The sequence below is a fragment of the Mesoplodon densirostris genome, chromosome 3 (assembly GCF_025265405.1).
Source record: "Mesoplodon densirostris isolate mMesDen1 chromosome 3, mMesDen1 primary haplotype, whole genome shotgun sequence".
In the NCBI taxonomy this organism is placed as follows: domain Eukaryota; kingdom Metazoa; phylum Chordata; class Mammalia; order Artiodactyla; family Ziphiidae; genus Mesoplodon; species Mesoplodon densirostris.
In genome coordinates, this window is record NC_082663.1 from 162299646 (window position 1) to 162876361 (window position 576716).

Genomic DNA, 576716 nt, shown 5'->3' on the forward strand with positions numbered 1-576716 from the left:
TGTTAAGGCAGTGTCCAGCCATTCCTATTTCAAGAGGGTTTTTTGTTTGTTTCATTAGTTTTTGTTTGTTTTTTTGGAATGGGTGTTGAATTTTGTTAAAGTTTTTAAAACACATATGGTGATAATCACATAATTTTTCTTCTTAGTTCTTAGGGAATAACAACATGATTTTTCTTCTTAGATATAAATATGTCAAATTATATTAATAGATTTCTTAATGTTGAACCATCTTTGTATTACTTTAAACCCCTCTTGGTCATGGTTTATAATTTTCTTAATTTTCTGTTTGCTAAATTTTGGATTCTTAAATCAATATTTGTAAATAACATTAGTCTATAATTTTATCTTGTGGTGTGTGGCACTTAACTCGCACTATCAATGTTAACCTACATCATAGAAAAAATTTAGAAGCTTATCTTCATTTTTCTCTACTCTGAAGCAATTTATGTAGCAATAGGGCTGTTTTTTAAATATTTGGTAGAATTCTCTTGTGAAGACATCTGAGCTTGGTATTTTGATGTGGGATAGTTTTTGATATCATTCTATATTTCTTCCTTGAAGTTGATTTGTTTAAAATTTTATCTTTGGTGGGGGGGGGTCAGTGTTGGTCAACTATATTTTCCTAAGACGTTATTCATTTTATTAGGTTCACAGTTTTTGCATGGCACTATGTATGTAAATTAAGGACTGTTTTATGACCTTCTGGCTTCCTCTGTGTTAATAGCTACTTTTCTCTTGTCATTTCTTTCTCTACAGATTTCTGCTTTCTCCTCCATACACACTTTAAAAATTAAATTGCCTAGCTGTTTGTCTATTTTCTGACTTTGTTCAAAGAAACTGAATTTTTATTTTGATCTACTGTTTTCTAGTTCTCTACTTCATTACTTCTTGCTTTTATCTTTATTATTTTTTTCCCTGTGGTTTCCCTTGTTCTTTTTCTAACTTAAATTGGGAATCTAAATAATTTTAATTTAATTCTGTTTAATTTTATTGATGTAGGTTTTAGGGCTATGAATTTTCCTTGGACATATCTACGAAGTTTCCTTGGGATATATGCCTTACATATAAACCATAGATTCTAACATGTAGCAATTCTGTAATTTATGTGATTCTCTTATATCCAAGCATTGTTAAATACAAGGTTTAAAAGTTTCCAGGTAGCAAATTATGCCAGTTATTAAATTATTGCAACCCAGATCCAAAATCACTCTTCATTGCCTGCTTTGCAAAAATGGATATGAGCCCTTTAAATATTGTGCCTTTGTCAGTAGGCACAGTGTTTAGCTTTGACAATAGAGGGCACTGGAGAGACACTACAGGAGGAATTCCCATTGGCTGCTGCAGCATGGGTAACTTCTCCAGGGCCAGGTTCCTCTGATGTGTGCACCCTGCCTGTGGCCTAGCTCCTGTAGCACAAACCGCTTCTCTCATGAAGCTCCTTCAGGATACACAACGGTTTCAACAGCAGGCTCCTGCAATGGCAGCAGCTTCTCCAAGATCCAACTCCTGCAATGCACAGGAACCAACACCTAGCAAACAACAGCTTCCCCAGACACTTCCCCTCAGGTAGATTCATAGCAGAATGGCTCCAGTGAGACAATTTCTAGCACCCTACTGGACAGATTTCTAGCTAGTCCTGGAGTGTGGAGCTCCAGCAATTTCACTGATGTAGCACAACAATAACCACTCTAGTACTCACCAAACCAGGGCCGTGTCGTCTCTGAGAAGGTCTGGCTCTCAACCTTAGAGGGATGCCTTCCTTAATTAAGAGCACTATCTCAGCCCCAAGAGCTGTGGCTACTTCTTAGTCAGCCTTTCCTCTGTCTTTAGAGTTACTTTTCCCCTTCCAAAACATTGAAATGATATTGATACCAAAACTAAAGAAAAAACTTTAAAGGAAACTAACTATAGACAAATATCCCTCATAAACATAGGTGGAAAAATTTTGAACAAAATTTTAGCAAAGTGAATCCAACGGTATATAAAAAGGACAAATATCATGATCAAGTCAGATTTTTCCAAGGAATTCAAGCTTGGTTTAACATTTGAAAATCAATCAGTGTAATTCATCATAATAACAAACTAAAATGGAAAAATCATATGACCATCTCAGTAGATGCCCCCCAAAAGCATTTGGCAAACCATTTGTTTTGTTTTGTTTTGTTTTTAAAGATATTTTTGATGCGGACCATATTTAAAGTCTTTATTGAATTTGTTACAATATTGCTTCTGTTTTACAACGTTTTGGTTTTTTGGCATGTGGGGCCTTAGCTCCCTGACCAGGGATCAAACCTGCACCCCCTGCATTGGAAGTGCAGAGTCTTAACCACTGGACCGCCAGGGAAGTCCCAAACCATTTTTGATTTAAAAAGAAAAAAGAAAAACTCTCAGTAAACTATGAATGGAAAGGAACTTCCTCAGTCTAATAAAGGGCATCTATTTAAAACCTATAGCTAACTCTTACAACTAAACAATGAAAAGAAAAGCCAAATTAAAAAACGGGCAAAAGGTCTTGAACAGACATTTCTCCAAAGATACACAAAGGGCCAAAAAGCACATGTAAAGATATTCAGTATCATTAGTCATTAGAGAAATGCAAACCAACACCACAATGAGATACCACTGCACACCCAATGATGAAGAAGAAGAGGAGGAAGAAGAAGAAGAAGGAGGAGGAGGGGGAGGGGGAGGGGGAGGAGAATGACAACAACTCAAGTTGCAACAATAGCAAGTGTTAAGGATGTGAAGAAAATGGAACCCTCATACATTACTGATGGGAAGGTAAAATGATGTAGCCACTGTGGAAAACAGTTTGGTGACTTCTCAATAAATTAAGCATAGAATTATCATATGTCCCATCAGTTCTAGCCATCAATTGAAAACAGGTGTTCAAACAAAAATTTGTATGTGAATGTTCATAACAGCACTATTCACAATAGTCAAAAGGTAGAAACAACACAGATGTCCACCAGTTGATGAATGAATATGGTATATCCATAATAAAATCCACAATAAAATATTATTATTATATTATTATATTATTATATTATTCTTCCATAAAAAGGAATGAAGTATTGATACCTGCTAAGTGAAAGAAGCCAGACACAAAAGGCCACTGTACTATGATTCAATTTATATGAAATATCCAGGATAGGCAGATCCATAGAGATAGAAGGCATTTTAGAGGTTGCCAGGGGCTTGGAGGAAGAGGAATGGGGCGTGACTACTTAATGGGCACCAGGTTTCCTTTCGCAGTGAGTAAAAAGTTCTGGAACTAAACTGTAGTAATGGTTGCAAACATAAATGCTCTTAATGCCACTGAATTGTACACTTTCAAATGATAAACACCATGGTATGTATATTTTGCAGACTATTTAAAAACAAGCCTATAGCTGGCATCATACTTCATGGTGAAGATGAATGCTTTTCCCCTAAGATAAGGAACAAGTAAGGATGTCTGAACTTACCACTTCCATTCAACATTGTAATGCCTACTAACCAGTGAAATTAGGCAAGGAACAAAAACACATACCAATTGGAAAAGAAGAAGTAAAATTCTCTTCATTCACAGACAACCTGATCATCTATTTAGTAAATCCAATGGAATCTCTAAAAGAGCTACTAGAACTGACAAATGATTTAGCAAGATTGAACAAGATCAACACCCAAAAATCAACTGTATTTCTATATACTAGCAACAAACAGGCAGTAATTGGAATTATAAAAACAATATTGTTATTGATAACATCAGAAAATGAAGTCCTTAGGGATACATCTGACAAAAGATATACAAGACTTGTGCATTTAGGGAGTTCCCTGGTGATCCAGTGGTTAGGACTTGGTGCTTTCACTGCCATGGGCCTGGGTTCAATCCCTGGTTGGGGAACTAAGATTCTACAAGCCACACAGCACAGTCAAAAGACAAACAAACAAACAAACAAAAACTTTCACAGTTAAAATTACAGAGCATTGTTGAGAGAAATTAAAGAAGATGTAAACAGAAATATACTGCGATATATACTGTGTTCATGCTTCAAAAGATTCAATATTGTTAATATGTCAGTTGTCCCAAAGTCTATTTATAGAGTCAATGTTAATTCAATCAAAATCACTACAGAGTCTTTTTGGTTAAAAAAAACATTGAAAAGATGATTCTAAAATTCACATGGGGGTACTTCCCTGGTGGCACAGTGGGTAAGACTCTACGCTCCCAATGCAGGGGGCCTGGGTTTGATCCCCGGTCAGGGAACTAGATCTCACATGCATGCTGAAACTAAGAGTTCGCATGCCACAACTAAGGAGCCACGTACTATAACTAAGGAGCTGGCAAGCCATAACTAAGGAGCCCACCTGCCACAACTAAGACCCGGTGCAACCAAATAAATAAATAAATAAATATTAAAAATAAATAAATATGTAAAAAAATAAAATTCACATGAAAATGTAAAGAACCTAGGATAGTCAAAACTACTTTGAAAAGAAAGAGCAAAGTTGAAGGATTAATACACCTGATTTCAAGACTTACTATAAGGCTACAGTAATCAAGACAATGTGATCTTGGCATCAAGAGAGACAAATAAATCAAGAAACAGGGTAGAGAGTTCAGAAATAGTCTTACACATATATGGACAACTCTTTTTGTAAAAATCAAAGTATAGCTGATTTACAGTGTTGTGTTAGTTTCTGGTGTACAGCAAAGTGATTCAGTTACTTATATATATATATGCATATACATATATATGTGTATATTCTTTTTCATATTCTTTTCCATTATGTTTTATTATAGGATATTGAATATAGTTCCCTGTGCTATACAGTAGGACCTTGTTGTTTATCTGTTTTATGTATAGTAGTTTGTATCTGATAATCCCAAACTCCTAATTTATCCCTCTCCCCCTTTCCCTTTTGGTAACCATGAGTTTGTTTTCTATGTCTGTGAGTCTGTTTCTGTTTTGTAAATAAGTTCACTTGTATCATATTTTAGATTCCACATATAAATGATATCATATGATATTTGATTTTCTCTTTCAGACTTGCTTCACTTAGCGTGATAATCTCTAGGTCCATCCATGTTGCTGCAAATGGCATTACTTCACTCATTTTTTATGGCTAAGTAGTATTCCATTGTATATATATTGTATATATATCTTCTTTATCCATTCATCTGTTGATGGACATTTAGGTTGCTTCCATGTCTTGGCTATTGGAAACTGGACAACCCTTTATTTTTACAAAAGTGCAAAGACAGTTGAGAGGAGAAAAGACAGTCTTTCCACAAATGTTCCTAAATGATGTATATTTATATTCAAAACCAAAATTACAAAAACCAAACTTTGATTCATACCTTACACCATATGCAAAAATTAACCCCAAATGGATAATAAACCTAAATGTAAAGCCCCAAACTATAAAGAGCCAAGAAGAAAAAAAGGGAGAAAGTTTTTCTGACTTGGAGTTAGGCAAAGATTTTTCTATATGACACCAAAAGCATGATCTACAAAAGAACACATTGATTAACTGAACTTCATCAACATTTTTAAGTTTTGTTTTTTCAAAAGACACTTTTAAGAGAATAAAGGGAATTCCCTGGTGGTCCAGTGGTTAGGACTCCATGCTTTCACTGCTGAGTTCCTGGTTGGGGAACTAAGATCCACAAGCCGTGCAGTGCGGCCAATTAAAAAAAAAAGAGAGAGAGGGCTTCCCTGGTGGCGCAGTGGTTGAGAGTCCGCCTGCCGATGCAGGGGACGCAGGTTCGTGCCCCGGTCCGGGAAGATCCCACATGCCGCGGAGCAGCTGGGCCCGTGAGCCATGGCTGCTGAGCCTGCGCGCCCGGAGCCTGTGCTCCACGGCGGGAGAGGCCACAACAGTGAGAGGCCCGCGTACCGAAAAAAAAAAAAAAAAAAAGAGAGAGAGAGAATAAAAAGATAAGGCAAAGAAGAGGAGTCAATATTTGCAAATTAAATATCAGATAAAAGAGTGTATCCAGAAAATATAAAGAACTCTCAAAGCTCAGTAATAAGAAAACAACCCAATTTACAAATGGGCAAAAGATTTGAACATATACTTCACAAAAGAAGATATACAAATGGTAGATAATAACAGGAGAAGATATTCAACATCATTAGTCATTAGGGAAATGAAAACTAAAACTACAGTGAGATACTCACTACACACTTATTAGAATGGCTAATATTAAAAACTGACCCAAACCAAGTGTTGGTGATGATGTGGAGGAATGGAGTTTTCATACAATACTGATGGGAGTCTAAACAGTAAGGCCACTTTGGAATATAGTTTGGTAGTTTCTTTAAAAACAAACAAACCCCCCCCCCAAAAAAAAAACTGACCATATGATTGATCCATTCTACTGCTAGATATTTACCCAGGAGAAAGAAAAGGATGTGCCTATACATAGACTTGTACACAAATGTTCATAGCAACTTTCCTTGTAATCACGAAAAGCTGGAAACAACCCAAAAGTTCACCAAGTGATTGGACAAACTGGCATAAACATACAGTGGAAAACTACTCAGTATTTAAAAGGAATAAACCCTAAAATATGGATGAATCTTAAAATAATTATGCTGAGTGAAAGAAGCCATACCAAACAGAGTACATACGGTATGGTTTCATTTACAGAAATTTTTAGAAAATGCAAAGTAATCTATAGTGACATAAAGCAGATCAGTGGTTACCTGGGGACAGGTGACTTGGGAGTTGCAGTAGACAGGGATTACAAAGGGGCATGAGGAAACCTTTTGGGGTGATGGATATATTCATTATGTTGATTGTGGTGATGGATTCATAGGTGTATATATTTGTTAAACTTATAAAAGTATACACTTTAAGTATGTGCAGTGTACTATGTTAAAAAATTTTTTAAATCATGATGGCTGCTGACTGGAGAATGAATTATAGGAGGAGGTGGGAAAGGGTACAGGAAGGCCAGTTAGGAGGGTATTGCAGTAGCCAAAGTGAGAGATGCTGGTGGCAACACAGACAGGGAAAAAGAGGAGAGACTCAGAATATATTTAATGGATAGCATATAAAGGACTTGATAATGGACTGGGTGCAGGAGGTAAGGAAGATGGAGGAATCACCAATAGCTCTTAAGTTTGAGGCTTGAGCAATTGGATGGACTATAGTGCCATTTGTAGAGGATGAGAAAGACTAAAGTAAAAACAGGTTGGCAGGGAATGTGGAGAATCAAGTTTTGTCAAGAACATGTGTTCTTTGAAATTCCATCTGTGGACCAAACTGCATCAGGAAACGCCTGATGCATGCATTAAAAATGCTGGTTCCAAGACTCCACCATCAGAATCTCTGGGAAATTGTGATTTTTAACAAGCTCCCCAAGTGACTGAAATCCACACTAGAGTTTGACAGCTACTGGACTTCATTCTCCCTTCCCTTTTCCCCTCCTACCCATTTCTTCTCCTTCCTCCTTTCCCTTTGCCAGTTCTCCTTGGAGAATTAGCTGAATAAAGAAGGCACTGGAGGTATAACAATTGTAAGCATATAACACCTAACAACAAAGCCCCAAAATACATGAAACAAAAACTACTGGAGCTAATAAACAAGTTCAGCAAGGTTGTAGGATACTTGATCAATATACAAAGCTCAATTGTATTTCCATATGCTCGTAACAAACCATCTGAAAAGGAAATAAAGACAATAAATCTATTTGTAAATAGAAAATCATGCTATTTACAATAGCATGAAAAAGAATAAAATACTTAGGAGTAAATTTAACAAAAGAAGTGCAAATCTTGTACACTGAAAACAATAAAATGTCATTGAGAGGAATTTAAGACATAAATAAGTGGAAAGACATCCATGTTCCTGAATTGGAAGGTTAACATTGTTAAGACGGCAATACTCACTAAACTGATCTACAGTTTCAATACATTTCCCATCAAAATTCCAGCTGTCTTTTTTTTTTGCAGAAATGGAAAAGCTGATAAAATATATATGGAAATGTAAGAAATCTAGAAAGCCAAAATAATCCTGAAAAGGAGAATAAAGTTGGAGGTTCATACTTCCCAACTTCAAAACTTACTATAAAACTACAGTAATCAAGATAGTGTGGTACTGACATAAAAACAGTCATAAAGACTAATGTAGACATAAAGAAGAAATAGAATTGAGTCCAGAAATAAACTCAAACATTTATGGTCAACTGATTTTCAAAAAGGATGCCAAGACAATTCAATGGGGAAAAGAACAGTCTTTCCACCAAATGCTGGGACACTGGAAATCCACATGCAAGAGAATGAAGTTGGACCCCTACTTCATACCATATACAAAAATTAGCACAAAGTGTATTAGAGACCTAAAAGTCAGAGCTGAAACTGTAAAACTCTTAGAGGAAAACAAGTATAAATCTTCATGACTTTGGATTAGACAATGGTTTCTTAGGTATGAGGTCCAAAGCACAAGAAACCAAAGAAAAAATAGGTAAAATAGACTTTTTATCAAAATTAAAAACTTTCATGCTTCAAAGGTGCACTATCAACAAAATTAGAAGACAATCCACAATGGGAGACAATATTTGCAAATCATATATCTGCTAAGGGCTATTCATCAGAATATATGATGAACCCTTACTACTCAATATAAAAAGACAAATAATCCTATTTTGAAATGGGCCAAGGATCTGAGTAGACATTTTTCCAAAAAACAGATATACAAATGGTCAATAAGCACATGAAAATACACTCAACATTATTAGTCATTGGGGAAATGCAAGTCAAAATCCCAATGAGATACCCTACATACCCAAAATGGCTGCATCATTTTATATCCCTTTATAAACTGCTAGTGGGAACATAAAATGGTACAGCTGTTTCAGAAAATTCAGTTTGACAATTCCTCAGAAACTTAAACATAGAGTTACCATATGACCAAGCAATTTCACCGCTAAGTATCTACCCAGAACAATTGAAAACCTACATTCACACAAAAACTTGTACATGAATGTTCACAACAGCTTTATTCATAATAGCCAAAAAGTGGAAACAACCTAAATGCTCACCAACTGATGTACAGACAAACAAAATGTAGTATGTCCACACAATGGAATATTATTCAGTCATAAAAAGGAGTGAAGTACTGATACATGCTACAACATGGATGAACTTTGAAAACATTATGCTACATGAGAGAAACCAGTCACAAAAGACCTCATATGATCCCCATTTGTATGAAAGGTCCATTAGCAACTTTCAAATATGCAATACAGTGTTATTAACTATAGCCACCATGCTGTACCTTACATCACTGTGACTTATTTCTTTTATAACTGGAAGTTTGTACCTTTTGATTCCTTCACCCATTTTGCTAACACACCACCTGCTGCCTCTGGCAACAACCTGTTTTCTGTATCTATGAGTTACATTGTTTTTTTTTAGATTCCACATGTAAGTAAGATCATATAGTATTTATCTTTCTCTGTCTGACTTATTTCACATAGCATAATGCCCTCGAGGTCCATCCATGTTGTCACAGATGACAAGGTCTCCTTTTTATGGCTCAGTGATATTCCATTGTATATATACACCACATTTTCTCTATCTGTTCATCCACTGATCACACTTAGGTTGTTTCCATATCTTGGCTATTGTAAATAGTGCCACAATGAACATGGGGGTACACACATCTCTTCAAGTTAGTGTTTTTTTTTTTAATAAATTTATTTATTTTTGGCTGCTTTGGGTCTTCGTTGCTGCGTGGCCTTTTCTAGCTGTGGTGAGCAGGGGCTACTCTTTGTTGAGGTGCATGGGCTTCTCATTGCAGTGGCTTCTCTTGTTGTGGAGCACAGGCTCTAGGTGCGTGGGCTTCAGTAGTTGTGGCACGCGGGTTCAGTAGTTGTGGCATGCGGGCTCAGTTGCTCCACAGCATGTGGGATCTTCCTGGACCAGGGCTCAAACCCGTGTTCTCTGCGTTGGCAGGCAGATTCTTAACCATTGCACCACCAGGGAAGTCCCAAGTCAGTGTTTTTAATTTTCTTTGGATAAATACCCAGAAGTGGAATTGCTGGATCACATGGTAGTTTTATTCTTAATTTTTTGAGGAATCTCCATGCTGTTTTCCATGGTGGCTGCACCAATTTATTTGAATCCTATCCTTGAAACTGGTGAAATATATAATATATGAATTATACCTCAATAAAGATGTTATAAAAAAGTAGAAAAGCACACACACAAAGGCATGTTTATATAAAACATCTTAAGTAGATTGGGTCATGCAGTATGGTTAGACAGGTGATGCTAGACTAGAGGTGAAGTAAGGAGGAGAGTTAATAAGGAGTTCCCACAGGGTTTGCAGAATTATTATTGGCCCAATTTTACAGGTGAGGAAACTGAGCTGTACAGAAATTTAAGGTCATACAGCTAGTACAGGATAGAAGCCAGATTCTGTGGGGCCCTTAACTACCACATTACTCTGTCCTGGGAATTTCTGTCTCTGGTCTAAGATAAAGGCAAGGTGGAGAACATCCATGGCTAAGAATTTCTCAATGACATTGCTCTCTCTTCCTAGTGCCAGCTCCTCAATGCTCCTCAGAAAGCACTCATCGCTTGGGTGCCTACCATCTGTTTAATAGACATTGTGGAAGTCTTGGTTTCTACAGTTTCTAGAGCAAAATTTAGAACAAAGCAATCACTTTGAAGATATCAGTATGCAGCTTCTCTCCCTTGGGGAAGTGACGAAGTGATGTGTCCGTCTGCCAATGTGAATACTTAGCAGAGAGTGATCGGATAGAAGCCTTTATAACACAGTAACTGAATATCAGAGAACCCTCTGAAAACTCTTAAAGATGTCACTTGTATATAAGCTCTTTGAATGTTCATGAGTACCCAGGACAACGCTAATTTGTCAGTATAAATTTAATATAGCAGATTTCTATTTCTCACAAGGCGTTTCTGTGTTTTCATATAAGTATAGGGTTTTGTTTGTTCGTTGGACATTCATTTTAATCTGATTATCAAATGAAGCTTTGTCTCTCTTTTGGACTATTTCTGTGAGCTAGATTCCCACATGTGGGATAATCCTGAGTCAAAGGGTATGAACATTTCTAAGGCTCTTGATCTGTGTTTCCAAATTGCTTTGCAAAAAGATTGAACCAATGTACACGTCCACCAGCAGTGTATGAAAATATATTTAAACGCAAATTCCAAGCTGCATAGTGTCTCTTTCCTAGGTATTTTACTTAAAACTGTTTCTTTAATGCTAAGCAAAAGCTGACCCAGGATGTTAAAAAAAGAAATCTGATTATAAAAATGGAGCAGATAGTTAAAACAGCTCTTAGGCAGAAATAAGCTTTAGAAAGACCCAAGCGAGGTGATAAAAATTTTAAGGCATCATGGCAAGAAGCACGATTCTGAAGGGACCATTAACAATTTGGCTTAGACTGGGATAGCAACCGCCAAGAACGTCGGGCGTGGTCAGTGTACCAAATTCTAGTTTAGAAAAAGCAGGGTATTTTATTTATTTATATTTCACTTTGTTCTAAAGACGATTTAGGATACTTAAAGGGAGGGTCTTGAGAAGTAGCACTGTGTCTGAATAATCAGTCCTGTGAGAATGAAACTAGCCCACGTCCCCTGAACTAAGGTCCACGCTTATCTCTCCCTGCACCGGATGGCTTACCTCTGTAATCTGAGTTGTTTGCAACCACAATGACCGCCTCTACGTCTAATAATGGGGCACAGAGATTTTTAGGGGGCAAGGGGGTGGGGCAGGCAAGGGTAAGCCTAGACTCGGGATACCAACCCAATGAACTCTACACAAATCCAAAAGGTGCTGGGACTTCATCCTTCGGCCAGCCTAATGCATTCCCTCCGCCAGTTATTTGGGACCCCGCCTGCGAGTCTCCCATCACTACTGCTCTGTGCACCACCACCTTCCGCTCCCGACCCGCTTCTACAAGAAAGAGCTGACGCCGCCCGAGGAGTCAGAAACTCGATTTCGCCCCTTTCCACTTCTCCTTTCTCACTTTTGCTCCTCCTTTCCTGCTCTCTCTCCCTTCATCGACTTCCTTTCTTCTTCCCGTCTTCGCCTTTCCCTCCTCCACGCCTGCCTTCCACGCCTAGTCCCCGGGAGCAATCCCCGAATCACCTCCTCCAGCTCGGAGGCGCCCTCCTCTTGCCTCGTCGCCTCCCGGCTACCCCTCCGCCCGCGGCCCCGCCCGCAGCCAATCAGTGCGCGGCCTCCCGCGGCCCCGCCCTCCCTGGCTGTTCCGGGGTGGCCCGGCGGAGCCCAGGCCTCGGGAGCGGAGGGCGGCGCCGCGGCGTGGGGGCCGATGGGGCCTGGCGGTCGGGCGGCGCCGGCGCTGGGCTCGCCTGGACACGGGTGTGCGGGGCTGTGAAGGGGTGAGGCGGGCGCTGCGGCTCGCCCGGGATGGGCCAGCCCCGGCCTGCCGGGGCCGAGCCGGAGGCGAGGGCGGCGCGCGGGACAGGCCTGCCGGGCGGGCGGCCCGGGGACTGAGGTAGAAGTGGGCGCGGAGGAAGGGGCCGAGCCAAGGCGGTGGGTGGAGCGGCGAGGGGGGCGGAGGCTGGGCCGCGGCGGGCGAGAGGAGCGGCGCGCCTGTCCGGAGCTCGGTGGCGGCGGCGGCGGCGCCGGAGGCGGCAGAGGCGGCGGCGGGCCCGGACGAGCGCCCGGCGGTGGCGGACGAGGCGCCGGGGGCCCCCATGGGCGGGTGTGTGGGCGCCCAGCACGACTCCTCGGGCAGCCTCAACGAGAACTCGGAGGGCACCGGAGGTAGGTGAGCGCCAGGGGGCAGCCTCGGCCCCCCATTGTTCCCTTCCAGGCCCGGCCACCTGTCCCGGCCCCTGCGGGCCCGCGGGCCGCGCGGCCGGGGTCCCCGTGCCCCTTTGTCATCCCCGCCTCCACGTCACTCCCCGCGCTCCGCTTCCGGCCGCCCCGCCGGCCGCGAGGTCGCCCCCTTTTCTCCCTGGCCCCCGATAAAGCCCTCAGCGCTCCGGGGCTGTAGCCCTCGGTCTCTCGACCCCACCGCCTCGGCTCGGGAAACTCGGACCAGAAACTGCCTCTGGCCACCTCACTCCCTCTCCAGTTGGTTTAATTATTCAGGAACAGGATGGCGGCGCTGGGGTTGCAGAAAAGCCAATTGATGGGGGGTGGGGGGGAGCCTGATGCCTTCCCTCCGACGCGCCCCATCACATCTCTCCGCACCCGTCCTTGTTCAGCAGAGTTGGCTGGTCTCAGCTTTCCTGAGTTTCAGATGACAGCTGCCCTGGTTGGTTCCAGTTTGGCCATTTAAACCTGCAAGTTTCTGGAGCTCGGCTGGGGAAGTCTCAAGCGGCCACAGGCATTACTTTAACGAGGGGTGGGGAACGGTCTTCCCGAGTAAAACGTGGCTTCTTGTTGCAGCCCGGGGGTGTTGGACCAGTGTCGGGGTGGGCTAGTCAAATTCCTGTCCGTCTTACGTAAAGGAAAATATGTAGGATAAAAGTACAAATGCCTGAGAGTCCGTTTGCCCTAGCAGGATCGGCACTGTAAAAGTTTTTGTAACACGAAACGCACTTCTTATTTATTGTAAAAAGCAGTTTGCTGAGGAGAGTATTTTAATGCAATCGGTGTTGTAGTATAGCAGAAGAATAATACAGTTAATTCTACTTTTAGTTAAATGATCTCTTGCTGAGTCCATTCTGTAGCTTGTGTAGAGGACAGAATGTTTTAAATAAGAAATCGCTTTTAGGAACAGCAAAGATGACAGTGTTGGTTTTGTTCCAGCCTTGTGTTAGACGTCTCAAAATGTGGGGCATAAGTTCCTAGACTAAGTCGTTTGGGGATGGGTGGGTTTACAACTTTTTCTTAACATGCTAGCTAGCATTTAGACCAGCTGCTTGCCTGTCACTAAGCTCCATCTATAAACCATGTACATGAATGGTTTGGCTGATGAATGTCCTGAATTGCCTGATGTTTAGCCATGCCACTTCATTTAAAATGTATGGGCATCCTGTATGTCTGAGTCCTGAGTAAATAGTTTGAGAGCTCAGCGAAGCGTGCCTTGAAAAAATCGTCCATGAAAACGGTACTTTATAGTGCATTTCAAGTCAGAGCATAATTACTCAATGGCACATTAACAGTGAGATTTGCCCTGAAAACAGGGCAGGAAGATAAAAAGGGCATGATTGAAAACACCCTTAGGTTAAGATCAACTTGGGGGTCAGATGATTCTTCCTGCGGGTGAGGTGATAATGGTACTGAACTATAGGTGGTGTTACTTTTTAGTAAGTATAGGTAGTGTGCTTGTTATAGGTAGTGTTTAGTTTTAATTAAAATTTTTCACACTTATTTTAATATTCTAATTCAACGTTTTTCTGTTGTTGGTAATGCACTTGAACCAATTTATGGTTTTATGGCCTTTTGGTAGTGTGACTTATGACCAGCCAGGCATTATTAGCATGGGCCTTTTAAAGCAAGAAGTATTCGCTTTTGGTAATTTATTACCAATGGTATCTAGTTAGATAACTATAGTATCAGTTTCTTTGAGAACTGAGTTCTCTGGATCTTAAGCTGTGCTTTACCTTTTTGAAATAAAGTTTAGAAAAAAGGAACCTCAATCACCAAACCTCTTTATTTTTTTTCTGGAGAGAAGGCATGGCCCTGATGTAACTGGGGTGAAGGAATGAGCTGTGTGGCATAAAAGGATTACTTCTGGAATTTAATTAGGGAGGCCTTTATTCTTCATTATTGTCATGATAGTTAAAGAGTTAATTGTGGTTTAAAGGAATTAGCTCAGGTGAGTGTTTCAGGTTAACATGTTAAATAGTTTCTTGCTTATTATGATAGATTTTTGTTGGGAAGGGAAAAACTTTTTCCTAAGGGTGTTGGCCCAGATCCTTCACTTTTCAGACGTACAACAGTCGTTAGTAGTTTTAATCCGGACATATTGGCCTATGAAATTTTTTTTATCAGCATGGAGTTAAGTACAGTTTCCGATGCTTTTCATGACAGATTTAATTACATCCATGGTGTGGTGCAAACATCACCGTTTTAGAATGGCTTCACTTTCTGAATATCAGCAGACTTAGTAAGATGACTTTAAAAAAAAAAAACAACTTTTTTGGCTATTTGAGATACTGTACTTTCCCTTTCCCTCTGAATCTAAGTCTCTTAAGTATGCAAATAATTGTGTGTATATTGAGAAAAACGTCCTTTCTAGGTGCATTAGTTCTTTGAAGAAATTTGAGAAATTTTTGTAAGAGGTTATAGAATATGGAAATGGCTTAATTCATGTTACAGGATTTGTGTTGTCTATTGTTTTGGAATCAATTGCTGTATCTTCTGGCATACCTTGCCTAGAATTCAGTTTTTGAGTTTCAGCTACTTTGACCATTTTTTAAATGCCTAATTTTAATCAAGAAAGGTATATTACAGGAGTTATGCAAGATTATTTAACAGGTCTCTCCAAGCTTCCACACTCCTAGAATTCCCAATTGTTTTGACGTTTGTAGACAACATATTTTATATGGTTCTCTACCTTATTATGACACTGTGATGCTGAGGTTGGCATTTAGGTCCTCTAGACAAGGCTCTAGCCCAAGGCATTTGCCAAGTAATTAAATCTCTGAGGATTTTTTAAAATAAGAAATATGTGAAGAAAAAACAATAAAATGAAATTCATTGAAGATAGCCAGTTACCTTCTTTTCATATTTTGATCATTTCTTTAATGAAAATAGTGATGTACAAAGTAGGTTCTCACTTTCTGGGTATGTCATTTATTCTGTACATTCAGTGGTATCCCAAGATTACTGACCCAGGCGGTCACCAGTTTCCAGGTTTACAGGAGGATAACTCTGAATGCTGAACATTGACTGCTTTATTTCAGAGTGTCTTGAGAATATCATGGAATTCTTTCAGATATCCATTTATAGCAGCCTTAACACCTACTTGATGGGAACAATGGTTTTTGAGTAACAACAGCTACCATTTATCCAGTATTTATTATGTAACAGGTACTGTGATTATGTTCTCATTTAGTCTTCAGCAACTCTGGGAGGTGGATAGTATCTCTTTTATAGATGGATTGAAGCTGGGAGAAATTAAATAACTTGCTTAATATGGCATAGCTTACAAATGGCAGAGTCAGAGCTTAAACTCAGGGCTATAATAAAGAATGCTAGTTTTTTTCTTTTTTTCTAGTTTTATGTTTTAAAAATTTTAGTAAAATACATATAAAACTCTCCACCTTAACCACTTTTTTTTTCCTTTGCGGTACGCGGGCCTCTCACTGTTGTGGCCTCTCCCGTTGCGGAGCACAGGCTCCAGACGGGCAGGCTCAGTGGCCATGGCTCACGGGCCCAGCCACTTCGCGGCATGTGGGATCTTCCCGGACCCGGGCACGAACCCATGTCCCCTGCATTGGCAGGCGGACTCTCAACCACTGCGCCACCAGGAAAGCCCCTACCACTTTTAAGTGTACAGTCAGTGGCATTAATTATATTCACAACGTGCAACCATCATCACTGTGAATTTCCAGAGTTTTTTATCACTACAAACAGACTCTGGATCCATTAAGCAGTATCTTTGCTCCCCTCTCCTCCCAACCTATGGTAACCGCTGATGTATGTTTTGTCTCTGAATTTGCCTATTGTAGATATTTCATATAAATAGAATCATACAATGTTTATTGTTTTGTTGGTGGTATATTTCACTTACATGTCTTCCAGGTTTATCCTGTTGTAGCAAGTATCAATACTAAATCCTTTTTATAGCTGAATAATATTTCATTGTATATATATACACCACATTTTGATTATCTCTTCATCCATTGATGACATTTGTATTGTCTCCACTTTTTGGCTGTTGTGAATAATGCAGCTATGAACTTTGGTGTACACATAGCTGAGTCCCTGTTTTCAGTGCTTTTGGGTATATACCTAGGAGAACCTAGGAATTGATAGGTCATGTGGTAATTCTGTGTTTACCTTTTTGAGGAACTGCCAAACTTCCCTACAGTGGCTGTACCATTTTATATTCCTACTAGCAGCATACGAGGGTTCCAGTTTCTCCACATTTTCACCAACACTTGTTATTTCCCGTTTTAAAAATTATGGCCTCTCTAGTGGGTGTGAAGTGAGTGGTATGTCATTGTAGTCTTGGCTTGCACTTTGTAATGGCTAGTGATGTTAATGTGCTCATTTGGCATTTGAATATCTTCTTTTAATAGATAGAAATGTCTACTTAAGTCCTTTGCCTATTTTTTAATTGGGTTGTTTGGGGTTTTGTCGTTGTTGAGTTGTAAGAGTTCTTTATTTATTCTGTATATTAAACCCTTATCAAGATACATGATTTGCAGATATTTTCTCCCATTCTGTAGGTTGTCTTTTCACTCTCTTGATGGTGTCTTTTGATGCACAAAAGTTTAATGAAGTCCAGTATATCTGTTTTTCCCTTTGTTGCCTGTGCTTATAGTTTCAGTTTTAAATGTGTATTTAATCCTTCACTGATGGAGAAAGAATAAATCTATAACCAGTAATTCACAAATTAACATTTGCTTTCTTAACTATGAATAGAAAGCTGTTTTAAGCTTATTTCCTCTGTCAGATCTGGTGAAAAGGTTGATTTGCAGTGAAATGGTTTTTATTTTATTTTATTTTTTATAACTATTTATTTATTTTTATTTTTGGCTGCGTTGGGTCTTTGTTGCTGTGCGCGGGCTTCTCCTTGCAGTGGCTTCTCTTGTTGTGGAGCAAGGCCTCTAGGTGCGTGGGCTTCAGTAGTTGCGGCACGTGGGCTCTAGAGCGCAGGCTCAGTAGTTGTGGCTCACGGGCTTAGTTGCTCCGTGGCATGTGGGATCTTCCCGGACCAGGGGTCGAACCCTGTCCCCTGCATTAGCAGGCGGATTCTTAATCACTGCACCACCAGGGAAGCACCTGCAGTTAAATGGCTTTTAAAAAGTTGACAAAGGTAATCCATAAGTTGCTTCAACTTCGTAATCAAGAGGTGATTGTTGTATTTTCTGGGGAAGCATTTTAAAATCAACAAGCACTGAGTACCCATAATATGCGTAACTTTGTATTGGTTGCTGTTGTTCCAAAAAAAGGAATCATTATCCTATTTCTTGAGTATGTCAGAATCCTTTTTTAGGAAAACGTAATAAAATATGCACACATGAAGCAACTATAAAACACTATTTAAACAGATAAAAATACCATTGAATAAATTGTGCACATGCTGAGGGAATAAAGGGAAACAAAGTGGCCTCAGCTGCTCAAAGGTGTGGTCCCTCAACCAGCAGCATTGCCATCACATGGGAGCATGTTAGAAACGCAGAATCTCAGGCCCTAGCCCTGAACTATTGAATCAGAATCTGCATTTTAACAAGATTCTCAAATGATTCCCATGCACGTTAAAGTTCGAGAAACATTGATAGAGTATTGCTTACAATGGGAAGAGACTGGAGTGAGGAACCCATGAGGGTAAAAAAAAAAAAACGGCAGGACTTGGTGATTTATTGGATGTAGGGGTGGATACAGAAAAGAAAATACCATGTTTGTGAACCTGGGTAACCAAGAATATTGAGGTGGCTTAAGGTTTAGATGACAGAAGAATTTTTAAGTTGAGATATCATTTAGGATGGTGCAGAAGTTTAGATATGGAACTCCTAAATGTTCAGGATTATGAATGTGGATTTTGGAATCACCTGGGGGTTGACTGAAGGTGTAAAAGTGAATGATTGCTATAAGTAAGTAAAAAGAGGAGGAAAGTACTAAGAATTGAGTCATGAAAATTTCACAAAAGGTAGAGAAATGAGAATCACCTCTCAGGACCTGACCATAGTAAGTACTTAGTATACTGAATTTTGTTGAATTATTGGGAAATGGGAAAACAGTTCTGCCTGTGAAACTGATAGATCTGATTGTATTTGAACTTTTCATTCTAGTACGGTGGTTGCAGAAATTCTAGTTGTAGTTTGACTCATATCCTAATACAAGATAGACTTTTTAGGCATCCAGCCCCAGAATATACCAACAGCCCTTTTGAGGTTGGTGTACTTCAGAACAAAAACATCCTCTACAAGACATCAGTTACTCTTTTTTTTTTAAATTAATTTATTTATTTGTTTTTATTTTTTTGGCTGTGTTGGGTTTTTGTTGCTGTGCACGGGGTTTCTCAAGTTGCGGCGAGCAGGGGCTACCCTTTGTTATGGTGCACAGACTTCTCATTGCGGTGGCTTCTCTTGTTGCGGAGCATGGGCTCTAGGCGCGTGGGCTTCAGTAGTTGTGACATGCGGGCTCTGTAGTTGTGGCTCGTGAGCTCTAGAATGCAGGCTCAATATTTGTAGCATAGGGGCTTAGTTGTTCCGCTGCATGTGGGATCTTCCTGGGCCAGGGATCGAACCTGTGTCCCTCGCATTGGCAGGCGGATTCTTAACCACTGTGCCACCAGGGAAGCCTATCAGTTACTTTCTTCACCAGAATATGCAAATCTATTCCTTATATATTTTCAGTGTCCCATATATTATTTATACACATCATCTAACTAGGTTGCTTATTGAATTTTCTTTTGCTTCTACTCTTAGGACTGTGCCTATAGTAAAAAATGAAGCACACTGAACATGACTAGGACTAAAGATTGTCTCCTCCTTTTTTATCCCTAGTGGGACAGTAGAAGTAAAAATCTTTCATTTTTTTTTTGGGTTGGTGAGCTCTGGGGCTTTATCAGAGGGATGCATAAAATTTCATACCATTTGGAGAGAGACATACTGTGAAATAGGAGGCATTTACTTGATAAAGCAGAGGGTGGCTGATTTGACTAGGAGTGGAGTTGTGTGGAAAGAACCAAAAGGGACATATACAGCAAGAAAATGCAGGTTGGAAATACAGTGAGTGGTACTGTGGGTGGGTAGGTAGGTCCAGTAGGTATGAGAACTGAAATTAGGCCAGGGAAGCTACAGTTGGAAAATACTGCCATATGGGGCAAGCTGAATCCTCTTTGAGAAAAGATTTTAAAACTCCGGTTTACATAAAAAACTGACATGGTATGTTGTAGCCCCCGCCTCATCAGCTACCTTCCACTGGGCTAGTCCCACTCGTTTTCAATTTTCTACTAAGTAGAGGGTTGAAATTTTTTCTGAGTCAAGATTATTTTGGAATTTATGTTGGAAAGACATTTTGAAAGAACAGTCTCATTATGGATATTAAATGGGCTGTCTTTTTCATCTCTGATTTTATATTTAGGAATAAGTTGCTAGTGATACACAGTATGGACAGAAGATTTAAGCCACTAGAAATGATAGGAATTGTCATTCCTTTGATTGTTGATGGCCCTAGTCTATAATACCTGTCTTTCTTATGGAGAAATTGTAATCAGTGGATTTTATTTTTAAATCTGATTTTCTTACTGTAAATGCAAAGCTTTGGCAGCACCTTGCTAGTAGTACTTTACCCAGGTGAGTCTTCTAACGTGAATGATTATTGAGTGTTAATAACAGTAATAAGGAACTTTTGCCTTTATGTTAATGAATTATCTCTCTAGTGGTTTTTGACCGAAACACATTCTTCTCTTGTTGCAAGGGAGCATTAGGTTGATTTTGGTAAGCAACATGATCATATTAATTGGGAGATCAATTTGCTGATTTAGTGATTCTCTCCTTTTTCCTTACTGCAGACCACCTGAATGGTTTATCTTCATTTGGTGGACCACTGCACCTGATTCTCCCCGCCACCCCTCACCATCCCTACCCAGCTTTCTGCTTCTGCTTGTCGGGCAGTACTAGGCTACCAGCAGTCTCCTCATGATTCACTGGTAGTTCAAGGACCATAGGTTGAGACTTTACTAATGCGTATGTACTTAAAGATGCATGTGTGTTGGCCAAGAACAATCAAGCATGTATTCATCTTGCATCAGCTACTTTGACTTGCAGGCAGCAAGAATCAAGCTTGCTTTTGAATATACTCCATATATTGAGCTGAGTGGTTAAATATTGCTGAGTATACATTGGGTAGTGTAATGCCATATTTTTTCATGTTTGCAGTAAAACTTTTAGAAGTTTCCATTATAGCTCTGTTATTAGAAATGAAATTTCTGTTGAAGGTAGCTGTCTAAGAAAAAGAGATATTTACATGTGGGGGTAATTTTATATGAATTTTACTTGAGTGTGAAGTCTTAATGATATACATTTGCTCAAGACTTCAATAGGTAATGAATTAGTGACTTTGGGACTTTTCTGTTTAAGTTCTTACCCTCACAAGAAACCCTTCAGATAATTTTATGCATTTATTATAATTGGCTTGTAGGTATCAGCAAGGTCAGATTGCTTCTTTGCATTTGTTCAGATAGTTTCCATGCTTGTGGGCTGTGTGACAAGAGTGTCAAAGGGGCAGAGTAACAAATAGTCCAAGTCATTCAAGGTATGAATCTGCTTCATAATAAACTATCACTTTCAACTCAGGGCAAACACTTTATTTTTTTAGGTTCTTCCTGAAAGGAAAAAGCTGTCTTTTAAAAAGAGACAGCTTCTGTTATTTCTAATTGCCAGCACTTGAAGCTAACTATAAGTAGAGATATAAGTAAGACTTGCGGAGACTTCCGGGTAAGATGGCGGAAGAGTAAGACGCGGAGATCACCTTCCTCCCCACGGATACACCAGAAATACAGCTACACGTGGAACAACTCCTACAGAACACCTACTGAACGCTGGCAGAAGACCCCAGACCTCCCAAAAGGCAAGAAACCCCCCACATACCTGGGTAGGGCAAAGCGGAGAGATCCCCACACAGAGGATCAGTGCCGAGCGGCACTCACCAGCCCGAGAGGCTTGTCTGCTCGCCCGCCGGGGCGCGCAGCGCTGGAAGCTGAGGCTCGGGCTTCGGTCAGAGCGCAGGGAGAGGACTGGGGCTGGCGGCGAGAACTCAGCCTGAAGGGGGCTAATGTGCCACAGCTAGCCGGGAGGGAGTCCGGGAAAACTCTGGAGCTGCCGAAGAGGCAAGAGACTTTTTCTTCCCTCTTGGTTTCCTGGTGCGCGAGGAGAGGGGATTAAGAGCGCTGCTTAAAGGGGCTCCACAGACGGGCGTGAGTCGCGACTGAAAGCGCGGAGCCCAGTGACGGGCGTGGGACGCTGGGGCTGCTGCTGCCGCCGCCAAGAAGCCTGTGTGCGAGCGCAGGTCACTGCCCACACCGCCCTTCCGGGAGCCTGTGCAGCCCGCCACTGCCGGGGTCCCGGGATCCAGGGGCGGCTTCCCTGGGAGAACGCACGGCGCACCTCGGGCTGGTGCAACGCCACGCCGACCTTTGCCGCTGCAGGCTCGCCCCGCACTCCGTGTCCCTCCCTCCCGCCCGGCCTGAGTGAGCCAGAGTCCCCGAAGAGGCTGCTCCTTTAACCCTGTCCTGTCTGAGCGAAGAACAGACGCCCTCCGGCAACCTACACGCAGAGGCGGGGCCAAATCCAAAGCTGAGACCCAGGAGCTGTGAGAATAAAGAAGAGAAAGGGAAACCTCTCCCAGCAGCCTCAGAAGCAGCGGATTAAAGCTCCACAATCAACTTGATGTACCCTGCATCTGTGGAATATATGAATAGACAACACATCATCCCAAATTTGAGGAGCCCGGAGTCAGTGCTGTGCCTCTGAGGTGGGAGAGCCAACTTCAGGACACTGGTCCACAAGAGACCTCCCAGCTCCACATATCAAACGGCAAAAATCTTCCAGAGATCTCCATCTCAACACCAGCACCCAGCTTCACTCAACGACCAGCAAGCTACAGTGCTGGACACCCTAAGCCAAACAACTAGCAAGACAGGAACACAATGCCACCCATTAGCAGAGAGGTGGCCTAAACTCATAAAAAGTCCGCAGACACCCCAAAACACACCACCAGACGTGGACCTGCCCACCAGAAAGACAAGATCCAGCCTTATGCACCAGAACACAGGCACTAGTTCCCTCCACCAGGAAGCCTACACAACCCACTAAACCAACCTTAGCCACTGGGGACAGACACCTAAAACAATGGGAACTACGAACCTGCAGCCTGCAAAAAGGAGACCCCAAACACAGTAACATAAGCAAAATGAGAAGACAGAAAAACACACAGCAGGAGAAGGAGCAAGATAAAAACCCACCAGACCTAACAAATGAAGAGGTAATAGGCAGTCTACCTGAAAAAGAATTCAGAATAATGATGGTAAAGATGATCCAAGATTCTATTTCCCAGATCCAAAATCTTGGAAATAGAATAGACAAAATGCAAGAAACAGTTAACAAGGACCTAGAAGAACTAAAGATGAATCAAGCATCAATTAAAAACACAATACATGAAATAAAAAATACTCTAGATGGGATCAATAGCAGAATAACTGAGGCAGAAGAACGGATAAGTGAGGTGGAAGATAAAATAGTGGAAATAACTGCTGCAGAGCAAAATAAAGAAAAAAGAATGAAAAGAACAGAGGACAGTCTCAGAGACCTCTGGGACAACATTAAACGCACCAACATTCGAATTATAGGGGTTCCAGAAGAAGAAGAGAAAAAGAAAGGGACTGAGAAAATATTTGAAGAGATTATAGTTGAAAACTTCCCTAATATGGGAAAGGAAATAGTTAATCAAGTCCAGGAGGCACAGAGAGTCCCATACAGAATAAATCCAAGGAGAAATACGCCAAGACACATATTAATCAAACTGTCAAAAATTAAACACAAAGAAATCATATTAAAAGCAGCAAGGCAAAAACAACAAATAACACACAAGGGAATCCCCATCAGGATAACAGCTGATGTCTCAGCAGAAACTCTACAAGCCAGAAGGGAGTGGCAGGACATAATTAAAGTGATGAAGGAGAAAAACCTGCAACCAAGATTACTCTACCCAGCAAGGATCTCATTAAGATTTGATGGAGAAATTAAAACGTTTACAGACAAGCAAAAGCTGAGAGAGTTCAGCACCACCAAACCAGCTTTACAACAAATGCTAAAGGAACTTCTCTAGGCAGGAAACACAACAGAAGGAAAAGAACTACAATAACGAACCCAAAACAATTAAGAAAATGGGAATAGGAACATACATATCGATAATTACCTTAAATGTAAATGGACTAAATGCTCCCACCAAAAGACACAGATTGGCTGAATGGATACAAAAACAAGACCCATATATATGCTGTCTACAAGAGACCCACTTCAGACCTAGAGACACATACAGACTGAAAGTAAGGGGATGGAAAAAGATATTCCATGCAAATGGAAACCAAAAGAAAGCTGGAGTAGCAATTCTCATATCAGACAAAATAGACTTTAAAATAAAGACTACTAGAAGAGACAAAGAAGGACACTACATAATGATCAAGGGATCGATCCAAGAAGAAGATATAACAATTGTAAATATTTATGCACCCAACATAGGAGCACCTCAATACATAAGGCAAATACTAACAGCCATAAAAGGAGAAATCGACAGTAACACACTCATAGTAGGGGACTTTAACACCCCACTTTCACCAATGGACAGATCATCCAAAATGAAAATAAATAAGGAAACACAAGCTTTAAATGATACATTAAACAAGATGGATTTAATTGATATTTATAGGACATTCCATCCAAAAACAACAGAATACACATTTTTCTCAAGTGCTCATGGAACATTCTCCAGGATAGATCATATCTTGGGTCACAAATCAAGCCTTGGTAAATTTAAGAAAATTGAAATTGTATCAAGTATCTTTTCTGACCAGAATGCTATGAGACTAGATATCAATTACAGGAAAAGATCTGTAAAAAATACAAACACGGGCCTCCCTGGTGGCGCAGTGGTTGAGAGTCCGCCTGCCGATGCAGGGGATACGGGTTCGTGCCCCGGTCTGGGAGGATCCCATATGCCGCGGAGCGGCTGGGCCCGTGAGCCATGGCCGCTGGGCCTGCGCGTCCGGAGCCTGTGCTCCGCAACGGGGGAGGCCACAACAGTGAGAGGCCCGCGTACCGAAAAAAAAAAAAAAAAAAATACAAACACATGGAGGCTAAACAATACACTACTTAATAACGAAGTGATCACTGAAGAAATCAAAGAGGAAATTAAAAAATACCTAGAAACTAATGACAATGGAGACACGATGACCCAAAACCTATGGGATGCAGCAAAAGCAGTTCTAAGAGGGAAGTTTATAGCAATACAATCCCACCTTAAGAAACAGGAAACATCTCGAATAAACAACCTAACCTTGCACCTAAAGCAATTAGAGAAAGAAGAACAAAAATATCCCAAAGTTAGCAGAAGGAAAGAAATCATAAAAATCAGATCAGAAATAAATGAAAAAGAAATGAAGGAAACGATAGCAAAGATCAATAAAACTAAAAGCTGGTTCTTTTGAGAAGATGAACAAAATTGATAAACCATTAGCCAGACTCATCAAGAAAAAAAGGGAGAAGACTCAAATCAATAGAATTAGAAATGAAAAAGGAGAAGTAACAACTGACACTGCAGAAATACAAAAGATCATGAGAGATTACTATAAGCAACTCTATGCCAATAAAATGGACAACCTGGAAGAAATGGACAAATTCTTAGAAATGCACAACCTGCCAAGACTGAATCAGGAAGAAATAGAAAATATGAACAGACCAATCACAAGCACTGAAATTGAAACTGTGATAAAAAATCTTCCAACAAACAAAAGCCCAGGACCAGATGGCTTCACAGGCGAATTCTATCAAGCATTTAGAGAAGAGCTAACACCTATCCTTCTGAAACTCTTCCAAAATATAGCAGAGGGAGGAACACTCCCAAACTCTACGAGGCCACCATCACCTTGATACCAAAACCAGACAAGGATGTCACAAAGAAAGAAAACTACAGGCCAATATCACTGATGAACATAGATGCAAAAATCCTCAACAAAATACTAGCAAACAGAATCCAACAGCACATTAAAAGGATCATACACCATGATCAAGTGGGGTTTATTCCAGGAATGCAAGGATTCTTCAATATACGCAAATCAATCAACGTGATACACCATAGTAACAAGTTGAAGGAGAAAAACCATATGATCATCTCAATAGATGCAGAGAAAGCTTTTGACAAAATTCAACACCCATTTATGATAAAAACCCTGCAGAAAGTAGGCATAGAGGGAACTTTCCTCAACATAATAAAGGCCATATATGACAAACCCACAGCCAGCATCGTCCTCAATGGTGAAAAACTGAAACCATTTCCACTAAGATCAGGAACAAGACAAGGTAGCCCACTCTCACCACTCTTATTCAACATAGTTTTGGAAGTTTTAGCCACAGCAATCAGAGAAGAAAAGGAAATCAAAGGAATCCAAATCAGAAAAGAAGAAGTAAAGCTGTCACTGTTTGCAGATGACATGATACTATACATAGAGAATCCTAAAGATGCTACCAGAAAACTACTAGAGTTAAATGAATGAATTTGGTAAAGTAGCAGGATACAAAATTAATGCACAGAAATCTCTGGCATTCCTATATACTAATGATGAAAAATCTGAAAGTGAAATCAAGGAAACACTCCCATTTACCTTTGCAACAAAAAGAATAAAATATCTAGGAATAAACCTACCTAAGGAGACAAAAGACCTGTATGTAGAAAATTATAAGACACTGATGAAAGAAATTAAAGATGATACAAATAGATGGAGAGATGTACCATGTTCTTGGATTGGAAGAATCAACATTGTGAAAATGACTCTACTACCCAAAGCAATCTACAGATTCAATGCAATCCCTATCAAACTACCACTGGCATTTTTCACAGAACTAGAACAAAAAATTTCAAAATTTGTACGGAAACACAAAAGACCCCGAATAGCCAAAGCAATCTTGAGAACGAAAAATGGAGCTGGAGGAATCAGGCTCCCTGACTTCAGACTATACTACAAAGCTACAGTAATCAAGACAGTATGGTACTGGCACAAAAACAGAAAGATAGATCAATGGAACAGGATAGAAAGCCCAGAGTTAAACCCACGGACATATGGTCACCTTATCTTTGATAAAGGAGGCAGGAATGTACAGTGGAGAAAGGACAGTCTCTTCAATAAGTGGTGCTGGGAAAACTGGACAGGGACATGTAAAAGTATGAGATTAGATCACTCCCTAACACCATACACAAAAATAAGCTCAAAATGGATTAAAGACCTAAATGTAAGGCCAGACACTATCAAACTCTTAGAGGAAAACATAGGCAGAACACTCTATGACATAAATCACAGCAAGATCCTTTTGGACCCACCTCCTAGAGAAATGGAAATAAAGACAAAAATAAACACATGGGACCTAATGAAACTTCAAAGCTTTTGCACAGCAAAGGAAACCATAAACAAGACCAAAAGACAACCCTCAGAATGGGAGAAAATATTTGCAAATGAAGCAACTGACAAAGGATTAATCTCCAAAATTTATAAGCAGCTCATGCAGCTCAATAACAAAAAAACAAACAACCCAATCCAAAAATGGGCAGAAGACCTAAATAGACATTTCTCCACAGAAGATATACAGACTGCCAACAAACACATGAAAGGATGCTCAACATCTTTACTCATTAGAGAAATGCAAATCAAAACTACAATGAGATATCATCTCACACCAGTCAGAATGGCCATCATCAAAAAATCTAGAAACAATAAATGCTGGAGAGGGTGTGGAAAAAAGGGAACACTCTTGCACTGTTGGTGGGAATGTGAATTGGTACAGCCGCTATGGAGAACGGTATGGAGGTTCCTTAAAAAACTACAAATAGAACTACCATATGACCCAGCAATCCCATTACTGGGCATATACCCTGAGAAAACCATAATTCAAAAAGAGACATGTACCAAAATGTTCATAGCAGCCCTATTTACAATAGCCCGGAGATGGAAACAACCTAAGTGTCCATCATCGGATGAATGGATAAAGAAGATGTGGCACATATATACAATGGAATATTACTCAGCCATAAAAAGAAATGAAATTGAGCTATTTGTAATGAGGTGGATAGACCTAGAGTCTGTCATACAGAGTGAAGTAAGTCAGAAAGAGAAAGACAAATACTGTATGCTAACACATATATATGGAATTTAAGAAAAAAAAATGTCATGAAGAACATAGGGGTAAGACAGGAATAAAGACACAGACCTACTAGAGAATGGACTTGAGGATATGGGGAGGGGGAAGGGTAAGCTGTGACAAAGTGAAAGAGCGTCATGGACATATATACACTACCAAACGTAAGGTAGATAGCTAGTGGGAAGCAGCCGCATAGCACAGGGAAATCAGCTCGGTGCTTTGTGACCGCCTGGAGGGGTGGGATAGGGAGGGTGGGAGGGAGAGGCAAAAGGGAGGGGGTATGGAAACATATGTATATGTATAACTGATTAAATTTGAAAAAAAAATAAAAATAAATAAAAAAGAAAAAAAAAGAAGTAAGACTTGCTCTGTGAAATCAGGTTAGCTTATGGTCTAATGAAGGAATCATACATTTAAATAATTAGGAAAAGTTTAAAAAGTCTCTATAGCAATGAAAAAAGTATTATGGAAGTTCAAGGAGCAGTGTGGAGCGCTGTCAGAAAACTTCATTGGAGAGGTGATACAAGAAGTTGGTCTTGAAAGAGGAGTAGATGAAGAGGCAAAAGGGCATTCTGTGTGCAGAGGAAATTACTTGTATAGAAATAGGAAAAAACATGGCATTTGGGGGACTGGCAAGAAGCCTGTGGAAGGAATGGTGAAACATGAAGTTATTAGGGTATGTTGTCAGATTTTGGAATGCATAATTGGCATAGTCAATAGACAAAGTTGCGAGACAATATTATAGGTGGTACTAGTTCAGTGGTTTAAAATTTTACTTTTTGTTTTTTTGTGCATCCATTTAATGCTGCATTCTGAAGTTATTTTGTACAAATTTCTGATGTACTAGGTTGTTATAGTCTTTAACAGATTTTTTATTCTTTTGTAGTTGTAATGGGATTATTACATATTAAACATAAAGACAAAACTGATATCGTATATTAACGCATATATGTGGGATCTGAAAAAACTGGTATAAACGATCTTATTTACAAAGCAGAAATAGAGCCACAGACGTAGAGAACAAACGTATGGAAGGGGAAGGAGGATGTGGGATGAATTAGGAGATTGGGATTGACATATATACACTATTGATACTATGTATGAAATAGACAACTAATGAGAACCTACTGTAGAGCACAGGGAACTCTACTCAGTGCTCTGTGGTGACCTAAATGGGAAGGAAATCCAAAAAAGAGGGGATATATGTATACGTATACCGATTCACTTTGCTGTACAGTAGAAACTAACACAACATTGTAAAGCAACTATACTCCAATAAAAATTTTAAAAATAAAAAAAATAAAATAGAAAAAAAACCATAAAATTTTAAAATTTTTTTTCGGTACACGGGCCTCTCACTGTTGTGGCCTTTCACATTGCGGAGCACAGGCTCCGGACGCGCAGGCTCAGCAGCCATGGCTCACGGGCCTAGCCGCTCCGCGGCATGTGGGATCTTCCCGGACCAAGGCACGAACCCGTGTCCCCTGCATCGGCAGGCGGACTCTCAACCACTGCGCCATCAGGAAAGCCCCTATATGTTTGTTTTTTTTACATACACTTGTAGGTGTTTGTCCCAGATCAGTTGTTTTCTCTTGGGTTCCAGTTTTCTGGCATATGTGAAGAATTTGGACTAAGATTCTGCAGATCTGCCTGAGTTTTAATGTCTGTTGAGAAAAGGCCTGCATTGGCTGTGGTACTTTGGGCTCAGTTTCTTCTGAAGAAAAAAAAAATTGTTGAAAACAGAGAGGATTAATGGATTAGATCTTCTCTATCAAGATATCTAATTTTTTTAAAAACATTTTTAATGATAATTTTCAAACGTTGAAAAGTTGAAAGACTCTAGTACAAACAATTGAATACCCATCAGTTAGATTGAACAAATGTGTGTGTATGTATATATACACTTGCTTAACTGTTTGAAAGTGAGTACAGACATCATGACACTTCAACATGCGTCTTTAAAAAATAAAGCTCTTCTCCTACATAACAATACTATTATCACTCCTAAGAAGATTAACTGTTATTCCCTAAGATCTAGTCCATAATCAGAATCTCCCAGTTGTCCCTCAAGTGTCTTTTATGTTTTTTTCAAAATAGGATCTAATCTGCATTTAGACGTTGCATTTGTTTGTCTCTTTAATCTTTTTTCTTTAGAAATTTATTCTTTTTTTAAAGGTTCATTTATTATTTATTTATTTATTTTAGGCTGCATCGATCTTAGTTGTGGCACGCAGGGTCAATGATGGTATCTTTCGTTGCGGCCCATGGGCTTCTCTAGTAGTGGGTTTCTCTCTAGTTGGGGCAGCGGGTTTTCTCTTCTCTGGTTGTGGCGTGCAGGCTCCAGGGAGCGTGGGCTCCAGAGCACATGGGCTCTGCAGTTTGCTGCATGCACGGTCTCTAGTTGAGGTGTGCTAGCTCCGTAGTTGTGGCACATGGGCTTATTTGCCCCGCGGAATGTGGGATCTTAGTTCCCTGACCAGGGATCAAACCTGCATCCCCTGCATTTTAAGGCGGATTCTTTACCACTGGACCACCAGGAAAGTCCCTCTTTAATCTTTTTAAATCTAGAAAACCTCCCTCCCTTTTCTCCCCTATGACATTGACTTTTTGAAGAGTCTTATATTATGTACCACCATCTGGATTTGTCTGATTGTTTCCCTGTGGTGTATTTAGTGAATTCTTACAGCCTCTGTATTTTCTTTAGACTGGAAATTAGGTAGATCTAATTCTTTTTTTTTTAAGATTTAATTTTTACTTATTTTTGGCTGCGTTGGGTTTTCGTTGCTGCGCACAGGTTTTCTCTGGTTGTGGTGAGCGGGGGCTACTCTTCGTTGCGGTGCATGGGCTTCTTGCGGTGGCTTCTCTTGTCACAGAGCACAGGCTCTAGGCGTGCGGGCTTCAGTAATGTGGCACGCGGGCTCTAGAGCGCAGGCTCAGTAGTTGTGGCGCATGGGCTTAGTTACTCTGCGGAATGTGTGGGATCCTCCCGGACCAGGGATCGAACCCGTGTCCCATGCATTGGCAGGCGGATTCTTATCCACTGCGCCACAGAGGAAGTCCCAGGTAGATCTAATTCTAACAAAATATGTATGATTCTTTATTTCCTAGACTATAGTAGATCCAAAATCCAAACTTTTCCTAGTTCTTTTCTGCTATCTAACTTCCAACACTAGGATAATCTTTCATTATGGAACAAGTATGAGCCTTTTTTTGTTTTTCATTTTTCCACGCAGAAATAATCCTGCCGTCCTGCATATCATAGTACTATTATTCTTTAGTGCCTAGTCTCCTTCTCTTGTTCTTTCCCCCAACTTTATTGAGGAATAATTGACAAATATTATTGTATATATTTAAAGTATACAATATCATGATTTCATATACATATACATTGTGAAACTATTACCCAAATCAAGATAATTAACACATTCTTGGTAATGAGAATCCTTAAGGTCTACTCTCAGCGACTTTCAAGTATAAAGTACTGTGTTATTAACAGTCAACCATACTGAACATTAGATCTTCATAGCTCTTGCTTCTTAAAACTGAAAGTTTGTACCCTTTGACCCACATCCCGTTCTCCCATTTTTACAAAAATCTTCTATCATCGTTATTTTTGTACATTACTTATATTCTCAGAATATAAGCTGCATTGGACCTGGGACAGAGACTTCAGTTTCCTCATAGTACTTTAGGCTTAGTTAACAATTGTGTGAAACACATCTTTGACTTTACAATGGCGTTAGGGAGAAAGTGATATTTTCTTGATAGAACATTATTTAATTCTAGAACAAAAACCTTGTTAAATAAGACCATACAGTGTAATGAAAAGATCTGGGAGTCAGAATTCTTCAGTTCTGGTTCCACCTCTGTTCCCTGTATCAGTTACCTTAAATAAGTCGCTTGACTTCCTGGTTTCTTAGTTTTTTTCTCATCTGTAAAATGAGCATGTTGGCTGAGATCAGTAGACTCCAACTTTTTAAACAGTTGAATCTTCTTTTTTAGGTATATGTTACATTGAACACTAATATATCAGTCTCAGCATTTGATTTATTTTTATTTTGATTGTATATAGTCACTAAAAAATAAAAATAAATGATTTAGAGTCTCATAAAGTTCTGTAGATTTTTTAAAAGTTTGAATCACTAACACTATCAGCTATACTCAGAACTTAAACGCTAACATGTCATACAGTATTATGGTTTATGTTTTACTTTCACTGAGCATTCTTCAGTTAATTTTTAAGATGAGGGCATATACTGAGCAGATGCATATGAGATTGCTCTGACATTTAATGAAGCCCAGACATCCATGTGCTGTATTAGTGTGTTCCCTGGTGCTGTGTTACATGTATGTGCTTGTATTAATAAAAGGCATATGCAGAGCTGTGGTTTTCCCAATCAGTGACACAGTTACAAGACGTTCCTTAAGTTTCATATATGCATAGAGAAGGCAAGAGAAGCTTCATTTCAATGACTCTGTGATCATTTTGATGAAGCAGCATAAGCTAACATGTTTCATGATGGTCTTTATGTTTGAAATTTAACATTTGATGTGTGGTACTTTTTATTAGGGTTCTTAAAAAATAGCAAAAATATATTTTACAAAATAGTTTGTTTATGGAATGCTGAAACAGGTGTTTGGTCTCTTGAATTCTTTAGAACCAGTTTAAAAAGTTGTGTGACTAGATCCTAGGAAAAGTCTTAACCTAACACACATAATTTCAATCAGGTTTTCTCGACTCTCAGGATTGGTGTACTGTGTTGGGCATTGTATTACATATTTGGAGTTTCATAGAATTAATGAAAGAATAGTACTATATTAATTAAGAAGTTTACACAATTTAGAGAAATAATATGTTATCCAAATTAATTTTGATGCTGACTTTGAGAGGAAACAAAGGAAAGATAAAACATTAAAAATAGTGAAGGGATCAAGGTGATGGTGACTGTTGTAGCTATACCAGTAATTGCTATCTGGTTACAGATCTGGAAGTTGGTTCACTTACTCCATCTAATTGATTTGCTTTCACCAGGAATTAAAAGGATGGGGAACAAGCCCTCAGGGTGGTCTTTCTCTTCCAGAGCAACTTTTGGCTTAGAATGCACTCTGAAAGTGAAGGTATTTCATTATTTAAGATGTGAACTTCACCTCTCAGTTCATTTTAAGCTGGAAGTGCACCTTGGCACGGTTAGGCCTTTGCTTTTCCCTACCTCTGACGCCATGTCACTTTTCACTTTTCTCTTTTCTCTCTTGAGCATAAAATATTCCAACTCTTTGCCTACAATTGGGCAAACTTGTATCATGTTTAACCTTCGGAAGTTCAGACAGTGAGTACTTCATGGAAAAGGGATTGTTGGATGAGATCTGTGTTTGTGATTTATGAAGGAGGAACTAGAATCAGAAGAGGTGCTGAGAAGGACCTGGAGGTGAGATCTGGTGTCTGCCATGTTTGTGAGAGTCTGACTCTTGCTTATGAAGAATGGACTAGATTGAGATGAATCATAGAAGGGATGTCAGTGGAAGATCTTTGCATCTAGTGAATAAAGCTTAACTTCTTTCCATTTCAGGGCCTTTGCCTTAATGTAAATAAATATTTGCTGTGTAGTGCTTTTTATTACAGTTCTTAAAAATAGCATGATCTTTCCCCATGTTTTATTTTTTTATATCGCTTTTGGAAATTACTTGTTTACTTGTTTGTTTCCTGTCTTCTCCCACAATATTATAAGGTCTGTGAGGTCAGGGGCCTTTTCTGATTTCTTCTTTACTGTATGCCTAGTATCTAGTATAGTTACTGGTACATGTGCATTCAGTAGTTGCTGATTGAATAAATAAGTGAAATAATGAATGAATAGTTGTGACTGTTTTATCATTTGGAGAATGAAAAGTTTACTACTTGGCTTTAGTTATTTCATTTGTTTTTTGGGTGAAATGTATAGTAATAAAAACTATTGTAATGTTGTAATGTACAACTATGTCCTTGGTTGTACAGGGGCCTATTATCTTTAGTGATTTTCCTCATCATAATTAACTCTGGGATAGATTCTTATTTGCCTGTTTGATGAAAGGAGGGAGTGATCTGATTTGCTTGTTAAAGTCTCCCCACTTATTTTGTGTTTATTTGTGTATTATTCTGTCATCCTTAGCAAACTTAGTGGTGATTTGAATTGCTTTGCATATGAAAAGAGGGTTAATTATATTTAAAGCCCACCCAGCCCAGTGGCATTTATGTCAGGCTGTTTTTGAGCTGATTCTGTGCTTATGTTGAATGCAGCAGAAATCTAGGTCTCACATGCAGCCTGTAAAGTATTATATTGACAAGGAATAATGAAGACACCCTTTAAGAATTCTCTGAATTCAGGTGTTTGGGGTTTTTCTGAGGAGACATCTTAGGGGATGTTGGAGAAGGGCAGAGCCTGGGGACAACTTGTAGGGTGGAACTGCTCTCTGAAGTACTTTACTAAACATTGATTTCACTCTGGGGCTCAGAACTGTTCGTCCTTTATTTATTTTCTAAACCACATTCCTCCATATAAAAACTATTGAGTTGGCCAAAAAGTGCCTTCGGTTTTTAAGTAAAAATAAAAGACACATTTTTCATTTTCACCAAGAACTTTATTGAACAGCATATTCACCCTTTTGTTTCACTACCTTCTGCCATTTTTCAGGCAACTTAATAGTTCCATCTTCCAACTTTTTATCTTTTTGAGCAACGAATTGTTCCAGGTGCCTTTTACAGTCTTTCAGGGAATTGAAATCTTTTCCGTTAAGAGAATTTTGTAAAGACCGAAATCAATCGAAATCCGAAGGTGCAATGTCTGGCGAATATGGCAGAAGAATCAGAAATTCCCAGCCAAACTGTAACAATTTTTGTCTGGTCATCAAAGAAACATGTGGTCTTGCATTATCCTGATGGAAGATTATGTGTTTCCTTTTGACTAATTCTGGACACTTTTCGTCAAGTGCTGCTTTCATGTGGTCTAATTGGGAGCAGTACTTGTTGGAATTAATCATTTGGTTTTCCGGATACAGGAGTCCCTTCCAATCCCACCATATACACAACATCACCTTCTTTGGTTGAAGACCGGCCTTTGGTGTGGTTGGTGGTGGTTCATTTCGCTTGCCCCACGATCTCTTCAGTTCCACATTACTGTACAATATCCACTTTTCATCGCCTGTCACAATTTGTTTTAAAAATGGAACGTTTTTTTTCATTATGTTTAACTAGAGAATCACATGTGGAAATATGGTCAAGAAGGTTTTTTTCACCTGACTTATGTGGAACCCAAACATCAGAGCGATTCACATAACCAAACTGGTGCAAATGATTTTCAGTGCTTGATTTGGATATTTTGAGTATGTCGGCTATCTCCCGCGTGGTATGACGTTGATTGTTCTCACTTAATGTCTCGATTTGATCGCTGTCAACTTCAGCTGGTCTGCCTGACTGTGGAGCATCATCCAACGAGAAATCTCCAGCACGAAACTTTGCAAACCACTTTTGACACGTTCGATCAGTCATAGCACCTTCCCCGTACACTGTACAAATCTTTTTTTGTGTGTTTCAGTTGCATTTTTACCTTTCTTGAAATAATAAAGCATGATATACTGAAAATGTTTTTTTTTTCTTCCACCTTCAATATTAAAATGGCTACACAAAAATTCACCAACTTGGATAAGTCTTTTTTAAAATAAATTTATTTATTTTTGGCTGTGTTGGGTCTTCGTTGCTGCGTGCAGGCTTTCTCTAGTTGCGGCGAGCGGGGGCTACTCTTTGTTGCGGTGTGCAGGCTTCTCATTGCAGTGGCTTCTCTTGTTGTGGAGCACGGGCTCTAGGCACCCGGGCTTCAATAGTTGTGGCACGCAGGCTTCAGTAGTTGTGGCTCACGGGCTCTAGAGCGCAGGCTCAGTAGTTGTGGCGCACGGGCTTAGTTGCTCCGCGGCATGTGCGACCTTCCCAGCCCAGGTGTCGAACCCGTGTCCCCTGCGTTGGCAGGCGGATTCTTAACCACTGTGCCATGAGGGAAGTCCCACATACATTTTCTTGATTCTTACAAGAAACCTTTGACTTTAAGGAAGGCTGATACTAATATCGCCATTTTAGAAGGGAGGAAACTGAGGCACAGAGATGGTTTTGATCTGATTAAGGAATAAAAACAGTAGCCCAAACTGTAAGCTCTGTCTTCTGTTTTCTAATTCAGTATTCTCTCCACAGATGGTAAGGCGGGGTTTGGGTTGACTTTTCTTTCCTTGGAGCAGAAGTGTGTGGTGTGTGTGTGTTTTCGTTCATGGCAGTAAACACAGTTGAGTTGAAGTTAATGAAATGTGGTTCTTCAGGACTCTTGTGTTCATACTCCAGAATGGAGATGGCAGCAGTAAGAAATGAGGTGAGTAATTGTCTTTGATCTTAGTCAACAAATTATATTGCATCTCACAAGACAGAAAGTTTGAACTAAGATCTTAATTATCTAACTGGCTCAAATGGAAAAAAGTGACAATCTTGCTCATCTTCTTTTGTGCCCCTTTACTCAGTTATCTTCTTTTTCATCGTTACCTCTGCCTCCTATCCCAGACTGAATGTTTTCAGCTTAAAATTCAGTTTTATTCAAGCTTGACTTGAATTTAGCAGTTGAACTTTGTGGGGAAACAAGTTTCCTTCAGGTCCTTAAAGTACAAGAAAAGAAGGCTTTGTCTAATTTGGAGAAAGCTTATAAAGTCTTTTTAATGAAGGGTGCTCTTAAATCACCCTTAGTGGAGTATTAGAATATCTGTCTGCTTCAAATCATAGAGTGGTGATTGTCCTGAAGGGTGAGTTGAAGGAGGTTACATGAAAGTTCACTCTGATTAGTATATACAGAAATTTAAGGATGGGGATTGGAACCCAGAAGCGAATGAGTGTCTGTACTTATAATATCAGCATATGGACATTTGAAACCATCTCCTGGTTTTATACCTGATAAAAGGAACTGAAACCATCCGTCACCTGGAGTGTCTCATTCGGAAGTGGGGAGGGGGGAACCTATGGTGGTCCCATAATATAGTTTCATTATCAGAGCTTGTACTTTTTCTGGCAGTCACCAATAAATTTCTTCCTTGACTTGGAAATAATAATTTTAACTTGATGGTGATTAAACAGCTTTTGGGCCTTTGATCATTGCTGTGTTGCACAAATTAACACACAGGGCCTGTTGAACAAACCTTCTGTGAATTTGGCTTTTGTGGCTCTTGGTTTGTGATGATTGCATCTTGTCATGGATACTTCTCTCTTCCTAAGTGACTCAGAGTAGTTTATATACCCTTTAAATTCTCATAACTATGAAGTGAAAAATTGAGATGTGTCACTACATATAACAAGTAGGAAATAATGAAAAGGAATTTGAGGAAACAATAAAATGATACCCAATATTTCTAGACCGAACATTGAAAAAGACACTTAAGCTGTAACAAGAGCTTTGAGAATGGGGAAAATTGCTTATCTGTAATAAAATGTAATAAATACTACTGGAGGCAAGAAGGAGACTGTCTTTTTGCATTGGATCTATCATGGGGTAGAAAACGGGTTCTTGTGTGTGTTTGTATTTTTGTTTTCTATATACCAGCACTAAGTGTACTGACTAGAAATTACAGTGTAACTGCATAGGGCAAGCAAACGACTGGAAAAATAACCTGTTTCTTTTTCTGTCACAGATGATCTTTAACCATTTTAAGAAGGGAATAATAAATAGGGACAGAACTTACTTTTCAGTGGTAGAGGTAGGTTTTTCAGTTGGGGACAAGGATGTATACTAAAAGTCTTACGTGTATGAAAGTTTCACCATTTATCAGAGGAGGGAAAAGACGCTTTCAGGCGAAACATTGAGGGAGATTAAAGAAAGTTAAGATGTAGAATAAAATTCAGTTTCCGTTGAGAAATAATTCTGATAGTTCTGATTTAATAATAAATAGGAAGTATAAACAACATTGGTGAGTTATTTTTGTAGTAAAATCTTGGGGGGGAGAATGCTATACAATTTAAAAATAGTTAAAGTATTGATTAACAATATCGTTGCATTTATTCCTAGATATAAGCTACAAGCTACTTATAACATTGCTAAACTAAATCAATACCTGTCCAGAAGTTCTGACTGGAGCACTTGTAAGATCACTTTTGCCTTCTAAGTAAGAAAAGAGAATAATTAAACCTTTTGATTCCTATACATAACATGCACACTCTTACACATATATGTTCAGTATATATACAATATATATACAACTTAAACACTATACACATATACAACGTATACATAGATATATAGACATATACTATGCATATTATATACGTTATTATATATAATCTCTGTTTTATATGAGAATTTGTGTAGGATGAATCTCTTTTTTACTAATGGTCATTTTTAAATCTTTTTAAAAACTGAAAAATTTTTTAAATGTAAAAAGCATATTTAAGAAAAAATTTATCCTATGACCTAATGTAAACATTTTCGTGTACATCCTTTCAGACTCAGAGTATATGGCTGTGTGTATAAAAGAGAGACTGAAGCAAAAATGTGTTCGCATGTTTAGAGAAATTGTGATGTGCTTCCTGAGGTCACAGCTACAGCTTCTAGAGTTTGACTTTACTGATGTTTTAGCTTTGGGATATAATGAGTATGTCATTGTTAGCTTTTCATTTTGGGAGTGTTGTCAGTATTTTTTCTAAAATTGAGCTGGCTGTTTTAAAAGTTAAGAATTAGTAGAGTCATCATAATGATGTGAGAGATGCACATTCCAGGACTTAATGTGAGGAGATGCAGTGTAAATTGGAGAAAGGAATACCACACTATAATTGGCAAGTTGCTTGATTCTTTTTTGTGGGCAGTTTGCAAGAATTTAGTATTTCTTTTTTTTGTGTGTGTGGTACGCGGGCCTCTCACTGTTGTGGCCTCTCCCATTGCGGAGCACAGGCTCCGGACGCGCAGGCTCAGCAGCCATGGCTCACGGGCCCAGCCGCTCTGCGGCATGTGGGATCTTCCCGGACCGGGGCATGAACCCGTATCCCCTGCATCGGCAGGCGGACTCTCAACCACTGCGCCACCAGGGAAGCCCAAGAATTTAGTATTTCTTTACTTCCTTCTGAACAGTTAAATACGCTGAAAGTAAAGCTTGGGATTTTGTAATAGTGATAGCCATAGATGCAATTTAAAAGGATTAAATGACATCCAAGATATGTTTCTTTTCCTATGAATCTAACCCAAAGGCAATACACTTTCTAGTATTTTTTCTGTCACTTTGATTGTTTGCATCAGATATCACTTTCTTTTTAACTTGATAGAGAATTTGATGTTTGAGCCCCAGATCTGCTTTATGGGTTTTGTGGCAAAATCTTAGACAAGCCAAAATATCATTATTTTCTATGGTTCTGCTGTACCCTCTCTTGGATTCTTATCTCTTAAAAGTAAGAGTTCTTTGCACTTAGAATCCCGTTCAAGGAGAAGGACTTGGCAGAGGAACACAATTTCAAGTAAAGTATGTTTACCCACATCTTTGGCAGGCTCTTAAAAACATTAGAATTTCTCAAGCAAAGGAAACTTTTCAGATTGAAAAGGGAAACCATCTTGAATAAAGAATTGTATGGACTGCTAGTATCTTTCTCAGGAAACACTTAGTACTAATTTTGGCACTGGGCTTGGGACAGGCACCAACATGCTTTTGGTAATTAGTGTCTGGGAAATAACGTGTTGTTTGGGCACTTCAGATCAATGCCAACTTGCTATGCCATCTTAAGTACTGGTTCACAGCTTTGAAACCTCATGAAACCCCAAGACCTTAGAGATGGATTGATCATGTAGTTTCACTTTGTAGGTGAAAGTCTGGGACCATGTTGAACACTTATTCTAGTAATTCTTAAAGCCATGAGACACCATAGTCCTAGTAGCTAAGAATATGAACCTTGGAGTTAGTCTAGGTTTAAATCCCAGCTATACCATTTAGCTGTATGATCTTTGGGATATTTTTTATATTTATTCATTTAACAGACATTTAGATATTGTTCTTTATGTTCCAGACACTGTTCTAATTGTGTGAGAAATATTACCTCATTAAATCTTTGTAACAATCCTATGAAACAGATATTATTATTGTCATCTCCTCCTCCCCACCTAGATACTTTACCTTCTTAAGTTTGAGATTTAAGGTAGAGATTACACTAGAGTTATTGAGAGGATTGAGTGGGATGGTATGTAGAGTGCACTCTGCACAGTGGCTGGACCACAGTATGCATTCTCGGTTGACTATTGTTATTTTTTCTGAGAAAAGCAACATTTTTGGCAAACTGCTGCCTTTACCTGTGATGTAACAGAGTAGTAGGGGTCATTCCCTGCAGGGTTTTTGAAATGCTTACAGGAACTTTTCTTCCTTTTCCTGAAGAATTTTGAGTTGGTCAAGGAAAGCCTCAAAGTGTCTAATTCTGTCTAGACACAGTCAGCACCCTTAGGGTGTCGTGGGTTTTGGGGGCCAAGTGAGATCTAAGTTAATATCATGGTGGTTGTACCAAATCCAAATCTGTATCCAAGGGATTATCAAAGGGTCACAGGTCTTTTTTTTTTCTTTTTTACTTTATTTAAAGATAACATTGGACTTCAGAAAAGTTGCAAAAACAGTACAAAGAAGTTCTGGTACCCTTCATCCGAATTTCCTCAAATGTTAACATTTTATCACAGCTGCTTTATCATACTCTTTATATATACATACATGTGTGTAAATACTTAAATTTTCTTGAGCTGTTTGATTAAGTTGCACACAATAAACCCTTTTACCCCTAAATACTTTAGTGTGTATTTCCTAAGACAAAGGACATTCATATAACCACAATATAATAATCAAAATCAAGAAATGAATATTGAAATAATATTTACTCTAGACTTTATTCAGAGTTCCCCATTATCTTCATTAATATTCAGAGAAAATCACCTAGGATCATTCATTGTGTTTAACTGTCATAACTCTTTAGTCTTCTCTAATCTGGAACGGTTCTGGAGGCTTTGTCTTTTCACGACGTTGGCATTTTGAAAAGCAAGTGCCAGTTATTTTTCAGAGTGCTCATCAATTGGAATTTGTCTGACGTTTCCCCATGCTTAGGTTCCTCCGTTATTATGCAGTCTGGGTAGGAATGCCACAGAAGGGACATTGTGTCCTTAGTGCACCATGTCAGGGGTCATGTAACGTCTGCTCTTCCCATTATTGGTGATGTTAACTTTAATCACTTATGGTGCCAGCCAAGATTCTTCCCTGCGAAGTTATTGGTTTTCCCTCTGCAAATAATAAATATCTAGTAGGAAGACTGAGTCTATGTAAATATTTTGTTTCTTCTCAAACAGACACTAGTTTTAGCATCCATTGGTAGTTCTTGCCTTAAATAATTATGGTGGGGCTTCCCTGGTGGCGGAGTGGTTGAGAGTCTGCCTGCCGTTGCAGCAGACACCGGTTCGTGCCCTGGTCTGGGAAGATCCCATATGCCGCGGAGCGGCTGGGCCCGTGAGCCATGGCCGCTGAGCCTGTGCGTCCGGAGCCTGTGCTCCGCAATGGGAGAGGCCACAACAGTAAGAAGCCCGCGTACCACAAAAAAAAAAAAAAAAAAATTATGGTGGTTGTCAAATTGTGATTTTTCTAATTTCACTGTTTGTTTTAAATTTATTAATCATCATTTTAATGTAAGAAAGAGCTCTCATCTTCCCTATTTGCTTACTTATTTACATTGGTGTGGACTCATGGTTTTCTGTTTTATTCCATGGGGTATAATCTGTTACTATTGTTATTTATTTTGATGCTCAAATTGTACCAGATTGGCCAGTGGGAGCTCTGCCAAGCTGGCCTCTACATTCTTTTGACATGACTTCATTATTCTTGATCACTTCTTTGTTTTCTGACATAACAAGATGTTCCAGTTTCATTTTGTATTTTACCTGTCAGCCCTGGAATCAGCCAGAGACCCCTGGTTCCTTTTAGTGGAGAATGATATTTAGAAGCCAAAATCTAGAATCCAGGTGTGTTTGGTGCTATTGGAGTGTCTTTGCCTCTAGATCCTCACAGTGGAAAGAGCTAGGATACATATTTATATATAGCCTATATATCCCTAAGCTATATAGGAGATACAGATATATATGATATATACATGTGTATAACACATCTGTACCTTTTTATATATTAAAAACAATGAGTTCATACAGATCTCTCTCATTTAGTCTAATGGTACAGGGTTCATTCTAGCCTTTCCCTGTCCATATTTATAATTCTCTTTCTAAGAACAAAGAAACCTGGCTCCCAATTTCCGCAGTGTATTTACTTGTTTACTCAGTCTGAGAATACACATAGAATAGTTTGGAATTGCTAATACATTTCATTGTGAAAAACAAAACTACTAACTACAGTTCAGTATTTGTTTACAGTTCTTTATGTCTGTAGCCTAAGGGTAAAATTACTAACAAAATTACTGTGTTCAAATGTTGGCTTAGGTATACACCCTTTTAATGTAGTTTTTTAATCCTTTGAAATACAGTTAAATTCATTGATTTCTAGTTGTGTTCCACTTTTAGTTTTCCCCCTCTTGTTGATTTTATTTGTTTGCTTATTTGAGTATGTGTAATGTTAACATAGTTCTAAAAGTTAGAACTAGGCAAAAAGGTATACTCAGAAGTGTAACCCTTATTCATTTCTGCCTCTTACCCATCTTTCCATTATTTCCATTGCATTTCCACTCACCCTCTGTAAGTAACCAGTACCACTGGTTTCTGATTTATCCTTCTGTTTCCTTTTGTGCAAATGAGCTGATACATGTCTGTCTGCTTTCCTTCCTTCCTTTTTTTTTTTTGTTGTAGGACTTCTTTTGAATAGTGAAAATTTGGTTCTCCAAATTATATTATACCTTTCAGTGTATTTTTTGGCCTTACAGTGCCTCATCAACAGTACCTACTCAATACATTTGTGTAAATACATAGTGATTATACATAACTTGTTTTAGGTGTGGCATTTGATAGACAGTCTCATTACTTTATAGTTATACCATCGTGCACAGTGATAACTATACTCTTAAGTTTTTGAATGTCTCATAGAACTCCTTGTTTGAAATGGGCTAGTTTCTTTCCATTGTATGTAGTGCAGATATTTAATGATCATCATCATTGCAGATATTTAAATGATGTTTTTGTATATCCTCTTATGTAATTCAAACATGTCTGAATTAAAAAGCTTTGAATTTCCAAAGAATAGTAACTTTTTTTTGCTTGATTGTACAGTGAAGCACACCAGTACTTAGAGAGTCTCCCTCTCTCTCCCTCCTTCCCTCCCTCCCCCACCCCCAACAACAGCAATAAGAGTTTCTTAGCTTCTTGATCTTGGGGAGCAACTTTCAGTGTGTTTCTTCATTGAGTATGGTGTTAGCTGTGAGTTTTCATAAAGACCTTTTATCATGTCACAGAAGTTCCTGTCTATTCCTAGCTTTATGAGTGTTTTATCATGAAAGAGTGTTGGGTTTTGTCAGGTGCTTTGTCTGCAGTCATGGAGATGATCACGTGGGTTTTTTCCTTTGTTTTTTTTTTTTTTTCCTTTTCTTTTTATAAATGGCTTTATTGAGATATAATTCACATACCATATAATTCACTCATTTAACATGTACTCTTTAGTGTTTTTAGTGTATTTATAAGGTGGTGCAGCCATCACTGTAAACTAACTTTAAAACATTTTCACCCCCTCAAAATCCTTTGTTTTTTAATTTTTAATTTTATTTATTTTTTGGCCGTGCCATGCAGCTTGCAGGATCTTAGTTCCCCTACCAGGGATTGAACCTGGGCTCACGGCAGTGAAAGTGCTGAGTACTAACCACTGGACCACCAGGGAGTTCCCTCCTTTGTTTTATTAATATGGCATATTACAGTGATTTTCTATGCTGAATCAGTCTTGCATTCATGGGATAAATCCCACTTGGTCATGGTGCATAATCTTTTTAATATGCTGTTGGATTCAGTTTGCAAGTATTATGTTGAGGATTTTGCATCTGTCTTCTTAAGGATATTGGTCTGTAGGTTTTTTGTATTGTATTTGTCTGGCTTTGGTTAGGGAATGCTGGCTTCATAGAATGAGTCAGAAAGTGTTCCCTCCTCTTCTGTATTTTTGGAAGCATTTGAGAAGAATTGGTGTTAATTCTTCTTTAAATGTTTGGTAAAATGCACCAGTGAAGCCATCTGGTCCTGGGCTTTTCTTTGTTGGGAGGATTTTGGTTATTGATTCAGTCTCTTTACTTGTTATATGTCTGTTGAGGTTTTCTATTTCTTCTTAAGTCAGTTTTTTTTTTTTTTTTTTTTTTTTGCGGTATGCGGGCCTCTCACTGTTGTGGCCTCCCCCGTCGCGGAGCACAGGCTCCGGACGCGCAGGCTCCGGACGCGCAGGCTCAGCGGCCATGGCTCACGGGCCCAGCCGCTCCGCGGCATATGGGATCCTCCCAGACCGGGGCACGAACCCGTATCCCCTGCATCGGCAGGCGGACTCTCAACCACTTGCGCCACCAGGGAGGCCCTTAAGTCAGTTTTGATAATTTTGTGTTTCTAGGAACTTGTCCATTTCAACTAGGTTATTTAATTTGTTGGTGTACAACAATTCATAGTATTCTCTTATATTTTTTTATTTCTGTAAGGTCAGTAGTAATATTTGCACTTTCATTTCTGATTTTAGTTATTTGTGCCTTCTCTCTTTTATTCTTAGTCAGTCTAGCTAAAGGTTTGTCAATTTTGTTCATTTTTTAGAAGGACTAGCATTTGGTTTTGTTGAATCTCTGTTGTTTTTCTGTCCTTTATTTTGTTTATCTCCACTCTAATGTTTAATTATACCTTCTTTCTGCTAGCTTTGGGTATACTTTGCTCTTCCTTAAGGTGTAAAGTTGAATTATTAAGATCTGTCTTCTTTTTTATTTTTTTATTTTTTTATTTTTTTATTTTTTTTTGCGGTATGCGGGCCTCTCACTGTTGTGGCCTCCCCCGTTGCGGAGCACAGGCTCCGGACGCGCAGGCTCCGGACGCGCAGGCTCAGCGGCCAGGGCTCACGGGCCCAGCCGCTCCGCGGCATATGGGATCCTCCCAGACCGGGCCACGAACCTGTATCCCCTGCATCGGCAGGCGGACTCTCAACCACTTGCGCCACCAGGGAGGCCCTGTCTTCTTTTTTAATGTAGATGTTAATAATTGCAGATTTCCCTCTGAGCACTGTTTTTGCTGCATCCCATGAGGTGTTTTTTTTTTTTTTTTTAATATTTATTTATTTATTTAGGCTGTGCTGGTTCTTAGTTGCAGCATGCAGGATCTTCATTGCAGCATGTTTAGTTGTGGCATGCAGGACCTTTAGTTGAGGCATGCGGGCCTAGTTGCTGCATGTGGACTCTTAGTTGCAGCATGCATGTGAGATCTAGTTCCCCAACCAGGGATCGAACCCGGGCCCCTTGCATTGGGAGCATGGATTCTTACCCACTGGACCACCAGGGAAGTCCCTGCATCCCATGAGTTTTTGTATTTGCGTTTTTGTTTTCATTTGTCTTAATGTATTTTCTCATTTTCTTTTTGATATCTTATTTGGTCCATTGGTTGTATAAGAGTGTGTTGCTTAGTTTCCATATATTTGTGAATTTTCCAGTTTTCTTTCTGTTATTAATTCCTAGCTTTATTCCATTATGGTCAGAGAGGATATGTCGTATGATTTTATCTAAAGTTTATTGAGACTTGTTCTGTGACCTAACTTATTAGTCTGGGCAGAGTGTTCTATATATGTAGACCCTGAACAAGTGGGGGTTGATCTGTATACAGTTTATAGTTGGTCCTCTGCATCTGTGGCTCCTTCACATCTGTGGATGCAACCAGTCATAGACCATGTAGTACAGAGGTATTTTCTATTGAAAAATATCTGCATAAAAGTAGACCCGAGCATTGAAACCTGTGTTTGAATGCTCGGGTCTACTGTGTATGTGTATATTAGGTTTAACTGGTTTATAGTATTAAATCCTCTGTTTCTGTATTGATATTCTGTCTAGATGTTCTGTCCATTATTGAAAATTAGAGTATTGAAGTTTCTAACTATTATTGTAGAACTATTTCTCCCTTTAGTTCTGTCAGTATTTCCTTCATATATTCTGGAGCTCTGTTGTTATGTGCATATATGTGTGTAATTGTTACGTCTTCCTGATGAATTGACGCATTTATTATAAATGTCCTTCTTTGTCTTTGTTAGTAAAAATTTTTGTCTTAAAGTCTATTTTGTCTGATATAAATACAGCCACTCCACTTTTGATAACTGCTTGCATGATGTATCTTTTTCCATCCTTTTGCTTTTGACTTAAATGTGTTTTTTAATCTAAAATGTCTCTTTGTAGACAGCATGTAGTTAGATTGTGTTTTTTGGTCCATTCTGCAAATTTCAACATTTTGATTGGAATGCTTAATATTTATATTTCATGTAATTACTACTAAGATAGGATTTATACCTGCCATTTTGCTGTTTTTTTGCTGTATGTCTTATTCCTTTTTACTTCCATCCCTGCATTAGTGCCTTCTTTTGTGTTAAATAGATATTTTCTAGTGTATCATTTTAATTCCCTTTAAATTTTTTTTTACTATATATTTTGAGTCATTTTCCTGTTTCTTGCTCTGGGGATTATAATTAATATCTTAATTTATAACAATTCAGTTCTGATTGAAACCAGCCTGATTTCAGTAGCATATAAAAACTTATACAGCTCCATTCCCTCCCACCTTCTTTGGCCTGCTATTGATATACATATTACATCTTTAAACGTTGTATGCTCATCAACACAAATTTTAAATTATTTTTTATGCAATTGTCTTTAAAATCAATAGGAGGAAACAAAAAGTTACAAAGAAAAAAATACACATATTGTGTCTTTTATATTGACCTGTGTAATGTTACTGATTTTCTTTTCCTTCCTTCCTCCCTTCCTTCTTTCCTTCTGTCCTCCCTCCATCCCTCCCTCCCTCTTTCCCTCCCTCTGTGTGGCATGTGGAATTTTAGTTCCTCGACCAGAGATCAAACCTGTGCCCCCTGCAGTGGAAGCGCGAAGCCCTAACCACTGGACTGCCAGGGGATTCCTGGTCTTTATTTCTTAATGTGTATTCAAGTTACTGTCTAGTATCCTTTATTTCAGCCTGAAGACTCCCTGTTGTATTTTTTGCAGAGCTGGTCTGCTGCCAGCAAATCCTTTCAGTTTTTGTTTATCTGGGAATGTTTTATTTTCTCTTTAATTTTCAAAGGATACTTTTTTCTGGATGTAAAATTCTTGGTTGACACACTCTTCCTTTCATTACTTTCAGTATGTTGTCCCAATGCCTTCTGTCCTCCATGGCTTCTGATAAGAAATCAGTTGTTAAACTTTTTGAGGATGCTTGTATGTGATGAGTTGCTTCTTGTTCTTTCAAGATTTTTTTTTTTTAATGTTTTTAAAAAAATATTTATTTATTTATTTTGGCTGCACTGGGTCTTAGTTGCAGCACGTGGGGTCTTAGTTGCAGCACGTGGGATCTTCATTGCAGCATGTGGGCTCTTGGTTGCAGCATGCAGACTTCTTAGTTGCAGCATGCATGTGGGATCTAATTCCCCGACCAGTGATAGAACTGGGCCCCCTGCATTGGGAGCGCAGAGTCTTACCCAGTGGACCACCAGGGAAGTCCCTCAAGATTCTTTATCTTTGACTTTTGACAGCTTAATTATGATGCATCTAGGTGGTGATCTCTGAGTTTGTTGAGTTTCTTGCATGTGTAGATTGATCTTTTTCATGAAATATGAGTTTTCAGCCATTATTTCTTCCAATATTCTTTCTACCCCTTTCTCTCCCTTCTTCTAGGACTCTCATTGTGTGTATATTGGTAATCTTGACAGTGCCCCACTTGAGGCTATTCATTTTCTTTGATTCATTTTTTCTTTTATGTTCCTCAGACAAGGTCATCTCAGTTGACCTATCTTCAAGTTCACTGATTCTTTATTCTTTCTTCTGCCTGCTCAAATATACTATTGAGCCTTTCTAGTGAATTTTTCATTTGTTATTATACTTTTCAACTCCATAAGTTAAAAACTAATTTTCATCTCTTTGTTGAGACTTAATTCTCATTGCTTTAGTTCTTTACACATGATTTCCTTCAGGTTTTTGAACATATTTAAAATAGCTGATTTAAAATCTTTGGCTAGTAAGTCCAATGCTTGGGCTTCCTCAGTGACAGTTTCTGTTATCTGCCTTTTTTCCCATGTGTGAGCCATACTTTCTCGTTTGTTTGCATGCCTCATCATTTTTGGTTGAAAACTGGATGTTTAATATATGGCCACCCCGGAAATCAGATTGTCCCTTCTCCCTCAGGGTTTGTTATTTTTGTTTACTGACTTTCCTGAACTTATCCTGTAAAGTTTATATTCTTTGTTAGGTGTAGCCACTGAAATCTCTGCTTAATTAGCTTAGTGGTAAGCTAATGATTGGACAGATTTCCTTAACACCCTAGAATGTGTAAGTCTCCTATTCTTTGCTGAGTGGCCTTATGTTCACATTAGGGCCTACTTTCAAAACGCAGGCAGTTTCCTTAGCTCTTACTTCCTTTGTGCACAGAGCCTCAATATTCAGTCATAAGTGAGAGTGTAGGACCTTCTCATGTCTTTCCTGTATGCACGGCCCTGTGTGTACACAGTTATATGCATATGTGTAACCTTTTAGATCCCCAGAAATATGTCATTTTTTCTGGACATCTCATTCTCCAGCTTTGATTAGCTTCTTGGTCCAAATTTTTCATTGCCCCATGCAGGTACAGTGTTAAACAATTGCTGCTGATTGTTTTTGACAAAGGCCCCCAGGAAAAGGCTGTTCATACTGGGTTATCTCTAAGTCAGGTCAAATAAGGACAAGCTTTATGAGTAGTATTTTCTAAAGAACTTTCAGATAGGCCGAAAAATGACAGTTCTCTGCAGATGGGGCTTTTAAAGAGTACCAGCCCTGTTTTGACCGACCCTGTGGCTGCTGAGTTGGTGGCTTTCATTGTATTGCTCTCTGTTGGTTTTCAAGGCTACCCTGGAGCAGAGGAGAGGGGGATGGGTCTAGGGTATGCTTAAATACGACATACAGTTGTGTTTTGTTTTTCTTTTTACCAAAATTCAGCTATTTTTCTTGAATAAGAAAGACTAAATGTTCCCTGGATTGTTGCAGGTCTTTGGTTAATTTCCAAAATACTGAAGAAGTTTATTTTGAGTTTTTGCCAGTGTTCTCCTTGCATTAATGGAGGAGAAGATTTTTGGAAGTCCTTACTCTTCCTTTTCCGATGATATCACTCAGTTATTGGGTCGGCCAAAAAGTTAGTTCAGGTTTTTCTGTAACATCTTATGGAAAAACCTGAACAAAGTTTTTGGCCAACCCAATATTTTTTTAGGGCGATATGAATAATAATGTTTTTATTCATGTAGTTATCCATTTCTGGTGCTCCCCATTCCTTTGTGTAGATTCATATTTCCATCTGTTATCATTTTATTTCTGCCCAAAGGATTTTTTTTTTTTTTTAATTTTGGCTGTGTTGGATCTTTGTTGCTGTGCGCAGGCTTTCTCTAGTTGTGGCGAGCGGGGGCTGCTCTTTATTGTGGTGCATGTGCTTCTCATTGCGGTGGCTTCTCTTGTTGCGGAGCACAAGCTCTAGGCACGCGGGCTTCAGTAGTTGTGGCATGCAGGCTCAGTAGTTGTGGCTCACAGGCTCTAGAGCACAGGCTCAGTAATTGTGGCGCACCGGCTTAGTTGCTCCGTGGCATGTGGGATCTTCCCGGACCAGGGATTGAACCCGTGTCCCCTGCATTGGTAGGTGGATTCTTTAACCACTGTGCCACCAGGGAAGTCCCCAAAAGACTTCTAATATTTCCTGTGGTGCAGGTATGTAGGTGATGAATTCTTTCAGTTCTTATATGATTGATAAGGTCTTTAAGTCATCTCTGCATCTGTGTTTATGAGGCATATTTGTTGATAGTTTTCTTATATTTGTCTGGTGTTGTTATCAGTGCAGTCATGGCCTCATAAATTGACTTAGTGTTCCCTTCTCTTTTGTTTTCTGAAAGTGATTGTGAGTAATTAGTATTATCTCTTTCTTGTATGTTGATAGAATTAAGTAGTGAAGCCATTTGGACTTGGACTTTACTTCGTTGCAACAATGCAATGTCTTTAGTATATAGACAGCTAGTATATACAGAGCTAGTCAAGTTATTGTTTTCTTTGTGCATAGATAGATATTCCATTGTTAATCGCTTTAGTGTCTGTTGGGTCTATAGTGATATTATCTCTTTCATTCCTGATATTGGTAGTATTTGTCTTCTTTTTTTCTTGATCAGTCTAGGTAGAGATTTATCAGTTTGATATTTTTAAAGAATCAGCTTTTGCTTTTATGATTTTTCTATATTTTTCTGTTTTCAATTTCTTTGGTTTCTGCTCTTTATTATTTTCGTTCTTAAGGTTACTTTGAGTTTAATTTGTTCTTTTAGTCTTAAGGTAGAAGCCTACTTTATTGATTTGAGACTTTTCTAATAGAAGCATTTTAATGCTATAAGTTTTTGTCTGAGCAGTGTTTTTTAGCAGCATCCTAGAGTTTTTTTTTTTTTAATATTTATTTATATATATATTTTTGGCTGCGTTGGGTATTCATTGCTGTGCGCGGACTTTCTCTAGTTGCGGCGAGTGGGAGCTACTCTTCATTGCGGTGCAAGGGCTTCTCACTGCGGTGGCTTCTCTTGTTGCGGAGCACGGGCTCTAGGCACGCGGGCTTCAGCAGTTGTGGCATGCGGGCTCAGTAGTTGTGGCTCGTGGGCTCTACAGCGCTAGTTCAGTAGCTGTGGCGCATGGGCTCAGCTGCTCCGCGGCATGTGGGATCTTCCCGGACCTAGGGCTCGAACCTGTGTCCCCTGCATTTTGGCAGGCAGATTCGTAACCACTGTGCCACCAGGGAAGTCCATCCTAGAGTTTTGATATATTGTATTTTCATTTTCGTTCCATTCAAGTTATTTTCTAATTTTCCTTTGACTCATGACTTATTTATATGTGTATTATTTAATTTATAGCTATTTGGGGATTTTCCATGTATCTTTATGTTATTAATTTCTAATTTAATTTAATTATGGTTGTAGAGCATACTTTATATGACTTCTTTTAAGGTTTGTATAATCTAACTCGGTGAATGGCCTGTATATGCACTTGGTAAGAATGTATGTTCTCTTTTTGTTGGGTGGGGTGTCCTATCAGTGTCATTTAAGTCAAGTTTGTTGATAATGTTCAGGTCTTCTGTATTCTTGCTGATTTTCTGGCTTCTTGTTCTATGAGTTACTCATAGAAGAATTTAACGTATTTAAGTATAATTGTAGGATGGTCTATTTCTCCTTTAATTCAATCAGTTTTTTCTCCATGCACTTTGAAACCCTATTGTTAGGTGCATACACATTTATGTTTGTTATATCTTCTTGGTAAATTGGCTTTTTTTTTTTTTTTTAGTTCTTATTTATTTATTTATTTCTTGCTTGCTTGCTGTGTTGGGTGTTCATTGCTGTGCATGGGCTTTCTCTAGTTGCTGCAAGTGGGGGCTACTCTTTGTTGTGGTACGCAGGCTTCTCATTGCGGTGGCTTCTCTTGTTGCGGAGCACGGGCTCTAGGCACATGGGCTTCAGTAGTTGTGGCACACAGGCTTATCTGCTCTGTGGCATGTGGGATCTTCCCGGCCTGGGGCTTGAACCCAAGTCCCCTGCATTGGCAGGCAGATTCTTAACCACTGTGCCACCAGGGAAGCCGAAATTGGCTGTTTTATCATTATTTAATGTTCTTTTAAAATGTTATTGCTGATTTATTAATTCTTTGTTCCAAATAAGCACTATCCCACAGATGAGAGTTTAAGTAATAACTGTTCAATACCTCTGTTGCTTTTGTTTTGAGTTTTCCAGATCTCCCTTCAGTTGTTGTGTTCTAAATTGTAGATGGTCCCAACAGGCTTCAGTGCTCAGGATTGGCGTTGGAATCTGGATATGGGAATATATGAGGATTAGGTATGTGCCTAAAAGCCATACCTAAAGAGGACTCTGAAACTGGGAGTTTGAGTAGCAAGGATTCAGCTTCTGATTTATATGCTCTGTATCTTAAATGTATAATTCCTTTATCTTTTATTAAAATCAAATATGGGGAGCTTCAACAATTGTGTAAACATAATGGTAAGTGAGTACACATGTACTTCCCATGTAAATTTGTAGCCAACGTTTTGCTGTGTTCACATTTTTTCTCTCTTTTGTATGTGTGTATATGTATGTTTTATATATATACAGGCACACTCCCCGTTTTAACAGCTGAACCAATGAAAGTTGTAGACATCGTAACACTTCTAAAAATTTCAGCATGCCTCTACTTTATGAATAAAACTGTTTTGCTGTGTCATTACAATACTTTATCATACCTAGGAAAATTTTATCTATATATTTTTAAATTGTGTGTTTTACTTATTTATTAAAGATATATTCTTTATTTATTTTGGCTGCGTTGGATCTTTGTTGCTGCACGCACGCTTTCTCTACTTGGCGAATGGGGGCTACTCTTCGTTCTGGTGCACAGGCTTCTCATTGTGGTGGCTTCTCTTGTTCCGGAGTGTGGGCTCTAGGCACGTGGGCTCAGTAGTTGTGGCTCGTGGGCTCTAGAGTGCAGGCTCAGTAGTTGTGGTGCATGGGCTTAGTTGGTCCGTGGCATGTGGGATCTTCCCGGACCCGGGCCCACGTCCCCTGCATTGGCAGGTGGATTCTTAACCACTGTGCCACCAGGGAAGCCCTGTTTTTCCCTTTTAGTATTAGTAGTGATTTATGAATTTTTATTTATTCAGTATTTTAAAGTCCATTTCAGTCATTATTTTATTTTATTTTATTTTTTGGCGGTACGCAGGCCTCTCACTGTTGTGGCCTCTCCTGTTGCGGAGCACAGGCTCCAGACGCTCAGGCTTAGCGGCCATGGCTCACGGGCCCAGCCGCTCCGCGGCATGTGGGATCTTCCCGGACTGGGGCACGAACCCATGTCCCCTGCATCGGCAGGCAGACTCTCAACCACTGCGCCACCAGGGAAGCCCCAGTCATTATTTTGATGCTGCAAAATTCATGCAGACGTCTCCTTCAAACTGACTCCTTTGTGCCTTTGAAGTGATCTCATTAATATTAGTCTTTTGAGCACTTTCTTGGCACAACCAGATGTTCCAGCCTTGCTTTGAATTTTCCCAGCTCTGATTTTAGAAATAGCCGCTTCTCTGAATAGCCTTAGGACCTTTTCATTGGGGAAAGGTGTTTAAAACTAAGATCTGGGAGCTAGGTATGCTCATTGCTACTGGGTTGTTGTTCTTTCTAAGCCCTTTTAGTCAACAGAGCTATAAAACACTTTTTATCATTAGATTACAAGTTCCTATTTCTATTTCCAATTCAAAATTAATCTGTTTTCCTGTCTTTTTATTTTATATTTTATGTTTAATTTTTTTTTCCCTGTCATAAAAAATCTTGGTTTCTATTGATGTTAATATAGTTCCTTACTTGCTTTATCCTATAGTAAACATCAAATGTTTTAGAATTATAGTAATTAGTATTCTACATGAATTCTTAGTATTTTAACATGCAGAGTAAAGTTTAAGCTGTCTTTGTAGTATGTTTTTTCTTCTTAGAATTTATCCCACTAAAGATGTATAGTCAGAGTATCATGTTCAAAAGTAACTTGAAAAAAATGAAGTCATTTTTTTTTGTATAGTAATTTTAACACTTGATATACAGTTAGGTTGATTTCTTTTAATTTATTTATTTATTTATTTATTTTTGGGTGTATTGGGTCTTTGTTGCTGCGCGCGGGGTTTCTCTGGTTGCAGCGAGAAGGGGGGGCTACTCTTCAATGCGCTGCACGGGCTTCTCATTGCTGTGACTTCTCTTTGTTGTGGAGCACGGGCTCTAGGCACACGGGCTTCAGTAGTTGTGGCACATAGGCTCAGTAGTTGTGGCTCGCAGGCTCTCGAGCGCAGGCTCAGTAGTTATGGTGCACAGGCTTAGTTGCTCCATGGCATGTGGGATCTTCCTGGACCAGGGATTGCACCCGTGTCCCTTGTATTGGCAGGCGGATTTTTAACCATTGCGCCACCAGGGAAGTCCCCCATATGTATTTTAGGGTTTTTTTTTTTGCGGTACGCGGGCCTCTCACTGTTGTGGCCTCTCCCGTTGCGGAGCACAGGCTCTGGACGCGCAGGCTCAGCGGCCATGGCTCACGGGCCCAGCCGCTCCGCGGCATGTGGGATCCTCCCGGACCGGGGCACGAACCCGCGTCCCCTGCAGCGGCAGGCGGACCCCCAACCACTGCGCCACCAGGGAAGCCCCCCCATGTGTATTTTAGTATCAACTCATCTAGCATGAGAAAAAGTTTTGAAAAAATTATTTTCACTGAAATCATGTTAAATGTAGGTGTTAACTTTAGAAGGATTGACGTTTTTGTAATGTTGAAGTCCAAGTACAAGAGGTGTCTTCATTTTGTTCAGGTCTACTTTTGCATCTTTCAGGGGTTTTAAAAAAGTTTTCCTGAGTTGTTGCATTCCGAGTATTATATCTTTTATGTTTCTATTGTAAACAGGACCTTTTCATCCATTGCATCTTCTAGCTGGGTATTTTATGTATATAAGAAGGCCTACATTTTATATCCTGTTACTGTGTTAATTTCTTTTATCATTTCATTTTAGCACTGATTTTCTTGTATTTTCCAGTCATACCATCATATCATTTGCAGTTAGAGATGGTTTTCTTCCTTTCTGGTTCTTACACTTCTGATTGTTTTGTTCTGTCTGCTTGTGCTGGCTAGTACTTTGAACACAGTGTTAGATAGTAGTGGAAATTGTGGGCACCCTTGACTTGTGTGTGCTTTCCTTGCCCATACTGCCCAAAATTGAGAGAAGAAAAGGTCCCTGCATTCCAAAGAATGTAATGCTGGATAAAGCCATTCCCCACCTCCCTACCCCCCAGTAGAATGAACCATCTGAAAGTTTAATGTATTACTTAAAAGGTACAGTGTGCTGGTGTTAGGTGACCATATTCTTAGTCCCAATTTTATGTAATGTTGCCCTTTTTAATAAAGTTGTTTTGTGTGTGTGATTTAATTGTATGTTTTTGTAACATTTCTAATAAGACTCATCCATTAAAAAAGTCTTTGAAACATGTTGCAGTTAGGCTTTCCTGTTGCCTGTTTGTATGCTCAGACCATTGGTAAGTAGACTTATACTCTGAGAAACAGGGCCAGGAAGTCGATATAAGGTCATTATGTTGATTTTTTTCCCCCCTCAATAAAGGTAGCTCAAACAACATTAGAAATTATTATATATGCCTTTAAAATTATGCTCTAGTTTAGGGTAGAAGTATAATCAAAGTTCTCATTTCTATTTATTATTAAATTGTAGCATAAAAAATGATGTTTATCATTTTTAGATAAGTTACTTAAGTAAGTATGCATACATGTGATCTTTAGAGCCTAATGTGGTATAGATGCTGAGTACTTTGTAAGTTGAAGCTGACAGGCCAGAAAACTGCATTACCTCTTTACTTATACGATTCTTCTTCGGTGAGCATATCTCCAAAGAAATGAATTAGGTGGTAAATCGGATGGAGTTGGGGAGCTGGTGCTGCTTGGTTAGTTTTTCCTTTGTCCTACCAGAGACATTTCATTGGTCATAATGAAGCCCGTGAAAGATGGATGAGTGATACTAGAAAAACAGCTCAACACATGCTTTATTTTGAGTGAACCTTCATAATTGATTTTGGTTTGTAAAAGAAAACACACTTCTCAGCTCTGGTAAGACATGGAGTGCTATAATGCAAACAGAGCTCTGGCCTTTGAATCTAGTCATCTGGGTTCTAGTCTTGGCTCTCTTTGACCTTGAGCAAGTCATTTATCCTCGTTAAGTCTTCTGTCAAATAGTAAGGTTGCTCATACCATCTAAGATCTCTTCCACCTCTAAATTCTCAGACAGTAGAGCAGATATGGGTTTGGTATTGACTGTTGGCATGTTGATGCTCATATTTTAGGCATTTTAAGCCCCATATCCCTATTTTTATTTTGGCAGTTAGTTGCCTTAGGGAATATATGTGTGCATATGTGTATATATAGTGTATTCTAAATTTACGTGAGAATAAAATATTTTACAACTATCCATTTAGGCTAGCACAATCTGTTACAGAAGGGTTCTGTAGGATCTATTCTTAACTCTTGAAGTGACAGAAAAATTTCCCTTTCATTTTCACGATGTTAAGACTCTAATCAATCTAAAATAGGTGCATTATCCCAGTTCTATTCCATGTTGCTTTAAAGTCTTCAGAATTCTTCTGAACAACATATTTCCCTTTGATTGTGATCTTTTTAAATATTCAGTTTTTTTCCCCCTGAATGTTGTGTTAGGAAAACTCTGAGTTTTCAGTCTGTTAAAGCTATTATTTCTTGAGTCATATCTTGATATCTACAGTACCTGTGCATTAATGGCCTCTCCTTCCTTCATTTGAAGAGTCCCAATATTAAATGTTTTCAAAAGAGGAACCAAAAGCAGGAAAACAATTACAAACATACTTCACTTCAGAGATCATTGTTTTTTACCAATAAAATGTCAAAATGAGTTGTAAAATGCATTCAGTTGTGGAGTAAAAATATTTAAGATTGTGTTTCTTATCGATATTTAGCTCTGAGAAGCAAATCTTTCTTGGGGTTTTTACATGTTAGATCTGTTTATTTGTCACATCTTTGGGAAGAAATGTTGAAAGGTTACAAGGAAAGAGAAGATAAGGGGTAGATGAATGTGATCAAGAGGCTTCTGAGAGGGTGAGTTTTTGGCAAAGTTTTGAAAGTAAATATTGATAGGGAAAAAGGGTGTTTTCTGAAATAACTTAGATTTTTAAAAAAAATTAATTTCTTTATTAATCTTTTGTTTCTTGTATGTTAAACCATGGAATTAAACTTAGTATGGTTAGATGCCTATAATTTAAAAATTTAGAAACAGAAATTTGAGGAATAAGAACTGTTTCCTGTCTTTCTTTTTTTGGCCACACCACATGGCGAGTGGGATCTTAGTTCCTAGACCAGGGTTCAAACCCACGCCCCCTGCATTGGAAGGGTGGCATCTTAACCACTGGACCACCAGGGAAGTCCCTGTTTCCTGTCTTTAAATTTATTGTTAGAGCATAGTAGTTAGTTCCAGATAGTATGATTGATACTGAACATCTCTCTCTTGGTATCAGGAGTCAGAAGATGTGTGAAACGGATAAATCCGAAAGTGTCAGAGCATAAAATGTAATCTAATTGAGTATATATATTTTATGACTTATTTCATAATAGTTGAAAATGATTGAGTTGGTGCAGACATAGCTACTTACTTGCTAGGCTGATTTCTGTGTTATAAATATTTTAGAAATACAGGTTTGTGATATCACCTAAAATCAAAGCACAGATTTGGTGAGCAAATTCCTAAAAAATGTACACTGATAAATGCATAGGAAGTACATGATAATCATAGAACAGTTCTTTTTTAAGTTAAGAAAGGTACTTTGTTTTATGGTCTCAGAATGTCAGGTTCTGTTCAGAAATCATGAAAAGAAAAAAGACTTAGTCTGTATATTTTTGCAAAAATGTTTGAAGATTTAAAAATTCATATATACTTCCAAAGTTATTTTTATTTAACAAGCACTTATTTGTAGTTTTATTATATATCTATCATTGTAAGTGCTATACAGTGTTAATTTATTAAATCCTCATAACAACCCTAAATGTTTTCATGAAGATAAATATTTCAGGATGATAGCTTGAATGCTTTTGCTAATTTTCATTTTTTCCCCAGTTAGTTTGTTTAACAAAAGTAACTTAGACAATAAACCACATTTAGTTTAACATGAAACTTTTAACCTCAGTTTTGTAGTGAAAATTCTGTACTGCTCAGTGGTTTCACTAAAATAATATTTCATGTTGCAAAGATTTAGTATTTTTAAAAAATATTCATTTATTTATTTATTTGGTTGCACTGGGTTTTAGCTGCGGCACGTGGGCTCCTTAGTTGAGGCATGCATGTGGGATCTAGTTCCCTGACCAGGGCTCAAACCTGGGCTCCCTGCATTGGGAGCATGGAGTCCTAACCAGTGTGCCGCCAGGGAAGTCCCAAGACTTAAGTATTTTTATAGTGGACATTTGATAGGCAGATATTCTCCATTACGGATGTTTGTGATATAGGGAAAGCAGAGACCTAGGCGGAAGTAAAAGTAAGCTTTACTTACCTGTCACAAGCATTCATTTTGTCTTATTTACTTTTACACAAAGTAATTACTTTGGAACTGTTGACAGCATACAGATTTGAAAATGCATTTAGAGTAATGATTATCCCTAAGCAGCATAATGTATCATCTATACTTTTTTAAAAAAATTAATTTATTTAGTTTTGGCTGCGTTGGGTCTTCGTTGCTGCGCGGGGGCTTTCTCTAGTTGTGGCGAGTGGGGGCTACTCTTCGTTGTGGTGCACGGGCTTCTCATTGCGGTGGTTTCTCTTGTTGCAGAGCATGGGCTCTAGGTGCACGGGCTTCCGTAGTTGTGGCACGCGGCCTCAGTAGTTGTGACTCGCGGGCTCTAGAGCGCAGGCTCAGCAATTGTGGGCATGGGCTTAGTCCACGGCACGTGGGACCTTCCCGGACCAGGGCTCGAACCCGTGTCCCCTTCATTGGCAGGCGGATTCTTAAGCACTGTGCCACCAGGGAAGTCCCATCTATACCTTTTATTTGACTTTATTCTTATGCCTTCTACAGATGGGGGGAGATAAAATAAAGCTGTCATATTTGTAAGGAAGGTGCTTTTACTTTTTCCAAAGTATTTTCTACCTTTACTGTGAGCTAGTTTTTCTGTTGGGTTCTTCTCTTTGAGGGCCTTTCAGTTTCCTTTGCTTAAGTACCGAGATCGTGGAGGTTTTGTTGTTGTCTTTGCCTTTGCGTTGCGATTCTCCCACAATGACAGAATTATATCAACTTTCTCTCTGGTACATTTAGTACATATGACATTAGACAATTCTCTGGAACTATTCAAGTAGACATGAAATTTTATCAAATAGGTATTTATTTGAGTATTGAATTAGCTACCTATTCAAATAGGTATCTACTTGTGATGTCTTATCTTCCACTCCCTACTCAGTAAACTAATAGTGAATGTTGTCTCTAAACTGTTTCTAACTCATCTAAAGGTTAATGTAGCAGAAAATAAAATTTACCTTTAATTTTACCTTGTTGGTGGAATCAGTAGGGGGTGGAATGTGATTATCTGACATATTCTGAACACCTTTGGGTGTTCTGAAGGTGAGGGGATGAGACCTGATGTGCTGCCTTGAAATAAGGTGGCCAGATTGGGTGAAGAGAGAATGGTTTACTCCAGGTGTCAAACCAGATACACTTTGCAGCATGAATTGGTCCTGTCATCTTGAAATATAGCCTGGTATAGGATGTAGAGATTGCCTAGGGGTTAGAGTTATTTTGTTTTATTTCTGTTAGGAGTAACCCAAATTTCATCTGGCCCTGGGCCAGTGAGGGAGTGGTTGATATCAGGGATTCTTTAGAACCATTTTGAGAGTAATTTCTTTTAAATTAGTATTCTTCCTGCAATTAAATATAGAACATTGAATTTTGATATACACCCTCTCCCTCCTACCCACTCTGTCATTTATTTCACACCCACTCTTACCCAATCCTCCATGGAGCTTCAGTTTTCTTTCTACCTGTTCTTCCATCTGTTTAACAGTTTCTTATCTATGGCTCTGTGTAAGATAAGAATGTCTCTGTATGTCAGTATGAGATCAGTGATCATATGCCAGATAAGTATCTGGGTGCAAAGAAGCTGCATCAGACTTGTTACAGCACTACTACTACATTCTCTAAGGAGCCATGCTGCCACTTAGAGCAAAAAAGGAGTGGACTCTCAGCCTCTTTTTTCTTCTCCTCTTGGATTAACACTAGAGTAGGGTGTTGTAGTTCTTCTCCTTGTGGTTGGGCACTTCTCCTTTGGCCTAGTATCAAGGATCGCCTGTTCCAATCCTAGTCCCTCCAAAGAGTAAAGCACTACCTCTTTCCCTCATCCCTTTCTAAATTAGCTCCTATATTTGAGTTTCAGAGAAAGATATTCACAGTTCTTAGACTCATGTCCAGAACAGGGTGCTAGAGGAAGCTTTTCTATGATCAGGTTTCCTTGTGGATCTGGTGGTTTGGCTGATCTTCCTTTGGATACCACAAAGTAGTCTTTTCCCTCTTTGAGATTTCTCAGTTCCTGCTTTCCGGCTTCATATGTTCAAGGGTCCTGAGATTCAAGGACCCTTGGACATATGCCATTTGGTTTCTCCTAGTATCTCACCTCTCTTTTATGCTATCCTTTGACTCTTTTTAAATTCTGCCACTGTTGTCTGATGGAACACTTACTACGATTTTTCTAGGTGATTTAAAAATTCTCCTTTGGAGAAGGCAGACTGAATGGAAAAGAGCTACTAACTTGTCACTGGAAGATTTGGGTAGAGCCACCTAATATCTCCATTTGCTCCTGTAGATCTAAAATAAAATAGGTTGGGGGAATTCAGAACGCAAGAGTTAGCTAGTGGGCCAACTTCCAGCTATAATTTTGATGAAAGAACCAAAGAAGAATGACCAGATAGCTATTAAAACATCTTTTATAAATTTTGGTTTTGATGTCAGCCTTTTATTTTTCTTCTCAGTTGCTTTAGGTCGTAACCAGCCTTTGAAAAAGGAGAAACCCAAATGGAAAAGCGATTATCCCATGACAGATGGACAACTGCGCAGCAAGAGAGATGAATTTTGGGATACTGCACCAGCTTTTGAAGGCCGTAAAGAGATTTGGGATGCCTTGAAGGCTGCAGCACATGCTTTTGAAAGCAATGATCATGAACTGGCACAGGCAATCATTGATGGTGCGAACATAACGTTACCACATGGTAGGTTTGGTTGTTGTCAAGGACAAAGTGGAACATCATCAGCTCCTTTCTAATGGCAAGAAACCAAATGGGAAGTGTTCATTTTCCTGCTATGCATTATTCTGTTTTTTTTTTTTTAATGTAGCAAAGAGGAACATTCCTCTTTGCTTCTTGTATATCTTTTAGCTGGAGATAGGTTTACTCTGTGTGTGTGTATGTGTGTGTGTATTTTTTAATATCAAGAAAGAGAACACTTGATAAACCTGTATTTTCTAACTTCCGTCTAATCTAGTTCTCCATCAAGGCCTCCCCCGCCACCCCCAATCTTCTAGAGCTTCTAGTTCACTGGTTTCCTGCTAGCACTAGAGAGGTAGTCTCAAATTTAGATCTCAGGAGCCATGGAGACTCAGTGGACACACCTTTAGTCATTATCCTTTTCTCATTAAGCCTGTTTTTAACATAATGAGCAAACCTAAACTTAGAAGTGAGTCTCACATATTCTAAAGGACAGTTTTCTATGACTGTATCCCTGAGCTTTATTAGAAACCTCTCTCCTTTGCTTAGGAATGTGACTCTAAGGACCACCATAAGCTTTGAATGTTTCCAGGGACACATGTATGCTGGATGCATGCATACCCTCATGTTTAGTCTCCTTGATTAGAAACAGAAAAGTTTCATGCTATACTAAGATTTAGATGTTAATTTTACAGTATATTATATTCTTGTTCTGTTGATTACTATATTTATAAATTGACTTTTCAGTTTTTCAAGTTAATATTTTTCTAAGTTGTCTGTTTAGGCCCCATATAATCCTATATTTCGTTGCATAGTTTTCTATTTATTATTATACTTTCATTGTTTTTTTTTTTTTTTTTTTTTTTTTTTTTTTTTTTTTTTTTTGCGGTATGCGGGCCTCTCACTGTTGTGGCCTCCCCCGTTGCGGAGCACAGGCTCCGGACGCGCAGGCTCAGCGGCCATGGCTCACGGGCCCAGCCGCTCCGCGGCATATGGGATCCTCCCAGACCGGGGCACGAACCCGTATCCCCTGCATCGGCAGGCGGACTCTCAACCACTTGCGCCACCAGGGAGGCCCACTTTCATTGTTTTGTTTGCAGTATCTTCCTTTTTTTTTTTCTTCTTTCCTTTCTTTTTCCCCCCACGGGAATTTTTAGTAAAAGGTGAAAGATTCATACGATCTGAAGAGAAACATGAGTATCGATCAGTATCTTACTTTGTCTACATTTTCAGAGGAACAGTGCTTTTCACTGTTTAATCATCTGCTTTGACTCTTTGTCAAATAAAAGATATTTAACTTAGTATCCTTCCCAGTTTTCCAAATCTCCATTAATTTTCTGAACTAACTGTGCTTCCAAGAAACTTTAAAAAATATATATTCCATAGCTGTTGTTCTTTATTAATAAAACCTTATTAGGATGGGCTTGGGTTAATAACATTGAGCACCCACTATATATAGATCACTTTTTCTATGCAGGTGTAAAAATAATCCGTCCTACATTTGAAAAATTTATAATAGAATGCAGTTTCAGTATGACTCTTTAGTCCCTATTTTCATGGATAGTCTCTGAATTCTTTACCTCTTACATGACTGGAGTGGACATCACCTTGTTCCATTACGTTTCTTAGTTCTATAATTTGTCTTCAAGTACTACCTTTATATAATATAAAGCGAAGGGCCGGGCTTCCCTGGTGGTGCAGTGGTTGAGAGTCCGCCTGCCAATGCAGGGGACACGGGTTTGTACCCTGGTCCGGAGAGATCCCACATGCCGCGGAGTGGCTGGGCCCGTGAGCCATGGCTGCTGAGCCTGCGCGTCTGGAGCCTGTGCTCCGCAACGGGAGAGGCCACAACAGTGAGAGGCCCGCGTACCACAAAAAAAAAAAAAAAAAAAAAAAGGGAAGGGCCTTCCTTTACAGTTAGTTTTATCATCCATCTCTTTTTACTGCTTACATCCTATATTTTAAAAGCAGAATAGATTGGTATCTGTACAGGCCCGCGAGTGGGATGGGGGTGGCATTTATCTGCGATTGTCTTTATTTAGGAGCCATAGGCCCAGAACCTTGACTTCCTTACTTTGTACCTGTCATAGTTACTTATGGGAAAATCTAATTTTGTTCTGTAAATTATGGCCTTGTTTACAAGTTCATGGAGGCATAACAGCTCTGTTACATTTAAGGTAGGGACCTACACATATCCTATTAGAAATGGGCTCAGATCTCTAAAAACTCAAGTCCCTCATTTCTGCTTATCTGTGTGAACCACAAAGTAATGATCCTGGCAGCCCCACCAACCAACAGACTGGGGAGAATTATTCTTGGAAATTTGAGAATATTGGATGAGCCTCAATTCATCCCCTCTATGTTTAAGGAATATTTTCTGCTTTAGCATGAAAGAATCAAATTGACTTTCCTCAAGCTTTCCTCTTTGAAAGCTCTGTAATAACTTTATGTGTATTAATATTATTGTCATTGGTACCCTTGATTGATTTCCCTTGTTCATATCTGAAACTTATCAATCATGTTTCTTGGGTGGACTTTTGAATTATATTTCGTCACGTACTCTAACTCACCATCAGTTTATAACTTAGCTATTTAGTTACATGTTTTTACCTAGACCTCAGTGGTATTGGTGAAATCCCTTCCATCTTTTAGGTGTAATTATGTAATTGAAATTTTACTTCGGACACATTTTGTTGTGTTAAACCCTAAACATCCCAAAATACTTCATATTTTGAGTTTAAAATATTGCATAGGCTTTAGCTCTTGTTTAGCTCAGGCTTTGGTATCAGACCTAGCCTTACTTCCTGCCTCTACTGTATTACTTATAGCTATGTGCCTTTGGGCAAATAGCTTCTTTTCTGTAAGCTTCAGTTCTCTCATCTGTAAAATATGGATTGTAAGTACCTACATTGTAGGGTGGTTGTATTGATTAAATGTGATTATAAAGCATGTAAATTGCTTACCATAGTCCAAAAAAACACTTAATAAATAGTAGAGCTGATGGTTGTATCTCTTTTTTTTTGAATTTTATTTTATTTTTATACAGCAGGTTCTCATTAGTTATCCATTTTATACATATTAGTGTATACATGTCAGTCCCAATCTCCCAGTTCATCCCACCAGCACCACCACTGCCCACCCGCCACTTCCCCCGCTTGGTGTCCGTACGTTTCTTCTCTACATCTGTGTCTTAATTTCTGCCCTGCAAACTGGTTCATCTGTACCATTTTTCTAGGTTGCACATATATGCGTTAATATACAATATTTGTTTTTCTCTTTCTGACTTAACTGCACTCTGTAGGACAGTCTCTAGATCCATCCATGTCTCTACAAATGACCCAGTTTCGTTCCTTTTTATGGCTGAGTAATATTCCATTGTATATATGTACCACATCTTCTTTATCCATTTGTCTGTCGATGGGCATTTAGGTTGCTTCCATGTCCTGGCTATTGTAAATAGTGCTGCAATGAACACTGGGGTGCATGTGTCTTTTTGAATTATGGTTTTCTCTGGGTATATGCCCAGTAGTGGGATTGCTGGGTCATATGGTCATATGGTAATTCTATTTTTGTTTTTTAAGGACCCTCCATACTGTTCACCATAGTGGCTGTATCAATTTACATTCCCACCAACAGTGCAAGAGGGTTCCCTTTTCTCCACACCCTCTCCAGCATTTGTTGTTTGTAGATTTTCTGATGATGCCCATTCTGACCGGTGTGAGGGTCCTTTCTCTCTCTCTTCTCCTTCTGGGACCCGTATAATGCAAATGTTGTTACGTTTAATGTTGTCCCAAAGGTCTCTTAGGCTGTCTTCATTTCTTTTTATTCTTTCTTTATTCTGTTCCACAGCAGTGAATTCCACCATTCTGTTTTCCAGGTCACTTACCCGTTTTTCTGCCTCAGTTATTCTGCTATTGATTCCTTCTAGTGTATTTTTCATTCCAGTTATTGTATCTCTGTTTGTTTGTTCTTTAATTCTTCTAGGTCTTTGTTAAACATTTCTTGCATCTTCTCGATCTTTGCCTCCATTCTTTTTCCGAGGTCCTGGATCATCTTCACTATCATTATTCTGAATTCTTTTTCTGGAAGGTTGCCTGTTTCCACTTCATTTAGTTGTTTTTCTGAGGTTTTATCTTGTTCCTTCATCTGGTACATAGCCCTCTGTCTTTTCATCTTGTCTGTCTTTCTGTGAATGTGGTTTTAGTTCCACAGGCTGCAGGATTGTAGTTCTTCTTGCCTCTGCTGTCTGCCCTCTTGAGGATTGTATTTCTTGAACTCTGACATTAACAAGTAAATTCCTTGCACCTAAATCTTAAATTATAGATTTCAATCATTTTCTGGATATATTGTCTACTGGTAACATCTTTCTTTGGCTTTTAGGATACCCTTCTTTTGAGCATATGCCTAATGGAATTTTGCGATTTATGTTGATTCAATAGCAACAATAGTGGCAGATTTATTTATTTATTTATTTATTAAAAATTTTTATTTTATTTATTTATTTTTGGCTGCGTTCGGTCTTTGTTGCTGTGTGCAGGCTTTCTCTAGTTGCGGTGAGTGGGCTTCTCATTGCGGTGGCTTCTCTTGTTGCAGAGCATGGGTTCTAGGCGCCCAGGCTTTAGCAGTTGTGGCTCGCGGGCTCTACAGCGCAAGTTCAGTAGTTGTGGCACGTGGGCTTAGCTGCTTCGCGGCATGTGGGATCTTCCCAGACCAAGGCTCGAACCTGTGTCCCCTGCATTGGCAGGCAGATTCTTAACCACTGCGCCACCAGGGAAGCCCAGTAGTAGGTTTATTAATTAGACACCTAGCAGTGAGACATTGTTAGTTTAGCATCATCTCACACCTGATCCATGCCTGTCCCCTTCATCTCCATTTGTCAGTATTACCCATAAGATTACTGAACTAATCATAGATTGGCAGCCTAAAGAGATCCTAGGATATACACTCCTTTCTAAGTTTTCTTCCAAAAATCTCCTTTTTTGTTTTCATCTCATCCTCTCTTCTCTTCCCATAATCTTTCTGTTATAATCTTCCCATAATCTCAACCTTATTCATATTATCTTCCCAGTATAAATATTATAAAAAGTTCTTTAAAGCTTGAAAACCATATGAAAATGTCTTTGTAAATGTTGTTTGTATCTGTGTTGTCTGTTATTTTAGATTGTATGCTCAAGGAAAGCAAGGATTATGCCCTTTTTGATTTAAATTGTATTTAGTGTCTGTTTTATATGCATAAAAATTATATATTTGTCAATGGCCTTTTTTCTTGTGATGATAGTTACCTTTTCTGTTGTTTCAAGGAAACAACAAAAAACCCTTTTCCCCATATTTTCTCTTTCTTTTCTTTCTCTTATAGTGGTTCCCTTGATAATTAATGTGTTTTATCTTAATTCCAGTCAGCAGGTCATATTTATTATATCCCTGCCTGTCCAAGCACAAGATAATTCTGTGTTCTTTAATTATTTTCCTCTGTTAATATCTGTGAGAAGTCTTTAGTTTGTTATTCTCAGATGGCCGTAGGGATTTTTAAGAGGGAAGTTGGTGTCATAACTACCTGGGGATTTTACAAGGAATGTATATTTTCACTTTGGAAGTTATGACTCAGGTAGAGGATGATATGGACATGTGTAATAGTGTACTATTGTGGAAAAAGCTCCCTCAGTGATTCTAATGTCTGCTACTTCTTTTCCACAGCCTCCCCATCCTAGAAGAGCTTTATTTTTCACTATTTACACAGCATTTTTTACTCATGGTCTTAAATTTCTTAAAGGGCTTATTTCCTTTTTCTAACTGAGTGTTATTTTGTCACTACCTAAAATTCCTAAAAACATTCCTAAATACAGTGTTTTGCCTGTGAAACCAGATTATAGATTAAGTGGCTTGTCCAAATTAGCATAAACAGGGTGAAAAGAAGGTGGCTTTTATTTTCATTTTTCACAGAGTCTGATTCATAGTGGCTATTCAGATATCTTCGGTGAGAGCTCGTTCAGAAACAGTATCTGTTTATCTGGTAAAGAGGAGGATTTAATGCTTTTTTTAAATTACTATTCAGAAGATTTTAAAAGATTTTTTAAATTGCCTACTCCTTTCCCTACCTTCCAATTTTCTAGAAAGGTTGTTGTTTATTTCTTTAGCACCTACAATTAATGTGTTTTCCATCTCCCTTCTTTTTTTTTTTTTTTTTTCTTTTGCGGTACACGGGCCTCTCACTGTTGTGGCCTCTCCCGTTGTGGAGCACAGGCTCCGGACACGCAGGCTCAGCAGCCATGGCTCACGGGCCCAGCCGCTCCGCGGCATGTGGGATCTTCCCGGACCAGGGCACGAACCCGTGTCCCCTGCATCAGCAGGCGGACTCTCAACCACTGCGCCACCAGGGAAGCCCAAAGCTCCCTTCTTAATCTTCCCTTTATAGGAGGAGTAGCTGCTCACTATTACCCAAGCACTTACTTTTCTCATATTTAAAGTCTTAACTCCAAGTTTATTCTTATTTCTCATGGCTAAACATTGCCAGTCATTCTGTTGGACTTTTGAAGGCCATTTTCTTTTGTCCTTTCTCATTCTTCAGGGAATGGGAGGTAGAAAATAGTAATTCTTGAAAAAACTTTATTTTTTAGTCACCTTCAAAATACAGGTGGGAAAGGAGTTGCCCAGAATTTTTTTTTCTTTTTCCTGATCTTTCTTATCTCAGAATATATCAAATGTGAATAAATTAAATTATGTATAATGCAGTTTAAGTTGTTTAAAACTAAGGCACTCATAAATAGCATAAATAGAGCATTTCTGTGTATAGGAAGCCAACATGATGAAAAGAACTCCTGGTCTGAGAATCAGAAATAATAAGATACTATCAATCCATGTTTTGAATTGACTTTTTTTTTTGCGGTACGCGGGCCTCTCACTGTTGTGGCCTCTCCTGTTGCGGAGCACAGGCTCCGGACATGCAGGCTCAGTGGCCATGGCTCACGGGCCCAGCTGCTCCACGGCATGTGGGATCCTCCCGGACCGGGGCACGAACCCGTGTCCCCTGCATTGGCAGGGGGACTCTCAACCACTGCGCCACCAGGGAAGCCCTGAATTGATGTTATTTCATTCTCATGCCTGTGATAATCACCTACCACAGTCCCCATTTTAAACAGATGAGAAAACTGAAGCACAGGGAAGTTACATTATTTTTCCGAGGTAGAAGTCATGAAATTGGGTTTTGAACTCAAGTCCTAGATCTAACGGTAACTAAAGCAACTAAGTTACAGGGTCAAGTCATTTCATCTGTGTTTTCTGTAAAGTTACTACACGAGTAATTTTCAGTGTTAATTCCATGTGTACCATTTTAGGTCTCTCCCACACTATATAGAATACTTTGTTTTTTTAATAAATTTATTTATTTTATTTGTTTATCTTTGGCTACATTGGGTCTTCGCTGCTACTTGCAGGCTTTCTCTAGTTGCGGTGAACCAGTGCTACTCTTCGTTGCGGTGTGCGTGCTTCTCATTGTGGTGCCTTCTCTTGTTGCGGAGCACGGGCTCTAGGTGCACGGGCTTCAGCAGCTGTGGCTTGCAGGCTCTAGAGCGCAGGCTCAGTAGTTGTGGTGCATGCGCTTAGTTGCTCCGTGGCATGTGGGATCTTCCCAGACCAGGGCTTGAACCCGTGTCCCCTGCATTGGCAGGCGGATTCTTAACCACTGTGTCACCAGGGAAGTTCCTATAATACTTTAAAATGATATACTTCTATTAATACTAAAGAGAAACAAGTGGATTCTCTCAGACATGGACAGATAGGAAATGCATATGTGTAGGCCTTGTTTCTCTTTCCTTTAAGTGTGTTTGACGCCCATTAAGAAGCAAGCCATGGGGCTTCCCTGGTGGCGCAGTGGTTAAAAATCTGCCTGCCAATGCAGGGGACACGGCTTCGAGCCCTGGTCTGGGAAGATCCCACATGTCGCGGAGCAACTAAGCCCTTGCGCCACAACTACTGAGCCTGTGCTCTAGAGCCCGTGAGCCACAACTCCTGAAGCCTGGGCGCTTAGAGCCTGTGCAAGAGAAGCCACCGCAAGAAGCCCGCGCACCGAGACGAAGAGTAGTCCCCGCTCACCACAACTAGAGAAAGCCCGCACACAGCAACGAAGACCCAACACAGCCAAAAATAAATAAATAAAAGAAAAAAAGAAAACCTTTTAAAAAAAAAAAAGCAAGCCATGAATTCTGATTCCTTTAAAGGTCCCTATAAGAATTTGTCGTTTAATAAACTTAATTCATGAACATAAAACTTAAGAACGAAAGCATGAAAATTGTACATACATGAGAGACAGAGGGTTTTTACCAGACTTGTGTTTAGAAATGAAATGGGGCCTTAATAAAGGATCTGATGACTGACTAATCATAAATTAAATGTTATATCCTTTTCCTTTCTCTATCCTCAACGAAAGAAAAATGACTTGGAGTTACGCAGTGTAGCTTTATCCACTCCTCGGCTGCTGTCACCCTTTTTCTTCAGGTAGAGCAACAAAGGGCCTAAAATAGCTGAGGTGGGAGTTCGTCCCTGAGTCAGTAGGCTTGTCTCTGAAGAAAACCTCCTTTCTTTGCCATTCTGGGTGGTGGGGGTGGACGGAAAGCAGGGTTTCTGATGTGGTCCCAGGAAGTGTACTGCACCAACTTCCACTTCTGTAAAGCCAGGTCAGCTAAATAAACCAGTGCCCGAGTGCTGCTGGTCTGTTCCTCTGGTCCTTTTAAAGAGTTGGAATTAAAGATCAGTGTCCTGTTAGAAATGTGGCCAAATGTTACACAAGCTCTTAATCATGGTCTAACCATCGTAAGACTTTGGTAATACATCCAAACTAAGCCACTTTTCACCTGTGCTTGCTAGAAGAGATGATAGTCTTGGTACTTCTGAATCCCAGTCTTAATAGCTAATTTGGTGGGATGAGACAACTGAACCTGCTTCTCCTAAAGCCTGACTATCAGACATAAGCTTAATATAATTCCCAGCAAAGTGTTTGCATGAGAGAGCCTGTAATTTGTTAGTCCTGAAAGACGGCTCATAATACCTGGATGAAGGGTCATTTCGGTGACCCTTTTGACATTATTGTGAGGTTTGTAAAGGACCCCATGAAGCGTAAAGCAGTGGACTCAAACATTATGAAACTTTGATCCTTTGTGATACTGCTATTGGTGAGCTCTCCTCCATAAGTCTGGTTCAGAGATTTAAAACTTGTATGAGAGGGGAACTGACATTACTGAGTGTTTTCAATGGATTTATTATATGCGTTAGTCAATTTTGCATGTGTTTTATTATTTAATCCTTACAACTACTTTGTGAGGTAGATAGTATAGTCCTTGAGGAAACAGACTGAATATGTCCAAGATTAGGATTCAAATTAAAATTTGGGTGTGATGGCTCCAAAGCCACTGTTCCTTCTATCAGATTTACTGCTTCTCCAGTCTTCTGTTCCTCTGTCAGGCTCAACAGTGGGCTGGCCTGAATCATAGGTCTAACCCACTGTTTCTTTCCTTCCCATTCTTTCTGTTATTTCAGTGTTCTTTTCCGTTTTAGCTGTGTCCAACTCACTTATGTGTTTAGGTCTTCTGTTGTCTTAGGAAGTCATGTTTTATGAAGAGTTCATGCCTTCTGGATCAGTTAGAAAAGTGAAGTCGAGAATAAAGACGTCCTTTCTCATCCTTGGAAGAAACCCCCAATGTGACAAAAGCCTTGCAGTTCTGGGATATTGCTTTCCTAGTTTCTTAATTAATTTTGGGAGGACCGTTTTCTATATCAGATTGCTAGTATGTTTTAAATATTAAATGTTTTCAACTCTGTTGAGGTATATTGAAGAACACTAAACAGCACATATTTAAAGTGTACAGTTTGATCAGCTTTGACATGTAAACGCCCATGAAACCATCACTACAATCAAGGTAACATTTTAATATCCTCAAAAGTTTCCTTAAATAAAAATTTATTTTTAACTTTTGCAGATTTGTTCATGTAGCTCTGCAAGTCTCACGTGGTAAAAATTTTAAAACTGAGCCGCAGTCTTGCAGGAGTGAACATAGAGGGAAAACCAGTGAGGCCTTTGAATTCTTAAAAAGACGTCTTTCTTTTTAACCTGAAAGACTACTTGAGAAAGAGTAAAGTGTTAGACGTTCTGGCATTTACTAAAGCTATTTTTATTATTTGGTATATAATTTAGTCTTGTCTTTATAAGTTTCTTGTGAAATTTTTTTTTTTTTTTTTTTTTTTTTTTTGCGGTACGCGGGCCTCTCACTGCTGTGGCCTTTCCTGTTGCAGAGCACAGGCTCCGGATGCACAGGCCCAGCGGCCATGGCCCACGGGCCCAGCCGCTCCGCGGCATGTGGGATCTTCCCGGACCGGCACACGAACCCGTGTCCCCTGCATCGGCAGGCGGACTCCCAACCACTGTGCCACCAGGGAAGCCCCTCTTGTGAAGTATTTTGAAGCCTAATTAAAAACGAGTTGACCAAGGAAAATAGAACATCTGAGCCAGTCATGTAGATAGAAGATAAATAAAAGCAACTTCAAAAAATTATGTATGAAATCAGAACAGAAGGTAGTCTTGGCAGCTTTCTTCCTACCCTGGGGAGCTTTCAGGGCTTCCTGACCTGCGGAAGCAGTGGCCTGGCAGTCATTTATCCCGGTGGCCATCTGTCTCTGCTAGGACTTGAGTGAGGCCTATAATGGGTTTTTGAGGAGAAGGGGAAAAAAAGACAAGTGTACTTAGGTGAGCAATCTAAGCAAGCCTGGCTAGAATGTCTTTAGAACTAGTGAAGAATTATTAGGTGAACTGCACCATCAGTGGCCAGTGGGTGATGATTAAAAACCTTTTGTAAATTGCAAATGCAAACGTAGCTAGGAGTGATTTTTGGAAACGTAAAAAAATCCTTATGTTATCAACTTTTGAGTGGTTCCTTCCCTTCTGTGTTTAAATATAGTGTTTCTTTAAGCAAAACTCTCTTCTAACCGTGCCCTGTTTTATACACATTGCTCTCAAATGTCATAGATGAGACAGTGATAGTAATAGGCCCATTTTGTCACTGCATGTGGTGGCTTCGCAGCACTGAAACTTGTGAGTCACCACTTTCTTTTGCCTCATCTTCCAGATCCTTCTTTGACCTGTCACTAACATCACTGGCAAATGTATTGTTGGGCTGCGTTTGGAGTGTTGGTTTCTTGCTCCTTGTGATTCGCATTTGGTTCTTCATCCCTCTTGTATTTGTCCTCTGCCTTTTTCCAAGCACAGTTCTTCCTCTCCTTAACCGTATCATTAACCTGGGAGTCTTGCAGAGCTGTCACAAGCCCTATAGCCTTATCCCTATGTTACACATTTACTTCTTCAGGAATCAGATTATTTTACTGTGTTACTTAACTATCTCTGACCCTGGGCAAGCGACCTCTCTTTTCTTAAATTTTCCCATTTGTAAAATGAGTATGAGAGACTTACCTTAGAGGGCTGTTGTGAGGATTAAGTGTTAATGTATGTAAAGTGCTTAGACAGAGCGAGTAAGCCCTCTTTAAATATTTGCTTTTATGTTTAAACTTATACATTTGAGATTATTACTCTACAAACTGCTTTTACCCTTTTCCCAATATGCTTCTTCAGTTACCTTCAGATAACTCAATTGAAGTATCTCCCTGAACCTGAAGCAGTTAAGAATCCAAGCAGAGGGCTTCCCTGGTGGCGCAGTGGTTGAGAATCTGCCTGCCAGTACTGGGGACATGGGTTCGATCCCTGGTCCAGGAAGATCCCACATGCCGCAGACAGCTAAGCCCGTGTGTCACAACTACTGAGCCAGCGCTCTAGAGCCTGCAAACCACAACTACCGAGCCCGTGTGCCACAACTACTGAAGTCTGCGCGCCTAGAGCCTGTGCTCCGCAACAAGAGAAGCCACCGCAACGAGAAGCCTGTGCACCGCAACGAAGAGTAGCCTCTGCTCGCCACAACTAGAGAAAGCCCGTGCACAGCAACGAAGACCCAACGCAGCCAAAAATAAATACATAAATAAATTAAAAAAAAAAAAAAAAAGAAAGAATCCAAGCAGAGAATCTTGTAACCCTAAATTCTCTGTCACTCTCATTTCCTGGTTAGGTGATTCGCGTTTCCTACCGTATCATTAGGTCTCGCCCCTTACCACCAATTCTCTCAGATCCATTTCTTTCCATTGTTAGTCAGCCAGTCATTTTAGCAGGGCCCCCTGATTCCAGTCAGACACTCACCCTTCATGCAAATAATAAAATAATCTTTAGGCTTTGTCTTCTTCACTAGCATAACCCTAGCACCTGAAACACTGCTTGGCATATAGTAGGCACTCAGTATTTGTTGGATGAATGACTCATGGACCTGTATTAGCCACATGTACCTATACTAGCCTCCTCTAGAATTTCCAAGGGTATTAAGTCTAAACTCCTGAACCCTCCTATCAGGTTTTCACTATTGCTCCTGTTTAGTAATTTCACACCATTGATTGTGTATTCCACCTCAGCAGAGCCACTTGTTATTCCCTACTTATCTTGTACTAATTCTTCTTTTAAAAAAATATTTATTTGGTTGCACTGGGTCTTAGTTGCAGCAAGCGGGCTCCTTAGTTGTGGCTCGAGGGCTCCTCAGTTGTGGCATGCATACTCTTAGTTGCAGCATGTGGGATCTAGTTCCTTGGCCAGGGATTGAACCCGGGCCCCCTGCATTGGGAGTGCGGAGTCTTAACCACTGCACCACCAGGGAAGTCCCTCTTGTACTAATTCTTGTTTCCATTATCACTCGTATTTCTTGGGATGCCCTACATTTGTATTCTGTGTCATGCCTAGAACACACTATTTCTACAGAATTTTTCCTTCTTGGCTCTACCAACTCTAGTCACATTTCTATTGTGTGATATCTCAGCTCCTATGTTTGATTTTCAGTGTATCAATTTGTATTTAAATCTTTGGTGGGTATGCTGTGTCTGCTCACCTTGATTATAAGCTCCTGGGGGTCAAGGACCATCTTGGCTCTCTTGTAACCTTCTCTACTTAGTGCCAGTGACATATCCTACACACTTCCAGGTGTTTAGTAAGTGTTCATGCAGCAACTCTGGAACGTGAGAATTGTTTTCTAGTGATCTTTATGAAGTCCTAAAGAGATTGTGTGATAGAGACCACTATTAGCAGAGCAGTTTTTTCTTTAATAAAGAGATATGGGGCCATAAAGTGGTGGAGGATTTAGGAGTATATTATTCAAAAGAGTTTGAGCCTGCAGAGGAATCATTTTGCCCTGAATAGGTAATTTTGGGGTAATATTCAGCTCTGGGCTATATTGATTATTTTTATTGATACTTTATGATCCCAGATATTTAATTTGGGGAGAGGGTAACCCATAAAACTGCAGCCTAAAAATGTAATTAAATAATATTTGACTTCATGGCCTGAATTCTTCCCTTATTTAGTTTTTTGTTTAATCTAAAACTAGAGCATATTTATAACTCAGACTACAGTATAATTTGACTGGTAGGAGTGAGGAAAGGAATAAACCAGAAAACTTCATGTTAAATAAATTGCAAGTTACCTTTCCCCAAAATATTGGAATATGGGAGCTTCTAAGCAATAGAGTCTGGATAGCTGATTTCCAGCCTCGTAGATGGGAGGCTGCCTGAGCTAGAATAAGAAGATAGTGCCATCTTCAGCTGTACCTCTTCAATGGAGTTTTTATTCTCACCCATTTGGGTCTGAAAACTGAACCCCTGACTTGCTGTGCCTTTTAAAAAAAGGCAGGCAAAGCGCCTGCCTTACATTTGTTTGAAGCTTGGCATATGCGCTGCTGTTTCAGCACTGCTCTAGAGGCTGCCATGGCACCTCTCGTCCTGGTTTCTAGGGAGGCTCAAAACATAGGCTGTCTTTCGGTCAGGACATGGTTCTGCCTGTAGTTGGACAGCTTTGGTTTGCACTTTGATTTTCTATCTCTTGTGGTGCGTGAAGATGAAGCAGCATGTGCAAACCTGGAAATCACGTTAGAGGTCATTTTTATCCTGCCTCCTTTTGCTAATTGAGAGAAGTATTACAGGTTAAAGAACGTTGCTCAAGGTTGTACACCTAGTTAATAACAAGGCTGGGAATATCATCTGGGTCTCCTGATTCCAAGTAATGATTTAGAATGGTGCCTCTCTTAGAGAATGTTTTTCTAGCAGAACAGTTATGTAAATATATATGTTCTTGTTCCTATCAGGCTGACATTACTGACGCCCCAGTATCAGTGGGATATATATCTGGAGGTATTTTCCTGAGAGAGATGATGAGTCTGTAGTGAACTCTCCACCTTCTCTTTGCTAGTTTTCCTCATGGTCAGCCCACCTGAAAGGCAGTGAGGTTTCTTTGCCTTAGGACAAGGCTATATCAAGTATATAAACAGTGAAGTTTGTACAACTGACTATTTATAAATAATATTTATACTGCAGTGTGATGGTTACTAGTGTAGGGAACTGCTGGTGATCACAACTGGGCTTGAAGCATATCTATTTCTACAGTCATAGCAGTGTTCAGATTAGTGAATAACACAGAGGCTGAACGTTATTATTATTATTATTATTTTGTTACACGGGCCTCTCACTGTTGTGGCCTCTCCCGTTGCGGAGCACAGGCTCCGGACGCACAGGCTCAGCGGCCATGGCTCACGGGCCCAGCCGCTCCGCGGCATGTGGGATCTTCCCAGACCGGGGCATGAACTCGTGTCCCCTGCATCGGCAGGCGGACTCCCAACCACTGCGCCACCAGGGAAGCCCCTGAACATTATTTTTAAACACAGAGGAAAGAGGAGATTTGCACGTATTATTGCTTGGTGCCTGAGTTCTCACCCCAGCCCATCTTATGTAACTTAGAAAGCAGGCCCAGTTCAACCCTTGGTGGATTAGTGACTGTTCCAGTCTCATTTGGGATGCTTTGGATTTTCAGCCTGTTGATGGAGATCAGTTTATTAACTCATTTGTTCATTGGTAACCATTTCTCAGTGTCCACGCCCCATATTCATTAGCCTGTGTATGAGTGTTCTGAATATGGTAGATATTTTTGGTTTTTATCCAAATTGATAATCAGCTGACATTAATGTTCCAGTTTGAGCAAAAGACACATTATGAATAACCGTAAAATAAAACATTCATGAAGTATGCTTTCAAGTTCCCCAAGGGAAGCTCTGGTAATTACAATGGTTTATACTTTATAAAGAAATTAACCATGAATACCTTCTTTTAAACCATAAACACTTTTTCCCCCTCCCCTGAGCTAGCAAGTTATAAACTTCATGCCTCTTTTGTTCTTCCTTTTTAACTCAAAGCTTCTCTGTAACAGATTGACTAATTAGGGTTAAATAAAACACCTCATTTCTGTGGTAGTTGTGCTAATGAGATCCATACATAAGCCAAGAGACAGTGGCAGCTGGTAAGCTTGTCATCTCTAGTTTGTGATCTCTTTGGACTGAGGACTTCTGGCCAAGTACTTCAACTTAGGAAGTCTAGGCACCAAGAGAACCACTCTGGAACACTGTGTTGTGGAGAATTGAGCTTAGGGATCTGGGTTTTTTTGCCTTTTTTTTTTTTTTTTTTTAAGGTTAGCTGATTCATTTCCTAAAAAGATATCCCAGTGTAATTGGCATCTCCCATTACTTTGGTCTAAGCATTGATAATATTAGTAAATTGGAATTTTGTGTGCTTTCTTTTCCTTTTTTAATAAAAGTGTGAATTAAGTGTGAAATGACTTAGAAGAAGTGAGGGCAAGGAGCTAGGGTCCTGGTTAATGTAAAATTTGATATACACTCAAATATTTGGTCATGGGTCTTGATAATGATTATTGATGATCACTGACAGAGATTGGCCTTATTTTACATTTTTTTCTCTACAGTGGCAAGCCAATGAGATGTTTGAACATTTTGCAAGATGTAAAGAAAAATGCATTCATTTAGATTAAACTCTTTTTCATATCTTCTCTTTCTTAAGGTGCACTTACAGAGTGCTATGATGAACTGGGGAATAGGTATCAGCTTCCAGTCTACTGCTTGGCACCACCAATCAACATGATAGAGGAAAAGAGCGACATAGAGACTCTGGATATTCCTGAGCCCCCACCCAATTCGGGGTATGAATCTCAGCTCCGTTTGCGCCTTTCCACCGGCAAGGACCTCAAACTTGTGGTCCGCAGTACAGACACAGTGTACCACATGAAGAGGCGGCTACATGCAGCAGAAGGAGTGGAACCGGGCAGTCAGCGGTGGTTCTTTTCTGGCAGACCTCTCACCGACAAAATGAAGTTGGAAGAGCTGAAGATCCCAAAGGACTATGTTGTACAGGTTATAATGAGCCAACCTTTGCAAAACCCAACACCAGTTGAGAACTGAACTGGCCCCGCTGGCTGTCCCCAGATCCCTCCTGCTCCTTTTTACTGTTGTTGTTATCATTTCCTACTCTACGGCGTGAAATTTATTTTCACTGCTCTGAATTCCTTGTGAATGGATTTAGTTCTGAGGAATTACCAGTGAAAACTTCCATCTGTGATGGAGACCAACGAAAATAATTAATAAAACACAAAGAGCCAGCCTTTGAGACTCATGTAATTACAGTTTCTAATTCAAGAGGCAGTTAAGAAATAGATAACCATTTATTTTAAAATACCCAACAACTATATAATGGCTGTATTTAAATGATTTGGACTGTAAATAGAACATTGCATCCATGCAGAACAGCACCAAGCACCTGTGAATACAGAATTCCTAAAAAATCAAATACAATTTCCAGAAATCATTAATAACAGTTATAAAACTTGAGCTTTTTAAAATGGAAACTGAAAAGAGCAGTACTTGAGGTTCTCTTCTTTTCTGGTCTTAATTCCTTGCTCAATTAATATTTAGCCATAAAGGAGTAGAGACTGGCAAATTGTGTTTCAGTATTGCTTTCCCCATCCCCATATGTTGAGCTCCTTGTTTACATTCACACTAAATTTTGGTGCCTTCCAGCACGTTGGTGGCAGGCACCTTTCTGGAACACTAGGCAATAATTTAGTCAGTGCATTCAGATCTCTGACTTTCAACTGATAACTTAGTTGAAAAGTCTGTTGTCCTCTTGCTGCATAGGTATTTTGAAATGTCTATATAATGAAGCTGTTTCATATCCAGGCTTAGAAGGACACTACTATGTAAAACCTTCATTGATCTACCTACTCTGCTTAGAACTTTTCAGAGCTAACTGTGCCCCCAAATGCATGGATATGCATGGAATCAAGTACAGCTGGGAATGTACTTGAATCATTCCAGGGATTCAAGGGGATCCCAGGGAATGCACGGAATCAAGTACAGCTCTTCCTACTGTAGGATAATAAAGTAATTATCTCTTCTCCCCCAATTTGCAGGAAGGGTATAAGGAAAACCCATTCTGTCTGTGCCTGGGAGAATTGTGCCTGTCTTCAATCTTTTAGAAAAAATTTCAACTCATAATTTGCTAGAGTGAAAGATTTACTGACATTACTTAAACATCGACAGTGAGACCAAATGATGATACGTTGCTTTATACTTTAGTGCTTTCCATAGTTCACTGTTACCTGTAGTTGTGGTGGATGAGAATTTTCCTCTCTCATCTTTCCTAGCAAAGAGGCAAATTAAGAAGCATCTGCAGATTATATCAGAGGACTGAAAAATTTGGTGAGATAACCTGATTCTTCTGTACTAGGACTGGAACAAAGCTGCCAAGGATTATATTTAATTTGGAGCCTTTCCATGGTTGGTCCCATAAGTGAGAAGGGGACTACCACGTGATTTCTGAACCCCTGAGAATCCATGAGATGGAAAAGTAGAGGCAAGAAGACACTTAACGTTGTTCTCAAATGAGAAATAATCAAACCTTCACATGTATTTTGGGTGTGAAGCACCATTATTAATTTTAATGGCAAAATGAAACTAGTTTAAATGTAATGTTTAAAGTACTATTAAATTTCCTATAGCCTGATTGCACATATCTATAATTGTAACATATCATGTTTCTGAGAGCTTTAACTGCTTCTCTTTTTCATGCAATCATTTTAAAGATTGTGGCTACATTTCATTTAGGTTTACGGACAATTGAATCTAAACTCAAGAGGCGACAGCAGCATTAATTCCAAAGGAGCATTTGTATATATGGAGGTGGGGACAGGTGAGGGTATTTCAATGTAATGCCCCTGTCATCAGAATGTTTCCTTATTAATTTGTGTGTCACATTGAACAACAACATCTCTCAAAGTTTGTCAACTGGAGGACAAAAAAGTGTTCAAATCTATTTTCCTTAAGTAAATTTGGTGATATAATAATCTATAGTTGGTAGAAGTATTTTTGTTGAGGATTGGAGCTCTCTTAATAGTTTATTTTATTTTAAAGGAACGTGTACTTTAACAATTTTCTGGGCATTTAACCTAGGTAAGAAAACCATGGTGCTGTTTAATTGTAAATAGATTGATATAAGATTGGACCAATACTTGATGTGTACAATTTTAGTATGTAGGGTTTTTGTGCTTTTTTAAAAAAAAAAAGTTCAATTTTTCTCTTTGTCTTTGCCTTTATTCTGGGTTTTTAATTATTATTACTCTCCACAATAAGGGTAGTCTGCTTCATTCTAAAAAAAAAAAAAAAACCTCTAACAAGGTTTTTTCCCTTTTTAAAACTTCCCAGCTCAGTAACTAACAAGTTCATTACTGCCAAACTTAGGCTCTGTTATGTCAAACCATACATGGTCATTTATAGATATACTTTATTTGCTGCATTGAAATCTTGGTCTCAAATAGGTGGTGGTTTTTTTCTTTTAAGAATCATGCTGTAAACCAAAACCCATAATTCAGTTTTTCAGAAGCACTGAGCTCATTTCTTTATCCATTTTGGATCAAAGTGGTAGGCTTTGATTGTTAATTTTTATTTAAAATAAGTGATACATACACATGGGGAAAAAAATCCAAACATACCGAAGTGAAAAGTCGCTCTGAAGATGCCTGTTCTTCATCTCCCATTTCTTCTCCCCAGAGGTAACAGCTGTTCCCAGTTTTCTGGATATCTTTAAAGATGCTCTACCACAGTGGTTCTCAAACTTCAGCATGCATCAGAATTACCTGGAAGGCTTATTAAAACACAGATTGCTGTGCTGTTCCCCCAGAGGTTCGGAGTTAGTAGGTCTAAGTGGGGTCCAATAACTTGCATTTCTAAAAGTTCTCAGGTGATGCTGCTGCTACTAGTCTGGGGATCCCAGTGTGAGAACCACTATTTTAGTGTATGTGAGTACATTTACCCGCCCTACCCTGTTTTTTCCATAAATAATATATGCTATTCTGTACATTGGATTTTTCTCTAAAATGGTTAATCTTAGAGATTGTTCCATATATGTTGAGCTAGATCTGCTTCATTCCTCTTACAGGTGCAGTAGTAGTCCATTGTCTGGAGTACCACAGGTCAGTCAGGCTGTTTCTAGTCTTTTGGTACTATAAACCATGCTACCGTGAAATGTCCTTTTCTATAGCTACATCTTTACGTCTATGTACATTGCTATATCAAACAGTATATACATTTAGGGAGTAGATGCTTAATTGCCCTCCAAATAGATTTTAACCAATTTAATACTATAGCAATATGACTGCTCTTATTTTCCTATACCCTGACCAACTTTTTTTTTTTTTCATACATTTATTTATTTATTTATTTTTGGCTGCGTTGGGTCTTCGTTGCTGCGCACGGGCTTTCTCTAGTTGTGGTGAGCAGGGGCTACTCTTAGTGGCGGTGTGCAGGCTTCTCACTGCGGTGGCTTCTCTTGTTGTGGAGCACCAGCTCTAGGCGTGCAGGTCCAGCTGTTGTGGCACTCAGGCTCAGTAGTTGTGGCTCGCGGGCTCCAGAGCACAGGCTCAGTAGTCGTGGCACATGGGCTTAGTTGCTCTGCAGCGTGTGGGATCCTCCTTGACCAGGGCTTGAACCCGTGCCCCCTGCATTGGCAGGCAGACTCTTAACCACTGCGTCACCCTGACCAACTTACTGATCTTTTGACAGTCTAGGTGGAAACCTGTGTCAGGTGGTTTTACTTTGTGTTACGGGATCTTAGTTCCCCGACCAGGGATTGAACCCGTGGCCTCAGCAGCAAAAGCATGGAGTCCTAACCGCTGGACCGCCAGGGGATTCCCACTAGCTCCATTTAGTTTTTGTAGTACCGTTGTGGGGAAGACAAAAGTTTTGGCTGCTAAACATTACTCATAAGTGTGTTATCGAACTCTCATGACTATTAAGAGTAAATATAGAGAATGTTCATAGTAATTAACATGATTTCAGTTATTACGTGTGACTTATGAATGACAGTCTTAGGCAGTATTCTTGTCTGTTGCACATTGACAAAGTGATTTTTGATTATTAAGTACTCTGGAACTCACTGAATGCCTTACGGTCAGTTATACTGCATATATTATTTCCTTAAGAAATTCTTGGTTTGTAGTAAATGAGCTGTATTTCTTTAATCACCAAACATGTCCCTCAGAAATCTATGGTAGAAGGAGATGTGGTAATTAGCATTAGGTAGAAGGGGTTTCTGAGTCAGTGAAACGCCAGCTTAAAACTTAAACAGAATCTGCTAAGACTGAAGTGAGTTACTGAAATCACTTGTTCTCAGTACAAGCGTCTAATTGACCTTGAATTTGAACTCTGGTCCTGCCACTAGTGAGTCATTAAGAACCTTGGGTAAGGTTCTTAATCTTTTTTTTTTTTTTTTTTTTTGCGGTATTTATTTGGCCTCTCACTGTTGTGGTCTCTCCCATTGCGGAGCACAGGCTCTGGACGCGCAGGCTCAGCGGCCATGGCTCACGGGCCCAGCCGCTCCGCGGCATGTGGGATCTTCCCAGACCAGGGCATGAACCCGTGTCCCCTGCATCGGCAGGCGGACTCTCAACCACTGCGCCACCAGGGAAGCCTGAGGTTCTTAATCTTGACACCTCAATTTCCTCATCTGTAAATTGAGGATAACACTTAATTCGCAGGGTTAGGGGATAAATAAAGTCATGCGTCTAAAGCCCCTGCCTGACCCATTGCAAGCACTTACTCGGTGGTAGTTATCATCATTAACATCACAGTAGTCTGGGAGGATTCACAAATCCCATGCTAAAGACGCTTAAACATTATTCAAGGCATTAATTATACAAAAAAATAGAATTATACAAGGGCATGTAATAATTATTTCACCCTAGTAGATTTGATATAGTTGCTTAAGCACTTAACTCATCAAAGAGTAATTTAAATTCTAGGAAGAACACAGTCCCCATATCCTTAAAAGTCAGTTTCCCGGGCTTCCCTGGTGGCGCAGTGGTTGAGAGTCCGCCTGCCGATGCAGGGGACGCGGGTTCGTGCCCTGGTCCGGGAAGATCCCACATGCCGCGGAGCGGCTGGGCCTGTGAGCCATGGCCGCTGAGCCTGCGCGTCTGGAGCCTGTGCTCCACAACCGGAGAGGCCACAACAGTGAGAGGCCCACGTACCGCAAAAAAAAAAAAAAAAAGTCAGTTTCCCTTATGGTTGGAGGCACTTCTCCATTTGCCAATTTGAAGTTTGTTTTAGCCTAAGGAGTGGGAGAATTAGAATTCTGAAAGTATTGGACCACTAGGGACAAATGTTAGGAAAGCATCACCTTCCAACTGCTTGGCTCCAGTAAGAGTTGGTAATTATTTGGGTACACAGGGACCTAATGGACAGAGTTGATCTGAAAAGCAGCAGCAGAGTTGGGACATGTCAACAAAGAGAAAGTTTTTACTTCACATTACATAACTGTGAGTCATTTGTGAGGTCTAAAGGTTATTAAAGTTAAGAATATGCCGATTGAGGAGTGCTTATCTGAACCCCGCATGTGTAAAAATCAATTTAAAGATATCTACTTTGATGTTCTAAATTTATTTTTAGAGATGTTAACAATTGTAATTACTTACACTTTCAAAATCATTTATTCCAAGAAGACTCTCTCTTTGGCTCACATTAACTTGTGACACGTTCTTTTCGGGCAGAGCTTTCTTTCTCCTCTTTCACTGCTTTCTGACTCTCCTGGTATTTGTCCATGGATAAGATAGTAAACAGCTTAAATTCCTTGTAATTAAGACGCTTGTGTTGGGGGGCAAAAAGAAAAGTTATTTCAGGAAGGCTTTGATACTTTGTTTCAGATGACAGCAGGATTGTAATCATTTCTCATTTTAAACCTTGGAAACTCTATTAAGAGGCCCAGTAATTAGGACATAATTATAGTCTAACTGTAGTCTAGGATTCAGGAACAAAGAGTCTATTGTAGACTCAAGGCACCAAGGGTCACTTTCTTACTTCTGCTACATCAAGTCCAGACTCTGTCAGGCTGCCATCTGAGCTTCTTCAGAGTATGATCCATCTTTTTAAACCGTAAACCTTAGCTCTCACTTGCTAGTCAACATGGACTTCCTCTTTAAATAGGCAGGATCCACTGTCTTTGCCACAGTTGTTTTCTCTTGGGATTTAGCTCATGTGTTCCCACCTAAGAATTTCTTCCTTTCTGCTTATTAAAATCTATAAACCCTTCCCCTAAGACCAACTTCTACCATATTAATGTATTTCCTTCTTTCAACTGAACTTCTAAGCAAAATTTGGAGAAGAATCTCCAAACTTCTATAATTTTATATCCACATTCTGTGATGTAGCACTTAGTTTTTCAGTCCTCTCTCTTTCACAGGCCTATATATCTCTTTAGTTTTTTATGATCCCAGAGCCATGACACGCTCCAGTAGGTTTTTCCCACCCTCTTCCTCCCCCGTCTTCACTGTAGGTAGCAGGACATGGTCCTCTACCTTTGTACAGAGGGGCTGCTGGGCCACACTTTAGGGATCTGCACTTACATAGTCACCTGTGATGTCAGAGTCATGGTATAGGTCTCTGAGTTGCTGTTTTTTAATATTGAAGAGAAAGTTGTACATGTGGAAGTTGGATGGGCCAATTTTCATCTCCCCATCCAGGTCAAGCAGCTCAAAAACAGGCCGGGAATGGCGGAAAATAAATTGCTCTTCCAAATGGTTCTGCTTTGAGAGAAATATGTAAATATGTTGTTGGTGCTACTTTCTAAACTTGCGACATCAAGACTCATATATTCACTAATCCATTTCCTAGAGAGCTAAAAGCAAAAGGCAGAATTATAGCAGCTCAGGGCTGAAAGGGTTCTATGGTCGATGTACCAGGTCCTGCTTCAGCATCTGCATTCAGGGGGGACTTACGCCACCTGTAGTGATTGGTTCTGCTAGACAGAACTCTAGTCTCTAGAATGTATTTCCTTATGTTCAGTGAAAATCTACTTATGAAAATTGTGGCACTGGCAGTAAAATGCTGACACAAGGTGCCTTTCCTCAAGGAGTGGGAAAGAGGTAAATACACACTAGGAGTGTGTACCAGGTAAGGTGGGAACCCAAAGAAGGGTGTGTCTTGTCTTTATCATTCATCCCCTTCAGAAAGTTCTCTGAGAAAAGGGATCACTGAGGAAGAGAGGCAATTAGGATTACTGGTGATTATTTTAAGACCCACCAGCTAGAAGGGGCAAGGAAGGGCATGCCAAGGAGGGATGTGACAGGATGAGATTGGTTCTTTATAAAGGCAATGTGGGAGGGGGGCTGGATAACCTTTGGAAACTCCTAGGTCATAGATGGGCCATTTAGGAACCAAAAGGAACCCACCATTTTTTTTCTTCCTGGTTCAAGTGAAAAGAAAAATTCTGACGCACTCTTAATTCGGTGCTACCTTTAGCAAAATGGTGACAGCAGCCGAGCCCTGCCCCCTCTGCTCCACAGAGCCTGGCTCGTTACTTGCCTCCTGTGCCAGCAGTATGCAAACCAGCATGTAGAACTGGTCAAAACCAATCTCGCCCACAGCATTCCAGTCCAGCATGTTAAACACAATTGTGATCTGCTTCCGTTTCAGGTCAGTCACGTGATGAAGGAAGTGGTAGAATAGCACATCTGTGGGTAAGGAGATGAGATGCATTATTCTGAAATGTTAAACATCTGGGAACCACATAAATGGTTGTCATGTTGGAAGCTTGTTGACCTGGCCATAGTAATATTTTGTTTCCGGCTTTGCCACTATACCTTCCACAATTTCTCAAACCTCAGTTGCCCTTGAGCTGTGTGGAAAAGCACTGTACTTGGACTTGTGGAGAAGGAGATAGTGGATAGGGCTTGGTTCCTGAGCCCAGCTTACATGCTCGACGGAGCAGACAGGTGTGTATACGTAACAAATAAAAGTCTCAAAGTGCTCCTGGTACATAGAAGGAAGAGTTTAATTCTCACTGGGGGCCTATGACACATTCTTGGAAAAGCTGACATTTCACCTGGGCCTTTCACTTGAGAGAATTAAAACAAGAAATTTAAAAATCATTCCACTTCTGTAAAAGTATCACTTTTCCTCATGCTTACATAAAGCAAATGCATTCGGTGATGGGGGAAAAGGAGCTATCACTGAGCATCTTAGACGCTGGGCGCTTTAAGTGCCACATGTCACTGAACCCTGACAACCCTACACAGCCTTTTACAATAAGTCTCAGGTAGTAACTAATCTCAGGGCTTCTTGAGCTATAATAGGCATACCAATCACTTGAGGATCTTGTAAAAACACCAATTCTGATTAGGAACTCTGGCATGGGACTGAGTCTGCATTCTTAACAAGCTCCCAAGTGATGCGGCAGCTGCTGGTCAGTGGACCACACTTGGAGTGGCAGAGCTGGGATTCAGATGTGGTCCGTCTGACTCCACAGCCTTGCTCTTTCCACAGTGAAGCCATATCTTTTGCCCATTAGTTAATGCATATACAGTCATATACAATCAGAGAAAAAACATACTATAATTTAAAGGACAGGGAAGGTTTTTGGCTGAAATTCCACTCACTAATCATCTGTCTCAGGGAGTGTTCGATGGAAGAAACAAACATGGTGATACGTTTACACAGTGATATATGGCTGTACAGGTTGTATGTACAAATCACCCAGGGGATTTCAGGGATTTTCAAGTGTAGCTTTGTCTACATGTGATTTCTCCTTGCCCATTGATTACAGAGACTACCTCCTGCACAAGACATGGCTCCACTAAATCCGTAAAGCACATCTGTGTGGTTTGGAGTCCTGGCTGAAGCTGGCTAAGTGCACAGTGAAACCAGTCGTCACAATGTCATGATCTGGCGGTTTCTGATGGCCTCTCGATGTTCCTTCCCCACGTCCCACCAGGTATGAGTCCAACCAGGTACAAGCACTTGGGAACAACACACCATGTGTAAACACCATGACATTTGCTCCTTGAGAAATGTTTTATTGTGAGACTTAGTAGTTACTTAACAAATACTGTTTTTCAATCAGCTGGCTCTGGCCCACTCAAGTCTCCAAGGCTTTAAGTCACTATCTCCCTGGAAGGCAAAACTCAAGGCTATGCCTTCACTCCTTCAGGTCACCATCCAGTCCCTTGGTGACCAGAAGACACAAGTATGACTTTATCTCTTGGGTATTGCATCACCAGGGAGTGATTTAGTTACCAGGGAGATCAGACTCTGCTCAGCAAATGCTGGTGAGACTAAGAGTGTGGGCTTTGGGTTTTGGTTCCAGATCTTCTGTTTACATCTATGTGTCCTACAGTTGCTTTATCTAGGACTGGGTTATTGTGAATATTTGGTGACATACTGTGTGTAAACTGGAGGCATGAAAGTATGAGAAAATTAAAGTATCTTTTTATTATTTTATAAAGATTGAATGAACTCTTTAAAATATCTTTATGGAAGAAACTCCTTATTGATAAATGACATCTCTCTCAGGTCACAATGAGTCGGACACCTTATTTATCCCCAGTCCTGAAAACAAAACAAAACAAACAAAAAAACCCTAGGGGACTTCCCTGGTGGTCCAGTGGTTAAGAATCCGCCTTCCAATGCAGGGGACACGGGTTGGATCCCTGGTCTGGGAACTAAGATCCCACATGCTGTGGGGCAACTAAGCCTGTGCGCCACAACTACTGAGCCTGCGCGCCACAACTAGAGAGAAGCCCACATGCGGCAATGAAGAGCCTGCGCACCGCAACGAAAGTGCCCGCATGCCACAACTAAGACCCGATGCAGCCAAAAATATATATAAATAAATAAATATTAAAAAAAAACCCTAAAGTGTTTTAATTGGTCTTCTATTAGTTTGTGCACTCAAAGGCAGGGTCGAGATCATCAGCATTCTCTGGTCACTCACAAGTACCAAGAATTAGAAGGGATCTTGCAGATCACCTGATTCAAACCTCCCATTCGATAGATGACAAGTCTTGCTAAGGGAGTCTTGAGGGTTAATGCCTGAGTGGGGCTCAGTCCCCAGGAATAATTGTAATAATAAGGAACACTTATTAAATCCTTACAGTGTGCCAGGCACCATGCTAAGCATTTTCCATGCATTATCTCATTTACCTTTTTTTTTCCAACTGTGAGATGGACTCCATTATTAGAAGCCTCACTTACAGATGAGGAAAATGAGACTTAAAAGAGGATGATGATGTTCTCCAAATCAACAAGGAATAATGGGTGGAAGACCTAACCCCAGAGCCTGCAATTTGATCCTCCTCACAGAACTGCCTTCAAGTCTCAGTTGGCAATTTTTCTCTGTGCTTCATTTAGAAGATACATACATTAATGAAATAGTTTCTGGTTCTGTAAATTTTCCTGCACGTTCGTTAAAAACCAGGTAATGACCCAGAGGAAGCACTTCTGAAAGTACTAACCATTCAAGGTTTTCTTGCCGTGCACATCAAGAAGGTGAAAATACTCCACCAAAGCCTTCACATTTCTCACGGATAATAAGCAATATAGTTTATCCAGATAGAGGTACCACAGAAACGATCCTTGCTTCAGTTTCATTATGGTGCCCTTTAAGCCGAAGACTCTGGCAACCTGAAGTAGAAGACAGAATTCTGCCTCAGAATTAGAATGTTGGATAGAGAGAAGCTCTGGTAGTAAAGGTCTTCCTACGTCAAAGCATCACAGGAAACAGTCGATAAAAAATTAAAATTATGGGGATCCCCTGGCGGTCCAGTGGTTAGGACTCAGTGCTTTCACTGCCATGGCCCGGGTTCAAGCCCTGGTTGGGTAAATAAGATCCCACAAGCCACTCAGAGCAGCCAAAAAAGAAATGGTTGAGAATTTTCCAAAACCAATGAAAGGTACCCACCCACAGACTGTGCTCATCATCATTATCAAGGTGAACAGTTCCATAACTACATGTTACATAGTAACATGTTACACTGTTCTAAGTGTATTAATATATTAACTCATTTAGTCTGAAGATTAATCATACAATCCTATGAGGTAGAGATTATTATACCTATTTTACAGATTAAGAAACAGGCCCAAGTTACAATCTATTATGTATAAAATAAATAAACAACAAGGATATATTGTACAGCAAATATAGCCAATATATATATATATGTTTTTTGGCCATGCCCCATTGCACGAGGGATCTTAGTTCCTGGACCAGGGATTGAACCCGTACCCTTGGCAGTGAAAGCGCAAAGTCCTAACCACAGGACCGCCAGGGAATTCCCTAGCCAATATTTTATAATGACTATAAATAGATTATAACCTTTAAAAACTGTGAACCACTATGTTGTACACCTGTAACTTGTATAATATTGTACATGAATTGTATCAATAAAAATTTTTTTAAAAAGGCTCAGAAAAATTAATTTTCCTGAAGTCACTAAGCTAATTAATAGTGAAGTCAGCATGTGAACCTAGTCTGGCAATAATCACTGCTTTTTAATAGCTATGCTATATTACCTCTCAAAAGACTGAAGTCCTAAGTAGTTGAGATAAGAAGAAATACATATATGTACACGTCAGAGTGAAACTGCATTATACCAAAGACAAAGGTTTTAAAGGCAATCAGAGAAGAAAGATTATCTTCAAAGGACTAATGATTAAACTTAACAATCAACTTCTTCACAACATGGAAACCAAAACATAATGTAATACTATTTCAATGTGTAAAAACAATCATAGCCAAGCTAAAATTATACACTCAGTAAAATCATCTTTCAAGACTGAAGGGAAGTTCCTTAAAGTTAAACATGAGATTACCATATAACCTAGCATTTCCACTCCTAGGTATATATCCAAAAGAACTGAAAACAAGTATTCAGATACTTGTACAAAATGTTTATAGCAGCACTATTCACAATAGGCGAAAGGTGGAAACAGACCAAATGTCCATCAACTGATGAATGGACAGATGAAATGGTAGCACATCCATACAGTGAAATACTTAGCCATGAAAGGGAATGATACATGTTACAATGTAGATGAACCTTATAGTAAGTGAAGGAAGTCAGGCACAGAAGGTCAAATGTATGATTCCATTTATATTAAATATCCAGAAGAGGCAAAGCCATGGAGACAGAAAGCAGATCAGTCATTGCCAGGGGCTGGGGGCTGGGGGCTGGGGGAGTGGGTGATGGGAAGTGACTGCTTACTGGATACAAAGATTCCCACTGGGGTGATGAAAATGTTTCAAACTGGACAGAGGTGATGGTTGAACAACACTGTCAATGTACTAAATGCCACTGAATTGTACACTTTAAAATAGGTAATTTTATATTATGTGAGTTCCACCTTCTTTTAAAAGAATGAGGAGGAAAATCAAACCTGAATTTGATCAATTTATAGAAAATATAAATCAGGGAAATAGGACAGCAGAGGTCCATGTTAAATGACACTATGGGGACACAATCAACAAAACCCAGACTGTGGAAAGCTCTAAAAGAAAATGACTCCACTTCTTCAATAAACATTTACAAGAAAAGAAAAAGATGGAAGAGGGATCTATAGATTAATAGTTAAATTTCTTTCAAATCACATCAACCAATTACAGTGTATGGACTTATGAGGATCCTAATTCATATAGATTGTATACGTAAAGACCCACAAAAACAAACAGCTTAACAAAAAGCATGAGATGATGGAGAACTATGAGCACTGATTGGATGTAATATTAGGAATGACAGTGGATGTGGTGGTTGTTTAAAAAGTTAAAATGGTAAGATGCCTGGAATTTGCTTCAAAATAATCCAGGTCCGTGGGTGTTGGTATACATATAACAGGATTGTTCAAACATGAACTGACTGATGGGTGTACAGGAGTACTAGCTTATACTATTCTTTCTACTTTGAATATGTTTGAAATTTTCTATAGTGAAAAGAAAAAAAAATTAGGGTGAGCTAAAGCTGTATTCAGGCAAAAACAAACAAACAACCAAACAACTAAGAATGATCACCAGCGGACCCTCCGAAAAGAAATTCTAAAGGATCAACTTACGGTAGTCAGAGAATGATCCCAGAGAGAAAATCCAAGATATCAGAAGGAATAGAGAGCAACAAAGTAGTAAAAATACGTGGGTCAGTGCAAGTAAACAACCATGGGGTAAAATAATAACAATGTCATAGGGAGTTTAAAATGATAAAATTTAAATGCAATACAATTATGACAGAAGGAGGGAGCTAACAAAATAAATCCATACACACAAAAACAGAATTAACAGCCATAAGTGAATTCTTCAGGCACAGAAAAATAATTCCATATGGAAACACCGAAATTCAGGAAGGAATGAAGAATACCAGAAATTGAAAATATTTGAGTAAATCTAAATGAATCTTGACTGTGTAAAACGCTAAAAATAATGTCACATGAAGAAGCCAGCTGTGGTGCCCTCAGAACTCACCAGGAGCTACGTAGGGAAAGATCTATTGCTGCTAGGGGAAGGGAGAAAAAATGGTGTAATATTTAACTGCATTTTCCCAGTGTATTAGGGTGAGTACTGCTAACTACTGTAACAAACAATTCCCAAAATGTCAGAACTCTCTTTTCCAATGCCATAGTAGCAGTAACATTCAAGATGATGGTGCTCTGAGGGTGCCACAGTGTACACAGAGTAGAAATATAATGTTGTACATGTGAAACTTATTTAATGTTATAAACCAATGTCACACCAATAAAAAATAAATTTAAAAAATAGATGGGGCTTCCCTGGTGGCGCAGTGGTTGAGAGTCCACCTGCTGCTGCAGGGGACACGGGTTCGTGCCCTGGTCCGGGAAGATCCCACATGCCGCAGAGCGGCTGGGCCCGTGAGCCATGGCCGCTGAGCCTGCGCGTCCGGAGCCTGTGCTCCGCAACGGGAGAGGCCACAACAGTGAGAGGCCTGCGTACCGCAAAAAAAAAAAAAAAAAAAAAAAAAAAATCATAAAATAAAATAAAAAAAATAAAAAATAGATGATGGTTCCCTATCAGTCTTGAGTTCCTCAGTGACTACATGAAAAGACAGAGGATCTTTCCATGTACTGGGGGTGAGAACCGTGGATTTTATCTGGGCCTTGAGAGTGAGGGGCTCCCCTCTCCCAGCAGTAGAAAGCTATTGCTTTGAAGAATTTTGCTTTTGCTGCTTCTAAGGAAGTAGATGAGACCTTATACTCATCCCCTGGCAGGCACCAACCACCTCCTTCACTCCTGCATCAGCAAGAACTGGCAGTCTCCAGTCTGCTGCCCTGCCCCCAGTTTTTCTCACAGGCTCCCATTGGCGACCCATGGGAAGGAGTTTGCCAGTGTGTGTGATCACCCCTTGTGTCTGGGAACTCCAGCTATTCCACACTGACGTGGTATCCCAAACTTTGCCTCTAATGATCTGCTCAAACTTTGGTTGCTTTCTTCACCACTTGTACGGTAGCTGCCGTTTTCAGCCATGTTCTGCCAAAGGTCCAATGGTGTGCCCTCTCTCTCCTTGCAGGGGCTTGTTCTTTATTAGAATTCACTTTCCCTGGTTGCCTTGTGACCTCAGTTCTTTGATATGCTCAAGAAAAGTTACAGTTTTGTAGATCATCCATCTTTTTTTCTCACTAAGATAGATGCTGCATTCTTTGTAGCTTTCTATACAGTAAGAAACCATCTTTGTTGTGTTAAGCTACCAAGATGTTGAGGCTTTTATTGCAGCATAACAGCCTGTTCAAATGGATACAGTGGTTTTTATCTGCATTTCCCCGATGACTAATGAAGTTGAGCATGTTTACATGTGCATATTTGCCATCTGTATTTTGTTTCAAGACAGAGGCACAGATGTTGATGTAAGGATAGACATTTCCTGTCTTAGATCTAGAAAGACTTCTCCAAGGAGCCATAGTATCATTTTATGGAAAATGATATTTGGAGACCACAATCTAAGCTCTGCTTAGTTTTTTGGTCTATGAGCCTATTGGCTTTCTGTTTGGTCTCGTGACCTCTTTCCCTAAGCTCTGCGGTTTAGGATTTGGCAAATGTCTTGAGGGCAAAAGCCTAGAGTAAGATACCACTAGTAGTCACTGGAATGGCTAGAGTTTTTAAAAACTGATGATATCAGTGTGATTGGAGCAACATCACTTGTGGGAATGTAAAGTGATAGAACCACTTTGTAAAATACTTGGACAGCCTCTTTAAAAGTTAACCATATACTTAGTGTATGATCTGGCAATTGCACTCCTAGGTGCATCTAGGAAAATGAAAATATATATCCATACAAAGCCTTGTAAACAAATGTTCGTAGTAGCTTTATTCATGATAACAAGACTGGCAACTCAAATGTCCATCAGCAGCTAAATGGATAAACCAATTGTGGTATATCCATACACTACTCAGCAATTAGAAAGAACAAACCACAAATACATACAACAACATGATGAATCTCAAAAATATTATGCTGAGCGAAAAGAAGCCAGGCTTAAAAGAGCACTACTGTATGATTCCATTTATATGGTTAACTAGGAAAGATATTTCCAATATATGGTGACAGAAAACAGATTAGTGGTTGCCTGGGGTGAGGTGTGTGAATGGGGACTGACTTATGAAGAAGCATACCTTGGAAATGTTACTTAGCCTCCCTAGAGGGAGATAAAATATTTGCTTTCCAGGAATGTAAGAATGTTTCAATAAATGAAATTTACCATGTCTATAGGCTAGATGAGAAAACTCGTATGATTAATCTTATGATAAATGCAGAAAAAACATTTGATAAAGTTCTACAGCTATGAGAAAAACTTATTAGCAAATTAGGTATAGCAGGGAACAACTTTGTGTGAAGATCTTTTGCCACAATCTTTGGTAAACATCATACTTAAAGGAGAAACTTTAAACCCTTTTCTATCAAATATTGGACCAAGACAAGAATTCCTATTTTCACTGTTACTGTTTAACATAAAGCTAAAGATTCTAGCAAATGCTATAGGAAAGTAGAAGAAATAAGAAGTGTAAGGATTGTTACAGCAGAAGCTGTACAAAGACCCGTGACATCTCTCAACTTAGAGGTGTCCTCTTGGCCCTCTAGCAGGGCAGGCTAGAAGTGCTGCCCTAGGGAGCAGGACTTGGCCAAGGACAGATGAGGTTTAGAGGAAAACTCCCCAGTGTCCTTGACTGTCAAATAGGCTGAGTCTGAAGTGTGTTGCATCCTGATCCTCAGAATCCCCCAGTGGGATTAAGCCCCAGTTGGCCACAGCAGTAATTATCTACAAAGTACACCCTTTACTGGCTTCAAGTGTCTCCTGTCTTAACTTGCCACTCCCTACTGGTGCCTCCTGGCATCATCTCCCAAATAAACTATTTGCATTCAGATTCTTATCTTTGGGGAAATCTAGCCTAAGAATACAGTCAAATGCTTTTTCTGTGACTATCAAGAGTATGCGATTTTCTTCTTTACTTTGTCAATCCAGTGTCATACTTTAATGGCTTTTATTCCTAGATAGAACCATTCTTTTATTCCTGGATAAACCTTTCTTAGTCATGATGTTTTTATTAGCCTCTGGTTTCATCTTGCTCGTATTCCCCCCCACCCCCATCTATTTCCTAAGTGAAATTAGTCTACAATTTTCTTTTACTATTCCTACCTAATTGTAGTAAAGCTCATCTCATAAAAATGAGTATATTTCTTTTTTCTATCTTCTTAAAGTATTTATATAAAGGGAGAGGTTATTTGTAAAACCACATAACCTGATGTCTTTCAGTGGGGGCAGACTTTAGATTTTTGATTCATTTCTTTATTGGTTATTAGCTTATTTAGGCTTTTTATTTCTTATTGAAATTATGTGTCTTTTATATATCATATCTCATATTTATATATCATTTGTTTATATCATTTATATTTTCTTCTACATGATTACCCATTTCACATAAATTAAAATGTATTCACATAAAAATGTTTAAAATATTATGATATCAAAATCTCTACTGTACCTAATATTCTGTCTCTTTTTTCATTTTCATTGTCTTGGGGAATATTTTTCTTTCTGCAACTCTTTTTTTATCTTTTTGACCAGCCTTGTCTATTAGTTATCTCAGAGATATAGCTTTGGTTTTGTTGAACCTCTCTGATTTCTTACAACTGTATTTAAGTATAATTTACATATCATAAGATTCAGCCATTTCAAGTATACAATTCAGTGATTTTTAGTAAACTTGCCAAGTTATTATATCATCACCATAATCCAGTTTTAGAACATTTTCATCACCCCAATAAGACTCCTCATGTCCATTTCAGCCTAGTCCTTGGCAATCATTAATCTGCTTTCTGTCCCTATGGATTTGCCTTTTCTAGACATTTCATACAAATGGAATAATATAACGTGTGCTCTTTTGTGTCTGGCTTCTTTCACTTACAACATTTTTGAGTGAAGCTCTCCATTTTCGTTTCTCATTTCATTTTTTCTGGAGCTATCGCAGAGCCAGTCTCACAGAGTCGTGTGTGGCTTGGCCCGGCTTGGGGATGAACTGGGACTGGGACTCCCAGTCCCAGCCCCGCTAGACTGACCTGTGGTCAGAGCCCCCACCTCCCAGTGGGAAAGCCTCTCCCATTGTCCCCTCACCCCCTTCACAATGTTGGTCAAATGGACTGAAACTAATGAAAGACCGGCCTTCCAGCTTGTTCTGGGAGGTTTAAACTTGGGCTTACTTGGTGAGAGCCCAGTCTTGTGCTGCATTTCCTTCTTTTAGTGATAAAGACCCTCTGCGATTGCAACCACTCATCAGGTTGTGGGGACATTTCAAAGTGCTTGGCAACCTTTACTCAGGGCATCCTTTGTGCAGACCACCACCAGTACCCTAGGCTTCTGCATTTGGTTTTCCAAATTTAGAACTATACTTGGTGTTTGCATGCTGCTCAGGAAGGGGTGAAAACACCTCAACATGGACCTTCTCCGCAGGGACGTGGTCTATTGGAGTGTGACATTCCCTGAGACTCAATTTGCTTATGTGGGAGAGTTACCATAATAAGCTTTACAGGTTGCCCACCTGCCCACCCCTCAGCACTCGCTGTTTGGAACCTACTTAGATTTAGATACAAGTGTTAACTGTCCTAGAGACAGTTAACAGTGGCAGGTAGAAAACGGACAGGATCGAGGATGATGGTGGTTAAAGAAAACTTCAATTCTATGTATAATGAGCTTATTTTTAAAAATTGGAAAATTAAGAATAAGGAAGTTTTTAACCTAATATGCAGATATATCTGAAGATCCATCAGGAAGCATGTGATAAGTAAGTCCCCAAGGAGCGCTCTCTCTTAGCCCTGTAATTCTGGCCGGTTGGTGGATCTCGGTGGGGCAGAGCCGCTGGGAAGCAGGAAGCGAGCCGGGGAGCCTAGGTTTTCAGGGACTGATCGCCGCCGCAAGGGCGCAGCATTTCCCGCGCTAGGAGGCAGCACCGCGCCGAGCAATCCGCACCGGATCCGCCAGCAGGATGGGCAGCCCGGGGCTAGTGCCCTCGCCCGCCGGGCGACCCCACCTGAAAAGTGGGCGCGAGCAGAGCAGCCGCGCGGGGCCGTTACGGGGCGGATTCAATGATTAATGCCGGTTCACCTTTTTGGTCTTTGGACAGCAATCAGTGGGCGCTCGCGAATAACCAGTCTGCTTCCCCTTTCGCTCCCGCAGAAATTTTGGGAGCCACGAGACACGGTGGGCCTCCCAGACCCGGCATGGTCCCGCCGAAGGGTCCCCTAAGCTCGCCAAAGCCTAGTCCGTGGCTCGCGGGCGTGCGGCGCGCGGGGGACTACAGTTTCCAGAGTGCCCTGCGGCGACGGGCGGAGCCGGGGAGCGCCCGCAGCCAATTAGGGGGTCTCCGGGCGCTGCCGGGGAGCGGCAGGTGGAGTCGGGCCGATGGGCGGGAGCGGGGCCGGGTCCCCGGAACGTGTCCCGGGGCTTGCGGGCTGGGCGGGGGCGCGGCGCGAACCGGGTCTACATCGGGAGGTGGCCCGGAGATTGGACCGAGCGGGGGCGGGGACCGCGGCCGCCTGCGCGGTTCCGGGTGCTCCCGCCGCGCGCAGCCCAGGGCGCACTTGACCGGGGTCTGGCTGTGGGGAAGGGCGGGTCGGGGGAGAACCCCAGAGCGCCGCGGTGTCCTCCAGCCCCTCCCTCGCGGCCGCCGGAGCCACAGCCCGAGCCGGAGCCGGAGCCGGCGCCACCTCGCCCCCAGGCTCGCGTGCCCCCAGCCATGGCTTTCGCCAATTTCCGCCGCATCCTGCGGCGGTCTACCTTCGAGAAGAGAAAGTCCCGCGAATATGAGCACGTCCGCCGGGACCTGGACCCCAACGAGGTGTGGGAGATCGTGGGCGAGCTGGGCGATGGTGCCTTCGGCAAGGTTTACAAGGTGAGGGCGCTGTGTTGGTGGTGGGTGGCTCGGGGCGCGTGGAGCGGCTCCGGAAAGAAGGGGCGCTGGCCCTGGTCAGTCTCGGCCACGGCTCGGGAGAACGCAGAAGGCTGCCCGGCCCTGAACTCGGAGTCCCGGGGTTCTGTCCTGGTGATCCTTGTTCTTCGTTGGGGTGGGGGTTGGGGTATCCTCACACAGCCCGGCTGAGTCCCTGCGTGCCGGACGCCCCCTCCGGGCACGGCTGCTGCCCCCGAGCTAAGTTTCTGAGCACTTCCTGTGCGTCCCGCACGGCTCTCAGCGCCGCAGGGGGAGACAAAGGGGGCGCTTATAGGACTTTAGCATCCGAGACGAGGCATCCGCGGTAGAACTGTTACTAGGCATACTTTTTAAGGGAGGCCACTCAGATGCTGTGAGAGTGCCGAGGCGATGGGGACAGAGAAGCTCGGCTGCGTCTGGAAGGCTTGAGTCCGGTGAAGTTGGGGACACACCTGAAGACGAGCCAGAGACGGGAGAGACAAGAGGTGGAGGGGGGGGGTTGTCTAGAGTGAGAGGTTAGGCGTGGAAATGTGGGCTGGGGCTGGGCAGAGGGGAAAGTCAGGGCCTCGTGAATCCTGCGCTTCGGGGTCAGATTTGAGTATGTGGATGAGTCACAGCTGGGGAGTCTCCCAATTGCAGTCACCTTTCCCTAGAAGAATAAAAGGCCAGAGAGCTTTTGTGGAGGGTGGGCGGAGCAGAGTTGATGAATTGTAGACACGTTTGCAGCAGGTCATTGTCTGGTGTCTGGTCCTGAGAACAAATTCTGAGTTGCTCAGGCGTATTGGGGACCCAAACACTTAGAGCTTGACTCCACGCTTTCCCTCATCTCCTTTCCGCCAGGAAACTCTTTACTGAGAGAAACCCACATGTTAAGCTGGTGGTTTCTACAGGAGGGCACCTCCTTCCTAAGCCACCATCACCTTCTTTGGGGCTCCTATAGCTTGTAGACCACTCTGACCCCAGGGTTTCCCTCTTAGGAGCCTGGACCACAGAGAGAGCTTCTCTAGGCCACCCCTGGTCAAGACTTGCTCTCTTTGCCTTGAGAGTGGTGGAGAGCCTAATCACCAAAGTGTAGTCCCTGGAGGAGTAGCACCAGCATCACCTGGGAGCTCGTTAGAAATGCAGAATCTCAGGCCCCACCCTAGACCTAATAAATAATAAAGTAGGGCCTGCATTTTAACAGATGCCCAGATCCCCCTGATTACATGGGCTTTAAGTTTGAGAAACATTGCTCTAGGGGCCATTTTGAAGTCACCCAGGCCCATCAGGGGGCCTGTTTTGTTACCTTACCACCTCCCCACGGAGCCAGCGCTTCCTTTTACAGGGTGAAAGCCCCACTGGAGCAAAGGTTCTGTGGTTGGAAGGCTGGCCTCTGTGACACTCATACCTGGGGCTCTCAGCTGCCTTTCTCTGCTGCCTTTCTCTGCCTGAGGGTTCTGCACGTATTCCAGGGCCGTCAGCACATACTTCACTCGCACATCTTTTCTTTCCCCTTCTCAGAGCTGCCTCTTCCTCCTGGCGGCACCAGGAAACTGTCCTCCTCAGTCTTGCGGCCCCGCCGGACACCCCACCGGTGGACTTGCCTTCCCCTGATGGAGCCTGCTCTGCCAGGTGTGCTCTGACCACCGTGAGCACAGCTGGACCCTTGGTCAGCTCACCATATCCCCCGCTTTCTCCAGAAGGTTCAGTTGGTGTTTGTAGTGCCTGCTGTTGGCCCTCGCTGATGTTGTCCTGTTAGGGGCTGACTTTCCATTGCACTCTTGTCCCTGTCCCCTAATGAATCCTGGCTTCATAAGGTTCATTTTCTTTCAAACCTAAATGCAGAACTTGGCTTCTAGGCTGGTAAGATTTCCCCTTGTCAGTTTTGACTGCCATTTCCTCCTGCTTTAGCCCCATAAAACTCCCTTACAGCTCTGAAAGTTTCATACAAAGGAGCCCATCTGATTCACAAGTTATTTTGTCTCCTCCTGGTTCTCCAGAGCACGTGGACCCTTTTAAAAGTGAGTCTAGTGCTCAAAGCTGTGAGCCGGCTGCACCACAAGTCTCTCCCCACCACCTCCGAACCCATGATTTTCTCATAATTAAGACAAGGGAAAGGTAGATCAGGAGAGCTGTGTGATGGCTGACACACCTGGACATTTATTAGGTTACCTGCCTGGCCTCAATGTGTGACCCTCTGATCTAACCCAACCCCATGTTACACACAGGAATACAGGGGCTCAGGGAAAGGAAGGGGCTAGAACCCAAGGCTCTGGGCTTAGTTACCAGCTAAGGAAGACCCGTCTTGGATCAGAGATCCCTGTGACCTCGTCTCCTACCCTGGAGAAGTGCTGCTTAGTCAGCCCCTTAGAGTTGAAGTTGAAGCAGGTATTGCTTTACTAAAGATTCTAATCAGGGGCCATAACTCCTTCCCACTTCATTGTTCCCTGGCATGGCCGTTTCAGCAGCACAGGCCAGAGGTTCCATCTAGGTTTTATGTCTGGGGCCAGAACTTCCATTTTGACGTGGCACCTTGGTAACCAGTTGGCTGTGAGCTGGTGAAGTGATGGCCAGCAGCACCTCCTCTCCCTGTCCTAGAACGAGCAGATTTTTCTCCTGGCAGCCTAGGTGGTGAAGGCCTTTCTGAGGATTTTGCTGGTGTAAGAAGCCATAGGAATCCCAATTTGTCAAAGGCTTGTCAGAAGAGGACTCCAATTATAGATTTCCTGAGGAGTGTCTTGCAGAGGCTCAAAGCCTAATGTCTTGAGACATTAGTGTCTCACGATATGGAGCCTCTTTTTCCCTCTTCTCCCTGATAAATCATCAGTTGATCTCGGGAGAAAAAGAGGCTCGTAGGATTGATTTTCTGCACAGTCAAGTTCATGCTCACCTCCATACTCCTTAAGCGATTTCAAAAGAAAATCATTTCTAGTTCATTACTAGATACAAAGTAAAACTCACAAGCTATATAGTTTCAAAATTCTTGCCCTTAATAATAATCTTTATTCTAAAGACAAGGTGGAAAGGGAAGTGTTTGATATCGGGTTGAATGGAAGAAACTGCCTTCAGCAGGGTGTGCCCGCTGTCCTAACTGTGGGTGAAACTGGTACTTATGTGCTGAACAGAGACAGGGAGCATGTGGGCATGAAGAGTTGGGTTAACAGGCTGAGATGATTTTTCTGCTTCTTGAAAATTGCTTTTGTCGTCTTATGTTGTCTTTAAGCTTTTAAAAGGTTTATGAGTTTGCAAAATTAGGTGTATAGTACAAATTTTTTTAATTAAAAAGAAAAACATTACCCTAAGTCCCATCAGTTGCTGTTGACATTTTGATATATTTCCTTCCAGACTTAATCGATATTTATGGAGAAAAAAACTTTTTTTAATGCAGGGTTGTAATAATACACACCTACAGTGTTTTATGTTATCTTTGATTCCTAAAGCCTCTTCCTGTGTTATTCTGAATGCTTCACACATACCTTCTGGGATGGCTCAGTGCCCCCATGATTTTAATCTTATTGGATATTTAAGTAACTCCTACCCCCCATTTTCTTTTTACTATTAACAAGTTAAATTTTTTTTTAAATAAATTTATTATTTTTGGCTGCACTGCGTCTTCGTTGCTGCACGCGGTTTTTTCTCTAGTTGCGGTGAGTGGGGACTCCTCTTCGTTGTGGTGCGTGGGCTTATCACTGTGGCTTCTCTTGTTGCAAAGCACGGGCTCTAGGCACGCAGGCTTCAGTAGTTGTGGCATGCGGGCTCAGTAGTTGTGGCTCACGGGCTCTAGAGCGCAGGCACAGTAGTTGTGGCACACGGGCTTAGTTGCTCCGCAGCATGTGGGATCTTCCCAGGCCAGGGCTTGAACCCGTGTGCCCTGCATTGGCAGGCGGATTCTTAACCACTGCGCCACCAGGGAAGCCCAACAAGTTAAAATTGATAAATGCTTATCATGTGCCAGGTGCTGTGCTAAGCCCTTTACACAATACAGTCAGGTCTGCTGTAATATAAATATGCCTTCCTAAAAATCCCTGAATTGTGCAAAACATGCAACAAAAATCAGAGGCCTTGTGAGAAAAATGGGGCTAAGGACACAACACTCAAAAACTTCATCAGCACATTAGAAAAAAATAAAGATAGGAACCTAAAAAACAAGTAGCACCGTATTACACAAGGTTTGCAGATAAGAAATACAAAATTATCACAATAAATACAACACTGAACTGGGAAAGAGGTCTGCAAGGATGCTTGTGGCTGTGGGTGGGAAGCATTGCAGTACATGAAGCTGTGGAAGGAGGGTTATCTGAAAAGAGGGTTATCTGAAATCGGGGCATGTTGGACCCCAGATGGGGTGGGTGTGGCTTAAAGGTTGCTGAGAGATGTTTGAGGTGCCTGTGCCATTTGTGCATTCCTTTGCTGCTCGGCTCATCTGGGTGAAGTTTTCTGCGTTCACCTATTGTTTCTGGCAGACAGAACAGAACATAAGCAAATGTGAATTTAGCGTTTTGATAAAATTGTTCCTTAATACATCAGTGGCGTTGGAACAAAATTGGCAGTTTTTAAAGTAAACTTTATAGCAAAGCTGACTGTATATTTTTATTTATTTATTTTTGGCTGCATTGGGTCTTTGTTGCTGCGCGTGGGCTTTCTCTAGTTGCGGTGAGCGGGGCTACTCTTCGTTGCGGTGCGCGGGCTTCTCATTGCCGTGGCTTCTCTTGCTGTGGAGCACGGGCTCTAGGCACCCGGGCTGCTGTAGTTGTGGTACGCGGGCTTCAGTAGTTGTGGCTCACGGGCTCTAGAGCGCAGGCTCAGTAGTTGTGGCGCACGGGCTTAGTTGCTCCGAGGCATGTGGGGTCTTCCCGGACCAGGGCTTGAACCCATGTCCCCTGCATTGGCAGGCGAATTCTTAACTACTGCACCACCAGGGAAGCCCTAAGCTGACTCTATATTGATGAACAGCTTTGCTTGTAAAGTTTTTATATTTTAAATCATTTTTTTACGCTAGACTCCTAGAAGGGAGTTACTCGGTTGAGGGAGTGATGCATGGCTCTTTGAGGGTGGTTTTTAAAAGAAAATGAGATAAGTTAATAGAGGCCCCCTTTGCCCCTTGCCTTCGCTTAAGAGCCAATCCCCGAGTCCTCTGGGACCCTGCAGGAACCCGGGATCTTGGCAGTGGCTGCCCCACGGGTGGGGACCTCAGGTGCCCCCGGGTTCAGAGAGCCATTGTTAACCCCCATCCTTCGGGTGCCATATCCTGCCCTGCCACCCAGTTCAGACAAAGCTGAGGTTCTGAACCCTCCCCGGCCAGGCCGGCTCCTTTCCCCTCATCTCTGCCTAAGAGTTTTAAAGCCTGGGTTTCCGCTTCCTCCTTCCTCTGGGGTCTGCCGAGGTCTCCCGTGCGCCTCCCCTCCTCCTCCGGAAAGAGCTCTGCCCCCAGGCAGTAACCTTATTTCCGCTCAGTCTGGTGTTTTTAAACACAAGTCCATGCTATTGTGAGTGGGTTCCTGGCTGGGTCCTAAAACCAAGGTGGCTGGAGCTTCCTGGGGATGTTGCCTGCCCAGGGGGTCTGCCTGGGTCTGGAGGGGCTGATTCAGCACTGGCCGCCCTGAGACTTGTTCTGGCTGGGTCTAGAGCAGGCCAGAGTGAAGTGAGCTAAACAACTAACGGCGCCCCCAGCCTTCACCTCTATCCAGGGTCCCCTGGCCTCCTGAGGTTACCCGGACTAGGGGGAAATCCCCAGGGGCTGCCGCCCCACAGGCGCCCAGAAAACAGCCCGGGATGGTCACTCCCAGGCCCAGCTGCTGCTGAGGGCAGTGGAGCAGGGTGGTTAAGGGAAGCAACTGGAGCTCAGGAGGATCCGGGTTGTAACCCCAGACAAGCGATCCCCCGCCTTCTGAGCCTCAGACTCTTTTGTCTGTAAAACGGAGGTGATAATCTGGAGGACGATGGAGGACGAGATGAGCTAGGGATGTGTACTACATTCAGCACCTGATCTCCACCCCGGAAGTGGGCAGGAAAGGCTGATAGTTCGTTATGGTTGATGCTCTTGCTACCCAATGGAGAAGGTCCTGGCCAGTTACTGCAGCTAAACTGGGGACAAGCAGAAGGCCTTCAGTGTTTGCAGCTTGTCCGTGATCCCAGGCTCCCCACCGTATTGACATTTGGGGCAGCTCATTCTTTGCTGTGGGGGCTGCCTGTGTATTATAGGATGTTAGCGGCATCTCTGGCTTCTACCCACAAAAGTACCAGCGCTGCTGGCACCTCCCCCTGCACCCGCAGTTGCCAAAAATGTCTCTGGACAAGGCCACATGTCCCCTGGGGGGCAAGATCACTCCCGTGGCGCATTGCTGCCTGTGCCGCGATCCAGTTCAGCAAACAGGCCGCGTTCACCTGTGTGTATCACATCCCTGGATGTGTGACGAAAGACTCGGGCCTCACAGCCAGGCAGACCAGGCTTTCAATCCTGGCTGCCCCACTTTGCCGCTGTGTGAAGTCAGGCGAGTGGCTTGTCTCTGAGCCTCAGTTTCCCCATGTGTCCAGTGGGGCCGAGACCAGTACTCACCCCACAGAGCGGCTGTGAGAATCAGACCAGTAGCTCATAGGTGCTCAGGATGGGCCAGGCGCCTGCCACCCCTGCTGTTTTCAGGGCCACACGGGGGAGGGAAAGAAAGCTCTGCCAGGGTGAGCGAGCTGTAGCGGGACCAAGATGGGGCTAGAGTGAGAAGGGACGGCTTCCACCCGGCAGGGCGGGTGGGACGGGATAGAAAGCTGGAGGGAAGGAAGTCTGGGCCAGGAGAGAGGCCAGACAGTGAGGCCGGAGGTTGTCCCCTGGTGGCCCTTGAGCCAGGAAGGGCCTGCAGACGGGTTTGTGTGGCTCCCACGGCGGCTGAACCAAATTTGAAGTGATTGCCAGCATTCTGAGATCAGGAGAGTTCACATAAGAGCTCTGATCCCTGTCTTCTGTGGAAATATCAGAGATGCTGGTACCGCCCACGTGTACTCCTGCGGGGCCACATCTGCTGGAAGTGAGGAGCAGCCTCTGGGGCAGCGCTGTCCAAGGGGTATGTAACAGGAGGCGCGCGTGCAACTTACAATGTTCTAGTAGCCTCATTCAAACGAGGAAAAACACCAGGAGAAATGAATTTCAATAGTATTTTTTAATTATCCCAGTATTTCCAAAGTATGATCATTTCAGCATATAATCAATACAAAGAAAGAGTTACTTAAAGTTCTCATTCCATACTAAGTCTTTGAAATTGGTGTGCCTTTGGCATTTACGATGTGTCTCGGTGTGGACCAGCCACGGTTCAGGTGCTCGGTAGTGACCTTGGCTGCTGTACTGGGCAGGGCAGATCTGGCCTCTCTGTCCGCCAGCACCTGGTGCCCTCCCCCTGGTCCACTGTACACATTTCAAATGCCTCCTCAACCCAGTGGTCAGTGGGTTTGGGAGCTGGGCTTGGCCTGGAGAGCTGGCCAGGGCGGGCCAGGTCTAGAATAGTGTGTGGGGGCCAAGTCAAGAGAGCCTTGAATCCAAGTTGAGGGATTTGAATATGACGGTTACCGTCCTGCTTGCCCCAAGCCTCCGGGGTCTGACCAGGTCATGAGGTCAACCTTGTGTGGTGTTAGAGAAGAGTGATCTTTGGATGGTCACCAGATGGGGAGTGGCTTGCCCACACAATTGGGGGATGCCAGAGCCAGGTATCCTGGCTGCCCAAGGTCAGGGTAGCCACTGATGAGTGAAGGCTGGGACAGAGTGGCCACGTCTTGGTGGCTGCAGCTGGTGGGGGTGGGAGGGAGGACCAGAGCTGTGCTTGGAGCCCAAGTTAGAGTCCAGGGAGGGGAAGTGACTGATGGAAGGGGACTAGCCCGAGAGGGAGATGTTGTAGGCGGGTGAGAGGCATGGAGGATTCTAGAGAACTAGGCCTGGTAGTCAGTGAGGAAAGAGAGCAGAGTTGGTGAGATGGGAAGGGAAGCTCACGTTTGCCAGGGACTAGAGATGGTCCGGGAACTTGGATGCGATCCTGGATCCTGGAGTTAAAGCCTGGCCCTCCCTCTTGCAGGTTATGTGATCCTGAGAAAAGCACTTAGCTGTGCCTCGGTTTCTTTAGTTGCAGAAAGGTACTACTTCATAGGGTTGTTGGAGTATGAAATAGCCCGTGTAAACCACTTAGTCCTGGAAAAGCTCACATGGGTGTTAGTCATTAGCATGATCAGCTGAACACCTCCTACGTGTCAGGCACCGTGAACAAGGTGAACAAGATAAATGAGTGGGGAGTTGACTTTTGCTCCATTCATTTGTTTTTGGCCTCACCGTGTGGCATGCAGGACCCTAGCTCCCCAGCCAGGGATTAAACCCATGCTTGCTGCAGTGGAAGCACAGAGTCTTAACCACTGGACTGCCAGGCAAGTCCCACTCTGTTCTTATCTGTCCATCATTCCATCATGTATTCTTCTACCAGCCCCATGAAAAGCAGGCGTTAGCATCCCCACCTGATGATGCAGAAGCCCAGAGAGGTACAGTGACTTGCTCAGCATCACACAGCTCTTCCGTGGCAAAGTTGGGACTTAAACCCAGATATCTCTGGCCAGGAGCCTCTGCCTTTTCTGCTGTACAATACAGAGGGGAAGACATACGGGCTTATTGGGAGGAGAGGGTCCAGGGGTCCCTTCAGTGTGGTATCTCCTGTGGCCTTGACATTTATGAGCCCAGGAATGTGACCCTTCTTCGGGCCTGCCTCAGCCTCCACTGAATCTGAGCCCTGGACTGGCGATGGTGGCCTCTAACGCGGAGGAAGTGGTGACGGTCTTGGGCAGGGCTAGCAGAGGAAGTGGCAGGGGAAGGGGGCGGTGTCAGGGTGGGGAAGCTGGGTGCTCCTGAGGCCCTTGTGGGTCCTAAGGTGCTGAGCACTCCTGTAGGCTGCCGGCAGGGAGGGAGGGACAGGCAGGGAGGAAGGGACTTGCAAAAGGGCTTCCTCCTTCCACCCACTCCTCCCACTCTCCATGAGCTCGCTCTTCTTTCTCTTCCCCTTTCTCTCTGCTTTCCCCTTTGCTACAATTTTTTTTCTTCCTTCTCCTATAGCTTATTTTTTCCTCCTAAGAATAGGCTGTACCAGAACCAGAATTCAAGCCCTAAGGGTGGCAGGTGGAGGGTTAACCACTATGCAGGTGACTAAAGAGTTAACATTAGCCAGCCTCCAAGTCTAAGGAGGAGGGGGGCCACTGAGAGCAGTTGAAGGGAGCACAGCCTTTTCTGCCTCAGGACCTTTGCACTTGCTGGTCCTTCTGCCTGCCACTCTCTTCCGATGACTGCACAGCTGACTCCTTCTCATCCTCTGGGTCTCAACTCCCATGTTCCCTCCTGACCGCAGTGACAGCTCCCTGCTGATTTCCTTCAAGCCTCCCGTCACAAACTGGGATTCTCTTGTGTGTCTCCTTGTTTATTTTCGTTCCTCTCTGGAGAATGTAAGGTCCTGGAGAGCAGGGAATTATCCATCTTTTGTGGATAACAGGTATGTGATAGATACTGAGTTAATAACTGCTGAATGAATAAACGAATTGTAGTAAATGCCAGACCCAGGCTCCCCCCTCTCTTTAGGCAGGCCAGCACTGTGGTGACGAGTGCAGGCACTGAAATCAGTCCTGAGCTTTCTCCTGGCTTTGCTGCCTGCTTGCTGTGTGACCTTGGGAAAATCACCTCACCTCTCTGAGGCTCAGTATCTTGAGCTGTAAAATGAGGATCAAAATAGTGCTTCCCTCAGGGAATTTGTGAAGATGGAGACGTGTGGCCCACCCTAACACCGTGCCCAGCATGGAGGAAGGAGAAGTGAATGGGACTGTTGTCATTGTGATGATGATGTTCTCTGCGGGTTGACTAGATTGCCTGGCCCGGCTTTCTGATGATTGACAGGCAGATTCCCTTGAGGCTCCTGGTCCACCTCCCCTTGCTTGTTACACTGGAGGCTGCTCCTGGGTAGCCTCTGGTGTATCGAGTCCCGGGGAGCAGCCTAAAGCTTACAGCTGTGTTATGAGGATGAACATGATTCAGTGACAGTAAAGAAGGCTCCGTCCAGCCTTTGAGAAGTTCCCTGCCCGGGGAGGGCAGTCTCAGCTCCATGCCTGCCGTGTGACCAGTTGGTCCAGGATAGCCAAGGCCATCCTGGGTGGCCAGAAGAGCAGCGTTCATGCCCTGGAGGGAGAAGCCAATGTCAGTGCCTCACTTCCCTTCGCCCTCCTTCCTGGAAAGCTCCAGCCTGTCTTGTCTGGCAGCCCAGACCCAATTCTTGGCCCTCTGAGGTGGTTGTCACAAAGCTGGCTTTGTCGCCCTGAGGAATGACCCCATCAGAGCTGGCATGCCTCTCTGTTGGGCCTTGAGATTCTTTCTACCTTTGATTTGCATCTTGGTGGGCTCTGGTGCCAGACTGGGTAGGCCTAGTTCTTTCTCAAGCCTCCTTTTCCTTCGAGTGCCTTCAACACCCCCGCACCCACTTCGAGGTGACAGCTGGGACTGAGGAGAGGTGACTGGTGTGCCTCCGTTCATGAGGAATCTGGAACCCCAAGCACCAGGGCCAGCCTCTGTCCCCCATCCCGAGCTTCTGATCTGTCTGCAGGACCACCTGCGGGGACCAGCAAGGTGCACCTCAGAAGACCCCTGAATCACCCCACACCTCCCACAAGAGTCCTCCTCAGAGGCTGAGTCCCAGCAAGGCCATTGTCTTTGCTGAGTGACCTTGGGCAAGTGATGTCACCCCTCTGAGCCTCAGTCTTCTTTTCTGAAAAAGGGGGATAATACAGTCCCTTTCACAAGTGGGACCAAAGTGTCTTTACACCTGCAATCTTTTTTTTTTTTTTTTTTTTTTTCCTTTTTGCGGTATGCGGGCCTCTCACTGTTGTGGCCTCTCCCGTTGCGGAGCACAGGCTCCGGATGCGCAGGCCCAGCGGCCATGGCTCACGGGCCCAGCCGCTCCGCGGCATATGGGATCCTCCCAGACCGGGGCACGAACCCGTATCCCCTGCATCGGCAGGCGGACTCTCAACCACTGCGCCACCAGGGAGGCCCTACACCTGCAATCTTATAAGGCCAGTTCCTAAGGGCACACAGCAGGACTGACCCAGGCTTGGCCTCACATCTCAGTGCTATCTAGGGTACCCACCTGTGTGACCTGTGAGGCCTGGAGTGACCCTGCCACTTGGAGACCTGTCTGGCAACCTGTAAATCAAGTCTCAGGCTTTTGGATGCAGCACCCTGTGACCAGGGTAGAGAGCCCAACGACAGGGGATTGGTTAGACCTACGGTGGACCCACCATTCAGTCTGCAGTAGTTGGAGGGGATGCTGTGGAAGGTGTTTTGTGATCGGAAGGGCTGTTCGTGGCATATTGCTAAGTAAAAAGGAGAATGACAAATCAATGTATACAGTTGAATCCCTTTTTTTTTTTTTTTTTTTGGTACGCGGGCCACTCACTGTTGTGGCCTCTCCCGTTGCGGAGCACAGGCTCCGGACGCACAGGCTCAGCGGCCATGGCCCACGGGCCCAGCTGCTCCGCGGCATGTGGGATCCTCCCGGACCGGGGCACGAACCCGTATCCCCTGCGTCGGCAGGCGGACTCTCAACCACTGCGCCACCAGGGAAGCCCTGAATCCCATTTTTATGGAGTATGCAAGGACACATTTGTGGAGAGAGAGAGACAAGCACGAGTGGACAGTTGTGGGGGCGTGCACTACGGCCCAGCCCTGCTCTAAGTGTCTTTGACATATTAACCCACTGAATGCTCACGACAGCCCATGAGGCGGGAACTGCTAGCATCTTTATTGTACCAAGCAGGAAAGTGAGGGACAGAGAGGTCACGTAAGTCCCCTGGGGTCACACAGCTGGGAAGTGTTAGGGTGGGGTTCCAGACAAGTCCAGGTACCTCTGTACTGTGGAATCCTGCGAGGAGGTGCTCCAAGATGCTTAAGGCGGTTATCTCTGGGACGATGCCTGGTTTGATTTTCTTCTTTGTACCAGTATATTTTGAAGATGCTCTTTAACGAGTGTTTAATGCTTTTGGAATAATAAAAAAAAAACAGCACAAAAAGTACTATTGATTGAAAACACAGGGCAACCTTCACTTCTCTGAGATTTAGGACTGACTAGAAAACAGGGTTGATAGAAGTACATGACCCCCAGGTTGTGGGGAAGCTTGAGTGAGGTGAGACTTAAAGGTGCCTGCATGTGCAGGGAGTGGGTCCAGGGCGGCGGCCTGGATAAAGGTGCTTCCTTCCTCTGTGCCGTCGACCCCAGGCCCCCCGCCCCCCGTGACTTAGCACCCAGTCCTTTCCCAGTCCTCTGGGTAGAGGGAGCCTGGGAGAGGTGGGAGCAGGAGCCTCAAGGAGGCAGAACCCACATCACCTGTCCCACCTGCTTTATCAGTGATAACGTGGGGTTGAATTCCCCAGAACTTTTGAAGAGCTGAGATCTGAAACCTCTCCTATCCCCAGCCAAGTTGGACAGGTTGCCCGGGTTTTTAGCCAAGGCCATGACATGGTATCTTTGGGGCCAATCCTGTTCGGGTTTTACTCTTTTATTTGCTGGCCCAGAAGGATTTGGCGCCTCAGCATTTCCCTGTTGTGCCAGGATTGCGCGCCAGGCTTCTCCTCGCCAAGGGAGAGAGTATTAAATGCCCGTCTCTGGAAGCCATGTTACTTCTCTGCTTTTGTGCTTCATAATCTTTGCCATCCTTAAGTGTTACTTGTTCTGAAACTCAGCCGTTTCATTTGTCACTGAACTGAAACTTGGCCCGGCCATGATTGATCAGGAAGTGGTTTCCTCTCATTAACTGTGTATGTTCTGGCCCAGTCAAAGGCTTTGGCTTTCGCAAGGTAAAGAGGGCCCATCTTCCCAAACCAGAGAACAGATTAGATTCAGGAATCTAAATGTGTTGAGGAGACAATGGACTTTGGGCCACTTTCCTTTCTTTTATGTGGAGGGCCTCATTTCTCTCTGTTTACAAGGAGATACACACACCGATTCATTCATCCATCCATCCATCCAACCACCCACCCACCCACCCATCCATCCATCCATCCATCTATCATTTTAAAATACTTATTGGCCAGATAGAATAATAGATACCTTGGTGAACGAGATAAACATGGTTTTAGGCTTTTGAAAACCAAAAATACACAGTCCCAATGAAGGCAGTAACAACCAATAGTCAACTGACTAACCCATGGTGGCTTATAAACTCTTTCATGTCACTGGAATTATCTACATCTCCATCAGGAAACTAAAGTCTAGTTTCCTGTCTTCACCAAGGGCACGTAGCTGGTAAGTAGTAGAGTTGGAATTTGAACCTAGGTCCTGTGCTGTTTCCATTCCAGAAATCACTTGATAGAAATTTAGCCCATTTCTGGGACTTCCCTGGCTGTCCAGTGGTTAAGACGTGCGCTTCCAGTGCAGGGGGTGCAGGTTCAATCCCTGGTCGGGGAACTAGGATCCTGTGTACCGTGTGTTGAAGCCAGAAAAAAAAAGGAAAGAAATTTGCCCATTTTTCAGTTTACTAAGTTGGGGATATTGGATGGAGTAGCATTGGTACTTGTAAAAAGAACTTTGTTGGCTGTAGTAATAGAGGGAAGAAGAGAGGCTGGTTGTTCACAGAAACCAGCAACAAGGTAGGCTCTGGTACCTTTTGGGAAGAAAGGAAGACTTGATGATTGTCTGCTCCCTAGATGTACCTTTCATTCCTTTATCCCTCTCTCCCATCCATCTGTTCATCCTCTTAGTCACTCACTCTCCTACCCATCTGTCAATCCATCCATCCATCCGTCAGCCCACTTACCCATCTTCCCATCCACCCACCCATCTATCTCTTCATCCTCCCACACACCCATCCTTCCATATGCCTTCCCTCCCACCATCCTCCCATTCATCTAGCCACTTACCCATCTGCCTATCTGGCTAGCCATCCTCCCATCTTCCCACATACCCACCCTCCCATGCTCCCATCCATCCACTGGCTGTTCTGTTCTAGGCTCTCTGGGGCAGAACAGGATGAATCCGACACGGGCTTAGCCTTTCAGAGCTCACAGCCAGGTCAAAGAGAATTTGTGAACACAAATGACTGTGGCACCAGGCGGTCTGTGATGAAAGCCCTAATAAGGTGTGAAGAAGTTCTAGCAGGGGAGGGGGGCTGGGGTGCTGGGAACATTTCACGGAGCAGGCTGTGGTTGAGTTAGACTTTGTGAGATGGTTAAACACAGGTATGGCGAAGGCACTCCAGGTGGAGGAAAGAGCATAAAGAAAAGCCTGGAAGCAGGAAGCAAGTCAGGCACTGGCTGTACCAGGAGGTGAATGCAGGGGAGCAGTGGGATCCTGGAAAAGTGAAAGGGGCAGGTCACCGAGGCTTTGGGCCAGGGAACTTGGGCTTGATCGGGTCAGCAGCAGGGAGCCATTGAGGGTTTGCCCTAAGAGGGTCTCTGGTTAAAGGCAACAGAGGGAGACGTGGGAAAGGGGGATTGGCACGCACAGCAGTTGGGTGGGAGCCCCTGGAGATTGCCCTCTGGAGAGCTTCTGAGGGAAAGAGCACTGGGCAGAGAGCTGGAGCCGAGTCGAACCCTGGCCGCCACTTCCTAGCTGTGTGACCTGGGACAAGTCACCTTCTCTACCTGGGCCTTCATTTTCTATAGGAGGAGGTGGCAGTACTTTGCATCCCTCGTGGACCCGTGCTGGCTAAGGTGGGGCGCTCCTTCTGCCTCAAGAGGCCATAGGAGGCCTCAGCAGGCCTTTTTCTTCTTGGCATGTGGTGCCTATGGTTCCACTCTGCCCGCCCACTCATGCCCACCAGCCCGGGGGCGGTGGCAGCATCTGAGCCCAAGGCCATATCTGCCACCCATCCTGTCCGCAGCCCTCAGACCACCCTGTCTGAGTTGACGTTGGGCCCTTCTCCTGCACGTAGCCGGTTCTGCTGTGACCCTGGTTTCCTCCGGGGCCCGATTTCCTCCCTTAATAGAGTTGAAGCCTTTCCTGCGATGGGTAACCATTGTCACCACGCAAAGATTAAGTGTGTTCAGGCACGGATACCACAGCTGTATATTGTGGGGGGCACAAACCAAGCCTCTTCTTGGTTCCAGTGGCCTGAACCTCATTTGACACATGCCTGGCCCAGCGTCCAGAGTCAATCAAGGGGATGGGGAAAACAGAAACTTTTCGCCTTGACTGCTCCATTCTTCAGCTCTGACCCACCCGCCTGGGCTGCTCCTCTGACAGGTCAGCTGAGAGCCTTTCCTCACACCTGCTGCGCCCCCAGGTTGCTAGGCGACCTCAGGAGCATATGATCACCACCCAATGTTCTTCTACCCACTTTCTGCGCTCAAGCCCTTTGTTTCTTCCTAGAGAAAGAAATGCATGTTTCTGAGGCTGGATCTGGGAGTGTTTTAGATGCTCCCTCACCTCTGTGAGAATGCCTTTTCTGCCAGGTGCAGCCTTGAGTGCAAAGCTGCCCATTTACCAGAACTTTCTGCGGTGATGAGACTTCTGTATCTGCTCTATTCAGTATGGTAGCCACTAGCCACATGTGGTTATTAAGCACTTGAAGTGTGGTTAATGTAACCGGGGAACTACATTTTAAATTGCATTTAATTTCAGGTAATTGAAATAGCCACATGGGGCTAGTAGCTACCATATTGGACAGCACAGCTCAAGTGAGTTTCCGAGAGGAGAGGGTGCCCATCTCTGGAAACATTTAAGGCAAGATCTGGATGAACTGGTCAATTTCTGTGCCCCAACCCCAGTCTGTCCTCACCGGGCCCCCTGTGGGTAATTGCCAGATGTCACTGGGTGAAAATTACCTTTAGAAACCACTTGCATTCCTCATGCTGTGTCTCAGCACCTCCCTGTCCAGAGGCACACACAGTTTTCCCAGAGTTATAGCTTAGCTACCATTTTAGTATCCAGCTTTGTTTGCTTATTATGGCTTAATTATTTTTTCTCATTACTATATTATTTTCCTAGTTATCATTTTAAAGGGTTGCTTAATATCCCGCTAAGTTAAACATCATCCTATAGTTGAACATTTACGTTATTTCCACTTTTTTGCCATAATTGTGGGCTAATGTGAATGTGATCCTAGTACATGTCTTCTGTTGTCTTTTGTGGAATTATTTCCTGGCCTTACATTCTCAGGAATGAGGGCTAATAGGCTTAAAAGTTGTTTTCAAGGCTCTGGAAACCTACTGCCAGTTTTCATCTTTACAAGACTGAATCTGTTTATATTCTTGTCAGTCATCAGTTTATGCATTTTACCACCTGTTTGGTTACCAGCAGTAGAGGTGGTCATTTTTCCTTGCCTTTTTTTTTTTTTTTTTGGCCATACCTTGTGGCATGTGGGATTTTAGTTCCCTGACCAGGGATCAAACCCGTGCCCCCTGCATTGGAAGCACAGAGTCTTAACCACTGGACTGCGGAAGTCCCTTGCTTTGTTAATTTAATACGCGTAAAGTGATCTCCGCTTTTTGGAGGGAAGAGTCTTTTGGCAGAAGAATTCCATGGTTTCTGTCTGCCTGTGGCCCGTTAGTAACCACGTTTCCCATCTGGGTCCCTGATCCTAGATTATCAGTCAGGTCCTCCGAGAGGCCTCAGTGAAGGTCACTTTGTAGGTCATGGTGCTCTTGGGAGTGAAGAGCATCTCACTACGCAGGTGTTGCCTGGTGAAGTATTTCCCTAGAGGTCTGCTCTCTGCTGGAATAACCTCAGCATTGGGGAGCTCATTTCCTTTTTTGGTGCAAATGACAGTCATCCAAAAGGGAGTTTGTTGGCTCCCTGAGGAAAGTCTAAGGGCAGATCCCACCTTCAAGATCAGCTGGCTCCGGGTGTGCGCAGACCCTCGGCACCTGCCCTCCTCCATTTGTGGCTTGTCTCGTCTTCCCTGGTCTTGGCCTCACCCTCAAGCAGGCTCTTCAAAGGGGTGGCAAGGTGGGCTACGAGACCCTCCAGCCTTCTGTTCTGCCAGTTTAGCAACCCCAGAGAAAGAAAAAACTTATTGCTGATAATTACAAAAAAACCAAACAAACCCAAAAGCAAACCAAAAGACCACTCAGGTACGACCCTGTTGGCCTGCCACTGGCTGTGACTGAGAGGGTCAGGACTGAGTGGCTGGGCTGGGCTGGGCTGTGTGCCAGGACCAGGTGGGCTCAGCAGCGCCTCATGAATCCCTCGCACTGAGACTGAAAGAGAGACGGCTCCCAAAGGGAACTGGAGTTGTGAATCCTCAAGGGAAAATGGATGCTGGCCAGTTCCCCTGCTGCCCCGTTTTAGGATTCATTTCCAGGCAGCTCCACCGCCTCCCAGGCCTGAAGTGAGCCGTGCCTCAGCAACACGCCCTCCCAGGCCCTTCTGCTTTTGCTCTCTCATTTACTCTGTTTTGGTTCTGCAGATAAGGCAGCTGTCCCAGATCAGACTCCAGGCACTGCGTGACCTTCACAGACCCAGTTTCCCCATCTGCAGACTGGGAATTGGGAGTTGGGGTTTAGGAGGGGCGGCTAACGTTCCTTCTGGTCCCTGAGTTCTGTGATATCAGCCCTTTCCCTGGAGGAGGAGGGAGGGACAGAGTGATCAGCCTGCAGCCAGGAGGGAAGAGGAGGGCCTGGGGGCTGTGCCCAGCTGGCCGTCTCTGTGTGGTTGACTTTCAGGAAGCTCCCAGTCCCTGACTGGGCTGGTTGGGCCCTTTGGGTGGGGCAGGGCTTCTTCTGGGAGGGTTGTTCCCACCTCCTTCGGGCTGGGCCCCACACCGCACAAGGAGGAAGATTGTTCCCACAGAGGTGCCTGGGCAGAAAGCACAGTGGCCACTGTGTGTGTGCTCTCAAGGGTGTGGGCTGAGGCGTTAGTCATTGCCGGCCAGCAGTGGAGGGCTGGGTGGGCGCTCCCCCCGTCTTTTGCTGGACCCCAGTGTTGCCTCAGCCGGTGGGAGAGACGGACGTCAGAGGCCACAGACGGCCACTTGTTCTTTATATGACTTCTTGCCTATCAACTCCCGTGGGTGCCCCGTCCACGTGGACACCCTTAGCTTTCCAGTAATCCACCCACTCCCCAAGATGCCCTCACATCAGACCCTGGAGAGAGCTTGGTTATCATTTCCCCTTTCTCCTACTGCACAGAGCGGGATGCAGAGGCCCAGAAAGGACCTTGGCAGAATTTACAGTCACCTCTGGCAAAGCGGTCATGGACTTTGAAGCCACACAGGCCCCAATTCAACTCCCAGCCCTGCTGTTTTACCTGCTGTGTGACCTTGAGCAAGTGACTTCACCGCTCTGAGCATCAGTTTTCTTACATATATAGAATGAGGCTCTTAATAACAACACCACCCTATTGTAAAAATTAATTGAGGGGATCTAGCAGTGTCCTCTCGGGCCCTCTCTAGGCTCTGCTACTTCGGGGCTAGTTTCATTTTCAGGCTCCCCTTGGGAGCACGATGACCTAGAAGCTCCAGGACTGTGGTAGGCAGTGCTGGAGGCTAGCAGTAAAGGACGGCTTGGGGCAGCACCTGTTCTGAGGTTGCATTTCATTAGCGGACTTGATGACGTGTCTATCCCTGAACCAATCACTGTGGTTAGAGGGAATGCAGTGTTCTGATTGGCCGGCATAAGTCACCCACCTGCTTCTAGATATGGTGGTGGAATCAGCCCCGTTACGGCTTAGGGACTGGGAATGAGAGTGGGTTGGCTCCTCTGGAGACAAATCAGGGAAGGGTGAATTATGCTATGGGAGGGCAATGATTCCAACCTGCTGATTCTCCCTCTAGGCAGAAACTCTTCACTAGAAAAGTGCCTTGCACATAATATGGACTCAGTAAATAATGGTTGAATGAATGAATGAATAGAATTAAGCTGATTCCTGCCAGCCTAGTGTAGTAAAGAGAACATGGGACTGGGAGTCAGGAGACCACCATAGCTCACAATCCTGGGTGGGTCTTGATAGCTCTCTGAGCCTCAGTCTGCTCATCTGGAAAATGGACATGATGGCTGGCGCCTGCCTTAATGACTCGTGGGCAGATTAAATCCTGGGAGTTTCAGTCCTCCGCAGCTGCCAAGCGCTCTGACACTGAGAGGTTGCTATTGGCTTTAGCAAAGGGAGATGGAGCAGGGAACACTGGGCACTTGCCAAGAAGTGCGTGCTGGGAAGTGATTTGGAGCTCAGGCTCTTTGAGCCAGGCAGGCTTGAGTTTGTATTCAGCCTTCACCTTCCAACTTGCTGTGTGACCTGAGTCACTCACCATGCCTCTCTGAATCTCAGTTTCCTCATCTGTAAATTGGGAATGCTGATATTTGTCTCTAAGGGCTGCCTTGAGGATGCAATGAGAAACTCCACTCAGGGCCTGTTGCAGCACACAGTGAGTGCTTAGACAGTGTTAGCTGTTTTTATCATCAGCCGTCATTACGTTCTCTGTGGCCTCAAGGTGATAGATTGCTGCCGTCACCTACAAATTGGCACTTGCCATCTACCTCTACAAGGATTAAATCATGAGCTGCTGCGGCTGCTGACTTTCAACACTCCCTGAAAGGAATTCAGGGTGGAGAGCAGAGATGAGGCGCTCTGTGCACTGGGAAAAACTGGCAGAACAGGTCTTCAGATAGTTAGATATTTTCAGGAGCCGATTTTATGAGCCCAATTCTTGTATCTCCTCATATCTAGAGAAGCACTAAGATCCTTCATGGTGACGTCTGCTCCTCTTGACTAGCAGGAACCTTCACAAGACTAGCAGAAACCTGCAAAAACTGTGCTGGATTGCATGTATTCCCCCTTCACCCAAATCGCATGTATACTGACCTTCCTCCCTACCTCTCTGGAGCAGTTTCTCAGAGCTATCTGAAATGCTGTCTCCTGGGCTGTAGTCCTCGTCTTGCCCCAAATAAAACTTAGCTCAGGGCTTTCCTGGTGGCGCAGTGGTTGAGAGTCCGCCTGCCGATGCAGGGGACACAGGTTTGTGCCCCGATCCGGGAAGATCCCACATGCCACGGAGCGGCTGGGCCTGTGAGCCATGGCCGCTGAGCCTGTGCGTCCGGAGCCTGTGCTCCGCAATGGGAGAGGCCACAACAGTGAGAGGTCCGCGTACCGCAAAAAAAAAAAAAAAAAAAAGAACTTAGCCCACAACTCTCATGTTGTGCTTTTTTTTTTTTTTTTTTTTTCAGTTGACACTGCCTTAACCAGGTTTTTAGAGAATTTAATTTGGCCAAGTCACTTTATGTACCACGATTGCTACCAACCCCTTTCTGGCAGACCCTGGGTCTCTGTGAACTCTGAGTGAGGCGCTGGGCAGGGGCTGAGCCTCTGTGTTGGTGCTGGCACCCCGCCAGAGGCTGGGCCCTGTGGTCAGCGCTGCCTTTCAGGATGGAGGGCAAACCAGGTTTTGTGCACTCCTGGAAAACGGTCCCCGCCTGGGCCTCGCCTACCTTCAGGAGAAAACAGTCCTTTTAAGGAAACCCAGGAAAAGGTGGCTGCAGCCTCCTTCACCAGCTCTCAGGAGTGGAAGGTGAACCCAGCTCTCCCTGTGCTGCTGTGGCTGGGGGCTGGGAGGGCATGTTCAGGGTGGGTGGGTGCCTTGGTCACCTGGCCCTAGCGCTGGCCACCCACTAAGCCCGCTCCTGTCTTCTCTGTAAAGGAGCAGAGTGGGCCTTCACGTCTCTGTGGATTTGGAGAGGAGGAGGAGCGTGAGTACTGTACAGTGTGGAAGGGCGCTTTGATGGTCCTCTAGTGGGAGAGAAGAAAATCAGCTTGACAAGAAAGGAAAAGGCAGGCACATCGTCAGTTACGTGTGTGTGTGCGTGTGCGTGTGTGTGTGCGTGTGTGTGTGTGAGTGTGCGAGAGAGAGAGAGAGAGACAAGAAAGGAGAAGGCAGGGACATCGTCAGTTGCGTGTGTGTGCGTGTGCGCGTGTGTGTGTGCGTGAGTGTGTGTGTGCGTGAGAGAGACAAGAAAGGAGAAGGCAGGCACATCGTCAGTTACGTGTGCGTGTGTGTGCGTGTGCGTGTGTGCGAGAGAGAGAGACAAGAAAGGAAAAGGCAGGCACATCATCAATTACATGTGTGTGTGCGTGTGCGTGTGTGTGTGTGTGTGCGAGAGAGACAAGAAAGGAAAAGGCAGGCACATCGTCAGTTACGTGTGTGTGCATGTGCGTGTGTGTGTGTGTGCGCGTGTGTGTGTGTGCGTGAGAGAGACAAGGAGAAGGCAGGCACATCGTCAGTTACGTGTGCGTGTGTGTGCGTGTGCGTGTGTGCGAGAGAGAGAGACAAGAAATGAAAAGGCAGGCACATCGTCAGTTACATGTGTGTTTGCGTGCGTGTGTGTGTGTGTGCATGAGAGAGAGACAAGAAATGAAAAGGCAGGCACATCGTCAGTTACATGTGTGTGCGCGTGTGCGTGTGTGTGTGTGTGTGTGCGTGAGAGAGAGAAAGAGAGACAGAGAGAGAGCCCAAATGTTAAATCTGAGTTTCTAAGGCATTCTGAACAAGCTTTCTAAACTGAGTTCAGGGGGGAGGACCCCACCCAGGTAGAGCCGAGTGAGCAGCGTGAATTCTAGGACAGGGACTGACCTCAGGGGAATGGCCTCTCATGAAATTCCCTTCCCCGAACGGAGCTCCTGGGCCAGATATGGAAGGTTCCATACACTGTGGCCGCCAAGAGTGCAGACCCGGGAGCAGGGCTGCCAGCGTTCCACATCAGCTCTGTCCCCCAAGTCGCCGGGACCCTACCTCAGTCTCCTCATCTGTACAGGAGATAATAATCGCACCTACATGGTACGGTGGTTGAGGAGATAAATGAGTTAGCGCAGGTTGAAGTGTGGACCAGGGTCCCTTGCAGAGTGGGTCCTTGACAAATGTGAAACCATGATTGTCACTGCTTGGGTTCTGGGGACTTTGCAGTTCAGTCAGCAGAAACATTTACCTAAACTGGGAGTAAATTTACAAATGAGCGTATAAATTGCCTATTGGCATCACTCCCTTCCGGAAGGTTCCCTAGCGGGGCTTGGCGCCCCCTTCCAGTTTCCACCCCCCACCCCCTATAAGCTCACCATCTCGCCACAGGCAGTAGAGGGGTGGGCCTCTCCAGCTGGCCCTTGAGCTCCTTGAGGCCAGGAGGAGGGTCACTGTGTCTCTGCATTGCGAGTGCCCTGTGCAGGGCACCCTGTGGGGGTCCTCTTGCGTGTTGGCATCTGTTCTCAGAGGCTTCTGAGTTCTGGAGATGACAGGGCGACCTTGTGTGATAGTGGAAAGTGCTCAGAATCCTGGAAGTTAGAGGACCCAGATTCACATTTTGGGGCTGCCTCCCTAGTTCCAGTCCTGTCGTCCCCTCTCTAAGTCTGTAGAATGGGGTGTCACGTGAGCTGATGTGAATGCTGGTTGTCATCCCCAGGGGTACTTGGGCATGCAGGGGCGACTCAGACATTGGCGTTTCCAGCGGATCAGGTGGCAGAGTTGTCCTGTTAGGCGAGTGGCGTGTGGTGCTGTCCACAGGAAGGCACCACGGTGGAGTCCAGGGTGGCTCATTTTTTCTGTGCTTTTCACACCAGACTGCTGTTCAAAGGCTGCAAATGAGCGGCTGGCTTTTAGGCCCGTGTTGTAGGAAAGCATGCTCTCTTTTAACACCGGGACATCTCCCACCACCCACAGCAGCATGGTGGGTGGGTGCTCCCAGCAGCGGCCCCCGAGGCTCACGGGACCACCTGGGAAACAGTGGGCCCTGCACCCTTTTCCTGGGCACCAGCTCATCGTGGGTGAAATTGCTTGTACTATTACACGGTTACTTCTTGCTCGCTCTCAGTTTTTAAAATTGTGGTGAAATATGCATAACATAAAATTGACTGTTTCAGCAAATTCTAACTGTACAATTCAGTGGCATTATGTATGTTCACAGTGTTTGTGCAGCCTTCTCCACTATCCATTTCCAGAACTTTCTCATCATCCCAAACAGAAACTCTGTACCCATTAAACACTAACTCCCCATTCCTGCTGGTAACCAGCCCCTGGTAGCCTCTATTCTACTTTCTGTCTCTATGAATTTGACTACTCTAGGGACCTCATTTAAGTGGAATAATGCAATATTTGACCTTTTGTGACTGGCTTATTTCACTTAGCATAATGTCCTCCAGATTCATCCATGTTGTAGCTTGTGTCAGAATTTCCTTCCTTTTTAAGACTGAATAATATTCCATTGGATGTATATATAGTCCTCCCTCAGTATCCCACGAGGATTGATTCCAGGACCCCCTGCAGATACCAAAATTCATGGATACACAAGTCCCTTATATAAAATGGCATAGTATTTGCATATAAGCTATGCACATCCTCCTGTATACTTTAAGTCATCTGTAGATTACTTATGATACCTAAGTCTATGTCAGTGCTATATAAATAGTTGCCAGGTACGTGGCCAATTCAAGCTTTGCTTTTTGGAACTTTCTGATTTTTTTTTTTTTCTGAATATTTTTGATCTGCAGTTGGTTGAATCTGAGGATGTGGAACCCAAGGATGCGGGAGGGCTGACTGTACCCCATTTTGTTTATTCATTCATCTGCTGCTGGACACTTGGGTTGTTTCCACCTTTTGGCTCTTGTGAATAGCACTGCTATGAACATTAGTGTACAGATAATGCTCAAATCCCTGCTTTCAGTTCTTTTGCAAATATACCTGAGTGGAACTGCTGGGCCATACGGTAGTTCTATGTTTAACCTTTTGTGAAACTGCCAAATTCTTTTCCACAGTGACTGCACCATTTTACATGCCCACTAGCAATGCACAAAGGTACCAATTTTTCCACATCCTCACCAACACTTATTTTCCGTTTTTAAAAATGTATAGCTATCCTCATACATGTGAAATTCTCTCTTTTTCATTAAATAAGAAACTGTTGTTATGACCAGGTGAAATGCATCTAGGAACTACTTCCACTGTAACTGGTGGGCACTAAAAACCCTTTTCATTTTACTTTATTTATTTATTTTTGGCTGCCTTGGGTCTTCGTTGCTGCAGCCATGAAGAGAAACAAGGCTTTCTCTAGTTGCGGCGAGCGGGGGCTACTCTTCGTTGCGGAGCACGGGCTCTAGGCGCGCGGGCTTCAGTAGTTGTGGTGCTTGGACTTATTTGCTCCGCGGCATGTGGGATCTTCACTGGCCAGGGCTCAAACCCATCCCCCTACATTGGCCGGCAGATTCTTAACCACTGTGTCACCAGGGAAGTCCCTCATTTTACTTTTAATGTATGTGAAATGATGAATGATGCAAATAAATGCACGAAACATTCTACTAAAGTTTTAAAACAGTTCAGAGAGAGTGAAAGTGTCCTTTGAATCTGTCCCCATTTCAGGCTCCTCCCCAGCCTGCTGTCAGACTATATCTCTCCAGAGTTTTCCATGCATTTATGTTCATGTGTGAGCATTTGTAAAAGAGTAGTTTTCCATTTTTTATATAAAAAGCATCACACCACTTTTATTGTTCAGTGACTTGGATCTTTTACTAAACACTAAACAGTCTTTCCATGTTGCTGTTTCTAGATCTATGCTGCTCTTGTATTTTTATTTATCCTACAGTATGGGTGTACTGTACTTAAAATAATTTATTATTAACCACAGAACATTGTTTCTCATGCATGCCCTCCTGAGCTGACATAATGAGCGAGCACTGGCCATTGTTGAGAACAGCGTACCTCCTACTTCAGCCTCTTATCCGCATCTGCACATCTGGCCTCTGTTTCCCACTCACGTGGGCCTCTCTGAGCTGGCCTCCAGGGGTCAGCTTCCTGCCGACCATGGCTGCTGACCTTCCGTGTCCTCACTTTGCAGGCCAAGAACAAGGAGACAGGTGCCTTGGCTGCCGCCAAAGTAATTGAGACCAAGAGTGAGGAGGAGCTGGAGGACTACATCGTGGAGATTGAGATCCTAGCCACTTGTGACCACCCCTACATCGTGAAGCTCCTGGGAGCCTACTACTATGACTGGAAGCTGTGGGTAAGGTGCCACCGCCTGTCCCCCTTGGCTCCCATGGCCTGGTGCCACCGGACCCTGCTTGGTTCTAAGGGCCTCAGCACTTTCTCAGCTTCTGCTTTGAGGGCAAGGGCTAGGGCGAGGACAAGGTGAAGTTGGGGGGCTCTGGGTCCCCTGCCCCCTCTTTCTGCAGAGCCTCCCCACTTTGGGGGCCAGGGATAGTGGTTTGGAGTGGGAAGGAACTCTGAAACTCTGCTGCCTGGCCTCGAATCCCAGCTCTGCTTGGATAACCCTAGGCAAGTTCTTGACCTCTCCTTGCCTCAGTTTCCCCATCTGTAAAATGGGGATGATAACAGTACCTAGCTCATTGAGTTGTTCCTGGGATTCAATGAGCTAATTTATGATGGGTGCTTGGAAGAGTAGCTGGCACATGTCAGAGTTCGCTGCGTGTGAGCTGTTTTATTATTTGTGTGGTGGCATCGTTATTACTACTGCTGCGGCTGCTCCAAGGGGATGCCTTTCAATGGCAGCACTAAAGGGAACCCTTTAATAGCCCCCACTCTCCGTCAGCAGCCTCATATTTTGAGGTGCACAGTGCAGATACAGCTTCAATCCCCACCTTCCCAACTCAGCATCACCCTTGCAGGAATTCCAGGGTGCCCTGGTTTTCAGAGAGCCTGCCCTGCAGAATGGCTCCCGCATTGATGTTCTAGTACTAATGCCTCTCAGTTTATAAAACCCAAACTTCCTAGAAGGTACATGTTTCCAAACTCCCTTTTCAGCCAATGTTGAGCCCGTAAAACATCATATTTACGTTCCTAAAACTCAGCATAACATTTGTAATGAAATGATGTGCAGGAAGTCTCGTGAATTCTAGATGTAATTGGAAGACTGTCTGAATCACATGTAGACGGTTTGCAAAGGGAGCGAGGGTCAGTGGGGGCTGGGCATCTTGGAATGTGCCGGATCCGAGAGAGCGGCCCAGGCTCGTGCTACCACAGTTACCGGTTGTTAATAATGATTTGGTGGTCAGGAGGGGATTTTTTTTTTTTTTTTTTTGGCATGGCATGCAGGATCTTACTTCCCTGACCAGGGATCAAACCTGGGCCCATGGCAGTGAAAGTGCCCAGTCTTAACCACTGGACCACCAGGGGATTCCCAAGAGGGTATGTTTTAAGCATTGGACCTCCTATCACGATAGTTTATCATGTACAGGGAGAGTGTTACTATGTGTTAGTTACATTTTAGGAAATTAATGGGGAGTCTTGAGTTGACACATCATGCTTTATAATTTTTCCCATTTGAAATAATGCGAAATGGCCTCCAAGTTGATTCTTTTTGCACAGAATGCCTGATTTTGAGGAACAGAGCTACTGATGCTTAATGGAGAAATCTGTGTTTCATTTGAGAAAAGGATCCTGTTATTTAAGAAAACCAAAGGAGTGGTTTAGAAACCACTGTCAAAGTTCATCCCTCTCATTTCATAGAAATGAAGGAAGCCAGTGTCCAAGGGGGGTGAGAACTTGGCGCCCCAGCTTCGCCCAGAGCTCTGTCCACTAAAACTGGTTGCCCCGCAATGGAGGCCAGCTTTCTTTTGCTTCTCTGAGCATCTCCTTGGGGAGTCTTCTAGATGTCACTGGGGGGAATAAAACCACGATCACCTGACTGTCAGCTGTGGATATCAAAGCCTTTCCTCATCCACTGTCTCTGGGCACCTTGGAAGGTGAGCTGGGCAGGGTACTGGTCACCCTTTTCCAAAGGGGAGGGGACAGACGCACAGAGAGGGCAGGCTCCTTGCTCGTGGTCACATAGCTGAGGCCCAGGAAGCTGAGCCTATGCATTTCTTCTGTCTTGATTCATGGAGCTGCCTTTTAAAATTTTTTGCTTCTTTTAAGAAATTAAACAAATTTTAAAATATATGGCTATCAGAGGAAAATGAGAGTATACAGAAAAGCAAAAACAAAAACAAAGATGATTAATACCATCCAAATCTTTACACCAAAGATAACCACTGATAACATTTGGAATATATTTTTCTAGACTTTTTCTACATATACACACACTCATAGTTATTAAAAAAAGATGCACTTACACCAGACTAGTTACTTCACTTTTCACCCTTTGTATTTAAGATATATTAAGAACAACTTTTCACGTCTTAGGGAAACAGCTGCATCTTCATTTTTTCTTTTTCTGTAGAATTCCGTCTTCTGACTATTGAGCATTTAGGCCGTTGCTTTTTTTTTTTTTTTTTACAGTACGCGGGCCTCTCACTGTTGTGGCCTCTCCCGTTGCGGAGCATAGGCTCCGGACGCGCAGGCTCAGCGGCCATGGCTCACGGGCCCAGCCGCTCCGCGGCATGTGGGATCCTCCCGGACCGGGGCACGAACCCGTGTCCCCTGCATCGGCAGGCGGACTCTCAATCAGTGTGCCACCAGGGAAGCCCTAGGCCGTTGCTTTTTAAAAAAATTTTAATTGCTGTTATAAGCAACTCTGTGATGGACATCTTTGAATTTTTGTGTTCTTGCCTGAGAATCTCTTTAGGAGAATTTTTAAGATTTTAAGTGTCTATTGCCAAGCCGGTCTCACAGAGCCACTTTTTTTTTTTTTTAATTAATTTATTTATTTTTGGCTGCATTGGGTCTTCGTTGCTGCGTGCGGGCTTTCTCTAGTTGCGGTGAGGGTGGCTACTACTCTTTGTGATGCGCGGGCTTCTCACTGCAGTGGCTTCTCTTGTTGCGGAGCATGGGCTTCAGTAGTTGTGGCATGTGGGTTCAGTAGTTGTGGCTCACGGGCTCTAGAGTGCAGGTTGAGTTGTTGTGGCACAGGGGCTTAGTTGCTCTGCGGCATGTGGGATCTTCCCGGACCAGGGCTCAAACCCATGTCCTTTGCATTGGCAGGTGGATTCTTTTTTTAAAAAATAAATTTATTTATTTATTTATTTATTTATGGCTGCATTGAGTCTTCATTGTTTGGTCTTAGTTGCTGCACACGGGCTTTCTCTAGTTGCGGCGAGCGGGGGCTACTCTTCATTGCGGTGCACAGGCTTCTCATTGCGGTGGCTTCTCTTGTTGCAGGGGCTTGGGCTCTAGGTGCATGGGCTTCAGAAGTTGTGGCATACGGGCTCCGTAGTTGTGGCTCGTGGGCTCTACAGCACAGGCTCCAATAGTTGTGGCGCACGGGCTTAGTTGCTCTGCAGCATGTTGGGTATTCCTGGACCAGGGATTGAACCCGTGTCCCATGCATTGGAAGGCAGATTCTCAACCACTGCGCCACCAGGGAAGTCCTGGCAAGCGGATTCTTAACCATTACGCCACCAGGGAAATCCCCAGAGCCACTTTTGATATTATACAAATGAGTTTTTCCATCAAACCACCTACCTACAACACATACACACACACACACACCCATCCATCCATCCATCTATCCTGCTATCCATCAACACAATCTTCAATGAATTGCTGATTATGTACCCATTAAGAAAAACATGTTTTATGTATCTGTTCCCATTACTGTTTGTGACTGGATACCAAGTTCATCAGGTTCCCAAGTCCAAAGATAATACCAACAATAGCTAACATTTATTGAAAGCTTACTGTGTGCTGGGGCTTTTGCTGTGCATTTTACTTGCATTATGTCATTTAATCTTCATTCTTTGAGGTTGTTGCTTTATCCTCATCTTATAGATGAAAGTGAGAAACAAAGATACTAAGTAAGTTCCCCCCCTGCCAGGCCACACAGCTAGAAAGTGGCAGAGCTGGAAAACCCGATGGAGAAAAAGGACAATTTGTAACTGGATAGTGACTGTGATGAGGTTGTTTAAATAGATACACCAGAATTTTCTGTCCCAAAATTGTCACTTTAGGCTGGTACTTTCTTATCCAGGGCTGCTGCTTTGGCCAAAATCATTTCTCACCCTCCCCTTTTGTACCTGCCTCTATAGCCTGTATTTGTTACTTTGTAGACCCTTAAAGGTGCCATCTCCTCATTTTTGAAGATTTGGGTTTTAGACATTGTGAAATCAAGGACGGTGGCCCTGGAACTGGGTGGATCAAGACGGACAGAGGGTTTCAAGCAGGAGGATCAGCATGGGCAGTGGTCTGCAGGCGGGAAAGGTGTGGCCTGTTGGGATCACGGGTGGACTAGGTTTGGGGCAGCACGTGGTGAAAGATGAGGGCAGTCATAGGAGGCGATGTTGTGGAGAGCCTTGAATGCCCAGGTGAAGAGTTTGCACTTGATCTTTTAATAGATCAGTAGTTCTCAAAGTACAACCTCTCGGACCAGTAGTATCAGCAGTAGCACCTGGGACCTTGTTTGAAATGCAAAACATTAGGTCCCAGCCCAGACCTGCTAAATCAGAATCTCTAAAATAGGGCCCAGCCATCTGTGTTCTTTTGTTGTTGTTGTTGTTGTTGTTTTTTACGTTTTATTGGAGTATAGTTGATTTACAATGTTGTATAGCCATCTGTTTTAAGGAGCCTTCTAGGTGTCTCTGATGCTTGTTGAAGTTTGAGAACTATTGCTTTAGGTAATAGGGACCCAGTGGCAGTCTCACAGGGAGAGACACAAATTTTGCATTTTAGGAAGAAGTCAGGTTTGAGGGGGCAAGAGTGAAAGCACTGAGCCTGACCAGGAAGTGGTAAGAATAGACTAGGCCACAAGTCCAAGGCTGTGAGATGGGAACGTCATTTGGTCAGGAAAGCGTTCAGAGAAAGGAACATTTGAACGGGATCTCAAAGGATGCATAGTTTTCCAAGGGATGAGAGAAGGAGAGGCAGTCTGAGGGACAGCATGTAGAGAAGTGCGGAGGCGAGGAGTCTCATTCTGAGATATAAGGTTGAAGGTGCGCCAACTTTTTGGTTCTTTCCTTCTGTGTGATGATTCTTGGCCCCATCTTGTGGCCAGGCCAGGCCTTCTGTGCTGCTCCAGGAGCCAGTTTTTCTGCTTGGGTGTCTTTGACAAAATCAGCCCTGGCCTGGGGTCCACTCTCAGGGGCTGGGCTTTGGGATGAGAAATTAACTGTTGCCCAAGTGTCCTGGGCCTCTTCCCCAGCCATGGCAGCCAGGGATGGACTTTCCCCAGATGGGGTGGAGGTCACTCACTAAACCACCCTACCTGCAGTCTGACAAGATTAGCTCATTTTCTTGTAGAATTTGTAATCTTTGCAAAATCCTTCTAGTGGTTTCTTATGACCACTTCTGCTTTTGAATATCAAATGGTGCAAGTGGGGGAAAAAACAACCCCAAATATTCTAAACCAGCACCATCCAATAGAAATATAATGAGAGCCATATATGTAATTTAAAAAAGAATTTTTTTTTTTTTTTTTTTTTTTTTTTTTGGCCACACTGCTCGGCTTGCGGAATCTTAGTTCCCCGACCAGGGATTGAACCCAGGCCCTTGGCAGTGAAAATGTGGAGTCCTAACCACTGGACTGCCAGGGAGCTCCCTAAAAATTTTCTAATTGCCACATTAAAGCAAAAAGAAACTGATGAAATTAATTTAAATAATATAATTTATATAACCTAGTATATAAAACATATTATCATTCTGACATGTCATCAATGTAAAAATTATTAATAAGGTATTTTACCTTTTTTTCCTTCTAAACCTTCAAATCCAGTATGTGTTGCACACTTATAGCACATCTCAATTCAGGAGCTAAATTTTCACTAGAAATGCTTGACCTGTATTTAGATGTCATAAAATTTACAGGTGAAAAAGTAGATTCACATCCCTAGGTTGTTCCAACGTTCTTAAATGTATCCCAATAATAGAATCGAGTACCAGTTTTTAAACGTAATTAAAAGTGAATAAAATGATACATGTTGTTCTACAGTAGCCACATTTCAAGTGCTCAATAGCCACATGTTTTTAGTGGCTCCTGCATTAGACAGTGTAGACAGTGCAGCTCTGGATGTACACCAGGCCCCCCAAGTAAGTAAATGTGGGAAACCCTGGGCTGAACTCATGAATTTCCTTTGGTTTATAACTGCCCCTCCCCCTAACAGTCCCATCCCCCCACCCCCACCCCTAGCCCTGAGCCAGATTTTGGCCTCTGGGAAAGTTTTTCAAGGGTTAGGTCTCTTTCCCTACACATCTTATGGGAGTGAGACAGAGACAGAGTAACATGATGGTAAATGTTTAACGATAAACCCTCTGGGAACAACAGCCCTGGTTTATAGCATCTGCCAGTTTCTGTGGTGTATTCCCACAATGGTCAATTTCAAGCTAAAACAAAGGTCACTGACACAGAGTTGGGAAGAGATGCAGTAGCACTCCATGATGAAGTTATTCCTGCCATACAGATAGGATAGACGTAGATAACTTTAAGAGTAGAGAGAGCACTACAATGTGCTAAGTAATTAGGGAAGCGATGAGTTTTGAGTGTTTATCATCTTTGTTGTTTTTAATTCAATTTTTAAAATAATAAGGTTACATAACAATTTTTTTTTTTTTTTTGGCGGTACGCGGGCCTCTCACTGTTGTGGCCTCTCCCGTTGCGGAGCACAGGCTCCGGACGCGCAGGCTCAGTGGCCATGGCTCACGGGCCCAGCTGCTCCGCGGCATGTGGGATCTTCCCGGACCGGGGCACAAACCCGTGTCCCCTGCACAGGCAGGCGGACTCTCAACCACTGCACCATGAGGGAAGCCCAACATAACAATTTTAAACAATTGTTACCAGCTTACAAAAATTCCTGAAAATTTAACAATCGGTCCTCACAAGCCAGTGAAAGCTGGCTCTGGCACACCTCTGGAGCCACACCAGAGGAGTGTTGACTAAACCGTAGAATGCTACAGCTGGATGTCATGCAGCCAACATCTCATTTGAAAGATGAGACAGCTGCAGACCAGAGAGGGTCTGGAATTTACCCAAAGTCACACAGTGAATTAGTCACAAGCCCAGACATACAGATGTCAGAGACTGTGGATGAGAGGCCCTACTCGTGTCACACTGCCCTATGAAAAGCCCTTCCACAGCTCTCCAGAATACATTCCAAACCCGTTACCTGGTACACAGGCTAATTATAGTCCATCTGTCAGTATCTTCCCAGGCCTCTCTTCTCCAGCTGTTCTAAGCTACTTGCGGGTGGTACCTCCAGGCCTTTGTTCATCTAGTGCCTTCTTGCAGGCAGGCCCTCCGCATCGTCATCTGCAGAGTCAGCAGGAGCATCGCTTCTTCCATGAGACCTTTTAAATTCTTCCCTGGTACCTCTAGGTGGAACTTACCTCCTCTTCCTCCTCTCTGCTCCTTAGTTTTCTCTTCTCTTACCAGTCACATTTTAGTGCCTCTATGTCTTGGTGTCTCCCTCCTCCGGTAGACAGGACCCTGCCTTTGCTCCCCCAGGGCTGGTCCAGAGCAAGGGAAGGTGTGGAGGTCCAGGCAGACCCCCTCCCCTTTTGAGGCCAGCCCTGCCCTGGGGAGACTGAAGGCAGTGGGGCACCTGCAACCCACAGACCATACCCTGGGGCTGATGTTGCCCTTGCTTTTTTTTTTAAAACATCTTTACTGGAGTATAATTGCTTTACAGTGTTGTGTTAGTTTCTGCTGTATAAGAAAGTGAATCAGCTATATGTATACATATATCCCCATATCCCCTCCCTCTTGCGCCTCCCTCCCACCCTCCCTATCCCACCTCTCTAGGTGGACACAAAGCACAAAGCTGACCTCCCTGTGCTATGCAGCTAAAACATAGGCAGAACACTCTGTGACATAAATCACAGCAAGATCCTTTTTGACCCACCTACTAGAGAAATGGAAATAAAAACAAAAATAAACAGATGGGACCTAATGAAACTTAAAACCTTTTGCACAGCAAAGGAAACCATAAACGAGACAAAAAGACAACCCTCAGAATGGGAGAAAATATTTGCAAATGAAGCAACTGACAAAGGATTCATCTCCAAAATATACAAGCAGCTCATGCAGCTCAATATCAAAAAAACAAACAACCCAATCCAAAAATGGGCGGAAGACCTAAATAGACATTTCTCCAAAGAAGACATACAGATGGCCAACAAACACATGAAAGGATGTGCTTGCTTTTGACCGAATCAATTCTCCAGCTATTGGTAGCTTGCAGGGAGGAGAGGAGGAATCTTCCTGCCTCTGAAGCTCTTCCTTTCTGCTGAATCTGGCTGAGAAGTGAAGGTGGCTGTGGAGTCCTGCTTTGAAGGCTGTGAGGATTTTGAAAGCTCCTTCTGATTGGTTCCTGACCCCTCATTGCCCTCAGCCTTTTTGACAGGACAGCAAACCCTATGTCTTGATCTGTTACCTATTCACCCCGGGACTTCTGGCTCCTATCTCTAGAAGCTTGGGTCATCGTGGGGGAATTAAGCCTGCAGCCCTGTCAGACCACAGGGTTCTCCATTTATTCATGTAAACAAGTGTCTGTTGAATTCCTTCTTTGTGCCCAGCCCAGTTCCAGCCCTGAGGATACAGATCGGCCAGGTCCCTGGCCTCACTAGGCTCAGAGTCTTGTGGTAGAAGCAGATGATATGGAAGCAAATGAAGAAGTAAATGAGAGGACTTCAGCAAGTGATAAGTGTGTGAAGGAAAAATAAACTGGGAAATGGGATAGAGGTTCCCAGGGTAGGGTCAGGAACAGGTGCTTTAAATAGGATGGATAGGGAAGGCCTTTCTTGTGAGGTGACCTTTTAGCTGAGGCCCCAAAGGAAGGATGCAGGGCAGACCTGCCGAAAATTCAGAGGTGGAAAGTTCTAGGTAAAGGGAATAGGAAGTGCAAAGGCCCTGAGGCATGAGCCAGTGAAGCCTCTAAAGGACCAGACAAAAGTTGTTGTGGCTGGAGAACCATATGAAAGGAGACCAGATTGTCATGGCCTGCTGTGTGCTAGGCCCTGTTCTAGGGACTGGGGATTCAGTAGTGAACAAGAGTTACAGTCCTCGTGCTCATGAGCTTACAGTCTGGTGGGGAAGATGGCCAGTAAGCACAGAAACACATAATTCAGTTAACGATAAGGACCACGATGGATATGAAATCAGAGGTGTGGCTAGGGACAGGGCAAGCCACCTTCTGTGCATGTCAGCAGGAGGCCTCTCTGAGGAGGTGACGTTTGAGAAGGACCCAGTCAAGGGAGGATCAAGGGGACAGCAAGTGCAAGGGCCCTGAGGTGAGAGCATGCTTACTGCATTCAAAGGCAGTGAGGGGCTGGTGTGCCTGGGATGGGGTGGTGGTGGTAGGAGATGGGGTCAGGGAGGTAGGGGTTGTGGTCTTATTGTAGGTGTTGGGAAACCTCAAGGAGGTTTCAAGCAGTCCAGCATCTGCCCTCTTCCTTGGCCATTAATCTGATTAGTTTCTGAGTCCCTTTGATTCTTTTCCATGTCTGTCTCATGCATTGTCTTCCCTACCCTGCAGTGGAGGAACTGGGACAAGTCCTGGCTCGTAGCACCAGTTGAGATCTTAGCTAACCTCTGAGTCTCTAGCTCTTTATCCCTAAAATGGGGATGATGGTAGCAAAACCTATCCCATTGTAAGGATTAAGTGAGGTCGGGCATGGGCAGCAGTGTCTGGCACAAAGTGGGTGCTTAGTTAATGCCATTGCTTCTCTCTCCCCTCCTCTCACAGTCCTTTCATTCCATTCCCACTACACCCTCAACCCCTGGTTTGTGGCAGCCTCTTCTCTTCTGGCTTTTCTGCCTTTCACCTCATGAACCTACCTGAGGCTTCGCTGTGATCCGTGTCACCCCCAGACAGTAAGAAAGGTGATGTCAGGGTGGATGAAGGAATCAGCACGGGGTGAGGAAAGCCCTTTCACGTGCACACAGCCAGGCCTGGCCACCACCCCTGGAGCCCTGGCACAGGAAAAGTTCAGAAGTCCCTCTGCCCCCAAGTTTTGTCTGGGCAGAAAGTTTTGCACAAGTTTATCTGCCCAGGAATCTCCTTGCTGACTACCAAACAAAGCATTGACTCCTTTGCTTGCATGGAAGGCCTCCACAGTTGGAGAGCCTCCCTGGATTTTCCCCCCAGGTATGAACTTGTCATTCTCGAAACTAAAGAGCTGTAATATTTATGTAACACTCTCCGTAGGGCTGCCTCTCCCAAACCTCATTCATTCTCCTACCTGTGGGATAGTTAATATTTTTTTAAGGTGACTCACTTTTTAGAAATTAACTACATTAATTGAAAAAGAAACTTCCGTCTCATTACCAGAAATGGAATATTAGGACCCACTTGCCATAAATAGAAATAAAAGGAAATAAACCACTTCTGTTCCGTTCTGGCCCAATCCCTTTGCCTGCCAAAGCCCTCAGCCCAGGCCCTGTGCTGCCTGTTAGGCGGAAGGTTGTCACCGTGCGTCTCTTTAGCGCTCGGCAGGGACGGGGCTTTGCAGGAAGGACAAGCACGGTGGTGGAACTCCTCTCTCCCGGCACCGTGCATTGCCCGAATCTCAGGACCTCCGCCTGGGGATGCGCCCAGGCCAGGGGTGTTTGGGTCTGGCCAAGCCTGGAAGGCCAGAGGTTGGGGACGGTCCTCTTAGGACTGAGGCGGGCAGGCTCAGCAGCTTGTCCAGGGACACTCAGGGGCCAGAGGCTGGGTTTGGACGCACCTCTCCTGACCCGAAGGCCAGCTCCCGTCAGCTCCCCCAGCTCACGTCTCAACTCTCATTGTCTGCACCTGGGCTTTCCCAGCATTCTTAGCTGTGGAATCCTCCTCTGTTGAAATCTTCGTGGAAGTCCTGTGGCCATAGAGAAAATAGCAGCTGCCCTAAGCTGGGCAGGCCTCCTATCACCCTCAGCCCCCCACTCCCATGGTGGTCCCCAGAGTAGCTTCCAAGCCTTTTGGACTCTGTCTGGTCTGCATCAGGGTTTGGATCATTTTCTATGTGACGGGGAGCTGTCCTGTCCATTGTAGGATGTTTAGCAATGTCCCTGCCTCTACCCACTAGATGCCAGCAGAACCCCCATCTCCCCACTCAGTGTGACAACCATAAACGTCTCCAGATGTTGCCAGTTGTCCCCTGGGGGACAAAACTGCCCTCGGTTGAAAACTACGTGTCTCTGCCACTCACGGCCTCTTGTTGTTGGCAGGAGGAGGGTGTCTGCTAGAACGGGCCTACAGACACATTTTGTTTGGCACACGAGATGGTTTTAGAAATTTGCTGCTAGCATTTTGTCAGAAGATGGCGCATAAAGTTCTGGCCTTTGGACTTTTCTTGAACAACCTGGAGATGTGACAGCAGTTGCCTGGGGCTGAGCAGCAACAGCCCCTTCGGTGGAGATTTGCTCTAATTAGCCTCAGACCTCACTACTCCCTACTGTCCCCAGTACTCAGCCTAAGGGCTGTATGTCATTGGTGTGTGCCACCGTTTTTCATTCTTTAAAAAAAAATTTTTTTTGTATAGTTGATTTACAATGTTGTGTTAATTTCTGCTGTACAGCAAAGTGATTTACATTCTTTTTCATACTCTTTTCCGTTCTGGTTTATCACAGGATATTGAATATAGTTCCCTGTGCTATACAGTAGTAGGACCTTGTTGTTTATCCATCCTATACATACTAGTTTGCATCTGCTAATCCCAATCTTCCAATTCTTCCTTCCCCCTTGGCAGCCACAAGTCTGTTCTCTATATCTGCCACTGTTTTTCTTAAAGTAGAATTGAGAGGATATATTTCTCATTCCCATGTCTCTGTCGAAACTGAGGAAAGTGCAGATAACCAAGAGGACAGTGTTCTTAGAAAAGTGTGCAAGATGACATTTTTTCATACAGGCAGAGCTGCTTTGCCCCATAAGTTAGCTCCTCAGACCTGGTGGCATTTAAGCCAGGACTCCTGGCCTAGGGAATGCAAAAATAGGTTTGTAAGGCAGCTGTGAATTTCCTGTATGTGTATACCAAGTTTGTGTGTGTGTGTGTGTGTGTGTGTGTGTGTGTGTGAGAGAGAGAGAGAGAGAGAGAGAGAGAGAGAGGAACTGAAGGAGTGACTGTAGGCTTTTCAGAGTGTGACTTCTTGTCAGAAAGTGAACATTCTACAAAGAGGAAGTGCAGGGCCCAGGGTCACAGAGCAGGGCGTGGGTGGGAGGGGCCCGCTGTCCTCACGTGTTCATATGACTACATGTCACCGGCCAGGGTTTCTGTGGCTTGTCGCCTTGGGCTCAGAGGCTAGTGGTTGGTCACTGACAGAGATTGCATATCTGGCCTTAAAAAATACCAGAACTGTAAAGAGAATGTGACATTAGAAAGTCACTAACCGCGCTGTGTGCATTTAGAAAGTCACTCAGCACGGCAGAAGGAGCGCTGGGCTGGATGGAGTCAGGGGACCTGAGATCTTCCCAGATCTGGGACCAACCCTCTGTGACCCTAGGAAGCACTGTCCCTTCCCTGCACCTCTGCTTCCTGGCCCGTAACGCCAGGGCCTTGGAAGGGATGATCTCAAGGAGGCCTTTTGGCCCGAGTCGGCTCCGTTTGTCCTGGCTTGGTATCTCTGAAATCCTGAACTCCCGGTTCATGGTCAGCTGTGTGGCCTGTGGTGGCCCTTCTCTGCAGTATTGTGGGCTAGGACCTCTTCCCATGGGCTCTGGGGTCCTGGTGCCCCTGGGCTTCCCTGGCATTCACTGACTCTCTGGATTAGGCCTATAGGGGCGTCCACTCTGGGGACACACACGCATATCCATAATAGCACTTTGTGAAGCACTTGAACTTCTGTGCAGCCCTCTCAGTCCTCTGGGGTAAGTGTATTGTTACTTCTTACCACTTCTGTTGTACAGATAGAGTGCCTTGAGGCTCAGGGAGGGGAAGCAGGTTCAGAAGCTTGTGACTTCTTGGCCCAGAGGGTAAATCAGGAGGCAGGGGGTGAAGGTGAGAGGGAAGAGTCAGCAAAAGAACACAAATAGCTGGCCTTTGCTGGGAACTTTCTCTGTGCTGGGCCCTTTCATGATTATCTTGCCGAATCCTCACAATTCTATGGGACTGAGATGTTGTCACCCCCATTTTATGGATGTGAAGACTGAGGGTCAGAGACAGAGAGTGACTGTCTCAGGGCTCACATCCAGGTTCCAACTCAGATCAGCCTGGCTCCTACCTCTTCAGTGCACCCCATGCCCCCCAAGTGCCAGCCCACACAGTCTGTGCCCCCCTCCTCCACTTGAGGAGCCCGTTGTCCTGCAGACCATTTTTTGGCAGTGTCTGGTGGGGAGGGGCCTGTGGCTCGAGGATCCATCCAGCTTCTACCTTGGGTGTGGTGGACTGTCAGCTACTAGCTGGTAGAATGGCAGTAGAATGGTGTAGCTGTGGATGGACAGGCCAGGGTAATGTGGGGTTTTGCCTGGAATCCTGCTGTTGGAATGTCCGGGCCGGGGCCTCTGTGTCACATTCACAGGAGCGAGGGTGACTCTGTGGTCCGGGGATTCGCCTGCCATGTTCCCAGGCATTTAGTTCGCCACCTGACCCCATCAGCCAGCTGTCATCCCCTCTGTGGCACTCCTGTGTGTTCCTCCCATCCCCACTCACCGCCCCCCACCCCCTGCCCCAGCTTCACTCACACCCTCATTCCTTCGGTCCATCAAGCAGTGGCTTTGGAGTCAGCTAGACCTGGGTTGGAATCTTGCTGCCCTGGTGCTGCTGTGTGACCCCAGACACATCTCTGAGCCTCAGTTTCCCCATCTGGGCATGAAGGGTGATGACACTGATCTCGCAGCTGTTGGCCCAGGATTAGAAACCCAGCTCGTCCCAGCTGGCAAGACAGTAGGAGCCTCATGCCAGGCACCCAGCTGACAAGGTCATGTGTGTTGTTCAAAGTCTAGATTGGCAGATAAACGTGTAAACCCGGTCCACAGGCTGTACCTAAGGCAGACTTTTCCAGTAGTGTGACCCTTTGTAAGTTGGTGTTTTTCATATAGGAATCCAAGTGTTTGGCTTGGCCTGAAGCAGCTCTCGCCACAGGGGCCCATGTTCCCTTGCGGCATCTATGAGCTGGGCTGAGGGCTGCTTCCCCATAGACGGCCACCTGCTCTCCCATCTGCCCTCACCCCCACCCTGGCCGCTTCCCTGCACTTATACACTCTCTGGCCCTGATGGGAACAGATAATCCCAGTCCTGGGCGGGGGAAGTGGGGAAACAGAGGGATGAGCCGGGGGCTGAGAGACTGTCTTCTGTCTTCCTTGGAGACTGGGGGCCCTTCTTCCTTCCTGGCTGTGTCCCTACTGGTCTCTGTCTCAGGAGCCCTCGGACTTGTGTCATCACTGATGGAACCTTCAGTACTTGCCACTGTGGCAGTCTCTGCATCCCCATCGTGATCACGCCTCCCCTGTGTCTGGTATTCCACATCCGCGATCTCACGTGACTGGACCCCCCCTCCCCGGAGCACGTGGGGCAGCCATTATTCAGTCATTCATGCGTTCACTCACTGACTCACTCATGCATTCATTCGTTCACCAACAAATGTTTCCAGAGCACCAGCTGTGTGTCAGGCACTGTTTTAGTTGCTGAAGGTACAGACACAAAGCCCTGCCCTCTGGGAATTTACATTCTGTGGGGCAGCGGGGGTGGGGAGGCAGAGGATGGACATAATAAGACCGTAGAGTGTATGGGCAAATAGATGCTTAGACTTGCCCAAGGCGCCCAGTGTTTTTGTGCTGCTCTCTGCTGCTCTCAGATTATTCCTTCAACCTTTCATGGGCAGCCACTGGCACTGGGGGCTTGTCTCTGAGTGTGGGCTGGTCATTTCAGCTTCCCACGTGGATATAGCCTCTGGTGTTACTAACGGTTGGAGCACACTTGCCGAATGCCGGGTCCTGAGCCGTGGGCTTTCCCCAAGTCACCCCATTGCTCACTACCCAGGTGGCAGATCCTATAGTTCCCCACACCTTACACATGAGCAAACCGAGGCTCACATCTCTGCGCTTGTTCCGAGGTCTTTCCTTGTCCAAGATTAGTCAGTGTCAGGACTGGAATTGGAACCCAGGTGTATCTGACTCCAGAGTCAAAACCCGGGGCTCACCTTATTTACTCAGGTGTTTTGGTTCCTTGGAGACTTTGTCTCTCGGGTAATAAGTCAAGGAAGACCGGGGGTTGCCCTTGGGGATGTAATAGGAAACGAACACCCACCCTGCACCATCTTCCCTGCTCTGTGAGCAGCTCAGTGCTGGCTCTGCCTGCCATGCCCACCTCTCCACATCGCCACCCCTCTCCCCTTGGTTTCAAATCCTACTTGTCCCTTGAGGACCATCTCACATGCCACAAACCTTTAACAATTTTAGTTGAGAATGCTGTTTCCTACCAGTCAGGCAGGCCTTCCAGCTGTGAGTCTGTATTTCCTGTGACCCTGATCACTCCTAGTCTTGTGGATTTGTGAGTCCATCTAATGAGGGGCATGGCCCTGGACCATTCCTCTCTATGGCAGCACGAGCCCTGCCACCCCTGGCTTTAGGTAATGGTGGCCGGACAGACAGATGGTCAAATAGATGAAAACTGTCTGTGCAGACAGAGAACTGCTTGTGCCTGGAGTCTGGTTCCAGCCCTGATTTCCTGGTGTGATGAGGAGAGTGGCGATGGTGATAATCATATAGTGATGACAGTGACTGTCGTCTGTCACCCTCTGGCCAGGCACTGTGCTTGTTGTTTTCACATGTGCTATCTCATTTACTCCCCTCAGGACCCCATCACGGTTGGAATGTGTTGTCCCCATTTTACAGTTGAGCAAATAGAGGCTCAGAGTGGTGAAGCCTGTTGCCTAAAGACACACAGTGGCAGCGTTTGGACTCAAGCTCAGAGGACTTTGACCCTGAAGCCAGTGCTCCTGATCTCTGGGACAGACAGTATCAGAAGGGCTTAGGCACCCCGAATTGCAGTCACCTCAGTTCCATCCCAGAGATGCCTCGGGACTTGGGCCTGCACACTTGGATGTGGAGCCATCTCGGTCTCCTCATCTAGTAATCCTCCCCGCAGGGTTTGTATCAGAGGTGCCATAGAATGTGCCAGATAGGCTTAGAGGCTCCCTGTTGCCTGGGCAGGACCCCATCCCCTCCCCTTAGGAACCCCAAGGTTATCCCTTGTTCTCTTCCTTCCTGCCAGGGGGCACTCAGCTCCCACAGTCTCGAGGGGAGCCCAGATTCCTTCCTCGGACTCTCTGTGACGTGGTGGGTGGAGCTGGAGGCAGAGGAGAAGGCCCGGCGTTCCTGGGAGGCCATGTGGGTGAGGGCTGCCCCGCTCAATGGCCGCATTGTTTGGCCTGGAGCTCAGAGGTGTGGAGGTTCTGGGACTCCACCTACAGGGACTGGCTGCTGAGAAGCTGGAGACATTTTTGTGTTCACTGTTATGTTTTTTTGGGGGGAATCTTCTTTCTACAGGTCTCTGTTGAGTGACCAGAAGCCTCTGTCTTCTGCGCTGATGGGGTGTCCCCGTGCCCAGGAGACATTGCCTCTCAGGGTAGGGAGACCTGGGAAGGAAGGGGTGATTGCAGCACCTACCCCTCCTACCCCAAGAAGAAGCAAGCCTGGAGAGGGAAAGGAGCTTGCCTGTGGCTGCACATTTCAGCAATCTTTGCATCTTAGAGTCAGACAGACCTGGGTTTATACCCTCGTTCTCTCACCTAGGAACTGAGTGGCTTTGGGGAAGCCCTTTCCCCATCAAACCTCAGTTTCCCCATCTGTAAAATAGACATAAGTATAACTGCTCACAGGAGTATGTAAAGGAATGCCTGTAGAATGCTTAGCACTCTAAGGTATGCATTAGGCACTCAGTAATGGCAGCCATCATCTCTTTTCTCTTGGGTGGCAGAAGAGGGAGGGACTGGCTTGCTTTTGTCCAGCTTTCTTTGCAGAAACAGCTGTGTTAGTCTGTGTTGGCTGTTTTGCCCTGATTTCTGGGCATCTCAAAGCCACTGAAATGTTTCATTCATATTTCTTCATTCTTCATAAATTCATTCAGTGAACACTTACTATTCACATACCAGGTCCAGGCTCTGATAATGGATGATATGAATGGACTTCTATAAATATTAACTGCTTATTCAGTGATAAAGTGATGTCCTTCACCTCGTACCCTCAAATGTCAATGTTGAAAATGACCTTACAGATGTTAAAAGCTTCATTTTCCAGGTAGGAAAACTGAGGCTCAAAGCAGGAAAGTGGTTCTGATGGCACTGTCACAGGAGGCCAGGGGCAGATCTGGGACTGTGTCCAGACCTAGAGAAGAGGTTTAATTTTATTTAATTTTACTTCCAGGACTGTTGCCAACATTTATTTATTGAGCCCCTTCTGTGTACCCAGTACTCCTGCCGGCCTCAGGAAGGGCCAGGGAAAGGACGGGACCCAGGCCCCGAGCACCGTGTGGTCTCCGGGGTATGGCTTGAGCACGCCTCAGTTGTCCCCTGCGGACGGTCGGGCCGTGGCAGTGCTGAGCCACCCTGCTACTTGGCCCCGCTGCCTGTGGGCTGTACACGTTAACGTCTCAAACCCTGGGGGTGGTCCAGGCCCTCTCTTATCTGGACTGTGACATCCTGGCTCCCTTATCTCTGGGTGAGTGAGTGCACTTGGTGTGTGTGAGCTGACCAGTGGGGCCCAGTGAGGGCTGGAGCAGGGAGACAGAGGGACCTTTTCTTCCACCACCTGGGGGCTGTGTCTTGAGCGTGTGGCTTCCTTCTTGAGGCACAGGAGGAGAGGATGGGGTCACTAGGTCTCTTCCATCGGGGAGACAAACAGAGCTGACTTGGCACCCAAATACGTCCCAGTTCAGGTCCTGGCTCTGATACTTACTATTTCTGTGACCTTAATCTCTTTGAACCTCAGTTTCCTCGTATGTAAAATGGGAATAAAGTGTCACCAAATGCTGATAATAATTGGTAACATTTACCAAGCATTTACTTACTGTGTGCCAGGTAATGTTCTAAGTGCCAGGCGTCCATTATCCTGTTTAATCCTCCCCAAAACCCCATGACATAGAGGCATTTTTTAGGATACCCACTTCAAATGGTGAGTGTAAGATAATCCGTGCAAAGGGGCCTGGCACAGAATAAACTCTCGATTCCTGTTAAATGTCATGGGTGGGGAAACTGAGACTGACCTGGGTTAACTGACCGGGCAACTGCTTACGTCCTGAGGAGGTTGAGGGTGTGGAGTGAGACTATATGGGGGAAGCAGTGCACAGGTGGTGTTTTCCATGTGTGTTATTTAGAAGGGTGGAAATCAGCTTGGCATGGCACTGTGGGGTCAGGGTTTAGTCCTGAAGGGTCGATCAGGTAGAGGAGAGATTTTAAATTCTGGCTCTCTCAGTCCTAAGCAGTACTGAGCTGATTCTTCATTTGCAACAGCTCCAAAGAAGTTTTTTTCTTTTTTTTTTTTTTTTTTTTTTCGGTATGTGGGCCTCTCACTGCTGTGGCCTCTCCCACTGCGGAGCACAGGCTCCGGACGCGCAGGCTCAGCGGCCATGGCTCACGGGCCCAGCCGCGCCGCGGCACGTGGGATCTTCCCGGACGGGAGCACAAACCCATGTCCCCTGCATCGGCAGGCGGACTCTCAACCACTGCGCCACCAGGGAAGCCCCAAAGAAGTTTTTTATTGTAACCAGTCCCAGGGCAACTCTGAGAGGACATTGGCTTGAGAGGGAAGAGAGTACTTCTTGATCTGAGCTGTGCAGGTGCAGTGCTAAATTCCCATGGCTAAAATAGTGCAGGACCAGGTTAGGTGCCTAATAAATGCAGGAATGAATGAATGGATGAATGATAGGAGGGGTGGTGTGGGCTGCCAGGATCATGTAGCAAGACTGTGACCCTTATGCTACACCATGACAGCTGCTTAATCTAAACTGATAGGGGATCGAGGTAAACACAGGTTTCCAGTTTCCTTTGGCCTCCAGCCAGAGTGGAAAGCCAGCAGGACTGCAGGCTGTACCCTGTCGGGCACCCTCTGAACATGTTTATGGGCTGAGGTCTCCAGGGAAACAGAGCTCATGAGTACAAAGGCAAAAATATTTACTATCTGGTTCCTTACAGAAAAACTTTGGTGACCCTTGATCTAGAAAATGGAGATTATTATTGTCTTCATCTTATAGAACTGTGTGAGGATTAAATGAGAGACTGTGAATAAAGGGCCTGGGACAGGGCTTGGCGCATAGTGTCAGCAGTTTTCTGAGCTGAAAAGCACTTGGGTCATATTTTCAGAGCCCACGGTCTCTTGCCCTGGGAGCCCTCCCCCAGGTACTGGCAACCACTAATCTCCTTTCTGTCTCTATGGATTTGCCTATTCTGGGCATTTCATACAAATGGAATCACATAATATGTGGCCTTTTGTGTCTGACTTTTTTCACTTAGCATAATGTTTTCAAGGTTCATTCATATGTATCAGTGCTTCATTCCTTTTTCTGACTGAATAATATTCCATTGTGTGGATATGCCATATTTTATTTTTCCATTCATCTCTTGATGTATACTTGGGTTGTTTCCATCTTTTAGCTATCGTGAGTAATGCTGCTCTGAACATTGGTATACAAACATCTGTTTGATACTCTGCTTTTATTTCTTTTGGGTATATACACAGAATTGGAATGCCAGTTCATAAGGCAATTCCATTTTAAATTTTTTAAATTCTGGTTTTAATTTTTGAGGAACTGCCGTACTCGCTTCCACAGTGGCCACACCATTTTACATACACAGGGTTCCCATTTCTGTACATCCTTGCCAACACTTGTTATTTTCTATATATATATTTTTAAATAGCCAGCCTAATGGGTGTAAAGTGATATCTAACTGTGGTTTTGACTTGCATTTCCCTAATTAGTAATGCTGAGCATCTTTTCATGCATTTATTGCCTATTTGTATATCTGTAAATGTCTGTTCAAGTATTTTGCCCAATTTTTTTGTTTGTTATTGAGTTGTAAGAGTTCTTTATATATTCTTGAAATTAGTCCCTTATCAGATATATGACTTACAAGTAGTTTCTCCCATTCTGTGGGTTGCTTTTTCACTCTGTTGACAGTGTCTTTTGATGTCCAAAAGTTATCAAATTTGACGAAATCCAGTTTATTTGTTTTTTGTTGTTGTTGCCTGTGCTTTTGGTGTCATAACCAGGAAATCATGGCTAAGTTCAGTGTCATGAAGCTTTTCACCCATTTTTTTCTTCTAAGCGTTTTGTAGTTTTACCTCTTACATTTATGTCTTTGATCCATTTTTAGTAAATTTTTGTATATGGTGTAAGGTAAGGGACCATCTTCATTCTCTTGCATATGGGTAATTCAGTTTTCCCAACAAAATTTGTTGAAAAGACTGTCTTTTTCCCATTGAACGGTCTTGACACCTTTGTGGAAAATCATTGGACTGCATATGCAAGGGTTTATTTCTGGGATCTCCTTCCAGTGGTCTATATGTTTTTATGCTAGTACTTCACTGTTTTGATTATTGTAGCTTTGTAGTAAGTTTTGAAATCAAGAAATGTGAGACTTCCAACTTTCTTTGAACAGTTTCTTACAACGGTTCTTTTTAAGATTGCTTTGGTTATTTGGGGTCCCTTGATATTCCATATGCCACATCTTTTTTTATCCATTCATCCATTGATGGACACTTGGGTTGTTTCCATATCTTGGCAATTGTAAATGATGCTCCAGTGAATGTAAGGCTGCCTATATCTTTACGAATTAGTGTTTCATTTCCTTTGAATAAATACCCAGAAGTGGAATGGCTGGGTCATATGGTAGCTCTATTTTTATTTTTTTGAGGACCCTCCATACTGTTTTCCACAGTGGCTGCACCAGTTTACATTCCCACCAACAGGGCATGAATGAGGGTTCCCTCTTCTTCACATCCTCACCAACTTTGTTATTTCTTGTCCTTTTGATAATAGCCATTCTGACAGGTGGGAAGTGATATCTCATTGTGGTTTTGATTTGCATTTCCCTGATGATTAGTGATGTTGCACATCTTTTCATGTGCTTGTTGGCCATCCATATGTCTTCTTTGGAAAAATGTTTATTCAGATCCTCTGCCCGTTTTTTAATCAGGTTGTTTGTTTCTTTTGTCATTGAGTTGTATGAATTCTTTATGTATTTTGAATATTAACCCCTTATTGGATATATGGTTTGCAAATATCTTCTCCCATTCAGTAGATTGCCTTTTTATTTTGTTGATGGTTTCCTTTGCTGTGCAGATGCTTTTTAGTCTGATGTAGGCCCATTTGTTTATTTTTGCTTTTGTTGCCATTACCTTTGGAGTCAGATCAAAAAAATATATTGCTAAGACCAGTGTCAAGACCGATGTCCACCTGTGTTTTCTCCTATGAGGTTTCTGGTCTAACATTCAAGTGTTTAATCTATTTTGAGTTGATTTTTGTGTACAGTGTAAGATAGTGGGTTCAGTTTCATTCTTTTGCACGTAGCTATCTAGTTCTCCCTACACCATTTATTGAAGAGACCATCCTTTCCCCATTGTATATTCTTGTCTCCTTTGTTGTAGATTAATTGGCCATAATACTCATGGGTTTGTTTCTGGGCTCTCTATTCTGTTCCACTGATTTGTATGTCTGTTTTTATGCTGATACCAAACTGTTTTGATTACTATAGCTTTTGTAATATACTTTGAAATCAGGAAGTATAATGCCTCCAGCTTTGTTCTTTCTCAAGATTGTTTTGGCTGTTTGGGATCTTTTGTGGAACGGATATGTTGTTAATTGTCTTGGATATGTATCTAGGAGGGGAATTGTATGGATCATATTGTAATGCCATGTTTAACATTTTAAACTGTTAACATTTAGACTGTTTTCCAAAGTGTCTGCATCATTTTACTTTCCTACTGTCGGTGTATGAGGGTTCCTATTTGTCCATATTCTTGTCAACACTTATCATTGTCCATCTTTTTGATTCTAGGCATCCTAGCAGTCAGGAAGTGGTATCTCATTGTGGCTTTGATTAACCTTTCCCTAATGGCCAGTGATAGCATCTTTTCATGTGCTTATTGGCCATTTCTATGTCTTTTTTTTGGAGAAACATCTATTCAAATCCTTTACATATTTTTAAATAGGGTTATTTGTCCTTTTATTGTTTTATTTTAAGGATTCTTTATATATTCTGGATACTAGCCTGTTGTCAGATATATGACGTGCAGACATTTTTCCCGTTCTGTGGGTTGTCTTTTCACTCTTTTGATAGTGTCCATTGATGCACAAAAGCTTTTAATGTTGATGAAGTCCAGTGTATCTGTTTTCCCTTTTATTGCTTGTGCTTTTGGTGTCACTTCTACCCACCTGATCTTCATCATGCCCCTTGATACACACACACTCAAAGGCCGTCAAATCTTTTTTTTAAAGATGGGAGGGTTTTTAAGTAATTATATTTATACTTATTTTTAAAAAATACTCATTGAAATACTCCTCTGTTTCAATCTGACCATCTCTAATAAGGCAAATCCCTAAAGCCTCTTTGCCAATACCCAGGGCTTCTCAAACCATCATTTAGTAAAGGCTCACCAGGATGATCTTACATCCTCCCCAAGCCCCTAGCTCCTTGGTTAGAGGCAAGAAGTAAAGGAAACACTGATGAGGAAGTTCAGGTTAATTAAGGAACATAAAAGAAATGGTAATTCCACCAGTTTGTTCCTAAGATTTCTGTACCACCATCTTACATTATGTTTTTGGTAGGCAGAGGAGAGATGTGACTCCAGGGTCCAGACCTCTTGCTCTTCTGCGAATTCCCATAGAGCAGTGGTTCTTAAAGTATAGTCGGGGGGAGAAGCAGTAGCATCCCTGGGGCATTTGTTCAAAATACAGATTCTTGGACCCTCCCCCAGACCTACTGAATCAGAAACTCTGGGGTGGGGCCCGATTATCTGTGTTCTGTCAAGCTCTCCAGCTCCAGGCTGGATTAACCACTGTGGCCACAGGTTCTGGGTAATTACAGTCACGATGTGCCTGCACCACTCACCTCTGTCTGCGTCTGCCTCTGCCTGTGGTCTTAGGGCAGGGACCTGTCTGAATCGTCCTGGGTCCCCAGGCTTGTCGTAGACTAGGAGCTCAGGTAGTGTTTGTTGATCAAATACTTCTTTCGTGGCCCCCACTTTGCCTAGCAATGTGAGCCGTTTGGTAGACTCTCAGTTGATAGTTGTTGATGAGTTAAGCTGATCACAAACCTCCCTTCACCAGATCCTGGGAAAAACCTCGGTCACAAGCTGCTTGCTGCCCTCTCGAGGAAGAGTGATGGATGAGCCTCTGATGGGTTCTAGGAGTTGGTCCTTGGTACTGGGAGCTGTTGGATTTGGGGCTTGGTGAGGGCTTAGAGGCTGTCAGCTTTGTACCCAGGAACCCTGGATCCTGAAGAGCCTCCTTTCATCACAGGATGCTCTGGGCATGGTCCTGCTGGGGCCTTCATCGTGGATGGGCACAGCCCCATCCCCCCTTCAGATGAACAGATGCGTCTGTAGCCATGGGTGATTTTAGGCCAGTACTTTCCATTAAAAAAAAAGAGTACTTCTAATATAAAATTTTATTTTACATATTAGTTGAATAAAATATGGAAAATACATGAAAGTACAGAACACCGGTAATCCTTTTGTGGGTATTGATGTATGTTTCCATTCTCTTTTCGAAGCAGGCATATTTAGTAATTTCCTAAGGCATCAAGATGATTATTTTCTTTTTATATATTGTTTTTATTGCCTTTATTGAGATTATTATTTTATTAATTAAACCCCATGCATTTCTGTAAAAGCCCTGAGAAGTTTATAATATAAGCCCCCTGTGACCCTACCACTGACAAGCTTAAAGGTAAAGTGTTAAGATCCATGTAATGGAACCCAGTGAGAGAACCATGTCATGAAAGGGACATTTTTTTTTTTTTTTGGCATCACATAAAAGGCACCAATACGTGAAGCTTTTTAAACCAAAAGGACAAAAAAAAAAAAAGTTAAAAAAAAAAGAAGAAAAATCGAACTTTATTTTGCCACATGTGAGAGTACAGTTGGGCAGAATTACAAAAAGTTAATTAATGGAACATCACTCTCATTAACTCCGAACAAGGACTGCTGTTTCAAAAAAAAGCTTCACAGTTTGAAGTGTGAGTTACAGCAGTGGTCCCCAACCTTTTTGACACCAGGGACCGGTTTCGTGGAAGACGATTTTTCCATGGACCGGGGTGGGGGTGTGGGAAGGTTTCGGGATGATTCAAGCGCATTACACTTTTTGTGCCTTTATTTCTATTATTATATCAGCTCTACCTCACATCATCAGGCATTAGATCCCAGGGGTTGGGGACGCCTGTGTCACAGGGCAGTCATCTCCTAAAGATACTTCCTCGGGGTCCATATGCAAATTGTGAAGCATTATAGGTTTAATCCTGACATAGAATGAAAAGTCGGTACATTTATTCATGGGAATAAAACCAAAGCTAAGCCTAGAGCTTCCCAGCAGCCAAGGCAAAATAATAATAAGTAAAAAAATACGGGAAGGGCAAGGGGTCATGGAGCTCTCGAATTGCAGAAGAGGAAGCAAACCAGAATGGCACAATGCTCAAGCTTTCCTAGTGCTGACCTGGGAGAGGAGGGGGTCATGGGGGACCTTGAGTAAGGATGTTGTGTAAGGGACAGTTTAACTGAAAGATGCAGGAACTGCCTGAGTTTGACCACTTCTCATACTGACTTCTGATACTGGCAACGGGTGTGTTGATGAACTGTAGTTCTGGGAAGGCATATTTTTGTAGGAGGCCTAAATAACATGGTGTAAGTGTGACACTTTCTAGTGATTTCCTTTGCTAGATTCGACAAGTGCATATTAGTTGGTGTGGCTTTTGTGTTGGGCATGTCATTGACTGTCTTGATGTTGGAGGGAGAGAAGATTAGTGCCATTTTACAGATGAAGAAATTGAGGCTCAGGGACACTAAGTGGCTTACCCATGGTCACATAGCTAATTAAGAGGTGCTACCACCTTTTCCTCTTCAGCTGCCCCCTGTTAGAGCAGGGAATGGCTGAGCCTGTCCAGTGTCTGCTGTGTGTGAGGCTCAGGCTTGTTGCTTTATAAATACCACCTCATCCAATCATTACAGTAGTTCTGGGGGCATCCATAGTATTATCCCATTTTGCAGAGAGGTAGGTCATTGCCAAGGCCGCAAAGAGAGTAGCAGGTGAAGAGCAGGGGTTCCCAACCTGGGTTTGGTGGTGGGACTTCAGGGCGTGCAAGAAGTCAATGGAATTGCCCACAAACATTTGTTTGTATTTGCATTTTTCTGTGTGAGAGGAGAGAGGGTGGCTTTCATGGGGTCTCAAAAGACAACACAAAAACCAAAAAAGCCTGAACCTCTGAGCTCAAGGAAGGAATCATAGGAATAGCTCATACTGACTGAGCCTCACCCGTCGCCCGGCAAGGCCCGGGTGACTTTGTCACTCCTGTGGGGTTTGGGCATGTATCTCACCATCTTACAGGCCACTTAACTAGTAAGTGGCCTTGCTTGGTGACTAAATTTGGCTTCTTTTCCGCCACTGCCTCTTGTAGCTGGGTTTTTTGTAGCAATTAACAGGACTTGGGGTTCTCTTTTGTGGAGCTGAGGATTATTAAAAGGCAGAATGATACACTGAGCTTCGAGAGGTCAATGCCTGTGTCCAGGTCACCCTGACCCCTGGGAACAAGCCTGGTTCATTGGTGGTTGGCTAAATGAACAAATGAATGAGTGAGTGAGTGGGAGAAAGTAGTACCACTTCCTCGTGTTCTGGGTTGCAGGACATTAATCCATCTCTGATGACTTTTATTTAGGATGACAGTCACCAAAGTGGTAGAGAGGTAGTCTGGGGGAGCTGGGGTCAGGCCTGATGTTCTGATGGCCAGGCAGGACCAGAGTGACTGTAGGAGTGTCAGAGGCCAGGTCTTTCCTCTCCGGCTGGTGGTGGTGTGAGAGTGGGTGGGTGCCCCCTTGCATCGCTCCTTCCCATGGCGAGTAGCCCTGCACAGCCTGTGGCAGGCCTGTCTGCTGTCCTGGGCTGGGAGGGCGGTGCAGTCTTGCTACCCCTGGTCCCAGTGTCTCTGGTGTCCCTGGCCCAGCTTAAAGCCCCCTGCTTGGCCTCCTTTGGTTTCTTGCCCCCAGGGGTGTCCTTCCCCCTAAATATACTTAGAGCTGGGGCCCAGCTAAGAGTAATAGCATCAGCAGCCCCATCTTACAGCTGAGAAAACGGGCTCACACGATTGAAGTGACTTGCCCAAGGTCACAACTAGTGAGCCGTGGGCTTGGGACTTGGGTCCAGCCATGCATAACCACATCCTTGTATTTACATTGCCAGGAAGCCTCTGGAAGGTCGGCCACAAGCTTAGAGGCCTCATCGAAACCTTAAGGCTATTTCTCCGTCCTCTGGCTGGAGAGCTGGCTCTGGCCCAGCTGGGTCATGGCTGAGGTTTCCTTTTCTATTTAGAGCGACGAGCCTTCTTGACCGCCCTGCAGGCGCTGTGTCTGCCTCTGCTGAGCTTGGTTGGAGGGACTTTACAACAAGCAGGGGCCGGGAGCCCGGAGCTGGAGGAGATGCTGGGAGTGCCTTAAATTTTGTGTCACTTTCTGCCTTCCCCACCCACCTCTATCAGCACTTTAAAAAACAGAGAAAGCATCTTCTTATATATGATAGGAGCCTAGAGTGGGGCAGGAAGTGTGAAGATGGGAGTGGACCAGAGAAGGAGGTCCTGTGTCAATACCCACGACACTTTTTACTCTAATTGCCGTTTTCCTTTTTTTTTTAATTTTTATTTTTTTACATCTTTATTGGAGTATAATTGCTTTACAATGGTGTGTTAGTTTCTGCTTTATAACAAAGTGAATCAGTTATACATATACATATGTTCCCATATCTCCTCCCTCTTGTGTCTCCCTCCCTCCCTCCCACCCTCCCTATCCCACCCCTCCAGGTGGTCACAAAGCACCGAGCTGATCTCCCTGCGCTATGCAGCTGCTTCCCACTATCTATCTACCTTACGTTTGGTAGTGTATATGTCCATGCCTCTCTCTCGCTTTGTCACAGCTTACCCTTCCCCCTCCCCATATCCTCAAGTCCATTCTCAAGTAGGTCTGTGTCTTTATTCCTGTTTTACCCCTAGGTTCTTCATGACATTTTTTTTTCTTAAATTCCATATATATGTGTTAGCATACGGTATTTGTCTTTCTCTTTCTGACTTACTTCACTCTGTATGACAGACTCTAGGTCTATCCGCCGCGCTGGGCTGGGAGCCTCTTGAAGGCCTGGATCTGGTGGTTCTCCCAGGCGCCTGCTCATTGTTACTTTGCCTTGTATTTTCTGCAGATCATGATCGAGTTCTGTCCTGGGGGAGCTGTGGACGCCATCATGCTGGGTGAGTTTTTTTGCTTTTTGTTTTTTTTCCTTGGTGCGGCATGCGGGATCTTAGCTCCCTGACCAGGGATCAAACCTGTGCCCCCTGCAATGGAAGTGTGAAGTCCTAACCATTGGCCCGCCAGGGAAGCCCCCTGGGTGAGTCTTCCTTCATGCAGTGCAGCGGTTCTGGTGTTGGCGCTGCTTAGGACTGGTGTCCATCACTCCTCTGCCCCGGTAATGCTCGTGGGCTGTCCCCTTTTGGGAGCAGGGGCCGGGTTACTGGAGAGGATGCAGGACACTTGGAAGACCAACACTTCTCGTTCAAAAAGCCACATGACCTTGAGCGGGTCATTCTCTCCCTCAAGCCCTCAGCATACGACAGGTGTGGTGCCCCCTTGCCAGACCCCACAGTACTCTTAGGAGGTGAAAATGAGACACCTGAGGGAGGTTCTTTGTAAAGTGGGGATCCCCACCCATTCTGTAAGAGCTCAGTGGGGAAATTGTTGTTCCAGGCAAGTTTGAGCAGTAACAAAAAAATATATATTAGTAATCACCTCTATTTTTTGAATGGCCACTATATGCCAGAGATTGTGGTAGCTGCTTTCATGTATATTATCCTCATGTATAAAATCAGAAAGAGCATCTCTGTTTTATTGACCAGACTGATGCTTAGAGAGGTTAAGGAGCTCACCCAGAGTCACACAGCAGAGCTGAGATGTGAACCCAGGTCTGGGGGATGCTGTTCCTAATTGCTGCCCACCCTGCATTATCCTTTGCTTTTGCCAGCCTGGTGGGCGGTGAGTGAGGAGAGGTTGAGAGTCTTGGGCCCAGAAGGTTGAATAACATGTCCGGGATTCTGGGGCAGTTTGGGAGAGGAGAGGCCCTCAGTATAACATAGCACCATTCAGCCACGTTTTTATTGTGAAGAGGGTGTTTTCCCCCTCAGTTTATCTCAGGAATGTCTCAAATTTATGGCAGCCCTTTCCCATCTTGAGCTATAGAATGCTGGCCTTCCTTGCAGAGCCTCTTGCCGTTCCCAGGTGGGTAAATGACAGTGGGGAACAGGATACGGGCACTTGTGATATGGCCCTTGGGTGTGCCTTCTCCCAGCAGAGATTGCCTTTGAAGATTTTCATTGTTCTGGGTAGAATCTGACAACATAAAAATGATGGCCTTGTATGAGTTGAGATGCTCTAGGTTATAAGGGCTATTCAAACTGGTTTAGGGAAAAAAAAAGGTAGGGGATGTGGGAGGGGGAATTTACTTGCACTAATAACTGAAAAGTTTAAGGGTGTCAGCCTTCAGGCACAGCTTGAGCTAGGGGTTTTAAAAACATTGTTTTAAGAACTTGGTTTCCTTCTCCAACTCTTGGCCCTACTTTCCTCTGTGTTGGCCCCATTCTCATGCTGATTTTCTGTTCTTGGTGACAAGATGGCTGTGGGAGCTCCAGCCATCACATCAGAATTCCAAATAGCAGGATAGAAGAAGGAAGGGTAGGACAGGTCCACAAAAACACATCCCACTGCCACTCTTTTATGGAGACACCACAGAAGCCCCACATGACACCTCCATTTTCATCTCACTGGCTAGAAGATAGTAACACATAGCTGTAAGGGAGGCTGAGAAATGTGGTCTTCTGGCTGGTTGGCCATATGTTTGGATATTTAAAAAAGAGGGGAGAATGGGAACCAACTAGCAGCCTGCCTCTCCCGGTTTGCTGCTTAGCTGAATGAGACCTGGGGGAGGATATCAGAGAGGGAAGAGGCATTGATGAGTCCCAGGTCCTTGAGCTCATTCACAGCTGGGGTGTCACCCCAGGCTATTGCTCAGCCAGCAGGCAGACTCACCCTGGGCTCTCTGTCTCACGTCTCCTGGTGGAACCGACTGCTCCAGCCCCAAGTGATTTGCTCCCTTTTGGTGGCAGCAGTTAAAGTGCCATCACCATTTTAGAAATCGAGGTGGGAGAAGAGAAGCTGGGACAAGGAGAGTCACGTTCTGGCTGCAGCTCTGTGGTCAGGGGTTGACTCTCCCGCAGATGCCCGCCCTGCTCAGAGGGGCTTTCTGCCCTAGGTTGCCTCCCATCGCCTTGCAGAGTTGTGCAAAGTGATAAGCCTGGGCTTGGGGTCCAGGCTTCCTGAGGTCCATCCCAGGTTTCTTGGCTTGGTAGCTGTGGGGTACTGGGCTGGCTCCTTTACAGCACGGGAAGAACATGCACGTGGCACACCACCACAGGCCGCACACCACCACATGGCCATCTTAGTTTGTTCTGACCCTGTTGGCCACGCCTTGCCAGCTGCTAAACATTTTGGCTATCAGCCCTCCTGAAGAACAGTAGGGTGAGGGGCGGGTCTGGATGTGGTTTCAAAGGGGACTTAGACTCATCTGCAATGTTGCAGCTTCTTTTATTAAGAAGAAAGTATTCATGTATTGCTGTGTAATCAAAAATTCATCTTAAAAATTTATCATACTGTGTGATTCCAATTATATGCCTTTCTAGAAAAAGATGAAACTATAGGGACAGGAATCAAATTAGTGATGGCTTTGGGGCTGGAATGGGGGTGAAAGGGGCACAGGGGAATTTTGGGGAGTGATGGAAATATGTATTCTATTAATAAATTGTGCTGTTTTTGTGACTACATACATTTGCCAAAGTTCATAGAACTCTATACCCAAAAAGAGGTGAATATTACTGTATGTAAATTATATCTCAATAAATTGAACTTAAAAAATGTGTCTTATCTATCTACCTCACTGGATTATTGTAAAGATTAAATGAAATAATGTACCCAAATCCTTATCCCTGTGCCTAGTGCATTGTAAAGGCTCCAAAGACGGTGGCGTTGAGATCATGATCATCACATCATCACTTTGAGCCATGGCTCAGCGGCCATGGCTCACGGGCCCAGCCGCTCTGCGGCATGTGGGATCTTCCTGGACCGGGGCACGAACCCGTGTTCCCTGCATCAGCAGGCGGACTCTCAACCACTGCGCCACCAGGGAAGCCCCAGGCTGGCTGTTTTTAATCTCAGATCTGTTATTCCCTACTGTGTGACCTTGAGCAAGTGACTTGACCTCTCTGAGCCTCAGTTTCCTAACCTGTGAAATGGCGGAACAATTGTGCCTGCTCCATAGTGTTACTGTGAGGACGAAGCAGGTACCATGTGAAGTGCTTAGAAGTGAACCTGGTATACAGTAAGTGCTCAACCACATTGGTGGCTTATGTATTTCTTGTACCTGGCAGGGGCCTGACATGGAGTTGCCTGCATTGAGCACTTGCTGAGTTGACAAGTTCTTTCTGTTTCCAGAGCTGGACAGAGGCCTCACTGAGCCCCAGATTCAGGTGGTTTGCCGCCAGATGCTGGAAGCCCTCACCTTCCTGCACGGCAAGAAGGTCATCCACCGGGATCTGAAAGCTGGCAACGTGCTGATGACGCTTGAGGGAGACATCAGGCTGGGTAAGGGGTGTCTGTGGACGAGGCGAGAAGGCAGAGCCCTGCGCCACCTGCCTGGGGTGTCGGCCTGGCCTCTGCGGGCAGGAGGGAGCGAGTGTTGGTCTGCACTCCCATGGGATGTCGAGGTCCTCCCCGGTCTTCCCCGGGCCACAGGGCCACAGTTCCCATCGTGGCTGCATCTAATCCAGGGTTCTCAACTGAGGGTGATTTTGTCCCCCGGGGACAGTGGCAATGTCTGGAGACATCTTTGGTTGTCACAACTAAAGGTTGGGGGAGAACACTGACATCTGGTAGGTAGAGAGAGAGATGCCCAGCACCCTACAGTGCACAGGACAGCCCCTTGCTACCAAGGGTGATCCTGCCCACAGGCCAGCAGCGCTGCAGGGAGGCACTGGCCCAACCCCTTTTGCTCTTGCTTCTGATAGGTAGAATCTGAGAGATAGTGATGGATGGAAAGACAACCCTCATCCATTCCCAGACAGAAAATAGAACATCAGGGGCATATAGTGTAAACTTATTAATTTTTTTTAATATCTCCTCTCTGTTTTTTTCTTTTCAACTGTGGTAAAATATACATAACAAAATTTATCATCTTAACTATTTGTAAGTGTACAGCTCAGTGACATCAAGCACATTCAAATTGCTATGCAACCATCACCACCATCCATCTCTGGAACTTCTTCATCGTCCCAAACTGAAACTCTGTACCCATTAAACAGCATCTCCCCATCCCCTCTGCCCCCAGCTCCTGGCAACCACCATTCTTCTCTCTCTCTTTTTTTAAATTTATTTTTATTTTATTTTTGGCTGCATCAGGTCTCAGTTGCGGTGCGCGGGCTCTTTGTTGCAGCACGCCGCGGGCTTCTCTCTAGTTGTGGCGCGCGGGTTCCGGAACACGTAGGCTCTGTAGTTTGTGGCACGCAGGCTCTCTAGTTGAGGTGCACAAGCTCAGCAGTTGTAGGTGCGCGGGCTTAGTTGCCCCTCGGCATGTGGGATCTAAGTCCCCTCCCCAGGGCTCTAACCCGCATCCCCTGCATTGTAAGGCGGATTCTTTACCACTGGACCACCAGGGAAGTCCCCAGCCACTATTCTCTTTAATGTCTCTATGAATTTGACTACTCTAGGAATCTCATATAAATGCAATCATTTGTGTTTTTGTGCCTATTTCACTTAGCATAATGTCCTCAAGGTTCCTCCATGTTGTAGCATGTGTCAGAATTTCTTTATATTTTTAATAAGTTTTTTTAACCAAAATAACACATACATGTGTCCTGTACTCCTACCATCTCCTTTCCCTGTCCCCCCCAAGACAATCACTTTTAACTCTTCTCATATTTACTCTTGCATAAATGCAGGAGTAAATATGAGAAGAGTTAAAAGTGATAATAAAAATAAAAATAAAATAATAAAATATAAAAAAAAGTGACAATAAAAATAACGCATATGTATTGGGTTCATGAAGCACCCTCTAGATGCCGGCCACCAGACAAGGCACTTTCTAGATGTCATCTCATTTAGTCAGCACTCCTGAGGACCCTTGGGGGAGGGGAGGCGACTATACCCATCACAGGTGAGGACGCTGAGGCCCACAATGGAATGAGATGCCCAGGATCAGTCCATGAGGCGGGAGAAGCAGCAGGGTTTGGACTTGGGTCTCCCTGACTCTAGCTGCCAGTGGACTGGTTCTGTCACAGGTGGAGGGAGGTGGCCAGGGAAGAGCCAGGTCAGGGAGAATCTGGGGACAGAAGAGTCTTATGTGCTCTGGGGAATTCAAGGCAAACCTTCGCTCAGCCTTCAAGAACATATCCAATGTATATCTATATCCCCTCCCTCTTGGACCTCCATCCCACCCATCTAGGTCGCCACAGAGCACCGAGCTGAGCTTCCTATGCTTTATGGCATGTTCCCGCTAGCTATCTGTCTTACGCTTGGTAGTGTATATACGTCAGTCCTAATCTCCCAATTCGTCTCACCCTCCTCTTCCCCCGCCGTGTCCACATGCCCGTTCTCTACGTCTATGTCTCTCTTCCTGCCCTGCAAATGGGTTCATCTGTACCATTTTTCTAGATTCCACAGACACGTGTTAATTGTACAGCAGAAACTAACACAACATTGTAAAGCATTTATACTCCAATAAAAAATTTTTTAATTGAAAAAAAATATGCAAAATACTAAAAAACGTAAAATAAATAAAATAAAGTAAATACATACGGTAATACCTAAAAAAAAAAAAAGAACATATCAAATGGTGGAGACAGGACACAGACAGCCTGGGTCAGGAGCAGCCTGAGGGGCTGTCAGCACAGGGAAGCCCGGGAAGCCCTGGGTGGAAACAGGGATGGAGGGAGGGCCCCAGCAGCCTCGGGCTAAGATGTGCGCAGTGAGGGTCTCCTTTCCCTTGCTGACTTCCTCCACACACCCCTTCAATCGGGAGGGCGCTGACGTGCAGAACTGACTCCAGAACCCCACTCGGAACCCAGCAGAAGCAGATGGGGGCATCAGCTTTCCAAATGACTTGGCAGATGCAGTTGAGAAAACCAGGAAACCAATTAAGGAGGAAGAAAAGTTCAGGGAGAGTTGAATGTGCGAGTATTTACACAATTACCGCTGGGCCCTGGGAGCCCTGGTGTGGACGCCTGCTGAGGCCTGATATTCTGTTTTAGAAAATCCTCCTTCCCCCTGGGGCTTGGAATCTGCAGCCTGGTGAAGCAGTGGAGGAGGCCTGGGAGACGAAGTAGCAGTCTGTCTGCCTCTTCCTAGGTCCCTGGGACCATCTGGGGCCCCTGGAGGGGCATTATGCAACTCAGGGCTGCACAAGAGAATTGCTCAGCAGATCTTTCTCCCAAGCAGAGATGTCACCTCATCAGAGACAGTTTGTGTTTCTCGATGGAGTGGGAATAAATGGGAAGCAGCAGGGTGAGCTGAGCAAAGCGTCGGCCCTAGACACAGACAAGCCTGGTTCAGATCCTGCCTCTGACACTTCCGAGCTGGACAAACACATTTAACCATTCAGGCCTCAGTCTTTTCATCTGTGCAGTGGGTGTAACAACAGAACCTCCTCACAGGGTTGTGACCAGTGGGCTGAAATACAAAGTACTGTCACAGGGAGGCTCAGGGTTCTGTCCCTCTCTGCTACTAGGCATTTTGCTTCTTCCTTGTGTTAAATGTTTACTTCTGTCTAGGATGTCAGACTTCCTCTGAGATTCATTTGATAGTTGCCAAGCAGAGCACACGTTCCAGCTCTGGGTGGCTGTGAAGCAGCTCTTCATGGCCAGTGGGAATCCATTTGTGCAGAGAGGGAAAGGAAGAGTGTCTGCCACCAGAGACAGTTCAGATATAAAGTGGGGTGAGGACTCTGAGGTCCAAAGATCTGTGCTCTTGTCCTGGACCTGCCTTTGGCCTTGGATGAGTCACCTAACCCTTTTGAACCTTACTTTCCTCAAACAGAGTGGGTTAGTAGTTCTTACCTCATGGAATTGGTATGATGATTTAATGAGACAATATATGCAAAGCATCTATAGGTGCCCAACCCATCAGAGAGGCCTGGCAAAGGTTGAGTTTCTTTCCTGGGCTGAAGAATGTCTCACAGTAGCTGTCGTGAGGAGGAATGTTCTTCATTCTCCAAAGAACCTGTGTTCCTCTCCCCAGAGGTGCTTCTCTGAAGATGGGAGGTGAATTTCACAACTTTTGGGGTCTTTCAAGTTCCGAGAAGAGGTCTGAACTGGCCTAAAAATCAAAGTGCCTAACACAGAGCCTGGCACATAGTAGGTGCTCAGTAAATAGTAGCATCCACCATTGCCATTACTTTATCAGTTCAAGTTACTACAGGATATCTACTTCCCAAAGGCCCCCTGATATTCAGGAGGCCTGGCAGGTAGGCCTGGCAGGAACCAGTCACCTGCCTCTCACCCCCACTTGGACCCTAACCCAGAATTCCTGTTTGCTGCTGCCAGCAGGCTGGGGTCTTTGTTCTTTCATTGTGGCTACCAGGCACTGAGCCAGTGTTTGGTATGTAACTCATTGAATCCTCACAGACTACTGATAATATTTTACAGAGGAAGGATTTGGCACTTAGAGAGGTTAATTAACTTACCCAAAGTCACACAGCTAATAAGAGGAACAGCTGGGGTTTAGACCAGTGCATCTGGTTTCAGAGCCCATGTGCTTAACCACTACCCTCAGATTCTTTTGGTGGCAGGTGATAAAAACTGGTCTCACGTGACTTAAGGCAGACAGGAGAATGTGTGTATATGGTGTTTGGAACCGTGCTGGGGAAGATATGCAGCTGGACATGGAGTTAGTTGGACCCTGGAAAACAATGCTGCCAGGACCGTCTCTGGTTTCTGCCTTTCTGTGCATGCTGGTTAGGCTCTCAGTCCAACCCCTCACACACAACTTCTGGCTGGGTTTAATTTTACTTTCCCCAGCATTGCCTCCTGCAGGATGAACTGAACCTCATCATTTCAAGTCTCAGAGTCAATAATCCCAGTGAAGAGCTATGATTGGCCCAGCGTGGCTCAGGTGCAGATCCGTGGACCAATCGAGGAGGCCCAGTAAAGAGGGCTACTCTGATGGGCCCAGCTTGTAGTCAGTCTCTGAGAATGGAGGCGGGATCATGTAGCAGTATGGAAGTCCCCCTCGCCCTCCTGAAACAGCGGGGTTGGGGGTGGGCAAGATGGTTTTCTAGAAGGAGGAAAGATTTGGACTTGCCAGAAAAACAAATTGCTGTCCACCATAGACTGGCACAGCCTGTCGGAGTAATAGAGACCCAGAAGAGGGAGTGAGTGAGGCAGAAATGGATGGAAAGCAAGAACAAAGGACTGAATTTGCAATTGAGGTTGAAAGAGACAGAAAATACCAGAAAAATGCAGGGGTATGGGGGAGAAGAGAGAGTTGATGAAGGCAGTAGGGTAGGAGGCCGAAGATGGAGGGGAATGAATGGGAAAGCAAAGCCCTCATTAGTGGTCATGTGTACCTGGTTGCCTAAAAAACAAAAGAAAATAAAAATAGAAACAGAAAAATAGAGCAGTTCTTTCAGTCTCACAGTTGGTTGCATAATATGACCCCCATTTAATAGATGAGGAAACTGAGGCTCAGAAACAGGAAGTAGTTTGTCTCAGATCACAGTAGACTCTTCTCACTTCCCCGCCTGGTACTGTTCCCATGATGCTCCTGGGAAGGCAGATGTCCTGATAGTTAAGAGAGGTCACTTGAGTGACTGGTGGAAGCCGCCCTCTTTGAGCCCAGGCATGCCTCCGGCTGCTCTAAGGAAGGAAACCCCTGGGATTTTAGGGCTGAGGATGGGAGCCTTTGATTCTCCCGTCACCACCCCAGTTCCAGCAGGTCCCAAACCCTCTAGAGAGGGTTCACTTTTCTATCTGCACCATGAGGGCTGTGGCTAGTTTTTGCCCACAGGGCCACTGCTGGCTGGCTGGAACAGTTTTGCCGTGTAAGGAGATGCAGTGTCCCTGGCTCTTTCTCACTAAATGGTAGCAGCACTGTCTTCTGTTGTGGTGACCTGACTGCCCCCATTCACTTCCAAAAACTCCCTGGGGCACATGGCACGACCCCTGATTGAGGCCCATCTGGAAGCTTCTCAGACACCTGGAATTCGAGTGTAAGCCCTGACCAAGGTAGATTGTGGACTCCCCTGGTGTGGGGTGGAGGGTCCAGGAGAGGAGGACAATTGGGCAGTGGTTTGCCTTTAATTGGCATTGTCTGGGAAAAGGCTCTTCTTATCTTGGATTCTTTTGGTCGCCTGCGGTTAAGGGGACAGATGAAAGATTCTCTTATATATCTTCATACATTCTAAGTTCACTGCGTGCATGTGTGTGTGTGTGTGTGTGTGTATAATATGTAATGCATTTTACACTGTTATGTAATTTTCTGATTATAAAAGTAATATGTGCTATTTATACATGTATAGAAAGATATGTACAATGGTTTTCATTGCAACAGTATTAGTAACAGCAAGAAATCAGAAATGATCCAATTTATTCCCGTAGATTACTTAAATAAGTTATGGTACTGTCATACAATGGAATCTTCTTCAGCTATTGAAAAATTAAGTTGTAGAAAATGTGTAATCTCTTGTAAAGATGTATATACATACTGTGAAGGGGGAAGAAACAAGTTGCAGAATAGTATGTTTAATCTGATTTCATTGTTAAAAGTAGCAAATACCTGAAAATGATCTATACATATAATTTTAATATATTTTTATTTACATATATGATTTTTATTTATATAAATAAATCTGGAGCTATATGCAGCAAACTCATAACTGTTTATCTCTGCCAGGGTTATGGAGACTTTTTATTTTGTAAATGTTTGAATTTTTGATAAGTAGTATTACCTTGGTAATAAGAAAATAAATATATGAATGAGTATATAGGTAGATATAGTCATATAGACAGTTAGGAATAAGACCCACAAAGAAGGAAATTAAAGTCTCTTCTAATCTTGCCAAGATGCACTGCTTCCTTCCAGTCTTTTTTTCTGAGCTCAGAAAGACCAGAGAGTGGTAGAGCACAGACTTAGTGTCACATTTGTCCTTAGATCTGGGTGACCATCTGCAAGTTACTTAATCTCTCTAAACTTCCTTGTCCTCATCTGTAAGATGGGGATAATAATTTTCCCTGCCCCAAAGGGTCATAGATATAAATGACATACGTAGGAATATATATGCTGATGAGATGCAAAATGACATACCGAGGAAGGTAAATGATATGCATAAGCCTCTTTGTGTAGTGCTGCACACCTTATAAGTTCTCAGTAAATATTAGTTTTTATTAGATTAACATGTATTTTAAAAAAAATTTGGATCATAGTATATATATATATTTTTTTTTTCCAGTCAGCTTTTTAAAAAAATTGAATAATATCTGATAGTTCCCCATATCCTTAAATATTCCTCAGAAACATGGTTATTTAATGTTTTTCTTTCATTCCATCATGGGCACAAACCATAACTGACCTATGAAACCCCCAAAGTTGGATATTTAGGCATCTCGTGAGGTTTCTCACATTATCCTCTAACAAGTGCAGTGATGGGCATGCTTGTTCATGAGTCTGCAAGTCTCTGTCTGTAATCACACCTTTAAGGGGAAGTCTCGGAATTAGGATTGTTGGGTGTGTGCAGCGTGTCGGGTGGTGTTGATACCTGTGGCCAGTGTGCCCTTCACGCTGGGTGCGCCAGTTCACACCCCACAGTGGAGTGTGAAGTTCTTTCACCACATCCTGGCCCCCACTGAGTTTTACTTTAAAAAGGAAAAAACAAAAACAAAACCCCACAACCCTCACCCCAAACTTTGCCATATGCATCTCAGCTTTTCAAACCTGCTTTACATAAAAGCGATGCGTACTCTCTATCATAAACATTTTAAAGAATAAAAGGTGTATTCAGTAAAAAATGTAAGGCCCCCCTCAGCACACTGCCCCCAGCAGAATCCCACTTCCGGGGAGGTAGTCACAATTAAGTTTGATGTGCAGCCTTTCAGACTCTTTTCGATGCTTGTGGACGTCTTTGTGTGCATGCAGTATGCGTGGGTCATTCTTTTAAGATACAACTGGAATTCATACTGTTCATTCCACACAGTGCATCAGTCTGTCAGCACCATGGTGGGGACAGTGTGTTATGGACGAACTTCCAAGTTAGTATGTACAAAGGCAAATTTGTTCTTTTTAAGGGCTGCATGTTATCTCATGGTCCGGGTGAGCCCACATTTACTGAACTATCTGCCAACCAGGCTCCAGCAGCAGCTTAGGTTTTTTCCAATTTTTCACTCTTTTGAGTAATGCTTTCAGAAGCTTCCATGAATATGTGAAATCTGTTTGGGGGGGATTTATTTCCAGAAATAGAATTGTTGTCAAACATATTTCTTAAAACCGAGTTTTGTCATTTTTTTCCATCCGTTCATTTATTCTGTTGTTCATTTGAGAGCCCTGTTGAGTGTTTCATGTGGCAGATGTGGTGCTGGGATACTGCTGTGGACAAAGCAGAAATGGCCTCTTTCCATATGGAAATGATCATTTATGGAGTCCCCACCTGCCTGCTGCTTTGTCTCTGATTCTTGTTTTAAAATAGGAAAAGGAAAGGGAGGAATGTTTTCAACAGAAGAGACTGCCTGGTGAAAATCCCAGACTGCCTTTGAATTGTCCGAGGGCAGCCATCTACCTATTGGAGGACATGGCTTATAAACTCCATTCAGGGAGCAAACGGCTGTGGCCACTGCCGCCCAGGGACAGTGTGAGGGTTCTGGGCTGCAGGGAGGGGCCGCCCCACCCTCCTGGCTGGTCCCCAGAAGGGGAAGTAGCAGCCACCCAAAAAGCTGGCAGGCGCTTGCTTAGGGGACCAACTGTGTGTCGTTTTGAAAGTTGGTGGTTTCTGCTTTTCCTCTCCCTTCTCCGGAAGGGACCAGTGGGCGCTGTGGTATGGGAGTGGCCAGCTCTAGCCTCCCTCCTGGAAGTCTCACCCTGGGTCTGAGAGGCAGTCGCTCTCCTGCAAAGATGTCGTGGAATGGCGTGCCAGCCATTGTTGGTGTTTGCAGGATAGGCAGGCCCACGTGGGGCCCAGGCGGACCCAGCAGGAAGGAGGTGAGCCTGGCTCCCCATTCTTACCCAGGAGCCCAGTGATTGGGTGATGACTTGCCCAGGCCACAGGGTGTTCAGCAGCAGAGCTGGCTTCTCACCTGGGTTTCCTGGTTTTTGCAGCTCACCCTGCAGCAGTAGCTGCTCCCACCCTGGAAGGCGACAGCCCCCCAACCCCAATAGCCAGACTGTCCCGTGAGCACTGTCATCAGCTGATGGAGTAGCTGTTGTCCAGTTAGCCTCTCTGACTGAGGCTCAGAGACCAGCTTTCCTGACCATTCCCAGGAAGGGGTCTCAGTACAGCCTCGTCCTTTTCCCGACCTAAGGATCTCGAGGGTGCCAGCTCAAGTACCTGTGGAATATTCACCATCATGACAGAGCATTCACCAAGAGCCAGGCTTAGAGCTGCTTGCTTTATGTGTCATTTAATTCTCACTGCAACCCTACAAAGCAGTTCTACAGTCTCACCATCCCCATGTCACTGGCGGGGAAACTGAGGGTCAGAGATTTGGTAACTATCCTGGCCCCTGCCTATTTCCCCACTTATCCAAGTCCACCCCCTTCCAGCCATGCTGCCCTGCGCCTCCTGGGCCCTCCAGCCAGCTTGCTTCCTCTGCCTGGGAATAGTTTCCCCTAGACCTTGACCTCCTGTCTAAAATAGCCGCCCATCCATCCAGCACTCTCTGTCCCTTTGTCCTGCCTTATCCCTGCATGGCCCTCCTCATTACCAGGAATCACGTGGTGTGGAGAACCTGTTTCCACCACCAGAATAACAAGCCAATGATGGTGAGGGTTTTGGTTCATCTCTGTGCCTAGAACAGTGCCTGGCCCACGAGGGATGTTTAGTTAGTGCTTGTTGAATGAATGAATAGCCTGGTGGCACTTCCTCCAGGTCCTCCCTTCCCTGCTCTCTTGAGGTCACATCCCCCGACTGTAGACCCTGCAGCCCTATCTTTCCATCACTTTACATGGTTGTGAGCTCGTGTTTATCTGATTGCTGTCTGCCTCCACCACTAAGCTTTGAGCTGCCCGAGGGCAAGGACTTCATTTGCTTTTTCCCCACTGTATTCTCTGCCCTGGGCCTGTGTGTGGTTCCAGATGGTACCTGAATGAATAGATGAATGAACCTGGTGCAGTAGAAGGGGCAAGACTGGAACCCACCTCTCTAGTGTTCAGGCCCGTCTCTCAGCATTATGCTCCCTCCTGGTTTGAAATTGTGAGTCTGATTAAAGCACCCGATCGTGGCTTCCAGACCCAGGCGGAGGCTCCCGGGGTGGCCAGCAGTTATATAACAACTTTGCAGTTTCTCGAAGCCAGGCTTCAAACGGAACATCGATAGTTCTCTCAAGGTGTTGCTTCCTCCTGAGTTTAGTTTTTAATGAAGATGAAACTTGGCCCCTGAAGGCCAAAGCACTGGAGAAAATTCCTCTTCGTGGCGCTGGGCTCTTCCCTTAGCAGCGGGTGTGTGAAGCAAGACTGGTGGTGGTGGATGTGTGTGTAAAGAGAAATTATATTTATTTATTTTCTGTTAGTCCTGAAAGTCATACACGTTTCTCACAGCAAACTTCGGGAATTCAGAAAATAGAAGAAACCTTGTCTAGTCTTACCACCCACAGACAACCATTTAAGCAGGCTGGTACATTTCCTCCAATAATTCAAAATATATTTTTGCCCTTTTGTGGGGGGGGGGAGTGGGGCATAATTCTGACCATACAATATACATCCTCCCCCTTTCCCATTTAACCTATATAAATATACCAATAAAATATTTTAATATTCTATTAAATATTGAAATATTTAAATATATGTTATTTTAAAATTTTAATTTATTTTTACTTCCAGTTTTATTCAGATATAACTGACATTCAGCACTGTATCAGTTTAAGGTCACAACATAATGATTGGACTTACATATATCATGAAATGATTATCACAATAAGTTTAGTGAACATCCATTTGTATAGTTACAAAATGAAAGAAAAAGTGTTTTTCCTTGTGATGAGAACTCTTAGGATTTACTGTGTTACCAACTTTCATATATAACACCCAGCAGTGTTAATTCTATTTGTCATGTTGTACATTGCCTCCCTAGGACTTATTTATCTTAAAACTGCAAGTTTGTACCTTTGACCACCTTCATCCGATTCCCCCTCCCCCGAACCCCTACATATCTGATCTGTTTTTCTATGAGTCTGTTTGTTTTGAAGTATAATTGACAGCACTATGCTGGTTTCTGGTGCACAGCATAGTGAGTCGATATTTCTACGCATTACAAAATGATCACCATGATAAGTCTAGTTACCATCTATCACCACACAAAGATATTACTTGATTATTGGCTATATTCCCCACACTGTACATTTCATCCCCGTGACTCATTTGTTTTGTAATGGGAAGTTTCTACCTCTTAACCTTCCTCACCTATTATCATTATGAAATGTATGTTAAAATTTAATATTAATGTGTATAATTTAATATTAAAATATTGAATAAAGTACTTCAAAACTTTAATGACTACAAAATATTCCACTGTGTGTGTATCACATTTTTCTTAATCTGTTCAGTTGTTTACCCTTTACCTTCTTTCTTACCTCTCCTAGTTTCCTAGTTCATCTTGCTCTGTGTGTGTGTGTGTGTGTGTGTGTGTGTGTATGTATTTGATACACCATCTTAAATTCTTTCTTTAATAAATATTTATTTACTGATTTATTTATTTGGCTGTGCCAGGTCTTAGTTGCGGCGTGTGGGACCTTTAGTTGTGCCGTGCGAACTCTTAGTTGTGGCATGCGTGCGGGTCTAGTTCCCCGACCAGGGATCGAACCTGGGCCCCCTGCATTGGGACCGTGGAGTCTTAACCACTGGACCACCAGGAGAGTCCCTTAAATTCTTTTTGGAAAAGATAGAATATGTTATATATTGCATACAAGAAGTTTTAAAATCACTCCCTGAAAGCTAAGCAATTGTGATTGTTTTTAACTCGTCTCTATTATGATGGCACTTCGATGAATATCGTTATGCATAATTTTTTTTTAATATTTAAGATTATTTCCGGCTTCTCTGGTGGCGCAGTGGTTAAGAATCCGCCTGCCAATGCAGGGGACATAGGTTCGAGCCCTGGGCCAGGTAGATCCCACATGCCACGGAGCAAGTATGCCCGTGCGCCACAACTACTGAGCCTGCACTCTGGAGCCTGCGAGCCACAACTACTGAACCTGTGAGCCACAACTACTGAAACCTGCACGCCTAGAGCCCATGCTTCACAACAAGAGAAGCCACCGCAGTAAGAAGCCTGAGTGTACTGCAATGCAGAGTAGCCCCCACTGGCCACAACTAGAGAAAGCCCATGTGCAGCAACAAAGACCCAATGCAGCCAAAAATAATAAAAAATAAATAAAATAAATAATAAAAATTAAAAAAACCCGATTATTCCATTAAGGTAGATTTCTAGATTTGGAAGTACTGCACCAGAAGAGTATGGATATTTGAAAGGTTCTTGCTATTTATTGCCAAACTGCTTTCCTAAAAGCCTCTCCAATTTATATTCTTTTTTTAAAAAAAATTATTTATTTATTTATTTATTGGCCATGTTGAGTCTTAGGTGCGGCACCTGGGATCCATCATTGCAGCGCACGGGCTTCTCTCTAGTTGAGTCGTGCAGGCTTGGTTGCCCCGTAGCATGTAGGATCTTAGTTCCTCGGCCAGGGATAGAACCCGCACCCCCTGCGTTGGAAGGTGGATTCTTAACCACTGGACCACCAGGGAAGTCCCCTTCAGTTTCTATTCTTATTAGCAAGTAGGAAGGTGCATGTCTCAATACATCTTACAGCAGTAGGTATTATTGTTTTTTAATGATTACTAGTTTGCTAGCTAGAAAATGGCATCTGTTAGTTGATTTGGAACATGTGTCTCTGAGTCCATGCCCCAGGGCTGTGGGTGGAGGAATGTCCATCCAGTACTCTATCTGAGATTCTTGCCTTGCAGCTGACTTTGGTGTGTCTGCCAAGAATCTGAAGACTCTGCAGAAACGAGATTCCTTCATAGGAACGCCTTACTGGTAAGTCGTGTAGCTTCTGGAAATGGGATGGTGGGCTGAACGCTACACCTCCAACTCTCCATGGTTCCTCTGGCTGGTCTAGAGGAGAGAGAACAGAGGCAGGGGCTCCTGCATCAGCCTGCTGGGTCTGAGCCCAGATCCCCTCACTTACTAGCGCTGAGACCTTGGCCATGTTGATCAGCTTCGTGTGCCTCAGTTTACTCACCTGTAAAATCAGGGGTATAATAGCACCTACATAATGGGCTGTTGTGAGGATTGAGTGGGATGGTGCATATAGAAAATGCTCCATTAAGAACTGACACCCCTGAAAAACGGTTCTTGATTGAGTGCCAGGCATAGGGCTAGGGCCATGAAGATGAACAATACAAGTTCAGTTCCTATGCTTATATGAAATCTCCCCAGACTTATCCAGTCCATTGTGTTTCCTTATTTTCCAAAACTATTACTTTAAAAAAAAGCAAACAAACAAAAAAACCTCTCTCAGTTTCGCACCTAACTAGTTTCTGTTTTACTTCCCATCCTGGAGTGAGGTTCCTTTCTTGCTTGCTTATTACTCACTCTTTCTTTCTCTCTCTGCCCTTTTATTCCCCTTTCTCCTTTTCTCTCCCATCCCTTCTCTCTGTGCTGTTGTGTTCTCTTCACCCCCCTTCCCGCCCCCAGTTTTCCCTGAGTACCTTTTCCACTGCCCCCACCCACCCCTCCCCCAGGACCCTGTGTTCTGGATTGTTGCTGCCATCTTGTGGTAGGAATCAGAACTGCAGCAGGACTTGGGCATTGGAGCCGCTTGGAAGGCGTCTTTGTGTGAGAAACCGGTCCTAAGGAAGACAGTGGGATGGAAAGGAATGAGAATCATGACTCGGGAGTGCTGCCAACCCCCTGATGTTGGCTTGTGCTGGTCCTTGACCCTGAGTCTCTGAGAAGCGCCTGTGGAGGCCAGGGTCTGAGCCCTCTGTTGTCCCTTGGTTGGTTCAGGATGGCTCCCGAGGTGGTGATGTGTGAGACCATGAAGGACACCCCATATGACTACAAAGCCGACATCTGGTCCCTGGGCATCACTCTGATTGAGATGGCCCAGATCGAGCCCCCGCACCACGAGCTCAACCCCATGCGGGTCCTGCTCAAGATTGCCAAGTCGGACCCTCCCACGCTACTCACGCCTTCTAAGTGGTAAGTGGCCAGGAGGCCTGCCTGAGGGTGTTTGCTGGACGGCCAGTGGGCCTGGGATGCGGGGTGAGGGGATGCGGGGTGCCAGGGCTCTGCCGTCGCTGCTGGGCTCCGCAGTTGGGGAGCGGTTGGGCCTGGGGGTCTGCAGGCCTCTCTGAGCTCCCTGGACCCTCCTGGCTCTTTTCTCCCTCTCTGCTGTGGACATAGGCTCTCCATCAGAGAGAACGGGTAACCCAGATAAGCCGGATCCCACTGCAGGAGTAAGAGCCCACGTGAGCCCCAGCAGACACGTGGCACAACCCTGGGCTGGGAATTGGGGCTCGAACCCCAGCACTGCTGTGTTTCACTGTGTGCCCTCGGGCAGGTCCCTGCTCCTCTGATTTCCACATCCTCTCTGTTGGTGATGTCTGTGACGAGAAGGGCATCTTGAAGGCCCCGTCGCCTCTGCCATGTAGCTTATAAAGGCGCCCTTTGTCCTAGGAAGGGCGTGTTTGGGAAGCACGCGCCTCCCAGGAGAGTGGAGTCAGTGATGTGGGGAGTTTTCTCGGCTCTCGCCCGCTCCCAGCTTACCTGTCTGTCGTCCCAGGTCTGCGGAGTTCCGAGACTTCCTGAAGACGGCCCTGGATAAGAACCCGGAGACCCGGCCCAGCGCTGCACAGCTCCTGGAGGTGAGTGGTCCCCTCTCCCGGGTGGCTGCCTGTCCCTCTGCCCAGCCCTTCCTGTGGACAGATCACCCGTGACCTGGAAGCTGGGTTCGTCCTCCCCCAGCCCAGGCGATGGTGTGCACAACTGTTCACTCATCGGCCGACGTTCCCTGAGCACCTGCCATGTGCCGGCCCTCGTGCGGGGAGGGCTGGCTGTGGTAAGGGAGCCCCCAGACTCCTGTGCTCAAGGAGCTTACCTTCCAGTGGGGGAGACAGGCAGCTGATGAGCAGATAGTGCACGTGGCAGGTGGAGAGCAGGGCTGTGGAGGAAAAGAGAACAGCACAGGGGAGGGGGGCCTGGGCGGGGTTGCTCTCCTATAAAAGGAGGACACTAGGGGCTCTGTGCACAGAGACCCAAAGGAGGCCGGGGGGCCAGGCACATGGTGCTCAGGAGCAGAGGTGAAGGCCTAGGATGGGGGCCCGATTGGTGCAGCCGGGAGAGCCGGGGGGCCAGGGTGCAGGAGCCGGGGTGAGGAGGGGGGCAGGGCTGGAGATGAGATCGGAGCGGTACGGGGGCGTGTCCACCCCCAGGTTCAGTGCTTCCCTAAGAGGACACTCGGGACGCAGCATCTAGTCGTACTCTCCACTATGACTTATTACAGCAAAAAGATACAGAGGAAAAGGCACCTGAGGGAAGCCAGGCAGGAGCTTCCAGAGTCCCCTTCCAGTGGAGTCACACGGTCTGTGCTTAGTTCCGCCAGCTGTGCGTCGTGGTGACACGTGTGAGGTGTTGTTTACCTGGGAAGCACGGGGGAGAGCTCGGGGCCCAGGGTTTCACTGGGGGCTGGCCACGTGGGCAGCGTCTGCCTGGCACGGGCAGGGTTCCAGACTGCAGAAGGCTGGCAGGCGTTCAGCATGGGCCACCTCGCTTGCAGTTCAGGCAGAGCTGGCCCCTCTTATCAGTTAATGGGGGGAACCCTCCCCAAATCCAAGTTCCTGGCGAAAGACCAACGGTGGAAGCAGGCCTTTCAAAGAGGAGGGGGACCAGGTCATGGCGGGTCATACAGGACCTCGGGAGGATGCAGGCTTCACCCTGTGTGTGATGGCGCACCCGTGAGGGTTTGGAGGAGGGAGACACCATCTGACTTACACTTACAAGGCTCCTCTGGCTATTGGGTGTGGAATCTCCAAGACCAGCCAGGATGACAGCTGACTCAGGGAGCATCCCCTGAGCTGGCTGAACGGACTCCAGGTGGGGAAGTGGATGACTGTTTCCTTGAACCTCTTTGGAATATTGGAGGTAGCTGCGAGCTGCCCTTGCCGGGGGCCGATGCCTCGTGTCCTGGCGGGGTGAGTGTTCGAGTGTTTGCAGCTGTGTTTGGAAACACCCGGCTGTCTCTAGCGCGGCTGATCCCAGTCCCCGGGCCACCAGTGCTGTTGGGAGAGGGAGAGGAAGTGGGCCTGGGTGATGTGGCCTGTCCACTCTGGTCCTTCCACCTTCGTGTGGTGGGAGCTAAGGGGGCCGACGCTCCACCGTGCACTCGAGTCTTTCTTCACATTCAGCTGCTTCTCCCAAGCCCCGACTTACTGTGCGCCAGGTGCTGGGGCTGTGGTTGGCACTCTGGGCCACAGTGCATCCCTCTGGGATGTGTAGCAAAGTGATTCAGTGTGTGGACTGGGGTTGGAAAGTCCTGGGTTCAAATCCCAGCTCTGCCACTTACTGGCTGTGAGACCCTGCTCAGGGGGCTTAACCTCTCTGTGACCCTGTTCTCACTCTGAAGTGAGGATGATAGCCAGGCCGCCCTTACAGAGTTAAGTGAGAAGACACTGTAAAGCGCTTAGCTTAGTTGTTAAGTGCTGTGCGCAGTGAAGAGTTGTTGCATTGAATTGAGTTATTAAAAAATGGAAAGGAGCGAGGATGCAGAGTGGGGTGTCTGCTGGGGCTCATGATTGTTCCTTGTAGATTTCTGCATTACATTTGAAAGCACACGGCTGGAGTTACCAGCGGCCTTCTTTTCGGGGTATTGCGGCGTTTGGTGGGTGGCGTCGGCAAGGGACTGGACCAGGCCAACCAGGGGTGGGGGTGCGTGGGCCTGCCGTCACTGTCAGATGCAAAAGCTCCAAGCTCCTGGGGCCAATTGTTTCCTGTGAGCAGGCACCTCCTGGCCTGATACATCCGGCCTCCAGGATATGCTGTCAGGAAGAGACCAGCTGTCCCTCATCCCCTCGTGGCAGCCCAGGAGCCTCAGCCAGAGCCAGGAATTTCCGTTCCATAGTGGAGAAAAAAACGTCCTGCCAGAGGACTCTTCACTGAGACACAAGGGTGGCAGAAGAAAGTAGAGATCCCTCCAGACAAAGAAAGCTCCTTTCAGAGCTTAGGCTGCCCTCAGTTTTTTCCACGTGCCTGTTCGTCTCTGAGTTAGGGAGGGTGGGGCATCGTTACCCCCTTAGGTGAGGACCCTGAGGCTCATGGCAGGGAAGTGGCCTGCCGAGGTCACCTGACCTGGAGTGGCCACAGGTAAGCCCAGACCTTGACTTGCCAGCACACCCTCCAGAGCCTCACATCTGCCTGCGGCCCCCACGTTCCTCCCGGCCCCTCCTCTTGCCCTGCATCCCGCCTTCAGCTGACTGACTTATGCCCCCGCTGATTTATGATCCATTCATTCGCTTGCACGGATATTTTGTTGGGACCGTATCACTTGGTGGTAACCCGGGCTCTGAAATCAGGCTCGCCCTCCTGAAACCCGAGTGGTCCTCACTCTGAGCCTCAGTTTCCTCCTCTGTAGGAGGAGGGTCGTGCTTGCATCACGGAAGTGTGTGAGTGGATGCGATTCTGTACCCACCTGCTGTCTTCAGCATCGTGGCTGTCACACATCCGGTGTGCAGTGTGCACTTGTTGAATTTGCTCTTAAACCCACCCTCTTCTAACACAGCATTCTTGTCAAGGTCGTTAGTACCTTCTGGACTTCGTGGTCAGCTCAGGCCTCGGTGCTGGTCTTGCTGGACTCAGCAGCAGCCACAGGCGACCCCCTTCCCCTTGGCTGTCAACGCCTGATGTCCAGTCTCCACGCTTTCTTGGTTTCCTTCCTTCTCACTGGCCACTCGTCTGTCTCCTTCGCCTGCTCCTGTTTCTCTAGCTCATTAACGTGAAGTGCGCCAGGGCCTTTTCCTCCGTCTCCATCACCTTGATGGGCTCGTCTGTTCGCCATGACTCCCACATTTCTGCCTGCAGTCCAGACTGCCCTCCTCGCCCACAGGCCCTTGTATCTGGCTGTTTACCCTCCCCCTTTAGGTGTCCGTAGATATCTCAAACTTAACACATCCGCAACTGAGCGTCCCCATCTTTCTCCAAATATGCTCTAGCGATGGCTTTCCTGTCTCATTCGATGGCAGCCCCACCTTGCCAGCAGTCAGGCCCCAAACCTCGCAAGCATCCTTAACCCCTCTCTTTCTCACACACTCTGTATCCATTCTACCAGGGAATCCTGTTGTCCCTGGCTTCAGAGCATGCCCAGGATCCAGCCACTTCTCACCACCTCCATTGCAGCCAGAGGGAAAAACATAAGTCAGCTCCTATACCTCCTGAGTCCAAAGCCCCTTAATGGCTCCCATCTTACTCAGGGTAAAATCCAGAGTCTCAGTGACCTGCAATGTCTGCCCACCCCACCTTGACTCCTCAGACTTCTCTTCCTCTTGCCCCCTCACTCTTCCCCAGCCAACCAGCCTCCTTGTTACTCTTCAGACACTCCAGGCACACTCCAGCCTCGGGGCCTTTGCACTGCCTGTCCACTATGCCAGGGATGCTCTTCCCCTAGACACCTCCATGGCTGACTCTTTCTCTTCAAGTCATTGCTCAAATGGCAGCTTCTCAGTGAGCCCTCCCCCAAGTACCCTGTTTAAAACCTCCTGCACCCCCACATTCCTAATTCTCCTTCCCCTGCCCTACTTTTGATTTTCCATGGCACATAGCGCTTATAGTATATCACTTACATGTTTATTAAGTTTATCGTTGATTTCCCTGACTAGCATGTCAGCTCCCTGGGGACAGCAGTCTTTGTTTTTGTTTTCATTTTTGCTTTCACTGATGTGCCCCATTCATCCAGAATAGTACCTGGTATGGAGAGGGCCTTCGTTAAATACATTTACTTATTTTTACTTAACAAAGTGTTATGTCACCTCTTCTCCATGCCAGGTTCTATTCTAAATGCTTAGCAAATGTTAGCTAATTTAATCCTCATGACAACCCTATATAATAGGTACTGTTTGGATCTCTGTCAAACAGATGATAAAACTGAAGCACAGAGAGGTTAGGTAGCCTGCACAAAGTCACACAGTGTGTAAGTGACAGAGCTGATTTCTGATCCTGGTCATCTGGTTCCAAAGCCTGTTCTTTTGACCACTCTAGTAAGTTGCCCCTCTGAATGAATGAAGGAAAGAAAGAGAGATGGCATAAAGTTAGGAGGGAGGGAAGGAGGACTGAAGGAAAGATGCTGACACCTGAAAGCTTGGAAATGTTATTAGGCGTTTTCTAAAGCCAGTCTTGGAGCGTGGGACACCCCGGCTGATGGTTTCTAAGCACACAGGAAAACTAGGCTCAAGTTCTTGGGAAGGATGACTGCGTAGATGGCAGGAGAGGTCCTGGCCAGAGGGTGGGTGCCAGCTGGCGAGCTCTGTGACACCTTGGGGCTCCCTGCAGAGACAGCACAGAACAGCTTTTCGTCTTCCTGAAGGAGCAGACGGCTGAGTTTCCCTCTGATCTGGGTCTTCCACGGGGGTGACCGAGCACCTTTCTAGGGACCCATGTGCCCAGACCAGCCTGTCCCTGTGCAGGTGCACAGTGCACTGGCCACCGGGGAAGGTCCCGCACCCTTCTGTGCTGGGCTTTGTCTCTAACGGGCCTTGGCAGCTTGGCAGTTGAAACGTCTTTTCTGTTGTTGTTGTGTTTTTTTTTTTTTTTGCGGTACGCGGGCCTCTCACTGTTGTGGCCTCTCCCGTTGCGGAGCACAGGCTCCGGACGCGCAGGCTCAGTGGCCATGGCTCACGGGCCCAGCCGCTCCGCAGCATGTGGGATCCTTCCAGACCGGGGCACGAACCCGTGTCCCCTGCATCGGCAGGCGGATTCTCAACCACTGTGCCACCAGGGAAGCCCTGGAACGTCTTTTCTAAACACAACCCTGGAAGTAGCAGAGCTGATGCAGTGGAGGAGGTGGCCTGTGCTTTGTGTCCCAGACCAGTTTACAGAACAGTGTTCCGGGCCTAATCAGACACAGGAGGGCCCGCCTCATCTGCCAGCCCCTCTCGCCCGGGGATTCCAGGAGCTTGGCGTCCAGGGGAATGGCCCTGCTCACCTGCCCCTCTGTCAGAGGCTTTCTTCCCCATGCCTCCCCCTCCGCTTCCTGAAGACCCCGAGGTGCTCAAGGGAGGCCATGCAGAAGATATTCAACCTCAAGAAAGCAAGGCTCCTGGCCAAGCTTAAGAGTCACTAATTTGGTCAATATGTGATATGGCCTGATGAAAACCTGGTATTTCCAGAAGCCTGTGTTTGTTAAACTTCTCTAAATTCTCAACCCTATTTGTTTATTTGTTTCTGCCGCATCTGCTTCAGCAACTGCAGTGAAGTGTCCCGTGGCTTCTTGTTTATTTGTTTCTGCCGCATCTGCTTCAGCAACTGCAGTGAAGTGTCCCGTGGCTTCTTGCTCAAGTTCACATGTGTGAGGTTGTGCCGTGTGAAGCTCGGGAAGCTTTTGGGATCTGATTCTGACCTTCAGTTCCAAAAAGCTGCACTCTGGGGACGCAGGAGGGAATGGTGCTTAAAGGCTTCCCTGATTGTGGTTCTGCTGCTGGTGATAGCACTGATGATCATAGTGGCAGTGGTAGGAATGGTAGGCATGGTGATGGCAGGGGCAGTCGTGATGGTGGTGATGATGGTGGCTTTAGGAATGACGGTAGTGGTGATGGTGGTGGTGCTGCTGATGATGATAATGATGGTGGTGATGATGATACAGATGATAGCTGCTGTATTTTGAGCTCTTGCTACAATGCTTAGAACAGCCATACTATTATTCCCAGTATACCGATGAGCAAACTGAGGCTCAGAGAGGTTGAGTGACTTCCCCAAGTTGGTGGAAGTGGGATTTTATTCCAGGCAGCCTGGCTCTCGAGTCTAGAGCCAGCAATCTTCACTGCTATACTCTCCTGCCTCTCACGATTAGTACATCCTTATTAATATTCCAATTCAAGACCTTTTGGAGCCACACAGCAGCCAGAGTGATGCCTTCAAAGGGTAACTCTTTTTTTTTTTTTTTTTTTCTTTTTGCGGTATGCGGGCCTCTCACTGTTGTGGCCTCTCTCGTTGCGGAGCACAGGCTCCGGACGCGCAGGCCCAGCGGCCATGGCTCACGGGCCCAGCCGCTCCGCAGCATATGGGATCCTCCCAGATCGGGGCACGAACCCGTATCCCCTGCATCGGCAGGCGGACTCTCAACCACTGCGCCACCAGGGAGGCCCCAAAGGGTAACTCTTTATATCACTGCTCTGCTGCAGCCCTTGTACGTGCTGCTCCCCCTGCGTGGAATTCTCTGTGCCCAGATCTTTCCCTGGCCGGCCCCTTCACATCCCTCAGGGCTCAGCTTGAATGTCACCTCCCAAGGAGGGCTCTCTGCCCAAAGACCTAGGCAGACTCTCCCGCCACCCACCCACCGCACCAATCCAGGCCCACGTTCCTCCAGCCTATCCTATTACCTGATCTGAAAAATGATCTTGTCAGTTTGGTTACATGCCCATTGTCTTTCCCTCTCAGCTGCGAGCCCCCAAGGCCAGGGAGCTTGCCTGTCTGCTTGTTTGGCCTTATTTCAGCACCTGGCACATCACTGGCCTCAACATGGGGCTGAGGCATGAATCAACGAATGAACGGGGGGTGTGGGAGAGAAAGATAAGAAATAAAATTCTTCACGTCTTTACTAGTTTGGACTAACTAGAGAAAGTCAGGCTGGTTTAGGAAGATCTGAATGACAGGGCTCTTTAAAAGGAGTGAGGCGTATTGCTTTCCCACGTGCAGAGTGGGGTGCCCAGGTTGAATACGGTGTTGCCTCTGGCCTTCCACAAATGTATTAAACAGATAAGAATGAACAAGCAGTTAGGAACGATTTGTAGTGGACCTATCAGCTGTGAATGTGTTTTCAAGGTGTTAGAAAATTTATTCTCTTTAGTCATTTAAATACTTCGCTGCAATCTTGTTGACACTGTTCCTCCTCTGATAACTGACAGTAAAAACAGTGAATTTCATCAGAGCCTTCCTGTGCATTTCAGATGAGCAAATTCCAACCTAACAACTGCCCCATCCCGCCCCTGCCAATGCCTTTCTAAGTGAGTGTGGGGAATTGAGGAATCCCATGTCCCTGTCCACAACCTGGTGCTGGGGACAAGATGCTCAGAGACAGTCTTGCACCAGGGAGATCTTCGGGCTGATTTACTATCTGCTGAGGCCTTAAAAGCTTTGGTGTTTTCCAAGGTCCGTGAAAGAGCCTTCACTTTTTAAAGACGTGACATTTCTGTAAACACCTAGGAATAGAACATACACTACTTGGCCTCAAGATTTTGCAAACACACACATCCACCCTGAGACCTATACGAGCATGTTCATAGCAGCTTTATTAATAGTCGCCCCAAATGGGAAACAACACAAATGGCCAGCAACAGCAGGAAGAATACACAAACCGTGACAGAGTCACGTGGTAGAATACTGCACGGGAATCAAAAGGGAAGAGTTTACCGACATATGCAACAGGGTAGGCGGATCTCATAGTCTCAGTTCAACTTGTGTTGAGTGAAGAAAACCAACCACAAAAGAATACGTACTCTATGATTCTGTTCAGATGAAGTTAAAGAGAAGGCAAACCTAGTCTCTGGGGCTGGGTGGCTGTGGGGAGTGAGGTTGACTGCACGGGGAATGGGGACCTTCTCGAGGTGATGGAAATGGTCTGTGTCTTAAGCTGGGTGGTGGTTACACCAGGTGTGTATGTATGGAAAAAGTCCCTGAGCTTAATGATTTGTGAACTTTACTGTGTGTAAGTAATTCTTCAATAAAGTGTGTGTGTGTATATGCATGTATATACTGTATATATTATATTTTTAAAACCATATATGAAAACCTTTTAAAAAAGTAAATTAACAAATAAACAAACCTCCTGAAACATGACTTCTGCTCCCGCTTTGGGCTAAGCTCTTCCCTTCGGGTGATCCCATTCCATCCTCACGCCTTCCCTGTGGGTCTGGCATTATTGTCTCCACTTCAGAGGTGAGAAGCCTGTAGCTCAGAGAGGGAAGGGGACTTGCTCAGTGTCACACAGCTGGTGAGTGGCAGAGCTGGCGCACTTTCCACCACACACAGGACTTTCTGAGCTGCCTCTGGGTCTGCCTGACCAAGTTCCTGTTCACGTTTCGCTCAGGGATGCCGCTGGCCTTCTCCGCCTGGGGGATCGCCTCCCCCAGCCTTGGCTGCCCCTCCTCACCCCCCAGCCCACAGTGGTTCTAACCCAGCTGTCTTGCCCACCCTCAGCATCCCTTCGTCAGCAGCATCACCAGCAACAAGGCTCTGCGGGAACTGGTGGCCGAGGCCAAGGCTGAAGTGATGGAGGAGATTGAAGACGGCCGGGATGAGGGGGAAGAGGAGGACTCGGGGGATGCCACCTCTGTAAGGCCTGGAGGAACGGGGGTGGGGGGTGGGGCGTGCGGGAGGCACGGGATCCCCGCAGGCCTTGGCTGGTGTGCGAGTGGCCCGGGCGGTGCAGGAAGGGTTCCTTTCTGTTTATCCCCAGCTCAGAGGTCACAGGCCCCCACGCCACCAGTTACGTAAGACAGCACGTGGGCCGGGATTAGGCAGCAGGGCGTGTTGACCAAATCCTGTGCGTTTTCAGGGAAGACCAGGAATCAGAGTTTTATATGAGATCTTCCAGGTTTTAAAAGTTGGTAGTTGACTCATTTTGCTTCCCAGCCTTTTATCTGTTGTGGCTCACATACAAAATGAGGATGTGTGTAGCACACTGTGGGATCAATGCACATAAAGGCTGCACGTAATCAGAGGCAACGGGCCGAACGAAGGACTCCGGCCACCCCAGACCCCGTCTGGCTGCCCTGAGTGCCCAGGGGACCCAGGTCTTGCCATATTCGTAACCCATCTGCAAGCTTCAGTGCTTGGCTGGCTGTAAATTTAAATTAAAGCTAATTTACATTTTTATAAAACATTTGAGCCAAACAAAACACGTCTGTGGGCTGGCTTCTGTCCTGAGCTTCTACTTTCGGATCCCTGGTCTAGCCATTTGGGGAGAGCCTCCCCCAGGAGGGGAGATTTGCTATACAGATGGTGCCGTGGACCTAATGAGGGAGGGCCTAGACTGTTGGGGATGGACAGTACAGCATTTTCTCAAGTTTAATTCATTCCTGGGAGGAGCCTGAGCTGGTGTGAATCCTCACCAGGACGAGGAAGGGACGCCCCAAGGAGGACGAGTGGAATCAGCACAGTAACCACAGCCCTTACTGAGCCCCCGCTGGGTGCCGGGCATCCTGCAACTCAGACAGAGGAGAACCCAGGCTCCATTTTACAGATGGGGAAACTGAGGTTCGAGTGGTGCAGTCGCTGAGCTCTTAGGTGGCAGGGCCAGGTGTGGGCTGGGAGTGGGAGGGGCAAGCAGCGTGTCTGGGGCCTGGTTCCAGGAGGGGGCGGGCAGCGAGGATGGGGAAGAGGCAGAAAGTGTCACGTCCCACCTGGTTTCTCCACAGGCAGAAGGCTGGTCTTTGTCATGAAGACAGTGGGGGCCCATGAGGGTTTCAGGCAGGGGCTGGGCGTTGCTGTGTGGATGTCAGGATCAGATCTGAATTTTTGAACCATCATTGCTCTGGGTGCTGAATAGAAGGTGGATTAGAGTTGCTTCTGAAGATTCCATATCCAAGGTTAAAAAAGCACAAGAGATGGGCTTCCCTGGTGGCGCAGTGGTTGAGAGTCCGCCTGCCGATGCAGGGTACGCGGGTTCATGCCCCGGTCCGGGAAGATCCCACATGCCGCTGGGCGGCTGGGCCTGTGAGCCATGGCCGCTGAGCCTGCACGTCTGGAGCCTGTGCTCCGCAACGGGAGATGATGCCGCGACAGTGAGAGGCCCGCGTACCGCAAAAAAAAAAAAAAAAAAAAAAAAGCACAAGAGGGTGCTTATGGTATGATTCTGTTAATATCAAGTTTAAAAGCAGACAAACTGACCTATAACACTTAGAGATCAAAGTCAGGACAATGATTGTGTTAGGGGGAGGGTGGACACAGGTCAGGGTCTCAGGACTGGGACAGTGTCCCATTCCTGACCTGGAAGGTGGCTGTGTGGGTACTCACCTTATTCATTAGGTTGGACATTGATGTTTCATCCACAGAAATCAGTGTTCTGTTTCACAATAGCAACATTTTCAGTACTTTCTACCCCTGAAAAGCTCTAAAAAACAAAAACAAAACAAAAAAAGTGGCTAATAGGCTAAATCTAGCCCCTGGATAGGTTTGGTTTGGCCTTTCTGTGATTTTTTAAAAAATTTGAGTTAGTTGCCATCTAAAAATTGGGAGATGTCATGTACAAGTCCAGATTTGAGCTTGTCTTGAAAAATTGGAGGTCTGGGGACAGGGGACCCATTTTCCCACGTTGTCACAATTGGCTGGAGCGGAGTAGCCACTGCCCCCTTTCGACAGGGCATGAGCTATCTAGCTGGCCACAGTTGCCTCCACTCCTAGGAGGAAAACCTATTCCTCAAAGCAAGTAGTACAATAATTTTGTTTGTTAGTTAGGCAATAAGGAGTGGGGAGGACTGTGGCTTACTAGAGAGGGATGCCTGGCCTACCTGCCTACCTCCCTGGCCCGCTTCACCTTGTGGGTGTCTGACTTTCTGACCTCACTGCACCTCTGACTCTTGCCTCGGACACACAGTAGCATGGCCTTGACTATGTTTTTTTTTTCTCCTAGCCTCTGGGGAACCACACTCGGGACTCCTCTGAGGTGAGTCAGCTGAGCCTCGATGCTGACAAGCTTCTCAAAGAATCATCTTTCACCCCACTGCCACCTAGCCAGCCTCAGGACATTGTGAATGGGCCCAACCAACCCTCTGGGGACACATCCCTCCAAGCCACCAGCCCCCCAGATGTGGCCCCTGGAAATGAGAACGGCCTAGCCGTGCCCGTGCCCCTCCGGAAGTCCCGACCGGTGTCCATGGATGCCAGGATTCAGGTATCCGAGGAGAAGCCAGCCACTGACCAGGGTGGGGACCTCAGTCCAGCAGCCAGCAGGTCCCAGAAAGCAAGCCAGAGCCGTCCCAACAGCAGCGCCCTGGAGACCTTGGGTGGCGAGAAGCTGGCCAACGGCAGCCTGGAGCTCCCTGCCCAGGCGGCTCTAGGCCCTTCCAAGAGGGACTCAGACTGTGGCAGCCTCTCCACCTCCGAGAGCATGGACTATGGCGCCTCCCTCTCAGCCGACCTGTCCCTGAACAGAGAGACGGGCTCTCTGTCTATCAAGGTAACGCTGCCCCTTGAGCCTCAGGCTTGGAGCAGGAAACACTGCAGACTGTGTGGTGTTTTGGTGTTTGAAAGCATATGGTGGCTGCCTTCCATTATAAGTAGTTCATGAGACTGCTCTTTCTTTAAAGAGCTCTCCGTTTGATTCATGGTTAAACCCCCAAATATCTGAGTTCGGTCTGGGATTTAGTCATGTCAGGCAATTAATTGGTTTGGGTTTTCATTTCAGTTTGGGTTTTCATTTAAATTGGGTTTGGTTAAAGGCCCTGCTAAAATGGGGGAGAGACAATTCTAGAAGCGAAAGTTCTCTGACTTGGAGGTGAGCCGTATGGTCCAGCTGCCGACTGATTCAGTTAAAGGGAGTGGGCTCGAGGCTTCCTCCTGGCTCGTGGCTGTTCTGCAGGAGGTGGCATTGTGAATGACAGTAGCCACTGCACTTGAGAGCTCAGCACGAGGCCTGTACTGCAAACTGCTTAAAAGCAACCACACATGAGGCGCCTTCAGTCATCCCAGAGTACAGCCCAGCAAACAGAGGCTCAGGTGGGAGGTGGGGAGCTCGTCAGACTCCAGACTCTGAGCTCTGAATCCCACATGCCATTCTGCCCTCGCGGTGGGAGCTTTGGCCTGCTTGTCCTCAGGAAGGGCAGACCGCATCCCCGGCCCATCTCACAAATCGTGAGCTATTCGTGAACTCACTGTTGGTCACCTGATTGGCCACACTGAGGACCTCATCCCCAACCAAGGCTGAATTTACGGAAGGTTCCGCATCATTTTTGTTTTTTCCTTCCATCACTTACTTGGTGAAAATGACACAGCAGAGACTCAAAAATATTGGCCAAATGAAAGGGAGCCAAAGGAGAGGCAGTCAGCCAGCACAGTTAGCTTTGGGAACAGAAAGAAAGCACAGTTTTAACAGGTCACCAGGACAAGCGGAGACGGCAGCCGCTTTGTTGTATAATCATCTTCCTTAGGATAGGGGGTCTGTCGTTCTCTTCTTAAAAAAGACACTAAGGGTTAAAAAAAAAACAGTAATTTTTTTTTCTTTTAAATAAAGGTTGACCCACCCAGAGCCGGGTCCCCACCTCTTCTCAAGGGTATTGAGAACATTCCTTTGCTGGTGGGCTGGCAGTGAGTCAGGGAACGCGGCTGTTCTGATAAGAGTCCACGGCTGCGTCAGCACCCTTGGCTTGACGGGGAGCCTGTTACCCCCAGGCGGAGGCCCTGTGACCAGCAGCAGCTCTAGTGTGAGGGCTGCACCCAGGCCTCCTTCCTCGCCCGCCATCTCCAGCCAGCCTGCATTTCTGGTTGCTAGACTGACTCATCTTGAACTGAGTCCTGGGACACGTGAGCTGGATGCTGTAGGGCGAGGAGCTGCAGGGTGACCTTTCAGGGCCAATATCATCCAGAGCTCCTGGGCGAGGTGCCATGGGAAGAGGTGGGAGCCTGCAGGGGAGGGGAACCCAGACCTCAGGGCCAAGGGCAGTCTACTGGGCTCGACTGAGCGGGCACGGGGGTTAGCGCGGACTTTGAGGGCAGAGGCCTCCTGCTGGGCACCACCCTGGCTCTCCCTGCACTCTCAGGCTGGCAGGCCCTCGGAAAGGCCGGCCTGGACTGCACCAGGAAGGGCCTCGGAAACCAGTGGAGAGGTCGGAGGGGAGAGGCCGTGATGACTTCCGTGCAGGCCCACAGGCCTCATCCGAATCAGGATGGAGGACTTTCAAAGGGTATTTAAATACCCTTAACCCCTCCTGGAGGAGTTCTGGCAGCACTGTGTAAGCAACCGCACGTGAAAGGCATGATTATTCACAGGGAAAAGTAAAGATAAAGATTATGAATAATCTCATGGTGGCTCTAGATGGGTGTGGCCTCCTGTGGAATTCAGGTCAGGTCGGATTTGGCTGCCAAAGCAGTTATGAACTCTGGTTTTCCAGGCTCTTTGGATTTTGGCATTGAGGATAAGAGAGCGTGGTCTGCAATAATAACCATCAAAAATAACTACCGGGCTTCCCTGGTGGTGCAGTGGTTGAGAGTCTGCCTGCCGATACAGGGGACACGGGTTCGTGCCCCAGTCTGGGAAGATCCCACATGCCGCAGAGCGGCTGGGCCCGTGAGCCATGGCCGCTGAGCCTGCGCGTCTGGAACCTGTGCTCCGCAACGGGAGAGGCCACAGCAGTGAGAGGCCCGCGTACCGCAAAAAACAAACAAACAAACAAATACATACATACATACCTACATGCCGAGTGTTGAGCCCTTGCCGTGAGCTGGGTGTTGTTGTATGCCCCACCACCATTGCATCTTTGGAACCTCCTCTGACAGGTCGAGGAAGCTGAGGCTCGGACAGGACAAGGGACTTGCCCAGGGTCACAGAGCCAGTAGGTGGTAGAGGGAAGATTGGAACCCAGCTCGCTCTTTCTGACGCCACGTCTTGTGTGTGAGAGAGTGCTGGCAGCCAGCGGGCAGGGGATGGGCCGTGTCTGAAGGGCGAGATCAGGGAGAGGAAAGGGCCCAGCGTCAGACACTCGGGCAAGAGGGGGACAATGGACAGTCACCTCCTACCTGGATGGGGCTGAGGCTCTGGGGCCAGGGGGGCTGGGGGCTGCACCCTCTGTGTCGCCCATGGATTCTTAGCTGTGATGCTGAGCTTTGCCTCATGATCTTCCCCGGCCAGAACTCGAGGCTGCATAATAAGACTCTCAAGAGGACACGCAAGTTTGTGGTGGATGGTGTGGAGGTGAGCATCACCACCTCCAAGATCATCAGTGATGATGAGAAGAAGGACGAGGAGATGAGATTTCTCAGGTAAGCCTGGGAAGGGCCACTGATGGTGGTGATAGGGTGGGGATGTGGTGAGAGGGATGGGCGTGGGTCCTTCTGGTACAAGAGCTGTTTGTCTGTCTACAGCATCAAGTGTGGGATCAAGGACACAAAAGGAAGCTGGCTTTGCCTGAGATCCTGCATTCTCTGACCCACCCAACCCCCCATCCACCAATCCATCCACCCACCCATCCATCACCTACCCACCTACCCAGCCCTCCACCCTCCCCTCCAGCCAGCCAGCCATTCACCCATGTATCCATACCCAACAGCAGGTTGGGGGACATGGTGGTGACCCAGGTAGTTGAGGCTGTTGCCTTTGTAAAACTTACACCTCATGGGCCAACAAACAGCACGATAATTCAACAACAAACAGCAAGATAATTCCCAACTGTGGTACATGCTGTGAAGGGAATAATATGGGTGAAAGGATAGTGAGCCCCTGGGCTGGGGTCGGGGACACTGCTCTGTGGGAAATCCCCTGAGCAGAGCCAGGAGGTTGAGAGGAGCTGGCCACGAGCGGAGCCGGGGGATCACGGAGGGAACTGCAAGGCCAAGGCCTGAGGGTTGACCGTGTGGCTTGTTTAGGGACCTGAGAGGGCAGGGCTGGAGTGTGGAGTGAAGGTGGGAGGGAAAGGATGGGGAGCCGTCCCCAGGACCTGCAGGGCCAAGGTCATGTTGGCCCGTGGGCAGGGGTGGAGGAGTGTGGATTTCATCCCCAGTGTAGCTGGAGTGAAGCAGCTGGAGAGTGACCCACAGTAACATCCCTTTTGAAAGCCAGCTGCGCTGTTGTGTGAGTCTGGGCATAGAGGGGGCAGGACTGATGCAGGGATCCAGGGAGACCCCGGCCAGGATGGTGGCCAGACAGAGGGAAGAAGTGGTTGGATGCAGCATGCATTTTGGAGGCAAAACCTGTGAAACTGGAAGGGATTGGTGTGGAGAGGAGGGTGTGAGGCAAAGCTGTTTGCTAGGAACCATCTTTGCACTTTTAAGGCGCTCAGGCGCCCTGACAGCCCTCCTCAGGGAGACCCTATCTTGGCCGTTCTGTAAATTAGGAAACTGTTTCTTGGTGGGAACTTCCTGCCTCAGGTCATCCAGGTGAGAAGCTCTGTCTGTGTGAGGATTCTTCCTGGCTTCCACTGGACCAGGAAGCTTGCTTGGGGGCTGCCAGGGGAGGGGGTGAGGGGCTTTGCAGTTAGGGAGGGAGGCCTTGGACTCACGAATCTCCCTTGAGGCCAGGCCTTTGAAGGCTAAATTCATGATTGATTTGTAGGACATCTCTAACATATCAAACACATTCATATCTTTAAAAAGCACAGGGACTTCCCTGGTGGTCCAGTGGTTAAGACGCCACGCTCCCAATGCAGGGGGCCCAGGTTCAGTCCCTGGTTGGGGAACTAGATCCCACATGCGTGCAGCAGCTAAGACCCAGTGCAGCCAAAAATAAATAAATAAATATTTTTTTAAAAAAAGAAACAAGGCCTGATTTTCCTAGAGGGGTGGGATAGGGAGGATGGGAGGGAGACGCAAGAGGGAGGGGATATGGGGGTATATGTATACGTATAGCTGATTCACTTTGTTATACAGCAGAAACTAACACACCATTGTAAAGCAATTATTCTCCAATAAAGACGTAAAAATAAATAAGTAAGTAAGTAAGTAAAATAAAAAGGAGAAAAAAAAAAAGCACAGACATTCCAAAGCCAAATAGAAGCAGTTTTGGATGCCTGGGGGGCATTTCTGCCCTCTAGGAGCCAGGGGGATGAGAGGCAGACTTTTCATTGGTGGAGTTTCTGCGTGCATGCATATGCGTGTACACACATGCACACACACGCACGCACGCGCACACGCACTGGTGTCCTCATCTGTGTGCGCTGGAGAGGCTTGAGGCCGGGGGAGAGGTGGGTGTGGTTGGTCTTCGAAGATGACACCACCTTCTGTTTTAATGGTCACCTGGGAGGTGGCCTGTACTCCTCACTCTTCAGACCCCAAGGGCTCAGTTTCCTTTCTGTCACCTCCCCTCTGGGCAGTTCAGGTTCCTGGGGTTGAAATTCCAGACCCAGCACACCCCGTCTAGAAGCGATGCCTCTGGCCCTGGCACTGGGCCTCCACCTTCCTCCCAAGCAGAGGGGTGGGTGCCACTTAGGTTTGAAAGGTAAGATTTAGCCGCTGTGGAGGAGAGGTGCTCACAGTGAGAGAACAAGGCTTTGCTTGTTTGCCTGCCGTGGTCTGAAGGTCCGCACGTCCTGTCAGTGTGGCCAGGCCGCCAGGCTGTGAGCTGTGGCGGGCTCTGGCCCATGTCCCTGGTCGTACCTGGATCCTAGCATTTCCGGAGGATTGGGTGACACGTAGGCTTTTGAATGGTGTCCCCGAATAGTTGCTCTCACAGATTGAGGCCGCCAGGTCAGAGTTCCTTCTGGTTTTGCCTAAACTTGCTGGTTCTTTCCTCCTTAAGCCTGTGTCTGCCTGTCCTTTCCTTGTGAGGACTCAGGTTGGTCAAGGAGGAAATGTCAGAACCTGGCTGCTTACCTTCTTCTCTGTTCATTTTTTGGTCAGTTGTTCTCTGAGCCTTAGTCTCTCTTGTGTCAGGGTCTCCCTCTCTTTGTCAGCTCTCAGCAATCACCTCCTGCCTCCTCTCTTCCCAAATGCAGAGGCTCCCAAGGAAGCTTTCTTCTGTGCCTCTAGAAAGCATTTCTGGCTTTTCCCAGAGACTGGGCAGCCTTTACCTCTTCCTCATTATCATACGAGAAGTTACCACTTGGGGAGTGATTGCCATGTGCCAGGCAGACACTACAGGTATCATCTCATGTAACCTTAAAGAACCTGAGAGGTAAAGATTCTCTCCCCATTTTACAGATGCAGGAACAGAGCCTGCAAAGACTGAGCGACTGCCTAAGGGGAAGTGAGCTGAGCTAAGATTCAAATAAGGCCCCCCGACCCCTGAGCGCGTGCAGGCCTCTCCTCCTGCAGCTGTTAGCGGGCAGTTCCTGAGTAGCTGTACCCGCTCAGAGCTGTGAGGAAAGCCCCACAGCTGGGGTGGCCATGGTACAGGCTGCAGACGCTGGACTGGAATAGGACAGAGGCTGCCAGGGAACCGCCCCCCGTTCACAGTCAGGAGGCCCAAGTTCTTTCTGCATCATTTTAATTTCTGATTCCATAAATGATACATATCAATTTTTAATGGACTTGCCCAGAAAGAAACACAGTGGGTGGGGTTTATCCCACCAGTATTTTTTCTGTGTACACACATATACACAGTGACAATAGGTATGTTACCAAATGAAGGTACACTGTGTGGTTGGGGTCAAATTTTTATTGTATTTACATTTTGAATAGGTAATATCATGGTTCAAAACTCGACAAGAAAAAGAAGGTAAACAGCGAAAAATTTCCCTCTCACTTTTCTGCCAGCCATCCAGCTCACCTCCTTGTGTTAATATTTTACAGTGTAATCCTTCCAGAAACACTCAGTGTTTAAATAGGAAAGTAAACACACACATGCACATGTGCACACACATATAGGGTCCTTTTTGTTTTTCACCCAGATGGTAGGTAGCATAAGAGACCCATACTCTTCAACAGCTTGCTTTTTTCATTCAGGGATCAATCCCTATCCGTTCATAAAGAATTGCTGCATTTTTCATAGATTTTTTTCCATGTAATTCAATATCTCTGAGAACTTGATTTTTTTAATGGTTGTATAAAATTACATCAGATGGACATATTTAATTAGACTATATTGATGGACATTTGCTTCTAATTTTGTACTATTATAAATAGCATTGTTATGAATATCCTTATTCAATTTTGTTGTGCATCTATGATTATCTCTTTAGAATCAGTATCCAGAAGTGGAACCTACTATGTCAAAAGGCAGAGACTTATTGCATTGTCCTCTGGAAATGTGTCAATTTGTACATATCAGCAGTATATGAAAGTATCAATTTCCCCTATATTCTTGCCTATTTAATGAAAATGTTATTTCTGTTTAATTTGTATTTCATATCCACATAGCTAATTTAAAGATTTTGTCTTTTGTTTCATGTCTGTCCATGTTCTGTGCCACTTTTTAAAATTAGGATATTCCTGTTTTTCTTATTGATTTGGAAGCACTCTTTATATATTAAAATTATTAATGTTTTGTCTGTCAATAAATGTCAAAGTCTGAGTTCTAAGTTCGCGTCATGCCTCTACCCCAGTCTTGTGTGACGCCTCTCCACGCCCCAGCCTTCAGTGTCCCTAGCTATGAGTTATGTGATCACTGAGGGCACTTTCTGACTGAAATGTCCACATCCTTCCACCCTTCAGGCGCCAGGAACTCCGAGAACTTCGGCTGCTCCAGAAAGAAGAGCATCGGAACCAGACCCAGCTGAGCAGCAAGCATGAGCTGCAGCTGGAGCAGATGCACAAACGTTTTGAACAAGAAATCAATGTGAGCGTGAGAAAAGATGGATCCCTATAGGGCTTCTTGCTTCCATATTTTCTTTAAGCGTAAGTTGCAGAGTGAGGATGATTGGGCATGGAGAATAATTCACAACAATTGCCCAATTCCTCTGTTTCCTGTTCTCATTAGGCATTGACTTATAAACACAGCATTGCATGAAGGTCACGATGCTCCTCTGAGTCACACAGGAGGATCTCTAGAGGGGACATAACCTGTACTGAGCCCCATGCAACAACCCTGCGAGGTAGATGGTCTGGTCTTCCTTTTGCACATGAGCAAAAGACTCAGAGAGGTTCAGTGACTTGTCCCAGGTCACACAGCAAAGAGGTGGTAAACCTGGGATTCAAACCCAGGTCTGAGCACGGGCTCTGGGCTTTCCCCATCTCCCTCCCAGGTATAAGGTGACTTTCCTGAATTTCCCTTTCTGCTCCTTCCAGGCCAAGAAGAAGTTCTTTGACACAGAGCTGGAGAACCTGGAGCGTCAGCAAAAGCAGCAAGTGGAGAAGATGGAGCAAGACCATGCTGTGCGCCGCCGGGAGGAGGCCAAGCGGATCCGCCTGGAGCAGGAGCGGGACTACGCCAGGTTCCAGGAGCAGCTCAAGCTGATGAAGAAGGAGGTGAATACGTGTTGGGTAGAAGCAGGGGTGTCTAGGAGGATTAGGACCCTCTCAGTTGCAAGTAATCAAAACCCAACTCAACCTGGCCTCAGAAACAGGGAATTTTGGGGAGCTTGTATACATGAAAAGCTCACATCCAGCTATGTCTGGATCGACGCCCTCCAGCTGTGCCATTAGGAGCCCCTTCCCCATCATTTGGGCTCTGCTTTCCTCTGTGTGGATTTGGTTTCGGGCAGGCCCTCGCCATGTGGCGTCAGGCAGCTTCCTGTACATCCCCCCAGCTTAGCAGCCCTCACTGAAAGAGAGCAGGGGGAAGGAAGGGATGGCAGTTCAGGGAAACTTGAGATGCTGTTTCCAGAGGGGCAGTGGGTGCTGGATGGGTGCACACACGTCCTCCATGCCTACTCTCCCTTCTCCCGGAACAGCAGCCCCCTAGTTTGGACCTATGTGCCTGTTCTCCCTCTTGCCCCATCCAGCTGGAAGGGGAAGTGGGAGGTGGCATAGAGGTAGGTGGTCCTGAGACAAGGGCAGGGTGCCGTATGTCTCAGCCTGCCCAGGGAAGGGCATCTGGGTCCCATAGAGCAGCCCACACCTCCCCCTGTGGAGCCAGACACTGGGAAGCTGGGACAGACTTTCTTTCCTAAACTCTCAGGAGGAAGGAGGCGGATGAGGAGGGTAGAAGCCCTGGGGCAGGCATACCAATCAAGGCTGCTTCCCAATCTCCAGATGGGAGCAGTAGGTGAACAGCTTCTAAGGGTAGTCCATGGTGCTCGGGGACCTCAGAACCCAGCTCCTAGACGGACATGACATTTGGTGTATCCAAGGGCCCTCCAGTGGCTGCCTGTGGGTACCGGGGCCACTGGCTGGCTGAGCAGGGCCAGGGCTGGGATGAGACAACTTATCTAGGGCACAGAATTTAAGGAGGTGCCAAAAAACTCCATAATCAAGATAAATAATATTCTGATGCAGTGTTTTAAAATAAAAATTCATGTAAAATATTCATGATGAACAGAATATCACCTATTTAAAACAGAGGCAGGGGACTTCCCTGGTGGTCCAGAGGTTAAGACTCTGTGCTTCCACTGCAGGGGGTGCAGGTTTGATCCCTGGTCGGGGAACTAAGATCCCACGTGCCGCATGGTGCAGCCAAAAATAAATGAAATGAAATAGAATAAAATAAAACAGGCAGGATCCGACAGGGCTGGGGTTAGTGTGAGGCGATGGGGTTGAGCCCTGCAAGTATAGGACTTGATCCTGTCTGTATTTGAATTTTGTTCATAATTTTTTTTTTTTTTTTTTTTTTTGCGGTACGCGGGCCTCTCACTGTTGTGTCCTCTCCCGTTGCGGAGCACAGGCTCCGGAGGCGCAGGCTCAGCGGCCATGACTCACGGGCCCAGCCACTCCACGGCATGTGGGGTCCTCCCGGACCGGGGCACGAACCCGTGTCCCCTGCATTGGCAGACGGACTCTCAACCACTGCACCACCAGGGGAGCCCATGTTCATAAAATTTTTTTTTGGCATGAATTTTGAGTTTTAAAAATTGTATTTGTCTTGATTACTGAGTTTTTTGGCATTCCCTTTTGTGCCTGAGGTGAGTGCCTTGACTTACCCTGGTCCTGAACCTCCTGCTGAGAGATGGGCCAGTGGGCTGAGATGTGTGGTGGGGAGGAGGGAGAAGCGGATACTAAGCACATCCCCCGCTCCAATGCTGGGAGCACAGACGTGGTTCCAAGTCTCGGCTGTGTGGCTCAAAACGAACTGCTGGGCTTTGGACAAGCTCCAGGCAGACCTTGTTTTAATGCACTTGGCAGCTACTGTGTTTTCTTTTTTTTACAAATTGAAGGTTTGTGGCAACCCTGCGTTGAGCAAGTCTTTCTGCACCATCTTTCCAACAGCATTTGCTCCCTTCCTGTCTCTGTGTCACATTTTGGTAATGCTTGCATATTTCAAACTTTATCATTATGATTATATTTGTCATGGTGATCTGTGATCAGTGATGTTACTTTTGCAAAAATATTACAACTCGCTCAGATGATGATGAGCGTTTTTTTAGCAATAAAATATTTTTTAAGTTATATACAATTGTTTTTTTTTAGACATAATGCTAATGCACACTTAACAGACTACAGTATAGTGTAAAGATAACTTTTTCTATGCACTGGGAAACCAAGATATTCACGTGACTTGCTTTATTGAGATGTTTGCCTTATTGTGGTGGTCTGGAACCAAGCCAGCAATATTTTTTGAGTTCTTGCCTGAGTTCTGGCTGCCTTCTGTCACAGTGAGAGTTATTCAGCTACTGTTCTATTGAATATCTACATGTGTGGCACTGTATGAGGTGCCAGGGATACTGTAGTGAACAAAATAGATAGGGTCCCTACACTTGAGGAGTTGTTCATTGCCAGGGAAACCAGAAAAAAAAAAGCACAACATCAAATAAAAAAACACTTGCCCATTCCATACATGCTGTGAGAGCAAATAGGTTGGTTAACTAGGGAAGTTACGGAGAGATCAGTATGTGACATTTAGGCTGAGACCAGAAGGATGTTTCTAGGAGGGTGGAACGGCATGTGCAAAGAACATTCCAGTAATAAGAACATGCCAGGAGGGTGGAACAGCATATGCAAAGGCCCTGAGGTGTGGGAAAAAGCTTGGAAAGAACTGGAAAAATGATCAGTGTGGTAGGAGCTTAGGAAGAGATTGGGAGATTCAGACGAGATGAAATCAGACAGGTAGAGAGGGGCCAAATCACAGAGGGAGGTGAGTCAGAGGCAGGAGTTTGCTGTTTGATTCGGGGCTGTTTACCGTGCAGATATTTTGAGCATTAAATGAGAAGCACCCAGTGTCTGCCCCAGAGCAAGTACACCGCGGATTCCAGTTTCCTCTTGGTGCTTCACCCCGTCATGTATGCGCACCCTTTGTACGTGCGGGTGGGGGAAGGAGTTGTGGGGACTGTAAAAGTGGGAAAAAGAGGAGGTGCCTGGGACGGGGAGGTGTGAGGGGTCACCACGGAGTTCCTCGCCCTTGGCTGGCACCGACCTTTAACAAAGGTGGACATTCTTGTTGGCAGCGTTCTGGGAGGGTTTTCAAGCCGGTCAGTGAATTCTGAGGCAGTGCGTGGGATCTGGTACTTGGGCTTCTACTCAGATTCAGTTTTTAGGTTTTTCTTTTTCCCTGGGTGTTTTTCTTCAAAAAGTTTTCATGGAAAGAAAAAGCTTGACCTCTTTGTCCTTTTGGCTTCTGCCGTTTGGTAAGACTGTGACCTGTCACTGTCCTCCCATGAGGCATTCTTGCTGCCAGGACTCCGGCTCGCTGACTGAACAGAGCTGCTGGCTTTAACCTGCTTCACGGTGGAGCCAGGCAAAGTGTAGGCTTGCGCTTGCTTCTGGTTCCCAGAGCTAGCTGCGGGGGGTTTGTTACTTAATTAATCAGTGTATATTTTTAGAGGTCCTACTGTTTGTCACCCGTGTGTTAGGCAGTGATGAGCAAATCATACACAGCCCCCGTCCTCAGATTTGCCATTGTTGTAAGAGGCTGCATGTTACATGGTTATAAGAAGTTTGAGAACGTACTATATTTTTATCAGAGGGAGTAAAGGGGGAAGATGGTCTTTTCCACTTGTAAAGAGAGAAGCAAGTTCTTTTAGGATGGCATCATAGGGAAGTGGTTGTGTGGGCCTGGAGTCAGAGAGACCCGAGTTTGAATCCCGGCTCTGAACTCAGGCAAGCTGCTTCAACTCACGAAGCCTCTGTCTTCTCTGTGAAAGCAGGTAATGACAGGATCACTCATGAAGCTGTTCTGGATAGAGACTAAATGACAGAATGCAGGCCAGGCACCTGGCACCTGGTAAGCACTTACTGCATGGTGGCCCTTTCGGTTATTCTTACCATTATCATTATTATCAGTTTCCAAAGTAAGGTCTAGAGATTCTTGCTGGTGGGGGCCAGTGAAGGGCTTTGCTTCATGGTACCCCCCCAGGTGTCCCACGATTCCATGTCCCGCCATTGCCTACTCCACAGTCCGAAGACCTTTGATCACAAAGGTCACCTGTGTGAGGGCTGCTGGTGAAGCCCAGCAGGGAGGCTTGGGTACGCCCTTGGATTGGTGGTTAGGATGCAGCAGCAGGGGTGAAGGACAAAAGTGGGAATGAGTAGGACCCCCAGTTGAGCAGGCTCTGAACTACCCACAGATGCATTAGCCAGCCCAGTGCTGCATCAGAGAAATCCACACGTGGATGCTGGAGAAGAAGACCATACAGAGACCCATGTGGACTTGACTTTAATCAGTTCAGAGCAAGGAAGGGTTCATCCTGTCCATCTCCCTATGATCCACTGAATGTGAGAAAGCCAGTCATGATGTGATCTCAGGCATAGAAAACATACAAAAATAACAGAGGGTAAAACTTGAGATGCCTCATGGGACCTCTTTCATGGTTACAGCAATTGTTATGAAATATCATACTAATGACCTTCCAGCATTTAGGAGGTATGCATATAGAAAAAATCATTATTAGTAAGCTAGTTGAATGGGGACGTGTTTATTCTTCATTGTTGTTTCAAGTAATTAACTAAATCTAGTACTGTGTGTGTCTACATATAGAAATATAATAAATGTATAATAAGTGTGTTCTATGAGAATGGAATTGATGGTCTGGTCCTCAGTCCCCATACACACACAGTACACTTAACATCCACGAGAAACTCAGTGGACAATTGTAACTTACTTCTTAGGTCATCTAAATTTGAAAACAAATTCAATCAGTCTTGAAGGAAAGCTTTCCAGAACTCTTTGTTTCCCTGCCTTCCTAGACAAAACTCATTAAACATAATTTAACTATTTCTTAAATAGTTTGGATCTCTATAACATCACAGAGTTATATTCCTGGAAGGACCCTAGAAGTTTTAGCTAAAAGCCAGATAATTTTTTCTGATGAGAAAATGGGAAACAAGTCCAGGGACTGTTCCAAAGGTGTGCAGTTGGGCCAGAAAGCAGGATTTCTGACATGTAGTAGAAAGCCTCTCTTTATAGACCTCAGCCAGAGTGGCGCTGGTACATCCCTGTCCTCAGGGGTTACTTATGAGCAGGTCCAGGTGTCCCTTTGCTAAGTAGCTCCATGTGACTCTACTCTGGATGTTCTTTTGCTTTCTCCCTCCATTGTCAGTGGTATAAGACTGCTTACTGTTTTCAGTGCCTTTAGCAGAAACCTCCAGATCCTTTTCTAAACTGCTGTTTCTCATCTTCTGTCCTGGAAAACCGCATCATCAAGCTTGAAAAGCACACTTCTAAGCTAATGCATCCTTTCAATTGTATGATGCCTTGAATGGGGCTGTCAGAGGCGTTTTGACAAACACCTGACTGGTGCTGAATTATGGTTAGGTACCATATATCCAAGGGAGCCCCTGGAAATGGAAGGTGAAGTGGCACAAATGAGATTTTTGAGATATTTTATGAGGACTTCTAACACAGTGATTCTCAACCAGGGACTCTTTTGCTCACCAGGGGACATTTGGCAGTGTCTAGAAACATTTTTGTTGTCACAGCTGGGGAGAGGGTGCTACGGCATCTAGTGGGTAGGGGCAGCGATGCTAATAACATCCTGCATAGTGCGTAGGACATCCCTCGCAACAAAGAATTGTCTGCTTCCAAAGTCAATAGGGCCAAGGTTGAGAAACCCTAATCCAAGGCCATTAAAGCTAAAGAACAAAGGGGCAGAATTCAGATTACAAACCTAAAACCATGAAAGAAAACATCCAAGAACTGAAGAAGAGACAATAAAGAATAGCTGATAGGATTTTGGGGTCAGATGATAGTGTATGTTTAACTTTAGGAGAGGCCGCCAAACTTTCCCAAGAGAGTCTGTATTATTTTACATCTCCAAGACAATGTGTGAGAGTTCCAGTTGCTCCACATCGTCACCAGTACTTGGTATTATCAGTTTTATTTTTTCTGTTTTAGCCATTCTGATAGGAAGTGGTAGCTCATTGTGGCTTTTTATTTGCATTTCTTTAATGACTAAAGTTGAGTATCTTTTCCTGTGCTTTTTTGCTATCTATATATCTTTTTTGGTGAGGTACCTGTTTAAACCTATTGCCCATTTATTTAACTGGGCGATTTGTTTTTTTATTACTGAATTGTGACAGTTATTTTTACATTCTGAATACAAGTACTTTGTCAGTTATATATTTTGCAAATGTTTGCTCCCAGTCTGTGGCTTCTCTTTTGATTCTCCTAACAGTGTCTTGCATAGAGCAGAAGCAGTTAATTTTGGTGAAGTCCAGCTTATCATTTTTTCTTAGGGATCGTGCTTTTAGTGGCTTATCTAAGAAATCTTTGCATAACACAAGGTCACATGTTCTAGGTGTTTTATAATTTTAGGTTTTATATTAAATGCATAATGTATGGGTGAGTTTCACTACTATTATCATTATTGTTTTGCCTGTGGATGTCCTAGCACCTAGTTTTCTAGCACCATTTGTTGAAAAGACTATGCTTTCTCCACTGACTTGCCTTTGCATCTTTGTGCAAAATCAATTGACCACACATTTATGTGTCTATACCTGGACTCTCTGTGCTCTTCTATTGATCTATCTTTTACCAGTTCTACAATGTCTTGATAAATACATTTTTACAGTAAGTCTTGAAATCAAGTAGTGTGAGTCCTCCAACTTTGTTCCTTTTTTCAAAATTGTTTTGGCTATTCTAGATCCTTTGCCTATCCATATACACCATAGAATCAGCTTTTTGATTTCTATAAAAATGTCTGCTGGGATTTTTGATTGAGATTGAGTTGAATCCATGGATCAAGTTAGGGAGAAGGGAATCTGAACAATATTGAGCCTTCCTTTCCATAAACAGAGTACATCTCTCCATTCACTTAGATCTTCTTTGACGTCTTTCCTTAGTGTTCTTTTTTAGTTTTCAGCATACAGATTCAGCATATATTTTGTTCGAATTATTCTTATTTCATATTTTTTTGGTGCTGTTGTACAAGGTGCTATTTTTTAACGTCAATTTCTTTTTTTTCTTCATTTCTGAGTATACAAGCATTTATTTTTATTTAATTAATTAATTTTTAAAACATCTTTATTGGAGTATAATTGCTTCACAATGTTGTTTTAGTTTCTGCTGTATAACAAAGTGAATCAGCTGTATGTATACATATATCCCCATATCCCCTCCCACTTGTGCCTGCCTCCCACCCTCTCTATCCCACCCCTCTAGGTGGTCACAAAGCACCAAACTGATGTCCCTGTGCGATGCGGCTGCTTCCCACTAGCTATCTGTTTTACATTTGGTAGTGTGTATGCGTCAGTGCTACTCTCTCACTTCATCCGAGGTTAACCTTCCCCCTCCCTGTGTCCTCAAGTCTGTTCTCTACGTCTGTGTCTTCATTCCTGTCCTGCCCCTAGGTTCATCAGAACCATTTTTTTTTTTTTTTAGATTCCATATATATGTGTTAGCATATGGTATTTGTTTTTCTCTTTCTGACTTACCTCACTCTGTATGACAGACTCTAGGTCCATCCACCTCACTACAAATAACTCAGTTTCGTTTCTTTTTATGGCTGAGTAATATTCCATTGTATATATGTGCCACATCTTCTTTATCCATTCATCTATCGATGGACACTTAGGTTGCTTCCATGTCCTGGCTATTGTAAATAGTGCTGCAATGAACATTGTGGTACATGACTCTTTTTGAATTATGGTTTTCTTGGTATATGCCCAGTAGTGGGATTGCTGGGTCATATGGTAGTTCTAGTTTTAGTTTTTTAAGGAACCTCCATGCTGTTCTCCATAGTGGCTATATCAGTTTACATTCCCACCAAGAGTGCAAGAGGGTTCCCTTTTCTCCACACCCTCTCCAGCATTTATTGTTTGTAGACTTTTTGATGATGGCCATTCTGACCGGTGTGAGGTGACACCTCATTGCAGTTTTGATTTGCATTTCTCTAATGATGAGTGATGTTGAGCATCCTTTCATGTGTTTGTTGGCAATCTGTATATCTTCTTTGGAGAAATGTCTATTTAGATCTTCTGCCCATTTTTGGATTGGGTTGTTTGTTTTTTTGATATTGAGTTGCATGAGCTGCTTGTATATTTTGGAGATTAATCCTTTGTCAGTTGCTTCATTTGCAAATATTTTCTCCCATTCTGAGGGTTGTCTTTTCATCTTGTTTATGGTTTCCTTTGCTGTGCAAAAGCTTTTTTAAAAAAATTTATTTATTTTATTTACATTTTATTTTTTGGCTGCGTTGGGTCTTCGTTGCTGCATGCGGGTGAGTGGGGGCTACTCTTCATTGTGGTGCGCGGGCTTCTCATTGTGGTGGCTTCTCTTGTTGCTGAGCACGGGCTCTAGGCTCACGGGCTTCAAGTTGTGGCACGTGGGCTCAGTAGTTGTGGCTTGTGAGCTCTAGAGCACAGGCTCCATAGTTGTGGCACACGTGCTTAGTTGCTCCATGACATGTGGGATCTTCCTGGACCAGGGCTTGAACCCGTGTCCCCTGCATTGGCAGGCGGAATCTTAACCACTGCGCCACCAGGGAAGCCTGCTGTGCAAAAGCTTTTAAGTTTCATTAGGTCCCATTTGTTTATTTTTGTTTTTATTTCCATTTCTCTAGGGGTGGGTCAAAAAGGATCTTGCTGTGATTTATGTCAGAGTGTTCTTCTTATGTTTTTCTCTAAGAGTTTTGTAGTGTCTGGCCTTACATTTCGGTCTTTAATCCATTTTGAGTTTATTTTTGTGTAAGGTATTAGGAAGTGTTCTAATTTCATTCCTTTACATGTAGCTGTCCAGTTTTCCCAGCACCACTTATTGCAGAGGCTGTTTTTTCTCCATTTTATAGTCTCCATTTTATATTCTTGCCTCCTTTATCAAATATAAGGTGACCGTATGTGTGGGTTTATCTCTGGGCTTTCTATCCTTTTCTGTTGATCTATATTTCTATTTTTGTGCAAGTAGCATACTGTCTTGATTACTGTAGCTTTGTAGTATAGTCTGAAGTCAGGGAGTCTGATTCCTCCAGCTCTGCTTTTCTTTCTCAGGATTGCTTTAGCTGTTCAGGGTCTTTTGTGTTTCCATACAAACTGTGAAATTTTTTGTTCTAGTTCTGTGAAAAATGCCAGTGGTAGTTTGATAGGAATTGCATTGAATCTGTAGATTGCTTTGGGTAGTATAGTCATTTTCACAGTGTTGATTCTTCCAATCCAAGAACATGGTATATCTCTCCATCTGTTTGTATCATCTTTAATTTCTCTCATCAGTGTCTTATAGTTTTCTGCATACAGGTCTTTTGTCTCCTTAGGTAGGTTTATCCCTAGGTATTTTATTCTTTTTGTTGCAGTGGTAAATGGGAGTGTTTCCTTAATTTTTCTTTCCGATTTTTCCTCATTAGTTGTAGGAATGCAAGAGATTTCTGTGCATTAATTTTGTATCCTGCTACCTTACCAAATTCATTGATGAGCTCTAGTAGTTTTCTGGTAGCATCTTTAGGATTCTCTATTTATAATATCATGTCATCTGCAAACAGTGACAGCTTTACTTCTTTTCCGATTTGGATTCCTTTTATTTCTTTTTCTTCTCTGATTGCTATGGCTAAAACCTCCAAAACTATGTTAAATAATAGTGGTGAGAGTGGGCATCCTTGTCTTCTTTCTGATTTTACAGGAAATGGTTTCAGTTTTTCACCATTGAGAACGATGTTGGCTGTGGGTTTGCCATATATGGCCTTTATTATGTTGAGGTAAGTTCCCTCTATACATACTTTCTGGAGGGTTTTTATCATAAATGGGTGTTGGATTTTGTCAAAAGCTTTTTATGCATCTATTGAGATGATCATATGGTTTTTATCCTTCAGTTTGTTAATATGGTGTATCACATTGATTGATTTGCATATATTGATGAATCCTTGCATTCCTGGGATAAACCCCACTTGATCATGGTGTATGATCCTTTTAATGTGCTGCTGGATTCTGTTTGCTAGTATTTTGTTGAGGATTTTTGCATCTATGTTCATCAGTGATATTGGTCTGTAGTTTTCTTTTTTTGTGACATCTTTGTCTGGTTTTGGTATCGGGGTGATGGTGGCCTCGTAGAATGAGTTTGGGAGTGTTCCTCCCTCTGCTGTCTTTTGGAAGAGTTTGAGAAGGATAGGTGTTAGCTTTTCTCTAAATGTTGGATAGAATTCGGCTGTGAAGCCATCTGGTCCTGGGCTTTTGTTTGTTGGAAGACTTTTTAATCACAGTTTCAATTTCAGTGCTTGTAATTGGTCTGTTTATATTTTCTATTTTTTCCTGGTTCAGTCTGGGAAGGTTGTGCTTTTCTAAGAATGTGTCCATTTCTTCCAGGTTGTCCATTTTATTGGCATATAGTAATCCCTGATGATTCTTTGTATTTCTTTGGTGTCAGTTGTTACTTCTCCTTTTTCATTTCTAACTCTGTTGATTTGAATATTCTCCCTTTTTTTCTTGATGAGTCTGGCTAGTGGTTTATCAATTTTGTTTATCTTCTCAAAGAACCAGGTTTTAGTTTTATTGACCTTTGCTACTGTTTCCTTCATTTCTTTTTCATTTCTTTCTTTTTATCTTAATTTACTTACTTATGTATTTATTTTTGGCTGCATTGGGTCCTCATTGCTGAATGCGGGCTTTCTCTAGCTGTGGTGAGCAGGGGCTACTTTTCATTGTGGTGCGCAGGCTTCCATTGTGGTGGCTTCTCTTGTTGCGGAGCACGGGCTCTAGGCACACGGGCTTCAGCAGTTGTGGCATACGGGCTCAGTAGTTGTGGCTCGCAGGCTCAGTACTTGTGGTACACGGGCTCAGTTGCTCTATGGCATGTGGGATCTTCCTGGACCAGGGCTCGAACCCGTGTCCCCTGCACTGGCAGGCGGATTCTTAACCACTGCACCATGAGGGAAGTCCTCAATTATTTCTGATCTGATCTTTATGATTTCTTTCCTTCTGCTAACTTTGCATTTTTTTTGTTCTTCTTTCTCTAATTGCTTTAGGTGTAAGATTAGGTTGTTTATTTGAGATTGTTCTTGTTTCTTGAGGTAGGATTGTATTGCTATAAACTTCCTTCTTAGAACTGCTTTTGCTAGATCCCATAGGTTTTGGGTCGTTGTGTTTTCATTGTCATTTGTTTTAGGTATTTTTTGATTTCTTCTTTGAATTCTTCAGTGATCTCTTGGTAGCCTCCATGTGTTTGTATTTTTTACAGTTTTTTTCCTGTAATTGATATCTAGTCTCATAGCGTTGTGGTCGGAAAAGATACTTGATACAATTTCAATTTTCGTAAATTTACCAAGGCTTGATTTGTGACCCAAGATATGATCTGGCCTGGAGAATGTTCCATGAGCACTTGAGAAGAAAGTGTATTCTGTTGTTTTTGGATAGAATGTCCTATAAATATCAGTTAAGTCCATCTTGTTTAATGTGTTATTTAAAGCTTGTTTTTCCTTATTTATTTTCATTTTGGATGATCTGTCCATTGGTTTAAGTGGGGTGTTAAAGTCCCCCACTGTTATTGTGTTACTGTCGATTTCCCCTTTTGTGGCTGTTAGCATTTGCCTTATGTATTGGGGTGCTTCTATGTTGGGTGCATAACTATTTAAAATAGTTATATCTTTTTCTTGGATTGATCCCTTGAACAGTATGTAGTGTCTTTCTTTGCCTCTTATAATAGTCTTTATTTTAAAGTCTATTTTGTCTGTTATGAGAATTGTTACTCCAGCTTTCTTTTGATTTCCATTTGCATGGAATATCTTTTTCCATCCCCTCACTTTCAGTCTGTATGTGTCCCAAGGTCTGAAGTGGGTCTCTTGTAGACAGTGTATATATGGGTCTTGTTTTTGTATCCATTCAGCCAGTCTCTGTCTTTTGGTTGAAGCATTTAATCCATTTACATTTAAGGTAATTATCGATGTATGTTCCTATGTTCCTATTACCATTTTCTTAATTGTTTTGGGTTTGTTTTTGTAGGTCTTTTCCTTCTGTTGTGTTTCCTGCCTAGAGAAGTTCCTTTAGCATTTGTTGTAAAGCTGGTTTGGTGGTGCTGAATTCTCTTAACTTTTGCTTGTCTGTAGAGGTTTTAATTTCTCCATTGAATCTGAATGAGATCCTTGCCAGGTAGAGTAATCTTGGTTGTAGGTTTTCCCCTTTCATCACTTTAAATATATCCTGCCACTCCCTTCTGGTTTGCAGAGGAGTTTCTGCTGAAAGATCAGCTGTTAACCTTATGGGGATTCCCTTGTATGTTGTTTGTTGCTTTTCCCTTGCTGCTTTTAATATTTTTTCTTTGTATTTAATTTTTGATAGTTTGATTAATATGTGTCTTGGTGTGTTTCTCGTTGGATTTATCCTGTATGGGACTCTCTGTGCTTCCTCGACTTGATTGACTGTTTCCTTTCCCATGTTAGGGAAGTTTTCAATTATAATCTCTTCCAATATTTTCTCAGACACTTTCTTTTTCTCTTCTTCTTCTGGGACCCCTATAATTCGAATGTTGGTGCATTTAATGTTGTCCCAGAGGTCTCTGAGACTGTCCTCAATTCTTTTCATTCTTTTTTCTTTATTATGCTCTGCGGTAGTTATTTCCACTATTTTATCTTCCAGGTCACTTATCCGTTCTTGTGCCTCCGTTATTCTGCTATTGATTCCTTCTAGAGAATTTTAAATTTCATTTATTGTGTTGTTCGTCATTGTTTGTTTGCTCTTTAGTTCTTCTAGGTCCTTGTTAAATGTTTCTTGTATTTTCTCCATTCCATTTCCAAGATTCTGGATCATCTTTACTATCATTACTCTGAATTCTTTTTCAGGTAGACTGCCTGTATCCTCTTCATTTGTTGGGTCTGGTGGGTTTTTATCTTGCTCCTTCTTCTGCTGCATATTTCTCTGTCTTCTCATTTTGCCTAACTTGCTGTGTTTGGGGTCTCGTTTTCGCAGGCTGCAGGTTCATAGTTTCCATTGTTTTTGGTGTCTGCCCCCAGTGGGTAAGGTTGGTTCAGTGGCTTGTGTAGGCTTCCTGATGGAGGGGACTTGTGCCTGTGTTCTGGTGGGCAGGGCTGCATTTGGTGGTGTGTTTTGGGGTGTCTGTGAACCTAGTATGATTTTAGGCAGCCTCTCTGCTAATGGGTGGGCTTGTGTCCCTGTCTTGCTGGTTGTTTGGCATGGGCTGTCCAGCACTGGAGCTTGCTGGCCGTTGGGTGGAGCTGGGTCTTAGCATTGAGATGGAGATCTCTGGGAGAGCTCTTGTCGCTTGATATTACATGGGGCCAGGAGGTCTCTGATGGTCCAATGTCCTGAACTTGTCTCTCCCACCTCAGAGGCTCAGGCCTGACACCAGGCCAGTGCACCAAGACCCTGACAGCCACACAGCTCAGAAGAAAGGGGTGAAAAAGGAAATAAAAAATAATTTTTTAATTAAAAAATAAATAAGTAAAATAATTAAAATTAAAAAATAAAAAATAATGAAAATTAAAAAGTACTAAAAAAAAGAAAAGAGAGCAACCAAACCAATAAACAAATCCAGCAATGATAACAAGTGCTAAAAAGTATACTAAGATAAACATAAAAATCCGAAACAAGTCAGTTGCAGACAGGAAACCCCAAGTCTACTGTTGCTCCCAAAGCCCACTGCCTCAATTTTGGGATGATTCGTTGTCTGTTCAGGTATTCCAGAGGTGCAGGGTACCTCAAGTTGATTGTGGGGATTTAAGCCACTGCTGCTGAGGCTGCTGGGAGAGATTTCCCTTTCTCTTCTTTGTTTGCACAGCTCCTGGGGTTCAGCTTTGGGTTTGGCCCCACCTCTGTGTGTGGGCTGCCCTCAGGCTTCTGTTCCCCCTATGACAGGATGGGGTTAAAGAAACGGCTGATTAGGGTACTCTGGCTCACTCATGCCGGTGGGGTGGGGGAGGAGGAAGGGGTATGGTAGTTATAATTGGAATGCGGGACGAGCCTTTGGCGGCAGAGGCTGGCGTGGCATTGCAACAGCCTGAGGCGTGCCGTGTGTTCTCCCGGGGAAGTTGTCCCTGGATCACGGGACCCTGGCAGTGGCGGGCTGCACAGGCTTGCGGGGGGTGGGGGTTGGACATGTGGATAGTGACCTGTGCTTGCACACAGGATTCTTGGTGGCTGCAGCAGCAGCCTTAGCGTTTCACACCTGTCTCTGGTGTCCAAGCTGATAGCTGCGGCTTGCACCTGTCTCTGGAGCTCATTTAGGCATTGCTCTGCCTTCTGTGGGCAGACAGGGAAGGAATCCCCTCTCCTCGTGCACCCCGAAACAATGGTCTTTTGCCTCTTAGGCAGGTCCAGAGTTTTTCCTGGACTCCCTCCCGGCTAGCTGTGGTGCACTAGCCCCCTTCAGGCTGTGTTCATGCAGCCAACCCCAGTCCTCTTCCTGGGACCAGACCACCGAAGCCTGAGCCTCAGCTCCCAGCCCGCACATGCCCCAGTGGGTGAGCAGACAAGCCTCTCAGGCTGGTGAGTGCTGGTCGGCACTGATCCTCTGTGCGGGAATCTCTCCACTTTGCTTTCTGCACCACTGTTGCTGCATTCTCCTCCGTGGCTCCAAAGCTTACCCCCCCACACCCCACCCCACCACGTTTCCGCCCGTGAAGGGGCTTCCTAGTGTGTGGAAACTTTTCCTCCTTCACAGCTCCCTCCCAGAGGTGCAGGTCCTGTCCCTATTCTTTTGTCTCTATTTTTTCTTTTTTCTTTTGCCCTACCCAGGTATGTAGGGATTTTCTTGCATTTTGGCAAGTCTGAGGTCTTCTGCCAGCCTTCAGTAGGTGTTCTGTAGTTGTTCCACACGTAGATGTATTTCTGATGTGTTTGTGGGGAGGAAGGTGATCTCCATGTCTTACTCCTCTGCCATCTTGAAGGTCCCCCTTAATGTCAATTTCTAATGTCAGTGCTAGAGTATAGAAAATAGTGGTATATTGATCTTGTATACTGACCTCACTAAACTCACTTACCAGTTCTAGTACTTTTAAAAAAATAGATTTCTTGGGATTTTCCACATAGAAAATAATGTCTGCAAACAGTTTTATTTCTTCCTTTTTAATCTGTATGCTTTTTGTTTCTTTTTCTTGCTTTATTATGCTGGCAAGGACCTCCAGTGGGATGCTGAATAGGAATAGTAGAGTGGACATCCTTGCCTTGTTTCCAGTCTTAAGGGGAAAACATTTAGTATTTCATAGTTAAGTATGATGTTAGCATTAGGGTTTTTTTGTAGATGCCCTCTCTCAGATTAAGGAAGTTCCCTTCTATTCCTAGTTTGCTAATAGATTTTGTCATGAATGGATGTTGCATTTTGTCAGATGTTTTTCCTATATCAATTGATGTGATCATATAGTTTTTCTTCTTTAGTCTATTGATATTGTGAATTACATTGCTTTGTTTTCAAATATTGAATGAGCTTTACATTCCTGGGATAAAGTCCACTTGGTCATTATGTAGTTTACTTTTTATATATTACTAGATTGAATTTGCTAATATTTTGATGAGGACTTTTGAGTCTATATTTATGAAAAGGATTTGGTCGGTGGTTTTAATGTCACTCTGGTTTTAGTTATCTATTTCTTCTTGAATGAGCTTTGGTAGTTTCTTCCAAGGAATTTGTCTATTTCACCTAAGTGGCTGAATTTATTGACATAAAGCTGTTCATAGGATTCCTTTAGTATCCTTTTTAATGACTGTAGGATCTGTAGTGATTTCTCTTTCACCCTTCATACTGGTAATTTGTGTTGTAGTATCCTCTTCCTCTCCCTCCTCCTTTTTCTTCTCCACTTCCTCCATCTTCTCTGTCAATCTGACTAAAGGTTTATTAATTTTATTGACTTCTGCCTGATTCTTTGGCCAGAAACACAATGTTTCTTACAGTTTTAGCCACTGCATCACTGTCTAGGACAGGGGCAAAGCCAGGAGAGCAAAAGGAAAAAAAAAATCCCAGGAAACTCACCCCCGGTACCAGCCCCTTCTACAAGTTTTGACTCCCTTTCATAGCCACCTGATTTTGTTTACTTTTCAGAGTCCTCAGTTAGTTGCTTTTTGTATTTTATCCAGAGTTTTTCACTGTAATCAGCAGGAATGAGAGGCTGCGTTGGCGTACCTCACCACGCCAGAAGTAGAACTCTCCTGGAATGCTCTTTTTGATCATGGACAGTATGGAAAAATCCTTCACTACCTGCTCCTAAGAGCCCTGTCAGTGAGTGCATGTTTTGGGGTGTCAGGTAACTGTGAAGGTGTGGGTTACTCAGAGAAAACTGTTTGAGGAACTCTAGCTTCCTTATAGTGAAGTGTCGTGAATCTCTTCTTTTTCTGTTATAAAAAACAGAAAGCCAGTTCCAGCTGGCTTGAGAATACTATTAGTTCACCATCTGCCCACCTGGCATCTTTTGGAGTCTCAAGGACATCAAACCAAGAACTCCTGTCTCTGACCAGGAGGGCAGAAGTGTCACCAGGAATCCTTCATCCCTTAACATTGCTTCCATGCATTGATTCTGTCTCAGGCAGACCCCTCCAGGGTGGTCCACCATGGCCTACATCCTCCCAGCTCAGCAACCCCAAAGGACAGAGAGCAGCTTCCCCCAATAATTCCAGCACCCATCCTGAAGCTCTCACTAGCCCAGCGAAGATCACACGCTCATCTCTGAACCAATCCCAGATGCCAAGGCATGGAATATGCTGATTGGCAGCTTGGATCATATGCCAGCCTAGAGTCAGATGGGGCTGGGGGCATCAGCCATACCTGAACCTCAGAGACTGAGCAGGGGCTTCCTAATGCATGCATTCTTAACCGGGGTGATATCACCCCCAAGGAGTTAAAAACGTCTTAGATATTATAATGGTCTAACAGATTGACAGTATATCTGTGGGATTAAAATTTCATGGTGTTGGTTAATTAGGGAAAAAATGTCTAAAAGGGCTTCTGAGGGGGCAACAATTTAAAAAGAGGTTGAGAAACACTGTCCTAAAAGAAACTGAGGTGCTGTCATCAGAAGGGGGATGGATACCAAACAGCAAAAACAGCATCTGTCTGCTCTGAAGGAGTCTGGAAACTGGAGCCAGCAGCAGACAGGTGGCCAGTAGGTGCCATCTGTCAGCAGAGTGGAGAGCAGAGTCGGGGCTGGTGCCTAGAAAGCTGAGCCGCATCTTCAGTCTCCCTGGCCCAGGAGTTCTGGGATTGAAGGCTTATTCAATATGAAGTGTGGAGGTACCCTGACCTAGCCATTCTCTGCTGTCTCTGGTGCAGGTGAAGAACGAGGTGGAGAAGCTCCCCAGGCAGCAGCGGAAGGAGAGCATGAAGCAGAAGATGGAGGAGCATGCGCAGAAGAAGCAGCTTCTCGTGAGTCCTTGCCCCTCAGTTGGGGAGTAGGGGCGTTGGGGAGTCTCAGGTTTGAGTCCCTGAATGGTGACCAGAGCTCTTCTCTGTCTGTGCCCATGCCCTGCCCTTTGAATACTCACCTACCTCTCATTCTGAATAAATCAGACCATCCTGATTATCATCCGTTATCACTTCCCCCATGCAGCCTTCCTTGATTGCCCTTGCTCCAGCTGGAAGTGAGCTCTCCCATCTCTAGGAGATACCACAGACCTTTACATCCACCTCTCCCAAAGCCTTTAGCACTTCCTGCCTTGTTTTATAGCTGTTTGTATATCACATCTCCTTGACCAACCCAGTACATCCCTCTGCCCACTTGGCATCTTTTGGAGTCTCAAAGACACCAAACCCAGATCTCCCTGACCTGGTCCTGTTCTCGTGTTCTGAGGGGATACCGTCCTCCACTGTGATGTCAGGCCAGAAGCCCTGTCATTCCTGACACCTCTTTTTCTTGCAATCCTTCATCACCTCTTGAAGCTTGGGTTTTTTTTTTAACCTCCAGACTCTCTCTGGATCCATCAACGTGTCAACATCTCTGTGACTCCCTATAGCCATTCTTGTCTTTTGCCTGGACTACTGCAGTAGCCTCCCAGCTAGTTTCCCTCCAGTTCTTGCAGTTCTTTCTCTCATACCAGTTGTTGTGATCAATACGAATTCCAAATCTGATCATGGCACCCTTCCCCAACAGCCCTGGGCCTTTAAAACCTTCAGTGGCTCCCACTTTCTCCATAAGATCAGATCAGCCTTCTCACATGCTTTCAAGGCCCTATAGGTCTTGTTCTTGTCAGCCTCTCCCAGCTACACTCAGTCCCCTCTACCCAAGCCTCAGTAGCCTTTTTTTTTTTTGCGGTACGCAGGCCTCTCACCGTTGTGGCCTCTCCTGTTGTGGGGCACAGGCTCCGGACGCACAGGCTCAGTGGCCATGGCTCACAGGCCCAGCCACTCCGCGGCACGTGGGATCTTCCCGGACTGGGACACGAACCCGTGTCCCCTGCATCGGCAGGTGGACTCTCAACCACTGCGCCACCAGGGAAGCCCCTCCGTAGCCTTCTTTTCACTTCATGCTCTCATTTTGTCCCACTTCCTCTGCCCCCAAATGCAAAGAAAATTAGAGTCTACAATTACAATTGTTTTGTATATTATCTGGTTTAGCATTCATGGCTTACCAGGATAGGTGCTGTTTGTTTTCCCCTTTACAGAGGAAGAAGCTAAGGCTCAGAGAGCTGACACTGCACAGTTAACAGTGGGGTCCAAGGCCTCAAGCTGAGTCTGACTCCAGGACACCATCATACTTTCCTCCAACCTGTCCCTTGACAGGTTGATCAGAAAAAAGAATGCAGGGCTAGGGAGGGTGGGGAGACAGGCCGTAGTCCCCACAGAGGGAGAGAAGACTGGCCCTTTTAGGAGGCCACTCTGGCAATTGCATCAAGAGCTTCAAAAATGTACACATCCTTTGGCCTAGATTTTCTGCTTCTAGGACTAATCCTGAAGATGAATCATCACAGAAGTTCAAGGACATTTAGCTACCAGAATGTGAAGAGCAGCAGTATCTAAAATAAAGAAAACCTATAAACAACCTATTATATATTGGGTAGATAAGCTGGGTGTAGCTAGCTATACCACGAAATATTTTCAGCCATTAAAACTTATTTTTGGGGCTTCCCTGGTGGCGCAGTGGTTGAGAGTCCACCTGCCGATGCAGGGGACGCGGGTTCATGCCCCGGTCCAGGAGGATCCCACATGCCGCGGAGCGGCTGGGCCTGTGAGCCATGGCCGCTGAGCCTGCGCGTCCAGAGCCTGTGCTCCGCAACGGGAGAGGCCACAACAGTGAGAGGCCCGCGTACCGCAAAAAAACAAACCAAAACGAAACAAAAAAACCCTTATTTTTGATAGAAGATTACATTATGACATGGAAAGGTCTTTTTAATAATTTTTTAAAGTTGTGGTAAAATAGACATAACATAAAATTTGGTATCTTACCCATTTTTAAGTGTGCAGTTCAGTGATATTAAGTACATTCACATCATTGTGAGTACCTTCACCATGATCCATCTCCAGAACTCTTCATCTTGCAAAACAGAAACTCTGTTCCCATTAAGCAGTAATTCCCCATGACACCCTGCCTCCAGTCCCCGGCAACCACCATTCTACTTTGTCTCTACAAATTTGACCTCATATAAGTGGAATCATACCGTATTTGTCCTTTTGTGTCTGGTTTATTTCACTTACCTTGTCCTCAAGATTCATTCGTGTTGTAGCATATATAAGAATTTCCTTCCTTTTAAAGGCTGAATAATATTTCATTGTATGTATATACCACATTGTGTTTATGCATTCGTCTGTTTATGGACACTTGAGTTGTTTCCAATCCCTTGGCTGTTGTGAATAATGCTGCCATGAATATGGGTGTACAAATATTTCTTCAAGTCTTTTAAAATAATTTTTGTGAAACAACAGATGTAAATACATTTATATAGATACACCAAAACCAGTTGCTAGCATTGAGTGATACGATTAGTGCAAATTTTTAGTTTCTTAACGTGTTTCCTAAAATTTTTATTAAAAAATTTTTTTTATTATTTTTTTATTGAAGTATAGTTGATTTACAATGTGTTAGTTTTGGGTGTACAGTGCAGTGATTTAGTGATATATATATATATATTCTTTTTCAGATTCTTTTCCCTTATAGGTTTTTTTGTTTGTTTTTGGTTTTTTTGGCTGTGCCCGATGTGCAGCTTGCAGGATCTTAGTTCCCTGACCACGGATCGAACCTGGGCCCTCAGCAGTGAAAGCTCCAAGTCCTAACCGCTGGACCACCAGGGAATTCCCCCTTATAGGTTATTACAAAATATTGAGTATAGTTCCCTGTGCTATACAGTAGGTCCTTGTTGGTTATCTACTTCACGTATAGTAGCTAAAATTTTTAAATTTAAATTTCAGTTCTTTACTCTTTATTAAGGAAAATTTAAAACATAGGCAGAAACAGGTATAATAGTATAATGAATCCCCATATACCCATCACCTGATCTCAGTAATTGTTAACTCCTGCCCACTCACTGCCCCACTCTACTGTATTATTTTGAATCAAATCCCAGACATCGTATCATGTCACCTGTTAATATCTCAATATGTATCTCTAAAAAAAAATAACCACAATACCATGAACACGCCTAAAATTTTAAATACCTAATAGGACCGGGACTTCCTCGCCAAGCAGAAGGAGGACCTGGAGTTGGCGATGAAGAGGATCACGGCCGACAACAGGCGGGAGATCTGCGGCAAGGAGCGCGAGTGCCTCACTAGGAAGCAGGAGCTCCTTCGAGGTGGGTGCCCGAGAGCGGGGCGCGCATGTTGGTCCAGACTCTCTATGAATGTACATGCCAGCCCCGGGCAAGGAAGAACTGCTAGGTCTTCTCCACCCTAAGACCAAACATCAGCCTTTGTGGTGAAACATGAGGAAAATCCCCACTGAAGTCAGGACTGAGGCAGAGATAGCAGTTAGCAACAACACTATCTGACATTATTGTGGATGTCAAGGAAAGGGAAAAAAAAAAAAAGGAAGCAATGTAGAGTGGGTGGAAATGGCACGAGGGAGTTGGGTTAACGGGGGTCGAGGGGCAGTACTGAGAGCCGCTCCTAGCAGCTAGCATGTAGTGAGCGACTTCTCTGCCTGGCCACATGCCTTAATCTTACACCTCAGTCACACTGCATCCTATCCGTAACCCTGCACGGCAGGCCCTACTGTTCTCCCCATTTTTATAGATGAGGAAGTTGAGGCTTGGAGAGTGACTCTTCTTTGGCCTGGGTTGCACAGTTAATGAATGGTAGAGTGGGCCTTGGATGCAAACCTTATCTTGAAGCCAAGCTCTTAACTACCCTTGTGTGGTGGTGCTTTGGCAGGTTTGCATGCTGGTGAGTCCCTCCCAGCATTAGACTGTCCAGGGGCAACAGTGTGAGCCACCACCCAGAGGGAGGAGGGCAGGGGAAATCCTGGGGAAGACAGGGATCAGAGAGGGGGCTTATGTATCTGGATGGTGTCACTCAGCTGAGGAAGCTCTGGGGTAGAGAGCTCTGGAGGGTGCAGGGCTTGGGGTCTGTATATAGCCCCCAGGCTATCTAATTTATGGCTAGCAGATGTTGGGTACAATTTTACGGGGTATGCAAAGCAAGCAGGCTCCAAATGGCTGGAAGTCTGTTGTTTGAACTGCATTTAAAACAACTGGATGGGTGAAAATTAGAGTTTGGTGCCTGTGGGCTTTGGAGCTAACGGTCCCTGTCTGTTGTAAAGATGTAAACATAGGACTAATATATGAGTGCTGTCTCTGGCTCATTATTATAACAGGGGCCACAGCCAGGACTCTGATGGCCAGGGCAGTTCAACAGTACAAAGCACTCAGTACTTGATGTGGGCCAAGAAAAATGGGGTCCTTGGTATTCCAACATTCTGAATAGAGCCACGGATGTTTCAGAAAAGCCCTTGTTTCCTTTTCTTATCACGTGATGGTCTGTAAGAACCACCCTACCTGTGGGACTCGGGTTCTGATTTTGGTTTAGAAGCCAAATCACTGTTTTGATGTTCTGTGGATAGATGCTGGCTTTCATGGAACAGGAGTGCAGTGAAATAAACAACTTCACAGTAGGCCGAGCATGGTACCAGCTGTATCTTGCAGGGCGTGAGGTTCTCCATCTGACACCAGCTCCCTGCCCTGTCCTGAGCACAGGGGTTGGTTAATAGACTTCCAGTGATAAAATGCCAGATAACTGTTTCAATAATGCATATATGGGACATGAAGGGTCTCACCTATTTTTCAAAGGAGGAAATAGTGACAAGAGGCTGTTTTCTTCATGGGGTTTCCACGTGAGCCCTTCCTATTTGCCCATTAGGAAAGCAGAGGTGCAATGTAGATTGAACATAAAAGTATCTTCCAAGGACATTTTCCCTCCGTGGTGTGGTTGTGCCCATTTGGCAGAGATGGAAGGTGAGGCCTGGAGAGGATTTTGTGTTCATCTCAAATCCCAGTGATGCAGCTGGGTTTTAGCGTCTGGTTTCTCTGGCTCCTGACTCCAAACACTTCCTGCTGTACCATGCTGCTGCGTGCTGTCATCCCTGGAAGTTTCTAGGAGTTGGCTCAGCCCACATAGTCTAAGGACGTGGCACAATTATCAGCCAGTGTGAGGAGACCTGGCTCGGGGCAGTGGAGGGGAGGGCCTGGTGGGGCTCTGGCCATCTGCACCTCACCGGGTGACATGTCCTCCACAGACCGGGAGGCGGCGCTGTGGGAGATGGAGGAGCATCAGCTGCAGGAGAGGCACCAGCTGGTGAAGCAGCAGCTCAAAGACCAGTACTTCCTCCAGCGGCACGAGCTGGTACGCAAGCATGAGAAGGTGAGGCTCCTAGTCAGCTTGGCTTTGGGGGCTGCCACTGGGAGACCTGGGAGAGCTGTGAGACTGCCCCTCAGTGGGGCATCACGTGCTCCTGAGAGCAGCCAAGTCGGCCACAGTGAGGCTTGAGAGCTTCTTGGGTGATGTCCTGCCTCAGATCCAGGGGCTAGGAATTGGGGAAACTGTGCAGGGAAGCAGATGGCCCAAGCAGCTCCCTCGCTGACTCTGACACCTGATATACATCTCTCTCACTCTTTCCCTTTTTTTGTCCTGCCTTTCCATTTTCATTTTATCTCTCTTTCCCATGCATTCCCTCAGAATACTTTAATTGAAGTATAGTTGCTTTACAATGTTGTGCTAATTTCTGCAGTACAGCAAAGTGACTCAGTTATATGCGTACATATTCTTTTTAAAATATTCTTTTCCATTATGGTTTATCCCAGGAGATTGGACACAGTTCCCTGCGCTGTACAGTAGGACCTTGATGTTTATCCATTCTAAATGTAATAGTTTGTATCTACCAATCCCCAACCCCCAGTTCATCCCTCTCCCTCCCCACCTGGCCTTGGCAACCACAAGTCTATTCTCTATGTCTGTGAGCCTGTTTCTGTTTTGTAGATAGGTTCATTTGTGCCATATTTTAGACTCCACATATAAGTGATATCATTTGGTATTTGTCTTTCTGACTTACTTCACTTCGTATGACCATCTGTAGTTGCATCCATGTTGCTGCAAATGGCATTATTTTGTTCTTTTTTATGGCTGAGTAGTATTCCATTGTGTATATGTACCGCATCTTCTTTATCCATTCATCCGTTTATAGACATTTAGGTTGTGTCCATGTCTTGGCTATTGTGAATAGTGCTGCTATGATCATAGGGGCGCATGTATCTTTTTGAATTAAAGTTTTGTCCAGGTATATGCCCAGGAGTGGGATTGCTGGATCATATGTTAGTTCTATTTTTAGTTTTCTGAGGAACCTCCCATACTGTTTTCCGTAGTGGCTGCACCAACTTACATTCCCACCAACAGTGTAGGAGGGTTCCCTTTTCTCCACACCCTCACCAGCATCTGTTATGTGTAGACTTTTTAATGGTGGCCATTCTGACCAATGTGAGGTGGTACCTCATTGTAGTTTTGATTTGCATTTCTCTAATAACTAGTGATGTTGAGCATCTTTTCACGTGCCTACTGGCCATCCGTATGTCTTCTTTGGATAAATGTCTATTAAGGTCTTCTGCCCATTTTTCGATTGGGTTGCTTGGAGGTTTTTTTTGTTAAGTCGTATGAGCTGTTTGTGTATTTTGGAGATTAAGAAGGCATTTAGAAGGTAAGAAGGTAAGGTTATTAACGGTAATTTTTAAAGTGAGAACAGAAAACGTTATTTAAGAGTGGTAGTAAAATGACACGAGCCTTTGCTCTGCTGAGCATTCTGGACCACGCAGGTCCTGGGCTCCTGAGTTGCGTGTGGCAGCCTTGGCATCTGACCACACCCGCGTGCGTGGAACGCAGCTGACCTTGGCCCCGGCTGGGTGTCCCCCTCAGGAGTGCGAGCAGATGCAGCGCTACAACCAGCGCATGATGGAGCAGCTGAGGGTGCGGCAGCAGCAGGAAAAGGCGCGGCTGCCCAAGATTCAGAGGAGCGAGGGCAAGACGCGCATGGCCATGTACAAGAAGAGCCTCCACATCAACGGGGCGGGCAGTGCCGCTGAGCAGCGCGAGAAGATCAAGCAGGTGGGGGGCCGGGGGGGTCCTGGAGTGGGGCCAGATCCAGGTTTGGGGCGGCCTGGATCTTATATGGTTGGGGGAGTATAGAATATAAGACGCAGCACGGGGTCTTGGAAGGAGGAATGGAATGGAAGCCAGAAGTCACAGCCCGGAAGCCTAAAAGCCTCACGTTGACTCCCCGCTCTGGCGGACAGGGGACGAGGCTTGGCATTGCTTTCTCATGCGCGTGCCCTGTCCCACTCAGGGTGTCTATCCTGCAGCAGCTCCTGCTGGTAAACTCCTTCCTCTCCTCTACTGAGACCCCGCTCACAAGTCACCCATGTGGCTCGGGGACAGAGTCGGTGGCCGTGGGCTCCTGTGATTCCTGCTTACTACATACGCTGTCCCAGCATGTCTCAGTGTCCTCACCAATCTGGGGGCTCCTTGAGGGCAGGGGCTGGGTCTCAGCTCAGGGGGGAGGACTTCAGACGGGGGGCACAGCCTGAGTGGCGCAGGGCACTGTGGCTCTGTACAAACCAGCCCCTCAGATGGGGTCTCCCCGGGACAGGGCTGAGCTGGGCCCCCAGCCAGGCCCGTGGCCCGCTGAGGTGCCTCACCTGTTCTCCGTTGCAGTTCTCCCAGCAGGAGGAGAAGAGGCAGAAGTCAGAGCGGCTGCAGCAGCAGCAGAAACACGAGAGCCAGACGCGGGACATGGCGGCACAGTGCGAGAGCAACATGGGCGAGCTGCAGCAGCTGCAGGTACTGCCCTTCTGCGCCGCCCCTGCTTGCCTCACTGCCCCCGAGGCAGTCAGCTCCCCGGGGGCCCAAAGACCCTACAAATGGGGAAGGAGTCTGAAGCTCAGGGTGGAATGGTTTCCATCCTGCCGCTCTGTGTGATGTTGGCCAAATCACATCACCCTCCCAGGCCATAGTTTGCACATTCGTAAAATAGGCAGGGGGTAAGGATGATAATTCCTATTTTGCAGAACTGGAGTGAGGCTTTGTAAATGAGATGACAGAGCTGAGCTGAATGTGCCATGCCTGGGGCCTGGCAGTGGGCATGCTGCTGGATTTCTCGGTCACCACTGTGTCTTGGGAAAAGGTGTCCCAATTACCCTAATACCAAAACCAGACGTTACAAGGAGGAAAAACTACAGACCTGTATCTCTCATGAACACAGATGCACAAATCCCCAACGAAACGTTGGCAAACAGAAATTAAAAAGGTATAAAAAGTAGTATACACCATGAGCAAGTGGGATTTATCTCAGGGCTCGTGCAATATATGAAAATGAGTTAATGTAATCCATGACATCAACAGGCTAAAGAAGAAACATCACGTGATCATATCATCAACAGATACAGAAAAAGTACTTGACAGAAGCTGACCCCTGCTCAGTAAACTAGGAATAGAGAGAGGAACTTCCTCAACTTGATAAAGGCTATCTATAAAAACCTACAGCTACTTACCATCACCCTTAATGGTGAGAAGCTCAAAGCTTTCCCACTGAAGTCAGGAAAAGGTATCCTGATATTGACAAGCCCCTTTGTGACCTCTTTCCCTGGGGAGATCCTTGACCTTTTGTTTGCCTTACAAAAGGTTTGCCTCACCCTAAGGGTCCCCGCCCGGGGGCTGGTACTTGGAGCCCCCTTGTGGTGGAGCGAGGCATTGCCATACCTGACAGATGGGCTGACACAAACCTCTGTGACCTCAGGAAATTCTTTAGGCGACTGGATCCATCTGGCAATTCCTGGAAAGGCAGGGAGGTGTGGAGGAAACATTGCAGGTATTGAAGCCTGTCAGGTAGGGGCTCTGCTGCTTGTTGCTGTGTGAATTTTAGCCAGGCCACTCACCTGTATCTATGTTCCCAACCCTGCCTCGTGGGTTTACTGTGAGGATGAACTGAGAAAACCCATCAAGAGTGCTGGGAGCACAGCTCTGGGCAACTCGGGGCTGCCCTAAGTATTATTCCCAACCAAAGCAATTTCTAAATTCCCAGAACCCTTGAGCTTGAAACCCCAAATAAAAATTCCCCAAGGGGTTGTACTCTTCCAGTCCAGTAGGGTTGAGGTATCTGGATAAAGGCACTTTCCCCCTGCTTATAAACTTCTTATAAACCACAAGATTGATTCCCTGTGAGGAATCAACAGGGAATTGCCACTTTTGCCTATGAGAGATTCCAGGTTAAGTTTTGTGAGGCAGGTAACTTACCTCAGCGAGAGCACAGTGAGGTTGGCTAGCCTCAGCCAGGTCCATGGCCCTTACCCCTGTCGCAAATCTCTCCTGAAGAAATGGTATGTGATGCAGATAATTATATAACTTATATAAATACAAACTATTTATACACACAGATTATCTTAGCTCACACTGCCATAACAAAATACCACAGACTGGGTGGCTTAAACAACAGAAGTTTATTTTCTTACAGTTTTGGAGCCTGGAAATCCAAGATCAGCTTTGCCAGCATGGCTGGGTTCTGGTGAAGTCTCTCTCTCTGGCTTGCGGATGGATGCCTTCTTGCTGTGTCCTCACATGGCAGAGAGAGGAGAGAAAAGGAGAGGGGGAGAGAGGGAGATGGGGAGAGGGAGAAAAGCAGGGAAGGAGACAGGGAGGGAGCACTCTAGCATGTGAGCTCTCTGGTCTCTTCTTATAAGGGCACTAATCCCGCCATGAGGGCCCTACCCTCTTGACCTCCTCTAAACCTATTTATCTCCTAAAGGCCCCATATCTCCAAATACCATCACATTGGGCATTAGGGCTTCAACATATGAATTTTGGGGAGACACAATTCAGTACATAGCACAGATGTTTAACACAATGCTATTTATAATAGTGAAGATTAAGAGCAACCTAAGTGGCCCAAAATAGGGAAATGTTTAAATAAATTAGACAAACCATACTGTGGGATATTTTGCAGGAATTAAAATGATGATTGTAAAAGATGTTAATTCTTTGTAGAAATGTAGAAATGTTTACATTACAATGTTAAGAGGAGAGGGAGGCGGGTTTCAGAATTGTGTATACGGGGTGAGCTCAACAACGCACAGGACAGAGCCTGACAGGAAATAGATCTAAAATTCTGTGGTGGTTGCCTCTGTGTGGTGGGATTAGGGCACAGATTTATTGTTATTAGTTTTATACGTTCATGTTGAAAAATCCAAACACTGCAGAAAGCCCAAAGTAGAAAGTTGCAAAATTGCTGCCGATTCCACTACTCAATAAGAATTATTAATGTTAATATTCTGGAATAGTCTTCCAGGCTCCTTTTGGTGCACGTGTCTTTACATGTAGAGCGTTTTGTATAAATGGAGTTTATAATCAAGGAGAAGTAATAAATGAATGATGCTGGTACCTTCATGGTATATCTCAGCCCTCTGTGCTTCTTACCTGTACTTCCTGGAATATGTTGCAGAATGAAAAGTGTCACCTCCTGGTAGAGCATGAAACCCAGAAGCTGAAGGCCCTGGACGAAAGCCATAACCAGAACCTAAAGGAATGGCGGGACAAGCTTCGGCCACGTAAAAAGGTAACCCGTCTGGGCTGGTGGGCTCAGTGGTGGGCTCTGCTTCGTGCTGTGCCATCGCTGTCTGCCTGGGGTATGGATACAGATACAGATATGGATAAGGTACAGATTTATGGATTTATTTGAAGGAACTGGCTCACCCAATTGTTGGGACTGTTAAGCCTGAAATCTGCAGGGCAGACTGCAGGCTGGAGAGCCAGGGAAGAGTTGATGTTGCAGTGCTGAGCCCCAGGGCAGTGCGGAGGCCCAATCCCTCTTTCTTTAGCGGGACCTCAGTCTTTTCTCTTAAGGCCTGCAACTGATTGAGTGAGGCCCAACCACATTTTGGAGGGTAAGCTACTGAGTTAAATGTTAATCACATATAAAAAATTCCTTCAGTGACATCTAGACTAGTGTTTGACCAAACAACTGGTTACCATGGCTTTGCCAGGCCGACAGATAAATTGACCATCACAGGGCCTCCGTGTGGTCATTTGTAAAGTGAAGATAATGAATATTGTATAGTGTTATGCAGAAAGCCACCAGCCCACAGTATAGGCCAAGGACGTACTCATGTCCTTCCACTCTCCTAAACTCTCTGAGGAGAGAGCTGCCCTAATTACCCTTGATCATGTGTCCTGAGCCCTGAGGTTTGTTCTGCCGTTGTACTTGAGCTCTGCTTGCTGTAACTGTGATCTGCCCAGGAGGCAGTTGCCCACCTCAGCCATATAACGGCCTTGGGAGTCCTTGAATAGAGGCTTCCCTCCCTGTGCTAATGGAGCTTTCTAGCTGGAAGCTGGCCAGGGTCCCAGACCTTCCTGTTAATAGGCCCATGCTTATCTGTAACCACGCATGGTCCGCTAGGACTTTTGATACTTGACACTCAAATCAATTATACTCCTGCTGACACAGGCTGATCTGGCCTCAGGAAATAGATGCTCACCTGGTACTCTTACCTAGGGCTTCTTATACCCTTCACACATCCTGAGAGTCTGAAAATGAATCATCATCTTGCCTCTAGCCACTGCCCAGATTGCTTCTTGGGGGTGCCTGGGCTTAGGGGAGGTGCCGCAAGTGTGTATTTGGAGAGCCACTGGATTTTGCTGGTGCGGGCTGCCTCTTTCCAGAATTCTTTTTTTTTTTTTTTTTTTTTTTTGCGGTACACGGGCCTCTCACCGTTGTGGCCTCTCCCTTTGCGGAGCACAAGCTCCGGATGCGCAAGCTCAGCATCCATGGCTCAGGGGCCCAGCCGCTCCGCGGCATGTGGGATCTTCCCGGACCGGGACACGAACCCGTGTCCCCTGCATCAGCAGGCAGACTCTCAACCACTGTGCCACCAGGGAAGCCCCAGAATTCTTTATAGAATCATCCTATCCTTAGTCACCTGGGTTGCTGCTGGAACACTGACCCGGAGGTGATGATTTGCATCCTGGAATAAACGTTATTTTACACTCTTGCATTTCAGTCAGCAGCTTTGAGCTGCTGCCCATGTACGTGGGGGCAGGGGAGATGACTGTACATTGTGGAATATTTCTAGAAAGATTCATATTTCTTTCAGTAAGTATAGAATATCTGGTAAGGTCAATAAGGTGTTGCATGGGTCATAGTTGACACAGAATGTGCCCTCAGACAAGTCTTCCCTCCTGAACCTTGCTTTTTGGGGCCATAAGATGAAGATAACATTTCTTCCCTTAAAACAGGTGTTAGTACACTATTGCCCATGGGCCAAATCTGACCCACCACCTGTATTTGTAAATAAAGTTTTATTGGAACACAGCCATGCTCGTTCATTTACATACCGTCTCTGGCTGATTTTACACCAAACAGCAGTTGAGTAGTTGCAACAGAGACCTTAAGGTTTGCAAAGCCAAAAATATTTGCCATCTGGCCCTTTACAGAAAAAAGACTGTTGCCTCCTGCCACAGGTTATACAGAGAAATATATAGGTTATATAGAGGTAAAATAGACTAGTGCTTAAGAGCATAGGCTTTGAAGGAAGACAGACGTGGGAGAAAGTCCTAGCTCCATTACTAGCTGTGAGACCCTGGGCAAGTTACTAAACCTCTCTGTGCTCAAAAAAGTGGTAGCTATTATAATAAAATTGGTATTCTGATAGCAGAAGTTACACACTGATGGCCCACAGGCTGAAATTCGCTTAGAGACATTACGTATGGCCAACATACAGCAATTCAAAAAATTGTTTTAAGTTGCCAGTTTTTTAAGTATAAGGAAATTTTACATAAAAATCTGGATTTCCAGTATCTTTTGAATATGGATATCTTACAACAGACTGGAAAAATTGGCATTGCGATTCAGTGTCCCTTCCCCATTTTTCCTTAGAGGTAGAGCTCACTAGAATTTAGTACTGTTGAAGGAATGAGAGCTTAAGGGGGTATCTAGTAATTAAGTTGTTTGTTGAGACTATTTCAGGGCATCAAATAATAGTTTTAAAGAGAGAGACATAATAGAATGCTGGTCAAATCCTGCAAAAGTGGTTACTTCTATAGTGAAAGTAAGTAATAAAGAAGCCACATTTGCTGAGTAACTCATGTGTGCCTGGCTTTGCAGATGGTGGCACACAGTGTTTCAGAGCTTGAACTCTGAAGTTAGACCTATCTTGGCTCTGCTCACAGCTAGCTGAATGACCTTGGGCAATTGACCTAAGCTCTCTGAGCCTCCGTTTCTCCATAGTTAAGATGGGGATAGTGGTATCTATCTCATAGGGTGAAGATTAAATAAGATATAATGCACTTAGCATAGTGCCTGACATGTAGGAAGTACTAAGTAATTATAGCCCATTAGTTTTTAATTTAATCTTTGCAGTAGCCCGGCCAGGCAGGTAGTGATATTGCCATTTTACACGAGAGGAAGCAGGCTTGGAGAGGAAAGGTAGCATGCAGAGGCCCACCCAGCTGGTAATGGAGCTGAATCCTATTTGACTGTAAAGCCCCTGCTCTTTCCTCTGCACTCTGCTTCCTTTCTTAATTGAATAATTATTTATTTTTGGAGAACCCTCAAGAAATTTTTCTGGTAGTACACAATTTAGCTAGATAAACTTGCGTGTGCCCAAGGGAAGCTCCTGCGGTGCTTGTCGTCTAGATGCTCCCCGTGCAGTTATCTGATGTGCTTTTACAACATAGAGAACCCCTGTCCTACCACAGACGTTCAGAATTAGAATCTCAGGGGGGTGGCATGACTGCAGGTATATATATATATTTTTTTCTTTTTTTTTTTTTTTTTTATTTTACAAATTTAATCAGTTATACATATACATATGTTCCCATATCCCCTCCCTTTTGCGTCTCCCTCCCACCCTCCCTATCCCACCCCTCCAGGCGGTCACAAAGAACTGAGCTGATCTCCCTGTGCTATGCGGCTGCTTCCCACTAGCTATCTACCTTACGTTTGGTAGTGTATATATGTCCATGCCGCTCTTTCACTTTGTCACAGCTTACCCTTCCCCCTCCCCATATCCTCAAGTCCATGCTCTAGTAGGTCTGTGTCTTTATTCCTGTCTTACCCCTATGTTCTTCATGACATTTTTTTCTTAAATTCCATATATATGTGTCAGCATACAGTATTTGTCTTTCTCTTTCTGACTTACTTCACTCTGTATGACAGACTCTACGTCCATCCACCTCATTACAAATAGCTCAATTTCATTTCTTTTTATGGCTGAGTAATATTCCATTGTATATATGTGCCACATCTTCTTTATCCATTCATCCGATGATGGACACTTAGGTTGTTTCCATCTCCGGGCTATTGTAAATAGGGCTGCTGTGAACATTTTGGTACATGTCTCTTTTTGAATTATGGTTTTCTCAGGGTATATGCCCAGTAGTGGGATTGCTGGGTCATATGGTAGTTCTATTTGTAGTTTTTTAAGGAACCTCCATACCGTTCTCCATAGTGGCTGTACCAATTCACATTCCCACCAGCAGTGCAAGAGTGTTCCCTTTTTTCCACACCCTCTCCAGCATTTATTGTTTTTAGATTTTTTGATGATGGCCATTCTGACTGGTGTGAGATGATATCTCATTGTAGTTTTGATTTGCATTTCTCTAATAAGTAAAGATGTTGAGCATCCTTTCATGTGTTTGTTGGCTGTCTGTATATCTTTTGTGGAGAAATGTCTATTTAGGTCTTCTGCCCATTTTTGGATTGGGTTGTTTGTTTTTTTGCTATTGAGCTGCATGAGCTGCTTATAAATTTTGGAGATTAATCCTTTGTCAGTTGCTTCATTTGCAAATATTTTCTCCCATTCTGAGGGTTGTCTTTTGGTCTTGTTTATGGTTTCCTTTGCTGTGCAAAAGCTTTGAAGTTTCATTAGGTCCCATGTGTTTATTTATTTATTTTTTTTCTTATCAAATTCTATTTTATTTATTTATTTATTTATTTTTCATTTTACAAATTTAATCAGTTATACATATACATATGTTCCCATATCCCCTCCCTTTTGCGTCTCCCTCCCACCCTCCCTATCCCACCCCTCCAGGCGGTCACAAAGAACTGAGCTGATCTCCCTGTGCTATGCGGCTGCTTCCCACTAGCTATCTACCTTACATTTGGTAGTGTATATATGTCCATGCCGCTCTTTCACTTTGTCACAGCTTACCCTTCCCCCTCCCCATATCCTCAAGTCCATGCTCTAGTAGGTCTGTGTCTTTATTCCTGTCTTACCCCTATGTTCTTGATGACATTTTTTTCTTAAATTCCATATATATGTGTCAGCATACAGTATTTGTCTTTCTCTTTCTGACTTACTTCACTCTGTATGACAGACTCTAGGTCCATCCACCTCATTACAAATAGCTCAATTTCATTTCTTTTTATGGCTGAGTAATATTCCATTGTATATATGTGCCACATCTTCTTTACCCATTCATCCGATGATGGACACGTAGGTTGTTTCCATCTCTGGGCTATTGTAAATAGGGCTGCTATGAACATTTTGGTACATGTCTCTTTTTGAATTATGGTTTTCTCAGGGTATATGCCCAGTAGTGGGATTGCTGGGTCATATGGTAGTTCTATTTGTAGTTTTTTAAGGAACCTCCATACTGTTCTCCATAGTGGCTGTACCAATTCACATTCCCACCAGCAGTGCAAGAGTGTTCCCTTTTTTCCACACCCTCTCCAGCATTTATTGTTTCTAGATTTTTTGATGATGGCCATTCTGACTGGTGTGAGATGATATCTCATTGTAGTTTTGATTTGCATTTCTCTAATGAGTAAAGATGTTGAGCATCCTTTCATGTGTTTGTTGGCTGTCTGTATATCTTCTGTGGAAAAATGTCTATTTAGGTCTTCTGCCCATTTTTGGATTGGGTTGTTTGTTTTTTTGCTATTGAGCTGCATGAGCTGCTTATAAATTTTGGAGATTAATCCTTTGTCAGTTGCTTCATTTGCAAATATTTTCTCCCATTCTGAGGGTTGTCTTTTGGTCTTGTTTATGGTTTCCTTTGCTGTGCAAAAGCTTTTAAGTTTCATTAGGTCCCATGTGTTTATTTTTGTCTTTATTTCCATTTCTCTAGGAGGTGGGTCAAAAAGGATCTTGCTGTGATTTATGTCATAGAGTGTTCTGCCTATGTTTTCCTCTAGGAGTTTGATAGTGTCTGGCCTTACATTTAGGTCTTTAATCCATTTTGAGCTTATTTTTGTGTATGGTGTTAGGGAGTGATCTAATCTCATACTTTTACATGTCCCTGTCCAGTTTTCCCAGCACCACTTATTGAAGAGACTGTCCTTTCTCCACTGTACATTCCTGCCTCCTTTATCAAAGATAAGGTGACCATATGTCCGTGGGTTTATCTCTGGGCTTTCTATCCTGTTCCATTGATCTATCTTTCTGTTTTTGTGCCAGTACCATACTGTCTTGATTACTGTAGCTTTGTAGTATAGTCTGAAGTCAGGGAGCCTGATTCCTCCAGCTCCGTTTTTCGTTCTCAAGATTGCTTTGGCCATTCGGGGTCTTTTGTGTTTCCATACAAATTGTGAAATTTTTTGTTCTAGTTCTGTGAAAAATGCCATTGGTAGTTTGATAGGGATTGCATTGAATCTGTAGATTGCTTTGGGTAGTAGAGTCATTTTCACAATGTTGATTCTTCCAATCCAAGAACATGGTACATCTCTCCATCTATTTGTATCATCTTTAATTTCTTTCATCAGTGTCTTATAATTTTCTGCATACAGGTCTTTTGTCTCCTTAGGTAGGTTTATTCCTAGATATTTTATTCTTTTTGTTGCAATGGTAAATGGGAGTGTTTCCTTGATTTCACTTTCAGATTTTTCATCATTAGTATATAGGAATGCCAGAGATTTCTGTGCATTAATTTTGTATCCTGCAACTTTACCAAATTCATTGATTAGCTCTAGTAGTTTTCTGGTAGCATCTTTAGGATTCTCTATGTATAGTATCATGTCATCTGCAAACAGTGACAGCTTTACTTCTTCTTTTCCCATTTGGATTCCTTTTATTTCCTTTTCTTCTCTGATTGCTGTGGCTAAAACTTCCAAAACTATGTTGAATAAGAGTGGTGAGAGTGGGCAACCTTGTCTTGTTCCTGATCGTAGTGGAAATGGTTTCAGTTTTTCACCATTGAGGACGATGCTGGCTGTGGGTTTGTCATATATGGCCTTTATTATGTTGAGGAAAGTTCCCTCTATGCCTACTTTCTGCAGGGTTTTTATCATAAATGGGTGTTGAATTTTGTCAAAAGCTTTCTCTGCATCTATTGAGATGATCATATGGTTTTTCTCCTTCAGTTTGTTAATATGGTGTATCACATTGATTGATTTGCGTATATTGAAGAATCCTTGCATTCCTGGGATGAACCCCACTTGATCATGGTGTATGATCCTTTTAATGTGCTGTTGGATTCTGTTTCCTAGTATTTTGTTGAGGATTTTTGCATCTATGTTCATCAGTGATATTGGCCTGTAGTTTTCTTTCTTTGTGACATCCTTGTCTGGTTTTGGTATCAAGGTGATGGTGGCCTCGTAGAATGAGTTTGGGAGTGTTCCTCCCTCTGCTATATTTTGGAAGAGTTTGAGAAGGATAGGTGTTAGCTCTTCTCTAAATGCTTGATAGAATTCGCCTGTGAAGCCATCTGGTCCTGGGCTTTTGTTTGTTGGAAGATTTTTAATCACAGTTTCAATTTCAGTGCTTGTGATTGGTCTATTCATATTTTCTATTTCTTCCTGATTCAGTCTTGGCAGGTTGTGCATTTCTAAGAATTTGTCCATTTCTTCCAGGTTGTCCATTTTATTGGCATAGAGTTGCTTGTAGTAATCTCTCATGATCTTTTGTATTTCTGCAGTGTCAGTTGTTACTTCTCCTTTTTCATTTCTAATTCTATTGATTTGAGTCTTCTCCCTTTTTTTCTTGATGAGTCTGCCTAATGGTTTATCAATTTTGTTTATCTTCTCAGAGAACCAGCTTTTAGTTTTATTGATCTTTGCTATCATTTCCTTCATTTCTTTTTCATTTATTTCTGATCTGATCTTTATGATTTCTTTCCTTCTGCTAACTTTGGGGTTTTTTTGTTCTTCTCTCTCTAATTGCTTTAGGTGCAGGGTTAGGTTGTTTATTCGAGATATTTCCTGTTTCTTAAGGTGGGATTGTATTGCCATAAACTTCCCTCTTAGAACTGCTTTTGCTGCATCCCATAGGTTTTGGGTCGTCGTGTCTCCATTGTCATTTGTTTCTAGGTATTTTTTAATTTCCTCTTTGATTTCTTCAGTGATCACTTCGTTATTAAGTAGTGTATTGTTTAGCCTCCATGTGTTTGTATGTTTTACAGCTCTTTTCCTGTAATTGATATCTAGTCTCACAGCATTGTGGTCGGAAAAGATACTTGATACAATTTCAATTTTCTTAAATTTACCAAGGCTTGATTTGTGACCCAAGATATGATCTATCCTGGAGAATGTTCCATGAGCACTTGAGAAAAATGTGTATTCTGTTGTTTTTGGATGGAATGTCCTATAAATATCAATTAAGTCCATCTTGTTTAATGTATCATTTAAAGCTTGTGTTTCCTTATTTATTTTCATTTTGGATGACCTGTCCATTGGTGAAAGTGGGGTGTTAAAGTCCCCTACTATGATTGTGTTACTGTCGATTTCTCCTTTTATGGCTGTTAATATTTCCCTTATGTATTGAGGTGCTCCTATGTTTGGTGCATAAATATTTACAATTGTTATATCTTCTTCTTGGATTGATCCCTTGATCATTATGTAGTGTCCTTCTTTGTCTCTTCTAGTAGTCTTTATTTTAAAGTCTATTTTGTCTGATATGAGAATTGCTACTCCAGCTTTCTTTTGGTTTCCATTTGCATGGAATATCTTTTTCCATCCCCTTACTTTCAGTCTGTATGTGTCTCTAGGTCTGAAGTGGGTCTCTTGTAGACAGCATATATATGGGTCTTGTTTTTGTATCCATTCAGCCAGTCTGTGTCTTTTGGTGGGAGCATTTAGTCCATTTACATTTAAGGTAATTATTGATATGTATGTTCCTATTCCCATTTTCTTAATTGTTTTGGGTTCGTTATTGTAGTTCTTTTCCTTCTGTTGTGTTTCTTGCCTAGAGAAGTTCCTTTAGCATTTGTTGTAAAGCTGGTTTGGTGGTGCTGAACTCTCTCAGCTTTTGCTTGTCTGCAAAGGTTTTAATTTCTCCATCAAATCTGAATGAGATCCTTGCTGGGTACAGTAATCTTGGTTGCAGGTTTTTCTCCATCACTTTAAGTATGTCCTGCCACTCCCTTCTGGCTTGTAGAGTTTCTGCTGAGAGATCAGCTGTTATCCTGATGGGGATTCCCTTGTGTGTTATTTGTTGTTTTTGCCTTGCTGCTTTTAATATGATTTCTTTGTGTTTAATTTTTGACAGTTTGATTAACATGCGTCCTGGTGCATTTCTCCTTGGACTCATTCTGTATGGGACTCTCTGTGCCTCCTGGACTTGACTAACCACCTCCCTTCCCACATTAGGGAAGCCTTCAACCATAATCTCCTCAAATATTTTCTCAGTCCCCCTCTTCCTCTCTTCCTCTTCCGGAACCCCCACAATTCGAATGTTGGTGCGTTTAATGTTGTCCCAGAGGTCTCCGAGACTGTCCCCCGTTCCCCCCATTCTCCTTTCCCTATCCTGCTGTGCAGCAGTCATTTCCACCATTCCATCCTCCACCCCACCCATCCGTTCCTCCGCCTCAGCTATTCTGCCACTGATCCCATCTAGAGTATTTTTTATTTCATTTATTGTGTTTTTAATCGATGCTTGATTCGTCTTTAGTTCTTCTAGGTCCTTGTTAACTGTTTCTTGCATTTTGTCTATTCTATTTCCAAGATTTTGGATCATCTTTACCATCATTATTCTGAATTCTTTTTCAGATAGACTGCCTATTACCTCTTCATTTGTTAGGTCTGGTGGGTTTTTATCTTGCTCCTTCTCCTGCTGTGTGTTTCTCTGTCTTCTCATTTTGCTTATGTTACTGTGTTTGGGGTCTCCTTTTTGCAGGCTGCAGGTTCGTAGCTCCCGTTGTTTTTAGTGTCTGTCCCCAGTGGCTAAGGTTGGTTCAGTGGGCTGTGTAGGCTTCCTGGTGGAGGGGACTACTGCCTGTGTTCTGGTGGATGAGGCTGGATCCTGTCCCTCTGGTGGGCAGGTCCACGTCTGATGGTGTGTTCTGGGGTGTTTGCGGACCCTTCATGATTTGAGGCAGCCTCTCTGCTAATGGGTGGCGTTGTGTTCCTGTCTCGCCAGTTGTCTGGCATAGGGTGTCCAGCACTGTAGCCTGCCGGTCGTTGAGTGAAGCTGGGTGCCGGTGTTGAGATGGAGATCTCTGGAAGATTTTCGCCGTTTGATATTATGTGGAGCTGGGAGGTCTCCTGTGGACCAGCGTCCTGAAGTTCGCTCTCCCACCTCAGAGGCACAGCACTGACTCCTGGCTCCTCAACTTGGGATGATCTGTTGTCTATTCATGTATTCCACAGATGCAGGGTACATGAAGTTGATTGTGGAGCTTTAATCCGCTGCTTCTGAGGCTGCTGGGAGAGGTCTCCCTTTCTCTTCTTTGTTCTCACAGCTCCTGGGTCTCAGCTTTGGATTTGGCCCCGCCTCTGCGTGTAGGTCGCCGGAGGGCGTCTGTTCTTCGCTCAGACAGGACAGGGTTAAAGGAGCAGCCTCTTCGGGGACTCTGGCTCACTCAGGCCGGGCGGGAGGGAGGGGCACGGAGTGCGGGGCGAGCCTGCAGCGGCAGAGGTCGGCGTGACGTTGCACCAGCCCGAGGCGTGCCGTGCGTTCTCCCAGGGAAGCCGCCCCTGGATCCCGGGACCCCGGCAGTGGCAGGCTGCACAGGCTCCCGGAAGGGCGGTGTGGACAGTGACCTGCGCTCGCACACAGGCTTCTTGGCGGCGGCAGCAGCAGCCCCAGCGTCCCACGCCCCTCCCTGGGCTCCGCGCTTTCAGCCGCGACTCGCACCCGTCTCTGGAGCTCCTTTACGCGGCGCTCTTAATCCCCTCTCCTCGCGCACCAGGAAACCAAGAGGGAAGAAAAAGTCTCCTGCCTCTTCGGCAGCTCCAGGGTTTTCCCGGACTCCCTCCCGGCTAGCTGTGGCACATTAGCCCGCTTCAGGCTGAGTTCTCGCCGCCAGCCCCAGTCCTCTCCCTGCGCTCCGACCGAAGCCCGAGCCTCAGCTCCAGCGCCGCCCGCCCCGGCGGGGGAGCAGACAAGCCTCTCGGGCTGGCGAGTGCCGCTCGGCACCGCTCCTCTGTGCGGGAATCTCTCCGCTTTGCCCCACCCAGGCACGTGGGGAGTTTCCTGCCTTTTTGGAGGTCCGGAGTCCTCTGCCAGCGTTCAGCAGGTGCTCTGTAGGAGTTGTTCCACGTGTAGCTGTATTTCTCTGCAGGTATATTTTGAAAAGAAGTCCCCTGATTTTGCAGGACGGTGCCCTGGTTAGGAACACCATGTAACTCGGCCATCTCTGTTTCCACTGCTGTTAAAACTCTTGCTTCATTTTCTAGCTCAGGTTTTTCTCCATTCTTTTTTTTTTTTTTTTTTTCGGTACGCGGGCCTCTCACTGTTGTGGCCTCTCCCGTTGCGGAGCACAGGCTCCGGACGCGCAGGCTCAGCAGCCATGGCTCACGGGCCCAGCCGCTCCACGGCATGTGGGATCTTCCCGGAGTGGGGCACGAACCCGCGCCCCCTGCATCGGCAGGCGGACTCTCAACCACTGCGCCACCAGGGAAGCCCTTTCTCCATTCTTTTGGTTGTTGTCCTGCCAGCTGATTTGCATCTGCATTTCCCCAAAGCAGAGCCCTTGGTCCATAGGAAACTCCTGCGTGGCTGTGGCACGAGGAAGGAGGAGGTGGTACCTACCTTCTGGGTGATGGGCGCTGGGACAGGAGTGAGGGAAGACCAAGTTACCCGAGCACTGAGGCCTGGGAGGGGAATTTCCAGAGAAGGCCACTTCGGTGGGGGTCCTGTGGTTGGGGAAGACTTGTGTCCTAGGGTTCCAAACGAGCTCCGTCTGCCCTCTGTCCTAGGCTCTGGAAGAAGAGCTGAACCAGAAGAAGCGAGAGCAGGAGATGTTCTTCAAAATGAACGAGGAGGCAGAGTGCCTGAGCCCCACCACCCCCAACAAGGCCACCAGGTTCTTCCCCTACAGCTCTGCGGATGCTTCGTAACAGCCGCCCGGGGCTGTGGCTGGCAGGCCGGTGGGCCTCGGGGCCCTCCCATTCTCTGTAAACAAGTAACTCAGGAGCCCCTTCCCTCTTGCTTCCATGCCGGCTCGAATCCAGCAGCCCCTTGCCTTGTGCCACCCCAGCTGTGCCTGACAGACCCACCCGGCGTTTCTGACTTCTCGCTCGTCGTGGAGGGCGAGGTTTTATGACGTGCTGCCTGATCCTAACGTGCATTCCATTTGAGCCCCAGGTTCCTTTGAGCTGTCAGCGACTTGGGCTGTTGGGGGGCCAGGGACCAGGAAGAATAGGTGTTCTGTGGCCTCGAGGCCCCTCCTGTTTGCCAAAACACCAGCTTTGCTGTCAGTGGGCACAAAGTGCTACTGCTGAAGTCACCGTGGGCGTGTCCTGTTGTAACTGTCGGTGGCTTTTCAGCCATTCCCTGCAGTGTCGGACCAAGAACCACGGCTTCTAACAGCCATTTTGGTCCCCAGTGGAGCCTAGTCTGCAGCCAGCTGCTCAGGGGGTGCCCTCCTTCCTCCAGTTCCCCCCAATCTGCTTTCTTCTTGAGGCAGCATCTACAGCGGTGGGATGGGGGAGGCTGAACGCTTCACCCTGACCTCGAGTGCTCCGTGCCGTCTTGTACGCCCCCTTCCTGCACACACACGCCTACACACACACACACCCCTTGGCCCCCTGGGCCTCTTGTGCCAGGTGGATTGGAACACATTGGCTGCCTGGGCCTGTGCCACTGAACACGTGAGGGGAGCCATTGGTATGGGCGTGCTGGGGGTTGGCACCAGAGGCACAGGCTGAACCGCCAGCTTGCGATGCCTTTTGGGCCTGCGCGGGATCCCGTGTTCAGGGATAAATCCCTCGCCCCACAAGCCTTTCCCACCCCAGTCATTCTGTCTCGTACTTGCCCATCCTGTCTGCAGGTGATATGGGAAGGCTGCTGCCCTCTGCTCTGTGTCCCTCCCAGTTCAGAGTCCGGCCTTACGCCTCAGGCAGTCACTGGAACTTCTGTTCAGGGAGAAAAAGCATCAGGGAGAAATGCAGTGCTTCCTGCCCCCAGGAACCTGGCAAAAGCAAAGCTTCTGTATCTCAGATGGAATGCTGGGCCTTTGGATGACTCAGCTGGCCTCCCACAGATTCTGATCCCCACAGGCTGCAGAGCGTAGATAACCCAATAAAAGCAAAAGCTCAACTCAGCGTTCGGTTTATTTACAAAGAAAACTTTTTTTCACCTTTATGTCTAACTTGAAAAAAATATAAATAGATGGCTTCCTTAGGAAAATACCTGCTTTAAAAAAACAAAGCAGAAAACTGAAGGTGATTTTGAGGAATCAAATGGGTGTACTGAGTCTGGGTACTATTTTAGTGGTGATGGGGTGGTTGACACACCCTGGGAGCACTTCCTCTTTCTTCACCCCTATAGGTAAGGGTTCAGTGCTTTGTCTTTCTAAAGCAATTCCCTGGAGTTTTCTGGGCACTGGTTGTAAATGGATCTTGGGAAAGTAGGGTAACCATTCAATAGGAAAAGGGACTTGGGGTTCCAAAGACTTACATATGCAGTAAAGATGCACTGGGGGCCATGGGAAGGCACTGGTCCTCTTTGGTTAGTGAGCACTCAGCTTGCCTGCTTCAGTATTTGACCCAGAAGGGACAATTTTCGGTCTCACACAAATGAAACAAGTGAAACAATGATCCCCTTTGAGTCTCTTTGGTGCACAGGTGCTGGGAAAACGTGAACGAACAGTGTAACTACAGAACACAGACCCAGTTCCACCAGGCGAGGCCAGCATTGGCGAATGGTCAGGTGATGGCCAGTGCAGGGCTGACTTGTGCTTTATTTACCATACTGCCTTTTGTAGCCTGGGGTGTGAGAATGAGTATTAGGTGAAATGCCAGTTTCATGGTGTAGGTGAAAGTCTTTGATCATTTCCTTCTTTGGTTTGTCGTTCACATTGGAATCTCATTCAAGGAGCTGCTGCTTCCTGCTCAGTGCTGCCCTAGCCTTAACACCTCCCCTGTCCTTTCTGGATGGGGTCTGGTTGGGTCTCCCAGTCTCACAATTGAGCCAGCGTGCAATGCCCAACATTGAGAAGGCCCATGCAGTATTCTTTGTGTTCTGTGCTAATGTTTTCTCTGGAACGGACAGACGGAACTGTTTCTCATTTACAGTCAATTTTTAGCAGAGTAAATAGAACTAACTTATATTTTCCTCTTTATGAAGAATAGAAGTTATTTTTATGTAGTTTCCAAACTTTATATAAAAAACGTTTGTAAAATGTGCTCTGCAAAGTTAACTGCGAGAATGTAAATATGCTTCTAATAAAATAACAAGGTGAGAAACTCTCTGCATTTGGGTTTGTTCTGTTGGATTCGGGTGGGAAAAGCAGGGCAGACTTAAACAAGAAAGGGTTTCCTATCTTCTGACTACACTGGTGCCCCCCAGGTTGTACAGCAGGTCAGACGTTGGGGTTTCTGTTCTGAAAGAAGTGACGCTTGGCTGCATGTGTGTTTTCTCTACAGACATTTATATCATTCTCATTTAACAGAACATTTGACCCCAGGAGTTTTTACATGTTAACTTATTGAATCCTTTCAACAACCCACGAGGAAGACATTGTCATTCTCGTTTTATAGACGAGGAAACATGCTGGGTAAGGGGGAGAGTCAGGCGAAAGCTCAGAGCACTGGTAAGTGCTGATAAAGTGCCTATGGCTTCAAAGTTTGAACTTCACTGTCTCCTCCACAGCTCCTCTCCTGCCAACTGCACCCATTACATTCAGCAAGTCACACACACTTAGCCACCAGCATCTCTGCCATGTTCAAAAGTGTCAGCCATGGGCTTCCTTGGTGGCGCAGTGGTTAAGAATCCGTCTGCCAGTGCAGGGGACACGGGTTCGAGCCCTGGTCCGGGAAGATCCCACATGCCACGGAGCAACTAAGCCCGTGCGCCACAACTTCTGAGCCTGTGCTCTAGAGCCCGCGAGCCACAACTACTGAGCCCGTGTGCCACAACTACTGAAGCCCGCATACCTAGGGCCTGTGCTCCGCAACAAGAGAAGCCACCGCAATGAGAATCCCACACACCGCAACGAAGAGTAGCCCCTGCTCACCGCAACTGGAGAAAGCCCGCGCACAGCAACAAAGACCCAATGCAGCCCCCCAGAAAAGTGTCAGCCATGCCTCTAAAACCTCATTCAGGGGTTCTTAACCTGGAGTCCATGGACCCCCCTCAAACACACACAAGGGATCCATGGGTAGAATTCAGGGTATCTTTGTACCTGGATGGGAAATATTTGGTGTTTAGTTTCACTAACCTCTAACTGAAATTCAGCATTTCCTTTCCTTCTGGGTACAGGCAACAAACTCTAATATTATTAGCAGTACTTGTGACTGTGTCAGCAGTAGAAATCACAGAGACTGCATCTCACATTACAGCTATTACAGACATCTTCAGTTATCATTTTCGTTCATCATTTTGAAATTATAGCAGTTATTGGACCTATTACTAGATATTGTTATTTAATGAGATACAAATATATAATACATATAACATATCACACATAGTATATATATATATTCTAATATTTTGACACCTCTATTTCATTATGACTGGTTTCACTTGTAATCTATGTGCTTTATACTGAGCATCTGAAAATACTATTCTGAGAAGGGGTTTATATTGTTTGTGGAATGCCTTAAGAACCCATCCTCCGTCTGTAGCCCTGAGTTGTCACTGGCCTAGAAACTTTCCTGTCACTGTCCAAGAAACCTTCTCACCAGCAGGTGGCAGTCCACTGTCACAGTGTCCCAAAGGTCTGTGAACTCCATGTGTCTGGGGGGATGCAGGTGGATAAGCAGCTGGCATGCCTCCCATTAAGGAGTAGAAATTGACTGAGGTTCCTAGGGAAAAAGGTTCATTCGACTGGTGGAAAAGACAACGCATTAGGGGATGCGTGGCACTTTCCCCAAGTTCCCATGAGATTTCCCATGAGATCCTTCCACATTAATTGACACCTCTTAAACGCCAAGTGTTAGAGACGCTGAAATGAATAAGACATTGACACTGGCTTCAAAATGCTTGTCCTCCTGGGGAAACAGACCTGGTGAAGCAGAGTGTTAGTTCAGGCTGATGTAGCCTGGGAGAATCAGGGAAGGCTTCCCAGTGGAGGTGATGCCGAGCCTAGGAGGACAAACTTGTATGTGCCGAAACGCATGCATTCAGAGACTGGACTATAGTTGAGAGTGAATGGTTTATGGGCCATGACGCTGAGCAAAGGACAGGCTCAGGCTGACCTTTACTGCCCCGAGAGCAGTGCGAAGGCTGGGAAAGGGTTTACTCAGAGGAAGGACAGCTGAAATCATGAGTGTAGCAATCCAAGAGATGGGCCGAGAAGAACAGAGACAACATCAAATGGGAATATTGACTCACAAAGGTTGGAGACTTTAGGAAGGAAAGGGCAGACTGCAGACTTCATGAGGGCAGGGAGTAAGACCTTAGCTGACCCCTGAACACCCAGGATCCAGCACGCTGCAACACCAAGATACGCCGTCTGGGCTTCTCATGCCATGTAGGGAGCAGTAGGGATCTGGGGGCTGTAGATTGGATGTATATTAACTCACTGTGCTACCATGCGTGTTCACCAGGTCTGATTAACAAGTATGTCTTTAGTTAAAAATGAAACAGAGAACTTTCAATTCCAGGGATGGCAGGCTACGTCATCCTGATCAGTCCTGACACTGAGGACGATTAGAAAATCTGGACAAAAATACTGAACGTGAGACAGGCTGGGACCCGGGACCCTTTGCTGCAGTGCTTGCACCTGGGCAAATGTCTCTTCGAGCAACAGAACACAAAGAAACTACAAGGGACTAAAAACAACTGCGTGCATGCGCAGATGGGGCAAGTTATGCGCAACGGGATACAAAGAGGCCAAAAGAACCCAACTCTCATTTCTGAAGAGCAAAAGCAGGGTGTCAGGAGCAAAAGCAGGGTACTATGCATGCCCCCTCCACACAGCACCACCAAAGGGCTGGGCACACTACCTAAGCCACCCCTCCAGGCTGGTCCTTGGACACACCCCTACTCTCACCCCATATAAGGAACCAGCTCATGCCCACACCCCCTTCCCTGGGAGCAAGCAAGGGAAAGCCTTGCCTGAATTTCTTGTCTAGCCTCTTATCAATATCTATTGATTAAGGAGGCCAAGAACCCTAGTTGGTAACAGATTTATGGCACCCAATGTGGGGCAGTTGTCCCCTTCCCGGGAGGGGATCTGGGCACCTCTGGGACCACCGAATGCAGCTTCCCCATGGGTGACAAGTGGCCGCCTGAACGTCTTGTTTCAGCATCACCGCGTTTGGTAAGTCTGCCTACCTGGCCCCCGGGGGCCTCAGTACCCTTATTCAGGCAACGCTTTCCCCCTCTCCCTTGTCCCTTTCCCTCTCCTGATAGCTCTCCACCTCTCCTCTCTCTTTCCTCTCCTACTTCTGGCCTGTCCTTCCGAGTGGACGTCAGGCAGCTACAGCATCACTCCTCTCAGCTTAGGAGACCATATGCTCCCTCTGGCCGGCAATGGCTCACCGTGACAGGTGACAAGCAGAGGTGGGAGAGGCTCGCCTCACACCGTGCAGATCCTGGTCCAGCGGGCTCTCTCTGAAGGGAGATTTATGAGAGTGATAGAGGCTCAAACCTCGTACTGTGTAGTGGCTGGAAGTCCTATTGTCCTGGTATCCTCACCTTTATGTTCCTGCCGTCTCTTTCTCTTTTTCAGTCTTTTCTGTCCCTCCTCCCTTTATCTCTCCCTTGATCCTTATACCTGCACTCCGGTCCCCTTTATCCTGAAAACTTCTTGTTCGTGTCTTTACGTTTTTGTCATTGGTATCTTTGTTTTATGTAGTTTTGTCTGTCCAATGGCTCCTGCAAGTCTCCGCCGACATTGTGGGCACAGTGGAACACTTAAGCCTTGAAGTACAAACACGGCCCCCATCGCCCGAGACTCCAGCCTTGGGCTACTGACTGGGATTTTAAAGAAAAAAAGGCAGGGCCTCCCTGGTGGCGCAGTGGTTAAGAGTCCGCCTGCCGATGCAGGGGATACGGGTTCGTGCCCCGGTCTGGGAGGATCCCATATGCCGCGGAGCGGCTGGGCCCGTGAGCCATGGCCGCTGGGCATGCGCATCCGGAGCCTGTGCTCCGCAACGGGAGAGGCCACAACAGTGAGAGGCCCACATACCGCAAAAAAAAAAAAAAAAAAAAGAAAAGAAAAAGAAAAAAAGGCAGTGAGGGGGGCGGGCGGGGAGAGGAGCTTGCATCTTTCTCCCCTGCCTTTGCAACGTAACTATTCTATCTGAACTCAAGGAGTTTGCATTTCTCTCCTCTGCTTCTGCAATGTAACTATTCTGCCTGGGCTCTCAGGAACTACCTGATCTATCTGTAGCCCTGCAAATTGAGAAGAGAAAAAAAAAGAGGTCTTTTAAATTCAAGTGGGGTGGGAATGTAAATTGGTACAACCATTATGGAGAACAGTATGGAGGTTCCTTAAAAAACTAAATATAGAACTACCATATGATCCAGCAAGCCCACTCCTGGGCATATATCTGGAGAAAACCTTAATTCAAAAAGATACATGCACCCCAATGCACCACTAATTACAATAGCCAAGACATGGAAGCAACCTAAATGTCCATCGACAGAGGAATGGATGAAGAAAATGTGGTACATATATACACGATGGAATATTACTCAGCCATAAAAAAGAATGAAATAATGCCATTTGCAGCAACATGGATGGACCTAGAGATTATCATACTGAGTGAAGTCAGTCAGAGAAAGATAAATATCACATGATACCACTTATATGTGGAATCCACAAAAAAAATGATACAAATGAACTTACTTACAAAACAGAAACAGACTCACAGATCTAGAAATCAAATTTATGGTTACCAAAGGGGAAACGTGGAGGGAAGTGATAAATTAGGAGATTGGGATTAACATATACACACTACTATATATAAAATAGATAAACCACAGGATCTACTGTATAGCACAGGGAACTCTACTCAATATTCTGTAATAACCTATATGGGAAAAGAATCTGAAAAAGAATTGGCCAAAATGTTGGGTTTTTCCGTAATATATGTTTACTTTTCTCAATATATGTATAGCTGATTCACTTTGTTGTAAACCTGAAACTAACACAGCATTGTGAATCAACTATACTCCAATACAAATTTTAAAAAAATTAAAAAAATACATTCAAGTGGGAAAACTATGAGATCTCTGGTTCTGTCTTTATGTAAAAATTAACTTGTCTAGCTTAAATCTGTGGGTTTAATTAATACAGACCTGTCTTTAGAGTCATTAACATTAAGTGTAATATCAATACTTATATTGTACCTAAGGTTACTGGAAGTCAATAAGTGCATATTGTTTCTGTTATAAAATCTGTCAACAAGTAGAATAACCTGATATAGTTAAACTTTTAAGTAAATATAACTGGGATAAGAGCTTTTTGGTAAACTCTATAGGAATAATTATGTTTTGGAAATGTCCATCTAAATAGTCCCTCCAAATTTTGGTAACTTGAAACTAAACTAAGTTGAATGATAGGAATCCACTGAGTATCCAGGCCATTTCAAATAAGATGAAATATTGGAACATTAATTGCTAAATAGGTCTAAATTTACCTACTACTGTCTTCTTGCGAGAGGGAAACTAAAAATGTTTGGGTTTATTAGACACATGTCTTGCACCACATTAAGGAAAGAAACTGTGCTTTGGGAAGATACAAGCTTCTAGAGGTTATGGGATACTCCAATCAAGGAATGCTACTGTAAAAGACAGTTCATGGTTGCTTAAGGAAAGTAGGATGTGTGTTTTCAGAAAAGAAGGTATGAGGAATGAAAATGTATTTTGTTAAAAGGAAAAAGGTGATTTTGTCCTAGATCTGGTTATTTCTGAATGGGAAAAGAATAAGGGGCAAAATATGGCTACAGAAATTTGCAGTAGATTTGTGGAAAAGGAATAATTGAAAAAGAATTTTGTATGTGGTCAGGACTTTCTAAGGTTGGATTAAATTTAATTAGGTAAATGGATTTTATCAAGAGTAGGCTGATGCAAGTCTGGATTTGGTTTCTCTCTCTCATAAGAGGACAAAGTTTTCCTGGAATGCTGCTTTCGATAACAGATTGTGTGAGTTTCTGTGCCTTTAAGTGATCTGTATTTATTTTTGAAAGCTTTTTTCCACCTTAGCTCAAGAAATAAGTACTGTTTCACAGCAACCTATGATCCTGTCTGACCGGGTGTTTTAAAACTTTTTGAAATTTTTGACAGGCTTCCCAAATATCAAATTCTAATTGAAATTGTTTTGACCTCCAGCTAACTTTGGGGTGCTTCAAGGGACCCCTGGAGCATCCCAAAGAGAAATCCTAAACTAACTGGGTTCATTTGATATGTTAAATTACATGGGAAACACTGTCCAAACTCACTGTTGCCTGTGTCAGATGGAATCATCAGGCTCTCCCCAATTTTACTGTAGCCACCAAACAGATAGAGGAAAGGGTTTTGGGTTCTTCTGCTGCCTAGACTCTCACCTTACTCTATGTCCAAAAAAAAAAAAAAAAAAAAAAAAGGAAAAAAAGTCCCCTGGGGGAATACTCCCACCTCTAGGCCCTCAGGTCCTGACCCCTGTGGCATTTTCCATTGTGCCCAACTCCTATTCCTCCAGGAGTTCCTTTTTGCACCTCTAGGACCCCCATCACTCCAGGCCTTGGCATCCCAGACACTGTTACAGATTACATATTGGGCTGGCCACTTCCAAGTAGCCACATCGTAGGCTTTACAGATGCTCAATCTCAAGGAATACATCCCAGCATAGGGAAACTTACAGGAACATTCTCTTACTTGTCAGCACATCATTGTTATTCTGGCCCACTGTTGCACCCTGGATGAAAAGAAGGGTATACTAAAAAAGGCCAGGGAACATGCAGATGGCCTACTGGCCACCAATCTACCCCACCAAATTTATCAGGTGGGTGGGGATGCAGTCCCAGAACATGACCCACACTATGAAGATCGTGTAGGCCAGGCTAGGATGAGACATTATATTACTTGTGTATTGGAAGGAATGAAAAAGTGCATGGTGAAGCCTGTAAATTTTGTTAAGGTCTGAGAGGTTACACAAGAAAAAGATGAAAACCCGGCAGTCTTCCTGAGCCGGGTGACAGAGGCATTCAGGAAGTACACTGATACAGACCCTGAGCCCACAAAAGGAAGGACACTGTTGGCCACGCATTTTATCACCCAGGCTACTCTTGATATCAGGAGAAAATTACAAAAGCTTGAGGCTGGGCCCCAAACCCCGTTGTCAACCTTGGTAGAGGAGGCCTTCAAGGTCTAAAATAATCGAGACTTAAGCCAAGAGGAAGCCAAGAAGGATAAGAGGCTAATAAAGAAAACGCAGCTTTTGGCTGCTCTGATTCACCCACCACCTCCAGGGGATCCTGGAGGGCCGAGAAGGCTAGACAGACCGCCAAGAAGCCCAAACCAGTGTGCCTTTTGTTGGAAGGAGGGGAATGTCCTGAGCGCCCATCCTGTGGGATGCTGGAGGGGCAACCCCGACCGGCCCCAGTTCCCCAGGAATGTCTCGGATGAGAGATACCCATACATGGACTGATGGGGCCCAAGCGCCTGCCCGGCTCCAGATCCCACTCAGTCCTTCCTCATCACTCCACTGAAGCCTTGGGTCACCCTCGATGTGGCAGGTAGGAGAACTGAATTTCTTGTAGACACTGGAGCAGCCTGCTCTTTTCTGACTTGGCCGGCTCTCCTCTCCAACCATGACTGTACTGTGACGGGAGTTGATGGACAGCCAAAGGTAAGGCGATTTACGTCTCCCCTTGCCTGCAGAGCCGGGTCCATTATTATTACTCACTCCTTTCTGTATATGCCAGAATGCCCTGTCCCCCTCCTCAGGAGAGATGTGCTAAATAAGTTAGGAGCTAATAGGACAGCTTAGGAGAGGGTGAAGTCCAAGGAGGTAGAGAATTCAAACAGAGAATGCATCTATTAGGAGCCCCAGATGACCCACCTGCTGGTCATCAAAATATCCCCCCAAGACATCCCCCAAGAAATCAGAGAACAAGGAGATCCTGCAGTTTGGGATACCTCGGTGCCAGGAAGGGCAAAATGTGTTCCCCCAATAAAAAATAAGGTTAAGGCCTGGGGAAAAATACCCCCGGAAAAGACAATATCCTTTAAAGCCTGAGGCCCTGAGGGGAATCCAACCACTGCTCACCAAATTCCTAAAACACGGACCCATTAGGACCTGCCAATCCCCTCGCAATACCCCCGGTCCTCCCCGTTCAGAAGCCTAACGGGGAGTATCGGTCTGTGTAAGACTTAACGAGCAGTGAATGAGGCAGTCAGCCCTATTCACCCACTGGTGCCAAACAAACCCTGACACCCTCCTCACCCAAGTGCCAGGGAGCACTCAGTATTTCTCTGTTTCGGACCTCAAAAATGCATTTTTCTGTATTCCCCTACATCCAAACTCAATGCCTTTTTGCCTTTGAATGGAGGGACCCTGACTCCCTGGAGGCTACCCAATACACCTGGACAGTGCTTCCGCGGGGTTTTCGGGGCAGCCCCATCTTTTTGGAAATGTGTTAGCTACGGAACTGAGGGAACTGAGCCTTGAGAAGGGAACTCTGCTACAATACGTTGATGATCTACTGATAAGTAGTGAGACCAAATAAGATTCAGATCAAAATACCGTTAGGGTCCTAAATTTTCTGGCAAAAAGGGGATATAAAGTCTCTCCAACCAAGGCTCAGATCTCACAACAAGGGTTCAATATTTAGGATTTGTTTTGACTCCAGGGGCACGACCCCTGGCCATAGATCGAAAAACAGCAATTAGTGTATAACCATCCCCAACCACAAAGAGGCAACTCCGAGGCTTTCTCGGGATGGCTGGGTTCTGTGGTATCTGGATTCCAAATTATGGCCTTACAGCAAAACCCCTATATGAGGTTCTAAAGGGAGAAGAAAGGGAAAACCTTCAATGAAATAGGGACCACCAGTGGGGCTTTGAGACTCTAAAGACTGAGTTGAGGGACTTCCCTGGTGGTCCAGTGGGTAAGACTCTGCTCTCCCAATGCAGGAGGCCCGGGTTCGAGCCCTGGTCGGCGAACTAGATCCCACATGCTGCAACAAAGAGCTGGTGCAGCCAAAATTTTAAAAAAAGACTGAGTTGAGCAGAGCGCCAGTACTGGGACTTCCAAATTTGGACAAGCCCTTTACCCTATACAGTCACAAGAGGTCAGGGATAGCACTAGGACTCGTGACCCAAAAGCTGGGACCAGATCAGAGAGAGACCAGTGGTTTACTTTTCAGAACAATTGAACTCAGTGGCCCTGGGATGGCCAAGCTGCCTGCGGGCAGTAGCAGCCACAACCCTGTTGGTTAATGAGGCTTCCAAGCTTACCCTGGGACAACACTTAGATGTATTAACCACTCATCAGGTACAATCTGTGCTGGAAGTCAAAGGACATCACTGGCTGACTGGAGGAAGGTTAACAAGATGTCAGGCCCTCCTAACGGACACCCCAGACATTGCCTTAAAGGTGTGCCAAACCCTGAACCCAGCAACTGTGCACGTTCAGAGGTCGAGAGTGGAGACTTACTGCATCCGTGTATAGAGACCAGAGAACAAACTTACTCCAGCAGGCCTGATCTTCTAGATAAACCTCCTGACAGCTCTGAGGTCGAACAGTTTACTGATGGGAGCAGTTTTCTAGAAATGGGAACCTGGAAGGTGGGGTATGCCATAGTTAGTCTAGATGAAGTCATAGAAGCCAAGGCTCTGCCACCCCAGACATCAGCCCAGAAGGCTGAACTAACTGCATTAATGAGAGCTTTGCAATTAGGGAAGGATAAGAAATTAAATATTTTTACTGACTCTAAATATGGGTTCCACATGCTACACGCTCATGCTGCCATTTGGAAAGAAAGAGGAATGTTAATCGCTAGAAATTCCCCCTTAAAACATAAAGATTTGATCTTGGATCTTTTAGAAGCAGTGCAGCTCCCGACCCAGGTAGCAGTAATCCACTGTAGGGGCCATCAGAGGGATGGATCCTTTGTGAGCCAAGGGAACAGCAAAGCTGATCAAACTGCAAAACAGGCAGCTCGACTGTAGGAACCTGAACAAGTCATGGCCCTAGTGATTAGCCCCCGTGAACTCCCTAGCCTCCCCCAGTATTCCCCATAGGAACAAGAAAATGCTGAGAAATGGGGCTCTGAGAAGGGAAGCACAGGCTGGTATAAAAAGGAGGATAAGGTTCTAATCCTTGCGGCCCAACCATGGAAACTCACTAAGAGCTTACATGATGCCACCTACTGTGGGAGGGATGCACTGTGGAACTTGATGCAAAAGACTTTTTCAGGGACGGGGCTTAAAAGAACAGTAAAACAAGTAACGCTTGCCTGTGGTTTATGTGCCCGGAATAGCCCACAGGCCCATCCAATCCCCCCTTCATTACTCAGGCCAATTCAACACGGAGGGACATATCCGGGGGAAGACTGGCAGTTAGATTTCACCCAAATGCCCCCGCGATCAGGATATAAATATCTTTTGCTGTTTGTTGATACTTTCACAGGATGGGCTGAAGCCTTCCCCACGCAATCTGAAAAGGCTATGGAAGTCTATAAGTCCCAATTAAAAGGAATAATTCCTTGGTTTGGACTTCCAAAGTCCCTCTAAAGCGAAAATGGGTCCTCTTTTATAGCCAAAATCACACAGGGGCTCACAACCACCCTAGGGATAGACTACAAGCTACACATCTCTTAGCACCCACAGTCTTCAGGGAAGGTAGAGAAAATGAACCATCCTTTAAAGAAAACCTTAGCAAAGCTCTACCAAGAAACTCATGAACCCTGGACCAACTTCTTCCTATTGCACTCCTTGGGGTCCGTGTAACCCCCAGGAGTGGTCTGAGTCTTAGCCCATTTGAAATGACCTATGGGAGGCCTTTTCTAACTACTGACATTCTACTGGATGAGGAAGTGAACGAGGCCCTGAGATACATTATTATTATTAATTTTTTTTTTTTGCAGTACGCGGGCCTCTCACTGTTGTGGCCTCTCCCGCTGTGGAGCACAGGCTCCGGACGCGCAGGATCCGCGGAATGTGGGATCTTCCCGGACCGGGGCACAAACCCGTGTCCCCTGCATCGGCAGGCGGACTCTCAACCACTGCACCACCAGGGAAGCCCTGAGATACATTATTAATCTAGGACAAGTTCAGAAGGCAATCCAGGACTATGCCCACAGGGCACTGCCAGCTGCCACTAAAAACATAGAGGAAGGAGCAATTCCTTCACAAATAAACCCCGGGGACCAAGTTCTTCTTAAAGCCTGGAAAGAGGGATCCCCCAAAGGCCAACTATTGCCAAAATGGAAGGGCCCCTATAAAGTAACTTTAACCACCGCCACGGCTGTCAACCTGCAAGGGACAGCTAGTTGGGTACATTTGCCAGACCAAAGCTTTTACATCCAGAAAGCCCGCAGGTCGCAAAAGAACAATACACCTGTGAACCAGTGGAAAATCTGAGATACCCATTCAAAAGACAGGCACCATCGACAGATACTTTGTGTGATAACTAATACTTCCTACCACACCTGGAAATACACGCCCAGGCAGAGTGGCTTCATAATTTTGGTAGGGGTGGTATCTCCTCCACTGTCTGGTCAGCAGTTAAAGAAGTCCTCCGGAAGTTAAGCTGGTTCCTTCCCTTTCTAGGCCCTTTAATGGCTATTGTTATCCTTCCCCTTTTTGGCCCTTGTTTATTTAACTTTTTGGTTAAGTTTGTGTCTTCTAGGCTCCAACAGTTTCAAGTAAGACTCCTAATGGCTCAAGGAATTCAGCCCATTCCAGCGGAGGATGGCCCAGGTCTCTACAGGTCCTTGGAACAGTCAGCAACTGTACCTCTAGGGTAGGCTAGGGCCTACAGCCCCTGTCCAGCAAGAAGAAGTTTCAGAAGGACAGACCTTTGGCCCCTTACCCCTTAAGAATAAGGGGTGTAGAATCCCTTAGCAGGGAAGAGACAGGGGATGAGACAAGGGACCTGGAACCCTTTGCTACAGTGCTGCAATGCTTGCACCTGGACAAATGTCTCCTCAAGCAACAAAATACAAAGAAACTATAAGGAACTAAAAATAACTGCATGCATGCCCATGCAGTTGGGGCAATTTATGGACAACAAGATACAAAGAGACCAAAAAAACCCAACTGCCACTTCTGAAGAGCCAGGAGCAAAAGCAGGGAGACAGGAGCAAAAGAAGGGTACTGTGCACACCCCCTCCACACAACACCACCTAAGGCGTGGGCAAACCGCAGTTTGGGCCTGACCCTTGGACACACCCCTACCCTCACCCCATGTAAGGAACCAGCTCAGCCCCTGCTCAGCAAGCGAGCGAGAGAACAAGGGAACCTGTTACTTGTTTTCGCTCTCCCCCTGATGCAGCAGGGGCCCCAATAAAGCCTGGCCTAAATTCCTTGTCTGGCCTCTTATCAATTTCTATTGATTACAGAAGGCCAAGGACCCTGGTCGGTAACAAACACATCTACTTGAAGGCATATGAGAACTACAAGATAGTGAAGAATTACCAGGCTAGGATTCAAGCAAGGATGGAGAGCCAGAGGGACGATGCTGGTATTTTACCCTGGGAGCATTTGCTGATCCCAGAGTGGATAACAGAAATGTGGAGATGAGCTTTTGACAACCTCCCAGGGCCAAGAGCACAAGGATTAGAAGCCTGATAAGGGCAGGACAGAGGGGACCCAAGTGAAACCATTGCCTCTCTAGGGCCCTCAAAGGCTACACCCATGAATAACAGTAAACCTGATGTCACGAGGCCTCATAGGTACTGTAGGTCTCCTTCAAATAATCAAAACCCCTAAAACTGGCCTCGGGTGATGCAGTATTGCTAGTGCTCACAAGCTCCAGGCAGAAGCAAAGGTGAATGAATCCTCTCTGAAGGGGAACAACATCTTAGGTTTCAACTATTTCTGCAAACAATTTTACAAGTAAAATGTCTAGCACACAATTAAAAAATAACTAGGGGGGGCTTCCCTGGTGGTGCAGTGGTTGAGAATCTGCCTGCCGATGCAGGGGACACGGGTTCGAGCCCTGGTCTGGGAAGATCCCACATGCCGCGGAGCAACTAGGCCCGTGAGCCACAACTACTGAGCCTGCGCGTCTGGAGCCTGTGCTCCGCAACAAGAGAGGCTGCGACGGTGAGAGGCCCGCGCACCGTGATGAAGAGTGGCCCCTGCTTGCCGCAACTTGAGAAAGCCCTCGCACAGAAATGAAGACCCAACACAGCCAAGAAACCAACCAACCAAACAAACAAACAAAAAAAACAACTAGGCACATAGGAAAATATTAAAGCTAAAGCTGGCAGAAAAAACATTAGAAGTTAACCAACAGGGGTGCCAGATACTGGAGTAATCTGAGTATAAAATCACTGTGCTTACTATCTTTGAGGAGACAGAGGATGTGATTCGAAATTTTCAGCAGAGAGCTAAAAACAAAAGTTTAAAAAGGAACCAAGTGTTCTAAAATCAGGTAGCGGTAATGGTTGTGTAACTCTGAATATACTAAAAAGCAAACAAAAAAATAAATCCACTGGTTGTACAGGCATACCTTATTTCATTGTGCTTCGCTTTATTGCACTTTGCAGATACCGTGTTTTTTACAACTTGAAGGTTTGTGGCAACCCTGGATTGAGCAAGTCTAGAGGCACCACTTTTCCAAGAGCATTTGCTCACTTCATGTCTCTGCTTCATATTTGGGTCATTCTCACACTACTTCAAATTTTTTCATTATTATTGTATTTGTTACGGTGATGTGTGATAAGTGATCTTGGATGTTACTACTGTAATTGTTTTTTCATTTTCAGCAAGAAAGTTTTTTCTTTTTTTTTTCCGGTACGCGGGCCTCTCACTGTTGTGACCTCTCCCGTTGCGGAGCACAGGCTCTGGACGCGCAGGCTCAGCGACCATGGCTCACGGGCCCAGCCGCTCCGCGGCATGTGGGATCTTCCCGGACCGGGGCACGAACCCGTGTCCCCTGCATCGGCAGGCGGACTCTCGACCACTGCGCCACCAGGGAAGCCCCTTAATTAAGGTTTAATTAAGCATTTTTAGACATAATGCTGCTGCACATTTAACAGATGACAGTATAGTGTAAACATAACTTTTATATGCACTGGGAAGCCACAAAATTCATGTGACTCACTTTACTGTGATATTTACTTTATTGCAGTCTGGAAGTGAACCCACAATATCTCTGAGATTTGCCTGTATAATTTTAAAGGGTGAATTTTATGGTATGTGAATTATATCTCAAGAAAAGTTTCATTAAGAAAAAAACAAGTAAAAAGTCTAGACATGAAACAAGAATACCTGAAATGAAATATTCTATATATGCCTATAATGAAATATGCCTATACACTTATAGGCACAATAGCAGATGTTGTCATAAGCCTCCAACAATCATTAAATTAGTTTGGAGCTCTATCCTTCCTACCTCTACTTGTCCATGTCTTCTTACTTTGGATGAGACTTTGAAAAAATTTGCGAAACCTTTTTCTTACCAATTCCAAGAGAGGAAACATGCTAAAAAATTGATTGACTCTTCCTTCAGGACATCAAAAAACTAGTAGGGACAAAGCTGAATCAACTGGAATCTCTCTCTTAGTGATTTGAACTGGGGTATACTCAGAGAACAACCAGTTAGAAATGGAAGTTGAGAGGCTGAAATACCATGACATAGTGAGGGATCAGAGAGACCATGATGGTCCAAGTGCAAGCTGAAGTTAGAAAGGAGCTGAAACTCAAGGGTGATTCCTGAATTTCTGGCTTTGGTGACCGGGTCGATAGAGGTAGCATTTACAGAGTTAGAAAAGACGGGCACAGGATACTGGTGTACTGAAGAGAGGGAATCAGAAGTTCAATTTTAAAGTGAGACCTCCAAAAAAACCAAGTTTAATTTTGCACATGTTAAATTTGAGATGCCTATGACACAGCCAAAGAGGGATGTTGCTTGTCTACATACATCTGGGGCTCTCGGAGGAAATGTCTGGGCTGGGGATATAAATTTGAGAATAGGGTACGAAGTGGGTAGTTGAGAAAAATGAAGTAGGAGAGACAGACCAGAGAGATATATATAAACTATGAAAAGAAACAGAGATTTTATCCTGAAGGTCATGTGTGACATTGGCTTTATGTTGGAGACAGGTGACTGCTGCAACATAAAGAACATACTGGAGGGCCTCCCTGGTGGCGCAAGTGGTTGAGAGTCCGCCTGCCGATGCAGGGGATACGGGTTCGTGCCCCGGTCTGGGAGGATCCCATATGCCGCGGAGCGGCTGGGCCCGTGAGCCATGGCCGCTGAGCCTGCGCGTCCGGAGCCTGCGCGTCCGGAGCCTGTGCTCCGCAACGGGGGAGGCCACAACAGTGAGAGGCCCGCATACCGCAAAAAAAAAAAAAAAAGAACATACTGGAGCAGCAGAAGGGTGGTAAGTAGGGCCTTTACAGTAATCCAGGTAAGAGATGGGAATTCTCATATGCAGTTTTATATCCTAACTTTTCCCCCTTATATCATAAGCATTTTAACAACACCACTAAAAGTTCTTGGGAAACACATAGTTTGAAATGGCTAAGTAACCTACCCACCTGTCAATGTACATAATCTACCTAACCACTATTATATAGTTAGGCATTTTGGCTATTTTCAGTTTTTTGTTAGGAACCTTAATTCTTTCACATCCTCTGTGCTAGGTAAAACCATTTCCCCCTGCCTTGGTGACAAAATCTCTGGCAAATATCATTGTTTTTCTAAAATTATCTTGGCAAATCTAGTTACCAAGTTTTACTTTCACATTTGATTTAACTTTTTCTCATCCAGCTCAAGCTTAAACTAGACTTAGAAGCTTGCAGTGAAAAAGACAGGAATGGTAGGGATGATACTCACCAACTGCACCATTTGATTCCCTATATTTCAAATATTTTCAAGTGATATGACCAATCAGGGGTTACTATTCAACATATATAAACAGCTAATACAACATCAAAAAAACAAACAACCTGATTAAAAAATGGGCAGAACTGAATAGACATTTTTCCAAAGAGGAAATGCAGGTGGCCAACAGGCACATGAAAAGATGCTCAACATCACTAATCATCAGGGAAATGCACATCAAAAGCACAATGAGATATCACCTCACACCTGTCAGAATGGCTAAAGAACACAAATAACAAACGTTGGTGAGGATGTGGAGAAAGAGAACCCTTGTACACTGCTGGGGGGAATGGAAATTGGTGCAGCCACTGTGGAAAACAGTATGGAAGTTTCTCAAAAAACTAAAAATAGAAGTACCATACAACCCAGCAATTCTACTCCTTGGGTACATATCCAGAAAATACAAAAACACTAATTTGCAAAGATACATATACCCCAATTTTCATAGCAGCATTATGTACAACAGCCAAGATATGGAAGCAATCTAAGTGTCCGTCGACAGATGAATGGATAAAGAAGATATGGTGTGTATATATATGTGTGTGTGTGTATATATGTATATACACACACACATATACATACATACACACACACACACACACGGAAAAGAATTAAATTCTGCCATTTGCAGCAACATGGAAGGACTTGGAGGGCTTTATGCTAAGTGAAAGAAGTCAGAGAAATACAAATACTGTATGATATCACATATATGGAATCTAAAAAATACAACAAACTAGTGAATATAACAAAAAAGAAGCAGACTCACAGACATAGAGAACAAACTAGTAGTTACCAGTGGGGAGAGGGAAGGAGGGAGAGGCAATACAGGATTAGGGGATTAAGAGGTACAAGCTATTAGGTATAAAATAAACCACAAGGATATACTGTACAACATGGGGAATACAGCAAGTATTTTATAATAACTATAAGTGGAGTATAACTTTTAAAAATTGTGAACCACTGTATTATATACCTGTAACATATAATATTATACATCAACTATACTTCAATTAAAAGAAAAAAAAAACCACCCAGGAAGCTGTGTGTTCAAGATATTGCAGAACAAGACGGTGGATCCTCTAACAACTTTAGCCCCCAGTGACCATGTGGAGCACAGCCCGGTGTCAATCCACACAGGACATGAGGTATAAGAAAGCATAAACTTTACTGTGATAAGCTGCTGAGATTTTAGGGTGTGTTAGTACAGTATAACCTAGCCTAACTCAATTAATCTGCCTCTTCGCTCTTCTCTTCTTCCCCACTCACTCTGTTGTGTCTGGCTCCTCCAGGACTGGAGGAGTAAAAGAGGAGTTACGGAGGGAAGGAAAGGTAAGCACTTATAGTGGATACTCCTGGTGCTCCACCCGGATCCCCCTCAAAGGTTTCTCTTTGCCCCTTCCGCAGCTTGTGTCTTTTGCTTCTAACAGTCCACACCTGAGACTCTTCAAAGGCCTACTCAAGGGCTACTGGAGCCACTGTGCCCACAGGCAGAGTCAGAAGTGCTCGGGGGAATTTACGTCCACCCACCCTGAGATGGGCCTTAGCCAGTGACTGACTGGTGTGGGAGTGTGAAAGCCCAGCTTCCTGGCAACAAGTCAGGACAAAAACTGAGGTCCAATTTATATTCCAAAGTTCCCCTGTGGCATCAAGCTGAATCTACCCTCCATGGGACTTTGTTTGAGATCACACACTTGCTTTGCTTTGCTTTTCCCCTCCTGTATCCTGCTTCTCCTATTCATTTTCCAGTTTTTCCTGGGAGTATTTCCTAAATAGATTACTTGCACATGAAGTCCCATTTCATAGTCTGCTTCTGAAGAACGCTACCTAAGACATTTGGAATTCATAGTGGTCACAGGAAACAGACTCTAAGGACGAGATTTTGGAATATGATCACTTGCTGGCCAGATGGCAATAAAGATGCCATCACTGATGGTAAATGCAGTGTTATTATCACCTGATATGCCATAACATTGACATTACTAAAATATGTACCTGTGGTAAACTGGAATCAGATACAACTGAAAAGAGTTGTATGGGCTTGTGCAATACAGAGGAAACAATAACTTAAAGGACTATGGAATTAGTTCATTATTGCTGGATGCTATTGATGCATGGAAGAGAGAAAACGACAAGCTCAGGGCAGACAATTACCAATTTAAGGCAAGATGTGAAAATCAGAAGGTCTCACTAGCAGCTTTCAAAAAAGACTGTCATCTACTGTATGTAGCTGGAAGGTAAATTGTGCTAAAGACCAGGCACAAGACTATACTGTAAGAATAGTAGAATTTCAGCAGTGGCTAACTTTACAGCCTCAATAAGTCTCCTACACCAAAGTTAGACCCCTGATAGGGATGAAGTGGGATGCTGAGACTTGGGATAGGGATATCCAGAAAGATGCACTTGAGAATATTGAACCTGAGGTCCATTTGAACATTCTGGGCATGCAAAAGTGAATTACTTCCCCTCGCTAGAAGACAACAGCAGCAGGCCTCCTTGCAGAAACTATGCAGAGGTCTTACCTGAGGCAGATGTCCTGCAAAACAGTATCGGCCTTCCTCAAGATCTTCCTCCACATCCCCTTCTGGACCCTAGGCCAATAACTAGGGTTAAGTCTCAGCACGACCCACCTGGGGAAGTGCTGGCCTGTTAAGGGTGGAAAAGAATTATTCACCAAAGGAGCTACAGGACCAGGCTGATATGTAGCAGCAAAAGCCGGGAGTGCTTGCCTGCAAAGGTACCGAGGATGCTGAACCAGGGTCAGGGGTGGTGGACTATTAGTCTGATTAAAGGAGTGTTTGTTGACATGGAGATACTTTTCCAGGACTCAATAGTTAATATGCTGACAAGAGGCCTTGGAACTGATCCTAATAGTAAGATAGTGTTTAGATACTTGGAAAGCTGATGCCCATGTTAAGTGAGGTACTATTATGGAACTACCGTGACAGTGCTGAGAAGGGGAGTAAAAGTTCCAAAACTAAAGCACATCAAAGACTCATCATTAAAGCAGGGATTCTGGAGGTTAGGTAATATATGTAAGTCCTGGCTCTGGACTTTGTTACAGTGGGTCCGAAGTCTTCACAGATATATTTGGTAATCACTTCCTTGGTACCTAAATGTATAATCAGGTTGTATATACTTAGCATCTGGAAGAACCCTCACATTAGCTCCTTGACCTATGTAATAAGGACTATTACAGTAGAAAAGGCCAAATGAAAGCCCCTGAACTGCTATCTTCCTCCCCATCACTCCGAGTCTGGCTAAGATAGTAGATCACTAACAATACTGCCTCTTGGGTCAAATGCTGTGCTAACCTAAAAAACTTAAAGGATGCAAGGATGGTAGTCCCCATTATATCTTATTTTAATTTACCAGTCTGGTCCCTGTAAAAACCAGATAGATATGGCAGATGACAGTGGTCTACTGCAAACTTAGCTAAGGGGCAGCCACGCGGCAACTGCTATGCTGGATTGGTATCTATACTGGAAGGAAGCAACATAGCCTCTCTTACATAGTATGTGGCTATTGACCTAATATTCCAATATTGATCAGAAAGGAAGATCAGAAACAATTTGAATTTACAGATGGACAACAGTATATATTGACAATCTTACCTCAGGGCTCTCCTGTGAACTCTCCTGTACTCTGTCAAAACACAGTCCAAATGGACCTTGATTTTCTGGACCTTCCATGTATCGTCACAGCGGTCCATTATATGGATACATAATATTAATTGTACCTGATGAGCAAGAAGTGGCCATTACTCTATATGTCTCAGTAAGACCACGCGCTCCAAGAGATTGGGAGATAAAAATCTTACTATGCAAGTGTAGTTTTGAAGTGCTCAATGGTCCAGGGTGTGTTATGCCAGGACCTCCCCTTTAGAGTACAGGAATTATTATTGCACCTTGCAACTCCTAATGCTAAGAAAGAAACACCATGCTTGCCAGGCCTCTTCCAGTTTCAGAGATGGCACATTCTGCCCTTGAGAATATTGCTCCAACCCATTCATGGAGTTACTTAATAGGCTACCAGTTTTGAGCACCATTAATGCCTCTCCTTCAGCTGATACCTATGGCTTCACTGGGAGAGGAAGGTTCTCTCCACCAGCTGATGGAGAAGGAAAAAACCTAGGTATACTCTGAGTGATGAGTAAATCTGACCTTCCCACAGATAACAACTACAAACGCTGGACCAAAATGGAAAATAAAAACAAAACCACAACAACAAATGACCTAAAGACACGAGAGTAAATAAAAGCAGGTGTATACTGGAGGGGAGTTAGAACTTGAAAGGAGAGAATAGTATGAGATGAGTTTCCAATTTTTGTGGCTTTTAGCCTGAGGGTAGGGTGCAGTTGGTGTTATGCAAGGCGGCTCAAATCCTGAAAGAAAATTCTCAGTCTTTTGGGCCTTAAAAACCAGAGAACAAACTTCAGGACAATTATGTGGCTGCAAAGTGAGGAGGGATATCCCAGAAAGGAGAGGGTGAGAGAAAAGCCCCAGATTGTGTGTATAAGCTTTGTCCAAACTCTAGTTGACCCCTAAACTATGCATGCACAGGGCTGACTGCAAGCAGCCCAGCCAAGAATAAAAGAACTGAACTGAGATGTGAGCTGATGTCCAGGAGACAGAGTTTACAGTCTGAATTCAACCAAACTAACTGCCTGCTTAAAATCACAACCACCATCACCACCACCCTTCAGAAGAATATAACAGAATCCAGTCTCCACAATATGACTTTCAGAACATCCAGGGTACTGCCCCAAATTACTTAACATACAAACAGGGAAATGTGACCCACTCTGTGGAGAAAAGACAGTCCATAGAGACCAATTTTAAGATGACCAGATGTTGAAATTTGCAGACAAAGATCTTAAAGTGTTTATTATAACAATACTCGATGGCATGAAGGAAAACAGATTTGCAACGAATGAAAGTTAGGAGAATGCATATTTAAAAAAATAAATTCTAGAATTGAAAAAAACACAGTATCTGAAGTAAAAAATTCACTGGATGGAGTTAACAGAACAATGGAGGTGACAGAGGAAAGACTCAGTAAAAGAAATTACCCTATCAGGAGAGAGAGAGAAGAAAGATGAGGAAAAAAGTGAACAGAGACTCAGGGACCTGTAGGACAATCTCCAGAAAGAGGAGACAGAGAAAGGGCAGAAAAATATTTGCATAAATGATTGATATTGCCCCAAGTCTGGCGAACGATATAAATTTAAAGATTCAAGGTCAGCAAATCTTAAGCAGAATAAGTATGAAGAAAACCATGCCCAGGCACATCATAGTCAAATTGCTGAAACTGAAGGTTAAAAAAAAGTCTTGAAAACAGCCAGAGAAAAATGTGACAAATTACATACAAGAGAACAACCACCTGAATGAGTACTGACTTCTCATCAGAAAAGATGCAGGCCAGAAGACAAATGGAGTGGGTTGAAGTGTGGTCCCCAAAAAGATTTGTCTGGGATTTGGTCAAGACAGCAATGTAGGAGGATCCTGTACTCACCTCTTCCCACAGACACCAATTCTACAGCTACACATGGAAAAATTTCCTCTGTAAGAGACCAATACTAGCTGAGCGATGGCTACACATTAGGTGAACAAGAAAAAACCCACATCAAAGCAGGTAGGAGAGGCTGAGACATGATTTTGCCATAAACCCCACCCTTGGCTTACAAATCCACAATTAGGAGGTATCTCAAAACCCCAAGCTTCTCCCTGAGGACCAAAGGCTTTGAACCCCACATCTGGCACCCCAGTATTTAAGACCTGCACCTGAGAGATGAGCCCTTCAATAATCTGGCTTTGAAAGCCAACAGGGCTTGCCTTCATGAGACCCACAAGTCTTCAGCACACTGAGAAATCATTCTTGAAGGATTCACACTGGCAGACTCACCCACCCCCAGGGCCCAGCACCGAGGCAGCTGATTGAAAAGCACACAGACTTTCTGTGAAAGAGGCTTATTTGCTTATTTTCCGAAGATAGAGGCTGGTGGTTACCATCTCTGCACCCTCCCTCTGCCCTGTGCCAGCTTGCCTGTGACTCCCAGAAAGAAGCTTACACCCTCATTGGGCACCATGAGTTTTGCTGCCGCTGCCCTGGGGACACCTCTAGGTTGCCTGGCTCTGGTGGCCAGGGGGATTTATGCTCATGGGTCCCACAGGACTGTAACAACAACTAAAGAGTTCTTAACCAGCTATATATACCCCAGGGCACAGCAGAGAGGCAACAGACTGAGGCACCTAGTCTTTCTGTGAAATCGGTCTATTAGTTTATCTTCATAGCTGTAGCCTGAAGGACAGGCTTCTTACTAAACACACATCTAAGGGCTGGCTGTAATTTTCTTCAGAGACCTTGGAGGGTGGGTATATCTTCCTTCTCTCCCTCTACCATGCTCCAGAGGGCCAGTATTCCCCAGAGGGGAGCTTGTACATGCATCTGGTATCCCAGACTTTAAATTGGGTGCCCCGTGTTTGTGGCTGCTGCCCAGGGTATGGCCTGTGATCACCTGGCTGTCAAGGCCAGTGGAGTGGCGCTTGTGTTTCTGGGTCCCACAGGGCTATAACAATCAGAGATAGCTGTTGAGCAGCTACCACTGCCAGCATACAGTGCGGACAACAGACTGAAACAGACGTCCAGTTTTTCTGTGAAAGAGGCCTATTTGCTTCTCCTGGAGCTTTGGTCTGAGGGGCAGGCTTCTGGTTTGGCACGCATCTAAGAGACTACGAGGTGCTCTCTTGGGATGAATGCTGGTGGACAGCATCTCTGTGTTCTCCCTCTGCCTCACTTTAGGTCATCAGTATCTCCCAGAAAGGAGCTTATACACTTGTCTGGCACCCTAATTTTTGCAGCTTCTGCCCAGGGACACTTCTAGATCACCTGGTCCTGGTGGTCAGTGGGGTTTACACTCACAGTCCCAAAGGATAGCATACACCTGCATACTTTAAAAGCTGCTGCCTGAGGGTCTGACTTCCAATCAGCCTGAATCTAGGTGCTGACTGAGATCCTTCCCTTTGGGACACTGACAGGTCTTGGCAGGTCCCTTGACTACAGGGAGACACTAGAAATAATGTAGGTTGCTTGGACAATCACAAAGGTTTGGGGAGCCAACCAAGAGCTAGCGCAAAGTTGAACCATAAATTTCATCGCCACATAAGGCCACTCCTTCAAGACTGGTAGAGGTAGCTGTTTTATCTAATGCACAGAAACCAACACTGCGAGTGTAGAAAAATGAAGATACAGAGAAATATGTTCCAAACAAAAGAACAAGATTAAAACCTCAGAAAAAGAGGACTTCCCTGGTGGCACAGTGGTTAAGAATCTGCCTGCCAATGCAGGGGACAAGGTCCGGGAAGATCGAGCCCCGGTCCGGGAAGATCCCACATGCTGCGGAGCAACTAAGCCCATGCACCACAACTACTGAGCCTGCACTCTAGAGCCCACGAGCCACAACTACTGAAGCCCGCGTGCCTAGAGCCCGTGCTCTGAAACAAGAGAAGCCACTGCAATGAGAAGCCTGTGCACTGTAACGAAGAGTAGCCCCTGCTCGCCACAACTAGAGAAAGCCCTCATGCAGCAAAGAAGACCCAACACAGCCATAAATAAATAAACAAATTTATTTTAAAAAAAACCTCAAGGAAGTGGAGATAAGCTATTTCCCTGATAAAGAGTTCAAAGTAATGGTCATAAAGATTCTCACTGATTTCAGGAAAGGAATGGATGAGCAAAGTAAGAATTTCAACAAAGAGGTAGTAAATATAAGAAAGTACCAAATAGAAGTCACAGAACTGAAGAATATGACAACCAAACTGAAAAATATAATAGATGAGTTCAAAAACAGACTAAATGAAGCAGAAGAAAGGATCAGTGAACTTGAAGACAGGGCAGTGGAACTCACCTAATCAGAGCAGAGAGAGAGAGAAAAAAAAAAGAATGGGGGCAGGGATAGTTACAGAGTTTGGGATTGACATATACACACTGCTTTATTTAAAATGGATAACCAGGGGAGAGGGGGAAAATGGCGGGAGAGTAAGACACAGAGATCACCTTCCTCCCCACAGATACATCAGAAATACATCTACACGTGGAACAACTCCTACAGAACACCTACTGAACGCTGGCAGAATACCTCAGACCTCCCAAAAGGCAAGAAACTCCCCACGTACCTGGGTAGGCAAAAGAAAAAAGAATAAACAGAGACAAAAGAATAGGGACGGGACCTGCACCAGTGGGAGGGAGCTGTGAAGGAGGAAAGGTTTCCACACATTAGGAAGCCCCTTCACAGGCGGAGACTGCGGGTGGCCGTTGGGGGAAGCTTCGGAGCCGCGGAGGAGAGCACAGCACCAGGGGTGCAGAGGGCAAAGTGGAGAGATTCCCCCACAGAGGACTGGTGCAGACCGGCACTCACCAGCCCGAAAGGCTTGTCTGCTCGCCCACGGGGGTGGGCAGGGCTGGGAGCTGAGGCTCGGACTTCGGTCGGAGCACAGGGAGAGGACTGGCGGCGTGAACACAGCCTGAAGGGGTCAGTGCACCACGGCTAGCCGCTAGCCGGGAGGGAGTCCAGGAAAAAGTCTGGACCTGCCGAAGAAGCAAGAGACTTTATCTTCCCTCTTTGTTTCCGGTGCTCGAGGAGAGGGGATTCAGAGCGCTGCTTAAAGGAGCTCCAGAGACGGGCGCGAGCCGCGGCTAACAGCACAGACCCCAGAGACGGGCATGAGACGCTAAGGCCGCTGCTACCACCACCAAGAAGCCTGTGTGCGAGCACAGGTCACTATCCACACCTCCCCTCCTGGGAGCCTGTGCAGCCCACCACTGCCAGGGTCCTGGGATCCAGGGACAAATTTCCCGCAAGAATGCACGGCGCGCCTCAGGCTGGTGCAACGTCATGCTGGCCTCTGCTGCCAGAGGCTCGCCCCGCACTCGGTGCCCCTCCCTCCCCCCGGCCTGAGTGAGCCAGAGCCCCCTAATCAGCGGCTCCTTTAACCCCATCCTGTCTGAGCGAAGAACAGACGCCCTCCGGCGACCTACACACAGAGGCAGGTCCAAATCCAAAGCTGAACCCCGAGAACTGGGCGAACAAAGAAGAGAAAGGGAAATTTCTCCCAGCAGCCTCAGGAGCAGTGGATTAAAGCTCCACAATCAACTTCACGTACCCTGCATTGGTGGAATACCTGAATAGACAACAAATCATCCCAAATTGAGGAGATGGGCTTTGAGAGCAAGATATATTATTTTCCCCCCTTTTCTTCTTTTTGTGAGTGTGTATGTGTATGCTTCTGTGTGAGATTTTGTCTGTATAGCTTTGCTTTCACCATTTGTCCTAGGGTTCTGTCCGTCTGTTTTTTTGTTTTTTTCTTACTTTAAAAAAATTTATTTTTCTTCATAATTATTTTTTATTTTAATAACTTTATTTTATCTTACTTTATTTTATCCCTCCCTCCATCCCTCCCTCCCTCCGTCTCACTCTCTCTCTCTCTCTCTTTCTTTCTTTCTACTTTTTCTCCCTTTTATTCTGAACCCTGTGGATGAAAGGCTCTTGGTGCTGCAGCCAGGAGTCACTGCTGTGCCTCTGACGTGGGAGAGCCAACTTCAGGACACTGGTCCACAAGAGACCTCCCAGCTCCACATAATATCAAATGGCGAAAATCTCCCAGAGATCTCCATCTCAACACAAACACCCAGCTTCACTCAACGACCAGCAAGCTACAGTGCTGGACACCCTATGCCAAGCAACTAGCAAGACAGGAACACAACCCCACCCATTAGCGGAGAGGCTGCCTAAAATCATAATAAGGCCACAGACACCCCAAAACACACCACCAGACGTGGACCTGCCCACCAGAAGGACAAGATCCAGCCTCAACCACCAGAACACAGGCACTAGTCCCCTCCACCAGGAAGCCTACACAACCCACTGAACCAACTTTAGCCACTGGGGACAGACACCAAAAACAATGGGAACTACGAACCTGCAGCCTGCAAAACGGAGACCCCAAACACAGTAAGATAAACAAAATGAGAAGACAGAAAAACACACAGCAGATGAAGGAGCAAGATAAAAACTCACCAGACCAAACAAATGAAGAGGAAATAGGCAGTCTATCTGAAAAAGAATTCAGAATAATGATAGTAAAGATAATCCAAAATCTTGGATATAGAATAGAGAAAATGCAAGAAACATTTAACAAGGACCTAGAAGAACTAAAGATGAAACAAGCAATGATGAACAACAAAATAAATGAAATTAAAAATACTCTAGAAGTGATCAACAGCAGAATAACTGAGGCAGAAGAACGGATAAGTGACCTGGAAGATAAAATAGTGGAAATAACTACTGCAGAGCAGAATAAAAAAAAAAAAGAATGAAAAGAACAGAGGACAGTCTCAGAGACCTCTGGGACAACATTAAACACACCAACATTCGAATTATAGGGGTCCCAGAAGAAGAGAAAAAGAAAGGGACTGAGAAAATATTTGAAGAGATTATAGTTGAAAACTTCCCTAATATGGGAAAGGAAATAGTTAATCAAGTCCAGGAAGCACAGAGAGTCCCATACAGGATAAATCCAAGGAGAAACATGCCAAGACACATATTAATCAAAGTGTCAAAAATTAAATACAAAGAAAACATATTAAAAGCAGCAAGGGAAAAACAACAAATAACACACAAGGGAATCCCCATAAGGTTAACAGCTGACCTCTCAGCAGAAATTCTGCAAGCCAGAAGGGACTGGCAGGAAATATTTAAAGTGATGAAGGAGAAAAACCTGCAACCAAGATTACTCTACCCAGCAAGGATCTCATTCAGATCTGATGGAGAAATTAAAACTTTTACAGACAAGCAAAAGCTGAGAGAGTTCAGCACCACCAAACCAGCTTTACAACAAATGCTAAAGGAACTTCTCTAGGCAAGAAACACAAGAGAAGGAAAAGACCTACAATAACAAACCCAAAACAATTAAGAAAATGGGAATAGGAACATACATATCGATAACTACCTTAAATGTGAATGGATTAAATGCTCCCACCAGAAGACACAGACCGGCTGAATGGATACAAAAACAAGACCCATATATATGCTGTCTACAAGAGACCCACTTCAGACCTAGGGACACATACAGACTGAAAGTGAGGGGATGGAAAAAGATATTCCATGCAAATGGAAATCAAAAGAAAGCTGGAGTAGCAATTCTCATATCAGACAAAATAGACTTTAAATAAAGACTATTACAAGAGACAAAGACGAACACTACATAATGATAAAGGGATCGATCCAAGAAGAAGATATAATAATTGTAAATATTTATGCACCCAACATAGGAGCACCTCAATACATAAGGCAAATACTAACAGCCATAAAAGGGGAAATCGACAGTAACACATTCATAGTAGGGGACTTTAACATCCCACTTTCACCAATGGACAGATCATCCAAAATGAAAATAAATAAGGAAACACAAGCTTTAAATGATACATTAAACAAGATGGACTTAATTGATATTTATAGGACATTCCATCCAAAAACAACAGAATACACATTTTTCTCAAGTGCTCATGGAACATTCTCCAGGATAGATCATATCTTGGGTCACAAATCAAGCCTTGGTAAATTTAAGAAAATTGAAATTGTATCAAGTATCTTTCCCGACCACAAAGCTATGAGACTAGATATCAATTACAGGAAAAGATCTGTAAAAAATACAAACACATGGAGGCTAAACAATACACTACTCAATAACGAAGTGATCACTGAAGAAGTCAAAGAGGAAATCAAAAAATACCTAGAAACAAATGACAATGGAGATACGATGACCCAAAACATATGGGATGCAGCAAAAGCAGTTCTAAGAGGGAAGTCTACAGCAATACAATCCCACCTTAAGAAACAGGAAACATCTCGAATAAACAACCTAACCCTGCACCTAAAGCAATTAGAGAGAGAAGAACAAAAAAAACCCAAAGTTAGCAGAAGGAAAGAAATCATAAAGATCAGATCAGAAATAAATGAAAAAGAAATGAAGGAAATGATAGTAAAGATCAATAAAACTAAAAGCTGGTTCTTTGAGAAGATAAACAAAATTGATAAACCATTAGCCAGACTCATCAAGAAAAAAAGGGAGAAGACTCAAATCAATAGAATTAGAAATGAAAAAGGAGAAGTAACAACTGACACTGCAGAAATACAAAAGATCATGAGAGATTACTACAAGCAACTCTATGCCAATAAAATGGACAACCTGGAAGAAATGGACAAATTCTTAGAAATGCACAACCTGCCAAGACTGAATCAGGAAGAAATAGAAAATATGAACAGACCAATCACAAGCACTGAAATTGAAACTGTGATTAAAAATCTTCCAACAAACAAAAGCCCAGGACCAGATGGCTTCACAGGCGAATTCTATCAAGCATTTAGAGAAGAGCTAACACCTACCCTTCTCAAACTCTTCCAAACTATAGCAGAGGGAGGAACACTCCCAAACTCATCCTGTGAGGCCACCATCACCCTGATACCAAAACCAGACAAAGATGTCACAAAGAAACAAAACTATAGGCCAATATCACTGATGAACATAGATGCAAAAATCCTCAACAAAATACTAGCAAACAGAATTCAGCAGCACATTAAAAGGATCATACACCATGATCAAGTGGGGTTTATCCCAGCAATGCAAAGATTCTTCAATATACGCAAATCAATCAACGTGATACACCATAGTAACAAATTGAAGGAGAAAAACCATATGATCATCTCAATAGATGCAGAGAAAGCTTTCGACAAAATTCAACACCCATTTATGATAAAAACCCTGCAGAAAGTAGACATAGAGGGAACTTGCCTCAACATAATAAAGGCCATATATGACAAACCCACAGCCAACATCATCCTCAATGATGAAAAATTGAAACCATTTCCACTAAGATCAGGAACAAGACAAAGTTGCCCATTCTCACCACTCTTATTCAACATAGTTTTGGAAGTTTTAGCCACAGCAATCAGAGAAGAAAAGGAAATAAAAGGAATCCAAATCAGAAAAAAAGAAGTAAAGCTGTCACTGTTTGCAGATGACATGATACTATACATAGAGAATCCTAAAGATGCTACCAGAAAACTACTAGAGCTAATCAATGAATTTGGTAAAGTAGAAGGATACAAAATTAATGCACAGAAATCTCTGGCATTCCTATACAATAAGGATGAAAAATCTGAAAGTGAAATTAAGAAAATACTCCCATTTACCACTGCAACAAGAAGAATAAAACACCTAGGAATAATCGTACATAAAGGAGACAAAAGACCTGTATGCAGAAAATTATAAGACACTGATGAAAGAAATGAAAGATGATACAAATAGATGGAGAGATATACCATGCTCCTGGATTGGAAGAATCAATATTGTGAAAATGACTCTACTACCCAAAGCAATCTACAGATTCAATGCAATCCCTATCAAACTACCACTGGCATTTTTCACAGAACTAGAACAAAAAATTTCAAAATTTGTTTGGAAAAACAAAAGACCCCGAATAGCCAAAGCACTCTTGAGAATGAAAAACGGAGCTGGAGGAATCAGGCTCCCTGACTTCAGACTATACTACAAAGCTACAGTAATCAAGACAGTGTGGTACTGGCACAAAAACAGAAAGGTAGATCAGTGGAACAGGATAGAAAGCCCAGAGATAAACCCACGCACATACGGTCAACTTATCTTTGATAAAGGAGGCAGGAATGTACAGTGGAGAAAGGACAGCCTCTTCAATAAGTGGTGCTGGGAAAACTGGACAGGGACATGTAAAAGTATGAGATTAGATCATTCCCTAACACCATACACAAAAATAAGCTCAAAATGGATTAAAGACCTAAATGTAAGGCCAGAAACTATCAAACTCTTAGAGGAAAACATAGGCAGAACACTCTATGACATAAATCACAGCAAGATCTTTTTGGACCCACCTCCTAGAGAAATGGAAATAAAAACAAAGATAAACAAATGGGACCTAATGAAACTTCAAAGCTTTTGCACAGCAAAGGAAACCATAAACAAGACCAAAAGACAACCCTCAGAATGGGAGAAAATATTTGCAAATGAAGCAACTGACAAAGGATTAATCTCCAAAATTTATAAGCAGCTCATGCAGCTCAATAGCAAAAAAACAAACAACCCAATCCAAAAATGGGCAGAAGACTTAAATAGGCATTTCTCCAAAGAAGATATACAGACTGCCAACAAACACATAAAAGAATGCGCAACATCATTAATCATTAGAGAAATGCAAATCAAAACTACAATGAGATATCATCTCACACCAGTCAGAATGGCCATCATCAAGAAATCTAGAAACAATAAATGCTGGAGAGGGTGTGGAGAAAAGGGAACACTCTTGCACTGCTGGTGGGAATGTGAATTGGTACAGCCACTATGGAGAACAGTATGGAGGTTCCTTAAAAAACTACAAATAGAACTACCATATGACCCAGCAATCCCACTACTGGGCATATACCCTGAGAAAACCATAATTCAAGAAGAGTCACGTACCACAATGTTCATTGCAGCTCTATTCACAATAGCCCGGCTATGGAAACAACCTAAGTGTCCGTCATCGGATGAATGGATAAAGAAGATGTGGCACATATATACAATGGAATATTACTCAGCCATAAAAAGAAACGAAACTGAGCTATTTGTAATGAGGTGGATAGACCTAGAGTCTGTCATACAGAGTGAAGTAAGTCAGAAAGAGAAAGACAAATACCGTATGCTAACACATATATATGGAATTTAAGAAAAAAAATGTCATGAAGAACCTAGGGGTAAAACAGGAATAAAGACACAGACCTACTTGAGAATGGACTTGAGGTTATGAGGAGGGGGAAGGGTAAGCTGTGACAAAGTGAAAGAGAGGCATGGACATATATACACTACCAAACGTAAGGTAGATAGATAGTGGGAAGCAGCCGCATAGCACAGGGAGATCAGCTCGGTGCTTTGTGACCGCCTGGAGGGGTGGGATAGGGATGGTGGGAGGGAGGGAGATGCAAGAGGGAGGGCATGGGGGAACAGATGTATATGTATGACTGATTCACTTTGTTATAAAGCAGAAACTAATAAAAAAAATATCTGCCTGTAAAAAAAAACTAAAAATAGAACTCCGTATGACTCAGCAATCCCATTACTGGGCATATATCCAGAGAAAACCATCACTCAAAAAGACACTTGTACCCCAATGTTCACTGCAGCACTATTTACAATAGCCAGGTCACGGAAGCAACCTAAATGTCCATCAACAAAGGAATGGATAAAGAAGATGTGGTACATATATACAATGGAATATTACTCAGCCATAAAAAGGAACAAAATTGCATAACTTGTAGAGACGTGGATGAACCCAGAGACTGTCATACATAGTGAAGTAAGTCAGAAAGAGAAAGACAAATATCATATATTAACGCATATATGTGGAATCTGAAAAAACTGGTATAGACAATCTTATTTACAAAGCAGAAATAGAGACACAGATATAGAAAACAAATGTATGAATACCAAGGAAGGGGTGAGATGAATTGCGAGATTGGGATTGACATATATACACTATTGATACTATGTATAAAATAGATAACTAATGAGAACCTACTGTATAGCTCAGGGAACTCTACTCAGTGCTCTGTGGAGACCTAAATGGGAAGGAAATCCAAAAAAGCGGGGATATAGGTATACATATAGCTGATTCACTATGCTGTACAGCAGAAACTAACACAATATTATAAAGCAACTATACTTCAATAAAAATTAATAATAAAACAAACTCTACTTCCATCACTGGATAGATCATCCAGACAGAAAATCAATACGGAAACAGTAGATTTGAACACTATCAAATGGACCTGACAGATATACATAGAACATTCTATCTGAGAACAGCAGAATACAAATACAAATACAACAGCAGAATACACAGAACAGTTTCTAGGACAGACCACATGTTAGGCCAAAAAACAAGTCTTATCATATTCAAGAAGAGTGAAATCATACGAAGTATCTTCTCTGACCACAATGGCATGAAAGTAGAAAACAATAACAAGTGAAAAACTGGAAAATTCATGAATACATGGAAATTAACACTTTCCTGAACAAGCACTGGATCAAAGAAGAAATTAAAGAGGAAATTTAAAAGTATCTTGAGACAAACAAAAATGGAAACACAACATACCAAACCTTACAGGATGCAGCAGAAGCAGTCCTAAGAGGGAAATTCTTAGAAGCTATAAATGCCTACATTAAGAAGCAAGAAAGATCGCAAATAAACAACCTAACTCTATGCCTTAAGGAACTAGAAAAGGAGCAAACTGAGCCCAAAGTTAGCAGAAGAAAGGAAATAAAGACTAGAGCAGAAATAAATGAAATAGAGACTAAAAAGACAATAGAAAAGGTTAATGAAACTAAGAGCTGTTTTTTTAGAAAACAAAAACAAAATTGACAAACCTTTAGTTAGACTCACCAAGAAGAGAGAACTCAAATAAATAAAATCAGAAATAAAAGAGGAGACATTACAACTGACACCACAGAAATATAAAGGATCATTAGAGACTACTATGAACATTTATACAGCAAAAAATTGTACAACCTAGAAGAAATGGATAAATTCCTAGAAACATGCAACCTAACAAGAATGAATCATGAAGAAACACAAAATCTCAACAGAGATGGAATCACTAATCAAAAACCTCCCAAGAACCAAGTCCACAACCAGATAGCTTTACTTGAGTTCTACCAAACATTCAAAGAAGAATTAATGCCAATCCTTCTCAAACTCTTACAAAAAATCAAAGAAGAGGGAACACTCCCAAACTTTGGCCAGCATCACCTTGGCCAAAACCAGAAAAGGACACTATCAGAGAAGGAAACTACAAACCAATATCCCTGATGAATATAGATGCAAAAATTCTCAATAAAATACTAGCAAACCGAATTCAGCAGCACATTAAAAGGGTCATGCATCATAATCAAATGAGATTTATATTTGGGACGTAAGGATGCTTCAACATAAACAAATCAATTCAAGTGATACATCACATTAATAGAATTGAAGAAAAATCATATTAACATTTCTATAGACACAGAAAAAGCATTTGACAAAATTTAACATCTGTTCATGATAAACCCTCTTAACAAATTACATACAGGAAGAATGTACCTAAACATAGTAAAGGCTATATATGATAAGCCTACAGCTAATACACTCAATGGTGAAAGCTTCTCCTCTAAGATCAGGAACAAGACAAGGGTACCTAATCTCACCACTCCTATTCAACACAGCACTGGAAGTCCCTGCCAGAGCAATGTGGCAAGAAAAATAAATAAAAGGTATCAGAAACGGAAAGGAAGAAGTGAAATTATCTCTTTGCACATGACATTTTATATATAGAAAATCCTAAAGACTCCACCAAAAAACTGTTAAATCCAATCAATGAATTCAGTAAAGATGCAGGATACAAAATTCATGTGCCAAAAGTAGTAGTGTTTTTACATAGTAAGAAGGAGTTATCTGAAAAATAAAGAAAACAATCCCATTTACAGAGGCATCAAAAACAATAGCTAGGAATTAACTTAACCAAGGAGATGAAAGGGCTCTAATCTGAAAACTACAAGATGCTGATGTAAGAAGTTGAAGAAGACACAAATAAATGGAAAGGTATCCCGTGTTCACTGATTGGAAGATTAATATTGTTAAAATGTTCATACTACCAAAAGTCACCTATAGATTCAATGCAATCCCTATCAAGATTCCAATGGCATTTTTTACAGAAGTAGAAAAAAAATTTGTAAGGAACCACAAAAGACCCCAAATAGCCAAGCAGTCCTGAGAAAGAACAAAATGAAAGGCATCACACGGTCTGATTTCAAACTATAATATAAAGCTATAGTAATCAAAACAGTATGATATTGGCATAAAAACAGACACATAGATCAATGGAAAAGAATTGAGAAATTAGAAATAAACCCAACCATACACAGTCAACTAATATTTGATAAAGGAGCCAAGAGTAGTCAATGGAGGAAAGAGAGTCTTTCTAATTAATGGTGCTGGGAAAATTCACATGTAAAAGAATGAATCTAGATACCTGTGTTATACTACTCACAACAATTAACTTGAAATGGATTAAAGACTTAACGTATGACCTGAAGCCACAAAACTCTTAGAAGAAAACACAGGGAAAAAGCTCCTTGACATGGGTCTTGGCAATGATTTTTTTGGATATGACACCTAAAGCACAATCAACAAAATAAAAACCAAACAAGTGGGACTTCATCAAACTAAAAAAGCTTCTGCGTGGCAAAAGAAACAATCAACAAAATGAAAAGATAATGTACAGAATGGGAAAAAATATTTGTAAACCATATATCTGATAAGGGATAAATATCCAAAATAAAGAACTCATATAACTCGAGAGCAAAAAAAAATCCAATTAAAAAATGGGTGAGGAGGCTTCCCTGGTGGCACAGTGGTTGAGAGTCCGCCTGCCGATGCAGAGGACACGGGTTCGTGCCCTGGTCTGGGAAGATCCCACGTGCCACGGAGCAGCTGGGCCCGTGAGCCATGGCCACTGAGCCTGCGCGTCCGGAGCCTGTGCTCCGCAATGGGAGAGGCCACAGCAGTGAGAGGCCCGTGTACTGCAAAAAAAAAAAAAAAAAAAAAATGGGTGAGGGAATTCCCTGGAGGTCCAGTGGTTAGGATTCTGCACTTTCATTGCTGAGGGCCCAGGTTCAATCCCTGATCAGGGAACTAAGATCCTGCAAGCCACACGGCGTGTCCAAAAAAAAAAAAAAATTAAATACGGGCAAAAAACGACAATGAGATATCACCTGTTAGAACTGCTATCATCAAAAAGATAAGAGATAAATGCTGGTGAGGATGTAAAGAAATGGGAACCCTTGTGTATTGCTGGCAAGACTGTAAACTGGTATAGCCACTATGGAAAACAGTATGGAGGATCCCCCCCCAAAATAAAAACTGAACTACCAATGATCCAGCAATTCCACTTCTGGGAATATATCCAAAGGAAACGAAAACACTAACTCAAAAAGACATCTGCACCCCAATGTTCATAGCAGCATTATTTAAAATAGCCAAGACATGGAGAAACCTAAATGTCAATTAATGAATGAATAAAGTTTTGATACACACATACACACACACTGAAATATGCAGCCATAAAAAATGAGAAAATCCTTCCATTTGTGACAACATGGATGGACTTTAAAGGCACTATGCTGATATAAGTCAGACAGAGAAAGACAAATATCATATAATCATGTGGAATCTAAAAAATTACAAAGAACTGAACACAAGATACAGAGAACAGACTGGCAGTTGCCAGAGGCAGTGGTTGAAGGACAGGCAAAATGGGGTGAAGATGGGCAAGAGATACAAACTTCCAGCTATAAAATAAATCATGAGATATAACATACAGCATGGTGACTATAATTGTATTGTGTATCTGAAAGTTGCTAAGAGAGTAGATCTTAAAAATTCTCATCACGAGAAAAAAAATTGTAATTATGTGTGGCTTAGCTAGTCTTACTGTGGTGATCATTCTGCGATAAATACAAACATTGAATTATTATGTTGTAAACCTGAAACTAATATATTTTATATGTTATCATATCTCAGTTAAAAAAAAAATGTGTCTAAGTCCTAACCCCTGGGTACTTGCGAATGTGAACTTATTTGGAAAAGGGTCTTTACAGATAAAATTAAGGATCTTGAGATGAGATCACTGTGGATTAACCAGGTGGGACCTAAATCCAATGACAAGTGTCCTTATAAGAAGAGCAGAAACACAGAAGGCCATGTAAAGAGGGAGGCAGAGATTGGAGTTATGAAACTACAAGCCAAACAATGCCTAGAACAACCAGAAGCTAGAAGAGGCACAGAAGGATGCTTCTGTAGAGCCTTTGGAAGGAGTGTGGCACTGCCCACACCTTGATTTTGAACTTCTGGCCTTCAAACCTGTGAAAGAATAAATTTCTGTTGCTCTAAGTCATGAAGTTTGTGGTAATTTGTTGTTATAGGAGCCCCAGGAACCTAATATAATAGAAGACCAACATCTTTAAGGGTGGAAAGAAAAACTTCTTAACCTAGAATTCTAAATCTAGCTAAAATATCCTTCAAGAAATTATGAATAAAGGCATTTTCAGGTAAAAGAAAAACCAAAAGAATTCATTGTCAGCAGGGAGGTACTGCAAAAAATGGTAAAGGAAGTCTTCAGACTGAAAGGAAATGACACCAGATGGAAAACTGGATATGCAGGAAAAAATAAAGAGAATCACAAAAGGTAAATAACTGGGTAACACATAAAAGACTATTTTCTTCCCTCTTTTAAAAGAAATACATAATACTGCTTAAAGCAAAATGTATAGCTTTGTCTTGTGAGGTTTATAATGTATGTAGACATAATACCTATGACATCTATGGCATAAAAGATGGGAAGGGATAAATGGATCCGTACAGTTGCCAGGTTTCTGTATTTTAGGTGAAGTGTTAAAATATTAATTCTAGGGCTTCCCCGGTGGCGCAGTGGTTGGAAGTCTGCCTGCCGACGCAGCAGAAGCGGGTTCGTGCCCCGGTCCCGGAGGATCCCACATGCCGTGGAGCGGCTGGGCCCGTGAGCCATGGCCGCTGAGCCAGCGCATCCGGAGCCTGTGCTCCACAACGGGAGAGGCCACGGCAGTGAGAGGCCCGCATACTGCAAAAAAAAAATAATAATAATAATTCTAAGTAAATTGAAAAGTTAAGGAGGTATATTGCAATCCATGGAACCACTAAGAAAATAATGAATAGATATAGCTAAAAAGCCAATAGATCAGGACTTGGTGCTCGCTGGGTTGAGTGGAGTGCTTTAAGTGGGATGTGGCAGAGGATGCTAAAGATTGTTCTAAGGAAAAGGAACAAAAGGATTGGTAATAAAGTTGCTTATAGCAAAGGAGATTAGAATGGACATTGTAGTGGGTTGAAGAGTGGCCTCCCCAAAATATTCCTACCCAGAATCTCAGAATGTGACCTTATTTGGAATCGTGTCTTTGTAGATGCAATTAAAGATCTCAAGCTAAGATCATCTTGGATTAGGGTGGGCCAATGATGGGTTTCTTACAAGATACAGACACAGAGGAGAAACACAGAGATAAAGAGAAGAAGGGCTTCCCTGGTGGCGCAGTGGTTGAGAGTCCGCCTGCCAATGCAGGGGACATGGGTTTGTGCCCCGGTCAGGGAAGATCCCACATGCTGCAGAGCGGCTGGGCCTGTGAGCCGTGGCTAAAGAGCCTGCGCGTCCAGAGCCTGTGCTCCACAACGGGAGAGTCCACAACAGTGAGAGGCCCGCGTACCAAAAAAAAAAAAAGAGAAGAAGGCCATGTGAAGACAGAGATAGAAACTGGAATTACGCTGCCACAAGAAAAGCAACAAGGAACCAACAGAAACTGGAAGAGGTAAAAAAGGCAAAAGAATGAGGTTGGACCCTTACCTTACACCATACACAAAAATGAACTCAAAACAGATCAAAGACCTAAATTTAAAGCTAAAACTATACAACTCTTAGAAGGAAACAGGGAAAAAGCTTCATGAGACTGGATTTGGCAGTAATGTCTTGGCTATGACACCCAAAGTACAGGCAACAAAAGAAAAATATTTACATAAAAATTTATAACTTTTGTGCATCGAAGGATACTATCAACAGAGTGAAAATATTGGAGAAAATATTTTAAAATTATATATTTGATAAGAAATTAATATCTAAAAAATATAAAGAACTCTTACTCCGAGGGAATATGGTCCTGCCCACACCTTGATTTCAGACTTCTGGTCTCCAGAACGGTGAGAGGATAAATTTCTGTTGTTTTAAGCCACCAAGTGTGTGGTCATTTGTTGTGATAGCCACAGGAAACTAATATGGATACACTGAGACTGCAGAAGTGAAATAAGACAGAAATGGAAACAGAAGACTCAGAGAGAGAGAAGACCAGGTAGATGTGATACATCATCACAAAGAAGAGCTAGAGCAGGACTTTGCCCAGTACTCCTGTGGGAACTGTGGGCTGTGTATGGTCCCTTAGAGGTACTAACTCAGTGAGACCTTGTACTCCCAGGCCAGGTGTAATGGTGAATGGCCAATCACAGCAATCCCAGCTTCATAAAGGCATGGGTATCCAGGGCCTCAGACCTCTCAGGGATGAAGGTCTGGGACACTCTTCAATGCAAGCCACCTACAACAGCAGAAGCATCACAGTCAAGGGTAAAGGAGGAAATCTAGAACACAGAGAGAGGAAGATGACAAATTATTATTTACAGCCTTGGCAACAACTGCAGCAGCGGGGGCTGTTGCTCATCCCTCTAACATTCTTCTTCTAAATTTTCTCCTAGACATTGTGACCAATCCCAATCTTGAAGCAGTTGGGACGAGGTGAACTTAATGTAAAATATTACAAGTAGATCTGAGCAGTCTGGAGGATGATCTGTAGCAGATGGTGTTAGTGTTCAAACTTAGATTCCTCTAACCTCCTCTCCTGGCTTCTGTGTGCTTTCCTTTCTAAAGACCCACACCAACTACTCTTTGGAGGATGGTCCTCCTGCTGGTGATGCTTTGCACAGTCAGAAGTGCCTGGGGGCAGACTGACTGATCTAGGACTAGGAAAGCCAAGCTCTCACCCCTCAAGTCAGGACAAACTCTGAGGAGTAATTTACATTCTGGAGCGCCACACAGGATCAGCCTGCAGCTCAAACTCCTCTCTGTGGAACTCTGCCTGAGAGCACAACTTCCCTTTTTTGCTTTCCTCACTCTCTAACAGGTTTCTCCTGGGAGCACTTCTTACTAAAGCCCTTTACAGTACCCTCGACTCAGGGTCTGCTTCTGGGGAACCCAAGCTGAGGCAGGGGAAAAGATGTCTTGACTTGCCCAGTTATAATGTGGTACATGTATGTCCTAGGTATTTCATGTCAAAGTGCTCTCGTGGGGTACTTTTTGGGGTTGTTATTCTCAGATGAGAGATACCACCTCCTCTGGCTAGCTACCTGAAATCCCCCTCCTCTTAATCTAAGGCTTCCTGTGGTGTACTCTCCCAACAAGGCATGCCTGTTGAGACCACCCTGACCCTCCAGATGGCCCTCTTGGTCAACAACTATTTCAAAACAATCTTTTTGTGGTATCTACAGCTGGTCCCCACAAACCATGCATCTTTGCCCCTCAGAATTTGGGAAGTATGAGTCCTTCCCAAGACAGGTATGTCCCCTCTGTGGCCACAGGCTATCCCCACTCAGCCTTTGGCCCCCGCACTTACTTTTTCAGACATGAATGAGGAACCAGTGCCCATGATCAGTACTAAGAAGACTTGTTCATATAAGAATGAACATTTCTCATAGCAATGGCATGCAACTTTGAAGATTATTTCCAAGTTATTATGTAAAATATTACATAGTGGTCTGTTAGCAAAATTATTTTAAATTATCATTAAAATTCAATTCAATCTTCCTTCAGTTTTTTTGAAAGCAAAGTTTTGGAAACCACCTGACTAGTAAAATGATTTTTTTGTATATTCACTGGAGAAATTCACTTTCTCAATTTCTGGGAAACATACCAAAAAGTCTTTACCAAGATTTATTAAATGAATATGAATTTTACTGGTATAGCACACATCATCTACCAAAATTCCTTTGTGTTCACCAAATTCAGCCTCCCTTGCAGTTTCTTAGGGCCTCGTGATTAGGCACTGACCAATGAATAGTGAGCAGGAATAATGTGCTTCCGAGTATGCTGGTGAGCTTCCCCTCTGCCCCAGCAATACTGGAGACCATGAAAACTATAAGATGGAGGGCTAGCTGACTCCATTAGACCTTGTATGAACAAGACATGTATATAAAGTCACTATGTTTCCAGGGTGTGGACACTTAGTAATATGTCAACTTGACTAAGCTAAACTACATTTCCGTGAATTCTGTTCATCTACGTTTCTGATCAGGGTGGGCCACCAGACAGCCTGGTGCGGGGATTTGGAAGGTGGAAGTGAAACTGTAGTCATTTTGCAGCCCATATACGTTGTCACTGATCTGCTTGCTCACTCACCTCCTTGGCGTGAGGAAAGGCCCTGCCTGCAATCACTCCATCTTCCCCTAAAGCCTCTTTCAGCTTCTCTAATTCCTGGGCAGGCCTGTGTGTGTCCAGTTCTCTGGCAAAGGGCTCCAGCCTCTGCAGGACATCCATACCACCAAGGTCGGGGGCAATAAGAACTGACACAGGTTTCATCTGTCCTCACGGACTCCAGTTCGGCTTATGCCTGCTCTCCCCCACCTTACATCCATCTTCTCGTCCTGACTGCCTGCCCTGTGGACTTGAAGATCCAGCATTGACTGCAAAGATTGCAACCTTACAGAGATTGCTTGGACAATTACATGAGGTCAACTTCTTGTTAAAAAAAAAAGCCCCTTAGTAACACCCTTAGTGGTTCTGCTTCTCTGACTGAACTCTGAATACACAGAGAGTTAATTTGTCATGGTGGCACAGTGCATTCTATTCTAATACAACCTTTTTTTACTCTTTCACTTGGTGGTCTTAAGTAACCTGATAAGTTAAAGGAAAAAAAAGTATTGGGAAGATACAAATATTAATTTTAATACATGTTTGCCAATACATTAATTGATGAAATGTTTTTCCTCATGTGCTTTAAATGTATTTTCCTAAAAATTATAGAACTAAAGATTCACCTCATCTAACATCTATTATTGTTATGCCACCTATCAAACCAGTCAGCCAAGTTAGACTCTCAGAAAAAGTCTGGCTTTTGTTTTTCAGTTCAAATAAATGTACTCATATGTATTTCATGATAACTATCTTTTTTTTCTAGATTCTACACATAGATGGATAAGGCATGGAACCTTGCCATGTGGATAAAACAGGGAGCTGCTACCTTCAATACTTCTTCCCAACATTCTCTTTCCTTTGGTTTCACAAGATTCTCCTTCAAGAGAATTCTTTTCTTTAAGTTAGTTGGGAATGAGTTAAGTCAAAATTTCACTGCACTATCCTTCTCTACAATGTATTTGAATTCAGAAAACCCAGCACAGGTCAAAATATACCCTTTTAAAAATGCCACCCTTGGGACTTCCCTGGTGGTCCAGTGGTAAAGAATCTGCCTTCCAATGCAGGGAACAGGGGTTTGATCCCTGGTTGGGGAACTAAGATCCCACATGCCACGCCCATGTGCTGCAAACTACAGAGCCCACATGCTCTGGAGCCTACGCGCCACAACTAGAGGGAGATAACCCGCATGCCACAACTAGAGAGAAACCCACACGCCGCAACGAAGAGCCCTCATGCTGCAACTAAGACCGACACAGCCAAAAAAAAAAAATGTCACCCTTTACCTTCAAAAGTATTTGTAAGAAAGGGAAAGGCACAAAGCTCTACTAAGTGTTTAGGTGCCTTGATTAAAAGAGAACTGAGGGACCTCCCTGGTGGCACAGTGATTAAGAATCTGCCTGCCAATGCAGAGGACACGGGTTCGAGCCCTGGTCCGGGAAGATTCCCACATGCCGCGGAGCAACTAAGCCTGTATGCCGTAACTACTGAGCCTGCGCTCTAGAGCTTGCGAGCCACAACTACTGAGCCCGTGTGCCACAACTACTGAAGCCCGTGCACCTAGAGCCTGTGCTCTGCAATGAGAAGCCCGCACACCGCAACAAGGAGTAGCCCCCCTTTCACCAAAACTAGAGAAAGCCCGCGTGTAGCAACGAAGACCCGATGCAGCCAAAAATAAATAAATTAATTAATTAAAAAAAAAAAAAAAGAGAGAGCTGAGTTCATGACTTCCCCGGTGGTCCAGTGGATAAGGCTCTGTGCTTCCAAGGGGGCACAGTTTCGATCCCTGGTTGGGGAACTAGGATCCCCACCCCCCCCAAAGAGAGAACTGAGTTCAGTATTTTGAACTAGCTCTTTTTTGGGGGGTACCTCTGTTAGTTATCTGTTGCTGTGTAACAAATTATCTCAAAATTTAGCACCTTAAAAATAATGAACATTTATTATCTCACACAGCCTCTGTGGGGCAGGGGTCCAAGAATGGCTTGGATGGGTAGTCCTGGCTCAGGGTCTCTCATGAGGTCAAGATTTGAATGGGGCTAGTCATCCGAAGGATTAACTGGGGCAGGAGGAGATGGCTTCCAAGATGGCTCACTCACAGGTCTGGAAAGTTAGTGCTGGTTGTTGGCAGGTGGCCTCAGTTCCTTACCACATGGACATCCCATAGGGCTGCTTAAGTGTCATCATGACACGGCAGCTTGCTTCCTCCAGAGTGAGTAACCCAAGAGAGAAAGAGCAAGGAGGAACCCACAACTCTTACGATCTAGTCTTGGAAGTCACACACCCTCACATCTGCCACACTCTCTTTTGGGAAAATTTAATACAAAAAATTATTAACTAGGAACAGGGTATTAAGTACTAAGGGGGTAAAGACAACTCTAAAGAATACAGAAATAACAGTTATAGGGAGAAGCTACGACCTTTAGGGCTGAGGCAGAGTACTCAAGGAAGGAACAAACTTGGAAGAACCCTCCCACCCTCACTGCTAGGATGAGATTCAGATCTCACTAGAGAGAGGATAGTTATGGCCCATTGGATGCTGCTGCTGAGGGGCTACAGGTTGGGGCTGGAAAGCAGGAAACTGCCTGCTAAGGTGCCACTGAACTCACTGGGAAGCACTCTCTGGATGTTCTAGCCACATGTGTGTGTGTGTGTGTGTGTGAGTGTGTGTATGTAGAGAGAGGGATACGGTTCTGCAAACCATCTGCTACTGTGTGCCACAAAGGCAAGAAGGAAAAGAAAGTATTCTGGAACAAGGAAGAGAAGACCCTTCCTTTGGCTGTTCTCCTCTAGGGCTCTCTACTGACAAAGTTAAGCACCGTGCCAGTTGGCAGGGGAGAAATATTTACAGGGTCCCACTCCAGTATTTCAAAGCATGGAAAAGAAGGCTGGATTTGGAACTGAGAGGCTATAAATTGATAACAGGCACCCATATGCTCTGCTGCAGAAAAATAAATGTATTTGATTATGAAATGCTGTCTTAGACCCCAGTGGGAGTGTTACATTATATATACAGTATGTACATCATACTACCTTTGTACAGTCTGAACAATTCTGAATTCTGAAGCATATCCGGACCTCAGGGTTTTGGTTAAGGGATTGTGGACCTGTACCAGTTTGCTGTTAGCATGTCATATAAACCCCAGTGCAGATCTATCTGAAAAACTGGGGGGAAAATATGCCTCAAGGTCTTCTGCCTTTATGTATGACCAAATCTAATTACCAGTCAGCATCAAGCCTAAAGCAATAAAAATACCCGAGGGTCTGAGTTCTTGTTTGAGAAGAGGAGAGAGCAAAGTGATAAGCCTAGGCTCGGCTTGCCTCTTAAACAGCTTGGGAATGACTTCTACCATATACATAACTTTTTCATCTTACTGAGCTCCTGGAATTTGACCCAATAATATCAGTATTTTTTTTTCCTCTTAAGGTGGGATATGGTTTTAATAAAAGGAGAGAAACCTTGAGTTATCTCCATTACAGTTCCAATGCCAAGGGTTGCAAACTCAAATATCTATAGGGGTTAAGCATACAACTTAAATGAGTAAAGCTTGCAGATATAAGGCAACAGGGAGCAGTGGTAACAGTGGCCATCTATAGAGTAAATGCTTTATATAAAGAAGGTAATTGCTACTTAACCCCTGCATACCGCTGCCATGCAGATCCAGTACAGCAAGACAGTCTAACTTTTCAAGAGAAATTAGAAATTTGGATTTTAAGTTGTGAGACTGTTGAATTTTGAAACAATAAAAAAGACACTGCAGGATAAACAGACATACTGGGGGTTCATACTCTACTTGTGACTCCTACCCTAGCCCTATGTGCTAGGTCTGTGGCAGGTGCTGGCACTTTAGAGGTCTTGATAGGCTGTTACGTTAGTGGCCCCCAATGAACCATGACTCTGTATTCACAACCTTGTGTAGTCCCTTCCCACACTAACTCTGGGCTTTGCCATACGGCTTGTTTCAGCCAATGGGACATTAGCAAGTTGGGTGCAACCAAAGGCTTGATAAGCCTTTGTTCACTGGGGCTTGTCCTCTTGGAAGCTAGTCACCATGCAGAAGCCTGAATGGTAAGAAACCAGGTAAAGAGAGAGGCCCTCGAGGATAACCCGTTTTGATGAGCTCCCAGCTGATCGTAATCCCATAAGTAACCTCAGCTTATACTATGTGGGCCCAGCTGAGTCCAGTTAACCCAAACAATTGTAAAGAATAATAAAGCACTGGTATTTTAAGCTACTAAGTCTTGGAGGTGGTTTATTATGATGCAATAGGTAACTGAAACAGAGGTCATTTATTTCAGCCCCTTTATTTTACTAATGAATGTCTCAAAGCCCAGACAGTCAAAAGGATATGGTGAAATTCAGACAGCAAATTAGTGGCAATAACTTTCCAGTTCTGTGCTCTTTCTTCCTATTGCTTTTCTTTCAATTCCTCTGGTGGAGAGCATCAGATAAGGACTATAAAACTTAAAACTCTACGTACACGGAACTTACACTGTGTCCTGCGTGCATACAAATTACTGTAATAACTTGGTCCTTGGAAATGGAAAGATTTCTAGGTCGTCTTGTCCCTTCACTTTACAGGTGCAGAGAATGCAAAACACTTGAGAAAGAAAAGCAGAGATTTGGAAGCTGGCTTGATACAATCAGACAGGCAGTAAGTAATGTTACTAGATGATAGCCTGGCCCTCTTAGCTAGGCCTCGTGTTCCCCTGTTGAACATAATTTCACGGAACGTAAACGTTAGATGAAGCCATTCTGTGACCATGATAGATCAATACAAAAGCAAGACCGCTCCTTAATTACATTTGAACACAGATAAAACATGACATTGTCCAAACCATAAAAAATGACCAAACATCCCCCATCCTGGCTAATGACGGACTCCTGCTTCTCTACCAATTAGAGTTTCAGCCTCAGTCTAGCATTCCTTCCTTCTAGGTAAGGTTTATCGAGATACCTAATCATAGAATCACCCCCACTTCCTGGCAGCATCTTATCCAGAGTAAAGCCCCGCCTCCAAATGACCTGACAACTCCTACTGAGATGCCCCACAGTTCTTCATGGTGTGTGATCTCCCTTCCTGCAACCAGTCAGAAACCCAACTTGTTCAACTATCCGTGTGCCCCCTGGTCGCCTTTGGTTAGAGGGTACTGACAGACCTGACAAAGTTCACATAGAGCTGGAGGCAGAATTCACCAGAAGAAGCCTCCAGATCTCCAGCTGTGTTCCTTCTCAGCACCTATCACTCTTGTGGTTAATGCCTGTCTTCCCCACCCCCGCCCCCCACTAGAATTAAGCTCCATGAGAAGAAAGCCCTTGTCTGTAAGGTTCAGAGCTGATTCCCAGTGCCTAGACTGGTACCCGGCAGAGGCTGGAAGTTTAAAAAACATTTTCTGAACAAATGAATAAGAGAGGTTCAATATACACAGGCTCCCTTTCACCTCTCAGCTCCTCCCAGTACGTGGTGCATACAGACCATAAACCTCCTCTTCCCCAGCTAAATTTCCAAACCCCTCCCTCCTGGGACGCCCATACTCTCAGAGCTTTGCTCGAGCTTCTCTCTTTCGCTGGTCCCCTCTCACACCTGAGCCCCAAAACCATCCCCTCCAAAAGTATCTAGAACCCACCTGTCGCCAACACCTCACTCTATCATAGACGATAGCTGACCAGCTGCTCCGCCACCTAGGCGTCCGGGGCCCTGCAGACACCGACCGCGCATGTGCGGAAATCACTCGCGCACGCAGGATATCTGTCAAGCGAAGAGTTGCCTCCCAGTTTCCGTCCGGGTCTGGGTAGCCTGGGGCTGCCAGGAAGTCAGGAAAACTAGCCGGAAAGAGAACCCGAGCGCAGGGCTTTCTGGGACATGTAGTCGTATCGCTCCCGAGGCCCCACCTTGAGGCACCCCTTAATTCTTTAGGTCTGCACGTCTCGCATTCACAGTCCATTGCTACTTTCGGCTCAGAATTCAGCTTCGAGCTGTCAGGACAGACTGGCCTGGTGTCGGCTTCTCGTTCCCACAACGCTCTACAGGGCCTGCGGCGCCTGCTGGGAGCTGTAGTCCTAGCTCTGCGTACTGCGTTCGCCGAGGGGGAGGGCGGAGCTGCCGGCGGCCCGGGCGGGCTGGCAGCTAGAGTGGGTGCGATAGCCGCCTCCGCCTCTGCCGCCTCCGCTGTCGCCTCCTCCGCCCGGGCTGTTCGCTGCTGCGCGGGGAGAGCGAGGCGGGGCCGCCGGGGCCGCCATGGAGCCCGACTCGGTGATTGAGGACAAGACCATCGAGCTCATGGTGAGTGCGGGCCGTTGGACCGTCCGTTCTTACGTCCGTCCGGCTCCGGGCGGGCCTGCCCACCTCAGCGTCCCGCGCGAGGTCGGCCCTGGCCCTTCCTCGCTGCTTCGGCCGGGACCTGGGCCCCCCGCCTTCCCTGGCCTGCGGCCCGGCGCGGTTCCTCCGGATCCCTCGAGATTTCAGGCTGGACCTGGCCCGGCCCCCTCCATGCCCCTCGTTTTTCCTCCCTCCCTTCCTCCTGTCTCTGGGCCCATGTCTCGAAAGACCCTCGCTCGCTTATGCTGTGGCCTTAGCTCGCACTCGCTCTAGCATCTCATCCCCCGCTTAGAAGGGATTTTTTTCTTTCTTCCTTTTTTTCTCTGTTTCTCCGGTCCAGGCCTGCATCGCTCTTGCAAGCCCCACTCAGGCCGAGTGAGATGCTGCTGGGAGAGGGTACCGAGGAGATCGGTTAGGGCCTCGGCCTCCGCGTCCTAGAAGGGGTCTCAGCACCCTCTCTTCAACCTAGGGCTGTGAGGATGCCGGCATAGGCCCTACAGGGGTGGAGGTGGAGAGCTCTCGGAGTTGAAGATGTGGCCGATAAGGGGCCTCTTTCCCGGCCCCCTGTGGTGTCCGGCTTCTCGGACAAAGGGTTTCTTACTCGGCCGAGAGGGATGTTTGCATAGCAAGGCCCCAGGTACTCTGGATTCCATCTCCCAGGAAAGAGAAACTGTAACTTCACGTTTTCCAAAGCTGCTTTGGGAAATTGGGGAGGAGGGGGGAGGGGTTGTCCTCCTCACTGCCGCCAGTTCTTTCTTCTAGAAAAAGGGGGAGGGGGGGTGTCCTAGGGCCCTGGGGCGGCGATCACTCTTCTGTTAGAAACCTTTGGTAGCTAGGCCAAACTTCCTGGCCCCGCGAACACCCCAGCCCCCTTCCGCCTTAGGACTTTGAGTCAGAACGGGTTTTTAGAAACAGGACCACGAGAGAGTGGCTAGTAGAAATGAAGAATTCCCTACTTGGTGGATGATTTGGTGGAAGAAGTAAAATATGGCAGCTATTACCTGCCAATTTGAGCGTTAGGGAAATCAAACTGGGCTCTGGAGAGTTGGGAGGGGGAAGTCTTTGCCTCAGCAAACGGACGTGCTCAGGTTTTCCTCCTGTGGAAACCTTGACAGTTTCTTTGTATCTCTCCTAACACAGTAACAACTTCTACCCCAGGGTTGAGAGGAAAGGTGAAAGACTCTACTTAACACAGCAAAATGTTTTCCTAGCCAGATTTTCTCCAGTGTGAAAATGTTTATTGAGTCAGTGATTCCACTGGGTAGGGTCGGTGACATCAGAGCCACTTCCCCCATTTAATGCTATAAATAATAAATGGTGACACTGAAAGTCTGTTGGATAGCTGCATGGTTTCTGTGGATGATGGTATCTGGGGAGTTGAGATGCATGTTTTAAAAATGGAAGTACAGTAGCATAAATACAGAGGCAGCTTAATATTTGCTGTCCTTTGCATAATTCACTAGACTTCTCCAGCAGTCTTGAAAACTAGAGGGAAAAAAAGCTCTGGTAGTTTCTGATTTGTGTGTGTGTGTGTGTGTGTGTGTGTGTGTGTGCACACGTATGGTTGCTTTCTAAGGGATACTGATACTTATGAGTTTTTGATGTTCATTTATTAAGTAATTTTTCCTTTCAGTACAATTTGTCAAACTTTTGAGGTCAAGCTTTGATATTCTTCAAATTTTGTATGGGGTTATTTTGGTAAAATATCTTAATTGGAGTTACATACATAGTACATATTCTTATGTGTGTATAATACATGTACTTACAACAGGAGTACTGCATAGCAAAAAATTGTAACTTGGTACCTCTTTGAAATTGGCTGTTCAGTGCTCCTTCCATTTCCATTTATTGAAAAAATAATTAGGGACTTCCCTGGTGGTCCAGTGGTTAGGACTCAGTGCTTTCACTGACAAGGGCCCTGGTTCGATCCCTGGTCAGGGAACTAAGATCCCACAAACTGCACCGTGTGGCCTAAATAAATAAATAGTATTTGTTTGCAAAAGAATTAGAGTAAGTACAGTGTAATCCATTTAATGTCTTTGAATGGATGTAGAAAAAAATTTCTGGCCTAAATATACTAGCTTCCAGTGCTCATAAGTTTTGATTTTACATGATTGTACTTGTCTATGATCTGAAAAGATATTTCAGCCTTTTCAAGGACGTTATAAACTGGGATTCTTAGAGAATTTAACAAAAAATTCAACAAAGTAGTTCTCTAGATCAATTTTACAATGGCTTTTTTTTTTCTTTTTCTTTACAATGGCTTTTTATATACGGATTTTTATATTCCCTCAAAGGGCTACCAGTTAAGCAGTTAAGACTCTTAGGCAACTCTTTTCATAAACATATATGTATTTATTTCAGTGTAGTTGATAGCACAGGTACTTAACAACTGATTTACTAAATCCAGGATCAGATGTAGGAATGATAATGCCTTGAAATCTAATTGCATGTGGCTTTCTGTATTCACTGCATTTTAATTAGAGTTTCCAGAACTAGGTTAAAAACATTTACATTTCAAAATAACATGATGAAAGGAGGGGGAGGGGTTAAACTGATGGTATTTTGAAAGCCTAAAGCATGAAATATTTTTAGAGTTTTATGAGTCAGCTTCAGTACTCAAATATTTGTGATTGTGCTGCCTGTACCAGTTCGGTACTTAATGGTTAACAGGATAACTTTCATTTGATATTCCAGAGCTTGCTGTTTCAAAGAAAGGAAACAGAGTTCTTGGGTTTCACCAATTTCTTAATCTTCATTCCTCTACTTTCTTTGATTTTGATTCTTCCTTTTTTTCTTGCAGTTTTTTAGTTTACTAGGAAGTAAAACTGGTGATAGCAGAATAATTAAATCTTCAAAATATAACCCCCATTGTGACTCCTACCCGTGCCTGTGGCCAGGTCCACAAAAAGTGCTTCTCCAGCTGACCCACCTCGTACGATTCAGTCTTTAATATAGACTATAAACTCTTGATCGAGACAACTGAATTTACGATTGCTGATAGTGAATAATTTAACCACCAAATGACTTTCATGGCTTTATGTGGGCCCAATACTGTACCTAGTTTGTGGGACTGTTTTTCAAACTTCTGACTTTGGTAAAATTAGCTTTATTATTAATGAGGTAGAAAAGTAGTAATCCATTTGGAAATATACAAAAGTTCACCAGACTTTGTCTAGTGTGGTGGACTTCACTGGAAATAATGAAAACTGTGCATTGTGTCTCACATGATATTTAACACTTGAGTTAGATGTAGTATGAGTTTATGTTCAGGCACTTATTACTAGAAAGCACTCACAGAGCTGCTAATTGGAAAAAGATGGTTAGTCCTGCCTATTAGAAGATAGCAGAAGTTAATGTTAAAAGTTTGGGAAAGATAATCCTGCTTCCTCTGTGGGTGTGAGCGTACCCCTTCCCCCCTTTACACAAGCAATGGGTAGTTTACACTCTGTTGTTAGCCTCTGAATGGTTCCCCTCTTTGCTAAGTGACCTTAAGTGAGTCATTCCCCTCTGTGTTATCTCTAAATGGCTATATTACTTGTTGAATATAGTGATATAGGTAAAATATATTGGATCTTATTAAGAAGTTGTAATATCAAATCTATTTTTAGAGCTATTGAAGTACAGACAGGCCACAAGGGCAAGGAGATGAAAGAAACTAAGTGACGTTATTGGAAATATTTATCTTTTTGTCTCCCCCCGCCCCGCCTTGTCATTGGCTTTCTAAGTGGAATAAGTGGGATTGTTTAGTGACTCCTTTAAGAAATTGGGTCTTACTTTGTCACCGTCACTTACCCTTATCTGCCTCTAGCCATGTGTTGATTTACCAAATGCAGGTAAAGTAGACAGAAGTTTAAGTAGGGTCCAAATGAAATAAATCACATGCATATGCATAGACCTCACTGACCTGCCTCAAGAAGCTGTGGCTCAAATATTATCAATTTTTACTCCTGATTTTGGAGTAGGTTAGATGTCCTTTCAGATTTGACAAGGATAAACATGATCCTGCTCAGAAGTCTTGGCAGTCTTTGGCCCCTGACCGCTGTCCCCTGAAAACTGCGAGTTCTGTATAGCACAGAAGAATAGCTAACCCATTACGTAGGTTTACAGGACAGCACATGTATTTCTCTGAGTAGTACTGTTTGGTTCTATGAATTTTAGAAACAAACTTTTCTGCGCTGTGAGGTACCTGGGATCTTGGCTTCCATCTGGTGATATTTACAGTTTAAGGGAAAGAAAGCATTTCAAGTCCTAGTAATTCAAATTCTAGCCTCTCTTCAGCTTTTTCTTCTCACATTCCTCACTTATTCTATATTCCAGCCAAAGCCTGGGGATCTGTGGTTCTTCAGATTCTGCTTACTGTTTCCTTTGTCAGCACTGATATGAACTGACCTAAACCCATGTATTTAAGGCTACTGATGTTTATGGGAAGGACCTAATAGTTGGTGCTCTGGCCAAATTGGTTTAGGTCAGATCTCAACAATCCTCTCTTCCACCTATGCTGATAAAGTACTATCCCCTCAGAACACAGTTTAGATGCCTTCTCTTTTTGATGTCAGTTTATATTATGGTGGCAGATACCATTTTGGATTTTTATCTATAGCACTGCCTATATGATAATCATCGTTAAATGAAATGAATGAGTTCTGACACTTTGTCTTTATCTCGTGCCAGTGAACCTCTTCTGGGCTTGTATTATGGTTTCCTGTTTGTGTCCCCTATTAAATGATAAACTCAGTGCCTCTTGTAGTAGGTGTTCAGTAAATGTTGAGTTGAACTTTCCTGTTGATTGCTTGCGTGTATTATTGCTGTCTGCCTGAATCTTAGCCATCTTCTTTTCTGGAAATTCTCACCTATATCACTAGTTCTTATGATAATTTGTTCCTAACTCTTAATGGGACTTATCAGACCTTCCTGTGTATCATAAAAGTTTGATCGTGTCTAAGCTTCTCTTCCAGAGGCCGTATCTGATTGTCCTTTGAATCCTTCACTACGCTTAGCAGCACTTGGGTGTGCAGTAGGTATTGATTTAAATTAATGTTAGGTGTTTTTTTTTCCATGCTGTGAAAACTTTTTAAGATTTCCTTTTGATAATCTTAAGACAGAGGTGGAGATGGATAGAGGAGAAAGACTGCTAAGGGGAAAAGGAGGGTGGGATGTGGTACACAGACATTCATAGACATTTTAACCATTATTTACAGACTTTTATACACATACAGATTGATTTATATACATCCTAGAGAGTGGTTGATAGAAGGACTGAGGAAACCAAACTCCTTTTATATCTGTTGATGTGAACTTGCCAAACAGTCGATAAGTTCTAAGGATCCTGTGACCTTAGAGAAGCGTGATTTAGCATAAAGGGCATGGACTCTAGAGTGAAACACCTGAGTTTGTATCTTAGCTGTCACTTGCTGGCTGTGTGACCTTAAGAAAGTTAACGTTTCTCTGGTATGATTTCATTATGTGTAAAAATAAGAAAATGTAGGTATTGTTCTGAGTGCTGGGAGGATTATGAGAGATGCATGTGAAAGGACCTTGCAAAGGCTTGTCTCTCAGCAACTACCTGCCAAGCTAACTCTCCCCACAAGTACAGGGACCATATTTTGTAAAGCACAGTCAAGACAGATGATGTGAGGAAGGTTTTAATTTTCCCCCCTGATTTGTGTGTGTATTTAATTGTGAAGCTTTACAGAGGCCTAAAATTCAGTTGCTTTTAGCCATGTATTTAACGAGGCATCTTTGGGGGAGATGATGAAATCACACAGAATCAGTACTGTCTTGGAAATCTGGGAAGTACTGTTACAACTACTAAGAACTACCAATTAGCCATAATTAGACTTGTACTCTGTCTGTGGAGATAACCCACTTAACCCTGTTTTAGGTATCCTGGTAGAAAGAGACTGGTAATTGTTCATATTAACATTGAACATTGTGATTTATGTTTAATCAATTTAGTTTAGACAAAGGAAATTAGGATTTTCAAATTCTTATTCTTGTTTTAGCAAAGCTGGTGATTTTGACCTTTAACAGAATAAGTGGTGACTATCCTACAAGATTTCCTCCTGAGTTGTATTGTTGTTCATTGAATTAGTTGAGAAAAGGGGAAAAACCTGTTGGTCAAGAAAGTGCTTGTTAGACTCTGTTCAGTTTCTGCTGATCGCGATTGCCTAACAGGAAGCTTGTCTTTGTAGGCAAATGAGAGACCAGCCAGGAAGACCTGACAGTCCAGTAGGGTATCTCTAACCTGGATCTTATTATTGTTTTAACAAAATTCAAAGATTGCAGAGTTCAGTGATGTCAGCAGGAAACATTTTTTAGGAAATTCCCTCTCAGGGTTAGTCAACAATGAAGACCTTCAGAGAATGGAAAGCAGTGAAGTAGAAACTGTTGGACATTAACATGTAAATTGAAAAAGATGACTGAGTAGAGATGGGCAAATACCTAAGTACAATGAATATAGGAAACCATTCTCTAGTAGCAAACCTCTGATCCACAGGAGAAAAAGAAAAACTAAGTGAGAGCTCTGCTGTTAAGAAAAAGGAACCTGAGTATTTTTTTTTTTTGAGAGTTAAATTCAGAACACTTAACCAGTTTTGGGAACTAATAATAAAATATGTTTTGGTTCTGTGAAATGATTGCTTAGGAGACTCAGAGAGAAAGGGGCAGGGGACAGGAAGAAGTCAGTCCTTACATTCCTGGTCTGGCATCTATTAATCTTTGTTTCTCTAGCATAAGGCCTGCCACCAATTAGGCATTCAGTAAATGTTTATTTGAAGGGAAGAGGGGAAAATTAACTCACTAATACAAGAAAAAGCTCTGACAACGCAAGAGGTTCAGAAATGAGTCCGTTAGTCAAATTGTTGTGGTTGTGTTTTGCTATAATTGTTCGGCATTTTGGTTATAGCAGTGAGTTATACTTTGAAAAGCAGAGTATATTGCTCTAGCAGTTAACTACTAGCCCACTAGCAGCTTTTGTCAAAATTGTGTTTTTAGTTTATTCTTAGGCTCTAGAGTAATGAGAAGAGCTTGAGCAATTATTCTTTGCTTGTGATTTTACTCATATAATGCCTTTAAGTTGAGGGTATTAAGATATTTCCACCCGTTTGTTATGAAGAGGTTAATCTTAGACTTGTACTTCAGTCAGTCACCTCAGTTGCTTTGCCTGTAACATGAAAAATCAGAACATCTTTAGTCTTTGCCTGTGGACTATTTATTGATCTTGGAATTTAAAAATTCCTTGGTTTCAACTGGGTTTGGGATTCTTTGTCACAGACACATCTTTGCTGCTAAACACAAAGTCTACTTGGGCAACGTTATAATGTGTTTTGTTATAAAATTAATATTGTGGGCCTTAGAATTGCATGGCTTTTTGTTACTGAAATGCTTTAAGTGGCTAGATCAGGGGAGTTAGCCCTTTCAGGATGGCTCAACAAGTTCAGTTGTATTTTAGTTCAGCTAGGCTGAAATACTTAACTCTTCTGTATTTTTGTGGTTCTCCCTTCTGACGTCAGTTAGCTTAAAGCTTGGTTTCTTCTGCCCCAGGAATCATGGTCTTTCTGATCCATGGACTGTGGACTTGGGAGGCCACAGTATTCTGTGAAAAGGGCATGGGCTCTACCACCTAGTAGATGTGGGACTGTGGGCAAGTTATTTCTTCTCATATTTTTTGAGAATTAAATATGAGTAATGAATGTAAAAGGCCTGGCCCATTAGTAACCCTTCAATAAAGGTAGGTATTATAATTACTGTGGAACATTTTAGCAGTAGTGTGACAGTTGAGGAAGTAGCAAATTTATGTGCAAGCAGCTTCACAGTCTTTGGATTTTTAAATTTTTATCTGTCATCCTGTTGAATGTCTTTTTCTCTCTCCCTTGTAGTTTGTTTAGAGTTTAGAGTCGAATGGAAGAGTTGGTATGGTAATAAAAGAATGTTGATATAATGTAGAGTGGGCTTATGTATTTAAAGGCGTTATCTAGTAAATTGTTTATTAGTGTTCTTTATTATTTTCCCTAATTTACCCAGTGACTGGCCATTGTGGGGGATTGGCCTTTACTGAGTCAGAAGTTTACTCTTAAAGTTATGTCACATGTCTTAAAATGTCCTGTATTGGGCTTCCCTTGTGGCGCAGTGGTTGAGAGTCCGCCTGCCGATGCAGGGGACACGGGTTCGTGCCCCGGTCCAGGAGGATCCCACATGCCGTGGAGTGGCTGGGCCCGTGAACCATGGCTACTGAGCCTGCGCATCCGGAGCCTGTGCTCCGCAACGGGAAAGGCCACAGCAGTGAGAGGCCTGCGTACCGCAAAAAAAAAAAAAAAAAAAGTCCTGTATTTCAGCTGAGGGTGGAAGATTTGAGAGATGTGAAGATTTGATTTCTTATATGTGGCAAACCAAAAGATTTCTTGTTAGGTGCTTAAATAAATATTTTGATTGGGAGACATTTGAGCCCTCCTATATTAACTTTGGCTGACAAAGTTTCTGTAATAGTAGAGGAGCTGTCTTAGAATATGGATAAAGTTCATTGTAGCTGAATGATCTGGGACAATTTATGTGCATAATAGAAGAAATTTTTGTCATGCATTTGGAAATTGCATGATATTTATCATGAACAAATAATAGTATTAGGGATGTTTCCTTCTTTGTTATGTAGAATTTCTTGTCCTCTCAACACAGAGATGAGCAGTGCTACTGCAGACCTTTTATACCAAATAGCTGACTCAGGGGTTGTAACTCTTTCTGTGCTTCAGATCCACCACTCCATTGACCCTTCCATTTCTTGGTGGCTGTCCTTTGCCGCTGGTGCCATGGTGGGTGTATGGATTGCTTTCTGTCTTTCAACAGTTACCGAAGTGCATGTTTGGGATTTTGTTGAAGAAAGCTGGATACAGTAAGCGGAAAGAATCTTGGAAGCTGCTTGACTGCTGTCTTTTCTCAGACTAGTCTGAAAGGGAATACCCCCATTCATTCTGGATTGGTGGATCTGAAGTACAAAATATTGTCCAGGTAAGCAATTACCCTGTATTGTTTTGTTATGTAGAACTCAACTCACTGAGAGAAACTTAAAATTTCTTTACTTTTTTCCATTATAATAGAGAAGGAAGAAATGTTAGACATTTATTCATAGTGTTCATGTTTGGGTGTGGTTTAGTGACGGTATTTGCTAGTAAAAGCTTTGTTTCAGTGTAAGAAATGCAGTTATTTTTATTAAATAGGCCCAAAAGTTTTGTAGTCATAGCCTAACAGGGAATACAGTACAGTAAACAAGGAACATTTGTTTGAGGAATAGGTTATAAAATATGGAAAGCAAATGACAATTTTGTGGCATTACCTCATGATTTATAGTTATTACCTGGTCAGAATAATTTTAGTTATTAGTAGTTACCATGTAACTTCTTTAATAAGTAGTTATTTAATAACTAGTTACCATGTAACTACTTTACATGGTAACTACTAATTTTAGTTATTAGTAGTTACCATGTAAAGTAGTGGTCTTTTATTCTTAGGACTCCTGGAGGGTCTTCTCAGGACGATTTACTAACTGTAGCTGCTGTTTACTGGGCATCTACTAAGTGCCAGGCGCTATTGTAAGCTCTTTACACATATTTCTTATTTAGTGGGCACCTGCTTTACATGTATATTACAGATTGTAAAATGAAGCTCATGAGCATTAAGTACAATTTGCCCAGGGTCGTACAGCTAGTACATGGCAGGGCCAAGCTTAAGCTTGAGCCTGTGTGTCTCCAGAGCTCTGGCTCTTTCCATCTGACTACATTTGCTGAAGTTTGTACTTCAACTTCAGGATTTTCATATTGTCTATATACTGTTAGAGTAAGATGTGGTTTTCTACAGTGGGTTTCCACTTGGAGAACACATGATGGATCGTTGTTTGGCATGGTATCTTAATTGTATCTGGTGCTCTCCCTTCTTAATGAAAAGATTAGAAGATCTTTAGTCAGTTCACCAAGTGAACCTAAAGGTAACTTAGGAAGTATAAGAGAGGCTGTACATTTGCATGTCAAAATGTATTTTATACAGGGCAGTATCATTTGGTCTAGTGAACTCAAACCTGTATCTTCTCAGTACCTCCTTACTTTTTATTGGTTATTTAAATAGCTCAGTAGCTTATTATGTAGACTTCTTCTTTTTTTAACAGTGACATTCTTAGCATTTTTAAAAAATATTTATTTATTTATTTGGCTGCGCCGGGTCTTAGTTGCGGCACGCGTGATCTTCATTGCAGTATGCGGGCTCTTTAGTTGCGGCATGTGGGCTCTTCTAGTTGCAGCATGTGGGATCTAGTTCCCTGACCAGGGATCGAACTTGGGCCCCCTGCTTGGGAGCACGGAGTCTTAACCACTGGACCACCAGGGAAGTCCCTATGTAGACTTCTTTTGATCTGTGGTTTATCAGCCTTACAAGTAAGACATTGTCAGGCAACTCATGACTTTTTCTGGTATTTAATCACTCCAGATTACCCATTTCCTTCACCCTTAAAAAAACAACAACTTTTTGATCATAGGCTGACACTCTGGCTTTGTGATCCATGTTTTATTTTTTCTATTTGTTAGTATTTCTTCTAGTTGAGCATTTTTCACGCTTGTCACGAGAAGAGCTCTCATGGTGGTGGCAGTAGGAAAAGTAGTAGTAGTTTACACTTAATGGGCAGTTACTCTGTATTGAGCACAATTCTGAACACTCTACATGTATAAACTCATTTTCATAGCGACCCAATGAGGCAGGTACCCTTATTTCCACTTTAGTTATGAGGAAACTGAAGGATAGAGTAGTTAAGGAACATGTTCAAGATCACACGTCTAGTAAGAGACAAAGATGAGATATGAATCTAGGCAGTTTCGTTTCAGAGAATGTGCTTCTAATGTCTGTGCCTCAAGTTTAAAGTAACATCCAGTGATAAAAAGAGGGGCAGAAATCTTGAAGACTAAAACTGTATTCTGATTTCAAGAAATCATTGCAAAGGGAAAGGAAACAATTGTTGCCGAGTATCTATTTCGTACCTTCTGTAGAAAATAGTCTAGATCTCAGATTCTGTGTTAGCCATCCAAGACTATCTCAGCCTGTTTCCCCCGAGAGGACTCACAGTAGGGTTAGTTTAAGGTTGTCTTCCAGAACAGTGCCGTCCAGTTAGAACTTTCTGGATAATGGAAATGTTCATTATCTGTGCTGTTCAATATGGTAGCCACTAGCCACTTGTGGCTATTTTGAAATGTGGCTCTGTTAACTGAAGAACTGAATTTTAAATTTTAATTAATTTTAATAGCCACAAATACAGTTATAGAATTTATCTTCATCCTAAGTCTGGTCTTGGATTTAACACCCTTAGAAATCTGATCTTGTCAGCATGCTGAAAGCCAGCACCTTATCCCACGATTAGACTTAAATTCATTAACCAGCTATGCAAGACTGATGTGTAAAGCCAGAATTCCAGTTTATTAATTTATAATGATATGTGCTTGTTGGCATGATTAATATAAACTTTTCTGATAGGTAGACTTCCTTACTAGATCCTACTTAACATGCCAGTTTAAGTTTTTCAAATGAGAAGAGATATTTAGAGGGACCTGAAGACTCAAGCCAAATGACCGAAATATTCTTGTCCAGTGGGTAGACTACCTACCAGGTCAGATCATAGTCATGTGGTTTCGTTAGCATGGACTTGACCAGGGAAGTGACATTTGCTGGCCTGGGACTGAGACAACCTCATTCAGCTTTTACTTTAGGGATGGATGGTTTTTCTGTCTTCCTTCAGCTTCTCTGCTTGTTTTTACTTCCCAAATCCTTTTCTGATTATGGCATTCATTTTAAGCATGTTAATATTTACATTCAGCTTGAATGCACTCGTGTTTTTTAGGTCTGGGAAACTCCTGTTTTCCTTAGGGCACCTTTATCACTGTTAGGATCCATTTTGTGTTCATTTTTGACTCTTAAGAAGGCAGTTGAATTTTCCTTGCTTCCCTGAGGCCTCTTTCTACTGAAACACACTTAATAGCTTATTTAATTTGGTCATATAGTGTGGGGTAGAATAGGAATATACTCATAAAAAATATGCCTGGTAATACATTCTCTTTGCATTATGTCATGTTATTAAATGAGCTTGTGTTTAGCTTACTATATCATTACTTTGGGACTTGTTCTTGATCCTTCTGTTCTTAAAATAGAAAGAGTGATGTAACCAAATTTGCATTTTAAGAAGTTAACTTTTCAAGTGTCTGTAAGGTGGATTGAAGAGACTCAAGGCAGGGAGACCAGTTAGTTCAAGTGAGCAATGATGAAGGCAAACCAAAGCATTGACAGTGGGCATGGTGGAGATGGGGTGGGCTTAAAAGAGATGTAGGTGGCAGGACCTACCAAACTTGGGGATTGGTTATAGTAGAAAGAGATGGATGGAATATAGTATAAATTTTAGATTTTTGCCTTGGGCGCCAGGATGGTTGTTTGTTCTCTCTTCCAAGATAGGGAATACTAGAAGAACAGACTTGGGGGAGTGGAGGGAGGAGAAAGAATGAGTTCAGTTTGTAGTGAATTTGAGTAGCCTATGGGTGAATCCTCTAAAAGGAGAAGTATCTAGTAGGAATACTGATCTGGCACTCACCAGAGAGAGCAGGGATAGAAAGATTTAGAAGTTTTTATTTAGCTTCAGTGGTAGCTAACTTTACTTATTGGAGTTAGAAGATAACTCGGAGTAAAGATTGAAGCATCTATATCTGTATGGAAATGCTAATATAAAGGAATGGGCTGCAGCTCAGATTATGAGATCATATGTGATGTCGCTCAAGAGGTGTTACTCCTCTGTCCTTCTCACATTGAGCTGGGGATTGTTACAGCCTGTTCCCAATCAGCAAATTAGTCCATTATATTTGGATTGTGATTTTTTTTTCTACTGTAGTGGTTTGTTTAACTAATAGAGGTACAGTTTTTGAAATGTATTTTAGAAAGCACCATGTTGTCCCTACACATCTTACGTACGTTTATCAAATTCATTTCTTTACATCTGGTGACAAAAGCAAGGAAAAACTAACCTAAACAGTGAACATTCTGGACCAAATGTGAAATGGGGAATGGAAATTTGCTCTCCTCTCAGCCTGTCTCAATTCCTGAGTGCTTCTCATCTAGCTGTGATGAGTGTGATTATGGTATTTTAAAGAAACATTTTTAACATCACAACACGAGGCCGAAGTACAAGCCAGCTATTTAATCTACTAGTCAGTTGAAGAAACAGCAAACTGTTCAAGTGCTGGTACGAAAATTAGCTGTGTAGGAATTATTGAGATGGTGTGTTGGTCCAGTGTGGCATATATTTAAGAGATTTTTAAGGCAGATTTTTACTATATGCTGTTTTCTCCTTATGTACTGACTTCAGACCCTAATTCCCAGGTGTGCTATATAACTCCACTGTAATTAGGTTTTAGTAATGAAAGCATGGAGATGTGAAGACTTCATTACAACTAAAGTCAATCAATACTTAACAAAAAACTTTTCTGAATACATTATATATGTCTGTGGTACAAAATTCATAAGGTGCAAAAAGGAGTACACAGTAAGGAAAAAAAAGTCTCACTTCTCTTTAGCTCCAGCTACTCAACCACATTCTTGTGTAGCTTTCATATATATGTGTGTGTGTGCTATACACATTATTCTGCACCTTGATTTTTTTTATGTAAAATATGACATGGTCATCTTTCATATCAGCTTCCAAAGAACTCATGTTTTTTGAAGAGATAATTTAAAAGATGCATGCTGATTTATTATATGTGCTATAATTTGTGAAACCAGTCTGGGCTGTTACAGATAGAGGCTACTTCCAGTCTTTTGCTGTTATACATAATGCTGTAAAAAATAACTTGACGTGTATGTCATTTCACATGTGGAGGAGTATATCTTCAGGACAGATTCCTGGGAGTGTCACTGGATAGGTGCTTTAAAAAGTCTGATAGACATTGCCACGTTGTCCTCCAGTCACATGGCAACAATTTACACTCTTGCAGGCTTTGCTTGAGAGTACTCTTATTTCCTGACACTCTCAAGGTTTTACATTGGTTTTAAGCTGGTTGCTCTTAAAGTTGTTCTCTCTTTTCCCCCATAACTTTTTATTATGAAGAATTTCATATATATAAGAGTTGGGGAAAAAAGCAGTACAACAAACACCTGTATACTCTCTCCACCTAGACTCAACAGTTATTAACATTTTGCCATATTTGGATCATTTCTCTGCTCCTCCCTTGGTCGTCCCTTCCCTCCCTTCTTCCCCCACTTCTTCCTCTATCCCTCTCCTCCCCTTTCTGTCCTTCCCTCCCCAAATAAGTACCCTTTTTTGTTGTTAAACAATTTGAAAGTAAATTGCAAACATGATACCCCATCCTCTAAACATTTCAGCATGTATCTCTTAAGATAGTCTCTCTCTAAAAGTGAACGTGCATACACACACACACACCATGTATATAGTATACATCTCCATATATAACCAAATATTAAATATAGTCCTATGTATTTTATACGTATATAAAGCCACAATACTATTTTTATATCTAAGAAAATGAAAGTAATTCCATAATATAGTAACAAATATTCAGTTCAATTTAAATTTTCCCAGTTGACCCAAGAATGTCTTTTCTAGCACCCCCTCTTTAAAAAACAAAAACCAAGTTCCAAATAAAACACACCTTTTGTATTTGGTTGTAGATGTCTTTTTAATTTCTTTTTGTTTTAACTGTCCCTCTGCCCTTTTCCCTCTCCTGGAATTGATTTTTTTTTTTTTTTTTTAAGAGTCCAGCTCAGTTAGTTGTCCTGTAGGGTGTGCAGCATTCTTCACTTGTGTGAATATTTCTTCATGGTGTTATTAACTCGTTTCTCTAGCTCCTATACTTGCTGTAAACTGGAAGTTATGTGAGAGGCTTGATTGCAGCCCATTTAACAGCCCATTAACCTATGCTTCATCATAGGTGAAGTGTACTTTGCATTGAGTCATGTCGGGAGGCCCTTAATGACAGGTTATCCCATTATGAGCTATGATAAATTTGATCCCTTGACTAAGGTGGCAGCAGCCAGATCTCTCCATTAAGGTACAGTTTTATCCTCTATTATTACAAAGGACTATGGGGTAATATTTTGGCACCTTGTAAGTATCCTGTTCCATTACAGCCTTTCACCCAGTGGTTTTAGCATCCTGAGCCTGAAATCAGTTATTACAATGTAAGTTACCGAATTGTGGTTTTCTGTCATTTCGTCTATATTTGTAAGCTAGCATTCACAGAGGCCATCTCGTTTCTCCTCCTTCCTTTTGTGTATCACGGTACTCTCATGGATTTTATTTATTCACTCTGTTAACAGTCAATTACAATCTTTATTGATGTTCAGATTTGGCTAATGAGGGCCCCTTCAAGATAGCTCCTGCTTCCTTTGTAACAGGAGCCCATCAGTTTTGGTGTGTTTCTTGGTTTTCTACTTTTCCCTGCATATCAGGAATCAACCATTTTTCCAAGAAGCTCTGGTTCCTTTTAGTGGGGAATGGTGTTTAGAAACAAAATCAATACTGTTGGGTTGTTGTTGCTTCTAGACCTTTTCAGTGGACAGACCTAAGAAGTATATTTAAAATGAACCATGTGTTCATGTTCTGATTCAAACTTAATATTACAGGGATATTTTTCTGAACCTGTTAGCCTTTTGATTTTCAAAATCTAAGGGATCATACTGTGTAATGGCCCTCTATTTGAGGTACTAATTGTTATGCAAATAGGCAGATGAATAGCTTTATTCATTTATTATTGAACATGTAATTGAACAGGTACTGTTTGGTAATGTGGGGAATACAGAACAGAATCAGATGTGTACCTTGCTTCCAGAATCTTACAGTCTTTTACGTAAAAAAGTAGTTTAATGTGAGAACGGCTAAGGATCATGAGAGGTGGACATACGTTGTGTGGGAGCTAGAAAAGGAAGGAAATCTCATAAAGGAAATTTTTTAAAAGTTACCCTTTGGGGCTTGAGCAAAAATTAGACATGGATGTGGATGTGTTGGGGCAGAGGAGGGATATCATAGCAAAGGTAACCAAATGAACAGTAGCTGGGAGGCAGTGGTGTGTATTGTCTGTTGGGAGTAAGTAGTTCTGTGGATTGTTGGAGTGTAGTTTGTGTGAAGGGATTGAGGTAGATAAATTTGTAAAGAGATTATAACCAAATCTTGGGTCATCCTTTAGGTCATAAGTTACAGACAAGTAGCCTGTAGATAGAGATCCACAGATGTATTTTATTTGATCTGCATAGATTTTTAAAAATTGGACATTTCATATCAAAACACTCTGGTTTTGCCTGAAAACTGGAGCTGAGTAGTGGCTGCCTTTTTGAGTCAAGTCTTCTACTTTCCTGGTCACCATAGCTCCTGTAAGGCCTTCTTTACTTTTGAGCTTGACATCCCTGCAGGAGAGGAAGGGTGAGGGTAGTGGGTGTGGTTTGAGGTGAGAGATGATTTGAAAGTTTGAGCAAAATCTGTGCTTTAGAAAGATCACTCTGGCAGTCAGTTTGGAGGATGCAGTGGAGCAGGGAGACCAATTAATAGACTGTTGTAATGTTCCAGGGAAGAAGTCACAAGATAGTAACAGATGGTGTGGAAGAGGAGGAGATGAGACATTTTAAATGTAGAATGGGTAGATTGTATTGATAGATATGAGTATGTATGTGTATGTATTGAAGAGAATGTAAATCAGACTCTCTTCAAACATGAAGTCCTGTCTCTAAAAAGCTTTGTATTCATAAATCAGTTATGAATTAACTGATTGTGAATGCATTAATTACAGTTTCTGGAACTTAACCACATATTTTTTAATCTGTTGGTTAATTTTGGAAGACAGCAGTAATAGTTTCATGCGTTGTCACTGTGTTTAGTTTTGCAATATGCAAATAACATGCTTCAACAAAGTCTAACTCTGACATGGCTTTATTTCTGAAAGTTGTTTATAAAGTGAATATTTATATTATGATTTTAAAAGTCACTTTCCTTATAATTGTGGAGCTAAACTTTCAAGCAAAAATATTAGCAATGCTGGTACTTATTTTCAGAATGTTGGCTGCTTGTATTTAATTTTCCCCACAATCTTTGCAAGAACTTAATCAAAAGGATAGTGAATCAACAAGGGACTGTACTGTAGACTTGAAATTACACCTTTATTAAAACCATGTATACGGGGGCTTCCCTGGTGGCTCAGTGGTTGAGAGTCCACCTGACGATGCAGGGGACGCGGGTTCGTGCCCCGGTCCGGGAAGAGCCCACATGCCGCGGAGCGGCTGGGCCCGTGAGCCATGGCCGCTGAGCCTGCGTGTCCGGAGCCTGTGCTCCGCAACGGGAGAGGCCACAGCAGTGGGAGGCCCGCGTACCGCAAAAAACAAACAAACAAACAAACAAAAAAACATATATACTGTTAATAATAATAATAAGTATTTTGGACATCTTCCCTGTCTGGTTAGGGCATGACTTTATCCAGTCCCATTACTCCAGATATTTAGTAGCACCACCAGCTCAGATAATCTGAGGGAGGTGGACATGAAGAACATGTAAATGAGTAGACTGGGAATGAGAGTGACTCACACTGACAGAGGCCACACCTGGATACTGTGTAAAAAGCATCCAGCTTCAAGGGATGAACAAAGATAGATTAAAGGGCATTTGCATATATTTTTTTAATTGCTTCTAACTTACATACAGTATAGAACACAAATATTAAGTGTACAGCTTAATGATTTTTTTTTACATATGTGTATACTACACTGTGTAACTACTACCCAAATCAAGATAGAAAACATGCTAGAGCCACTTGAGGGCTCTTTTGTCTGTGCCTCACCCGGTCAATAGACCCTCCCAAAGGTCTATTCTGGCCTCTTTTTTTTTGGCCTCTTTTATTATAGGTTAGTTATGGCTGTTTTTGGATTTTATATAAATGGAGTTATACAGCATATATATGTACTTTTGTATTCCCCCATTACTGTACTCCCCCATTACTGTATCCGTGAAATTCATCCATTTTGTTGTGTATAACAGTATTTTTCCCTCCGTGCATTATTCCATTGTATATATAGTCCATGATTCATTTATTTTACTGTTGATAAATTAGTTGGTTTGTTTCCAATTTTTGGCTGTTATTATGAATAACACTTCTAAGGTGGACATAAACACTTGGTTCTCTCAGTTATAAAAACCCCAGAGTGGAATTACTGGGCCAGAGGATAGACATATGTTTAGTTTCAGTAGATTCTGCTAAACTGTTTTCCAAGCACTTGTGACAATTTAGTCACCTACCTGTAATGTGGAGAGTTCCAGTTATCTCTTGGCTTTGCCAGTCTTTTTCATTTTAGCCATTCTGATGAGTGTGTACTGGTATCTATATTGTAGTTTTGTTTTTTTTTTGTTTAATCAGCTTATTGATGTATAGCTTACATGCAATAAAATGTACTCATTTCAAGTATACTGTTTGAGTTTTGAAAACTATATATACTCATGTAACCACTACCACAATCAAGATATAGAACATTTCTACCAAAAAAAAAGCTTCCCTCATTACCCTTTGGAGTCCCCTCAACAGCATCCTCGGCCTCAGGTAACTTGCTTTCTGTTACTGTAGATCAGTTGTGCGTGTTCTAGAATTTCATATAGATGGGATGGGTACAGCATGCGTATACTGCATGTACTCTTACTATGTTTGGCTTATTTTGCCTAGCATGTTTTTTGAGAGTCATTCTTGTATCAGTTGTTTGTGCCTTTCCATCGCTTAGCAGTGTTACATTATACGAGTATACACAGTTTTGCTTATCCATTCGCCAGCTGATGAATATCTGGGTTGTTTCCAGTGTTTGGCTATTATGAGTAAAGCTTGCGTGAACATGTGTGTTCAAGGTTTAGTCTGGACATTTCTTTTCTCTTGTGTATACCTAGGAGTGGAATTGCTGGGGTCGAGTGTAGATGTATGTTTAGTTTTTCAAGAAACTGCCAGATCTTTTCACAAAGTGGCTGTGCATTCTTAGAGTTCCTCTGACAGTGTATGAGAATTCCAGTTGCTCTGCATCCTCATCAGCACTTGACATGGTCATTCAGGTTTAGCCATTCTAATAGTTGTGAAATAGTATCTCATTGTGGTTTTATTTTACATTTCCCTAACGACTAATGATGTTGAGCATTTTTTTCTTGTGCCCATTGACCATTTAGCTATCTTGTTTAGAGAAATGCTTATTCAAATCTTTTGACCCTTTAAAAAAATTGAGTTGTCTTTTTTCTTACTGATTTGTGGGAGTTCTTTATTATAGTCTGGAAACGAGTTCTTTGTCAGACATACATATTGCAGACACCTCCTGTTCTGTGGCTTGCATTTCCAATGTCTTAATACTGTCTTTTGATAGGCAGAAGGTCTTAATACTAATGAAGTCTAATGAATCAATTTTTTCTTTCATAGTTACTAGTTTTTGTGTCCTGTTTATGAAATTTTTGCCTACTCTAAGGTCTTAAAGATACTCTGTGTCTTCTTCTAGAAGCGGTATGTTTTTACCATCTCAAAATTGTTTTTTAAGGTTGAGATAGGGATCAAGATTCATTTTTACTTCCCATGGTTACCCAATTAGCCCAGTACTGTTATTTACACATGTTAAAAAACTGTTGAGAAAATGCTGAGTAAGAAACATATTTTCTTTTTATGGAAGTAATTTATATTTATTATAGGAAAATTGCAAATAAAAATTATGTAAAATAAGAAACAAAAAGAATAAAAAGTTCCACCGATAACTGATGTTAATATTTGGTATACTTCTCTGCCTTCATATACATATTTTTTTCTTTCATGTATGTTTCATATTTGTTTTTCACACATAAAATTATTTTGCAAACTGCCTTTAAAACTCAGCAATATTTGTGACATCTTTCTGAACCATCATGTATATTTTTATAACATTTTGAAGGGGTGCCAAATATGCATGAATATGCAAATGGATAAATAGTTAAACCACTCCTTTATTAGACATTTAAGTTATTTCTAATTTATAGCAACTTAAAGCTGGTGCTCTTTCTTGAAGTTTAATCTTTGAACAAATCTGTGAGTATTACCTTGGGGTAAGTTCTAAGAAGTGGAATTGTTGAGTCAAAGAGTGTACACAAAAAATGTGCCTGTGTATTTTATATAGCCAAAGGTTTTACCCACTTTCTGTTATTTATATGAACATGACATATCAAACTGACCATAGTCTCTGAAAGTGCTCTTTTCTCCATGTTTATGCCATTTTAAGGTATTAATAATTTTTTTAAATCCCAATTTGGTTAAAGAATTTAAAATTTTATTTTTTTTAATTACTAGTGATATTGGACATATATTTCTTAGGTTTGTGGCTATTTATGTTTCTTTCATGAAGAAAGGGAAATATGTAGATGAGCTGTCTTCTCTGCTGATTCTAGATCCAGGTGCATTTGGCGAGTAGCAGAAGGAAGTCACCAGGGTGAGGAACTTCCGAGTTTGTTGTGGCTGGGGCAGCGCTACCCTTTTGTGATTGAAATGGCCATTTTTGTTAGAAGCCAGCTGCAGGAGTATCTGCTTTATTCAGCAGACGGTCTGCAGCAAGCTTAAGCCAGGTCACTGCTCTGGCTTGCCCCTGGCTGCCGGTGCTCTTTATGAAGCACGTTAGGATCCGTCTCAACTGGCCTCACTGACAGCTTCAGGGACACTCACTCCTACTAGCCTTTGCCGCTTTTGACCTAGGAAGTGAGGTTCTGCTGGGAATTCTTCTACTTTTCAGGTAGACTTTTCTTTGTTTACGAGCAGTGAACCCCTGTTTCCAGTCCAGTTTTTTCTCTATTATATTTAATAGAAATTCCTTGAAATGTCTTATATTTGTGGAGAGCACCCTCGCCAGGTTTCCAGTGCCATTGTCTTCTACTTTGATATTCCTTTGATGATTTCAGTTGCACAGTCAGAAACCGCAGCCTTGGCACCTCTGTCTTCCTCCTGAGTCCTGTCTATTTTTGCTCTTTTTCACCCTAGCTTTCCATACTTCAGTCACAGTGATTTTCCCCCACCCTTCCTCCAGTGCACCAGATTCTGTCTTGACCTAACAAGCATTAACATCTATTATTTGTTATCAGGGAGGCTTCACCCTTAACTCCTTTCTTGCCCATTCAACCTCTGCTTGTCCTTTAGAGCTGAGTTCAAGCATCAATTCCTCAGGGATTGTGTCTGGGCCCCCTAGGTACCCCTACAGGTTAGACTCCCTTTGTCATATTATTACAGCATTCAGTTCTTTTTCTTCACAGCTGTTAACATAATTGTAATTGATAAATGTATTGCGTAACCCCCCACTAGAGTCAGCTTCTTTATTAAGAAGGTAACCTCCATGGGGACAAGGATCACGTCTGTCTTGTCATATTCAGTTCATAGCATATTCCCAGCATCTAGCACAGTGCATGCCATACAATTGCCCAGTTGATTGAATGAAGGAATAAATTTAGGAGGGCAAATGAGAGTTAACCATCTTGTAGCAGAAGTTTATATGTACTTTAAAAATGAATACATTCACTCCATTTAATGCTTGGTGTTTTCTGTTTCACTATCATCTCTTAGTTTTAAATGACTTGGTCATGAAACTTAAGCTGTTGGCATCAGTAACTCCTTTCAGAAAATCAAAAAACATCCCTTCTCTCCCTCTCTGCCTCTGAACCAGACATTGACTTCTGATCTGTCCAGATAGTAATACTGCAGCTGTCATTTTGAAGGATTTGTCAGCTGCTGTAAACTGCTAACCTTTCCTTTCCTCCCCTCTCCCTTTCTTTTTTCGTGTGTGTGTGTGTGTGTGTGTGTGTGTGTGTGTGTGTGTGATTAATAGGATCACTATTACTGGGAGTTGCTTCCTTAGGTCAAGTAAATTTAGTAAATGCTGCACATAATCTCCTCCTCTTAGAAATTCACTTGGTAATTGTCATTTTAATAATATGTTTCCCAGTATTTCCCAAACTTTCTGACCCCAGAATTCCTCTCCTCCTTTATTTTGGTTCAAGACTGATACAACCCAAGGCTCTTTACTATTTTTGTGTATTTCACCCCAACTTCTTTTATTCACCAAGGGTTCTCTTATCACCCTGCCAAAGTAAGGAGGGAGGGAACTAACACTCGTTAAATGCCAGGTTTACATCTACGATTCCTTTTAATCTTCACCATAACCTTGAAAGATAGGCTTATTTTCCACATTTTAGCATGTGAGGAAATGGAGACTGGAGAAGAGAATTATTTTTTTGCTCAAAGTCACATAGTGATTCTTTCCCTCTCTTTCTTTCTCTTGTCCTCCTTCCCTCCCTCCCTCCTTCCCTTCCTCCCTCCTTCCCTTCCTCCCTCCCTTCCTCCCTCCTTCCCTTCCTCCCTTCCTTCCTCCCTCCCTTCCTCCCTTCCTCCCTCCTTTCCTTCCTCCCTTCCTCCCTTCCTCCCTCCTTCCCTCCCTCCCTCCCTTCCTCCCTTCCTTCCTTCCTCTCTCCCTCCCTTCCTCCCTTCCTTCCTTCCTCCCTTCCTCCCTTCCTCCCTCCTTCCCTTCCTCCCTTCCTTCCTCCCTCCCTTCCTCCCTTCCTCCCTCCTTTCCTTCCTCCCTTCCTCCCTTCCTCCCTCCTTCCCTCCCTTCCTCCCTTCCTCCCTTCCTCCCTTCCTCCCTTCCTCCCTCCTTCCCTTCCTCCCTTCCTTCCTTCCTCCCTCCCTCTCTCCCTCCCTTCCTCCCTTCCTCCCTCCCTCCCTCCCTCCCTTCCTCCCTTCCTTCCTTCCTCCCTTCCTCCCTTCCTCCCTTTCTTCCTTTCTTTTTATCTCTACAAAGCCTTGTGCTCTTTCCCATCCCTGCCTGGGGTAAGAAAAGAAAAACTCTTCTGATTATTTTAGATTCCACACCTCTAGCTATCACCTTAGTTTGAGGAATGTTAGGTGGCAGCTTGGGACTCTAAAAAGTGCCAGAGACTGGAGCAGCAGGGTTTCCAGGCTGTAGGTGGGCAGCAGCAGATTGTCAGTATTTGGGGAGATTGAGAAGAACAGGGAAGCCTTGCCTGCCCCTGCCCAAATTGCCTCTGTAAGCCCTCATGCTTCCTTTCCTCCCTCGTTCTGTGCTTAACTCATTCTCCCCAGTTCCAGTCTTTTCTCCTTTGTTGGAGTTCTGTTGATAGCTTGGCTTTTTCTCAATAGTGCAGTAGTTAATATTTATTGAGTGCCTGCTTTGGATGTAGCAGGTGCTGTACTCCTCGAAACAGCTGGCTTGCTTAAGGTCACATAGTGTGAATCTAGAATCTTAACCTACCTCGGCCTAAGTGTTTTTTTTTAGTCTTAATAAATTTTTTCCTAAGGGAAACCTACCCTAAGCAATGAAAATCTGTGAAATCATGGGTTTGATGTGCTAGCTGTATATTTTTTATAATGTATTTAAATTAAATGTATAGCTATTAAACATTAAAACACGCTTACGTGTCAACAGAAATCACCTTGAATACTAAACCTTGAGAAACATTGCTGTAGTGTACCCTTTTAACTTTATTCATTCATCCATCCATGAATAGTTCAGTATGTATCTGTAAAAGATATGGACTTAAAAACAAAAAACTGATAAAAACACACACATATAGAGCACACAGTTCCATTATTATACCTATAAAATTAACAATAATTCTTTCATATCAAATAGTGTTTAATATTTGCTTAATTGTCTCACAAATAATTTTTAAATCAATCGTCCTTACTTTTTTTTTTTTTTTTTTTGCGGTACGCGGGCCTCTCACTTTTGTGGCCTCTCCCATTGCGGAGCACAGGCTCCGGACGTGCAGGCTCAGCGGCCATGGCTCACGGGCCCAGCCGCTCCGCGGCGTGTGGGATCTTCCCTGACCAGGGCACGAACCCGCGTCCCCCACATCGGCAGGTGCACTCCCAACCACTGCGCCACCAGGGAAGTCCTGATCGTCCTTACTTTTGAGACCAGTTTTAGATTTGCAAAACAATTGAGCAGGTAGTACAGAGTTGTCATATACACCCCCTTCCCCTGCATAGGGTCCTCCATTATTAACATCTTACATTAGCGTGGTCATGGGCTGCTACTGACACATTATTATTAACTATAGTCCATAGTGTATTCAGCTGTCTTTAGTTTTTTGTTTTTTTGCGGTACGCGGGCCTCTCACTGTTGTGGCCTCTCCCGTTGCAGAGCACGGGCTCCGGACGCACAGGCTCCGGACGCACAGGCTCCGGACGTGCAGGCTCAACGGCCCATGGCTCACGGGCCCAGCCGCTCCGCGGCATGTGGGATCTTCCCAGACTGGGGCACGAACCCGTGTCCCCTGCATCGGCAGGCGGACTCTCAACCACTGCGCCAGCAGGGAAGCCCACCTGTCTTTAGTTTTTACCTCATGTCTTTTTTTCTGCTCCAGGATTTCATCCAGGATCCCACGTTACATTCAGTTGTCGTGTGTTCTTAGGCCCCTCTTGGCTGTGTCATTTTCTCAGACTTTCTTTCTGATGACCTTGACAGTTTTTCGGAGCACTGGTCAGGTATATTGTATTGCCCTCTGTTGGAATTTGTCTTATTTTTCTCATAAAGTCTTTTAGCAGTTGATTTTTTCAATTCAGGAGACAGAGTTGGTCCACACATTGCATACAGTTAATAGTCTCCCAAATCTCTTTTAATCTATAAAAATTGCCTCTCCCATCTTTTTTTCTTGCTATGTATTTATTGAAGAAACTGGATTGGTCATTTGTTCTGTGTAACTTCCCCAAATTTGGATTTTGCTAATTATGTTCTTATTAGGTCTGCATATTCTGATCTCATTTGTATTTCTTATAAATTGGTAATTGCATCCAGAGGTTTGTTGGATTTAAGTTTAGTGTGTTTCTCTATCAATTAACAAAATAAAACAAAAATCAAAACACATGCTGTGTCCACTGTGCTATGGTGCTTTCTTACTTTTGTGATATTCTCTCTCCTTTCCAAGTAAGTGATTCTTGAAGAAATACACAACTTCTTTGCATTTGCATTTTTCTGAGTTAAAAACTGCATAATTTATTGACAGCTGATAGAGAAGCAGTAACCTGGCTGCAGGAATATCCACATGTGGTTGTCAGTTTTGCCAAGGACAGTGATGACACATTTTATGGTATTGACTATCAGTATTAGAGTTTTATTCCTATAGTTTTTAAAATTTTCAACTTTTTTCTTTTTCTCAGTTCAGAAATGTAATGACTTTTGCTGTTGTCAGTATATAAGCCTTAAACCTTACTTTATTTCAAAAAACAAAATTTGAGTGATTACAATGACCCCATACAGTGTAGGAAGATAAAAACAAAATAAGTGGATAAATGAAGATGAAAGGAAGAAATAAATGTAGTAAAATAAGATAAAGGAAGGGTTAAAGTTATACAAAAATGCATAGAATAAGGTTAGTTGTTACAGGAGGGGCACAGGTTAGGTGCTGCTTGTAATAGTAATATTCTGTGTCTGTAGCAGTTTGCAGGACTTTTGTAATCTTAGATGATAAATATATTCCTTGCTCTAAGGTTATTTATTTATTTGGTGCTTGTACTTGGTACTACCAACCTCATTGCTTATTTGGAATTAAATGCCTATAAAGTGGTGGGTCAGGTTTCTCAGTATTGGGTATCAGAGCTCCTTGGAAAATCAGGACTCGTTTTTTCTGTTGTACTTTCTTTCTGCATTCTTCTTAGTGTTTAGTTTACCCTGTTACATATTTTTTTCTTTCTCTAGTATCTGTGTTATAGCAGGAATGGGATATTCTTAGAACATTTAGTTTTGAATACTTTTAGTAGAATAAAATGACTTCCTAGGAAAATAAATATAAATTTAAGAATGTTTCATCTGCAGAATATTCTTTGTCTTTAAGACCATGGCCATGTCAAATACGTTTTTGGCTTTTGCCTGTTTTATTTGAACTAAATAATTTAAGGTTTGTTATGACTTTTTTTCCAGTAGAAGGTGGCAGAAAACCCAACTCAAAACTGGTTTAAGCTGAAACAGGGAATTTATAATTTGAAAAATCCAGAGGTAGATGTAGATTCAGGTTTCTTCATCAGAGTGAATGTAGTACCTCCTAGAACCAGCTGTCCCTTGTGGTAGCATGAGGGCAGTTCCAGCTTTCATCCTCTTATGTTCACGCTCAGTGGGGAAAGAGATTTCTTGTGGCTTCCGTAGAAGTCCTGGATTCAACTTGGAGTATGTGCTTGTTCCTGAGTATGTGCTTATTCAGCTAATCACACTGTGATTAGGTGATGTAGTCAAAAAACAAGTGTCCACCATCAGCTCTTTAAAATTACAACATTACATTCTTCTCTAGCCTCTGAATCAAATTTTTGCTTTGCATGTAACCTTCTGGACTTTACATGTTAATTATTTGATAAATTAGCAAATATTTATTGAGTTCCTACTCTGTACATGTGCTGTGAGGACCTGAAAGCATTACATTGTAAATTGGTAAATTGTCTTATCAATTGCTTGTATTACTTTATTTTTTGTAAATTATTTTGGAAATACAACACCTAGTTTATTTGGAAATAAAGTACAAATTTTATAGGAAAATTTAGTACTTTGTGCTTTCCTGTGGTTTATAGACCAATTTTTGGTTTTTGAATTTGATTATTTTCAAAGTAAAAGTAAATATCACCCTTTCAACCTTTTTTGCTCACATCCTAGTCTTGGTAGCTGGTTTTTTGTTTGTTTGTTTGTTTTTGTTTGTTTTGGGGTTTTTTTTGTGGTACGCGGACCTCTCACTGTTGTGGCCTGTCCCGTTGCGGAGCGCAGGCTCAGCGGCCATGGCTCACGGGCCCAGCCGCTCCGCGGCATGTGGGATCTTCCCGGACCGGGGCACGAACCCGTGTGCCCTGCATCGGCAGGCGGACTCTCATCCACCGCGCCACCAGGGAAGCCCCCACATTTCTTTTAATCAACGAATTAAAAGTCTAAAGAGAAACAATAAAAACAGCTACCAAGGGGCTTCCCTGGTGGCGCGGTGGATGAGAGTCCGCCTGCCGATGCAGGGCACACGGGTTCGTGCCCCGGTCCGGGAAGATCCCACATGCCGCGGAGCGGCTGGGCCCGTGAGCCATGGCCGCTGAGCCTGCGCTCCGCAACGGGACAGGCCACAACAGTGAGAGGTCCGCGTACCACAAAAATAAATTAAAAAAAAAAAAAAAAAAAGAAATGTGGATCATGGAATATTTTTTTTGTCTTAAATGCAGCAAAAAAATGCCCACATGAGATTTGTCTTCTGATCCTCTTCTCAATTCTGTATTTCTCAGAGTTAATAAAAAATTTACTATGATGGTGACATCTGTGTTCTGTGCTTTGTAGAACATCTTGACTGACCACTTACAGCTGTCACACATAAAGTTATTAAAACAGTGGAGCTTAATAGCATTTTTGACAAAGAAGTCCAGTATCTCTTTTTTTTTTTTTTTTTTTTTTTTGCGGTATGCGGGCCTCTCACTGTTGTGGCCTCTCCCGTTGCGGAGCACAGGCTCCGGATGCGCAGGCCCAGCGGCCATGGCTCACGGGCCCAGCCGCTCAGCGGCATATGGGATCCTCCCAGACCGGGGCACGAACCCGTATCCCCTGCATCGGCAGGCGGACTCTTAACCACTGCGCCACCAGGGAGGCCCAGTCCAGTATCTCTTAAATTGATATTGGGCCTTTACATCTTGACTTCATTACTTCCTTTGTGTGAGAACTTCCAGAGTGTTGTAGTCTACCTGTGTTCATATGTACTCCTGCACAAAGGTCTGTAACGTATAGGTTGACCTTATCATAGCATGTGTCTTGCAGCAATTATCTGCTGTTGAGACTAGGTGATTTCAAGGTGTACATACCAAAAGCACCTCGTGAGATATTTAGAAAATATCTGGGCTAGAAAAACATTTTAAGAAGATGGACAAAATGCTCTCTATAAGGTCCGTTTCAGCTCCAGAATTTAATGAAATCTCTGGCTTCAAGAGGTAAGAACTTCCCTTACCCAATTGCCTGCAGGAAACAGTGTGAAGGAAATCAAAGACAACCTTGCTGTGCAGCAAGCAGCAGGAATCCTTACTAAGGCAGTCCTAGTCCCTGGCTGAAAGACAGATTCATTTGTTCTTAGAGCCCAATGGATTGTGAGGCACAAAACTTCATTCTTATTTGAAACCAAGGTCTGCTTAGGATATGAGAACAATGGGGATTATATGAGAAAGTAGAGCAAGTTCAAAGTTTACTATACATTTAATTAAGGATTGATAAATCCCTGTATATCTATTAGCTTGGACCACTCACTTTCATGGTATTCCTAGCTTAAAGAAGCAAACTTTTGATTACGATCTTTTTCTAGATCCATCCCTCTGTGTGTGTGTGTGTGTGTGTGTGTGTGTACGAAATTTTAAACATTGAGACTACTAACTTGGAATATGTGTTTCTTTGGAATGGGGGCTGGTTAGGTCTCTGAAAATAAATGGGTATTCGAGAAGTGAGCAGTGTTTAGAAAATATTAGAGGGCTTGTTTAAATGATGCAAGGTTTGATTTCAAAAGATTTCTTAGCAGGACCAACTTTCGTTCGATAGGTACAGTGAGACAGGAAGCATGTTAGATAGTGGAAGCTTTGAAAGTCTTTGGAAGTGATTTTTAAAATACCATTAGTTAGTGGAGGTTGAGTTTTAATACTCTTGAAAGCAGTGAAACTACATTTCTTTGAAGTATTTTATACTTTAGGAATTTAGCCATTTATCTCCCTTTAGTGAACTGGGAAATAATATAGCTTTATTTCCAAAAATAATTTGATACCAGAATATTTGGTTTTCAGAATTCTTGTGTTGTCTGTTGAAGCATTTAGTATACTGGCATGTTCAGTAAACTTTTTGAATGAATAATCAGTTTAAAATGGAAGAGTTAAAGTAGGATTATGATGTGATCTTACTATATAATTGTCAGACCTATTGAGAGTAGATGCAGTAACATTCCTTAAGCCATCTTTCTGAAAGTGATATTTCTTACTAGAAAAAGTGAGAGTGTTCATTATATCAGGGGAAAAAAGTTTCCACTTTCTGTATGTTCTAATTTTTTTTTTTGGCTATGCCGAGCGGCTTGCGGGGTCTTAGTTCCCTGGCCAGAGATCAAACCTGTGCCCTCTGCAGTGGAAGCATGGAGTCCTAACCACAAGACTGCCAGGAAATAAACTCTAATGTTCTTTTTAAAACATGATAAACTTTGCACTCTCTTACATGAAAGTAGGGTAAGAATTTTGGTTCAGTACTGATATGACAGGGTAGTCAGATCTTGTTGTGTAGGCACTTCCAGAAATTCTCTGATTAAAGCTTTTTGGCTTGTGAGAGTTGGTAGAGGGGTGAGGAAGGGGTGCCGCCAGCACCTGTGTCTGGAATGGTAAAGAAGGGGAGGTTGGACTGACTCGGGGTGGGGCTGGTGCCCTGGTATAGATAATGAGAGCAGATGTCTCTTGGTTCTCAGATGATGTCTACAAAACAAGGTCCTGGAATTCTTTTCAGGTGTCATGCAGTGTGGAGTATGGATTGTCAGATGTTTAGAAGTGGTAGCCTCCTAAGACAACACCGTTGGTGAAGAGTTTTCTCTGGCTGGGTATCCTCAGCTATTAGGGTAATGTCTTTGTCACCTCAGAGTGCAACCAAACTCTGATAGCTAGCTTAACCCCACCTGCTCTCCACATTCATTGGAGAATGGACCTGAACCAAGGGAAAAGTTACTAGGACCAGAACCCCAAGTAATAGTGTGGAAATGCTAGTTACTCTGTTTTGAGGTGGCCTGGAGGAGAAAGGGGTGAGAAACTTTAATACTATATTGCCAGTTTTATATTGGCTGCATCTGAAAAACTATGGTAGACAAAAGGAGTAAAAAATCACCTGTATTTAATTCTGTATCCTATATCTGTTTTATTAAATAAAATGAGATTATAATATAAGTCCTGATTTTGTAGGCTTTATTCACTTAAGGTTTCTTGAACTTTTTTCATTGTATTGTAACTTCCTTTTCTTATATAACTTACTTCTAGGTCAATAAATATACTCCTATAAAAATGATTTTTATTTGGTGGAAACATAATATTCTGTCTTCTGGATGATCTGTAATTTATTTAACCAGTCTCTTGTTGGGCATTTTTTCCTTTGCTGTTATGACAGTCATGTGATGAACATCTTCTTAGCTATATTTTTGGACATATCTTTATTTTTTCCTGTATTATAATTCCCTACATATGAAATTGCTGAATCAATGATGTGCACTTTTTTCAAGTCTTGAGTATGTATTGATAAGTTGCACACGAGAGGTTGTACCAGTTACGCTCCCATCAGCAGTATAGATGAGTGACAAGCAGATAAAATTTGAAAGTACATCAGAGGAAAATTGCTGCTTTAGGGAGTTTAATGTCTAGCAAAGGAAGTGACAGGTAGTATAATTCAGGGAAGAAAGTAGGGATTTTGGAGTCAGAGTTGCACGTCTGCTACTTTTGACCTCTGGCAAGTGGTTTGATGTCTCTGATCCTTAGTTTCTTCCTATTTAAAACTAAGATACCTGTCTGTCCAGAGGTGGTGTGACAGTTAATGAGATCACGATAGTTGTACAGTGTCTGGCACGTAGTAGGCACTCTGAAAATACAAATTTGCATCTCCTTCCCAAATTATCCTTTTTTGTAAATTTCATTTACATTTAACATTTTTTGTTGAAAATGATGTTAAATTTATAGTTTATTGGTCTCCCCTAGTCCTGAAAAATGTTCCTAATTGGACCAGAGATGCTAACTGCCTAAAGGCTCAGATGTACTTAATTTAACTGTTGTTTAATTCTCTGCCGTCTCAGGATTTGTGGATCTTGGATAAACCCCATTGGGATTGGGTTCAAACTGATCTGACCTGGAGCTTGCTAGGGGAATCTGTTCCTTATTGGCAACTGAACCTCAGACAGGTCCTAGTACAACTGAGGACCCATGTGGCTATGCCGGAAATAGATTATTGTGTTACATCCTGTTCTCTGTCATGCTGCTTCGAATAGAGATTCTGCTTCCCCCTTCATACATCTAATCCTTCCTCTCTCCAGCTTCTGTTAGAGTGCTGAAAAAACATGGTGACAGTTTTGAGTCGTGAGTGGTAGTTGTGAAGTGGACAAGGATGATTTTTTTCATTTGAAATTACTCAGTAATAAGCTGTTACCGTTTTGATGCTCACTGCTGTTTCTGAAGGTCACTAGGTAAAATATTTTTCTAGCACTCAGCATTTTACTCATTTTAAACCACAGGTATTTGAGATAGACTCAATTAATTCTTGGGAAAAGAATTTGTTTTTATTTAAATTGTCAAGTTACTATTTGTAACTTATAACAACTTATATAACTAGTTATATAATTAAACAAAAATAAAGCATCACTTAAAATTATACAATGTAGTATTAAAATATTATTATAAGTACTAGATGTTCATTGGAGAAAAATAAGAAAATACGGATGAATAGAAATTATAAAAGAAAAATTACCCTTCGTCCCTCTACCAAAGAAAACTGTGAAGATCCATTTTAGTTTGGGGTTCTGGTATCTTATTTTAGATAATCATATAAGATGAGATATTTGGACATTGAAAGTTTTGGGTTTTTTGTTTTGTTTTTAGTAGTAGGATTTAAGGAAAGTTTGGACTCTGGCTTTGAATCCTGATTCCACTACAGTTTGGTTGGGTTTGCATCTCTAAAACTTGTCAGGAAGTAAATTTCAGTTTTCCTCATTCTTATCCTTTTTTCTTTTCTCATTCCACTGCCTCCTTCTCCCCATGCCCTTTTCTTCCTTTAACATATATCCCAGCCTGAAAATACCCTGTGGTGCCTTATCTATAAATATGTAGTTCTACAGTACAGTTGCTAAGAAATAAAGCATTCACGTTCTTGGTTACATGTCACATGGTTACTGTCAAATTCTGTTATAATAAAATACCATTATAAGGAAATGAAAGCCTTTCACACATTGAGGCACGGACCAGTATTCAGTTCTTTAAAACACTTTGGAAAATAGCTTTAAACTATGAATTAACAAAAGTTAATCAGGTTGTAGAATTCATAATTCTACAACCTGATTATTATGGTTCTTAGTTTTTAAAACAATACAGTTATTTGGTGAGAGGTTGCTATTTCTTGTAGGCTGCCATCAAACATTGTAAGAGCAGAAACCTACATTGTGACTCTTAGAAGACACTTTTAAAAGCTGTGTGGCCCTGTTTTCATTACAACTACTGCAGCTTCTTGAAAAGCAACAGTATGAGAATTCAGACACAATAGGATAGTTCCTAATTTGGATTAACTTTAATTCTTGCTTTATTTGCTTTGAGATGAGGACAGCCTCCAGCAGAAACTGAATGGATACTCTATAGCTGGCACATCTAGGTTTAGAAGGCTGGAGTTTCATAATCTCCTTGAGCCCACCTACTGTATCATTCTTCAGGACCAAATCTCCACTCCTGGATAGAGATTCCCAGTGGAGAGGGTGTTATCGCCAAGTGATTACTATGAAATAGATCTTTTCTCTCCTTCCTCCTGTATTTGGTAGCTCTCATTTCATTATCATGGCACTCTTTGTATTATGGTGGGAGTTTTATTGGAAAGAAATTGACTTTAGACATGTACTTCCAAAGGTAAGTGTTGGCCCTTGTTTCTCCTCTTTGTAGCCCAGCTGAAAGAAATTTGCATTAGTTGTAAAATAAAAATGAGGGGCTGTCTTTACACTCTCTAATAGACTTATCTTTCTAACTTCTCTTTAACATGCTTCACTCCAGCTGCCAAAGGTCATTATTCCTCTGCTTAAACGTTTAATAGTTGTCTCATCATTGTCTCTAGCAATGGTTTGAATGTTAAAGTTTTTGATGTCTCATTTGAAGGAATTAAACCATTCTAAACACTCTTATTTCACAATATTTATAAAAACATATACAGTTTTTGTATACTGTTTACTTCCTTTCTTTATCACTGGGTTACTATTGAGCCAACTTCTTTTTTCTCTATTCTTGCATGTGGCAAATGTTCCCCACATGTTCTAGAGAACAGTATCTTTCTTTGATGCTTGCTTGAATTGGCTTGGCTTTGGCTTGATATTATGCTGTATCTCCTACCTCTTAGTCTAAGAACCTCACCCCCACCCTTGCCAGTGTGTTGCATGACCTGCTTCTGTTCCTCTGACACATATTGTTGAAGCAGTAGGTATACTGAGTTGCAGGGGAAAAAAAATCTCATACACGTTGATAAAAAATTGGACCACACACCTGGGAAGGATTGGTTGTTTACTGGTGAGCTATAGCACGCAGCCTAAGAGCTGTTTTCCTACAGGATGAAGTCTCAAGTTCGATAGAATGGTATAGGGGAGTCCTCTGTGATTTGGCCCCTCTCTATCAGGCTTTCCTCATCTCACACTTAAATACTTTAGTCATGCTAAATTAATTGCAGATACTTGAATAGGACTGCCATTTCTTAGCTATTTGGCTTTGCTTAATGCTGTTTATTCTGCCGGAAATGTCTCTCTCTCTCTTTTTCCCTTGGCTGCCTCCTACTCATCCTTTATGGCTTAGTTCAGGCATTTTCCTCCTTTGGGTGTGTTAAGAGACTGTGTGTGTGTGTGTTTGTGTGTGTGTGTGTGTGTGTGTATTTACATGGCACATTCTCAAAATTCCCTCCTGTAAGCTGCTGGAGGAGAGAGAGAATGTCTTCATTGCGTTTCTGTCTGCAGATATAAGGTCAGGTAAGTTTTTTGTTGAATGGAATAGTATTTAAGCCCCTCAACTTGGTTATCTCAATCGTGATGATAGAAGAAGCTGGTAATGGTTCTGTGGAAAGAAACAAATTGGGATTTATAGGGCATTATTTCTAAATCAGAGTGACATTAGAGAGACGATTAACATAAAATACCTCTTTGAGTAGCTTTTAAAAGAATTGCCTCTTTGAGAAGGAATCAGGGCAAGATATTCAAAACAATTCCATCTAGACACAGACCAAAGTTAGCTTTTGTGAGTTCTTCTTAAAGCTAGCCAATCAGAGACAAGGTGCCTGCAGCCACTTTTCCCTTTTGATTTGTGGTTCCTATGGCAATAGGAAGAGAGCCTAGGACATTTCCCTCCTACCTCTTTTAATAACTTTTTGCTTTTGAAAAATGCCAAAAGCTATTATTCTTTTTGTCTTATAGTGTTTCTCAGCATGGTGGCCCTGATTTTGGTTTTTGATTTTACAGTGGGTATGACAAAATTAATAAACACTATCAGTTTCCTTGATTAATGTTATTTTCTTTGGCTATAGAACATACAAATATAATCAGTCTAATTGGGTATTTGCTGTTAATGTTAGAATCCCATGTGAATCATTTCCTGTTCTCTGTGAACAACCCTAAATTAGAATATTGGTCATTACAAGTAGCTAAATGTGAAATTAAAACAAACATTTCTTAGGGGTTTTCTACCCCTGAAAGGCCTCTCTTAAGCATCTCCATTGTGATCCCTCTGGGTTTCTCCTGAGCTCCAGGCTGAAATCTCAAGAGGAAAGAGGCTTAGTTTGTATTGTTGTTAGCTTAATACGTAGGTCAATAAGTGTTTGTTAAAATTGGTAAATACCCACGGTATCAGGGTAAGTTCTTCAGACATATTTTAACAATGAGATAGTGTTCCAGAAGTTTAAAGATAGACCACTGTTAGCTTTAAAAAAAAAAAAAGAAAAAGAGAGATAATAGTCTGCACTGTGATTATAGCTTATATGAAGAAATCTTTACATTATTCAGTTAAAGAGTGATGGATAATAGTTATTCCACAATAGTCAACATGGGTTTTCAACCAGGTCCCTAAGTTTAAAATTAGCAGCTTTAAGAATCAATTACTGCTTGTGGTCAGAGCTATATTTTAATGCTCTTAGGTTGATAAATATGGAACTTTTATGTTTAGCCATTATTTTCAAATTAGATCAATGTCCTCTTGGACCATTAGACCTAAGAGGAGCCTTATTTAGATGAGACTTTATTAAAAGATGGATGTATTTCCTAGAGTGGCATTTTCTGTTGAGTAAAGACTATTTTTCAGCACTGTGGTTGGTTGTTTAGCTTCAGGGTAATTGAGTGTAAAAGTAGGGCAGTTCTAATACTTGTTATGAACACTGGCATCACTGTCTTTACCCCAAAGTATCTTCCATGGATGTTATAAAGGTAAGTTCTTGGAAACTGGACCCTCAAAGGGTCCTTTAAAAATCTTTTTCTGGATATACAGGTTCAATATCAAGTTTTAAAAAAGACTTGTAATAAACATTTAATATTTTGAAATTAAGTTCTCAGAAGTTTTTCTTTATGTTGTTTTCCATATTCTTGTAAGTATTAATTCTATCATTAGATGATTAGGAAACCTAGGGAAGATCATTACTTTTCTTCTTTGGGCTTTAGTTTCTTCACTTCTGAAATCAGGGGTGGAAGTTTGAACTAATTGGTCTTCCAGTTTTCACAGTCTATGATTTCTTTCATTTATTGAATGTGAAAATTGGTCCTTTTTTTTTTTTTTAAGTTCTGGATCTCAGGTTATTAGCAGAATCTAATCAGGGTACAGTACGTTATGCCTTCATGGTTTTTACCCTTTGAGGCAAATACATGTTAAACCTTGCAGAGGGAATCTGTTTTTAGTGAATAAATGAAAATTGATTTGCAGATGAGCTTTGGCGTTAATTTGGTATGAGTTGCTGAATACAAGTATAATCCTTAAACTCTATTCTCAGATCTGAGTGGTTCTGTGATTTGGATAACTACAAAGATTCCAAAAGAGAAACCTAACTTGAGCTATGAGGATGTTGGAAGTTTATTTAAATTAAATAATGTGTGTAATCTGTGTATTCACACGTAATGTGTTTGGGCCTTTTCTCTGCCCTAAACATTTTGCTAGGTATCTCTGGATAGAGAGAGTTTGTTGTAGTAAAAAGAAAACATGTTTGGTTAGAGCCAGACAGGATTAATTTGTAGTCCTAATTCCGCCATCAATTAGCCCTTGTTTTCTTGTACCTTGGACAAGTTGCTGTTTCAACAAATCAAGCTCTCCTTTCCTGATCTTTGGTTTCCTCATCTGTAAAATGGAATAATACTTGTCTTACAAGGGTTTTTGTGAGGGTTTACTATGTCAGCTGTCTAGCATATAACAAGAGCTTGATAAATGGCAGCTATTTTCATTATATTATACAAGCATTTATTCAGCATCTTTTATGGCACTCTATGAAAGTGTTGGAGTGGCAAAATATGTGTGACTGGAGTATCAGTGATATACTTTACTGTATTGGCTATAGGAAGCTTTGAAATGAAAGCACACTATTGGAAATGTGTGGCATGTTATTGTTACCAAAAACCTCAGTTTTTTAATTCCATTTGAGTCCTCTGGTTTTGTATTCTTTAAATACCTTTTCTAAATAATCTCGATACTCTAGTTACATTATAGGTGAGATATAACTAGAAAGTACAGATGCTGGATAGGAAGGAATCGGGTCTGATTTCAAGCATAGTGGACTTTGTTTATATTATAGTTGGGGTAACCATAGAATTTATCTACCAAACCAGAACACTTTGAGAGTGAAAGTTATGCTGGGACCAGTGTAAACCTGGACTGTCCCAGGAAAGTGAGTATATTTAACCATCCTAATTATAGCTAGAATAAACAAGTTTAGGAGGTTGGGCCTGAGGCTTCTGCAGTATTTTGGTTGAACCCAAACACCCACCTTCAGGTTTGTGTTTTTTTTTTTTTGGCATGATGATTGATTTTGCCAGAGTAAATTAATTGACCTTAGGTCTGAAAAAGTACTTATTGAATACCATAAATAATCTAATGGTTTAAAAATACTAGCCATAATGCATATGTTTATATTTTACTTTTTTTCTTAATTCCCTTAAAACCAGCAAGCTCTTGAAAGAGGAATGGGAATGGGTAAATGAAAGAAGCTTTTAATTCTTACTTGTGTCAAATGAACTTTGTAAGCAAAGTCCAAAATGAAAATCTTGATTATTCTAAAGTTTTTTCCTTTGGGAAGGCAGAGATATGGATGACACTCAAAATCAGATGCGTTTTTATCAGCTCTTTTATTTCCCATATCTGTCAATCAGCCTATCGCCTATCTTTCTTGTTCTTTTTGCCTTATGTCTCTAGGTCTCCTGTAATTTTATTTAGGGATATGCAAAACTGTACCCAGACGATAAAATTTCAGGTGATCAATGATAATAGAGGCATCATAGTCTTGTGGAATGAATGTGGGTTTTAACAGCAGCCATCAAGGTTTGAAATTCTGACTCTCCCCTCCTTTGCTGTTTGTCCTTGTGCAAATGACTTACCTCTGAGCCTCAGTTTCCTGACACTGTGGTGTGGGAATTAGAGAACACATTTAAAGGGCCTGGCACATGGTAGGTGATGTAATGATAGCAATTATAATTACATGACATAGACCAAAACCCATTACTTTTATGCAGTTAGAGTGACAATCTCACCATAATCTTGTTTTGCACTCAAACTTTACAGTTCCCTTTAGTGGTTTTCATTTAAACATTCTTTCTCTCCCTCTTGATTCTGTTCACTGTATCCTGAGGAGTTAGTGGTTGGCAGCAGAAACCTCCTTTCCGTAGGACAGAAAGTGGGCCCTCTCCCAAGGTTTCAGTAAGTTTTGTCGGACTACCACCCCTGACCTCCAAGCTGCCAAGGGTGCACCCCCTGCCCAACTAACATTCAAGTTGCCTGTGTGAAGGAGTGATTTGTTGCGGCCTCTAACTGCTTCTTCTTCTCTTCCTTCCTTTTTGTCATCCTGCAGTGTTCTGTGCCAAGGTCTTTGTGGCTAGGCTGCGCCAACCTGGTAGAGAGCATGTGCGCACTGAGTTGCCTGCAGAGCATGCCCAGTGTCAGATGTCTCCAGGTGCCTCTCTTCTTTCTTGTTGTAAATGTGTTTTTTACGTATACCATGAACATTTGTTGAAACTTGCAGTAGTGTGTTTAATCCAATGTTAAGTCTGCTAAATGTTCTGTGTAACCCTCTGCTTTCCTCCAGCCTGGGTGCCCCACATGGAGGAGTTCATGCCAGGAGGGGCCCTTCTGAGCAAATGGGTCTTTGGCTGGGCCCTGTTCTGCTCCTCTTTTTCTGCTCCTGCTTTTTATCCCCCCAACCCCCACCTTGAAGCTGTGATTCTCATGTTTAATAGCTGTGCATGTACCCAAACAACCTTGACATTTTCCATTTGGCTACTTTCAACAGTTCTTTGTTGAGTTGGGAGGATTTCATAATTCAAGTGGTGATTTTTCTATTTTGAAACTCATCTTTTTGGCTTGCTTTCTCTCCCTCCTTCCATAAAGGAGTGGAGAAAGAATCACTAATGGTACAAAGCCTCAAATTGAAGCTTATAAAGATCACAGCTTTATGCTGGCAATAATTATCAGTTTGGGCCACCTCCCACACCTGTCCTTAGGGTCCACCCAGTTTTCCAGGCCGAGGCTGGCAGAGAATTCCACAGATAAAAGTAAAACTCTTTTGGGGTGTGGGAGGGGTTGCTCCAGAAAAAAGCTATTAGCAGGAGTGCAGCTGGACTGACCTCACTTGTTGGGATGGATTGTAAGAGAGCCAAGGCAGAAAACATTGTGACTTTATTGGGGAAGCTCTGTTTAGAGAAAGCATGTATTTAATTTAGTATGGTTTCAGTAGCAGTATTCTGTTTTCATCACTGTATATTCCAGACAGTTTGATATATCTTTAAAAAGCAATATTGAATTCCTGGCATCCTGCTGAGACTGCCCTGTTTTAGGAAAACACTGTAGAATCAGGAAATGAATTAGAGGGTTATTATTGATGGTATGGGTGACTTTACTGTTCTCAAGGTTATCTTTCTATTCATGTTTACAGTCTTTAAATGGAGCTGGGGGGGCCAGGAAGGAGAAACATTTCCTTCATACTGGGATCATGCTTTTTATTTACTTAGGAGCAAACATTCTGAGCAGCATTGGTGTGGTTATGGATTCAGATCGCTGTCTTTAGAAAACTGCTGGAACCTCACTAACACAGTTAACTAGAGAGTGAATTTAATGTAAGATCCAGCTGTCTTAGGGTCAGTATAAAAAGTTGGGTTACAACTCTTAGGGTCCAGGGATTGGGTGTTTCAGCGATGCTGCAGGGTAATGTATGTTTATCCCTGGAAAAGCGGCTTCCCTGCATGTGATGTACCTTTAACAAAAGTGTTCTTGCAATAGCAGACATTATTGCATGTGTTCTCCTTGGTGCTAAATAATGGATATTTGCATTATAGTAATAGTGTACATCTTTGTCTCTATTTCTCTGAAGATGCTTACTTGAATGTTACAGTTTGCTTTTTAGTGGACTGATCCAGTTTTTTTTTTTTCCAGAAATTTAAGCAGGCGAAGAATTGTAGTTGTTAATGAGGTCTGGACGAGCAGATTATTTTTATTGCATTCAGTTAAAAGTAATTGACCGATGGAAGACATTATTCAATATATTTTAGTAACAGTATTGTGAATTCTCTGGAGGTGGGGTGAGTGGGAGGAAATATGGGTTCCTACCTTGTTGAAAATGGAAACCCAAATGTGTTAAAAGTTCTTCTTTGACTCATCTCTCCCAGTGAAAATCATTTAAGAGAAAAAATGTAAACTTTGCCTTGATTGGACCTTGAAATAAGGTGAAATATTGAATGATATTCACTGAAATGTGAATGGAACAGATATTGTCTTCAGAGGTATATTAGGGAGTTTCATTTACTTAGGTTTTCATTTTCTTTTTTTTTTTTTTTTTTGCGGTACACGGGCCTCTCACTGCTGCGGCCTCTCCCGTTGCAGAGCACAGGCTCCGGACGCGCAGGCTCAGCGGCCATGGCTCATGGGCCCAGCCGCTCCGTGGCATGTGGGATCTTCCCGGACTGGGGCACGAACCCGTGTCCCCTGCATCGGCAGGCAGACTCTCAAGCACTGCGCCACCAGGGAAGCCCGGTTTTCATTTTCTTTAGTTTATGATAGAGTATGCAGCACAGTAAAGTGAAATATGTACTCAGCTGATTGGAATTAGCAAATCATTACTCTGTTTTGTTCCATTTGTGAATGGAAAGTAAACATATGTATATGAACCCAGAAGACTTCCTTTCTCTCTACCCCTTGGTTTTACATATTATTTTAACACTAGTGTTTCTCCTCTCTACCTCCAGTATCCAAACAAGTGCTAAAACTTAGTGATTAAAATTTAATTTGGGTATGGGCTTTTTCAAAGAATGCCTGTTGTTTACATGCTACATCTTAGGTTTATCACAAAGATGACTTTTGCTTCACGTTGCTTGCCTCTCAGCAAGCCCATATTAAGAAGAGAAGGAACAGGCTACCCAAAGAGCCTGGTTGACTTTGCTGGGGCTCTGGAGTTGCATGAAAGGGTCTCCCTTAAAATTACCACATTGGACCCATGAACAGTTGCATCTTTAGCCAGTTAGCCTATCTATTGATATATGGCTGAATTAGTGTACCTTCTGAAAAGCAGGAGTAAAGATAGTACTGTAGTTCCCTTTAGGCATAGTTTCTGCCACCTGTGAGAGGGGAAAAGGAATAGTAAAGACTTAAAAAATAAAAATCACTCATTCACCTCAATAAAACTGTTAAAAAGAATCGCCACCAATTGTACTTGGGGCTTCACATATATTAGCTTTGTGACAACCCTATGAGATAGGTATTATTATTCCCGTTTTTTCAGATGTAGAAACTGGGTCTCAGAGGTGATATGTGTGATTGGACCCAAGTTAATCTTTACATATCTGTGAAGTGGTGGAGCTAGCATTTGAACCCAAGATTTGCATGATTCCAAAATTGGTTTTCTTTCCTCTACACTGGAATGCTACTATTTCTAGAGTTTTCCATTTTAGTTTTGTTTGTGAAAACTTTACTGTTGCGATATCCAGTGTGTGGCTTGTTTAGTCACTATCTGAAAATAAAAAAAGGAAACCTGCCAAATATCATAGTGGGGGAAATTGCATTCCCTTTGCCAAGCTGAGCCCTCCTGAATCCTAAAGCTAGCAAGTTTCCTGAGTGGCTTTTCTGAAAATTCAATTCCATGAATATTTACTGAACAATTGGTATGTGCCAGGGCCTGTACTGGTGCTGGGTATATAAAAAGATGAGCAATACAGACTTGTTCCCTGCTCTCAAGCAACCCATTGTAGTAAGCAGACCTGTGAACAAAAATCTAGACTGAACCACAAATGAAGTCCCTGTATGTGTGTGTGTGTGTGAGAAGAAATTCTTAAGTTAGCCAAATACACACACACACACACACACACACATACATGTAAATATACACACACATACATACATACTTTTAAAAAATATGAAACACTTTGGGCTTCCCTGGTGGCTCAGTAGTTAAGAATCCACCTACCAATGCAGGGGACACGGGTTTGAGCCCTAGTCCAGGAAGATCCTACAAGCCGCAGAGCAGCTAGGGCCGTGCACCACAACTACTGAGCCTGCACTCTGGAGCTCGTGAGCCACAACTACCGAAGCCTGTGTGCCTAGAGCCCCTGCTCTGCAGCAAGAGAAGCCACTGCAATGAGGAGTAACCCCCACTCGCTGCAACTAGAGAAAACCCGTGTACAGCAATGAAGACCCAATGCAACCAAAAAAAAAAAAAGTGAAACACTTTGAACTAGGACTAGCCCTCAACATTTTTTAGAACAGTTGAACTAGAATATCTTGTTGTCTCTGAACTAAGCTGAACTGAATCAATATTTTAGTTGGTTTAGATAACCAGATTCAACCAGTTGATTGTTACATCATATAATCAAGAGTTCAGACCATGTACGTATGTATCATTTATATGATAATATAATTATCATATAGGTATCATATATATATGACTGTATATGTATTTATTTGTATATATGTATCATTAATTTTCCACCTTCTTTTTAAGTGTTGGGCCCTAGGTACTAAGTTATCTCATTTAATCCTTTATGGAGAAGTTATCTATCTTGGCTTTTTTGTATATGAAGTTATGGAATTGAATTGACTTGCCTAAGGTTACACATATATTTAAGTGGCAGAACTAGGTTATGAACCTAGGTCTGGATAACTGCAAAGCCAGTGTTCTGGTCACCATGCTGTAGTGACCTTAACCTGGCAACTGCCATTTTTGGGTAGAAACAATTACCCTTTATTTATTTATTTACTTTTAAAATACATTTATCTATCTATCTATCTATGGCTGCGTTGGGTCTTCGTTGCTGCGTGCGGGCTTTCTCTAGTTGCGACGAGCAGGAGCTACTCTTCATTGCGGTGCGCGGGCTTCTCATTGCGGTGGCTTCTCTTGTTGTGGAGCATGGGCCCTAGAGTACGTGGGCTTCAGTAGTTGTGGCACGCAGGCTCAGTAGTTGTGGCTCGCAGGGTCTAGAGCACAGGCCCAGTAGTTGTGGTGCACGAGCTTTAGTTGCTCCGCGGCATGTGGGATCTTCCCAGACCAGGGCTCGAAGCTGTGTCCCCTGCATTGACAGGAGGATTCTTAACCACTGCGCCACCAGGGAAGTTCCTCCTCTTTATTTTTAACATTAAAAAGTTGAAAGCTAATGCACCTGGAATGTAGAGGTTCCATGTAGTGAACTGACAAGTTTTCTTGGGAATGCCATTTGCAAGCTCTCAGTTGGGGAGAGTGTTAGTGATAAGGTTTTTTAAAGAGTTGGTTGCTTGAAATGACAGCAGGGGTCATGTGAATCAAGTTTTAGTGCCTCTCACCTAGCTCCGTTGTGGATAGTGCTGGGCAGTTATTAATAGAACTTCTTGGCATCTGCCTTTCTTTTCTTTTCAATATATATAGTGAGCCACACTGGTTTGAGAACACTACAGTTGGAACTTAACAGCTACCAACGTAAGAGAATATTTTTTAGAGAAGGGAGATAGCTTGGTAGAAAGAATCCTGATTCTGGAGCAGAGAAACCTCAATTCTAGTCTTCTGCCTGATGCTTAATAGCTTTGTGACACTAGGCAAGTTACTTAATTTTCCTGACCCACGGTTTCCTCATCCTTTACGTGGAGATAGTTATATCTGTCTGTCTGAGGTAGAGGGGAGATAACAGGTACACCTTACCAATTGCTTGCTGTTGAGGAACGAAAATCCATTTCTTTCATTGCTTGCCCCTGGTTCCCTATTCAAGAAGAGGGAGGGCTTCCCTGGTGGCGCAGTGGTTGAGAGTCTGCCTGCTGATGCAGGGGACACGGGTTCGTGCCCCGGTCTGGGAGGATCCCACATGCCGTGGAGCGGCTGGGCCCGTGAGCCATGGCCGCTGGGCCTGTGCGTCTGGAGCCTGTGCTCCTCAACGGGAGAGGCCGCAACAGTGAGAGGCCCACATACCACACACACACACACACACAAAAAAAAAAAAAAAAAAAAAGAAGAGGGAATTCCAGTCTTAGAGTCCAGGGCAAGATAAGAATAAGATAAAAGACTGGGCATATGATATGATATGGCCCCTGCTGTCAGGTGTTCTTGTTTTGTTAAGGGCTGTCTCCTAAGGTCACACATGGCTGTTCCAACTCAACGTCTCTGTCTTTTTTTTAATGAGCGTTGGGGATTTATTATTTCTTGTTCATTATTCTGTTGCACTCTAAGGCCAATAATGTGAAGGCGTGGAGTAACCTTTCAGTGGTAGAGTGTTGTATTTTATGAACATTAAAAAATACCTTTTTTTCCCTGTATAAGAAAATTTACAAATATAGTTTCTTAAGAAAAAAAAAAATCCACTGGTAACCTCACCACCCAGAGAGAACATTTGTTGCTGTTTTAAGGTCTGTCTTCCTCCTGCCTGTTGGGCAGGGAGGAATTCATCAAATTGTGCAGGTTCTCTTTGTTACTATGGTGATGAAAATGATTATAAGAATGGTGTTTTAATGTCCCATGGAACCCCAGAGTGTGACTTTGGAGTCACTAGAAGGATAATGCCTCTCTCACTTACTCACCTGGAACAGCTCTGGATTTATCTGTATTATATAGCTAAGATTTTATGTGAAAAATTCTATGGAAATTTCTAAACACACAAAAAAGTAAAGCGATCCAGGCTTGAACAGTTTTCAAAATTATGCTATTCTTAGTCCAACTTTCTCTTTCTTGAACTTTGTTTTTTTCTGGGGCATTTTAAAACAAATCTAAGATAGCTTTTTTAAAAAGGAGTTTGACAAATCACTGTTTAATGTCAGCGAAAAAATGTATATAAAAAAGTTTCAAAGAATAAAAAAATAGTACAACTGGTACCGAAGGTTGTAAAAGACATGTAAAGTTTCCTTTGAACTGAGGTCTCACTTCCCAAAGTATCACTTCTGAGTTTCCCATTATCCTTTAGACAGAAACTTAAAATCTTTCCATATCAGCATATAAAATCATATAAACCCTGTTCTTTTTTATGGATGCAATAATATTTCATCATACTGGCTTTATCATTTTAAAAAATATATATATCCTGTTCCCTATTAATGGAACTTTAGGCTTCAGTTTTTTTTTTCTGTTATGGCACTTTTCTAATTTCAGTGAACATATACCTTTAGGTTTGCCTGATTATGTCTGTAGAATAAATTCCTAGAAGTACAGTTGCTTGGTCAAGGAGTATCAGTGTTTTATTATCAAATTGTCTGTATACAGAAAAGTAATAATCTCTCCTTTCCATCCCCCCCCCCGCAATAAATGTTAACACTTAATGTTGTCTACCATTGCATGTTTTGGTTTTTTGTTCATAGGATGATATGTAACCCAACAATTACAGGGATTTTCCCTCTTTATTTACTTGCAGTCATATTGCAGACATATCCCCAGATTTTGTAAAGTCTAACTCTTTCACCAGTGGAAATTTCACCAACTTTTATCATCCATAGATTTGGGGGCAGTGAGGGTGAGGAGTACATTTTTTTTCTTTTTTCTTTGAATTATAATATATGTGTAGAAAGTACAGAAATCTTAACTATATAGCTCAGTGATTTGTCACAAAATGGGCAGTGATTTATTTTGATAGGTGAGGCTAAATCGTTTTCATGGAGGGTGGACCAGTTTATAATCTAGTTTATTTCTGTAAGCTCTGGATATCATTTAAAAATGTTTAAGGTTTACTTTAAAAATATTATTAAAAATAACTTATACTTGTTCCAATTTAAACTAATAATAAAAAGTGACAAATAGTAACATGATGAATTAAGACTTTCTACCATCATTTAAAAATCATTGCATAATATTCCATTTAATATATATATTACTGATTTTAAGAAACCCTCCCTTCCTTGTCAAGACTGCTTCCAATTTTTGAGACATCCATGTTGAGTAGAACATCATTGTAGCTAAGTGTTTGTATACTTCTGTGATTATTTCTTTAGGTGAAAGAATGTGCACATTAAAACACTTTAGGTTTCTAAATTGTACTTTTGACAGGCTGGCTCAGATTATACTCCTAAAAGCAGCGGATGAGAGATTCCCTTTTTATATGCCTTAGCTGGCATTGGATAATTTAATTTTGTATTTTTTTACCATTCTGATAAATGAAAATGTTAAATACATATTTATTTATTGGCCATTTCTACTTCTTGTTTTATGAGTTAACTCTTCATACCTTTTCTCCATTTTTCTAAAATGACTTTAAAAAAAATCTTAGTTGTAGGAATTCTTTATATATTAAATACAGTAACTCTGTCATTTATTGCAAGTGTTTTCCCTAGTTTGACATTTGCCTTTCAGTTTTGTTTATAATGCTTTGTGCTTTGAAGAAGATTCTGAAAGAAATTTTTACTTTTTATATAATCATACTTATTCTTTTTTCTTTTTTAATGTATTTTTTATTCAAGTACAGTTGATTTATAATGTGTTAATTTCTGCTGTACAACAGAGTGACTCAGTTATACACATTTATACATTCTTTTTTATATTCTTTTACATTATGGTTTATCCCAAGATATTGAACATAGTTCCCTGTGCTATACAGTAGGACCTTGTTGTTTATCCATTCCGTATGTAGTAGTTTGCATCTGCCAATCCCAAACTCTCAGACCATCCCTCCCCCAACCCCCTCCCCCTTGGTAACCACAAGTCTGTTCTCTATGTCTGTGAGTCTGTTACTGTTTCATAGATAGATTCATTTGTGCCATATTTTAGATTCCACATGTAAGTGATATCGTATGGTATTTGTCTTTCTCTTCCTGACTTCACTTAGTATGATCATCTCTATGTCCATCCATGTTGCTGCTAATGGCATTATTTCGTTCTTCTTTATGGCTGAGTAGTATTCCATTGTATATATGTACCACATCTTCTTTATCCATTCATCTGTCGATGGACATTTAGGTTGTTTCCATGTCTTGGCTATTGCGAATAGTGCTGCTGTGAACATAGGGGCACATGTATCTGTTTGAATTATAGTTTTGTCCAGGTATATGCCCAGGAGTGGGATTGCTGGATCATATGGTAACTCTATTTTTAGTTTTCTGAGGAACCTCCCATACTGTTTTCCACAGTGATTGCACCAACTTACATTCCCACCAACAGTGTAGGAGGGTTCCCTTTTCTCCACACCCTCTCCAGCATTTGTTATCTGTAGACTTTTTAATGATGGCCATTCTGACCGATGTGAGGTGGTACCTCATTGTAGTTTTGATTTGCATTTCTCTAATAATTAGCGATGTTGAGCATCTTTTCATGGGCCTGTTGGCCATCTGTAGTCATTCTTTTCCTTTACCATTCTTCTAGTGGTTTATGGCTTTATGTTTTATATTTAAATGTTTCCGTTTCTCTGTAATTTATTTTGGTATATGCTATGAATCAGGGATCCACATTCTTTCTAAATGGCCACACTGTTTTCTGCATACTATTTACTGATCTAGCTTTTCCCCCATTGGTTTGAGATCATATGCTCATGTTTCATTTCCTTGTATCTGATGATGCCCACTCACAGAAATCTCTTTCAAGCTTTTGTTCTTCTTTACTTCTCTAGTATCATCATCAGTTATTAACCTCTTTAGGCTTGTCATGGTCCGCGGTGTATCATGCTGTCTTTCATACATACAATGCTGGTTTCAAAGTGTCCTGTTAATGATGATAAGCTTTGAAAGTTCAAAATTTCAAAGTGCCAAACAGAAAGATTCATTTTAGCATTTTTTCTAAAGAAGTGATGTTTCTTGTTTTTACTGTGAGTTGAAATTCTTGGGTATTTTTTTTTAAGTGATTTCCATGTCATATTTTCTGAATATAGAGTGACTTGGTGATCTCAGAATTTGAAGCAACAAGTAAATTCATATTTTGGAGAAAGTTTTAATGATAGCACAATGACTGGCATATAGTATTAGCCCTCAAGAAATAGCACTTTATTAATTTCATTGATCATATACATATTTTTAGGCACTCAAGAAATCACATATATTTTCCATGGAAGAGAGCCTCTGCTATGGGAAAATGAAAACTACGCCTTGTTCTACTAACACTTTTAATTTGTGGTTTCCAAAACAGTGTGCGTGGTGGATAAGGTAGTGTGCGTGTTGAGTAAGATTTAACAATATACGTAATTTGAGGAGACGGAGGTGGGTAAATGGGATTCAGACCACATTAAAAAATGCATTTTTACTTTTTCAACAAAAATGACACAATATACCTCATACTACAGACTTTTATTTTATTGCTTGTAAGAATTCTGGTTTTATGTATTTCTGTTGATTTATTTTTATTGTTCTGCTTATGAAAGTACCACTTTTTCACTGCAAAAATTTTGGACAGTAGAGAAGTATAAAGAAGAAATTAATCATTCAGCCATAATCTCACTTCATTTTAGTGCCCATTCATTGTTTTTTCTTCTTGACATTTTATTTTTATGTATGTGTGTATATGTGTATGTTTAGTTTAGTTTAGTTTATAAATAGGCTTATACTCCATGTATACTGAATTATAACCCCATTTTTACCCATATGATTCACATTAGTAAACTTAGGTCTACATTTTTAATAAATAACTATGTAGAGTTTAATTGTCTGGATGTACAGTAATTTAATCATTCTCCTACTGATGGACATTAAGGTTATTAAATTTTAGTCTATACTTATTTCTTAGGTTATATTATTCATTGGAGAAATTCTGAGTTAAAGGATATGAACTTTCTTAAGGCTTTTAAACATTGACCAAGGGCTTTCCTGGTGGCACAGTGGTTAAGAATCTGCCTGCCAATGCTGGGGACAAGGGTTTGAGCCCTGGCCCGGGAAGATCCCACATGCCGCGGAGCAACTAAGCCCGTGTGCCACAACTACTGACCCTGTGCTCTACAACTTGCGTGCCACAACTACGGAGCCTGCATGCCACAACTACTGAAGCCCACGCGCCTAGAGCCCGCGCTCCACAACAAGAGAAGTCACCGCAGTGAGAAGCCCGTGCTACGCAATGAAGAGTAGCCCCCTCGCTGCAACCAGAGAAAGCCCGTGCACAGCAACAAAGACCCAACGCGGCCAAAAATTAAAAAAATAAAAAATTAATTAATTAATTTTTAAAAACCCGAAAAAACATTGACCTATCCTCCACCAAAGAGGTCATTCTAATTTATATTATTCTCAGCATATGATAGTATACTATCTCAGTATCATTATCTCAGTATATGATAGTACAAATAAATGCCCAGTGTACAAAACTGGAAAACATAGGAAAGCCCAAAGAATACATTAAAAAAATCACACTTTGTTTATTTATTTGCTTATTCTTCAAGCAACAAATATTTATGATGCTCCTTCTGTGTACCAGGGATTATTGTAGGGGCTGGGAATACAAGAGTGCACAAAATAGACAAAAAGCCACTCTGTCTTAGAACCTAAATTTTAGTGGGAAAAGAAAGAAAATAAGTAAAACACATGGTATTTTAGGTAGTAAGAAGTGCTATGGAGAAAGTGGGGGCGGGGGGTAGGGCACCCCAAGGGTTGGGGCTTTTATTCTGCATGAGATGGGAAGTCACTAGAGAATTTTGACGAGAGGTGTAATTTATCTGACTAATGTGTTAATAGGACCTCTGGCTGCTGTATAGATAATAGAATGAAGAGAGGAAGCAGGGGGACCAACTCTAAGGTTGACCAGTGTATTAGGGTTCTCCAGAGAGACAAAACCAGTAGTAGGTAGATAGATGGATAGATGGATAATTTAGAGAATTGGCTCACATGACTGTGGGGACTGGCAAATTTGAAATTTGTGTGGCAGAGAAGCAGAAATGCAGGCAAGATTGATCTTTTACAGTCTTGAGGCAGCATCTTTGCTCTTCAGGCCTTCAACTTACTACATGAGGCCCCACCTGCAGTTTGGAGGGTAATCTGCTTTACTCAAAGTCTACTGATTATAAATGTTAATCACATCTACAAAATACCTTCACAGCAACATGTAGACTAAAGCTTGACCACACAACTGGCCAAGTTTGTTGTGGCCAAGCTGAAACATAAAATTAACCATGACAACTGTGACTGAAAAGAGGCCAGTCTTTGGAGTTAGGGATACAAATGGGAACAGAGGTAGTCCATGACCAAATGAAGAAAGAAAAGGTGAGTGTGACATTAGTAAAAATGATACCAGTCTTATCAAGCCAATATCATTTATATCACCAATATCTAATAGCCATTTAGTCAGAGGTGATTTGGACTTTGGAGTCCATGGTATGGGAAGATAAAAATATGATATGTGTCTACTTGCAATAATGAAATGCTTCAGTAATGATTCTTCATAAAGAGTCACTCAGTACCTAGTACTCATTTTGTGGAAGAACCATAAGTGTGTAGGGAACTCACAGTTAACACTTAACGCTAGACACATTACTAAGCCCTTTCCCATATATTGTCTTTTTTAATCCTCTGAACAAATTTTACGAACTAGGTTTTGTTATGTCTGTTTTATACATGAGGAAACTGAGAAAGAAAGCTTGCGACTTGCCTAAGGGCACACACCTACTAAGTGGCAAAGCCAGGATTTAAGCCTAGTCTCTCTGGTTCCAATACACCTTATTGCCTCGTAAAGTAGAAACTATTTTCATAGAGACGATTATCTGTACTTTAAGTTGTAAATAGGGTTTTCTAGGACAATTACGCAATAGGAATGCTATTTATGTTGTTAACACCAGTAGCGTACATGATCAAATACCTCTTCTTTAGAGGCCTTCTCTGGCCACCCAATCTAAAATGGCTTCCTGCTTTTCACTCTGTTCCTTTGCCCTACTTTATTTTTTCTTCAGAACACTTAGCACTGCCTGAAATTACATTCCATGTTTGTTTTTTTTCCTCCTGTCTGTTGTGTTTTTCCCCCATCAGAATCCCAAGTTCCATGAGAAAAGGGTCAGTCATGTCTTACTGTTCACTGAATGACAAATTCACCTGTTTCTAAAATAGTTCCTGGACAGACAGAATAAACTGGAGTGTGAAGGAATGCCTGTCTCTAAGCTTCGTTGGGATTATATGGGGTAGTGGTATTTGCTGTCATAGCCAGAACTACTTTCGACTTAATTCTCTGAGTTCTTTGAATCCAGGTATTCAAGTGAGTTGAAGGGAGTTCCTTGAGTAAAAATTGATTTTTCTTTGAAGGATAGCTTATTGTATTGTGGTTGTTTTGCTTAAAAAATCTTTTCTGATTATAAAAACAGTACATGCATATTGTAGAATGTTGGGATAAAAGTGGAAAGAAAAATGAGAAATAATCCTCAATTTAGGGAGTGCCATTCTTAGTATTTTGGCATATTGTCTTTGAGTTTTTAATCTTTGCATATGCTTTACATAGTTGAGAATTATATATATATGATTATATATATAACTTTATATGCTTTACTTTACATGCTTTGTACACTTATTCAGAATTATTGGGTTAATGTTTTCCTATCATTAAAAATTTCTCGGGCCTCCCTGGTGGCGCAGTGGTTGAGAGTCCGCCTGCGATGCAGGGGATACGGGTTCGTGCCCCGGTCTGGGAGGATCCCATATGCCGCGGAGCGGCTGGGCCCGTGAGCCATGGCCGCTGGGCCTGCGCATCCGGAGCCTGTGCTCCGCAACGGGAGAGGCCACAACAGTGAGAGGCCCGCATACTGCAAAAAGAAAAAAAAAAAAAAAAAAAAAATTTCTCATAATTTGAAATTACCATATTTCATGAACAGCCCATAATTTAACATTTTTCTGGGTGCTTAAACTCTTCACTTTTAATTATTAAAAACGCATCTCCATCTTTTTGCATAATTCTTTGCTGTCATTTTCAATTACCTAGGATATATTCCTAGGAGATGTACTGTATATATCCTGTCAAATTGTTTTCCAGAGGGTTTGCATATCATTGTACCCTCACTGGGATTGAACATTATTATTCTAAAAAAATTTAACAAGGCTGATTTGTGTGATTCAGTAGAGTACTCTAAATTCACAGCCCTCTTCACAAATGGCAGCTCTCCTCTCTGAGCAATTTGAGTATAAGTTGAGTCAGCTAAGGCATGGCCTACTAAAATAAGATCTAATAATACTGGATATGCTTGGCCAAGAATTAAGGACTTGAGAGACATTTTCCAACATGTGCCTTCTTATTGAATTGCCTGGGTGCTCTGTCTAGAATTCAAAATCGAGATTATTCAGTTTAGATGAGGTTATTCAGAAAATACAGAAAGTATAGAATCACCCATAACACATTTCGTACATTTTTACTGATTGCTTGCTGTGTGCCATGCACTGTGCTATGACCCGGTAGTACAAAGAACCAGCTGCCAATCTTTGTAGATAGACGGCATATGAAAACTGTTTACCCCAGTAAAGGAAGGTTCTTTCTACCGCATTCTCCCTTTAGAAAACCAGGAGTCGCTTACTGAAGTCTTTGTAAAATCTCTTATATTATAGCATGCTTCCATCTTTTTAAATTCGGAGTAAAAGGCAAATGTTAAATCCTTCATCTATAAGACAACAGGAAATGAAAAATTAAGGGTTAGAGTAATGGTAACCAGAAGAAACCATCACCTAATTAATTTCAAAGTAAAAACTTTGCCAGAAGAAACATCGCCCAGAGGGATCTGGTAGAGTTCACAGGAAAGAGATGGTTGGATGAATCCCTAACTGTCAACTAGTAGTGAATGGCTTGGGGAAGACACTGAGCCTGTAGTGTCCTCAGTCAGTACTGGTTTGAGATGTTTACTCAAATCATCCGACAGTGATGGTGAAAAAGGCACAAAACATGTCAGCACAGTTTTTTCCTGGGGTTATGATCCCACAGTTTGAAGTGTTGGGTATTAGTTATTGCAAACCAGCCATTGAAAGATTTATTTGTATTGATTTTGAGACAGTCTTGAGCTCAATTGTAAGTACAGTACTAAGAACTTTTTGTTTCTCAAATTATGTGAAAGTAAAGCTGACTGACTGCTCCATCATGTTCTAGTGTTTTAGTGTATATTTCTTACAAAGGAGGATGTTCTACGTAATCATAATATGAGAATCAAACCAGTAAATTAACATTGGATACATTACTGCCATCCAGTCCTCAGTCTCTTGAGCTTCATCAAAGGTCCAATAATGTCCTTTGTAGCAAAGGTATCCAGTTCAGAATGATAAGCCGCCTTTAGTTGTCATACTTCTTTAGTTTCTTTCAATCTGCAACAGTTTCTCCGGCTTTCATGGACTTCTGTGACCTTGGCACTTTTGAAGATTACAGATCAGTTATTTTGTAGTATGTCTGTCAATGTAGGTTTGTCTGTTTCCTTATGATTAAATTTAGTTTATACATCTTTGAAAGGAATATCACAGAAGTGATGCTGTGTTCTTTATCTTTGTATCTTATTAGGTAGTACACGATTTTGATTTCTCTTGTTACTAACGGTGGTCATCTTGATTATTTGAGAAAGGTGGTATCCAGGAGCTTTCTTCACTCTAAAGTTACCCTTTTTCTCTCTGTAATTAAGTATTTTGTGGAGAGGTACTTTGAAACTGTATAAATGTCCTCTTTTCATTAGAATTTAAGTTTATTCACTTATAGACTTGTGGTTTCTTATTTTTTTCAGTGGGTTATAATCTGTTATTATGTATTTTGATGGTCAGATTGTTCAAAGCTTGGCCATTGCATGCCCTTTCAAGCTGGGTCCTGTATCCTTTTGATCTGTCCTCATAATTCTTTAAGCACTTCTTGCTTTCTGGGGCAAAAAAAAAATTTTCCAGGCTCATCTTGTATTTTCCCATAGTCAGCCCTGGAATTAGTCAATTCTGTAAGGAACCTTGGTTTCTTTTTGTGAAGAATGGTATTTAGATCTGGTTGGTAAGTGTGCTTAGTGCTATTGGTATGTCACTGCTTCTATAGGCTCTCTCAGCCAACAGTGTTAGGTAATATATGTATAATTTTGTCTCTGTGAAAAAAGCTCCCTTCTTTTCTGTGTATTAAAAAACCGCAAGTTCACGGTGATAGTTCTAGTCCAGTCTTAGAGATTTCATTGTAGTTTTCTAAGATAGCCCTTTTCATATTTGTAACTCCCTTCTCTAACAGTGAGAAACAATGACTCCTGTTTTCCACAGTATATTTACTCACCTGCTCAGTTCTAGAATGCATATTCAATAGTTTTAGAATTGCTTACCTATATCACTGAAAAATAAGTTTACTAACCATACTGAATATTTCTTTACAATTAACTTTTGGTTTTGGCTATATATTCTAACTGCTGAGTTCCAGAGTCACTTGGGTTAATTTTTTCCTCACCATTAAGTATGATTATGTTATTCAATTGAAATGTATTTAGGTTCGTTTGTTTCTGTTGATATTCCATCTCTCTCTCCCAATCGTCGTTGATTTTATTTTTTTGAGTATATAAAGCATGTATTGCGGTTCTAAGAGTAAAAACAATACAGAAAGGTCATCCTTTCTTTCCTGTTCCCATTCCTCTGTTCTTTCCATCCTGTTTCCATTGGGTAACCAATTTTTTTAGTTTCTGGTTTATCCTTCCTGGGTTTCTTTATTTACTAAGGAACAGGTACCCACATGTATATTTTCTTATTTCTGTTTATTTCTTATACAAAGGTTAGTATATAGGTAGATACTATTTTGCACTTTGCTTTTTTCACCTGAAAATGTACCCTGAAAATTACTCTGTATTAGCCCATAGAGGCCTTTCTTATTCTTGCATAAGGCTGCATACTGTGTGTTGATACACCATAGTATATTCGGCTAGGATCTTACCTATGAGCATGCAGGTTGTTTTGGTTTTGTTTTTGTTTTTTAAATTACAAACAGGGCTCCAGTGCCTATGTTTACCTTGTGCATATGTGTTTTCATAGTATTTAATTATAGTGTATCTTCAGGGAAAATTCCTAGAAACGTGTTATTGGATCAAAAGGGATGAATTGGGAAATTGGGATTGACATATATACACTAATATGTATAAAAAAGATAACTAGTAAGAACCTGCTGTATAAAAATAAATAAATAAAATTAAAAGAAACCCCCAAAAAACCAAAAACAAGCAAAGAAAAAAAAAGGTTGATACAGGATCAAAGGTAATGCCGGATCAAAACGTCAAGCTACTTATGTAGTTTTGTTAGATATTGCCAAATTCTCCTCCAGAAGGGTTGTACACATTTGCCTTCCCACCAGAAGTATATGAGAGTGCCTGTTTCCTTACTCTTTTACTGACAGAATGTCTTGTCATACTTGTGAATATTTGCCAGTGTTAGGTGAGAAATGTATAGCTTTAATTTGCATCTCTTTAATTATGAGTAAGTCTAAACATCTTTTCTTATTTAAGGGTTGTTTTTATATCTTTTAAAAAGTCTGTCCATGTCCTTTCCTCATTTTCCTTTTGGGATTTTGGTAATTTTTATCCCCCTCAATTTAAAAGAAAAATTTAGGTATATAAGTCCTTTTACCTGTGACATACGTTGTAAATATTTTTTCCAGTGTTCTAATTTTATCTTTTTCCAAATGGCTGACCAGTTGTCCCAGCACTTATTAAAAAGTTTTGCAGTTTAGCAAATGCAAACTAATATAGAATGCATAAACAACAAGGTCCTACTGTATAGCACAGGGAACTCTATTCAATATCCTATGATTAAACCATAGTGGAAAAGAATATAAAAAAGAATGTATTACATATGTATAACTGAATCACTGCGGTACAGCAGAAACCAACACAATATTGAAGTTCCCTAGTGATTTGAGAAGCCACTTTTATCATGTACTAAATTTCCATATGTACCTGGGTCTATTTCTGAACATTCTATTCCATTAGGCCAGGATGTGGCAAACTATGGCCCTCTGGCCAAACCCAGCCCTATTTTTGTAAGTAATGTTATATTGGATCACAGCCCCACTCGTTTATTTACTTATCATCTATGGCTGCCTTTGTGCTACAACAGAAGAGTCAAGTAGTTGTGAAAGAAACTGTGAGGCTTGCAAAGCTTGAAATATTCACCTCTCATCCTTTACAGAAGCTTGCTGACCCCTACATCAGAGTAATTATCTATGCATATGCCACAAAAGAACCTTGTTTTTAACTAGAGAGACTTATAGTATGTTTAAATGTCTGGTGGGGCTAATCGCACCTTGTAGCTTTTCTTTTTGCATGTTGTTTTCTGAGTATTCTTATAAGTTTTTCCACATGAATTTGAGTACCAACTTGTCTGGCTCCACAAGAAGCTTTTTATGTGATACTGGGGTGTTTTAAAATTATAAATTAGGGTGAACTGTTCTCTTTATAATGTTGAGTTGTCTTATCCAAGAACTAATTTTGAAGAAAAGAATAGAGAAACTTATCAAAGAACCAAGCCACAAAAATGCATCAGACCAACATGGTTTCACAGGGGAATTCTACCAAATCTTCAAAGCATGTGTAGGCCAGAAGCTTCATAAATTGCTTCATAGCATTGATTTTGAAAGAAAACAGTTCTTCTGGGGGGAATTATTTCTAGTTTTATATCTTTTGATCAGAGGCCATTATTATCTGATTTTTTTTCTTTTGTAGAACTAATTTCTTTGTAATCAAATATATGATGAGTCTTCATAAATTTTTCATGTGTGCTTGAAAAACAGATTAGTCTCTATTTACAGGGTGTAAAGTTTGATATCGCTAATATTTGCTGTACCTTCTTGACTATGTTTATTCTTCTGAACTTTATTTTTTGGTCCTCTTGATCTGCTTTGTATTGGGAGTAGTGTGTGTTAGTGTGTTTTTAATCCATGTCTCTTTGCATATCTTTTAGTTTCTTTTCATGATGTGTTGTTTTCTTTGCTCTTTTATTTTTGAAATTTCTATTTAAACTTAGGTGTATATTTTTGTTCTATTGATTACCCTTTACTTACAACTTTTAAAATGCTTGTAATTCTTGGGATTTTATTTAATATTTTATTAACAAGTTTATCCTTTTAATGGAATTCTTTAACTGCCACCTGTTCACTATACAACAGTCAGGACTTGTTCTTTCCTCTTCTGATCCCTTCTTCTTTTAAGCTGCATTATTTCTACTTTTCAGAATGTATCACATATTCTTCAACTCTCATCATCTCCATCTTTGTTTTATTCTTATATCCATACTGTAATTATTTTAAAATGTTTACCATTAATCTTTTTGCTAAAGTGTTCTGAGTCATCTCTTGGCTGCTCAAGGATACAGAATTCCCTGACCTGTTACCTGTTTGAAACTATTTTCCTGTTGTCTTTGGTTAGAAAATCTTTACCTTACACTTTCTTTTCTACAGTTTTTGGAAAATGCTGTTCCACTGATATGTTGCTTGGTACATTGTTTTTAAGATATTTGATGCCAGTCTAATTCATGCTCTTTCTCTTGTAAGTTTTCTTTTAATTAAAAAAAATTTTTGGACTGGAGACTGAGAAATCTTTTCTTTATCTTAAAGTCTAATAATTTTACTAGGGTATCTCTAGGAGTTTAATCCTGTGGGCCAATTTTCCCTAGTATCTGGAGACCCTGTTAACATGCAGTTCAGATTTCCTTTTATTTCTGGGAAGTTTTCTTGAATTATAGTGTTACTGAAACAAACTTGGGTCCACCCACCTGCACGCAGTAAAGCCAGTCTGTTGACACCAGGTTATGGTGAAAGAAAGTGCAGCGTGTATTGCAGGGCACGAAGCAAGGAGTCCAGGACAGCTAGTAGTCAAAACACCTGAACTCCCCAGTGGGTTTCAGGAAAACCCTTTTAAAGGCAAGGTGAGGGAGAGGAGTCCCAGGGTATGTGGTCAGCTCATGCATAGTTCTTTGGTTGATGGTGAGGTAACAGGGCTGTGTCATAGGGGTGAACATTATCAGTTCTTAGCCTCTAGTAGACCTGTGGGGGCTGTGTGCTCATGGTCAGCAAGTAGGTAACGTTTTCCATTTGGTGGGCGTTTTAACATCTGTAAGACAGCTCAGGAAATGATACTAGTATCTAGGTACTTTAGACAGAGGCTAAAGCAGGGGATATTGGGGAGGGGTCTGTCCCTGAAAGGTTTCCTCTTTTTCTTCCATTTCAGCTACTTCTCTGTCCTGTTTTGTTTCTTTCTTTATCTCACTTTCATTCTCTTAGATTATTTTCCTGCTTTTCTTTAATGCCTATTATTATATTTTTCATTTGAATTTATCATTTTGGGAGCATTGTAATTTACTTTCATTTCTATTATAATCTTGTTTTTATTTCTTTACTGAGTTAAATCTTGTTTCATTTCTTTCTGCTTTTGGTATGTTTTCCTTCTTGAGTTTTGACTTTCTGATTCAAGGCATTTAAAAAATAACATCAAATATTTGTTTAAGCATACTGAGTTCAGTTTGGAGTACTCTTTTCAGGCACATTCTATAAGCGCAGTATGCCATAATGCACTAAGGCATACGTAGTATATAATAAATTTACTTTTCTTATGTATAACTAGAATGATAGTATCTATGTACTATCCTTAGGAAAATTAAGTGAACAATTACCAAAATCACTCTTAGTAGGGCTTAATTATCTTGTAGAACCCCAGTTAGGAAAGACTGATTTGAAGTTTTCATTTTCTTCCACCCCTCCCTGTCTTTTCTTCTTTTATGTGTGGGGATTTCATTAGCTGAATTTTCTTGTGTGTGTAGATGAAGATTTGCTTATGTCACTACATTTTGGGGGGCAGGACTGGCAGTTTGAGGTTAATTTTATGAGTCCTAGTTTAAGAACATCTTCTGTCAGTGTAACAAAACATAGTTTCAGGGCTTCCCTGGTGGCGCAGTGGTTGGGGTCCGCCTGCCGATGCAGGGGACACGGGTTTGTGCCCGGGTCCGAGAGGATCCCACGTGCCACGGAGCGGCTGGGCCTGTGGGCCATGGCCGCTGACCTGCGCTCCGCAGCAGGAGAGGCAACAACGGTGAGAGGTCCACGTACCGCAAAAAAAAAAAAAAAAAAAAAAAACATAGTTTCTTTCTTCCTTTTTTGTTTTTTGACTGCGCCACACAGCACGTGGGATCTTATTTCCCAGACGAGGGATCGAACTCGCGTCCCCTTCAGTGGAAGCACGGAGTCTTAACCACTGGACTGCCAGGGAAGTCCCCCCCCCCCCAAAAAAAAACATAGTTTCTTTACTGGATGTCTTGTTTTGGGGTGGGGAGCAGGAGATTGAGGAGGAAGGGCTTTGCATCCTTTGAATGTTTCAAAAAATTCTTTAATCTTGCAGGATCTTAAAATCTCTCCCCTGCCATTTCTTCTTCCCTTAATTGTATGGTTTCCAAAAGACAACTGGCTTTTCCTTTCCTTTTTTTTTTTTTTAATTAATAAACTTAATTTTTTAGAGCAGTTTTATCCTGAAACTGAGTGGAAAGTATAGACAGTTCCCAGTTCCCATATATCTCTCTTTTTTTTTCCTTTAGAATTATTTTATTAAATCATAAATGTACAACAGCTTTTACACACGGACTTAAATTTTTTTAAAGTGTAAATGTTATGTCTTATTACACCATGATCCTGGCTAGTAGCTTTTCAAAACATTGAGAAAAATCTTTAAAAAGGTTTCACATGTCACCTGAAACTTACAGATTTAACAGTATCAAAGAAGGAATGCTTCTACACTCTTACAAAGACCACTAGAAAGAAACAACAATTAAAAAGCTAAGAAACTGTCTCAAAGGCTTTTTTTTTTTAACAGTCCTTCCTCTACAGTAAGGTAATGTTATTAAATAATCCAGTCCCTTCACAAAATGGTTCTCTGCATCTGCTCTGGTGTCTTCTGCCATATCACTGCATATTTATGCATGACTGAGATAAGAGTTTCCTTAACATTGTTACTTCGGTAACCTGAAGCTGCTCTGTTACCTCTGGGCTCTCATCCTCTCCGATTTACACAGTGAAGCCCATGGTAAATAGGAAGAAGCTCAATATTGGCTTCTCCCTCCATAACCCCCACTTCCTCCACTGCCTCCTGGACCATAGTTTCCTCCACCATATGGTCCCCCATGTTCCTGCTACCACCAGAGTCTCAACTCTTCTTAGTTAGAAGGTTGCTGGTTATAATTTCCACTTCCATAATTTCCTCCTCTGTAGTTGTCATAACCACCTCCATAGCCCCCACCCTGGTTGCCATATCCAGGTCCTCCACCACCATGTCCTCCTCTTCCTCCCCCATAATCAGGGCTACCTTCAAAATTGCCACCTCCAGGCCCTCCTCAATACCCATTATAGCCATCCCCAAATCCATGACCGCTTCCATATCCATCAGATCCTCCTCTGAAGTTACTTCCTGGTCCTGGTCCAAAATTTCCACCACCACCACCACGAGAATCTCCAAAACCAAAGTGGCCTACTCTTCCACTTCTAGAACTTTGGACTTCCTGCATTTCTTGTCTAGACAAAGCCTTTCTTACTTCTGCATTATGACCATTGATAGTATGGTATTTCTGCAACACAGTCTTATCCACAGGATCACGGTCATCAAAAGTAACAAACCCAAAGCCTCTTTTCTTTCCAGACTGCCTATCAGTAATTATCTCAGTGGTCTCAATTTTTCCATATTCCTCAAAGTAATCTCTAAGTTGATGTTCCTCAGTATCTTCTTTAATTCCACCTACAGATAGCTTCTTCACAGTGACATGAGCCCCTGGCTTTCCAGAGTCCTCTCTTGCAACAGCACGTTTTGGCTCAACTACTCTCCCATCAGTTGAATGAGGTCTTGCAGCCATGGTGGCATCAACCTCAGCCATGGATGAAAAAGTTACAAAACCAAATCCTCTTGATCTTTTGCTTGAAGGATCGCTCATTACCACACAGTCTGTAAGTTTTCCCCATTGCTCGTAGTAGTTCCTCAGACTTTCTTCTGTAGTTTCAAAGCTCAAGCCACAATAAAGAGTTCACAGAATTGTTCCTTTTCTCTCTCCATCGCGGACTCAGTTGCTTCAGCCCGATTGGCTGCAGCCGAGCGAGATGAGGGAGATCTCTGCGGACGAACATGAACCGGACTCGTCCTGGCGCTGTAGTGAGAACTGCCGCAGCTCGGGAAACAGCACCGCTAGGAGCACCTCCACTCGTGACCCGGCGCTGCTGCCACTGCCGCTTGAGCCGCTGCCGCCACTTTTCTAGAACCTTCCCCCTGACTAACGCATCTTCCCTACCTCAGGCTGTTGCGTACCCATATATCTCTTGTCCTTACACAGGCGCAACCTCCCCCACTATTGACATCCTGCACCCGAGTGGTATATTTGTTACAATCCATGGACCTACATCATCATCGGTTTTGACACATGTATAACGTGAATCTGCCATTATAGTGTCATACAGAATAGTTGCACCGCCCTAAAAATCCTCTGTGCCCTGCCTATTCTTCCCTCTCTCCTCCTGACCCCTGGCAACCACTATTATTTTTACTGTCTCCATAGTTTTACCTTTTCCAGAATGTCGTATAACGGGAATCATATAGTATGTAGCCATTTCACATTGGCTTTTTTCACTTAGTAATACTTATCTGAGTTTCCTTCATGTCTTTTTATGGCTTGAAAGCTCCTTTCTGTTTAGTGCCAAATAATATTTCATTGTCTGGCTATATCACAGTTTATCCATTCACCTACAGAAGGACATCCTGGTTGCTTCCAAATTTTGGCTATTATCAATAAAGCCGCTATAAACATCACTGAGCAGGTTTTTGTGTGGACATAAGTTTTCAATTTATTTGGGTAAATACCGAAAAGCGTGATTGCTGGATCATATAAGAGTATGTTTAGTTTTGTAAGAAACTGCTGAATTTCCAAAGTAGCTGTACCATTTTGCATTCCCGTTAGTAGTGAATGAGAATTCCTGTGGCTCCATATCCTCACCAGCATTTGGTGTTGTCCATGTTTTGTATTTTGGCCATTCTGATAGGTGTGTAGTGGTATCTCATTGTTTTAATTTGATATATGATGACCTATGATGTGAACATCTTTTCATATGCTTACTGCCATTTGTATATATTCTTTGGTGAGGTGTCTGTTCATGTCTTGCCCATTTTAAAATTTGCATTGTTCATCTTATTAAGTTTTAAGGGTTTTTTTTGTATTATTTTGGCTAACAGTCCTTTATCAGATTTGTCTTTTGAAAATATTTTCTTCAAGTCTGTGGCTTCTCTCTCTCTCTCTTTTTTTTTTTCATTCTCTTTTGATATTGTCTTTCACAGAGCAGAAGTTTTTAATTTTACTGAAGTCCAGCTTATCAATTATTTCTTTCATGGACTGTGCCTTTGGTGTTGTATCTAAAAAGTCATCACTATACCCAAGGTCACCTAAATTTTCTCCTATGTTATTCCAGTACCATTTGTTGACAAGATTATCTTTGCTCCATTGTATTGCCTTTGCTTCTCTGTCAAAGATCAGCTGATTATATGGGTCTGTTTCTGGGCTCTCTCTTCTGTTTTCTTGATCTGTTTGTCTGTTCTTTCAGCAGTACCACACACTATCTTGATTAGTGTTACTTTATAGTAATTCCTGAAGTTAGGAAGTGTCAGTTCTTTGACTTTCTTCTGTTCCTTTAACATTGTGTTCTCTATTCTAGATCTTTTATCTCTTCATATAAACTTGAGAATTAGCTTGTTTGAGAGTCATAAAATAACTTGCTGGAATTTTGATTGGGATTGCATTGAATATTTAGATCAAGGTGGGAAGAACTGACATCTTGACAATAATGAGTCTTACCATCTATGAACATGGAATATATCCTTTATTTCGTTCTTTAATATCTTTCATTAGAGTTTTATAGTTTTCCTCGTATAGATCTTACACATATTTTGTTAACTTTATACCTAAATACTTCATTTTGGTGGGGTCCTAATGTAAATGGTAATGTATTCTTAATTTTAAATTCCACTTGTTCATTGCTGGTATATATGAAATGTGATTGACTTTATATTAACCTTGCATCCTGCAACCTTGCTACAATTGATTACTAGTTCCAGGAGTTTGGGGGTCATTTTTTTGTTTGTTTTTTCTACATAGATGATGATGGCATCTGTGAACAAAGATAGTTTTCTTCCTTCCTGATATGTATTCTTTTTATTTCCTTGTTGTGTCATATTGCATTAGCTAGGACTCCCACTACAATGCTGAAAAACAGTGATGAGAGGGGACATCCTTGCATTGTTCCTTAGCATGAAAACTTCAAGTTTTTTACCATTAGGTATGATGTCAACTATGGGTTTTTTGTAGATGTTCTTTATCAAGTTGAAGTGCTCCCTCCATTTGCCTTTCCTTTTACACTCTTTTTCCTTAAAGAGTGGTGCCTGGAAGACTATTTCTTTGCATCTCGAATCCTCTTTTGAGTCCCAAATTTGTAATCAACTCTGACCTATCAAAACTCTTTCTCAGTATTTTCACACTTAATGGGATTTTATGTCAGTCTTCAGTCTGCTGCTTGTTTTCCTCTTTTTTTTCTTTTGCACAGTTGTCCTGGACTACCCTTGCTCTTCATGAAGGCTTATGGTAGGAACATATGGGCATCCTAGGATCTAAGTATTTCTTTTTCTACTTATTTTCTATTCCTTCTACTTATGCTGAGGGCTTGAGTTTTGTGTAGCTTCGTTTGTTCTTTTTATTTTTTTTATCCTGTGACTTTGCCAGCATTGCATATTAGTTCTACTTGTTTTGTTTTGTACACTCTTTGGATTGTATGTCTATAGAGAGTCATGCCATCTGGATGCTTTCTGATATTTATGCTTTTTATTTCTTTTTCTTGACTTATTGCACTGGCTATAACTAGTGAAATTTGTATTGAACAGAAGTGTGACAATGGATATTCTACTTTTGTTTTTGAGTACAGTGGAAAGTGTTTCATTTTTGACCATTAAGTATGATATTAGCTATAGGTTTTAAAAATATATGTCCTTTATCACATTGAGGAAGTTACATGAGAGTTTTTAATCATGAGTGCATTTTGAATTTTGTTATATGCCCTAAATGCATCTATTGAAATCATCATATAACTTTTCTTATTCTCTTAATATGGTGTATTACATTGATTTTCTTGAATGTTCAGCTAATCTTTAATTCTGGGAAAGCCCCAACTGATCATGATGTATTATCATTTTTATATAATTTTATATTTGATTTGCTAATATTCGGTTGAGGGTATTTTAACCTTTTTACCTGAAGGTAATTGGTCAATACTTCCTTTTTTGATAATGTCTTTTCTCAGGTTTTAGCATTATGATTAGCCTAATAAAATGAATTAATCTCGGGCTTCCCTGGTGGCGCAGTGGTTGAGAGTCTGCCTGCCGATGCAGGGGACAGGGGTTTGTGCCCCGGTCCGGGAAGATCCCACATGCCGCGGAGCAGCTGGGCCCGTGAGCCATGGCCGCTGAGCCTGTGGGTCCGGAGCCTGTGCTCCACAATGGGAGAGGCCACAACAGTGAGAGGCCTGCTTACCACAAAAAAAAAAAAAAAAAAAAAAAAAAAAAGAATTAATCTCTCTATATCTAAAAAGAGTTTGGGAAAGATTACTACTGTTATTTCTTCCTTAAATGTTTGATAGTATTTATCAATAAAGCCATTTAGGGCTTGAGTTTGCTTTGTGGGAAAGTTTTTGTTTTTGTGTAGCACTTAAATTTTTTAAAAAGTTAACTTTTTTGATGTGTAGTTTATATATAATAAAATTCACCAATTTAAATTTCTAGTTCAGATGAATGTAGTATATAATATCTACAACAATCATGTACTGGTCTTTCTTCTGTGTGTGTGTGATATTGATAGATTTTTTTTGAATTTTATTTATTTTCTTATACAGGTTCTTATTAGTCATCCATTTTATACACATCAGTGTATACATGTCAATCCCAATCTCCCAATTCATCACACCACCACCCCCCCCACCGCTTTCCCCCCTTGGTGTCCATACGTTTGTTCTCTACATCTGTGTCTCAGTTGCTGCTGCAAATCGGTTCATCTCTACCATTTTTCTAGATTCCACATGTATGCATTAATATACGATATTTGTTTTTCTCTTTCTGACTTACTTCACTCTGTATGACAGTCTCTAGATCCATCCACCTCTCTACAAATGACCCCATTTCGTTCCATTTTATGGCTGAGTAATATTCCATTGTATATATGTACCACACCTTCTTTATCCATTCGACTGTCGATGGGCATTTAGGTTGCTTCCATGACGTGGCTATTGTAAATAGTGCTGCAATGAACATTGGGGTGCATGTGTCTTTTTGAATTATGGTTTTCCCTGGGTATATGCCCAGTAGTGGGATTGGTGGGTCATATGGTAATTCTATGTTTAGTTTTTTTAAGGAACCTCCATACTGTTCTCCATAGTGACTGTATCAATTTACATTCCCACCAACAATGCAAGAGGGTTCCCTTTTCTCCACACCCTCTCCAGCATTTCTTATTTGTAGATTTTCTGATGAAGCCCATTCTAACTGGTGTGAGGTGATACCTCACTGTAGTTTTGATTTGCATTTCTCTAATAATTAGTGGTGTTGAGCAGCTTTTCATGTGCTTCTTGGCCATCTGTATATCTTCTTTGGAGAAATGTCTATTTAGGTCTTCTGCCCATTTTTGGATTGGGTTGTTTTTTTTTTTTGCTATTGAGCTGCATGAGCTGCTTATAAATTTTGGAGATTAATCCTTTGTCAGTTGCTTCATTTGCAAATATTTTCTCCCATTCTGAGGGTTGTCTTTTGGTCTTGTTTATGGTTTCCTTTGCTGTGCAAAAGCTTTGAAATTTCCTTAGGTCCCATTTGTTAATTTTTGTTTTTATTTCCATTACTCTAGGAGGTGGATCAAAAAAGATCTTGCTGTGATTTATGTCGAAGAGTGTTCTTCCTATGTTTTCCTCTAAGAGTTTTATAGTATCTTGTCTTACATTTAGGTCTCTAATCCATTTTGAGTTTATTTTTGTGCATGGTGTTAGGGAGTGTTCTAATTCCATCCTTTAACATGTAGCTGTCCAGTTTTCCCAGCACCACTTATTGAAGAGACTGTCTTTTCTCCATTGTATATCCTTGCCTCCTTTGTCATAGATTAGTTGACCATAGGTGTGTGGATTTATCTCTGGGCTTTCTATCCTGTTTCATTGATCTATGTTTCTGTTTTTGTGCCAGTACCATATTGTCTTGATTACTGTAGCTTCGTAGTATAGTCTGAAGTCAGGGAGTCTGATTCCTCCAGCTCCATTTTTTTCCCTCAAGACCACTTTGGCTATTCAGGGTCTTTTGTATCTCCATACAAATTTTAAGATTTTTTATTCTAGTTCTGTAAAAAATGCCATTGGTAATTTGATAGAGATTGCATTGAATCTGTAGATTGCTTTGGGTAGTACAGTCATTTCCACAATATTGATTCTTCCAATCCAAGAACTTGGTATATCTCTCCATCTGTTTGTATCATCTTTAATTTCTTTCATCAGTGTCTTATAGTTTTCTGCATACAGGTCTTTTGTCTTCCTAGGTAGATTTATTCCTAGCTATTTTATTCTTTTTGTTGCAGTGGTAAGTGGGAGTGTTTCCTTAATTTCTCTTTCAGATTTTTCATCATTAGTGTATAGGAATGCAAGAGATTTCTGTGCATAATATTGTATTCTGCAACTTTACCAAATTCATTGATGAGCTCTAGTGGTGGCATCTTCAGGATTCTCTGTGTATAGTATCATGTCATCCGCAAACAGTGACAGTTTTACTTCTTCTTTTCCAATTTGTAGTCCATTTATTTCCTTTTCTTCTCTGATTGCCGTGGCTAGGACTTCCAAAACTATGTTGAATAATATTGGTGAGAGTGGACATCCTTGTTTTGTTCCTGATCTTAGAGGAAATGGTTTCAGTTTTTCACCATTGAAAATGATGTTTGCTGTGGGTTTGTTGTATATGGCCTTTATTGTGTTGAGGTAGGTTCCCTCTATGCCCACTTTCTGGAGAGTTTTTATCATAGGTGTTGAATTTTGTCAAAAGCTTTTTCTCCACCTATTGAGATGATCATATGGTTTTTCTTCTTCGATTTGTTAATATAGTGTATCACATTGATTGATTTGTGTATATTGAAGAATCCTTGCATTCCTGGGATAAATCTCACTTCATCATGCTGTATGATCCCTTTAATGTGTTGTTGGATTCTGTTTGCTAGTATTTTGTGAAGGATTTTTGCATCAATATTCATCAGTGATATTGGTCTGTAATCTTTTTTTTGTAGTATCTTTGGTTTTGGTAGCAGGGTGATGGTGGCCTCATAGAATGAGTTTGGGAGTGTTCCTTCCTCTGCATTTTTTTGGAAGAGTTTGAGAAGGATGGGTGTTAGCTCTTCTCTAAATGTTTGATAGATTCACCTGTGAAGCCATCTGGTCCTGGACTTCTGTTTGTTGGAAGATTTTTAATCACAGTTTCAATTTCATTATTTATGATTGGTCTGTTCATATTTTCTATTTCTTCCTGGTTCCGTCTTGGAAGGTTATACCTTTCTAAGAATTTGTCCATTTCTTCCAGGTTGTCCATTTTATTGGCATAGAGTTGCTTGTAGTAGTCTCTTAGGATGCTTTGTATTTCTGCGGTGTCTGTTGTAACTTCTCCTTTTTCATTTCTAATTTTATTGATTTAAGTCCTCTTCCTCTTTTTCTTGTTGAGTCTGGCTAATAGTTTATCAATTTTGTTTATCTTCTCAAAGAACCAGCTTTTAGTTTTATTGATCTTTGCCATTGTTTTCTTTGTTTCTATTTCATTTATTTCTGCTCTGATCTTTATGATTTATTTCCTTCTGCTAACTTTGTGTTTTGCTTGTTCTTCTTTCTCTCGTTCCTTTAGGTGTAAGGTTAGATTGTTTATTTGAGATTTTTCTTGTTTCTTGAGGTAGGCTTGTATAGCTATAAAATTCCCTCTTAGAACTGCTTTTGCCGCATCCCATAGGTTTTGGATCATTGTGTTTTCGTTGTCATTTGTTTCTAGGTATTTTTTGATTCCCTCTTTGATTTCTTCAGTGATCTCTTGGTTATTTAGTAACGTATTGTTTAGCCTCCATGTGTTTGTGTTTTTTACGTTTTTTTCTCTGTAATTCATTTCTAATCTCATAACGTTGTGGTCAGAAAAGATGCTTGATATGATTTCAGTTTTCTTAAATTTACTGAGGCTTGATTTGTGACCCAAGATGTGATCTATCCTGGAGAATGTTCCATGAGCACTTGAGAAGAAAGTGTAATCTGCTGTTTTTGGATCGAATGTCCTATAAATATCAATTAAATCTATCTGGTCTATTGTGTCATTTAAAGCTTGTGTTTCCTTATTTATTTTCATTTTGGATGATCTGTCCATTGATGTAAGTGAGGTGTTAAAGTCCCCCACTATTATTGTGTTACTCTCAATTTCCTCTTTTACAGCTGTTAGTAGTTGCCTTATGTATTGAGGTGCTCCTATGTTGGGTGCATATATATTTATAATTGTTATATCTTCTTCTTGGACTGATCCCTTGATCATTATGTAGTGTCCTTCTTTGTCTCTTGTAACATTCTTTATTTTAAAGTCTATTTTATCTGATATGAGTATTGCTACTCCAGCTTTCTTTTGATTTCCATTTGCATGGAATATCTTTTTCCATCCCCTCACTTTCAGTCTGTATGTGTCCCTAGGTCTGAAGTGGGTCTCTTGTAGACAGCATATATATGGGTCTTGTTTTTGTATCCATTCAGCAAGCCTGTGTCTTTTGGTTGGAGCATTTAATCCATTTACATTTAAGGTAATTATTGATATGTATGTTCCTATTCCCATTTTCTTAATTGTTTTGGGTTTGTTTTTGTAGGTCCTTTTCTTCTCTTGTGTTTCCCACTTAGAGAAGTTCCTTTAGCATTTGTTGTAGAGCTGGTTGGGTGGTGCTGAATTCTCTTAGCTTTTGCCTGTCTGTAAAGCTTTTGATTTCTCCATCGAATCTGAATGAGATCTTTGCCAGGTGGAGTAATCTTGGTTGTAGGTTCTTCCCTTTCATCACTTTAAATATATCATGCCACTCCCCTCTGGCTTGTAGAGTTTCTGCTGAGAAATCAGCTGTTAACCTTATGGGAGTTCCCTTGTATGTTTTTTGTCATTTATCCCTTGCTGCTTTCAATAATTTTTCTTTGTCTTTAATTTTTGCCAGTTTGATTACTGTGTGTCTCAGCGTGTTTCTCCTTGGGTTTATTCTATATGGGACTCTGCACTTCCTGGACTTGGGTGGCTATTTCCTTTCCCATGTTAGGGAAGTTTTCAACTATAATCTCTTCAAATGTTTTCTCAGGTCCTTTCTCTGTCTCTTCTCCTTCTGGAACCCCTATAATGCAAATGTTGTTGTGTTTAATGTTGTCCCAGAGGTCTCTTAGGCTGTCTTCACTTCTTTTCATTCTTTTTTCTTTATTCTGTTCCACAGCAGTGAATTCCACCATTCTGTCTTCCAGGTCACTTATCCGTTCTTCTGCCTCAGTTATTCTGCTATTGATTCCTTCTAGTGTATTTCTCATATCAGTTATTGTATTGTTCATCTTTGTTTGTGTGTTCTTTAATTCTTCTAGATCTTTGTTAAACATTTCTTGCATCTTCTCAATTTGCCTCCATTCTTTTTCTGAGGTCCTGGATCATCTTCACTATCTTTATTCTGAATTCTTTTTCTGGAAGGTTGCCTATCTCCACTTCATTTAGTTTTTCTTCTAGGGTTTTATCTTGTTCCTTCATCTGGTACATATCCCTCTGCCTTTTCATCTGGTCTGTCTTTTTGTGAATGTGGTTTTTCCTCCACAGGCTGCAGGATTGTAGTTCTTCTTGCTTCTGCTGTGTGCCCTCTGGTGGGTGAGGCTGTCTAAGAGGCTTGTGCAAGTTTCCTGATAGAAGGGACTGATCATTGGTAGATGTTTGTTATCAAGGTAATCTGACCTCAGAATATATTTGGGGATGTTCCCTTTTCATCTGCTTTTTGGAAGAATTTATATAGAATTGATACTATTTCTTCCTTAAATACTAAATAAAATTCACCACTGAAACCAGTTTCTTTAATAGCTATAGGGCTATTGAGGTTTTCCATTTCTTCTTGTGTGAGTATTTGTGTATCTTTTAAGGACTTTGTCCCTCTCATCTGAGTTGTGGAATATATTAGTACAAATTTGTAATATTCCCTTGTTTTCCTTTAATGTTTATAGTATCTGTATTCATGTTCCCACTTTTATTTCTGAGATTGGAAATGAATCTTATATAAGTTTCTCCTTATCAGTCTAGCTAGAAGTTTGTCAATTTTGTTGATTGTTTCAAAGACCTGACTTTTGGTGTCACTAAGTTTTTTCCTTATTTTTCTATTTTCTAGTGTACTAATTTTGGATCTCATCTTTATTATTTCCTTCCTGCTGCTTATTTTGGGTTTAATTTACTAATTTTCTAGTTTTTTTATGATGGAAGCTTAGATTATTGCTTTGAAGACCATTTTTTTCTTTTCTAATACATGCATTTAATGCTGTCAGTCTGTCTAAGCACCACTTTAGTTATATCCCACAATGTTTAATATGTTGAGTTTTCGTTTTCATTTAGTTCACAGTATTTTCTAATTATCCTTGTGATTTCTTTTTTGATCCATGTGTTGTTTAGTAATGCATTGTTTAATTTCCAAACATTTAGGGATTTTCTATTAGATTAATTTTGGATTAATTCTTTGTCATCTCAGTACAAAATTTGCATGATTTCAGTCCTTTTAAATTTATTTAAACCTGTTTTATGGCCTAGAATAGCATTTATCTTGTTGAATGTTTGGTCTGTACTTGGAAAGAATGTGTTCCCTTGTTGGGTAGAGTGTTCTATAAATGTCAGGTTAAGTTAGCTGATGGTGTTATTCACATCCTCCATATCTTTACTCTTTTCTGTCCACTTGTTGTATGCATAACTAAGAGAGGAGTGTTGAAGTGTCCAAATAAAAATTTGGATTTGTCTTTTTCTCCTTTGAGTATGTTATTGTTTTCTCCCCTACATGGGAGAAAACATGTATTTTTAAACTGTTAGCCAAGGGCATATACATTTAGGATTATTATATTGTTTTAATAAATTAATCCCTTTAACATTATGAAAATATGTCCCTTCATCCCTGGTTACATTCCTTGTTCTAAAGTCTATTTTGTCCAATAATAACATAACCACTTTAGATGTCCTTTGATTAGTCATTGGATGTTATTTATCCTTTTCTGTCTTTTTAGGTTTAGCCAGTGTTCCTTTGTGTTTAAAGTGGGTTTCTTGTAGATAGCATATAATTATCTCCAATACCACAATCTCTGTCTTTTAATTGGGGTATTTTGACCACTTACATTTAACTAGTTATTAAGATGTTTGGTGTTAAATCTACCCCCTTGTTATTTGTTTTCTATTTGTCCCACCTGCTCTTTATTCCCTTTTTACACTTTTTTTCTGCCTTCTTTTGGATTAATTTAGTTTTTTTTTTTTTTTTTTTTTTTTTTTTTTGCTGTACGCGGGCCTCTCACTGCTGTGGCCTCTCCCGTTGCGGAGCACAGGCTCCGGACACACAGGCTCCGCGGCCATGGCTCGCGGGCCCAGCCACTCCGCGGCATGTGGGATCTTCCGGGATCGGGGCACGAACCCGTGTCCCCTGCATCGGCAGGCGGACTCTCAACCACTGCGCCACCAGGGAAGCCCTAATTTAGTTTTTGAGTGACTCCATTTTCTTCTTTACCATTGGCTTATTAGTTAAACCTCTTTTGCTTAATTGTTTTTCTCATGGTTGTTGTGGGGTTTACAATTCATGCCTTTAACTTGTCACAGCCTGTCTTGAAATGATAAGATACTGCTTCACATATGTGGAAGAAAGAACTTACATCTATATATTCAATACTTCCGCTTCCTTCCTCCCCTCCTTGGTGCTATTGTTGTCTTACATTTTATTTCTACAAAGGCTATAAACTCCATGGTATGTTGTTATTATTTTTGCTTTAACTACTGAGTCATATGTATGTGTATAAATGCATAACTTCAGAAGCCGTTTATTTATTTATTTTTAGTGTTGTAGGTCAGTTATACTTAAAAACAAGCAAACTTACAGAAAACATGATCAGATTGGTGGTTACCAGAGGCAGGGGTATGGAGAGGGAGAATGTGGTCCAAAGGTACAAACTGCCAGTGGTCAAAAGGTACAAACTGCCAGTTATAAGATAAATAAGCACTAGGAATGTAATTATAACATGATTAATATAATTAACACTGCTGTATGTTATATATGAAAGTTGTTAAGAGAGTAAATCCTAAGAGTTCTCGTCACAAGGAAAAACTATTTTTTCTTTTTTCCTTTATTTTGTATGAGGTGATGGATTTTCACTAAACTTATCGTGGTAATCATTTCATGAAGTATATAAGTCAAATCATTATGCTATACACTTAAACTTACCCATTGCTATATGTCAGTTATATCTCAATAAAACTGAAAGAAAATATTGGTAAAGTCATTTTCAGTCAACAATTAAAAAGGTTTTTTAAAAATTGTGGTAAAATACACACAGCATACATTTTACCATTTTAAACTGTTTTTAAGTATATAGTTCAGTAATGTTATACAATGTTATGCATTGCAACCAATCTTGAGAACTTTTTCCTATTCATTAAATAACCACTTCTCATTTCCCCTGGCAAAGCAGGAACAGCCATTCTACTTTCTGTTTCTATGAATCTGACTGCTCTAGATACTGCACATAAGTGGAATCGTACAGTATTTGTCTTTTTATAACTGACTTATTTCACTTAGCATAATGTCCTTAAGATTCATCCATGTTATAGCATGTATAAGAATTTCCTTTCTTCTTAAGGCTGAATAATATTCTATTGCATATTTATACCATATTTTGTTTAGCATTTCATTCTTCAATGGACATTTGGGTTGTTTCCACCTTTTGGCTATTGTGAAGAATGCTGCTATATGAATATAAGTATATAAATATTTCTTTGAGACCCTTCTTTTAATTCTTTTGGATATAGACCCAGAAGTGGTCTTGCCGGATCATGTGGTAATTCTATTTTTAATTTTTTGAGGAACCACCATTCAGTTTTCCATAGCAGCTATACCATTTTACATTCCTATCAGCAATGTACAAGGCTTCCAGTTTCTCCACATCCTTGTCAACACTTGTTATTTTCTGATTTTTTGATAGTAGTCATTCTGATAGGTGTGAGGTGATATCTCATAGTGGTTTTGATTGGCATTTCCTTAATCATTAGTGATGTTGAGTATCTTTTCATAAGCTTTTTGGCCATTAATATATCTTCTTGGAGAAGTGTCTGTTCAGGTCTTTTGCCCATTTTGAATCAGTTTGTTTGTTTGTTTTTGCTGTTTAGTTGTAGGAGTTCTTTATATATTCTGGATCTTAATCCCTTATCAGATATATGACTTGCAAATATTTTTTCCCATTTCGTAGGTTGCCTTTTCACTCTGTTGATTGTACTCTTTGATGCACAGCAGTTTTAAATTTTGATATAGTCTGATTTATATATGTTTACGTTTGTTGCCTGTGCTTTTGGTATCATGTGCAAGAAATCATTGCCAAATCCAATGTCATGAAGCTTTTCCTTTATCTTTTCTTCTAAGAGGTTTGTAGTCTTAGCTCTTACATTTGGATCTTTGACCCATTTTGAGTTAATTTTTATATATGTTACCAGGTAAGGGCCTAACTTTATTCTTTGGCATGTGTATATCCAGTTTTTCCAATAGTGTTTGTTGAGAAGATTGTTCTTTCCCCATAGAATGATCTTGGGACCTTTGTCAAAAATCATTTGACCTTGTATGTGAGGATTTATTTCTGGGCTCTCTACTGTAATTGGTCTGTATGTCTGTCTTTATGCCAGTACCATGCTGTTTCGAGTACTATAGCTTTGTAATAAGTTTTGAAATCAGAAAATCTGAGGCCGCCAATGTTGTTTTTCAAGATTATTTTGGCTATTCGGGGTCCCTTGAGATTCTGTATGAATTTTACAATGGGCTTTCCTATATCTGCAAAACACTCTGTTGGAATTTTGATAGGGATTGCACTGAATCTGTAGATTGCTTTGGGTAGTATTGACATCTTAACAATATTAAGTCTTGAAATTCATGGCTAAAAGATGCCTTTCCATTTATTTGTGGTTTGTTTAATATCATTCAGCAGCATTTTGAACTTCTCAGGTAGTCAATCATATTTTAAAGAAATTTAAAAAGGAAAAAAATTATTTTATAAATACTGTCATTTTTACCATTTTTCTCTTCATTTACCTCTGCATCCCTTCATTAGAATCAAGTTTTCTTCTGGTTTCATTTTTCTTCTGTCTGAAAATCTTTAACGTTTCTTGTGGTAGGTGAATGAACTAGGTGAATGCAGAGTCCCGGAAGCCAGGTGATTGAAGTATATCACGAAGGAGGGAATGCTTAATCTTGTTGATAGGTCCAGAAATGTGAGCAATGAGAATTGACCATTAGATTTTAAAACTTGTAATATGAAGTATATTCTGATGAAAAGAAATGATTAAACAAAGGAAATTAAATTCTGTTCAGACATCCATTTATACATATTCTCATGGATTCAGCAATCCTAGGAATTTGATGGAAAGGGTCAGTTATTCAAAGTAGGCATGAAGGTTAATTGCAGTGTTGCATGTGACAGTAAAAAGTTTAAATGTTCATTACTTACCTGTATTGAGTAAATAAATTATGGGATGATGTAAACTGTTGGCATTAAAAATGAAAATAAAGGTCTACAGTGACATGGAAGGATATCTATGACACGTGTGAAAAGCACCTCTACTGGAGAGCATGCTTCAAACAGTTTTCTTTTATATATCTATAGTTTTCAACCTGTGTTCCAAAATGCAAATGGTTGTCTCCAGATGACAGCACTTTGGTTGAATTTTCATTTTTTAACTTAATTTAGATATTTTCTTTTGTGAAGTGCTCCTATAAGTGTTTCACCTTTTTTTAGGGGGTGGGGGGTGTATGTGTTTGCTTTCCTTATTGATTTGAAGTGAGGGTTTGTTTGTTTTGTAATGTTCTGGATATATAATCAAGCTCTCACTTTGTGGGTTGCCTTTTTTCTTTTAAATTTAATTCCTTTAAAAAATTGAGATATATTTTGCATATCATAAAATTCATCCATTTCAAGTATGCAGTTCAGTGTTGTACCATCAGTATAAATCAGTTTTAGAACATTTTAATCTTCTTTTCAGTCTCTTAATTGTGCTTACAGTGAAGAGAAATTCCTCATTATAATCCAATTTATCAGATTTTTCTTTCTGGTTAGCAGTTGCTTTGTCCTGTTTAAGAAAGCTTGAGCTATTCCAAGGTCATGAGGATGTTCTGTGGTTTCTTCTAAAAGCTTACCCTTTACATTTAGATCTGCAGTCTATCTAGAATAGATTTTTTCCCCCCTTGGTGAGAGAGTGGGGCTCAAAATATAAGGATATCCGGTTGATACGGTCTTTTATTGAAAAGAGCATTTTTTCTCCACTGCACTGAAGTGTTGCCTTAGTGTTCAGTCAAGTGAACTCAAATGTGTGAATCTGAGTTTGGATGCTGTTTTGTTCTGTTGATCAATTTGTCTACTTTTATTCCTATATAACACTCTCTTTGTTACAATAGCTGTATTTTAGATCTTGATATTTCATAGTGTAAATTCTCTTACTTAGTTCTTCCAGATTGCCTTCACTCTGTATATTTCCATATGAATTTTAAAATCAGCTCATTTTGCTGGGGGGTGGGGTGGGGTGGGGTGGTGGTAAAGCCTGCTGGAGTTTTGATTGGTATTGTGTTAAATTCATCATCTCTTACTCTTTTAAGTTTTTGGTGGTTTTGGTTTCCTTTCCCCAGTTTTCATTAAATGATATAATCTCTAAAGTGTATTCAATAAGTGGTAGCTACTGTTATTATAAATATTCAATATAATTCATTGTTTTACAATTTCTTGGGTAGATTTCATGTTTGAAATCTTTGCTGAGTCTGTTAAGTTACCCTTGAACACAGTAATATGAGAAATGATTTTGATGTGGGATGGTATTTCTCTAGCTTTGCCTGACATCACTGATAGATGCTTTCATATTTCTTTTAAAATGATTTACAGTAGAAGCAAAAGAGTAAAAATGTTTTTCTGGTGTATTATTTTTTCCCCTCTGAGCAATGTGATGTTGTAGGTACTTTGCACATGTTATTTCTATTCCTGCAACATAGGCAATATTATCCCTGTCCTATAAAAGAGGAAACCGAATCTGAGAGAGAAGTCAAGTGACTTACCGGAAGTCACAGTTTGTAATTGGCAGAGCCTGGGATTTGCACTGGGGACTCCTGGCTCTGAAGGCCTGCTCTTTACACTTCAGCAGACGGACGCCTTCCGCCATTCTTCACAACTCAGGATCTTTTGGCCATTATTCTGTTACCACTTCTAAAGCACCTTCTTTTTCTGGCTTCCTTTAGTGCATATGAAACATTTTACAAGCTTTACTTTAAAGTTCTCTCCGAAGTGTTAAGCCCTAGGAAGCATTTAAGTGCACGTGCTGCCACTCCTTGTCTGCTTTCTTAGGGAGACCCCAGCAGACTTGTGTCTGTGCTTCTTTTGGACCTTTTTAAACAGTCAAATAATTAATGAGATGTTCTTCTTTTACCTAGGTAAATGAATACTTTGGCTGTGATAAGGGTGACTGCCTTTCTGAAAATAGATTTTATTTCTTGCTACTTTCTGTGAGGACCAGAAATGGTGTTGCATGTTTTTCTTCCCCTACATTTTGAATCCTTGCTCATTGTAGACAGTTTGGAAAATATGGAAAAGGAGTAAGCAGAAACAAAATTACAGTTTTGGCCTTTACAATTAACAGGAAGATTGTAATAACTATAGATAATATTATTAGTAGATATTTATTATACTTCTGTACTTAAGTAGTGTGTCAGGAATTATTCTAAATGCAAAGAATAGAGAATGAGGGCTTCCCTGGTGGCGCCGTGGTTGAGAATCTGCCTGCCAATGCAGGGGACACGGGTTCGAGCCCTGGTCTGGGAAGATCCCACATGCTGTGGAGCAGCTGGGCCCGTGAGCCACAACTACTGAGCCTGCGCGTCTGGAGCCTGTGCTCCGCAACAAGAGAGGCCGCGATAGTGAGAGGCCCTCGCACCGCGATGAAGAGTGGCCCCCACTTGCCACAACTAGAGAAAGCCCTCGCACAGAAACGAAGACCCAACACAGCCATAAATAAATAAATTAATTAATAATAATTTAAAAAAAGAATACAGAATGAATAAAACAGTCAAACACCTCTGCTGTGGAGGTTAAATTTGACTAAAGGAGCCCATATTAAGTGCCAGGATTATCTTTTTAAATTTTCTGTCAGGGAGGCTCTGTTTTCACTTCAGTTTTATGGATCAGGAAACAGGCATAGAGAGGTCAGATGACATGCGGCAGCGTCTGACTCTGCTGGAAGTTTCAGTGACTAGTTTCTCTTTCTTTAAACTAGAGCATATATATCTGGGGTCTTGATGTAGATCTTTTACTTTTTTAAGTTTCATTTTGAAAAAATCACTGTTCGTTGTTATTAAAAAGAGATGTGTCTTTAAGGAAAATGTAGATGGGCTATATAAGGAAAAAGAAAATAAAAATTACAGAGATAGTATTGTTAGCATTTTAACACACTTTATCTAGTTGCTTTTCTAAATAAATAAATAGATAAAATTTTATTTGTAAAGATGGGGTAATACAGACATATTTTGACTTGCTTTTTTTCCCATCTAATGTAGTTTAGACCATTTTTCATGTCACTATTCTTTTTAGATAGTATTTCACCAGTTTTAGACAGGTGACTGCGGCCTTCACAGTTTTTGATATATGCATAGCGTTTGTTCTTTTTTTCTACTTCACATATTTTTAAAATCTGCTTTCTTTGAAAAATCAGAAGAGGGAACTATGCATCACTGCAACTTATGCATCACTGTAAGTTGCCATGAAATAATGGCAACTTACTGAGATAGGTTACTGTAAAAGTAAATACCGTTAAAAACAAAACCTATAATGAAATTCTAGCCAGATACTGTATGTTACAGTAAACTGAACAGGAGACCAGCTCTTTTTGTTAAGAACAGACAAGTGAAGGTATTAGAGAGATATGAAAATATCGTTTGATATAATTAGGAGAACTGAAAGAAAACTGAAAAGGTGGTAAGTTTTGCAGTATGAGATTTGTTGTACTCTAATACCTTAACCAGGGGTTTTCAGTGTTTTTACAGTAAGAAATAAAATTTACATCTAGACCTTATATACACGAGTATATGTATCTATGTGTGTGTAATATATGTGTGTGTGTATATACGTATTTATGTATGTAATGTATATGTATTATGCTTCAATAGAAAAGTTTTTTAAAAGAACTTAAATTTTCTCCTGTTGTATCATATATTTAAATGATGTCCAAACCCTCTTGTTAGACATTTACATTGTTTTCTGTTTTTCTGTGTTATAAATTGTTGTAGCTACAATTTTGTGTAGGTCTACAATTCCTTAGGATAAGTTGCTGTAAGTTAAATTATATCCAGTGTTATGTAGTAATTTTTGAAGTTATATGTTGATAAATATTTTCTGAAAGGTAACAATTTATAATCCTACCAAAGAGCCCAGTTCCTATAAAGTATATAAAAATTAAAGTTACTAATTTGATAGGTGAAAAATTACATCCTTCTTTGTTATGCACATGTTCATTTTTGACAGCCATTTAAATTTCTTGTTTTGCAGTATTGGTAGTTACTCTTTGCTTATTTGACTATTAAAGTATTAATTTTGGTTTCCTAACTAATTTATAAGAGATCTTCATATGGTAAGTTATTTATCATATGTCAAAATATTTCCCCCAATGTATTTGTCTTTAAAATTTGATTATGAACATTCCTAAGCTAAAAAAATTTTTTAGTCAAATCTAAATTTTATTTCTGTTTGGTAGCTGCTTTTAGTCATTTTATGGTTTTAGAGTTTTTGACACTTGGTTCTTTTTATCCATAGTATATATTGGTATGTGACATGAGGTAGCATTTAACTTTTATTTTTATTTTTTAATTTTTTTTTGCGGTACGCGGGCCTCTCACTGTTGTAGCCTCTCCCGTTGCAGAGCACAGCCTCCGACACGCAGGCTCAGCGGCCATGGCTCACGGGCCCAGCCGCTCCGTGGCATGTGGGATCTTCCCGGACTGGGGCACGAACCCGTGTCCCCTGCATCGGCAGGCGGACTCTCAACCACTGCGCCACCAGGGAAGCCCTAACTTTTATTTTTAATACTCTTTCTTAAATGATCCCTTTCTCCCCTATTTGAACTTCTAACTTCATCATACACAAATTGTAAGTGTAAAAGAACGTTTCTCAATTTACTGTTCTGTTTCATTGGTCTTGCTTTGTTAGTACCACACTAATTATTATAGCTTTTAAGAAAAATTTTAATATATAATAACATAGGCATTCCCCTCTTTTAAAAAATAATTGGTGGGGCTTTCCTGATGGCGCAGTGGTTGAGAGTCCACCTGCTGATGCAAGGGACACGGGTTCGTGCCCCGGTCTGGGAAGATCCCACATGCCGCAGAGCGGCTAGGCCTGTGAGCCATGGCCGCTGAGCCTGCGTGTCCGGAGCCTGTGCTCCGCAATGGGAGAGGCCCCAGCAGTGAGAGGCCCGCGTACCGCAAAAAAAAAAAAAAAAAAAAAAAAAAAAATTTGTGGTGAGGAAAGGAAGAAAAACTCTCCTATATTTATTCTTCCAGATACCTTAGTATTATCTTGTCATGTAATGTTAATAGCAGCCAAATACTTGTTAAAAATTTGAGTGGAACTACAGGTTAGGTAAATTGGAAGGAAATTTACTACATTGGAAATAGCATGTTGCAGTGATTTCAGTCAAACTCCCAATGGATTTAAATTTTTTTATTACTTTTTAGTTTCATTATATTGTAGAAGGAAAACAGCTAGTTTGTTTCTACATTTTAGTGTATGTGCGGAGGAGGAGAAGGTTTCTGATTAAGTTGTGCTTACTGGTGGCCGGAGTCATTGTATTAAAAAGTCATGTATGTATAGATGTATTTATTCATGGCTTTCTTCCTTGAGTTGCAAGAGTGGTATGAGAGATAGGGGCTGCTTTTTTGGACAAGCTTGTCTCTTCTTCTTCCAAATGAATGCTTCTGGCTTTCCATTGATCTCATTTCCCAACAACGTGTTGGTAAGATTTGGGTTTAAGGGGGAAGAATTGTAGGCTAGATTGGGGGCCAAGCTGGCATTAACAATAACAATTCAAAGGTGTTTGGTTTGCCTGTGCCAGTCCTTGTTCTGTGTATTTACCTTTGGAATTTATGCAAGTAATAATTGGTAAACTAAATCTAGACTTTTCTGCTTGGCCTGCTCTCAAATGTATAATCTCTTCCTGCTTTCTAACTGTATTTGAGATTTCTTCTGTGGCCTAGGATTCTCTATCAGTTTTTTGTTGTTGTTGTTTTTAACGTTCCATGGAAAATCAAGTGTTGTTTGTTGGTTGGTCTGCTTGATCTGTCGAAGATGAAAAGGTGCTTAAAAAATATTTCTAACTTTTTTGTACTTTGTGGAATTTTATTCAGTATATAAAAGCACACATTATCCTCTTTATAGATTTTTGCTTTTTATTTTTTTATTTTTTTTATTTTTTTTTTTTTGCTGTACGCGGGCCTCTCACTGCTGTGGCCTCTCCCGTTGCGGAGCACAGGCTCCGGACACACAGGCTCCGCGGCCATGGCTCGCGGGCCCAGCCGCTCCGCGGCATGTGGGATCTTCCGGGATCGGGGCACGAACCCGTGTCCCCTGCATCGGCAGGCGGACTCTCAACCACTGCGCCACCAGGGAAGCCCAGATTTTTGCTTTTTAGAGAGTTTTAAAGCTCTTTATGTTATTCAGTGGTTTGACTTGAATATTGCTCTCCTTGCAATAATGACTTTTGCTTTCCTTTTAATTTGAATTTTCCTGTTATGTTTTGCTTATTGCTTTTAGCCTTTCTGTGTGTTTTTTGTTATGCTTACCCTTGTGGGCAGGGGAATGCCTGGATTCAATTTCGCTTTTTATTTTTGAAGTGCTGGTTACAGCCCATTAAATTGATTTCATAGGCTACAACCAGCAGTTGGAAAACACCTGAGCTGTATTCTTCTGTATAGAAAGTACATAGATTTCTGAGTAGAACAGACCTAGATCTGATCCAGTTACTTATTTCTCTGCTCCTCAGTTTCTTCTGTAAAATTGGAATGTCTACTTACATATTTTTTCTGAAGATTAAAAGACAATGTGTGTCTATTGTATAGCACAGGGAACTCTATTCAATATCCTGTGATAAATCATAATGGAAAAGAATATGAAAAAGAATGCATATATATATATATATATATATATATATATATATATATATATATATATATATATAAAACTGAATCACTTTGCTGTACAGCAGAAATTAAAACACAACATTGTAAATCAACTACACTTCAATAAAATAAATTTTTTTTAATGTTAAGAAAAAGACAGTTGGGGCCTCCCTGGTGGCGCAAGTGGTTGAGAGTCCGCCTGCCGATGCAGGGGATACGGGTTCGTGCCCCGGTCTGGGAGGATCCCATATGCCGCGGAGCGGCTGGGCCCGTGAGCCATGGCCGCTGAGCCTGCGCGTCCGGAGCCTGCGCATCCGGAGCCTGTGCTCCGCAGCGGGGGAGGCCACAACAGTGAGAGGCCCGCATACCGCAAAAAAAAAAAAAAAAAAAAAAGAAAGAAAAAAGAAAAAGACAGTGTGTGAAACTAGCATAGTACAGAGACTAAAGTTATCTAATAACATTTTGCACAATGTATCTGTTAACCTTAATTTCTTTTTTTTTTTTTTTTTTTTGCGGTACGTGGGCCTCACACTGTTGTGGCCTCTCCCACGTCCCCTGCATCGGCAGGCGGACTCTCAACCACTGCACCACCAGGGAAGCCCTATCCTTAATTTCTTAAATCCAAACATTTAAAAACACAAGAGAAAAGGGCAAAGTGCCCGCATGTTTTCTAGATCCTTTGTAAGGTTTTTGTTTTTGTTTTTGTTTTTGCTTCCTCTCAGGAGTAAAGATGTTTTTGATATGAAAACCTTACATTGTATAAGCATTTCTCATCATGAAAGCCAAAATGCAGAATTTGTAGGATTTTTAGAGTAGGAAATTGATTCTTCTTACATAACTCTTAAACTAGGGAATTTTCCAAGTGAAATATATTCTGTGTTAGTTGGTGGCACCTACTGGCAAAGATATATCACTGCTTAGAGCCTGCTGTGCTTTTACACAGACTAACCCCATATAGCAGACTGGGAAAGATGATGGGAAATAGGAGAGGAATATGTTGTGTTTACCAAAGTGGGCATTTCCTTGGCCCTCCCTGCCCACCGCCGGCCCCCCCAAAGTATTTGTCCGGTGAATTGGGAGGGGGAAGGAATCATGCCATGCTATTGCCCTAGTCCTGTGTTTGCCAGTATGTGCTGAGCTCTTATTAAGAGAGTGTGAAAGGGGGGTGGCCATATCCAACAAACTTGGGAAAGCTAGGTTAAACTAACCTAGCCTGATTTTTAAATTATGAGATGTTACAGAGCCTTTAGTATCTTAACGAAGTATATCGTTACCTCTGGGAGTGGAGTGGGGGGAACACTCATGCAGTGCACCACATTTGTCAAACTCAGACCTCAGAACCCTTTTTTCTCTGAACATCTCTTGTGTTACCTGGAATACTCTTTGGAAATTATCCTCTGATCAGTGTAGCTTAAGAGCATCATTTTCCCTTCGGCATCTTCTTCTGAAGGCTTTATAAGAGAAGGAACAGGCATTAGATTCTCATGGTATTTGGTAGTTCTGAAATATCACATATTGGGATGGAGTCTGTCATGACGGTATCAGTGCAATTTCCTTAGGATGGTGGTACTACATGGACCACATCATTTTGCCATAGCAGTGATTTTAAAGCAGAGACATACATAAAAATTACCTGGAGAACTTTAAATTAAAGCAAAGCAAAACACGTATACCTAGGCTCCATCCACCCTGGCCGCCTATTTGGTCAAAGACATGCTTTGCTATTTTATTACATTTGAGACACCTTTGAGATCTAATGAAAGCTCTGGATCTTCTTTCTGGAGGACTGTATACACACTAACTTTTGTGTATGACTTCATGATATTTATCACCCTCATCCACACCCCCAAGCCCATGGATCTCTAGTAAAGAACTCCTTATATCAAGTTTTCCTGGATAGGCATTGAAGGGCAAGCAGGATTTACCCCAGAATTTAGATATCTGTGTACTCTATGAACTACTTGACTATGGTGTGGTCAGGCTGTATTTGAAGAAATCACATACTGTCACAGGGGTTAAAGGAAAAGAAGCCTGAAGAGAAAGAAAGGCCAGGCCTGAGATGGCGGTGATTTTTTAGTATAATTTCCTAAGGAAGCGAGTTTAGGGGCTCACACCCCTAGAGCAGTGGCTCTCAAGTGGAGGGGGCAGTTTTGTTGCCCTGTGCCCCCAATCCCCACCCCTGACATTTGGCAATCTGGAGACATTTTTGGTTATCATAGTTAGGGCAGGGGAGGGGGTTGCTGCTGGCAACTAGCAGGGAAACGCCAGGGATGCTGCCTGACATCCTACATTGTACAGGACAGCCACCACCACCACCCCCCCACACACCATGGAATTAATCTGGCCCCAAATGTCACTAGTACTGAGGTTGATCTGCCCTAGAGTCTAGCTGCTGCTTCCTAGATTGTATCTTCCATTGGTAGTAGGAAGGTCTACGTTTTTTATTTGTTTGCATGTGATGCTTCTTGGTAGGTGTAGGAGGAAAGAGATGATGAGGAGGAGGGTAGGAAGTGATTAAGCCAGGTTGCTATTTCAAAGAACTTTCCTTTCCCAGAAGTGTTGGAGACTTAAAAGAGGATTTCACCTCTCAGATTGGCTTACCTCATGGTTTCATCTGAGAGCTTGGATGTAGGAAACCACCTTCCTTTTCTCCTGGAAGGAAGGCTAATTGTTTTTTCTTACCTCACCCTTGAACTTGTGACCTTTTGTCTATTAAACCGTTAAGGAATAAAAGTCAAAATGATTATTTATTTATTTATTTTTGGCTGCGCTGGGTCTTCGTTGCTGTGTGCAGGCTTTTCTCTAGTTGGGGCGAGCGGGGGCTACTCTTCATTGTGATGCACAGGCTTCTCATTGCAGTGGCTTCTTTTGTTGTGGAGCACGGGGCTCTAGGTGCACAGGCCTTAGTAGTTGTGGACTGTGGGCTTCAGTAGTTGTGGCTCACGGGCTCTAGAGCGCAGGCTCACTAGTTGTGGTGCACGGGCTTAGTTGTACCACGGCATGTGGGATCTTCCCGGACCAGGGCTCGAACCCGTGTCCCCTGCATTGGCAGGTGGGTTCTCAAGCACTGCACCACCAGGAAGCCCAGTCAAAGTGACTAAGAAAAAAACCTGTGGCTCTTAGAATTTTCGATGCTTGCCACCCATTCTTATCCCCACATAAGATGATGAGGAATAGGAGAGGTATATATTGTGTTTACCAAAAGTGGGCATTTCCTTTGTCTCCCAGCAGTATTCATGTAGTGAATTGGGAGGAGGAAGGAATTGTGCCATGCTACTGTCCTAGTCCACTGTTTGCCAGTGTGCTGAGCTCTTATTGAGAGAGTGTAAAAGGGGGGTGGCCATACCCAACAAATTAGGGGTAGCTGTGTTAAACTAATCTAACCTGATTTTTTAAATTATGAGATGTCGGAGCCTTTAGTATCTTTACGAAGTGCGTTGTGTGGGGGTGTGTGTGTTGGAAAGGAAGAAGGGCGGCGGGGGAGAGCACATACGTGAGCATGCAGCATTTGTTAAACTTAATTAGACCCCAGGACCCTTTTTCCTCTGAGCATCTCTTGTGTCACCTGGATTACTCTTTGGAAATGATCCTCTGATCAGTGTAGCTCGAGGGCAGCTTTTTCCCTTTGGCATCTTTTCCTGAAGGCTTTGTAAGAGAAATTGAAAAAAAAATGTATTCCAGCCCTCACAGGGCTCTATTAAATACAGTTTTACTAAATTGTATGTTTTTATCCACTTTCATCAAGCCTTAAGAGAGTCGTTGCTATTTTTATCAGAGGGGTTGTTTCTTTCTCAGCTATGTAAATAAACACCATTTCTCTGTTTTGGAATGAAAGGAAGAATTAAATTTTCTTACTGGAAAGACGGTTGTTTTTTGTGTAGTCCGCAGGAACTTCTGACGTTTTTTTGTTTCCTTCCTGAGTGAGGAAAGTATTGAGGTAGCTTACGTCAGAATAGCTCTGGTGGATTCAGACTCCTGTGTTTTAAAAGTTTGGAGTTAAAACCCTTTGCACATATACCTCCTTCACACATTTCCTGGGCTGCCTGGAGACGAGGGAGCAGGCACTTACTTCCCGTCTCTCTTCCATTTGGCACGCTCCCCTCTCCATGTTCCCAGCCATTCTTTTTTCTTGCCACTCTCTCAGAACCCAGGACATTGTGATATTGCAAGGATGCCTTTGTAACTACCAGTCAGATCCAGGTGATATACTGAGTCACTGTTCCCACTTTGTTCATTCCCCTAAGGAAACCTGTCAGCTTTATTAATCCCTAAGTCCTTCAAGATAGCAGTAAAAGGAAAATTTGAGGGAGAAGTACTACTTGTGTTTCTCTATTCTTCATCCCCCCTTTCCCATTCAGGATCATTTATTGCTGCCACCACTTTAGACCTGCTTTGGACACTTGGACACACTTCCTTCCTCTCTAGCTCATGGTTGACTTTAACATATTGAGCCCTGCCCTCCTGGCCCCCTTCCCCATTGCAGACCTCGGTGTTATGCGGCTTGTAAGGTTTTATCAAGGAAGCCAGTGGGTTTTCCCTGTTAGGCAACCATCTGGAGTCTTTCTGTCAAAGTCTGAAGTTAGAAAAGCATGAGAAGATAACACCTGGGGGACAGTAGTATCTTCAAAGCAGGGCGTAAACAGAGTTTTTGAATACCCACTATACACCAGGCACTGTGCTGGTAGTCTCAATCCCCACAACTTTGTGTGGTTTGTATTTGTCCATGGGTAGAAAAACTTGCTCAGGCTCGCTCGCTCGCTCGCTCTCTCTCTCTCTGTCTCTGTCTCTGTCTCTCTCTCTCTCACTCTCTCTCTCACTCTCTCTCTCCCTCTCTCTCTCTCTCTCTCACACACACACAGACAGAGGAGTGACCAAATCTGGATTCCAACTTCTCTCTTTGGTTTCAAAGCCTTTGGCTTTTCTACTACATCATTCTACATCTCTTTTTTTAAATTTTATTTTATTTTATTCATTTATTTAATTTTTGGCTGCCTTGGGTCTTTGCTGCTGTACGCAGGTTTTTTCTCTGGTTGCTGAGAGCAGGGGCTACTCTTTGTTGCGGTGTGCAGGCTTCTCATTGCAGTGGCTTCTCTAGTTGTGGAGCACAGGCTCTAGGTGCGCAGGCTTCAGTAGTTGTGGCTCGCGGGCTCTAGAGCGCAGGCTCAGTAGTTGCGGCGCACGGGCTTAGTTGCTCCACGGCAAGTGGGATCTTCCCGGACCAGGGCTCGAGCCCGTGTCCCCTGCATTGGCAGGCAGATTCTTAACCACTGTGCCACTAGGGAAGCCCTCATTCTACATCTCTGATCAGAGCCTGCTGTGAGACCTGCAGAGCACTAGTGTCCAGTGGTGATTCTTCTGCCACCACCTACGTTGGGTATTTTCAAATGGAGTGTTTGGAAATACTATATGTGCCCAAACATTTTACAACTTGATGAACATAAAGGAAAAACAGGGAAAATTTGAGAGGTAGGCTTATTCCCTATAGGCAGTAAACAAGCTCTTGTAAACACTGACAACTTAAATAGATCTATAGAATCTTTTGGACTAATACTACGGGACAAATGTTATAGTTTAAATTTTATACCCCAATCTTGGAATTTTAGGTTTGGGAAGGAATCTTAGAGAGACTGCTATCCATAAATGAGTTGTTATTCCTTTCAGAACACAACTCTCCCACTTCCCCTTCTCATTAAGTTTCCATTTAGCTATTAGGTAGGAGCTTCAAAAGGGAAAATCCAATCATGTATAATCTCCAGTTAATGGGCATCTATTGAGCGACTAGGTCACCAGAAAGAATACACAGTGCCTCTTTGTGCAGTAAACACAAAAATCAAAAGCTAATGCATTCCCAAGGCAAGCCAGATTGTTGCTGGCTAACAGCATCCTCCTCTTAAGGGAAAAGGTTGGGGCACCCACCATGCTTGCTAGGGGAGATTGCAAAGCCATTCCAGAAAAACAAGGCCATCAGGGGAGGAAAGAGAAAGGCAGGGGGGCTTCCAGGGCTTTGTCACTTCTAATTGCTGATGGCTGGGGTGGGCTACTGAGAAGCAGACATTCTAGTAAATGTTTTGTGCAATCATCAGGAACTTAGTGGGTCTCAGGGCCTTCTTTCTTCAGGTTAAAAGAATAACAGAGATGGTTGAGGTAGAGCTTCAGCCCCACTCCCATAATTTAGCCTGTTTTCTAAGTACACCCAACCTTCATAAAGACTTTATGCTTACTTTTGTCCAACCACTAACTAATGATTGATCAAAGATGAAAACACCCTTGTTGACCCAAAATGGCATGTGTTAGCCACAAGCCAAACAGCTCTTGGGTTGGTGTTGGTACACTCCAGTTTGGGTTTTCAAAACTATATTTTGGTGTAGTTATTTAGGATTTGCAAAACTCGGCATAATTCAAATAACCTGTTTTTCCCCCCTTAGAACACTTCAGTTATGGAGGATCAAAATGAAGATGAGTCCCCAAAGAAAAATACTCTTTGGCAGGTAGGAATGACGGCGCACAGCTAAGATAGCAATTGACTTACTGTCGATAAGATGCTCCCTCAGCTCCTGTCCTCAGTGAAACTAAGAGCCAAGTACTTCTGTTTTCTTTTGTGCAATTCTGCTAGTTTCAGGATCCACCCTGGGACTTCCCTGGTGGTCCAGTGGTTAAGACTTCACTTTCCAATGCAGGGGGTGGGGGTTCGATCCCTGGTCGGGGAACTAAGAGCCCACATGCCTCAGGGCCAAAAACCCAAGACATAAAACAGAAGCAATATTGTAACTAATTCAATGAAGACTTTTAAAATGGTCCACGTAAGAAAAAAAAAAAAGAATCCACCCTAATTTATCTTCTGTTCCTTAGGGAAGTGTCATTATGAATAGTAAAGAATTTAGGAATTCTCACCAAGTTTCTGAAGTTGGCTGCAGCCCAAAATATTCCATCTCTGGGGCCACTGTCTAAGCCAAAGATGGACAGTGGTGGTGTCCTTTGTCACCAGAATGGCACCATGCCGCATACCAGCGTATGCACTGACCTTTTCTCCCAACCGTCACCCTTCTCCCCCATTTCCTATTTGTTTGCCTTTTCCTTTTGAGTTCAGTTTCCTTCTCTCCTAGCTCTATTTTAGTTTTCCAGTTTTCCTTCCAATCCTCCAGTTTTTTTGTAAGGTGCGGGATGGAGAGCATATAAAGTTTCATGATTTCGTGTTTTCATCGACCATTATGGTACACATAATTTTTCCCTTCATGAAGATACAATTAAAAGCAAAACAAATCTAAATCTGAAGAGAATAATGATAAAAAAAAGTTCTCTGGGTTCATTTGATTTGAAGCAAAGGAGTTAGCAAGAATAAAGTGTCCCCAACAAATTTACGATGAAAAGAAACAAAGCAGTGCAATTCCAGGAAGATCTTTCTGGGTCAAGCAGGTGGTTAGAAATAGAAATGGAAAATGTGCTGTAGAATTGGGCACATACTGTTATTTTAGGGGGAACATGTGCAGACTGACTGCTGTTCCCTCCACGTCTGGTATTTTGCGACAGGATTCTCTTAATTTACTATTGCTTTTCAATTCACAGTGGTTCTTAACACTTTAGCTTTCAGGTTTTTTTTTTTTTTTTTTTTTTCCATCTGCCTTTCAGTCAACTAGTTAATGGTATGCCGATGCTCTAAGGAGGCTAGATGGTTAGGAACCCTTCTGTAAATGAAATAATAACCCTTTTGCTTATCAAGTGAGATAAAAGTATTTTATAAACAATAAAGCAGTACACAAATGCAAGTTGTTACCATAATTATATTTAACCTGTTACGAAAGCAATTATTTTGGCAAGTTATTATGAAAAAAATATAGAAAGAAAAGGGGAAGGAAAAAATATGTAGCTTTCTCTCTCAAGATTAGGCACTTTTAACATTTTCATTTATATTCTTTACTTTTTCTTGGCGTGTTCCCCTTCACACAAATTATTGTGATCATATGCTATATAAAATTCTTTTGTCCCTAATACTATTTCATAAACATGTTCTCTTGTTATTAAAATCTTACTTTATAAACCTAATTCTAATGGCTGCATTGTAGTACTTTGTGTAGATGTATTATAATTCACTTTAATCAGTTGCCTGTAACTGGGTAGTTTTTTCTGAATTTTATTATAACATTATGGTAAACATCCTTATGCTTAGAAGTAGCAAAGGTGCTCCTTATGCTAGCTGATATTCACCACAGCAAAGAATTTTTACTTCATCTGTTCTTAATGCTGATGTTTTGGTTCTGTTTGATATGAATGTTTTACTACAAGCAACATCAAAAATCTCTGTTCAATGCTGCCCCCTGGTGGTGTCCGGTGTCAGTGAGCTCTCCCTCACTCAAATTATAAGGGAAAAAACGTTCTCAGACAAGGAAGTGGTAAGATAAGTGAGGTGGGAGATTAATGCCTTCCAGGTTTATACCTCTAAATGTCGACATAAGAACTCACTTCAGATATGAAGGCTTTTTAAGATTTTACCAAGGAAGGCCAAAGACTCCTTTGGATATTTACAAAGGATGTCTTCTTTCTGGGATGGGTTCAGTTCACTTTAAGTTAGGGGATATACTGATAACAAAAGCTCTTGGTTCTTCCCATGTAAGACTTCTGAAATAAGCTCCTAATGGAATTAACGGATGTTTGTGATGCAACTCTTCAGTTTTCAAAATACTCTTAATATGTTATTCCTTCTAGTGTTACACATGAAGGGGCATTCAGAATAGTGATGGACAGATGGCTTGGCAAATGTTTGACGAAAGTATTGAGGTTCTTTTGTTTGTAAACAGGGAAATTACTGAGCCTCATAATATCAGTAGCAGTTGTGGCTTCAGTCTAGGGATTTAGATTTTTTTGGATATTGTTGTCCAGGTGCAGTGTATGTAGTTTCAGGGTTTTTAAAAAATTTTATTTTATTTATTTATTTTTGGCTGTGTTGGGTCTTCATTGCTGTGCGCGGGCTTTCTCTAGTTGCGGTGAGTGGGGGCTACTCTTTGTTGCGGTGCACGGGCTTTTCATGGCGTTGGCTTCTCCTGTTGCGGAGCACGGGCTCTAGGCGTGTGAGCTCAGTAGTTGTGGCTCACGGACTCTAGAGCGCAGGCTCAGTAGTTGTGGCGCATGGGCTTAGTTGCTCCGTGGCATGTGGGATCTTCCCGGACCAGGGCTTGAACCCGTGTCCCCTGCATTGGCAGGCGTATTCTCCACCACTGCACCACCAGGGAAGCCCTAGTTTCAGTTTTTAAAAAGTATACTGATTTTATGCAAGGACCATGTAGATTTGATGAGAGATGCAACTATTAGTATAGGAGTCTGTGGGATATCCATAAACCAACTAAATAAGATGAGGAACTTTTCAGGCATATGTGGTTTACCTTGGGTCACTTTCTGAGTAGGTGATTGAAAGAGAGAGTGAAAGTCTGTAAACGATTTCGTCAGCAGTTAGCAGCCCTGGAAATAATACGGAGGAGATTGAAACTGTTAGGTAAAATGAAGCTTTTTAGGTTGAATTGCTCTCTGATTTCTCCGTTACATAGACCAGTGGTTTTCAGAGTGAGGTCCCTGAAGTGCAGTCTCTAGACCAGCAGCATCAGCATCACCTGGGGACTTGTTGGAAGTGCTCAGCCTCTACTCCAGACCTGTAGGATCAGAACCTCCTCGGTGGGCCCGACAGTCTATGTGTTAACAAGCTCTTGTTATTCTGATGCATGCACAAGTGTGAGAACTATTTGCATAGGTGAATATAGCTTTACCTTCCAACTTTGAGGAAGGAAAACAAACCATCAATAATCAATCAGTTGCCACTTTGCCAAGTTGAGCAGTTTTTCTAAGATGGTCTTCTCCAACATTAGTTAACTGATGACAGCACGGTTTTGGAATAAGCATTGGAGAATGATGATTTAAGACACCATTTAGCTTTAGATAGAACTCTAACTTTATCATTACTTTAGTGACTAATTCGAGTACATGGGCCCTGAATACATTTTAAATTATTTCCTGAATTAATTAATAAAGTTTGGCTTAATTAATTAATAGAGTTTGGCTTTAGGGTAAAACTGGCATTTTAAGAATAAATACACAGGGCAAAAAAATGTTTCTGATGATATGCTCTTAAGATTTATTTTCCTTGTCAAACTAATTACTTTTTTGTTTTTCTAAAATAGATAAGTAATGGAACATCATCAGTGATCGTCTCCAGAAAGAGGCCATCAGAAGGAAACTATCAAAAAGAAAAAGACTTGTGTATTAAATATTTTGACCAGTGGTCTGAATCAGATCAAGTGGAATTTGTGGAACACCTTATTTCACGAATGTGTCATTACCAGCATGGACATATTAACTCTTACCTGAAGCCCATGTTGCAGCGGGACTTTATTACCGCTTTACCAGGTAACCATGCTTGTCTTTTAAAAAGCTGAGAAGTGGAAGAATGCCCATCCCAAGAGCCTAGACGGACCCGAGTAGGTGTTTGTGAAATGAATGAATGAGTACAGTGTGAGACAGCATTTCTTTGGGACACATGCTGTACTTTAATATGTGGTACTTGAAGAGGAGTTATAATTTAGCATCTATCTAGGAACTATAGGCAGTTTCTGTGATTAATAGTGTTGATCATTGGTCAGTACTATTGCTACATTAGTGAATTAATGCTGTACTTTTTATTTTGATGTGGTGTCTATAGAATCTGCATTTTGCCTTTATAAGTATTTTTTTTTTAATACGGGACAATTTTTCCTACAGTGTTTGGGAAGTGTCCCCAAATTTAAGACGTTCATTTATATCTGAAGTGACACTTAGCGAATGGCAGAAAAGTATTGGGGAAATTGATAGCATGTCTTATTACATTTCTTAAAACTTATTTCTGCATCCTCTCCCTCACTATTCTACCCCTGCATGAGTGTGTCCTTCTCTCCCTTTTCTCTTTCTCTCTCTCTCCCTCCTCACCCCCCAGTTAAGTTTACTTTGGTTAAAAAAAAAAAAAAAGACTACTTTTACAACAGTTTTAGGTTCACAGCAAAATTGGGCAGAAAGTACAGTTTCCATATCCTCCCCCCCACCCACAACAACCCCCAGCACAGCCTCCCTGCTATCAACATCCTACACTAGAGTGGTACATTTGTTACAATACATGAACCTACACTGACACATCACTATCACTCAAAGTACATACTTCAAGTTTCACTCTTGGTGTTGTACATTCTGTGGCTTTTGACAAATGTATAGTGACATGTATCTACCATTATAGTGTCACACAGAACAGTTTCACTGCTCTAAAAACCCGCTGTGCTCTGCCTGTTCATCCCCCTTTGTTTTTTGGGTTTTTTTTTAAGTTATCTATTTATTTATTTTTGGCTGCTTTGGGTCTTCGTTGCTGCGCGCGGGCTTTCTCTAGTTGCGGTGAGCAGGAGCTACTCTTCATTGCGGTGCACGGGCTTCTCATTGCGGTGGCTTCTCTTGTTGCGGAGCACAGGCTCTAGGCACGTGGGCTTCAGTAGTTGTGGCACGTGAGCTCAGCAGTTGTGGCTCGCGGGCTCTAGAGTGCAGGCTCAGTAATTGTGGCACACGGGCTTAGTTTCTCCATGGCATGTGGGATCTTCCCAGACCAGGGATTGAACCTGTGTCCCCTGCACTGGCAGGCGGATTCTTAACCACTGCGCCACCAGGGAAGTCCCCCTTTTTGATTTTTGGTCACTCGTTAATTCTTTTCTCTCTGTGTTCTTTTTTAAATTTTTTATTTTAAGTTTGTCTAGGTAAGATAGAGAGATTTCACTCTTGAAGAGAATGTGAGACTGCTGGCCAGAACATTCTCCTTTAATGTGGTCATGGTAACCTGGAGGTTACAGCTGCCATGCCAGGGTATGCCTAGAAATAGCCAGGGATAAACCAGTAGCATTGCCACCAGCCCTACCCTTTTTTCAGAGCTTCTGGATGGCTTCTCAAAGAGCAGCTTCTCTCTTAGCCTGTCTGTGATTTACAGTGTATCACGACTCCATAGTCTAAGTATTTCCACAGTAGACAGGACCTGGGCTTATGCCTAAGGCCTGAAACCTGGGGCTGCAAAGTGACATGCCAGCCTCTGATTCCTAATCCCTCTTCTAGAACTTGTAAGTTTACTTTCTACAAGGGGAGTGTTTTAAGGATATTTGAGAGTTAGCTTAGAAAATTTTGACCCTACTGTTCTTTTTATGCTGAAATGTAGCATTATTTTCAATTCTTGAATTAGTATTTCTAGAAAAGCAAAACATGAACCCTCTTTTTCTAGAATCATAGTATTTAATTGCTGGAAGGGATCTTAGCCGTCACCTAGTGCTGTTTCTCATTGGGTAGATTATGAAGCCAAGGATCAAAGAATTGGGTGAAATGCCTAAGATCATACATCTTGGTTATTGTGATTTTGCAGGTGATGGTGGGGGTTGGTGCAAAAGCTAGTACAAAAACTGAAATCACTTCCAGTTAAGATTACTCTGGACAGTGCCTTAAACGGGCCTCAAGTATACATGGTTTACACCCCAATTCAGTAACATTTACTTTTAATTAAATTATAAGAGAGAGAGAGTGGGAGAGAAGAGCTATGCTTCTAATTGCATGAGAGAGAATTATTAGGTGAATTAGAGTAAGATGAGTGCACATGTGCTGCAGCTCCTCTGTATGTGCAGCCCAGAACTCAGAACCCCCCTCATCCAAGACTTTCTACTGACTCATGCTACATTTCACACCAAGAAGAGACAGGGTAGTTTTTAAAGTTGACAATTATACTTGTTCCTCTTAAGTGCTTCTAAATAAATGAAGCTATGCTCCCATTTTTTGAGGCAAATCCATTCTGTTTGCTTTCTGTTGTTTTGGTTTATTTTTATTTTTTGCCTCTCAAACATTTTAGAGCACCAGGGAACTCAACTTATATTTACAGAATATCCACGAGGTGGCACTGTTGTAGTTCTCTTGATTTGCAGAGTATAGTTCAGAGGCAGCCCCTTCTCTTGGGGAGTGTACAGAATTGGAGAAGAGACAGAACAGATGAACATGTGTTATGTATATAAATATGGTTAGTATAATTGCACACAATTCAGTTTTCATTACAGCGAATTTTAAGGCATTGTCCATATCTCTGTTAAAGTGGAATTTTGTGGTATCGAGTATTACATGAAATGAACGGACCATTGGCTGGGACATGGAAATATTTTTGTTAAAATGCTATTTGTTTTAACAGGATTTGATCTGAACATATATACATATGTCAGTATATATCATACATATGAATCTAATAGCTGGGGACAAGCTGGCCAAGTTGATTGTGTTAGTTAGTGTCTAGTAGACTTGGATTAAATCTGGCATTAGTTCCTTAGCACAGATCTCGCCTTAAGAGCATTAGGGGAGAAACAGGTCCATGTGTTTGTTCATACTTAGATTTAATAATGTGTGGAACAACTTACTAATCATTATCCTGCTTTGGTGTTTAGCTTTTACTGTAGATGATCCTTAGTTTGAATTTTTACTTTGTTGAAATTGACAGTCTACTTAAGACTTCTTTTGATTGTGAAAACCATTAATTCTATAAAAACGGTCTGTAGTTTTGACTTTTTAATGCTTACTGTGAATATCGTACCTGTCAGTATAGGGAAAATGGAAAATGTTTGTGGTCTCTGGCTCCTTTTGGTTCAGTGGAAAAAGTGATAATTATGATATGCTTTTCTAAAAATCATGGTAAATGTTTAGTCTGCAATGTCAATTTCTGCAGGCTAAGTTTGTGGTTTGTAAGAACTGTTGTTAAAGGGAAAATTTATACCATTTGAAGTAGAGACAGATTGTACTTCAAGAAGGACGATAAGCATTGGCGATCTGTTTGGTGAGGTGTCTAAGCAATTAAGAATTTTAAAAACACTTACCTTCCTGGCCATGGTTTATTCTTTTGTCTCATCCTCAAGTAAGGATGATAAACCATTATGGACTGTGAATGTGACAGAGATTAGATCAGAGGTCTTGGGCGATGTGGAAGAACCAGAGTGTAGGCTTTAGGCTGGATGCAGGGCCAGAGATCCAGCGTGACAGAGTGGAAAGATGATGGGTGTTGGATTTGACAGCCCCTCCATTTGAATCCCAGCCCCTGCACCTAATGGTTATGTGAGCTCACTTTTTGTAGCCTCAGTTTCCTTATCTGTGTGGGAATGATAATAATACTTTATAGGATATTGTGAAGATTAAAGACATTGTATATAATATGCCTAGCATCTGGTGGGTATTCTGAGGATGTCAGTTAAAAAAAAAAAAAAGCCCAGAGAGGCAGGAAGCACCTGCAGTACGATTTATTGCCGGGAAGTTTTAATTATTCACCCACTGATTTCCGAATTGATTCATCCTGACATCATTTAGGTAGGTGTGTGTGCCACTTTGTTGGCATAACAAAATGTTGGACTTCGTGACCTGAGCATTTGTGTCTGAATCCTTAGGTCAGTATATTCCAAGTTAAAGGCATCCACTGACAGACTTTTGCTGTCAGGAAAGAAAGTTTCTAACTTCAGATTTTACAACTAGATCTGTGACTAGGGAGGGGGAAGGGACGGCAGGGGTGGGTGGGGAAGGAAATTTCTTTGCAGCTGCTCTTTGAAATGTGTTTCTAAAACAATAAAAGTTTCTGTAATTGTATGATCTAAGCATCTGTCTTAAAACTGGCTATAGTCAAGGGCATTGAACTGACATTACACATTTGAGTTTCATTTTGGTACAATGTTATTTACATATTGAGCTTTGAAAATTTTGCCTTTTAATTGTTTTAATTTATTATTGAAAAATTTCCAGACCTTCATCTGGTGCCTATAATTAGCAACAGCAGCACTTCTTCAGCACTGTGTGTGCGGTATTCTGGACTCATTTTCTGAGGCCATAATGTGTCCTCTTATTGCCTTGGGAAGGGGGGTGGCAGGAGATGGGGGCGTCTCAGCACCATAGAGTAAATGAGAGCCAGACATTGATACTTAAGAAAATGCTTAGCTTTAACACCTTCAGAGCACTTTCTAGCTCAGGCAAATGGACCCCCTTATTCAGTAACCTCTGTGTTCTGAATAGTCTTGAAATCAGAAAGTTACAAGGTCTCCATGGCTCCTGGGGCTAGCTACTCCAAGGTGCCCAAAATAGAGGTTGTGTGATTCCTAGTCTTCTTTAAATATTTAAGGGGTATGAGACTTACTCCAAGCTATTAGTGAGGAATTAGCGATTTGCTAGGGGAGGTGTGTCAAATTTTCTCTGCAGAAAGTAACAATGAAGGGGAATACTGCTTAGCTTCCTTGACCAGTGATATCAGCTAAAGCAATTTCTGGAAGAGGGAAGAAGAGAGACTGACATTTATCGAGTACCTGCTTTGTATCTGGCTCCTGAATTACCACCTCTTATTAACCTTTCCAACAAGGTTAAGAAGTTCCTTCTCTATAAAATGAGGCTATTTATAGCCTATCTCAGAGGGTTTTATCATGCAGATTATACGAGATGATCCTTCTTAGGCATTTAATATCATTCCTATTTTATGGCAGACTGACATCCAAAAAGGAAAACTGATTTGCTTCAACCCAGATTATATGGCTCTATAGCCAGTGCATTATCCGAGAAACTAAAACATGCTGCCCCCTAGAAGGATGAAGTGAATTTAAAGTATTAACAAAATGAAATAAGTCAAATCTCATAGATTTCACTGAGATGTTGCCGAATTGGACCAGTGGCATTTGAAAGAGTAGGAAGTATGTGTCTAATAATGAGCTTCTTTATGCAGAATCTCATGGATAGCCCAGTGGTGTGAGATATTGAGGTGGCGGGAAATCAGTGAGGTCTAAAAGGGATATTATTGCTATGAAGCAGTAGTTCCCAGCATGTCAGAATTATCTGGTAGTAATTCTTAAGAATATAGATTTCTGGTCCCCACCATCTAGAGATTCTGATTCAGTGGATCAGAGAATATTTAGGAAGCTGTTTCTGCTGCTGTTATTTCTCAAATCAGTAACCCTAAGTGATATAACCACACAGGCTTCTGAGAACCAGCTCATAGACTACCCAGCCAGGTGGAGGATTTGGATGCAGCTTTCCCAGTTCATATATAGACCATGGGGATGTGGCAGCCATTGAGGCCTGAAAAGACAGCTATATAATGTGTTCTTGTCTGTTCATTTCCTCTCTCAGCAGAGGGTTTGAGAGGGGAATTGGCTAGGGGTGTGTTTATAACCAATTAGGAGGATTTGGTTAGTGATTAGAATTAACATAAACCTTGGAAAGTGACTGTGTTCTCATATTAAGTGTAGGAACTAGAAGATAGTCAGATAAGTACCCCAGAATTAGAAGAATTCAGAGAAGAGCTAAGTTTATTAGGCCATGGCCAGAGACTGTAAAAGAAAATATGATTAAAGACAGATTCTGAAATTTAAAGTTCTGATTAATAATTTGCTAATCCTATCAGTGGATAGGCACAATTAGAACCCCATGTGATTATCCATGAATTTCCCTGATTTTAAATACACTTGGACAGAAGATGGAAGAAAGGGGCATGGATATACACAAAAAGGTAGCCTGAACCTTTGAGAATGGTATCAAGAAGGCCAAGCCCCAACTAATGTGAAATTGTCCAAAATGGTTAAGGAATTTGGGAGAGTTAAAAACAAATAAAATTATCAACTGTTTGGAGCAAGAGCATGTAGAATGAAGGGACAGTGTACTTGGAGTAGATGGTGTAGTGGTAATAGAAAGAAACAGCATATTTTCACTCCTCATTTAGCTTATCCTTTTTTCTTTCCCCACTAAGAATAATGGTTTTAAAACCAGAAAGGACAGGATAATTGTAGTCCAAGAAAGATATGAAGATGTCTTTAACATAGCTCCTGTAACAAGTACACCTAAAAATGTGTGCCTGGATAGTGACAGAACCTAAGGCTGTGATTTTCAGAATTGTGGAACATTGAGAAGTAATTGAAAACCAGTAGGTAGAGCTCCTGGGTACAGTTGTGCAGCTTGTACAACTGTGTTTGGTAGTCCTGCATGATAGTACCCAGAGATGATTGATGAGCAGATTTCCTGGTCTTAAGAATGGGAGAACTGGAGAAGGTGTATTTGGGAGCTATTGGCTATTGAATTTGATGTTCCATTCTAGCCTAATTCTCAAATAGATTATCAAAAGTTAATTAGCTGTTGAAAAGATTATGTAGGGTTGTGTAATCCTAGAAAGATATAGTATACAGAATGTTAAAAGCCATTATCTCTGAGAGGTGGGGTTTAGGAATTTAAAGGTATTTGCTTATATGCATTTTATAGTTTTTCTATAATCAACATAGGTTATATATGTTTAAAAGTGACACAAAGCAGCTAGTGCCAACTTGTAAACAAAAAATTGCAATACCAACTTTATGTAGTAAGCACCAGCAAGGGAACATGGAGAGTAACCATACCAAATACACTTGATTTCCTTTTTGGATAAAGTTATGAGACTAGCAAGTCAGAAACATGGTATAAATAAAGATGACAGTGTCTTCATGGGGCACAGTTTCTCCAAATATCCTTGAGGACTGAACAGAGAGATATGGGCTGGATAATAGTAAGTATAAAATCCAGATGATTTAGAACTGGCAGCTCAGTGTTGGTACCTTGTGAGTATTTAATGAATGGGTGTATGATAGCTTGAAGGGAAATATAGAATCACGGGTGCTGTCCTTGGTTCTGACCCATTTAACATGTTTGCCAGCAACTTGGGGTAAAGACTTACTGCATTTGCCCACCATGCAGATCAGGTGTGGAATATCCACTTTTCTGTGTGACAGAATCAGAATTGTAGAGACTGAAATGGAAGGGTCAGATAAAGCTTTGGAGGTGAATTATAGAGAGAATAACTGTAGACTTCCGTGTGAGCTGCCCTCCCCTTCTAAACTACCGATACAAATACAGAAATTAGGGGGAATTGTTTTAATAGATGTTTCAGGGGGAAGGGCCTAAGATTTTAATTCAGCTTACTACCATCTTAGGAGTCTACTGTGATATGACTGTTAGATGAAGGCAGTATAATCTTTGACGGCCTTAACTCTTAATATAATGACGTGCAAGAAAAGATAGTGGTCCCAGTGTAGTTAGTCTTCATTATCAGATCATAACTTGGGTATTAGACCTACTATAGAGTAGAAGTAGTATATGAAGGGCCTGTAAACCATAATCAACAGTGTAAATAGTCATTCTTAGAGTTGGAGAAAACCTTAGTTTGTAAAGCATTTTTTATGCATCATCTCATTGTGATATTTTCAAAATAAGGCAGAGATTATTATCCCTGTTTTATACAGATGAGGAAATTGAGGTTCTGAAAATTTAACAATTTACCTATACCCTGCCAAGTTAGTATGACTATACTCCTTCTATTTATCTTGAAAAAGAGAACAAATAATAACCCCGAATGGTACTTTGTTGTCTTTAAAATCTTTCTGTACTTTAAGAAAAAAAAAATGTCATGAAGAACCTAGGGGTAAAACAGGAATAAAGACACAGACCTACTTGAGAATGGACTTGAGGATATGGGAGGGGGAAGGGTAAGCTGTGACAAAGCGAGAGAGAGGCATGGACATATATACACTACCAAACGTAAGGTAGATAGTGGGAAGCAACCGCATAGCACAGGGAGATCAGCTCGGTGCTTTGTGACCGCCTGGAGGGGTGGGATAGGGAGGGTGGGAGGGAGGGAGACACAAGAGGGAAGGGATATGGGAACATATGTATATGTATGGCTGATTCACTTTGTTATAAAGCAGAAACTAATAAAAAAAATTTAATTTAATTTTAAAAATTAAAAAAAACCTTTCTGTAAAACTTTTTTGATTCATACAGGTAGTGTGAGAAAGGACAGTTGTTACACTGGCCATTACCATGTTATTTGGTAAAAAACCAAGGGGCAGGGATGTTTCAGTATTGTTTAAGTATTTGTTTCATGTCATAGAAGTTCTAGGTGGTGAACCTAGACTTGAAATTGGACTTTTCCGACTGTGTGTTTAGTGTTCCCACCCCAACACAGAGGAGGCCTGGGGATGAGCTTTATTTCTTGTAGTTGCAGAGGACATGCCCAGAACCACAGGATGGGAGTGTACAGGTGGCAACAGCATTGACCATAGTGATCTTCTTACCTTTGTGAATGTCAGGCAAAGGCTGAATCTTGGTTGTCTTTGAGAGGATACTTGCATTGTGTAGGATAAACGTCTTAAGGTTCTAGAACTTTTAGGCATGTGGTTCATGGTTTTGAGGATTTTACCTCCATAAGGAGATGGAGAAGTGATTGACAAAAATACGTCTTAGTGCACCTGACTTAATTCTTGGATTGTCATTTAACTTTTCATAAACTTTTTCAGATAAGTCAGTGTTTCTCACCTTTTTGGTCTCCTTAGCCCCAAGGGATTCACATAGGTCATGTATTAACAGGATGATTTGTTATGAGAAACAGTAAATCAGAGGGGAAAGAATGCAGACTTTGGAGCAAGAGATCGGAGTCCAGTCTTGGCTTCACTACCCTATAATTGTAAAACCTTGAATCCTTTACCTCTTTCTGCCTCATCTGTAAAATTTGGGGTGTCGTTACCCCATAGAGTTACGTAAAAGAAAATGAAAAGAAATCATTTATTATAATATCTGACAAATATAGAACTGTCCAGGGTTGGCTTTTACACACAGGAACTGGTGCCATCAATTGTTTTATCTTAAAAATTCAGAACCAAAAAGAAGTGTATATGTTTATGTACTCGTGCACTTGTATATCTGAAGAACTTTTGATATTACTCAGGTATGTTTCCCGGTTCAGGATTTCTTTATTCCTCTTATCTTTAAGGAAATGGTAACTGGTACATTTCCATCTCCCTTCCTATTCCTTCATTGCCTTTTCTATTTTGTAGAGCAAGGTTTAGATCACATAGCAGAAAACATTCTTTCCTACCTGGATGCCAGGTCTCTGTGTGCAGCAGAGCTGGTATGTAAGGAATGGCAGCGAGTGATCTCCGAAGGAATGCTTTGGAAGAAGTTGATTGAACGAATGGTGCGCACTGACCCTCTATGGAAGGGACTTTCAGAAAGAAGAGGGTGGTAAGTATTTAGGTTGGTTGTTCCCTTGAAAGAAAGTTTATTTGACCTAGGGTCAGTTTGATTACTAAAAAATGCAATTATACTTGCCAAATATGTTGGCCTATTTTAAACAAGTGGGAAAAGATGAGTAGTCAAGAGTTGGGGGGGGGAAAAGTTAAAGCTGTTAGAATAACCCCTTCTGAAATGCATATTTCATTTATATTTATTAACTGTTAAGATGTATTGTACAGTTTGAGCAGTTTGGCTTTTCAAAGCTATGTGTTTATGCTTCTCCTTTCACATTTTCCTTAGGTGATGACACCATTACCAAAAGATAGATAAGAAAAAGGAAAATATGAGAAAGTCAAATAATGCCATTTTGCTATTAGATATTGATCCTGGTTGAAGATGGAAGGTACAGCAGGCAGGATTTTTCAGAGACAACCTGTTATCTGAAATACAGCTTTATAGCTCGTACATGTCAGTACCCTGACAGCACAGAGAAAGAGAATGCCACAGCTAGGACAGATAGGTGGTGGTGTGAGTGGTGGTTAGGGCTGTGCTTTCTTTATGGGAAAAAGTTTGTTATGTACTCAGTTAGCTTTTTCACAAAGCTACATTAACACTTTTTATCGAACTGTAGAATGAAAGGCTAGATTATTGTGTTGCGTATTCAGAAAATAAAAGGTTAGGATCATGCTAAAGAACTGTAAGTTGAAGTAAACTTGTGCCTAACATGTACATTTAATTGTCAGAAATCCTGCTTTTGAACTGTTAAAGCTCAATGCAAGTCAAAAGACTTGAAAGATACATCTTTGTAAGCACCATGTTTAAATAAAATTTACCCTTTTATGTGCAGAAATGTAACATCTGTTTGTTTTTATTTGCCAGGGATCAGTACCTGTTTAAAAACAGACCAACAGATGGCCCTCCCAATTCATTTTATAGGTCATTATACCCAAAGATTATCCAGGATATAGAGGTAATTTTATTATTTATCTGTTTTATGGACTGTTTGTGTCTTGTTCTCAACTTTTTTGTTGTCTTAGTGTTCTTAGTTGTCTAGTTCTAAAATCATAGAACTGTTTTTTTTTTTTAAGTTGAAGTCTTAGAGCAAATATGTCACAATCAATGTGTAACCTGCAGCTATCCTTCAGAGTAGATAGTGCCTTTTTGTAAAAAATAATCTAACTTTTCTAAAACATGAAATGCTTCTGCAAGGCTACCGGTTAAATTAAAACCTTAATCCAAAATTAACTTTTTATTTTAATTTGATGAAATTTCCTAAATCCAAGGCCCAATTTTTCAGATAAGCATAGTTTTACATTTTTTGAGCCATCTCTAGAGAACTAGAGAAGGCACAGTCTCAGTTTCCTCTGTAAATTTCCCATACTTTTTCATTAAAAGGACTCAAATATGATTCTAAGCAATAGTTAAGTGGCTTTTATAGAGCAAATTATGCTCGTGGACCATTTTGGATTTGAGTGTAACTTCCCCAGACCAGTAAAACTCTGTGAACTTGATGAGAAACATTGGAGATGTTTGATATTGTTCATGTGTTCTAATTAGTTCAGTTTTATTATTTAGCCCTTTTCCTTGAACCAAGAAAGACATGCACAGGCATTTCTGATTAACTCTTTCACATGTGTTCTTGGCAGGTCTTGGTTACTTCACTATTTCCTCCTTGGCAAAAAAGTTCAGCCTTTGCTAGGCAGTGCTGTATCACCCATAAAGTTATACTCAGTTTCCCAAACATGAAGTAATCCTCACCCCCAGGTGATAGACATAAAAGTTATTGCACCAAAATTCATTAATGGAGAAACAAGTGCTTTTTTTGGAGGCCCCTCCCCACTGCCTTCTTTTTAAGGCAGATGTGAACTAATGGAATTGCTTTGTTAACAGTAAATCTGAATATGACTGGAATATCATTATTTCAAATGCAAGCCATTGTCTTGAATATTCTGTTCCCTAAAATGAGCTATAAAGTAACCTTTTAGGGTAGGTTCAATGACTTAAAACTTCTGCCATACAAATCCTAAAGTTTAGGAATTAATTGATCCCTTGGCAATTCAAAACTTAGAATAAATTGCTCCTACAGTTTTAGTAGCTGAAACATAGTGTTAACTTGAACCTTAGGTTGCTGTATGTGTGTTTCAGGTTAGAGGGATTGTCTTTTACCCCATGTAGTTTTACTCTGACACTGCTTATGCATAGATCTTAGAAACTATTACTTGTTACTTTTTTCCTCCCAACTATTCTTTATAAAGCATCTCCACATTTCCTTGAATAATTTCAGCAAGTCCTTTATTATAAGAAGGATGATGTGTAAGGTCAATCATTAATAAATAGGAACTCTGGAAGAACTTTGATCAGGTTGAAGATTTGGTGACATATATTATTTTATTTAATTCCCATTAGTACTGTTATAATCGACAGTATGAACTCAGTTTTCTATGGCATGACAGTATGTGACACCACCTAACATAACCATTTCCTCAGGCTGAAATAATATTTTAAAGTTAGGAGGAGGCAGATGTGAGGGAAAATAGAGCTATGGGGGAAAACCCTTTTTGACACAAAACCTCTATATCATGGTGGTCTACCCAGTGGTTCTTAAAGTGTGGTTTAGGAAAACCCACTGGTTGGCCACAAGAGTCTCCTCCAGATTTTTGTGGGCTAGATCTCTTAGTTTAAGGGATGATGTTTTATACTTTAGTACTTTCACTCATAGTAATAATAATAAAAATAATGTACCACGTATAGAGTGTTTCCTTGTCCTAGATACTTTCAGCATTTTATAATGCATTTTCTCATTTAACACTCTGGACAATACTTGAAAGGTAGGCCCTGTCCATATTTAAAATTGAGGAACCTGAGGCTCACCCAGGTTAAATAGCTTGCCCATGATCATACAACCAGTCAGTAGTTGAGTCTGTGTTCATCCTTATATTCTTCTGCACTTAATGCAACTTTTTGTGTGCTATAGATCACTGGTACTTCATCAAAATAGAGTTCTTTTTTTTTTTTTTTTTTTTTTTCGGTATGCGGGCCTCTCACTGTTGTGGCCTCTCCCGTTGCGGAGCACAGGCTCCGGACGCGCAGGCCCAGCGGCCATGGCTCACGGGCCCAGCCGCTCCGCGGCATATGGGATCCTCCCAGACCGGGGCACGAACCCGTATCCCCTGCATCGGCAGGCGGACTCTTAACCACTGCGCCACCAGGGAGGCCCCAAAATAGAGTTCTTAAATAGAGTTCTTTACCTCTGTTTTGTGAGTGTGTTTTATTCTGTCCTGGGTAGACACACAAAGCAGAGAGCTGTGTCAGTGATCCATGGGTCAAACAAATGAGAGACTCACAGGCTTGGCTGTTACCCATGTGCCTGGTACAAAACCCTCACAAGCAGACTATAATAATCACAAGTACCCTCTTTTGAGCCCTCACAGTATACTCATGAACCATGTTGTGTGACTTACATAGATTATTAATTGCATTTAATTCTTACAACAAGCTACCTGTCATCCTCATCTGTAAGGAGGGGAATCTGAGACTAAGAGGAATTTTAGAACTTCCTACATAGTTAAGTAGAAGAGAAGGGATTTTAACTGAGGTCTGGCCAGCTCTAGGCTTAGTGTTGTTGTTTGTCATTTTCAAAGTAGAAAATTCCAGAAGAGAAGGAGAAAGAGGTATGTTGTTAAATGCCTACAGACTTTTCAAGGTGATCGTCTCATCTTTGTCCAATTGCATGAAAACTCAGTGTCCTTTACTCTTAGTTGAAAAAAGCGTACGAGGTAAGATAAGATTAGTTGGCCTTGTTTTAGTCCAGTTATGGCAAAGGTAGTGCTTTAGAGGGTTTTAAGCCTATTGCCAAAAGATAAATTACACGCTGAACATCAAGTGGATGTTTTTGTCCCCCTCCCTGGTTGCCCATACACAGCCTTGGAGTCTCTTGTGTTTTTTCCCATATGCTTTGCAGGGTTGCCAGTTCACAGCACCTTTTGCTTTCTATCCTTCTTGCTCTACCTTGACAACTCCAGTTCATGTGCTGGCTCCTGTCATCTGTCCATTCCCATATTTGGCTCTGACAAGCAGATGACCTTGCCCTTGCACATTGACCCAACAGAAATTGGCTAATTTTTAAGAAAAAAGTAGGGAACCTGGCTTAGTGTGGCCAACCCCTGTTATTCAGGAAATGAGAATGTGAGCAATGAAGTCTGAAGAGAATAAGAATTCTTAGTTCTCTGCAAAGGTTCATCTCTCATGGGTACTCTTGCCCTACACACACACATACACACACAGGGGGAGAGAGAAGAGGGGGTAGGGTGGGAGAGAGAGAGTTTAGAGTGCCTCTGAATTGAGAAGGAATTCCTGGAAAACCTGAGGCACAGTCCTAAAAGAAGCGGCCATATTTCCTTTGCTATCTAGAGTCTTAGTTGTTATTATCATCATCATCCTCATTATTATTAATGATGAGATTACTGTTAGGTACTTTGCCACAGTAATTTAATTTAGTCCTCAAATTGTCAAAACTGAGACTCTTAGTCCAAAGTCCGTGCTCTTTTTGCCCTACCATGCCCTCAGATGTCCCTCAACAGAGAGATGGGAGTTGTTATAATAGACTCAAGCAGTCAGAGTTCTGATGTCCTGAACTTGGACTTTTCTCTTTTGCCATCTCAGAGTAGTGGCAAACTCTTTCATGTAATATGCCTTTTTCCTTTTTTTAATCACTGGATTAAAGCCTTTGAAGCACTCTCCTTGGAACAGACCACTAGTAAAATGATGGTGTGTTGTATCGCACCTTATAATAAACCACATATTATTCAGGGAAAGTGGGGAGCTTTTTTGTGGTTTGCAAACTTGATATTAACATTGTCCTAACCAGAAAATGCTGAAATTTGCCCACCCACCCAGTTGTGTTTAGGCTTCTAAAAATAATGTTATTCCTTCATACTCAGACATCTGTTTTCACTCTATTGCCAATTTAAATGCTGCTGTATACTCTGTGTATCATGGCTACTTTCCCAGTATTTTGAAAATTTGCACAGGGTAAGGGGATTTTACAAGTTCTCAAAAACATGAAATATTCCTCTACAGTAGCCACACCACATGATGTCTAAGTGAAATGGCAGGTATCTGCATCATTAAAGAGGTGCACCTGTGTATGCCCTGTATTCCTGCTGTTGAAGTTAAGATGATTGTTGACTTGCATTTGCAGGCTGAGCCCCTTCCTGGGCATGGTTGGGGAGGGCTCAGGGCTATCAGCATTGAAGATCAGCCTAGACTGAGACAACAGTTCCCGGCAATTTGGTGAGATGTTTTCTGGTCACAGCCAACTCCTTTTGGTCAGTGTTCTCCACAAATGAGAAAGAGCGTCACTGCTACCGTTTGTAGGCACTGTGATAAGCACTGTATGTACGTAATCTCATTTGATCCTTCCAACAGATTTCAGAAAGTATATATTATCTTTTACAGAGGAGGAGACTGTAACTCATACAGTCCAAGTCATTTGCTAAAGCTGCTAATTGACCTAGGTATTCTCTACTACAATGGGCTGCCTTCCATTTTTAAAGGTCTAGTTTTTCTGGAAAAGTCCTGGCTTATATAAAGCAGTTGAGGTCATCAAATATGGTGGTAGGTAGTATTTTGGGCAGGCACAGTCAGCAGGAAATGTTGCTTTCTTTTGTGGGTGGCCTTGAGAATTGAGAAGAGTAAAATCTTAGGAATTACACCGGGTTGGTGTGTAACAAAGTAGTCAGCTCCCTGGTCTCATTTAGTGTCCCTTTCCTGGCATTTTGAAACAAACTATACTTGTTTTGGGATTCAGGAACCTAATAATTTTTAAAACAGCCCTAGATGGGAACTTCCTAAAATGAGCCATCAAAAATGATTTGGTAAGCCTTTTTCTTTTAAAATTCAGAAATGTATTTTAGAAAATAGGCTCGTTCTAAGTGTTGAGAAGCTAAGCCATTTCCTAACTTCTACTTGACTTAGAATGAAAGCCTGTTATCTAGCAGAGCTTTTGAGAGGTCCTGGCCTCTGACTCTTGTTTGAGGGTTGGAGATAGAGGGTATGGCTTGGCCTTCTATGTTGGGTAGTGTTCTCTGTCCAGACATCTTAGGGAATGGGTGTATCACAGGCGAATCGTGTTGCCTTACCCAGCTTCTCTCTGCTATGTCCTCAGGGCTTTAGGTACAGTAATAGATTATAACCAAGTCTCTTGGTTCTCAAACACATTTTAGAGTAGTGGGAGAGCATGTAGGAAATTCTTTTTGGTATGGGGATTCCCATACGAAAGTTAAAAAAATTTTTTTCAAGCTCCCACGTGATAATAAATAAATGTACTTTTTCTATTCATTGAAATATTATACAGAGTAGCAAAGCTGCTTACTGATTCAATAATATTTTTAAGCAATTGTGTATGTTTTAAAACTAAGAACGACGATATGAATTTTGAAAATAACACCATATATATTGATAAGACAGGTTATGTATTCGTCTTTGTAATACTTTGGGTTTATGTGGAGTCACACTTAGCAGCAACCTTCTGGGCCCCCAGGGTGTAGCCTGAACATTGGTAACCACTGCCAGGAGTCACTGGCCATGAATAAGACTTGTTACCAGTAGGTCTGCCTCCTAAGTCAGCATTTTCCTGGTATGTTTAGCATGCTGACATGGCTCAGTCACTCTCTAAAAATACATTATTTCTCTAAATGATTCCAAGCATTGAGTTCAATTTAAGAAATTCTTTATATGCTGAATCCCTTTTTAAAAAGTTGCTTACAGACATATCTGTTGTCTACCTTGGTAGCGGTAGCCACAGTGGGGTAAATTTTTGTTTTTTGTTGTTTGTTTGGTTTTTTGTTTTTGAAATGTGGTTTTATGTCTGACATTTTACAAACTCGGTAGAGATGACGATGCTGGCTAAGAAGCTCTGATTTGGTAGCAGATGGACAGATGAGCTGTTTCTCGCTCATGGCACCTCCATGGCACCTCTTTGCATCCCCTAGATGTTGGAAATAATGTGATCCTGGCCTCTCTCAAGGCTATGTATGGGAACTCTTTGAGGGCAGGGCTTATATTTCCAGGCTCCTGTGCTAAGTACTGAGGCCACAAATGAGGAAACAGTTTCCTGTTTAAGTATACATGTATCAGTGTCTCCAATTCTCCATTTCTTTTTCTGTAAAATGAGGACAATAATTTTGGCTTCAGAATTGTGATGATTAAATTAACTGTAAACTATATAAAACACATAGCATAGTGTTATGGAAGCGTGGTACCTGGCATAACATTCAGTAAATTTTAACATTTCACAGCATACAGAAGCATGTTGCCTTCAAAATAAGAGGAAACATGGTTTGTTAGATGTCAGCAGAACCAGTAATTAAGTGCTTATTGTGAATAAAGAGGAGATTTATCTCCTTTCTTCACTAAAGCAACTAATTAAACTTTTAGCTACTCAGATAATTAGCTACTCAGATATGTCTTTTGAACTAGATCCTGAACTCTCAGGTCTAGCCAATTGTAGTCCCTATTGTCCCCTAAATTCAAGGATCAGGAATTTATACTTTGGTTATTCTTAGTGTATCTTTTGATCCTGAAAATCCTTGACATCCACTACCAAAGGTTAGGTCTTCTAGTGCTCTGGGCATGACCCACTTCCTCTTTAAACTTTGCCCACTGGTCTCAGACTAGGCTATCGCGCTGTTTAAGATCCCTTTAGTCCTGCAGCGCTTACAGTTTTTAATCACTCATTTGGCACTGATATTTTATCTGGAGTTGTTACTGATCTTTTTATGTGTTCAATGACGCAATAGCTAGGGCTATACTTTCTTTGTAGACACTGCGTATTTTAGTAGAAAAAGCATGGGCTCAGCATCAGGAAGAACTGGGTGTGATTTCCAACTCATCCAGTTACTAGTTTTGTGGCCTCAGGCAAGTTAAACTCTTGTTTCCTTGTTTGTAAAAGGGAAGTAATGAGAACTTCCTTCCAAGGTTAATGTGTGGATCATTTAACCAAATAAACATATGATTAGAGTATATCCAATTCCAGTTACTGCGTGCCTGTGTATTGCAGCTGCATCCTTTGAAAGCAGTATGCTTCCTGTCAGTCTTTTCATCCCCGTGCCTGGCACAGTCAGTACCTGGAATATACTAACATCTCAGTAAGTGTTGTATGAATGATGAAAGAATGAGAATCCAGGGCTGAAATGTGCCATTCTTATTCTAAAGGAGCTTCAGTCTGGTAGAAGATTAAAAATGGATAATAAAATTCTTTCTATAGTAGTTGGCATGCAGTAGTTGTCAATATCTTTTCTCAATGATCAGGGCAATCAGTGCTCTGGATGGATACACAGATTGTTAGTATATGCTTAATGTTAGTGGTGGTCTTCTGCCAGATATTTTAACTGGCATTAGAGAGTGACCCAATGAGTTACTATTTATTTGTATGTTTTGGGTGCAAATGGCATTCTTTAAACGTATTGAATTCTGTCTAGGCCATTTTTTTCAAACCCAACCCAAACTCATTGGAAATCCTGTGACAGTTGCCAGATGGGCAGGGAACATTTGAGGAAAAATATTGTTGGGCTAATGTCTTACTTGGAAAAGAGTGTGATTCCTATCCACAGACAGTTATGCAAACCAAGATGGAGTATCAGTGGTATGCTGTTTCTGGAACCCCAAAGTCTGAACCCTAATAGAATAGTTGATTCACAAAAACTCATCTGTTGCCTCCTTTTTCCCTTAGACTATAGAATCTAACTGGCGGTGTGGACGACACAACTTGCAGAGGATTCAGTGCCGCTCTGAAAATAGTAAAGGTGTCTACTGTTTACAGTATGATGATGAAAAAATTATCAGTGGCCTTCGAGATAATTCTATTAAGGTGAATGACTGCATTTTGTATGTATTATTTTTAGAATTGTGGTTACATGTTAGACATTAGATTAACAATCTCTCCATTTCCTCCTGATTGGTTTTTATCTGTTCCACTCAATCTTGGCAGCTGTCTGCGTGGTTCTAAAGAACTAGAGCCAGAGCGTTTCCCTCTACTAACACTGGACCCTTGGATTTTCTCGCTTCTTACCCTTCTCTAAGCACATTCACTTTCTGTATTCTATATTTAGGTGCAAGTAGAAAATATCTCAGTATCCACAGGGCTCTTGATTTCTTGGCTAGCTGGTAAAAGTGTTGCTGACTTGCATATAAATGAAAGTCATTACCTTTTATGGTTTCTGTGAAAGGCTCAGTTGATAACACAAAAGAATGATAGAGCAATTTATATTGTTTTTATTTACTTTTCAATAGTAGATAAACTGGATCATTTCTCTGTGTTTAATGTTTAATGGCTCTAATAGATTTTGTTTCACATTGTTTGTAGCTTATTTTCTCATATTTAAGAAAACATTGTGGAATAATTTTACTTCTAGTTATAATTTACATGCACTCTTTTTGGTGTAAAGTTCCGTGAGTTTTGACAAGCACAAAGAATTGTGCAGCCATAACAGTTATTATCAAGATCCAGAATAGTTCCATCATCTGCCAGATTCCTTTGTCCTGCTGCCTTGTGTTTACCCATTTTTCCCCTGGGTTCTGACAACCACTGATCTTTTTTTCTGTCCCTATAATTTTGCCTTTTCAAGAATGTCCTGTAAATGGACTCACACAGTATGTATAGCCTTTTGAGTCTGGCTTTTTATGCTTAGCATTGTGCATTAGAGATTCTTCTACATTGTTGCACATGACAATAGTTAGTTCCTTTTTACTGGTGAGTAGCATTCTGTTTTATGGTTACACCAGAGTGTGTTTATCCATTTACCTATTGAAGGACATTTGTGTTTACAGTTTTTCACAATTATGAATAAAGACACTGTAAACATATGCACGCACGTTTTTGCGAGAACTTAAGTTTTCAGTTCACTTGGATAAAAACCGAGGAGTGGGATTGCTAACTCATATGGTAAGTGTACGTTTTACCTGTGAAGAAACGGCCGAGCTGTTTTTTCAAGTGGCTCTACCATTTTACATTCCCATCAACGATGTATGAGAATTCCTTTTGTTCTGCATCCTGGTCAGCCCTTGGTAGTCTCGGGGCTTTTTTTTTTGGATATTAGCCATTTGAATAGGTATGTAGACATATCTCATTTTGGTTTAAAGTTACATTTCTCCAGGGATCAGTGATAATGAGCATCTTTTCACATGCTTATTTGCCATCTGTATATTCATTGGTGAAGTTTCTATTCAGATATTTTGTACAATTTTAAAGTGGGCTCTCTGTTTTCATATTACAGGGTTTTGAGAGCTCTTTATGTATTATGGATAAAAGTCCTTTTTCAGATATGTTTTGCAAATATTTTCTTCCATTCTGTGACTTGTCTTTTCACTTTCTCAATGATATCTTAAGTAGAGCAGAAGATTTTAATTTGTCTAGTCTAGTTTACCAGTGTTTTCTTTTATGCCTCATACTTTTGATGTCATATCTAAGAGTTCTTTCACTGAGCTTTTTGAATCTGTAAATTTATGTCTTTCACCAAATTTCAGAAGTTTGGGCCATTATTTATTCAATTTTGTTTCTGCACCAATTTCTTTCTCCTCTCCTTCTGAGACTCTAATTACACAAATATTAGATCTTTTGATATTGTCTTACTTTTTTCCATTCTTTTTTCCCTCTCTTTTCTGGATAATCTCTCTTAGCCTGTCTTCAAATTGACTGAATTTTTCATCTGTATTCTGCTATTTTCCCCCACTGAGTGAATTTTAAGATTTCAGATATTATATTTTATAGTTTCTATGTCTCTACTGAGAACTTCTCTCTTTTCATTCATATCAAGTGTGTTTATCTTTACTTCATGGAGTATAGTTACAACAACTGCTTTGAAGTCTTTGAACATGACAACGTTTGGGTAATCTCTAGCTTGTCATGTGTTGATTGTCTGTTCCCCTGAGAATTGGTCACTTTTCTTGGCTTTTGAATGTCAAGTAATTTTGGATTGTATCTTGTACATTATGGGTATTGTATTGTAAAGTCTATGGATCCTGTTATAATCCTCTGGAGAACATGTGTGGGTGAGTATTTTTTTAAGCAGGTGGTCAACCTAGTTAGGGGGGTTGGTTCTAATCTCTTTTCTGCTTTTTGCCATGCTACTTTGGGTCTATCTTGGGCTTGCACTACTCAGAGTTTAGTCTGAGACTTCAGTAGTAGTTTAAGTATCAGGGCGCTTTTTATGGCCTTTGCTCTGCTGGTTTAGTCTGTCCTGTGCATGCACTGCTTAAGGGCAAACCCAAGTCATGAGTTGTGTGGGTTCTCATATACAATTAGGGAAGCCTTTTTCTTTTTTCCAGCTCTTTCCTGTTTTGGATTTCCCTAAGTTTCTACAGCCCACAAGGACCCTTTCTTCATTTTCCTTTGACCAGAAAAATGGGGTTTCTCTTAGAATTTTAGTTACCTGTTCCACTGCTCTGCAGTACATCTCCATGACTGGGCTTGTCCTTTGGATCAAAGCCGTTTGAGAAAAGAGAAAAAGAAAATAGGGTCTTTCGTGCATTCTTTGGTCCCCAAGGATTCCTTTTTCAGCCTTTCTGTCCAGAAAGACTAGTTTCTCAGATTGTAGCCGCCTGTGCTGCTGTTTCACTGTGCAGTTCCTTGATCTGGACCTGCCTTTGGGTCAAGACCACAAAAGAAGGAAATGAGAAAACAGAAAACAGAAAGAATGGTAAACTTACCCCATGTGGATCCTGTCTCCAAACTCTTACCCCTTGCTACAATGTATTCAATAGAATACTTACTGCTTTCTCCTGGTGCCCTTCCCCTCACAGTGTTCAGAGTCCTCAGCTAGCTGTTTTTGTATTTTGTCTAGAGTTTTTAGTTACAATCAACTGGGAAGATAGGTTGTAGTGGGCTTTCTCCCCTTGGCCTTGTTTTCTATATTGTTTCACTTTGGGTGAGTTAAAAGGTATGTTTGCTTGTGTGCTTTTTGTTTTATAAAATAGTGGCATTTCAATAATTCCAATAACTAGGGCAAAAAAATCACTGAATTGTAGAATATAAAGAAACTGTTTTGTTGGTTTCCTATATGTATTATAGTGTTTCCCAAAAGGTATTCTGTGGATGTGAATCCAAAGGATATTGCTTTGAAGAGTAATTCCCTTCAAAGAAATTTAGAAAACACTGCATGCTGTATCCCTTTCTTAGAAATTTACAGGTTACAGTAACATATAAAGGCTCTGAGAAGACATACAGTAGAGACACCCAGAGTTTTCCAACTTTGAAAACATATTTGACCACAGAACTCTATTTTTATGTAATACTTATTGATAGTCCTAACCTGTGGCCACAAATATGCTCTTGAAAGTGTTATTATTTAATTTTGGCAGTTCTCCTTTAAGGATTAGGTAAGAATGGTTTATAATGACCTTGTCAAAGCATGGGCTGGCCATGGGCTTGCATTTCACTTACACTGGATGTTTCTAAAGAATTCTCTTAATAGAGGCACACCCATGCCTAAATTAGGCCTACATTTGATTTATAAGACACGGAACAATGGAGCAGAAAGACGCTTTAGAGAGCTCATCTAGACCAATGGTTGGAAACCTTCTGTACTTCATTCTGCTTCAGTCCTTGATCAGCTCACACTTTCAAAATAGCTGTGGTTCTGCTAGGTCAGAAATTAGAAGCAAGCCTTACTATTATAGAAGGACACTTAACTGTCTGTGTAATATCTTGGCCATTTGTAGTAAACTTTAGGGACACTGCAAATTATGATAGTGCTTTTACAAGGGAAGAAATAGTTCCATAGACTCTATCTTTAACAAAACAATCTTTGAAAAAAAATCACTTTCCATCCCCCCATTATTTGGGGACATTATTGAAAACTTGGAAAACACTGGAAAGATCAAAAGAGAGGAGGAAAACGGCATTCAGAGTACAAAGCCAACTATCAACATTTTACTTCCTTTTAATCTTTTTTTTAAATATACATAATGTTTATGTCACTATAGAGATGACTTTTATTCTGATTTTTTTAAAAAAAGTAACTATAGTAAAGCAGTGTGTTTTCTCATTAAAAACTCTTCATAATTTACTTTGAAGTTATTCTGAGATGCTGAACATTTTTCATTTTTAAACTTTCGTAAACAAATGTAGTGGGTTAAGGGGTATGCGTTTTTAAAGGCTCTTAATAGATACTGTCACATTGTTTTCCAGAGGGTGAGCCAACTCTTTTCACAGAGTTTATTTTAAAATTCTCTGTTAAGTATAATGGGCACAGTAGTTATGGGGGCAAAGTAAACAAAGTAGTATATCTATTCTGGAAGTTATTCAGTATTGCCTCTTCTTCCCCTCTTGTCATTTACCACCTGTTTGATGTTTACTGCTCTTATTTACTGTAACACAGCTTTGTTTTGTTTTATGATTCAGAAAATAAGTTATGATAAAAACATTTATCAGAATGTGATATACTAAATTTCTGTTTGTGTTTGATTTTGTCTCAATAGATTTGGGATAAAACCAGCTTGGAATGTTTGAAAGTGTTAACAGGACACACTGGCTCTGTCCTTTGTCTCCAGTATGATGAACGTGTCATTGTGACTGGCTCTTCTGACTCTACAGTGAGGTGAGAAATTTGATTTCACTGGCCTGAACTTCTGTACCTTCCACAAGGAGACAGATTCACCTCCTCTTCTGCGATAAAGTACACACATGCTCTGTATATGTTTTTGTATGCTATATTTCAAAACCATTTTTGGTGTAGGTACATTTGAGCAAAGTAGGCAGGAAAGCTAACTTTTGTTAAGTAGGTCCTATTCCCATTACCATACATTCTAGAGATGGCAACATGCCTTCCTGTAAAAGCACAGTACCTAACAGTATCAGGGTAGCTTTCTCCTGGGAGACCACACTCTAGAGGAGAGAGGAAGGAAGCAGGTGTTCTAGGAGTGTGGTGGACAGTAAGCTACAAGTACCAAAAGAATCAGAAGCAGAGATTTGCAGCACTTTTTGAGGGACACAAATAATGTGCCCAATATTTTGTATAATGTTATTCTATTGAATTCTCACATCAGCCTTTCTAAGGTAAGTAGTATCTTCTTTTTTATAGATGTAGTATTGGGAAATGGATGCCAGAGAGGCGAATAATTTACTCAGTCACATAGTTAGTTAATTTTGAGCCTTGAATTTATAGCACTCAAGACTATCTTGATAGCATGTAGCTTTTCCAGTAATGGAGACACTAGTTTTCAGATGCCACCCCAGGGGCAGAATGATGAAGATGGAAGTGGCAGTGTTCTACAGTAGAAGGGAAGCAGTGACTGCTGGTTGGGAATTGAGAGTAGAAAGGAAACATTATTGGGATCTACTTCTAAACCACTGGGACAAGGATGTTTTTCCATACCAGATGGCTTTGGATTTTGCTGTAGTGATGCGTTCACCAGAGCCTAGAGATAATACAGTAAAGCCTCAGCTGGACTGCTGGTAGCCTGAGGAAGGCATGTCATGGGGAGGGAAGGAAATGCCTCTTCTAGGGTGAGTCGATTTGAAGAGGATTGCTTTACAGGCACACCTAAGAGATTGAAATAGTCACCGGCATGCCTAGTATCCTTTCCCTGACTCAGTGCTTCCAGGCTGCTGCTTCCACCATAGGTCATGTCTCAGCCTTAGAAGCCTGAGTCTCTCTTCGTCTGCTCTGCACGAACTTGTCCCCTTAGGAGACTGGGGTTACAGAAAAGCTATGACGTGAAAGGGCTGCCCCTAAGAAGCCTGTATCTCAAGGGTGAAGCAATTGGAGACACGCGCTTTGTCCATAAAGCGGTTGGGTAGATAGATGGGTGTGGTGACTGATGAGACACCGTGACTTACAGTCTCCAGTTTGCAGTGGATAAATAATAGACTCGAAAGCTTGTCAGAGGTCAAAAACAACCTTAAGCTTGGAACCCAGCCACCAAGCCATCTTCTCTCTGTCATCTCAAACTCACTGCAAAGCCCACTTCCTTGCATCATTTTTTGCCATCAGCACAAGCCTGCATACACCATCCCTGAATACCTGGGCAAGAGTCAGAATTGGCCTTCTTTTTTTTTTTTTTTTTTTGCGGTACGCGGGCCTCTCACTGTTGTGGCCTCTCCCGTTGCAGAGCACAGGCTCCGGATGCACAGGCTCAGCGGCCATGGCTCACGGGCCCAGCCGCTCCACGGCATGTGGGATCTTCCCAGACCAGGGCACGAACCCGTGTCCCCTGCATCGGCAGGCAGACTGTGAACCACTACGCCACCAGGGAAGCCCTGGCCTTCTTTTTTGAAACCATCTTACCATTTCTTCACAAATAGAGAAATTGCTTCTGGGGGCTCCTTTTAAGCATGGTGTCAGGTCCCAGTCACCAGATACACGTGAAGTCCACACCTCCCCAGCCTACTACTAAAAATGGGCCCAGAGCACAGACACAGGAATCTTTTCCTGGTTGTCTCGATAATTAAGCATTGTGCTTTTCTGTTCTCTAGAGTCTGGGATGTGAACACGGGCGAAGTTCTGAACACGTTGATCCACCACAACGAGGCTGTACTGCACTTACGCTTCAGCAATGGACTGATGGTGACCTGTTCCAAGGACCGCTCCATCGCAGTGTGGGACATGGCTTCTGCCACTGATATCACTTTACGCCGTGTCCTGGTTGGCCACCGTGCTGCTGTCAATGTAGTAGACTTTGACGATAAGTACATAGTGTCTGCCTCTGGGGACAGGACCATCAAAGTAAGTGTGTCTGCAGTCATAACTCTGCTTGTTCCCATCCCTTTTAGAACATAGAGAAAGCAGAGGTGGCTTATACCAACCTCGCATCTGGCAAGATCTTTATTCTCCTCTACTTGTGCTTATGAGACCTCAAGGCGTGCTCATTCTTTATGCTTCTCAAGTCATAGGCAAGGTCGTAGAAAAGGGTCCTGGGGTCCGGACCAAGAGCAGTCCTCTATTTCATGAAAGGACATTGTTGATAACCTTTTTAAAGGGAAGAGACCTAACCTATGGGACATCTACCATGTGCCAGAAGCTTCCCGTTACTGCCTCACTCCACCCTCCCAGCACTCTGCTGAGCCACATTTTACAGGTGTAGCACAGAGGACTGTGCTGGAGACCACATTAGCTAGTTAGTGGCAGAGTTGAGATTTGGTTTATTCACCTAATCTTGAGAGCCTGCCATGCCATAGACCCTGGGCTGGATGCTAGAGATACGATGATGAACAGGACATGTCCCTGCCTCCAAGGAGCTCAACGTGTGGTGTGAGGCAGACGTGTGACAAGCACTTGTAGTCTAGGGTGATCCATCGGGTATGGTAAATGCAGTGCTTGTTCCAATGTACGTGTTAACTTATTAAAATTTTATCTTTCCTTTTATTTTTGTAACGGCCTTATTGACATATAATTCACATACCATAAGACTCATCATTTTAAAGCATACCATTCAGTGGCTTTGTATATTCACAGTGTTGTATGGTCATCACTAGTTTCAGAACATCTTCATCCTCTGAAAAAACCTCATACCTATTAGCAGTCAACCGCTATTCTCTCCCCCCAGTCCCTGGCAATCACTAATCTACTTTCTATGGATTTGCCTATTTGAGACTTTTCAGATAAATGTTATCATATATATGTGGCCTTTTGTGTCTGGCTTCTTTCACTTAGTGTAGTGTTTTCAAGGGTCATCCATGTACTTTGTAGCATGAATCAGTACTTCATTCCTTCTGATGACTAGAAAAATTCTGTGTGTGGATGCACCACATTTTGTTTATCCGTTCGTCAGTTCATGGACATTTTGATTGTTCGCACATTCTATCTGTTATATATAATGCTGCTATAAATATTTGTGTACAAATTTTTGCGTGTACATATACTTTTAATTCTCTTGGGATGGAACTCTGTGTTGAGCATCTTGAGGAACTGCCAAACTGTTTTCCAAAATGGCTTCACCATTTAACAATCTCACCAGCAGTGTATGGGCTCAGAAACCTTCCTTTTATGACCCGTACTGGCCAGCATGCTAGTATCTAGCCCCACAGATCACAGACTAGATAGCATCAGACTTTTAGATTGGATAGAGTCTGGAAGCTGAAAAACTAGGATTTTTGGCACCTCACTCACCACTCAGTCACACCAATTTGTACATGACCAGTGCCTGGAAGTCAAGAGGGTTTGGGCCTTTGTACAAAACAGATGTTGCATAATATCAGCCCAGATATTTCTCCATATCCTTGCCAACCCTTGTTAGTGTGTGTGTGTGTGTGTCTGTCTGTCTGTCTGTCTGTCTGTCTGTCTTTTTTATTATAGCTATCCTGGTAGGTATTTAGTGGTATCTCTGCAGTTTTGCTTTCGATTTCCCTAATGACCAATGATGTTGAGCATCTGTTCATGTGCTTATTGGCCATTTTTATAACTTCTTTGAAGAGACATCTACTTAAATCTTTTGCTCTTTTCAAAACTTAGATTATTTGTCTCTTTATTATTTAGTTGCAAAAGTTCTTTACATATTCTGGTTACAAGTCCCTTATCAGATAAATGATTTGCAAATATTTTCTTCCTGTGGGTTGTCTTTTCTCTTTCTTGATGGTGTCCTTTGAAAGACAAATAGTTTTAACTTTGTTGAAGTCCAGTTCATCAATTTTTTTTGTTACTTGTGCTTTTATTATCATATCTAAGACACAGTTGCCTAATACAAGGTCACAAAGATTTACTCTTACGTTTTCTTCTGAGAGTTACAGTTTCAGCTCCTACATTTAGATCATTGATCCATGTTGAATTAAATTTTTGTATACAGTGTGACACAGGGATCCAACTTCGTCCTTTTGCTTCTGTATATCTGGTTGTCCCGTTCAACTACAAATGCAGCTAATAAAATAATTCAGGGAACATTGGTTGCTTTGTGTCTCCTTATTTGTCTGGTATTAAGTGTGTCTATGGACATCTAAGTCTTGCAGACAGCTTCACAAAAGAGGGGTTATTTATTCCACATACATAATATTAGGAGTGATGTGTCAAACAAATGGAGCTATTCGAGAAACTGTGCTGGAAAAGAAGAGGATGCAAAAGGCGAAGCCCTTTCACGTCAGTTACATTGGGTTTGACGTGTCACCTGGCCTAAAAACATAAAATCTGGCTCAGACCCTTCCCTCTAGGCAAATGAATGTCTGAACCATCCAGGAGATGTTCTCTTTGTGAAGATCTCAAGGTTTGGAGACTTCACAATTTCCCTCTGTATTTCATTCCAGTTTTATCACTCAGCAGCTAAGGAAATGTTATGCCGTCCAATCTGTTCCCCAACCTCCCCAGTGTATTTCATAATCAAGTATTGTGGTCATTCTTAGAAGTTCTGATTTTGTTTTTTAAAGGTATATTGTGCAAGGGCTTTTCTGCATTTATTCTTAAATGTACTGCTAATTTGTTGTACAGGTCTGGAGCACGAGCACCTGTGAATTTGTTCGTACTCTGAATGGGCACAAGCGAGGCATTGCCTGTCTCCAGTACAGGGATCGGCTGGTTGTTAGTGGATCATCGGATAATACCATAAGGTGGGTAGAAGTTGGTGTGCTGACAGAGTGGGCTCATTTTTGCCATAGTGTTGACTCCAGTCCTGATGCTCAAAAGACTCAGTTTTGGGGGCTGCTTCAGATAAGAAAACTTTAGGTAACTTTTATTTATCTCTCTGGTTCCGCATACTAAAGTGGGTAAATTGTGTATGCCCTGGGTATTCTTCCAAGATTCCCCCAGTACACAAGGTTTTATAACCTCAACTCCACCCAAGATCACTTAATACCCCAGTGCCTCAGAACAGAGGATGCTCCAGCCTTATGCTCTCCTTTCCCTTACCAGTGAGCTCCTGCCTCTCTCCCTAACAGAGGGCAGTGTACTTTATTTCTCTCTCCCAACATTGTCATCAATTCCTGTTCGGTCATTTATCTTATCTCCCTTTTTTCTTCCCAACACTTATTGTCCTTGCTTTCTAATAAATATGAATATCTTTAAACACTTTTTGTCTTATTAAGAACTTCCCTTAAATATCTATTTAATTACCCCAAGTCTTTTTTCCAACTGTCCCAACATATTCTAGTAGCTTTTTTATAATCAAATTGCCTGTTTGGGCAAAATAAGGATTGGGTTCAAGATTATTTTTTTAGAAAAAGAAAGAAAGAAAGCAAACACAATGTAGCTTTAACTGCCAAAAGTTTTCTTTATCATTTTAAGTTTTAAGGTATCATAAAAGTCAGTTGAGAACTTGAATCTTGGTTCTGTTGCATTCTTTATGCTTTGTATTACTTAATATTTCAGCAATGAACAATTCTTAACTTCCTCATTGGAATCTCTGAGCTTCTACAAAATAATAATGTGTACTGCTGAATAGTTTATGGAAGAGAACCACTTTGGAGTTATAGTGGCAGTGCTCTCTTCACAGTAGATTAGAGAAGCTATCATCACTGACACTGATGAGAACATTTGCTGAGGGTAGAATATTCATTGGATGTATGATAGGTACTAGTGGGGAGGCTAAGAAAATGTCATTATAGAATTAATTTGCTAACTTTGTTTTGTACATGTTAGTTTGCTGTGGTTTCTTTTTGCAAATGTAGTTAAATCAGTGATAATTAAAAAAAATCTCTATTTCCAGAATTGTTACATAAATCATATACAGAGAAAAAGGCTGGATGGTAGTCACTGGGTTTATATTTCTAAGACACTGTATATGCCTAATGAGAGGCTCCCACTCTGACCTTGTAAACCTAGACAGCCCTAGGATGCAGTCTGTATCTAGGAAGGGGAATCCCTAAGCCTCATCAGGAGAGGGAGACCATTGTGCTGGTCCACCGGTTCTAACCTTGGTGGTGGAAGCCTAACCCCCTGGGTTGTATTTATTATCTTCCCCACTCCTACATCCTTTTTCTTCTTTACGGCCTGCAATCCCTGTCTCCCCCCAAAAATTCTTCCTAGACCATTTGGCTACTTGTTTTCATCAACTCAGACATCAAGAGCATGCCTACAAACTAAATGTAATTGAAATTTCTTTGTTGGTATTATTTAAATAATAACAACATGCATGCGATTTTTAAAAGTTTCAAACTATGTAAAAGGAAATAAAATGAAAAGTAAGCCTTTCTCCCAAGTTAGTTCTTAAAAAACACATGAATGGTACAAAGGTACACACAGATCTTCGCATGTGTATAATGTGGACTGGGAGTGAGATAGAAATAAAGATTCCCAGGGTAGAGAAGATCACGTATGGATAGTTTGAATCATGTGTAGGAACTTGATTCACAGAAATCTGTTTTTCATTCAAGGCTGTGGGATATTGAATGTGGCGCCTGTTTAAGAGTCCTAGAGGGACATGAAGAATTGGTCCGATGCATCCGGTTTGATAACAAGAGGATTGTCAGTGGGGCCTATGATGGGTACGTGTTTCAAATGCACAGCCATAACTATATGAAGAGGAAAAATAAGTACTGCATATTAAGCAGCTGTGTATATGCTAGGTCCCATGCTAGGTATTTCTTATGTAATGGTGGATGGCAGGTATTATTATACCACTTGATCAAGTGGGGACACTCAGACCCAGAAGGATGAATTAATAAGCTTATGCTTTTAACCATTATTGTAAACTCAGGGAGTAGCTTAGTCTTTGCAGGAATTCAGTTCCTTGTCCCAGCACTAAATTGAACCAGGCTTCTTTTTTTTTTTTTTGGTGAGTTCAATGATAAATTTCTTTTCCCCTTTTGGTGAATTGAACACATCCTCTTTAAAAAGCCTCATGACTTTTAAAATGAGCAAATGGCAACCGTAAACCTTTCAAGATGACCTTATATATACTTCACAGACGGGTTAGTTGGTCTGTTCATACTCCTATTATTAACTTTCAGCATTTGCTTAGTTTGGAGAAAGATATCCTTGGAATTTCACAGAGAGCCCTAGCTTCTGTCAGCGGCACCTACTCAGCCCTAGAGAGCCCCCTGATTAATGAATTTGGTGACATAGATTATCAAGTCAGGAACTGAATTTAGATACTCTGAAGTTGTTTTCTTGTCTCCCTTCAAATAATATTTCTTCACAATTTCAGCAATTCTGAGAATGTGTACATCCTTATTTTTTCCAAATCAAGTGTAATTGGTTTAAATACCTTGTCAAAACATCAGCAGGTTCCCCATTAGCTTTTAAAATAGGCAGGTCGAATGCACTCCTTTCTGTCGACGAAATGCTTGACAATATATAAAATGTTGACTTTTCCACTAACTGTGATTTCATTTTCCTTTCTAGGAAAATCAAAGTTTGGGACTTGCAGGCTGCTCTCGACCCCCGAGCCCCAGCAAGCACGTTGTGTCTGCGCACATTGGTGGTATGTGATCTGTTGAAAGGGAAGTGCTTCCCTGTGCTGGCGGTTGGCCACCTGCAGACAGACCTCCCTGAGCCTATCACTGGAAAGCTTCTGTACCTCACAGCGTGCCTTCTGAGAAATGCGCTGTTCTGTTAATTTTGTTTATTAGTCAAAATCAGAGAATATTTGACATTCATATTTCTGTGAGCTCTTTTATAAGGAGTATTAACACAACTTAAAATATGAAAGCAGGCTTCCTCATTTGTAGGTGGACTGGTTTCCTCCTAGAACATAAAGTATTTCCTGTCTGCAAGTTTGGGAGATTTCCTAATATGGGTATCTGTGGTTGTGTTGTGTTTTATAACTCAGTACATTTTTGTACTATTATGGTGGACTTTCCCCTCAATCTGTATTCTACGGATTATTGTTTGGTATATAGGAATACTTTATTTTTATATATTAATCTTGTTTTAGCAACTTTACCAAGCTCATCATTTCTAACAGTCTGTTTACTTTTGTTGTATTTTTGAGGAGACAGTTGTTTGAAAATATTGATAGAGTTTTCTTATTTTCAGTAGTTTTACCTTCTATTTCTATTTTTTCTCCTTTCATTGACTAGAACATGCAGAACTTGAGTCAGGGCCATTCTTGTTTTCTTCTTGATTTTAATAGGAAGACTTCTGGTATTTCACCATTAATTTTTTTTTTTTTTTTTTTTTTTTTTTTTTTTTTTTTTTTTTGCTGTATGCGGGCCTCTCACTGCTGTGGCCTCTCCCGTTGCGGAGCACAGGCTCCGGACACACAGGCTCCGCGGCCATGGCTCGCGGGCCCAGCCGCTCCGCGGCATGTGGGATCTTCCGGGATCAGGGCACGAACCCGTGTCCCCTGCATCGGCAGGCGGACTCTCAACCACTGCGCCACCAGGGAAGCCCCACCATTAATTTTGATGTTAGCTGTGGTTTGAGATAGATATGCTTGGTGGTGTTAAAAACACTATTCTTCTGGTCCTATTTTTACAATGTATCAAGAATGGATATTAAATATTGTTGCTTACCTTCCTAAGACCCTTTGTAAGATGATCACGTAGTTTTTCTTCTTTGACATATTAATGGGCCAGGATCTAGGATACAAAGTTAAATTAAAGAAAAAGCCTAGAAGGGAGGGCAGAATCTGTATTCCTAGGGTGAAGGACAAAGCTCAATAAAGCTCTGGAAACTTATTTAGGAAGCCTGGATAAGGAGCTGTATTTTCAGCCTGTGCCAACTCCCTGGTAGTGAGATAGGAGGGATTGTAAAGATTTCATTTTAGGCATCAAGCTATTATGTTTCACAGGAACATTCTGGACGTGTGTTTCGGCTACAGTTCGATGAATTTCAGATCATCAGCAGCTCCCATGATGACACAATTTTGATTTGGGATTTCTTAAATGTGCCTCCCAGTGCCCAGAATGAGACCCGTTCTCCCTCCAGAACATACACTTACATCTCCAGATAACAGTCTGCACTTTACCTGTTTCAGGTGAGTACTTCCCCCACTTTTAATTTTGCTGATTGAATTCACCTTCCCTTTGGGGAAATTTTATGATTTGGGTTCCTTTCTCAGTAATAGGAACATTAGATGCATCAACTTTGCACAGTTCTAGCATAAGGCTACATCTTTATGGTCACATCAAAATAAGATATAAATCGGAATCCTGCTTATTGTGGGTTTTCATATTGGTAGACACCATGGTTCCTGTTTTTTAACACTTTTCCCAGGTCATACCAATTTAGTACCAGTAAAGTCCTCCAGATTCTGTTTTGCGGTGCAAGGATCTCCTTTTTCTCTTTCTTTCCTGTCTTTCAGTTCTATCTTTTATTTTTTAAAAAAAATCACCATCAGGCAAACACTTAAAACTACCTCCCCTCCCCGCCCCCCATTACAATCCACCCACCACCACCATTCCCTAGGGTAGGAATCAAAGAAGGGTGTTTGTTGAGAGAGCCCCTAAAACTCGTTCTTCATCCATTAGACACAACAGGTACCCTGGAAGCCAAGTCCTTTGCTCCGGTTACAGGAAGACTTAGGGCCATAATAACATTGATGATGGCATGTTTTGATTACTAAGGGTGTCCAGCTAGAGGATGAGAAGCCTTACTTGGCAGTGTCCTTGGAACTGATGACCGTGTTCATCTGGAGCAGTATTCCCAACTCCTGAGAATTTTGCGAGGGGCCTGTGAATTCTGTGCACGTTAAACTTTGTTGATTGAATAAATAATGTTTGTGCATATTTGTACTATCATGTATATATGTATGTAAAGACTGTGTTAATAAAATTCATATTTATGTAAAAACAATACTTAATGCTTAGTAGCTTTTTGTCATTGTATATTTTCCTGTTCATTGAATATTAAAAATGTAAAGAAAGTCCGTGTGTAGAATCGTGAAATTTTTTGGGTGAAAAGATAGGGAATCCCTGGTTTCTAGATCACTAAGTTGACATCTTTTCAGATACTCCTTATTTCTGCCCCAGGAAGTTTTATCTTATTCAGGGTCGGCAGACTACAGCTGGAGGCCAAATTTGACCCACTGCCTAATTTTTTTTATCCTTACCATAGCAATCTAAGAATAGTTTTTTACACTTTTAAATACTTTGAATCAATTAAAAGAAGAATATTATTTTAGAACATGTGAAAATTATATAAAATTCAAATTCCAGTGCCCATAAATAGTTTTATTGGAACACAGCCACAGCTCATCTGTTTATGTATTGTCTGTGGCTGTTTTCGTGCTTCAGTGGCAGAGCTGAGTAGTTGCAAAAGAGACTGTGTGGCCTAAAATATGTACAGTCTGGCCGTTTAAGAAGAAGCATGCAGACCTCTGGTCTTGCCCCTGTTCCATCTATTAGTGATAAACCAAGGATCTGTATCAGGAATGGCAAATGCATTGTTTCTTCATGCCAACTCAGTTTGATCCGTAGTGACTGGTGTACTGCCTTTGGAAGGATGATGGGACCCCATGTGGACCCAGAAGGACTAAGTGCCTCGATGGCTTGGCTGTGCCTCCCTGGCTATAGAAGCTGAGCCACAGTAGTGACCTGTAAGCCACATAAATAGTTGCCGTTCCTGGTCTCAAGTGTGTTCATACTGGCTCTTGCGACAGTGGCCATCTCCCTTGCTGCTTTCTCTCTGGATAGATTCTTCACAAGTCAGTTGAGAAATTCACATGGCAGGATTTTTACGTTTATTGAATTATAGGAAATTACAGAGGAAGAAGGCAAGGATCTCTTTTATGGGGTGTAGGGTGGCGCTGCATTTGATCTTCGTTGCGGTGTGCGGGCTTCTCATTGCGGTGGCTTCTCTTGTTGCGGAGCACAGGCTCTAGGCGCGTGGGCTTCAGTAGTTGTGGCTTACGGGCTCTAGAGCGCAGGCTCAGCAGTTGTGGCGCACGGGGTTAGTTGCTCCGCGGCCCGTGGGATCCTCCCGGACCAGGGCTCAAACCCACGTCCCCTGCATTGGCAGGTGGATTCGTAACCACTGCGCCACCAGGGAAGCCCGGCAAGGATTTCTTGAGTGATTGCTCTTCCCCGCCTCAACCTCCCTTCGCCCCAAACCAAAGAAATACATAAGGAAGGAGGAAGGGACCCAAATGAAAACTGATTTCCTCCTTCCTGGTTTCTTCTTCTCCCTCTTCAGCCCACCCTTCATCCTGCTACCAACTATGGTCATCTTAGCCCTGCCTCTCCTCTTCACTAGCTTCCTTTTGTTCTCAGGAACAAGGCTTAGCTAAGATTAGCTAACAGAAATCTCAATATCTAGCTCTTACCTTCTATCCTCTCTACCCTCCCCCACCCCAGCCTTGCATTCTTCCCTCCCCAAAATCCGGGGCTCCAACCAGACTGAATTCTGTTTAATTTCCCTAATTACACTTCAGTAGTACAGACCTCTGCCACCTTCCTCCCCTTGCTTGTGTTGTTAGGGTTTTGTAGATACCACCACACCCCCACTCCTTTACTTCATCTGACTTAATTTATTATTTGGTATTGAAATGATTTGCATGCCTGTCTCTCTTACAAGGCGTGGAGCTCCTTTTATTTTGGAGCTCCAGTATCTAATAGAGCACACAGTGTATTATGAGTGCTTGTTGACATTTGTTGGTCAAGTGATACCCAGGGGCCAACATGACATCTTTGTGCTCTTTCTCCTGGGCCAACAAGAATTTGCCCATAAATAAATATGTGTGAAACTGCAGGGTATTCATACGCCTTCCACAAACATAAAGATAATAGCTCAGTAAGAAATTGGAATAAGTTGTCTAAAGTGGCATAGTCAAGTACTAGATATATTCCTTACATGTAGACAGGTACCTAGATGTACACATCTCCCTCCGCCCTGCCCCCTTCACCTTCGCTAAGCCCCATTGCTGTTTTTGAATCAATTTTATTGAGGTATGATTTTTGTAAAACAGATTGTACCCATTTAAAGTATACTGTTTTGTGACAAGTTTTTACGAATGTATACACCCCTGCAGCTTCCTCCACACTCCAGGTAAGAACATTTTTATCACCCCCCAGAAGTTCCCTTGTGTCCTCTTTGTAGTCAGAGCCTGATCCCATCACAGCCTTAGCAAACACTGACCTGCTTCCTTTCACCAGATTAGTTTACATTTTCTACAGCTGCACTGTCCACTTTGTGGTTCCTATTTTTTTTTAATTTATTTATTTAATTAATTTATTTTTGGCTGTGTTGGGTCTTCGTTGCTGTGCGTGAGCTTTCTCTAGTTGTGGTGAGCCAGGGTTGCTCTTCACTGCGGTGCGCGGGCTTCTCACTGTGGTGGCTTCTTTTGTTGCAGAGAACAGGCTCTAGGCACGCGGGATTCAGTAGTTGTAGCACACGGGCTTAGTTGCTCTGCAGCGTGTGGGATCTTCCTGGACCAGGGATCAAACCTGTGTCCCCTGCATTGCCAGGTATATTCTTAACCACTGCGCCACCAGGGAAGTCCCTGCACTGTCCACTTGGATAGTCACGAGCCGTATGTGGCTATTAAGCTCATGAAATGTGTCTGGTTTGATTTAGGAACTGAAGTTTTAATTATATTTGAATTGAATTGAATTGGATTTTTAATTGTATTTAATTATACTTCATTTAAACTTAAATTTTAATAGCTACATGTAGCGGGCTTCCCTGGTGGTGCAGTGGTTGGGAATCCGCCTGCCAGAGCAGGGGACGCAGGTTCGAGCCCTGGTCCGGGAAGATCCCACGTGCTGCGGAGCAGCTGGGCCTGTGCACCACGGCTGCTGGGCTTGCGCTCTGGAGCCCGCGAGCTGCGGCTGCTGGGCCTGCGTACCACAGCTACTGAGCCCTGTGCACCTGGAGCCTGTGCTCCGCAGCGGGAGAGGCCACCGTAGTGAGGGGCCCCCGCTCACTGCAGCTGGAGGGAGCCCGCGTGCAGCAATGGAGACCCAACGCAGCCAAAAATTTTTTAAAATAAAAAATAAAAAAATAAATAGCTACATGTAGCTAGTGACTACCGTGTTTGGACCAGCATCGTTGTAAGAGTTTTATATGCTTAGGTTTTACATTTAGGTCTTTGATCTGTTTAGAATTAATTTTTGGGTATGGTGTTTTTTATACAGCCTCCTAGTTCCAGCTCTTTTGGGTTAAAAGACTGTCCTCTTCCCATCGAGTTGTTATAGCACTCTGTCAGAAACTCAATTGACCACTTGTTTGTAGTTCTTTTTCTGGCCTCTATTCTGTTCTGTGATCTATGGCTATCCTTTTGCCAATACCATGCTGTGTAATAAGTCAATTTAAAAAAAATTGTTTTGACTCTTCTAGGTCCTTTTGGTTTTCATACTCATTTTTGAATGAAATTGTCAAATTCTATGAAGATTATGGGATTATGATCAGGACTGCATTGACTCTAAAGGTCATCTTGGGGAGAATTTCCATCTTTAACAAATGTTGAGTCTTCTAATCCACAAACCCAGTACATCTCTTTATTATTTAGGTCTTCTTCAGTTTCTCTTCAGCAGTGTTTTGCAGTTTTCAGTGTAGAAGTTTTGCACATCTTTTGTTAAGTTTATTCTGTTCTTAATTTTTTATTTTCTGAGCTATACATTCTCTCTGCATTGCTTTGACTATATCCCAATGCTTCTGCTTTTATTTTCTCACATAGATAAATAGATAAAATAGAACACAGACAACTACAATTGTGGCTGAGCTTCTGGAATGGATAGGGTCAGGGGAGTAGGTATATCATACAACAACTTAAGTATACTTCTTTTGTAGTTTTGATATGTGTTTGTGTCTTTCTACTGTTAAAGAAGCACATGATAAAATCTAAGACATCTGTAGTATGTTTTCTCCCCCTCTGGCGAATTTGATAGATGAATTATAGAACATAGTAAACTTTCACAAATTGGACAACTTTTATATACTATTTTAAAATGCCGTGAAATTAGATTCCTTTGATTGAGAGATGAAATGATCACCAATGCCGTTTCTCTCATTGGCTGTGGTGGAAAGGATTTTCTCTCCTCTTTCCCCCCTTTTGGGAACCTAAGAACAACTGCCTTGTTATGATCCACAATTATAAATCAGTGGAAAAATCTTATCTGCTTTTTAAGCAGCACAAGCAATGAAACCTCAAATGTGTTTGTCTCTTCAAAGTGAATTACTTTTGACAACCTTGGCAGTCAACTTTATAGATTTTATTGCTCTTTTCCAAATTCTTTTCATTTATTGTAACATGAAAAAAATTATTACCATGTGATGCTGTAAAATTTATGCATAATAAGAAACACTACCCTAATGATGATTTAACCTTGCAGTAAAATATTTACCCCTAAAATATAAGGTAAGAGTATTTCTATGTCGAGAAATTTAGCAATAGATTTTTTTGCTGAGTCATTTTATTAAAAAAATTACTAACTCCCAAGAGCTATGTATACAGTAGCTCTCTTTTTTATTATGAGACAATATAAGAGCACTATTAGGAAATTAGTAAAAAGTAGACAACTCCTCTTCTTGGTTCACCATTATTAACTCCTTTGTATGTAGCCTTTCAGGCTTTTAAAAATTATGGTTGATAACGTGCTTTTTTTTTTCTTTATTGTGAAATTGTTGCCTGTCAGTAATGTCACTATTTGTCTGAATTATCATTCCTAATGGCAAAATCATGTTTGATTGTTTGGATATGCACCTGTTATATATTTATATTCTCCCCCCCTCAGCTTTTAACTATTATAAAACACATTGCCATGATTCTTTCAGCTTAATCTTTGCCCAACCTTTTATTACCTTTGGATAGAATTCTAGAAATGTCTGCAGTGTCTAGGTTGAAAGCTATGATGTTTAGAGAGGTTTGATACTTAAGAGTTGTGTTACCCTCCAGAAGAGTTACATCAGTTGACATTCCCACCAGCAGCATTTGAGAGTGCTGACTTCTTATCTCTGGGTGTTAATTTTTTTTTTTTTTTTTTTTTTTTGGCACGTGGGCCTCTCACTGTTGTGGCCTCTCCTGTTGCGGAGCACAGGCTCGGGACGCGCAGGCTCAGCGGCCATGGCTCACAGGCCCAGCCGCTCTGCAGCATGTGGGATCTTCCCGGACCAGGGCACAAACCCGTGTCCCCGGCATCGGCAGGCGGACGGACTCTCAACCACTGCGCCACCAGGGAAGCCCTGGGTGTTAATATTTTTAAAATGATTCAAATACTCTTACATATCCTTCATGGGAAAACAGTGGCAGATGAAATTGTGAATCTGTCTTGCATTCGTTTGGAAGCTTATTAGGATTCTTGTGAAATTAGGATTTTGTGGAAATTAACCTTTTAGGAAAATTGCCTTTAAAAAAATATATACAAGCTTTAAAAGCAAAACAAAACCAAACAACCACCCCCACCCCCCTTTCTTTTTCTCTCTCTCTTTTTCTCCATAGAATTTTAGACCTAAAGGTTACTTAGATCTTCCAGGCCAATGGTTTAGTGCAGTGTTTGGAAAGGGTTGTAACTTATTAGTGGTTGTGAAATCATTTTAATGGGTTTTGACTTTGGGTGAAATTTAGGATATAAAATGTCAGCCTGCATTGTCCATAGTAATGATTAGTGTTGTTTCCTGAATGTTCTGCGTAGGGATATGTGTGTGTATTTACATACACGGATGAATGTAGAGATTGCGATTAAAATGTGTTCCTGACTCAAGGTCGTGGTCAAAAAAATATAAAACATTTAGTTGTCTTCTCCTCTACATTGTGTTGTCCTTTTATAAATGATTTATTTCAAAAAGAAGTAATTTCTGACTGCTGGCATTCTGTTTAGAAGGAGTACTCTGTTTACTAGCTTTTACATATTTTTGTTTCACAGTGATAGATGAAGACTCTTGGTCATGAGAGAGGTCCTGGTGGCCTCTGGATGGCGTAAATTTAAGATTATGCTAAATATAAAATCTAACATTAAGCATATTTTGTTACATGCATAACTTTTAGCAGCATGAAAGATGTTAGGTTATAGGGTCAGTCATCTCTTAGAATCCCCTCTTTGTCACTTAACGGCTAATGCTTTTTTTTTTTTTTTCTGGAAGCATAGTTGATTTACAGTGTTGTGTTAATTTCCGCTGTACAGCAAACTGACTCAGTAATATACACATAAATACATTCCTTTTTATACTCTTTTCCATTATGGTTTATCCCAGGATATAATGGCTAATGCTTTAAACCAAATAATGTTTCTGAGCCTCAGTTCTCTTATTTGTAAAGTAGGTATAATAGTTTCTACCTCATAAAGTTCTTGAGAGGTTTAAATAAACCTGATACCTGGTATGTAGTATACGCAAAACAACTTGCAGCTTCTATTTTGATGCTGATTATTTAAAAATCAGTGTTATGTGTGCGCAAGTACATACATGTCTGTGTGGATGTGGATGGGCTGTGGTGTATATCTCCATGTCTAACCAGAATATCCATCCATACTCCCTTTGTTTTTGTTTTTTCAGGGTTTCCTAGTCTTGAACTACTGGCTACATGGCTACCAAATGCCTAAGGGAGTTCTTCACAGCTGAGTTATGAAGCTGGAATTGGTTCTAGACGCTGGGTAGATGCAAAGCAGCCTAACTCTTCAAGTACCGACATTTCTCACCTCCGATTCCGGCCTCTACTTTGAGAAGGATACCTTAGCTTCACCGACTTTCAGTAGTACAGAAGCCCATTTCCTCCCCCCATCAGTGAAAAGAAATCTATCGCTTCAAATGTAAATTGTTCATATAAAAGGAACGTACAGTCTGTTTTACAGAAATAAGTCGACCGTCAAGAGAAGACTTGGCCTCTAATTTATATTGCTTTGCACTTTGGTCTGATACTAAGAAACAGCATTCTTCGGTGAAATTTTGGGTGCCAAACACCTACCCAGAATGTCCAGGGCTTTCCTTTTCAGAAGTTAGCATTCTCCTTTTGACCGTCCAAGTCATTATGAATTGTGACTTGTATTAGGAACATGTTGGACAATGGAAACATTTCTCTGGATTGTTTTAGTAATATTTTTTGGATTATACTTCCTTTCTGTACCAATTTCTTTTAATTTAAAGAACTGTAAGCCAGGTTATATTATCTCCCAACAGGTAATATAGCTCTTTTCTTTTATTAACTGTTCTCTGTACCCGCAACCATCTCCTGATATTTGGTAGAGTAACACCTTTACATGTGTGCTTGCCTCCTAATTTAAAATACTGTATCCGCATGTAGATATAATGTATATAACAGTTTAACCTCAAGGTTGCTCGAGTCAGGGCCCCTGTGCCTGAGACACTAATGCAGAGTGTGTTCGCCCGTAGCTGTGGGCTGGGCTCAAGAACCCGCTACCAGGGTTGATGTGGATTACCTAGAACCCTTCCTGCAGTATTCATATGGTGTTCTTATTTTGTCATTGTCATTGTGCGTGTGGTGTGTGTGTGTGTTTTAATGGGAATCTTGTTTTAAGATGTAATTTCTAAAGTTTAACACAAAATGTCTTATTCGTTGTACAGTATATACAGTAGAGAGGTACCTTAAATACTTTTGTTGTTCTTTTCCTCATCAGTACTCCTAAGTACTCGTGGTCGCTTCCCATAGCATTCATTTGACTTCACCGTCACAGGTCACACTCTGTGTGTTAGTAACCCTGGGGAGGGAAGAGCGAGAAGGCCCCCCGCTGCGTGGCTCTCCCCTTGTCAGGTGGTAGCACGGCCCACTTGTGTGTTGGAGCCCGGGACCCGCGTCAGGCTGCTTCAAGGGCCCATCTTGAGTGGAAGGGTCCTCCCAGGTGGTGTGAAGCCTCAGGCTCATGATCCCATCCCTGTCATCTCTGGTGTCGCCTGCTGCCGTGGCCCCGGCAAGCTCTCCTGGCTCCCGAGCGCTCCGCAGCCTGAATGTGTGAATGGCACCATCATGCTGACATGCATGGAAAGGACTTTGGCATCTGGTTGGCACTCCTTTTCCCGTGTTCAATATTAGGTTTTGATTTGCCCCTTGGCCATTGTTTCCAAAGATCAAGGAATGTTGCTAACATTTTAAAGGACCAATGAGAACTTCCTGTAACTAAACCTCTTCCCGTGGAAGCACTCTCCCACTGAGGGGAAGGTGCCTGGGCTCTGTTTTGTCCTTTACATGAGAATGGTGTGGGAATCAATGTGTGTGTCTGTGGTTGTTTATTGGGTTGGTTTGCTTTTTTGTTTTCCTTTGTCCTTTTTAAAAAATACATCCTTTCCTCCTACATGTTAGTAAATTAATTTCTGTTTTTGAAAAGTTGAGTCTCAAAGTGTTAAAAAAAAAAAGAAATCTCCGTTCAGCGGGTAGATGTTGTAACCCTGACAGCGGTTGTGAAAGTGACAACTTTGACCACTCTTACCTTACAGCTTTAATATCAGATTGGTTAGGAGAGCCCAGGGGGCAGGGCAGGGAGGGGCAGGGGAGGAGGCAATTCTTCTGAACAAATGGACTTTCCGTGGTTGTTTTTGCATGTTTAATATAGAAATTCTGGTTCCTTGGGAGATCATGGCCTTTGAATATGCACACAACCTTTGAATTGTGCCTACTAAATTATAGCAGGGGACTTTGGCACCCGAGGAATTCTGACTTTCTGGGATTATAGTAGTAATTCCCAGCTGTACTCTGGACTTTATTTTGCTAACCATAATTGAGAAACTGTAAATTACTGCTATATTAATGTTTTAAAGCACTGGGATAGTCTAATTCTAACTTGTAATTAATTATGTTTGCCAATAACTGTTTGAAATTTGTGTCTGAACAGCTATTGAAACTGTTAAATTGTACAGATATTATTCACGACAGCTTTGTACTGTGGAATGTGCTTAATAAAAAACAAAAAGTTTGACCTTTGTCCAATAAATTGCTAAGTAATGTCAATAAATCAAGTATGAGTATTATGCAGTACACCTGATCTGGCTTCATGCAATTGTTACTTCAGCTACTAATTCAAAGCCAATACTCTTATTAATAAAGTGTTGCAATACTCTGATGTTCTGTTAAGAAATTTTTCCAAAAAAACTGTTAACGTGCTGTCAGTAATTCAGTGACATACAATTAAAGTTTGTAGTTTGAAAAAAATCATCTGCTCTGTACAGTGAGGTTGAAGACAAAATACTTTTTTTGGTGTGGGAGAACTGGTGTGAGATAATGCCAGTCCATGCCCTGGGGCTGGTTCAGAACTCCTCCCCAGCAAATCTGCTTTCCACAAGTGCTTAATTGCCTCGCAAGTTACTATGAAAATGGTCCCTTAAACGCGCCAAATGGCTCGGGGTGGGAGTAGATCCTCTGGTTCTGAAAGAGGTGGGGGCGGGGCAGTGTGAGGACATGAAATTGTTGTCTTTCCTTTTGGCAGGTTGACACATCACTGGTTGAGGACTAGAGCAGAAGGAATACAGTTAGTATCTGCAGGATTCTGCTCAGGAGGCCTGAGTAGTAGCAGAGTTTTCCTGATAACTAGATTCCGCCAGCCCTTAGCTGAATTGGTAATGTAGACTTTTGAGATGAAATTAGAGTAATTCTATACAGTTTTGCCCCCACTCATTTTTCTTGTAAAAAAAATGTTTTAGAAATAGGTAGTATGCATACGGTTAAGAAAACCAATTTACAAGCCATAAAAGATAGTGTACAAAGTGGTTCTCCCTTTCACTCTTGACCCTCCGTCCTCCAATCCTTGTTAACCAGTTTTTTGCATATCCTCTGATGGATAATAGTCTGTGTATGGAAGGGTGTGTGTATGTATGTGTCTATGCGTATATGCCTACCTACCTGTCTACATACAAACATACATACTGTCCCCATGCCCTGTAACATTAATGGTAGCATGCTGTACTGCACCTTTTCATCTAGTCTTCTTGAGATTATATCCTATGTCAGTACATGTAATTCTACCTCATTCTTGCTGATGGCTGCCTAGTATTTGGTTATAAGGATATTCCATAAGTTATTTAGTTCCTTGAGCATCAGGTTGAAGTGGTTTCTTGTCTTTTCCTATGACTCTCCATTTTCACAGCTCTTTCTATCCCTGCCTGTGCTAAACAGAATAAACTGTTCTTGGTGATTTGGGCTAATCATTATGAACAGCAGATGTTGAACCCAAACTGTGCTGCAGGGTGGAAAAGCCTCAGGTGTCGGACTGGATCTTCACCCCTCCAGTCGTCTCCTGCCCTCACATATAGGTGTTCAGTCCATAACTTCAGTCAATACAAAGCAGTTAATACTAGTTTCTCTTTTCCTTGATAGGTGAGGTGTTACTGCAAGAAATTCACAGCTGTGAATGCAGTTTCTCAGCTCTTGGTAGAACTCCTTGGATATGCAATCAGACTAAGTGGTGCTTTGCAACCTCAGCCTGTTTGTTTTCTAGTTAATAAGGAGAAGGGGGTCTTCCCTGGTGGCGCAGTGGATGAGAGTCCGCCTGCCGATGCAGGGGACACGGGTTCGTGCCCCGGTCCGGGAAGATCCCACATGCCACGGAGCGGCTGGGCCCGTGAGCCATGGCCGTTGAGCCTGCACGTCTGGAGCCTGTGCTCCGCAACAGGAGAGGCCACAACAGTGAGAGGCCCGCATAGCACACACAAAAAATAATAAATAAGGAGAAGGGAAATTAGGGAGACTGGCTGATCATCCTGTTACTAATTAGCTGTGTGGCAATACCCCCTATTGGATCTCAGCTTTCCCATGTATAAGAGAAGGTCTCACTAGTCCAAGTCCTGGAGGGTGTGTGCTCTAGCTCTGGATGATCTGTTGCTGGAATGCAGACCCAGTGCTGCCAGGTGTAAATTTTCAAGAAAAGTTGAAAATCCACGTTCTGAAGAGACCCAATTTATCAAAGTTGAGAACTGATTTTTTTTTTTTAAGTCAGTTGCTGGAGTATCAGCTTGCTGTCTCTGAACTAAAACCATCTTGAGCTTTTCTAGCAGTGACCTGTTGAAGCATTGCATCCAAGATTGGCAACTGAATTCTTGAAGAATGAAAGGGATTCCAGAGAAAAGGGACAAATTAAGTGATGAGCTTTGTGGCAAAGTGACCAGCACACAGTAGTCAATACATGTTGGTTAATAAAAAATGACCCAAGGGCTTCCCTGGTGGTGCAGTGGTTGAGAGTCCGCCTGCCGATGCAGGGGACACGGGTTCGTGCCCTGGTCCAGGAAGATCCCACATGCCGCGGAGCAGCTGGGCCCGTGAGCCATGGCCCCTGAGCCTGCGCGTCTGGAGCCTGTGCTCCGCAACGGGAGAAGCCACGGCAGTGAGAGCCCCGCGTACTGCAAAAAAAAAAAAAAAGAAAGAAAAGAAAACACCAAAAAAGAAGGTGTTTGAAAAGACAAGAGGAGGAGGAGGAAGGAGCCAAGAGCTGACAGCCACTGTCTTCAATCACATTTAACATTGAAGGTAGCGTGCTTGTACATGCTACACATTGCATGCACACCAGCTGCCTGCTTTTGTGCTGGGGTTGAGTTTGCGCTAAAGCAAAGCAGGATTTAGGCCTAAGATTGACTTGGTCTTCCAGCTGGGGAAGACTCTGGGAGCTCCAAGACCTCCAAACTCCTGCTTGTCTGTTGTACAGAGCTGGGTCTAACACCTCATAGACACTCAATCAGCATCTGTATAACTGAGAACAGGGCCATCTTCAGGTGTTTACCTGCCCAAATGCACTGAAATCCTCATTCAAGTGTTGTAAAATTTTTATCGGTTGTATGAAGCCATGTGGAAGAATTGTAGTGCAGATCAGAAGTAACTATTTCCTCTGTGCATGCAGGGTAACCTGGAAAGCATACTCCTATAAATGGATTTGTATTGTTCCATTGCTTTCCACTTTGTGGCCGCCTACTCATCCTGTCTCCAAGAATCACTTAATCGTATTTCTCAGAGTAGACATGTTATTGTTGGGTTGGTCTGGGAAAACAGGGAAGTGACCACGCCAAAGACTTAAAATCTGTGGCGGGGCATGCCTTAGGAACAGCAGCTCAAAGCCGATGTTCTGGGGAGGTATCAGTGACTACAACTTAAGCTCCCTCCACCCTTCACCACCATTTTTGGATCCAAGGGACCATTCTGTGCTCATGGGCTGTGTTTGTTCTCCCAAATATCCTGCAGCTCTGGGGATTGGGAAGAAATGCTCTTAGAACACCACAGCCTTTGGATCTTGATGGAGACTATCCGCGGGGGTCACTGGTCTACTAGATGGCAGAGAGGAAAGAGCATGAACTTTGGGGCCAACAGACCTAGGTCGGTATTGGAGCTCTGCCAGTTAACTGACAGCAGGCCCTCTGGGCAAGGTCATTCCCTGCCTTGAACCTGAGCTGCTTCATCTGGGAAGTGGAGACAGTATTTTAAAGTCACTGTAAGGATTAGATGACATATTCTAAAGTGCCTAGCACAGTGCCTGGTACATCATAGGTGTTTGGTACCAGCTCTTTTTGGTAGCTTCAACTGTGGCATGTAAACAGATGGTACAGAATTCCCAGAGCAGAGAAAAGTATAAGGGTTAGAGTTTGGGAGGGTGTGAGATGAGACAAATTTAAACGTGCGCAGGCAGACTGAAGCCGACCTGGGCCTCTTGAAGGGGAAAGATGAGGAAGCATGCTGACAGTCCCCCGTGAGGACTGGTCCCGGTGAGGACTTGAGTTTGTAACCAGTAGTCGGGGCTATTCAGTGGGTGGAACAGGGGGAGATGGACCAGGTGAATCATGTTTACACCAAGTTATTTTTGTTTTTTGGTTTTTTTAAATTAAGAATAACTCCGCTTTAAAAGCAGTCAGCCTATATAACCTACCTGCAGGGGATGTTTCTGGAAAACGAATGAGACCTCAACATGCCAGTATCCTCAGCTCGTTGTAGCGTCTCCAAGTGGACAGGAGACAATATCAGGTCCTCAGTGTGTGTGTAGGTGGCAGGGCTGGGGGTGGTGGGTGATGCAGGGGAGAGACTGATTAACACCAACTGCAATGACCACCATTAGTGCACGCCAGGACTGCTGGGAAGGGCTTTGCTCTAATCCTCACAGTAACCCTGTGTGGTTATATTATTAACATTAAAGAAACCAAGGCTCAGGTGTGTCTCCCTAGCAAGCCCTGGGCTTGATTCCAGTCTGTCTTGACTGCCACGGCTGAGCTCTCACCACGCTGCCTAGCCTCTCCCTCTCAGTGGGCTCCATGATGCCAGCAGTCGACCCACAGAGCCAGGCCTCACGCTGTGCAGTCCCCCTGCATTAACAGACCCTCTGTACATCTCTTTTCGCTCCCACTCGTACCTGTGCAGCTGTTCTTCAGTCGTTAACAAATGTGCGTGGTGTGCCTTCAACGAGGTACGGTGGGTGGGGAAGTGCTTGAAGCTGGACGGGGTGGATGCCAGGGGCCCAGCTGAGTAGGGGGCTGTATACTTGGGGCAGTAGGCAGTCATGGCGGGGTTTGAAACCGCTAGCGTCCAGTTAGAAGGCTAGTGTTGAGATTCAGGAGAGAAAGGTTGAGGTCTGGAATGGGGCAGAACACTGAGGGCGGTTTTGAGGGATATTGAGACAGAAAGTACGGACCTCGGTCGGCGGGGGGGGCGCTGACAGTGGCACCCCTGTTCCCTGTGTGTGCCACTAAGTGCCGCTCTAATGGAAAGGAGACATGGTCCCTGCTCTCAGGAAACTTACATTCCCCAAGAAGAAATTGACAACATACAGTGAAAGCTACCGTGCCCATATACCCATGAGTTCACAAGATAAACTCAGACCCTGATAAGTGCTCTGAAGAGATCACACAGGGCAGTGGGGGGCAGTGGCCTGGGAGACATTTGAGCCACGACCTCAATGATAAGCAGGAACCCACCATGCAATGTTCCAAGCTAGTGGGGGCAGAGATGCAAAGGCCTTGAGGTGGGAAACCCCTGCACGCCCTGCACCAAACTAGCCGGCGGGGCGCTTGGTCCCCCAGATAAGGGAAGGAGCAGTCGGGCTGAGGGGGTGCAAAGGCGTTTGGACTTGGACATCGCAGGTGCCTGGGAGATATTCAAGTGGTGTGGACTCGGGCTGTGGAGAAGAGAGAGGCCTGCCACGGAGTCCGGAAGCACATGGCACTTAGGAGAGGGCACAGGAGGACAAGCCAGCGACCACGGTGGAGAAGAAGCCGCCGGAAAGGTAGGGGCGTGATAACCAGCAGGCTTGGCAGGGCCCGGAGGACGTGCCCAGAACTTGAAAACCTTCTTCTCCAAACACTGCGTCCGTCCGAGCTGCCCAGGCCTCCCAGGGAACAATGCCTGCCCACTAATCATGCCACAGGACACCTAATCCTGTTTCCTGCTCCGTCCAAGACAGCGCTGAGCTCTCCCGACGGCAAGGGCTCGGGCAGCCAGAGCCAGAGGGTGCCGGGGCCAACCGCTCCGGCCCGGCCTCTCGGGGCCTTGGGAGTGTTCCCTGCGGCCCATCTGGGCAAACAGACGGGGGGGTCAGGTCTGCGCCTCAGGAATGAGGAGATAAAAGGGACCATCGGGGCTTTTTCCACCAAAGGCGAAAGCATTTTATAGAACGGGCTGCGAGTTTTTGTTTCAGGAAATTTCATCATGTCTCCAAGAAGGGGAGGGGAGAAAAAGAGAGAGGGAGAGGGAGAGAGAGGGAGGGAGAGAGAGAAGTTAATTGGCCTCAGATTTTCTCACTCCCTTTTCATGTTGGTAACACGAGGCAGCCCAGGTCAGCCTCAGGTCAGCGACATTTGGGCTCTTTAGTGCCCCTCTGTGAATACCTCATTTCTGTAATAGTTTTTCCTTTAAAAACAGCTCTGCCTTCTTTGGCAGATGGTGACATTCCATTAGCATATGGAATATTTTTCAAAACACATCCGAAAGCGTGTCTCTTACGGAGGAGACTGGGCAAAAGCAAACGAATGTTTGAAAAGTATGTTGGGAGCAGCTCAACATTGAACAGAAGGCTCGCACTCCACCCGCCCCACACCCTACACCTCCCCACCGTGACTCCTGGATTGTTACTGTAACCAAAAAGGGGAGGGGGTTTTCCTCCAAAACTTAGCCTGTTGGCTTTACTGTGGCCATCACGGTACACAGAGGGTAGCTAGAGAGAGCCTGAACCCAGAGGATAAAGAGCACATTCCTGGCCTGAAAAGGACACTGGCGAGCCTTTGTAGATGTGGCATTAGGGGTGGTGAAGGATGCTTCTTGTTCACTGAGCACCTATAGTGCTCATGCTGTGTGTGACATACATTATTGTCTTTCCTGCTGAATTTCAGCTACCACACAGCGGGCAGGGAGAGCTCTTGAACACGTAAGTCAGATCATGTCCCTGCCCCGTCCAGGACTCTCCAATGGCTGTTCACTGTGCTTAGTTCAGGTTCAAACTCCTTGTTACGGTCAGCAGTGATCAAGCCCCTGCCAGCCTCTCCAACATCAGCTTCCCTCTGTCACCCCCACTGGAACTACATGGCTTTCTTTCCAGTCTTGATTTCTGCCCCGGGACCTTTGCACATGCTGTTCACTCTGCCTAGCAGGCATTTCTCCAGCTTCTTCATATGGCTGTTTGCTCGCCATTCAGGTCTCAGCTCAAATACCCTCTTCTCTGAGAAGCCTCCTCTGACCAGGTCGTCTAAACTATCCCATGTCACGCTCTATCACGTCCTGTATTCTATTTACTGTACAGCACTTACCATTGTATTACTTTATTTGTTCACTCGTATTTATTCGAGACTTATTTTTTGAAGGCCTACCACGTGCTAGGTACTGAGCTAGGCAGTGACAAAACAAATCTCCCCGTCCCCTGGAGCCTACAGGATGAGATGGGAAGGCAGATGATGAACAAACTGTGTATTTCCTGACTTCCCTGACCAGAAACGTAACCTTTCTGAGGCCCGCCCAGAACCTGGTTTGTCTTCTTCAGAGGTCATTTTGGGGTGTGGTCATCAGAGAGCTCAGGGACTCATAGTTCAATGAAGGACTGAACCCTCTTTTATAAACCACGGCATTCAGGCACAGAACAGGATGTGGCTTTCAAGATCACTCTGCTAATAAAACAGCAGATCAAGGATGTGACTCCAGTTCTGTCTGACCCTGAACTGGCTCTCCACAAGGCCTGCCCAGCCCAAGGCCTCTTGTCAGGTGCCTTGCCCACTGCTTCCTTCTTCCAGCCCACATCTAGGTCCTCCACCCTTTGCACATCCAAGCCCACCTGTTCAAGACTGTTTCCTCAGCATCCCGCTCTCTATGGGGCTACTCGCTCTCTGCTCCACTGTGGGCCATGTCCTTCAGCTCCTTGAGCCCCCGTTTCCTTGTCCAAATGAGAATTTGAACCACAGTACATCTGCTAAAGCTCTTGAGAATCTATTACCCTGCTTTCTGATCAAGCAACCTGTAAATTGTGTTCCAGAAAAGGTGACAAAGAAGTTTTGATTTCTGTATCCCCAGCTGAATAGTAATGTCAAGGTCCAACATAGTTTCAGTGCTATTATTCCCAGACTATTATTTCTACTCTGCTCACTCTATTGATCCAAGGATGGAAGCCCAATTCAAACTGGTTTCCTCACAGAAAGGCATTTACTGGCTCATATACACATAAGCCCAGGGATGGGGTAGCTTCCGGCATGGCCTCAAACGATGTCACCTCCTCTTGGGACTCTCCCTACCTGCCCAGCTCTCCTCTCTCATGGTCTCATTGGAAGGCAGGCTCTCTCTTCACAAGGTGGCCACGTGGCTCCAAGCAACCCCAGGAGCACATCCTAGCCTCTTAGTATCTCTGGTGGAGCAAAATCCCTCTTCCTGGCGGGCCCAGAGAGTCCTCGCATTCATCTCCCTGGCTCAGATTCGGTCATGTGCCCACCCTGAAACCCCTCACTGTGGTCAGAGAAATGAGATGCTCTGATCGGCCAAGACTGGATCACGTAGCCACCCTGGAGACAGGGGTTGGGGTCCACCCCACACAAACCACATGGACTGAGATGGGAAGGGAGGCAGATGCCCAAAGGAAGATCAGGGTGCTGAGGTCCAAAAAGAAAGGGGGACGGAGGCCGGGCAGAGAAAATCCAGTGTCCACTGCTCCTGCCACCTGGCCTGATTTTTTTTGCCATGGGAAATGACTAATTTTGCACATTCTTCGAGGCTCATGCTCAGATATAACCTCTTTCCCGATCCACTGAGCGGGAGCTAAATCCTCCCTGCCTGGACTGCTCTCCTGCCTTGTCACTTTCTCCTGGGTGTTGTAGCTATTAATGTGCACGTTTGAGGACTGGGGGGTGGAGCGGGTAAAAGAGTCCACCTTAGAGTTAGAGGGTTTGGGTTCAAATCTCCTGTCTGCTCTTTATTGGTCGGATGATCGAGGACCAGATAATTCTTTCTAAGCCCTCCTCCTTCTCGGGCCTGCTCTGAGCATTCAGTGAGATGAACCAGCCCAGTCTGGGTTCAGAGGACTTTCGATTTCCTTCACAGCAGAATCCGTCCTTGGTCATGGCTATGATCCCAGCCCTGATTGCAGGTACTGATAAATGTGTGTTGAATGAACAAACCTGTGGATTCCAGAACTGTCAGGGTACAATAGGGTCTCCCCTTTTGCAGCCCTTGGATTCCAAAGTGAGCACTTCAGGTGAAAAACCATAGAGTCAGAGACTCTTAAAAACCCTTAAAATGTGAATTCAGGGCAGGACACAGTGTGCGTGCTCTACGACCCAGTGCAGTAACTCTGACATCCGTTTAGAGTCTGAGAACAACCAAGCTGGTCAAAGGAGGCAAGAGAAAAGTTTAAATGCAGATACTCCATCATTCAAATGATTCTGCTCTTAAAATAACTTTTGGGAGGTGAGAGGGTAAAAGGCACAGAGAAAATAGTAAATTCTGAATTTAAATTGCCTGCAAGGTTCACTCCATTCTGGCTTAACATGCAGCCATATCCCATAACTTTAATACGTGTCGAGAGACTTGTTTGTTACGGAGAGAACAAATGGGGTCACACGTGTAAGGGCACTGAGGACAGTGTGTAGCACGAAGTGTGGGTTCAGTGAGTGTGATGGGATTGAACCAAGTCTTGCTCGGTGGTCTGACATACACGCGACCCCCTGGGTTGCTGTGGTGGAGGTCCAGCCGGCTGCCTGTATCTCCCGCTGGCTCTCACACTCCTGCCCCAAGACACTGGTCACTGACGCTTAGGTCCTAAAGCCTGGGACGAAGTTCAAGTGGCTTGTGATATAGTTCTGCTGCTCCTGCTCCCTCCAGAATGCTGTTGCTGGGAGCAGAATTCAGGCAAGTGAAGTCGCCCCCAGCCCCTTTTCCCGGCATCTTGGTTGGCATTACTTCATTTTCAAGACAAGTATATGGATTTGACCATCTCCTTCCCCTGCAAAAAGCCACCCAACTTCAAATCAAGAGCACGGTGGCGTTATTATTCTAGGCACGAGGTTTTGTATTGTGTTTTTGCAGTGCCTTCCGTGTGATTTCTGGGACAGCCTTGGCAAGCCCCTGGGTGTGACATTAGCTGTAATAGGTCATGACTGCAGGATGTGTGAAGTCTCAATGGTCCTAGACTCCAAAGGTACCTTGGGAGGCGAAGGGGCTTCCTGCTGAGGGCTGGTCCCAGCCAGCATTGGGACTGACTGTCACTATCAAGGTCCCAGTTCTCCTAACTGTAGGCTCTAAAACGGCGCCTTTCCTTGGGTGACGTCAGCCTGAGGCTGACACTGGCTCCTCGGAGAACGGCTGACTCCTGGGCTCCCTGTGCTGCCCCACTGATTAGGAGCCAGGACTCTGGGTCAACAGCCTGGAGCCTGGCTCCTGGCTCTGCATGTGAGTCTCTGAGGTCAGGATTTGGGGCAGGCTCTTTGCTCTCTGATCCCTTCAGAGCAGGAGCTCACGCATCTTCATTCCATCGCTGCACTGTCAGCTTGTTACTTGTGCATCTTTTTCTTCTGCCACCAACCTGCTGACTCACTCCATATTTTTCCTATTTAAATCTTAGAAGCACAGAACCCGTCAACTCAATTACTTGAAATTACTGGGCAGGGTTTTTGGTTCTGGCCTCCTCATAGGTCACCAACCAGCCAGTGGATGGGCTGTGCTTGAGTCAGGTGCCCATCTTTTGTCCAATCCGTGGCCGTCCCTTGATCAAGCACAGCCTAAAGTTATTTCCCTCTACAGCGGCTTGGGTGGGGTGATCTCCTTTAGGAAGGCACTTGGCTGTGCCTGATGCCACCATTCACGGGTCAGGGCACTGTTCCTCCGATCCCCTATGCCTGCCCAGCTCCTTGTTAAACTTTGAGAGGTCAATATAACTGATATGTAAGAATTGCATGCTCCTGAAATTACTTGATGATTTTAAGATTCAAGGGGCCAATCCCTCCATTCTCCCTCACATGAGAAGGCTCTCCAGGAAGGCTGGCATTCACAGAGCAACACCATCTCTTTCATGGCAGTTTCTTCCAATCCTACCCATCACTGCAGTATCTAGTGGAGTCTGACTTTTCTCTCAATCCCATTGTCTAGCCCAGTGCCTGACAGTTGGTCAGCCGTCAAGAGCCTCTTTTGGAGTAGCCATAAAAATGTAGGGATGCTCAAATGAAACTAGGATGAGCCATACTGAGAAGTTTAAGGTACAGTTCTCTGGCCAAAAGAACTTGGTCTATTTCCACCATTACTTGATTTCCCCACATCTGCTTTTATATCTCATTAATATTTCATTTTCTCTGTAGTTCCCTTGAAATGTTTCCCAATGGGTGTCCTGTGGGGCAATAGTTTTATGAAATATTAAATAAGTATTATAAGTGAAAAAGGATTCTGTGATCATGTGAATTTGGGAAATACCAAGTTCAAGAAAGTTAAACAGGTTTTTTTAAACTGTAGGACTTATCAGAGCCTTCTGCCCACAAGGTAATGGAGGCTTTCATGTTTCCCACACTTGTTCGATTTTGGTATCTTTTTTTTTTTTTAATCCTATGATTATCTCACAGGACTAGTGTTGGAGCAGCAACACACTGAGAAATGTTCCTCTAGATAGAAAGGGAATGCTATCTTTCCTCTTTATTGGATATGTGGGATTTATATCATTTGCTTATTTGTTTGATCATCACTGCCAGATGTGGGAAGCCATGCAGGTGTCACTGGATGAGACTGTCTGTCTTCAGAGAGGTTGCCTGCTCATCCTGTTGGTCCAGTAGTTATGAGGTGTGGTTGTTATGGTAATGGGAGGGGATGATGCATAACCTGTGTGTAAACTCTGGGCAGCTTCTTTGAATTGGGTTTGAGTCAATTGGGTTTGAGTCCAAGAGGACATCACGAAGTAATAAAGTTCCCTAACAGCCTGGTTTTTGTCTTCAAGTATGTTGTACTTTAAGACCCCCGGGAAGCTCTGGGTGTCGAGGAGAGCTGGTGGGCGTAAAATACTGGATGATGTATTACTTCTTCTGGATTTCTCAACCTCAACACTGTTGACGTTTGGAGGGGATCATACTTGGTTGGGGGAAGGGCTATCTCGTGCATTGTAGGATGTTTGGCGGCACCCCTGGCCTCTACCCCCTAGATGCCAGCAGCACTTCCTCCCCTTTGCCCCACTGTGACAACCAGAAATCTCTCCAGACATGCCTAATGTCCTCTGGGGGGCAAAACTGTCCCGGTTGAGAACAATTACTTTAAGGAAAGCCTGACCAAAGGCTTTCAGAGTATATTACCATCCTCTCAGAAGAAGGAATATAGTGCTATCACACTCAGAGCGTGATCTGAGAGCTTATAAGAACTGCCAACTGATTAAACTCCCTTTTGGGCATTTTTCTTAACTCATCTTTAAGGCTCATGTATCTGTTGAGGTTCTTGGCTGCAAGTTACAGAAGGCCCCATTCAAAATGTTCTAAGAGCAAAAAAGGGAAATTATTTTTGGCTCATGTAATGGAATAGCCCAGCATAGTGTGAGCCTCAGGCACAGCTGGATCCAGGTGCTTAAGCAATGTTATCAAGGATCAAGAATTTTTCCAGCTCTTTGCTCTGATTTCCTCAATTTTGGCTCCATTCTTAGTTAGGCTCTTCCCATGTGGTGGTGAGATGGCTGCCAGCAGCTCCGGCCTACTCCTCACTACAACAGATCTGGTGGTAAAGGGAGAGCTTCTCTGCTCTCATAGTTTGAATGAAAGCCTGGATCTCATTCCCATTGGCCCAGGAGACTATGCTACTCTCATTAGCTACGCCTGATTCACACCCCTGTCCCTCGAGCCAGGGGTGGAGCCAACACCAATTGAACTATTCCGTTGGGAATGGGGAGGGGATGGTTCCCCATAGGAAAACTCAGACAGTTACCTGAAAAGAGGTCAGTGGATGCTGGTCAGGCAAGCACCTCAATTGCCCCATTAATAATACAAACTGTAACAACAATAACCAATAATGGCAGCCCCCATTTGTGGTACATGAGCTCTGCACCAGACGCTACATTGAATTATTCCTAATCCCCACCAGTATCCTGAGAGGCAGGTATTATCACCCCATTTTACAGATGTGTAAATGGAGTCTCAGAGGGCGAAGAAATGACACAGCCAAAATCACACAGCTGGGCAGCGACCGAGCCACAGTCCTGGGGCACCACTTTGCCCCCTGCAGGGCACCCTCCCTAACCACCTTTTGCTCTACAACAATCCAGAAGTTTCACAAGATCTCTTTGATGGTGTTCTGGAAGGAGGTAGAGGAATAGTGGAGGGCCACCACCTTTCAGGTCACTGCCCAACCTGGTCAAAATTCTCTTGTCAATTTGATGCCAGTTTGTGACAATAAGCTCTTAAGGGCCATTCCTGACACAGCAAGACAGGAAATTGTTGATTGGCATTTTCAGACTTGGCCCTGTTTCACCTGCTTGATCTGTTTTCTCGGCCTCCTTCTTGGCCCATTCCTGCTGTTCTATCTTTATCCTTCTGGGTGCATTATTAATAATAGCTAAAATTTCTAGAGGGCTTACCATGTGCTGGGCATTGTGCCAAGGAATTTCCATGACATAATTTCATATAATTTTCTCAAATATCATAATAGTAGATGCTACTATTATACCCATTTTACAGATGAGTTAACTGAGACTTGGAAAGGCTAGATGGCTTGCCCAAGGTCACCCCAAAGCAGATGGGAGAACTGGGGTTTGAACCCAGACAGATTCCATTGCATTTACCATGACACAAAACTTCAGAAATTGCAAACCCTTGGCCTGTGAGTCAAATTTGGCTTACTGATATATTTTGTTTGGCCCACATAGTACTTAGAGAAAAAAAACACTTGAATTAGTTGCCAATGTTTTAAAATTGAGAACCTGCACATTAAAAAACAAAATTCATTCTTCCCTACTTCTCTTGCAAAAAATCAGAAGATTGGCAACCCCGGGCCTGTATTCCTGCCTGATAGAGATTGGCTGGGGCTGACAGCTCAGTCCCAGCTGTCCCCAACACTACAGTCCCCGTCGCTCCCAATTGCCTTCCTGAGACTGAGGCTGAGCATCAGTTGTCATGCCTCATCCTGTGTGTCTGTTGTCTTCTTTATGCTCTTCGTGCTTTACCTGCACGGCCTTGGAGGGCATTTGAGCTCGCAACCCCAGCTCCCCATCGAGGTGCCCATCCCAGCTTCTGACCACAGTGGTTTTGGGGGGCCTGGTAGTCCTTCTCCACGAATTTAGTGGTAAGCTCTCTCGCTGGTGAAGGTCTGACTTAGGCAGTAGAAGAGTTGGAAAGGGCCCCACTTTTCCTTTCCTCCTATGCCTCAATCATTGCCCCCCATCTTTGTTTTATTGACCCTCTGGGGCCGCTTTCTTGGCAATGCTTGCCTTGGGTCCATGACTTTTTTCTCCGCTCCCTTCAGAGCCCCCATTCGTTTTCTTCCTAATCCTCCTCTGGAGAACCATCGCTTGGATTATCATGAAACCTGAGAGCACAAGCATGAGGCACAACTCTTTACAACCAATAGACCATTTCGTTTCAGCGCAGTTCTATTTGCTTAAACTCTTTGCTGGCAGGACCCTGGCTCAGGGGCAGAGTTCCATGGCGTTCTCAGGCAGATATGCTGGCTTGTTGCAGGGGCCACACTAAGAGCCAGGACAGGAGAGCCGGTGGCTGGAATCCAGGCTGTGTGTGTAGAGAGTACCTCACAGGTATGCTCAGGGAGCAGAAGGATGTGGGATGAAAACCACAGCTCATGGTACTTTTGTACCTGGGACTTACAGGCCCCAATTCATGCATGAGGACACTGAGGCTCAGAGAGGTAGAGGCACTTATTCAGTGTCACAGAGCTAGTTAAGAGGGGAAGAGAAAAGAAATATTTTATACTGCAGCATTAGGGTATGCCAAATTTCAGGCAGGTAGGTGATGATGAGAGCAACTGACAGACACAGTGGAGGCCTGAAAGATCTTCTGGAGTGCAGGCGCCGTACCTGTCCAGGAGTTACCTGGCTTCTGTTACAGCATGCCCGCCTCCCCAGGAATCACAGAAGGGTTAAGCGTGAGGACGTCAGCATCTGCATAGACTGAGTCCTACCACTGACTGGCTGAGTGACCTGAGGTGAGTCATGTAACCTTCACGAGCCTCCGTTTCCTCATTTGCAAAATGGGAGGAAGGGGAAGAGCAGTTCATAGGAATTTCGTGAGGAATAAATGAGACAATGCAGTCAAGTATTACACATACTTTACTTCCATTACAGAGCATGGGATGTAATACTTGTTGAATAAACATAAACTTTTTCTGTTTCATCATGAAGCCTCAGCACGAGGCCTTGCACACAGCGGGGCCTCAGTGAATCCCATCCAGAGTCCTTCTTGGGAGGCAGTGGCCAGAGGCCAGGTTCAGTTTCCGGCCCCTCAGTTTCCTACCTGTGCCATTCAGGGAACCCCACACACCCTCTCAGGGCTCCAGCATCCTTGTTTGTAAAGTGGGTGGGGAGGGGGCATAATACTTCCCTTGCAGGTTTGTTGGGGGGTTAGAGAGTGCGATCTTGAGTGCTGAGAATTTGTCTCCTGCCCAGGCTGGGCTAACGTGTGAGGGGTTACAATCACAGACACATTCCCAGGAGATCCAGGTGAACGGGACGAGTGCCCCAGCACGTGCAGACCTGTGACACGGATGGGGTTCTCCACAAGCAAGAACTCATTTCATGGAGAGGGAAAGGAACAGAGAGGCCGGCAACCTCTCCTGAGAGCCTATTTCCACATGCTTTACCTTGGTCAATAGTATTCCTGTCTCAGTCACAGACTCGCATGCAAAAATGCAACTTTGTTTCTAGGACACAGGCTGACAACCCTGGTTCCTTGTGTGCCTCACAGCCCTTCACTAGTCATTTCCCGCCTTGCCTCACTCCAGTTCAGGGACTCCAGCCCTGTTGATTGGGTTTCCAGTTCAGTCCCGTTCAGGTGTGATAGTCCCCCCTTCCCAGCTTCCTCTTTCCCTCTCGATGGGATGGTGGTCGGGAGTCTGTCTCTCCCCTGCCTCCCATCCACTTCTCTCCAGCCTGGCTCCCTTGGCCTGGGGGACTGTTCTACCAAACCATGGCCTAGGCCTCTGGAGCCCTGTGGGATCTCAGCCATACCCCCCTGGACATGCCTAGAGGGCTGCTGGAGCCTGCTCAGGAAATATGGGGACTTGAAGCTCTCTTCCGTGCCCCAGGTGGGGACCTGTCCGCCTTCCCATATTCCAGGAATGCTGTTGCCTGTGCACCCACAAGAAGATCCCATACTGGCAACAACCTTTGGGTTTGGAAACAACCATGAACCTGTTTTGCAGAACTAAGTGCTCAAGGAGATGGTTACTTGCTTCGGGTCATTCAGTCAGGAATTCGGCATTTGAACCCAGGGCTGTCTGATTCCAAAGCTTGCCCTGCTAGTTTGTAGTACAGCCTTGAACCTATTGTTAACAAGAAACTGGAGTTCTGATAGTAGGAGAACCCTGTTTGCTTAACACTTTACAATAAGGGTTCTCGGAGTCCCTCCTTTTTCATGGAGGAGACAGAGGTCCAGAGAGGGGAAGTGACTTACCCAAGGCCACACAGCTTAAGCGGTAGAATCAAGATTCGAGCTTAGCTTTGCAGTGCTCAATTCACTGCTCCCCATTGTCCCAGCCCTGGAAGGCCTCCTGGCCAGGGAAGCCATGGCCCGAGTCTGAGGATGACGTGGATGTCCACTGGATGTCATTATTTCTCTACCAAAAGTGAGCTAGGTCTTCTCCTTGGCAGGAAGATAGGATTTTCCTCCTTCCTTGGGCAAGAAACTTGCCCGTGGGATGCTCAGGTGTGGACTCTCTCCTTTTGGCTCAAAGATAGGACGTAGGACTTCCCTGGTGGTTCAGTGGTTAAGAATCCACCTGCCAATGCAGGGGACATGGGTTCAAGCCCTGGTCTGGGAAGATCCCACATGCCGCGTAGCAACTAAGCCCGTGCGCCACAACTCCTGAGCCCACGTGCCACAACTACTGAAGCCCACGCACCTAGAGCCTGTGCTCCGCAACAAGAGAAGCCACTGCAATGAGAAGCCCGCGCACCACAATGAAGAGTAGCCCCCGCTCACCACAACTAGAGAAGGTCCGTGTGCAGCAACGAAGACACAACGCAGCCAAAAAAAAAACCAAAACAAAACAAAAAGACAGGAGGGGAAGCCGGCTTCTTGTTTTTCTAGGGTGGGGAAGGTCTGTGCACAAGCTGAATCCCCCTCCCTCCTGGACACCTGTGACCACCGAGGCCCATCTTCATCCCCTGCAGCCCCTCCCCACGGCCTTGGCCCTCAGTCAACTCTCCCTTCCCCTGATCTCTAAAATAACTAAAACATTCGCTCCTCATGGGAACAGGCTGCCATCTCTGTCCACGGGCTTCACCTCAGTGCAGAGCCATATTCACTGGGCAGGGACACTCTGCCCAGTCCTGTGCTGCCCAGTGCTGAGGGCACAGAAGCAACAGGAAATGCTCCTGGCCCAAGACGGAGGCCATCACCAGCGGGACTATTTTAACTCCTTGAGGTCAGGGCTATGCATTGAGATTACAGGGAAAGGGGACATAGGCCTTTCTGGGGGGATCATGAAGGCAGGGAGGATGTAGGGAAGGGTGGTCTCTGTGGAGGCACAGCCTGTCCAGGAGAGAGGGTGCGTGTGTGGGGAAGCGTTGTGTGACTGGGCCATGAAGTGAAAGACAGGCAGGGGCGGGAGATGGCAGGGGCTGTCACAGAGCAGAGCTTCCTCGAAGAAGAGGCCTGGGGTCCCTGCCATCACCCACACCACCTTAAGATACCATCCTCCCCAGCACACACACCAGGCTGTGCGGAGAAGCCAGCGCTCAGGTCAGACACACCTGGCCCCTTGTCCTTTGATCCAGCTATTAGCAAATAACCTTGGGAAAGTCGATGGACCTCTCTAGGCTTTTGTGTTCTCGCCGTGCAAAATGAGAACCACCCACGAGACAGTGGGACCATAGGTATGGAAAGTGCTTTGGAAAAAAAGTCAAAAAGGGCTATGCCAGTGTTTGTCAAATGAATGTTATGATAACGGTTATCAAAATGATCTTCATTAAACATTCCAAGATTAAAGCCCAAATGACCAGAGGACATGCAGGGAATGAGGGGAAGATCCGAATTAAGCAATCAGGGATATAAATTTGGCAATAACCAACTGTTATGGGATCAATTGTGTCTCCCTCAAACTCATACGTTGAAGCCCTAACCCCCAGTACCTCAAAATTGGACTGCATTTGGAGATAGGGCCTTTAAAGAGGCAATTAAGTTAGAATGGGGTCGTTAGGGCAGGACCTAATCCAATAGGACTGATGTCCTTATAAGAAAAGGAAATTTGGACACACAGAAAGACACCAGGGATGTGAGGACACAGAGTGTAGACCATGTGAAGACAGAGGAAGAAGGTGGCCATCTGCAAGCCAAGAGGAGAGGCCTCAGAAGAAAGCAAACTTACAGCACCTTGATCTTGGGCTTCCAGCCTCCAGAACTGCAAGAAAACACACTTCTGTTGTTTAAGTCGCCTAGTCTGTGCTCTTTTGTTTTGGCAGCCCTAGCAAACCAATATACCACTGAAACCTCATTTTATAAGAGGGAAGGAAAGGAATTTATTCCTTTGTTCAACAAAACTTTATCGGATGCCTCCCACATGTTAAGCCTGCCTCTAGAAGACTGGGGAAGTGTAGTGAACAAGATAGGCAGGCAGCAGCCAGGCAACCAAGCAGAGAGTGGGTCCAGTGCTTTCTCATCTAGTCTCCCCCATCATCTTTACATCAATCCAGCAAGGAAACAGGGGCTTAGAGAGGTAAAAATGACTTTCCAAGAATGCATAGCAAATAAATGCTAGAGCCCAAGATGAAAGCCAAAAATCATTTTATTCCAAAGCAAGCTTTCTTTTCATGACTGCCTGTGGTCTCCCCAGGACTGAATTTTCCTATGTTGTGTATATACCTGCTGTATTAATTAGGATGTATTTGGCTGCAAGTGAGAGGATAATGAACTAACAGTAGTATAAGCAATAAAGACATCTTATACTAGATGTCTTCAGGGAGACAGTTGGTCCCGAGTGGGTTCAATGATTCCAAGTTAACATCCAGGACTCTCTCTCTTTATGTTGCCGTCTTCCATGTATTTCCTTTAAGAGTCCAGCCTTATTACCTCGTAGTCCTAAGATGGCTGCCACAGCTCAAAGCATCATGTCTTCACACATGGCGTTCAAGGCTGAAAATAGGGGCTTTCCATTTATTAAGGAGGAAAGAACTTTCCCAGAGGCCTTAGCAGACATCTCTTTGACCAGCACTGGGTCACAGGCTCAGACTTAGCTACAAGGGATGGGAAAATAATTCTCTAATATAGGGGAATGGAGGCGTCCTAGCTTTCTTAGATCAAACATGTATCCCCTAGGGCCTGGCACACCCTACCAAGACAGGGGTTCTGTTAGCAAAGACAAAGTGGGAGGCTGGCTACTGGGGCACAGGGGGCCCCTGGGTGTGTGGGCTACCCCTGGTCCCATCTTTTCTCCAAATGATTATTATGTTCCGGAGGTGAGGGAGGAAGTCCCATGCAGCCCTTAGAGTAACACTGCTGTCGTGCTGTTACTGATGGGTGGATGGAGGTGATAACCCAAGGAGCAGGCATCCTCAGTGCTGGAGGAGGGAGTGATCTGGAAGCCTTGGGCAGCAGGGAGTGTGCCATGCCCGCTCTGTGGCCTGGGCCCAGCCAAGGGCAGGCACAGCACGCCAGCTCAGCAGGTGTTTGTTCTGAGAGTGAAAGAACCAACATGGGGACAATGAAGCTGCAGTTACAGGGATCACCCACCCTGTCACCCAGTGTCCTTTAAACCTGCAGTGCCCCAAGACATTCCTTCTTCAGCCTGGTTCCAGTAAAAATGTTGTCTCTGCCAAGGTTTGAACATGCTTTCTGTTGTTGGAAAATGAAAACTATGCAACCCGATGTGTTTCTCTTTCTGCCTGAGCTGCCAGAAGCCAGAGCCAAATGTGTCGCCCAAGTGCTGGGGGCCTTGCTCCCTGGTTTCGCAAGCACTGCTTTGGCTTCCTCCAGGGGGCGCTGTTCAAGTTCGCCTGCCTGGGTCAGAACCTTTGGGCACCTCCAGGCAGCCTCACGCATAGGGCGCAAATCGGAAAGAAACTCAAGGGCTGGGTTAACTCGCCGGCGGGGTCACAAAGACATCCAACCTGCTCAGGTGTCTTCTGAGGCTCTGCCCTCTCTCATCTTAGAAGAGACCAGTAGGGAAGAGGAATAGGTTCCATGTGAACTGAAACCAAACATTCTGGCTATCTTAACGACCACTGAATCACCAAATCCACCGTATTTTTCCACTTTCAAGTTGTTTCTGGGCTGCTGTGGAGACACGCCCTTCCTGGGTTTAATGGCTTTGCTGTCAGGCGGTGGGGAGGAGGCGGTGTTTACTTTTCGCAGGGAAAATAGTCGTTAGCCGTGGGGTGGGTGGACCTGATTAGTAATCGGGTGATTTATCCGATGAACGTTCTTTGGGTTTTCCTGGTGGTTTGCCCTTGAACTTGGACTGAATGAAGTAGGAGGAGGGGGTGGGAGGAAAAGTGGCTTGGAGGAGAGGGGTAAGGTTGCCTCAGAGGTGAGAGCCGTTGCAGGCCAGGTGGGGTTTGCAGAGATAGCAGATCGAGGGAGGATGCTGTTCCACTCGCTGTTGGAGACTCTTGCTCTGTGTGCAGGCACTTGCTGGCTTACTCACTCATTCCTGCATTCAGGGTTTTCAAGTTCCAAGCACCTTTTCTGTGCTGGGGAAACAGCACACCTACAGAACCCCAGGGGTCCAACGTGATAAACAGGCATTCCCTCCTTCAGAGGGGAACCCAGGCTCCGTAGGGGAAATGGACAGGTCATTCCCAATAGGGATGTGTTCAAACAACAGGAGGTAATAAGAGAGAAAGCTTCTTAGGCATTCTCCATGTACCAGACACTGTTCCAAGTGCTTTCATGTCTTAACACATTCATTTCTGTCGGCAAACCTAGGAGCTAGGTCCTGGGAAAATGGAGGCACAGAACTGTAAGTAACTTACCCCAAGGTCACACAGCAAACAGATTTGCACCTAAGTGGTCTGTCCAGCCTTTTACCGTCATGCTATCCAGCTCTGCTATGGAAATGAGATGGGTTTGTTCAAAAGGAAAGGATTCCCAGAGAGAGTGCTTTTTTTAAAAAAGATTTTCAAATTTATTAGTATATATTTCAGTGCAATTTAAAAAATTTTTCTGTCTTTTGTTTTGTGCGCTCTCATTACAGATGTTTCCCCACTTTTCCCCTTGATTAAGCCAGCTAGTTTGCTTTATTTTTTTTAAAACATCTTTATTGGAGTATAATTGCTTTATGTTGTTGTGTTAGTTGCTGCTGTATAACAAAGTGCATCAGCTATATGTGTACATATATCCCCATATCCCTTCCCTATTGCGTCTCCCTCCCACCCTCCCTATCCCACCCCTCTAGGTGGTCACTGATCTCCCTGTGCTATGCGGCTGCTTCCCACTAGCTAGCTATTTTACATTTGGTAGTGTATGTATGTCAATGCCACTCTCACTTCGTCTCAGCTTACCCTTCCCCCTCCCCGTGTCCGCAAGTCCATTCTCTACGTCTGCATCTTTATTCCTGTCCTGCCCCTAGGTTCTTCAAAAACATTTTTTAATTTTAGATTCCATATATATGTGTTAGCACACGGTATTTGTTTTTCTCTTTCTGACTTACTTCACTCTGTATGACAGATTCTATGTCCATCTACCTCACTACAGATAACTCAATTTCATTTATTTTTATGGCTGAGTAATATTCCATTGTATATATGTGCCACATCTTCTTTATCCATTCATCTGTTGATGAACACTTAGGTTGCTTCCATGTCTTGGCTATTGTAAATAGTTTTGCAATGAACATTGGGGTGCATGTGTCTTTTTTGAGTTATGGTTTTCTCAGGGTATATGCCCAGTAGTGGGATTGCTGGGTCGTATGGTAGTTCTATTTTTAGTTTTTTAAGGGACCTCCATACTGTTCTCCATAGTGGCTGTACCAATTCACATTCCCACCAGCAGTGCAAGAGTGTTCCCTTTCCTCCACACCCTCTCCAGCATTTATTGTTTGCAGATTTTTTGATGATGGCCATTCTGACCGGTGTAAGATGATATCTCATTGTAGTTTTGATTTGCATTTCTCTAATGATTAGTGATGTTGAGCATCCTTTCATGTGTTTGTTGGCAATCTGTATATATTCTTTGGAGAAATGTCTATTTAGGTCTTCTGCCCATTTTTGGATTGGGTTGTTTGTTTTTTTGATATTGAGCTGCATGTATGTTTTGGAGATTAATCCTTTGCCAGTTGCTTCATTTGCAAACATGTGAGTGATTTTTTTTTTTTTGCAGTATGTGGGCCTCTCACTGTTGTGGCCTCTCCCGTTGTGGAGCACAGGCTCCAGACGCGCAGGCTCAACAGCCATGGCTCACGGGCCCAGCCGCTCCGCGGCACGTGGGATCTTCCCGGACCGGGGCACGAACCCGTGTCCCCTGCATCGGCAGGCGGACTCTCAACCACTGCACCACCAGGGAAGCCCGAGAAAGTGATTTTTTAATCTGGATCTTGAGGATGGAGTGAGAACGTTTCTGAGGTACAGGAAGCGGTGACCCAAGGCCTCCAAAGTTGAGTGTGCCTGCTAAGCCCTGTGGCGCATCCTGAGAGGTGCATCCCGAGGCGGGAAATGGAAAAGGCGGGCAGGGACAGATAATGACGCTTTATTGAAGGAGGGGGGTGAGATCGTCTGATCTGAAATGAAGAAAGCTCTCGGGCAGCTCAGTGGAGGGTGAATTGTGGGTGGGGTAGATTAGAGCCAGGGAGAGCAGGCACCTGCTGTTTCAGCCTCCTGCCTTTGCACTCTTCTCCCCTTTGCCCTGATCTTCCTCAGGGGAGTACTCCCCCTGACCCCCCTGCTCTCAGGCCACATGGTTTGGCTGACTCCATGTAGACTTGAGGGGTGGGCACAAGAGTCAAGTCTGGCCAATCAGCCTCTTCCATCTTCCTGGCCGCAGGGATTGGCTCAAGAGTGTACATGTGATGTGACCCAAGTCAGGCCGATGAGTTTCAATTCTGGGGTTTTTTGTTTGTTTGTTTGTTTTGTTTTATTTTGTTTAGATCTGCTAGGGAAAAGAGACTCTTTCAGGTTGCGGAGCCGGGGAGGTAAACCCGGAACTGCAGAGGCCATACTGGCACTATGTGAGACGATTCTGCCTGAGAATGAAGCTGTATTCGTTTGCTAGCGCTGCCATAACGAAGTACCACAGACTGGGTGGCTTACATAACAGAAATTTATTTCCTCACAGTTCTGGAAGCTGGAAGTCCAAGATCAAGGTATCATAAGGGTTGGTTTTTTCTGAGGCTTCTCTCCTTGGCTTGCAGATGGGCATCTTCTTTCAGCGTCTTCACATGGTCTTTTCTTAGTGCATATCTGTATTCCAATCTCATAAGGACACCAGTTGTATTGGGTTAGGGCCCATCATGTGACCTCATTTTACCTTAATTATCTCTTTAAAGACCCTCTCACAAAATACAGTCACATTCTGAGGTACTGGAGGGTTAGGACTTCAACAAATGAATTTGGTGAGGGGAGGGGGCCACAATTTAGCCCATAACAGAAGCCAATATAAAAAAAAACATAGCGAGAGCGAGAGCGAGAGCCGGATACACCAGAAATTCATCTACATGTGGAACAACTCCTACAGAGCACCTACTGAACGCTGGCAGGAGACCTCAGACCCCCGCAAAAGGCAAGAAACTCCCCCACGTACCTGGGTAGGGCAAAAGAGAAAAGAATAAACAGAGACAAAAGGATAGGGACGGGACCTGCACCAGTGGGAGGGAGCCGTGAAGGAGGAAAGGTTTCCACACACTAGGAAGCCTCTTCACAAGCGGAGACTGTGGGTGGCGGAGGGGGAAAGCTTCCGAGTAGCGGGGGAGAACACAGCAACAGGGATGTGGAGGGCAAAGCGGAGAGATACCTGCACAGAGGATCGGTGCCGACCGGCACTCACCAGCCCTAGAGGCTTGTCTGCTCGACCGCCGGGGCGGGCGGGGCTGGGAGCTGAGGCTCGGGCTTCGGTCGGAGCGCAGGGAGAGGACTGGGGTTGGCGGCGTGAACACAGCCTGAAGGGATTAGTGCACCACGGCTAGCCGGGAGGGAGTCCGGGAAAAAGTCTGGACCTGCCGAAGAGGCAAGAGACTTTTTCTTCCCTCTTGGTTTCCTGGTGCGTGAGGAGAGGGGATTAAGAGCACTGCTTAAAGGAGCTCCAAAGACAGGCACGAGCCGCGGCTAAAAGCGCGGACCCCAGAGACGAGCGTGGGATGCTGGGCCTGCTGCTGCTGCCGCCAAGAAGCCTGTGTGCGAGCGCAGGTCACTGTCCACGCCCCCTTTCCGGGGAGCCTGTGCAGCCCGTCACTGCCGGGTCCCGGGATCCAGGGACGGCTTCCCTGGGAGAGTGCATGGCGCGCCTCGGGCTGGTGCAAAGTCACGCTGGCCTCTGCCGCCGCAGGCTCTCCCTGCACTCCGTACCCCTCCCTCTCCTGGGGCCTCCCCGAATCAGCTGCTCCTTTAACCCCATCCTGTCTGAGCAAAGAACAGACGCCCTCCGGCGATCTACACGCAGAGGGGGGCCAAATCCAAAGCTGAGACCCGGGAGCTGTGAGAACAAAGAAGAGAAAGGGAAATCTCTCCCAGCAGTCTCAGAAGCAGCGGATTAAAGCTCCACAATCAACTTGATGTACCCTGCATCTGTGGAATACATGAATAGACAACGAATCATCCCAAATTGAGGAGCCGTGTGGATGAAAGTCTCTTGGTGCTGCAGCCAGGAGTCAGTGCTGTGCCTCTGAGGTGGGAGAGCCAACTTCAGGACACTGGTCCACAAGAGACCTCCCAGCTCCACGTAATATCAAACGGCGAAAATCTCCCAGAGATCTCCATCTCAACACCAGCACCCAGCTTCACTCAACGACCAGCAAGCTACAGTGCTGGACACTCTATGCCAAACAACTAGCAAGACAGGAACACAACCCCACCCATTAGCAGAGAGGCTGCCTAAAATCATAATAAGGCCACAGACACCCCAAAACACACCACCAGACGTGGACCTGTCCACCAGAAAGACAAGATCCAGCCTCATCCACCACAACACAGGCACTAGTCCCGTCCACCAGGAAGCCTACACAACTCACTGAACCAACCTTAGCCACTGGGGACAGACACCAAAAACAATGGGAACTACGAACCTACAGCCTTCAAAAAGGAGACCCCAAACACAGTAAGATAAGAAAAATGAGAAGACAGAAGAACACACAGCAGGTGAAGGAGCAAGATGAAAACCCACCAGACTTAACAAATGAAGAGAAAATAGGCAGTCTATCTGAAAAAGAATTCAGAATATTGATAGTAAAGATGATCCAAGATTCTATTTTCAAGATCCAAAATCTTGGAAATAGAACAGACAAAATGCAAGAAACAGTTAACAAGGACCTAGAAAAACTAAAGATGAATCAAGCATTGATTAAAAACACAATAAATGAAATAAAAAATGCTCTAGATGGGATCAATCGCAGAATAACTGAGGCAGAAGAACGGATAAGTGAGGTGGAAGATAAAATAGTGGAAATAACTGCTGCAGAGCAAAATAAAGAAAAAAGAATGAAAAGAACAGAGGACAGTCTCAGAGACCTCTGGGACAACATTAAACGCACCAACATTCGAATTATAGGGGTTCCAGAAGAAGAAGAGAAAAAGAAAGGGACTGAGAAAATATTTGAAGAGATTATAGTTGAAAGGAAATAGTTAATCAAGTCCAGGAGGCACAGAGAGTCCCATACAGAATGAATCCAAGGAGAAATACGCCAAGACACATATTAATCAAACTTTCAAAAATTAAACACAAAGAAATCATATTAAAAGCAGCAAGGGAAAAACAACAAATAACACACAAGGGAATCTTCATCAGCTTAACAGCTGATCTCTCAGCAGAAACTCTACAAGCCAGAAGGGAGTGGCAGGACATAATTAAAGTGATGAAGGAGAAAAACCTGCAACCAAGATTACTCTACCCAGCAAGGATCTCATTCAGATTTGATGGAGAAATTAAAACGTTTACAGACAAGCAAAAGCTGAGAGAGTTCAGCACCACCAAACCAGCTTTACAACAAATGCTAAAGGAACTTCTCTAGGCAAGAAACACAACAGAAGGAATATACCTACAATAACGAACCCAAAACAATTAAGGAAATGGGAATAGGAACATACATATCAATAATTACCTTAAATGTAAATGGACTAAATGCTCCCACCAAAAGACACAGATTGGCTGAATGGATACAAAAACAAGACCCATATATATGCTGTCTACAAGAGACCCACTTCAGACCTAGAGACACATACAGATTGAAAGTAAGGGGATGGAAAAAGATATTCCATGCAAATGGAAACCAAAAGAAAGCTGGAGTAGCAATTCTTATATCAGACAAAATAGACTTTAAAATAAAGACTATTAAAAGAGACAAAGAAGGACACTACATAATGATCAAGGGATCAATCCAAGAAGAAGATATAACAATTGTAAATATTTATGCACCCAACATAGGAGCACCTCAATACATAAGGCAAATACTAACAGCCATAAAAGGGGAAATTGACAGTAACACACTCATAGTAGGGGACTTTAATACCCCACTTTCACCAATGGACAGATCATCCAAAATGAAAATAAATAAGGAAACACAAGCTTTAAATGATACATTAAACAAGATGGACTTAATTGATATTTATAGGACATTCCATCCAAAAACAACAGAATACACATTTTTCTCAAGTGCTCATGGAACATTCTCCAGGATAGATCATATCTTGGGTCACAAATCAAGCCTTGGTAAATTTAAGAAAATTGAAATTGTATCAAGTATCTTTTCCGACCACAATGCTATGAGACTAGACATCAATTACAGGAAAAGTTCTGTAAAAAATACAAACACATGGAGGCTAAACAATACACTACTTAATAACGAAGTGATCACTGAAGAAATCAAAGAGGAAATAAAAAAATACCTAGAAACAAATGACAATGGAGACACGATGACCCAAAACCTATGGGACGCAGCAAAAGCAGTTCTAAGGGGGAAGTTTATAGCAATACAATCCCACCTTAAGAAACAGGAAACATCTCGAGTGAACAACCTGACCCTGCACCTAAAGCAATTAGAGAAAGAAGAACAAAAAACCCCCAAAGTTAGCAGAAGGAAAGAAATCATAAAGATCAGATCAGAAATAAATGAAAAAGAAATGAAGGCAATGATAGCAAAGATCAATAAAACTAAAAGCTGGTTCTTTGAGAAGATAAACAAGATTGATAAACCATTAGCCAGACTCATCATGAAAAAAAGGGAGAAGACTCAAATCAATAGAATTAGAAATGAAAAAGGAGAAGTAACAACTGACACTGCAGAAATACAAAAGATCATGAGAGATTACTACAAGAAATTCTATGCCAATAAAATGGACAACCTGGAAGAAATGGACAAATTCTTAGAAATGCACAACCTGCCAAGACTGAATCAGGAAGAAATAGAAAATATGAATAGACCAATCACAAGCACTGAAATTGAAACTGTGATTAAAAATCTTCCAACAAACAAAAGCCCAGGACCAGATGGCTTCACAGGCAAATTCTATCAAATATTTAGAGAAGAGCTAACATCCATCCTTCTCAAACTCTTCCAAAATATAGCAGAGGGAGGAACACTCCCAAACTCATTCTACGAGGCCACCATCACCTTGATACCAAAACCAGGCAAGGATGTCACAAAGAAAGAAAACTACAGGCCAATATCACTGATGAACATAGATGCAAAAATCCTCAACAAAATACTAGCAAACAGAGTCCAACAGCACATTAAAAGGATCATACACCGTGATCAAGTGGGGTTTATTCCAGGAATGCAAGGATTCTTCAATATACGCAAATCAATCAATGTGATACACCATATTAACAAATTGAAGAAGAAAAACCATATGATCATCTCAATAGATGCAGAGAAAGCTTTCGACAAAATTCAACACCCATTTATGATAAAAACCCTGCAGAAAGTAGGCATAGAGGGAACTTTCCTCAACATAATAAAGGCCATATATGACAAACGTACAGCCAACATTGTCCTCAATGGTGAAAAACTGAAACCATTTCCACTAAGATCAGGAACAAGACAAGGCTGCCCACTCTCACCACTCTTATTCAACCTAGTTTTGGAAGTTTTAGCCACAGCCATCAGAGAAGAAAAGGAAATAAAAGGAATCCAAATTGGAAAAGAAGAAGTAAAGCTGTCACTGTTTGCAGATGACATGATACTATACATAGAGAATCCTAAAGATGCTACCAGAAAACTACTAGAGCTAATTAATGAATTTGGTAAAGTAGCAGGATACAAAATTAATGCACAGAAATCTCTGGCATTCCTATACACTAATGATGAAAAATCTGAAAGTGAAATCAAGAAAACACTCCCATTTACCATTGCAACAAAAAGAATAAAATATCTAGGAATAAATCTACCTAAGGAGACAAAAGACCTGTATGCAGAAAATTATAAGACACTGATGAAAGAAATGAAAGATGATACAAATAGATGGAGAGATATACCATGCTCCTGGATTGGAAGAACCAATATTGTGAAAATGACTCTACTACCCAAAGCAATCTACAGATTCAATGCAATCCCTATCAAACTACCACTGGCATTTTTCACAGAACTAGAACAAAAAATTTCAAAATTTGTTTGGAAAAACAAAAGACCCCGAATAGCCAAAGCACTCTTGAGAACGAAAAACGGAGCTGGAGGAATCAGGCTCCCTGACTTCAGACTATACTACAAAGCTACAGTAATCAAGACAGTGTGGTACTGGCACAAAAACAGAAAGGTACATCAGTGGAACAGGATAGAAAGCCCAGAGATAAACCCACGCACATATGGTCAACTTATCTTTGATAAAGGAGGCAGGAATGTACAGTGGAGAAAGGACAGCCTCTTCAATAAGTGGTGCTGGGAAAACTGGACAGGGACATGTAAAAGTATGAGATTAGATCATTCCCTAACACCATACACAAAAATAAGCTCAAAATGGATTAAAGACCTAAATGTAAGGCCAGAAACTATCAAACTCTTAGAGGAAAACAGGCAGAACACTCTATGACATAAATCACAGCAAGATCTTTTTGGACCCACCTCCTAGAGAAATGGAAATAAAAACAAAGATAAACAAATGGGACCTAATGAAACTTCAAAGCTTTTGCACAGCAAAGGAAACCATAAACAAGACCAAAAGACAACCCTCAGAATGGGAGAAAATATTTGCAAATGAAGCAACTGACAAAGGATTAATCTCCAAAATTTATAAGCAGCTCATGCAGCTCAATAGCAAAAAAACAAACAACCCAATCCAAAAATGGGCAGAAGACTTAAATAGGCATTTCTCCAAAGAAGATATACAGACTGCCAACAAACACATAAAAGAATGCGCAACATCATTAATCATTAGAGAAATGCAAATCAAAACTACAATGAGATATCATCTCACACCAGTCAGAATGGCCATCATCAAGAAATCTAGGGGCCTCCCTGGTGGCGCAGTGGTTGAGAGTCCGCCTGCCGATGCAGGGGATACGGGTTCGTGCCCCGGTCTGGGAGGATCCCATATGCCGCGGAGCGGCTGGGCCCGTGAGCCATGGCCGCTGGGCCTGCGCATCCGGAGCCTGCGCATCCGGAGCCTGTGCTCCGCAACGGGGGAGGCCACAACAGTGAGAGGCCCGCATACCACAAAAAAAAAAAAAAAAAAAAAAAAAGAAATCTAGAAACAATAAATGCTGGAGAGGGTGTGGAGAAAAGGGAACACTCTTGCACTGCTGGTGGGAATGTGAATTGGTACAGCCACTATGGAGAACAGTATGGAGGTTCCTTAAAAAACTACAAATAGAAATACCATATGACCCAGCAATCCCACTACTGGGCATATACCCTGAGAAAACCATAATTCAAGAAGAGTCACGTACCACAATGTTCATTGCAGCTCTATTCACAATAGCCCGGCTATGGAAACAACCTAAGTGTCCGTCATCGGATGAATGGATAAAGAAGATGTGGCACATATATACAATGGAATATTACTCAGCCATAAAAAGAAACGAAACTGAGCTATTTGTAATGAGGTGGATAGACCTAGAGTCTGTCATACAGAGTGAAGTAAGTCAGAAAGAGAAAGACAAATACCGTATGCTAACACATATATATGGAATTTAAGAAAAAAAATGTCATGAAGAACCTAGGGGTAAAACAGGAATAAAGACACAGACCTACTTGAGAATGGACTTGAGGATATGGGGAGGGGGAAGGGTAAGCTGTGACACAGCAAAAGAGAGGCATGGACATATATACACTACCAAATGTAAGGTAGATAGCTAGTGGGAAGCAGCCGCATAGCACAGGGAGATCAGCTCGGTGCTTTGTGACCGCCTGGAGGGGTGGGATAGGGATGGTGGGAGGGAGGGAAATGCAAGAGGGAAGGAAGGGATGTGGGAACAGATGTATATGTATGACTGATTCACTTTGTTATAAAGCAGAAAATAATTTAAAAATTAAAAAAAAAAAAACAGAGAGACTGAATCCTACTTTATTTGAGCTCCTGGATCCAGCTGTGCCCAAAGCTGCACTGATACTATCCTGGACTCTTGAGTTTCATGAACCAATAAATACCTAACCCCTATTCCCCTCCTTTTTTCCCCTTAAACTTGTTGAGTTGGTTTTCTGTTACTTAACAGCTAAAATTCCTGAACAATACAGAGGGGGATCAGTTAGGAACTATTAAGATTAATTAAGTTACAACTTGCAAGGAGAGTGCTTATATTTGCACCCAGGTCTGTTCCATTCCAATAGCTAGAGGTAGCAAATACAGAAGTAAAATGAGGTGAGTTGGCACCAGTCTCTTCTTCCTTAGGCAGGAATTCCCACCTTGCCTCCGAAGCCATGCAGGACAGAGGTGGAGAAAGCTCCTTTACCACCAATGTTCCTAGTTTGTAGAGTAGGCTGGGGTGCTGGCAGTTAAAAACAAAAGTGTGGTTTGGGTTTAAAAAGGCTTTCAAAAAGGGGAAAGATCATTTTGAAAACCCTTGGATGGGGCTGTGAAGAATGAGCTCGGCTGTCACTTACTAGGATGCTCAGGCAGGAACTCGAACGAGCAGCAGTTTACAGACGGGAGTTGCCAAACACACGGGGCACTGGGTTTGGTTTCCTGAGCCCTCATGTGGGGGGCTGAGCAAGGAGGGGCCATAGCTAAGGCAGTCCCCATCAGCCATCCAAAAATGAGCAGAAAGGAGTAGAAATGAGGTGAGGACCAGTTCAGCATCTAGTTCCTTTTGACCTTGAAGTGGATGCCCTGACTTTTCCATGGTTTCTATCTCTGCCCTTCTCATTACAGCTGAGTCGAGCAGGGGGTCTCTTTCAATGAAAGAGGGTTTTTGAGGTGCCTGCCATGTCCCAGTCCTTGGCCCCCTCCAGGGATGCTCAAAGGTGATCTTTCTGGCAGCAAGGTGAAGACACCATGGCCTTGTGGATTCATAAACACCAGCATTTACTTGGAACTCTGGGCCTGACCAATCTGGTGGCTTGTGGTGAGTGACTTATCCTGACTCAGCCTCTTTTATCCTCATCATTGGCAAAATGGTGCCAGGTAATCTCTACTGCACAGCCTTCTCGTGAAGCTTGAGTGAAACCAAGTAGTAATAAAGGGCGCGGCTCTGGAGTCTGGGTTTGACTCTTAGTTTGATTACTTACTAAGCTGAGTGATCTTGGGCAAGTCACTTACCCTCTCTGAGCCCCAATTTCCTAATCTGTAAAATGGGTGTAACAGTAGTACTTACCTCATGGGGTGAATGTGAACATTGACTGAGATAAATCATGTGAACTTCATGAGGGCAGAGTTTTTTGTCATTTTATTTTATTTTGATCCCCACTGCAGTTCCTGGGATATAAGGTCACTAAATAAATGAGAGCGATGATTATCATTATCATGATTCCTTGTTGTCCGGCATTGGTTGAGACTTCTCTGTGTGGCATCCTACAGGGACTGTCTGTGGGCTTGTGGTCCAGGTGGGGAAGACAAGTCCATCACAGCTGGCACACTTAACTAACTCTGCCTCCTGGGATGGGTTAAGTTTCCGATTCTGTAAGAGTGGGCCTGAGCAGAGACTAGGGGATGTCTGGCACTGTTTAAGCACCTCACTTGCATCATTTCACTGCATCCTTACTGCAGCCCATAAGCTAGATTCATTTATTACCCCCATTTTACAGATGAGAAATCTGAGGCTCAGAGAGGAACAGTGATAGATCATATTCAGAGAGTGGTACAGTCAGGGCTCAAACCAGAATTTGTACTGCTCCAAACCCCGTGTGTTTTTTTTTTTTTTTTTTTTTTTGCGGTATGCGGACCTCTCACTGCTGTGGCCTCTCCCATTGCGGAGCACAGGCTCCGGACACGCAGGCCCAGCGGCCATGGCTCACGGGCCCAGCCGCTCCACGGCATGTGGGATCTTCCCGGACCGGGGCACGAACCCGCGTCCCCTGCATCGGCAGGCGGACTCTCAACCACTGTGCCACCAAGGAAGCCCCAAACCCTATGTTTTTAAACAGGGGGATTCAGGGAAGAAAGGACTGCAGGAGAGGTGGAGGGACAGAGTCAGTGGGTGGAGGGCAGGTCCCAGGCGGCTGTGGTGGGGCAACCAGGAATAAGCCCAGCAGTGAGCCGTAAGGGCAGGGTCTTCTCCCTTTTGGTGGGTACTGTGCTCTGCCGAATTCTTTAGTAAGTGGCTTGATGGACCAGCTGTCAGCTGAAGGAGGACCCGAGGGGCTCTTTACTGGCAGAGGATGGAGTGCAGAAACAGTCCTGCCCCTGCCAGCGCCGGCCTTCAGAGGCGAAGAAGATGCAGCCGGCATTGGGATGGCAGCACACCATTGCGCTAAAATCCACTCCATAAATGGCCCCTTTCTTTGTGAACCCACAAACAGCAAAGAAGAAGGTGGGCGGGCACAGCCAGAAGCCTTTCTGCATCCTGGCCTGGTTCTCCAAGTCAAGGGCAGCGGAATGGCCTCCCGGGCATCCGCCCACCTGAGAGAGAAGGCGAGCCCTTTCTGAGGGGCTGGGATCAGATAGGGTGGGGTCCTGGCCCCTGTCCCTAGGGTAGGACTGCCCAGAGACAGACTGAGAGAGGAGACTTTTTTTTTTTTGAAACTCAGGAGATACATTTAGGAAAACTACAGTTAAAAATGCATTATCAGAAAAGGAATTTCTTGGATGATTATCAGACAACTCTGAGAATCAGGAGGAAGGTGGAAGGATGAGCCTGAGGCAGGAAGGAGGAGACTGAGGCAGGGACAAGACCTTGCCCAGTGGTGGTTCCTTTCACCTAATGCTGCTGGTACCATTGCAATGGCACATTTGCCATCACCAATGGCACTGCCAGCTCTGGGTCTTCCTATTCCCTCCTGGACTCTTAACCCCACTGGAGCCATGGTGAGCCATCTCTTACTCTGTGCCTTTGGGTCATTCCTTCCAGGCAGTGTTGGGGAAAAATCACGGGATGCCCAGTTATGTATGATTTTAGATAATAAAATTTTTTTAGCAGACCTTTATTTGAGGTTCAAATGTAACTGGGCATCCTGTATTTTTACTTGCTAACTCTGGTCAACCCACCCAGAGGGCTGTGCTCTGCTTTAGGTTGGTGAGAGGGGACATTTGCCCCTTCCACTTCTGTGGTGACAATGACAATCTTGGGGCATTGGACTGATCACATTATTGAATGTAGAATAGCCCAAAAAGCAAATATCAACTGCAGCTTCTCAAAACCTCTCTTTTTTAAAAAGTCACCTGCCTGAATTTTTTTCAAAGCTGCCTTCACCCAGAGAAGACCTGGGTAGTAGGAATGGCTCCCATAGTCATTCCTTTTCTGTGCCCACTTTTCATAACACAAAAGATGTCTCCTCTCCATCCTCCACCCGCTAGGTCATCCTGGAAGCAGAGAACGCAAGGATCTTTCTGGAAGGGCCCCGAAGTCCTTACCAATGAGTCCCCATGGCTCAAGAGCAGGTGAAGGAAGGAACTGAGCTGAAATGGAAATAATCTATGGGGTTGACTGTCTAGACGGGGCTCTGGCTGGGGAGGAAACAGGCAGAAGCAGGCTTTGGCCAAAGCTGAAACTCAAGCCATCACCACCTTCTCAAGCCATCCTCAGACTGGGCTGTCTGGGCCGTCCCCAGAATTGGCCTGGGGCTGTTGCTCGCTCTAGTTTCAAAGGATTCGTGCTTCCACTGAGGGAAAAACTTGAAATATCACAGTGAGAAAGTTAATGAAAGGTAAGGAACATTGGATGCTTCCTTCTTTTTCTTATCTGTTTGTTTGGGGGAGGGCTGTGAGAGAAAATGAATAGCTATAAAGCTTTGGCCTGAGATCAAGTTTAGAAAGAAAGGCATCTACTAATTGAAAACATCATTTTGGGGGCCTTTAAATCAGGGGAAACAGGTGCAGGCTTGTGGTTTTAGAGAGAGTATTTCTTTTGGAAAAAAGAAGGAAAAGTGCACCAGATAGGGTCCATCCAAGGCCAGCAGACCTTTACTTTTCAGCCCTTAATTACTTAGAAGGTGAATAAAAAGATTAACTGAAAAGTTAAAAGAAAAATCGACTTTCAGCCTTCTAGGTAACGCTCCAAATCCTTCTCTCTCTCTTTCTTCCTTTCCAAGGCTGAACAGAGGGCAAGTGTATCTCATCCATTTTGATAACATTCTCTTACAGTACTGTCCATTCCTGAATAGGTTCTCACACCTCATCCACTTTTATTCTTAATCCTGTGAAGAAAAGCCTGGACCTCCCTTCTCTTTTCATACAAGCTCAACAGAGCTGGGATTTCTCCTTGACCATTTCAGTGGCATATTTTCCAGTGTTTTCTCTGGTTGTGAAGGGGCAAATATTTCAAGGTCAAAAAGTCTTGGAAGAAAAGAGTAATATTTCCGTGTCACTGTGTGTTGGCTTCTTGGGTGTGTCATGTATCTTTGCATCCGCACAATAGAAGAGGTGGGGAGGTTGCTTTCTTTTTTAAACGTCTTTTGATGGTTGAGGAAATGGAGGCTCAGAGAGGAGAATTGACATGCCTGAGGTGGCCCAGCGAGGAAGCAGCAGAGTTGAACTTGAAAGCCAGGTGCATCTGACTGTCAAACCCTTGCTCCTCTGTCACAGTGCATCGCCTCCCACCTTCATAAGCACAGGGTGGCAAATCAAGCTAACAGCTATGAAAATACCCAGAAGCTTTTGCCTTTGAAATAACTCACAACATCTTCCTGTCTTAGAGAACTATTCAACAGGTTTATTTGCAGTCAAATGGACATTTTTGCCATGTTTTTAGGAGAGATTCTGGGTTTCATGCTACTGACCAAGAAAGGCAGTCCTCAAGAAACTAATATCATGTATCAGTTATCTGCTGCTACGTAACAAATTACCCCCAAACTCAATGTCTTGAAATCACAGCATTTACTACCACCCCACAGTTTCTGCAGGTCAAGAGTCTGGGTGTGGCTTAGCTGGGTCCTCTGGCTCAGGGTCCCTCACAGGCTGCAGTCAAGGTGTCATCCAGGGCTGTAGTCATCAGAGGGATGACTGGGGAAGGATCGGCTTCCAAGCTCTCTGACATGGTTGTTGGCAGCTTTCAGTTCCCCACGGGATGTTGGCCTCAGTTTCTCACTGGCTGAGAGCTGAAGGGTGCCCTCAGTCCTTGCCATGTGGGCCCCTCCAGCATGGCTGCTTCCTTCATCAAGGTGTACAACCCGAGAAGGCAATAGGAGTATGTCAGCAAGATGGAAACCACAGTCTTTTACAACCTAATCATGGAAGTGATATCCCATCACTTTTGCTGTAATCCTTTCATTAAGTGGGTCACTAGGTTCAACACACACTCAAGAGGAGGAGATTACACCAGGGGGTGAATACCAGGAGGTGGGCTATACCGGGAGCTGCCGTGTCAGCAGCTTCCTATCACATTTCAGGAAAGTGGAGGTGATGGTCATCGTAATAATAATAATGATAGCTGCTATTTACTGGATGCTTTTGCTGTGCCAGGCACTGGGCTAAATCCCTTCTGTGCATTGTCTCATTTAATAGCCATGCTGCTCTGTGAGCCAGAAAGGTTCATTAACTTCCCTGAGTTCCTGCAGCAAAGACATGAGAACCTGATTCTGGTGGTTCCCACTCCAGAGACCCTTCCTTTACATAATATAGATCCTTGACCTGAACCCACTGAGCTGCTGGGGCCAAAACAAGACCCTACTGAGATAAGAATTGAGAAAATGAAGCTGAACTCACTACTCTTTAGAAAATTGCAAGGGGACACATCAGAAGCCATTTCTTACCCATCAGATTAGAAAAAAAAAAAAATCAAGTTGAGTGTGGGGAATTCTCATGCACTGCTGAGAGACTATAAATTTGTATTGCCACTTTGGAGGGAAATTTGGCAGGATCTATTAAAATTTTAAAAGGACATAAAAATAAAAAATGTGCATAGCCTATGACCCAACAATTACACTTCTGAGTACCTACCCTAGAGAAATACTTGCACATGTGCACGAAGAGCCTTGGACAAGAATTCTCATTCCAGTGTTATTTCTAAGAATAAGAAATAAATAGTGAAATTGGAAATGTTCTCAATGTCCATCAATAAAAAAAAAGGCTAAATAAATTGTGGAGCATCCGTACTATGGAAAATCATGAAGCAGGTAAAGAGAATGAGGTAGATCTATAAGTACGGCATGGAAATACCTCTAAGACATATTGTTGAATGAGAAAGTCATGTTGCACAGTGATACCCTCAATATGATACCATATATGTAACCCCAACAATATTATATATCATATACACACTGTTTTATACACACACACACACACACACACACACACACACATATATTGGATGTATACAAATACAAATATATTCAGATGCATGGGGATGGTCTGGCAGGGGACATACCAACCTGATAACAGGAGAGGAGGGGAGGGTAAGAGGAAAAAGTTGAGGGGTGGTCAAAGAACACTTCACCTTTGTATGTAATATTTTTTATTTTTTTTAAAGAAAAAGTTTAATTGCCTTACTTATATCGGCTGAGCCTATCTCTTTTAAAAAAGCATTACTGGAAGCCTCCCTCATGATTTCCCTTAACATTGTACTGGCCATTGTATTGGGTCACATGGCCACCCTTAGCTGCAAAGGAGTCTGGAAAGGTGAATAGTTTTCAGCTGTGGTGGTAGAGGGAAGTGAGGAAGAAGAGAATTGTCAGTGGCTGTTGGGAACCAATTAAAAATGTCTGCTGTAGTTCATCCTTTTACTTACCCAACCTCCACACACACCTTTCTTTCTGGATATATACTCAATGTATTACCCAAAGTCAATTACTGCATCCATCTCCAAGTCTAGGAATCTGAGTGATGATGTGCAGCCCACTCATCTGGTCCAGATGTGAGAGGATGATGCCTATCTATTATCTCTATCTCTATCTCTATTATGTTACATCTGAGACAGTTATTGAGATGGGTGTCTTTTCTGGGGGCTGCACAGCTTTAGTGGCCTATTTCTTCTTGGTGAGAGTTTGACCCCCAAAGATTATTTTCAGGGTTTAACAGTCACAGGCTATCATAGGCCAGGCTCAGATTGTTTTGAAAATATACATCCCTCAAAAATGTAATAGAGATTCAGTCTTTGATTTCAGGGACTTCCATGTGTAAGTACCCACACAAAGATTTCATCTACAGGTAGCATAGAAGCCTAATAGTCCCACCTCTTACCCACTCTTTCTCTGTGCTCTGCCCAACCCTCTCGTCCTTAGTTTATTGGGTGATTCTTTGGAACAATTAAAGACAGTAACCTTGGGTGGAGAAACACCTCCTTTCGTTGGATCTTTGCATGTTGGTTGATGCTCCTCCTTTATTTGACAATTTATTTATTTATTTTTATTTATTTATTTTTGGCTGCAGTGGGTCTTAGTTGCTGCACGCGGGCTTTCTCTAGTTGCAGTGAGCAGTGGCTACTCATCATTGTGGTGTGCAGGCTTCTCATTGCAGTGGCTTCTCTCGTTGCAGAGCACGGGCTGTAGCATGAGCTTCAGTAGTTGTGGCACATGGGCTCAGTAGTTGTGGCGCACAGGCTTAGCTCCTCCACGGCATGTGAGATCTTCCCGGACCAGGGCTCGAACCCGTGTCCCCTGCATTGGCAGGTGGATTCTTAACCACTGCGCCACCAGGGAAGTCCCTTGACAGAGAACTCTTAAGGGAAGGTTCTAAACAATAAACTGAGGCACTGATCTAATTTCCTGCTAATGCTTTAGCTTCATTGCTGTTACTTGGGCTTTTTCCATTTATGTAGCTTCAAATTATGGGATTCTCAGTCAATTGAGAAAGTGGGCTGCAGTCAGATATAGTAGTGCCTCTCTCAGGAAAGCTATATCCCTTTCACCTGCTTGCAGACTGGCTAGCTCTTGTCTGAGATCATCTCTCTCTTTTAGAATTTTATTAAAAATGGCAAGAAGTAGCCAGCATGGACTTATATTCTGGAATTTTCCTATCATTTCTTCTGACTCTGTAACCTCAATTGGCATGAAGTCTTATGGTAGAGCAGACAATTTGACCAAATGTTTGCCACTGCATAAAAAGTCATCTGCTTCAGCCATTAATGATCAGGTCCTTCTTCTCCTAAGTTTTAAGTTCTGTTACTGTCGTTACCCTACTCGTGGTACCAATATTTTTTGAAAAAACAGGGAGGAATTTCAGATGTGTGCAACAGAAATCAAATCCAGCTTATTAAGCAGAAAAGGAGATTAATGAAAGGGTATTGGGTAATTTTGAATTGTCGCAAGGGCTGAAGAATCAGGGTCAAGGCTAAGTTTCCAGAAATAATGTCCCCCAAAACGTTGGGGAATCAATATGATGAGAAAACCATTGCCACTGTGATGACCAAGCAGTGAACGCTCTAGCTTGCAATGCTGTCAGGAAATCAACTTCAGTGCAACTAATACTTCTGCCAACACTGATGCTCATCCAGTGCCAGTAATGTGACTTTTCAACCACCCTTGCAACCAGAGGCCTCTGCTGCTACCTTCACCAGAAACGTGTGTTTTGAGCAATTGCCCACCTTGGCTACTTAATATTCAAAATCTGCATAAATACATTTTATTGGTGGCACCCAGAATACAGGCCTGTGGCTAGGTGCAAAGAGGCTAGAGAAGCAAAATTTCTGAGTTCTCCTGTAGGAAGAATTCATAAGGATGAAGAGTCTATAAACATGTTGTGATTTATAATAAGAAATATGTTTTTGGTCTTCCTCCCCATCTCTGGCACAGAGCTCCTAAAACCCTTGGAATTTCCTAAGTGATAAACAAGAAAGGTGTCTTCTGTTATGTTAATGAGTGACTTTTGGGAAGGCCCTAGGTCAGCTAAGCATGGGGACCACTTGCCCAGGGGAACTTACCATGAGATTAAATGGTTGGAACTTTCCTACCCTCCGACCTCCAAGGAATGGAGAGGGGCTAAAGATTTAGTGCAATCACCAATAGCCAACAATTCAATCAAACTTGTGTAATTTAATCGAATGCCTATATAATGAAGCTTCCATAAAACCCTGAAAGGATGGGTTTGGAGAGCTTCTGGGTCGGTGAACTTGTGGAGATGCTGAGGGAGTGGTGCACTCCAAGAGGGCATGGAAGGACAGTGACCTTCCCACATACAAACCTTGTTCTATGTGTCTCTTCCATCTGACTGTTCCTGAGTTATCTCCTTTTATAATAAACTGGTAAATGCAAGTAGATATTTCTCTGAGTTCTGTGAACCACTCTAGATAATCCGTGGAACTTGAGGAGGGGGTCATAGGAACCCCTGATCTATAGCCAGTTAATTAGAAGCACAGGTGACAACCTGGACTTGAGAATGACATCTGAAGTGGCACAGTTTTGTAGGACTGAGCCCTTCACCTGTGGAATCTAATGCTCTCACCGGGTAAATAGTGTCAGGATTGAAATGAGTTAATTGCTTGGTGGTGTGGAAAAAACACACATACATATCAAGCATGCTCACAAGTCACTGGGCATCCAGACAACATGACAGCGTTCATTCACAGGTTCAGCATGGTGTGCCCAAGAGTTCCAGGATCTTCCTTTATGGTGACAAGATGGTTGAGCAGCTCTAAAATCACACCCTTTCAAATTCAAGCCCAATGGGAAAAATAAAGGTTTTTTTTTTTTTCCCCATGAAACTTTTGAGTTTCACTTTGGTTGAAAAGGCTAGGTCAAGTGCCCATCTCCGAACTAGTTTCAATGGCCAAAAGCATGGCCTGCTTTGATGGACCAGGAATGCTTCGTGTGTTGTTCCACATCTGAAGCAGAGATTCTCATCCAGACCTCACGGCCTGAGGAAGGAGGTGGGAACCACAAATAAATATTGGGAAATGGGGAATAGTTTCTTAAAAACAAACAAACCAAAAAGAGTTCCTATCTTCTATCCTCTATGTAGAGCACACATCTTTTGTCTGCATACTTAAATCATTATGAAGTCATGGGTTCCTGTCTTGTTCAATAGGTTATAATCTGTTACTATCATTATTTATTTTGATGTTCAAATTGTCCCAGATTTGTCCAATGAGAGCTCCTGCAAGTTGCATTTTATATCCTTTTAATGTGTTGCCATCTTTCTCTGAGCAATTTCTCATTTTCTCTGGTAAAGGATATTCCAGGCATGTCTCATACTTTTCCTGGCCCAGACTTGGAATCAGTAAGCATTGGTTCTGGGATTTGATTTTACCTTACTTTCAAGCTAATAAGAGCCTGTTACTCTTTCATGGATGCTGGCAGACAGAATACATGAGACTCCTGAGTCAGAGACAAAGGACTTTATTACTTATGACACAGGAAGAAACATGAGCATCAGCATACTTAAATCAGTTTTCCTGCCCCCGAGTCCAGTTGAAGCAACGTGAAATGGCCCAGATGGATGCATGGCAGTGCATTTGCATTACAGCTGAAGAACACTGAGCTTGGGAAATCCACTGCTTTTATAGCAAGTACTAAGCAAGCCTTCTCTTCATCCTGGAGGGAGACATTATTCATTCTGAAAATTGCTCACTGCAAACACAGCTCTGAGACAGGCCCAGAAAGGAGTGGTCAGATCCTTCCATTCTTTTTTTTTTTTTTTTGCGGTACGCAGGCCTCTCACTGTTGCGGCCTCTCCCGTTGCAGAGCACAGGCTCCACATGCGTAGGCTCAGTAGCCATGACTCACGGGCTCAGCCGCTCCGCGGCATGTGGGATCTTCCTGGACCGGGGCATGAACCCGTGTCCCCTGCATCAGCAGGCGGACTCTCAACCACTGTGCCACCAGGGAAGCCCAGATCCTTCCATTCTTAGTACAGCAAGTAAGAATATCCAGGAATGCTTAGGCCTATAGCAAATTACCTCTTCTAACAGCCACTCCTCCACAGACTCCTGGTTCCATTTAATGGTAAGTGGTGTTTAGAAACCAAGATCTGCTTGCTAGGTGTGCTCATTGCCTTGAGCTATTTTTGCTCATAGATGCTCTCAGAAGACAGAGTTGGGAATACACACACACACACACACACACACACACACACACACACACTCTTATGCTTAATTATCTATCTATTCTGCCTCTCTCTCTCTCATCTCTCTCTCTCTCTCTCTCTCTCTACCTTTCTTTCTCCATAAATTCACACTGATATCTCCAATCCAATACCACAGATCGATTCTAGTTTTCTGCCTTTCCATACTTACAACACTCTTCTTTGGTAATGAGAAACCTAAAATCTATTTACTTATTTGCTCAATGCTCCTGTAATCTCATCACTGCCACTGCTCCCCACCCTCAACCATGTGTGTGACCTCCTGATCACTTGGGCTCTAACCTGGTGTGCTGGGGTGTATCTCCCTCCCCCTGCAGCTCTGCTCATGCTCCAACACTCTGTCCTGGCCCACTGCACCTGCCACTGCTCATGAGGACTCTCTCCTCTACTCACCTGGGCTCTGAACCCCACGCCAGGCTGCCACCACTGCTCACCTGCCTGGTGAGACACCTGTGCCAGGCCACCCTCCTACACGGACACTCAGGCTTCAACATGCTGGGCCGGGCCACCCCTGCCACTGCCACCACTCTGTGTAGACACACCCCTTACCTCGCTCAGGCTCTGGAACTCCCCACTCTCACCTTCTGAAGACGCCTACCTTGTTCAGCTGCACCTAATGGCTTCTAGACAGAGTTTATCAGGGAGGGAAGAAAAGGGGAGAGGACCAAATGACCATCTGTAATGGCTGCAAAACACTACAGTATCTAGTTTGCTTAACCACCTCCCCATAGTATTAAGTAGAGGCCATTTGTATGTTTTTCTAGATACCATCCCAGGAATCAAACTATGAACATAAACCTTTGTACATCTCTCTCTGCACCTCCCTGATGATTTTGCTAGGACAGATTCCTAGAAGGGGAATGATTCCTGGGTCAGAGGGGAGGACCATTTATGCAGCTCTTGGTCTTTATAGCACAGCTTCAGTGTTCATCTTACAATCCATACAGCCTTGAATAAATAAACAAGCATAACTCTTTCCCAGAGACTGCCTAATATTTTCTACAGATGATAGTTGTTTCACTGCTTGATGACATCATCTTTTTTACACCAAGATTGATGTGGGAAATTCTGTATAAATACCCTACATCAACAAGGCATTGTGTCACCAGACCTCCTAAAGATGGGCAGCTCACTGCAGTGCGGCTGGCTTAGCTTGTGCGGGACAGGCGCCTGTGATTTATAAGGTCTAAACATGAAGTCTTCAGGAAAGTTGGTGAAGTACTTTATAGGTCACCTGTATTTTTCCTACCATAGATGTTTTGACTCACGGGTTTCCTTTATGTCACTCTGTCCATAGTCTAGGTATTATTAAAATGGAATAAAGAGGTTATTGTAGCAGAAGCTGAGTAGCACACAGGAGGCAGTCTGTGATTCTAAATGAGAGAAGAAAGAAATAACAGGCAAGGGAATTAATTAAGATAGACATTGGCAGCCAGGAAACCAATTATTCTTTGCATGAGGACCACTGGACTAGTGTTGTGCTGGGAGCTGTTGGGAAGTTTATTTGTTCATTCATTCAATAAACATTGACCAGTCCCTGACTCCATCCAGGCTCTGTCCTAGGTGCTGGGGACCCAAGAGAAAAGAGACTTTGTCTCTGCTCTTAAGTGGCTCGCAGTCTAGAAAAGGAGAAGCCAAATCAATAGTCTAATATCTGCTGGAGCTTCTTTTTTTCTTGTGTCTTTTTCTGTGATTGATTTCTAGTTTCACGCCATTGTGGTCAGAAAAGATGCTTGAAATAATTTTTATATTCTTAAATTTGTTGAGGCTTGTTTTGTGCCCTAGTATGTGGTCAATCTTAGAGCATGTTCCATGTGCACTTGTCTGCTGGAGCTTCTAATCCAGCTTGGGGAATGTTCTGTGAAGATTTTGAGCAGAGTTCTTGGGGTAGAAAAAAACGTATCTGTTAGGTGGCTGAGATGGGCAAAGTTTTCCCAGGCAGAGGAGCCTGCATAAACCAAAGCTCATGATCCTGTCAGCTTATCAGCAAGATTTTAGTGTGTATGTTCTACAGGTCCAGCACTGTTCCAGAGACTGAGTAAGGAGTGAATTTCATACTCCAGATTTTAGCTGGGAAGGTTGTGAGGGGACCGTCAGCATAAGATTATTAAATGACTTGTGCATCTAGGGTAAATTCCAAATGTCCTCCCTAAGCACACAAGACTGAATCAGTTAGCAATTGCCGTGTAACAAAAAACCACAAACACTCAGTGGCATACCACAGTAAGCATTTATTGGTCTTGCTCATGCATCTGTGGGTGGACTAGGATGTGGCTGATGTTGGCTGGGCCCAACTGGGCTTGACTCCAGGCTGTGTGTTGAGTCCCAGGTCTGCCCCATATGTCTCAGCCTCCTTGGATCAGTGATTGTTTAGAGCATGTTCTTGTCATAGTGACAGGCCAGAGTACAAGGGGACAGTCTTAATCTTGGAAGCGCATGCCCCTCCTTTGCTCTCTTCATGTCTGCTAGCATCCACAGGTCAAAGCAAGTCACATGGTTAAACCCAAAGTGAAGGGGTGGGAATGCATACTCTGAGGGCTATGGCAAAAGTGGGGTTTAAAGTATATCCTCTGTAATCTGGCCCCTGCAGACCTCCCGAGTCTCATCTCTTTCTTCCTTTCTCTGGCACCTCTGCTGCAGCCACCCAAGACCACTTGAGTCTCCTGCACCTGCCTTGATTTTTCACCCTCTGTATCTGTACACATGCTGTTCTGTGAGCCTAGAATGCTCTTCACTGCCTCATCCACCTTGTCAACCCCATCACATCATTTCTGAATAAGCAAGGCTTGGCTCCCAGGGTCGGGGATATTCTTAATTGTCTTTCTTTTCCTCTCCATCCTTGTGGGTGGTAAGGGGACTTCGGGGCCCCTCTTGGTGCCTGGTTGTCTCTCATGGTTGCTGCCTTTCTCTCCCTCCCCCCATCTTCCCCTCTCTTTCTTGCACTTATTCTCAGCATGCATTGGTTGATGATTTTAAGATTAAGATTTGGAGTAGAGATCGGTGGCCTTACTTTGACCTTGAACTTTGTCTAGGGTGCTCTCTGCCTTTTATAAGGGTCACCTGAGGTGCTGTTTCTGAAATTGTTCCTTGGTTTCTCTTCTGTTCTTGCTCCTTGGGTTCCCTCAGGGGGAGGGTGGTGATGGTGGTGGTAAAAGGCAGGATCCAAGCATTCCTGGGTCCCTCGCGGTGATGCCATCAAATAGTTCCCAGTTCATCACTCCCTCAACCTCAGGCCTGGGGCAGGCTGCCCAGAGTAGCTGTCAACAGTTTTGGGTGAATGAATGAGTGAGTGAGTGAATGGCTAGATGCATTTCCTTGAGGCAGCTTTCTGCTCATTGTCAGGGCCTTGGTTGAGCCTAGCAGCTGGGCTTCCAAAGGCAGGAGGTTGGAGCAGCAAAGAGCTTTTAGAGTTGCTTTCAGCAGCGGCCGCAGAAGGCAGTTCCGAGGGGCAGGTGTGTTTGTAAGTGGACCCAGCTTTGGGGTACGGTCTTAGCTTTAAGCATCCTGTTTGGAGAGGCTCTAGAAAGTTATGGAGCTCTGGGGAGCCAGCCTGGGGCCACTCAGAGTCCACTTAGTGCAAGCGTTGTCTTTAGGGGCCTTTAATTCCCTTTATAAAGAGCTTTAAAAAAAATGGATACAGCCTGGATACAGTTAATATGAATGTTGAGCAGGTCAAGCATTTCCAGCCACTATGGATAATAAGAAGAGAGAGTTTGCAAATGTAACAGTCAACCCAATGCCCCAATAGGCAGCATTTTTGTTGGTCCAAATTGTGGCTTGTTCTTGCAATTTAATAGAGAAGAAAACTGAGGCTGGGAGAGGTAAAGGGATCTCCCCAAGGTGACACAGCTAGGATGTGGCAGAGGCAGGCTAGTTCTGGTTAGTCAAGTGACAGTGCTGACTGTGTGTAGGCGGTGCCACTGTGACATAGAAGGTTCTAGGGGTTGGCTCAGAGCCACGGGGGAAGTAAATCTCAGAGACATGTTCTGACGACTGAGGTCACACACAATCAGGAAAGTGAGCTCTTGAAGGCAGAGGCTGGAAGGCTTTGGTATTTACATTAGGATGCGGGGCAGGGTCAAAGACCAAGGTCAAGGCTGCAATAATTTTGGGTATCAGAGACCCATTTTAAGGTGGTGCCAGGGTTATATGTGTGAGCTTAAAATAGAAGAGGGGGATCCAGAGCCTGGCCTGTTTAGCATTCTCCATCCACAGGCACCCCCTTTCTGTTGCAATTACAATGCTCTCTGAGATGGCTCCATGGGCAAAAGTGATCCTTGGTCAAAATTTGGAAACCAGTGATTTCAGGGAGTTGGGCAACCATGGGCTTTTTCCACTAAGACATTAGTCAGTCAAGGAGCCACGTCTACACTGGAGAGAGACGATCTGATCAGATTTCCTCATCTGTCTTCAGGAGGATGGAGACTGGGGACGCGGTGGAAGAATCAGAGCTGATGCCTGTCTGGGGTAGGCAAAGCTTTTGATGGTGTCCTGCACATTTGCTGCCATTGGCTTCCCAGCGTCCACTCCCCCTTTATCTTGTTTTCACCAATTTTCAGTTGGGTGCTGTCCCCACATAGCTCTTGTACCTCAAGGGAAAGCAGACCCAAGTCCTAGCTCCCGGAGGTGGACCCTAGCTGTCCTCGGCAAGTGCTCACAGCTCAATACCCTGGCCTTCGTGATTGGCAAGTGTCCCAGAGAAGCATTTGCTGGGGACTTCTGAGAAGGAAACCTTTCCCCACCTTTCTTTGTTCTTTCACAGAAGCTCTCTTGAAGGCGCTCTCTTTTCTCACTGGACTAGGGTGTCCTTGCCGCTGCTGGCAGCCGTCTTGTGGCCAAGAGGGGAGGCAGCCTTGAGCAGAAGGCAGAGGGAAGAGATGGAAAGAAACAAACTTCTTGGATTCTCCACTGAGCTGCTAACTAAGCTTTGCTGAAACCTATCCTGCCTCTGGACTTCTCAGTTGCAGGGGCCAATACAGTCTCTTAATTCATTAGTTTTGTATTACTTGAGAATGAGCTGTTCCTAAAAGAGAGCTACCGCCTCTGCCATATTCTTCTCCTTGGAAGCATTTCCAGGCCATCTTGCAGATGCAGCTGCTGAGTTATACCCCTGCACCAGGCTCAGGGGACAACACGTTGGGGAGGTCATGGATCCCTGCTTGGCTGCCCAGGACCAGCCTCTCCATCCCTCCTTTGTCACACTCTCCTGCCATGGTCCATATATCAGACTCACACAGCAAGCACGGATGATGGCAAGCTCTCAGAAACTGGGGTGGGAGAAGACACCTTGTAATATTTTTCTTTCTAATAAAATGTTGTCTTGGTTTCTTTTCTTGAGACCTCTCTACCTGTTTTGGGTGAGGTCAACCATAAGACAGAAGCCCCAGGGGCTGTAAGAATTGAATATTCAACTGAAGCTTGGACACGATGCTCTCTCTGGTCCTTTCCAACTCTGACAAGCTCTGATTCTGTGAAAGCTGATCCAGTTATGGTAAAGTGACTCCAAGACCATCCACTGCATGCCAGTCACCTCACAGCTGCACTCTCCTTTGATCCATGTGAGAAGTCAGTTAATATTCCCACTTTACAGATGTGGAAACAAAGGCTCTGAGAGGCTGTAGCTCAAGACCACACAGAGGCAGAGCTAGGATTTGAATTTGGCTCCTCTGACACCAAAGCCTCTGTACTTTCCATGGTACCACATGGGGTGCCCTTGCTTTGGGGCATTTTACTCTATAAAGATGGTTACCCTACTTTGGAAAAGGTCAGATGGAATGACACACTGCAACCCAATGGGAATTTTTTTTGGAGCAGTTGTTCCATGTTTTTTTTTTTTTTTCTTTTCATGAACTCAGTTCAGCCAAGGGTGCTTCAAGAGACCAGTTTTCAGCCTCTGTCCCCACTAAAACCTGGAAGAACGTGGACCGGCGCCAGTAAGCTTGCTGGATAATTTTAGAAGCAGCAGAGCTCCGTCGGAGTTGGCCTGTCTCTAGCTCACTGTGTACAAGCTGAGGGATGTTTGTTGTTTCAGTGGCCACCGAGCAGAACGCAGGGAGTGGGTGCGGAGCGCTCGGGGGCCAAACATTCTGAGAGGATAGGGCGTGTGCACACCACAAACCAGCTTCAAAAATATCCACAGTTCAGGGGAAAAAACCCCAACCTGACTTCATAAGCTCTCGTGATTAATATACAAATCCCCCTGAGGAAACCCTCTGCCCTTCAAGACAGTCTGGATTTTTATTGCGCATTCACTGTGTTTCCAGGAGGGAGTTTTGAAGAGAGTAGGTAACTAAAAGAATTTGGAGAGGGATAGGTGGCCTTACTTTGACCTTGAACTTTGTCTGGGGTGTTCTGCATTTCATAGGGTCACCTGGGATGCTGTTTCTCAAATGGTTTCTCTGTTCTCCTCTACTCTTGCTCCTTGGGTTCCTTCTGGGGATGGTGGTGGCGGTCATAAAAGACAGGATCCAGGCATCCCTGGTTCCCTTGTGGTGACACCATCCACCAGTTCCCAATCCACTCCATCTCAACCTCAAGCATAGGGCGGGCTGCCCAGAGTGGCTGTCAACAAATTTTTGGTGGACGAATGAATAAATAAGTGAATGAGTGAATGGCTGGACGCATTTCCTTGATGCAGCTTTCTGCTCACTGCCAGGGGCTCAGGTGAGCTTAGCAGCCATCTTTTGTTTTGGACGGGACGTCCCCTTATATAGTGTATCTACTCTTGCTTGCTTCAAGCTACAGTACGTAACAATTGCAACGACGTAGAACGTCTCTCAGTTTTTGCAAGGTTACTTTCCCAGCCTCTGGAGCTCTTTTCCTATCAAGGCCTCCAACACACTTGCCACTTCTTGCTCATCCAATTTGATTAACATGATGTCATTGATGTAGTGATATCTGCCATGTCTGTAATTGATAAATGGGATGCTCTGCAGAATGTCCAGATGGTCCAGATCCCTTTGGACTGTATTATGAAAAAGGATGAGAGAGTTAATATAGCCCTAGAGTAAGCCTGTAAATTTATACTGTTGACTGTTCCATGGGAATGCAGACTGCTTTGGGTACTCTTTCTTGACAGGGAGAGAAAAGAATACATTTACCAGAGCCAGGTCACATACCATGTATCAGAGCTGTGTCAGTCTTCTCTAGCAAAGATACCACATCTGGACCAGTGCCTGTGATAGCTACTACTTGATTGAGTTTGTGGTGGTCCGCTGTCATCCTCCAGAGTCTATCTGGTTTCTGTAGGGGTCAGATGGGTGGATTAAATGGGGCTATTTAATGACCTTCTCTTTTAGGTCATTAAGGGTATCTCCTTAAAGATTCTGCTTGAGATGTGATATTGTTTGTGATTTAATATCTTGGCTGAGGTATGGGGGCGTTTTTAGAGGCTTTCTCCACTAGGATGGCTCCACATGTCAAGGACTGTGGCTCCACCCAATGTGGGTGTTCTCCTAACTGCAGTGAGTATCCATTCACTTGACATTTGAGGACCAGGGAAACGACCACTAGGTGGGTTCTCTGTGAGCCCAACCTGGGCCAGGCCTCCACTGATGACCTGGCTCCCTTCTGCTTCTACTCTCACAGGACACTATGGTGCTGCTGCAACTCAGATCTAGTATCTCACAGTCTTTGAAATGTCTGGATATTTTACCAAGTAAATGGCTACAGTTCCCTTTGGGGAATGGTTGGGCAATTCATTACTGTCTATACTCGTTGCCGTGTCCCGGCGTCCTTCCTCATGAGGACCTGGACTCTCCTTTAGTTGACAGATTTCAGGTCTGAAAACTGGGCATGATCATGGCTTCTTATTGATGCAGCTTCTCTCAGTTTCCTGATCAATCATCCTTACTTTCTTTTAATTATATAGTTTGAGAAATATCCTTTCGGGCATCTATCTCTTTTGCCCCCGGGGCACTGTATTCTCTTCTCCATTTCTATAGATCTTTGTGGGCCAGTCCCCTTGGCTGCCCCCCCATCCTGCTGCTCATTATTATGTTGCTCTGACCTGGCTTTTGTAGGTTCAGCACCGTAACCTGGCCTCGATTATTTTGTGACCCACTTGCTCTGATGGAGCCCTGCAACACCATCTCCTACCATCAGCCCTGGCTCTGGGGAGAACAGCCACCCTGAAGTTCAGTGATACCACTGTCCCTGTCACCAGCACATTACTTATTGCATCAGTAGATGCAGCATCCTCTAGGCCCACCTGCAGAAGACAGTTGGAGAATATATCCAGCCCATGTTTCCAAGTCCTTTGATCCCTTTTTCCATCATCTATGATGATAGCTCTGGCATTTCTACTTTACTAAGTGTCACCATTCTAAAGCCATCAAGTAGCATGTTTAGTGCATTCTCCTGGGGTCCTTGCCAGGTGTTAAATCCTGTATCCTAAGGACATGTGCCCATATTTATAAACTCTCCCTTTTTCAATTATATCCTGTCCCCTTTATCCAGCATCTGATCCCTTCTGGTCCATGTTGGCTCCTTCAGGGTATTGTTCCTTTCTACCCTTAGCAGGCACCTGTATAGAGAGGGAAATCAGGACCAGACAGATGAAAAGCTGAACTGTGATGCATGTGCAACAGAGGATTCAGCTGATCCCTCTGGGAACTCTGAAGCTGAGATGGCCCTTCAGAGATATCCTGAATTGAGGCAAGGAGGTTGGGCCTCTGTAGCCCTGCACCAACCAACCATTTGATGTGGGCTTCTGTGCAGAGGGGGTATAACTGTGGATGAGACAGTTTCCTTTAGCTGAAGATGGTAAAGGAAAACCTTATCCTGACACTTTTTAAAAAGGCAAGGAAGGCTTTATTCAAGACTAATTGCAGTAGGAGAGAGATCAGGCTTAACTCTGAATGTAAGGACAAATGAGGGTTTATAGCCAAGGAGAAGGTCGGGGATAAGTGGGTGAAAAGTTACCAGAAGGAGGCATCAAGGGTATGGAGATTCTTGCTAAACTGGCCTAAAAGGATTCTTGCTAAAGGCAGGCCAAGGACTTATATACATCAAAAGGTGAAGGATGAGGAACTTGATCTGATATCAAGGGTGACTGGCTATTGAGTGTGTGTGGGAGGGGATTCTCACTAACTAAATTAGCAGGATTCTTGCTAAGACTAGACTTAGCGAGGGTGGACATGGATACCCAAAGCTTAGGTCTAGTCTAGAAGGGGGCTCAGGGGAGCTAACTAAAGTTTGGTCAGGGAAAGAGTCTTTGTCAAGGGCAACTCCCACGGTGGATCTCAGCTGTGAGCCATCAACAAGTGTGGAAGTGAGCTCCTTGGTCTTGCAGATGGCAACAGATCTACCAATGTCTGATGTTAAGGCTCTCCTTATGTGTTGACTGGTTTTCTGTCAAGAGACATGCAGGGAGACGGACATGTTTTGAGGACAAGTGTCATTTTCTGGGCTTCACTTTTCCCTAATAAATGCTACCTGGGTAGATCCAAGCAAAGGACTATTAGGCTGAAGGTAGAAGAACAGGGTTATTGGAATGATTGGAGCCAGACTGGAAACTTGTTTACTTAAGTCAACTTCCTTTTACACTACTTGGGCTGTTCAAGTTAATGAATAAATTGAGTTGGTTGGTGTCTGAGCCTCTCCTCTGAGTGGGCAGCCAAGATAATTGGCCATCTGGAACACGTCATGCCAGCTGAGGGTATCTCTTACCCCCTGCTCTGATGCAAAGAGCCAGAGGGGACAAATATGTTTGGGAGAGGGCTGAAGGTCAGGTAGAGGTACAAGTGGCTCCAAAAGGGTCATTAAAGCAAATGGAACCTAATTTTTCCCCAGGGCTTTCCAGTTTCATTGTGCAAATGCATTCAACTTTCACAGACTTTTATTGCAATTCACACAGTGTAGGACATTGGGCTCCCCTATGTCTCCCTGGTTATTTCTGGGAATCCCTGGGGGTATCTTCTGTGAACCCACAAATGGTCCTTTTAGATGATTCTTTTGTCCCCTTATAATGTTTGCTGCCCAAAAACCTACTCAAGGGCAGTGCATTACCAATGTCAGCATGCCCATCACCTGTGACCTCTGTGAGATCAAGATGTGTGGATGATGACGTAGCATCTTGAGAGCTCCTGTAGCTGCAACCCTTCAAGGGGCCAATCCAGGCAGCGTTCCTCGGGGGCTCCTGTGTTGGGGTCAGGATGAGTTCCAGGCAGGGTGGGGAGAGTGTGTTCTGGGAAAAGGTTTCTCACTGTTTTGAGAGGGCCACAGGGAGCCAGGCTCTCTTCCTCTCCTAGCAAACCTAGTGAGGGTACAACAGCCATGGCCGCTGCTGACACCCATCTCACAGACACAAGGGGAACCAGCCTGGGGATGAAGTTGACGCTGTGGATGGAAAGACAGAAAGACCCCAAGTCCTTGACGAAACATTGAGTCACTGGATCAATTGAACTTGAAGTCCCCCCATCCTCCACCCCTGCCGCCACACTTGCTCTTATACGAACAGATAAAATGACTATCTCAAGCCACTTTGAATTGGGTTTTCTTTTATTTTGCTCTCTGAAGCATTTGACACACACTTAGCTCTTTTTGGCTTCTGTCTTTAGCTTCTCTCTTGAAAGGACTCAGGTGCAAATCCCTGAGCCTTGATTCTTTGCTGTTTATAAAAACCTCCTTTCTCCTGCAGCCACAGTGCCCGTCGACTCCTGGCGGCCACAGTTGCACACTCAGCCCCAGCTCAGTCTTCCAGCTGGGGATCCCCAAATAAGGAGAACCTAGGACAGAAACTGGGAGTCAGAGTATGGTACCAATGGCTGGAAAGTCCAGGGGGTTGAGAAGAGGTACTCAGAACACAAGTTCTAGAATCAGACCTTGGGTTTCAAATCCCAAGCTCACCACTGTGAGACCAGGGGAAAAGTCATTTTACTTCTCTGTGCCTCAAGTTTAAATTGAGTTTGATCATAGCAGGTTTCACAAAGTTTTGTGAGGATTACGTAGGATAATGTATACAAGGTGCTTAGAACAGGGCTTGGTGTACAGTCAGTGCTTAATACACGTTACCCATTGTTGGCTATTCTAATGGGTACACTGGTGTGATCTGGGTGCATAGCAAGCAGGGAAGGTGTCTAGTACCTGCCCTGGTGAGCTGGGCTAGGTATCTGGGCTGAGTCTGCTTAAAAGGCCAGAGAAGGAATGGACAGTTCGGTTCTTTGCTGGCTTCCTCTTACTTTGTACATGAAATCCATACAACTTAGTGGTGGTGATGGGGTAGGGCCGGAGGAGGGTAAGTTGTTGATTGGCATTTCTAAGAATACACCCTTTCCTTCTTCTGTCTGAGGAATTATTCTGCATTTGAATGTTCTGAAGCCCTCAGAAGGTGGTTCACCACAGCTTGAAACTTTTTCTTTTCATCTTTGTTGGCCCCTGTTGCAACTTTATTGGGTTTATAAATTCTTTTAAAAATCACTGTGTATTTGTAGAGCCCCTAGTTTTAAAACTTGTGAAATATCTTAAATGTCATTTTTGCCCTAGTCTGCTCATAATGCATGAGCTGGTGCCTCTTACATAATGAACTTTGAAAATAATGATCCCAGCAAGCATTTAGCATGGGCAGTCCTTACATAACGTGGAAAGTGTACAACTCCCATCATCAAGCTGATCTAGTCTTTTACAGTTGGGGAGGTAAGGGCCACATATAGACCTTGCCAACAGAACTGATTAATTCAAATGGTTCAGCCTGAGTCTTCTAAGGGCCTTAAGGTGACCTGATACAACCAAATTTGCTGGTCAGTGCGGTGAATTAACCAGCCAGATTCAGTCCTCAACTGGGTCATCTCTCTCAGATGACTGACTTTGTTTATTTTCTCTTTCCACTGTATTGGCCAATGGAATTGGATTAATTGGCCTGTTGCTTTGGCATCAGGTACAGACACAGTTACAGTCAAATTATGGGCCAATTCAGTGGGGAAAACATCTGTCAAGCTTGTTGTTCCTCTAGCTGATCTGGACGCCCTATGGAGACACAACAGTAGTGAAGATCAGATGAGAAATATAAGCCCAAGGAATGGTGGTTAGATACACTTTTTCCCTTTTCACATACTGTGTCATGTTTGTGGCCTGACACCCACTCTTCCAGCATGACGCCTCAATTTTGCTAATCCATTCCGGATGACTGACTGGTTGGTTACATGGTCGATTGCACAGGCCTTGCTGAGGGGTGGGAGTGCTCTAGAATCAGAGGGGATGTTGGTTTGTATCTTGGCTCCTCTGCTAATTACTTGTGTGACCTTTGTCAGTCAATTTCCCTTTCTGAGCCTCAGTTGCCTCATCTGTAAAATGGGAACAATACCCACCTCATGTCATTGTCACGAGGTGTAGGGACCAACCAACTCTCCTGGTTTGTCCAGGACTCAGGGAGTTCCTGAGATGCAGAACTTTTAGTTGTAAACCTGGGACATCCCTGGCAAAACCAGGATGAGCTGGTCACCTAGGTTGTGAGGACTAAATGAGACAGGGCCTGCAGAGTATTTAAGGCATGTGGAAAATATTTCATAAAGGTTGAATGTATTTTTTACTGTCTAGTTTTTGACCAAGTACCTGTTGACTGGGGCTAGTAAAAAAGAGGTGCTCCTTTCACCAAGACAGCATGAGTTTCCCTGGCATAGGACAGGCCCCTCTCCTCTCCCACATGTGGCACTTTCTCCCTCAATTCTCCATCCACATGAGATGAAGTTGACAGGCATGCTGAGTTTCAGGGATAGTCAACCTAAGAAGGGTCCAGCTTTTTATCATGGTCCAGAACCCACTGGTTTTAAAGCCTGGAAGGCTGCATTCTATGTCTTGCTCCATCACTTGCTAGTTATGTGTATTGGAGAGTAGCACTTTACTTCTGTGAGTCTCTGCTTCTTCAGAGGAAGAGAACAATACAGCTGTCTCTTGGGGCTCTCGTGAGGCTCGTATGAAATCATGCGTGTAGAAGGGCTTTCTGAGCTGCAAGTCATCGTCCAGATATGAAGGGTTTTTTGAAGGGCCTAACCCAGCAGCACTCACTTAGCCTCAGGAAAGAGATGGCAACAGAGACTTGGACTTGGCACTTTAGGCCCCAAATTCAAGTTTGCCACCCTCCCACTGGGCATCCCTAAAGCACCAGGCCCCAGCTACGTGATGTATGAACTAGTTCTGCCCTCAAGGCGCTCGAGTTCTATAAATAGGTAAGTTCTAGGTCGTGTGTTGAGATAAGAGAGGAGCCGGGTCTGGGCTTTGCGCGAAACCCAAGGAGATGGAACTCTGGTCTGGGTGCAACAAGAGAGAGGCAGACAGCCTCGCCTGAGAGGTCAGAGAAAGACTAGATAATGGAGATGAGGAGTTAAGGAAGTGGGTTCCAGGCAGAGGGGACAGCTTGAGGACATGTGGAGGTGGGGAGCTACAGAGTGCAAACAGGGAAGTCTGAGTGTTTCTGTGTCGTGGGATGTAACTTCTGAAATAGGAACATGATAGTAAGTAAGGGAGATGGGGACCAGCCCAGGTAGAGCCTCCTGTGCCATGTTAGTCTGGACTCTTCATTGTAAGAGGCAAGAAAGAGTGTTTTTTGAAGGATTCTGGAGACTTGAGGGCAGAGGTAAAGAAAAACCAGACTTAACAGTTGCTGGTCTGTCTTCCTCTCGTACTCTCCCATCCTCAGTTACATCCTCTCCTACCACAGGTGGCCAACATAGCAAGGAACATGGTCCTCGGCAGCCCAGACTCACATCCTTCCAAGTCCTTCCCCCAAATTCAAGACTCTTCCCTCTTAGAAGAAAACTAGTAGAAAAAATCCCGGGAAAGGGCTCTGATTGGCTGTGCTTGGGTCATGTGTCAATCTATGGACCAATCACTGCAGCCAAGACCATAGGCCATTGGGATTGGCTCTGTGTGGTCATGTGCCCACCCTTAGTGGTCACTCTGCTCCCAGATGGAAGCAGGACAAAGAGGTGCTGGGCGGGCAATGGTAATAAATACGGTTCATCTCCGTTATTTGCAGATTTCGTATTTGCAAATTCACTTACTCATTAAAATTTATTTGCAACTTCAAAATCAATACTCACAGTGCTTTTGTGGTCATTCGTGGACATGCGGAGAGCAATGAAAAATGTGGGTCATCCAATGGCCACGTTCCCAGCTGAGAACTAATAAGGTGGCACTCTGCCTTCCTCTTTCAGCTCTCATACTATTATAAACAAGTGTTCTTTCCTCAATCTACTTAGTGCTATGTTTGTCCCATTTTTGTGCTTTTATTTATTTATTTAGGCTGCGTTGGGTCTTCGTTGCTGCTCGCAGGCTTTTCTCTAGTTGCGGTGAGCAGGGGCTACTCTTCGTTGAGATGCATGGGCTTCTCATTGCGGTGGCTTCTATTGTTGCAGAGCACGGGCTCTAGGCATGCAGGCTTCAGTAGTTGTGGCTCACGGGCTCAGTAGTTGTGGCTCGCGGGCTCTAGAGCACAGGCTCAGTAGTTGTGGCGCATGGGCTTAGTTGCTCCACAGCATGTGGGATCTTCCCAGACCAGGGCTCAAAGCTGTGTCCCCTGCATTGGCAGGCAGATTCTTAACCACTGCACCACCAGGGAAGTCCCATTTTTGTGCTTTTTGATGGTGATTTCGCTGTTTCAAATGGCCCCCAAGCATAGTGCTGTAGTGCTGTCTACTTTTCCTAACCTCAAGAAGGATGATCACACCCTGTGCCTTATGCAGAAAATGCTTGCACTGGAAAAGCTTTGTTGAGGCATGAGTTACAGTCCTGTTGGCCATGAGTTCAATGTTAATGAATCAGCAATATATGTTAAATATATATTAAATTAAACAGAAAGACACATACAACAAGGTTATTTATTGATTGGTTAAACAGTAACAAAAGGCTCACAGGACCCTAACTCTGTATTTCCCCTAAAAGCAATGGTTCCATGTTCACAAATCCACTGTTGGTGGTGAGTACAGAATAGGACTTCTGTGAATAGTAAGAATGGACTGCACCAGCAAAGGAGTTTAGGCTTTATTCTGGAAGCAATAGGGAGCCATTGAAGGTTTTAAACAGTAGAGAGACTGATATGATTTGTGTTTGAGAAAGTCCCTCTGGCTACTGGGTGGAGACTGGATTGGAGGAACCAAGACTGAAGGCAGGAAGAATAGTTAGAAGGTGGTTATAGACTCCGAGGGAGAGACGATGAGGCCCAACCCAGGACATGGTGCTGAGGATGCCGAGAACGCAATGAACTTGAGACTGGTGTTTAATGGGTCAAGTTAGCAAGAATGAGAACTCACTGATGGTGGGGGCAGGGAAGGAGAACCCCAGACATCGCAGTGCTTTTAAAATGCCTACATCTGATTTTTCTTTAAATGAAAGCAATGTCTCATTGGTCTGAGCCATGTGTTTCCTTCCGTGAGAGGTGGTGGAGACCCTCAGCCTCGTGGGGGGGCCTGAGCAGCTGTAAGGCTGGCGTCTGGGGACAGGCACACTTTCTCCCCGCGCCCTCTTTGTAAACTGCACGCCGGACCAGCTGTGTTTTCTCTGACTCCTTACATCATCACCAGTCATAAAAACCCTACCAGGGGGAATTGTGCTGACAATCTGGGCTGGGATGTGTGAGACAAAGGAGTCCAGGGGGCTGATTTCAGTTTGCACAGTTCAGATTCCTGCTGGTTGGAAGAGGAGGCAGGTTGGAGCCGACACGCATTGCGTCTGATGATCGTCTACGGTTGCTCTCCAGGTCAGTAATTTCCTGGCTTTAAGTTTAAACTCTGGCTGTTTAGTTCCACCCTGGTCTTTTCACACAGCTGGTGTGCCCTGGCAAGGTGCTGCGGCTTGGGTGGAGCCCCCCCTGCCCCTCGCTATGCTCCTTCGCAAACCTCGAGGTCCCGGCGCCCAGATGACAGATGATTTGCTCTCCTGGCCTTTGGAGTTCTGCTCAGTGCCTTCCTCTGGCTTTGCTGTCTGCTCTTGGCCCTCTGGGTGACCTGTTGGAATACCTCACCTGAGGCACGCTGGAGTTTTGTGTCTACATATCTTGGGTCTCTCCTGACAGAGTAAAGAGCTCTCTGATGGGTGTGAAAGGACCCAGTCCTACGCCCCTCACACACGGGGTGCTTGAGTGGTCCTACTCTGCCAGTGGCAATACCCATATCCTTATCTTAAGGGGAAATGTTTATCGGTTGAATTGGACCCCATCAGGTACTCATTTAGAACATAGAAATGTAAGAAGAAACTTTATGATGTGCCCAATCTCGATAAGAACTCACATTTTAGAGTGTTCACTGTGCTCCAGGCCCTGTGCTAAGTGCTGTCACTTGATTTACCTATTCTAATCCCCACGACCACTTTATCAGATACCTTCTATTCTCCCCATTTTATGGCTAAGAAAATGAGGCACAGAGAGGTTAAGGGAGGTGTCCTAAGTCCTATTGATTGTAGGTGGCTGAGTCAGGGTGTCAATCCAAGATGGTGGATCTTAGCACTTTTTTTTTTTTTTGCGGTACGCGGGCCTCTCACTGTTGTGGCCTCTCCCGTTGCGGAGCACAGGCTCCGGACGCGCAGCCTCAGCGGCCATGGCTCACGGGCCCACCTGCTCCGCGGCATGTGGGATCTTCCCAGACCGGGGCACGAACCCATGTCCCCTGCATCAGCAGGCGGACTCTCAACCACTGTGCCACCAGGGAAGCCCTGTTAGCACTTTTATCCTCACTGTGCTGTTAGATACACTTCTCACTGCTGATGAACAGTTTCCACGACCTGTGTGCTTCCCAAGTGCATCGCTGGCTAGTGTCTGACCCAGCCAGGGTGTAAGAAAATCCAGCAATGCCCTGGGCCCATCGCACACTTGGAGATGTGAATTCTTCAGCTTTCAGGATTTAGGAACTCAACGGGAATGCTGAGGCACTGCCCCCCAACACACACTTTTTATATTTTTTTAATTGAAGTAGAGTTGATTTACAATGTCATGTTAGTTTCAGGTGTACAGCAAAGTGATTCAGTTACACATACATATGTATCTATTTTTTTCCAGATTCTCTTCCCTTATCGGTTATTATAAAATATTGAGTATAGTTCCCTGTGCTATACAGTAGGTCCTTGTTGGTTATCTATTTATATATAGTAGTGTGTATATGTACTTTTTGTGTTATTTTATTAAGGACATCCTCTTTACATAAGTAACACATGACTGTTCTCATCGTAACCATTTCAAGCATATTCTGAATGAAAGCCCCCTCGTCTCTCCCTCCCCCACCCCCATTCCCTCCCCAGTGGTGGTCACTGTTAATAGTTTACTGTCTTTTCTCCTGGTCCACTTTCTATGCATTTTCTGGCATGTGTGTATTTCATGTGTATGCCTTTGTCCCCCACCCCCCAAGTCCCCTTTTAAATAAATGGGATCATCTCATCTTTATTGTTTTACAACTTGATTTTTTTCACTTAGCACACCTTGGAGGTCTTTCCACAAGAATCCCCATCATTCACCCTGACTCACTGGAATGGTTTTGTAATATTCCACATTGTGGATTTACCATAATTTTATTCAACTCACTTGACCAGGCACTTTTTAAGCAATGCAGATCATTTGAAAAAGTAAATTATTCATATTAGTTACTGAAATAAGAAATAATAAAGTCTACAGCGGGAGAGTGTTGTCAAGGGCAGAATGTCAATTAGATTTTGGGTAAGATAAGAGGGGTGGGGTGACCTAGAGCATCACCTGCCTTCATCTGTCTGCTCCATTCAACTCCCCGCCTGGCTGTGGGCTCTGTTCTTTTCTCTAATTTTAGCGTTTCCCACAGAGTGAGGACACACTCCTACTCCAACCGGGCCCTTCAAGCCTCCCTGACCACGTAACCCCCATGTGTCTCCCCCTGCACCCAACGGAGGTTCAGACGCAAGTAGCCCATGTGCCAGGACGCTCTTGACACCGCCAAGTACTGCAGGGACAGAGCTGGTTAAAACTTGTCTCCTCAAAGGTGCCAGAAAGTCAGTCTGTAGCAACTCAAATTCCACACAGGCATCTCACCCAGTTTTACTTAGTGAAACCCAAACACCCTTTTTTGTTGAGACTCTGACGAGCCCTGGAAACCACCGAGGGCCCGGCTCGCCTCGGCACACGTCTGAAATATGTCAGGCAGGTGTTTCCAAAGAGCTTATGCTACAGGAAAATATATCCTGATGTAATCTGACTAATTTGGCTTTTGCCTTACTTTCAAGAGAACTGGCTATTTGTAATGGAAACAGTTCTCGGGCCACTTCAGACAGAGCTTTGTAATGTGAGCTGGTAAAACCCTGCAGGTGCTACGGGGGCCCCTGTTTTCATTTTACATCTCAAGTTTGTTTACTTTAATGTGTTTCTCTGGGAGGAGAGAAAAAAAGGGGACCCGAGAGGGGTTTAACAAGTCATTTTTCATTTCAAAAAAAGGAATGGTTTTGTATTAAGAAAATTGGCGTCTAGCGAGTCTCGGGAGCCCTGCGGGCGACAGGAAGCGCACATGGCCTCGGAGGATATGTTTCCTGAGACTAATTCCCCAAAGGCACGTGTTCAGGAGCCGACATACCTGGGGCCCTTGGCAGACGCATCAATTAGAAAGTGGGAAGCAGTATTTTCCTTGCTAATTCTTGGCTACCGACTAGGGGTTACTGAAAACTCCCTTTTCCCCCCTCGGAGTTAGGCAGTTTTGAAACATTGTAAAATTATGAATTCAACCTTGTTTTCAATCAAGGGAGGGGGAAGTGGTTTCCAGCGTGCAAAGCGTGTGCAATGGGTAGCGAGGACCGTGTTTGCAGAACACCCACTGCCAACCATGGGTACTCGCCCAACCCAGGTGAGGGTGCCCCGGAACAAGAGGGCGCTAGGGGTGAGGGTATCCGTGAGGCAGCTGCTGCGAGACAGTCCCAGCCCCAGAACAGGGACTCCAGTTAGAAAGGAGGGAAGAGCCCTGTCTGTCCCCCAGGGTTATTTCATGCAGGTTGAGGACAGTGGATAGCAGTCTTCCGCATAGAAGATGTGAGGTATTTTGTCAGCTAGGGCTCTCCTGCACCCCGGAGGCTGGGTTCAACGAAACTGAAACCCCCGTTGCCTGCCCTGGGTGTGTAAGCTGAGTGCATGCTCTCTGATATGCCGGTCCCTGTGCAGAATGTTTCCACACTTCCCTCTGCCTCCTGGCCCCTGCATTTGCGTGTGCTGCCTTGGGACTGGCCCATGTGGATCTGTCCAGGGAGCTCAAGCCGTTCACCAGTTTTCACAAGAAAATCTGCCCCCGAGCATGTCAAGCATTTAGCGATGTTACTGACGATTGGCGAGGCCATGGGAAACGGTTGCTTTATAGACACACAGAGCCTTCCAGCGTCTTGTGGGTCTATCAGGGCTTCTCTTTCCTCTTCCCTCTGGAGATATAAGCAAAGTTATCCCCTTTCCTCCTACAGGAGAACCCCTTCCTTGCACACTTGGGTGCCCATGGGGGCTCACATCCTCACATCCCCTAACAAATACATTTCTCTTCCTAATGAGAATTCTGGTGAATACAATGTACAGCTCATACATAAATGTACCCATAGGTGCCTCACAGAGCACTTAAAATAGTGTTATGTAGACTCACAGAATCATATGTGATCATAGCCAATTCTAACTGGAAAGGTGCTCAGAGACCCGCTAATCTGTTTATTTACAATTGAGGAAACAGATACCCAGAGAGGGAAAAGACTGCCCAAGGTCACCATGAACTAGTGGTAGAGCTGGGCTAAGAACCAAGACCCCCTGACTCCTGTCCCAGACTCTTTCCTCCAGGCCACCTGTCTTTAGGAGCCCCCATCACCAGTTTCTCTAAAGGCTGCTTTTGGGAAGGGATTTGAGCACCATACAGGCACACTCCATGGTAAGTCCTGTTGATACAGTCAGCCCTCCAATATCCGCACGTTCCGCATCCACGGTTATGGTGGGCCAACTATACTATGTCATTTTATATTGTAAGGAACTTGAGCATCCTTGGATTTTAGTGTCTGCAGGGGTGTCCTGGAACCAATCCCCCGCAGACACCGAGGAATGATTTACTCCCTATCATATATTGCTCAAGTTCATCCCTTCCCATCCTTTCCTACTGCGTTGGTGGGGGTGAGGAGGAAGTAGAGAGATAGAAAGTGAAACAGTTTGATCCGGATTCATTGTAGCTTGAGCTGTGGTAACTATTTGCTGACTTGTTGGATAAAGTCAAGTTAAAATGAAGCTAAAGAATATTCTTTGAAGATTATAATGCTCAATATTTGGGAGGCTTTGGTTGGGACACAACAAGGCTGGTGGGAATTGGTACAAAGTTACTCAAAAGTAACTTGGCAATAGATATTGTAAACTTTAGTACTCTTCATATACTATGTTTTGCTAAACTTAAACTGAAGGATAATATGATATAGCTTCATGCATGAACCTTAAGTGAAGAGCCTGATGGATTTTTATAAAGTGAATATATGTAGGTACCCACCATCCAGATCAAGATATAGAATTTTACCAACATCCCAAGAGTCTCTTTTGTACTCTCTCCTGATCATTACCCTCTAAAAGAAACCTATATTCTGACTTGTATCACTATCGATTAATTTTGCCTGATTCTGAAGTTCATGTGAATGGGTCACAGAGAACCGTATCTGACTTTCAGTCACATTATATCTGTGAGACTTATTCATGGTCTTGCGTGTATTGGTTTGTTCTTTTTCACTGCTGGATAGTATTGCATTGTATGAATGGAAAACTATTTATCCATTCTACCATTGATGAACTCTTGAATGGTTTCTAGTTTCTAAGTATTAAAAGTAATGTTGCTATGTTATTTTGGGACATGACTTTCGATACACACACACATACACACACATACTTCTGAGAGTCTACATTTGGAGTAGAATTTTGGGTTCATAAAACATGTGTATGTTCAGCTTCACTAGGTCTGCTAACAGTTTTCCAAAGCAGTTGTACGAATTTACACTCCTGCAGAAGTATGTGAGAGCGCCAGGAGCTCTTGGCAACACTTGGTATCAGTTTAAAAAAATGTAAACATTCTGATTTTAGGTGATGGTATCTCATTGTGGTTTTAATTAGGTTTTCATGAATAACTAATTGGCCCCTTGGGTATGCCCTTTTGTGAAGTGCCTGTTCAATGTTTTTCCCTTGGGGAGGGGGGTGGTGTCTGTCTTTTTCTTATTGATTTGTAGAAGTTCTTTATATATTCAGTATACAGGTTCTTTGTAGGAGACATGCATTGCAAATATCTTCTCCCCTTCTGTTTGTTCATTTAATCTTCTAATGATGTCTTTTGATGAACAGTATTTCTTAATTTTAAAATAGTCTAATTTACTAATCTTTTCCTTTATGTTTAGTGTTTATGTTTTGTTGAAGAAATCTTTGTCTATCCATAGCCATAAATATATACCCATGTTTTATTCTAGAGGCTTTATTGTTTTACTTTTCATATGTAGGTCCATGATTCACCTAAAATAGAATCTTGGGTGTGGTATGAGGTCAGAGTCAAGGTCCATATTTTCCATAAGTTTGTGCAGTTTATCTAGCACCATTTATTAGCAAGAGAGTTTGACCCTGCTACACTGAAGTGGTATGTTTGCCATAAACTAGGTGACTGAATAGGTTTGGGTCTGATCAAATTTGTTATTCATGTCACTAAATCTTAATATATCTATATTAATTTTATATCTATATTATCAGTTACTGAGAGACATTTTCTAAACATTGTGCTATGATTATAGATGTGGTTGTTTCTCCTTTTAATTCTTACTGTGTTTGAGGTTCCATTACTAAACTCATTTGAATTTAGGATTGTTACATGTTCCTGTTGAATTGACCCCTCTATAATTATGAATTGTTATTCTTTATGTCTAATAATACTTAGTAGACCTATACCTGCTTTTTAATATACCTATTTATTTTTTTAGGTTTTTTTTTTTTTTTTTTTTTTTTTGCGGTATGCGGGCCTCTCACTGTTGTGGCCTCTCCCGTTGCGGAGCACAGGCTCCGGACGCGCAGGCTCAGCGGCCATGGCTCACGGGCCCAGCCGCTCCGTGGCATGTGGGATCCTCCCAGACCGGGGCACGAACCCGTGTCCCCTGCATCGGCAGGCGGACTCTCAACCACTGCCCCACCAGGGAAGCCCCTTTTTAGTATTTTTATAGATATGTTTTCTCATCCTTTTATTTTCCACCTTTCTGGGTCCTTATATTTGTGTCTCTTGTAAGCAACATGCATTTAAAAAAATTGAGATTAATCATCTTTCTGTTTTAATTGGAATATTTAATCCATTTACAGTTTTTGGCACTTATGGATAAAGTTGCAATGAATATTTTTATACAAGACTTTTTGTGAGTACATGCTCTTTTCTTAGGTAAACATCTAGGAATGAAATTGTTGAGTCATAGAGTTGGCGTATAATTTTATTATTTTTAATGTTATTGAGGCATAAGTTATATACAATAAAATAGATTTGAAGTATACAGTTCGATAAATTGCAACAAATGCAAACACCCATGTAACCACCACCTCATGTTAAGATATAGATTATTCCCAACACTCCAGCAGGTTTCCTTGTACACCTTGCCTAAGATACCAACCTGATTTCTATGACCATAGTCTAGTTATTCATGGAATCAGACAATATATAGTCTTATATCTTGTTTATCTCAAGCAAGATAATGCTTCTGAGACTCACACATGCTGTTTTATGTATCAGTAGTTCATTCTTTTATTTTTGAATAGTATTCTGCTGTATGAATATAATCACAACTTACTTATGGGCATTTGAGTTATTTCCAGTTGCTATCTTTTATGAATAAAGCTGCTACACACATTTTTGTGCAAGGTTTTGTTTTTGTTTTTGTGTTTGAGTTTGTGGTTTTGTGTGTGTGGGGCCTCATTCATTTCATTCTCTTGGGTAAATACTTAGAATGGAATCATTAAGGCACAGTGTATTATATGTGTATTTATAATAAACTGCCAAACTGATTTCCAACGTGGTTTACATAATATTATATCAGCAATGTATGAGATTTGCAACTCCCTCCCCTCCTCTCCAACGTGGGATATCCCCCTGGTGTCTCACTGTGATTTTTTTTTGTTTGTTTGCGGTACGCGGGCCTTTCACTGTTGTGGCCTCTCCCATTGCGGAGCACAAGCTCCAGACGCACAGGCTCAGCAGCCATGGCTCACGGGCCCAGCCACTCTGCGGCATGTGGGATCTTCCCGGACCGGGGCACGAACCCGTGTTCCCTGCATTGGCAGGCGGACTCTCAACCACTGCGCCACCAGGGAAGCCCTCTCACTGTGATTTTAATACACATGTCTCTGATGAGCAGTGATGTTGAACACCTTCCTCATGTTTATTGTCCGTTCATAAATCTTCTTTTTGAAGTGTCTTTTCAAACCTATGGCACATTAAAAAAATTGGGTGGTTTATATTTTTCGTATTGATTTGTAGTTCTTTATATATTCTGGATATAAGTCTTTTGTCAGGTATAGTATTGTGAATAATTTCTCCCCATCTATGGCTTTCCTTTCATTTTCTGAGTGCATTTGTTAATAATAGTGAATAGTTCTTTGAAGAAAAGAACTCCCTAAATGCCCAACAATGTTATGCAGGACATGAGAATAACGCTGATGACGTATGGTTGGATTTAAAAAGGAGGATACAGAATTATACTTGCTATATGACTTTAACTAGTTTAAAATATGCATTGAAAAAAAGGTGGAGGGAAACCCACAAAACATTGCTTTGGCTGACTCTGGGTAGTGAGGTTATGCTCTCCAGCATTTTTTTTTTTATTGTGGCAAATACACAGAACATAAAATTTACCATTTTCACCATTTTAAAGTGTACAATACAGTGACATTAAGTACACTTACAATGTCATGCAACCATCACCACTGTCTAATTCCATAACTTTTTCGTCACCCTACGTGGAAACCCTGTGCCTATGAAGCATTCACTCCCAATTCCCTCCTCCCACCGGCCCCTGGAAACCACCAATCTGCTTTCTGTCTCTATATGCCTATTATTTTTTGAAGATGTACACTTGTTTTACTTCTTCTGAATTTCTGCTAATGAGTGTGTGTTTTGATATGAGAAATAAAGCAGAAACCAAGAATAACAAAGGATGTCTAGAGAGGGGAACAAGTAAGTTGTACTGAGTGAGTCCTAAGCTCTGCGTCAGAGGGAGTCAGGCAGTAGAATTCATTTTGTGACCATAGCTGAGTGTGTTCAGCTCTGACTGCGCTGGGTACCCTTGCCTGATTCCTCTCGCGTATATCTTGCCACCACCCTGACAGCCAGGTTCTAATATTATGTCCAATTTATCCGTGAAGCTGAATCTCCTCCCCTAGCCCCATTTTCTGGGACGGCTCCACCATACTGGGAGCTCCACGTGGGCAGAGACCATACTGGTTCTTGTTCTGTCCAGTATGGCTGCAGCTCATCCTTGTGGTCATTAAGAGTTGTGGAGGAAATGAATGCCTGTGTGCAAAAAGTGACTTTGCTGAGACTGGAGAATGAAACGGATCAGATGGATCTCGAGGGGTAGCCTCAGAGTCAAAGGCAGGCTGGGAGGAAGTGCAGCTCAGGGACCAAGTCTAGCACGCTGAGAAAATATCTGAACGGTAGATTCATGAGGTCCCTTGTGGCCTTAATGACCAGGGCGGGAGGAAAGAAGTAATAGCAAGTGACATTTATACAACGTGTTACAGTTTACATAGCTCTTGCATGCGCATTACCTCATCTAATCCGGAAGGAGCATACGGTAGGGTTTCAGCACGTGGCCCCGGAATTTGCTTGTCTGAGTTTGCGTCCTGGCTCTACCACTTACTGTGTGACCCTGGAAGAGTTATGTACCCCGTGTTCCAGTTACCTTACGTGTGCACTGAAGACACTGATAGTACCCGATGCATAGATTTGTTGTGATGATTAAATAAGGTAGGTGCTGCCCATAAAGCATCTAGAATTGTGCCTGGAGCATAGTAAACACTAATTAAAAGTTGGCTGTTATTACTTAATCCTCTAAATAGGCCCTGGAGATATGTAGACAAACCCCACTTTATGGGCAGCTCAGAAGGATGGAGTGACCTGTCTGAGGGCACAGTGCGGAGGTGGGAGTGGAGAGGCAGGGTTTGGACCACATCTGTTTTACCCCAAAGCCCTGACCTTTCAGCTTCTTCATTTCACCTCCGTTGATGTGCACTTTGCCTGGGCTCACAGGCAGGAGAAGTAAATTCTGCTGTAGCTGCTCATGCACCAGGGTGTTAAAAAAGATCACTTGTCTTGTCTAGAGCTCAGATCCACGTGAGGTAGGATAGCTGAGAAAGCACTTTACACTCTGCTGGAGTGTGACGAAAATGAATTGCTGTTATTGGTACTTTAATAAAGTATTTAAAAATTTTTTCCTAGCACTGGTTTCCCCCATTCTGCTAATAGTACCCCGATTTCCCTTGGGGAACCACGGCTCCCCACCCCTCTGTCTGTGCTTAGGATTATCCCTGGCTAGAGAGATGGGTGTGTGAGCTGGTCTGGCCAATGTGAGCATTGCATCACTTCAGCCACGAGAAGTAGCTCAGGAATGGTATGTGATCCAAACCGAGGGCCACCAGGTTCAAATGCAGGACTTAGAGCACAGCTCTCAGGGAAGAGGCATTTCTTTTCCTCCGGGGAGACGGAGAGGATGTGATCTAGCCTGGAGCTCCAGAAGCCATGCTGCCTCCACTGTGGCGACAGCATGCCTGAGAATGGGGCCAGCCCAGAGGCAAATGGGTGGGGTGGAGAGAAGAGAGAGAGAGAGAAGGCCCAATGTCCCTGGATTTAACTGAGCCTGTGTTTGGATCTACCTGGACTTTTCTGTTATGCTTCCTTTTCTAAGCACCTACTAGCTTTCCTAGCACTGTGCTTTACTGTCATCATGTCCTCTTAGTGTCTCAACAGCTGCTCAAAAAAGTGTAGTAGCACTGTATGACAGGGAGGGAAACTGAGGCTCTGAGTGATGAAGTGATTTGGCCAAAGCACTCAGGTAACTTGGGGCTTTCTGCTGAAGGCTCAGCCGCTGGACTAAGAAGGCCAGCAGCACTGTTGGACTAAAGCTCTATCCCTGCCCTAAGGCAAGAGTGCTCCTCCTCCTGGAAATGTCACAACAGAAAGGATTTGGATGGCCCAGAAGGCGTCTTCTTTGGTTCCATCCCGCAATTATTCTCTGACGGCCAGATTTGAACCAAATTGGATTTAGTGCTTTTCACAATTTTGTTGAACAAATTTGTGGATTAAGGGAACAGATTAACTCCACTTTTTTATTTGACATCGTCAAAAATATGACATGAAGACTGGAAATGAACCTTCCTGGTCTTGGAACAATTTCAATGGAGCCTGAGTCCCTCCTTCTTAAGGGTTTTTTTTTTTTTTTTTTTAAACCTTATTCTCACAAAGACCTTTGGGAAGCTGGTTCCAAATCTTACCTGAGACCTCAGATCTGACCCTTGGGTTTAGTTTGGGCCACAGTGCCCATACCTGAGATGTGATCCTAGCAGAGGGGGCCCCTCTCTGCCCCCGCCCATCATTCATCTTTTCTTCCACTTCTCCCACGATTTCCTCTTGGCCATAGCCGAATTCAAATTTCAGCATTTTTCTATAACTGGACTAACAGATTTTCATGTTAGTGCCAATTCAAGTGCCTTATCCCTTCTCTGAACTCTTAGGTAAGTCAATAAATATTTTACTCATTTGGCAATTAGTTAGGTGCCTTTGGCACTTCACCCAATGGCTTTTAAAACAAGCTAGATACTTCTTTTCTTCCATCTTTGTTTCTTGGCTTCACGGTAGACAGACCAGCTATATGTGGGCAGGAAATATGATTTCTACTTCTCTATATATGTACCTGACATGTAGTATTTACTGCCTTCTAAATTTAATTGGCATATGATTCCTTAACAATAAAAGGATAGCTTTTTAAAGAGAGAAAGAGATTACCTTGGCTGGACTTAACAGAGGGGAGGCTGTAAAGCACATTGGGTTAGTGTGAGGGCTTTGATGCCAGACAGTGTGGGTTTGAATCCTGGCTCCCCATTTATTGATGATATGATTTTAACAATATGTACTCTCTCCCTGCCTCAATTTCCCCTCCCCTAAACTGGAAATAACAATAGCACTTGACCAAGCCCCTAAAACAGGAATGCAGGAAGCATTTTCTAAATGTCAGCTATCACAATTTTATTATTTCTTCCCGATAATCATAATATGCTTATGAATTACTTAACGGCTAACATACAGGTGGACTTTACCTTACCTAGGTTTTGTCTAGATGATCAGATTCTTACCTTTAAAACATGAATTATCTGAATGGTTGTGGTTTTTCCCCCCATTATATAATATATATAAGGTGAAAGAACAGAAAAGCAGCTGACAAAATGCAATAAGACAACCAAATTAAAAAGTAGAATGAATCAGTGTTAGCCAAAGAGAAGAGCCTGAGGGAGCATTAGGAAGGCTGCCAAATCTATTAAGTAAATGAGAGATAAGGGAGAGAGCCATCAATTACAATTAATTAAAAGTTTTTAACTGTTGTAATGCTGACCTCATGCTCCAGGTGCCTGAGACAAAGGAAAGAAATGTGGATACTTGAATGGTCATGACATTTTTCCAACTGGCCACTTTCCCTTTAACCAGACCAAGCCTGTCTCTTCCATCTTGCCCTCGTGGGCTACCTGGGTCAAAACCTGACTCATGGCTCAGGTTCCTCCTTGCTGAAAAGAGAGGAAGTCCTGAGGCCTGGCAAACAGCTTTCTAGACTCTTCTCCCACATTCTCATCCATCAGCAGGTCCCGCTGAATACATTTTCAGAATGTCTCCTGATTCTGGGCACTTTTCCCCCACGCCAAGCCTCCATTTCTACCTGGAACTACAGTGATTTGCTGAGTGGTCTCGTTTCCACTCTTTTATTTATTATTCTCTGAAGTTGCCTTGTCCTGACCTTTCTACTTGTTTCTTTTATTTGTTTTCACCATTAGCCTATAAACGTCTCATTCATCAGTGGCTGGCACATGCGTGGTCCAATCGATACTTCTTTCTTTTTAAAAAACTTTTTATTGGAGTATGGTTGATTTACAATGTTGTGTTAGTTTCAGGTGCACAGCAAAGTGAATCAGTTATACATGTACATATATCCATTCTTTTTTAGATTCTTTTCCCATATAGGTTATTACAAAATATTGAGTAGAGTTACTTGTGCTATACAATAGGTCCTTGTTGGTTATCTATTTTATATACAGTATTGTGTATATATATATATATATATTTTTGGCTGTGCCATGCAGCATGCAGGATCTTAGTTCCATCCACTCCCCCTAGAGTTTGACCTGGGAAATACGGACAGAACCACATGGTCATAGAAGTTAGAAGGTCGTGAGGAAGAGAGAGGCCTGTGAGACTAGGACTGAATCAGAGTATGAGGATTCAGAAGCAGAAGCATGGAGCTCAAGAAGGGATACACAGAGTGGAGGGCAAGGAAGCCACTGGAAGCTGAAGAGATGGAGCAGTCACACAAAGGGAAGCAGAGACCCGGAGAAAGGCAAGGTAAAGGTGGAACACTGGAGAGAACCCATTCTTGCAGCGAGGGCTCCTGGAGTGCCTTGGTGGGTACCTTGGGTTCATAAAGACCTTCCTGTTCCAGTCTCCACCATCCCATGTCGTGATATGCTCTCGATTCCTGTGAGATCCAGGTTCCCTTGTTGGGCCTCATGGCCTGAGCCACCCTGAAGGGCTCGCTGTTCTTTATGGGCTCACAAGGCAGGAAACCAACAGTAACCACCGTCAGTGGGTCCCTATTAGGCGCTTTGTGTATGTGTGGGGAGGGGAGGATGAGTGGCATCCAAGAGCTTTCAGGGGACTAACTCCTCAAAGGCTCTGGTAATGTCCACGGGGGTGGTCCCATTCCTCAAGGATCTAGGCTCTGCTTTCTTTTTTTTCATGTATCCCCCAAATTACATATATAAACATCTAAACTGTCTTTTATATATAACAAAATATATAAGTACATATAATATATAAGTATTATATAAACACATATATATTACAGATACAGTAGAATTACAACTTAGTTTAAAGTCTAAAGTGTGTCTTAGGCTTAACTGTATATTGTATATTGTCAAATTTATGCCTGAGAACCCTTTAAAGTACCCATAGAACATACATGATATACATGATTTTGGATTTATAACTACAACTTGTATGGTAATAGTAAACATGAGCACCAGGAACTATCAATCAACCCCTTCCTGTAGAACTCTTGCTGAAATAGCTGCAAATGAGAAAAAACAGATTCTGGTTCCCGCCCCCAGGCAAACTGTGACCATAACTTGCAAAGACTTTTTCCAACCCAAATGACAATTGATTCATTCCTTCTGGCAAATGGATTGCTGTGTCGTTCCCTGTAAGTCACATATCCTCTGAGATTATTTTAACTGGAACCCTCATGACTTTTCAAAGATTTGAGGTGGTCCTAATAATTGGCAGATATATAACAATTCCATTAAAATAAAAAACAAAAAAGTCATAAGAAGGGGAAATAAATAACCTAAAGAAGTGAGGCCAATATAATTCCTATAATGGACAGCTGAACTCTGAGTTTCCTGGAAGTCAAGGGAAAAAGGGAAAATCCTAGACAAGCATTCTCATTGCTTAATAAAAGTAATCAAAAGAGAGAGGTTTTCTCTTGGCACTATTTTAAAAAAATTAGGGAATCCCCTGGTGGTCCAGTGGTTAGGACTCTGTGCTTCCACTGCAGGGGGCACAGGTTCGATCCCTGGTTAGGGAACTAAGATCCCACAGGCTGTGCCGTGCAGCATGGCCAGAAAGGAAAAAATTAAAAGTCACTCATAATTTCATCATAGTGATATTGTTATTTCTGCTTGTATACACTGTATTCCAGCCCTTGTCTGCAAGCAAAATAATAGGTCATTTTATTTAAAAAGATACTGGAATAGGCAAAACATCCACATAGTTTGAAAATAGGAAAGTGTGAAAAGTAAACAATGGAAAGTTTCCCTCCCGTCCTTGTCATAAATTTGCCCCAGTTCAACTCCCTGCAAGCTCCCCCTGTTTTGTATCCATCTAGAGTTTTGATGCGTATTCAATCACAACTTCATCATCAACGATAAACTATGGACTCATTTCTTTCATTTAACAACATGTCTTTCAGGCTTCTCCATATCCGTAGGAAAGCCTCCTCTTCCTTCTCTTTCATAGCTACAGGGTATCTCATTGTTTGGATGTACTTACGAGTGCCCTACTGATGTCATTTTCATTTGGATTGTTCCTTTTTTTTTTTTTTTTTTTGCTATTAGAAACAAAGTTGTAACTTCACAATGTGCATCTATTGATACATATGATAAACCGCTGAAGTTGATTGCTGGGTCAAGGGATGAATGCATTTGTGAATTTGATAGCTCTCACCAAATTGCCCTCCAGAAGGGTTCTGGAAACTTACGCTTCTACCAGCAATGTCAGAAGGTTGAGTTGCCACATACTATCTGTATAGTCTAGACCCAGCGTCCTCCTGCTGACTTCCAAGGAGGAAGGAAAAGGGAATGTGAAAAAGGAAGAACAGTTTATCAAGTACCTACTATATGCCAGACATACACGATATATACGTTTGATCCTCAGTGTAACCCTGTGAGGCAAAGTTTGTTTCCCTGATTCTTATTAATGAGATATTTTGTTGCAGAGAGGTTAAGGAATTTTGCACAGTGACTCAAGTAAAGTGGAAGAGAAGGGTCCTGACCCTGTGGCTGGCTCTGAGGCTGGTGTTGGTTCCTGTGCACCAGAGTCCTGCTACAAGTGATGGTATCTCAGCAGAGCCTGGTGTCTTCCTGACCTGATTTCAGCTTTCATGGACCAGCAGCGGTGACAACAGAGTTCTCAGTGTCTCAACTACTTTATTTTCTTGGCTGCCTTAAACTTCAAGTGTCACAGCTCAGCCCTACTTAGAGGAACCCCTCGGAATCTTTGCCCCCTTCCACTTGGCCTCCTGCCCAGGTCCCAGCCCTGGCCCCTCACAAGTGATTTTTGAGGGTGGCGCCGGGCTCCTCTGGGTACCCGTCTCCCAGGAGGGCATCCAGCCACTCCTCCAGGTCTCGCACAAGCTGTTCCAGGTCTCGCACCTCTTTCTCTAGCTTCTCCACGAAAACATGCAAGTTCTCCTTCAACCAGGTCCTGATGACCTTGATTGGCTCTTCTGAGGGGTCATCGGTCTGGTATTCAAACACCTGAAAGGCAGACACTCACATTGCATCTTGAGCCTTTTCATGTAGATCCTCCCTTGCCACTGGTTTCTAAAAGTTCCCCGAGCCTTTGCAATGCTTTCCTTCTGCCCAAAGTACCCATCCCCACCTTCTCCACCTGGCCGAGACCCATCAATGACACCTCTGGGAAGCCTTCTCAGATTTCCTCAGCCAAGCTTGATGTCCCTCAGTACCTTCTTGAATATGTTACCTGGGAAGTCATAGGATTCTGGGCGTAGTTACATTCTCTGATTCTTTCTGACACCTCCCACCTTCTTCCTGAAACAGGCACAAACACCACCTCTTAATAACGGAAAGGAAAGAGAGTTGGAATAAACTCGGTTGATCATCCCAATGGGATGGAGAGGATGGGAGAAGGCAAGCTGTGGAGGCCCCCTTGGCATGCAGCCCTCTCCAGAATATGCTCCTGACTCCGTGTGGACTTGGCTCCTTCCTTCTCAGATTCCAGAATGCTCACCTGATATTCCTGTGCCCACATATAGCACCAAGATCAGCAACGCCAACAGTTTCTGGGGGCAAGAAGAGAAGGAGGGAGGAGGTGAATTTCTGGAGGGTATACGTGCTTCCCTCGCAGAGGGCTAGGCATGGGGCTGCTCTAAGATCATGGTTAGAGCTTAACTTTTTTCTAATTATCTAAGTCACGTGTACTTACTACAAACCCCGCAAATATTGCAGAATTAGATAACGTGGCAACTTACTGACATTTCATTGGTGTTTTCCCTCCTTTCTCCCTGCTGAGAAGGAAGGCCCACCTCTATTCTCATTCCTTGCCTCGCTTTTGCATTTTTTCTTTTAAATGATCTTTAAAAGGAGTAGACCTTATTGAGGTATAATTCACATACAATAAAATGCACATTTTACATGTACAGTTCGATGAGTTTTGACAAATGTCTGTGCTTGTGGACTACCACTCCAATCTAGATGTAGAACATTTCCATCATCCTAGAAAGTTCCTGTATGTGCTTTTGTGGCCAACTCCCTCTTTACCCCCGCCCCTGCCATAGGGAACCGCTCATCTGCTGTCACTGTGGAGCCGTTTTGCCTGTTCTGTAACTTCACATCAATGAAACCATATATTGTATACTTTTTTGTTGAGCAACTTTTACTCAACATAACGCTTCTGAGATGTCTCCATGTTTTCATGTTCGAGGTTATTGATGAGTAGTAATATTATACTGTATGAATATAGAATATATATGTGTGTGTGTGTGTATGTCTGTACATATATGTGTGCTCTCAAATGGATGCCTGGGATCTTAAGGGGTTTCATGGTTCTAGCTGGATCAGAATTCCATCCACCTCCAGCACTGCTGGACTTCCAGTATCTCTGCTCTAAACCCCATAGCAGCTGCTGTCTGATAAGCAGCTGCTTATCAGTAATCTAATCCTTTGCATGCAGCCCACAGCCAAGAAGTCATGGAGATCCCAGCCTGGGCTTTCGGGGTCCTCTCAACACACAGCTCTTCTTCCTCTCCAATGCCTTGTCCTACGGAGTCCAGCTGCTTCAGTTGTGCAGACTCTCTGCAGCTCAGCGGGACCGCTGGGTTCTGTTCGCCCTCTAACTCTTGGTGCAGCCATCGTTGGGAAAGAGTTGAGGCAATCACCAGTTTCCTTTTCTCAGGGATTGCACTTTTGTGCTGTCTGCTGCCCTCACCGGAAAATAGTTGCTTCATTTATTTTGTCAATTTCATGGCTGCTTACAGTGAATGGGAGGGCTAGTTTAGCCCCAGTTACTGTGTTAAGGCTGCAATTGGAAGTCTACCTCTTGGGGTTTGGGTGCAGGAATGAAACGGCTGCCTGAAGACAACATTGCTCCCTGGAGCTTGGGGCAGTCCAAGACCATTTAGGAGATTCTGATGGGTGTGCCAGGATCAGAAGGGGAGAAAACTGAGAGCCTTTTGAAGAGGTGGGAGAAGATAGAGTGGGAATCTGAGTCTGGGAGGGGCCCAGTACCCTCTCCTGGGTGGCCCTCGTGGTGTGGCTGGGAGGTCTTAGCACAGGGAATTCAGAGACAACTGCTTTCAACAGACAGTGTGAGTTGGGACCGTGATGGTGTCAGGGGGCAAACAAAAGCGGAGAGAGGATTAAGGTGGACACAGTAGTGACCGACATTGACTTTCCCCCCAACTCACTGGATGTGGGCTGAGCCAGATTTAATCTGACTTGAAATAATACATTTCTTATGTACCTGTCTTTGTGAAGCAAGATTTAGACTGGCTACCACAAACAAAGAAGATAAGAGATTTGCATAATTTGTCTCTTCACTGGATAGCTTTTCAAAAATATATACTAGCAACTATATTATTATTAACTTTTAAAAAAAGTAAAAATTAATTACAGAGCAGCAACGTGACTGAGTCTGTCACACACACTAGGAGTGAAAAAAGCCAGTCATGAAGGGACGCACTGTTTGATTCCATTCCCATGAAATTCAGGGACGTACAAAACTCACCTGTGATGATAGAACTCAGAATCGTGGTTATGGAGTGTGAGCTGGGAGGGGCCTTGGAGGAAGCTTGGACATGCTCTATAGCTTGATCTGGGTAGCAATTGCCTGGGTGTGGACACCCAATGTGAAATCATTGTATACTTCAGATTAGGGCACTTTTAAAATTTCTTAACAATATTCCCTGAAACTCTCTTTATGTAAGACACACAGAACTGACTCATTCTTTTTTTTTTTTTTTTTTTTGCGGTACGCGGGCCTCTCACTGTTGTGGCCTCTCCCGTTGCGGAGCACAGGCTCCGGACGCGCAGGCTCAGCGGCCATGGCTCACGGGCCTAGCCGCTCCGCGGCATGTGGGGTCCTCCTGGACCGGGGCACGAACCCATGTCCCCTGCATCGGCAGACAGACTCTCAACCACTGCGCCACCAGGGAAGCCCCTGACTCATTCTTTATAACGGCTGATGAACATTCTTTGGTCTGAAAGCTCCTCTGTTTCTTTAACCATTCCTCTGTCAATGTGCTAAACAGGATTGTGTCTTCACCAGCATACTTGCTGCTATTTTTTTGTGCGTGTGTGTGCAGGGTGGAGACAAAGGCAGGGAACAGGGACTAAGACTGAGTTTTAATCCTTCTCTTGTGCTGTTGTGGGGCCTGAGCCAAATCATTTCTTCTCTCTGAGCCTCAGTTTCTTCACCTGTAGAGTGGATTTTGATATATGCTTTAAGGTCTTTCAAAAAGGCAAGGTGGGGACTCTGTCATCGAATTGATTTGGGAAATGCTGTGGCAAACACAGTTAAGTGGATTTCCTTGCTGCAGGACTTGTCAGAGCCTGCATTATGTGAACAAGCTGTGTAAATCTCCAAGAAGGGAACGAGGGTATCAGCATTCCCCAAACCACAGAACATTTTAAATGACTTTTCTAAAAGGAGCATTCCTGGGGTTTGAGATTCGTGGGACACTTTTTTAGCAAAAGCTGCAGTATAATGGGAGCCCCACAAAGTCCAGCATAAAGGAAGCATTGGAACGTGTATTAAATGTATGAGTGAACAAATCTTTTGAAAACATATATAGGTCAGTCATGTATTGCTCTGCTTAAAACCCTTCAATGGCTTCTTACTAATCTCAGAATAAAATCCCACCCCTTTCCACAGTGTGCAAGGCCCAGATGACCTTCCCAGCCTCCTTTTACATCCTTCCCTCAGTTCTCCACCTGGGAGGCGGTGGAGTGCAGGGGCACCTTGCTAAGGGTTCTGGAATCAGATGGCCCTGGCTTCAAATCCCAGTATGTCCCTGCTGTCTGGCCTTTTGGCTTTCCGACCTCAGCTTACCCATTTGCTAATAATTGCTTCTCGGGAATGTCATGAAAGAGAGAGGGGTAGAAGCACCCGGCTGTGCACATAAGTGCTAACGTTTTCCATTTTGACAAAATCCTATGTGAGGTTTGAATTTCAGCCCTAAGAATAAAAGCTCCAGGACCTTTCCAATTCAGGTGTATTATCCTATTTATTTCGGTTCATTCATTCATTCATTCATTCAGCACCTGTTATGTACCAACCACTATTCTAGGCACTAGGAATACAGCAGGAAGCTAAATAAAAATCCCAGCCCTCCTGGAGCATAGCTTCTGCTGGCAGGGTGGAGAATTAAATAAGAGTCTCAGTAATGACTTCTAGAAGAAGCTCCTGAGCCCTGCTGTGTTCCACCAGGTTGGGCTCTAGGGAGAGTCGGGCTGAAAGCCTGTTTCTGACTTTGAGGGCCTTACAGTATGCCTGGAGTGTTAAGTGGAGTCCAGATGGGAGGAAAGCCATGTACACCTGGTCTGGCCTCACCTGTTTCTTGTCCTCAGAGTGACCTCCCCTTCTCTCAGCTGCCACTCGCCCCCTGCTGCCCGCCTGTTGGATCACCATGATCTCAGGTCAGGCTGCCTGGGTGGAACAGGGTACCCTCACGTCCCCGGCCTCTGGTCACCAAGCATCTCTCAAGCCATGAATTCTGATGTCACAGAAGGTGGGGACAGTCAGGCCCCCACTCTGCACCATCCTGGTGTTTAGCCCCAACTTGTTTTTCATATAAATGTAAAAAACAAAGGCCAGAAAGAAATACACCAAAAGATTTTATTTCAGGATGGTGATTTTTCTAATCCTTTTTCTTCTCTTTTCAAACTTTTTTATAAGATGCAAGTCTTTAAATAAAAAAACAATAAAATATTTTTAACTGAATTTATTGAGATAATTATAGATTCAGATGCAGTTGTAAGAAATGGTATAGGAGGGCTTCCCTGGTGGCGCAGTGGTTGAGAGTCCGCCTGCCGATGCAGGGGACACGGGTTCGTGCCCCGGTCTGGGAAGATCCCACATGCTGCGGAGCGGCTGGGCCCGTGAGCCATGGCCGCTGAGCCTGCGCGTCCGGAGCCTGTGCTCCGCAACGGGAGAGGCCACAACAGTGAGAGGCCCGCGGACCGCAAAAAAAAAAAAAAAAAAAAAAGAAATGGTATAGGAGATCCTGGGTACCCTTTACTCAGTTTCCACTGATGCTAACATAGGCTTTTGCCATGGATACAATCTATCAATCTTATTAAAACCTCCCCAGTTCCACTTGTATTCATTTGTGCGTGTATTTAATTCTAAATAATTCTGTCACATGGCTAGATCTGGGTATCTACCACTACAGTCATGATACAGAAGAATTCCCAAACCACAGGGTTCTGTGTTGCCGTTTGATCCACGTCCCCTCCCTTCCCACCCCTGTCTCTAATTCCTGGCAACCACTGATCTGTTGTCTATTTCTAAAATTTTATCTTTTCAAAAATGTCGTATCAATGGAATCAAACAGTCTGTGACCTTTGGAGACTGGCTTTTTGGTACTTAGCACAATTCCCTGGAAATTCATCCCGATTACCCTGCATCGGTAGTTTGTCCCTCTTTTTTTGTGTGTAGTATTTCATGGAAGGGATGTGCCACAGTTTACCAGCCACCCACTGAAAGACATCTGGGCTGTTTCCAGGTTTTGGCTTTTATGAGTAAAGCTAATATGGGCTTTCTTGTATAGGCATACCTTGTTTTATTGCACTTGGTAGATACTGCATTTTTTACAAATTGAAGTTTTGTGGTAACCCTGCATGGAGCAACAGCATTTGCTCATTTCATGTCTTTGTGTCACATTTTGGGAATTCTTGCCATGTTTCAAATTTTTTCACTATTATTATGTTTGTTATGGTGATCTGTGATCTTTGATATTACTACCACAACTCCCTGAAGGCTCAGATGATGGTTAGCATTTTTAGCAATAAAGTATTTTTAGTTAGGGTATGCGCATCATTTTAGACATAATGCTGTTGCACATTTAATAGACTACAGTATAGTGTAAACATAACTTTTATGTGTGCTGAGAAAGCAAAAAAATTGTATGACTCGCTTTATTATGATATTCACTTTATTGTGGTGGTCTGGAAGCAATATCTCCGAGGTATGCCAATACAGGTTTTTGTGTGAACCTAAGTTTTATTTCTCTGGGATGTGTAAGAGGACAGTTGCTGGATTATGTGGTAATAGCGTGATAATTTTATAAGACACAGACAGTCAAACTATTTCCTAGAGTGACTGTACCATTTTACATTCTCATCAGCAATATAGGAACAATACAGTCTCTCCTCATACTCCCTAGCATTGGTGTTTTCATTATTTATTTTAGACATTTGAGTAGGTATATAGTGATATCTCATTGTGGTTTGGATTTGCCTTTTTTTTTAAGGTTTCCCTTTTTTTTTTTTTTTTTTTAGATGTTGGAGGTAGGAGTTAATTAATTAATTAATTAATTTTTGCTGTGTTGGGTCTTGGTTTCTGTGCAAGGGCTTTCTCTAGTTGTGGCAAGTGGGGGCCACTCTTCATCACGATGTGCAGACCTCTCACTATCGCGGCCTCTCTTGTTGCGGAGCACAGGCTCGAGATGCGCAGGCTCAGTAGTTGTGGCTCACGGGCCTAGTTGCTCCGCGACATGTGGGATCCTCCCAGACTGGGGCTCAAACCCGTGTCCCCTGCATTAGCAGGTAGATTCTCAACCACTGAGCCACCAGGGAAGCCCGGATTTGCATTTTTTTGATATCTAATTATGTTGAACATCTCATGTGCTTATTTGCCATCTGTATCTCCTCCTCAGTGAAACGTCTGTTCACATCTTCTGCTCATTTTCTAATTGGATTGGTTTTTTTACAGTTAAGTGTTGAGAGTTCTTTGTATATTTCAGATACTAGATGGATGTATGGCTTGTAAATATTTTCTCCCAGTCTGTAGCTTGTCTCTTCATCTGCTTCACATAGACTTTTGCAGAGAAAAAGGTTTTAATTTTGTTGATGTTCAACTTATCAATTTTTTCTTTTGTGAATCATGGGTTTTGGTGTCAAATCTAAGAACTCTTCACTAGCCCTAGAAGCAGAAGATTTTCTCCTACTTTAAAAAAGTTTTATAGTTTTATGCTTCACCTTCCAGTCCATGATATGTTTGGAGTTAATTTTTGTATAAGGTGTCAAGTTTGGACCAAGGTTCATTTTTTTGCCTGTGGATGTCCATTTGCTCCAGCACCATTTGTTGAAAATGGTTTCATTTCTGCTTTGAATTTCTTTTGCATCTTTGTCAAAAATAAGCTGAACATATCTGAGTGGGTCTACTTCTGGTTCTCTACTGTTTCATTGATCTATGTATTGATCCCCACACCAACACCGACTGTCTTGATTATAACTATACAGTAAACCTTAATATTGAGTAGAGTGATTTCTCCCACTTTGTTCTTTGTCAAGATTATTTTCAGCACTTCTAGGGCCTAAGCCTTTCCATATAAACTTAGAATAAGATGTCTATGTCTACAGAAACAAAACAAAACAAAACCTTGCTAGCTGGAATTTTGACAGGAATTGCATTAAACCTATAGATCTCCTGGGGGAGAACTGTCATCTTTAATATGTTGTGTCTTCCAATCGAGGAACGTGGTATGCCTTACCATTGATTTAGGTTTTCTCTGATCAGCATTTTGTAGTTTTCAGCATATAGATCCTATACGTGTTTTAAGTGTATATTTACATGTTTCATTTACTTTGCACTCCCCTCATATTTTAAAAGCCTCCATCTACCAAAGAAATTTCATGTGTTAAGAAATCATTAATTTTCAACATTTTGGTGATCTAAGTTTCCCAAAGTGACACATACAAAGTTCCTGATTAGCACCCAGATAACTTTTATTAATTGAGCACCTACTGTATGCTAGGCATTTCACTACTTTATTTATTACATCTTCTCCAGGCTATAATTCTGTAGATAGTTGGGGATTAAGTCTGTTTTACTAGCCATTGTATCTCTAAATCTCGTTATGCATCCTGTTACATACTAAATGTTCAGTAAAAATATTTGTTGAATGGATGAATAATGAGCAATTTCAAAATGTGAGTTCTGAGAAGCCCTGAGCTATGTCTGGTGAATACATTTTTGTATTTAGAGTACTTGGATCAGAAAATATTTGTTGAATGAGGAAAGCAGGTGGTATGATTTTAATTTTACCAATGAAGAAGCTGAGGCCCAGGGTAGCCGAGGAAGGATAGTCGCCATAGTAGCTGTCACGTGCTGAGTTATCAACTCTGTTCCAGACCCCTGTGAAGTGCGTTCCATACATTATCTCATCTAATACTGATAACTGCCCTGCAAGATCGGGGCTGGCTGTCTGTCTGGACGTTACTGTCCTTATTCAAGATCATACACTCTGCTAGGGGTCTGAGTGCAGGTCTATTTAACTCCAAAGCCTTTTAGTTTACCCCAAGGGGTTAATGTAATTTCAGCCAAAAGCAAAGAAAATTGCCATTCTCATTATCCTTTGTGGCTTTATTGTGGGCGAGTAGATGTGTCCTCATTAAGCTTTTTGAAATATCAGAAGTAGCTATAGTCCCTCTTTCCTCTTCAACTTCATGACGACCCCAGTTTGGCACCCAGGAATGTCAGACAATCTCCATCCCGTCTTCTTCCCCTTTCTCCTGCATATCCTTGTTATTATTATCATCCACAGCTAAGATACATCAAGAAATTACTGAGCACAGGGCTCTATGCAAAGTGCTTTATATGTATTAACTCACTGTATTATTATTTCAACTCTGGATGGCAAATGATATTATTATCTCCATTTTACAGTTGAGGAGACTGAGGCTCACAATGGTTAAGTCACTTTCCTAAAGTTACACAGAGAAGCAGGGCCGAGATCTGAACTCCGTGGGTCTGATTTCAGCACCCAGGGTCTTGACTGCCATGAGATACTGCCCCTTCCATGGGAAAACTCAAGACCAGAAAAAGAAAGGGATCTTCCCAAGCCATTCGGAAAAAAGAGACCAGATCTCAAGTCTCTTGCTCCCACCCGGGGACTCTTCACAAGGCCATCTGCGTCATCTCCATGGTCTTGCACATGGGCAGCTACTGGCTTCTTGGGTTTTACCTCCAGGAAACGTTTCAAATGTGAAATGCAGACACTCCAGGACTGCCCATTAAACTAATTGTGGCATATCGAAAGTAATGAATTACAGCCATGGAAAGAGAAGACAACCGGAAACATTTTCCTAGAAACCCAATGAATTCTTCCAGGAAACTGCTCTGAAGAGCATTGATGAGTTGGGGAGCTTCTGTGATTAGTTCTGAGGGCCAGTTCCTGGGGCAGGAAACTGAGGGAAGCCAAGCATCCCTGCCCGGCCCTCAGAGCGCCTGCCCAGAAGCCGGTGTGGGCTGCGGGCTGGGGCAGGGTAGGTGCTAGGAGCTGGGGCTCTGGGCGGGGTGCCTCCCAACCTCCCCTGCCAGCCAGCACTCCACTACCCAGTACAGGAAGAGGGAGGGGATGAGAAAGGAGGGAGGGACCCCGGACTAGGGATTTAGGCTTCCTGAGTGAACGTGGGAGTGAATGGGGGAGTGGGGGAATGAATGGAAAATGTGTGGGTGAAAAAAGAGTTCCAGGCAAATCACTAATGGAAAAATTATACTGTTTGCAGGGAGAAGTCTGCCCATACCTACCAGGCGGAGACCAAGCAGTGCTCTGTGCTTGAGTTCTGTCTCCCAAACACATCTGGGTTCGAATCCTTGTGTCACGGTGTTTCTGAGTCTCAGTTATCTGAAAAATGAGACCAGTAATAAAGTATGCCTTGTGGGGATACTGGGAGGGCCAACTGGGATGATCTAACTGGATAGGGTCTGGTTCAAAGTAGGAACCCAGTTAGTCCCCCTCCCTCTCCCCTCCCCTCTCTCCCTCCCTCTCTCTCTCCTTTCCCCCCTCCTTTTTCTTCCTTGCTTCTCCCGTCTTTATAGACTGGCTGCTCCAGTGCCAACTCAATGCAAAAGTCTCCCCCAGTAAGTTTAAGAAGGCAAAGACTTTCTATGAAAAATCTATCCAGAAAACTGATACACATGGTCTAGTAGGGAAGCCTGGATAAGAATGGGTGGGGCCAAATGGGGTATGGAGAAAGGAGACTGGGATGGCCCCATAAAGGAGGCAGTTTTGGCTAGCTGGAGGGGAGAAGAAAGGGAATCTGGGCAGGCTGAGCATCATGGGCAAAGACCTCCCAACCTGGGTCTTACACTGGAACCCAGTCCTAACCTGGGTCTGACTTGCACGGGTAACAAGGATTACAAACTCAAATGCATAGAGGTACTGAACAATTAATAAAATGAGAGGAGTGGGCTGGGTGTACAACGAAAAGGCCTGGTGGGGACTGTGACAAATTATAACATGCATGTCTGGAAAGGCCAGCCAATTGTTGCCGTGAGAATGTAAGATCCGGTGTCATAAGGTCTTCTGACTTTTTTCGAGAGAAGCTAGAAATTCAGTCTTTTATGTGAAGTCTCCTGACTCGTAAATGTTGGTAACAAATTCAACTTTAGGAAAAAAGCAAAAAATGCACTGTATGGGTGAAATGCAGGCCACTGGTTTATGAACTCTGATTTATTGTGTGTCTGCTGTGGGATGGGTGCTGTGCTGTGCTCCAACATGGCTTGTCCCTAATTTTCATAACAGCCTGGCCATGTGGGGCTTCTTACCGACGTGACGGCAGGCAACAGAAGTCCTTATCGTTTGCTAAATTTAGAAAAGGTAAGTTTTGGAGGGAGGTCCAAAGGGAGCTCCTGGAAAAATAGATGGAGAGGCTGGAGATCCAGAGAGAGGAACCACAGGCCAGGGTGTGTCATAGGAACATTCTGAACCCAGAATTGTATGAGGGCAAATGTTGGATCCCAAAGACATGAAAGAATTCCAAATTCTCTTGGTGTCTGCATTAGCTACCTATGTCTTCTATGACAAATTGCTACAAACTAAGTGACTTAAAACAACAGAAGTTAACTTTCACACAGTTCTGGAGACCAGCAGTCCAAAGTCAGTATCTCTGGGCTGAAACCAAGGCATCAGGCTGACTGCATGCCCTCTGGAGGCTCTAGAGGAGAATCCCTTCCTTGTCTCTTCCAACTTCTGGTGGCCGCCAGCATTTCTTGGCTTGTGGCCTCATCACTCCAGTCTCTGCCTCCATGGTCACATTGCTTCCTCTTCTGTGTGTGTGAAATCTTCCTCTCATAAGGATACATGGATTGCATTGGGGCCCACCCAGATAATTGAGGTTCAAAATCCTGAATTTAATGACCTGTAAAGTCCTTTTCTGCAATATAAAGTAACAGTCACAGATTCCAGGAATTAGGACATAGATATCTTTGGGGGACTTGTTCCAGCCCACCACAGTGTCTGGGACATTCCCTGAAGATTCAAAGCTCTGGACTGGGGCAATGGCTAGACAGGGCCTTGTCACAGGCCTGGCCCCTGGCCACCCCCCAGGTAGGGAGGAGAATCTGGGCTTCTGTTGCTTCTGCAGAGTGGGAGACAGGGCTGTGTCTGGCCCCCACTCCTCCCAAGCCTCACATCTGGGGGATTCCTTCGAGGAAAAGAGGGATTTGGGATGCAGATCAAACCACTGCTTGCTGTTCCCATCTCCCATCTGCTCCAAGATGGAGACCCAGCTCAGATCGACTGGGGCGTGTCTGAGTTACCAGCACCCTGAGGACACGGACCATCTCCCTGTGATCCTCTGCGGCATCCCCAGAACTTAGCACAATGCCTGGCACTTAGTAGGAGCTCAGTATTTGTTAACAGCTTGCTACCTCCAAAGTCTGTGTCTCTCCCTGTCCCTGTTACTGCAGCAAGTGGCACCTGGGATGCCAGGCGAATGAGGGGACAAATGTATACATTTGCACACAGCTTTGGCATATGCTTGCCTGCTGGGGACGCGGGCCACACCAAAAATACCCTTCTGCATACCCCATTAACCAGAGGGCTAGAAGAACTGTGAACTGTGGACCAAAAATGAAAAAAAAAGCGGGATTAATTTATGAGGCGTTCTGCTGCCTGGATGGCTCATTGCATACCCGTTTTGGCAACATAGCCCTGTAATGTGCTTCTAGACTTACTGTACTTTGACATCCAGGGGTTCTTTTGTAATATGCCAAATATTCCACTGTTATTGTTCTAGGCACCTCCTGTTGGTCATTGGGCTAATTTATTTCAGTCGGAATTTTAGGACCAGACACAACTCTTATTACTCACTGCTTCGAAGAGGGAATAAAAGAGCAATTGATATTTGGAAAAATGAAAAATATGTCCAGAAGACTTTGGGCCCTGAGGCCAAGAAGTAAAAAAAAAAGGGGGGGAAAGCTGGAGGGAAAACTAAGGCGGGCTCACCTCGTCATGCACTCTGTCGTGGCCTGTCTCGGAGACGTGCAGTCTAGATAACGTCTGCAGACAAATGGATCAAGGACAGGGCTCTGAGACTTCCTCAGACACCTGGGTCCTTATGCACATGACTTCAGCTGCCACCTACAGGAGCAGGGCTGGGAAAGATTGTAGTGTGGAGGGCACACCTCAGTTAGTTGTGTGTTAAATCGGGACTTGGGTGGAAGGGTGAGGGAGAAATCCCAGGGTGGTTGTGGAATTCCCAAGGCCACGTGCTCCCGAGTCCATGCAAAAGTGACCTAGGAATAGAATTCTGAGACGTGATAGCCCAGCCACTCAACTGATGCTGGATGTGAGAAGGGCCCTGCTGCCGGGTGTAGAGGTGATCCAGAGGCATCCCCCCGAACTCCCATAAGTGGTCTTGTTGGGGCCGGAAGGGTGAATATCTCCTTTGCCGTGAGAGATGCCAGTGTGTGTCAGTGTAAAATCTGTGACTTTGCTCTTCCTGGAAGTCCTCGTTGAACCTGGGTTTTCGGCAGACAGACGGGCTTCTGCAGATGCAGGAAAGAGGGGGATGGGTTTGGCTCTGCTCTGGCCAAAAAAAGCTGCATAGAATGATGACGTATGTGAACATGAAGGGGTGTCTATGCTCAGCTTTGGATTCCCTTAAAGAAGCTGTGATGGAATAGTGGTTACCGTCCCGGGCTGTAGAGCCAAGGGGTCCTGAGAACAGATGTCACCCTTGTCATTCATTCACTGGGAGACCTTGGGCTGCACACTCTCCCTTGTAGGCCTCAGTGTCTTCTTGATCCATGGTGATAATAATAATTGCTCCCTTTGGTTGCACATCTACTGTCAGTTGTTGAATTAAGCACTTTGCATCTGTTCTCATGGATCCTCGCAGCAGCTCTGTAGAAACATACTATCTCTATTTTACAGATTGGTAAACTGAGGTTGAGGGAGATCAAGGGCCTCACCCAAGATCATACAAATAGGATATGAATTAAGGCCTATTCACCTCCAGAGCCCAAGTTCTTAACATCTCCTGTCTTACAGGAAGATTTTAAGGTCTTAAAGAGAAGCGCTTATAGCAAAAGGCATACGTTGTCCAGTAAGAAGAGTCACAGTATCTTGAAAAGTCCGGTGCAGTCTCCTTTCCTTGTGGCAATGGGAAAGACCACTGTGTCTTCATTTGAGCATAAGTTGAAATTGTTACAGGAACATATGGGACTAAAAGATCCTTTTAAACAGTAGAGTTACCCTCAGAGGGGCAGTCCCTGGTGCTGAGCTGGGAGGGCAGCACTGTTTGGATACGTTCTGGATGTTTCTTCCCTTCTCTGACTGTTCATATTTGAATTTGAGTAAGGTCGATGGCCAAGGGCCCATGGATGCAAAGACCCTGTACAGTTGCTGCAAATACATGGCACTCCTGGCATGCAGTGTCTGTCAAATGAATGTGGCCGAGGGTGAGTGTCTGGGGCTGGCAACCGGCCCCCTGAACCCCGCCTTGGCTGGCAATGGCTTCAACATGAGACCCAAACATCCGTGTCTGGGACATTGTGGGCTGAGAGTGCTGCCCCAGTACGGACTGCCCTCGCTCCCTGACCCCACTGCCCCAGCGTTCCCTCCCCAGTGGGGTCCTGAGGAGAGCTGTGCCCGCTCTTGGGAGACCTGCCCCAGACCTGTGGGTTGGGAGCCACAAGCCAAGTTAATAAAAACAGAGTGAGTGTGTAGACACGGACCTGCAGACCAGGAGCCAGTTTCTTTTTGTTTTAAGCTGTTTTGGGTTTTTGGCAATTGGGAATAGAGGGATCATTGACACAACAGCTGCAGGTCAGGTTGTGCTTTTATAAGGAACACCATGAAACTCTTTTCTGCGTCCAAGATGCTTCCTGGGCTTTGTGTACGAGCCTTACAACCCAATTCAAAGGGGCCTATGATGGGGTTGGGTGGTGGGGCCGGGCAAGTTGAGGACGGTTTGTCATGGGCCTACTTGAGATGAACCCACAAGAAGCTTAATGGGCGTGGGGCTCGTGGAATCCAGGACACACTCCATGGAGCAGGTCCTATGGGCATGGGTGGGGCAGATGGAAGGTGAGCTGTGGAGCCGAGGAGACCTGGGTTCCCATCTTTCCTCCAGAAGCTTACTTTCTGTGTAACCCTCATGGGTTCTTCACTTTTCTGTGCTGCCTCAGTTTCCTCATCTGTAAAATGGGGGTATCGTCTCTTTCACTGGACCATTGTGTCAAAGTAGTGGAAGCCTGGGCTCTCCAAATGGGGTGAGCTAGGGTGAAGAGTGGCAGAGCTGTATATGCCATCTGTCCCTGCTCTCGATAACAACAGCAATGACAACAGCCAAGGTAACTGGGATAATAATGGCTAATACAACCAAGCTCTTGACTGTGCAGAATCTAACGTGCTTGATCTCACTTGATCCTCACTATCGCTCTCCGAACACACTACATTTTCCTTATTTTGCAGATGAGGAATCAGACACCAAGTCCATAAGCACCTAGCCATACCACCTGCCAAGAAGTGTCCACATGTTACACACATGTAAGCAAATCTAAATTCCACTCCCCATTCAAGACCTGGCATGAGCCCCGCCTTCTTGGTGAAGCCCCCAAACCACAGCCATCTCTCCCTACCCATCTGGCCTGCAGACAGATGTTTACATTAAAAAAAACCTGTCAATATTAAAAAATTAGAATCTTGTACATCCAGATTTCTGTCTTTTCTTGAAGGCCACACTGACTCGCCTTCCTGAATGATGACACTTCCCTGGTGCTGGCAGCTGCCTTCAGATGGGGCCTGGGTTCTCCTGCTGTTACCAGACATGGTTATGCTGCCTATCTGGCCCTGAAGCATGTGGCTTGATGATTCTTACTCTCTATTTAGTTGTCTAATTGAGTTATTAGCAAATACTTCCCATGCATTTTGGGGTCAACCTCTTCTTGGCACCAGCTCCAAGGGGAAATATCTTCCTCTCCATCTTTAGAATCCCTCCTGTCTGGGGCCTTATACCAGCCCCAGGGTTTATGAGCCTGTTAATTGCATTAATGAAAGCAGGTGAAAAACTCTGTTTTCTTTGAAGACCCCACGTGGAGGTCTTGGAAGGGATTCAGTGACCTCAGAGAGGTTTCATATCTCCATCACTCTACTGGAATGGTGGGGAGGTGGATTTCAAACCAATGCTTAGTAAGGCCCTGCTGCATGGTGGAAGGAATCACGCAAATGTCATCTCCCTGAGCCTCCACCTTTCCCGAGACTGAGGGTAATGCCCCCATTTTACACAGGAGGAAAGTCAGACTTAGGAGAAGTGAAGAGGCCCACATAAGGTCAGACTGGCTTGCTGGTGGAAGAGTCCGGATTCGAACCTAGGTCTGTTGACTCCTACGTGTGACTCTTTCCACACACACCCTGGGCCAACTCTTCATGCCAGGCCCTTCTCTGCCAAAGAGAAGACCTTTATGATGTTTTATGTCCTTGAAGGCAAACCAGAAGAATTCCCTACAACTCACTGCTGGCATTTCAAGTATTGGTTTATGGGTTTTTTGGTGAGAATACATCCAGGGGCCTATCACCCTTAGTGAAATAGATACTTTTCCAATCAAAGAGTCAAACCAGAACTTGGCTTCTTAGAAAACCACTTGTCTGGAATGCTTGCCAGAGACCAGATGGTCCCACAGTTCAGATTTTAAAAACTGTCTCAAATGTATGGAGAGACCTTTAGGGTGGAGGGTGGGAAAGCACATACCTTGCTACGGAAATATATAGACCTTCAAGTCCTCAGGACTCCTCAGCTGGCCAGAGTCAAGTCAGCCTTTTTTGTGGCATTTTCAGGAGTCTCGCTGCTTCACTGAACCAGAAACGAGCTTTTATTTTATGGGACTTTTCTTTCATGAAACAGAAACAGCAATTAAAGAGAAAAACCTTCTATAAACAAGTGTCTATAGTTCTCGTTTGCTTAACTTTTTCCAACCTTATGAAAAATTGGAACAGAAATCGCCTTCTGAAAGAAGGTTCGGGAAGTATTTTCTTTCAGGTTCATTCAAAATAGTCACACCCCCTTCTCCACCCCTTCCCGAATTCTGATGTTTCCAATGGTCTCCACCATATCCTGGAGACTAATCATGTGGTGTGTTTTCATTATCTCTTGCCACAATTATAGGGACATGCAAATGACTTTGAGTAGACCCTCATCCCAAATCTGGATGGAATCTGAGACCCCAAACGATCTGAGCATTTGGACTGAAGAGGCTGCTTAATTCCTTCCAAACACCAGTTGTGTGCTGGTTAGGGACTGGTTAATTCATTCCAAACGGTCAACCGAGGATGGTAAGCAGACATAACCTGTGGTTCAGAAAGGTTTCCCTTAACCCTTCCTGAGTTTTGATCTGAGGTTTATACAAACAGAAATTATGTGTGGGGTGGAGTGCAGCCAGGAAGTCTCTGAGAAAACTCCATCTTACACATTTTCTTTGAGACGGCCAGACATAAATCTTTGAGGATATCCGTCTTCCTAACAGAGTGGCTGCATTTTATGGTTACTACACCCTGGTTAGATTTTAATGGATAAAATACTTTTTTGAGTCCAAGGAAAGGGCTAGTATTCCCTGAATAGCTAATACAGCCTTTCAAGCAGAAAGGAACAACCATTTTTAAAAAGTCAGAGAGTACACTACCAAAGGGAGAAGGGATTTGTGTGTGTGTGTGTATGTTTGGATGAATAAAAGAATAATACTTTTTCAGATAAATTTCCCCTTCTTTTCAGGATCAGCAAGTTATTTTTCCTGTCTCTGAAATAATAGATCAAGCTGGGAGAGGTTGGCTGTCTCCAAGGTAAAGTAAGGTAAATATATATTTGTCAACCCAAACTACCCTTCTCTGTGCCCTTTTGAAAAATCATTAATAATAACAAAATGACAAAATTTTAATCCGTCATTCATGTCTGATCCACAATACTCAGTCTGCTTTTATAAGCCCTCCATTGCCTACAGACATCTTCCCAAGTATCCGCTAGTGCCAGACATTGCCCTCGGTTCTGTTGAAGTCCATTCAAGAACCAGCAGGGGGGCTTCCCTGGTGGCGCAGTGGTTGAGAGTCCGCCTGCCGATGCAGGTAACGTGGGTTCGTGCCCCGGTCCGGGAGGATCCCACGTGCCGTGGAGCAGATGGGCCCGTGGGCCATGGCCGCTGAGCCTGCGTGTCCGGAGCCTGTGCTCCGCAACGGGAGAGGCCACAACAGTGAGAGGCCCACGTACCGCCAAAAAAAAAAAAAAAAAAAAAAAAGAACCAGCAAGGGAGAGCACTGCTCTGACAGTGAATCATAGTGTCTCAGACAGGAGACATTGGAAAAGTATACTTATGGGGGCTTGGAGAATGGAGATTCGAGGTGCTCTGTTGGGCCCTGGGGACATAGGGACAAATGATCCAACTGGACTTCAAGGAGCTCCAAGTCTGCTGAGGAAGGCAGCCTGTAGGCAGACCATCACACTATAGCATAAGGAATATGGAAGAGCGCCTCAGCCTGAGATCTATGGAGAGAGACTCCAAAGAAGGCTTCTAGAGGAGTTAAATCTTAAAGGAACCCACTAGCAGAGAAAGGAGCAGGGAGAGCGGTACTGGTAGGGGGACCACGTGTGCAACATCAAGCAGGCCTAACGGGAAGAGCATGGTGCATCTGAGTAACTGGCTACAGGAGGGCAGTGGTGGAAACTAGCAGAGATCAGCTCATGATGGATCCTGGATGTCGGTTTAGGCAGCTCAAGTTGTATGCAAGAAGGCTATGAGGATGACTTCTGTACCATATGAGAGAGAAGCAGTAAATATAGCTGGAATTCAAGGTTCAGAGCTCCAGGTGCACTGCGCTAATCAGGGAGAGCTTCTAGAGAAATTGAGGTGCGTGGATTTGAAGAGAGAAAAGGAAGACAGTTTATGTCATTAGCATTGTTAAAATCCAGAGGACAGAAAGCATGGGGATTCTGAATGGGGAATGTTGTGAGAATAAATGAGATGCTCACCTGTGCTGGTGAAACACACTGAAGACATAGCTGTCCATCCCTTCAGCTTATATTAATTGAGCACCTACTATTTGCCAGGCACTGTGCTGGTGCTGGGGATGCAGCAGTGCTCAAAAACAGATGAGGTCACCACTCTCGAGAAATTCACTTATTCATCTAGTCTTTGATCAATCTGTCATCCATTCAACCAACAGGAGTAAACATTCATCGAGTGCCTACTCTACACCAGATATTAATACTTTCTTTTTTAATCTATAGGTTCCCCCGTACTCTTTTTTCCCCCTGTAATGTATGTGTTCAAGAACCCAGATCAGCTGACCTGAGTACTCCCCAACACTAGGGATTTTGCTGCCTGCGTTCTCTCGGTGCAGTTTAACATATTCCTTTGTTCCCTATATTTCCTGCAAATTGGCAGCTGATGGAGGCTTGATCAGACTCAGGTTTAATCCCTTTGGCAGGACTGCAGGTGGTGGTGTATACTTTTCATCAGGAACTATAATATCTGGTTTTGCTTTTTTGTGATTTTGGTAGTCATTGTTGCTCAGTGCTACATCCATTAATTCACTGGGGGTTGCAAAAATAGCGATAACCTAGTACTATCATTTTGTTTTTACATATTTCCTGCAACATTTTTTTTTTTTTTTTTTTTGCGGTACACGGGCTTCTCCTGTTGCAGAGCACAGGCTCCGGACGCACAGACTCAGCAGCCATGGCTCACAGGCCTAGCCGCTCCGCGGCATGTGGGATCTTCCCAGACCAGGACACGAACCCGTGTCCCCTGCATCGGCAGGTGGACTCTCAACCACTGTGCCACCAGGGAAGCCCTCCTGCAACAATTTTTAGGAGATGCTTCCCCAATCTACCGTTGGGTTACTGATTGGTAAGTGTATATAGGAAAGACAGGTTAACACTTGATTGCTTCCCTTATTTATCTAGTTTTCAGGACTATAAATTGGATCCCTATCATCCACCAAAAGCAACCAATTAGTTTTTTGGGTTTTTGCTTTGTTTTGTTTTGTCAGTTTCTGGTGTACAGCAAAGTGATTCAGTTTTATATATATATAGTTCACATTCTTTTCCATCATGTTTGATTACAGGACACTGAATACAGTTCCCTGTGCTATACGGTAGAGCCTTGTTGTTTATCTTTTTTATATATAGTAGTTTGTATCTGTTAATCCCAAACTTCTAATTTATCCCTCCCCCACTTCCTTTCCCCTTTGATAACCATAGTTTATTTTTGATATCTGAGTCTATTTCTGTTTTGTAAATTAGTTCATTTGTGTCATATTTTAGATTCCACATATAAGTGATATCATATGGTATTTGTCTTTGTCTTCCTGACCTACTTCACTTAGTATTATAATCTCTAAACCAATTAGTTTTTTAAACATATAATGACAAACTCATGGATTTAACATATTCGATGATTTCAGTACATTGCCACTTTTAGCCTTGCTGGAGCTTAAATTGTCCTGTCTTTGGCAAGTGGGAGTCTCTTCACATTGGCTTCTGGTTCCTTTTGATACAACTTTGGCAGCCTTTGATAGCTTGAAGCTATCTGGCCTGTCAAGATATTCCAGGCTTGTTTTGTGTATGTCCAGTTCCAGATATGAAATCAGCCATTTCTCCAAGGAGCCCTAGTTTCTACTAATAGGACGTAGTACTTAAAGATCACAATCTGAGTGCTAAGGTTGTTCATTGCCACTGGACTGGTCACTGTTTCTGGGCCTCTTTGAGTAGAATGCATGTGCATGCACACACATGCATGAATATCTTGTGAGTTTATACTGATGTTTCTAATTCAAATTCAGGACTTCAGAGATTTTAGTTAATCTCTTCTATGTTATATTTGTATCAGCTTTCTTCCTCACTAAGAATCTTTGTTCTTAAGGACACAGGAGATGGCCAAATTAGAATAGACCATAATTACTCATTGCTTGGTCCCACTTTATACATATAGTAATCTCAAAATAACAATATCAGTGCTACCACCACTGATTAAAATTACTGGAAACAGTTGTTCTCATATATTAGCTCCATTTTTCCTCATTTAAAACAATGGCTGTACTATATCCACAATGTTAGAACAGAGAACCATTTTTCTACTGTAATCTCTCCCTTTTAACTCTCATTTAGTCTTAGTTCAACACAATTTATCCCACTAGGTGTTTTTATTGTCTGAAGCTTGTTCTCTGGTAGGGTCTACAATAGGCTTATGGAAATAATATTCCTGGAGTTGATAACACTTTGTACCCTTTATATTCAACAATTAGTTTAGCTGGATATAAAATCCTTGGCTCACTTTTTCTTTCCTGTGTCTTCTGGCATAAAACACTGGTGTCAAAAATTCTGATGAAAATCACATTTTCTTTCCATTATGAGTCACAATCTTTTTTTTTTTCTCTAGATGCCCAAAAGATTTTTTTTCTTTTTCTTTAAATTTCAATAATTTCACTAAAATATGACTTGGTATTGGTCAAGTTAGGTCACTAAATTCTCAGGTGCATGGTGTCTTAATTCAGTAGGCAGTTTCAAATCTTTTTAGTTTAGGAAATTTTCTCAAATCATAGATTTTAGTATCAGTTTTGTTCTCTTGCTTTGGTTTTCTTTTGGGAATTCTTTTACCCATATATTGGATCTTCTTTGCCTATGTTCAGTATTTGTAACTTTCTCTCAAATTATTTTTATTTTTTCTAAATCTTTTTTTTTTTTAATTCTCTTTTTCATGTTGTATTTCTCTTAAGGCATTATTTGTTGTATTGTCTGCACTTGTGTTTCCTACAATTTGGTCTTCATTTATAAAATTATTTTTTTCTTTTATTTCTAACTGTTGAATTCTATTATCTGATTTCTGAGATTTTAAAATTTTGATTTATGTTATTCTTAATATCTTTTATTTATTTTGAAATACGTTAGAATTTTAACCTCTTTTTAAAAGGATTTTCTTGTGTTCTCTTATTATTTGTTGGAATATTTTTCTATTCTTTAATCTTTTTTCTTACAGTAACTTTGTAAGGAATTTGTTTTTGATATTTTTTCTGTTAATCTAATATTCCTGAACTTCTAGAATGAAAGTTGATTTAGGAAGTTTTTATAACTTCACAGGTCCCTCTTCTGTTATTTTCATGTTAAGTTAAAAAATATAGGGCTTCCCTGGTGGCGCAGTGGTTGAGGGTCCGCCTGCCGATGCAGGGGACACGGGTTCGTGCCCTGGTCTGGGAGGATCCCGCGTGCCGCGGAGCGGCTGGGCCCGTGAGCCATGGCCGCTGAGCCTGCGCGTCCGGAGCCTGCGCTCCGCAACGGGAGAGGCCACAACAGTGAGAGGCCCACATACCGCAAAAAAAAAAAAAAAATATATATATATATATATATAGCAGCTTGTTTTTTTGAGATTTCCTGGCTCTGTTCCCCTCCCCGACTTTATCTGTACTTTTTCATTCCTTTCTCTATGTTTTCCTTGCTCTGTTTAATTTTGATTCTATACCCAACAGTTTCTCCTTGTTGTAGGATCCTGTCTTGGAAAGGAGCCCTGTGGGTCCATTTTGAGACTTTGTAGGGACTGAACTACACCAGTCCTCAGCCCTTAATGATAGCACTCATCCCCTATTAGATTTGGCAAAATCTCTACTAGTTTCAGCTGCTGTTTTCAAATTGGCCTGTTGCACTTTCTCATGAACGCCTCTATGCTATTGCGGGGGTTCTTCTGTACTCAGGGCCATCAGATACCTTGTTACTTCCTCCTACTTTCTCCCTCACAGATGTCAATGACATGCCAGTCTTATGGCTCTTGGTGCTTCAGGATTTGTGGGCATTCGCTTTTACTTAGTTTGGGTTTACTTAGTTTGTACATGGGTTTTGGATTTTGCTATCTAGTTGCTCTGACTGTTTTTATATGGAGTTTCAAGAAACCCCAAACTGTGCTTCAATCACCACTGCACACCCCTACCCCTATCCTGCCCACCAGAAGCCACATCTACCTCACATGTTAAATGCATTAGCTCACAACAGTCCCACAGGATAGATACCACTTTCCCTCTTTTGCAGAGGAGGTGAGTCTTCAAAGAGGTGGGTGACTTATTCCTAAGTGGCAGAGTTGGGATCTGAATCCATGGAACACTATAATCTTCTATCATGAGATAATTTCTTTGACTGTTGCTCGTATTCTAAGCCATCCAGTAAATATGTAAATGCCTGTTTTGTTTTGGGCCCCGTAGAGTAAGCTATGGACACAGAATAGGAATAATAATTATAGTGAACATACATGTGGAGTAGATATATTTCAGGCTTTGTACTGAGCCCTTCACACACGTGACCTCATTAAATCCTCGTTACCACCAGTGTTATGGATAATTACAGAGGAACAAACTGAGATTGGAAGAGGTTAATTAATGTAAATCAGATCATGTCACACTAGCTTGCTTAATACCCTCCGATGGTCCCTAACATACTAGGAATAGGATTTAAAATCTTTGTCCTGACTTATACGAAACTTACTTGATCTGGCTCTGTTTCCCTCTCTGACCCCGTCTTGGACCATTCTCTTTTCCAACCACATGCTTCAACCACCCTGACCTTCTTCAGGTGTTTAGACTGTGCCAACATCATTCTCATCCCAGGGCCTTCTCCCAGCTATTTGGCCGCCATGGATGCTCTTCTCCCTGGACATCACAAGGGTGACTCTTTCTTGTGGCTTGAGAGAGACCTTTCCTGACCACCCAGCATAAAGTTAGACCCTTCATCATTCTCTGTTGCATCAGCCTATTTTAATTTTCTGCACAGCACTATCTGATTTCTTTTATTATTTATTTATTTCCTTTTATTTTTTTGGCCGTGCCATGCGGCATGTGGGATCTTAGTTCCCCAGCTTGGGATTGAACCCACACCCCTTTCATTGGAAGCGTGGAGTCTTAGCCACTGAGCGGCCAGGGAAGTCCCACTATCTGATTTCTTTGTTACTTATTTATTTACCTGTTGTCTCTCTACACTCATTGAATTATAAACATTATAAGAGCAGAAATTATCTTAGCTTTAGTTCTCCTGAAAGCAGAGCCTAACTCAAGGATTCAGGTGCAGGTGGTTGATTTGGGAGGAAGCAGAAGGGAGGGAGCAGGGAGAGTGGGAGAGAGCAGAAGGAAAAGTCAGTAGGAGGGGGCGCTACCAAGGTCACCGCTGTAGACAGTAGGGGCTCAGTTCCTCTAGGACCTCTGACAAGTGTACAGAAATCTCCCAGAATTGTCTATGTGAAGGACAGGAGGCTGCAGGATGTCTCCACTGGCTTTGTTTCCCATTGGTTGAGGGTAGCTCCCAGGAGTGTTAACCCCACACTCCTGGGCTGCATTTGCATAAGATCCAAATAGGCCCTTCAGATGTCAGAAAATTTCTTGGGACAGGAAGCAGAACGTGATGCAGTGTACCTGTTAGGTGGATGCTGCCAGCATGAGGCCCATTTGAGCTTGAAATGTCTGCCACAGCTGGGGCTGAAATAAGATGGGGAGGACCAGGGGTTCCTGCTGTGGGAACCAGGTTTATACTGCTCTCTGCGGAATCCTCAACACTTAAAAGAACTCAGTCATCTGTGCTGAATGGATGAATGAGCTCACTCATGAGCAGTGAAGATAGACTACTGGTGTCTGAAGTCTGTGTTTTTAACTGCCAGGCCACACAGTGTATGGTCCTTATCCTTCATAAACTCTCTGATTTGGGCAGAGGGAGGAGAGAGACCCATAAGACACATAAGAAATAAATAGAAGGGAGACTGACCAATTCTCAGCTGGAAGATGGGGGGAAAGGAGATGAATTCAGACGGAATGGGGAGATAGGAACAAATCTGTGAATCATAGGACCAGCTACCACTTTACTGAGCACCTGCCATTTCTTTGACAAACCATTGCTTTAATTTTTACAACCCTAGAAGAAAAGCATTTCATTCAGATTCTAACTGAGGCACAGATCGTTAAAGAGGTTCACCCCTGGCCACAACGCTAGCAGGGATCTCAAGCCAGATCTCTCTGGCTTTGGTGCTCAGGTGGTTTCCTTGAGACGTAGAGCAGCTTCAAAGAGGGTTGAGTAGGACCCGGACCCATAATCCCATCCTGCTCTGAAATCTGGCTCTCGTAGACCAGTCCCCAAGGTGAGCATGCTAGGTTGGATCAGACTGGTCTTCTTCCTTCCCGTGTTGGGGATTCCATGATCCTTACTGGATTGCCCATGTTTCCCTGTGGAAGGGGAGGCAAACTGGGACGAGGACACCGTGCGTTACCAGTTCAAGCAGAAGGGGCAGGAGCCCGCACAGCGGAGCCCCAGGTTGGTTAGCGAGGCAGGAAGAGAGGAGGTTGTTTCTCCTGCTTGCTGTGCTCCCCTAGCCCACAGCAGCTGGTGTGGATTCAGATAAGCATCTGCACTTTGGGAAGTCAGTTCCTACTGGAACCAACGTCTGCACCGTCTGAGGTCCACCCATCACTAATTTTCATATGAGTTACATTAAAGGGTCTGATGGGAAAGTATGTCTTAGTTTAAAAATAGAATAAATACAACAATAAATCAAGGAGCAAAAGCACACTGAAAAAAATGCAGAAAACAGATGAAAAGAAAAGGGAAAAAGTGAACAGTATAAAAATACCCTCCATGCCAGGCACTTCAAATGTGATTTCCTGCGGCGTGCACTTTGAAAAAGCATGCTGTTCTGCCATGTGCTACATCTGAAGGCCAACGGGGCAGACACAAAGGGTGTTGAGGCTTGGAGGCAAGGGTGACATCTGACCTGCTGGAGCTCCAGACGCGTACACCGAGGACACGTCAGAGGATTTTCCGTTCAGTGGAACAGAGCCCTGTGGGCCTGCTCCACCCACCCTGTGCCCACCCGGCTCTGACACACTTCCTGTTATGGGCGGTGGGGCACACAGTGGGGCCGCTGGTAGAGGCCAGGGCTCTGGCTTCCCTGTGGGCTGGGGCAGACGACTTCAAAAGCTGCGTCTGGCATGTAGAGGAATGATTTAAAAGTGAACTTGGGTGGCTCCCAACACGACCTACTCCGAGTAAGTAGAAAGAAAACATACATTATCTCAGGTTAAAGAGCAGGCTGCTTTTAAGGCACTGCCAACTATTTATGAAATCCTAACTTATTGCTGAGAAAAGCGCCCCGCCCCTCCCGACAATATTAGCAACCGCTGGCAAGGCCGAAAGGACATAAACATGATGGCAGGGTGCCAATTCCAAATTGGCCAGGATTGCATGACACATTTGTAATTCTAATCAACCAGAATCTCCAATGTATGCCCCAGGAATATACTGTCTGCATCAGAGATGCACTTGTCTGATATTAAATTATGCCAAGGGAAAAGCAAAATAAACATCTTTTCCAACAGGCTGATTTGGGAGGGGTGAGAGGTGGTGGTATATGAGTGGAAAAAATAACATTTCAGTAACATGAGAGAAAAAAAGAACGAATCAAGACATGACTGATGCAGCCTGTGAAACTGTCCAGTTTAGGTGTTTCTTCAGTGCTGAGGAGTTCGCTGTGCATCATGGGATGTGGAAGGCTTGCTGGGGTGGAGTGTGGGTGTGGACAGAAGGGAACTCAGAGCCCTGTGAGCACCTGACCCAGATGGGCTTGAACCTGAGAAGTGTCCCAAGATGGATGGGGATCATATTTATAAACCACTGAAATATTTCTGGTTTGCCAGGCAAGAAATTGGCCGCAGGCATCCTCTAAACGTGTGTGTGTGTGTGTGTGTGTGCATGCGCTCACACACGTGTGTCCTGGCCGTCAGCTTGAGGCCAGCTGCACTTGGTTAGTAATCTCCAGCGTGCCCACAAACACACATGTGACTAAGGGGATAGTATGCTATTAAGAAAATGTGATTTGTTAACACCATGCTGTGGATCCTGGCTACTTTTGCCATCTCTCTGTGCCTTGGGAATGGCATGCTGGGTGGGGAGCTGTGTGGGCTGCCTATTGAGTCTGGGCTTTAGAAGACAGGAAAGGGGTGTGGGGAAGAAATGTGCTTAGGACTCTGCCCCCTTCTCACTGCACTGATTCCACCCCAAGGAGGAATAAAGAACCCACATGGCCAGCAGTCGCAATTTCAGGAACTCCCAATTCCAAGTCCTGGTTATGCCTCTGAAGAGAGAAAAAGAAGGGACCAGGCACTGACTGTTGAACCTGAACAATTCTTTTAACCTCTTAGAACCATACAGTGGGGTATCGTTATTTCTGTTCCTTTCTTAAAGACAGAATTCTTAACTAAGCTCAAAACCAAAATGGAGGTATCAGCTGTAAGTGCTAGAAGCACTATCATTGAGTGTTATTTTTATTGAAGGAAACAAAAATTTCGCACCCTAAACTGTCCTTTGAATTGGCCTTGCCTTGTTGTCTGTAATTCTGACATTTATCATTGCCTTGGGTTAGACATGGAAAGTTCATGTTCAGTTGCAAATCCAACCAGAGAAGAGGAAACCTGTTAAGGCATGTCATGTGTAGCTGCTCATCCAGCATGGTTCTAAGGAAGGAGTCTTAAATTTTTGGAGTCATAGAACTCTGATGTGCCCTCACAAAATGCACATTCACACAATCACACAAAATTTATTTATAATTCCATGGTGTGAATGGATCCACCTAAATGGGAATCCAGGGACCTCATAGTAAGATCTTTTTGTTCTAAAAGTTGGGAATATAGACTAGATACATTTTGAAGACTGTCAGGAAAGGTCAAGGGCAATACATACAGCATTGGAGGGCAGTTGAATATGCTGAGGCACAGAGAGGTGAAGTGACTGTCTCGAGGTTGCAGAGCCAATGAACACTAGAACTAGGACTAGAATGCAGGGCTACTGGGCCCATTGTCTGTGGAGTCAGAATGCCTGGGTCCAATACACTACTCTGCCATTTACTTCTGTGTGACCTTGGGAAAGTCATTTAACCTCCCTAATATTTAGCTTCTTCATCTACACCCAAGATATAGCCACATACTCAGGATTACTCATCTATCAATGGAGAAACTAATATTTACCTTAAATACTCCATGTGACTTTGACTATTGGTTATGTATGTGAACCATTTGATAAACTAGAAAGTTCCACACAAGTGGATAGCCATGATTGCTATTGCTGCTGAAAGACAGGGAATGTAAATATATGACAACTTTTGTTATGGAAACCCAATAATGTCTTAGTGAAAAATCAGAACCTTTGGGTCTGAAGTGTTCTCTCTAGTTTAAACCTGGTTAAAGTAGGAGAGAAAACTGTGGTATAAGTTCTGCCATCGGTGCTGTGATGTTAATAGGCTGGAGTGGGCAGGGAAGACCTCTGAGTGTATTAGTTAAGAATCTTTCTATAGTGCATGATAGAAATCCACCTCAAAATGGTTTAAAGAAAAAAGGAAATTTATTGGCTCCTACAATAGTTTCTATTTTTTTAAAACTTTGTTTTAGTCATGTGATCTTGTCTGTTGACATACCTAGTAATTTTTGATTACATATCAGACATTGTGCTTAAAAAAGTTGTAAGTCTCCAGATGATGTTTTCTTCCTTCAGAGAAGGTTCATTCCCCTTTTCCTCAGTTAGGCAGATAGTGTGGGGACTAATCACCTTAACCTAATCAAACTGAGCTGAATTGAGGCTAGGTTGCAGTTTAGGGAAGACTCCATATAACTCTGGTTTCCTCCTGCTCACAGGGCACAGTCCTCTAGGATTTCCAGTTGAGAGACTGGTGTGCTCACTGGGACCCCTTCCTCCGGCTAGGCCTGAATTCCAGTCCTTGGCTCCCCAGCGTCATAAGATTGCTGAAAACTCCACTCTGATTTCTAAAGTCTTTCTGTTTAGCTTGAGAATTTCACAGATATCTTGAGGGGAAAACTAGTGCCAGGCTCAGATCTCTATCCCCTCCTTCTCATAGTAATCCTGGCCTCTTTAGTCTCCAAGTTTGTCTCTCCAGACCTGTGAGACTTACAAAAGCTCTGTCAGTTTCTCTGTCCCCTAGTAGGGAGCTCTGCTCAGGAAAAGCCTGCATTCCCGTCTCCTTTCCCTGTACCCTGAATCAAAAAGTGCCCCTAAGGAAAAAGTATCTCCAGAATCCAACTCACCCTTCACATTTCTTACCCTTTGAATCTTGTTCCCTCTAGTTCTGGTTGTTTCAGTGGATTTCCAGTGTCTTTAAGTAGTCTTTTTTTTTTTTTTTTTTTTTTTTTTTTTTTTTTAAAATGGAAAGGATTTTTTTGCTTTATTTGTTTTTGGTTTTTGTTTTGTTTTGTTTTTTTTTTTTTTTTTTTTTTTTTTTATTAGTTTCTGCTTTATAACAAAGTGAATCAGTCATACATATACATCTGTTCCCACCTCCCCTCCCTCATGCATCTCCCTCCCTCCCACCCTCCCTATCCCTCCCCTCCAGGCAGTCACAAAGCACCGAGCTGATCTCCCTGTGCTCTGTGGCTGCTTCCCACTATCTATCTAGCCTACGTTTGGTAGTGTATATATGTCCATGCCTCTCTTTCGCTTTGTCACAGCTTACCCTTCCCCCTCCCCATATCCTCAAGTCCATTCTCAAGTAGGTCTGTGTCTTTATTCCCGTTTTACCCCTAGGTTCTTCATGACATTTTTTTTCTTATATTCCATATATATGTGTTAGCATACGGTATTTGTCTTTCTCTTTCTGACTTACTTCACTCTGTATGACAGACTCTAGGTCTATCCACCTCATTACAAAAAGCTCAGTTTCGTTTCTTTTTATGGCTGAGTAATATTCCATTGTATATATGTGCCACATCTTCTTTATCCATTCATCCGATGATGGACACTTAGGTTGTTTCCAGCTCCGGGCTATTGTGAATAGAGCTGCAATGAACATTTTGGTACATGTCTCTTTTTGAATTATGGTTTTCTCTGGGTATATGCCTAGTAGTGGGATTGCTGGATCATATGGTAGTTCTATTTTTAGTTTTTTAAGGAACCTCCATACTGTTCTCCATAGTGGCTGTACCAATTCACATTCCCACCAGCAGTGCAAGAGTGTTCCCTTTTCTCCACACCCTCTCCAGCATTTATTGTTTCTAGATTTCTTGATGATGGCCATTCTGACTGGTGTGAGATGATATCTCATTGTAGTTTTGATTTGCATTTCTCTAATGATTAATGATGTTGAGCATTCTTTCATGTGTTTGTTGGCAGTCTGTATATCTTCTTTGGAGAAATGCCTATTTAAGTCTTCTGCCCATTTTTGGATTGGGTTGTTTGTTTTTTTGTTATTGAGCTGCATGAGCTGTTTATAAATTTTGGAGATTAATCCTTTGTCAGTTGCTTCATTTGCAAATATTTTCTCCCATTCTGAGGGTTGTCTTTTGGTCTTGTTTATGGTTTCCTTTGCTGTGCAAAAGCTTTGAAGTTTCATTAGGTCCCATGTGTTTATCTTTGTTTTTATTTCCATTTCTCTAGGAGGTGGGTCCAAAAGGATCTTGCTGTGATTTATGTCATAGAGTGTTCTACCTATGTTTTCCTCTAAGAGTTTGATAGTTTCTGGCCTTACATTTAAGTCTTTAATCCATTTTGAGCTTATTTTTGTGTATGGTGTTAGGGAATGATCTAATCTCATACTTTTACATGTCCCTGTCCAGTTTTCCCAGCACCACTTATTGAAGAGGCTGTCCTTTCTCCACTGTACAGTCCTGCCTCCTTTATCAAAGATAAGTTGGCCATATGTGCGTGGGTTTATCTCTGGGCTTTCTATCCTGATCCACTGATCTATCTTTCTGTTTTTATGCCAGTACCACACTGTCTTAATTACTGTAGCTTTGTAGTATAGTCTGAAGTCAGGGAGCCTGATTCCTCCAGCTCCTTTTTTCGTTCTCAAGATTGCTTTGGCTATTCGGGGTCTTTTGTTTTTCCAAACAAATTTTGAAATTTTTTGTTCTAGTTCTGTGAAAAATGCCAGTGGTAGTTTGATAGGGATTGCATTGAATCTGTAGATTGCTTTGGGTAGTAGAGTCATTTTCACAATATTGATTCTTCCAATCCAGGAGCATGGTATATCTCTCCATCTGTTTGTATCATCTTTAATTTCTTTCATCAGTGTCTTATAATTTTCTGCATACAGGTCTTTTGTCTCCTTAGGTAGGTTTATTCCTAGATATTTTATTCTTTTTGTTGCAATGGTAAATGGGAGTGTTTTCTTGATTTCATTTTCAGATTTTTCATCATTAGTGTACAGGAATGCCAGAGATTTCTGTACATTAATTTTGTAACCTGCTACTTTACCAAATTCATTGATTAGCTCTAGTAGTTTTTCGGTAGCATCTTTAGGATTCTCTATGTATAGTATCATGTCATCTGCAAACAATGACAGCTTTACTTCTTCTTTTCCGATTTGGATTCCTTTTATTTCCTTTTCTTCTCTGATTGCTGTGGCTAAAACTTCCAAAACTAGGTTGAATAAGAGTGGTGAGAGTGGGCAACCTTGTCTTGTTCCTGATCTTAGTGGAAATGGTTTCAGTTTTTCACCATTGAGGACAATGTTGGCTGTGGGTTTGTCATATATGGCCTTTATTATGTTGAGGAAAGTTCCCTCTATGCCTACTTTCTGCAGGGTTTTTATCATAAATGGGTGTTGAATTTTGTCGAAAGCTTTCTCTGCATCTATTGAGATGATCATATGGTTTTTCTCCTTCAACTTGTTAATATGGTGTATCACATTGATTGATTTGCGTATATTGAAGAATCCTGCATTCCTGGGATAAACCCCACTTGATCATGGTGTATGATCCTTTTAATGTGCTGTTGGATTCTGTTTGCTAGTATTTTGTTGAGGATTTTTGCATCTATGTTCATCAGTGATATTGGCCTGTAGTTTTCTTTCTTTGTGACATCCTTGCCTGGTTTTGGTATCAAGGTGATGGTGGCCTCGTAGAATGAGTTTGGGAGTGTTCCTTCCTCTGAAATTGTTTGGAAGAGTTTGAGAAGGATGGGTGTTAGCTCTTCTCTAAATGTTTGATAGAATTCGCCTGTGAAGCCATCTGGTCCTGGGCTTTTGTTTGATGGAAGATTTTTTATCACAGTTTCAATTTCAGTGCTTGTGATTGGTCTATTCATATTTTCTATTTCTTCCTGAGTCAGTCTTGGCAGGTTGTGCATTTCTAAGAATTTGTCCATTTCTTCCAGGTTGTCCATTTTATTGGCATAGAGTTGCTTGTAGTAATCTCTCATGATCTTTTGTATTTCTGCAGTGTCAGTTGTTACTTCTCCTTTTTCATTTCTAATTCTATTGATTTGAGTCTTCTCCCTTCTTTTCTTGATGAGTCTGGCTAATGGTTTGTCAATTTTGTTTATCTTCTCAAAGAACCAGCTTTTAGTTTGGTTGATCTTTGCTATCGTTTCCTTCATTTCTTTTTCATTTATTTCTGATCTGATCTTTATGATTTCTTTCCTTCTGCTAGCTTTGGGGGTTTTTTGTTCTTCTTTCTCTAATTGCTTTAGGTGCAGGGTCAGGTTGTTTACTCGAAATGTTTCCTGTTTCTTAAGGTGGGATTGTATTGCTATAAACTTCCCCCTTAGAACTGCTTTTGCTGCATCCCATAGGTTTTGGGTTGTCGTGTCTCCATTGTCATTTGTTTCTAGGTATTTTTTAATTTCCTCTCTGATTTCTTCAGTGATCACTTCGTTATTGAGTAGTGTATTGTTTAGCCTCCATGTGTTTGTATTTTTTACAGATCTTTTCCTGTAATTGATGTCTAATCTCATAGCATTGTGGTCGGAAAAGATACTTGATACAATTTCAATTTTCTTAAATTTACCAAGGCTTGATTTGTGACCCAAGATATGATCTATCCTGGAGAATGTTCCATGAGCACTTGAGAAAAATGTGTATTCTGTTGTTTTTGGATGAAATGTCCTATAAATATCAACTAAGTCCATCTTGTTTAATGTATCATTTAAAGCTTGTGTTTCCTTATTTATTTTCATTTTGGATGATCTGTCCATTGGTGAAAGTGGGGTGTTAAAGTCCCCTACTATGATTGTGTTACTGTCGATTTCCCCTTTTATGGCTGTTAGTATTTGCCTTATGTATTGAGGTGCTCCTATGTTGGGTGCATAAATATTTACAATTGTTATATCTTCTTCTTGGATTGATCCCTTGATCATTATGTAGTGTCCTTCCTTGTCTCTTCTAATAGTCTTTAGTTTAAAGTCTATTTTGTCTGATATAAGAATTGCTACTCCAGCTTTCTTTTGATTTCCATTTGCATGGAATATCTTTTTCCATCCCCTTACTTTCAATCTGTATGTGTCTCTAGGTCTGAAGTGGGTCTCTTGTAGACAGCATATATATGGGTCTTGTTTTTGTATCCATTCAGCCACTCTGTGTCTTTTGGTGGGAGCATTTAGTCCATTTACATTTAAGGTAATTATTGATATGTATGTTCCTATTCCCATTTCCTTAATTGCTTTGGGTTCGTTATTGTAGGTATATTCCTTCTGTTGTCTTTCTTGCCTAGAGAAGTTCCTTTAGCATTTGTTGTAAAGCTGGTTTGGTGGTGCTGAACTCTCTCAGCTTTTGCTTGTCTGTAAAGGTTTTAATTTCTCCATCAAATCTGAATGAGATCCTTGCTGGGTAGAGTAATCTTGGCTGTAGGTTTCTCTCCTTCATCACTTTAATTATGTCCTGCCACTCCCTTCTGGCTTGTAGAGTTTCTGCTGAGAGATCAGCTGTTAACCTGATGGGGATTCCCTTGTGTGTTATTTGTTGTTTTTCCCTTGCTGCTTTTAATATGATTTCTTTGTGTTTAATTTTTGACAGTTTGATTAATATGTGTCTTGGTGTATTTCTCCTTGGATTTATTCTGTATGGGACTCTCTGTGCCTCCTGGACTTGATTAACGATTTCCTTTCCCATATTGGGGAAGTTTTCAACTATAATCTCTTCAAATATTTTCTCAGTCCCTTTCTTTTTCTCTTCTTCTTCTGGAACCCCTATAATTCGAATGTTGGTGCGTTTAATGTTGTCCCAGAGGTCTCTGAGACTGTCCTCTGTTCTTTTCATTCTTTTTTCTTTATTTTGCTCTGCATCAGTTATTTCCACTATTTTATCTTCCACCTCACTTATCCGTTCTTCTGCCTCAGTTATTCTGCTATTGATCCCATCTAGAGTATTTTTTATTTCATGTATTGTGTTTTTAATCGATGCCTGATTCATCTTTAGTTCTTCTAGGTCCTTGTTAACTGTTTCTTGCATTTTGTCTATTCTATTTCCAAGATTTTGGATCATCTTTACCATCATTATTCTGAATTCTTTTTCAGGTAGACTGCCTATTACCTCTTCATTTGTTAGGTCTGGTAGGTTTTTATCTTGCTCCTTCACCTGCTGTGTGTTTTTCTGTCTTCTCATTTTGTTTATGTTACTGTGTTTGGGGTCTCCTTTTTGCAGGCTGCAGATTCGTAGTTCCCGTTGTTTTTCGTGTCTGACCCCAGTGGCTAAGGTTGTTTCAGTAGGTTGTATAGGCTTCCTGGTGGGGGGGAGTAATGCCTGTGTTCTGGTGGTTGAGGCTCGATCTTGTCTTTCTGGTGGACAGGTCCACGTCTGGTGGTGTGTTTTGGGGTGCCTATGGCCTTATTATGTTTTTAGGTAGCTTCTCTGCTAATGGGTGGGGTTGTGTTCCTGCCTTGCTAGTTGCTTGGCATAGGGTGACCAGCACTGTAGCTTGCTGGTCGTTGACTGAAGCTGGGTGCTGGTGTTGGGATGGAGATCTCTGGGAGATTTTCGCTGCTTGATATTATGTGGAGCTGGGAGGTCTCTTGTGGACCCGTGTCCTGAAGTTGGCTCTCCCACTTCAGAGGCACAGCACTGGCTCCTGGCTGCAGCACCAAGAGCCTTTCATCCACCCAGCTCAGAATAACAGGGAGAAAAAGCAGAAAGAAAGAATTAGTAGAAGAAAGAAAGAGAGAGGGAAAGAAAGGAAGAAGGGAAGAAAGGAAGGAAGGAAGGAAGAAAGAAAGAAAGGAGGGAGGGAGTGAGGAAGGATGGAAAGAAAGAAGGAAAGAAAGGAGGGAGGGAGGGGGCAATGAAAGCAAAAGGAAGAGTGAATGGAAGAAGGGAGGAGGGAGGGAGGAAGGAAAGAAAGAAAGAAAGACAGGAGGGAGGGAGGGAGGAAGGAAAGAAAAAGAAAGTGGAAAGAAGAAGGGTGGGAGGGAGGGAGGAAAGAAAAAGAAAGAAGGAAAGGAAGAGCGGAGGGAGGGAGGGAGGAAGGGAAGGTAGGAACAAAAGAAAGAGCAGGTAAAGTAAAATAGAGTAAAGTATGAAATATAGTAGCGTTATTAAAATTAGAAAGTATTTATTGAAAAAAAAAAAAAAAAAAAAAAAAAAAAAACGGACCGATAGAACCCTGGGACATATGGTGGAAGCAAAGCTATACAGAGAGAATCTTACACAGAAGATTACACATACACATTCACAAAAAGAGAGCAGGGGGAAAAATCAAAAATCTTGCTCTCCCAGCCCACCTCCTCAATTTGGGATAATTCGTTGTAAAAAGAGGAAAAGGGCAAGAAGTCTGAAATCTTGCTCTCTAAGTCCACCTCCTTACTTTGGAATAATTCGTTGTAAAAAGAGGAAAAGGGGGGAAAGTCTTAAATCTTGTCCTCAAAGTCCACTTCCTCAATTTGGGATGATTCGCTGTCCATTCATGCACTCCACAGACGCAGGGCACATCAAATGGACCGTGGAGCTTTAATCCGCTGCCTCCGAGGCTGCACAGAGGGATTTCCCTGACTCTGCTCTCACAGCTCCCGGGTATCAGCCTTGGACCTGGCCCCGCCTCTGTGCGTAGGTCGCCGGAGGGCGTCCGTTCTTCGCTCAGACAGGACGGGTTTAAAGGAGCCGCTGATTCGGGGGCTCTGGCTCACTCATGCAGAGGGGAGGGAGGGGCGCGCAGTGTGGGGCGGGCCTGCGGCGGCAGAGGCCGGCGTGACGTTGCAGCAGCCCGTGGCGCTCCGTGCGCTTTCCCGGGAAAGCCGTCCACGGGTCTCGGGACCCCGGCAGTGGCGGGGTGCACAGGTCCCCCGGAAGGCGGGGCGGACAGTGACCCGCGCTCGCACACAGGCCCCGCGGCTGCGGCGGCGGCGGGCGGCGGCAGGCAGCGGCGGTGGCGGGCCGCGGGGGCGGCGGCGGTGGCGGCGGCGGCGGGCGGCGGGCCGCGGGGGCGGCGGCGGCGGCGGCGGCGGCGGGCCGCGGCGGCGGCGGCGGCGGCGGCGGCGGGCCGCGGCGGCGGCGGCGGCGGCAGCGGCGGCGGGCCGCGGCGGCGGCGGCGGCGGCGGGCCGCGGCGGCGGCGGCGGCGGCGGCGGCGGGCCGCGGCGGGCGGCGGCGGGCGGGCCGCCGCGGCGGCGGGCGGGGCGTCGGGCGGTGGGCGGCGGCGGGCCGCGGCGGCGGCGGGCGGCGGCGGTGGCCCACGCCCGTCTCCGAGGTCCACGCCTTACCCGCGGCTCGCGCCTGTCTCCGGCGCTTCCCTAAGCAGCCCTTTTAATGCCCTCTCCTCGCACACCAGGAAACGAAAGTGAAAGTGAAAAAAGACTCTTGCCTCTTCAGCAACTCCAGACCCTTTCCCCGGACTCCCTCCGGGCTAGCCGTGGTGCTCTAACCCCTTCAGGCTCTCTTCCTGCCGCCAGCCCCAGTCCTCTCCCTGCGCTCCGACTGAAAGCCGATACCCAAGCCTCAGCTCCCAGCCCCGCCCGCCACGGCGGCCGAGCAGAGAAGCCTCTCGGGCTGGTGTGTGCCTGAGGGCACCGATCCTCTGTGCCGGAATCTCTCCGCTTTGCCCTCCACACCCCTGTTGCTGTGCTCTCCTCCGCTACTCCGAAGCTTTCCCCCTCCGCCACCTGCAGTCTCCGCCCGCGAAGGGGCTTGCAGTGTGTAGAAACCTTCCCTCCTTCACGGCTCCCTCCCACTGGTGCAGGTCCCGTCCCTATCCTATTGTCTCTGTTTATTCTTTTTTTCTTTTGCCCTACCCAGGTATGTGGGGAGTTTCTTGCCTTTTAGGGGGTCTGAGGTCTTCTGTCGGCGTTCAGTAGGTGTTCTGTAGGAGTTGTTCCACGTGTAGATGAATTTCTGATGTATCTGTGGGGAGGAAGGTGATCTCCGCGTCTTACTCTTCCGCCATCTTCCTAAGTAGTCTTTAAAAATAGATATTTTCCCCCAACTTTTCCAGTTCTCAGAGGGAGCGCAGATCTGCTGTGGTCTACTTCATCATACCTGGAAGAGGAAGTCTCTGGTTTAACTGAAAAGTCTAAGGATAGATCTGGAACTCCAGAAATGGCTGAGTCCAGATGACCAAAGGTATGATCCAGCATTTCTTTTTTTCTTTCTTTCAGCTCATTTCACTCTTTACAGACTTTGTTCTCAAAGAGGTTTGCCCCTGATGTTGCAGAGTAGGCCTCTAGCAACTGCAGACTTATATTACGTCTGAATAACTATCCTGGCAGAAAGGGAAAGCTTATTTCTTAACAGACTAATAGGAAAATTCCTAGGGATGGCTCTTATTGGCCTAGTTTGGGTCATGTGTTCACCCTGATCCAGTCACTGTGGTGGGAGAATAAAATACAATGATCTTCAGGCTTTGTCATGTGCCCAACATGGAGTCTGGTTGTGATACACAACTCATTATGCACATGGCTAAACATGGGGGTGGGGGGTGGGCAGGAGGTTCTCCAGAAAAAAAGTGGAGGTGCTCCTCCACACTTCATGCCTGCTCTGTGCCCCACTGAGCCTCCCAGGTCTCTTCATGCTCTCTTCATCTGTTGCTCCTCTCCTGTCACCGCTCTGTCCGATCTCATGACTGGTTATTTGATTTGTTGCCCCTCCAGAATCTTCAATCCTTTGTACCTCTGCCCCTCCATGCAACCCACCAAGCAAACCCCCAGCTCTGGGACAGTACTACTCTCAACTTTCTCCACTCTAATCCCCAGGTGACTTGAAAGTAGAACTGTACAACTGTGAAGACTGGTACCATCATTGCCATGCCTACTGTAGCTTGTAAATCTTTGTCTTGTTTTTGTTCAGCTCAATCTCCCACACCCTTCACAGATTCATCCATACCTTCACCATCTCCTTCGCAGTGGCCCATTGAGGCTATTAGGGGAGATGTTTCACAACTTTCCATTTTTTATCCATAAATTTGTTACATCTGCCCCAGAGAGGGTCTTTATAGGTTTTGCCTGCACAGCATACGTGCCCCTTTCTTCTGGTGACAGCATCTCAGTCTGTCTAGTTTGGATGGGACTAACCCCACCCTTTGAATTTAGGCATCCAATAAGTAGCATCGATCTGCCAGGCCCTGGTAATTGTTTTTTTGTTTTTTTGTTTTTTTTGCGGTACGCGGGCCTCTCACTGTTGTGGCCTCTCCCGTTGCGGAGCACAGGCTCCAGACGCGCAGGCTCAGCGGCCATGGCTCACGGGCCCAGCCGCTCCGTGGCATGTGGGATCCTCCCGGACCGGGGCCCGAACCCGTGTCCCCTGCATCGGCAGGCGGACTCCCAACCACTGCGCCACCAGGGAAGCCCGTAATTGGGTTTTGAATAGATATAGATAGGACCAAAGAATGTCCAATGAGAAATCACTTCAGAGTTTCGTTGGAATGATTCAGACTGAGAAGTTTACATTCTGCTGGGATGACTAAGCTAGGAGGATAAAGGTTGGGAGTTACTCATGGGTATCTTTTCACCATGAGGAGAAGTCCTACCTGAGATTGAAGTCAAAATGGCTCTAAGGGATAGAGAAAGGAAGAGAGATGAAACAAATGTCATCATTGAGCCCCTAGATCCAGCTACTCCTGAAGGTAACACTACCACTGGTCTTTTTAGTTAAGGGAACCAAAAGCTTCCTTTTCTGCTTAAGTCAGTTTAAGCTGGGTTTCTTTTACTACTAACCAAAAATGTCCTGATCAAAATGCTCCCACATCTTCATCTTCCTTATTCCAGTATCAGAGGACAATACATCCAGGACTTTTTAAGATTAACACCTTCATCAGTGCTTTAAATTCATTCAACAATTACTTATTGAAAGTCTATCTTGAGTCAGACAGTGTTTTATGCACTGGGGGATACCACAGTAAACAAGTAGATGAGGTCTTTCTCTTATGAGCTTACTGTCTAGGTGGGGAGAAGGGAAAAAATGAAACATGTTTTAAAAATCATGCTGTAATAAATGTTATGACTGGAGCTAGATGGAGAATGACTAGGTGGTGGAGGAGGGAGAGTGGGAATACTTTAGTTATCTTTCTGTTTTGATTGCTGGTTTAATTCCACCATTGTCAGAGGACATATTCTGTATAATTTTACTCCTCTGATATTAGTTGAGACTTTTTTTTAGTGCTTATTTTGTATTCCATGTGCACTTATATGTAATCTGCAGTCATTGAGTGTAGTGTTCAGTATAGGTCAAGTTGGTTAATACTGTTGTTTAAATCCCTTGTATCCTAATTGACTTTGTCTACTTATTATACCAGTTATTCAGAGAAATGTGTCAAAATCGCCATCTATACTTGCAGATTTGTCTATTTTTTCTACTTTTTTTCTCTTTTTACTTTTTTCAGTCTACTTTTCTACATATATTCTGAAGCTATATTATTAAGTGCACACAAATTTAGGATTGCTTCATCTTTCTGTTTAATTGACCCTTTTATTGTCATGAAATGTTCCTCTGTATCTTTAAGTTTTACTTTCTAGTTACAGTTACTTTGGCTATATATTCACATATTTGTATAGTTACACAACATTTTTTGTTAGTGTTTTCATGATGTATCTTTTCCCATCCATTTACTTTCAATCTATTTTTATTATTTAAAGTGTATCTTGGGACTTCCCTGGTGGCACAGTGGTTAAGAATCTGCCTGCCCATGTCCTCAAGTCCATTCTCTACATTTACGACTTTATTCCTGTCCTGCCCCTAGGTTCATCAGAACCATTTTTTTTTCTTTTTTTTAGATTCCATAGGTATGCATTAGCATATGGTATTTGTTTTTCTCTTTCTGGACTTGAGGACACGGGGAGAGGGAAGGGTAAGCTGGGACGAACTGAGAGAGTAGGATTGACATATATACACTACCAAACGTAAAATAGATAGCTAGTAGGAAGCAGCTGCATAGCACAGGGAGATCAGCTCGGTGCTTTGTGACCACCTAGAGGGGTGGGAAAGGGAGGGTGGGAGGGAGATGCAAGAGGGAGGGGGTATGGGGATATATGTATACACATAGCTGATTCACTTTGTTATACAGCAGAAACTAATACAACATTGCAAAGCAATTATACTCCAATAAAGACGTTAAAAAAAAAAAAAAGAATCTGCCTGCCATTGCAGGGGACGCGGGTTCAATCCCTGGTCTGGGAAGATCCCACATGCCGCGGAGCAACTAAGCCCGTGCGCCACAACCACGGAGCCTGCACTCTGGAGCCCACAAGCCACAACTACTGAGCCCGTGTGCCACAACTACTGAAGCCCACGCGCCTAGAGCCCACGCACCACAATTACTGAGCCCACGTGCTGCAACTCTGAAGCCCACGCGCCTAGAGCCTGTGCTCCACAGTAAGAGAAGCCACCTCAGTGAGAGGCCTGCACACCGCAACAAAGAGTAGCCCCTGCTCACCACAATTAGAGAGAAAGCCCGTGTACAGCAACGAATACCCAACACAGCCAAAACAAACAAACAAACAAAAAATAAAGTGTATCTTGAAAACAGCACATAGTTGGTTCTCTTAGAAAGTCCAGTCTTAACAACCTTTGTTTATTAATTGGAGTATTTTGTCCATTTACTTTTGTTTTTGAAATATTTTTACTGTGGTAAAAATATATCACATAAAAGTTGCCATTTTAGCCATTTTTAAGTGTATGGTTCAGTGGCTTTGATTACATTGCCAATGTTGTGCAAAAATCACTCATACTTATTACAAAAACCTTTTCATCACCCCAAACAGAAACTTTGTAACCATTATGCCATGACTCCCTATATTCCCCTCTCTTCCTCCCTGGTAAACTCTATTCTACTTTCTGTCTCTATGAATTTGCTTATTCTAGATACCTCACATAAATGGAATCATATGATATTTGTCCTTTTGTGTCTGGCTTATTTAACTTAGCATAATGTTTGCAAGGTTCATCCATGTTGTAGCATGGATCAGGATTTCATTCTTTTTTATGGCTGAATACTATTTCATTGTATATTTGTACCACATTTTGTTTATCTTTTCATCTGTGGATAGATACTTGGGTTGTTTCCAACTTTTGGCTATGGTGAATAATGCTGCTATGAACATTGACATAGAAGTTTGAGTCCCTGTTTTTAATTTTTTTACGTATACACCTAGGTGTGGAATTAACAAGTCATACAGTAATTCTATGTTTAGCTTTTTGAAGAACCATCAAACTGTTTTCCATAGTGGCTACACCATTTTACATTCCCATCAAAAATGTATGCAGATTCGAATTTCTCCACATCCTTGCCAACACTTAAAAAAAATGCTTATAGCCATCCTAACAGGTGTGAAGTTGTATCTCATTGTGATTTTGGTTTGCATTACTCTAATGAATAACAGCAGTGAGTGTCTTGTCATGTGCTTATTGGCCATTTGTATATCTTCTTTGGAGGAATGTCTATTCAAGTCCTTTGCTCATTTTTAATTGGGTTGTTTGTCTTTGTTGGGTTGTAGGAGTTCATTATATGTTCTGAATATTAAACCCTTATCAGATATATGATTTGCAAATATTTTCTCCTATTCTGTAGGTTGTCTTTTCATTTTCTTATAATAATGTCTTTGGGGCACAAATATTTTTAATTTTGGTGAAGTCTAATTTATCTAGTTTTTCTTTTGTTTCTCATGCTTTTGGTATCATATCAAAGTCCATTGCCAAATCCAAAGTCATGAAGATTTATTTCTATACTTTCTTTTAAGAGTTTTGTGGTTTTAGATCTTACATTTAGGTCTCTGATCTATTTTGAGTTAATTTTTGTATGGTGTGAGGTAGGGGTCCAACTTTATTTTTTTGCATGTGAAATTTCAGTTGGCACAGTACCACTTGTTGAAGAGACAGTTCTTTCCCTTTGGATGGACTTGGTACCCTTGTCAAAAAATCAATTGACCACAGATGTCTGGGTTTATTTCTGGGATATTTATTCTAGTACTTTGGTCTATAACTCTATCTTTATACCAATACTGCATTGTTTTGATTACTGTAGCTTTGTAATAGGGTTTGAAATCAGGAGTGTGAGTCTTCTGACTTTGTTCTTTTTAAAAATGATTTTGGCTATTCAGGGTTCTTGCAACTTCATATGAATTTGAAGATTGGCTTTTCCATTCCTGAAAAAAAAAAGGGCATCAGGATTTTGTTAGGGATTGTGTTCACTCTGTAGATCACTTTGGGTAGTAGTGTCATCATAACAATACTCTGTCTTCCCACCTATAAATGTGGGTTGTTTTTCTACTTATTAGGTCTTCTTTAATTTCTTTCAACAATATTTTGTGTTTTCAGTGTACAAGACTTTCACCCCTTAGATTAGATTTATTCTTAGATATTTTATTCTTTTAGATGCTGTTTTAAATGGAATTGTTTTCTTACTTCCCATTCCACATTGTATACTGAAAGTGTATAGAAATATGACTGATTTTTGCATGTTGATCTTGTACCCTGCAACTTTGCTGAATTCCTTTATTATCTCTAGTAGCATTCTCCACTATTCCCACACTTTATGTTGTTGTCATAAATTACATCTTTATACATTGTATTTCCAGTAACATAGATTTATAATTTTTTTTATTCATTTATTTTTTAAATCCTGTAGGAAATAAATAGTGGAATTACAAATAAAAATATAATAATACTGGCTTTTATATTTGTTATTGTATTTATCTTTACTGTAGATCTTTTTTTACAGCGTAGAGTTACTGTCTAGTGCCCTTTCATTTCAACCTGAAGAACGCACTTTGACACTTCTTGCAGGGAAGCCCTGGTAGTAACAAATTCCTTCCACTTTTGTTTATATGGGAATGCCTTAATTTGTCCCTCATTTTTAAAGGACAGTTGTGCTGGATATAGAATTCTTGGTTTGTCAGTCAGTTTTTTTCCCTTTAAGCACTTTACATATATTATCCCATATCACATGTCCTCTGGTTCCATGGATTCTGATAACTCAGCTGTTAACCTCATTGAGGGTTCCTTGTACAGGGTGTGTCATTTCTCTCTTTCTGCTTTAAAGATCATCTCCTTGGACTGTTGCAAGCCTTTGGTTAATTTCCAGTGTTCTGAAAATGTTAGTTTTGACAATATTTGCCAGTGTTCTTATTGCTTTCACAGTGTAGCAGATTTTTGGAGGCCCTTACTCCACCATTCCAGAAGTGCTTCTTCTAGTCTATTTACTTTGTGTGTGTGTGTGTGTGATATGCGGGCCTCTCACTGTTGTGGCCTCTCCCATTGCGGAGCACAGGCTCTGGACACACAGGCCCAGCTGCCATGGCTCACAGGCCCAGCCGCTCCACGGCACGTGGGATCCTCCCAGACCGAGGCACGAACCCGTGTCCCCCGCGTCGGCAGGCGGACTCCCAACCACTGCGCCACCAGGGAAGCCCTAGTCTATTTACTTTTAGTGTAATGATTGTTTTAGTAGAATTCAAGTCTACCATTTCACTGTTCTTTTTCATTTCTCTTTGCCTATGGAAAACCTGATCCATAACCAGTGCCCATGTTTGTAAATATCCCCAGGTAAGAAAAAGGCTGGCCACCTCAATCACTAGAAAGGGCTCTTCCTGATTGAGAACTTAGCTCATCTAGTCCTCTTTGCTTCCACAGTTCTACAATGTCTTTAAGATATGATTTTTATAAGTTATCCATTTTTTGGTTGTTGTCACAGTAGAACATGTATCCTGCCTCTACTTACTATGTCCTACCAAGGAGAGCTTAAGAAGCTTACCTTACAATGGATAGTTATGGAAGTCATTGCTGAGAAGATAACATTTTAGTTGAGGCCTGTGGTGTTGTTATTTATAATAAGAAATATGTATTTGGCATTCGACCACATGCTTGGCACAGAACTCCTAAAACTCTTAGAATTTCCTAAGTCATAAGTACAATAAAGGTATCTTTTGTTATGTTAATGAGGTGGCTTTTGGAATGCCCCTAAGTCACCTAGGAATGGGCACTGGCCACCAGAGGAACCAACCGTGGGGTTGGAACGTTGAGTTGCAATCCTTCACCCCACCTCCCGGAAAGGGGAGACAGGATGGAGATTGAGTTCAATCACCAAGGGCAAGTGATTTAATCAATCATGCCTGCATAATGAAGCCTCCATAAAAACCCAGAAGGACAGGGTTTGGAGATCTCCCAGGCTGGTGAACATGTGGAGATGTGGGGTGAGCTGTGGGCATAGGAGAAGGCATAGAATCTCCATGCTTCTTCCCCACACCTTGCCCTGTGCATCTCTTCCATCTGGCTGTTCCTGAGTTTTATCCATTTATGATAAACCAGTAATCCAGTAAGTAAGCAATATACTTCTCAGTGAGCTGTTGTAGCAGAGTAATCAAACTCCAGGTCATGGGAACCTCTGATCTTTAGCTAGTGAGTCAGAAGCACAGGTAACAACCTGGACTTGCAACTGACATCTGAAGTGTGTGTGTGGAGGTGGGGGGAGAGGGGCAGTTTTATAGGACTGAGCCCTTAACCTGTGGGATCTGATGCTATCTCCAGGTTGATACTGTCAGAATCAAGTTGAATTGTACCACATCTAGCTGGTGTCTGAGAATTGTTTGATGGAAACCCTCCCACACATCAGAATTGGTGACCAGAATCCTAAGGCCCAAAAGATAAGAATGAGGTAGCCATATGATGAGTGGGGCGGAGGAGCTTTTAAGAATGAGGGACTGGCATGTGCCGAGGTCTTGAGGCAGAAAGGCAACGGGCCCATGTCAGGAGCTGAGGGTAGGTCAGTGTGGTGGCTCACAGCGAGGGAAGGAGGAAATGGAGAGAAGAGCTTAGACCAGGAGGCTGGGGCCATACAACACAGGGCTCATGGCAAGGAGTTTGGATTTTATACAACATGGAGTAAGAAGGTTTTGGACGTTTTAAACAGGAGTGTTGCATGATTGGATTTATATTTCAGGAAGATTGCCACAGCTTCTTCAGAAGCAGGGACAGGAGGAATGAGGGTAGGAACAGGGAGACCAATGAAGAGTCTGTTGCAATCGCTGAGAGGTGACAGAAGCCTTGCCAAAAGGCTCTTCCCTCCTTTCTTCTCCCATTTTATCCAACACTTTAATTCAGCAGCCATCGCTTCACTTCTCCTCAATATCTTGAACCCCTTTCTTTTCTTTTCTCTTTCTCCCTAGTCTACATACATAATCAAGTCTGCTATATTATAAAACAATCTTTGTTTCATTGTCCCTTTCCAGGTACTGTCTAATCTCCTTCTGCTTCTCGTACAAACTTTTCAAAAGAGGAATCTACACCTGTTGTCTGGCCCTTTTCGCGTCCCGCTTAGCCCTCTGAGTTCTTGTTTCTGCTCTCTCTCACCCTTCCATGGTGAAGTATCCAATAACTTCCTCATGCCCTACAGGACCCACCTCAGATTTCTCTCTCTTCGCCTCCTGCAGTGAACAGCTTGCTTACTGCTGTCCCCATTGTGAGGCTTGATGTGTGGAACATAGCGGGTGCCAAGTTAATCTTTTCCACAGAAGTGACTGACTGCTGATATTCCAGAAATAAGACCAACTATTTACATGTGGATTTACCATCTCCTGGGACCAGAGAATAGCCGGTATACTCATACACTTTTTATCTTCCTTCTTCCAGTATCAGGGAACAGTACATCTCTATTCCTATTTAAATTAACTCCTCTGTGCTAGCTATGAATTAATTAACTCAGTGATTTATTCCACAAGTGTTTTTTGAGGACCCATCTTGTGTCAAAGACCATTTATAATTAGTACCATCACTATAATCTGTCTTATTCAGGGTCTAGCACTGTGCCTTGTACATAGTAAGCACTTAGTTATTGTTTATAGACTTGAACTGGTTTGCTCTAGAAGGTGCTAGTTCCATTCCCCATGTTCTAGCCCTTTATAAAATTAAAGCCAGGCATATTTTTTAAAAACTTTTTATTTAGGTATATCTTATATACAGTAAAGTACACAGGTCTTAAAGGACTTAATGGCCTTTTCATGTGTACACTGAGAAACCACTACCCAGATCAAGATGTAGAACTTGCCCCGCACCCTAGAAGGTTCCCTCATGCCCACTCCTTCCCACATTTTTTGAGCATACACACACGGGTAAGAAGACTTTATTTTTTTATTTTTATTATTTTTTTTAAATTTTATTTACTTATTTTTGGCTGTGTTGGGTCTTCGTTTCTGTGCGAGGGCTTTCTCTAGTTGCGGCAAGTGGGGGCCACTCTTCATCGCGGTGCGCGGGCCTCTCACTACCGCGGCCTCTCCTGTTGCGGAGCACAGGCTCCAGACGCGCAGGCTCAGCAATTGTGGCGCACGGGCGTAGTTGCTCCGCGGCATGTGGGATCTTCCCAAACCAGGGCTCGAACCCGTGTCCCCTGCACCGGCAGGCAGATTCTCAACCACTGCGCCACCAGGGAAGCCCGAAGACTTCATTTTTATATTATATGTTTTCTTTTATAAGCTACCATGCGTGTCCTAGAATAAAAAAAAAGAAGTAGATGCTCAAGGAAGTTGAAGGACAAAGCTAAACCAAAGACATAACAACTTTTAATACCAACTGGTTGGCTATTCAGGATCAGGAATCTTTTACTTGCCTGAATAGATGTGACCCAACAAAGTCAGCTGTAAAGTGAATTTCTGTCAAAAATAATCTTTTCCCATCAACTGCTATTATAAAATTGGAAACACTCCCTTTGGGGGGAACAAATGTTGGCCTCTGGCTGTAGGCTCCCAGATAAAAAAACAATTCCCTAATAAAACCTCACCAACAACCTTCCAAATGCCAACGGGACTCACAAAACAGAAGAATTCTCTTCAGCATTCTGAATAAATCACAAAATCAAAGAACTGGAAGTGGAAGGCTCTTTGGTAATGTGATGACCTCACATTGTAACCCTCTTGCAGCTGAGTAACCCCATGAGCTAAGAATTCTGGGGGCTTGGCTTGGCTCTCGGTACTAGCAGTGTGACTTAAGGCAATTAACTTTTGCGAACATCAATTAATTCATCACCAATGTTAGGATAAAAATATATAAGCCCTCTCTATCCCACAAAGCTTTTTTTTTTTTTTTCTTTTTTTTTGCTGCACTGCACGGCTTGTGGGATCTTAGTTCCCTGACCAGAGATTGAACCCATGCCTCCTGCAGTGGAAGCATGGAGACCTAACCATTGGACCACCAGGGAATTCCGGAATTCCTCACAAGGCTTCTGTGGGGATCAAATGAGCTAACAAAACAAAGCAACGAGTTTGTTTGTTCATTTGTTTAGTTATTTATCCATTGAAACAATATCTATTAAGAAATTCCTGTGTATTTGGTACTGTGCTGGGGCATGTACAAAAAAAAAGCTTGATTACCATAAGAAATTATAAAAATGATATCTATATCATTTTGTTTTAACCAATCAATATTTTGTTTTAACCAAAAATATATACATATATGCTCATTTGCCAATAGTTTGATGTAGGAAAGTGTCTTTTCTTGGGGGTCTGAGTTTGCAGGGTGGGGTTCTATATTTTTCTTCATAAACCACTTTCTTTAATGAGAAGCAAGATATTATGAATTAATACAGGTATATAATCCTTCTAGAATTTTATGATTATTGTCTCCAATTGTTTGGAGTTTTCTTCTCACCTCCATCCAATTCAACAAACAACTTAAGTTGTGAGCCAAAGTCGACAGGCACGCTAAAGAGTGGCTGAACAAGATAAGACGCATTTGGCTGCAAGTAACAGAGTCTCTCACTAAAACTAGCTTTTAAGTTTTTCTTTCAATAATCCTTCAGGACATAGTAAAAAATACATTTTGCATTGTCACTCAGTGTACCCACACATACACATGCAAAAAGTATGAACAGAAGCACGTTTTCACAAACACTACTTACCTTGATTTTGTGGGATGCTATCTAGTGTCTTCTAGTCTATTCTTTTCTATCCCATTAAAAGAAAAACCCACTAAAATACTCTCATGCCTTATTAAGGGGTACAACCCACAGTGTGAAAACCACTGGCTTAAACAGTAAAAACATTTATTATCTCATATAGGAAGGGGTCCAGAGTCAGGGGAGTCCCTGAGCTGCTCAGTGGCCCAGCAGTGTCCTCAGGTCACAGGTATTTTCCAGAGATTTCTTTCTGCCATCCTCAGAGGATTAGTAACATCTCCCCTCATGGTGCAGAATGGCTCCCACATCCAACAGTAGTTTCATGCAGACACAACTGCAACCAGCAAAGAAGAGGGAGAGGAAACTTTTCCCAGAAGCCCCCAGCAGATTTCTGCTCCCATTGGCCAGGATTGGTCACTTGCCTATGTCCCAGCTGCAAAGGAGGCTAGGAAAGCAGGTGACTGGCATCTTTAACCTCTATAAAGGCATGTGGGCTCTGCCAGAAAGGATGAAGGGAAAGGGAATAAGTGTTAGGAAAACAGCCTAAAATGAAGGGCACTGTGGCCTGGCAGCTTGCTCTGGACATCAGCTGTGTATCTTACAGAGGGAAGGGGTGGAGAGCATCTCTTAATCCAGGGAGTTGGTTAAGTAGAGGCTGGTTAGGAGAGCATCTACAAAAACATGGCAAAGGCGATGAAAAAAGATGACAGCTGTTATTGGTTCATATGGCAGGGCACATACCTGGGCCAGGGGATGGGAGGGGTCTCCTGGAGGAGGTGACTCTGTGAAGCCAGATTGGAGTGATGGCCTCGTGTGTGGACATGGCTATGGGGTGGGTGGTGGGAAGGATGTTCCAGGCTGAGGGAACAGCTTGTGAGAAGGCAAAGAGGAAGGAGAGATCATGGCTGAGGTGGCTTGTTTATTGCACTAGCTGTCCATCCCCTGGGGCTCAGCCCTGTGCCAGGCACTGAGGGTTTTGAGAGGAATGGTGATCTCCTGCCCTTGGGAAAGTCACTGTCCATTAGGAAGGATGAAGTATGAGGACTTCAGGACTAGAAACCAACAGCAAATTTGCTTTCCAAACGCTATGATCCGTTCTAACCATGGGATAAAGGAAGCTTACTGGGCAGCAGCTAATAGGCAGGGCCTGAGTGTATAGAGTTAGCGGGGGAAACCCCTTCCAGGGGGAGGGCCCAGTATGAACAAAGGCCTGGAGGCAGGAAAACAGGCCCAGGGTTTGGCCACTTGGCTGGGGTGCTTGGCCTGAAGAGAAGCCATGGCCGGGAGGGTGTTGAAGCCTGGCGGTGGTTATCTTTGTCCCAGCTCCCTCTACTGAACCCCAGCCATCTGGGGCCCCAACCTTGGCTAAACTTCCTGGCAGCAAGTGTGACGTGGGGCCTCGGGGGACAGAAGGAGTGATTGGGGCCTTGTTGCTGTTTGGCATAGTTTTTCCTCCAAAGCAGAATGACCCCTGCCCATCTCTCCCTCTTGGCACCAGTGAAGGCGCCTCTCCAGTCTCTTTGGAGAAAAACCAGTCTCTGAATAGTCAGAGGGTCACTGTGTCTTGTGTCTCCCTGGTTCTGCTCGGAGGGCTGCCTAGGCACTCTAAGGCCTGCCAGGGAGCCCTCTAGAGCTGAGGCAGTGGGGGCTGGGGGCTGGGACATCTGTGGTCCTTCCCAGGCCTGAAAGTCATGGCAAAGAGCACAGGCAGGACACTCAGGGCCAGAGGTCAAAGATGAATGAAGCTATGGTGGGGCAAGCCTTTGTGGTGGTCCCTGGGAGGCCTAGAAGGGACCACCAGAACCTGCGTTGGGCAGCTTCACCTTAATGCAAAGTTTCTCATCCTGGGCCCCACTGGCATTTGGGGTGGGATAATTCTCCACTGCGGGGGCTGTTCTGTGCATTGCAGAATGCTTAGCAGCATCTCTGGTCTCTACCTGCTAGATGCCATTATCATCCCCCCTACCCCCCGTTGTGACAACCAAAAAAGTCTTCAGACATTGCCAAATGTCGCCTGGGGGTTACAACTGACTTAGACTGAGAACCACAGCCTTAAGGTGAACAAAGGAGCATCTTTCTTGTGCAAGAGTGTTTTACTGGGACCGTAGACACATTGCCCATCACTCTGGGGCAATAATTTAGAGAGGGTAAGACTAGAGACCAGGGTCCCATTAAGGGAGCTTTTGGGTTTGTTCTGGAGAGAGGTGTTGGATCTGGGAGGTGTCCTGGAGCTGCTGTTTGGATTTGGGGCCCAGGGGAGAGGGAGGGGCAGAGAGTGACTGCAGGTGTCTGCCTTGGGCTGCTGTGCAGACTGCCGTTCCGGGAGTAAAGAAAGGACACCTGGACGAGGGCTCACTTTGGGTGAGTGGGAGTAGGGGAGAAGGTCAAGATCCTCCTGTCACTTCCGCCTTCCCTGACCCTGTCTGGAATATGTCTCCTCAATATCTCTGAGGACAGGTCCCCATAGCTGCTGCTCTCCCAGGCAGGAGAGTAAGCGCAGACAGGATGGGTCACTGCCCTGGCCAGAGAAGGCTCACACCTTTCCAACAGAGAACTCGGGCTCTGGCTACGTTCTTGCTACTGTCTGACATTAGTTTATTGTGGCTTTCTTGGGACCAGAGCCTGGAGCAGGATTTCTAGCCCATATTTAGAGGGTGAAGGCTGTCCCACTGGCTGGGAGAGAGAGAAGGAGATAGAGAAGATGTTGCCCTCACCCCTCTGAGCTCTGTGCAGGTGGAGAAAGCTTTGGGGTGAAAGGACTCGGCAGGCAGCAGCTGGGCCTTTAAGAATTGCGGGGCTCCACTGTCTTCTGAAAGGGCAGTTGTTGTTGTTTTTGTTTGTTTTTATTTTTTGTTTTTTTGCGGTACGCGGGCCTCTCACTGCTGTGGCCTCTCCCGTTGCGGAGCACAGGCTCCGGACGCGCAGGCTCAGCGGCCGTGGCTCACGGGCCCAGCCGCTCCGCGGCATGTGGGATCTTCGCGGACCGGGGCACGAACCCGTGTCCCCTGCATCGGCAGGCGGACTCTCAACCACTGCGCCGCCAGGGAAGCCCTGAAAGGGCAGTTTTTATGCATCAGGATTCTTCGTGAACTTGCTTCCCTGGGCAGCTGGACCATGGACAAAAGGGTCCTGCACTGTGGCTCTGTCCTTCTACCACTGTTACCTCCTCCTTCTTCTCATAGCAGTCGAACCTTTCTGGAACACTTGGCACCCCTCTAGGCCTTCTGAGATCTGTCAAGAACAGAGTCTGCCCTTGCAGACGGAAGGCATTGAAATGCAAAGGCAAGCTGTCCAAACAGCAACTCAGGAGGCATAATTCAGCACTAAATATATACCCTAAGGAGCGCAGTGACCATCTCATTGCTCTGAGCCAAGATAAGCACATGCTTTCCGTGCCTTTGCAAGATTTGTTCCCTTTGCCTTAGATGCCCCCTGCTGTGGACACTTGACAACTTGTCATTGTCTTGGGCCATCCAGCTTCTGAATGCCCTTCCTATGAGTCTTGGTGGGTGCAGAGCCCATTTTCCAGAGTAGGAGTTGAGAATGCCAGCACCTCATTTCCCACCGTCCGTTGCAGCTAGGTCTTGGCACGTGACCCAGGCTCTGCCAGTCAGATGCACTTGGCCTGGCCTTGAGATCAGGAATTATTCCCCAGAGTAGAAGGAACCTGCAGAACCCACTCTGGGCTAGTGGTGGAGCTGTGGTGCTGGCAGGGGGGTTGTGGTTTTGAGGTCTTCATTAGACTAGTACTGTGACATGATTTAGGGCAATTCTCTTGGCAGTGTTGCTTAGAATGTCGTTCTTCATTCAGCCCAGTAGTTCTGTGAGCTCCCAGCATCCTTTTTCATAAATTCTTTTCCTATTTACTAGAGTCAAAGTCAGCATCTGTACTTGTAACTATGAACTCCGGCTAGTACACCCTCCCTCTCCATTCCATTTTTTTGGCAAATTCCAACTTATCTTTATAAACACTCTACTCAAAAAATCTCTTCCAGGAAGACTTCTTGGATTTCTCAGGCAGTTAGTAGCTCAAGCATCTGGACTCCCAAGTGTATACAAGGCATTATGGGGGACATAGCAAGACAGAAGACAGTTTAGATACACCCACTGAAAACATTTGAATGATATGTCAGTCTACTAGGGGTTAGGGTAGGGAGAAGGAATAGGAGGGTGAGATAGTAAAGCAAAGTGGTTACAGGCTTGAGCTCCAGAGTTCAAGTCCTGGCTCTGTCACATGCTGGCTATGTGGTTTTAAGCAAGATGCTTAAAAGCTCTGAGCCTCGGTTTCCTTTTCTGGAGAAGGGGGTTAATGATAGGACCTATCTCATAGGATTGTTGTGAGGTTTAAATGTAACACATGTGAAGTGCTTTAAAAGAGGGCCTGGTACTTAGTAAATGCTCAATAAATATTAGTTCTGGTTTTTGAAGTCAGCAGGGTACAGCAACAAGTCTGAAGATGGGAGTTCTACTCCAGCTCGGGCAAAAACATCCTGGGATTATGGTTCACAGTTTAACCTTGTCATCAAGAAGCCAGCATCTTTCTATCCTTTAGCTCTGCCATCCTTACCCTGTTGCTTTTTGTCTTTAGGTTTGTTACTTCATGGTTACAAAATGGCTGTGGCAGCTCCAGGCATCACACCTTCATGGGGTAACATCCAAAGCAGGAAGCACAAGCCCTCTCCTCCTGCATCCATTTCTTTTTATCAAGGTGTTCCTTAGAGATTTCTTCTTACATTTCATTGGTTAGTACTATATATTTGAGGGAATCTAAGAAAATATCTGCCATTTCCAACTTCTATTATTAGAGAGACTTCGCTAGGAAGGAAGAAAGTGGTGGGGAATGGCTGCTACACAGGCAACCAACAGTGTCTGCCATAGCAAGATGTCAAGTTTGGTCATCTCTGGACAACACCATTAACTGTCTGGTTAAAATAAGGCAATGCTCAGTGTTATTGCTGCTGATAGAAATTCAGAAGGTGTCCATGTACAAACACATGTCCAAAAGGTGGTGTTTAGGTCCATTTCTTTCTAAGCCCAAAGAGACATTATATATAAGCCTCTGCAGTGTATGTGTCTGTGTAAACTTGAGTTTTAAGAAAGAACCAGTGATGTGCTGGCATTGATTGTAGCTCTACTTGGTTCTTTTCAACTCTTCAGAAATGTATCCAAAGATGTTTTTACTTTGACTTTCTTCTTTTCATGGTAAGAAGACACTTCTTTAAACAGCTCATGGGCCAACACTAATGAATAACGCGATGGCCAAGACTACAGTAGATGTGCATGACTGCTTCACACCATCTGTGGGGAGCAGCAGAGTTGGCCCACTTTTTCTTTAGTGCATGGCTTTGTTCTTATCTGCGAATATTTGTAAGTTGAGGAATTTCAGTGCAGATGTGAAATTGCTTTTGAAATATGGGTGGCTTTTATAATTTGTGTGCGTGTGTTTTCTTTTTAAATAGAATCTTTTCTTTTGTCTGGTGCTAACAGAGGGTGGAAAAAAGCCCAAAGAGATGAGGGTCCTATAATTCAATGGCCCCTCTGCCGATACACGGAGGCAAATTTACAAATTCATGGGTGTGTTTGTGTGGAGGTACTGCATATACTCTGCTAGACTGAAAGAATTCCTCAGTCTGCTGGGTGGTAGCAAGCTCTTGGTAGAGAACCCAGAGTTAACTGACTTGGGTTTCTTGCCCGTCTCTTCCCAAGAGCTTCTTGGGTAAGCTCTTCTTCCTTCTGAACCCCAGTTTTCCCAACTTGGGCAAAGTCAAATCCTATCTCTTAGGGTCTTTGTGTAGGAGAATTATAGGAGTTGAATGGCTCAGATGACCTTCCAGTTCCTTTCCAACTCTGAGTCTCTGGAAGACTGGAGTCCAGCCCCAACATCATCATTATCCCCTCTTCTTTCTCCTCTGTCATTGTCTTCTTCTTCTCCATCACCATCGTTATCATCATCATCACCATCATCACCATCATCGTCTCTTGAGTGTTATGTTGTACTAGTCATTGTCCTGAGTCCTCTACCTGTATAAACTCATTGAATCCTCAGAGCAAACCTGCAAAGTGGGTCTTTTTACTGGGATATTGTAGATTAGGAGGTTGAGACTCAGAGAGGTGAGAGGATTTGCCCAGGATCACCCAGGAGATATGTGGTGGAGTGAAGATCCGAACTTCCAGCCCAGGATCTGTCTTGTTTAGAAACCACTCCATCCCTTCAATTGTTTCAGATGCTTCTCAAGAAGGAGTCCTTGTTCCTCATTTAAATATACTCTGGGGTGAGGAAGCTGGGATCCCAAGGACCAGGCCTAGGAAAAGCTTTTGTACAGGGTCAGTTGCTGCAAGTTTCCTCTTATAATCAGATCATACTCCTGGAGGAGGAGAACAGGGGTGTTCTCCTCAAGTAGCTCCTGCTTCAAATGGATTAGACTCTCATGGGGGGCATCTGGAGTTTTTGCATCCTCAGCATCCATTCCCTCTTCTTTTGGTGGCACCCCCAGTTTTCCTTTGGGGGAACTACCTCAACTCCACTCTCAGTCCATGTGCTTGGGGAGACTGACTCTTCTCCTTTCCCCTCATCCCCAGCATCGGCATGCCAAGGATGATCACATGATCTGTTCTTGACCAATCAGAGTATTCCTTCCATTGGGCTAAAATTCAAGACCAAGTGCCCAAGTCATCTAATGATCCTGGGACTTTTGTGAAACTCCTAGAAAAGACAAACACTCCAATATAAAACTGGTTACACAGTCTGTGGTGAAAGATGGGGCGTGGTCAGAGAGAGCAGTGGGAGGACCCATTGTGGACTGTGCAGTCAAGCAAGGCTCCTCGGAGGAAAAGTCATTTGAGCTAAAGCTTGAATGATCCGAAGATCCAGATGGATCAAGAGCTAGAGGAAGAATATTTTTGCGGGCAGAGAAACAGCATATCTGAAGTTGAGAATAAAACAGTGTGTTTGAGGAACTAAGGATGAACTTAAGACTAGAATATTCAGGGTGAGGGGGAGAGCATTTTACGATGCATCAGAGATGTCAACAGGAGCCAGATTTTTATAGGTCCTGGTACCATGTTTATGTTTTATTCTAGGAACAGTGGGAGGCCATCAGAGGCTTTTTATGCAGAACAGTGACACGATCCAATTTATGCTTTCAAGGTCTATGACCTTGGGAAAGTCATATTATGTCTCTGAGGCTTTATTTTTCTCCTCTGTGAAATGTAGTTGAGAATCAGGCCAATTTTTGAAGGAGCCTATAAAGATTAAATGAGAAAGTGTGCAAAATGAGATAAACCTATTTGAAAATGGCTGGGCCTTGGCAGACCTCTGTGAAGGTTTTCCTTCTTTTTCTTTTTAAAAGAAACTGCAAGTTGTCATCCACCCGGAAACTCCCTTCTCTTTGGACCAACCTAGACACATTTGGTCTCACAGTTTTACTTTTCTACCCACTGAGCTTCCATCCAGATTTGGCCGTTGTCTGCTCCCTCCTCATTCTGTTGTTGAGAATTTTGCACACTTACCATTTGGGGTGATTGCATTTCATACGTCTTTTCCATTGTTAATCATTCCAAATCCAGTTTCCATGATTTCATCCCTCTCTCAGGGCTGAGCTCCTTTCCCCGTTTAACACTTATTTCAGTTGTCTTACATAGGCCTTATTTAGATTTCATCTGAACTGTCCCACTTTACATAGATTTTAGCTGAATGCAGGCGATGGTGGTTTTATCGTCAACCTGGCGGGAGAGGGAGGTCACCACGTCTGGAAGGATGTGCTGGAAATGGAGAGCACCTTGGAGCCAGATGGAATGGGGTCTAAATTTTAGCATTTCTCTTCTCTGGCCATGTGGCCTTGAGCAAGTGATCTCAGCAATCCAAGCCTCAGTTTCCTCCTCTAGAAAATGAGGGTATGAATAGGGCTGACCTCCTGGGGTTGTTGGGCCAGGGCATATAATAGGCCTTCAGCAATATTAGTTCACGTTTCTGTCTGTCAGGCCACCTCGCCCACCCATGCCTCATGGGTGATGACCTTTGGCCTGATTCCTGGCATGCACCTTCTCAGAATCCATGGGCCTACCTATAAGCATCTTTGCATGATCCACAGACTATGGTCTTTGGGGTTAGACTGATTTGGGTTCCAATCCCAATTCTACTGCTTACCAACCCTGTCGCTCACCCTCCTCATGTGCTAGTGGGAGATATGAAGAACCTCAGCCTCCCAACTTGTCCCAAATATCAATTGAAATAACGTTCTGGAAGCACTCAGTATACTGCCTGGTGTATTGTAAGAGGTCAACCAATAGTAGTTGCCCTTGCACATTATTGCAGCTTTGGACACTGAACTCTTTGCAAGCAAGGACTGTATTTTTTCCTCTTTGTCTGCCCTTGGCATGGCGGGGCACCTGGCACCCAGTGGGCCCTCAGCTGGTTTTAGTTCCTTTCATCTTCTATAACAAAAATAGAGGCACTTGGCTGCCAAGTTGGCTGGAACACTGGTATCCCCATAAAATCCTACCTGTTTACACAAATGCCACTTTCTAAGATCCTAAGAGGCAGGGCAGGATAGCAAAGTGAAAATGCCTCCAGACTTTCTTGAGCAATCCAGCTCCTGGCCGCTGTCCCTGGGGCAAGCCTGGAGGAAGCCATGACCACAGGAGGGCTTCTCTGCAGGGAAAGGCCTTGCTTTTTAAGAGCTGCTTTTCTTATTTACGTGTTCTCTTCCCATTATTTCTCTGAAAACCTTTTTAGAATTTCACTGGGAGTTGAAAAACACATTTTGCCAAATTCCGAGGCCTTGTAACCACAAGGCCTGGTCCCTGTGACCAAACCAGGACCCAACCGTAACCTTCTGGCACTGGATGCTGTTTACTGCTGGTGAAAGACCACTTTGGGTTTCACAGTAAAAAGGGTTAGAAAATTGTATGAAAGGGCTCAGAAGACTCACGGACATCAAATAACTCTTACAAAACCAATGTTGTAATTAGTTAAGTACAAATGAATCAGAACCATATGGCTTAAAAATTAAAGGAAAAAGGAGTTGGAGGGAAAAATGTCCTTTGGGATTTAATCAAACAAAAAATGCTGGAAAAAATTGTTGATGTTCACCAAGCTCAGACCCCATCTGGGTCCCCCCAAGCTCCCTCTAGCTTTTTCCTCCTTCCCTGGTTCTCCCCACGAGGCAGGGGTGACTGCTCTCCTGAAGCTGGGTATCATGGGGGTGGAGTAGGTGTGTCACAGTGGAGTGGGGAGTTAAGCTGGAGAGAGGCTCAGGGCATCTGGGGAGCACAGACAAGGGACGCTCAAGCCGGCCTTTGGCAGATTGGCTAACCCTGCAGAGATGATACTGAGCCAGCCTTCTGGGCAGAAGAGGAATTGGGGTGGGGGGCGAAGAGGGCATCTTGGCGGAGACAGTGGTGTGAGCATGCGCACAGAGGAGAGCCCATGTGTTGGACGATCACGGAATTGCAAGTCTTTTGGATGGGCTGGTTCTCAACTCACGTATGGCTGCCTTTGCTGACCACCGGATCTAACTGCCCCCGGTCCCTTCCCCCACATCACCCTCTTGTGTTTATTCGTGTGTGTGGTACTTTTTTTTTTTTTTTTTTTTTTTTGGCCACGCTGTGTGGCTTGTGGATCTTAGTTCCCCAGCCAGGGATTGAACCTGGGCCCTTGGCAGTGAAAGCACCGAGTCCTAACCACTGGACCACCAGGGAATTCCGTGTGTGGCACTTTTCACAGTCTGCAACACTCCCTGCTCTTTCTTTCTCTCGTCACTTACATTAGAATGTAAGCTTCCTAAGAGAAGGGAGCTCATTGTCTTGTATCCCTGCTAGCAGCTGACAAGAGTATCAAATTCGGAGTGGCTGCCCAGTAAGTATTTGGGGAATGAATGAATGGGAAATGAGTGAACAAATGGCTGGAGGTAGAAGTCATGAGAGACAGGGAAGGAAGAAAGGCTGGAAAAGTAGGCAGGAGCCAGGTCCTGAAAGACTTTGGAAATTGTGCAAAGAGGCTCCTGAAGGTAATGGAAAGTCCATAAAGGATTTCCAGCAAGGATGTGACAGAGTCAGCACTGTGTTATACTGGAAGCAAAGACCGAGGCTGGGAAACCTGGAAACCAGGAGAAAATGAGTGGCAGGGCACATCCTGTGTTTGTTTTGCCTTCCCCCGTTATCCCTTAAAGGCATGTAATGGAGCGCTCCATATAGAATAGGTACTTAATAAATGCTGCCGAGTTCATCAGTGATAAATGCTTTGGCTCCCAATGGCTACATACGAGACATTATTTTCTCATTTAGAAAATGGATCTTGTGGCTAACTGTGGAAAATCATCTTCCAGAAAAAAGAAAAAGAGAGATGTGTATGTCTGCTCCATCTCAAATGTTTTCACTGAACCAGACTCTCTTTCCGTAGGGTGGCTGCCCTTGGCAACTCTCAGGTTACATGAAGCTGGGCCGGGGTTTCTCTGACATTTCAGCAGAGTCACGAGTGGGTGGGATGGGAAGCTCTGGGCTGCAAAATAGGTAAGTTGCTCAGTGTCCCCGGAAAACCTCCAAGGACAGAACTGAGTGTTACTCGGGGGAGTATTTTAGGTGCAAAGGGATCTTTATGTTAGGAGAGAAATGCACACCCCAGGCTCCCATAGTCATTAATAACAGCGTGTTATTGCTGGGGGCTCCACAAGAGTCTGTGGCCCTGTCCCCAGCCCATGTCGGCAGCATACCTGTATCATATGGGTAGCATATTCGCCCCACTGCTTCTCTGCTCTGGGGCCCCCCAGGCGGCCGGGGAACCTGTGCAGAAGGCACTGTAATCACCGTGCTAACTCTTACTATGTTCGCCACGTGCCTGCTCTTGTTCTGGGCGGATCATCTTGTTGGACTCTCATGGCCATTTCCAGCTCAGAATAGAAGCTCAGGCAGGTGAAGTTGCTTGCCCAAGGTCATGGGCAGGATCAGTAGAGGCTTGGGCGCTATGCCTCTTAGCTTCCTCAGGTCACTGTAACCCCTGCAGATGGAGCTTGCAGGAAACCCAAACCCACCCTGTTTTCTCCATGCCATGTAACTTCCACCCAGGTCTCATGGAGAAGACTCTGCCTTCTCTCTTGGATTTAAATAGTAACATCTGGAGCAAGCATTTGTGGGTTTGGGGCTATTCAGCAGCCAGACTGCCTTCTAACAGCCCCTCGATTTCCCCATGGAGACTCATCCTCCTGCCCCTGTGTGTAGTCATGGCTGGGGTAGGGGGTGGGTGCAGGTGCCCCTGTCTCCTCCATGGAAGCATAAGCAGCCGGTTCTCCCTCCCTCTGCTCCAGCTGCAACCAGGGGTGGGCATGGAATCCAGATGGGGGCAACCAGATGTTGCCTCCAGGACCTGGCACCTTGAGCGAGTGATGGGAAGAGGGGCTGGAGGCTCTCCAGCGGCAGTGGTAGCGTGCCGGCCATCTCTTCCCGTGACCTTACCAAGGCCCTGTTGCTTAACCCTCCAGCAATCTCCTGGTTTCTGGCCATGTTCCAGACTTCATCACTACTCTCTGCCAATTCTCTGAGCCCCTGATAGCCTTCCAATAAATTCCATTTGATTACCACACAGCTTGTAATCAAGAGCCCTGACTAATACACAACTGTTTGGTAAACGCTAAGCACAAGCCAGACAGTTTACATGTGACGTCTCGTCGGATTCCTGAACGCCCCCGTGAGGAAGGCGTGGGTATACCCGCTGTCCGAGGGAGGATGCTGCAGTTCAGGGAGCTGCAGTGACATGCCCAAAGTCGCACGGCTGGTGAGGGGCAGCACCTGAATTCAAACCCAGGTGTTCCTGATTCTGGATTCCATGCTTTATTAACACTCCTTTTCATCTGCCCCGACTTCCAGTGTCTCAGAGAGGCGGTACTGGCCAGCCCCCGACTTCCAACAAGTAACCTATATTGCAGGCCTGAGACTCGTGGCAAAAGTACTTTCAAAATCTAATTTGCTCACATCATGAACACCTGCCAGGAAGGAATTTCGGCGTTTGGTCTAAACATGGAAATGTTAAGTTCACTTAACCCCGAGGGGGCACCTGCAGAGAAAGGGAAAAAGCATTTTAACCCTTTCCTTGAGTCAGAAAAGGAGGCCTCACACCCTCCTTTCATCTCTTAACCATGAGAAAGGTCTAAGGTGAGAACTCTGCAGGTGTGATTCATTGCAGGATGTAAGGGAGGGAGAAATCCATGGAGGCTGTGAATTTCTAAATATTTGTGCCTTTTCTATTTGTCAGTCTGTCAGTTTCTACTGTCAGATATTTAAAAGAAGTTTGATCTGTGTTTGAAGAATCCACTTAGTTTCATGCAGCTTCCTAGGGGGAAGTTTTGGAGTTTCTCAGACCCAAGAAGTTTGCCATTGGAGAGACCTGACCTATTGACCCCCCTAGTGGCTCCTCAGGATTGTTCTTTCTTAATGATGCGAAGAAGAGACATCTGAGTGAATCTATAGTTGAGAATTAAGGGAAAAGAAACCACATCATGTGCTCTTCTGTCAAAGGAAGTGCAGAAATCCAGACTCAAACTGAATATGTGCATTCAGCAACTGGAAGCAGAATTCATATTTCATTGCTGATCTGACTGACCACTCTGCCATCACAGATTTGGAAGGTTCCATGCCATTTTGTGGACTTGGTCATACTTTAGGACAGAATCTCAGATTTCTCAGGAGTCGTGACTCTTGGTTAAGGCTAAGGGGCTGCCTTAACTGTACACACCTGGAGATGAAGGGATCTGGAGGAGTAGATGCCCAAACTGGGGTGTGGCTTGGTTTTAAGTTGATGAACTAAGGCAGAATGAAAATAGTGCCCATCCAGAAGCCCCAGTGACTTTGAATCATGGAGGTGGGTATAAATCCTACAACTGTATTCTGATATTCCTGGCCATTACCCAAGCTCTGGACAAAGTTTTGTCCCACGTGTATCTGTGAAAATATGTTAGTTTTCAATGGGATTGCGATAACTGAGACTTATCTACTCCACAGTGGAAAAGGAAGGCTGTAAGGAAGGGAAAGAAACCCATTTAAAATAGCTCAGATGAAAGGGTGATTAATAGAAGGGATTCTCATGGAAAGAAAGTGCAGAGGAAAGCCTGGCCTTTGGGAACTGGAAAGTGGTCTGGCAACTTGTCTTCCCATTTCTCCCTTTGTGGAGCCGCCTGGCATCTGTTTCTCTCTGAAAGGCAACAGACCAGTCTTTTTGCCTCCCTGTGGTTTCTGTCTCCCCACAACTTTGGCTTGCACCAAGATTTTGGCACTACTTTCAATCCCATCTCCATATGACTCTACAAGTTCAACACCATCCTTTCTGACTGCCATCTCTGGGCATCTCCGATGTTTTTCAGGAGAGTGTATCAGTTATCTATTACCACAATAATGCTGTGTAACAATCATTAACACCTCAGTGATGAATAACAATAAACATTTATTGATGCATACTGGTCTGTGGGTTTCAGGGTGGTTTGGCTGGTCTGAGCTGAGCTTGGCAGGACTCACGTGTGCATCTGTGGTCAGCTTTGGGTGAGCTGGGTGGCTTTGCGAATGTTGGATAGGCTCTCTCACATGTCTAGACCTCACCAGGCACAAATGGGCTGACTGGGCTCTGTTCTGTGTGTCTCATGCTCCAACAGGCTAGCTCAGTCCTGTCCTCATGGAGAAGCAAGGAAGAAAGCAAGAGAGATTGGAAGCACTCATAGCCTCTTGAGTCCAGTCTGAGAGCTTGTATAACCTGGCTTCTGCTTCATTCTCTTGTCCAAAGCAAGTCACAAGCTTAGCCCAGGATCGAGGGAAGGGGAAATAGGCTCAACCTTTTTCCTTAATCTTCATTTTTATTTTTTTAAATTTATTTTATTGAAGTATAGTTGATTTACAGTGTTGTATTAATTTCTGCTGTATGGCAAAGTGATTCAGATATATATATATATATATTTTTTTTTTTTCTTTTTTATATTCTTTTCCATTATGGTTTATCACAGGATACTGAATATAGTTCCCTGTACTATACAGTAGGACCTTGTTGTTTATCCATCCTATATATAATAGTTTTCATCTGCTAATCCCATGCTCCCTATCCATCCTTTCTCCCTCCCCCTTGGCAACCACAAGTCTGTTCTCTATGTCTGTGAGTCTGTTTCTGTTTCATTGATAAGTTCATCTGTGTCATATTTTAGATTCCACATATAAGTGATATCGTATGGTATTTGTCTTTCTCTTTCTGATTTACTTCAATTAGTATGATAATCTCTAGGTCCATCCATGTTGCTGCAAATGGCATTATTTCATTCTTTTTTATGACTGAGTAGTATCCCATTGTATATATGTACCACATCTTCTTTATCCATCCATTTACGTTGCTTCCATGTCTTGGCTATTGTGAATAATGCTGCTATGACATAGGGGTGCATATATGTTTTCAAATTACAGTTTTGTCCAGATATATGCCCAGGAGTGGGATTTCAGGATCATATGGCAACTCTATTTCTAGTTTTTTGAGGAACCTCCATACTGTTTTCCATAGTGACTGCACCAATTTGCATTCCCATCAACGATGTAGGAGGGTTCCCTTTTCTCCACACCCTCTCCAGCATTTGTTATCTGTAGACTTCTGAATGATGGCCATTCTGACTGGTGTGAAGTGGTACCTCACTGTAGTTTTGATTTGCATCTCTCTAATAATTAGCTATGTTGAACATCTTTTCATGTGCCTGTTGTAGGCTCTACCTTTTGATGGGTGAAGCTGTGAAGTTACATTGCAAAGGGTATGGCTACTGGGAGGGATGAAGAATTGGGACCACTTTTACAATCTCTCTATCACAGAGAGGGAATCTGATTGGCTCGGACTGGCTCCTTTTGGTTCAGGTGCTCAGTTCCCTATGGTTTGGATGTGTGTGTAAGTGGAGTGGGAGGGTCACAGGAGCTATTGGTGTGCTCCTTTCAGTAGCTATTGTTGGGTCAGGTTAACTCAGAAATGTTCAAACATCCATTTACTCTTAAGTCAACTCCCAATTTTAGTTTGGACGATGGTTACCACTTAGACTGTATGTGAGTCCTTCAGCTGTACCAGGAGTACGGTGCTTAACTTTGCCCTAGGCCAGTCAGTGTGTGTTATGCTCCTAACCAGAGTCATTGGTTCAGGAATGGGCACGTGATTCAAACCGCACCAAACTGGGCCAATCAAAGACAGAAGTAAGGCTGTTTCTTGTCACCACAGAAGCATGTTGTCTCTCTCTTGCTGAGTTTGGGCCTGGAGCTTGCCAGCTAGTGGAGCCTGCAGACCCAGGAGAGCAGAGTGGAATGCTGAGGCAGACTAGAGTCCAGTGTCTAAGGTGCTGAATCAAGCCATGCCTGAACCCAGTATGATCCTGGACTATTTATTTACATATATTTCCTGTTATTTTGGCCCATTCTAGTTTGGGTTTTCTGTTACTGTGTGCTTAAAAGGTCTTGATCAGTGTCCTGACCAACATATTGTAACAGAAGAGTGACAGACATGTCAGCTACATGAGTGTAGACCCATCGACATTGGAGGACTGAACCATCACTTGTTCTAGGCCTATTACTGTGTATCACTGCAGGAATAAAGCAGATGCATTTTGATATTTGGATTACATTATATAACAGCTAAGTCCTACTTCAAAAAAGATCTCCCCATATTATCAATGTAAATATCATGCAGCCCACATTTCCCTGGAGACTGTGGATATTCCTGATATAGGGTAAAAAACCAAAACCTAACCAGACCCTGCCACTTCTCAGGAGTTCCCCATCTCTGGGCCTCATCCACCTCATCTGTAAGGAGAGGGCTGGGCAAAAAGTGAGAGGAGTTATCTAACTGTTGTGAAATTCAGCTCCTTCCTTCCCATTTTCTTCTACCTACAAGAATCAGTACAATAGGTGCTATCTATTAGGGGCTTACCCTGGGCTAAAGGCTTTCCATGCCTTATCTCTTCATTGTACTTATCAGCATGTGAGTTGAATAGTTTTAAACTTTTTATTTTTATGTAATTTCAAACTTACAGAAAAGTTGCAAGACCAAGACAAAGAATTCTTAAACATCCTTTACCATGATTCACCAGTTAGTATCTGCTGCCCCATTTGCTTTATCATTCATTCATTCATACTTCTTTCTGTCTCTACATATATATATGATGCTTCTTTCATGCTAATTATTTCAGTCTGTCTTGCCTAAGAACAAAAACATCCTCTTTCATAACAACAATACAAGGATTAAAACCAGGAAAATTAACATTAATACAATTCTATTATATAACCCACAGACCATGTTCACATTTTATCAGTTGACCCAATTAATCTAGTATTTAATAGTCATTTTTATACAGACCAGGAGGCAATTCAGGACCAGGATTGTGTTTCTTGTTATGTTTTTTTTAGTCTTCTTTAGTATAGAATTGGCCGTCAGCCTTTCTTTGTGTTTCGTGACCATAACCTCTTTGAAAATGAAAGGCTAGTTATTTTGCAGAGTGTCCCTAAATTTGAGTGTATCTGGTGTTTTCTTTCTCACAATTATATTCACATTATGCCTTTTGGGGCAGGAATACCATCAAAGTGATGGTGTGTCTTTTTGAAGGCTTTGTGTCTGAAGGCACATGGGGTTACTCTCTCCCAGTTTTGATGACTTTAGCTTTGTTCACTTGATTAAAGTGATATATGCCAAGATTCTTCACTATAACGCCACTCTTCCTGGTTGTACTTAATAAATCATCTGGGGAAGACGATGAGACTTTGTCAATCTCCTGCTCCTCACCAAACAGTCATCCACTGGTTTAATCACCCACGAACAATTTTCTAACTCTATGATTCCTTTTATATCAATTAACAGGCATTCTAAGGAAAAAAACCTTTCTCTTCTCTCCCATCTATGAACTTATTCTTTTTGAAAAAAAGGTATTATTGTGGTCTCCTGGATTCTTATTTTACTCCATGTAAAATATTTATTTTGATATTTAAGTGATCTCAGATTTGGCAGTGGGAGCCCCTCCAAGCTGGCTGCTGTGTCTTTGGATATGGCTCCATTTTTTGACACAGTCCTACTTTTGGGTTCAATCAGGAGTTCCAGCCTCATCTGTCCCAACCCTGAAATCAGCATTTTCCCCCAAGAAACATTTGTTGGCTCCTTTTTAGTAGAGAATGGTATTTTGAAACCAAGATCTGAGTGCACGGTGTGTGCCTTGCTACTTATGTGTCATTGCTTCTAAAATCTCTTAGTTAGCAAAACTGGGAATTATATGTATACCTATTTCCCCAGTAATTTTTCTGATTTTGTTTTTGTAGGTTCATCATGTAGATTTTGCCTATCCTAGAATCTCATAGGAATGGAACTATATGAATAAAGCTGCTATGAGGACTCAGGTAAATGTGTTTTTGTGAACATATATTTTCATTCTTTTTGGGTAAATACCTAAAAGTAAAATTGCTGGATTATAGGGTGGGTGTATATTTCATCTTTTTTCCCCATGGGTTTTTTGGGGGGAGGGGTTGGTAAACAAATTTTTTGAATACAACTCACATATAATTAACTTTATAAGAAATAGCCAGGTGGTTTTCTGAAGTGGCTGTACCATTTTGTACTCCCAATAACTATGTATGAGGTTTCCTATTGCTTCACATCTTACTCAACATTTAAAGTTGCCGGTATTTAAAATTTTAGCTATCCTAGTTAGTGGCTATGCAGAGGTATCTCATTGTAGTTTTAATTTTCATTTGTCTGATGACAAATGATGTTGAGGACTTTTTTGTGTTCTCAAAGGTCATTGGTATGTCTTTGTGAAATGTCTGTTCAAGTCTTTTGACAATAAAGTAATTTAAATATTTTTGTGTTTGAGTTGTAGGAGCTTGTTATATATTCTGAGTACAAATCCTTTGTCAGGTATATGTTTTACAAATGTTTTCTCCCAGTCTGTGACTTGCTTCTTCGCGTATCATGATGGTGTCTTCTGATAAGCAGAAGTTTTAATTTTGAGGGACTCTAATTTGTCAAATTTTTCTTTTATTGTTTTTGCTTTCTGAGCCCTAAGAAATTTTTGCTTACCCCAAGTTCAGGAAGATATTCTCCTTTTTCCTTTAGAGGCTTTATAGATTTAACTTCTATGTGTAGGTCTATAATTCATCTGAAATTAGTTTTTATGTACGGTGGAAGGTAGGGGTTGTGGGTTTTGTTTGTTTTTATTTTTTAAAATATGGACAAATATAGTTCTAGCATCATTTGTCAAAAATACTTTCCGTTTCCCAGTTGATTTGGTGCTTTTGTTTTTGTTTCTTTTAAAAAAGAAAGAAAACCTATTGATTGTATATGTGTAGTTCTGTTTTGGAGCTATGATTCTCTTTCATCGAATTATCTTTTTGCCATTCCCATAACCTCATGATTATTGTATATATTACTACATATAGTAAGTCTTGAAGTCAGGTAGTATAAGCCCTTCAGCTTTGTTCTTCTTTTTCTGTATTTGGCTATTTCATGTCCTTTGCAGTTTCACATAAATTTTAGAATCACTTTGTTGAATTCTGTAAAATATTTTGCTGGAGCAATGAGCACACCTAGTGTCCAGATCTTGTCTCTTAAAGCAACCAGGGATCCTCAGAGAAATGGCTGATTTCAGGGCTGAGGCAGGGTGAGTACAAGATAAGGCTGAAGTATTTTGTTATGCTGGAAAATAAAACGTGACTTGCCTATGCAAGTCACAAGACATTGGAGCCCGTTTGAAGGGGCTCTCGCTGGTCAAATGAGGGACAACCTGAGCACTAAGAAAATTAAGGACAACAATTAATTTTAAGACATTGAAAAATAATGATTCATGAGTTAATACTGATAATAAATAGATAGAAAAGTACATGGGGAGTAAGGAGAGCTCTTGCTTACAGCAGAATGTTGTTGACTGACTGATTAATGTGGAGGATGCTAGAGTTAAAAAATCATTCTGCAACCATCATGGTAAAGACGGTCCAGGCAAGGATACTTACTCAATAGCTGGTAAATCTAGGAGGGGGTTTTGATAAGGAGCAGTATATTTGCATGATGTTAAGGTGTCTCTCCACAGATCATGTATTTGTTGGAAGTGAAGAATAGTAACTATACAGTAGAGAAATTGGGGAACACCTTCTCTGCATGATCAAAATTAACATCAACTTTGAGGGGTAGATGGACATTATTTACCCTCAGATGCAATGAGCTGAGAAGGACACAGTATCACAGCCTGGAATACAAAAGCTGAATCTAACTATAAGGAGATTATGGGGGGAAATCTATTTTAAAAAAAGAAGGAACTGAATTCTTTAAAAATATCAATGTTATAAAAGACAGAAGGCTGTGGATTTATTCCAGATTAAAGGAGACTAAAAAGACGTGACAATTAAGTTCAATACCTAATCCCAGGCTGGATCCTAAAATAAAGACAAAAAATTCTGTATAGCACATTATTTAGACAAAATGGATAAAATTAGAATTGAATAAAAGTTTGTATCAATGTTTAATTAGGTAAAAATTGGACTAGATAAAAGTATTATATCAACTTACAATGTACTGAACTTGATAACTAAACTATGGTTACCTAAGGAAATATCTTTTTTTTTTTTTTCCCTTTAACCACACTGTGCGACTTGTGGGATCTCAGTTCCCTGACCAGGGATTGAACCAAGGCCATGATGGTGAAAGCCCAGAATCCTAACCACTAGGCCACCAGGGAACTCCCAGGAAATATCTTTATTCTTAGGAAATACACACTGAAATACTTAGGGGTAAAGAGCCATGAGGTATACATGTATGCAAACTACCCTGAAGTGATTCAGGGGGAAAATCTTGTGTGTGTGTGTGTGGGGGGGAATGAGAGGGAACATATGATAAAATAAATGGGGGTAAATATGGGTAAAGGGTACATGAATGTTCTATATATTGTTTCCAGTTTTGCAACTTTTCTCTAATTTTGAAATTATTTCCATTTAAAAAGTGAAAAATTTACAGTGAAATTTTTATGCCTTGTTATGGTTGTAGGTAATCTCTTGGCAATAAATAAATTAATGCAGCCTGAAAAAAAATCTTATGTGATTATCCCATCATGCCATTATTATCATATACATTGCCTATATATATGTATAAATCCCACAAAATATTCTTTTTTTCTTAAACTGACTTTTTTAATTAATAGAAGAAAAAATATAACCTTTTGTTCTTACTCACATATTTATTATTTCTGATGCTCTTCAAGCCTTCTAGTAGACCTGGGTTTCCATCTGATGCCATTTCTTTTCAACCTGAAAAAACTTAATTTAGCATTTTTATATTTCAAGCTGACTGGTAAGAAAGTCTCTACATTTTTATTTACCCCCCCCAAATTTTTATTTTACCTTCATTTTTGAAGGGTATTTGTACTTAACATAGAATCCTAGGTTAATAATTTTTTTCACTCACACTTTAAAGATACATTTTCATTGCCTTATGGATGTTATTGTTTTGATGAGGAGTTGGCCATCATTTGTACATTTATTCCTTTTTGTGTGTATTGTGTTATTACTTCTTTTCATTAGTTTCAGTTTCTTAGCTGAAATTCCTCATCTGTTCTATAATTATAACAATGTTTTCCTTTAAATCCTTGAACATATTTATAAACCCCCTTAAAGGTGCTCTTCTGCTAATTCAGACATTTAGATAGTCTCAGAGTTAGTTTCTATTGAGTCACACTTTTTTTGTTTCTTTGAATGTCTAATAATTTTTATTGTATATTGAAGATTTTAAACAATATCTTATACAGCCTCTGGATTCAGTTATCTTCCTTTGAAGAATGTTGACTCTTGTTCTAGCAAGCAGATGACTTGGTTCAGTTTAAAATCCAAACTCAGTCTCCTCTGTTATGAATAGAAGCTGAAGCTGCTCAATTTCGTCAACTTCCCAAATACTGCTTTTTACTGAGAATCTTGGAATCTTCCCTACACACACACAGTTCAGGAGTCAACAAGAATTTGAGGTAGTTTTGATGCAGATTTTTGAGGTTTCACATTTTGTGGCTCCCTCCTTTCCAGTATTTCTCCCTTGATTTCTACCCTCTGGCAGCCTCAAACTCCATCCTCTGACTCTTCAATCCAGTATAAGTGAAGCTTTTTACTTGAGTTCTAACCACTCTGGGCTAAGTAGATTGGGGTATATTCTCAGGAAAAAAACCTAGTCAACTTCCCTTTTGTTTCTTTCTGCTTTTGGTAACCCTCCATTGCCTTCAAATAGTTGTTTTGTCCAGGGCGTACTGTTATTTGCAGAAGGGTTATTACAATACAAGGTACTCTACCATCATTGGAAGAGGAAAGGAAAACCAGTGGTATGATCATGTATAACAAGGAAACACTCCTAGGATGGAAGTGGGAGTGATGAATGTGGTCGGGGAAGCCAGAAACATGGTCTGCAGGATAGCTGGGCTGGATTAAAATTCCACTCCAGTTCCTGGCTGTGTGACTTTGGGTAAGTCCCTTCACCTCTCTGAGCCCAACTTCTTCTGCAGCAGTCTTTCCTAAAGTTGTTAAAGGAGCCACTCTATGTAACCCCATGGCACATAGTGAGCATTTAAATGGTTCCTATTCTGACTTAATGAGGGGAAAAAAAGTATGTTTGGAGTTAGCAACAAGACAGGATGATTCCTCCTGTTTGTTTTGGAAAATAAGTCTTAAACTTATAGCCATGACAGAGTCTGACATCACCCGATATCAGACAGTTTAAGAATCACACTCTTAATTGAACATTTTCTGAGTTTGTGATGAATTGTAGTCTTTTCAGATCCTTTCCCTGAGAATTTCATTTTTCTCCCCACCCACCCAGGGGTCAGGCTTACAATGTAACAAGTACAATAAATCCCTCACTGAAGATGGCCTCTTTCTAGTGCAAGCTGCAGCAGAGCTCATCTGGATTATAAACCTAGGCGGTTTGGAGTCACCTGGTGAGGTTTATGTGCAGCAGCTGGGGCCCAGCCTACCTAATTAGGACCAGAGAGTGGTCGCGAAGGGACAGGCACACATTCGAGGTGCCCTCTTCCAGTGTCTGTTTCTAATAACAGCAGCAAGTAGCAGAGGCAGCAGGGTGAGCCTAGTGACATCATCCCCCCAGCTGTTTTATACATCTGTAACATGGCTCATTAGGACTCTCTTAACACCTCATCCTTCCCTGCTCCACGCAGCTCCAGTTACATGAGAAAGGGTGCTCTAGCATTCAAGGACCGTCCCACCCCCATCCCCGGAGATGGAGATCAGGGCTTACTTCAGGGTCAAAGATTATCTTGGGCGCTCTCCCAGTAATCAGAGTTTTCACAAGGACACCCCCATTAGCACACGCTCCTTTTAAAGTGCTAATGGCTTCAATGTGAGGCTGGCACTTCTGCATGATCACCGCTATTTGAGGCCAACTTTGTATTGGGGAGTAGAACATCGGCAGCAGCTGCAGAAATGTTTTTGCTTATTTTGAGCATTCTAAGTTTTTCCTAGCCATGAATAACAACAATCAAATAAATCATCCCACAGTTTGTAGAGAATGGCTGTTTATCCAGGCAGAACAAAAAAAATAGCATATCATGAGCTGTGGATATGAAACGTAAAAAATTCCACTGTATTTATATGTGGCAGTTAACTCCATATATTAGATATTTGAAGTTGTATTAAGTCAGACGTAGGAGGAAAGCTTCCTAGATTTCACTGGAAAGCCTAAATTACTAAACTAAAAAATGAAAGTTTTATTACTATCAAGTATATTACATATTCTAAAATAAAAGATAAGTGAGGTTTCCATAATAAAAAGGAAAGTTTTATCAATAGACAGCCTCCTGGAATGAAGCAGAGACCTTCGGTTTAGAGGACTTGGTTTGAGTTCTACAGTTTACTAGGGGGCAGTGGGGAGTACAGGGATTCATTTTACCTCTTTAAATTTCCTCATCTTCGAATGGGCATGATAAAAATACCTCATAGGTTTTTGGAGAGGATTACAAATATAAAATATAGAAAGTGCCCAGCATTGTAGCTATCACAAGGTAAGTACTTGAATATGTTAGCTATTATTATTGTTGCTATCACTATTATCATTCCTTCTATAACTGTGTAATTGTGGAAATGCAAAGGAGTAACGGATGTATACATATTTGATCAACCATTACGTGCTGCATGTACCATGTTTCAATCAACATAAAATGATATCGGTTGCAAGATGATTATCGTATTTTCTCTAAGAAAGAAAAATGTTGCCTGCCTTCTTGTTACATCCACTGTGAGATACATCCTTTTCAGTTCAGATAGAGCAGGTTATGCTGCTATAACAAACAACTACAGAGTTCTAGTGGCTTACACGATCAAAGTTTATTTCCAGTTGATGTTACATGTCAAATGCAGGGTGTGGGAGGGCTTTGCTCACTGTGGTCACTTGGGGACTGTATTAGTTTACTCAGGCTGTCATAAGAAAGTACCACAGACCAGGTGGCTTCAACAACAGAAATTTTTTCCTTCACTGGTTCTGGAGCTTTCAAGTCCAAGATTAAGGCACTGGCAGGGTTGATTTCTTCTGAGGCCTTTCTCCTCGGTTTGTAGACAGCCACCTTCTCCCTGTGTCTTCACATGGTCTTCCCTCTGTGTGTGTCTGTCTTAATCGCCTCTTCTTATAAACACGTCATACTGAATTAGGGCCCACATAATGACCTCATTTTAACTTAATTGCCTCTTTAAAGGCCCTATTTCCAAATACAGTCCCATCCCCAGGTACTGGGGGTTAGGACTTCAACATAGGAATTTTGAGGGGACACAACTCAGTCCATGGCAAGAACCCAGACTAGTGGAGGCTCCGTCTCATCCTGTGCTCCTGCCAATATTTGGCAGGGACAAGGGTACATGGCAAGCTGCACTGGCTTGTCAAGTCTTCCACTCGGAAACCACACTGTTGGCCAAAGTAAGTTACACAGGCACATTGCACTTCAAGGGCTTTGCAACAGGAGAAGTGCGTGCTACCTTGTTCCTAGAGCAAAGAGAACCAGTGTATTTGGAGGCAGCTTAATAACTCCCACACAATTCAGTTACAGAGATGCTAACATGTGAAAAAAAAACTGTGTATCTTAGAACCAAAAAAATGGGAGATATAAGAGATTGTAATTACTGCATGGTAAGAGTGACCATTAGTCAAGTCACCCTCTCTCAGCCTTAATTTTCCCATCTAGAAAATGGATTAGAGAGTTCTCTATCAATAATTTAATACTCATAAATTTGATTGGTCATTAAAAAAAGAATGAGGTGTTTAAGAATCCACCTGCCAGTGCAGGGGACACAGGTTCGATCCCTGGTCCAGGAAGATCCCACATGCCATGGAGCAACTAAACCTGTGCGCCACAACTACTGAGCCTGAGCTCTAGAGCCCATGAGCCACATCTGCTGAGCCCATGCGCCACAGCTACTGAAGCCCGCACGCATAGAGTTTGTGCTCTGCAACAAGAGAAGCCACCGCAATGAGAAGCCCGCACACCGCAACGAAGAGTAGCCCCTGCTCACCGCAACTAGAGAAAGCCCGTGTGCAGCAACAAAGACCCAAGGCAGCCCAAACTAAATAAATGAATAAATAAATAAATGAATTTTTTAAAAAAGAATGAAATTCTGCAAGCAATTAGTAAACTCTTGGGCCTTTGAAAATAATCTGATTTCATAGATTGAGCCCTGTTTTCTTGCAAGCAGGTCCATGAACTTAGAAAGCATGTGTTATGAACCACAGCAGTTTCTCTCCTCATAATCCATTTCCTTTTCTTCTGTATGGTTCTCAAGGTATGTGGTCAGGTTAAGGGACTGAGACTTAAGCCAAGTTAAGGGACTGAGACTTAAGCCAGGCCGGTGTCACGTTCCTCTTGGCCACCATCGTTGGCCCAAGGCTGTACTCATGACAAAACCTGAGATGATGAAAAGAAAATGTTTTCTTTTTTTGCTGAGGCTGCTGGCACAGTTCTCTGCTGTGGGAGCTCTCTCTCGCCCTGGGCATGAAGCAGATCAGATAAAGGGTTCAGAGTTGCAGGAACTATTTTGCCACCACAAGAATCCTGAGCCAACATGGTGTTGAGAGTTGTCAAGAAACCAACCTTATTTGACCGTATTTGAACCCCTGGATCTAGCTGTGCCTGAAGCCAGGACTTCTCACTAACATGAATCAAAACTTCTTTTTTTTGGATAAAGTACTTTGGAGCTGGGTTTTCTATCACCTGCAACTGAAAAGGTCCTAACTGATATAAAGTGAAATAATGATTTTGAGCATTAACTGTCATAAGAACCACAATTGTATGCCTGAATGCCAAAAGACACAATTCAGTGTGACCTTGTTAGCAGTATATAAAAGCCCATTTCTATCAGCAGTACCCATCAGAATTCCTGTCTTGGAACTTTATTTTCTGAGTTGAGCCTTAATGTCATACATAGACAGCCATATGAAATTCACTAACGTATTTATTATCAAAAAAAATCACTGAAGACCTTGTCTATGTATCACTTGGTGGTGCCTTCATAAGTAAATTTCTTTTAGAATTCAGTGTTAGGAGAAACCCAAGGAAAGGGTATGCCCTCCTCCCCTTCTGAAAACGCGTGGATAACTAATCTTGTATTCCTTTTTGCTTTGGCTGCCAGGAAGCCCAGAACTGGATTTAAACCTCAATCTCAGATTATTCTATACCACCTTGTGATCAGAACAATTTTCTTTTCCTTGGTTCTTATGTTCTCTGTATCATATACTGTATATGTTTTTGTTTTGCAAATTCCTTAATGGAAGAAGCATGTTATAAACAAATAAAATGTATCCATGTTATTACCATTATATAATAGTGATTGTAGGAGAGAAGGAGTTTGTAACTATGCTAACATCTCCTCTGAGTTGAAGCCTGAAAAACTAGGCAGAAACCCCCAAATCCAGGGACTGATGTGAATTACAGGAACCATAAGTTTTCATTCTCCTGACCCACACAGCTTTCTGTTTTTAATATGATAGTTGAAGCCCCTGAGGAGGCGGATTGCTTCTCTGTGTGGCCTAGGGGAAAGAAAAATTAATGCGAATCAGACAGGTTTTGGCTGCTCACTAGCCATGGGACCTTGGGCAAGTCACGTAACTTGAGTCCCAGTTTTCTCTCACGTAAAGGAGGAAATGCCCATCACAGGGAGTTGTTGTAGATAGTAGAAGGAGATGCTGATCTGTGGTACCTAGTACAGTGCCTGGCAGACTGAGGCTTCCGTAAGGCAGCTGTGGCCCCCCCTTGCAGGGGGGCATCCCTGGCTTCTTGTACCAGAGGTCTCTGTGCCTTTGCAGAGCCACGCCACTGACCTGATTGCCACATCGTGTTAGTTTCCCCTCTGCCTTGTGTCTGTCCATCTTTGCCTTATCCTTCATCCAGAGGCAGCCCAGGAAACAGCTTATTATAGAGACTTGGCCTTCTATGTGATTAGGGTCACCTGGATGAAGCCCTACATGAGAGTTATTTCTTTTTTCCATAAGTAGGTGTTAAGGGAAGTCTTTGCAGGGTATTATTTTCTCTCTCACAATAAAAATTAGGCAGTTGTGTCCTTCTCCCTACTTTGGCTGCTGGCACACTCAGTGGAATAAGCCACAAGCAGATCAACGACTTTAACCAAGCACCCAATCTCTATACCAGTCAAGGGACAAGCAAGCTATACCTCTGACTTGAGATGCTCACAGCACAGAGGGGAAGGTGGAGGGTCCAGTGAAGGGCTGGATGAGATGGTAGGAGGGGATGCTGCAGAGAGCCCTGAAGTTCTTGGAGTTATTTATTTTCTCAGTCTTGATTTTCTCCTAGAACTTATGATTTTCTTCCTCTAGATTTTGGTTTCCTTACTTATATTTGCAATTGTTATTTGCTTGTTTGTTTCATAAGCTACCTTAAATCCTTTGAACAATGAGGTAGAGGTATAGATAGCACATAAATAAAATAACCTCCGTCTCTTGTCTCTTGTCTGTAGTAGACTGTCCTTTGCAATGTGACTTTGAAGCTCCTCCCACAAGAGATTGAGCCTATTTCTCCACCCCTTGAAGCTGGGCTGTTGTGTAACTTGCTTTGGCCAATAGGATGCAGTAAAAGGGAGGGTGCACCCCTTCCAAGCCTTGGCCTCAGGAGGCCTTGAGGACCACCACTTGCTGTCTTGGACCCGACCATCACCATGAGAATCATCCTAGGCTAGTCTGCCAGAGGCTGAAGTCCACATGGAGAACAGCCATCCTACAGCCAACCAACCCCCAGGCATGGGAGAGATCCCAGCCAACCTCAGCAGAGCTACATGGATGACACGTTGCCAACTGCAGACGTGTCAATAAGCCAGCTAAGACCAGTAGGACCACTTGGCTGACCTGAAGACTCGTAAGCAATAATAAATGCTTGTGGTTTTAAGCCACTAAGTTTAAGGATGGCTTGTGACAGAATAGCTAATACACTCTCCTGGTGCCTGCACAGTTACTAGGTACCCAGTAAGTGCCCTTTTTATGGAGTGAGATAGTCTCAGGGCATGGAATGAAGGACCTACATTTTTAAGTGGCTTTAGTATATTTCCTGGATGATTTAAAAGTTTAAGGAGGGAATATAGCCCCAAGAAGGTGCATTGAACTGGAGCTTGGGAGACCTGGACAACGGTCCCAGACTACAGGCTGTCTGTGCTCTGTAAGCCTTTCTCCTCCAGGCACCTCAGTTTCCCCATGTACAACGCCAAGGGGGGGACTAGGCTTTGAAGAAAGGGCAACCAGAACCTTGGCCACCATCCAGCCACAGAACCTGTCCTGTTTCTGCTATAGCCACCAAGCTCTAAATGTCACAAATTGCCTTGACTGTCCTGCATTGGCCACCAGGGGCTGGTGCCAGAAGTGAGAAGTTTCTGTTACTCTGGCTGCTTCACCTGCGGTGGTTTCTCCATTGTCCATCTTTGTGGAGTCACCAGGTCCCATCTGACAATGTGGAGGTCTGGCTGGCAGCACCCTGGTCCTTTACCCTGCAAGGGAGGCTGGGAAAGTGAAGGAGGTGAACCCTGCCTTTCACTAAGATTCATGTGGTAGGAGTTCCCCAAACACAGGAAAGAGATTCAGATTCTGGACAGCTAAACATAGGAAGAAAAACGTCCACAACACAAAATCCTTCATGATGGTGTCCCAAGAGTCTGAGACGATTCTTTCAAAGGGAGTCTGTGAGGCTTGAAAAGCCGTTTAGCAGACCAGGTGCTCAGAAGTTTTGTTGACTCTCCCCTGGAAGTGAGCAAAGACAGGGGTTACCGAAATAGCTGGGCTTGTTAAGCCCCTCTGGGGCCACTGAACAAGGCTCCAAGCACATGTTCTAATGCACCCTGGAGATATGGGGGCTGTGCATCTCTCAGGGGTAACCCCAAAGTTGAACAGAGCAACACACCAGGTTGACAAGATGACTTCAAAAGCCAGAGCCTCTCAATTACTGAGAAATCAGCTGGAGAACATTATAGTCAAGCATAACTGAAGGCAGACAACTCATTAAAAGGATTGCCCTCAGTAATGAAAACCATACTGGTGGAGAGACCCAGCAGGCCTCAGGAAAAGCTCGGCACATCCTGGGCCCAGAGTGCAAATGCAGACACTCTGTTCTGGCTTCCAATCCATGAAAAACATTCTGCTTCTTTCCTGGCATCTTTTTCTCCAAACTCATCCATTACTCCTTCTCCCTTTATTTGCCCAGAGTATAGCACTTTATAAGGTGCCCGAATGTTCAGAATCTGTTTCCTAAGGTGAAAAGAAGATAGTTATATATATTAAGTGGGGCTGTTAAATAAAGTTGAAAACATTTGGGGGTGGGGTGGGTCAGGTGTCACAGGTCCCTTTGAGAATCTGTTGAAAACTGTTGATCCCCTTTCTAGGGAAAAATACACAAACACACACACACACACACACACACACACACACGTGCACAGCCCCCTCCACTATTTTGCACGTAATTTGATGAGCCCACTGATGTTCATGCATGGAAATTTAGACGGTTAGAGCATGAAGAGCCTTGTAAGCCATGTTAAGGAATCCAAGACTTTATTCAGAGGTCAGTTAAGATACTATAACAAGTAGGAAATACTTTCAGCTTTCTCTGTAATAGACACAGAATAACCATGGTTTAAGCAAGATAGATAATGTTTCTCTCTTGTGAAAGAATCCAGAAGTTGGCAGTTCACAGTTAACTGATGTTCACGATATTGTCAACATCCCAGACTCTTTTTTATCTTTTAGCTCTACCATTCTTAGTACCTGTTTCCATCCTCAACATCTCTTCATGGTCATTAGATGGCCACTGCTGCTCCAGCCATCATATTAGCATTCCAGTCAGGGAGAAGGAGGAACTGGGAAGGAGAAGGTCAAAAGGGCTTCCCAGCTGAGTCAATTCCTCAGTGAATGTGCTTTCCCGGAAGCCCTACCCAGTGACTCCCACCTTTATACTGTTGGCCAAAACTTAGACATGTATCTAAAAGGGCTTGAAAATGTAGTTTCCCAGGTGGGTCAATCCTACCAAAATCAGAGTTCCTTTCCTAAGGGAGAAGAGGAGAATGGGTATTGGGTAGAGAGAGAACAGTCTCCGTCAGAGGAGCGGTAGGAGAATCAGAAGAGGAATGTGGCCAGGTCATGTTGCCAGCACTGTGGATTGTAGACTGGGAAGAGCAAAAGAAACAGGAGGTGGGGAGGGTTTAAAGGAGCCTGGATTCATTTAGTGGCTGCAGGGATGGAGAGAAGTAGATGTGGAGGAAGTGGAATCAACCTTATGTAATTGATAAAGCTGGTGATGGGTGGGATATGAGGGTGGGGGAGGAGTATGATATCGTGATTTATAAGAAATATATATTTGGTCTTCACCCCCATTTCTGGCACAGAGCTCCTAAATCCTTGGTATATCCTAAGTGATGAGAGCAATAGAAGTGCCTTTGTTATTTTAATGAGATGACTTTTGGACCACACCTAACGATGGGGTTACCAGGAGAACCCACCAAGTGATTAGAGTAAAAGGAAATTTCAGTCCCACTCCTGTGACCTCTGGGGAGGGGAGAGGAGCTGGAGCTGGAGTTCAGTCACCAATGGCCAGTGATTTTATCAATCGTGCCTATGAAATGAAGCCTCCATAAAACCCCAAAAGGACAGGGTTTGGAGAGCTTCCGGGTTGGTGAACACGTGGAGATCTGGGGAGAGTGGTGTGCTCAGAGAGCATGGAAGCTGCATGCCCTTTCTCCATATCTTGCCCTATGCATCTCTTGCATCTGGCTATTACTGAATTACATCTTTTTATAATAAACCGGCTACCTAGTAAGTAAATGTTTTTCTGAGTTCTGTGAGCTATTCTAACAAATTAATTGAACCCAAGGAGGGGGTTGTGGGAACCTCCAATTTATAGCCAGTGAGTCAGAAACCCAGGTGACAGCCTGGACTTGCAATTGACGACAGAAGCATGTCTGGGGGGGGGGCAGTCTTGTGGGACTGAGCCCTTAACCTGTGGAATCCGATGCTACCTCCAGGTAGATGGTGTCAGAATTGAGTTGAATTGTACGACACCCAACTGGTGTGGAGAATTGCTTTGTGGTCTGAAAAAACCCCACACATGTCGAATTGGTGATCAGGATGAGAGGGAGTCATTGGGAACACATCCACAGAGCCAGCCCATGGGGAAGAAGTCTTGTGGGCTGGGAAAAAAATTAGGACTTCTAGCAGGTCCTGACTGAGACTAAGAGATCCTGAGCGCTGAAAAGATGACAGCACTTTCTCAAAAAAATCTCCCCTATGAGGAAGTCCAACAGCATTCTGATTTTTCCTATAACTGCTTAGACTCTTTTTCCAAAAGTCAAATTTATTGAGCTATAACTTACATACAATAAATGAACGTATTTTAAGTGCACAATTCAATGATTTCTGTCACATCTGTACACTTTTTGTGTAGCTAACACCCCAGTCAAGATAGAGAATCTTTCCATAATTACAGAAAGTTTCCTCGTGCTTTTGCCCACTCAGTCCCTACACCCCCGACCCCAGGCAACAACTGATCTGATATCTGTTACTATAAATGAGTTGGCCTTTTTTAGAAGTCACATAAATGGAATCAATCAGAAATACTCTTTTGTGTCCGGCTTCTCTGAGTCAGCATCAGACCTCTCAGATTCATCATGTTGCCCATCTGTAGTGTGTTTATTTCTGGGTAGTATTCTATTGTATGAATATACCACAATTTGTTTATCCATTCATGTGTTGATGGATATTTGGGTTATCTTCAGTTTGGGGCTATTATGAAAAGACTCTTATGAACATTTGTGTAAGCCTTTTTGAGAACATATATTTCTGTTGGCTTGGAATGGCTTGATCATATGGTAAGTATATATTTAACTTTTTAACTTTTTAAAGAAGCTGCCAAACTCTTTTCCAAAGTGGTTGTACCATTCTATTTTTCCATCAATTGTGCATGAGTGTTTCAGTTGTTCTACGTCCTTAACAACAGCTGGTAGGGTCACATTTATTTTTTTTAAGCCATTTCAGTGAATATGAAGTGTTACCTCATTGTGGTTTAAATTTGTATTTCCCTGATGACCAACGTCTTTAAATATGCTTATTGGAGACTCATATACCCTTTTTGAGAAGCAAAACCTTTTGCTCATTTAAAAAAAATAGATTATTTGTCTCCTCATTATCTATTTGTATGAGTTCTTTTATAGTCTAGATACAAGTCCTTTGTCAGGTAATTATTTTGAAAATAGCTTCTCCCTATCTGTAGTTTGCCTTTGATTGTTCTTGACTATGTCTTTTGAAGAGAGAAGATTTAAATTTTGACAAAGTCAATTTATAATTTTTTTGTTTATGGCTCATGGTTTTTGTCCCATCTAAGAAATCATTACTCACGCCATGTTTGTAAAGATTTCCTCCTGGTTTTTTTTTCCAGAAATTAAAATATTTTTCGTTCTTACGAGAGTTGTATTTTATGCATGGTGTGAGGTAAGGGTCAAGGCTCACTTTTTCCGATAGCCATCTAGTCATTCTGGCATGCGTGTAAACATCTTGCATACTTGGGTACTTTTTTTTGGAAATAGCAATCTATTGAAATGCTTTCTATTTTTTTTTTCTCACATTTTTGGTCCCACTGCTTTGCTGGATGCATGCTGCATGTGCCTGTGGAGCAGATTTTGAGTTCTGATTTTCACAGTTTGAATTTGCTTTGCCTGTAGGAGATGCAGGTGGAGACATCTATCAGGCTTGCGGTGGGCTGGAGCCCAGGAGAAAAGACTGAGCTGTAGATGCGGAACCAGGAGATGCATCACTCTGGCCAGAGTCATGCTGGGGAAAAGCCACAGCTAGGTTCTTCCTGGGTTCTGCTGCCCCGCCTTTCTTCCCCTGCCTCCTTTGCCTGTGGGTGGCTTCCCGTGGGAACAAGCAGCTTCCCTTGTTGACTCCCACATCCTTAAACTCTCTTCTAACACCCTTTTGAATGCACCATCTGTTTCCTCCTGAGACCCTGACTGATATACCCAATTATGCAACAGTTTACTAAAAGGTAACGTCCCTTGTTATTCTCCCTCATGTTGGACGCCCAGGCACACGCTGCACAAGCACTTAATCAGTCCATAACTGGCTAATGCTGAAGTCTTCCGTTGCAAAGCCCTAATGCAGGAAACTAGACTCAGGTTGGCTGCCGAAGGTAGTATCTATTGGTAATTTCTGAACTCATTCACGGAAGGAGGCCCAGTGGTTTCCACGAGGCTCTGGACTGTTAGCTCCTTAAGGGAAGGGGTCGTTTCTGCGTTCACTCACCCTCAGCTCTCCAGCATCCGGGAGAGTGCAGGACGCATAGCAAACCCTGACACGTTGGAAACCCCACAGTGGGTACCAACCAGCACCCCTCCCTGCACGCCCAGCAGCTTAGGATGGTGCCTCCAGCATCTTATGGGTAAAATACTTAAGTACCATCTAGGGAGGGCATTCAAGAGCTTCCAAAACAGTGTAGGAGTTGCTATGTCTTTTTGTTTTTATTTTGCCTACTCTGAAGTTTTAAAGGAATTTCTAGTCATTTGCTCCATGCCATGCTGGCCATAAATGAATAAGCCTTGGGACTTCCCTGGAGGTTCCAGGTGAACTTGAGAAAAGGTGAAAGGGCAGGGTCCTTGGAGAGAGGGACACGGGAGAGGGGAATACACCCCTATTGGGCTGTGGCATGGCCACCATGTTTCTTCTGGTTAGTGAGCGAGTGCCCCAGACCTGCTTCACTTGCTACCTGTGTGGCTTTGGGCCCAGGTAATTCCAACTCAGGCAGGGCTCGGTGAGAGGAATCGAGGATACTCCCAGACATGCCTCCTCCCCGTCTCTCCCTGAATCTGCTCAGTGCCTTCATTTTTCATGCCTTACAAGTTGGCTGCCGCAGGGCCAAGCCTCCTGTGCTCTCTGATTCAGTGTTACCTTCCCGGTCAGAGGCCCCCTCGTTTGGGTCACAAGCCCACTCCTGAACCAATCAGCATGGCCTGGGGTGTCAGACACCAATGCGCTTAGTCCTGGGCCAATCCTCCACTCTGGGGCAGTGGGGGTGGGAAGCCTGCCCAGACCACATGGGTGGAGGGAGTGTGGTCCTCCCCCATCACATACACACAAGTGAACCCAGAGCTCTTCTGAGAGATAATGGCAATGGATGCCGGGGAGGCAAGCGACAAGCCGCCCAGGGTTTACTGCAAGCCCTTCGCTATTGACGTTTTAGAGAACAGGGGAGAGTGGCAAGAAAGCTCTGGGTTCAAATTCTGGCTCAGCCACTTACTTGCTCTGTGGACTCAGGCAGGTCTGCTTATTTGAGCCTCACTTGACTCATTTGTAAAGTGGAGAACATACCTCCCCACTCACAATCTGTGTGCAAATGAGTACTCATGTAAAGGGCCCCATTTGGCACCCAGGCCACTGGCAAGCACTAAATGGTAGCAATTATTATCATAATTATTATCATTCCCTGGCTTGGGCCTCTGGGAGTCCGAAGATGCCCAAGGACCAGCTGCGGATCATTAGACTTCATGTGGCTGACATCTGGGCTCAGAGAAGCACATGGTGAGGCCGCGTCTCTGTCACCCAGACCATGGGGACCTGGCTTGATGAGGGATTGGGCCACAGGCTGGCCCTGGCAAGCACCCTCATGGAGAGGGCAGGGCAGGCGTCTGTCCAGCCTGGTGTCTTGTGACTTGTTTAGTGAAAACCTTTTGAGCCTTTACTGCTGGTCAGACTTTGTGCGAAATGCTTTACATCTGTGCAGATCTGCTAGGTGACTCCTAGTATCCATTCTCCCTTCTCTCTTATAGGATCAGAACCCCTGATTTTAAGTCGAGCACACTGTTGTCCAGAATAAAGGCAGCATGTCCCACTCTTCTCCTTTAGCTAGATAGGACCATATTCTGGTTAATGGGATGTGAGCAGAAGAGATATGTGCAATGTCAGTATCCTGCCCTTAAAAGGAAAGGCAATATCCTTTTCCCTCTACATGCTAGCTGGCATGCAAGTATGACAGTGAGCCATCTGGGACCCCATGGGCAGAGCAATACCTTGAGGATAGCAGAGCAAAAAGAGAGAAGGAATCTAGGTTCCTGTAACCATGGAGCCCCTGAATCAGCCCCCAATTGCCTATGCCTGGATGCTTATGTGAGAGACAAATGGTTCTCTATGTTGTTTAATAGGAGTTCTGTTTTTTTTTTGAAGTATAGTTAATTTACAATGTTGTGTTAGTTTCAGGTATACAGCAGAGTGAGTCAGTTCTCTCTCTCTCTCTCTCTCTCTCTCTCTCTCTCTCTCTCTCTCTATATATATATATATATATATATATATATATATATATATATATTCTTTTTCAGATTCTTTTCCTGTATAGAATTACAAACTATTGAGTATAGTTCCCTGTGCTATATAATAGGTTCTTTTTGTTTATCTATTTTATACATAGTAGTGTATAAGTAGTGTATATGTTACTCCCAAATTCCTAATGTATCCCTCCCCCACCTTTCCCCTTTGCTAACCATAAGATTGTTTTCTATGTCTCTGAGTCTGTTTTTGTTTTGCAAATAAGTTCATTTGTTTCATTTTTTTTTAGATTCCACATTTAAGTGATATTATATGATATATGTCTTTGTCTGACTTACTTTACTTAGTGTGATAATCTCTGGGTTCATCCAGGTTGCTGCAAATGGCATTATTTCATTCTTTTTTATGGCTGAGTAGTATTCCATTGTGTGTGTGTGTGTGTGTGTGTGTGTGTGTGTGTGTGTATAGCACATCTTTATTCATTCATCTGTCGATGGACATTTAGGTTGCTTTCTTGTCTTGGCTATTGTAAATAGTGCTGCAGTGAACATTGGTGTGCATGTATCTTTTCGAATTAAGGTTTTCTCTGGATACATGCCCAGGAGTGGGATTGCAGGATCATATGGTAGCTATATTTTTAGTGTTTTAAGAAACTTCAATACTGTTTTCCACACTGGCTGTACCAATTTACATTCCCACCAACAGTGTAGGAGGGTTCCTTTTTCTCCACACCCTCTCCAGCATTTATTATTTGTAGACTTTTTACTGATGGCCATTCTGACTGGTGTGAGGTGATACCTCATAGTTTTGATTTACATTTCTCTAATAATTAGTGATGTTCAGCATCTTCTCATGTGCCTTTTGGACATTTGGAGAAATATCTATTTAGATCTTCTGTCTAGTTTTTGATTGGGTTGTTTGTTTTTATGATATTGAGCTGTATGAGGTGATTTTATATTTTGCAGATGAATCCCTTGTCGGTTGCATCATTTGCAAATATTTTCTAGGAGTTATGTCTTAAAAGAGACCCCAACAGTAATATACATCATTATGAGAACATACTTCCATCCTTTGTTGAGATGAGAAAAACAAGCCTCAAAAAAATTAATAACTTGTCCAAAGTGTATTAGTTAGTGTAACACTGTTGCTGTAACAAATAGACCCAATACCAAACATATATGATCTTAAACTCTGTGATGTTTATTTCTTGATCACTTAACAGTAGTGGGTGGGTAAAGAAGTGAGTGGGGCAGCCTTTTATCTTCAGCCATCAGAAATCCAGGATAATAGAGGTGCTTCCATCATCAACATGTAAATTCCAAATTTATCCTGGAGATCATCTGTATCCCAGCCAGTGAGAAGGGGAAAAGAGCATGGAGAAGGGCAGGAGAGAGTTTATGAACCAGCTCAAGAAGCGGCACATACATTTTCTCACATTTCATTGGCTAGAACTCAGTCACATGGCCAAATCTAACTGCAAGGGAACCTGGGAAAGGTAGTCTAGCTATGTGCCCAGGAAGAAGAGGAAACATTTTGCTAAAGAGCCTGATAGTCTCTGCCACAGTGGCATCACTTAGCTAGAAGTTGCAGAAGGGGAACTGATCAGCTTGATTCTGAAGCTCAGTATCTTTCAGTTTTTCTCTAAGTTGCCTCCCAGTTCTGAATCAAAGATTTTATTTGATATCTGCGATGGTCTTTTGATGTGTCAGCTTGGCTAGGCTACAGTCTCCAGTTATTCATTCAAGCACTAATCTAGGTGTTGCTGTGAAAGTATTTCATAGATGTGATTAAAGTCCATAATCAGTTGGCTTTAAGTAAAGGGGATTATCCTAGAGAATCTGGGTGAGCCTGATTCAATCAGTGCAAGCCTTCTCTGATGAAGAAAAAATTCCACCTGTAGACAGCAATGCCCATCTATGCTGGAGAGTTTCCAGTCTGCCCTCCTGACAGCCTGTCCTATGGATTTCAGATTGCATAGCCAGGTGCCACAATTGTGTAAGCCAATTCCTCCTAATAAATCTCTCAATCTCCTATTGGTTCTGCTTTGCTGGTTGAACAATGTCATTTTCCCTATGCGTGTACTCTTTTCTCGCCAAGCTCCCTCCCTGGGACAAGTCTTGGTCTCCCACTGATATTTCATTAAAATTTGCAACAAATATTTATTGGACACTTACTCTATACCGGATACTGTGAAGAGAACAAGTCAGACGTGCTCCCTGACCTCGTGGAACTAGTGGGAGAGGCAGGCTTTAGTCAAATACTCAGACAAGCAAATATACAGTGATACCCTATGATAAATGCTATGGTTGAAAAAAGTTTAGAGGACTGTGAGGGGACATGATGTCATCTGAAGGGTAGGACAGCTTCCCTGATGAGTGGCATTTGGAACCAAGTTCTGAAGGAAGAGTAGGAACACACTCAAGTAAGGAGTGTGGGCATGGCCTGGGAAGGCTGTTCCAGGGAACAGCATGGACAAAGGACTTGAGGTGGGAGGGAGAATGGCAACCTTGAGACTAGAGATCAGGCTGCAGAGGCTGGAGAGTCAAGTAGTAAGAGGAAGGCAGGAGATGAGAGGCAGGCTGGGGACGAGTCTCCTTGGGGATTTTGATCCTTATCTTAAAAGCTCTGGGAATCCATTGAAGAATTCTTATCAGGTATTCCCACTGAAAGATGATCTGGGCTGCTGTGACAGGAAGGACTGGAGGGCCCTACGGTGGATGCAGGGAGAGCAATTAGGGTCTCATAGTGTGCCTGGGTCTTGTCTCTTATCAAGAGCAGCTTGGCAGCAGCTATGCCAAGCCTACCTCCGATGGACTTTTCCTTCAAAACACCCTTTGCCTTGCTGTCTCCCTTTCCCTTTTACCTGCAAACCACCCATTCAGCTGTCAAAGTCCTACTCAGATGCCATCTCATCAGAGAGGCGTGTCTGAGCCCTCCTGACTCAAGTCAGCTTTAGTGCTCCTCACAGAGGTTTTCCTACTGTGTCATAATCGTTGGCCAGCATGTTTGTCATTCTCACTAAGCCATGAGCTTCTGGAAGGGGAAGAGAATGTCTTCATCTCTCTGTCTCTGAAGATAAAGCACAGGGCAAGCGTGTTGAATGAATGAATGTTATCGAACCTCTCCCAAGGGTAGTTTCATTTCCATAGGCAATGCCTGAAGAAGACATCAAGCCTCAAAAGGCAATTATCTACAGAATTTCCACCTTGGTGACTATGGGAAGAAGGGATATTTGAGGGGTAGTGTGTCTGAAGAATTCTCACAAATTATACTCTCACAAATGGCTGGGGAGGCCATTCTTTTTTTTTCTTTTTAACTAAAGATTATACAGTTAGATCAACATTTCCTAAAGGGTTTTCTGCAGAATTTCAGTTCCAGGGAATATTAATAAGTGCTATAGACAGACATACACATTATTCCTTGATCAAACAATGTTTCAAGCACAGTACAACACACACAAGTCCACATGAAGATGCACGTACTGTACATACACCACACAATGAATTTTGAAGGCTTACAAATAAGAGAATACAAAATATCTCTTTAGTTTTTTATGTTGATTACCCATTGAAATAATTTATTTTGATATATTGGGTTAATAAAATATGTTATTAAATTAATTTTATGTTTCCTTTTACTAAATAAATTAGAAAATTTATAATTTTATACATGGCTGTGTTCTATTTCTATAGGATGGTGTTGTGTAGACACCAGGAATATAATGGTGAGAAGAGCAGACATAAGGAATGGCAGTTCTTAGGTTAGAAAAAATCTTTAAAAAAAAATCTCTAAAAGGCTAAATGTGGACGAAAATGTGAAAGTGCACTCAAACGCATAGAGGAAGTGAACATCAGATAGGCAAGAAAAAAGCATTTCCTATTTTTTTCCAACCAGCTTTAAATGGGATCTAAAGGTGCTGTCCTGATGTTTTAGCAGCACACTCAGCTTCTGTCATTAAAGGGACTCCCCCACCCCTGGGTTATGTTAGGAAGGAATTTTGGTTCCTTGGTCACCCCAGCTCATGCTAATTGCCAAGGAGACACTCATTGCCTGGGCCAATATGTTCTCCTCCAGTCCACATGGTAATGGAGTCTTCAAGGAGAATGGAAACCCCAGTGTATAGGGTCACACCACACACATGGGTCCTGCTATCCCCTAGGGCACTGCCACTGGAGGTGGGGGAGGATTGATCCCTCACTCTTCCTGGACCCAGATATATCCCTTTCCTCACTCTGTGTGCCCTTACCTCTCTGGTTTCTCTTCACCCCCAACACGCATCTACACCTCTCTGACCCTGACCATCAACTCTTCAGCCAGTTTAAGCCAGAGGTCTGTGACCCACAGCATGAGGGCTGAATCTAGCCTAATATACATTTTTGGGGACACACACAATGTTTGGTTTTTAATTTGACTTGGATGCCAACATTTTAAAGTCATGAGCTTTCCACACAAAAATCTGCATTTCCAACTTCTCTTGAAACGTTAGAGGTTCTGGCAACCCTGGGCCTGTGTTTCTATGGCAACAGATGGCCGGAGGGAGTAGCTGCATCCATTTCATTCCTCTTAGTGACTGCAGTTTTCTACTGTGTGTGGGAATTTTGTAACCTTTTAGATCGAAAATAAACTAAACTTTGGATTATCTTGAGAATCAGGGCCAGGACTGGGGTGAAGTGGGTGAGATGCCTGGGGTGCAAAATTGCACAACCCTGAGAGTGAGTGCCTCCTGGAGCTTTGTGCCCTAGGCATCTTGCTCACCACACCCTAGCCCTGAACTTACTGAGGCTTTTTTCTCCAACACATCCCTGCCTTCCAGCAGCTTCTTCTGTATTTATGCCATCGAGGTACATACAAAAAGAGGCCTTGCCACGGGTCCTTACTAAACCCGAGGAGAGCCCTTGCAGTAGAAGTTAAGTCAAAAACCAAATGAGAGGGAGCCTCGAGAGAAATGCCGGAGTAGAAATTGCCAGGGCAGGAACTCTCACAACTTTTGCTTATAGAGGGGAGAGAGAGATGGCGCTATAGCTGGATGTGGGCTGAGGAAAGATTTTTTTCCTTATTTTAATTTAAAAGACAAGAAACTGGAATGGGTTTATAGGGGGAAGGAGAGGAATTAATGGTATGAAAGAGGCTGCACATTCCAGTTGGGTGGGTGGGGAATGAGGCACTATTCATCATGTACTGACCTCACACCAGGCGCCGTGCCAAGGGCAACACTCCATCCCCTCCTCCCATCTTCCCCGCAACCCTCAGAGGAGAGGGTCCCATCATTGTGGGTCCCATCATCCTGATCCTGCAGATGAGGCCACCAAACTCAGAAAGGTTTCCCTGAGACACACGGTGGAATCTTCCTTGAAATATTGCACTTGAGGGTTGGTGAAATGGCACACACACATACCCCTATATGATATCGCCCATGACATAAGTCCAAAGAGGTCTGGTCATAGTGAAAGACACCAGGGGATGTAAAGTTACGGGGTTCAGGCCATGCGTCTTCTTAGGTTTCCTCCAATTTCTTTTCAAGAGATGCCCTTGGGTAATGGCAGGGATGGTTATCTGTCTATCCAGGGTGGGATCACGCCAGGTGATGGGAAGCCTGGAGGGGGTGCCTTTCAGGCCTCTTGTCCCCAACCCTGTTCCCAGCCCCATCCTCTAGGAACTCCAACACACATACTTTGTATAGTTATAAAAATTGAATTACAGGAGTCATTGGCTCCCAGACCAGCAGGACCGTATTGCTGCATGACCTACAACTCATATAATAGTGAAGTGACACCACCATGAGTCATCACATTGCAATTATGCGAGCATGACCATTCTGAGGACATGCACTGTTCTCTGTGGTGCCACAAAGCCCAGGAGGGCCTGACGACAGTGAGCCAGTGACCACGGCCATGTGTGGCTAGTTTTGTGGCAGAGCTGGGGTTGAACTCAGGTGTGTCTGATCCCAAAGCCAAGAGAGAAGAGATGAAGAGTCAGATTTGGACAAGAGACAGCCCACTTGGATAGGTGTGCCTATCCTAACCAGTTTTGTGAGGCTGGTGTGTGGGTGTGTGGACAGAAAGGGCAGAATGTTGAGGGTGGCCATTTTTTTTAGCTTTATAGATGTACACCTGAAAAATAAAAAAGTCTATATATTTAAGGTATGCAACTTAATGTTTTGATGTGTGTCTACAATGTGAAACGATCACCACAAATGAGCTAATTAACATAGGCAAGAACATTTGTCAAGAGCAGGAGGAAACTGTTGAGACAGGGGATTTGAAAGAGGAGTTGAACGTCTGGGACAGCTGCATTGGTCCAGGAGTGAAGGAGCTCACCAAGGGCCCCCAGCAGTATTTTAAGTCACTATCGAGATATGGGTTGGGTTTGGAGACCATGAAGTTGAAGTGACTCCAGTGTGTCTGATGTGGTCTTTCCCAGCACCTCTCTGTAGCCTGAGAGCTGGAACAAGGAAGGCCAATAGTGAGATTTACCTAGGATTTGGGTTTTGCTAGATGGGAGCAATAGGACAAGGGAGGACAAGGGAGCTGAGGGAATTGGTAAGACTGGTCCAAGTGAACAGTCATGGGGTTTAAGGTGGTGTATTAATCAGCTTTCTTTCCACTATAATTGACCAAATCCCAACTTGAGCTGGCTTGAGTAGATTGGTTCATGTATCCAGCAAGTCCAGGGCTGTGACAGTTTCAGGCATGGCTAGATCCAGGGGTGTAAACAATGTCATCAAGACACTGTCTTTTTCTCTCAATTCTGCTCTCTTATGTTGGCTTCACTTTTCGGTAGTCTCTTCCCTTGCAGTGTCCACCTTTGCCTGCTGAAGCTCCAGGTCTGCAACCAACTAGTTCAGCAACTCTAGCTGAAGCGGAGCTGCACTTTCCTAAGAGTTCCAGCAAATGTCATACAAGATATACTCACAGTCGATCAGCCCAGGTCATGGGCCCATTCCTGAACCAGTGACCTTGTCCAGGAGAATGTACTTCTCTGATTGGCCAGGTCTGGGTCATGTGCTCATCTCTGGAATCAGTCCCATTTGAGACACAGACAGGGGCAGGGGTCCTCTACATATGGGCAGGAGAGGAAAAGTGGCCACAGGGAGATGGTGTGAAACAAGTGTGGTGAGACCCAGGGAGTGAGGGAGCAAGAAGGATGGGAGGCTGTGGTGGGGAAGTTGGTTTACATGAGAAGCTATAGCATGAATAAGAATTCTCATCAGGGTAGACCTCAGAGTGAAAGTGAGGGCTGAGCTTCAGGGTATGGATTTTTCAGGGATGTTGGCTGCAAGCAACACAAATCCCCTCTAGCCTAAGCAAAAAGGGTCCCCATTAGAAGGACTCTGGGCTTTCTCAGAATCAACAGGTGGCTGGAGAGCTAGGATTAAACTGGGAGTGGGAACCAAGAGCATCCCAGGATCAGGAGACAGGACTGAACAACAAAAACAAATGGTCCCCAGGTCCACGGCTGCTGGGGCGAATCAGACCTCCCTCTGTCCTTGTGTACTGAAGTCATAAGCTCAGAACTCAAAATCACAGATGAAAGCATCCTACTGGCCATGCCTAAGTGATGCATCTGGCCCCTGGCTGCACTGTTGTGAGGAGGGATAGTATCTGGCCTCTTGGGAGAGGGACACTCCCACCCAGGAAACACCCACAGTGGGCAGACAGGAAAGCGCAAATCTGATTCTGAAACGCCCAAAAAGTAGCAAATGTCCATCGGACGTGGAAGCGACAACCGGGGTAACTTTCATGATTTCTCATAACGACGCTTAGGGCTGCGTATTGCTGCTCACAGGTGGGGGCACGGAGGCTCCAAAGCGTGAAGCCACTCGTCCAAGTTGGCAGGTGGCAGAGTGGCCTTCCCAGCCCAGGCCTGCTGGAGTTCAAAGCCCTGGCTTGCTCTCTCCCCGCCCTGGGGGTGATGGAGTCCACCGGGACCTTGTAAGCTGCAGGCTGGTCCCCGATCACCACATCAAATACCGCAGCCTTTGGGGGCCCCAGGAATGGCCTCTGCCACACCTGCGACTGTCCCTAAACCTCCTTTCTTGACTCCTACCCATCCCCTGAACAAAGCCAAGGTCACCCTCCCCACAACAGTCCAGGAGAAAAGAAGGCAGATGCCACCCCACCTCTGCTGCCCAGCCATGCTCTTTTGCTGTTTGTCACATGTTATTTTGATGTCCCATAAAAGCCATAAACGTGCTAAGGCATGTTGAGTCCACTCTAGGAGACGGATCTGAGTCCCAAGGATGTGGGCAGTGCATTCATGACCCAGGCGCCAGGGCCAGGCTCCTTCCCTGCTCCAAGGCTCCTTACACAAGACGCCTTCCCACCCTACGCCCGGGAGCAGGGTCAGGGGCCGTCCTGTGGCCACAAGGATAAACACATCCTGACGGGCCAGAACCACTTCCCGCTCACTGTCACTCATTCTGGGGGAGCTGGCCTCTCACTCTGTGTACACCTCAAGAAAGGAAAACTTCCTGTTTGTGAAGGAGAAAAAAGCCCTCCAAACAGCTCGATGGCCCTTGGACATCAAAGTGTTCTTACAAAACAGCATCCTAATGGCTTAAGTATCAATGAATCAGGGCCATATGGATCTCATTTGCCATAAAGTGCATACGGGTTTTTAAATCCTGAGGAAAAATGCCAGGCAAAATATGTTTCAGGTTTTATTGAACCAAAAAACTCTAAGAAGATAGATTTTCGACGGTCACCAAACCCAGGAGACAGGTTGAGCTTTCCAGGCTGACTGGAGAGAAAAGCTCGTTTCCCTTAAGCCACGGTAGCTTAAGCCATGGCCCTTGATAGCAGACACACTTTAAGTAAGATTTTGATGTAATTGAGACATAAAGGGCTTTAACAAGATCTTTTCCTTATAGGAACACTTTCAGTGTGTTTGAGAAGAGCCCAGCTAATTTTCTGGGAGAACAGTAGGTTTGAAATTCAGACATGATGTGGGAGGAATCAGTGGTGTTTGGATGTCCTATTTCTCTGGGGGAACAAGTAGGAAGAAGGACTTTGCAAAATCTCCCCAGAAAGATCTCTTTTTTCTCCCTCTTTGAAAATATATCCACTGGGAAAGAAGATGGAAGGAAAGAGAAAGGGAGGAGAGATAAAGAGCAAGGGAGGAAAAGAAAGAAGGAAGAAAGGGAAAGAATTTAGGGAATGACGGAGGGAGGGAAGAGAAAAGAACGTTTTAACGTTATCCCATAACCGAAGTTTCCACAGCAGGAAAAATGGTGTCACACTACAAAGTATTAACAATTGAGCTGTTTTATGTTCTGCATTCAATTTTTCTAGTCATATATTTCTCCCCGGTTTGCAATCTTGCTTTGTGAAAAGTGTCATAAAGAAATGCTTTCCCGTTAACGCACTCTGACTGGATCAGATTCCAGGTTGTTCCTCTCCAAGACATTATCCCGACGAGAATCCGTGTACTGTGGAGTGATCTGTCGGAGCCGCTTAGAGGGACAGATGAGAGGATTGGAACGAGGCCCGGGGTTCGTAATGAAACCTTAGCCCAGACAAGGGCCAAAGAGGAGGCTGTGGTTTGGGGGGTCTTGAGGAATTCACGTGGCTTCGCTCTGGATGGGTTCGAAAGAGCTCAGCGCTGAAAGATGAACATGCCTGGCTTTTTTCTCCTCCCCCTTTGGTAGGTGAATCAGCTCTGGCCACTGATGCCTCACGCATGAGAACACCAGATTTCCATTTGGCTTTATTTTTAGGTTTTCGATTGTGTGTGTGTGTGTGTGTGTGTGTGTGTGTGTGTTCTTGTCACTTTCATGTAGAATATGGTGTGTTATAAATAAAGCCCCACTTTCTCCCAGCCTGATCACACACCATATGAGCATGTGTGCGAGTGGAGGTGGGGGGGTTGGGGGGGGGCCTATTCAGCACTGGTCCATATGTACCCGAAATTTCCCTTTGAAAATCCCAAGGCCTGGCCCACATTGACATGAAATTATTATGTACTTTTGTTGTACAACAAATTATCATCCTATACTGTTGCAACAGGCTTTCTACAGAGAATGCAGGTTGTAGTAATTTTGTCATATGGAGTAATATGTCACATAGACCATTCTGGATTTAGACCAATATATACAGTTTCTGGCCTAAGCAGTAACACATGTTTGGAGGAGAGACCGTTTCATTTTACTGGAATGGACAGTAAGTAGAAACACATTCCAGATTTCTTTTTTTTTTTTTTCCCTCTGCCCTGAAATTTGGCAGCCAGAGTCCTCCCTGCACTTGATCTCAGGTTTTCAGCTGCTCACGAACCATGATGCTCAGAGCTCTACGATGCCTGTGCATCCAGTGACTAATGAAACCTTAAATCACTGCCCAACAGGTTTCCCAGAACCCCTCCAAGAGCTGCTTGAAACGAATGCAAATGGCACTCCAAATTTGCCCAATACTGTGCTAGCTAAAGTTCAGGACTTTTCTGACGTTAATTTTATGCTTTCGAAGCCTGGCCTTGTGGAACTGTCTTTTCTTTATTTTTGGATGCTGTGTGAGTGGAATAAAAGAAGAGCAGCCTGGGGAGGGCGATGGGGTTACTCCAGACCCTGGAAGTTCCAACTTGGAGATACTGGGGTATCTGTTTACCAGGCTCCCCAAGGAGACACCGTATTACCTTGCTGCTTGGTCTGGATGGGGACAGTGGAGATGGGAGGTGAAGTGGCTAGCCAGATGCATTTGCTACAGCTGACCCCAGGATCTGGAAAAGTGGGGACAGGGTTGGAGAAAGGCAGGGGATTCACCTTGACTGGACACCCACTTTGTACCTACTTTGTGCTTCGTACAAATTCGATTTCACACAAATGCTCACAATAATACCACTTACTGATGAGGAAACTGGTATTGGAACCCCATGGTTTTTCTATGGGATTTGACTATCAGACTGTCTGACCTAGAACTGGGGCTCTCTCCTCCCCGGCAGCACTTTGCCAGATGCCTCGTGCACAGTAGGTCCTTGGTGAGGCTTTATTCTCCATGTGGCTAATTTCTGTAGGCCCTAGAGAATTATAAGTTCTTGAGGTGCAGGGACCCTGAATTTCCTTTATTGATCTTATTTTGGTCCTTGTATTAGTGGAGAGAATCCTTTAGAACAGTTGTTCTCAACTGAGGACTATTTTGTCCCCTGGGGGTATTTGGCAATATCTGGGGACATTTTGGTTGTCACAACTGGGCAGTGAGATGTTATTGGCATCCAGGGGGTAGAGCCCAGGGAGGTTGTTAACACAAGACAGACCCCCACAAGGAAGAATTACGTGACCCCAAAAGTCAATAGTGCTGATGTTGAGGAACCCTGCTGGAGAAGAAAACAGGCCTCATGCTAGCAAAGACAATCTAAAGCAACCTAAAATGCCTTGTTTTAAAGACTTTTTAAAAAGAATCATAAATACCCAAGATTCAACATACTTACCTAGATAGTGGAAACCATAGTCCATCAAACTTAGTCCACAACCAAAACAAACTGAGAATCGGAAAAGGGCTGAGGGGCAGAGAGAGAATTAAGTTAGAACAGGAGCTTCTTGAGGGCAAGGATTATGTTATATTAATTCGGAATCCCCTGTGCACAGCACAGGTCTTAGCATACAGTCAGTGCTAATAAATGTTTGCCGAGTATCTGATTGGATGAATGGAGCTTCTTGTTATATAATGTCACACTAAATTGTACCAGCCACTGAACGGCTGCATGTTCCAGGATCTATTCAGTTCTACAACAATATCCCAGACTAGCCGTTGATGAGGATCTCCTTCCCTTCCAGGGAGCCCATTCTATTTTTGATGGATGTGAACATTAGAAAAGGTAGTTGCTTCTAACTGTGATGTTCAGCCTCTCTTCTTGGGAAGGGGCCAACAGGGCCTATGGAATGATCATTGGTCGGGGGGAAAGATGTGGTCAGGGTGAAATGGTATTTTATAGGGCCCAGGGCTGGGTCTTGGTCACCACTCAACCCCCAGGGTCTTTCCCAGATCCCACAGAGAAGAACTATTTACCTCTCTCACTCTGAAAAAGAGGTCCTGTCTGGGTGTCTGTGTCCATGATGTTCCCCACCGGGGAAGCTTTCCCTCTGCTGGACCTCTCCTTCCTACCCCATTGAATCGGCTTTCCTGTCTCTAAAACCAGTATTTCTGGAGGTCAGAGCCTCAGCAGGGGAGGTGACGGGGTGGGCTCCGAAGCCAGATGGCTCTGGATTCCAGTCTTCACTCTGCCGCTGTGTGCCGCTGAGGCTGGGAGGCCTCGGTTTTCTCATCTCTAAAATGGGCAGATGATGCCTACCCCATAGGTGCCATCCAGGGAAAGTGATTATAACATGAGCATTATTTCTTGAGTGCTTGGCACGAGCACGATACCTTCTAGTAGCCCCGTTTTATCGGCAAGGAGACGGAGGCCCAGGGAGAAGTGATTTGCCCCAGGTCCCACAGTCAAGAAGCTGTAGAGATGAATCCAGCTCACTGGTTTCAGAGCTCAGCAACTCTTCCCGATTCCATACCAATGCTCAGTGTATGCCTGATCAGTTAATTTCCCTTTCCCCTTTCTAGTTCAACACAAAAATGGGCTTGGCTTGCTCTGTTTCCTTGACTTGGTTGCAGTGCCTCAAATAGCCTATAAGCTCTGAGAGGCCATGACCTCTCCTTTCCTGTGATCAACACTCTCCCCACCCCCTCCCTTGTTCAGGCACAAGGTGTGTGCTCAGATGACATTTGCTGACTTGAAAAAATATGGAAGGGCAACATCTTGCTCCCCATTCTATCCCTCTACACACACACAGAGACACACACAAGATCACACACACACACACACACACACACGGACTCATGCGGCCATACACTCATACGAGTACTCGTGGACTCACACATTCACACACACTTACATATACACCCTGCCCCTGGGTATCGTGTCCTTGGTGATTGGGGGTCCCAGGTGGGGTCTGACTGCTGGTTTTCATCACGTTATGAGCCTGCCTGAGGAGCGAGGCCTCATTTAGAGACGCAATATTAAATGGGTATGCTTTCGGCCGAAATTGTTTTTAAGCATGTACATTTCAAAACCATTTAATTTCCAGCCATCAGTTGAAATCAAGCCGTTTTGTACTTGTCACATACATTTTCGTTCTGGGAAGGCCTGTTTCTGGAGCTGCGGCACGCCACATGTGTGTGCCAGGGGGCAGGGCGAGGGGGCTGGGACTGCAGAATGGCTTTTCCATGTGGGTAATTGTGGTCGTCAGGAAAGCATCTCGCAGCAGTTTACGCTTTCTCAGTTTACCAAAGCCCCAGCATCTGTTCTGAGGCGGAGATGCTGAACTTGGGGCAGCCCGTGGCCCACCCCATCAGTGCCAGCAAGGCACCCTCCCCAACAAGCTCTGAATCTGCAGAAAAGAAAAGAAAAATGGGGGAAAGGAGAAGAAAAAGAGATGTTGACACATGCTCTGAAGAGGCCAAGGAATTCTGTTTACTCCTTGGTGATATTTCTGCCTTTTGTTGTGGCAAAGACCTGCCTTTTACTGCGCTGTTGAAACATCTTCAAAGTCTGGAAATCTGAGGGGCATTCCAATGAAAACCTTTGTTGGGCTGCAGTGGAGAGAAACCAAAATTCAAATCAGGTCCCAGCCCTTTGGCAGCTGCAACAAGGACTGGGCAGCATGAGCCTCGAGTGGGTGGAGGAGGCCAAGAACCCCTGTCCTGGCGATGGGAGAGGGTCACAGAGCACTAGGGTGCAGCATCCAGCCAGCTGAAGTGTTCCTGGGAACACTCTCAGGCCATATAGAAACTAGTTCAAACCCCACTCAACCACCCATTCAGCGTGTTACCTTGGACCTGCCACTTTGCCTCTCTGAGCCTCAGTTTCCTCATCTGTTAAGTGTGGGGAGGTGGGTAGCCATCTCTAAGGCTGGTGTAAATATTAGAGACAAAGTATGTAAAGTGTTTGGCACATCGGAGAAGCTAACAGATTTTAATTCCCCATCTTCTTACTAATATGGAAAAATTCACTGCTGTGCCTTAGGGACCACAGTGCTTTTCACTCCAAGCACTGGGTATCCCAGCATTTCTAGGAATAGGTAGCCCTGGGCATCCCCTGCTCCCCCCACCTCCCAAGATGAAGGAGGGCAAGACTATGGGTCCCTTGTAATAGGGACCTGGGTTAGCAGGTGCCTACAACAGGCTGACCAGGCGGCTGATACTCTATGACTCCCTCCGATGAG

At 43.2% G+C, this 576716-nt stretch overlaps 5 protein-coding genes, 1 long non-coding RNA gene and 2 pseudogenes across 14 annotated transcripts; 3 read left to right on the forward strand and 5 right to left on the reverse strand.

Moving 5' to 3' along the window:
* Nucleotides 1-12253: 12253 nt before the first annotated feature.
* UBTD2 (ubiquitin domain containing 2) lies at nt 12254-79570 on the forward strand. Of its 4 annotated transcripts, none has more exons than XM_060094946.1 (3): nt 12254-12351; nt 60806-61042; nt 77003-79570. In XM_060094946.1, exons 2-3 carry the CDS (start codon nt 60868-60870, stop codon nt 77398-77400), a joined length of 573 nt encoding a protein of 190 aa, XP_059950929.1. In that variant the 5' UTR covers nt 12254-12351; nt 60806-60867; the 3' UTR covers nt 77401-79570. The 4 variants fall into 4 exon arrangements, with proteins under 4 accessions (XP_059950929.1, XP_059950927.1, XP_059950928.1 ...); XM_060094944.1 differs by having other exon boundaries at nt 12268-12371; XM_060094945.1 differs by lacking the exon at nt 12254-12351 and adding an exon at nt 12383-12487.
* Nucleotides 62171-62228, reverse strand: LOC132487318 (U5 spliceosomal RNA; annotated as a pseudogene).
* A 3440-nt stretch (nt 79571-83010) lies between the features above and the next one.
* On the reverse strand, nt 83011-87912 carry EFCAB9 (EF-hand calcium binding domain 9). The gene is made up of 4 exons (XM_060092532.1): nt 87777-87912; nt 84850-84998; nt 83892-84068; nt 83011-83133 (listed from the first exon to the last, which is right to left on the reverse strand). The coding sequence occupies exons 1-4, from the start codon at nt 87910-87912 to the stop codon at nt 83011-83013; spliced, it is 585 nt and encodes a 194-aa protein (XP_059948515.1).
* An 8374-nt stretch (nt 87913-96286) lies between these two features.
* STK10 (serine/threonine kinase 10) lies at nt 96287-228169 on the forward strand. The gene is made up of 19 exons (XM_060094947.1): nt 96287-96700; nt 121512-121676; nt 148856-148904; nt 152191-152340; nt 164908-164980; nt 165953-166147; nt 166731-166812; nt 175346-175480; nt 177780-178325; nt 180993-181123; nt 185447-185570; nt 186020-186199; nt 203451-203543; nt 206773-206902; nt 208840-208964; nt 210507-210695; nt 211302-211427; nt 214081-214194; nt 225712-228169. The coding sequence occupies exons 1-19, from the start codon at nt 96545-96547 to the stop codon at nt 225850-225852; spliced, it is 2904 nt and encodes a 967-aa protein (XP_059950930.1). The 5' UTR covers nt 96287-96544; the 3' UTR covers nt 225853-228169.
* On the reverse strand, nt 213112-273787 carry LOC132487185 (uncharacterized). Its single transcript, XR_009531519.1, has 4 exons — nt 273703-273787; nt 226766-226869; nt 214056-214259; nt 213112-213195 (listed from the first exon to the last, which is right to left on the reverse strand). It is a non-coding gene; the product is annotated as an uncharacterized LOC132487185 (long non-coding RNA).
* Nucleotides 273788-274111: 324 nt separating this feature from the next.
* FBXW11 (F-box and WD repeat domain containing 11) lies at nt 274112-408017 on the forward strand. 6 transcript variants are annotated; one of them, XM_060094950.1, is made up of 14 exons: nt 274112-274358; nt 312210-312311; nt 361579-361641; nt 365317-365542; nt 375040-375226; nt 376097-376187; nt 383949-384086; nt 388694-388812; nt 390690-390939; nt 393628-393746; nt 395508-395618; nt 396478-396556; nt 397868-398053; nt 398643-398835. In XM_060094950.1, the coding sequence occupies exons 1-13, from the start codon at nt 274314-274316 to the stop codon at nt 398027-398029; spliced, it is 1692 nt and encodes a 563-aa protein (XP_059950933.1). In that variant the 5' UTR covers nt 274112-274313; the 3' UTR covers nt 398030-398053; nt 398643-398835. The 6 variants fall into 6 exon arrangements, with proteins under 6 accessions (XP_059950933.1, XP_059950932.1, XP_059950931.1 ...); XM_060094949.1 differs by lacking the exon at nt 398643-398835 and adding an exon at nt 398547-398636; XM_060094948.1 differs by lacking the exon at nt 398643-398835 and adding an exon at nt 405505-408017 and having other exon boundaries at nt 274115-274358.
* On the reverse strand, nt 333690-334722 carry LOC132485920 (heterogeneous nuclear ribonucleoproteins A2/B1-like; annotated as a pseudogene).
* A 72205-nt stretch (nt 408018-480222) lies between the features above and the next one.
* Nucleotides 480223-484825, reverse strand: SMIM23 (small integral membrane protein 23). The gene is made up of 4 exons (XM_060092533.1): nt 484748-484825; nt 480929-480980; nt 480662-480729; nt 480223-480435 (listed from the first exon to the last, which is right to left on the reverse strand). Exons 1-4 carry the CDS (start codon nt 484823-484825, stop codon nt 480223-480225), a joined length of 411 nt encoding a protein of 136 aa, XP_059948516.1.
* Nucleotides 484826-576716: the final 91891 nt, after the last annotated feature.

Bases quoted from the DNA above. Each gene is read 5' to 3' on its own strand.
- FBXW11 (XM_060094950.1), top strand. From the start codon at position 274,314: ATGGAGCCCGACTCGGTGATTGAGGACAAGACCATCGAGCTCATG. The intron at 361,642-365,316 runs GTAGGAATGACG...TTTCTAAAATAG, and splicing joins AGAAAAATACTCTTTGGCAG to ATAAGTAATGGAACATCATC. The intron at 390,940-393,627 runs GTAAGTGTGTCT...TTTGTTGTACAG, and splicing joins CTGGGGACAGGACCATCAAA to GTCTGGAGCACGAGCACCTG.
- SMIM23 (XM_060092533.1), bottom strand. From the start codon at position 484,825: ATGGTGATCCAACAGGCGGGCAGCAGGGGGCGAGTGGCAGCTGAGAGA. The intron at 480,981-484,747 runs GTGAGGCCAGAC...TCTTGCCCCCAG, and splicing joins ACTCTGAGGACAAGAAACAG to AAACTGTTGGCGTTGCTGAT. The intron at 480,436-480,661 runs GTAACATATTCA...TCTGCCTTTCAG, and splicing joins AGAATCCTATGACTTCCCAG to GTGTTTGAATACCAGACCGA.
- UBTD2 (XM_060094943.1), top strand. From the start codon at position 12,690: ATGGGCGGGTGTGTGGGCGCCCAGCACGACTCCTCGGGCAGCCTCAAC. The intron at 12,760-60,805 runs GTAGGTGAGCGC...TTTTCTTCTCAG, and splicing joins GAACTCGGAGGGCACCGGAG to TTGCTTTAGGTCGTAACCAG. The intron at 61,043-77,002 runs GTAGGTTTGGTT...CTCTTTCTTAAG, and splicing joins GAACATAACGTTACCACATG to GTGCACTTACAGAGTGCTAT.
- STK10 (XM_060094947.1), top strand. From the start codon at position 96,545: ATGGCTTTCGCCAATTTCCGCCGCATCCTGCGGCGGTCTACCTTCGAG. The intron at 121,677-148,855 runs GTAAGGTGCCAC...TATTTTCTGCAG, and splicing joins ACTATGACTGGAAGCTGTGG to ATCATGATCGAGTTCTGTCC. The intron at 185,571-186,019 runs GTGAGCGTGAGA...TGCTCCTTCCAG, and splicing joins GTTTTGAACAAGAAATCAAT to GCCAAGAAGAAGTTCTTTGA.
- EFCAB9 (XM_060092532.1), bottom strand. From the start codon at position 87,912: ATGAAACTGAAGCAAGGATCGTTTCTGTGGTACCTCTATCTGGATAAA. The intron at 84,069-84,849 runs GCAAGTAACGAG...CTCTCAAAGCAG, and splicing joins GCATACTGCTGGCACAGGAG to AACCATTTGGAAGAGCAATT. The intron at 83,134-83,891 runs GTAAGTGCAGAT...CCCCAACACAAG, and splicing joins CTGACATCACAGGTGACTAT to CGTCTTAATTACAAGGAATT.